The 456,310-nt window shown below is 43.6% G+C and overlaps 5 protein-coding genes, 6 long non-coding RNA genes, 1 other non-coding gene and 2 pseudogenes across 24 annotated transcripts in view; 7 read left to right on the forward strand and 7 right to left on the reverse strand.

The window, feature by feature from the left end:
* The first annotated feature begins 15,354 nt into the window (after nt 1-15,354).
* Nucleotides 15,355-23,131, forward strand: LOC144577285 (uncharacterized). The gene is made up of 3 exons (XR_013520778.1): nt 15,355-15,408; nt 15,495-15,567; nt 22,997-23,131. It is a non-coding gene; the product is annotated as an uncharacterized LOC144577285 (long non-coding RNA).
* Nucleotides 23,132-23,517: 386 nt separating this feature from the next.
* Nucleotides 23,518-298,778, forward strand: PIAS1 (protein inhibitor of activated STAT 1). Of its 4 annotated transcripts, none has more exons than XM_054239397.2 (14): nt 23,518-23,643; nt 197,996-198,440; nt 252,691-252,775; nt 253,033-253,080; nt 256,236-256,326; nt 258,222-258,356; nt 265,721-265,826; nt 276,653-276,726; nt 284,588-284,748; nt 286,803-286,933; nt 287,602-287,782; nt 292,393-292,535; nt 294,782-294,819; nt 298,321-298,778. In XM_054239397.2, exons 2-14 carry the CDS (start codon nt 197,999-198,001, stop codon nt 298,612-298,614), a joined length of 1,929 nt encoding a protein of 642 aa, XP_054095372.1. In that variant the 5' UTR covers nt 23,518-23,643; nt 197,996-197,998; the 3' UTR covers nt 298,615-298,778. The 4 variants fall into 4 exon arrangements, with proteins under 4 accessions (XP_054095372.1, XP_035114902.3, XP_035114905.1 ...); XM_035259011.3 differs by lacking the exon at nt 23,518-23,643 and adding an exon at nt 168,908-168,943; XM_035259014.3 differs by lacking the exon at nt 23,518-23,643 and adding an exon at nt 169,469-169,702.
* On the reverse strand, nt 115,901-117,457 carry LOC108593622 (uncharacterized). Its single transcript, XR_001914188.5, has 3 exons — nt 117,334-117,457; nt 116,539-116,615; nt 115,901-116,012 (listed from the first exon to the last, which is right to left on the reverse strand). It is a non-coding gene; the product is annotated as an uncharacterized LOC108593622 (long non-coding RNA).
* LOC118144799 (uncharacterized) lies at nt 156,055-168,397 on the reverse strand. 2 transcript variants are annotated; one of them, XR_004729572.3, is made up of 4 exons: nt 168,268-168,397; nt 165,936-165,997; nt 163,623-163,680; nt 156,055-156,193 (listed from the first exon to the last, which is right to left on the reverse strand). It is a non-coding gene; the product is annotated as an uncharacterized LOC118144799 (long non-coding RNA). The 2 variants fall into 2 exon arrangements; XR_013520777.1 differs by lacking the exon at nt 156,055-156,193 and having other exon boundaries at nt 163,545-163,680.
* LOC118145207 (U4 spliceosomal RNA) lies at nt 244,399-244,540 on the reverse strand. The gene has a single exon (XR_004730338.1). It is a non-coding gene; the product is annotated as a U4 spliceosomal RNA (small nuclear RNA).
* On the reverse strand, nt 256,393-257,124 carry LOC118145048 (large ribosomal subunit protein eL28 pseudogene; annotated as a pseudogene).
* Nucleotides 298,779-304,645: 5,867 nt separating the features above from the next.
* CALML4 (calmodulin like 4) lies at nt 304,646-316,421 on the reverse strand. The gene is given in 6 exon segments (XM_017976717.4): nt 304,646-305,210; nt 308,173-308,361; nt 310,040-310,180; nt 316,127-316,157; nt 316,252-316,299; nt 316,302-316,421. Coding segments are annotated over 6 exon segments (612 nt in total). The 5' UTR covers nt 316,407-316,421; the 3' UTR covers nt 304,646-305,112.
* Nucleotides 316,422-320,012: 3,591 nt separating this feature from the next.
* CLN6 (CLN6 transmembrane ER protein) lies at nt 320,013-344,265 on the reverse strand. Of its 5 annotated transcripts, XM_035259018.3 has the most exons (7): nt 344,090-344,265; nt 335,313-335,427; nt 328,046-328,144; nt 325,439-325,627; nt 325,024-325,079; nt 323,198-323,320; nt 320,013-321,526 (listed from the first exon to the last, which is right to left on the reverse strand). In XM_035259018.3, exons 1-7 carry the CDS (start codon nt 344,170-344,172, stop codon nt 321,256-321,258), a joined length of 936 nt encoding a protein of 311 aa, XP_035114909.1. In that variant the 5' UTR covers nt 344,173-344,265; the 3' UTR covers nt 320,013-321,255. The 5 variants fall into 5 exon arrangements, with proteins under 5 accessions (XP_035114909.1, XP_035114912.1, XP_035114910.1 ...); XM_035259021.3 differs by lacking the exon at nt 328,046-328,144; XM_035259019.3 differs by lacking the exon at nt 325,024-325,079 and having other exon boundaries at nt 325,413-325,627.
* On the forward strand, nt 321,436-341,701 carry LOC128928739 (uncharacterized). The gene is made up of 3 exons (XR_008474192.2): nt 321,436-321,522; nt 326,295-326,380; nt 341,575-341,701. It is a non-coding gene; the product is annotated as an uncharacterized LOC128928739 (long non-coding RNA).
* On the forward strand, nt 338,616-339,392 carry LOC144577284 (large ribosomal subunit protein eL33 pseudogene; annotated as a pseudogene).
* A 356-nt stretch (nt 344,266-344,621) lies between the features above and the next one.
* LOC118144800 (uncharacterized) lies at nt 344,622-355,064 on the forward strand. Its single transcript, XR_013520776.1, has 3 exons — nt 344,622-344,780; nt 349,020-349,104; nt 354,929-355,064. It is a non-coding gene; the product is annotated as an uncharacterized LOC118144800 (long non-coding RNA).
* Nucleotides 355,065-396,791: 41,727 nt separating this feature from the next.
* On the forward strand, nt 396,792-415,483 carry FEM1B (fem-1 homolog B). Of its 2 annotated transcripts, XM_035259016.3 has the most exons (3): nt 401,494-401,555; nt 402,175-402,264; nt 409,401-415,483. In XM_035259016.3, exons 2-3 carry the CDS (start codon nt 402,206-402,208, stop codon nt 411,034-411,036), a joined length of 1,695 nt encoding a protein of 564 aa, XP_035114907.1. In that variant the 5' UTR covers nt 401,494-401,555; nt 402,175-402,205; the 3' UTR covers nt 411,037-415,483. The 2 variants fall into 2 exon arrangements, with proteins under 2 accessions (XP_002753318.1, XP_035114907.1); XM_002753272.6 differs by lacking the exons at nt 401,494-401,555; nt 402,175-402,264 and adding an exon at nt 396,792-397,701.
* A 1,334-nt stretch (nt 415,484-416,817) lies between these two features.
* Nucleotides 416,818-431,210, forward strand: LOC103795545 (uncharacterized). 3 transcript variants are annotated; one of them, XR_013520775.1, is made up of 9 exons: nt 416,818-416,915; nt 418,705-418,939; nt 420,519-420,775; nt 421,331-421,476; nt 422,575-422,705; nt 425,404-425,526; nt 426,004-426,744; nt 427,965-430,164; nt 430,885-431,210. It is a non-coding gene; the product is annotated as an uncharacterized LOC103795545 (long non-coding RNA). The 3 variants fall into 3 exon arrangements; XR_013520773.1 differs by having other exon boundaries at nt 416,819-416,915; nt 422,575-422,756; XR_013520774.1 differs by having other exon boundaries at nt 416,821-416,915; nt 422,575-422,756; nt 426,584-426,744.
* ITGA11 (integrin subunit alpha 11) overlaps nt 422,813-456,310 on the reverse strand; it is a 163,017-nt gene continuing 129,519 nt past the window's right edge. Inside the window, exons 12-30 of one of the 2 annotated variants that reach the window (XM_002753273.5) lie at nt 455,170-455,318; nt 450,862-451,002; nt 450,387-450,590; nt 449,416-449,546; nt 446,370-446,536; nt 444,955-445,097; nt 443,471-443,581; nt 440,364-440,449; nt 439,313-439,520; nt 436,115-436,213; nt 434,233-434,309; nt 432,750-432,839; nt 431,769-431,859; nt 430,019-430,132; nt 429,748-429,834; nt 428,332-428,442; nt 428,111-428,206; nt 424,711-424,824; nt 422,813-424,106 (exon numbers count right to left, since the gene is read on the reverse strand). In XM_002753273.5, the coding sequence (XP_002753319.5) occupies nt 424,035-424,106; nt 424,711-424,824; nt 428,111-428,206; nt 428,332-428,442; nt 429,748-429,834; nt 430,019-430,132; nt 431,769-431,859; nt 432,750-432,839; nt 434,233-434,309; nt 436,115-436,213; nt 439,313-439,520; nt 440,364-440,449; nt 443,471-443,581; nt 444,955-445,097; nt 446,370-446,536; nt 449,416-449,546; nt 450,387-450,590; nt 450,862-451,002; nt 455,170-455,318 (2,291 nt within the window). In that variant the 3' untranslated portion in view covers nt 422,813-424,034. Of the gene's footprint in view, nt 424,107-424,390; nt 424,825-428,110; nt 428,207-428,331; nt 428,443-429,747; nt 429,835-430,018; nt 430,133-431,768; nt 431,860-432,749; nt 432,840-434,232; nt 434,310-436,114; nt 436,214-439,312; nt 439,521-440,363; nt 440,450-443,470; nt 443,582-444,954; nt 445,098-446,369; nt 446,537-449,415; nt 449,547-450,386; nt 450,591-450,861; nt 451,003-455,169; nt 455,319-456,310 lie in introns of those variants that run through there. The other variant, XM_078333479.1, reaches the window with a different exon arrangement.

Raw genomic sequence — 456,310 nt, forward strand, 5'->3', positions numbered from 1 at the left:
ATCATGCTGAGCACCGGGCCTCACACCTGTAATCCCAGCACTCTGGGAGACCAAGGCAAGAGGATTAGAATTGCTTGAGTTCAGGAGTTTAAGACTAACCTGGGCAACATAGTGAAACCCAGTCTCTACCAATTAAAAAAAAAAAAAAAATCAAAAAATTTGCTGGGCACGGTGGCGCATGCATCTTTTAGTCCCAGCTACTCAGGAGACTGAAGTGGGAGGATGGCTTGAACCCAGGAGATCGAGGCTACAATGAGCTGTGATTGTACCACTGCAGTCCAATCTGAGTGACAGAGCAAAATCTTGTCTCAAAAAATAAATACATAAATTAAAAAAAAAAAATTGTGATTCCCAAGCAGCAGGTTTTTGAATTTATTTGTGGTGCAACTGTCGGGGCACTGGCCACTAGCTGAAGCAGAGATAGACTGTGGTCAGAGGAAAGTCTGGGTAGCTCATTGTACCAGCCGTATCTCTGCTTCTTAAGAAAGCAGATTATAATTCAAGGGAGTTAGAGTGCCTTATTATATTTGAATGCACTGTAAGTTTTCACACTTAGTAATATGGTTTAGATCTGCGTCCCCACCCAAATCTCATGTCCAATTGTAACCCCCAGTGTTGGAGGTGGGGCCTGGTGGGAGGTGACTGGATTATGGGGGTGATTGGATTATGCCTGCTCCTCAGATTATCAGGCAAAGTGGGTTCTGACAATGTCTGGGGAAGGAAGGGCTGCTCTTCTAGGCTGGCCAGCATTATCAGACTCTGGAAGAGTTGGCCTCCCTGTCAGAGCAGGTGAGAGCTAAGTTGTTGCTGCATTTCGGCTTCAGGATGAAAGGATTCCATCCCATAGAACTGGGGTGACCTAGTGCCTGGATTCTTTTCATCTCTAAAATGGGAAAAGTAAATGTTGCACTTATAGGGTGTTGAAATTATAGCCCTCAATTGGTGATAATTATCATTACTTACTATTAATTACCATTATTGGTGAAATTGTTGCATGGATTGCAATGTCCAAATAAACACATAGGGGCTTCCAGACACTAGCAGTAAGGAGGCAGCTTCTGCAGGGGTTGAGTGGTGGCTCTTTACCTACTAACGGGGTTTGCATCTTCCCCATTCCCCCCCTCTTTAAAAAATATATATATTTTAAATATGGCGTCACTGTGTTGCCCAGGTTAGTGTCGAACTCCTGAGCTCAAGGGATCCTCCCGCTTTGGCTTCCCAAAGTGCCTGGTTTGCATCCTAGATGGCATGGCCACTTAGGAGCTGTGTGCCTTGGGCAAGTTGCTCAACCGTCCCGAGCCTCTGTTCCTATTTTTGTTTTTGTTTTTTTTGAGACAGAGTCTTGCTCTGTTGCCAGGCTGGAGTGCAGTGGCACGATCCCAGCTCACTGCCACTTCCATCTGCCGGTTTCAAGCAATTCTCCTGCCTCAGCCTCCCGAGTAGCTGGGACTACAGGCACGCACCACCACAGCCGGCTCATTTTTTGTATTTTTAGCAGAGACTGAGTTTCACCATGTTGGCCAGGATGGTCTCAATCTTTTGACCTCACGATCCGCCCGCCTGCCTTGGCCTCTCAGAGTGCTGGGATTACAGGAGTGAGCCACCGTGCCCAGCCCTCTGTGCCTATTTTTAGAGGGAAAATAATAGCACGTTTTACTACCTGGAAAGAGGCTGGACCAGGTTTTCTACAGCCAGAGCATCTATGCTTTCCAAAGGGCCTGGGCAACAAATGAGTATTAGTCCACTAAGAGAGTCATTATGTTATATTAACAGCATCTACCTCAAAGGGCTGCTGCAGCAGAGAGCACGTCACAGTGCCCGGCCATCACTCCGCAGCGTTTATTATTCATATGATTAGCCTCATTTTGCAGATGAGGAAATGGAGGCCCAGAGAGGTTAAGAGACCTTACGCAGGGCCCTGCAGCTAGTCAGTGGCACGGATAGCTCTGAAATCCAGGGGTTCCGTGCAGCACCCCGCAGCTGCCTATGCTGGGAAAAAGAACGGCCGCCCCGCCAGAAGGCACCCTGGGAACGGAAAGCTGGCCGCCTTCCAAGTCCCAGGCCGCCCTGGAGCCCTGCCCCCGCTCCACCCTCCCCCACCCCCGGAACAAAGTACACTTCTGCCGCAGGAACATTCCAGCAAACTGAAGGCATCGCGGGCGCGGCCGCCGCCCCCGCCTCCCCACAGCTGCACAGAGCGTCCAGGGCCCCAGGCCGAGCCCCACGGTGCCCCCTGCCGACCCCGCCCGCCCTGCCACCTCCCCGCCGCCCGCCGCGTGTGCAGACGCAATTGCACCGGAGGAATTCTCTCATCTCGTTGCTAACCTCGGGACCCACAAGGGGCGGAGTGGGCGGAGCAGATGCCGAGGACTGCGGTGCCCTTAGGGGCACTGAGCGAAGGCTGAGTCGCTTAGCAGAAACCGCCCCTGGGCGCGCTGGGCCCTGGTCCCAGGCAGCCCCCACTGCCCCACTTTACTCCTTTGTAGGATAAATGCGTGCTGTCCTTAAGAAAATGAGAACAAGTAGAACTAGGAGAAAGATCTCCATTAATCCCACCAGGCTGAGACAACTGCTATTCATTCTGGTTACACCCTGCCTGACTTTGTGTATACACGAAAAACACAGATGTATATTAACACGAAAGATCCTGTGATGATACTGTTTGTGTCTAAACTGATGAACTTTAGTTTTTAGAGAAGTTTTCAATTAACAGAAAATTGGGAAGCTAGTGCAGCATTCTCATATAACCTCAGTTTTCCCTATTATTAATATCTTGAATTTGTCACAATTGATAAACTGGTATTGATGTGTTAGTATTCACTACATTTCATGGCTTACATTAAGACTCATTCTTTGTGGTGTAAAATTCTTCGCATTTTAACAAATGCATAATGTTACATATCCACCATTACAGTATCATACAGAACAATTTGCCCCAAAAAAATCCCCTGTGTGGGAAGTAAAAAAATTCCTCTTTTCTTGTTTAAGAATAAATCATAAGTGTGCTAATAACTCTTTGTTAAGAAAACACGCCATGCTCACAGGCACATAGTACACTCTATATCCTTGTACTTTAACCAACATATCTATGCTGGACATGCTCACAGGCCTGTCCCAGCCCTCCATTGCTTTTACCTGTTTAGAAAAGTTTTAAGTTGTTAGCCAATCGGGTGTCAGTTTAAATTGTGAGGGCCGGCTCCAGTCAATGGAGCTCAGACACAGCAGTAAGGACAACCCCAAATGTGTAAGGAATAAATATGTTTGGTTTTCCTTTGTTCTTTATACTCTCGTGGCAAGATGGCTAGTGAGAGTACCCTTCCTGCAGTCCAGGAAGTAAAAATTGCATTGCTGAAAGATCCTTTGTCTCAGTGCTGATTTTTCTTTGCAGCACCAAGCATCTGTTTCCAACACTTTGTGATCCCCTTGTTCGCTTCTCACCTTCTAATCCCATGTCATTACTGATCTTTTCACTGTCTCTATAGTTTGGCCTTTTCCAGAATGTCATATAGTTGAAATCATACTGTATGTTGCCTTTTCAGACTGGCTTCCTTCACAAAACAATATGCCTTTAAGATTCCTTCATGTCTTTTTGTGGCCTGATAGCTCATTTCTTATTTACAGCTGACTAATATTCCATAGTATGGATGTACCACAATTTGTTTATCTATTTCACTTTTTGAATTGCCTCCAGTTTTTGGCAGTTATGCAAAAGATGCTATAAACATTTGTGTGCGGGGTTTATTTTACTGTTTTCTGGCTTTTTTCTTTTTCTTTTTTTTTTTGAGACGAAGTCCTGCTCTTGTTGCCCAGGCTGAAAGGCAATGGCATGATATCTGCAACCTCCAGCTCCCAAGTTCATGTGATTCTCCTGCCTCAGCCTCCTGAGTAGCTGGGATTACAGGCACCTGCCACCATGGCTGGCTAATTTTTGTGTTTTTAGTAGAGACGGGGTTTCACCATGTTGGCCAGGCTGGTCTCAAACCCCTGACTCCAGGTGGTCCCCCTGCCTCAGCCTCCCAAAGTGCTGGGATTACAGGTGTGAGCCACTGTGCCCAGCCTCTGGGTTGCTTTTAAAAATTATTTCAGTCCAGGTGAGTTATGAAGTAAAGAAACAAGTCTTGAATGTCACTCAGTATAAATATAGATCTATATAATCATTTTAATGGCTACATAAGATACTATCATAGTTTCTTTAACCAGCCCCAATTGTGAAACATAGATTGCTGTCTTCTTTGATTCCGACCTCATAAATCTGCAACAACTTGATCTACACTTGTTAGTATCTTGTCGGTAAAGCTTAGTTGCTTGTGTCCTGTGTTCAAATCCTGGCTACTCCACTTAATTACTTGATGTCCCTGGGTAAAGGATTTAGTTCCTTGCGAGTTAGTTTCCTCATTTGTGAAGTGGGAATAATAATGGTATTTATTGTGAGGATTACATGAGCTGATACATGTAAGATGTTTAGAACAGTTTGGAACCTGGTGCAATACAAACTCATAATAAAATTTAGGTCTTTTGGCTGGGTGTGGTGGCTCACACCTATAATCCCAGCACTCTGGGAGGCTGAGGCGGGTGGATCACAAGGTCAAGAGATCGAGACCATCCTGGTCAACAAGGTGAAACCCCGTCTCTACTAAAAATACAAAAATTAGCTGGGCATGGTGGTGCGCACCTGTAGTCCCAGCTACTCGGGAGGCTGAGGCACAAGAATTGCTTGAACCCAGAAGGCGGAGGTTGCGGTGAGCCGAGATGGTGCCATTGCACTCCAGTCTGGGTAACAACAGCAAAACTCTGTCTCAAAAAAAAAAAAAAAAAAAAAAAAAAGTAGCTCTTTTTATTCTTTATTTTATATTTTTTTAGAGACAGAATTTTGCTCTTTTGCCCAGGGTGGGGTGCAGCGGAGTAATCATGGCTCACTGCAACCTCAACCTCAAGCAATCCTCCTGCCTCAGCCTCCCGCATACAGGTACATACCACCACACCCAGGGGTTTCACCATGTTGCCCAGCCTGGTCTTGAACTCCTGAGCTTAACAGAGTGATCCACCCATCTCAGCCTCTCCGAGTGCTGGGATTGCAGGCATGAGCCACTGTGTCCAGCTATATTTTTATGTTTTTATTATTATTTGATAATTTTTTGGAGACAGAGTTTTACTTTGTTGCCCAGGCTGTACTGTAGCGGTGCAGTCTTGCATAATGTCATAATATCATACAGAACAATTTGACTGCCCAAAAAAATCCCCTGTGTGGGAAGTAAAAAAGTTCCTCTTTAAAGTTTCATTTCTTGTTAAAGAATAAATCATAAGCGTGCTAGTAACTCTTTGTTAAGCCCTGTCCTATGTAGTTGTTAGACACGCTATGCTTACAGGCATGTAGTACATTCTATGTCCTTGTACTTTAACCAAGATATCTGTGCTGGACGTGCTCACAGGCATGTCCCAGTTCTCCATTGCTTTTACCTGTTCAGAAAAGTTTTAAGTTCTTAGCCAATTGGGTTTTAGTTTAAATGGTGAGATCTGGCTACATGGAAATCAGACACGGCAGTTAAGGACAATCCCAAATTTAGTTTATTTATTGTTTTTGGAGACAAGTGGTGCAATCTTGGCTCACTGCAACCTCTGCCTCCTGGGTCCAAGTAGTTCTCATGCCTCAGCCTCCCAGTGTAGCTGGGATTACAGATGTGTGCCATCACACCTAGCTAATTTTTTTGTATTTTTAGTAGAAATGGGGTTTCGCCATGTTGCCCAGGCTGATCTCAAACTCCTGAGCTCAGGCAATATTCTGGCCTCAGCCTCCCAAAGTGCTAGGATTATAGGTGTAATTGATGCCCAGCCTTTTTGTTTTTTTGTAGAGATAAGATCTCACTATATTCCCTAGGCTGATCTCAAACTCCTGGGCTTAAGGGATCCTTCCACCTTGGCCTCCCAAAGTGCTTGGATTACAGGCATGAGCCACTGCACTCAGCCTAGTTCTTATTTATTTTCTATTGAACATCTACTTTGTGTCCTGAGCTAGGCTTGGGGAAGTTATCAAAGACTAAATGTTAGTGTAATTTTTTTTTTTGAGACGGAGTTTCGCTCTTGTTACCCAGGCTGGAGTGCAAGGGCACGATCTCGGCTCACCGCAACCTCCGCCTCCTGGGTTCAAGCAATTCTCCTGCCTCAGCCTCCCGAGTAGCTGGGACTACAGGCACGCACCACCGTGCCCAGCTAATTTTTGTATTTTTAGTAGAGACGGGGTTTCACCTTGTTGACCAGGATGGTCTTGATCTCTTGACCTCATGATCCACCGGCCTCGGCCTCCCAAAGTGCTGGGATTATAGGCGTGAGCCACCATGCCTGGCCAACAGTGCTAATTCTTTATGTTGTTTTCTCTGCACCAGGCACCGTTCTGGACCCTGGGAGTAGCAGGGTTGGAATTTGAACACAGGAGTCTGTTTCTAACCACCCTGCCTCTCTGTCCAAGTAATCTCAGTACAAAAGACAAAGCAAGTTGTGTTCTAATAAAGGGGAGATGAAGAACTGTGAGAATTCAGAGGACCCAGTGATGGCTTCCAGCTGGACATACCAGGAAAGGCTCTTTGTTCAACTTCATTCAGTGAACACCTATGGAGCTTTTATAGACAGGACACAGCCCTAAGCATTAGGTGAACAAAGAAGCAAATAAAACCAACGGGAAGCGTATAATCTGGTGGGAGAGACAGAGAGCAGACTCAACAAGCACGTGTCAAATGGCAGGTTGTGACACAAGCTACAAAGGAAACACAGGCTTCCTTGATGATAATACTTGGGGTGTGGTGGGGACTGGCACCTTGGTCAGGAGGAGGCAGCTCTGAAACACTGAGCACTGTGAGATGAGGAGCCAGCCATGCAAGAAACTGTGGGGGATAGTCTAGGTGCCAGAACGAGCAAAAAGCCTGGAGGCAGAAGGGTGTCTTGGTATTATATGATTTTCTTTCTTTCTTTCTTTTTTTTTTTTAGACAGGGTCTCGCTCTGCTGCCTAGGCTGGAGTGCAGTGGCGCAATCTTGGCTCTTTGTAACCTCCGCCTCCTGGGTTCAAGCAATTCTCCTGCCTCAGCCTCCTGAGTAGCTGGGACTACAGGCGCCTGGCACTACGCTGGCTAATTTTTTGTATTTTTAGTAGAGAGGGGTTTCACCACGTTAGCCAGGATGGTTTTGATCTCCTGACCTCATGATCCACCCGCCTCAGCTTTCCAAAGTGCTGGGATTACAGGCATGAGCCACCGCGCCCAGCTGGTATTATATGTTTTAAATACCATTGGAAGCCTGTGTGGAAGGGACACAGGGAGCAAGGGGCAAGTAGATACAGGCCAGTTTCTAAGAACTTTCTAACCTGAAAGGACTTCCTGAAAGTGGCTGAACAGCCTGGAGATAAGGACAAGAACACCTACTCCATGGGCAGGGATGCTGGACCAGGCTCCATACAGGCTCTTCACATGTTGTATTCAACCTTGTCAACGACTGACTTAGCAAGATGGGGAGCTGAGGCTTGGGTTTTCTTCCTGGGATGCAGGGAGGCCGCTGAAAGGTTTTAAGCCAGGAAGTAGCATGGCTGGATTGATATTGTAGAAAGATCCTGTGAGCTTCTTGCTGGGAATGGAGTGGAAGTTTGCAAGAGAGGAATGGGGGGACCCATTACAAGACCACTGCAGTCACCCGGGCAAGAGAGAGAATGGAGATTTGGCTAGAATGATGGCAGCGGGCAAGAAGAGAGATGGATTTGAATTATACTTCAGAGGTGAGGCTGAGAGAAGATGCTGATGGATTAGATAAGGGTGGAGGAAGGAGAGGAAGGAAATGGATATATGCTCGTTTTAAGTGATTCGAACAATTCAGAAAAGGATAATGAAGAAATAGTTTAAAATCCTCTGAAATCCGATTGCCCAGCTAGTACTATTAACTTGATGGAGATACCCTGCCAGACTGCTTTCTATGCCCAAACGTAGGGAATAAATGGGCTCCTTTAGTTAAAAAACAGAAATACACTCAAGCTGACTTTTGTACCAGAGACTTGGTTTTGAGGACCCAGGGGTGTCTCCTGGAATTGCAGACCAGTCAGCCTTCATGAAGAGCTGGAAGCAGTGCAGAAAACCGGGAACACAGGGGATTCTGTTTTCTGTCCAGGGCTCACCATCTGCTTCCCCCTGCCGCCTCTAGTCTTCTCTTTTTTGGCTGACTGACCTTGGTGTGCACACCCCATGTGGCTGCCCTCCCTGGCTTTGTATCACTCCCCAACTCCAGCATCCAACAAGATGAGCTAATGGCCTTGAGCCATAGATCCCATTTTCTGGGAGAGAAAACGAGATCTAGCACACTGGCAATGAAGTGGTCCATTCTTCGTATATTGGTCTGTTTTCACATTGCTATTAACTACCTGAGACTAATTTATACAGGAAAAAGCTTTAATTGACTCACAGTTCTGCATGGCTGGGGAGGCCTCAGGAAACTTACAGTCATGGCAGAAGGCAAAGGAAAAGCAAGGTACATCTTACATTGTAGCAGGAGAGAGAGGGAAAACGAGCAGGGAACTGTTACACACTTTGAAACCATCAGATCTCATGAGAACAGCATGAGGGAAACCACCCCCATGACCCAATCCTCTCCCTCCAGATTCCTCCCCTGACACATGGGGATTAGAATTTGACATGAGATTTGGGTGGGGACACAGAGTCAAACCATATCACTTAGCAGGATGGAGAAAGGCCACTGGTACAGATGCAGGTGGGCTGTTTCCTTTGGTGGTGGGAAGATGAGGTAGCTCTCTTGATTGCTTCTTTAATTTCAAAGAAATGAGTAAGGTTGTCAAGTGAGAAGCTGAGAGTGCATTGGGGATGGGATGGGACATCTTCTAAAATACAATAAGATATAAAATAATTTGTTTGAGAATAGAGACATGAATGAGTGCTGATGGCCCACTTGAAGTTTGTGGTCATAAATGCAAAGAGAGATTAGCGGACAGAGTTGTTTTCTTCCAGCCACATCTATCTGCTCAGGTGAAGGGAGTTTGCTTTGACCTTTTTCTTTTCAGGATAATATAATGAGGAAGAGAGGGGCCGGGAGTGGTTATCATGTTAGAATCTAAAGGGATAGTGAAGAAAGTGAGAAGCTAACTGAAGGTATAGGTAGTGAAAATGTTGGGAGTTCTGACTGGGGTTGAAGAGTTATTGAGTCAAGACACTAGAGTGACAGAGCCGGAAATACTGGAAGGGTTGGCCAAAGAGTGGGGTGGGGTGGGGTGTTGGAAATGGTGATTTTAAGGTGGTGAAGGAATCATTGCTTACAGTCCAGGGCCTGATCATGGCAGCAGGAGACTAAGGTCATAATAAGTACAGACAGCTGAGGTGAAGAGATCAGGAGTGGCAGCTGGGCTCCTACCTGGCCCTAGGGATTCCCATGGGCGATCTTCACTCCCCTTGACTAGTCCCTCCTGTTCTCAGTGGGGCTGGTCTGTGTAATAATGACTGTGTGTCTTCTGAGGCTGCGTTCTAGAAGATATTGCAGCTTCTGTCTGTGCTCTCGTGGATCGTCTTGGGGAAGCCAGCCACCATGCCATGAGGACCCTCAAGCAGCCCTGTAGAGAGGCCTACCTGATGGACCAACCAGCACAAATTTGTCAGGCATGTGAAGAAACCACCTTGGAAGCCAATCCCCCAGCCCCAGTCAAGCCTTCAGGTGATTGCAGAAGCCCCAGGAAACTGGCTACAGCAGCCTCAGAGACAGTCAGCCAGAACCACCTGTCTCAGTGGCTCCCCAAAGCCTGACCATAGAAACTGTATGAGATTGTAAGTGCTTATTGATTTGTTTTGTTAATTTGGTTTTTGTTGTTGTTGTTCTTATTATTTGTTGTTGTTGTTGAGACAGTTTTGCTCTGTCATCCAGGCTGGAGTACAATGGTGCGATCTTGGCTCACTGCAACCTCTGCCTCCTGGGTTCAAACGATTCCCCTGTCTCAGCCTCCCAAGTATTTGGGATTACAAGTATGCACCAACACACCCAATGAATGTTTTGTTTTTTTTTTTTTTAAAGTACAGGCAGGGTTTCATTCTGTTGGCCAGGCTGGTCTTGTATTCCTAACTTCAAGCGATCCACCCATCTTGACCTCCCAAAGTGCTGGGATTATAGGTGTGAGCCACCATGCCCAGCCTGTTTTGTTAATTTGTTACACAACAATAGATAAGTAATACAGAACCTGAAAAGCTAGAATGTTGGATGGGTTTGTTGTTGCTGTTATTGTTGTTTATTCCTTTGTTTGTTTTTTTCAGATGGAGTTTTGCTCTTGTCCAGGCTGGAGTGCAGTGGCACAATCTCAGCTCACCACAACCTCTGCCTCCCGAGTTCAAGTGATTCTCCTGGCTCAGCCTCCCAAGTAGCTGGGATTACAGGCACATGCCACCATGCCCAGATAATTTTGTATTTTTAGTAGAGATGTGGTTTCTCCATGTTGGTCAGGCTGGTCTCAAACTCCCGATCTCAAGAGATCCACCTGCCTGTGCCTCCCAAAGTGCTGGGATTACAGGCATGAGCCACCATGTCTGGCCCTGGATGGGTTTTTGATACCAATATTGGTTTAAATCACAAAAATGGGAGTACAGTTGATGGTGAGAGAGGCTAAGAGTCAGGGTCTACAATCTTCAGGGAGTAAGGGAGAGTATCCAGGAGGCTGGCAGGAGGTTTCATTGAGAACAGTGAGTGGTATGGCCTAAGGACACAAACTTCAAGGAAACAGAATTTTGTAGAGAAAAGGAAAGATAATTAATCTAGAAAAGGCAATGAAGAGCTGGGAGGACTCCTGCCCCTCCTCCAGGTCTGTAGTATATGGCAGGGAGGTGGTGGCGGGGGAGAGAGGGGGGAGGAGGGGGGAACCAGCTCCTGCTGTAAAGGGCCACAACAAAGCACTGTCCTCAGGCACAACCAGATTTTAGTGAAAGCAGGAAGGGGAAATGAATGTTTGGAGAAGAGGTTGAGGACTTACAACATTTTCCTGAGGGTGGACCATGAGTTTCAGGGTCATAGTAGAAGAATGGAGAAAGTAGGGAAGGGTGAGAAACTGATTAGATTAAGGGATATGGCAAGAGTCTGCGTGATGATGGGTTACCTGAGAGTCTTGGATATGGGGCGGATATCGAGATAAATAAGGATGTGAGGCCTGCGGCTGAGTCTGGGGTATCTCAGAGAAGAAAATAGGTAATTATTTTCTTCTAGGGTTCATGCTTTATGTATGAACATTATTTTCTTCTCAGGTTCATGCTTTCCAATGGTGAGACAAAGGAGAGCTGGTCTTCCCAGGAACACTAAAGAACTCTTTTTTTTTTTTTTTTCCTGTTGAGACAGGTTCTGACTCTTGCCCAGGCTGGAGTCCAGTGGTATGATCTTGGCTCACTGCAGTCTAAACCTCCTGGGCTCAAGCAATCCTCCCATCTCAGCCTCCCGAGTAGCTGAGACTCCACGCATGTACCATCATGTCCTGCTAAAATTTTGGATATATTTTGTAGAGATGCGGTCCCACTATATTTGCCAGTATGGGTCTTGAACTCCTGAACTCAAGCTATCCTCCTGCCTTGGCCTCCCAAAGTTCTGGGATTAGAGGTGTGAGCCACTGAGCCCAGTCAAAGACCTCCTATAAATGGTAGCATAGGGGGTATGAAAAGAGCATTTTGCAAAAAGAAAAATTGTTCATATTTGGGAAGAAATTCTTTTTTTTTTTTTTTTTGTGACAGAGTCTTGCTCTGTTGCCCAGGCTGGAGTGCAGTGGCATGATCTTGGCTCACTGCAACCTCCACTTCCCAGGTTCAAGCAATTCTCGTGTCTCAGCTTCCTGAGTAGCCGGGATTATAGGCTGTGCTACCACATCCTGCTAATTTTTGTATTTTCAGTAGAAACGGGGTTTCACCATGTTGGCCAGGTTGTTCTCCAACTCCTGACCTCAAGTAATCCTCCTGCCTCGGCCTCCCAAAGTGCTGGGATTATAGGCGTGAGCCACCATGGCTAGCCTGTTGGATCCTTTTGCCTTTTTCTTACTGCTTTATAAGTTATTCATATATTCTGACTACAAGCCCTTTGTCAGTTCTGTGTGTGGCAAACAGCTTCTCCCGTTTGATGACTTGCATTTTTACTATCTTAATGTTGTCTTGAAAAACAGAAGCTCCAATTCACCAATTTTTTAAAATAATTAGTGCTTTTATATATCTTGACCAAGAAATCTTTCTGTACTCCAAAGTCTGAAAAACATTCTGCTATATTATCTTCTAAAAGTTTTATTGCTTGCCTTTCATATTTAGGTCTGTAATATATCTGGAATTTATTATTTTGCATACTGTGACATAAAGGTAATTTTCATTTTCCCTTTATAAATATCCAGTTGACGTAGTATCATTTACTGAAAAGACTCTCCTTTCCCTATTGGCATACAGTGCCACCTTTGTGGTAAATCATATGACGATAAGTTCTGGGCTTTCCAATCTGTTCGATGATCTATTTGTTTATTCTTGTACCAATACTACACTGTGTTAATTACCATGACTTCATGAGTCTTGCTGTTTGTAACTCCTCCCACTTTGTTCATTTTCTTTAATAATGTCTTGGCTATTTTAGGCTCTCTGAATTTTCAGATACATTTTAGAATCAGTTTGAAAATCTTAGCTTGGTGTAGAGGCTTATGCCTATAATCCCAGCACATTGGGAGGCTGAGGCAGGAAGACTGCTTGAACCCAGGAGATCGAGACCAGCCTGGGCAACATAGTGACACCCCATCTCTACAAACAATATAACAACTACCCAGGTATGGTGGCATATAGCTATGGTCCCAGCTACTCAGGAGGCTGAGGTGAGAGGATTACATGAGCCCAGAAGGTTGAGGTTGCAGTGAGCTGTGATTGGACCACTGCACTCCAGCCTGGGTGACAGGGCAAGACCCTGTCTCAAAAAAACAAAAAAGAAAAAAAGAGAAAATCTCCACAATAACAGCCTATTAGGATTTGCACTGGGGTTGCATTGACCCTATAAATTGATTGGGGGAGAAATGATGTCTTTATAATATTCAGTAGCCAATCCATGAATATCCAGTACATAAACATTTTACATCTTTTTGTATAGAAATGTAAGTGATGTTTGTAAATTGATTTTATACCTAGTGTCCTTGCTAAATTCACTTATGAATCTGAATAATGACAGTTTTGTTTCTTTCTATCCAGGTCTCCTCCCCCCCCCCCCTCTCTTTCTCTCTCTCTCTCTCACACACACACACACACACACACACATATATATATTATTTTGCCTTATTTTTCTGAGCATGACCTCTGGCACAATGTCTTAAGTAGCCTCATTCCTGTTCGCAAAGAAAACACTTTCAATATTTCACAGGTAAGACTGATATTCAGAAGCCAAGGATTGCCTGTAGTCTCAGCTACTTGCAGCTACTTGGAAGGCTGAGATGGGAGGATTGCTTGAGCCCAGGAGGCAAAGGTTGCAGTAAGTCAAGATTGCACCGCTGCACTCCAGCCTGTGGGACAGAGCGAGATCAAAATAAATAAATAAATAAAAATTAATTTGCTGACTTTTTTCTTACTTCCTGAGGTAGGTTGATCTTCAGCCTTTCTTGTTTTGGGATATATACATTTATAAATCTATACATTTCTCTCTAAGCACAGGAAGTTTTGATATGTCCTACTTTGATTATCATTCATCTCAAAATATTTTGTGATTTCCACCCTGACTTGTTCTTTAACCATTCTGGTTCAATTAAGAAGCATTCTTAGGCCATGCATTGTGGCTCATGCTCATAATCACAGCACTTTGGGAGGCCAAGGCAGGCAAATCACTTGAAGCCAGGAGCTTGACACCAGCTTGGTCAACATGGTGAAACCCTGTCTCCGCTAAAAATACAAAGATTAGCTGGGTGTAATGGTACAGTCTGTAATCCCAGCTACTTCAGAGGCTGAGGAAGGAGAATTGTTTGAACCTGGGAGGTGGAGGTGTCAGTGAGCCAGGATCACACTACTGCACTCCAGCCTGTGCTGCAGAGCAAGAGTCAGTCTCAAAAAAAAAAAAAAAAAAATTAATTAATTTTAGAAAAAGAAGTATTCTTAGTTTCCAGAAATACAGGAATATTTCAATTTCCTTTTTGTTATCAGTTTCTAGCTTAATTAAACTCTAGTGAAATATACTCCTATGATCTCAGTATTTTGAAGATTGTTAAGACTTATTTTATTGCTCAGCATATAGTATATTTTGGTAAATGTTCTTTGTATTCAATTATATGATTCCATATTTTTTATTGGGTGCAGTGTTCTTGTTCTACAGTAGTCAATTAGGTCAAGTTTGCTAATCATGTGCAAATTTTCTATATCCTTCTAACTTTTGACAGCTCATTTTATCATTTAAGGAGAGAAGTGTTTTAAAGTAGCCTGTATGAATATGTCTTTTCTCCTTTTTGTTTCTATTTTTGCTTTATGTATTTTGAGGCTAAATACTGAGTATAAATAGATTTATTTTATCTTTCTAGAATCAAATCTGTTATTATGGAATAATCCTCTTTATTTTAGTAATGCTTTTTTGCTTTGAAGAAAATTTTGTCAGTTTTAACTTTCAGACTTTCTGATATCTTACAGTTGTTTCTTGTGAACATATTGTAGGGCTTTGTTGTTTTTTATATGGCCTGACAATCTTTGTCATTTGATTGGAGCATTTAGTCCATTAACATTTAATATAATGTAAATGGTCATTGATTTTTTAACATTTCTTGTTACTTTAAAAAAAAAATTTCTAACATTTATTATTTGCTTGCAACTTGTTCCTCGGTTTTATGTTCTTTTCCCCCCTTTCTTCTGTTCCTTTGAAATGGCTTTTAAAACTGTTACTAGAACGATAATGTAAAGAAAAAGGCCTAAATCTTAAGTGCATACCTTGATGAACTTCATCAAGTGAGCTTCATAAACTGAGCAGACACAAAAGACCACATAAACTGAGCACATGTGTATAACTGAGGCAGGAGAATAGGGAATTAAGGTAGCCAAGGATTGAGGCATAAGCAAAGGAATAGCCAAGGGTTGGGGCATAGGCAAAGGAATAACAGGTGCAGCCAGTTCACAGCAGCAAGAGAACAGCAGGTGCAGCCAGTTTAGGGAAGATTGGGCAGCATATAGGCCAACTCTTTACTCCTGTGATGACAGAAGTTTCCACTTCAGCCTCTGATTGACTGTGTGCTAAGCTTCCACTTCAGCCTCTGATTGGTTGCAGCCCAATCCATCATAGGGCGTAACCAATGGAAGGCCTCTAACACTTGGAGGGTTGCTGTCAACTGTTTTTGGCTTTATAGAGACCCTGCGGAGCACTGCAGTGAAGTTTATTTGAGCTTGCTCTGACTCTGGTGAAATTGTACTCTCACTTTTTCAGTAAGTTTGTGCCTTTATTACTCTTTTATTTCATTGTTTTGTTTGTGCATTTGTTGCTTTGTGCATTTTGTTTATTCTTTGCACAGCGCACCAAGAACCTGGACAACTCACGGTCAAGACCTTCTATCCAGTGACATATTTTGCTGGGCCAGCCAGGAGGTAAGCCCAGATTCTGGGACTTGTTTTTCCTTTTCTTTGTCAAAGCTGTTATTTGTGGGCACAAGTTGGGCAGATAAAAGCCAGTAGGGTACTTCTCGCTTGAAGTGTTCTGTGACAGGTTAACTTGGTCATAGAACAGGACATTTAGGTCCTGCCAAGAGCAAGACAAATTCATGCAACAGACAGGTTTTTGTTTATATGGCAAAATGTCTTTGAAAAGGTTAGACACTGCAGGCTGGGCACAGTGGTTCATGCCTATAATCTCAGTACTTTGGTAGGCTGAGGTGGGTGGATCACTTGAGGTCAGGAGTTCGAGACCAGCCTGGCCAACATGATGAAACCTCCTATCTACTAAAAATACAAAACTTAGCCAGGCGTGGTGGTGCATGTCTGTAGTCCCAGCTACTTGGGACACTGAGGCAGGAGAATAGCTTGAACCTGGGAGGCAGAGGCTGCAGTGAGCTGAGATGGCACCACTGTACTCCAGTCTAGGGGATAGAATGAGACTCTGTCTTTAAAAAAAAAATGGCTAGACCTCTCATTTTCTGATTCCTATGTTCGTCTTGTTGATGATTTGTTGGGAAGTAATAGTACAGAATTACTTTTCCCCTCATTTATATTCCTCTGTTAAGAGTGGGGCAAGAGACTCCTGTTTCACGAATTCTTTATATTTCTCTTCTCAGAGTGGAGCAAGGGATTCCTGTTTTATGCATGAATTCTTTTTTCATGAGAACCCAGAATTTTTAATTGTTTTTAGGGACAAATCCCCAACTTTATTGTTAATAGTTTTAAAGTACATTGCAAGGTCCCTTGTTTCATGAGGGTTACAGGCCGAAGAAGGATTGCCTGAGTCCAGGAGTTCGAGACCAGACTGGGCAACACGGTGAAACCCCCATCTCTTATTTTTTTAAAAAAGCAAATAATGTAATAAAGTAATTATGGGCTGGGCACAGTGGCTCACACCTGTAATCCCAGCACTTTGTGAGGCTGAGGTGGGCAGATCACATGAAACCAGAAGCTCAAGATCAGCCTGGCTAACACAGTGAAACCCCATCTCTACTAAAAATACTAAAATTAGGCAGATATGGCAGTGTGTGCCTATAGTCCTGGATACTCAGGAGGCTGAGGCAGGAGAATTGTTTGAATCTGGGAGGCGGAGGTTGCGGTGAGCTAAGACTGTGCCATTGTACTCCAGCCTGGGCAACAGAGCAAGACTGCCTCAAAAAACAAACAACAAAAAAATAATAAAATAATTAGAAACATGTTTGTGTCTGGTTCATTTTGCTCAAAATTTTTGTAAAATTAATCCATGTTTGTATTAGTCGGCAAATCTACCATAGCAAAGTATCAGACTTGGGTTGCTTAGACAACAAAAGTTAGTTTTATCATGGTTCTGTAGGCAAGAAGGCCAAGATCAAGATCTATCAGGATGGTTTCTGGTGAGGCTTCTCTTCCTGGCTTGCAGATAGCTGCCTTCTTGCTGTGTCCTCAAATGGCCTTTCCTTTCTGTGTGTGCAGAAAGAGATTTCTGGTCTCTTCCTCCTATAAGGACACCAGTCCTATTGGATTAGGGCCCCATCCTTATGACTTCATTTAACCTTAATTACTTTCTTCAGAGCCTTATCTCCCAATACAGTCACACTGGAGGTTAAGGCTTAAAGATATAAATTTTGGGGGTTGGGTAGGGGTGACATAATGCAGTCCAGAACAATATTACTATATGTCTGTTAGTTTTCATAGCTGTGTAGAAATTCTTTGTGTGCATATACTGTTTGGAAAACTCTGCCCCTATCGTGAAAGCTCTCTTTCCCTCCCCCACAAAAAGGCTCCCTTATCTCTCACTCTACATACTGCTCTGGCCTTCCCGCCCGGCCGCAGCCACCTCCTGCCTGGCAACCAGCTGACCAATCACCGCCTGCCTCATCAGCACTCCCCAGCTTCCCGCTGCCCGGCTTCCCCGCCCGGCATTTCAAACTGACCAACCGTTGCCCGCCACCTCGGTTCTCTCAGCTTCCCCACTCCCTCAGCCCTTCAGCCCCCTATAAAAGAACTCTGCTCCTCTGAGCGGCGTGGCCATTTTCCTCTTCTTCCCAGCTGGTCCGCCTGGAGGCTCTTTCCTCTCAATAAAGCCTGAACTTAAGACTTTCTTCTAACCTGCGGTCCGGTTTTTTTCTGAACAAGCTCTGTCTTCCCATAGAGGGTAGGTTGGACAAGTGGTGCCGAAACCTGGGAGCTGGGGCCATTGGCCCGGCCACAGCCCCCTCCCCTGACCTACCCAACACTGGCCCTGCCACCTCCACGCTCCGATTAAGGTAAGCCAAGTTTATTCTTGCTTTACCTTCCCCCGCTTCCCTTCTCCTCCTCCTACGGCATGGTGCAGTTGCTCCCCTCCGGCGTTCCGCACGGACTCCTCGCCTAGTCTCGGCCGAGCCAAGGAAGTCCTCCATTCCGGCTCCAGGAGCCTTCCAAGGGGTAGCTGCCAGACGGGGGACGCCCCTCTGACCGCTTCCCTAACCATACTTAACTGTACTCCGGGGAATTTGCAACAAAAGGGGACGCCTTTTCTTTGCATCTACCCAACCGCGCCGGAGGGTCTGTAGCTACGCCCGCCATTGGAAATTCGGAGTCCAAAATACCTTCTAGCACCCCCCTTGGGTGCTTGCTGCAAAATTTTACCAAATTGGGATACTCCCAAACCCTCAGAAAGAAAAAGCTTGTCTTCCTGTCCCAGGTGGCTTGGCCCCAATACAAACTCAGTAACCAGTCACATTGGCCCCCGACTGGCACTTTCGATTTCAACACCCTCTGAGATCTCGACAATTTTTGTCACTGCACGGGCAAAGACAATGAAATTCCTTTCGTTCAGGCTTTTTGGGACCTCCGTACCCACCCTGACTTACGTTCTTCCTGCTCCACCTACCAAATCCTCTGAGCTCGTACCCCTCGTAAATCTTCCTCCACTACCTCTCCCCCTCCCTACTCCTCACCAGAAGATCTGCCTGAACATCTGTCCCCTCCTGCCAACCTCGGCAACCAGTCGCCATCAACAGCACACCCTTCCCCCACTCCCTCTGCACCTCCTACCTCAGAGGCCATGCCTCGCCCTTCCTCCACTCCCTCTGGGCCCCCTCCCTCGGAGGCCACACTTCCTCTTGCCTCCCCAGTGGCGGCCCACACCCGCTCTCACCAACCAACTATCCTGGCCCCACTCCGAGAAGTATCAGGCACTGAAGGCTTAGTCAGGGTCCATGTTCCTTTCTCACTCCAAGACCTGTCCCAAATTGAGAAACGTTTAGGATCCTTCTCAGCCGACTCGTCCACCTATATTAAGGAATGCCAATACCTCACTCAAGCCTACAGCCTCACGTGGCATGATATTCGCGTTATCTGTACCTCCACCCTCACTGCAGAAGAGCATGAGCGCATCCTAGCGGCAGCCAGACACCAAGCAGATAAAGATCATGCTATAGATAACCAGATCCCCCTAGGCCCCGAAGTAATCCCAAGTGAAGACCCCCAATGGGACTATCAGGCCCAAGAGAGACCACATGATTAGATACCTCCTCAGGGGAATGGATACTGTATCTAACAAAGTTGTAAACTATGATAAACTAAGAGAAGTCACCCAACTACCCGATGAAAACCCTGCCCTGTTTCTCACCCGTCTTCAAGACGCCCTTACCTGCTTTACTTGCTTAGACCCAGCCTCACAAAACGGGGCGTCTGTCCTAGCATCTCATTTCATATCTCAGTCCGCCCCTGATATCTGGAAAAAACTGAAGAAGGTAGGAGATGGCCCCGAAACCCCTATACAGGACTTGGTAAAAATGGCCTTTAAAGTATTCAATGCCAGGGAAGATGCGGCTGAGGCTGCCCGCCAAACTCGCATGAAGCAGAAAGTCACTCTACAGACCCAAGCCCTAGTAGCGGCCCTTCGGCTGGCAGAAATAACAAGGGTAAAGCAAATACCCGCACCCCTCCAGGGGCGTGTTTCAAATGTGGAAAAGAAGGGCACTGGTCAAAAGCCTGCCCCCAGCCACCCCTATTTGTCAGCTCATGGGACACTGGAAGTCGGATTGCCCTAACTCACCTCAGGCCTCAGTTCCTCAAAACTCTGGCACGAGGGGGCAGCAGGGTAACATCCCCTGGAGCCAGGCTTCTGCCTTAGCTGGTCAGGAGCCAGGCATTCAGGAATCTCCAATCCCAAAGCTGTTAGGGTTCAGGGATGATTAACAGGGCCCTGGCTCCTCAACCGCAGTTACCCTTGCTGAGCCCAGGGTCATGCTCCAGGTAGTGGGTGAGAGCGTACACGGGGGCTACCTACTCCGTTCTTCCCTCCTTTTCAGGCAAATCCACCCCTTCCCAGGTCTCTGTTATAGGAATTGATGGGTCCCCCTCCACTCCTCACCAAACCCCACCCTTAACCTGTCTGTTTGGCCCTTCCATTTTTACCCACTCCTTTCTAGTCATTCCCTCTTGCCCTGTACCTCTCCTAGGGTGAAATATCCTAGTAAAATTGCAAGCTACCATTACTTTTCCACACACAGAGACCTTCCTCTTACCCCTTATCACCAACTCACCTTCCCCCCTTCCTCCGGCCGAACTCCTCCCTGACGTAAATCCCAAAGTATGGGATACTGATACCCCCACTGTAGCCTCAAACCACCAACCCAAACTCATACACCTAAAAGACCCCACAGCCTTCCCTTCTCACCCTCAGTTTCCTATCTCCAAAGTTCACCGTCTCGGCCTCCTACCTATCATAAATAAACTAAAAGCTCAAGGACTACTCATTCCTGCAAACTCCCCCTGCAACACTCCCATTCTGCCTGTGAAAAAGCCCTCAGGTCAGTACCGCCTGGTTCAAGACCTCCACCTTATCAATGCAGCAGTCATTCCAGTCCATCCAGTAGTCCCCAACCCCTATACCATCCTCTCACATATCCCACTTTTCAGTCCTAGATCTTAGGGATGCTTTTTCTCTATCCCGCTACACCCCGACTCCTACTTCCTCTTTGCTTTTACCTGGAAAGATCCTGTCACCAATCTGTCTCAACAGTTAACGTGGACGGTCCTCCCTCAAGGCTTCCGGGACAGCCCCCACCTGTTCAGCCAGGCCCTGGCGACAGACCTGCAGCAATGTAACATCTCCCCTTCTTCCTTACTCCAGCTGGATCCAAGCTTTCCCCACAGCTTATAAAACCGCAGGAGTTGTAGCCGAGCACCTCATCCAGGACATCATTCCCCGATTCAGCCTTCCTTCTACCATCCAGTCAGACAACGGACCTGCCTTTATTTCTAAGATCACCACTGCCGTTTCCACATCCTTAGGGATTCAGTGGAAACTGCATGCAGCCTACCATCCCCAATCCTCGGGTAAAGTAGAACAGGCCAACGGCCTCATCAAAGAACACCTAACAAAACTTGCCCTCGAACTCCGCCAGTCCTAGGTTACCCTACTTCCTAATGCTTTGACAAGGCTCCGAGCAATCCCCCAGGGCCCCTCACAACTCAGCCCTTTTGAGCTGCTATACAGATGGCCCTTCTTACTCTCCTCCCCCCTACCACCAGACCCCCCTCCTCTATCTACCTACCTGCCCTATTTCACCCTCCTCCGAGCTCTTCTCCGAGAACACGCTGATACCTCCCTTCCCCAGCCTGATTCCTCCCCTAACCAAATACAGAAAGTTTCCCCAGGAGACCTGGTCCTTATAGAGTCACTCTCTCCAAAGCCACTAACTCCCAGGTGGGAAAGCCCATACACAGTCATCCTCACCACCCCCTCAGCAGTAAGAGTCACCGAAATCTCCTCGTGGGTGCACCTAACCAGAGTAAAGAGAGCACCTCATGGGCCTCCCAAATCCTCCTAGAATGTTACCTCTACTGGTCCTCTATCTCTTAAGCTTACCAGAACCCCACAACACCTCCAGTAACCCCCCTTCTTTTATATGGAGATTCTACCTAACTGAAAATTACACCAAAACCACACACATTTGCAACACCCCTCCCTACAGCCACAACCACCTCCTCTCCAGTTATGACTGCCCCCCTACAGGGTGCAACTCACCCATCTTTCTAAACTTCACTGATTTCAAAAACATACCCAGAAATGACTTTTGGGGTCATAATCCTGTCCTCTGTTTTCTCTATGATCAAAAAGGCCCCTGCAAAATGTCATCTCACCTAAATTGCATAGGATGCACCTGGACGAGTTGCACCGTCCCCCCAGCACTCCATAGCGCCGATTACTCCGACTCCAAGCTGGAATACCACATTTTCAGCCGTCCTCCCTATCGCTCTGTCCAAATCCCTGACCCTTCAAACTCCCGCTGGACCACACTCCAAAAAGCAGCAGTATACGACACCATAAATACCGGGTACCCCTCCTCCCACCTCTATATCTGGAGAGCTTTGGTAGCTCTACCCGCTACCCTTAAAGAAGTTCACTCCTCCATTCACACCCAGGAACAAACGCTGACCCAACAACTTCAGCCATCCTCCCAGCCTTTCTCATGGCTAACCCTCCTCAATGAAGGCCTAAAAATCACTAACCAGCTTGCCAACCGAACGAGTCTACCAAAGCTATCTTCATGCCTCATGTGCGCCACCCCAGGACAAAGCCCTTTAGTCGCAGTCCCATCTAACACTCACGCCAGCTCCTCCAAACCGTCCTCCCGGGCTACCCCCATAGCAGATGTCGAGGTCTACCTGCCCCCAAACCAGCGAACACCAGTCTGCTATGGGAACAGCTCTCCCACCTGCAGCCCCACTATACCCATAACCACCAATCTCACCGCTCCTCACGGAACCTGTTTATGGTGCAACAGAACACTTTTCAAAACCCTCAACCCCTCTACACCCTCCCGCAGCCTATGCCTACCAGTAACCCTCGTACCCCGATTAACCATTTACTCCCCAGCAGAGTTCCAACAACAATTCATACATCGTCGTGTACGACGGGCCGCCTTTTTACCCCTCATAGTAGGTCTCTCTCTCGCCGGATCAGCCATAGGAGCCGGACTGGGGGGGAGCCCTAGCCCACTCCCGTCAGGCCCTAGCACGACTAACCTCTCAATTTCAGGCCGCCATCGACAATTCTGCAGAATCTTTAGCCTCTCTCCAAAGACAGATCACCTCAGTGGCTCAAGTCGCCCTACAAAATCGCCGGGCGTTAGACCTCCTCACCGCCGAGCGAGGAGGAACCTGCATCTTCCTACAAGAAGAATGCTGCTACTACATCAATGAGTCCGGCCTAGTAGAAACCCGAATCGAGAACCTCCAGAAACTTAAAGTTAACCTGCAGAATCAAAAATTCTCAGCTGAAGCCACAGCACAGTGGTCTTCCTCTACGTATACCCTCTTGTCCCCGTTGCTTGGGCCCCTGATAGCCGTTTGCCTAATCTTACTTATCGCTCCTTGCTTTCTACAGTTCCTACAGCGGCGCTTTCAAGAACTAACTCGAGTCACCATCCACCAGATGCTGCTCCGACCTTACCCCGAACAGGTGCTGGAAGCGGACCCCTCCCCGAACATCCAGGCTCCTTAGGAAAAGAAACCTCTTCAGAACCCCCCGTCGACCCTTGTCAGCAGGAAGTAGCCAGAGAGACAACCGACGCCCCTGACCCCCTCTCTTCTTTTCTTTAAGGAGTCGGGAATGTTTGGAAAACTCTGCCCCTATCGTGAAAGCCCTCCCCCTCCCACACAAAGGGACTCCCTTCTCTCTCACTCTACATACTGCTCTGGCCCTCCCGCCGGCCGCAGCCACCTCCCGCCCGGCAACCGGCTGACCAATCACCGCCCGCCTCATCAGCTCTCCCCAGCTTCCCGCCGCCCGGCTTCCCCGCCCAGCATTTCAAACTGACCAACCGTTGCCCGCCACCTCAGCTCCCTCAGCTTCCCACTCCCTCAGCCCTTCAGCCCCCTATAAAAGAACCCTGCTCCTCTGAGGCTCGGCCATTTTCCTCTTCTTCCCGGCTGGTCCGCCCGGAGGCTCTTTCCTCTCAAAGCCTGAACTTAAGACTTTCTTCTAACCTGCGGTCCGGTTTTTTCCGAAGGAGCTCAGTCCTCCCGCAGAGGGTAGGTCGGACATATACTATATGTATTTATGGTATGTGTATACTATGTTTTATTTATTTATACTGGTATTAATGGTGATTTGAACTGTTTCCGGTTTGAGATTATGAATAGTCTTCTATGAACATTATTATGTGTTTTGGGTGAATATTAAAGATTTCTGTTTGGTATATACCTGAGAATTGCTAGGTTCATAAAATATTCTCAATTTCAGCATTACTAGACACAGTTTCCCCTAAATCAATTTACATTCCCACCAGCAGTTACTGAGAGTTCTTTTTGTTTCCTATCTTTGTAAATATTTGTTATTATCTGACTTCCATTTCTTTATTTTAATCAATTCTGGAGGTTGTATGGAATATCTCGTTAGGATTTTAATTTATATTTCCTCCATAACTAATAAAGTTAAGTACCTTTTCTGTGTTTTTTGACCATTTGGATATGCTTTATTAATTTATATTTAAATATAAATTATGTTTTATGAGACAGGGTCTTGCTGTGTTGCCCAGCCTAGAGTGCAGTGATACAATCACAGCTCTTTGCAGCCTTGCCCTCCCAGGCACAAGCAATCCTACCACTTCAGCTTCCTGAGTAACTGGGACTATAGGCAAGCACCACCATGCCTGGCTAATCTTTTTTTATTTTTTGTAAAGATGTGGATTCACTATATTGCCCAGACTGATCTTGAACTCCTGGCCTCATGCAATTCTTTCATCTTGGCCTCCCAAAGTACCGGGATTACAGGCTTGAGCCATCATGCCTGGCCTATTTAATAATTTATATAATTATTGTGAATTGCTTCTTCAAGTCTTTTGCCCAGTATTGCATTGTTTTGTCTTTCTGTTATTGATTTGTAGGGGTTTTAAATATATTCTTGCCACATAAATACAGACTTGCAACTGTAATAGATTTGTTGTCTGATGCATACAGCAAGTCAATATGCCAAGATACTGGCTTGCAGCAGAGAAAGAGGTTTAATCGTAAGGTCACCAAAGGGCTGGGTGCAGTGGCTCGTTCATGTAATCCCAGCACTTTATAAGGCCAAGGCAGGCTGATCACTTGAGGCCACGAATTCAATTCCAGCCTCTTCAACATGGCGAAACCTCCCTCTCTACTAAAAATACAAAAATTATCCTGGTGCCATGGTGTGTGCCTATACTCCCAGCTACTTGGGAAACTAAGGCAGGAGAAATTGCTTGAACTTGGGAGGCGGAGGTGGCAGTGAGCTGAAATCACACCACTGCGTGCAAATCTGTCTCCAAAGAAAGTCACCAAAGGAGGAGATGGGAGGAAACCTCAAATCCATCTCCCTGAAAGTTTGGAGTGAACGTTTTTAAGGGTTTTGGAGTAGGCCAAAGTGTGGAGATGGTTGATTGGTCAAAGAGGCCGAGTGAAGTCATGGTGACCCCATTCTTCTGTGGGAGTCTTCAAATGGGTTGGTGTCAGCTGTATTACTGGAATTCAGGCAATTCCTAAACCAAAGCCTTATGATTCTAATGTCAGAGATCCTGTCATAGGAACAGTGGAGATGCAAATAAATTATTAAACAGTTTTATAACCCTGCTGTCAGAAATCCTGTCTGTAGTAACAACGGGGATGTAAATGGTCAGGAGCTAGTGCTACGGACTTTTAGCAGCAAGGAAGTGGGCCAAAGGTCAGGCTGATTAATGCTTAATTATAGCTATATTTCTGTCCAGAACCCAGCATACAATTCTTGTCAACCCTGTGGGGTGATTGCAGCCTCTGTTGTTGCAAATATCTTCTTATACTGGGTGGTTTTGTTACCGGAAAGGGGTCCGTCCTGATCCAGATCCCAAGAGAGGGTTCTTGGATCTTCTCCAAGAAAGAATTCAGGGCGAGTCCACAGAGTAAAATGAAAGCAAGTTAGAGAAGTAAGGAAATGAAAGAATGGCTACTCCATAGACTGAGCAGCAGCACGGGGTGCTTGACTGAGTATACTTACGATTATTTCTTGATTCTTGTTTAGACAAGGGGTGAATTATTCATGAGTTCTCCAGAAAAGGGGCAGGGATTTCCTGGAACTGAGGGTTTCTCCTCTTTTAGACCATATAGGGTAACATCTGGACATTGCCACATAAACTGTCACGACGCTGGTGGGAGCGTCTTTTAACATATTAATGTATTATGGTATAATGAGCAGTGAAGACAACCAGAGGTCGCTTTTGCTACCATCTTGGTTTTGGTGGGTTTTGGTTGACTTCTTGACCTGCATTCTATTTCATCTGTAGGTTCTTTATGACTTGGATCTTGTGATACCAGTCCTGCTGACCTGCCATCTCATTCTGTGACTAAGAATGCCTAACCTCCTAGGAATGCAGCCCAGCAGGCCTCATCCTCATTTTTCCTAGGTGCTATTCAAGATGGAGTTGCTCTGGTTCAGCACTTCTGACAGTTTGGCATTTTACTGTCTTTTAACAAGAAGACATTTAAAAATCTTAATATAGGGGGCCAACGTGGCTCCCGCCAGAGGTCGTGGCGCTTGCGAAGGCGAGGTCATGAGTTCAAGGCTAACCTGAGCAACCTCATAAGCTCAAACTGATTGGCAAAAAAAAAATCTTAATATAGTCCAGTTTATCATTTTCCCCTATATAGGTGGCCCATTTTTTTGGGTCTTGTTTAAGAAACTTTTGCATACTACAAGGTTGTGAAGATATTTTCTTACATTTCTTTCAAAAAGCTCTATTGTTTGTCCATTCACATTTAGATCTGCTGTCTGCTGGATTTACTTCTTATGTGTGATGGGAGATAGAGACCAGAATTCTTTTTTTCATATGGATATTCATATAATACAACACCATATATTTGTTTTGAAGAAAACAGTAAAACCTTAGACAAATAAGACATTTATTTATTTACTTGATAGGGTCTTGCTCTGTTGTCCAGGCTGGAGTGCAGTGGTGCAATCTCAGCTTACTGTAGCTTCGACCTCCCCAGACTCAGGTGATCCTCCCATCTCAGCCTCTAGAATAACTGGAACTGCAGGTTCTCTCTACCACAACTAGCTAATTTTTGTGTTTTTAGTAGAGATGGGGTTTCACTATGTCACCCAAGCTGCTCTCAAACTTCTGGGTTCAAGCGATCCACATACCTCTGCCTCCCAAAGTGCTGGAATTACAGGTGTGAGCCACCACACCTAGCTCATTTAACAGACTTTAATTGAGCAAAGAAGGATTTGAGAATCTGGCAGCCCCTTAACAATAACAAGTTCAGAAAGGTTCCAGTGCTACCTTGAGATGGAAGATTTATGGACAGAAAAAGGAAAGTAACATATAGAAAACTAAAGTAGGTACAGAAACAGCTGGATTGGTTGTAGCTCAGTGCGTTTGCATGGTTTGAACAGTTGGCCACCTTTGATTAGCCGAAACTTAGTTATTGGCACCGGAGTAGATTACAGTTTATTTACATACACATCCAGTTAGGTTACAGTTCACTGTATATGGAGAAACCTTTAGGCAGAACTTAAAATATGTAAGGAGGCAGATTTAGGTGAAATTTAATTGAACATATTAAAAGATCTTCCTTTCTCCACACGGTATTAAAGCTTACCTATTTAGTCTTTGTCCCCAGTTCCTGGTACAGAGCTACTAAAACCAGTGGAATTTCCTAGATAGGAATGTCTTCTGTTATTCAGAACAAACCCTTTCTATCACACCTAGGTTTATGCTAATAAGGTGACTTAAGGTGGGGCCTATAGATAGCCTCAGGTTGGGGCTGGTCACTAGGAAACCAGTGATAAGAGTGCTGGAACTTTCAACCCCACCCATCAACCTCCAGGAATGCGGAAGGTGGAGATTAAGTTATATGAGCAATGAGATTTGATAAGCTACCAGGTTGGCGAATACATCCGCTTGCTGGGAGAGTGGTACACCCCAACTCTGAAACCACCATTGAAAATTATAACTGAGAAGTGAAAGAGATCTGACCTAACCAACTCTATCTTGCTTGTAACCTCCAAGCCGTCCTTGTTTATTCCTGCGCATAGGCTGAACTAACTTGGGAAGAACTTAGTTTATAGTTTAAAACAGACTTTAACAGCCCTTTCCCAAAGCAAACTCCCTTCTGGCCTGGGGGATAGATGCCTTTGTAGGACTAACAAATTAACCAAAAGATTAGAAATTATAATTTAGGAGTCATGCAGCTGGAGGCTACAAGATTCCTGGGAATAACCTGACTGTTGTAAAGCTAAGATCAGTGCTTGAGATATTTTGCAGACGTTGCACTTGATGGATCAGCTGGCATCACCCAGATCGATAAACTGGCTCCTCCAATGTCATGGTCGCCACCCAGGAACTGACTCAGTGAAAGAGGACAGCTTCTAATAGATATAATTTTATCTCTGACCTGACCAATCACCACTCCCGACTCACTGTCTCCCCTACCCAGCCTCCCACACACACCGAATTATCCTTAAAAACTCTTGAGGAGACTGATTTGAATAATAAGAGGATTTGAGTAGTAACAGCCAGCTCTGCGTGAATTACTTTCTCTACTGCAATTCCCGTGTCTTAATAAATCAGCTCTGTCTCTGCATTGGGCAAGGTGAGCCAGTTGGGCGATTACAAATTCAAGGGTAAGAAGCTCCTGAATTCAGGAAACTTCCAGGCCTTGCCTGTATGCTGCTTCATCTGCGTGATAATAAACTAGCAAACATAAGTAAAGTGTTTCCCTGAGTTCTGTAAGGGTTATTGCCGAGTTTAAAATGAGGAAACTGCGGCCAGTATAAGAAAATTAAATGCCAATTTATTCAGCTCCCAGACGAGATTCTCTGGTCCAGGGAAAGGGGGCCAGAGAAGTCGCGCTGACTTCCTGGCGTGTGGGGTTTTTATGGCTCTGAGGAATGAGCAAAAGCTGGGTGCTCTGATTGGCTCCAGGGGAGCGGGATTGGGACGGGACAGGCTGCCATTGGTTGGCGGGTTGTTGGGCAGGTTTTCTGGTGCGAGAGCTGGCCAGGGTTGTATCGGCCAGAGCCTTCCAGGGGAGCCATGCGGCAGAGCTAGGTGCCGAGTGCAGAGTCAGGTGCTGAGTGCAGAGGTGGTTGTGTCCGGCCTCCCGGCAGGGCAACAGACCTTATAAGTTCTGTGAGCAATACTAGCAAATTATCAAACCAAAGGAGGGGGCTGATTTATAGCCAGTCTGTCTGAAGCATGGGTCACTGCCTGGAATTTGTTCTTGGCATCTGAATTGGGGGCAGTCTTGTGGGAAAACCCCCATACATCTAGTACAAAAGTGTTCCATGTTGTAAGAGTACAGTAAAAGTGTTTTTTTCTCACCCCATTGTATTGCAATGTTGATTTTGTTACAAATCAGGTGACTAAATAAATATGTCTAACTTTATTGGTTTGTCTATGTTAGGGTTGATATGTTTTGTTCTATTTCTGCCCTCTATTTGTTTGAAAATTCTATGCTGTTGTATTTTTCTGTTAGTTGTTCAATGATTACAAATGAGTCTATGACCTTTTTTTTTTCCTTTTGAGACGGAGTCTTGCTCTGTCACCCAGGCTAGAATGGAGCGGTGCCATCACAGCTCACTGAAGCCTCAGCCTCCTGCACCCAAGCAATTCTCCCACCTCAGCCTCCTAAGTAGCTGGGACTACAGGCATGTGGCAATGCACACAGTTAATTTTTTTGTATTTTTTGTAGAGATGTTTTACAATGTTGCTCAGGCTGGTCTTGAACTCCTGGGCTCAAGTGATCCACCTGCCTTGGCCTCCCAAAATGTTGGGGTTACAGGTGTGAACCATAGCATCAGGCTTGAATCTGGACTTATTAAAGTCTAATCTTATTTGGTAGCTCTACCTTCTTCCTAGGTGTAAGAGTTAAAGAAGAAAGAAACACAAAATGTGGCTTGACGGTAAAGACAAATTTACTTTAGATAAAACATGAGAGGGGCTTCTGGCTGATTTCTGTCAGGAGCACCTTCTCTTACAGACTAAGAGTATATATTGGTTTTAGGGTGAGGGGGCTTATCACAAGCTTAGAATGTTTCTGTGTGAGAAAGAATTTTTATGGCAGGGTTGGGATGTCTTTCTGAAGAGGGGAGATTATCTTGGGCAGACATATTTCTGTCTGGAGGGAGCTTATCTCAAGGCTGGCATCTTACTAGCTGGAGGGGGGTTATCTCAGGGCTAGCAAGTCTCTGGTTGGGGAGGAGTTTGGAATGATTCTGGTTGGAGATGTTATTGTGGTTTATGGTTGTGTTGACTTTAGCCTTTAGGCTGATGCCCTTTGGATTTAGATGGTTTTCTTTATTAAGGTGAACTTTAGAATGAGGGGCTTGTCCACAATGGCAATGCTCCTGCTCTGTCACCAGGAATGCAGGGAACTTAGAACATTAATTTCATTTATTAGAGTCCTCAATTTTTATGCAATTTTTAAAAATGTATTTTAGTTATATATATACTTCAAACCTCATGAGATATTGTTGTTGTGGTGGTTGTTTTAGTGGTCAGTTGTCAATTAGACTATTCGATTCATCCCTGTATTTGCTTATGTTGTTGCTCTTTAATGTTTCCTGTATCTCTACACTTTCATCTGGTATCTTTCCTCATTTGCCTGAAGAATACAAAATTTCCTTTGAATCAAATCTGCTATTAATGAATTCTCTTAAATTTTTTCTCTTCTATTCTTTCTTTTTTGAGACAGAGTCTCCCTCTGTCACCAGGCTGGAGTGCAGTGGCGCAGTCTTGGCTGCAACTTCTGCAACTGCAACTTCTGCCTCCTGGGTTCAAGTGATTCTGCTGCCTCAGCCTCCCAAGTAGCTGGGACTACAGGCGTGCACCACCCAGCCCAGCTATTTTTTGTATTTTTAGTAAAGACGGGGTTTCACCATGTTGGCCAGGATGGTCTCAATTTCCTGACCTTGTGATCTGCCAGCCTCGGCCTCCCAAAGTGATGGAACTACAGGCAGGAGCCACTGCACCCAGCCTCACTGCCCCCCTTCACCCCTGCTGCCTTTCTTTCTCTCTCTCTTTAATTAGAGACAGGGATCTTGCTATGTTGCTTGAACTCCTGGGCTCAAGCAATCCTCTTACCTCTGCCTCCCAAAGTGTTGGGATTGCAGGTGTGAGCCACCATGCCTGGCTAATTTTCTTATTTTCATTTGTCTTTTTTTTAAAGAGATGGGGTCTTACTATGTTGCCCAGACTGAATTTGAAAATATTTTTATTTTGAAAAAAGCTTTTTATTTTATCTTCTATCTTGAAGGACATCTCTGCTGGGTGTAAGATTTCAGTGTTCTAATATTATTAATATTATTACATTGTATTTTGAACTCCATTGTTTTGTTCAGACTTTATATGTCACTCTAATTATTACTCCTTTGAAGAAAATCTTTCTATCCTAAGATATGCTTTGATTTGAGTTTATGATTTGTCTAGGGGTGGTTCATTTTTTAAATTCTGTTGAGCATTTGTAAGAGAATTCTTGCATATGTGGCTTGATGTCTTTAATCAATTTTGGAAAATTCTAAGGCATTATCTCTTCAAATATTATTTTTGCACCAATTCATCTCCTCTCTGTGTGGGAATCTAATTACACATATGTCAGGGCTTTGCAATATACTGCCTGCCTTTACATCTATATCTTACTTATTTTGGACTCTCCATGCTTTATTCTGAATATTTTTCAGATCTATTTTTTAATACATTTCTTCTCTCCTCAGCTTTGTCTAATCTGCTGTTAATTCCACACATTGAGTTCTTTTTTTTATTTTAATTAAAAAAAATTTTTTTTTAATGACACACTGAGTTCTTATATGTTGGTTGTTATTTTTTTAATATATCTAGAATTTCTTTTTTTTTTTTTAATGGTTTCCAGTTATTTGCTGAAGTTTTGAGGGAATACAAATAGTTGCTCAGTGTATTCATGAGCAGGTAGACTCTTTTGCTCTGGGACTGGCTTTGGAACCGCGTAAGGAGTTGCCGGAACCTATTGTAACGTGGACAGTGCCCTGTGAATGCTCTCGACGATTAACAAAGAACTTCTTAGTTTATAGATGGCAGTTCCAAAGTGAACGGACAGCATCCAGTTCAAAAGGCTGCCACTGTGATTTACAAAGTAAAAAGAAGTTAACTCATCAAACTGAATTGCATACTGTTTGCCCAGTGTTTTACTGACTCGTGAGCAGTCGCCAGTGTCCTGGCCAGATGGTCAGGCACAAGAGCAATGGAAAAGTGGCCTCTTAAAGCGATGCCCACATGGGGCCCACCTCTATGGAAACCACTATGGGAACTTGAGGGATGCATTAAAGTAGGACATGTTGATACCCGTCTTCTTAGTGTTTGGGTCATAATTTATAAAGGTGACTGAGTAACAGCACCTAGAAGCTAGTTTCACTGAAAGAAGCTTTTTATTATTCACATTTCTTGAGAGGAGGATCATGCTGCACCATTCCGGACCATGTAGGGAAGCACCAGTATCGATGAGGAGGCAGAAAGTAGTGAGGGGAAGGCATAGACCATGGGCTTTATTGGGGTTTCCATGGGAAAGGCAAGACAGGGTTAAGTAAACAGCTTAGGATTGGCTAGTTTGAATAATTCCAGTGGGTTTGGGGGTATTTGGGTTTTCCCTAGTTGTTTGGTACCGAGTTCAGGGTTGGTTTAGGACTGGGAAATACTGGTTTGGTGTGTGAGAATCAGGTGAGGAGTATCAGAGTATGAATTCAGGATTGCAGGGGAGATGTAAACAACTTGACTGTTAGTTTTGTCCTATAATTGAGTGTTAAACAAACAAGTGTGGAATTTAAACAGAAACTCAACGAGATGGGAAACATCAGAAGAAGTCCCTTTCAGGATAAGGTCATTGGAGTCGGTGAGTGGATATCTTCATGTGTTCACTGGAGGGGGCCACCCAGGTCATGAAACAAGTGAACATTGTGGGGTGGGGGCTGTAGCAATGCAAAGATGGGCTACATTTAGGCATATTCCTTTTGCACCCTCAGAGGTGCAAAATGCCAGTAAGTACAGTACTGTCAGCCAACAAGAGAGACAGGGACTCAGATGGCTATGGGACAGATTCTCTGGGGGGAAGGCCCAGTACATAGCTGGCAAGTAGGAGTGATGCTGGGTAGCACTAGAGGTTATAAATGGGTCTTTAAAGAAATAGACACACAGGACTGGGTTTTGCTTGCCTCGTGGTAGATGCAAATGCTCAGATACTATAAAAGAAATGGAACAGAAGATACTACACCAATTCGGGTGGTTGAATCACATTTTTTCAGACCAAGGGACACAGTTTTAGCATGTAATGTCCAACAATGAACACAGATATCCTCCTCAGAATAACAGTTTAATAGAGAATTGGAATAGGCATTTAAGACATTGGTTGGCCAAAACAGGAGAAGATATAGGCAGGAAGGGCTGACTTATATGCTCACACTTAACATCAGTGCCAAGGCAGTGCCCCACTAGCTAGACTCCTCTGCTATTTTTGTGGATCTGAGGATGAGGGGGTGGGAGATATGTTAATATAACTATGCAGTTCTTCCCCCAAAAGGAATGTGCTGGTATGACTACAGTTTTTTCTTTCTTCCCCATACACTCTTAACTGCTTTTTAAAAAATTTTAATTGTTTAAATAAAAATAGAGAAAAGGTCTCACCATGTTGCCCAGGCTGGTCTTGAACTTCTGAGCTCAAGCAATCCCCTCCCCTCAGCCTCCCAAAGTGTTGGGATTACAGGCATGAGCCACTGTGCCCAGCCTCATCTCAACTTCTTTGTCCTACCTGACGAAGTGGCCCCAGGCACAGGTAAGCCACAAGTGCTGGAAGCAGAGATCACTCCTAAGCAAGGAACTGTAACCATACTTTTAAACCTTTATGTCAGAATTCCTAAGGGCCTCATGGAGCAGCTCGTGCCTTGATCCCAAGTGGCAAAGCTGGGGTTAATAGTAGATGTAGTTATATTGCCTAGTGGTGGAAATAGCTGATGAGTTCTGTACCTTTATCACCGTATCCTAGATGAGATGAATGAGAGTGGACTGAGGGGAAGGCACTTGCTAGACTAATATTGCTGACTGCAATCTAAACCAGCACTGTAGCTAAAGCTAACCTCCCTTCCAAAGACAGAAAAGTTAGGGCCTAAACAGCAGTAGGAATAGTAGCTGTGAGCAAATGGATAAATGTGTTATGCAATGACGGAGATTCAATATTATGTAGTATATTGAATCTCAGAGTAAGATGATTTAGTCGCTTAGTTACACCAGATGCCTGAATGGGTGAAACCATATATTGCTGAGACTACCCCTCTTTATGGAACCATACAAGATAAAATAGAAGCTTGCAAACCTGAGCAAAGTTACCCTGGGAGACATTTGGTCATACAATACGATGATGACTGGACTAATCAATAACTGAATGGGACTCTAGCAAAGTTCCAGTATCATTTTACTTTTATTTTTCAGGTTACATCTACCATAGTGTGATAATGATATAACACTGGCATGGTTCACAGGATTATAAAACTGATATTGATGGCCAAATGTATAAGGAAATTGAGTTAAAAGCCTCCTCTCCCTATCCCTTACTGCTGCCTCCAAATGTTCGGCATATTCATGTTGGTACTGTGGCCGTGTCAGAGGCATTTGAACCAGAGTGACTCCATCTTGAATAGCAAGTGGGTAAAATTAGGCTGAGACCTACTAGGCTGCATTCCCAGGAGGTTAGGCATTCTAAGTCACAGGGTAGGAAAGGAGGTTGGCATGAGATACAGGTCACAAAGACCTTGCTGATGAAACAGATTATGGAAAAGAAGCTGGCCAAAACCCACCAAAACCAAGATGGCGTGTGCGCGCGTGCACACACATGTACACACGCATACACACACAGCACCATACGGTCACCGCATCCTCCTGTTCATTCCTGCCCAGCCCTTTGCTGCTCCAGAGGAAACAATTAGAGGTCAGAGTACTTTGGGTGCACATCTGGGCACTCAGTGGTACCCGAGGGGGAAAGGCTTTGATACAAGCATCATCCCCGGCTGTGTGGCTCTCTCCCATGGAAGTCCTTCAGAGAAGCAGAGCCTGAAGATGGGCGTTTGCTAACTAACGTCCCTTGTCCACCAGCAGTTACTGAGTGCTTTCTCCGTGCTGGCCCTGAGCGAAGCATGAATATAAGACATGTGATGCAGACCCAGTCTGAGGATGGTGACCTATCAGGACGTAGGGACAAGGACACCCCGGAGGGAACAGAAGCTGCAGGAGAGGGCAGAGGAAAGGAGCAGTTAATGTCCCTTTGTGCCACGATTTTTTATATGTGCTTTTTTTGTCTTAATATTCTGCAGTTGCTGTTTCTGTTTCTTCTTTGACTCAGAAGGCATTTAGGAGATTGTTTTTACATGTTTGTTCTATTTTTTATTACTCATTTTCAGTTTTGGTGCACTGTAGTCAGAGAATATGACTGATTATGTTTCAATTTTTTTGTAAATTTTCTTTATGGCCTATTGTACTACCAAATTTTGAAATGTCTCATAGGAACTTGAAAATAAGATGTAGTCTCTATATTCAGAATATAGACTTATGTACTCCACTTACCTGTCCAACAAGCTAGTTAACTAGCTGTCATCTATTATCAATCTTATTAAAAATAGCATTCAAAATCTCAGAATAATTATGTTTCCTCTATTTGGTTTGCCAGCCTCTGGGAGAGGTGAGTTAAAGCATCTTGTTGCAGTTCATTTCTGTATTTAGTTCAGTATTACATCCTGTAAATCTTATAATTTTTTTTTTTTTTGGAGACGGAGTTTCGCTCTTGTTACCCAGGCTGGAGTGCAATGGCGCGATCTTGGCTCACCGCAACCTCCGCCTCCTGGGTTCCGGCAATTCTCCTGCCTCAGCCTCCTGAGTAGCTGGGATTACAGGCACGTGCCACCGTGCCCAGCTAATTTTTTGTATTTTTAGTAGAGATGGGGTTTCACCGTGTTGACCACGATTTCTTGACCTCATGATCTACCCGCCTTGGCCTCTCAAAGTGCTGGGATTACAGGCTTGAGCCACCGCGCCCGGCCTATAATTTTTATATTTTTGCTTTATACACACATTTCAGTGCTGTTAACTTATTGTGATAGATATTCGCTTGCATGCAGCCTGTTACTGACAAAACTCTTGCCTACTTTTTGGGTGGATTTGCTTGGAATATGTTTACTCCTTCATTAATTTCAACCTATCTGGGTTCTTTTGTTTTAGGTGTATCTCTCATTTTTAGGTCCCTTTCCTTTTCCTGCCTCAGCCTTTCTAGTAGCTGGGATTATAGGCATGTGCCACCATGCCTGGCTAATTTTGTATTTTTAGTAGAGACGGGTTTTCTCCATGTTGGTTGGGCCGGCCTCGTACTCCCGACCTGAGGTGATCCACCCGCCTCGGCTTCTCAAAGTGCTGGGATTACAGGTGTGAGCCACTGCGGCTGACCCCCATTTTCTTTTCAGAAGTGAGTTTATATCAGTTTTATTCATGCCTGTAACAGACAGGTTTAGTCTATTTCTGTCATATTTTGTATTCTCAGCTTTCGTTTCTGTGTAATCTGTTTTTGTTTGTTGCTTTCAAATATGGAAGATATTCAAGCTGTTTTTCAGTTCTACTGGTATATATCTTTGTAATTGTAAATAATATGCTTAGGCCTGACATGGCAGCTTATGCCTGTGATCCCAGCATTGTGGGAGGCTGAGGCAGGTGGATCACTTGAGCCTAGGAGTTCAAGACCGACCTGGACAGCATAATAAGAATCCAGTTCTACAAAAATTTAAAAATTAGCTTGGTGTAATGACATGTGCCTGTGGTCCCAGCTACTCAGAAGGCTAAGGTGAGAGAGGTGCTTGAGCCTGGAGGTTGAGGCTGCAGTGAGCTATTATTGCGTTACTACCTTCGCCTACGTGACAGAGTTAGACCCTGCCTCCAGAAAACAAAGAAATAAATAAAAATAGTATGTTCAATCAGTGTCTCTCAATTTATAAGCTTCAAAAAAGAAACAATACCATTTACTCCCTTAAAAAAAAAAAAAAAAAAAGGAAATTGGTGATTTAAAAAATCACCTTTGCAGCCACAGTGGAAAATGGTGTGTTGATTCTTCAAGAAATGAAACATAAGACCAGGCACAACAGTGCTCGCCTGTAGTCCTAGTACTCGGGAGGCTGAGGTGAGACGATCACTTGAGCTCTGGAGTTCAAGGCTGCAGGGAGCTATGATTGCGCCAGGGCGTTACACCTGGGTGGCAGAGTGAAAGCCCATCTCTAAATACAAAACAGCTAAAAATTTAAAAAGGAAATTAAACACAGAATTACCATATAATTCAGCATTTCTACGCAGAAGAAATGAAAGCAGGGACTCAGGTATTTGCATACCCATGTCCACAGCAGCAGCATTCACCGCAGTCGAAAGGTGGAAGCAACCCTGGTGTCCATTAACAGATGAGTGGATAAACAAACGTTGCATATGTATTCAATGAAATATTCAGCCTTAAAAGGGGAGGAAATTCCCGTAAATGCTACAGCATGAATGAACCTTGAGGATGTTATGCTAAGTGAAATAAGCCAGACACACACATACACACACACACACACACACACACACATGCACACAGTATGTTTCTGTTGCATTGAACTTAGCACAGAAAGTCAACACCAGAACAAAAGTATGCCAAATTGCAGGGTTTATTGCCGGCGACCACGGAGGACTCACGTCTCTCCAACTTGTGGCAGAGAAAGAAGAGTGACAAGACCTTTTTATACCCACAAAACCACCTTGGGAGTGGGGGTGAGGAGCGGAGCGGAGATGGGAATGAAAGCTGTCAATCACCTCCTAAGCTGAGACGAGGGTGAGGGGGATCCAGATATTCCAAGGGCCAGGGGACTTTTGTCATTCCAACTGCCACCTAAGTGGTTTACAGAGGTCAAGATAAACATTAGTTTATACATTATTTGGACAGGTGTGGGGTCCACATAATTTTAGGTTACTTGGCGCCAGGATGGAATTATCTGGGGGTGCTTACTTTGGTAAACAAAGGCCAGCAATCCTGGCAGTTACAGATAAGAGAAAGTATGCAGCTTGTCCTCTCTTTGCATTTTGCAAGGTAATCTTAGTAGTTTACAGAAGCCATGGCTAGCAGTCATTGTGAGGAGAATGGAAACAGTTTTCCCATTTTAAAATGGCATTGTACTGGTTCTAATTCTAGGCCAGCTATATCACAATTCCACTTATTCAAGATAATCTAGAATAGCAAAAAAAAAAATTAGAGACAGAAAGTAGAATGGTTGTTGCCAGGGGCTGAGGAAAGAGAATGAGGAGTTAGTGTTTAGTGCGTATAGTTTCAGTTTGGGAAGATAAAGTTCTGGCGATAAATGGCGGTGGTGATGATCGTACAGCAATGTGATGTACTTAATGTGACAGAACTGGTCAATTTGGCCAGGCATTTGGGCTCACACCTGTAATTCCAGCCACAGTGGGAGGTTTGCTTGAACCCAGGAGTTTGAGACAAGCCTGTGCGATATATAGACCCAATCTCTACAAAAAATTTAAAAATTAGCTGGACATGATGGTGCACATGGTGGTAGCCCCAGCTCCTTGGGAGGCTGAGGTGGGAGGATTGCTCAAGTCTAGGGGTTGAGGCTGCAGTGAGCCATGATTGAGTCACTGCACTCCAGTCTGGGTGACAGACCAAGACCCTATCTCAAAAAAAAAGGAGAAAATTTTGTTCTCTCTCTATATTTTACCGCCATAAAAACAAGCAAGCAAACACCAATCTTCTTTTCCTTCCATTCCTCTTTAATGATAGTTTTGGGAATTTCCCCCCTATATTCTATTACCGACAACAATGATTAACAAACATTTTGTAGGGTGTTTTTTTTTCCCTATAATGCCCATAACAATTATATTATTTTCCAGCAAATGTGATCATTATGGTTATCTAGGCTTTCTTATGTGTTCAAATGCATTTAATGCTTACCACCAGCCTGTTTATACCTCAGTTTCCTCCTATGTCAGTTCTAAATTTGGATTCGTCATCTCTCTCCAACATGTCCTCAAGTAGAGTGATGTATTTCCTGGTGAAGAGAAGCTATATCTTATGTGATATCTTTTGAGGAAGAGATTCAGGCCTCATGGTTCCAGCTCCCCTGTGGCTGCAGACTGTGGGGTGTAGCACCATCCTCTTGGTTTCCCTTAACTCTAGCCTATACCTCATCAATAATCCCTTTACTAAACTCTCCTCCGTTACCCAGCTTGTGAGTGGCTTGTTTCCAGCTGGGACTATGACTGATATAGCCTCTGCCTCCTCTGCTCTCCATGCACCCCTTCCCTCCTATCTCCTCTCCCTCTCTTTCTTTCCCTTTTTTCGTCTTCCACTCCTTATCCCTCCTTATTCTCTTCCTCCTCCTCCCTTTTGGAGTGAGGTGACAGGCCGGTATGTAGGTTAGCATATCACGCTCTGCATCTGGCCCGTGGCTGCGCTTGTCCCTGGGTGGTCAAGAACAGAGTATTCCTTCTTTCTGAGCTACTCAGTGTTCTGGCTGCTTTTCAGAATGTGCAGCCCATCCCCCAGCCTCTCAGAAGCCACACCCCAGCCAGCAGCCTGACAGAGCTCACAATTCTGTTTAAGCTTACTCCCTTACAGACAACTAGTTTTATTTCCTAATCTGACATCTTGCGAGGGTGGGTGAGACCAAGTCTCTTACATCAGTGTCTAGATGGAGCATTCGCTAGTTCAGGCCAAGACATTATGAGTTTCACTTTTATGGCTCTCCCAATTCTTGTGTGTGCAGATTTTATTGTGTTAGGAGTTAAAAATGTAATAAGCAAGGAGGAAAAAAAAAAATTAAATCACTTCAGCTAAAGACTACAGCCTAACAAAATTCTTAACAGATCCTTGTAAGTCCTGTTGCTGGGAAGTATTTGTCCAGCAGACCTGGAACAGTTTAAAAAAGGAGTGGGGGGTTGCTTAACATTAAAGAAACACAAAGATTTTTCATCTGGCTCTCAGGGAGAGCAGAGCCACAGAGGGAACAAGAAAAGAAAGAGGGGATTGAGCATTTTTGCAAACAAATGATAGAACCGCCTTTTAAAGAAGGAGGGGGGATCCCTTGTCCAAACAAGACTTCTGCCAGGGTAGGAAATCATTTCTGCAATTGTTTACAATGCTCGGGCAGCCGGTCCTAAGTCAACATGGCCTGGGAGCGTTGCCCTGGAGCCTCCTGCCTTTGCCAGCCGCCTGCCATCTCGAGCTCAGCTATTTCTGGGAGTTAGCTCCCTCCTTTGAAAAACAAACTGTGGCCCTCACTGTCATTCCCAATAAACCCCCCGGTTTGTGCAGCCTTAATCATGTTTTCCAGAAGAGTTGTCCAACCGACGGCCTGGATGCAATGTGTGGGGTTCAGGAGAGCCAGTGTGTGTGGGGGAGGGAAGCTTTCATCTGTGGATGCCAAGATGGAAATTTCCATTGCACTCCAAGATGGCTTCACCTGTGGCCAAGGAAACCTACTCCATCTCAAAGAGGAGAACTTGGCTAATGAACAGCCTGAAATTTATGTCCTTTCCTACAGTTTTTTCTGTAAACTCAAAGCCAAGTTTGCTTTTACTAAAAAGCAACGTGATTACTGGTCATAACCGTTCACATCTGGTTGTCACTTAGTGTAGAGTTTCACTTCTGTTACCTCATTTGTTCTCCACCATGAGAAAGGCATTATTAGTCCCATTTATTTACCTTTAAAAAAAAAAAGAGACAAGGTCTCACTATGTTTCCCAGGCTGGCCTCGAACTCCTAAACTCAAGTGATCCTCCTAACTTGGCCTCTCAAAGTGCTGGGATTAAAGGTGTGAGCCACTGCACCTGGTCAATCCCATTTATTTAATTAAGTTCATCTACTTGTTTCCTTATTTGGGGTTAATGTGGTCACATGGTTTGAAAATTTTAATTTCTAATGAAAAGGTGCCTCTCTTCTACTCTGCCACCATCTATCCTTCTGGTCTTCTTTCCTGTAGGTAACTCCTGTTGTTCATTTTTTTTTTTTTTTTTTTTGAGATAGAGTTTTGCTCTTGTTACCCAGGCTGGAGTACAATGGCGCGATCTCGGCTCACCGCAACCTCCGCCTCCTGGGTTCAGGCAATTCTCCTGCCTCAGCCTCCTGAGTAGCTAGGATTATAGGCACGCGCCACCATGCCCAGCTAATTTTTGTATTTTTAGTAGAGACGGGGTTTCACCATGTTGACCAGGATGGTCTCGATCTCTTGACCTCGTGATCCACCCGCATCGGCCTCCCAAAGTGCTGGGATTACAGGCTTGAGCCACCGCGTCCGGCCTGTTGTTCATTTTTTTTGCGTATCTCTCCAGAGATGCTTTATGCACATCCAACCAAGCAACTTGGGGTGGTACAAAGAGAGTATTGCAGGGAGACAGGAGAGTCCCAGGCACTAGGTCTCCAACTGGCTGTTTGACATTGCGCATAGCACGTTCCCTCTCTGAACCTCCTTGTGTCATCTGTGAAAATGAGAATAAAGGCTAACATTCATTAGGCTTATATGTGTCTGCCTCTGTTATAACTGTTTTTATATGTGTTCGTTGAATTAAGCTCACTACAGCCCTATAAGGAGGCAAACTGAGGCCCAGAGAAATCGAGTATCTTGCCCAGGTCCTAGTTAATTAGAGGGAGAACCTGGGTTTTATGAAGCTAGGTAGTCTAACGGTAGAACTCATTCACCGCTGAAACCCCTGCGCTATATACTGCCACTCATTTATGATACTGACAATACCAAATGATGGCTTGACACAGGAGGCTGCCCCAGAGTGATTCCTCCCAATTTTGGTATCTGCGATCCTATGTCCAGTTCCCGTAAAACCTCGGCCAGGCAGCTCTGAGTCACTCAGCCCCATTCAGATGGGATGGTGACAGCTGGCAAAGAGCAGGAGACAGCAGGGCAAGGCTGAGGCATGAACCCTGATGTCAGACCAGCATTCCCCGCTGTGTCCCTACAGGGGCATCAGGACAACTCCTTAATAAGAAGTTCTTATTTTTATCAAAAGCAGTAATGCGCATAATTTAAAAAGCCAACTTGTATTCAGAGACAAAAGACAGCAGCCCAGAACAAACACTTTTAACCCCTTTGGCTACTTATGCATGTATTTATCTCCCTTATTCTTGTCAACCTTAAATAATAAGATTCAGGAAGTATGATTAAGTATAGAGTTTATCTGAGCCCAAAGCTTGAGGATGGCCACCAAGGAACGTAGATTCAAGTCACCCTGAATATACATTCTAATTAGCAGCAGTTATAATTTTTTTTTATAAAAAAAAGAAGAGGCAGTTCCCAAGTTGTTAATAAGAATCTACATGAAAGTAACATAAGCTATCGATTGCTTATACATTGTTCTTTGTATCACAGATTCCAGGAACATGAAGATAATGGGTGAGGCAGCTAGTCAGGAACAAAATGCCTTTAAACAATTGCCCCCAGGGCATGGGTGGGATGTGGAGGTGGGAGTGAGGGATGGGAGTGGGGCCTGACCGAAGTCCCGAGCCAAGTGAATTTTGCATACCTCTCATAGCTTACAGCAGTCTGAGCTATTTTTCTTTTTTCATTGTAAATGAAGATAGTAAATATTTTCAGCTTTGCGAGAGCCATACAGTCTGTTGCAATTTCTCAACTCTGCCTCATACCTATTGCCTTATATCTACTGCCTTCAGGTGATATAGACATGGATGGGTGTGGCCATCTTCCAACACAACTTTATTTACAAAAACAGAGTTTTTAAGCAACAACAGATTTGACCTGTTGATGTAGGATTTTTCTCAGTTGCTTTGCCAGCCAGAGATCTCCGGCCAGCACCACCCCTGCCCAGGCCTTACTAGGGTCTGGGGTTCACCACAGGATAAGCCCCATCTACTCGGCCTGCTGGGCTGTGCCTGACTCTCACTCTAGTGCGGGTCCTGTGGCTGCCGTGACTACGTGCTCAGCCCCTGCAAGAGCCGGCACAGGAGCAGGGCTCGTGGCTGGACCAGATGTGTCGCCAGTGGCTCCTGCAGTGGACTCTGGTGCTCTGGTGTCTAGGCGAGGGGAATGTGGTGGCACCGAGGCAATGGCGCCCTCGACCCTAAAGCCTAAGAGGGGTATTACAGTGTGCTAATCAGCTCTTTTAGTCCCCTGTCTGCCGCCCAGGGGATGGCAGCATGTCAACAGCTTTGTCAGACCTGGGGACCCACTCCAGCCGATGGTTCTGAGATGGCTCAGCCCTGCTGCTGCTTCTTCCTGTAGTGAGGGGCAGCTGCTTTCTGCTGGCAGAGGGTGGAGGGCCACAGTGTTACAGTCTTCTTTTTACCTGCATTCAGTGAGTCCTGAGTTCCAAGAAGAACGAGGTTATGTTAACAATCAAACCGTGAGGAGGGCAGGGAAGAATTTTATTGAGCAATGAAATGGCTCTCAGCCGAGAAGGGACACAGGTTGGTCCCGCACTTTAAGTTGGGTGGTCTTTCAATCAGTGTGTCTGGGCCCAAGGTTTTTATGGGCCCAGAATGGTCGAGTATGTGCTGATTGGTTTGTGATATGCAAGAAAGCCTAAAACAAAGGCACCACTCACAGGTACACAGGACAGGGCCAGGCGTGGTGGGTCACGCCTGTAATCCCAGCACTTTGGGAGGCCGAGGCGGGTGGATCATGAGGTCAAGAGATCGAGACCATCCTGGTCAACATGGTGAAACCCCGTCTCTACTAAAAATACAAAAAATTAGCTGGGCATGGTGGCGTGTGCCTGTAATCCCAGCTACTCGGGAGGCTGAGGCAGGAGAATTGCCTGAACCCAGGAGGCGGAGGTTGCGGTGAGCCGAGATCCCGCCATTGTACTCCAGCCTGGGTAACAAGAGCAAAACTCCATCTCAAAAAAAAAAAAAAAAAGGTGCATGACAGTGTAAAATCCCAATTAAGGAAGGGTAGGGATCAATCAGAGGAAAGCATATCCAACAGGAAGAGATGTTCTCAGTCTGGTCCAAGGATTTACCCAGGACTTGTAGCTCGGCTTCAAACTGTCTTTGGCTTGAAGGTCAGCTTTCACTGGGGACCCACCTCTGTCTGACTAGGATTCGTCTGCTTCTTGCCACTAATCACTGTGGGCCATAGTTTACTGATATCTGTTGTAAATAATTTCTTAAATTTCCGTTTCTTAATTTATAATTTTTTTTTTGAGACAGTCTCACTCTGTTGCCCAGGCTAGAGTGCAGAGGTACAATAACGGCTCATTTTATTTCTGCTTCCTGGGTTCAAGTGATTCTCCTGCCTCAACCTCCCAAGTAGCTGGGATTACAGGCATGCACCACCACACCTGGCTAATTTTTGTATTCTTAGTAGAGACAGGGTTTCACCATGTTGGCCAGGCTGGTCTTGAACTCCTGACCTCATGATCCGCCCACCTTGGCCTCCCAAAGCGCTGTTTAACCATTTTTAACTGTGCATTTAGTTGGCACTAAGTGCATTTACATTGTTGTACAACCACCACTAACATCCGTCTCCAGAACTTTTTTGATCGTCCCCTCCTGAAACGCTGTACTTACTAAACAATAACACTCTGATGCTCTACCTGGCCCCTTGCAACCATCATTCCATTTTTTTGCTTCTGTGTATTTGCTTCTGTGTATTACTCTCAGTACCTCATATAAGTAAAATCATACGATAGTTGTCCTTTTGTCTCTGGTTTATTTCACTTAGCATCATGAATGTCTTCAAGCTTCATCCATGTTGTAGCATGTATCAGAACTGCATATTACCTGCCATTTTATGTTTGTTGGGTCTTTGCTTACTATTATCATCTGTTCCCCCCACCGCCCAGACGGTAAGGTCCTTGGGGGCAAGAGCTTTGTCTATTTTGCTTGTTCATCTTGAACAGTGCCTGGGCACAGAGTAAGTACTCAAATATTTGTTGAGTAATTTGCCTCCTGTTGGGACAATCTCCTTTTTTCGCATAGAGTTGGCCTTCTTTTCTAAACACGATGTGTCCATTTAGCAAGCAATGTTTAGATCCCACTGTGCAAAACACTCTGGGGGACAGAAAGATAAGGCAGTGAAATGAATTAGAGTGACGTCGCTGAGTGGGTTAGAGTGGTGGAGTAGACATCTGTTTTCATTGCTTTCCTTTTTCCCTGCCCAACATGTACTCCCCTTCTTCTGATATTAACAATGGGATTTTCCTTTGGGATTTCTCCCTTCCCCATTCTCAGTCTGTGTGGTTCTAAAGGATCGGTCTTATCCTCTGGCTTCAAGGAAAGATAAACGACCCAGGCCTGCCAATAAGACCCAGGCCTGAGACTTCTGCTGCCACCATTACACTGAGTCTACAAAACTGGGAGAGTGTGAGCCTAGAGTTATGATGCCTCACTATGTTGAAAGCTTATGTTTGAGAATGAAGACAACACAGAAGAAAATAGAGTTCAGAGATGGACAAAAGGGAATAGAGTCCTGATCACATTGTCTGAGCTCCTGAAACCAGCCATGCCCGAAGTCAGAGATCCATTTCCTGGACTTTTCAGCTTTGTGAGCCAGTAATTTCTCACCCCCTCCCCCTTTGTTTGTTTAATCTTATTTTGATTTGAATTAGATTTCTGTCACCTGCTACCAAAATATTCCTGACTAATATAAGAGAGATAGACAAAAAGGAAAAAAGGTAGAGAGACTCAACTTGCAACCAGGAAAAGCATAAAGGATTTAAGATGTTTTCCTCAAGGAAGAGAAGCCTCTGGAAGACAGGGCTATATCTTTAGATATGTAAAGAGCTGTCATATGTTGGGAGGCTGAGATGGGTGGATCATGAGGTTCAAGAGATTGAGACCATCCTGGCCAACATTGTGAAACCTCATCTCTACCAAAAATAGAAAAATTAGCCGGGTGTTGTGGTGACACGCACCTGTAATCCCAGCTACTTGAGAGGCTGAGGCAGGAGAATCACTTAAACTTGGGAGATGGAAGTTACAGTGAGCTGAGATTGCACCGCTGCACTCCAGCCTGTGTGACAGAGCAAGACTCTCTCCAAAAAAAAAAAAACAGGCTGTCACATGGGAGAAGAATTAGATTTGCTCTAGATAATGCAAGAGGAAATACCAGGACCAGCAGCTACATATTTTCAGGAAAAGTTAGTTCAGGAAGGAGAAAGATGTGGAGGCCCCAGACGCAGCCCAGAGGTACAGGAGTGAAGTGGGAGTGAGTCGAATGAGCCCAAGGAGGGGAGGCACAAATGGTATACACAGGTGAGAAAAAGGGCAGCCCTGCATGCGGCCTCATTCTGATAACCCTTAAGGTCCCTCTCTTGGGAACTCTCCACTTGTGCTGACTGGATGTAAGCAGAGAACGAGTTTGTCACCTGAAAACATTAGACACGTGGTCCCTCCTCCTCACCCCTTGGCCTCCTCCTGACATTCCAGAAGCTAACTACAAGGGTGCTCAAAAACAGTTGATATGGGCTGGCAGTTAACCCATGGATTCTAAGACACATTGGTCTGTTCTTGCATTGCTATAAAGCAATACCTGAGGCTGGGTAAATTATAAAGAAAAGAGGTTTATTTTGGCTCATGGTTTTGCAGGCTGTACAGGAAGCGGGGTGCCAGCGTCTGGTTCTGGTGAGAGTTTCAGGAAGCTTACAATCATGGTGGAAGGTGAAATGGGGGCAGGCTTGTCACATGTTGAGAGAGAGAGGAGGACGTGCCAGGTTCCTTTTAAACAGTCAGATCTCAAGGTAACAGTGAGAACTCACTCATTACCAGCGGGAGGGCACCAAGACATTCATGAGGGATCCACCCCCAGGACCAAAACTGCCCCCACTAGGCCCCACCTCCAACATTGGAGATTACATTTCAACTTGAGTTTTGCAGGGGACAAATATCCAAACTACACTGTGGGGAGAAGTAGGCTTTCTCAAGGAATCTGAAAAAAGTTTTTGTTATTAGCCTCTTCTGTAAAAGAACATCGGCACCAAAGCATGCGCTGTGGTTTTGATAAAAGTTGTTTTGTAATTTGAAGAGTCTGGGTCACAGCCTTGGAGAGCTTCTGGATGGTAATTGCATCACAGTCCTGAAATAAAAGGTGCTGTCAATATGCTGCCATCCGGTGCCCACACCACCCTTTTCCCGGACATTGTAGGAAGTCTAGAAAGACTTCCTTGCCTGGCTCCTTTTCCAGGCCTTCCCTCTTCACCTACCAGATATCTTTTCACTTCTTGCCTTTTCCTGTCCCCAGATCTTGCTCTTGGACCAGTGCCTAATTTTCAGAAGGTGTTTCCAGTTAAGAAAAGCTGTAGCGACAAAGAACATGCATCAATCTGGGATCTCTATGGTGGCACAGGGAGAGTTTGAGCTTTGGAATGAGATAGAAATGAGTTTTGTTGTTGTCGTTGTTTTTTTTTTACTGTTTAAAAATTATTTTTGAAAACTTTTTTTTGGTTTATTTTTAAGTGAGATGTGGATATACCTCAGACGTCAAAGAACCAAGTTTAAATTCTGACTCTACCTTACATGGAAAACGCAGTTTTCTAGTGTCTCAATTTCCCCTCACTTATGAAAGAAGGATAATGATACTTTTTTTTGAGGGGGGGGGATGGAGTCTCACTCTGTAGCCCGGGCTGGAGTGCAGTGGCACGATCTCGGCTCACTGCAACCTCTGTCTCCCAGGTCTGAGTTCAAGCAATTCTCCTACCTCAGCCTCCCAAGTAGCCAGGATTACATGCACGAGCCACCATGCCCAGCTAATTTTTGTATTTTTTAGTAGAGATGGGGTTTCACTATGTTGGCCAGTCTGGTCTTGAACTCCTGACCTTGTGACCCACCCACCTCAGCCTCCCAAAGTGCTGGGATTACAGCCATGAGCCACCATGCCCAGCCAGGATACTTCCTTTTTTGGAGTCTTGCTCTGTTGCCTGGCTGGAGTGCAATGGTGCAATCTCAGCTCGCTGCAACCTCTGCCTCTCAGGTTCAAGCGATTCTCGTGCCTCAGCCTCCCAAGTAGCTGGGATTACAGAAACATGCCACCACGCCCAGCTAATTTATTTTTGTATTTTTAGTAGAGACAGGGTTTTACCATGTTGGCCAGGCTGGTCTTGAACTCCTGACTTCATGATCCTCGGCCTCCCAAAGTGCTGGGATTACAGGCAGTGAGGCACTGTGCCTGGCAAGTGGTGTTTTCTTAAGAGGGGGTCAAGGAGAGTATGAGGAATGCTTGGAGATTGTTAGGGCTTTGTGCTGGAGGTTCGGCACAGTCCATTTCCCTTCTTTCCTGGGCTTATAGGTAAGACTATATTTCCCACCTCCCCTTTCAGTTAAGGGTGGCCATGTGACCACATTCTCTCCAGTGGAGTGTTAGTGGTAATGACACATGGCATACAAGAGCCCAGGGCTTAAGATCTTCCTCCTCTTTTTCCTTCCCATCAGCAGCAACCCAGATATTAGCTGCTAGCCCAGCTTCAACCATAAAGATGAGAACTGAGCTCTTGAAATGGCAGAGCAACAACTTGGAAAGAACCTGGGTCTTGAGGGACTGTGTGCAGCAGAGCTGCCAACCTTCAAGGACTCTACTGTGCAGAAAAAATAAATTCCTTTGCTCACTAAGCCATGGTTTAGTTGAATCTCTTCTTGTTGAATCAGCTTCTTGTTAAAGAAGCTGAGCCTTACCTTAAACGATACATCTGGTATGGAAGTATCTTGGGTGTAGGGCATCCATTTTCTCAAACTTAGGTTCTTTTAATAAACAATAGGCAGTTGTGATACTAGGAAAAGCCCTGGACTCAAATTTAAGAAATTTGGCTGCTCAATGAAAATAATTAACATTTCGTGCTTCGCATTATAGTTGACCAAGATTTCCTCTGTGAGACCTAGGTCTTTTTTTTTTCTTTTTGTGATGGAGTCTCTCTCAGTCACCCAGGCTGGAGTACAGTGGTGCGATCTTGGCTCACTGCAACCTCTACTTCCCAGGCTCAAGCCATTCTCATGCCTCAGCCTCCTGAGAAACTGGGACTATAGGTGTATGCTATACATCCGATTAATTTTTGTATTTTTAGTAGAGACGGAGTTTCACCATGTTGGCCAGGCTGGTTTTGAACTCATGACCTCAAGTGAACCACCCTCCACGGCCTCCCAAAGCGCTGGGATTACAGGCGTAATTTCTTTATCTATAAAACAGCAGCCACAGAAGTATGAGGAGTGTAAGTGAAACTTTTAAGTTGTCAAGTGTTACGTAAACATGAGGTCCTCCCAGCATCTGGGGCATTGAAGGGCACTAGACATGTTCTGTCTCAGCTGAGAGGCAAGGTGGGGTCCTCTGAAGAGCCACCAGGGAGCAAAAGTGGGCACAGTCTGCTGCCTCGTCTGCTGGACAGACTGACATGCAAGAGGCCCACAGTGGAATGTACTCCTAGCCAACTACTTGTAAAAATATGCAGAATTATAGATACAGAGAGAGCCTATATAATAGCCCACATGACTAAGAACGATCTCTGCAGAGGAGCACTGCATTAAAATAACAGCCGCGGCAGGCGTGAGGCCACCTTCGGAGATAAACGCTGGAGTTTGGCTCTAAATGCCAACATCCTTAGCTAATCTAAGTAATGCATGAGCAGGAAGAATTCCGTGGCTGGGAGCCCAAGTGGAGTCATATAAAGAACTCTTAAGAACAGCTAGTAACCTCCAAGCCATAGGCCCAAGTGCATGATGGGGAATGTAACATTTAATAGAATCTGAAGGGAGAGGGCTGGAGATGGGGGCTTGGATCTCGATGAGAGGCACGCTGTTAAGGGGCTTCTGGCAGCGACTCCACCATGCCACAGATGGTTTCTGTCTCTGGTTCGTTTGTTTTGTGCAAGATCAACTCGAGTCAGGAATCTCAGGTTAGAAAGTCCACCATCCTCTCATGAAAGAAGCCAGCAAGGGCTTGACCAGAAAGTTAGGGGAAAAGATGTCAAAGAGAGAGAAGGGAGGTGGCCTCTTACCTCTTACATGTTGGCTCCATGATTTTCAGAACTGGAGCATTCTTCCAGAAATTGTCTCATGCATTCTCCACCACCCTATCCTCATCGCCAACTCTCATGTTATAGTTGGGGAAACTGAGGCCCAGCACAGGGAAGCAAAGCTCCCAAAACACAGTGAGTCAGGGGCTGTGGGGATCACCTCCACCAGTCTGAACTACTCCCTAGCTCTCACCCACCCCATTATTTCACAAACGCAGATACTGAGGTGTAGAGGGAAAATTCTCTACACCTTGACAAGGTCAAGGTTTCACACTCATTACAGGGCAGAAGGGGGAGTGATAGCCAGGCTACCTGGTCCAAATCTAGAAATTTTTGACTACCACATTTCAGCATCTTCTCAGCTGAGAATGATGACTAGCAAAGGCCTCTCTCCTGGTCTGGCTCACCAGGTCTTTCTGCGGCTGTTGCAGTGGGATGGGCTTTCAAGCTCAACCCGAGGTTGCTGGCAGAATTCAGGTCCTGGGGAGCTGTTGGACTGAGCCGGCTCCTCTCAGGTCCTTGCTTCATGGGCCTCTCCTACATGCTGATGAGGAAACAGAGCACCCAAACCATGTTGGAAGTCCCTGGCTTTTATAATCTCCTCTCGGAAGAGACAGTCCATCACTTTCGTATTTTTTGAGATGAGGTCTTACTCTGTCACCCAGGCTGGAGTGCAGAGGTGCTATCACAGCTCACTGCAACCTCCACCTCTTGGATTCCAAGTAACTGAGTAGGTGGGCCACAGGTGCACACCACGACACCTGGTGAATTGTTGTATTTTTTTTTGTAGAGACAGGATTTCTTCATGTTGCCCAGGCTGGTCTTGAACTCCTGGGCTTAAGCGATCCTCCCTCCTCAGCCTCCTAAAGTGCTGCAATTACAAGCATGAGCCACTGTACCCCACCCACTTTTGTTGTATTCTAGGTCTCAGAAGTTCTTAGGTCCAGGTCCCCCACCCCATACTCCTATCACACAGATGTGTGCGTGCGTGCACGCGCGTGCACGCACACCCACACACACACAGAGGTCTACACAAGAGCATGAATACCAGGAGGCGGAGGTCACCAGGTGCTTTTCAGAAGCTGCTGACCATAATTGTCTAGCAGTACATAAAAAGCATCCTGGTCCTGTACCAGCCTCCCATCATAGGGAGGGCCCTTGTCCCTTCAACCAGGGCTCTCCTGGTGGGTTCATGACTTCACATCTTTGACCTCCACTGGCTGGGAGGCTCCTGGGGGCAGGGGAGTTATTGCCCATGTTGCCTTCAGTAGGCATTCTGCTAATACTGTGCTCTTTAGGGTAAGTGGAGGGAGAGAAATGTTTCTGGGTTAAGCCTTAATTCAGGAGTGCCTTGCGCAATGAACTGTTGCTTGTTCTTATGGAATGGTGGGTGCTTTGGACAAATGTTTTAGATTTTTGGAACTCCAATCCAGAGTACTGCAGAGAACACTTTCAGATATGGTTGTCAATTGGGAAAGAAACTGAAAAGGGCCTGTACCAGGCTGGGCTGGATACATGATACATCCACAATATCCTGGACTGGACTGAACTTGAGCCACTCTTGTATTTATGTAATTGTCCCACTGTTGGCAAAGGGCAAGTCCAAGCCTGAGGAGTGGGGTAATTCCACTGAATCTTCCCGTGCCAGTCATCTTCGGAGGAAGTTTGTCCTGGGGAAGAAATTGAGAACTCAAGATGTGGGCCTTTCTCACCCCTCTGGGGTGAGAAGGAACTGTGTTCTCTTTCAACAAAGTTGGGTCTGCCTTACAAGGGAAGACATGCTCCAAGCAACCCTAGAGAAGGGACTGGGCTGGACCAGCTGATGGGGAACAAGCTGGGGCTCAACAGCTAGGTGGCCCTATGAGATTATCTGGGTACCAGCCTGGGCTCTGGAGTACCAGCCACATTGGTCACTGTGTTGAGCATTTATTTCCTTGTATTTTATTTTTCTTCCATGGTGCCCAAATTCAGTCAGCTCCTGCTGGAAACTGTATCTGGTTTCTGCTGAGTGTGATGCACTGAGGGGAAGGACCCAGCCATGCTTGAGGCTGAGTGGCCACCATACCTGGCCTCAACATTTTAATAGAACTTTTCACTTTACAAAACAATTTTCCACTAAGAGTGCTGGGCTCGGTGGGGGTGGCCACCCAGAGGGGACAGCCATGCTCAGCGAGGTGGGAGATCACAGCAGGCATGTGGGCCACTGAGGAAGCTGGAGGAGGAGAACATAAGGGCAAGCTCTGGGACAGTAGCAACCCAGCGCCTGGGGGCTCTCCAGAATAGCTAAGGATGTTCGGCAGGGATGGAGTTCCTATGTGGGCCAGTCGGGGTCAAAGGAAATTGTAATTTGAGCATTTAATGGAGATAAGGCAGTTTATTTTCATTGGCTAGGGAGGCTGGAACGTAGCTGTTCTATTAGACGCTGTGGTAGTAAAAATAAATAACAGCAATAATCTAGTATGTCAACATGTGGGTTTTTTTTTTTAAACGGGGTCTTGCTGTGTTGCCCAGGCTGGGGTAAAATGGCACAACACAGCTCACATAATCCTTGAACTCCTGGGCTAAAGTAATCCTGTCACCTCAGCCTCCTGAGTAGCTGGGACTACAGGTGTGCCCCACCATGCCCAGATAATTTTTCTGTTTTTTGTACAGATGGGGTCTCATTATGTAGCCTAAACTGGTCTTGAACTCCTTCTGCCTCTGCCTCTGAAAGCACTGTGATTACAAGTGTGAGCCACCATGCCTGGCCTCAACATTTAATAGAACTTTTCACTTTACAAAGTAGTTTCCCATATATCCATTTCTAATTGATTCTCAAAATAATCTTATATGTGGAACAGGCATTAGATTGTTAATTGCTCTTATTATCAGGTTAAGCTATATGAAATTGCCATATTAGTAAGTCAAACACTGTTAAATGTAAACAATTTTGTATGGTTTATCCTCATATAATTACATAAATCATAACTAGTGATATAAATAACAACAATAATAGCGTCTTAGTCCATTTTGTGTTGCTGTAACAGAATACCATAGACTGGGTAATTTATTTGTAAAAGATATTTATTTCTGGCTGGGTGCAGTGGCTCACACCTATAATCCCAGCCCTTTGGGAGGCAAAGGCAGGCAGTTCACGAGGTCAGGAGATCAAGACCATCCTGGCTAACACAGTGAAACCCCATCTCTACTAGAAATACAAAAAGTTAGCCAGGGTGTGGTAGTGTACACCTTTTAGTCCCGGCTACTCGGGAGGCTGAAGCAGGAGAATCACTTAAACCCAGGAGGCAGAGTTTGCAGTGAGCTGAGATTGTGCCACTACACTCCAGCCTGAGCAACAGAGAGAGACTCTGTCTTAAAAACAATTTAATTTTTGTTACAGTTCTAGAGGCTGGGAAGTCTAAGATCAAGGGGCTCACACCTGGCAAGGACCTTCATGCGGTGTCATTCCTGTGGCAGACGTGGAAGGGCAAGAGAGCGTGAGAGAACAGGAGGGGAAGGAGGCCAGACTCAGTTCTTTCATCAAAAACCAACTCCTGAGATAATGAACCCACTCCTTCAATAATGGCATTAACCCATTCATGAAGGCAGAGCCCACCCGACATAGTCACCTCTTTTTTTTTTTTTTCTGGAGACACAACTCACGCTGCTGCCCCGACTGATGTGCAGAGGTGCAATCATAGCTCACTGCAGCCTCGACCTCCCAGGCTCCAGTGATCTTCCTGCCTCAGCCTCCTTAGTAGCTAGGACTTCAGGTGTGTACCACCACACCCAGCTATTTTTTAAAAATTATTATTTTGTAGATACACAGTCTCCATATATTCCCCAGGCTGGTCTTGAACTCCTTGGCTCAAGCAGTTCTCCCAACCTTGGCCTCCCAAAGTGCTGGAATTACAGGCATGAGCCCTCGTGCCTGGCCGCTAATCACCTCTTCAAGGTCTAACCTCTAATATGTGCTGCACTGGGGATTAAGTTTCCAACACGTGAATTTGAGGGACACAGTCAAGCCATAGCACATAGCAAGTCATTGCTTTTTTTTTTTTTTTTTCTCGTGAGACAGAGTTTCGCTCTTGTTACCCAGGCTGGAGGGCAATGGCGCGATCTCAGCTCACTGCAACCTCCACCTCCTGGGTTCAGGCAATTCTCCTGCCTCAGCCTCCTGAGTAGCTGGGATTACAGGCGTGCGCCACCATGGCCAGCTAATTTTTTGTATTTTTAGTAGAGACAGGCTTTCATCATATTGACCAGGATGGTCTCCATCTCTTGACCTCGTGATCCACTCACCTCAGCCTCCCAAAGTGCTAGGATTACAGGCTTGAGCCACCGTGCCCTGCCTGTTTTTTAAATAATGTACCTGGCATGTTGCTAAGTCTCTTCACGCATTTTATCTTGTTCAGTTCTCAGGAGAACTTGAGGAGGTGCATATTCTAGTGGATATCGCAATGTTCCTTTCAGGTTCCCCTTCAGGGCCTCCACACTCATTCCAACTGCTGGGAAAATTGGCTACTTCCCTTACTGGGAAGTGCCCTTGGCCACAAGTTACTGCTTTCATCAAGGTGATGCTGAGACCTTGAGGGTAGTTATTAGGCAGTAACTGGCTGATGTGAGGATATAAAGACTGGGCCCCTTGCCTCAATTTCGGACCCTCTGAAGGGCCATGTGGCTCAGAGCTCCCTGTAGGATTGGCTCTTCCTGGTTGTAACCACATTGGGGGTCATCTCCTCTTCTCAGTCCTGCCCTCTTACTTACAGGTATGTCTCTCAGAATTACTGCCTAAGAAACATTCTGCAGACAGAAACCACGTCCATCTCAGAGTCTGCTTCCAGGGAACCCAAACCTTGGACAGTTGGTGTCAGGGGGGTTCAAGATGGCAGACTCTAAAGTGGGAGTTTGGAGAGGATCATTTGCCAGTCAGCTCTCTGTGAACTGGTATAGGAGAGGTAAGGATAGTCCCTGCCATGTTGTAACTGCATGATGGCTAAAACTTGCATTTCTGGTGAACTGGGGTGTGATGGGGTGCAGAAAATGCTACCCCCCAAGAAACAACACCTTAGGAACTAAGAAAATAGCAGAAACAGGAAAGCTACTCTTACCTTTCCCTCTCCCCTCTTCCCTGAAGCAGGTCATAAAACCTCAGAAGGTCACAATCTGACCTTCTCACCCTTCTCTCCTGAAAACCCTCAGGTGACAGGTGTCCTGTCCTATACCTTGAGGGAATGTCACACAGGAATGACAGAATAATCTAAACAAATAGGCCTTGTGAAGATCCCCCTCTACAGTTTATTACTATTAGATCATCTTCCCTTTGTCCAATTAGACTTCTGCAGGACTGTCCACTCTTCATCAAAGCCAAGTATGAGACTACACAGGGTTCCCTGTTTCTTTGGATCTTCATTTCTGAAGGCTCCTGTGTCATGTAAAACTAATATTAAATACATGTGTGTATGCTTTTCTCTTGTTAATCGGTCTTTTGTTACAGGGTCTCAGCCAAGAACCTAGCAATGAGTAGGAAGATAAATCTTTTCTACCTTGCATATGGTATATGGGTGGAAGGGGTCACACTTGTGGGTATCTCTGGCAAGTGGGGGCCACAGTGACTACAAGGACTATGGAAATGATTGACTGCTGCTGAGTCCATTGACTTGCTAAAGAGATTTAATAATAATCTCAGGGTGAATAATCACCAAGGAAAAATGTGAAAGCCAGATGGCCTCCTGAGCAACTGTTAAGGAAATCCCTCTTGCAAAGGGAGGATCAGGCATAGGATTTAATGGTAAAAATAGCAGAGCTTTGGAGAAGGTGTGACATTTTAGCCCTGACAGGCCTCCAATGCCCAGGTCAAGTAATAGGCAAGTAATGGGAACCCGAGACTTGGGTTGGGGATATAAGAGTAGATACAGTCAAGCACCTTGAATTCTCAGGTTCTTCTGAACCTACTAGGTTTGCAGAAGTGATGTGCTTCTTGTTGGAAAACAGTGGTGCTGCCTGTTTGAAGATTGTATTAGTCCGTTCTCACATTGCTATAAAGAATTACCTGAGACTGGGTAATTTACAAAGAAGAGAGGTTTAATTGGCTCATGGTTCCACAGGCTGTACAGGAAGCATTGCTGGGAGGCCTCAGGAAATTTACAGTCATGGCAGAAGCAGAAGGGGAAGCTGGCACGTCCTACATGGCTGGAGCAGGAGGAAGAAAAAGTTGGGGGAGGTGCTACACACTGTCAAACAACCAGATCTTGTGAGAACTCACTCACTATCATGAGAACAATTAAGGGAAATCTGCCCCCATGATCCAGTCACCTCCCATCAGGCGCCTCCCCTAACACTGGGGATTACAATTCAACATGATATTTGGGTGGGGACACAGAGCCAAACCATATCAAAGATCATACCAGGTTCCCAGTGAGGCAGGTGCCCTACATGAGAATGCTTGTCTTCCTCAAAACCTAACTTCACTTCCTTCCTGGCAATCTAGTAAACAACGAAAGTCAAATCCCAGCTGTGCTGAGCATGCTAAGGGAAGAGAGGCACAATACTCTGCAGGATCCACAGGATGTGGCTAATACATTTAAGCAAGCACTGTGCACAGAACTGGGTCCTGAGTAGGCTGGATCAAGAAGGGAGGAAAGTAAAGGTGGATAGGAGCAGGTATTAATATGGGAATACTCTCCATGATACAGAACTTAGCACTCTGGCACAGAACCCAGGATAAGGTGGTGAACACACTTCAAAGATGGATTTTAGAAGCTTAGGAAAAGCAATGGCTCACACTAAGTTCAGTAGAAATATTGGAACTGCTGTGGCATATGGCAAAGGAAAAGTTCAAAAGTCTGGGAGAAGTAGTCCAGGCACGGTGGCTCATGCCTGTAATCCCAGCACTTTGGGAGGCTGAGGTGGGGGAATCACTTGAGGACAGGCATTTGAGATCAGTGTTAGATATAGTGAAGTCCAAGTTTCTCTTCAAGGAATCAGTATGTCAGAATGTTCAGCTCTCCTGTTCTTCAATTCTCCATTTTAAAGTTTAACTTCCTTGTACTTTCAGTAAACAACCTTTTCCACCAGTTCTAATCAGTAGTTCATATCTGCTCCCCTGGTCCACTGCCCCACCCTGACTCATCCTGGTCACCTGCTCCAGTCACCTGCTTTGACCCCTGGCTACCCACTCTCACCTGTCCTGTAACTGTCCTTCCCACAAAACTACCCACACCACCACTCCAGCTCATATCCTTGCTCGCTTTAAAATAGCCAATCGGAATTAGCCTAGACTGTGCGGTCTAATCCTAGCCAATAGGGGAACAACACAGCAGTAGGGCTGACCTCCATCAGGAATAAGAACCCCTTCCCCTCCCTTGTTCAAATGCGCACTTGCCATTGTTCCATCTGTGAGCCACACCCTTCCATAGAAGTAAATTGCCTTGCTGAGGAAATTTATATTTGAGTGCTACTTCTTTTGCAGCACTGAAAATTTATATATAACACCAGCCTGGCTAACCTGGTGAAACCCTGTCTTTACTGAAAAATACAAAAGAAATTAGCCAGGTGTGGTGGTATGTCTGTAATCCCAGCTACTTAAGAGTCTGAGGCACAAGAATCCCTTGAACCTGGGCCGAGATTGCATGACTGCACTTCAGTCTGGGCAACAGAGCAAGACTCTATCTCAAAAAAACAAAAAAGTCTCATACAAGTGGGCCTGCTAGAGTGTTTATAGTTCATAAGGCCAGAAAACCCATCAGTCAACTCCGTTCTGTGGGAGGCCCTGGAGGGCACTCTGTTTACTGAAGCAATAAGGAACGAGCCTGTGGGGGCTGGAGGTGTCACGAGCTTCCCTGACAGTAGGAGGTGCTCTTACAGAACTGGGGTATGATATAATCCCAAAATAACAGAGGTCAGGTGGTGGTGCTTGACCTTTGAAGCAAGGTGCATGCAGTTGCAATACACAGCAAAATTGGTGCCTGACGCCCAGAGCACTATGGAGATGGTTAATAGAACACAGTGTTCCTAGAGGCAAGATAGATCAGTGGCCAGCAGTGCATTGCTTAATTTAGACAGTCAAAAGAAATCAAGGATGGATGATCAGGGGCTGAAGGCAGCCACCCCCAGGAATACATGATGATTTCTCATCCTGTTTCTGGACCTGAGCCATTGACTGAAGGCGATGCCAGGTCCCTGTGAGGAGGGATCTGCACCATCATGGCAAATGTGTTCCGTAGTAATGCCCAGTCCTTTCCTAAAAGAATCTGTGGTCATTTACTGTGGATCACCATGACAAAGGGGGAATTTTGAGGGCTTTGAAGGACTATTAGCCATGGGATCTGACTAGACACTGGAATCTGGTGACCCAAAGTGCTTTTATGACCCTCCTTCCCATTAGAATAAGGCGGTATGGGTTTCAGGTGACAACGAAGCTCTGGTCCCGCTCCAGCTCACAGTGAGTTCACTGGGTGGGTCCACCAATCCACTGTGGTGGTATCCCTGATTCCTGAATGCATTGGAACGGACATACATGGTAGTTGATAGAACCCTAGCATCGGTTCCTTGAGTGTCTAAAAGTGCCTCCTCTCCTTTGCCAATGTAGTAAATCAAATACAATATTTTTTTTATTCCAGGAGGAATGGTAGGAATTAGTTCCACCCTCAAAGATTAAAGAAATACAGGATGGTAGTTTCTGTTGTACTTCCATTGAATTCACCCATCTGGTCCCTACAAAAATTGCACAATCATGGCTACTGAGAGTAAACTCCCGCAAACTTAACCAAGTAGTATCCCTACTTGTGGCTGTTGTGCTACATATGGCATCTTTCCTGGAGCGGATGAATACAGCTTCCAAACAAGGTACAGGACCCCTCATCTGCTTATTGCCTCCTTTTCTTTTTTTTTTTTTGAGACGGAGTTTCGCTCTTGTTACCCAGACTGGAGTGCAATGGCACAATCTTGGCTCACTGCAACCTCCGCCTCCTGGGTTCAGGCAATTCTCCTGCCTCAGCCTCCCGAGTAGCTGGGACTACAGGCACACGCCACCATGCCCAGCTAATTTTTTGTATTTTTAGTAGAGACAGGGTTTCACCATGTTGACCAGGATGGTCTGGATCTCTTGACCTCGTGATCCACCCGCCTTGGCCTCCCAAAGTGCTGGGATTACAGGCGTGAGCCACTGCGCCCAGCCAATTGCCTCCTTTTCTATTCCTGTCAGAAAGGAGGATCAGAAGTAGCTCATAGTCAATTGGACACATTTGCATGATGCCTCAGGGCGTGTTAACTTTCCTGCCTTTATCATAATGGAGCCCGAAAGGACCTGGCTGGTGCGTCTGGATTTTCCATGGAATTTCTCATTAGTCCAGCATATCAATAACATCATGTTAATGACACCAAATGAGCAAGAAGTGACAGGTACATTAAAGACCTTGGCATGACACATTCACTCCAGAAGCTGGGAAATAACTCCTGCCTAGATTTAGGGCCCAGGCACATCACTGAAATGCACAGAGGTCCAGTGGTCTGGGGATAAAGGTAAAGGAGCCCTGGGGCTCCCAGGTAAAGAATGGAAAGAACAAATGGCGAGCCACCACATTTGAACATGAGTACAAGGATGGCATGAGACTGCCCTCCGCAGCTGTGCCTGATACCACAGGTGGGCGGAGGGGATGTGATGTAGGGCACTCTATCCCATTCTACAGATGAGAAAATAAGTCTCTGAGAGGTTAAATAAATTGCCCAAAAACGCAATGCTGGCCAGTGGTGGATCTAAAATAAAAATCTAGATCTATCTGACTTGAAAGGCCATGTTCTTTAATACCTATGTTGTATAGATAAGGAGGCTGGGAACAGAGAGATTATGTGGCCTCTTGTTGCATCTTGGGCTCCCTGGGAGGCAGATTCCGAGACAGATTGGCATGCAGGAAGTGTACTGGGAAGTGCTCCCAGGATCCACACCCTGAGGGGGAGTGAAGAAGGCAGGACTGGGCAGAGAGAGAGAGAGGCTGGGCTGTGCTGCCATCACTATAAAGGGGAGCCCTTGTGCTGGAGTGCTCTGCAGAGGTGTCCCCTGCCACCAGGAGGGGGCTGAGCCTGTATATTCCTGCATGGAGGCTGTCCTCAGGCTGCCCGAGGAAGAAGATATCACCTCGAGAAAGAAGGTCCTTTCCAGACAAGGGCAGTTCCTCTGGGACACTCTACCTAGCGCTGTCAGCCTTTCATACTTCCAGCTGCTGGGGGGAATGACTGCTTCCACCCTGGTAGCAGAGATCTGAGGTGGCGCACCCCAGCAGTCACTATCCCTCTTTGGGGTCCTGCAGCTAGTGGGCAACACAAAAGTAGGTCCTCTGGCTCCAAAACTAACATAGTCCTCCTTTTCCAGCTCTATAACGTGTCCCCTAGCTCAGAGTAAATGACCAAGACTGTGGGATCAGTGATTGGAAAAGAACTGTCATTCACTCAAACTTAATCCAATTAGGAGAGGGAAAACATTTCATTCATTCAAAAATGTGTATTGAGTGATTACCGTATACCAAGCTCTGTTCTCAGTGTTGGAGTGACAGCAAGAAAGTAATCAAAGCTCCTGCTGGAGAACTCTTTCTAATGGAGGAGGTGTCGGGAAGGCTCAGTCCTCCTGGAAACCAGGAACAACCCGACTCCTTAAGAGATGGAGGAGCCAAATCTGCGTCTCATCTTTTCATAAACAGTCTATGGGAGAATAACACTGAGTTAATTTCTCATGCGCTTATCTGCCATATACAAGTAAATGCATAGGGAAAGGTTGGTAACAGTTGTTAGCTCTGGGGAGGGAGTAAAATGGACAGAATAGGGGAGTGAGGGGAAACTTTAATTTTTTCTCTCTCTCTCTCTTTCCTGCCCCTCCTTTCGTTCAGCTAGTTCCTCATTTTGCTAGTGTACCGAGGGTCTGACTGCTGCGTATAAAGGCAGTGTCGGAGCCGGCTCCTGCTTCCTTTCCAGCTCTAGTTTCAGGCCTGGAGCTGGAATTTCCCTGCCCTGTCTCCTCTTGTCTTCCTCTCTAGAGACTCCTTGAGACTTCTTGCTGTCAGCTGAGAAGGAGAAAGCAGGCACCTGGAGATTCTATAAAATGGGCCACACATTTAAGAGATTCGGGGAAATAGAATAATTTTGCAGGCTTTAGTCCTTTATATATTTTTGCATTGCTTGAATGTTTCATAGCAAGTGTGATTTGTGTATTGCATGTGTAGCTGTTACTGTTGTGGAGTGTTTTTTGGGTTTTTTTTGGAGATGGACTCTCACTGTGTCACCCAGGCTGGAGTGCAGTGGCACGATCTCCACTCACTGCAACCGTTGCCTTCTGGGTTCAAGTGATTTGCCTGCCTCAGCCTCCCAAGTAGCTGGGTGGGACGACAGGCATGTGCCACAACTGACTTTTATATTTTCAGTAGAGATGGGGTTTCACCATGTTGACTGGGCTGGTATCAAACATGGGCCCTCAGGTAATCCACCCGCCTCAGCCTCCCAAAGTTCTGGGATTACAGCGTGAGCCACCACGGCCAGCCAGTTGTGGAGGTTTTGTTTGTCTGTTTGCCTCTGTGTTTTGACATTACAGATGGAAGACTCTGGCGGACAAACCAGGCGCGGCTCGGGACTTCCTATGGTAAAGACCTCTAAGCCTGCACCTGCTTGTGGCCAAATTGTGAAAGTGGTCAGGCTACCTTTGGGAACCCTTTGTGGCCATGCCCACTCCTGTTCTCCAGAATGGTTCTGATTCTGATGGTGGGTCATCCCACAGAGGTGAGGAGTAAACTCTGATTTTTTAAAAATCTTGCCCAAATTCCTAACTAAGGAGTCTGGGGAGTCATGCCCTACAAACCATAAATTCTCATCAGGTGGGTTTTACTTAACCTTGTATGTCGTGACTTACTTTCGAATCTGACTCTTGCATAACAAGAGAGAAGATCAAAGTATTTAACCCCAAAATATATTTCCTTGCCATACCTTGAAATTGCCCTGCAAAGTCTCTTGTGGGAAAAATCCACATTCTATAGAGAATCCCCTATCCCCTTTGTTTTGCTTCCTTCCTTTCCAGATCCAGGAGATAATCAGCTAGAGCCAGACACCCTTTTAGGTTGGATAAGACACATTTTACAACCTTCTCTCTCTGAAGTCTGCTATCTGAGAGCTTCCTCTGCATGATAAAACTTGGTCTCCACAATCCTTTTTCTTAACCTGATCTTTTCCTTTCTATTGATCCCAAGTCTTCAGATCAACTCAACCAATTGTCAGCCAGAAAATGTTTACATTTACCTATAGTCTGGAAGCCCCGACCTTGAGTTATCCCTCCTTTCTGAACCAAACCAATGAATTTCTTAAATGTATTTGATTGATGTCTCCTGCCTCCCTAAAATATATAAAACCAAGCGGTACCCTGACCACCTTGGGCACGTGTTCTCAGGACCTCCTGAGGGTTGTGTCATGGGTCATGGTCACTCATATTTGGCTCAGAATAAATCTCTCAAAATTTTTTTACAAAGTTTGACTCTTTCTGTCAACAGAAGACAATGCTCTCTCCAGTGGGCTTTCTTCCCCTGGGCTTCTGAACTTCACAGTGAACCTTCTTGCTTGGGGTGAGAGGCTGTGTCTTGAGGACACACGCTGCAGCAGCTGGTGACACTGGTGATCTGGTGATGGCGCATTCTGCCTAGAGATGACCTTGCAGAGAGCAAGGCTGACTTTGGAGACAAGTCATGGGATCCATAGTGGATAGGCGTGAATTGCTCTTGCTCAGCACTCAATGGCCACTTTTCTGGTGACAGCACTACAATTTTGCTTTAGCAATTGACCTCTCTTGCATTTAATACAGCCTTGGTGGGACTGCCATTCAAGGGACCCCATTGCCCCGGACCAGGAAACAGGCCATGTGACCTGAGTTAGTTCAATCAGATGCTGTCTTCTAGGAAATTGAATTTTGAGGAACTGATACAAACCCAGAAAATATTTGGGGTCAATTCATCTTATTTCTGGCAGCTCAAGGCAGCTGGCCTCAGGTGCCTGCTTTCTAGATTCCTCAAACTGCCCTCCTGCCTGTCCTGGAGCATGGGGCTTCAGCTTTTCCTTCAGCTTTTTGCTGCCTCACATCTTCCAACAAAGAACTTTGGAGTAAGTTGCCCAGAATCGATTTCTGTTGCTTACTACCCAAGACCCCTGACTAATACAGCATCCACACCACCTAGGCCTTTGAAGACCCATCACCTCCCCCAAAAGCTCAGGCTTTTCCGGTGTGTGTGTGTTTCGTGGAGTTTTGTGTATGCTGTGGATATGGAGTGGGCAGGGGATGAGCAGGCCAGGTTGGGTGTTAGGGACTGAGAGAGAAAGCAGCGTCAGCCAGGTTTCATATCCCACATTCCTGAGCCATGCGGTCAGACTGGGGCATGCACACCCACGGGAGGGGTCTGGGGCAGAGTACAGGCAGAGCATGAAGCCACAGGCTAAACACACTACGTCTTCTAGAGTTGGCAATTAGAAGGTTTTATGGCAGGTGGGGAGACATGGGTTTTTTTAAATTTAAAATGGAATATGTATATATTTTGGCATAGAATATAAGAATCTGTGGGGATTTTTATGAGAATGCAAGCATGTTCTAAGAAATTTCCATCTGGCAGAAAGCCAATTCCATATACATATCTAGACCTCTTGGCAGTACACATTCTCTCTGCAGCTATAAAGGGTTCTTTGGTGGAAATTTAGAGAAACACAGATGGTTCTAATCAAGGTCCCTCCTCTGTCTACCCTCAGATACCTTTTAGGGTTGGATGAGCAGTGGGGCTTCTCAGTCCCATTAGCTTTGACATCTTTTCACAGACCCTATTTACTGCTATTCTCATAGACAACCCTGTTAAAAATCATTCACCAAGGAAAGATGTCCCTGTCTCTGTGGGTAAATGCAAGAAGCTGAAAATCAGGAAGGTGGTCCTCCCGATAGGGAGAAGGAAGTCAGTAAAGAAAACCCAATCTAGGCCGGGCGCGGTGGCTCACGCCTGTAATCCCAGCACTTTGGGAGGCCGAGGCCGGTGGATCACGAGGTCAAGAGATCGAGACCCTCCTGGTCAACATGGTAAAACCCCGTCTCTACTAAAAATACAAAAAATTAGCTGGGCACGGTGGCGCGTGCCTGTAATCCCAGCTACTCAGGAGGCTGAGGCAGGAGAATTGCCTGAACCCAGGAGGCGGAGGTTGCGGTGAGCCGAGATCGCGCCATTGCACTCCAGCCTGGGTAACAAGAGTGAAACTCCATCTCAAAAAAAAAAAAGAAAACCCGATCTCTCGCTTGGCATGTGTGAGATTCCAAATATATGGATTTCTATTATGTGCTAGGCATTTGTAATGTTTCATCATTGTAACCCCAAGGCAAAGATGGTGTTAGAATATCGTGGTGTGGATGATGATTGTTATGAGCGGAATGTTTGTATCTCCCCAAAATTTATGTGTAGAAATCTTAACCCCCAATGCAATGATATTAGGAGGTGGGGCCTTTGGGAGATAATTAGGTCATGAGGGTAAAGCTCTCATGAATGGGATTAGTTCCCTTATGAAAGGGACCCCTAAAGAGCTCTCTGGATCTCTTTCTGTTACATATGAATATAAGAAGTTGGCAGTCTGCAGCCCTGAAGAGAGCCCTCACCAGCACCCAACCGGGCCAGCACCCTGATTTCAGGCTTCTGGCCTCCAGAACTGGGAGAAATAAACTACTGTTGTTGAGAAGCTACCCAGCTTCTTGGGCTTTGTGACAGCAGCCTGAATTGCCTAACATAGAGATCCTGGGCCCCAGTGAGGTTGAGTGACTCACCCAAAGTCACGCAGGTAATTAGGCCATTTATTATAGACGTTGTTCTTGTTCCGGCTCCCCTTTCAAGATTGCTCTCCTGACCTGAATACAGAATAAATTAGATCCACAAGACTGTAGTCCAAATAGGTTTATTGTCTGTATCCCTCCTCCCAATGGGGGGGCTCTGCTCACCAAGAGGATCCTGACCACCTGGGGCTAGGAGTGCTGGAGAGCAGCACAGAGAGGAGGAAGGGCCTCCCCAACAACTTCGTACTGTGGGGGTTAAGATCAAGGGCTTTGAGGATAAACACAGCTGGATTTGAAGCCCACTCTCCTCCTACTCATGGCATAGATAAGAGGGAAAAAGGGGTAGGGTAGGAGGGAAGCCACCAACCTCAGCAAGTCACAGACTCCAGGAGGCCACCATTGGGTCCTGAATCATGTTCCTAGTATCTTTACAAAGAGGAATGGTAGCTGCTCCACCTCCCACAACATCTGCTCAAGCGTCTTGCAGACAGTTGCAAATTACGGAGAAGCAATGGCAAAGGGGCTGCAGATGGGCTTGACAGTCTGGACCTGGCCACACCTGCCGCCCAGCCACTTACTCTTGTAACCTCATCCTGACCCAAAGTGTCTGCCTACAGGTGCTCCTGCCTCTCTAGACGAGCCATCAAAGGCCCACAGAGGCTAAGCAATTGTGAAGAGTCACCCAGGAGACAGGTGACAGAGTTTGACACGCAGCCCAGTTGACACTGTGCCTCCAGGTATACTCCCCACTCAGTGCCTGACTTCCTCACCCCTTTGAAGACTCACAGCATGAAAGAGGAAGGAGCTTTACATTGATCATCCAGCAGCGCCTTGAAGCAGGCAGGACCACGAACTCCACAAGGCCTCACGGTGCTGTTTGTAGGGAGATGCTTGTCTGTCTGGGAGGAGGCCAGGCTCATACAAACTCAGGCTGAACTAGACCATCCCTAAGGGCCTTTCCAGGCCTGAGCAGGAGAATCTAAGATAGGGTCCCTGCAAGGACTGCAGGACGCCCTTCTTTAACTCCTGGGAAGGAGCCCACAGTAGTGACCACTCCACATGAGGTCCCTTTGGTGGTGAAAGTGTCATCTCCACCCCCAGCCTTCCCAGGACGTGCTGTACAGTAGGAGCTGATAACACTGTGTACAGGCTGGTGGGGGTAGACACGCTTTTGTTGCCAGGCCCTGAACGCTCTGAACCCCAGCCTGGCCTCTTAGCCCTAATGGGGCAGGGAGGGGACCACCGGGGCACAGAGCCAGGGATCCTGTTACTCTCTACATAGAGGTGCCAAGTAGGCTACTTTATTGCCAAGTTTTCTTTTTAAAAACCTTTTTCCATTCTATGACTCTTTAAGGGAAGACATTCCATTGTGCCCTGTAACACTGAGGACTTTTACACTATTCAGAGAGTCTCACAGGGAATATTCAGGCCTTGGAGAAACCACTAGAGTTTCTGTTGCTGGAAGGCAGGCGCCTTGTCTTAGATTCTCCTGCTCAGGCCTGGAAAGGCCCTTAGGGATGGTCTAGTTCAGCCTGAGTCTGTGTGAGCCTGGCCTCATCCCAGGCAGCCAAGCACCTCCCTACAAACAGCACCGTGAGGCCTTCTGGAGTTCATGGTCCTGCCTGCGCTACGGGATAATCAAAATAAAGCTCCCTCCTCTTACATGCTGTGAGTCTTAAAGGGGGTGAGGAAGTCAGGCACTGAGTGGGGAGAACACCTGGAGGCACAGTGTCAACTGGGCTGCGTGTCAAACTCTGTCACCTGTCTCCCGGATGACCCTTAACAAATTGCTTAGCCTCTCTGGGCCTTTGATGGCTCATCTAGTATTAATAATAAGCCGGGCGTGTCACACCTGTAATCATTTTGGGAGGCTGAGGCAGAAGGATCACTTGAAGCCAGGAGTTCAAGACTAGCCTAGGCAACATAGGGAGACCCCATTTCTATACAACTTTTTATTGTAATTTTTATTTATTTTATTTTATTTTATTTTTGAGATGGAGTTTTACTGTTGTTACCCAGGCTGGAATGCAATGGCACGATCTCAGCTCACCGCAACCTCCGCCTTCTGGGTTCAAACAATTCTCCTGCCTCAGCCTCCCGAGTAGCTGGGATTACAGGCGTGCACCACCATGCCCAGCTAATTTTTGTATTTTTAGTAGAGATGGGGTTTCACCTTGTTGACCATGATGGTCTCGATCTCTTGACCTTGTGATCCACCCGCCTCGGCCTCCCAAAGTGCTGGGATTACAGGCATGAGCCACCGTGCCCACCGGGTGTGGTGGCACATGCCTGTAGTCCCAGATACTCAGGAGGCTGAGATGCGAGTATAGATTGAGCCCAGGAGGTCAAGGCTGCAGTGAGTCATGATTCTACCATTACTACACTTCGGCCTGGGCAACAGTGAGACCCTGCCTCTAAAATGATAATAACAATAATGTAGTAATAGTGGTAATACGATAATGTTAAGTCCTTATGGCTGAAATGCACTTTGCAGTTTATAAATCATGTTTACACACCTGGAGTCTCAGAGCTTCCCTACACACTACTCAAGCACATATTTTTAGCCCTATTTTTGAGTGGAAACTGAGCTTTAATGAGGACTAGTGACTTTCTCAAGATCACAAGTGACATAGAAGCACCAGGATGAGATCTTTATCCTGATGGGTTCTTTTTTTTTTTTTTTGATTGAGACGGAGTTTCGCTCTTGTTACCCAGGCTGGAGTGCAATGGCACGATCTCGGATCACCACAACCTCTGCCTCCTGGGTTCAGGCAATTCTCCTGCCTCAGCCTCCTGAGTAGCTGGGATTACAGGCACGCGCCACCGTGCCCAGCTAATTTTTTGTATTTTTAGTAGAGACCGGGTTTCACCGTGTTGACCAGGATGGTCTCGATCTCTTGACCTCGTGATCCACCCGCCTTGGCCTCCCAAAGTGCTGGGAATACAGGTGTGAGCCACCGCACCCGGCCCCTGATGGGTTCTTGAGCCACTATCTGCTCTCCTCCAGGCTCCCGGCTTTTGGAAATCACAGTGGAGAAAATGCAGACCAGACAACTTGCTGAGTGACATGGTGCCATTTGATGGGGAATCATCCAATACCTTCAAAAATCTTTTTTTGAACCTCGGTGGAAAAGTGTGTTTCTTATTCATTTGTTTCTTCATCCATCTGCTCATCAGACAAAGCTTTGTGGGGCTCTGAATGCACGCATGCGTGCTAGGCATGATGCAAAGAGTGGGGGCAAAATGGAACCAGCCATGACTCCTGCCCTTGAGAAAGTCACAGTAGGTTGGAAGATGGACATCAAGACACAAGCACAGCAGGAAGTCATCTATTTATTCCTGTCATTTGTGAACCCTTTTCTGTCTTCCAGTAGTCCTTATAGAAAAAACAAATACCCATAAAGAGATCTCTCGAGGCAGTTGGGGACGCACAGGGGGCGGGGGTGGGAGTTTGGGGACAGACTTAGTACCTCACGGCCTTGTGGTGGGGCTAGCACATACGTGGGTGGGGCATGAGGGGAGCAAGTGTTCTCAGAGCTCTCTGTCCCTCCCTCCACATTCCCCTGCGCGTTGCCCCAGGCACAGGAACTTTGTAATCACATCCAGCCTGGGACTATAACCAAACACAGCATTCCACCATCCTCTGCAACCTCTTTGTTTGATCTTCCCCCTGGAGACACAGGTCACGAGGAAGAGAAGGGGAAGGCGGGGGCAAACTGCAGGGAGAGTGTGTGGGGAGCTTCCTTTGAATTGTCTTTTAATTCAGAAACTGAAAACAAAGATGCCATTTCCCAAAGCCTGAGATACAGCTGCTTGCCTTAAAGGAGTTCAGTCTCCGAATCCTGGAGCAGGCACCACCTTGGAGGTGACTAGTCCAACCCACTGGGTTTACAGAGCCCAGGAAGGGACCATGACTTCTTTGATGTCACACAGCAGAAAGGGGCAGCGTTGTGGTGTGCTGTCACAGCAAAGAGGGCTAGCTACTCATGGAGAGTGACTCAAGAAGCCTGGGAGAAGCCTTCCCCACCAGTTGCTCAGTAACACCTAAGCTGCCTTGCCCGGGACCCAGCCTTGTACTGCATCATCAGAGGAATGCACCAGGGAGGAAGCGTGGTAATGGAGGCTCGTTTATGCTAGGGTGGAGATGACTGATAGCAGGGTCTTTGACACCAAGAGGCTTAGCTAGCCGGGAGGCAAAGGAGAGGAGATCAGAAGGGCACTGGATCCTGCAAGGGCAAGAAGTGGCTAGGGCTTAGCCTAGAGGGAAGAGGGCACAGAGCCGGGAGGCTTCAGGCACCAAAGAGAAACCTAATACCTGCTTTGAAGGCCCCAGGTCCTGTGCCTGATTTTCTCTTTCCTCTGGGAAGGAAGCGGTGAGATGTCTGAAGTGTCAAGTCACTCTTCATGGCTAATCCTGTTGCTTTTTAGAAAGTGTGTTTTAGATTTATGTCTGAACTGCATCTAAAGTCATCAGCAAGGTCATTAATTTCAGCCACCTGAATCTGGTGGATGCCTCTGCTGACTGCACAGCGACACTTCCTTCCTTCAGCCCTGTGGGAAATAAAGTATGTCTTCGGGTGAGGATTTTGTTTTGTCTTGTTTTTTAATAATTTAAGCTCCCTGTTTTATGTGTCTAATCTCTTCATATTTTCAATATGAAAGTATACTAAGGGGCATTTTACGTTCTCAGTGCATGCTGTAATTGTTGTTTATCATTTAAATTTAATCTTTTTCTTTTTTTAGAGTTTTTAATTACTTAAGAAATACATACTCATTGTAAAGGATTCAAAAAATAGAAAAGTACATGAAATAAAAAGGATCACTGTATCACTTTCTACTGCTAAAGGTAGAGACCGTTAACAATTTGGTTTTCTTTTCTTTCCTTCTTTTTTATTTTTTCAGCAAAAAAGGAATATAATGCTCCATCAGTAGGTCTGAGGATTCATGAAGATACCTGAGACCATTTCAGGGGTCCACAAGGCCAAAGCTGTTTTTATAACACTAAGACAAAATTTGCTTTTTTCCCCCAGTGTTGACATTTGCACTGATGTTGCAAAAAGCAAAAATGGGTAAAACTGCTGGTGCCTTAAATCAGGGAGGTGGCACCAAACGGTCCTGGCGGGAGCTGTGTCCTTCACTGCTACACTCTCAGAGGAACCGAAATGCCAGTTCCCTGGAGAATGTCCTTAATGAAGCAGTAAAGATGATACATTTTATTAAATTTCAACCCTGGCATACCTATCTTTTTAAGATTCTGCGTGAAGACAGAAATATGCTTAAGCCCTTCTGTAGCATTCCAAAGTCCACTGAGCCTCCGAGGAGACACTCGTTCAGCTGTCTGAGTTGCAAGCTGAATTCATTGTTCCTCAGTCTCCCGCCAGGGAACATTATTTTTACTCGAAATAGTGACAGGCAAACTATAGTTGTTCAGATTTGGGAATTTTCAGACATTTTCTCAACAAATGAATGAAATGACCCTGTCATTTCAAGGAAACTGACAGTTGTTACTAATGATGAAGTTTTAACTTTCTTTTATTACTTTCTTTTCTTTTTAACTTTTTTTTTTTTTGAGGCGGAGTTTCACTCTTGTTGCCCAGGCTGGAGTGCAATGGCGCGACCTCAGCTCACCGCAACCTCCGTTTCCTGGGTTCAGGCAATTCTCCTGCCTCAGCCTCCTGAGTAGCTGGGATTACAGGCATGCACCACCATGCCCAGCTAATTTTTTGTATTTTTAGTAGAGACGGGATTTCACCTTGTTGACCAGGATGGTCTCGATCTCTTGACCTTGTGATCCACCCGCCTCGGCCTCCCAAAGTGCTGGGATTACAGGCTTGAGCCACTGCGTCCGGCCCTCTTTTTAACTTTTAAGTTCAGGGGTACCTGTGCAGGTTTGTTATATAGGTAAACTTGTCTCGTGGGGGTTTTTTGTACAGATTATTTTGTCACCCAGGTATTAAGCAAAGTAACTACTAGTTATTTTTCCTGATCCTCTACCTCCTTCTACCCTCCATCCTCTGATAGGCCCCAGTGTGGAGTGTTTCCCTCTGTGTGTGCATGTGTTCTCATCATTTAGCTCCCCCTTATAAGTGAGAACATGCAATATTTGGTTTTCTGTTCCTGTGTTAGTTTGCTAAGGATAATGGCCTCCAGCTCTATCCATGTCCCTGCAACGGGCATAATCTCATGCATTTTTATGGTTGCATAGTATTCCGTGGTATATATATATATAACGCATTTTTTTTATCCAGACTACCACTGATAAGCTTTCAAGCAAACATTAGAATTTTTAAAGACTTATATTTGCCAGTGAGCTGGACAGCTTCCTAACACTTTAAGCCTTTAGTGATGAGACGGGTGATGATATTAAATGTGATTTTTTATATTGTTAATAAATTGTGTTAGTATTAGAAAGAGCTATGTAATTTAGTGAACCAATATTTTTCAAAAACATGTATAATGTTATAAAATCATTTGTGGGTAAATAATTTAAAGTGGAAGATAAACCAAATGGATTTTATTTTATTTTATTTTATGTTTCTTTTAGTAGAGACAAGATTTTACCATTTTGGCCAGGCTGGGCTTGAACACCTGACCTCATGATCCACCCGCCTCGGCTTCCCAAAGTGCTGGGATTACAGGCGTGAGCCACCGCACCCAGCCAAACCAATGGATTTTAATGTAATAGAGTGTAGATAGTTCATTGATATGATTTATTTTAATTTTAACTTTATTTATGTATTTATTTTTGAGAAGGAGTCTCACTCTGATGCCCAGGCTGAGTACAGTGACATGATCTTGGGTCACTGCAACGTCCACCTCCCAGCTTCAAGTAATTCCCCTGCCTCAGCCTCCCAAGTAGCTGGGATTACAGGTGCCTGCCACCACGCCTGGCTAATTTTTGTATTTTTAGTAGAGACAAGGTTTCACCATGTTGGCCAGGCTGGTTTCATACTCCTGACCTCAAGTAACCCACTCGCCGTGGCTTCCCAAAGTGCTGGGATTACAGGTGTGAGCCACCACACCCAGCCTCATTGATATGATTTAGAATCCACATTGCCGCTATCCTCTCAGAAACTACTACTTGTCAAATTTTGGTAAACAATCAAAGAAGAATAGCCACAATAATCTGGAAAGACTATTAAAATAATCCTCCTTTTTCAACTACATGTCTTTGTGAGACCAGATTTTTTTCATGTACTTCAACCAAAACAACATATCACAACAGATTTAATGCCAAAGCAGATATGAGAATGCAGCTGTCTTATATTAAGCCAGATATTAAAACATTTGTAAAAATGTGAGACAATGCCAACCTTCTCATTAAATGATGTTTTGATATAGTTAACATCCATAAAAATGATATGGCCGGGTGCAGTGGCTCACGCCTATAATCCCAGCACTTTGGGAGGCCAAGGCAGGTGGATCATGAGGTCAAGAGATCGAGACCATCCTTGTCAACAAGGTGAAACCCCGTCTCTACTAAAAATACAAAAATTAGCTGGGCATGGTGGTGTGCACCTGTAGTCCCAGCGACTCGGGAGGCTGAGGCAGGAGAATTGCTTGAACCCAGAACGGGGAGGTTGCAGTGAGCCGAGATCGTGCCATTGCACTCCAGTCTGGGTAACAAGAGCGAAACTCCGTCTCAAAAAAAAAAAAAAAAGATATGATTTATGGTAACATACAATGAGTTTATTGCCACTATTTCCAATTCATAAACTCATTTTGGAAATTATCTTAGTCTTAATGTTTAATGCAATAACTTGATAGGCACAGCCTACATAAGAAAAGCTCTTTGGTATCCTCAGTAATTTATAAGAGTTATTAAAAGGGTACTGAGACCAAAAAGCTTGAGGACAGCAGCCCTACGTATTATTGCATGCGCAATCATTATTGCAGCTGTACATGTTATTCCATTCTTGATCAGTATTACATGTAGGCCCCAGGTCCCCTGAAAGCTTTTTTCAAAACTTGCTTCACCTCTCCCCTACTGATGGGACATTTAGATTAGTTATAATGTTTCATTATGGTTGGTAACGCACAACATACACCTTTTGCACTTACAGCTTACACAGTTTTGCAAGTGTTTCTGTCAAATGACTAGAAGAACTGTTCAAAGACTATTCATATTTAAAAACTTAATGCTTTCAAATTGCATCCTAAAAAGATGATATCATTTTAAACTTCTGTCAAAAACGTGTAAGAGGTTAGCCATGCTGGCTTGTGCCTGTAATCCTATCACTTTGGGACGTTGAGGCAGGAGGATCCCTTGAGGCCAGGAGGAGTTTGAGACCAGCCTGGGCAACACAACAAGACCCTGTCTCTACAAAAAAAAAAAAAAAAAAATGTTTTTAATTAGGTGAGCATGGGGGTACAGGCCTGTAGTCTCAGCTACTCAGGAGGCTGAGGAGGGAGGATCGCTTCAGCCAAGGAGGGTGAGCCTGCAGTGAGCCATAATCTCACCACCACACTCAAAGCTGGGCAACAGAGTGAGACCCTGTCTCTTAAAAAAAAGTGTAAGTGTCCATTTTCTCATCATCTCTTTTTCCTGTCTTCTTAAGAATTTTATGACGATTTTTTCTCTCCTTTTTTTGACTCTTTTGCCTCAGAAAGCATTAGCGTGAGCTTAAAACGAAAGTCAAGAATGTGGATAAATGAACAAAAGCCAGGAAAGGAGGGTTATACTAAAAATCTAGACAAATGGAAGAAATGTAGCTAAGTACTACATTTAACTCTGTGCTTTAGGGAAACCGAGGCAAAACGAAAAACATATCTATGACTACTAGCAAGAAGTCAATGAGTACCCCAAAAGAGAGCAATATCTGTGATCTATTCTTTTTTTTTTTTTTTTTTTAAGAGATGGGATCTCACCATCTTGCTTAGGCTCGTGTCAAATTCCTGGATTCAAGCAATCCTTTCATCTTGGCCTCCAGAAGTGCTGAGATTACGGGTGTGCACCACTACTTCCAGCTAATTTTTAAAATTTTTGTAGAGATGGGATCTTGCTATGTTGCCCAGGCTTGTATCAAACTCCTGGCCTCAAGTGATTCTCCTCATGCCTGTAATCCCATCCCTTAAGTGCTGGGATTACAGGCATGAGCCACCAAACTTGGTCTATATGAGACAGTTAGTCAAATTTATAGAAACAACGAGTAGAATGGTGGTTGCCAGCAATTTAGGGGAGGGGGAAAAGAGGAGTTTTTATTTAATGGTGATATGGTTTAGCTGTCTCCCTACCCAAATCCCATCTTGAATTGTAGCTCCTATAATTCCTACCTGTCATGGGAGGGACCTAGTGGGAGGTAATTGAATCATGGCACTGGATGTTTCCTGTGCTGTTCTTGTAATGGTGAATAAGTCTCATGAGATCTGATGGTTTTAAAAAGTAGAGTTTCCCTGCACAAGTTCTCTCTTGACTGCAGCCACATAAGACGTGCCTTTCACCTTCTGCCACGATCATGAAGCTTCCCCAGCCACATGGAACTGTGAGTCCATTAAACCACTTTTCTTTATAGATTACCCAGTTTCAGTGTGAAAATTGACTAATAGAAATAGGTATAGAAGTTCAGATTTTTTTTTCTTTTTTTGAGACGGAGTTTTGCTCTTGTTACCCAGGCTGGAGTGCAATGGTGCAATCTCGGCTCACCGCAACCTCCGCCTCCTGAGTTCTGGCAATTCTCCTGCCTCAGCCTCCCAAGTAGCTGGGACTACAGGCATGCGCCACCATGCCCAGCTAATTTTTGTATTTTTAGTAGAGACGGGGTTTCACCATGTTGACCAGGATGGTCTCGATCTCTTGACCTCATGATACACCTACCTCGGCCTCCCAAAGTGCTGGGATTACAGGCGTGAGCCACCATGCCGTCCTAATTTCAGATTTTTAAGATGAAAATGTTCAGACAATCTGTTTCACAATAATGTGACTATACTTAACATTACTGAACTATACATCTAAAGATGGTTAATATTTTTCAAAAAATGGTACTGGAATAATTGGATATCCACATGCAGAAAATTAATCTAGACACAGACTTTGTACTCTTCCCCAAAATTAATTCAAAATAGATCAGAGACCAAAATGTAAAATATAAAACTACACAACTCCAAGAAGGTAACACAGGAGAAAACCTAGGTGACCTGGACTGTGGTCATAACTCTCTAGATATAACACCAGAGGCACAATCCATGAAAGAAATAGATTCACTGGATTTCATTAAAATTAAGAACTGCTCAGCAAAAGATACTGTCAAAAGAATGAGAATACAAGCCATAGATTGGGAGAAAATATTTGCCAAAGATATAACTGATAAAGGACTGTTACCCAAAATATAGAAAGAACTCTTAGAACTCAACAGGGAAACAAACGACTTGATTAAAAGTAGATCAAAGACCTGAAGGGCATCTCACCGAAGAAGCTCTACAGCTGGCAAGTAAGCACATGAAAATATATAAACATCACATGTCACTAGGAAATTACATGTTAAAACAACGAGGTACCATTGCATACGCATTAGAATGGCCAAAATTGATGTCAAAATCCATAGAAGGTACACCACCACGAGCGAATCCCAATGTAAACTATGAATTTGAGTAATAATGCTGTATCCACGTAGGTTCGCCGCTTGTAACAAAGGCACTGCTGTGGTCTGGGATGTTGATAGTGGGAGGCTGTGCCGATGTGGGGACAGGGAATGGGGATGGGAACTCTCTGTACTTTCCACTCAATTTTGCTGTGAACCCAAAATTGTCCTAAAAAGTAAAGTTTACTAACTTTAAAAAATGGTTAAGATGGCAAATTTTATGTTATCTTTTTTTTTTTTTTTTTTTTTTTGAGTTGGAGTCTTGCCCTGTCGCCCAGCTGGAGTGTAGTGGCGCGATCTTGGCTCACTGCAACCTCTGCTGCCCGGGTTCAAGCGATTCTCCTACCTCAGCCTCCTGAGTAGCTGAGACTACAGGTACCTGCCACCATGCCCGGCTAATTTTTTGTATTTTAGTAGAGATGGGGTTTCACCATGTTGGCCAGGATGATCTCGATCTCCTGACCTCATGATCTGCCCGCCTCAGCCTCCCAATGTGCTGGGATTACAGGTGTGAGCCACCACGCCCGGCCCTCCTTCCTTTTGTAGACAAATAATACTCCACTGTGTAAGAGTTTATTCTACCAATCCCTTCCTGGAGATTGGTAGACGCAAACATTTGAGTTGTTTGCACTATTTTGCTGTCATAAACAGTACCCTATCATCACACGAATGTTTGTGGAATAGGTTCTGTAATAACAAAAGGCATGGGAAGATAAGGCTGTGACCCGAGACAGGGATCGCTCTGCCAGCAGGCAGTACCAGGCTGGGATCTCTACTTTCGTGGCTCTATCCAGTCTTGAGCTATGCAAATCTGGAAATGCTCAGGCTGATGTCACATTAGCCACACACATAAGAAACTAGCGGGCATCAAAAATCAATTACTTCATATTAAATGCAAGTAATTATTTAGATGTAGTGAAATCCTTGTGCCTGCTGCCTAAGACATTACCTTCCCAGAAGGTATGCTGTGCCCAGGGGAAATGGATAATTCCGACACATACTTCAGCCAGACATGACAGGTTCCTGTCCCTGAACCAAGTATGCCTCTCCTTTTATCGGAAAGTTTGTGTTCACGAGGTTCACCATTTCCTGTGCAGCAGTATCCCCTGGGCCATCTTTGCACAGATGCCTGGGAAACTAGCCTCTTCTGCCAGCTCTTTCTTCAGACAGTATGCAGTGTGCTCCGGAGGTTTCACCTTGTTTGCTGATGGTCACATTTCAGGGCAGTTTCAAGTCCTCCCCACGTTCTTCAGTTATATAACCACAATGTCTTCAATACTGTTCTTGTGACATATGATGGTTTTAAAATATGCCTAAAAATTCTTTACTACTCTGCTCTTCAAGTGACAAAATTGGCTGAGTGTGGTGGCATGCACCTGTAGTCCTAGCTCCTCAGGAGGCTGAGGCTCGAGGATCACTTGAGCCCAGGAATTCAAGTCTACAGTGAGCTATGATCATGCCACTGCACTCCAGCCTGGGCCACAGAGTGACACCTTATCTCTTAAAAAGAAAAAAGATGGAACTTAATTCCCTTCCTGTTTGGGGTGAACCAGACTTCCTGATGTACTTATAATGAACAGCATATAGCAGAAGTAACAGTGTTGCAGCTTGTGCGACTAGGTCTTAAAAGGCAATGTGGCTTCCTCCCTGTCTGGCTCTCTTGAATCATTGACTCAGGGTAGGCCAGCTGCCATGTCATGAAGACACTCAACCAGTCCTGTGGAGAAGTCCACATGGTGGGGAACTGAGGTTTCCTGCTAAAACCCAGCACTAACTTGCAGATGTGTGTCTTTTTTTTTTTTTTTTTTTGAGATGGAGTTTTGCTCTTGTTTCCTAGGCTGGAGTGCAATGGCGCGATCTCGGCTCACCGCAACCTCCGCCTCCTGGGCTCAGGCAATCCTCCTGCCTCCTGAGTAGCTGGGATTACAGGCACGCGCCATCGTGCCCAGCTAATTTTTTTTTTTTTTTTGTATTTTTAGTAGAGACAGGGTTTCACCATGTTGACCAGGATGGTCTTCATCTCTTGACCTCGTGATCCACCTGCCTTGGCCTCCCAAAGTGCTGGGATTACAGGCTTGAGCCGCGGCACCTGGCCGCAGGTGTGTGTCTTAATGCATTTTGTGCTAACAGAATACCTGAGACTGAGTAATTTATAGACAGACATTTATGTCTTCACCGTTCTACGTGCTAGGAAGTCCGTGATTAAGATACTGGCATCTGGCAAGAGCCTTCTTGCTGTGTCATCACATGGCAGCCAGGCAAAGAGAGAGGAAAAGGGGGATGAACTCACTGTTTTCTAACGGTGTTAATCCCACCTCTGAAGGCAGAGCCATTACGGCCTAATCATCTCTTGAGGGTTCCACCTGTTAATACTGTTACTGTGTTAGTGAAATTTAAAGACAAATATTCAAATCATAGTGCCAGGCGCATGAGCCACCTAGGAAGTGGATTCTCCAGCCCTCATCCAGCATTCTGATGATTGTAACCCTGGTCAACTTCTTGAAAATCTCATGGGAGACTGAATTAGAACCACCTAGCCAAGCTGCTCTGACCCACAGAGACTGTGAAATACTGTGTTTATTGTTTTATGCTGTTAAATTTAGGAAAAATTCATTAGCAGCAACAGATAGCTAATATACTCTAGATGGTTGAGACCATCCTTTTTTGTTTCGATTCTTATTAATTTCTCTCTTAGATGGTTATCTTGACTTCTACAGGACTCGAGAGAACAGTAACCTGTGAACCATCATTTTCTTATCTGTAAAATGCAAGATTCGTATAAAGGGCACAAAGCAGGGACATAAATGGAAATGATTATTAATATTGTTTTCATCGCTTATGAATAATGGAAGCCCTGGGCATCTTCCATTTGCCCCTGCATATCCATATCCATTCCTGATCTTTTCTCACCCTATTCTGTGCCCCAGGAGGGGCCGACTTCCATGGATTATGTCAGTGGCCTCTGTGGCTCTCAGGCTTCTGGTAGAGTTGGCAAATGAGAAATACTGGCAGGATGTAGGAGAGCCAGAGGAAAGGGAGGAAAGGGAGAAAAGGAATACATTTCTTTGTTTTCTTCCCTGCCAGGTCACCATGGTTTATCTTCATTTCTCTACCTAAGGCCACCCTATCTTGCTCCTGGTAACTGCTATCTCCCGTCTCCCCTCCAGGCCTCTGATAACTGCTCCCCTCTGTTGCTAGCCCCAGGGTGCAGCAGCATCCTTTGGTGGGTTCCCGTAGCTCTGTCTACATACCTTTGTAAATAGTCCCTGTATTAAACGCTCCTCAAATTATACAGATGCTGTGCAGGGATCCTGAATGAGAATGGCTAGTTTTGGTTGCTTTTAATAATGATCCTGGATATTTTAAAAAAAATAAACATGGTATAACCAGAAAGATTTCTGAAAATCCAAATAGACACAAGATTGAGCTTAGAAAAATCTGAAGAAATGGTTGTTTAGAATATTCCTACTTGAATTCTCCAGCAAATGTACACATCACAGATATGAAAGGAACCTTGCTTCCCTCCTGAGAGCAAAACCCAGGACCTCCAAGGTCGTCTGTGGAAGGAGTGTAGCTGGAATAAGACACCAGGGAGCGCTGGCTGCAGTGGCTCATGCCTGTAATCCCAACACTTTGAGATTTGGGAGGAGGCTAAGGCGGGCGGACCACTTGAGGTCAGGAGTTCAAGACCAGCCTGGCCAACATGGTGAAACCCCATCTCTACTAAAAACACAAAATTTTCCTGGTGTGGTGGTGCACACCTGTAATCCCAGTTAGTTGGGAGGCTGAGGCAGGAGAATCGCTTGAACCTGTGAGGCGGAGGTTGCAGCGAGCCAAGATCTCGCCATTGCACTCCAGCCTGCGCTGCAGGAGCGAGACCCCATCTCAAAAGAGAGCAGGGAGACACAGAGTGGGAGAGGGCAGTTGGCCAGCCATGATGGGCTTTCTTGAGGAGACACATCTCACCAAGTGCTACTGCCTCCTACCTACAGCATGCTGCTGCTGCTTTTCCACGCTTTCCCTAGGAAACAACAGCAACAAAAGCTTTATAGATGTGTAAGGTGAACAAAAAGGAGAAAGCCTGAGCAAGAGCCGCCCACTTAGGCTGCTCCTCATCCTGCTGGAATGACAAAGTGAAGCTTGGATTCCCAGCCTGGCTAACTTCTCGAAGCACTGACATCCGTCCCACCCTGTCGGGCCAACACACCTTCCCAGGCACCTGTCTTCAAAGTGAGTGTAATACTATGTTGAGAGGGGTCGCCTGTGTAACGTGCCTGGGACAGCGCCGACAACCAGTATGTGCTAATTTCAATAGCAGCAGCAGCTGTAGTTATTAGTGAAGATAATGGGTGTGGAACGTGAACATTTGTTTCCAAATGTAGGGTTGAAATTTATGCCAAGAGCCCATGCCTAAACTCAGAGTCCTGAGAGTGTCTGGGATAGACTGTGAGAAAGCATTAAAAGCTTGATGTCTGTACAGTGATCACACAAATTGGCCCGTAGATGATTTTTGTTGAAGGGGTGATGACAGAGCAGTAATAAAAAACCTATGTTATTCTTATCCATTGAGTCTTTAGAACCCAGCTTAACATTTTCATGGCTCAGATTTATTTTGAATCTCAGCTTTTATGTAGTGCTTTCAAATTGGAGCAGATTGGGCTTACCAAAGGGTGCAGAGCTGGCCCTGACATTAAATGGCTAGCGTCTTGAGTTCTTATATCTCAATTGTAGTTTTTTGTATTGTAATTGTTGGTCTGTTTCCTCACGCTATGCTTTTAGCAGCCAGATCTTACTGCTTAGAAAGTGATTAATAAATGTTGGTTCATTAGTAATGTTTGGTTAATGACTGTAAATGCTTTCTCATTTTCCATTTCCCCTCTTCATTGTTAATTGCTTCTAATCTACTATACACTGGGAAGACAGATGTCAAATCTTGCAGTCGTGTATGCAGCTGGAAGGAATCAGTATTGGGAAACAGCTTCTTTTACTCTTGGGGCCTTAATGAGCATGTGGAGCTCCTTTTGAGGAAAGCCAACCATTTGACCCTGCCACCATGGAGCAGAGGTGGACAGCAAACCCAAGAGCAGTTGGCTATAGACTGACAGCCATGGAGATAGCCTCTGAACATCAGAAACAAATGGAACCAGGCCAGGCTCAGTGGCTCATGCCTGTAATCCCAGCACTTTGGGAGGCCAAGGTGGGTAGATCACCTGAGGTCAGGAGTTCGAGACCAGCCTGATCAACATGGAGAAACCCCATCTCTACTAAAAATCCAATATTAGCCAGGCGTGGTGGCGCATGCCTGTAACTCCAGCTACTCGAGAAGCTGAGACAGGAGAATCGCTTGGACCCGGGTGACAGAGGTTGGAGTGAGCTGAAATCATGCCATTGCACTCCAGCCTGGGCAACAAGAGCGAAACTCCATCTCAAAAAAGAGAGCGAGAGAATGAGAGAGAGAGAGGAGAGAGAGAGAGAAGAAAGGAAGGAAGAAAGCGAAGGAGGCAGGGAACCAATTAAATCCTTTCTTTTGGAGAGTTTGAATGTGAATCTCAAAAAAGCATCCCATGCTGAGGAGGCTGAGGCTAAACCATGCAGAGATAAGGCAGCAAGCAAGCCCCTAGGTAGAGGAAGGCTGTGGGAGGAGAAGGCGTGGAGGCGGAGTGGCTTTGTCGCCCTATGGTGGAATCTCAACATCAGGGGCAGTTGGCATGGAGCTGCGGTGATTCCAAATGACTCCTCAACCACGTCCTGCTGACCCCTATGACTGTTAGAAGGAAAGTTGCTGCTGCATAGATGCTCCCTTGCATATGGCTGTGTGGGCTGTTTGGTTTACTTTTTATTTAAATAGCTGGGACTACAGGCCCTCGCCACCACATCTGGCTAATTTTTGTATTTTTAGTAAAGATGGGATTTCACCATATTGGCCAGGCTGGTCTCCAACTCCTGACCTCGTGATCTACCCGTCTTGGCCTCCCAAAGTGCTGGGAGCCACCGCGCCCAGCCCTGGTTTGTTTAAGAGGTGAACCGTGGACAGGCAGAGAACTTTCACTTACTCTAAGCAGATATCCTTATTTTTTAGAATGTTTTAAACAAAATTAAGCATTTGATCTATGGAACCTGGAATAGATATTAAAAGGACTCAAGAGGAAACGTGATTTTGAGCTGAGATCCTGTTTTCCAGTTTCTTTTCCTTTTTTTTTTTTTTTTCTTTTTTTAGTCGGAGTCTCATTCTGTCACCCAGGCTGGAGTGCAGTGGTGAGATCTCAGCTCACTGCAACCTCCACCTCCTGGGTTCAAGTGATTCTTTTGCCTCAGCCTCCTGAGTGGCTGGGATTACAGGTGTTTGCCACCATGCCTGGCTAATTTTTGTATTTTTAGTAGAGACGGGGTTTCACCATGTTGGTCAGGCTGGTCTTGAACTTTTGACCTCGTAATCCACCAGCCTCAGCTTCCCAAAGTGCTGGGATTACAGGCGTGAGCCACTGCACTCGGCCAGTTTCTTTCTTTTTATTTTGGGTCTGGCAAGAGGCTTTTATGTCACCCAGGGGTGAGGACCCATCACTGTATAGTGCTTGTAAGGAATGAAATAGGGTTTGGATTAAAAAAAAAAAAAACAAAACAGAATTCCTTTTGAAGTTGCTACTGCCTTTAAAAATCCTATTCAGAGTATCAGCTAGCACAGCCTTTAGATGCTCAGTTCAAGGTCATGGAGTCTCTCCTTCCTCTTCTTTACTTTCTCAGCTCTTCAGGTACACAGACCCCTATCCACTTCTTCCACTGCCTTCTCCAATTGTCTTCCCTCCTCCATTCTCTCCATTCTCTGTGTTCTTCTGACACAGTGTAATACTTCCCAGCACCAAACATTATTACACTGTGTTGATAGACAAGGAACCCAAGGTGCTGGCCTGAGAGACAGAGCCAGGCTCAGTGAGGAAGGACATTCATTGCCAAGTGTCATGGAGTGTCATGGAGGAGTGGATGGAGAATATAGCAATGGGCTCAAGAAAGTCCAGAAAACAAAGGCTTCATAAACAAGCAGAGGAGAAATCTAGAAGTCGTAAAGGAAAAATGAACACATCAGACTACATAAAATATTTTAAAACTGTAGGTGGAAAAACATACCACAAACAAAGCCAGAAGGCAAATGACAGAGTGAACAAAAATATTTGCAACACATGTAACAGATAAAAGGTAAATGTCCTTCCTATACAAAGAGTGCTCTGCAGTTTAAAAAGGAAATATGAAAGGCCCAGTAGAAAATGGTTTGAGGTTTGAATAGATGATTCACAGAGGAGGAAACCCATACCTCCAGGAGACGTAAAATGATGCTGAGCATTACTTTAGTCAAAGACGTGCGACATAAAGCAAACAGGTACCTTTGGGAGGCCGAGGCGGGTGGATCACGAGGTCAGAGATCAAGACCATCCTGGTCGACATGGTGAAACCCCGTCTCTACTAAAAATACAAAAAATTAGCTGGGCATGGTGGCGCGTGCCTGTAATCCCAGCTACTCAGGAGGCTGAGGCAGGAGAATTGCCTGAACCCAGGAGGCGGAGGTTGCGGTGAGCCGAGATCGCACCATTGCACTCCAGCCTGGGTAACAAGAGCGAAACTGTGTCTCAAAAAAAAAAAGAAATAAAATAAATAAATAAAAAAGCAAACAGGTACTAATTTTGTCTATCAGATTGGATAAAACGAAAACGACAGATAATAGTAAGGAAACGGCCCATCGAGGGTACATCACCATAACCTTTTGGAATAGAGTTTGACAATGTCAGTCAACACGACCATGTGTCACACTCGGTGATCCAGCAGACCTACTTCTAGAAATCAGGCATACAGGAGAACTCATGCATGTGCATAAAGATACAGAGATGAGATTTTTCACTGTAGCTCTGGGATACAATAGCAAAAATGGAAAACCAAAATGTTAATAAGGGAATGTTTAAATAAACCATGCATGGTGCATCTATTAACTTATGCAGGTCGGACGTGGTGGCTCACGCCTGTAATCCCAGCACTTTGGGAGGCGGAGGTGGGTGGATCACCTAAGGTCGGCAGTTCGAGACCAGCCTGACCAACATGGAGAAACCCCATCTCTACTAAAAATATAAAATCAGCTGATTATGATAGCATATGCTTGTAATCCCATCTACTTGGGAGACGGAGGCAGGAGAATTGCTTGAACCTGGGAGGCTGAGATTTCGGTGAGCTGAGATTGTGCCATTGCATTCCCGCCTGGGCAACAAAAGCGAAACTCCATCTAAAAAAGAAAAACCTACTCAGTAGATAAAAAGAATGAGGTGGCTCTGTACATACTAACCTATAAAGATGTTCATGATATATTAAGTGAAAAAAGCCTGTTGAAAAATTGAATCAACAGCATGATTCAATTTCTACATTTTTTTTAAAGCCTGAAGAAATAGAGAGTGATTTATGGGCAGGTACATAGGTATAAATCCCGAGCAAATTGTTAACAGCAGTTTAATCTGAGAAGTGGAAAGTGAGGTCTTGTGAGACTTTGTATAGTTCTTTCTTTCTAAGCACAGCTGAGTTATGGGAGGTTTTCACTGACTTTCTAAAATGGGATCTCAGTGATAAAATATGATACAATTGTAAGGATATTTGTGATAACTGAACGATCTGTTATATGCCTGTTTTTCTTTAGGCGCTGTACTAGAGTGATTCTACAAGCTAATTTTATCTTCGTCACTCCCTATGCAACACATGCTATTATTAGAACCATTTTGCAGGTGACGAATATGAAATTAAAAGAGCTGAAGCTACTTGTGCACAGACTCTGGCTGTGGTCATGGCTTACAGGCAATTTGAAGCAAAGATGTTGGCAACGTATGTAACAACCAGGGTGCTGCAGGACTAGACTGAAAGTCTGCCGTCTGAGGAAGTCCTTTTCAAGCACATGAATCGTTCTTAAAAACTGGGTCTCAATATATGCTTCCCCAGCTGGGGCCAAGTCCCCTTCCTTTGGCTTTTGATGTCCTGGCTTTGCAGGGTTGCCATACTCTAGACAAGGAGTGCAGGTGAGTGGGTTTGAAGTCCCAAGCACTAGAAGGCGAATTTACCTTCCTGCCCCTGCCTCTTAACCCTAGGTAAGCAAAACTGAAGGGTAGTCCAGGTGTGTCGGCTGCCCACATTCTCAGCAACGCTTCCAACTCCTTTTCTGCCTCTTTCACAGGACAAATCTCCAGCTGTGAAGTCCCCAGAGATCCCCTTCCACAAAGCTGGCAGCCTTTGCCCAGGGCTGTGGCAGTTACTCCAAATGTGTGGAGAGTCCAAACCTCTTCTCCTAACTGTGTGTTCAGGGGATCTCTGCCTTCCGTGCTGAGTCTGTGTAGGGCCAAAGCTGCCAGCAAGAGCTCTGGGGGAGCAGGTGAGAAGGGAGGGGTCAGGGCCGCCAGAAAGCCTATGGTTCTGAAATGAGTCTGCATGAGTCACTTGTTTAAAAAGGATGGAGTTTCTGGAGGCACAAAATAATCCCGGGGAGTACAATAGCCCAGAAAAGACAAAATACAGCGTGAAAGGATCAAGGGACAGCTAAATGCCTGAGATAGGCCCTTGGTTTGTGCTGAAATGATCCATGTGTATGTGGATGTGTGTTCAGTGAAGTCTGCCAAGCTTCAGGTCACCTGTCCTCCCCATCAAATATCCTTACCTTTCGATTGGAGAATTTTCCCTCCTCCCTGATTCCAGGCCCCAGTGCAGGCCACTGTCCCTGCTTTGTTAGGGGATAGGCAAAATGCCCAAGATCGTTCAGTCCCGCCTACCAAGTCAGGACTGCTTTCCCACAGCAGTCAGCCCTCCTCAGCTCATCTCAGGGGGTCTTTGGAAAATCCCTGGGTGTTACCAGATCATGGCCTTTAATTTTTTTTTTTTTGTAACTGCAACCCTTGGTAAGAAATACATGTTCTGTCACAACCCAGTTCAGTGGTATGCATGCACACACATAGACACAAACTGAAACAAGTTTCAACAAACAGTACTACTTAATACTTAGCCCAACTATCTGTGTTGTACTCTGATTATTTTCCGTTCTTTTCTTTTTCATTTAAAACAATATCTGTAGGCTGGATGACGTGGCTCATACCTGTAATCCCAGTTCTTTGGGAGGCTGAAATAGGTGGATCACTTGAGCCCAGGAGTTTGAGACCAGCCTGGGCAACATGGTGAAACCCTGTCTTTACAAAAACATACAAAAATTAGCTGGGTGTGGTGGTGTGCACCTGTAGTCCCAGCTCTTAGCTACTCAAGAAGCTGATGTGGGAGGATCACATAAGCCCAGGAGGTCAAGGTTGTGGTGAGCACTGAGCACATCAGTGCACTCTAGCATGACAACAGAGTGATACTTTGCCTCAAAAAAAAAAAAAAAAACCCAAAATGAAACAAAAAAAGGTAACAACTTGCAATTCATTCAGTTAATTTCAACACCTATGGGTTAAGACAAGCAGACTGAAATACACATTCAAGGTCACTGAAAGATGCAGAGATTTTGAGGATATTCTTTCCTTAGCCGCATCCATGAGTACCACATGGGAGAAACCAGGTTGAAGGGCAAGTCATGGTCCAAGGTCATCCATGGACCCTCATTGGTGAGAGATACTCTGTCACCAGAGGATTGACTGTGTTGAGTCCTGTGATGAATGGGACCACGGCAGTTTTAGAATAAAAATATGATTTGCTTTTTTTTTTTTTTGACATGAACTCTGGTTCTATCACCCAGGCTGGAGTATAGTGGCACAATCACAGCTAACTGGCCTCAGCCTCTGGACTGAAGCAATATTCCCATTTCAGCTTCCTGAGTAGGTAGGACTGCAGGCATGCACCAACACACCTGGCTAATTTTTGCATTTTTTGTAGAGATGGGGGGGTCTCATCATTTGCCCCGGCTGGTCTGGCCCTCCCAGGCTCAAGAGATCTACCCATCTCAGCCTCCCAAAGTTCTGGGATTACAGGCTTGAGCCACCCTGCCCAGCCAAGATTAGCTGTTGAGAGCTTTCTATGTGCCAGGCATCGTTCTAAGCACTTTACGCCAATTAACATATTTAATCCTCACAATATCACCACGCCATATGTAGTATTAATCCCTGATGTACGGACAGTCTGGGAATTTAATATCCAGAAAATACTGAGTATGATCTAGGTATCAAAGCCAGGCAGACTGGCTCCAGAGCCCCCAGCTCTTGCGCATTGCATGTACCTCCTCCCTACAGAAGACCTTCTCGGACCTTTCACCGCTGGTTCCCTTGGCCATCTTTTCAAAGGTTAACATCCAGTGCCAAGCTCAGCAAGCTCTGGCCAGAATTCCACAAAGGACTTAGACTAGAGCTGGAGCTCTTGTGTGGTCACCAATCCAGGTGATCATTCCATTACATCAGTCCAGCACAGCATTCCTTGAACACGCATTTACTGAGCCCTCGAACCCGGAAAGTCAGGGCTGGAAGATATCCCAAAAACTTCCAGCTACTTAGGGACTTTGATACAGGGTAAAAGGGACATAGAGATCTCCCTGCCCCAAGATTTCCACTTTTATGCTTCAGAGATAGAATTTCTGCATAAGCTTGTACTTGAACAAAATAGTCTTGCTGTTAAAACATGTTTATTAGGCCAGGCGCGGTGACTCACGCCTGTAATCCCAGCACTTTGGGAGGCTGAGAAGGGCAGATCACGAGGTCAGGAGATCGAGACCATCCTGGCCAACATGGCGAAACCCCGTTTCTACTAAAAAATACAAAAATTAGCTGGGTGTGGTGGTGCACACCTGTAATCCCAGCTACTTGGGAGACTGAGGCAGAAGAAACACTTGAACCCGGGAGGCGGAGATTGCAGTGAGCCAAGATCCTGCCACTGCACTCCAGCCTGGTGACAGAGCGAGACTCCATCTAAAAAAAAAAGTTTATTTTTGGGGAGGTGAGAGAAAATTTTAAGGAATTAGCAGTCTTTTGGGAAATAATTGATTAAACTTTTTCATGTGGTAAAATACATATAATGTAAAAGTTACCATTAATGGCATTGCGTGCATTCACAGTATTAAACAGTATTCACCACTAACTAGTCCCGGTGCATTTTCATCTCCCCTACGGGAAATCCCATACCTGCTGGGCAGTGGTTCCCCATTACCTTTTCCCCCCAGTTCCTGGAAACCACTAATTTACTTTCTGTGTCTGTAAAATTGCCTCTTCTGGACATTTCACATAAACAGAATTGTATAAAATATGGCTTTTTGTGACTTGTTCTTTCATTTAGTATAACGTTTTCTTTCTTTCCTTCCTTCCTTCCTTCCTTCCTTCCTTTCTTTCTCTTTCTTTGTTTCTTTTTTTCCTTCTTTCTCTTTCTTTGAGACAGAGGCTTGCTCTCTTACCTAAGAGGCTAGAGTACACTGGGGCAATCTCAGCTCACCACAACCTCTGCCTCCCCAGTTCAAGCAATTCTCATGCCTCAGCTTCCTGAGTAGCTGAGGTTACAGGTGTGCGCCACCACACCCAGCCTCCTCAGTATAATGTTTTCAATTTTGTAGCATATATCTGTACTTAATTCTTTGTTACGGCTGAATAATATTCCATTGTTCAAGTACAACACATTTGTTTATCCATTTATCAGTTGATGGACGTTTGAATTATTTCTACCTTTTGGCTATTGTGAATAATGCTGCTTGCTATGAGCATTTGTGAACGCATTTTTGGTTGAGCACCTATTTCAATTCCTTCAGTTATATTCTTTCTGTTTTATTTTTTAATGAGACAGGGTCTTAATCTGGAGTGCAATGGTACCATCTCAGCTCACTGCAATCTCAGTCTCCTGGGCTCAAGCAATCCTCCTACCTCAGCCTCCCAAGTAGCTGGGACTCCAGGCATGCACCACTATGCCTGGCTTATTTTTGTATTTTTTGCAGAGAGGAGTTCAAGTGATCTGTCCGCCTCAGCTTCCCAAAGTGCTAGGATTACAGGCATGAGCTACTGGGTGTGGTTAATTCTTTCAGTTATATACCCAGGAGAGGAATGACTGGATCACATGGCAATTCTTGTTTAAGTTATTGAAGAAGTGCTGAATTGCTTTCTACAGTGGCTACAACATGTTCCATTTCCACGAGGTTCTAATTGCTCCACATTCTTGACAACACTTGTTGTTTTCCTTTATTAAAAAAATTATAACCATTCTAATGGGTGTAAAATAGTGTCTTATTGTGTTTTTTATTTGAATTTCTCTAATGGCAATGATACTGAGCATCTTTTACATGCTTCTTGGCACTGTATATCTTCTTTAGATAAATGTCTATTCAAGTCCTTTCCCCATTTTAAAATTGGGTTGTCTTTTTGTTGTTGAGTTGCGGGAGCTTTTCGTATATTCTGGATACAAGTCCTTATTGATGCATGATTTACAAGTATCTTCTTCCTTCCTATTGAGTGGCTGTTTCACTCTCTTAACAGCATCTTTTGATGCATAAAGTTTTTTCATTTTGATGGAGTCCAATTTGTCTAATTTTTTCTTTTCTTTTCTTTTTTTTTTTGAGATGGAGTTTTGCTCTTGTTACCCAGGCTGGAGTGCAATGGCGCGATCTCGGCTCACTGCAACCTCCGCCTCCTGGGTTCAGGCAATTCTCCTGCCTCAGCCTCCTGAGTAGCTGGGATTACAGGCTTGCGCCACTGTGCCCAGCTAATTTTTTGTATTTTTAGTAAAGACGGGATTTCACCATGTTGACCAGGATGGTCTTGATCTCTTGACCTCATGATCCACCCACCTCAGCCTCCCAAAGTGCTGGGATTACAGGCATGAGCCACCGTGCCCAGCAATATTTTCTTTCTTTTTTTTTTTTTTTTTTAAATGGAGTATCACTCTGTCACCCAGGCTGGACTGCAATGGTGCCATCTCAGCTCACTGCAACCTCCACCTCCTGGGTTCAAGTGATTGTCTTGCCTCAGCCTCCAGAGTAGCTGGGACTAGAGGTGTGCACCACCATGCCCGGCTAATTTTTTGTATTTTTAGTAGAGATGGAGTTTCACCATGTTGGCCAGGATGGTCTCGATCTTCTGACTTCATGATCCACCCGCCTTGGCCTCTTTTTTTTTGGAGACAGAGTCTTGTTCTGTTGCCCAGGATGGAGTGCAATGGTGCAATCTTGGCTCACTACAATCTCTGTCTCCCAGGTTCATGTGATTCTCCCACCTCAGCCTCCCGAGTAGCTGAGTCTACAGGCACGTGCCACCACACTTAGCTAATTTTTGTATTTTTAGTGGAGACAGGGTTTCACCATGTTGGCCAAGCTCATCTTGAAAACTGTGATCTGCCCACCTCAGCCTCCCAGTGTGCCGGGGTTACAGTCATGAGCCACTGCACCCAGCCTCTAATTTTTTCTGTGTTGTGTTTTTTGTGTCATTTCTTAAACCAGTGGCAAATCTGAGGTCACAGACATTTACCTTTATATATTCATCTAAGGGTTTTATGGTTTTAGCTCTTACATTTAGGTCTTTATCCATTTTGAATTAGTTTTTGTATATGGTGCAAAGTAGGGTTCCAACTTCATTCTTTTGCATGTAGATATCCAGTTTTCCCATCATGATTTGTTGAAGAGACTCTTTTTTCCCATTGAATGGTTGCAGTAGCCTCTGAAAGTCAATTGTCCATGATGTATGAATTTATTTCTGGACTCTTAATCTGTCTCATTTATCTGTATGTCTGTCCTTATGCCGGCAATGTACATGATGATTACTGTAGCTCTGTAGTAAGTTTTGAAATCAGGAAGGCTAAGTCTCCTAACTTAGTTCTTTTTCATGATTGTTTTGACTATTCACGGTCCCTTACAATTTTAGGATCATCTTTTCTATTTCTGCAAAAAGGCCTATGGGATTTTGATAGAGATTGCATGAATCTGTAGATTGCTTTGTGTAGTATTGCCATCTTAACTCTTCAAATCTACAAAATTAGGATGTTTTTCCATTTATTTAGATCTTCATTTTAACAATGTTTTCATTGTATTAGTCTCACATCTTCTTGGTTAAATATATTGCCAAGTATTTAATTTAAAAAATCTTTTTAAGTTTTGTTTTTGTTTGAAACAGGGTCTCATTGTTTGCTTGAGACAGGGTCACCCAGGCTAGAGTGCAGTGGCACAATCTGGGATCATTGCAGCCTCCACCTCCCAGGTTCAGGTGACCCTCCTACCTCAGCCTCCAGAGTAGCTGGGACCACTGGCATGTGCCAGCACACCTGCCTGATTTTTGTATTTTTTTTGCAGAGACAGGCTTTCACCATGTTGGCCGGGCTGGTCTCAAACTCCTAGGCTCAAGCCATCTGCCCGCCCCGGCCTCCTGAAGCGCTGGGATTACAAGCATGAGCCAAGGTGCCTGGTGTATTCTGTTTCCTGCCTCTCCCCACCCCGCCCCACCACAAAGTCATAGACCTTATTTTGGGAGGGCAGTTTTAGGTTTAGAAAAATTAAGCAGAAAGTTCCAGTATACATCTTTAAAAAAAATTTTTTTATGCTATTATAAACGAAATTGTTTTCTTAATTTCTTTTTTGGATTGTTCATTGCCTTATGTGTATAGAAATACAGTTGATTTTTGTGTATTGATCTTGCACTCTGCAACTTCGATGAATCCTTCTATTAGTTCTAATTGCTGTTAATATTTGACCTTCGCCCTAGTCTATGTACCTTCTCCCTGCCATTTCATTGTTGAAGAAACCCAAGTAGCTGGGACTTGCCCAGGGTCCTGCTGCCTTTTATGGCTGAGCTTGGAATGGGCTTAGCACGTTTTCCCTTCAGAGCTCCAACTCAGTCCTTAAATTGAACCCCAACTTTTCAGTGTAATTTGCAGGTACAAATTTCAGCCAGCTGCCTCTACAAAGCCCTGTCCACTCTTTCCAACTCCCTGATGTCTGCCCCTTCATTTGCCCCTATATGCCCATTATTATTAGCCCAGCCTGGACTCCCACCTGGACCCTGGACCCCAGCCCTGGCCACGGGGTCACAGAGATAACTCCGTGGGAAATTATGCCCGAGGGCCCTTTGCTCCTGACTCCGCACGTGGAGCAGAGAACCTCTCGGAAGAGTGCTTCCAGCCCCCACCCAGGATGGACGACCCAGGGGCTCTCACGGCTGTTTGCCTTGGCATTCTAGGATGCTGTGATATTAGAGTACCCTGCCTGCTCCTGGCCCTCTGAGCTCAAACAAGCCCATCTCAGGCCTCCAAAGCTCTGCACACACTGCCCTGGCAAGGTCAGACCCTTTGCCTGCAACACGGCCGCCCAGAAGCCAGGCAAATCTAGCATGCAAACCAGGATCATTTTCGGGCATTGGGAACCACCCCCAGCTTGAAATCTGGTTTCCATGCTCACAAAACGCAGCCCTACTGGTGGAACTTGCGACTCCAGACGCAGAGAAGCTGTGGGCAGAGGCGGAGGCAGAGAGTGGGAATGCAGCCTGGCGTTTGAGTGGGGAGAAAGGGGGAGGGAGGAACCGCGGGCCCAGGCCCCGCCCGGTTGCCTAGGTGACGTGGAGCTGGAGGGAGAGAGAAGTGGGGGCTGAGCTGATCCGAGCATTTCAGATCTTAATGCCAAACAGCTCAGCCCCCAAGAGGGAGGAGGACAGAAGCCCCAAGCCAAGGGAGTCATCTTCGTTTCACCCTGGTACCTCGTGTTCTGCCGCTCACGGAGAAACAGAATGTCAACCCTGGAAAAGAGCTTGCAAAGTCTCCTTGCCCAGCGGTTTTCGAGCAGGGTTGTAGCTAAAGATTCTTGTTTCAAAGAAAACCTTACCCAGAACCTCAATTGCAAAAACAGACGTTTAGGGAGCTACTCACCCCACTCCACCTTCCCAGATTGTGAAAAACTCTGATCTGGGCCCAAACCCTCCTTGTAGAAATGGGAAAACTGAGGTCCCCAGACAGTCACTGCATTGCTCAGGGACACCCAGGACATGAATTCACAGCAGAACCAGGATCGGAAACGGTCTCCCAGAGACCACCCTAGAGCAAGCAGGAAGAAGCGGATCCCTTGAAGTAGCTGGGAACAGAACAGGCACACAGGCTGTTTTAGGAACCTGGAATTTACAGACTTGCCGAGACAACACAACCCCCTCATTTTACAGACGTGGAAGCTGAGGCCCAGAGAGGAAGCAGTGGCAAGTTGGTAGAGTGATCTTAAGTGGAGTAACGTTCTCTTAGAAAGAAGATGAATTTGAGCGTTTGGCTTTTTGGCTAGCTCGAGCAGTAAATCTTTGCTGAAACTCTGAGGTGCCAGATGGTGCAGGGGGGGAGCACCGGCCTGGGAGTTTCATCCCCCTCTGTTACTGACGATCCCCGTGACCTTGGGAGATTTATTTTAAAGAGTCAAAGGGATCATCCCCCGGTTTGTAAGAGGTCCAGAAGAGTAATAGGATTAAATGGTGCTTCAGAGTGTTTTATATTGTTTCTAAATGTCAGGGCCTCCTCGGGGGAAGAGGAGTAAGCACAGGGATCTTTAAAGACTGAATTTGACAGTGGGTTTTTAAAACGCCCTTTATTTTTCTTTTTCATTTTTCATGGCTAATTATAAAGTAACACATGGCCATTTCAGAAAATGTGTAAAGTACAGAAAATGAAAGGAAAAAAAGCAGAAAGAAAAATCACCCATAAACACATCACCCAGAAGCAACCATTATTATACGTTGTTGTACATTTCCTTTCAGTCTTTTTTCTATAATTTTTTCCTTGTACAGAGTAAACTGTATTTTTAATTATGTTGTAATTTTTAATAATTTTATTTATTAATGATTAATATTTAACTTAGAATAGTGAATCTAAAGATCTGCCTGATCACCGACAGCCCTGGATTCTTTGATGATGTATTAATGTATTCTTCCAGACCATTTAATTTTTTCCCCACTTATTTATACCACTTTTATTTATACCTAATTTATTTCTATAGGCCCACAGGAAATGTGTACTGTAATAATAAGTGTGTGTGTGTATAGAATATGTGTGTTTACACAATGGTATAATGTTTTCTCTGCAATTTGCTTTTTTCTTTTTTGCCCATTTGACACCTATATTATTCCACCTTATGTATAAGCCACTTGATATCTCCCCCATTTTGTTCTTGATGAGCATACACATTGGTTCCGATTTTTTGCTACTGTGATAAATTCTACAGTGAATAACCTTTGCATGTTCCTCTGCACAGGGGCTAATGTTTCTCTGGTGGTAGATGCACAGAAGTAGAATTGCTGGATATGCATTTATTTACTTTTAATCCACACTGCCAAACTGCCCTCTAAAGCTACTGCATATAATGAGCATCTTTGTTAGCTTATAAAACTGCTTTGCTTGATTATAAAACTTAACTTTAAAAAAAAGCTTACAGTTTTTAGAATCTACTGAGTGGAAATAATTTATTTGTCTATGATTTTCCTGATTATTAGTATGATTAAGTATATGTTGATGTTTATTGGCTATTTAAAAAATTAGTTTATAGAGTTGCTTTGTATATTTAGGCCACTATCTTTTTTTTTTATATCTGTCACAAACATTTTTCTCAGTCTGCTGGTTATCTTTTAATTTTGTTTGCAATGTCTTTTGACATGCAGAATTTTAAATAATGAATATAGCAAAATTTATGTATTTTACTTTATAGACTTTTTTTTTGTTCAAAAATTTGATCTATGTTTTTCACTGATATTTTTAAGTATCTACCTATCTTTTTTTAAACATTAAAAAATTGACCCCATCTGGATTTATTTTTGTGTATGTATGTGATAGGAATCTAATTTTGTTGCTTTGCATATGGATAGTCAATTGCTTCAATACCAATTATTGAATAGTCTTTTTTCCACTGATTTCGAATTTCAATCCTATCATGCCAAATCCCCATATAAACATAGATCTATTTCCTGACCCTTTACTCTTTTCCATTTATTCATTTATCTCCTTTTCTATTTTCATGCAAATGCTACACTGCTTTGATTACTATTGTTTTATAATATATCTTAACAGCTGATGGGCAAGTTACCCATTTCTTTCTGTTTCATTGACTTGGTTCTTCCTGTACATTTATTCTTTCATATGAATCCATTTATGAAGGTCTGTGAAAAGTCTTTGGAGTAATTTGATTGTTATTAAACAATTGCATCGCATTCATACCTAGATTTTGAGAAATGTATCTAGAATATACTGTCTTTCTATCCAAGAATTTGACATATTGATTTATTGGGTCTTTTAAATATTGGGTCTTTTAAATTTTAGTCAAGCTTAATATCACCTTCATAAAGATCTTATTTATCTTTTACTAACATATAGTCTTTGTGTCTATTGTTTCTTTTCAATTACATTTTCTTATAGCTTATACTTGTATGTAGAAAGGCAATTAATTTTGGCATCTTGGTACTATTAACTCTAACAGTTTGTTCATTGGTTCTTTTAGGTCTTCTAGATAAGACAACCACATCTCATCTGTATATAATTAATGCTTTATCTTCTTCCCTTCTAATATTTATATCTCTATTTTGGAGGAAATCTTACTGCAAGAAGTTGGGTAGGTTGAAGAAGGGTAATAGTGGGTATTCTAATCTTGCTCTTAACGTTAATGAGAATACATCTAATGATGAACCTTGTTAGTAGGCTCAGTGTTGTAACAGAAAACTCCAATATCTCAATGGCCAAACACACAGTGGGCCCTACTTGCACAAAGTCTAATGTGAATGCTGCACATCAAGCAATTGTCCTTCGAGGGTGACTCGGGAATTCAGAACCATTCCATCTTGTAATGATGCCACATTCAGTGTATCACCTCCAAATTTGCTGCCGAAGAGGAAGAGACAGTGGAGGAACACCAGATCTTTAACCACCTCGACCTGAAAATGACTTCCACTCACTTTTCTAGTATAGTTATGTAGCCCCATGTATATGCAAAGAGTCTGAAAAATACAGTTCCTGACAAGCCAGCTGTTTCCTAGAATCTGTACATCATGTGGTTTAGTCGTCTCATAACTTTAAAATCTCTTCCGAATCCGTAGTTGGATCATTTTGCGAGCTAGATAATGTTAATTTGTACTCCCTTTTGTTTCACTTGATCAAGTTTGAAAACGTTTTTCTTTTCGAATGTATTAACTTTTCCTGTCTGTTTTATTGTTTTGTTCTTCTGTCTACTTTTTTTCTTTATTCTAGTTTCTTTACCTATTTTTTGCATTTCTTCCCAGTTTGTTTTTGTTGAAAGCTATACTGGGTTGAATAGCGTCCCCCTGAAATTGATGTCCACCCAGAACCTACAAATACAACCTTATTTGGAGATGTAATCAAATTAAGATGACATCATACTGGATTATGGTGGTCCCTAAATCAAATATGACTGGTGTCCTTATAAGAAAAGAGAGTTTTAGGGCCGGGTGCGGTGGCTCACACCTGTAATCCCAGCACTTTGGGAGGCCGAGGCGGGTGGATCAAGAGGTCAAGAGATCGAGACCATCCTGGTCAACATGGTGAAACCCCGTCTCTACTAAAAATACAAAAAATTAGCTGGGCATGGTGGCGCGTGCCTGTAATCCCAGCTACTCAGGAGGCTGAGGCAGGAGAATTGCCTGAACCCAGGAGGCGGAGGTTGCGGTGAGCCGAGATTGCGCCATTGCACTCCAGCCTGGGTAACAAGAGCGAAACTCCGTCTCAAAAAAAAAAAAGAAAAGAGAGTTTTAGACTCTGAGACAGACACACAAGGAAAATGCCATGTGATGACCGAAGCAGAGATTGATGTGTCTACAAGCCAAGAATGCCAATGACTGCTGGCAATCACCAGAAGACAGTAAGACGTAGGGACATCTCCTCCTTCAGTGAGAACATGATGTTGCCAATACTTTGATTTCTGCTCTAGCCTCCAAAACCATCAGACAATAAATGTCTAACGTGTTAAGCTACAGTGTGTGGTAATTTGTTAGGGCAGCCCGAGGGAACCAAAGCAAAAGTGAAGTTCATTCATCATTAGTCTTTCTTGCTTTATAATGAGACGAAGTAAAAGTTTATGTATTTCCCTGAAGTCTACTTCGACTTCATCTTAAAGTTGTGCTTCAGTTAATTCTCACTTTACTGTAGCTTTTTTCTTCAACCCATTAATTATTCAGACCTGTGTTTTAAAACTTCTCGATGTACACAAGTTTCTAGCCCTCTTCGTGTTGTTGTTGACACAAAATGTTTTCATTAAATGTTTTGTATTATATCACTTTACTTACTTACTTACTTTTAGAGATGGGGTCTTGCTATGTTGCTGAGGCTGGACTCAGACTCCTGGGCTGAAGCAGTCATCCCACCTCATCCTCCTAAGTAGCTGGGACTATGCCCAGCTATATCATTTAAAAAAATTTTTTGGAACTTACTGTACAGTTGAATACTTAGTCAATACTTAGTCAATTTTTATAAAGGTTCCATTTATATTTATGAAGAATGTACATTTTCTATTGGATTCAGAGTTCTATGGATTCAAACATATATCCATTACATTTGCAGGTCATCTGTTCATTACTGTGTTAAACACTAGTTAATTGATGAAAAAACTTGTTCCCCTTCCTCCTTGGCACACAACTAGGCTATATTTCCTGGACATTTTTGCAATTAGATGTGGTCTCCTACCAAGGTTTGGCCAATAGAGCATGAGCAGAAATTATGTGTGTCACTTCCAGGCCCAGCTCACATGTAATTCTCCTTTCTGTCTCTCACTGTGAATGCCAACATCTCAACACGCAGAGTGACCTTGGAAACTACATGTTGAAGGTGGCAGAGCATCTGTCAGCCTGAATTCCTGTGTGGAGCAGAGACCTTTCCTCTGTGCCCCACAACCACAGACTGAACTTCACATGAAAAAGAAATTAACCTCAATTGTTTAAGTGTCCAGCTACTGATAGTTAAGAGTTTATTTGTTACAGTCACTCGCATGACTTAAACTAATACTGTTTTGCTCTTCAGATACTCTATACTTTTATACTTTTGTGTCTTCTTGATTTGTCAGTGTCTGATGAATGTGTGTAAGTCTCTCAATATAAATATAGGTCTAGCCTGGGCATAGCGGCTCACACCTGTAATCTCAGCACTTTGGGAAGTAGAGATGACAGAATCACTTGACCCTGGTAACAAAGTGAGACCAGCCTGGTAACAAAGTGAGACCCCATCTTTACAAAAACTAAACATATTAGCCAGGTGCAGTAGTCTGCCCTTGTAGTCCCATCTACTTGGGAGGCTGAGGCAGGAGGATCCCTTGATCCCAGGAATTAAAGGTTATAGTGAGGTATGATCATGCCACTGCACTCTAGCCTGGGTGATAGAGCAAGATTCTGTAGAGGGGGAAAAATAGGCTGGGCGTGATGGCTTACTCCTGTAATCCCAGCACTTTGGGAGGCTGAGGTGGGTGGATCACCTCAGGTCAGGAGTTTGAGACCAGCCTGGCCAACATGGTAAAACCCCGTCTCTACTAAAAATAAGAAAATTATTCAGACATGGTGGCATGTGCCTATAATCCTAGCTACTTGGGAGGCTGAGGCAGGAGAATCGCTTGAACCTGGGAGGCAGAGGTTGCAGTGAGCTGAGATTGTGCCACTTTACTCCAGCCTGGGTGACGGAGCATGACAGAGGGTGACAGAGGGTGACAGACTCCATCTAAAACAAAAAAATACACACACACAGCTATGATTCCAGATGTATACAAATTATAAATTATAAATTACTCTTAGTAATTCTATGAAATCTTGCTGTTTATTTCAAAGCTATGTTGTTAGATATGTAAGCTCATAAGTGTTATAATTTCTTGAAAAAGTATTTAATCAATATAAAAAATATTTTTGCTGATATTTACCAGGTTTTAACCACTTTATTTATTTATTCATGTTTTGGAAGCATCAGAGTCCACTGAGGAATTTTATTTGTAGGTATGTATTATATTTCCAGAAAAAGAATCCCAGGATTTTCTCTCCTAGTGTTTTTGTCTTGCTCTTTTTATGGTCCATGATGCCAGCTGAAGTTGTTAGTAGAAGGAATTGAAACTGGTGAGATGGAAGCAGATTATTCTGCCATTTTTCTAGATCGTTGAGTTGCACATTGATATGGTTTGGATGCACGTCCCTTCCAAATCTCATGTTGAAATGTGATCCCCAGTGTTGAAGGTAGGGCCCAGGGAAGCTGTCTGAGTCATGGAGGCATATCCCTTAAGAATGGCTTGGTGCTCTCCTTGCCATCATGAGTGAGCTCTCACGCTGAGAGTTCACTGAGATCTGGTTATTTAAAAGAGTGCACCCCTCTCCTTCCATCCCTTGCCTCCATCCTTGCCATGTGATGTGCCTGCTCCCCCTTCGCCTTGCGCCATGAGTGGAAGCTTCCTGAGGCCTTCATCAGAAGCAGATGTTGGTACTATGCTTCTTGGACAGCTTGCAGATCTGTCAGCCAAAAGAAATCTCTTTTCTTTATACATTACCCGGCCTCAAGTATTTCTTTATAGCAATGCAAAATGGACCAACACACAGCAAATATGGGGTTGATTACTCCGCTCTTGTTTAACCTGCCTATGAGGTTCACTATTTTCCCAGCTCTGTGATCATCAATGGTTTCATATTCACCAATGTAGCCATGCTTCATCATACAGTTAGAAACTGGATGATGGCTTTGAAGCCTAGGAGCCTATTAGGATGTCCTAATAAGAACCTAGCATTTGCTCCTCTTTGTCAGCATTGTTGATGCTCTTGAGCACATCAGCCAGGACATTCACGTGCACCATTATGGCTGCTGGGTAGCCTCAGCCTTCTAAGCTACCAGTAAAGCCCCAGCAGTGAGAAGCTACACTGCCCACCTGGCCACAGATCCCCAGCGCTGCCTGCCCTAGGCCAAGGCACTGCCTTAGTTGCTAAGAGGAGCCTGAGCTACTGGCTCTCTGGGCGGTTCAAAGTTCTGGCTCTTACCAGTGTTCCAGCCTGCACCTCATGGACCTGCGTCCCCAGAATGTGGAGCATTAGGTGTTGGGGGCATGGCTCTCCTCTATGCCTGTCTAGGACCCTGCAAGGCCAGGATTCCTGCCCAGGTGGGGCCCAGTGTCCTTGCAGAGCACTAAAGCTGAGCCTTAGATTGCAGGATGGTGCCAATGACTGATGATCTTAACGCTTTTTAAGTGTACAGGTCAATGGCCTTGAATACACATGCATTGTTGGGCAACCATCACTTCCATCCATTTCCAGAATGTTTTCAACTTCCCCAACTGAAACTCTATACCTATTGAATGTTAATTCCCCATTCTCCCCTCTCCAGCCCCTCCCAACTGCCATTTTACTTTTTGTCTCTATGAATTCGACTAAGTACCACATGTAGATGGAATCATACAATATTTAGCCTTTGGTGACTGGCTTATTTCACTTAGCATAATGCCTTTGAGGTTTAGCCATGTTGTAGCATGTGTTAGTTCTTCATTTTTTTGGTTGAATAATATTCTATTGTAACATTCTTTAAAAAAAAACACAGGTTTATTAAGATACAATTCACATGCCATAAAATTTACCCTTTTAAAATATCTAATGATGGCCAGGCACAGTGGCTCACACCTGTAATCCCAGCACTTTGGGAGACTGAGATGGGCAGATCCCTCGAGCCCAGGAGTTTGAGACCCAGCAACATGGAGAAACCCCGTCTCTACCAAAAATACAAAAAAAATTAGCTGGGTGTAGTGGTGCACACCTGCAGTCCCAGCTACTTGGGAAGCTGCAGTGGAAGGACTACTTGAGCCCATAAGACAGAGGTTGCAGTGAACCTAGATTGAGCCACTGCACTCCAGCCTGCACAACAGAGTAAAACCCTGTCTCAAAAAAAAAATACAATTTTTAAATTAAGTATATATTGGGCATTTTTGGTATGTTTATAGAGTTGTCCAACCATTACCACTATCTAATTTCAGAACATTTTCATCACCCCCAAAAAGAAACTGCAGTGCTATTAACAATTGCACTTCATTTTCCCCTCTCTCTAGCCCCTGGCAATGATTAATGTATTTTCTGTCTCTATGGATTTGCCCCTTCTGGACATTTCATATAAACGGAATCATACAGAGCTGGGTATGGTGGTGTGCACTGGTAGTCCTAGCTAAGGCAGGCAGATCCTTGGAGACCCAGAAGTTCCAGGCTACAGTGTACTATGACTATGCCTGTGAATAGCCACTGCACTCCAGCCTGGGCAACACGGTGAGACGCTGTCTCTGAAATAAATAAGTAAATAAATAGGGTCCTACAATACGTGGCCTGTTGTGTTTGACTTCTTTTGCTTATAATGTTCCCAAAGTTTACTTACACGATAACATGTATCAGTGCCTCATTCCTTTTTATTGTTGAATAATATTCTGTTGTATGAGTATACCATATTTTGTGTATCCATCTATCAGTTGATGGGCATTTTAGTTGTTTCCAATTTTTAGCTATTATGAATAGTGCTGCTATGAACATTTGTATACAGATTTTGTGTGAACATATGTTTTCACTTTGCTTGGGTATGTACCAGGAGTAGAGTTGCTGGATTATATAGTAACTCTATGTTTAACATTTTGAGGAACGGCCAAATAGTTTTCCAAAGTGACTGTACTATTTTACAATTCCATCAGCAATGTATGAGGGTTCCAATTTTTCCACATCCTTGCCAATACTTATTATCGTCTATCTTTTTTATTATAGCCATCCTGGTGGGTGTTATGAGGTGCCTCATTGTGGTTTTCATTTGCATTTCCCTAATGACTAATAATGTTGAATTCTTTTCATGTGCTTATTAACATTCATTTTTAATGCACATATGCAAGTATATTTTTAAAAAACTAATTGGTATCTATGTCTTCACTGTCAAAAGACAAAATTACAACAAATCTAGTTTAAACATCTTAATTGGCTTTATTCGCAATTCTAGAATCGGGCAACACTTTATTCCACAAAATAGAATAAGTCTTCCAAAGAGCTAAGCAGAAGAGGTTGGTTTTTATAGGCAGAGAAGAGCTGAAGAAAGCAGAAACAAAGAATGAAAAGTGGACTGGTAATTTCAAAGTTACTTTTTTTGGAAGGCAGGGACAGAGAGAAAGAATAATGGAAAGATAACTGATTGGTTAATATCAGGTTACTTTTTTGGTAGGGATTAAAATGGAGGGAACTTCATTATTATGCTGATTGTAACTGGCTTGTTTGGGGAACTGGCTGTTATCTCTCTCTTTTTGTTACCAAAACACCAGGGGTTTGGTCTAGGTCCTAGTGCTCACAGCACAGAAAGCCAATCACTGAGACAACAAGTATTGCCAAGAAAGAGGAATTTAATTGGGTGCTTTAGCTGAGGAGAAAGGAGATCAGTTTGAAATCCATCTCCCTTATCAACTAAAATTACGGGTTTACTTAACAGGGAAGAAATGTAACCAAGTGTGGGAAAACAGGAACTTGGAAGGGGTAAAGAAACAATCATAATGAATGAGGGGCCTGTCATCTCATTGTCTGAATCCTGTGATCTCTTGAATTTCAGTTCTTTGATATTTTTTGAGGCCTGCGGGTTCTCTCCTGAGGAAGGGACTCAGATAAAACAAATGAAAGTTTCAGGCTTTAAGATCAGATGTGTCAATTTCTATGTTTATTAAAAAAAAAAATCTATGGGGTTTCATCCTGATTTCCCAGAAGATCAAATAACAACTTACTTTCTGTTTGGTGAGGTGGAACTTTAGCATGGGTGACTCCATTTTTGTTTTTAGCCTTTTCTGTTGGGGCATATGGCAGGAGCTTTGTCCAAAACAATGGCTTCCTGTAATTATTTTTTACCATCACCCAAACAAGGCAAAAATATTAACAGGAAGTTTTATTTCTTTACCTCCACTTGTTGTGGAATGTTCCTATACACAGTCAGTATGCTAACCTCTGACATTTTAGTTCCAGGTTGTTATAACTTTTCAGGAAGTTGTTATTTAGATAAAAATAATACTTATTTAATTATTTTAAGAAATTCACAGCTGGGTGTGGTGGCTTATGCCTAGAATCCTAGCACTTTGGGAGGCTGAGGCAGGAAGATTGCTTGAGTCAGAGAGTTCAAGACCAGCCTGGACAACATGGTGAGACCCTACCTCAACAAAAAATAAAAACAAAAAAATAGCTCAGCATGGTGGTACACACCTGTGGCCCAAGCTACTTGGGAAGCTGAGCCTACTTGCAAGGATCCCAGCTACACCCGAGATCACTTGAGCCCAGGAGTTCAAGGCTGCAGTGAGCCAGGTTTGCACCACTACACTCTAGCCTGGGCAAGAGAGAGAGACCCTGCCTCAAAAAAAGAAATTCACCTTTGGTTTTTGCATGCCACTGTTTCTTCTTGGGTTTTGTTTTTGTTTTTTTCTTAACTAGAGTACAACATCTAATTGCTTTTCTTTTTTCCCAAAAAGGATCTGAAAGGGAATGAGTGAGCAAACTTTCTGAGTATTTTTATGTTTGAAAATACCTCTGTGTTATCCTCACATTTAAATATAATTTGGCTATAAAATAATAAACTCAAATGTCCCTTTAGCATTTTGAAGGTATTGAACTTATGTTGCTAAAAACATCTGATGTTATTTTTTTCTATTGGGTACATCTAATTTTTTTTTCTCTGAGCACTTAGATTGTTTTCTTTATCTTTGATGTTGTGCAGTTTCCCTATAATGAGTCCAGATGTGGGTTAAAAAATTATTTTATTGGTACTTAGTGAACCCTTTCAATCTGAGAACCTACTTTAAAAAAAATACTGGGAAATCTCTAGTTATTGTTTCTTTAAACGATACTTTCTCTCTGTTATCTCTGGCCTGTAATTCTAGAACTCTTAGTAGATGAATATTGAATTGATTCCCTATATCTTTACCTTTTTTTTTCTTTTTAAAATCTCTCTCTCTCACTTTGTGTTACATTCTAAAAGAGTTCCAAGACCTCATCTTCCAGTTCTCAGATTCACCCTTTAATTATGTTCATTCTGCAATTGGCCCATCTATTTATATTTCAATAATATCTCTTATTACAAAATGTCTGTTTCTTGTTTACAACCAGGTATTCCTGTATCATGAATAAAATACTCTTTCTTCTCTCTCTGAAGATTTATAATCACATTTATTTTTAAGCCTAGTTCTGGTTTTCCCTATTAACTCTCTTTCTTCAGGTGTGCATTTGTCTGTCTGTTGGATCTGTGATCTCTTTTTTATAGTATTACACGCCTCATGCATTTGGTGATCCTTGACTGTGCATTTTTGAAGCTGCAATGTCTTGTTAGGCTGACAGCTGCCTTTGGTTGAGCTGCCTGTGTATAGAGAGGGGCAAAACAGCTGCTGAACTTGTGCTCCATACAACGTTGACAGGCAGGACCTGCTGTTAGGTAGGAAGCTCAGCAGTTGGTCTTTTAGGCTTGGATGTTTCTCATTCCTCCCACATGTTGACAACCACACGATACATGACCCTTTCTCATTAATCCAAGTCCTTGCCTCCAAAACTCTAACATGGAGGGCAGATGGAGAAACACAAGGTTGATAGGCCTGGCTGTCCCTGTTATTGCTCCCCAGTTAATTCTCTTGTCAATTTCCCCTGGGTATCTTTTGTTCCAACTTTCTTCCATCACCTCTGGACATGGGACATCTTAGTGTTGCTGCTCTTTTTGGGGTGGTTCACTGCAGCTATTGTATCCTGGATTAGAAGAAAAAATTTTCCCTTTTGCTATAAGGGATATTATTAGGACAATGGTGAGTTTATGTCTGTGGATTAAGTAATGCTGTCATAGCACCATTAATTTCCTGATTTTAATAATTTTTAGGTTAAAAAAGTATTTTTAGAAAAAACATATTAAAGAATTTAGGGATAAACAAACCAGAACACATATGCATACATGTACATATTTTTATGCCATTAAAAACTCTTCCATAAACATCCATTGTAAGGCCTGCCTAAGACTCCACTGGCTGGGTCTATTATAAATTGCTTAATTGAGGCCGGGCGCGGTGGCTCACGCCTGTAATCCCAGCACTTTGGGAGGCCGAGGCAGGTGGATCACGAGGTCAAGAGATCAAGACCATCCTGGTCAACATGGTGAAACCCCGTCTCTACTAAAAATACAAAAAATTAGCTGGGCATGGTGGCACGTGCCTGTAATCCCAGCTACTCAGGAGGCTGAGGCAGGAGAATTGCCTGAACCCAGGAGGCAGAGGTTGCAGTGAGCCCAGATCACGCCATTGCACTCCAGCCTGGGTAACAAGAACGAAACTCTGTCTCTAAATAAATAAATAAATTGCTTAATCATGACCTTCATTTTGCCATTTCTATTATTTCTCATTTGTCTCTATGACAAGTAATCCTGAAATGAACACTCATATTTAATATTTTGTCAACATTTCTGATTTTCATCCTTTGAATAAATACAAATAAATGTTAACTACTGTCTAGGGGGATGAACATTTTAAGATTCTTGGGCCAGGTGTGGTGGCTCATACCTGTAATCCTAACACACTGGGAAGCCAAGGAGGGAGGATTGCTTGAGCCCAGGAATTCCAGACCAGCCTGGGCAACATGATGAGACACTGTCTCTACAAAAAATACAAAAACTAACCAGGTGTGGTGGTGTGTGCCTGTGGTCCCAGCTACCCAGAAGGCTGAGATAGGAGGATCAGTTGAGCCCAGGAGGTCGAGGCTGCAGTGAGCTGTCATCACGCCACTGCATTTAAGCCGGGGCAACAGAGTAAGACTCGGTCTCAAAAAGAAAAAAAAAAGATCCTTAATACACACTTGATTCATGTGAATTGGAATATCTCAATCATATTCGTGCATATTTTCATTCATTTAAAAGTTTTCCTTATTTGAAGAGAAAAAGGGAAATTATATTTCAAGTTGTTTAACTGGCATTTGCTTTATCCCTAGAGAGGGTGATTTTTTTCTCTTAAAGTAGTGGATTTTGTAAGTGTCTGCTCCTGGTTCCTGAGGGGATTTGTGACAGTCACATATTTCTCTCAGGGATAGAAACAGCAAAGCTGTTTGTAACTTCTAAGAAGTAATACATGGTGATAATGATACTAGAACATTCAGTCAAATCACCTGTGACATATCCACATTACAGCACAAGATTGAATTGACAATTTATTTAGTCTCCTAGAATAAGAAAACACAATATCCCCAGGGAAGGATAAAGAATGGGTGACAGGAGGAGGTGATTTCTTCGCCTGCTTGTTTACCTAGTCTTTCTTCCTCCCATCTCTCTCTTTTATAAATATTCTGTATACATATATAATATCTTGTATATAGATATACATCTAATCTGTGCATTCTCATTTGAAATATATAAATTATAACATAGGCCGGGTGTGGTGGCTCACATCTGTAATCCAAACCCTTTGGAGGCCAAGGCAGGTGGATCATCTGAGGTCGGGAGTTCAAGAACAGCCTGACCAACATGGTGAAAGCCTGTCTTTAAAAAAAATAAATAAATAAATAAAATAATTATAACATAATGGAATTATAAATAATCCATGATTATATAATATATGCATGACATTTCCAGGCATCAAGAAGATTTAGAGCTATAAAGCCAGCTGTCTTTCCTCTGGGGCATATGCTCTAGTGAAGGCAAAAGACACCTGCCTCATGATTGCAGTGCAAAGAGGCTAAGCCTGGCTCCAGCACCTTTACAAGCATTCTCACCTTACCTACCAACCTGAGCTCCACCTTTTCTCTGAAACCCTCCTTGCTTTTCTTGCTCAGCACCTTGTTTATTCCCTTCTCTTATGGCCTCTCATCTAACCTAATCATGCTTCAAGGGTTGCTCAGATGCCGCCTCCTCCAGGAAGCCTTCTCTAATCCCCTACTCTTAGATGCAATGTTGCCAGCTTTTTCTATGCACTCCGCCTCTCCAATGGGACTTGGCACTTGAGACTTGGCACCATGGCTGTTGCTGTACTTGCCTTGTGTCCTTAATTAGTTGTAAACTCCCAGAAGGCGGGACCTGATCTGACGCAGCTCTGTATTCCCATGTTACCTACCTCAGCTCTTGGCATAGAAAAGGCCAACTGTAAACTTTCTGATAAAGGAGAGAATTCACACATCTATACAGTGTCCTTCAATTTCACAGTTTTCCCACATCATCGGCAATGTGTGCCTTGTGTGTACTAGATGGGGCTAAATGTTAAATGAACACCCCTCAGTGACTCCACAGAGGTTGGTCTGTGGGCAAGTTCCCAAAATGAAAGCAGGAACTGGACATGTGAGTGTAGAATGGGCACAGGACTGGGGATCAGGAAGGCACTGGGTTTCTGCCCCTGCTCGGCCCCTTCCAGCTGTGTGACCTTGGAAGTTCATTTCCTCCTCTCTGGGCTTTGATCTACCCATCTGTAGAATGGGACTTGGGGGTGATCAATGCAAGGGCCTTTCCTTCTTACGCATTCACCCTTCTGGCACAGAGTGTGTGTCAACTGCCCTGGCAGCCCCTGAGGGCTCAGTATTCAGAAAAGACAAAGTAGCTGAGAGATATTGGGGCTGACACATGCTCTCTATTTTCTAGAAGGCTGTGAAACTTCCATGAAGATATATTTCATGTGCTATCTTTTCTTTTTTAGGTTTCGTAAATTATTTTATTTACATACACGTATATCCATGTGGCCTGTCTTAAAAAGTAATCATGAATGAAAGGCAACCTCAGGCACAGCCCAGAAGATTAACTGTCAAAATATAAAGATGAGTTTATTTTCTATGAAAAAAACTGTAAATGCATGAGAAAGAGAAGTTCATACACCTAACTAACAATAATGGTCTCCTTTGTGGAGGTGGGGAGGAAACTGAGGTTAGGAGCTCCAAAAAACTTGTTTTATCAGTATTCATTTTTTTCAAGGAGGATATACATATAATTTGTATGATTAAATAATAATGAATAATAAGTGAAAAGGCCCATAATTTTAGTCTTGATTCCTGTATAGGTATTTATTTTTATTTCCACAGTCCTCTTTCCCTCTCTCTCTCTCTCTCTCTCTCTCTCGCTCTCTCGCTCTCTCGCTCTCTCGCTCTCGCTCTCTCTCACGCTCTCTCTCTCTCCTGTCTAAATGTGAGGACTGGAAATTATTTCCAGCAAGAAGAGCTTGATTAAATAAATGCTTGATACGGTCTGAGTCTGTGTTTCCATCCAAATCTCATGTCAAATTATAATCCCCAATGTTGGAGGTGGGGCCTGGGAGGAGGTGGGACTGGATCATGGGGTGGGTTTCCCGTTTGGTGCTGTTCTTGTAATAGTGAGGGAGTTATCATAAGATCTGTCTTTTCACTTGTTGGTTTGACACAAGTGAAAAGCCCAGGCTGGAGTGCAGTGGCACAATCTCGGTTCCCTGCAACATCCACCTTTCAGGTTCAAGCGATTCTCATGCTTCAGCCTCCCAAGTAGCTGTATTACAGGTGTGCACCACCACACCCTGGTAATTTTTGTGTTTTCAGTAGAGACAGGGTCACACCATATTGGCCAGGATGGTCTCAAACTCCTGGCCTCAAGTGATCCACCCACCTTGGCCTCCCAAAATGCTGAGATTACAGGCATTAGCCACCGTGCCTGGACGAGATCTTGTTATTTAAAAGTGTGTAGCACTTTTCTTCCTCCAGCTCCAGTCAAGTAAGATGTGCCTGCTTCCCCTTCACCTTGCCTTATCACTAAGTTTCCTGAGGCCTCCCCAGCTATGCTTTCTGTACAGCCAGTGTAACCATGAGTCAATTAAACCTCTTTTCTTTATAAATTACCCAGTTTCAGGCATTCCCTTATAGCAGCACAAGAATGGACTAATACAGAACTTTAATTTATAAGAACGCTTTGCAAGAATTAGGACTCCTATCTCCTAAGAGTATATATTTGCATGGAAAAGAAGCAGGTTGCTTGAAGGAAAGAATCAAAAATCAAAACTTTGCAATGAAGGATAAACTTAAAGAAAGAGCAATAAGATGGAGAATACAGTTCAGGAAGAGGAGCTTGCAGACATACTCACGGAAGAGGTCCCATGCTTGCTGGGACTGGGCATCAAACCTGCTTCTGAAAGTCCCGGCAGCAAGGGAGGGAGAAAAGTAAATGCAATTTCTTCCGTAACACTTCTCATAGGAAGAAAGAGTGCATTACAGTTATACAGAGGAGCAAAGCTTGCCATGATACTGAAAGAATTTTATGTAGGTATCATTATTATTGTCCCATGAGGAAACTGAAGCTCCGAATGATCTAGCATCTTGCCTAGCATCCCCTAGACAGCAAGTGGATGGCAAGATATTAACCTGGTGCTTTTCCATTTACTATCTTGTTCAATCCTGTTGACAGCAGTAAGAAATAGGCATTGGTTTTTTCTGTTTTAGAGATAAGGACATGGAAGCTTCCAAAGGTTGATGTGCCCAAGAGCACATAGGAAAAAGGCAAACTTGGTTGCAGGCCCACATCTTAGGACTTCAGTGCCAGGAGGCCATGAAAGGCCTCTGCAGCACCTCCTCTCCCTTTATCACGCCCTCTCCACCCCTCCAAGCCCCTGTGTCCAAATACTCAACTGCTTGCTATTCTGCAGACATGCAGTCCTTTTCGCCTACAATTCCCATCACTGGAGCGCCCTCCATCACTGCCCTTCTTGGAAAAGCCTTCTCATTCTTCAACATCTCATTCAAATTTCATTCTTTCTTTGCTCTCCCTGGTATTCATGATTATAACATCATTTGAGCACTTCTCAGTATGCACTGTATTTTTATATTTAAAAAGCATGGTTAGCTGTGGGGAGGTGGCTTAGACCTTGTAATCCCAGCATTTTGGAAGGCCAAGGTAGGAGGACTGCTTCAGCCTAGGAGTTTGAGACCAGCCTGGGCAATGTAGCAAGATCCCATCTTTACAAAACATTAAAAATAAGCCAGGCATGGTGGTACAAGCCTATAGTCCCAGCTACTCTGGAGGCTGAGGTGGGAGGATCACTTGAGCCCGGGTGGTAGGGGCTGCAGTGAGCTATGATCACACCAGTGCACTCCAGCCTGGGTGACAGAGTGAGACCCTATCTCAAACAAAACAAAACAAAACTATTGTCCTGCTTTTTGATTTGCATCTGCCATGGAACAACCACCAAAATGCAGATTTTCATAAAATGTTTTACAGAGAAGGCCATCACTCTTGAGGTTGAACCCTAGGATATAATGAAACACATAAAGGTCAAGATCAGGATAAGGAAGAAATTCCTCCTGATCAGCCTTTGCTAATCTTTGCTGGTGAGCAACTGGGAGATTATATTCATCCATTCTCATGCTGCTGTAAGGACCTACCTGAGACTGGGTAATTTATAAACGAAAGTTTAACTGACTCACAGTTCTGCAGGGCTGGGGAGGCCTCAGGAAACTTACAATCATAACAGAAGGGGAAGCAAACACATCCTTCTTCACATGGCGCTGCAAGGAGAAGTGCAGAACAAAGGGTGGGAAAAGCCCCTTAAAAACCATCAGATCTCGTGAGAACTCATCATCACGAGAATGGCATGGAGATAACCACTCCCCATGATTCAATTACCTCCCACTGGGTCTCTCCCATGACGCTGGGGATTATGGGGACTACAGTTCAAGATGAGATCTGGGTGAGGTCACGGCCAAACCGTATCAGAAATGAACATGCTTTGCCTGTCTACAACATTTGCAGGGAGTCCACTCTCCACCTTGTGTTGAGATTTCATAGCAGTGTTAAGAAAATGAAGTCTCATACCCCTCCCAAGAAGACCATAAGAGAAAGAAGGTTAAGCTGGCTGTCCTGGAATGTCATAAGATGGATGAGAATAGCAGAATTAGCTGTTCTTTGTAGGGAGTCCCCTTCAGATAAATGTGGTGGTGACATTTTTAAGACCAGCCAATAATGTCTTTGACAGACATTATTGTGGGAAATGTTGTCTGACTTACTGCTTCAACAAACCAGAAGACAAGTAATTGTGTATGAGTTAATAAAAGACGTGAATTCACAATGAAACAAAAAAACTATTGTCTGCTCCAGATTCTGAGTTCTGTGAAGATCTGGATTTTATCTGAATCATTTTTATATGCCCAGTGCCTAGCATTGTGTCTGGCATATAGTAGGCATTCAATAAATTTTTGCTGAATAAATATGTAATATCTATGAAACTGTCCTTGCCCTGGGTGGTGAAGGGCATACAATGACATTTGACAGTATGCCTATCCCAGAATAATTTGTAATTTCATTGAAAACATAAGAAATGACACCCAAGAAGACATTAGAGAACAAAATAGGTGTAGTCAGATGCCATACTGTGTGGTTTCAATTCTGAGTGCTGAAGGGGAAAAGAAGGATGACATCTTTGTGGTGCTAGAGGGGGCCTTGGGAATGTGAAGCCCCAAGTGTGAGATGAAGTGTCACCCTTTGGTGGGCTCCACAACAGCTGCTATGCAACAGCATTAGTTGCTCAAATAAATGGAATCAAGGCTGTGCCTTTGATACATTGATGGGCAGAGTGACTCTCCATGGGATCATGAAATCTTAGACGCTTTAGCAAAAAGGGTAATAAAAATGGTTTTGCCAAACAAAAAAGGAAGGGGAAGCCCGGAGCAATTCACCTCTGTTGATTTCAACCAGTGTTCTTTTTGTAAAATTGAATTTGTATAAAATGTTTAAAGGACCTTAATGCATGAGTCAAATTTTAATAATTCATCACTTTAATGTCTATGGTTGAAGGTTCAAATTTTATAAGCAATTTAATTTCTAAACCTGATATCTCTATTTTCTCATAAAGTAAAATGCGATGGGATTAAAGGCAGAACAGACTCACCCTGCCTGGTTTGTGATTGGGAAGGTCACTCATGGTCATAACTGCCTCCTTGTTTATGTGCTATTGCCCTGCTGAGACATTTCTTGAAACACTTTATACTGTACTCACCCAAGGTTTCTAAAGCTGTCCATGTCAATTGCTTTTGTTCTTACCCTAACACATGTTGTCACATGAGAAACATAACGCCTTTCTTGTGAAGATAAGGGGAGCTATTATGGGTGCCTACCAAGACTTGGAGATTAAGGATAACTTCTGTGACAGTCGGGTCATGGCAAGAAGAATGCACCCCAGATGGATCAAATGAAGACACTTGAAAGAAAGAGATACAATATGAGCAGAGCGTAGGGTACCAACAGTGGGTGTTAGGGCACTCAGAGACTAGCATCTGAGGGATGGAGGGAGGGAAGATGTTATTACCCTTAAATCTGAAGGGACAAGGGGAGTAAATAGTGTTACTGGAGCCCAGTGTGAGCTGGACCAGGAAGAAAGGAATCGCCCAACAGGAGCTGTAGGTATGGAGGGAGGCAAATGCTGCCAAAGACAGGCCATGACATCAGGGAGAGCGGGGGAAGAAAAGATTTGATCTCACTCTCTTCCTGTCCCCAGTTTCCTGGTAGCATCTCCACTAGCCACACCCCACCAGAAATGAGCTGTCAAGGGAGGCCGGGAGGTGGATCCACAGAGGTCAGACTTTGCGGTGTGGAGTAGGGCAGAGAAGAGCAGAGACCAGATCTGAGTAGCGTGTGTGTGTGTTGCCAGGGAGCAGGGGGTGGCCAGCCAGGATGCTCTGAGAGCCTAGCTAAAAAAACCCGCACATGATGGATGCCTTCAGCTGCTCCTAAGCAACCCTTGTCAGGTAACCAAAAGGTTCAGCAGACCCAGGACACCAATCACAGTGCTTTGGATATTATTCTTTTTTTTTTTTTTTTTTTTTTTTTTTTTGAGACAGCGTCTCACTCCGTCACCAGGCTCCAGGCTGGAGTGCAATGGCACGACCTCGGCTCACCGCAACCTCCGCCTCCCGGGTTTGAGCAATTCTCCTGCCTCAGCCTCCCGAGTAGCTGGGACTACAGGCGCGCGCCACCAGGCCCAGCTAATTTTTTTGTATTTTCAGTGCAGACGGGGTTTCACCATGTTGGCCAGGATGGTCTCGCTCTCTCGACCTCGTGATCCACCCGCCTCGGCCTCCCAAAGTGCTGGGATTACAGGCGTGAGCCACCGCGCCCGGCCTGGATATTATTCTTGAGAAGCAGAAGTGGAATATTATTTCAGTTAAGGAACCCTGATTGAAAATTAATGGCGTTGTACCCAATCTGGGAATTGTAAGAACTCTCAGTTGGAGTGTGGACAGCTAGGGTGAGAAGGCTCAGAGTGCAAGAATTTGACAATGTGTCTCCAACTCCATCCAGGGGAGAGGGTAGACTCACCATAAATCCCCTTCAAGCTTGCCCCCAAAGGGGAGTGACTGCATTAGACTGTCATAGCTCAGTGATATCTGCCATGAAGACCATTCATTTCCTCCCATGGCTCTGATTCTAGAGTCCCCAGAAGCCTTGTGTTTCACATTTGACTTCTCATAAAGCTCTGTGCTTATTAGCTCACAAGAGGGGCTTGATTCCCTCGACAGCTGTAGCTCATTGTAAATTAATAAATTGGTGTCTGGTGTATCGAATGAACTAGAGCATTTTGAATCAGGGCTTTCTCTACATCTCCTCAGTCACCTTCTGCTTCATCTTCAGGAACCAGTCACACCCAGAGTCAATAGCTCAGTGTCTGAAACTCCAATGAGGACCAGATTCTGAAGCGAGGACTTTGCCTTTCTGCACAACCTCACCAGGCAGCCTCACCAGAACATGTCTTTTTTTTTTGAGACGAAGTTTTGCTCTGGTTACCCAGGCTGGAATGCAATGGGGCGATCTCGGCTCACTGCAACCTCCGCCTCCTGGGTTCAGGCAATTCTCCTGCCTCAACCTCCTGAGGAGCTGGGATTACAGCACGCGCCACCATGCCCAGCTAATTTTTTTGTATTTTTTTAGTAGAGGCGGGGTTTCACCATATTGACCAGGATGGTCTCGATCTCTTGACCTCGTGATCCACCCGCCTCGGCCTCCCAAAGTGCTGGGATTACAGGCATAAGCCACCGTGCCCGGCCTCAGAGCACATCTCTACTTCACTTTTCCAGCTGCAGTGGGATGCTTACAGGCCATACTCCACCTGCCTTTTCAATGCTTCTTTGTAGCAGATTTTAGAACCCAAGGTGGTAAGGGGACTGTGAGACTAGCCATTCCACTCCCCTCTTTCTCCACACCAAAATCATTTTTTTTTTTGGATAGGAAGGAGCATGATGAGTGGATGAATGCATGCATGAATGGACGCATGGATCGATAACGGTGCATGGATGGGGTCATGGCTACAAAGATGAAGGCATGGATGCATAGATGTTGCATGGATGTATGGATGGTGCTGTGGCCAGCACTGCTCTTTAACATGTACTCTGGGCTGGGTGTGGTAGCTCACACCTGTAATCCAAGCACTTTGGAGGCCAAGGCAGGCAGATCACCTGAGGTCGGGAGTTCAAGACCAGCCTGACCAATGTGGTGAAACCCCGTCTTAAAAAAAAAAAAACACACTCTGTTATTGTGGCAGAGGCTTGGGTGCCCTGTGCCTCCACTGCAGCCATGTTGCATAATTCCCATGCATATTGATAGCACTTTGAGAGTCTAGGCAGATGGATAACCTGAGGTCAGGAGTTCAAGACCAGTCTGGTCAACATGGTGAAACTCTGTCTCTACTAAAAATCAAAAATTAGCCAGGTGTGGTGGTGGGTGCCTGTAATCCCAGCTACTTGGGAGGCTGAGGCAGGAGAATCAGTTGAACCTGAGAGACAGAGTTTGCAGTGAGCCGAGATCCCACCATTGCACTCCAACCTGGGCGACAAGAGCAAAATTCCATCTCAAAATAAATAAATAATCCAAGAATCTTGCTCATCAGTCAATATGAATTAGGCCTTGGCTCAACCAGCCTTGCTGCTTTCTGGACCTCGATTTTTGTTGGGGAAGAAAACCCAATCTTCATTTCACTGTGGAAGGTATGGTGAGTATTCAGCTGTGTTGCTGTGGCTCCCCAACCCCATTTCCACTGGAGCATACAGAAGCAGAGAGCTGATGATGATAGTAATTACCTGGAAATTATATGTTTATTGGTTTTCCACTAGTGGATACTACTATTTTTGAACTCTTCATTGTTATGCTCTCGTGACAGGAGTCATACTGTCTCTACTCAGATGTCCCCTCCAATCTCATGATTAGCAGGCTTTTTACATGGGGCCATTGCTGGCAGCATGGGACACCTCCAGGGTATGGAAGAGAGGTTTGACTCAGTCCATACAGGAGGCCCCAGAAGTCTCTATCACCCACATTCACAGGCACCTCTGGTCTAAATGAAGCATATTCCTATCTTTGCCCTTGGATACTGAGAACAGTATCCAATAGGAAGGGGCCTCTTCTGTCACTGGATATATTTATGTACCCTTCAGTTATGTGCCTTGGTTAATTGTTCCTTTTCTTTCTTTTTTTTCTTTTTGAGACGGAGTCTCTGTCGCCCAGGCTGGAGTGCAGTGGTGCAATCTCAGCTCACTGCAACCTCCACCTTCCAGGTTCAAGCGATTCTCCTGCCTCAGCCTCCCAAGTAGCTGGGATTACAGGCATGCGCCACCACACCCGGCTAATTTTTGTATTTTCAGTAGAGACGGGTTTCACCATATTGGCCAGGTGGTCTCAATCTCCTGACCTCGTGATCCGCCCACCTTGCCCTCTCAAAGTGCTGTGATTACAGGTGTAAGCCACAGCGCCCAGCCTGATTGTCTCTTTTCTACCAGCTCTTCTTAGAACAGAGATTCTGAGCCTCGCCTGTAATTATAGTGAGGAAATATTTCTATGAGCTTTTAAAAGGGAAGCCTAAACTGGGTCAAAATGTTGAAGGTGCTAGGTCAGGGAGCAAGGGTCAATACTGGCTTTATTCTGATGAGTCGGTTGCCAGGGGCTTTGAGTGTCTTTTGCCAAACTTGAGGGCCCTTGTCTGAAATTCCACCATCGGCACTTCATCCTATTGTTATTATTGTTACAGCTGAGAGGGATAGACATCTGTGGAGGATTTTACAGTCGGCAAAGTGCTTTTTACGTGAAGTACATCACTTATCTTCACTGCAAATGCTGAGGGCAAGCCAGATGACTTGGCCCCACTTACCGTGCTGTTAAAATGCATCTCTCTGCTCCTCCAGAAGAGCCACAGGGCCCTTGTTTCCAGTCATGTTTATGCTTTGCTGAGGGTAAAAGCTAGCTTGGGCGAGGCATGGTGGCTCACGCCTGTAATCCCAGCATTTTGGGAGGCGAGAGGCCAGGAGTTTGAGACTAGTCTGAGCAACACAGCATGATCCCATCTGTATTTACCGAAAACCACAAAATGAACAAAAGCTGGCTTACAGTAGTAGTAGCTCCTGTCTCATTCACAGGAAGATCTCAGCACTTAGCAAAATGCCCGACACAGGGTAGAATACAAGAAACGTTTATTGAGAGAAAGAATGCTGGCATCTAGCATAGGAACTTTCTTCCTTTTTAAATAAAAAGGAAAAACTTTATTTTTTATTTTAATAGCTTCTGGGCTACAAGTGGTTTTTGGTTACATGGATTTATTCTATTGTGGTGAATTCTGAGATTTTAGTAGCATAGGAATTCAGGTGACCACTGCTCATTTACAGGCCCTCTCCCTGTTCAGGACGTTCTCAGATCCAGGCCTTTGCAGATCCCATCTACTTGGAACTCCCTCCTGTTTATCTAAAAATGTCCATCAGCTTTGACATGAATGCTACTAACTTAGAGACCCTCCCAGGGCTACTGACCCATAGCGATCCTTTCTTTTCTGGACTCCTTCGGCCCCTCCTCACCCAAATCATCAGTGCGACTCACTTAGCCTTGATATGAGATTGGAACCAATTAATTACCTGCTCAACTACCTCATGTGAGAAACAGGTCTAAAGAGGTAAACAGCCAGGCCCAGTGAGTCAATGGCAAGCAGGGTTGCACCCGGAATCCAGGTCTTTTATTAGCCGCCCAGTGTACTTCCCATTATACCAAGAATAGGAAATAGGTTTCACCATGGTTATCACCTTTGATCAAGCTGTGGTGGCCACCGAGAGTGATGGACTGAGAACGCCGGTGAGAGATCAGCCCAGGATGGTGGGAGAGTGCTGCGATCGCTTAATCATGTCTGCCAATCTGTGGAAATGAAGTGTTTGGTGGGGACAGTGGCTCACATTGAAAACTTGAGACCTCCGTTTAGCCTGACCTGAATTCTCCACTGCAATGATGCTGTTGGTTGTCCCTTCACCCTCCCAACCCCAGGCGAATTGATTCAGGGCAACTCCCTTTTGCTCACACTGAAAAGAAAGCATAAGCTTATTTTTTTTTCATCTGAGATGGAGTCTCGCTCTGTTGCCCAAGCTGGAGTGCAGCGGTGCCATCTTGGCTCAGTGCAACCTCTGCCCCCCAGGTTCATGCGATTCTCTTGCCTCAGCCTCCCAAGTAGCTGGGACGACAGGCGTGCACCACCAGGCCCGGTTAATTTTTGTATTTTTAGTAGAGATGGAGTTCCACCATGTTGGCCAGGCTGGTCTCAAACTCCTGACCTCAAGTGATTGCTCACCTCAGCCTCCCAAAGTGTTGACATTACAGGCGTGAGCCACTGCACCCACCCAAGAAAGTGTAATCTGAAGGTCAGTGCTGGGATTAGGTCAGAACTTACCTTCTACCCTGCTTGGCGTTATGGATGTAGTGTTTGTCACTTGTCCCCCAACTCCAGAGTCCACTTCAAAGATTTGACTGTGTGGTTGTACAATTAGAAGAGCAACCCTTAAGAAACAAGCAGCTCAGTAATGAAAATCTTCAATCCCGGTGGGACCGGGCAAGCCTATTGTCGAGCTTTCAAGGCAGAAGGAGGCTTAAGGAAAGGATCGAGCACATTGCTGCTAAGAGTGTGCAATAGCAACTCCCCTGAGAGAGAAGCCCGTTCGCAAACTAGCAGACTATTAGGAGATGTTTTCCTTCTTTTTTGTAGATTTGGAAGAGTGGTTGCAAACACAGATGCCTCTAAGGGCCACACAGGTAATATTAATAAGTGAATAGGCCTGGGTGTAGAGCGGCAGGGGGTCGGGGGGACTGTGGCTGATTTCCATTACCTGTCCTACCTAAAGGATTTCCAATTCTCAGGTATTTTTAAAAACATAGTACTGGCCAAATAGAAGATGTTTGCAGGCTTTGTTTGGCTCTAGGACTTTAGACTGGAAACATTAGAGATGTGTTATCTAATCTATCCATTACTTAATGGCAAAAACTGCAATTACTTTTGCACCAACCTAATACATTACAAGTTATGCACTGGTGGCTGGGCACGGTGGCTCACACCTGTAATCCCATCACTTTAGGAGGCCGAGGCAGGCAGATCACTTGAGGTCAGGAGATCAAGACTAGCCTGGCCAACAATGATGAAACGCTGTTTCTACTAAAAATACAACAGTTAGCCAGGTGTGGTAGCACGTACCTGTAATCCTAGCTAGTCGGGAGGCTAAGGCAGAAGAATCACTTGAACCAGGGAGGCAAAAAGCTTGCAGTGAGCTGAGATTGTGCCACTGTACTCCAGCCTGGGCCACAGAGTGAGACTCCATCTCAAAGTAAAACAAAATAAAATATAAAAGTTATGCACTCGTTCATCGGAAAAATAAAGAAGCATACCTGGTCCTCCGGTGGTAATTCTGTTTTATGGAACAGTGTGCCCCTACTCACTGTGATCGGTCCTGCTGACTCTGGATATCATTCCAGGCTAAACCACTCAGACTTATAGAATGGTGCTGAGGAGAAGGGGATGCTTTGGGGTAAGATCAAGCCCCAGACTTTGAAGGTGAAATTTCCTGAAAAGTGGGAGATGATTTGCAAGGCAGAGTGAAAAGATATGCAAGCCAGATCTGTAAGGCGGAAGTACAAAGGAGGAAGCTTTCTCAGGGAAGCCTGGGGCTGGGGCGCAGGGTTAGGGACTGGCAGGGCCCCAGGAAGGACTGAGACGTGCAGTGTGGCAGCCCTGGTGGTGGTGATGGTGGGGGGTAACTTACTGATGTACTCCGTCAAACTGAAAAAACCTGATATTCGGCATGCAAGCTTAAAATGCTCCCCACTACTACACAGAGATCCCCCCTAGATAGCTTATCGTCCTAGTCTCACCTCATATGACGTTGCTGTAGAGATAAAGAGGTGGGGCAGAGGAGGAGAGTGGCCTCTCCCTCCTGTGAGAAAAAGCACTTGTTCTCAAGAGGATCGGGAGTGAGGACTCGGGTGGTCCTCACAAGCTGTCTAGGGGAGCATCTGGTGTGGAGGAGACCTTGCCATGCAAACCCCCTTGCTTGTAATACACACTGCGGGACTGGAACCCCTGAAGGGGAAGCAGCTGAGGCTTGGGCCAGTTCAGATGGAGCAGCCTGGCAGGCTTCTGCCCTAATCCTCAGAAGGAGCTGGTGGTTTCTTAAATGCTCTGACTCACAGGAGGGCTGGAAGCCGCGGTTCAGTGGCAACTGTAAAATGCTTGGGAAAATAGAGACCCCTATTAATGCAAAATATCATTATGAACCCGCCCTCCCCACACACTTTTCAACCTCATGAGGTGTTGTCTTTAAGGCCCAGTCTGGTCTAAATTATAAGATGATTAAACTCACCTGACCTGACAAGCGAATGTTCTGCTGAAACCGCAGAGCCTTGAAAAGAGCAGCCTTTGCTTCTCCGCCCCCTCGGGAGGAGCAATCCTGCTGGCCAGTGGGAGGCCGGACTGGGTGGCTGGCAGGGCTGGGTCTGAAGCTCAGCTTCATGAGCAGTGGGCCTTGGCCTTACTGTGCCTCAGTTTCCTCCGTCATGCCTGTTTCGAGGCTGGGTGGAGTAGTCCTCTGGAAGCCTGAAGCTTTGACCATCCTAAAGCATAGTTTCAGGTGAATTTATACCTGGGTGGGAAGGAAAGAAAGTCTGTTGGATTTTCAGACGGTGCTTACGCTTTGGGTACAATTAAGCTATTTCCCCAAGGGACAGACCGGAGACAAATGAGCTGTGTCCCTAGTAAGCTAGCATTCTTTTAATATGAGGATGTATTATTTGCCACAGGGGGCAAATGTGAAAACTACCTCTTGATCGGTCACACACTGTGGGCCTCTTGGGAGCCTGGGAGGTCACAGGTCAAGGTCTCGAGCAATGGCTGTCTGCCAGGATTAGGAACAGTGGAAGTGCTTTCCCTCCCGAGGCCCCTTCACTGCGGTCCTGGGGTGCTGCTGATGTCTGTAGCCCTCTGGGCACTCTCTCAAGCAAAGCTGCCCCATTGCTGGAACATCTATCTGCATCCCTACTCAGCGCAGAGGCAGTGAAATCACAGCAAACAAGTCCCTTCTACTTCCTGGGGGCTTGTTCTCTGGGATACAGAGAAGAGCATGGTAAACACCAGCTTTCAGGTCTAGCCAGCAGGGCAATGAGAGCTCCTGGGCACCTGAGGATTCAGAATCCCTTCTTTTTTTTTTTTTTTTTTTCTTTTGAGAGAGAGAGTCTTGCTCTGTCACCAGGCTGGGTACAGTGGTTTGATCTCGGCTCACCGCCACCTCCACCTCCCGGGTTCAAGCAATTCTCTTGCCTCAGACTCCCGAGTAGCTGGGACTACCAGTGCACACCATCACACCAAGCTTATTTTTGTATTTTTAGTAGAGACGGGGTTTCACCATGTTGACCAGGATGATCTCCTTCTCTTGACCTTGTGATCCGCCCGCCTCAGCCTCCCAAAGTGCTGGGATTACAGGAGTGAGCCACCATGCCCAGCAGAACCACTTCTTCTTAATTGAAGAAAACATCTTCCTTCTCTTTGTCTGTAGGATAAAATCCTATATCTGTAGACAAGGCCATACCCAAGGCTTCCCCAAATGGCTCAAGACCACTGGCTGATGCTTATGGATATCCATGACCCTGCCAGCCCATTGCCCAGCCTGTCACACGCTTCCTACCTTTATACATGTGACTCCCTCACTCCCTATTTCCCAGCTGAACACCTGCCTGTTTATTAGTGTCTCTGAGAAAATATCCCCCCCATTTCCCCCCAAGAGCAAGAGCAAGGCTCTCCCTTGCATACTTAGCCCTCTAATCTGGCTGATCTACCCACATCACACCCCCTGAACAGCATGTAGAAGCAATCCACACAGAAGGAGGCCTGGCATGAAGCATGGTCCTGAGGTCCCTGCTGGGCCATCTTAACCCACTGGTTGCTGGATCATGAGACGGGGCCCAGAGGAGAGACAGGGGTGCATGGGTAGCGAGAAGAACTCAGACGGTTGATGCTGACTCTGCCCTTTTGTGATCAATCTGGCCTCCTTGGTTCCAGAATTTGGAGCTCTGTGCTCCAGCAGTGCAAGCTGCCTCTGCACCATCTGTCTTGTCCTCCTGCCCTAGGACTTTACCTCTGGCTTTGACTTTAATTTTCTGCATGGATTCTGGACATAGTTCAAACTTCTGGTGCTGGTGGCCGAACTCTCTATGAGGAGGAATTCCTTGCCTCTGCCCCAGAATCTCAGGTCCTTACCCAGCTTGCTATCCTCAAGGGACAAGTCGGACTCTCCTCTGTGCATCCCACTTTTTTGTTCTATAACTTATTTTGGATTTTGCTTGTTTGGTTTCTGAGACAGGGTCTCGCTCTGTTGCCCAGGCTGGGGTACAGTAGCATGATCATGGCTCACTGTAGCCTCGACTTTCTGGGCTTAAGTAGTCCTTCTGCCTTAGCCTCCTGAGTAGCTGGGACTACAGGTGTGTGCCACCACACCCAGCTAATTTATTTTTATTTTTTGTAGAGTCAAGGTCTTACTATGTTGCCCATGCTGGTCTTGAACTCCTGGGGTCAAGTGAACCTCCTGCCTGGGCCTCCCAAAGGGCTGGGATTATAGGCATGAATCACCATGCCTGACCTAACGTATCATTTTGTCTTCTATTCGTTTTCGTGACTAAGCCCTGGACTGTGAGCTATTTCAGGACAGAGTGGGTGTCAAAACCTATTTCATAAATTAATGCATGAATAAATTATGATCAGTCTCTGTAGCATTACGAGTGATTGTACAATCACAATCACTCGTAATGCTACAGATGATATTTTAGCCCTGTGAATTACATAGAGAATTGTTTTTATCATCCATGACTTCCATTTCAAGTCTCCCAAGAGGGAGGAAAAAGAATCTCTGCCTGTCTGAGCCCACCTGGAGTCCAAGGAATGTTTTAGTTCTCTTCCTTGTATTTTTCTAAGTTTTGGGGGACTTATCTATTTTTGTACCTACTAAATTCAAATTTGGACTAAGTCTGCTGCTCGGTTGTGCATTTTGAACTTCATGTTAACTTGGTCATGGCCTATTGCTACTGCTTCACATTTCATCTGTCGCGTTTTCTCTTTTATTGCTTCTATAGGTTGTGAGTTAGGATAATAAAGTCAAGATAAAATCGCTCCAAGCCATTTGCAGCTCTGGGAAGCTGGCACAGGGTTGCCAGAAGCTGGCTGGGTGCCACCAAGAGGAAAAAACACTCTTCCGTGTTGCCAGCCTTATCAGGAATCCTCACAGTTTCTTGCCAAAATTTTAGGGAAACGATGATCTACTCCCCTGGAGCTATTCTGTATGTTTCTGTAGGTGGGGAGTCTTTCAACAAGTATTTTCACTAAAAATACCTCTCATGTTTTTTCAGTGGATTAGGTGTGTAACTTGAGCCCCATATTGTGAAATACTGATATTGAGATATTAATCACTGTGCACAGTTACGGAATCACTGTCATCATCTTCAGCCACTCGCACTGACTGAAAGTTTATAAGCTATGGAATTCCATCCAGGACATGCTCATTAAAGAATAATTGGAGATTTTTTTTTTTTTTTTTTTAGCCAAAGTCTCGCTCTGGCGCCAGGCTGGAGTGCAGTGGTGCAATCTGGCTCACTGTGACCTCCGCCTCCCAGGTTTGAGAGATTCTCCTGCCTCAGCCTCCTAAGTAGCTGGGACTACAGGTGCACGCCACCATGCCCAGCAAGTTTTTGTATTTTTAGTAGGGATGGAGTTTCACTATGTTGGCCAAGTAGGTGTCAATCTCCTGACTTTGTGATCCACCCACCTCAGCCTCCCAAAGTGCTGGGGTTACAGACCTGAGCCACCACGCCTGGCCTGGAGATTATTTTAACTGTGAAAAATGTTCTTTTGGAGGAATGAGGAGTTGGGAAAATAGGAACAGATTATAGAAAGCTGGTAGGGAATCACAACTCTATTATTTTCTTTCTGTTTGTTTTTTCAAGAAGAGGGGTCTCCTTATGGTGCCTCTGCTGGCCTTGAACTCCTGGGCTCAAGTGATCCTCCCACCTCAGCCTGCCAAAGTGCTGGGATTATAGGCATGAGCCACTCTGCCCAGGCTAAAATTTTCTATTTTTTAATGGAGATGGGGTCTCACTATGTTGTCCAGGCTGTTCTCAAACTCCTCCCACTTCAGCCTCCCAAAATGTTGGGATTACAAACATGGGCCACTGTGCCCAGCCCACACAACTGTGTTCTTTTAAATATTTGCTCGACATCTGTTCAATGCCACAACAATGACTCAATTCCGACAATTCAATTTATTTATATGGGTGCGGCTCTTTTCTTATTTGATGGGGGAGTCTGTCTATCTGGCATCGACAGACAAGCCACGTTTCAAATTCTTGTTTAAGTGTTGGGAAGATGTGGCCATAGCATGTGTTTACTCAGCCAATCAGGTGAACTTCAATCAGCAGTGCCTACTGAGCACTGGCTGTCTGTGCCCAGTCCTGTGTTTGGAAGGATACAGAGAAGAATAAGGTATCACTTCTCCCTTTTCTTTATGAATTTATAGTCTACTCAGAATTTAGAGACTAGTCAGGCAGTCCTGGGCTTAAATCCTAGTGCTATAACTTAGCAGCAAAGTGGAATTTTGGCAAATGATCTAATATCTCTGCACTTGTATCTCCTCCTCTGACAAATGGGGTGATGATAACACCTAACTCATAGGGCTGCTATAGGAATCAAGGGAGATGGTGGGTGTATTCCGTGGGATGCAGCTGTAAGTATTGGCTTTCTTCTCCTTCCCTTAGCCTTTAGTCTGGGGAAATCTCAGTGGAGAGGGTTTCTAGAAGCCCTGTGTGTAAGCCTTCTTCTCAAGGCCAAGGGCCATTACCTCCATGGCCACATGAAAATGGGACCATGGTGGCTGGCTCTAAGTGGAGGCCGCAAACTGGCTGCCCGCTGACCGAAGCAGGACACTTCCAATTTGTCCTATGTGATGTTAAAAAAAAAAATTAATCTGGCTGGGTGCAGTAGCTCATGCCTGTAATACCAGCACTTTGGGAGGCCGAGGTTGCGGGATCACTTTAAGTCAGAAGTTCCAGACCAGCCTGGTTAATGTGGTGAAACCCCATCTCTACTAAAAACACAAAAATTAGCCTGGCATGGTGGCACACGCCTGTAATCCCAACTACTCAGGAGGCTGAGGCAGGAGAATTGCTTGAATCTGGGAGGTGGAAGTTGCAGTGAGCCAAATTCTTACCACTGCATTCCAGCCTGGGTGACTGAGCGAGACTCCATCCCAATAATAATAATAATAATAATAATCTGTTGCAAGCACTTAAATATCAAATTCACATGGCTTGGTACCTCAGCTTTGATTCCTACGCTCTACCTCCAGTAAATGACTAAAAAGATTTTTTTTTCAAATGTATTTTCTTCCTCCTCATTTCTTTGTATTTACTTGTCATTTCATAAATATCATAGAATACCCTTTATAATAGATAAAATTGGTTAATTTTAATCAAATATTTATCTTAGCAAGACACTGTACTTTATGTGAGTGATCTCATTTAAGCCCTCAAAAGCTGCACAAGGCAGATATTATTTTCACTTTTTTTTTTTTTTTAAGAGACACAGTCTTGCTCTGTCACCCAAGGCTGGAGTACAGTGGCATAATCATAGCTCACTGTAGTCTCGAGCTCCAGGGCACAAGGAATCCTCCTGTCCCAGCCTTTTGAGTAGCTAGAGGTACAGGCGTGTACCAGCATGCCCAGCTAATGCTTTAAATGTTTTGGTAGAGGCAAGGTCTCAGTATATTGGCCAGGCTGGTCTCAAACTCCTGGCCGCAAGAAATATTCTCACCTCAGCCTCCCAAAGTGCTAGGATTACAGGCATGAGCCACCACGCCCAGCATTTATTCTCATTTTACAAGTGCAAAACTGAAAGTGAAATGAGTGAAGTGACTTGCTCAGGGTTGTGCAGGCAGCCGGGATGGACTTACGACGTGACTGCACAGTGGACTGCAGGCCTGGTGGGTTTAGCCCCCATCCCAGTCATCATGCTGGAGAGGGCTGTGAATACATTGACGAGATACACTCACTGTTGTCAAGGAGCTTCTACTGTAGCAGCAAGGATTAGACAATTTGCGAACATTTGGTAATTTAAAATTTAGTTTTTATCCTGTCTTCTTCAAGAAAAACAATTTATTTAATGAAACTGATCAGTTCCAAAGGGAAAAATACATTTGTAAGAGTTTTAGTGACTCGGATTCATGTACTGCCTGATTCTCCCAAGGATCTGAGCATATTATCAGTCATTCACTAAGGGTTGAGCAGATCATTGGAGGAGAAGAAAAGCAAAAATAGGCTTAGTACTCCAAGAGCATAAGGGTGGGAGGTGAGAGACTCACAAATTGCTACAATATTAGGGAGAATGAGCCGGGCACGGTGGCTCACGCCTGTAATCCCAGCACTTTGGGTGGCTGAGGCAGGTGGATCACGAGGTCAAGAGATCGAGACCATCCTGGTCAACATGGTGAAACCCCGTCGCTACTAAAAATACAAAAAATTAGCTGGGCATGGTGGCGCGTGCCTGTAATCCCAGCTACTCAGGAGGCTGAGGCAGGAGAATTGCCTGAACCCAGGAGGTGGAGGTGGAGGTGAGCCGAGATTGCGCCATTGCACTCCAGCCTGGGTAACAAGAGAGAAACTCCGTCTCAAAAAAAAAAAAAAAATTAGGAAGAATGAGACAAATTCAATACAAGAGGCATACCATCTTTACCAGATGGCTAGAACATGTCTGAATGGGGCAACTACGAAGGGCTTCTTAGAAGAGGTGATGCCCTAAAGAGCAGGCTTGGTTGGGACAGAGAGATGATAGGAGATAGTAAATCTAGGTGGGCAGAAGGACATGTTACATTGCCTAAGCCTGGCTTCTCTGGAGGCAGACCATGAGAAAGAGTTTATTAGGGATCAACAGCTATGAAAGGAAGGGAGAGGAAGGAGGATGAACAGAGGAAGAAGTAAAATTGCAATGCAGGCCTGACAAAGCCTCTGCCAACCATGTGGGGAACTCTGCAGGAAGTAGTTCCAGGTCAGGTTAAAATGGTCAGGCCCTGATATAGTTTGGATATGTGTCCCCCCTAAATTTCATGCTTAATTGTAATCCCCAGTGCTGGAGGTGGGGCTTGGTGGGAAGTGACTGGATTATGGGAGCAGATTTCTCAGGAGTGGTTTAGCACCATCCATTTAGTGCTATCCTCATGACAGTGACTGAGTTCTTATGAGATCTGGTTGTTTAAAAGTGTGTGGCAGCCAGCCATGGTGGCTCAAGCCTGTAATCCCAGCATTTTGGGAGGCCAATGCAGGCAAATCACGAGGTCAAGAGATCAAGACCATCCTGGCCAACAGGGTGAAACCCTGTCTCTACTAAAAATACAAAAATTAGCTGGGTGTGGTGGTGCGCGCCTGTAGTCCCAGCTACTCGGGAGGCTGAGGCAGGAGAATCGCTTGAACTCAGGAGGTGGAGGTTGCAGTGAGCCGAGATCACGCCACTGCACTCCAGCCTGGTGACAGAGAAAGACTCTGTTTCAAAGTGGTACCACTTGCTACCAAGCTTGGTGGCCTCTGCCTAGATTTCGGAGATGTCTGGAAGAGCCTGGGCATCCAGGCAGCAGCCTTCTGCAGAAGTGGAGCCCTCACAGAGAACCTCTTCTAGGACTGTGCCAAGAGGAAATGTGGGATTGGAGGCCCCACACAAAGTCCCTGCTAGGGCCCTGACTAGTGGAACCGTAGGAAGAGGGCCACAGTCTTCCAGACCCCAGAATGGTAGATCCACCCACAGCTTGCACTCTCAGCATGGAAAAGCCACAGGCACTCAACTCTAGCCTCCGGGCGGAACCCTGCAAAGCCAAAGGGGCAGAATTGCCCAAGGCCTTGGGATCATCAGTGTGCTCTAGATAATGTACACACAGTCAAAAGAGATTAGTTTAGAGCTTTAAGAGGTAATGACTACCCTTCTGCATTTTGGACTTGTATGGGGCCTGCAACCTCTTTCTTTTGGCTGGTTTCTCCCCTTTGGAATGAGAATGTTTGCCTAATGCCTATATCCCCATTGTATCTTGGAAGTAAATAACTTGTTTTTTATTTTACAGGCTCATAGGGAGAAGGGACTTGCCTTGTCTCAGATGAGACTTTGGACTTTGGACTTTGGGGTTAATGCTGGAATGAGTTTAAGACTTTGGGGCAATGTTGGGAAGGCATGACTGTATTTTACAACGTGAAAACAACATAAGATTTGAGGGGCCAGGGATGGAATCATATAATTTGAATATGTGTCTCTCTAAATTTCATATCAAACTGTAATCCCTAATGTTGATGGTGGGCCTGGTGGGAGGTGGTTGGATCATGAGACCAGATTTCTCATGAATGATTTAGCACCATCCCCTTGGTGCTGTCCTTCAGTTAGTGAGTTCTCACGAGATCCGGTTGTTTAAAAGTGTGTGTCACCTTCCCCACGACTGTCTCTCGCTCCTGCTCTGGCAGATGAGGGTGCCTGCTCCCACTTCACTTTTCACCCTAAGTAAAAGCTCCCTGAAGCCTCTCCAGAAATGGAGCAGATCCTGGCTTCATTCTTCCTGTACAGCCTACAGAACTGTGAGCCTATTCAATCCAGCCGAACCATATCAGTTACCCAGTCTCAGGTGTTCCTTATAGCAATACAAGAATGGCCTCACACGGGCTCTATACCCCCGCCTCACTCAGTCTAACCAGAGGGCAGCTATTTAGGCCACTGCAGGGCATGACCACAGTTGAGGTGACCCTCTACAGCTGAGGCAAGAACTCTGCTTTGGGAAGAATAATCCTGTGGCAGCTTGTTGGACAGATTGGAGCTCAAAGTTGTGTAGGTTTATCTGTGTGTGTGTGTGTGTGTGTGTGTGTGTGTTTTGTCCTGATCCTATTCTCTAAGAATGGTCCTGCCTCATCCACATAGAAATGGTGCTCAGTCAGGGGTAGGGGACTGACACAGCTGGGCCAGTCAGAGTCTCTTACATGAGGATTTGGAATTGAGCCAAGGAGATTTCAGCCCCCGTCAGGTCTGGTCTCTTGACCAGATGTAAAACTTTAACTGTGGAGTAATGGCCATGTTTTCTACCATGGCGTCTGAGTAACAGGAGAAAGGTACAGACTAAAATCCCTGAGAAGCACACAGAGAGATGCACCGAAGAGCTGGAGCGACTTTCTTGTCCTTGACTCTAACATGTGTTTTGAAGTTTCGTAGGTCATCCCTGAAATAGTTGAGTAAATCTTTCTGGCCAGCCTTTTTCCTTTCTCTTTGTCTCTTTTTAAAAAATTAGTCCATTTCCATTACCGGCTTCTGTTTCCCAAAACATCCTGATTGAGAGACTACTTAAGAACTATCAGACTAAGAAATGCTAGGTGCCTTAACATAGGGGCCGGCAATGGGATGAAAGGAGGATTGAGTTGAGAAGTATTTAGTTAGCAGCAAATTGACTGTGGAGAGAGCAAAAAAGAGAAAAAAGAGGAAGCGCTTTGGTGCCTTGTGTACGTGAGGATGGCAGTCCTAGAAACCAAAAGAGGGAAGTCCAGAGAAGAGCTGGTTTGGAAGTGGGCGAGGCATGGTGATTTCAGAGTGGCTTCTGCTGGTGGGTGTTTCCCTAGTACCTCCCATCATTCCAGCCTTCCTCCTGTTTGAATACAGTGCCTCTAATTAACCTTCCTACTTCCTACAGACTCTACTGCCTCCCAAACTTCCATAACTTCATTCTGGTATACCCAATCATCTAGCCCAAGGAAAGGTCTTATAACCCTTACCGTCTGAGGGAACTGAAGACAATTCTATCCATTCATATATTTAATCATTTATCCTACAACATTCAACAAACATTTGTGTGCCAGATCCTGGGACACAAAGATGATGGAAATGTCTCTGGATCACGATCTAACAAGACAGATAAGCCAGCGATGATAGGGTAATACACGAAGACCAGTGGGAACTCTGAGGAGGGGTATCTAACTAGAAGGAACCAGGGCAGGCTTCAGAGAGAAAGTTCTGCAGGCCAAAAAGAAAAAAAAGGGACTGGGAAGGATTTAGCCAGTTGGAGAAGTAGGAAATGACATTCCAGATAAAAGGAAGCATGGAGGAAGCAGCTCAGTGTGTCCTGAGCTCAGGATGGAGGAGAGGAGGGGTGGGGCTGGAAAGGCTCTGATGGGCTGAGGAGGCCGGCTTTGATCTTGTATGTGGTGGGAAAATGCAAATGATTTTTGATCTGGACTGTAATGTGATCAGGGGCACTTTCATTTTTAAATAAACTTTTATTTAAATATACAGATGGAAAAGTACACAAATCATAATCTACATCTTGATGAATTTTCATAAAGTCAACACATCCGCATACCCGAGAACCCAAATCAAGAAAAAAAAAAAACCAGAACAAACAGAACGAGGCCAGCGTCCCAGGAGCCCCTTTTAGTCGCTACTTCTTCCCAAGGATACACATGTGTTTGCAAAAGCCTTATCTAGCAGCAGCACGAAACATGGGTTGGAGAGGTTGGAACGAACTACTGAAACGTTTTAGGAGGCAACAGCAATAGCCCACCTGAAAGATGTTGAGGCCTGATTCCCAGCAGTGATGGCAGAAAAGGAGAAGAACAAAGGCCTGGGAATGTGATAGAATGACAGTATCCGCTCCCCGGAATTCACAATATGCATTTACTCCAGGCAATTGTGATCTGATCCTGAGAATTCCCAGTAGCTTTCCCTGTAATTTAAAAACGCCCAAGGCTTGGCCTCACGCCTGTAATCCCAGGACGGTGGGAGGCCGAAGTGGGTGAATCACCTGAGGTCGGGACTTTGAGACCAGCCTGGCCAACATGGAGAAACGCTGTCTCTACTAAAAATGCAAAAATTAGCTGGGTATGGTGGCACACCCCCATAATCCTAGCTACTCAGGAGGCTGAAGCAGGAGAATCGCTTCAATGCAGGAGGTGGAGGCTGCAGTGAGCCAAGATCCAGCCACTGCACTCCAGCCTGGGTGACAGAGTGAGACTCTGTCTCAAAAAAAAAAAACTAAACTCAAATTAAAAGTAAAAATGTCCAAGACTTGATATATACAGCCATGCATCACTGAACCATCAGGACACATTCTGAGAAAGGTGTCAGGTGACTTCATCCTTGTGCAAACATCATAGACAAACCTAGATGGTCCAGCCTACTACACACCTAGATTATATGGTCTAGCCTATTGCTCCTAGGACACAAACCTGTACATCATGTTACTGTACTGAATATTGTAGACAATTGTAACACAATGGTAAGTATTTGTGTATCTAAACATAGAAACAGTGCTGTAAAAATGTAGTTTTATAATTTTAGGGGACCACCATTGTATATGTGGCCCATCGTTGACTGAAACGTTATTATGCAGCATGTGACTTCGTAAGTAAAGGGAATTGCATGTCACTGATTCCACTTCTAAAGGGAGGACTTTGGGTAGCTTTCTGGTGTTGTTTTAAAACAACAACAAAAACCCAACTGGACCTTGTAATGAGAGACTACAGATCCTTCCTGGGGATCGTTAGCCTGGAAGAGCCTTTTTGCAGGTTGAAATGTCTCACTGAGACACACCGGCAGAGCTGCGTGGCACCAACTCAACTCGTTTAATTTCACAAACACCCACACAATATCATAGGGAAAGAAAATTTTAAAGCAAAAAAAAAAAAAATTTTCCGGTTAATTGCCATACGTGCTTTTGCAATCCTGACAAAGTAATAACTTGTCTATAAACACCTCCCTTGAAGAATTGGCTAATAGGATGTACAGGACATGGCACAGAAAATTGTTTATTCTACAAAGACTTTCAAAAGGGACTGTCTATTCTTCTTATGAATTTGTGATGACTCTGTAATATTGGAGAGGATAAAGGGACAACTTTCTGTCTTTTTGTTTTTTGAGATGGAGTCTTGCTCTGTCACCCAGGCTGGAATGCAGTGGTGTGATCTCACCTCGCTGCAACCTCCGCCTCCTGGGTTCAAGTCATTCTCCTGCCTCAGCCTCCTGAGTAGCTAGAATTACAGGGGAATGCCATTGTGCCCAGCTATTTTTTATATTTTTAGTAGAGACAAGGTATCACCATGTTTGCCAGGCTGATCTCAAACTCCTAACATTAGGTGATCTTCCTGCTTTGGCCTCTCAAAGTGCTAGGATTACAGGTGTGAGCTACCATGCCTGGCCAAGGGGGCAACTTTCTAAAGGTGTGGAGTGGAATAGATTTACCTGAAGTAGAAATGTCCTGTGGCAGGCAGAGTGCTGTGGCTCATGCCTGTAATCCCAGCACTTTGGGAGGCTCAGGCGGGCAGATCACAAGGTCAGGAGTTCAAGACCAGCCTGGCCAACATGGTGAAACTCTGTCTCTACTACAAATACAAAAATTAGCTGGGCATGGTGGCATGTGCCTGTAATCCCAGCTACTCAAGGGGCTAAGGCAGGAAAATCATTTGAACTCGGGAGGCGGAGGTTTCAGTGAGCCAGGATGGAGCTACTGCACTCCAGCCTGGGCAACAGGGCGAGACTCCATCTCAAGAAAAAGAAAGAAAGAAAGAAGCCTGTGGCTTTGGTTGTTTTATTTGCAAAATGAAGGCACTGGGCTAGATTGTGGTTTTCTATTTTGACCTGTAGAGGTGGGTCCCTAGACCTCTCTTGACACCACGTCCTCCCTGCTTTAACTAGAGAGCCTCTACTCTCATCTGTTTAAATATGGGGTTGCCATGCAAGACGTTTGAAAAGAGGGATTACAGAACCGAAACAAGAGTTGGAAAACCACTGGATGATATGACTTCCAAGGTCCCCTATTGCTCTAAAATTCTAGGAATTCATCTCATGTCTGACTTGTGGAAGGTGCTGAAGATACAAAGATTTAAAAAACAATTCCTACCCACAACAGATTCACCAGTGTAAGAAATGCACATTGTTTGGGTGGTGTGGCTCATGCCTGTAATACAACATCTGTAACATCAGTGATAGTAACATGGCAAGACCTGAGATGAAGGTACAACTCAACCATTTGGAGATGATTTTGGAAGGCTTCTGAAGAAGGTAACATTTAAGTGGATATTAAATGATTAATAGGAGCTCCCCAGGTATATAAAGGAGGAGGAGGAGATATTGGAGACAGAGAGATCAGCGTGAGCAAAGTCCCGGAGACTGTAAGCTGGTGCATGGTTAGGGAATTAATTATATTCATTATGCTCATTATGCTCCCTGCGTACCCATGGAGCACAGCTGGAAGTGGCCAAGGGAGATGCTGAGTGACACTGAATAGACTAGAGGAGCTCCTCCCAAACTCACCCGCTATGAGCTCTTTGGGGGTTGATGCTGGTTTCTGCAACTATGTGACCAACCAGCAATAAGATTGTTTAATCATTGACTGCGCCACACCTTACTTCTATTATTTCGTAACTCCGCTGGGTTAAATAATCAAGGAATGTGTTGATAAGATGATGGGGGGGGAGGGGCAAGAAAAGCCTAGAATAAGAGGAGTCATAGCTACTAGCCCTGGTAGCCAGGGTCAGGGCCACGGCCAGGACTCTTCTCTAGGTCAAGAGGATTGCTTCAGGCTACCAGGCCAGATGCGTTTCTGCCAATAAGACTTTGTGTTTAGCTCTGAAGCCCATTCCTCTGGGAGAAGCAAGACCTCCAATGATGCTGAGGCAGAGTCAGTTCCTCCAAGATAGGGAAGGGACTTTAGTATTTAGGGGTAGTGGGTCCATGGGCGCTGGATTCCTGAACATCTATTGTTACACAATGCCCCAGACTGAGGGTAGCTATGTGCTGGGCCTAGGAAAACTGGACCTCTGACACTGTGGAATGAAAGTGTGAGTGAAAGACATTTGTGCCCTGCTTGAGTCGGAGGGAATGGAGCTGCCTCACAAGTTGGACAAGGAACATCTGGGCAGTGATCAACATGGACACGGAGGGGCATTTTCTAAACCTTCTGGCCTTTTTAGCCTCCTGGAATTCCTGTACAATTCTAGGAAGGAAAACCCTCAATAATCTGCCCTCCTGAAAAATGGGTACTCGAAATCCATTTAATTTGATTTAAAAAGAGAACGAGATGTGATGCTTCTTGCATCTAAATATTGTAGAGCAAATGCTTGCCACTATAATGGCTTTTCAATGGCTGTCAGACATGACCAGACCTGTATTTTGGAAAGACGACTCTGGCAGTTGAAAGAGACTGACTGTGGGGAGACGAGCCACGAAGCCATTATGGCAGTGCTGGGGAGGCGGGGAAGGGGAAAGGGCAGGAGAGACGGACACATTTTGGAGGCAGAATGCACTGATCTTGGCAACCAACTGAAATAATAAATGCTGAGAGGGAGCATTTAACCTATAACAGTGGTTTGCAACTTGACGGTGCATTAGAATCACCTAGGAATCCTTTAAACCTCCCCTCCCCACAAAGCCCATGCACACCTCAGACCACTCAACTCTGATTCGGTGCCTGTGGTACCCACCACACATTTCCCTTCCAACATCCCCTGACTCTGTTGCTCAGGCTGGAGTGCAGTGGTGTGATCACGGCTCACTGCAGCCTCAACCTCCCATGCTCAAGCAATCCTCCCACATCAGCCTCTTTAGTAACTGGAAATATATGCATGTGCCACTATGCCTGGCTAATTTTTTTTTTTTTTTGTAGAGTCGGGGTCTCACTATGTTGCCCAGGCTTGCATATATTTTTGAATGAAGCCACGATTGAGAACTAATCTTGCACTAAGAGTTCAAACTTGGTAAACAGAGTGAATTAAGATGCTGTTCGATGAGATAGGGAACAAATAGTTCTTTGTGGTTAGGGTGTAAAATAGGTAGAGAGGCAGGAGGAAGAGCAAGTTCAGGCAGGAAATAATGAGTTCAGGTTGGGATGTGCTGGCTGCAGCTGAAGTTCTGAGGTCCTGGAGGGGATGGCCACAAGCCACAGCTAGGGGGTTAGGGAGAGGGGCTTGGAGAGGGGCCGGTCATCACTTCCTCTGAAGGGAGGATGGGTAAAGATTTGGAGCAGCTGCCAAGTGGGGACTGAAATGGTTCTAAGTTAAGGACAATAGCACAGGAATGTATGCATCAAGGGCTGGCAATGAGGGGTTAATTGCTCTACATTAACTATAATATTAACCCCGTATTTGAATTTGACCAACAAACATTCATCTCAATCAGTAGTGTGCCAGAGCCAGCATGTACCAGTTTGCAAAAGCAGAGGATCAAATTTACAGGAATTCTGCCAGACAGTTATGAAACATAGCCATTGTTAAAATTAAATTACATAAATGTAAATATATTAAAAATAAAGGTAATAAATAATCCCTCGTTTCTCATCCCCTCCGTCTTTCCTTTTTTCTGACTACATTCTGGTTTTCTTTGCTTCCCGGTGTGGCGGAAATCACCATTTCCATATCCTGAGTTGATAAGTTCTGTCTATAAAGCAGCCACATGGAAATTGGAATCTCTCTCAGTCTTGATTCCAGATTCCCATGGAAGAAGCTCATTGGCTCAGCTTGCTCCAGATACCCAGCTCTGGACTTATCAAAGATTTTTCTATAAAATAAAAATATGGGAGCTATGGAAGCCAGACCAAAATGAAAAACCTACATCTCTAGGTTCATTTTTTTCTCAGGGCAAAAAAACTACATAATTTGTGCCCAGAGTGCCCTGGGTATTGAAGAGATTACAACTGTCTTCTGCCACCAGCCATCTAAAACTTTATAGGAGACCTCTCGTTCTTACTTCGGCCTAAGACAAAACCCAAATAGCACTCATCTCCGGCAGAGAGACTAACAGCTCCAGAGAGTGTCAGGCAAACAAAAGACATTAGCCTAAGTGGCAATTTGTAATTTTATTGGCCCAGCTGCTTGTCATGGTAGGATGGGATACATTTTAAGTTAGTTCTATTTACTATGAATGAGGCTAAATTTGCCCCATCATTCACTGCAAAATGTCCACGGCCCCCAGGTCTCATCAGTGTCTAGGGCAGTTGCTGGTTTAGGGCTTGGCTGACTTCTTAGCTCATTAACTTCTCATTGACCACCTTGAGGTAAAAAGGGGAGCACAACACAAAACTGTGAAATTGAGCAAAAGCGAGGGTTAGAATTAGGTCTGGCACACTATTATTTCCCTTTTCTCTCTGTTTTTAAATTTTTTTAAATTTTTATTTTTTAATAGAGACAGAGCCTCACTACGTTGCCAGGCTGGTCTGGAACTCCAGGGCCCAAGCAATCCTCCTGTCTTGGCATCCCAAGGTGTTGGTATTACAGGAGTGAAACATCAAACCTGGGCAATTTTTTCACATTATAAGACTGTGAGCAATTGAAGGCAGAGGTCTCTAGAATCTAGACTCCAGATTATCTTAGCCATTTCATAGCTCCTGGTATCAGGCCTCGTGATATGGTTTGGATGAGTGTCGCTGTCAAATCTCATGTTGAAATGTAATCCCTGGCTGGGTGCGGTGGCTCATGCCTGTAATCCCAGCACTTTTGGGGGTGGAGGCAGGCAGATCACTTGCAGTCAGGAGTTTGACAGCAGCCTGGCCAACATGGCAAAACCCCATCTCTACTAAAAATACAAGAATTAGCTGGGCATTGTGGCATGTACCTGTAGTCCCAGCTACTTGAGGGGCTGAAGCAGGAGAATTGTAAGGTCTGACGGCTCCATGGATGGCATGGTAACCTCTAGGAACTGCACGTATACTTCAGATGAGTTCCTGGAACTAGAAAGTCTGAAGTAACTGGAAAACCACAAAAGGAGAATAAATGATTAAACCCTGTGGCACCTAATTAACTTCGAGACATTCTTCTATTGTTCCTTATTCCCACCTCAACTGATAAGGTAACTGGACTTTGTAATTGACCTTGGTTAATGTCGTGACTCCAGACTGTGCGACCCCATCCCAGCTTGCAAAAACTGCCCTGAACTGTAACTTCTGTAACTTTCCACTGCCAACCTCAAACACATAAAACCAACGCCTATCCCACTGCCCTGTGCTGACTCTCTTTTCAGACTCAGCCTGCCCGCACCCAGATGAATAAACAGCCATGTTGCTCACACAAAGCCTGTTTGGGGGAGTCTTCATTCAGAGTGCACATTTAACTTTAACATGTTTGAACTCAAGAGGCAGAGGTTGCAGAGCCGAGATCATGCCACTTCACTCTAGCCTGGGTGATAGAGTGAGACTCTGTATCCAAAAAAATAAATAAATAAAAAGAAATGTAATCCCGAATGTTGGAGGTAGGGCCTGGTGGGAGGTGAATGGATCATGGGGGTAGGTTCTGGTTATTTAACACCATCCCCCTTGGTTCTCATGAGACCTGGTTGCTTAAAAGTGTGTAGCTTTTTCTGCCTCTCTGTTCCTCCTGCTCTGACCATGTCAAGTGCTGGCTCCTCCTTCACCTTTTGCCATGATTGTAAGCTCCCTGAGGCCTCGCCAGAAGCAGATGCCATCATGCTTCCTATTCAGCCTGCAGGACCATGAGCCAATTAAACCTCCTTTTTAAATAAATTAGCCAGTCTCAGGTATTTCCTTATAGCAATGTGAGAACAGACGAATATACTTCACATAGATTGGTCCTTGATTGTTTTATTTATTTTTTTAGAGTCAGGGTCTCACTCAGCCACCCAGGCTAGAGTGCAGTCATGAGATTATAGAACACTGTAACTTCGAACTCCTGGACCCAAGTGGTCCTCCTGCCTCAGCCTCCCGAGTAGCTAGGCCTACAGCTGTGTGTCCTAGCCAACTGTATCTGGCTATTTTTAAAAACTTTTTTGTAGAAACAGGGGTCTCGCTGTGTTGCCCAGGCTGATCTCAAACTCTTGGGCTCAAGTGATCCTCCTTCCTCAACCTCCCAAGTCGCTAGGACTACACTTGTGTGCTACCACACCCAGCGAATTTTTTTAACTTTTTGGTAGAAACAGGGGTCTCACGATTTCCCAGGCTGGTCTTGAACTCCCAGCTATAACAGACCACAGGCTCTTTGCCTCCCCATGCAATGAAAGTTAACACGGACCAAGCAGATTTCCCAGGCAAGGTTTTTATTCCAGGGCTTGTGCTCAAGCACAGGGGAGACAGGGGAAGAGGAAAGGATCTGACAGCTGACTACCAGAAAAGGCTGGTGGGGAATTTTTTATTAGACAGAGAGTAGGAAGAGACATCAGGAGTAAGGTATGCAGGCTGGGCTGGGCAGTGCACATGATGGGTAGAGTGTGCAGGTCACCACATCTGATTGTGATGGTTATCTTGAGTAATGGGCCACCTGGTGGTATGGCCAGAGGCAACAAGGCTGTAAATCAGTTGTTCAGGATTCCTGCCCTAGGTGGGACATGGTGCAACCTTGATGAGATATCTGACTCTCTCCAGGCCGGTCTCTGGAATTCTTTAAGTAAAAGGAATGGTTAGACATGAAAGCGCAGAAGAATAGTTATTTTCTTTATATGACTAAAGCCTCAGGGTTAAGCGGTATATCATCAGTCAGATAGTGGTGTGGGTTTTGTGATCAGTGGGACAAGAGAAGAAGGAAAAAGAAAAAAAGGAGGCTGAGCGGGGAGGATTGCTTGATCCTGGGAGGTTGAGGCTACAGTGAACCATGGTCAGTCCACTGCACTCCACCCTGAGTGACAGAGTGAGACCCTGTCTTAAAAAAAAAATGGAAGAAAAAAAGAAACTATTAGAGCCATGAATGAACCTGTCTTTGACGACTCAGAGAGCATAATACGTGAAGGAAGCAATGTGTCCCATTTCTACTTGGCATCAAGGGAACCTCCAGCCCGCCTCAGCCTCGCTAAATGCTAGGATTACAGATGTGAGCCACCATACCTGGCCCTTAATATTTTTTCAAGAGGTAAAGACTTGTTCCTTATAAAATTCTATATTTTGCTAAACATAGAACACCCCTCAGCTCTGGCTCATGGTAAAAAAAATGTAAGACTTTAACGCAGTCAATTCTGCCCCCACTCTGGTCAAGGAAATGCCTACTATGTTTACCAGTTACTCAGCAAATGTTTCCCGAGAACTGTCTGAGGCACAATGAAGCCAGTCAAAGAATTGTCAAGCCCATTGAGGAGGGCTTGATAATTCAGTCATCTACTGGTTGGGGTTAGCTGTTATATTTAAGCTGTATTTGGATTACCAATTTTCAGGAAATAAGACAGAATAAAATACACTTGGCATCAAAACTATTTTGTGCCAGGCATAGTAGCTCATGCCTGTAATCTAAGCATTTTAGGAGGCCGAGGTGGAAGGATTGCTTAGCTTAGGAGACCAGCCTGGGCAACATGACAAGACCCCATCCCTACCAAAAAGAAATTTTAATTAGTAGGAGTGGTGGTTCAAGCCTATAGTTTCAGTTACTCAGGAGGCTGAGGTGGAAGGATTGCTATGCCTGGGAGGTTGAGGCTGCAGCGAACCACAATCACTCCACAGTACTTTAGCCTGGGCAACAGAGGGAGAAGACCCTGTCTCATAAACGAAAAGAGGAAAGGAAAGGAAAGGAAGGAAGGAGAAAGAAAAGAAGAAAAGAAAAGGAAAGGAAAAATTATTAGGGCTGTAAATGCATCTGTCTTCCATGACTCAGAGGGCAATTTGTACCTTTCTTCATTTAACAAATATTAAAATACTGAATGTCCCTTATGTGTGAGGTTATGTTCTAGAGCTTAGAAATATAACCATGAACAAGACACAGCCCCCACCCTCACTGAGGTCTCTAGGGTAGTTGGGGGAAGCCTGAGGAGGGGAGGAGTGGGCTGATAAGCTGGTGAGTGGGGATTTCAGTGCTCAAGGAGCAGCGCATGGCAGGATTGCTTAAAGAAGAGGTGTGTCACTCAGATGTTTGGGTGGAGCATGGCCCAAGAAGGTCTTCCAGAGGAGGTGACATCTTCTTTTGAGACCAGAAGATCAGTAGGAGTTTGCAAAGGAAAAGTAGGAAGGGGAGGGTGGGACAAGATGTTCCAGGAAAGGGAACAGACTGCGCACAGGCTGGGACCAGAGAGCTCCGCCTCCAGGAACGAACCTCGCTCAAAGGTCCAGCAGGGCCTCAGGGCTGGTTGAAGTGCTAGTTATTGTTCTTCCTGACTTCATTGCTAAATGGAGACATTTGTATGGTGTAGTTTATTTCAACTCCATTCTCTTATGCTCGCCAGGAGCCCTGTGAAGTGGGTAGGTGTTGCACCTCCATTTCACAGACGGGGAACCTGAGGCTTGGCATTGTTGCAAGGCTCTGTGAGTATGGGGAAGTCTTGGGGAGTTGGAGGTTGTGCCAGCCTACCTGGGCTCTGTCACTCCACAGCTGCCTTGGATGAAAGATCACTTGAAAGGGTGTCTGATCTACCTTCATACCTCTGGGCAAAAGAGTATCATTTGCTCCTCGGGGAGCTGATGGAGGTACAAAGGCACAGAATTTCTGCAATCCTGCAGCGTAAACACAAGGATGCTAACACAGACAGACCCGGCCTAGCTCTGCCACTTGTTGGCAGCTGTATGCCTTGGGCAAGTTACTTAACTGAGGCTCAGCGACACTCTATCCAGCTGAGACTTGACCCGAGTTCTTCCCTCCTTCAGCAGCTGGGGTGGTGCCACACAGCTCCAGGGTCTCACCTAGTGCCAAGATCACTGTTGGGGAGACGAATAGTCGGGGGTGGCAATGTGCTTCTAATCAGACATGTGGTGCCACTGAGACAACCATCGGCCCTGCCTACATGGTCCCGTTGGGTCCAGTAATGCTGTTATCTTCATGTCATGTCTGGGATTCAGGCACCGTTTGTGAGTCTCCTTGTAGTCACAAGCCAGCACCGAATCCCTCCTGGGACTTGCCATCTCTCAGGAAGCAGAACCATGCTTCCCACTGCTCAGAGACCCTCAGGCCTCTCTCTTCTTCTTCCCCACCAAGAAGCTCTATTTTTGTCCCTAAACATCATCAATACCTGCAAATCCACTTCTTCCCTTCTTTATTCCTTAGCAAACCCCCTAATTTTCCCTCAGGATCCTTGGGTTTTTGGAAAACAAAAGCCAGAAAGCTTTGCCTCCTTCTGCCTTCTGCTCTGCCTAAGACCTTCTTCAAGGTTTTATAGTTCAAAGCTAACTCTTTGTTTAAAGGAGAGGAATAAGGAGGAACAAATAAGGGAGAGAGGCAACCTATTAAAATCTCAATATGTAAAAATATAGCCTCATAAGCAAGAGACAACTGAGGTTCCCAAACTCAAGAAGCAAGGGGTACATACAAGGGGACAGATCCAAGGGATAGGCAGAAGAGAGAATCATTGACACTTATAGACCAGTTCAGTGTGGGAGTCCCACCGCACATGCCTGAATTAGCACTCTGATCCAGGTCAATCAAAGCAATCACGAGTTGTCATTTTATGTTGCCTGCAAGTAAATGAGTTGATTCACCATCTACTGACTGCTCTCAGTCAACTGAGCACAGTAGAAATAAACTCGAACATTTTCGGTTGATTGGGCTAGATGAAGGGTACAAGGGGCTTCATATGATTTTGTGTGTCTATGTTTAAATTTTTGCATAATAAAAATGATTAAATAAGTAAATCCATTTAAAAGCTAACTTTTATGATCCATCCACTTTTACATAATGAAAAGAAATAGTTGAAGGGCCGGGCACGGTGGCTCATGCCTGTAATCCCAGCACTTTGGAAGGCCGAGGTGGGTGGATCATGAGGTCAAGAGATCGAGACCATCCTGGTCAACATGGTGAAACCCTGTCTCTACTAAAATTACAAAAAATTAGCTGGGCATGGTGGCGCGTGCCTGTAATCCCAGCTACTCAGGAGGCTGAGGCAGGAGAATTGCCTGAACCCAGGAGGCGGAGGTTGCGGTGAGCTGAGATTACGCCATTGCACTCCAGCCTGGGTAACAAGAGCGAAACTCCGTCTCAAAAAAAAAAGAAAGAAAGAAAGAGTTGAGCTGATATTTCAGACTCAATGTGAATACTTTATGCTACTATTGAGATCTTCTCTGTAACCTTTAGTTCAGATCTAACGAATTTTTGAAACTTGGCCAGGCACGGTGGCTCATGCCTCAGCACTTTGGGAGGCTGAGGTGGGCAAATCATGAGGTCAGAAGATTGAGACCATCCTGGCTAACACTTTGGTGAAAACCCATCTCTATGAAAAATTAAAAAAATAAAAAGTAGCTGGTCATGGTGGCACACACCTGTAGTCCTAGCTACTTGGGAGGCTGAGGCAGGAGAATTGCTTGAACCCAGGAGGCGAAGGTTGTGGTGAGCGGAGATCATGCCACTGCACTCCAGCCTGGGCGACAGAGCCAGACTCTGTCCACCCCCACAAAAAAAAAAGAAACTTGAGAAGATGTCTTGTTAACAAATGAAAGAAACATGCAGAGCACGAGAGCAAAAAATGAAGGGGAAAACCCTAAAGCCATAAGGAGCCATGTATGTCTTTTCTTAGAGGTGAAACTAAAGCCGTAAAGGAAAAGGAGAGTATCACAACACGAGTGAACCTGGCCTCACGCTCAGCATCTTGGGTTAACAGGGAGAGCCTGTGGGTACAGAGCAAGAGAAAATGACCCCACCTCAAACTATGCCCCAGGGCAGCCAGCAGAGGTCCAAGACACAGTGTCCAAAGGACATGTTGTACTTGGAGTCAAACAGGCAAAAGCACGTGTGTTCTGGGTCATCAGTTTATTCAGCAAGGCTGCAGCCAGCAATTGGGGGTTTAGAGAAGGTTGGCCAGTTCCTCAAAGGGAGAGGCTGACAAATGTAGGCAAAGTGTCCCTGTCATTGGTCCAAGGGTCAAGGCAGGAAATGGAAGGACAAGAAAGACACAAGGCAGATACTCCGCTCTGGTGCCTGGCTCAGTGTGGTCCTGAGGCTCTTTCTGGTTGGCAGTAACTACTTGTTACTTCAACTGATGTTCAGGATACACTGAGAAAGTGACTTGACTCCTGTCTACTTGTTTTCCTCATGTTTAATTTGTAGCTCCTGACCTCGGAGTGACTTCCATGAGACCGTCTGGTACCTCATGGCTTTTGCTCACTGTCTCCTCAGATGGTCTCCAGGCTTTGGCTTCCCTGTCTGCTCCACACTGTGTCTTAGGATGAGTTCTCTTGGAAAAAGCCTCTGAGGGTATACTGGAACTTTACTGGGGAGAACTCTCAGGATCAGTGCCTGTAAGAAGAGAGGGATGAGGGCCTCAACCAACCGTGGAGGTAATTCTGGAGTTGGGATCGCTTTTCAGAGTTGCCTCAAATGAAGGCAATGTAGTCACCTGATGGGTTCTTCTGGCCCACTGCACAGATAAAAGCAATTCACTGAGACCACGGTATTGCAGTAAAGAAAGGGTTTAATTAATGCAAGGCTAGCCATGTGGAAGATGAAATTATTACTCAAATCAGTGTCCCTGAAGGCTTGGAGGTTAGGGTTTTTCATGGATGGTTTGGTGGGCAGGGGCCTAGAGAATGAGTGCTGCCGATTGGTTGGGGATGTGATCGTAGGAGTGTGGAAAACGGTCTTTGTGTGCTGAGTTCACCCCTGGGTGGGGGCCACCAGACCGGATGAGTCATGAGTCATGAGTCCATGTGGGATCAGTCACCAGCATGCAAAAGTCTCAAAAACATCTCAAAAGACAAATCTTAGGTTCTATAATTGTGATGTTATCTACAGGAGTAGTTGAGGAAGTCACAAATTTTGTGACCTCTGGCCACATGACTCCTGAGCAGTAAAGGGTGATAAAAACTATACCTACACATTAGCAGATCTCAGGCCCTTCTCATAGTCCTAATCTTATGGCCTTTCGTGAGTCTTACAGAGGGTGTTTCAGCCTCCAAATGAGGAGGGGACCAGCTTTAGGGAGGGACAGTTATAATTTCTGCTTCAGAGTTAAACCGTAAATTAAATTCCTCCCATGGTTAGCTTAGCCTTTGCCCAGGAATGAGCAAAGACAGCCAGCCTGTGAGGCTAGAAGTAAGATGGAGTCAGCCATGCTAGATTTCTCTTGTTTTCACAATCTTTGCAAAGTCTATGACAATGACAGCAAGGAGCCAGGGCTTTGTCCTCCCACAAAGGACAAAGATGGATACTATCTGCTCCTTGGGAAGGAGCATAACTTGGCTGAGGGCAGTCTTCAGAGAGGGAGACTTAGCTATGGGTAGTCAATAGCCAATAATGCCAATGACTGGGTGAATAGTACATGCATCCTGAAGGGGATATCATGGCACGACACAGCATCCCTTACATTTTCTGACTCTTGCCTAAAAAGTGACTCTGATGGGGTCTGCTGGTCACTCTGCAGTAGAGGAGGTGCCCCTTTGTCATTGTTATCATGTCCTGTCACCCTACAGACTTCCCTTATTTCCATTCTCATTGACTTGGGCCTGATCCTCTGACTAATTGGTTGGGGGACAGGTTGCAGAACTACTCCACTCAGAGCAAGGCTTTTTCAGAAGGGCCTGTAAAAAGAATGGTGTCACATATTATCTGTAACAAAGGTGCTTGGGAAATGTATATCTGGTACCCAGAGGCCCCAACAAGATTACAGAAGCTGACTTAATTCCAGACCCAACTGCTTCAGGGATCTGTGCCTGTTAATACTCTCCACCACGGTCAATATTGCCTGGACCCTGTGTGGGGTTGAGGCGACCCATGGCTGGCTGCCTGGCTGGTCTCTAGCTGAGATAAGTGCTGACAGAGACAACATGGTCTGTGGCACATAAAATCTTCATTCTTGGAGAGATAGAGCTATCCTAGGACTGAAGAGAACCTAGGCAACATTGAACTCAGGGTTAAGAGACTTCAATTTGAGTTTTAACTCTGGAACTTGCCAATTATAAGCAAGTCATTGGCCCAAGCTTAGTCATTCAGCAGATGTTTAGTGAGTACCTATGGCCAGGAACTGTGTCTAGCACTGGGGAGTCCCTTTCTGGCCTCATTGTTCTTCTTTGTAAAATAAAAGTGTGGAGGCTGGGTGCAATGGCTCATGTCTATAATTCCAGCACTTTGGGAAGCTGAGGCAGGCAGATCACTTGAGGCCAGAAGTTTGAGACCAGCCTGGGAAGCATGGCAAAACCTGATGTCTACAAAAAAATCAGCTCGGCATGGTGGCACAACCTGTGATCCCAGCTAATTGGAAGGATGAGATGGGAGGATCACTTGCGCCTGAAAGGTGGAGGTTGCAGTGAGCCAAGATCACACCACTGCACTCTAGCCTAGGTGACAGAGTGAAACCCTGTCATACACACACCAGAAAAGGGTTTGGGAGATTATCTCAATGAATTAAAATGATGGCCATACTTTTAGAAACAAAAATCCAAGGTGCATAGTCTGCCACTTCCAGAATATTTGATATTGAGGATACTCCCAGAAAGTTCAGGATGTAAGATCTCATCATATACCTACAGAGACTCTATTTCCCCATCCCCCACATTCCCCCCTCCCACCCCAACATACCACAGAGTGACTTAATCCTTAGAACCATGGTGAGAAGGGAGAGGTAGACATTACATAAGTTATACAGTCTCCTATCTTGCTAATTTTTTTTTTGAGGTGGAGCCTTACTCTGTCACCAGGCTGGAGTGCAATGGCACAATTGCAGCTCACTGCAACCTCCGCCCCCACCCCCGCTGTTCCCCCAGTCTCAAGCAATTCTCCTGTCTCAGCCTCCTGAGTAGCTGGGACTACAGGTGCACACCAACATACCTGGCTATTTCTTATATTTTTCGTAGAGATGGGGTTTCACCATATTGGTCAGTCTGGTCTCAAACTCCTGACCTCAGGTGATATACCTGCCTCGAACTCCCAAAGTGCTGAGATTGTAGGCCTAAGCCACTGTGCCCAGCCTCTTGCTAATCTTTAAAATCCTTTAAGTGTTTACCCTGATTTTTAAAATTCTTTAGAATTTAAATAATCTGAGTTTAAATAATCCTGAACACATTTCTCAAACACTGTTATGTAAACAAACTCCAGCTCTGGTGATTACACAGCCAGGTTTTTTCCAACCCCTGGAGACTTTTATCCCCATTTTATCTTAGGGTCAAGCATCCGCACTGCTGAAGTGGTTTGCATTTGAATAGTCTTTCAGAAGTTGGTGCCAGATCCAGAGTTCTCTGTATAGCAGGTCTGGTAAGGTAGGTGTATTAGTCTGTTTTCATGCTGCTGATGAAAACATATCCAAGACTGGGTAATTTATCAAGAAAAAGAGGTTCCACATGGCTATGGAGGCCTCACAATCGTTGAGGAAGGTAAAAGACATGTCTTACATGGCGGCGAGAGAGAATGGAAGCCATACAAAAGGGAAAACCCCTTATAAAACCATCAGATCTCGTGAGCCTTATTTACTACCATGAGAACAGAATGGGAGAAACGTCCCATGATTCTATTATCTCCCACTGGGCCCCTCCCACATCACAGGGGCTTTATGGGAGCTACAGTTCAGGATGAAATGTGGGTGGGGACAAAGCCTAAACCGTAACAGTGGGGCCACTAAGGTATGTAGGTATGCGGTATATTAAGGGGGTGTCACCTTAATCACATGTACACTCTAGCCGTAGTCACAGAGCCCTGGGAGCTGAATACTGAGGAGCAGAGAGTTACAGGGATCAGAGGCACAGAATTTGGCTTGCTCTTGTAGACAGCAATAGAGATGGGCACAAGGCTGAGTGAAACGTCATCAAAGTAGTGGGTGCTGAGCTCATATAAGACACTGTCCTTAGTGCCATAGAGATATCAAGGGAAGGTAAGGAAGATTAAAATGTATCGTGTTCGTTTTATGTGACTCACTTTATACATACTAGCAGTCAATCAATAATAACTACGATAAATGCTTTGAAGTACCTACCGTGAGCCAGGCCCTGTGCTTAATGCTTTCTATCTTCTTTTATTTCATGCATTCTTTCAACACATCTGTCTTAAGATCTACTAGGTAGTAAGTGCCGGGAGACACTGAAGAATAAAAATCTCTGCCCCGGAGGACTTTTCATTGTGCTGGGAAAGACAGGCCCATAGATGTAGTAAACAAGTAATTAAGCAGAGTGTTAGAAGATGACCATTACTGTGGAAAAGAACAGAGCTGGGTTAGGTGGATCAGGAGTGCCTGCAGCAGGGGAGCCCAGAAGCAGTTTATAATATTAAACAGATGTTCCAGGTGAAGCAGGATAGTTCTCTGACCCCTTCGTGGGCGGGAGCTGGAGTGCACCGGCACTGGGAGGGGCAAACTCCACTCACTTGCTGCTCCACCCCTCGAGGGAGCGGGAGGCACAAGTGAGCAGGTGCAGAAGCCAGGGTGTGTGCTTTTGGGTGCCTGGCAAGAGTGAACTCTGTAATGGCCTATGGCAGAATCGAAGGGAAGGTGCCCAAAGCCTCTGAAGCCTGGGAGGATGTTACAGCGCCTTTTTAGCTTTGCTATCTGCGGGCAGCATAAGTGCTAACAGCTCTCAGTGCGACAGTCTTTTGTACCCACACTTGAAGCACACTTGAGTTCTTGTCTGGAGTCCAGGAGGAATATGGTCTCACAAACGAATTGAAGGTGGTAAATGTGGGGGATTTTATTGCCAATGAAAGTGGCTCTCAGTGGGACAGGGAGGTGAAAAGGGGCTGGAATGAGAAGGAAATCTTTCCCTGAAGTCCAGTCATCCCCGCCAGACTCCTCTCTGAAGCTATGCCATCAAGCTGTCCCTCTCTCCGACATCCAACCATAGTCTCTAATGTCCAGCTGCTTCTCTCTTTGCTGACTTAGCCTGGGGTGTCTTTGTACACAGGACAGGGGCCAGGGAAGGTCATGGTAGTTTTGGAAAAGGCAACATTCTAGTGGGAAAACAGGCATGTAAGTTCTTACTTTGGACCATGTTTCCAGGCTTGAGGGTGGGGTCCTCGCTGGGGACCCCATACCCCACAGAATTTCTCTGCATTCTGTCCCTATCTTACATAGTGCTCCCTGAAAAGGTGACATTTGAGCCAACATTCAATGGAAGGTGGTGAAGGAGTGAGCTATGCTGATACATGGAGAAGAGAATTCCAGGGCAAAGGAGTAGCCAGGGGAAAGGCCTGAGGCCAAGTGTAACTGGCATATGGACAGCAGGAAGGCCAGAGTGACTAATGTGGAGATAGCAAGATGATTGAGCGCTTTTGTCTTTTACTCTGAGAGAGATGGGAAGGCATCAGAATGCTTACTGTTTGTTCTGCTTTGTTAATCTGTGTTTTAGAGCAGGGCTTGGCAAACTTTTTCTGCAAAGGGCAAGATAGCAAATATTTCAGGCTTTGCTGGCCATATGGTCTCTGTTGCAAATATTCAGCCCCACCATTGTAGCACAAGAGTAAACACAAACAGTGCATAAACAAAAGAGCATGCCTGTGTTCCAATAAAACTTTACTTATGGAGAGTTTGAATTTCACATAATTTTCATAGGTCACAGAACATTGTTCCTCTTTTGATTTTTTTTTAAACCACCTGAAAATGGGGAAACCATTCTGAGCTCATGGGCTGTAGTTACCCTGTGAGCCACAGTTTGTGGACTTCCATTTTGAAGGAGTGACATGTTCTGGCTAAGTTTCAACCACAGCATCCTGGTTGTTGCCTTGAGAGGAGTCTGGAGGCTGAAAGCAAGAAAGCCAGGCAGGAGCCTTTGCTGTGAGCCAAGTGAGAGATGATGAAGATTGCTGTGACCAGAAAGGCCACAGGATTACATTCCGATTGTATCTCCACCCAACCTTTGAAATAGGTATCGTAATGATCCGTCACACACAGGGGAGGAAATTCAGGCTCAGAGATGTAAAGTGACTTGCATAAGGACACAGAGCACGCAAATGGTGAAGCCTGGATGTGAAGCACGATCCAACCTTGAAGCCTTGTTCTCTTCCCTACTCCAACATTTTTTTCTTTTTTTGAGGTGGAGCCTAGCTCTGTCACCCAGGCTGGGGTGCAGTGGCATGATCGTGGCTCACTGCACAGCCTTCACTTCCCACATTCAAGCGATTCTCCTGCCTCAACCTCCCAAGTAGCTGGGGCTACAGACATGCACCACCACTCTAGCTAATTTTTTATATTTTTAGTAGACATGGGGTTTCACCATGTTGCCCAGGCTGGTCTCAAACTCCTGACCTCAGGTGAACCACCTGCCTCAGCCTCCCAAAGTGCTGGGATTACAGGTGTGAACCACCACACCCAACCGAAGTCTTGTTCCTTAATGTTATAACTCCACTGTCATGTCACATGGACCTTTTTATCCCAAATTACAGATAAGAAGTCAAGAATCTTGCCCAAGATCAAGTAGGTCTTGATGACTCCAAAGCCACTATCCGAGGTGCCAATAAAGAGCCGAGGTGCCAATAAAGGGCATTCAGGCTGAGTATGGTGGCTCATGCCTATAATCCTAGCACTTTGGGAGCCCAAAGGGAGTGGTCCAGCTGAGGTCAGGTGTTTGAGACCAGCCTGGCCAACATGGTGAAACACCATCTCTACTAAAAATACAAAAATTAGCCGGGCGTGGTGGTGCATGCCTGTAGTTCCAGCTGAGGACCTGCCTGTAGTCTCCTGCTGAGGCAGGAGAATTGCACCACTGCACTCCAGCCTGGGCAACAAGAGTGAAACTCTGTCTCAAAAAAAAAAAAGAGCCTAGGGCATTCAGAGAAGGTGGGGTGACATTCATCCAGAGGGACAAGAAGAGATTGTTTTTCATGGGTCTTAAAGAATAGCTGCCTCTAGCTATTCTTGCTAACAGGCTGATTCTTACTGAGATAGGATTGCTTGGTTCTTCTCCCAGACATTTTGTTCTATTTTTTCTTTTTTTTTTTTTTTTGAGATGGAGTTTCGCTCTTGTTACCCAGGCTGGAGTGCAATGGCGCGATCTCGGCTCACCGCAACCTCCGCCTCCTGGGTTCAGGCAATTCTCCTGCTTCAGCCTCCTGAGTAGCTGGGATTACAGGCATGTGCCACCATGCCCAGCTGATTTTCTGTATTTTTAGTAGAGACGGGGTTTCACCATGTTGACCAGGATGGTCCCGATCTCTTGACCTCATGATCCACCAGCCTCGGCCTCCCAAAGTGTTGGGATTACAGGCGTGAGCCACCGCGGAACATATTTTTAAGCATAGATAATGCTATAGATATTTTTGTTTATCAGATACCTAATATTTTAATTATAAAGCTAATATATTTGTGATAAGTCAAACAATATAGAGATATATAAAACTTTTTTTTAACAATCTCCTCATTACCATCCTCCAGTTTCACCAGGCTGTGGTAATTAAAGTGAATCAAGCAAACAGAAAGTACATCGGCATGTTAACAGAGATCATTTTATCCAGGATGGGGTCAAACATTAAGGCCAGCTGGCCAGATTCTACCCATTGCGTTATTTTGTAGCTGAAGCTTTACCGGAACACAGCATGCTCATTCATTTCTGTCTTATCTGTGGCTCCTTATGTGTTACAACAGCAAAGTTGAATGTTGTGACAGATACTTTATGGCCCACTAAGCCTGAAATAGTTACTGTCTGGCCCTTTACAGAAAAAGTTTCCAGGCCCTGATCTAGGGGACTGGTAGAGTAGGGAGAATAATAATCTCCCAAAGATGTCCACGTCCTAATCTCTGGAACCTGTGAATGTGTTACCTTACATAGGTAAAGGGACTTTTAGATGTGATTAAGATAAAAATCCTGAGACGGGAGATTATCCTGGATTACCCAGACAAGAACAGTATAGTCACAAGGGTCCTCAGACGTGACAGAGAGAGTTGTGAGAATCAGAGAGAGATTTTAAGGTGCTATGCTGTTGTCTTTAAAGGTGGAGGAAGGGGCCACAAGCCAACAAATGCAGGCAGTGTTTAGAAGCTGGAAAAAAAAAAAAGATTCTCCCAAAGAGCTTCCAGAAGGAATGAAGCTCTGCTGACACCTTGATTTTAATCCGAGTAAAGCCAGTTTTGGATTTATGACTTCAGAACTGGAAGATAATACATTGTGTTGTTTTAAGCCACCAAATTTGTGGTCATCTGTTACAGTAGTGACAGTGAATTTGTACAATCCGCTTAACAGTTGTTGGAGGATTGAGATGTTGAAAGGGGACACTGAGGTAAGGGGGAGCTACAGGAGGTGGTTTCCACCCCCAGGGCTGGGAGCAAAAGGCATTTGCTAGGGTCATTTGAACCCAGAAACATGGAGGACAGGCCCCATGGAGCTGGGACCCAGACCTCTGAGAAGGAGGCACTGGCATACTGGTGTTCTGAGGGGCACCCTGAAGCTGATTCTGGGAATATGGAAAATACTAGAAACTGTATTTTATAATATGGAAAAAACTAAAAACCAGCTGCTGCTGCCAGGGTGAAAAATGACTGGAGCTACTCTCATATGAACAGGAAGCCTTCAGGAAGCAAACAGGGGATCCCTCTTCCAACTTCCTTGTCTGCCTTCAGTACCCCTGTGAACAGACTGTCACAGAACAGCTAACAAAGCAGAAATGAGGTTTGTGGAGTCTCAGCCCCGGCATCACAAAGCACAATGCCAAGATTTGGAGCTGAGACTAGTAACAAGTACACATTGTTAACTATGTGTCTGTATCATTATGCTTTGTACTCTACACTCACACAAATTTGTATTCATTCTAGGCTTTCCCCATCTCTTTCCTAGTTAGTAAACATGTGGTCATATAAACAACATGCTCCTGAATGATGGGTCAAGGAAGAAATTAAGGAAGAAATAAAAAAATTTCTTGAAACAAATGAAAATCAAAACATAACATTCCAAAGTCTAAGGGATACCGGAAAAGCAGTGCTGAGAGGGAAGTTTATAGAAATAAGTGCCTACATCAAAAAAGTAGAAAGATTTAAAGTAAACAATCTAACAATGCACTTCAAGGAGCTAGAAAAGCAAGATCAAACCAAGACCAAAATTAGTAGAAGGAAAGAAATAATAAACATCAGAGCAGAACTAACTGATATTGACACTAGAAAGAAATACAAAGCATCAGTTGGGTGAGGTGGCTCACGCCTGTAATCCCAGCACTTTTTGGGAGGCTGAGGTGGGCAGATCATGAGATCAAGAGATCGAGACCATCCTGGTCAACAGAGTAAAACCCTGTCTCTATTAAATATATAAAAATTAGCTGGGCGCAGTGGTAGGTGCCTGTAGTTCCAGCTACTCAGGAGGCTGAGGCAGGAGAATCACTTGAACCCAGGAGGCAGAGGTTGCAGCGAGCCAAGATTGTGCCACTGCACTCCAACCTGGTGACAGAGCAAGACTCCATCTCAAAAAATAAATAAATCAATCAACAAAACGAAGAATTGGCTTTTTGAAAAGATAAAATTGATAAACCACTTGCTAGACTAACCCAGAAAAAAGACCCAAATAAACAAAATCAGAAATGAAAAAGGAGACATTATAACTGACACTCAGAAATGCACCAGATCATCAGGTACTATTATGAACAACTATGAACCAACAAACTGAAAAATCTAGAGCAAATGGAAAAATTCAGTATATATAATCTACCAAGATCGAATGGGGAAAAGACAGAAAACCTGAACAGCCCATTAACAAGTAATAACATCAAAGAAGTAATAAAAGTCTCCCAACAAAGAAAAGTCCAGGACTAAATGGCTTCACTACTATATTCTACCAAACTTTCAAAGAACTAACAGCAATTGTCCACAAACTTTTCCAAAAAAACTGAGGAGGAGGGGATTCTCCCTAACTCATTCTATGAGGCCAGCATTACCCAGTTACCAAAACCAGACAAGGATAAAACAAAAAAGAACACTATAGACCAATATACATTATGAGCATAGATATAAAAATCCTCAAAAATACTAAAGCAGTAAAGGCTGCAAGACAAACCTCTCAAACACCAAACTGGAAAGGAGGGGGTGATTTATTCAGCTGGGAGCAGTGGCAACACAGTTGCCTAACAGCCAAGCTCCCTGCCCTTTTAAAGGATTACAACTCTAGAAATTACATGTGAATGGGTCTTGGGTTTACAAATCTATGTGAAAGGATCTTGGGCTTACAACTCTAGAAATTACCTGTGAATGGGTATTGATCCATGAAGTAGGCATGGAGTATGTGACTTAGGTGGGGGTTTGATCCTGTTTAAGTAAAAACATGCCTTTGGAAAGAATCCTCCGTACCATATCTGTGATCTATAGATGGGATTGTGGTTAGCAGTCAGGGTCTTATCCTTAACTGGGGTGGGGGCGCCAAACAGTTCCTCTTGTAGCTAACTTCTAACTTCTCCTTCAGAGATGCAATGTAGAAGGCTGAAGGTGATTAAGGGTCTCCTTCCTCAATACCAGCAAATCAAATCCAACGGCATATCACAAAGATAATACATCATGATTTCATCCCAGGGATGCAAGGATGGTTCGACATATACAAATCAGTAAACAGCATACATCACATTCACAGAATGAAGGATCAAAACCATATGATCTTTCAACATGCAGAAAAAGTGTTTCATAAAACTTAACATCCTTTCATGATAAAAACTCTCAACAAACTAGGCAGAGAAGGCATACCTCACTATAATGTAGGACATATATGACAAACCCACAGCTAACAGCATACTAAATGGGGAAAAGCTGAAAGCCTTTCCTCTAAGAACTAGAACAAGACAAAGATTGCCACTTTCACCACTCTTATTCAACATAATATTGGAAATCCTAGCCAGAGCAATTAGGCAAGAGAAAGAAATATATGGCATCAAAATTGGAAAAGAGGAAGTCAAACTGTCCCTTTTTGCTAATGATATGATCTATGATCTTATAGCTAGAAAAACCTAAAGCCTCCCCCAAAAAACTCTTTATTGAGAAAAGAATTCAGTAAAATTACAGGATACAAAATTAACATACAAAAATCAGTAGTGTTATTAATAATAGACTAGCAAAAAGAGAAATAAGAAAGGTAATTCCATTTACAACAGTGACAAAAATATATACCTAGGAGTAATTTAACCAAGGAGGTGAAAGATCTCTACAAGGAAAACTACAAAGTACTGATCAAAGAAATGGAAGCAGACACAAACAAATGGAAAGACATCCCATGCTCATGATTGGAAGAATTAGTATCATTAAAATGACTATATTTTGGCTGGGCGCGGTGGTTCACACCTGTAATCCCAGCACTTTGGGAGGCCAAGGCAGGTGTATCACGAGGTCAGGAGTTCAAGACCAGCCTGGCCAAGATGTTGAAACCCCATCTCTACTAAAAAAAAAATACAAAAATTAGCTGGGTGGAGTAGCACGCGCCTGTAATCCCAGCTACTCAGGAGGCTGAGGCAAGAGAATCGCTTGAACCTGGGAGCCAGAGTTTGCAGTGAGCCAAGATCATGCCATTGCACTCCAACCTGGGTGACAGAGTGAGACTCCATCTCAAAAAAAAAAAAAAAAAAAGACTATATTGTTTAAAACAAAATCTACAAATGCAATTCAATCTTATTAAAATATCAACATTGGCCAGACGTGGTGGCTCACACCTGTAATCCAAGCACTTTGGAGGCCCAGGTGGGCGGATCACCTGAGGTCGGGAGTTCAAGACCAGCCTGACCAACATGGTGAAATCCCGTCTTTAAAATAAATAAATAAATAAAATATCAACATTATTTTTCACAGAATTAGACAAAGCAATTCTAAAATTTGCATAGAACTAGGAAAAAATCCTGGATAGCCAAAGCAATTATGAGCAAAAAGAACAAAGCTAGAGGCAGATTTATTAAACAAAACAGCATGGTACTGGTATAAAAACAAACAGACCAATGCAACAGAATAGGGAATCCAGAAATAAATTCACATGTTTACAGATAACTGATTTTCAACAAAGGTACCAAGGACGCATTGGGGAAAGGTCAGTCTCTTCAACAAATTGTGCTAGTAAAATTGGAAACTCATATGCAGAGGAATGAAACTGGACCCCTATCTCTCACCATATAGAAAAATCAACTTAAAATATAGACTTAAAGATAATAACTGAAGCTATTAAAATACTAGAAAAAATATAGGGAAAACAGTTCAGGACACTGGTCCAGGTAAAGATTTCATGGCTAATACCTCAAAAGCACAGACAACAAAAAGAAAAATAGACAAATGGGACTATATTAAACTAAAGCGCCTGCACAGCAAAGAAAACAGAGTGAAGAAATACGCTTTTATAGGGAAAAATATTTGCAAACTATTCATTTGACAAGGGACTAATATCCAAAATACACAAGGAACTCAAATAACAACCAATCCTATTAAAAAGTCAGCAAAAGACATGAAAAGCCATTCTCAAAAGAAGACATACAAAATGCCAATAGGTATATGAAAAAATGTTCAACATCACTAAATATCAGGGAAATGCAAATGAAAGCCACAATGAAACATCATCTTGCCCCAGTTAGAATGGCTATTACTAAAAAGACAAAAAATAAGAGATGATGGTGAGAATTCAGAGAAAAGGGAACTCTCATACACAGTGAGAATAAACACCCACTGTGGAAAACAGTATAGAAACTTCTCAAAAAAAGAAAACTAGAACTACCATATGATCCAGCAATCCCAGTGCTGGGCATTTATCCTTAGGAAAAGAAGTCAGTACACCAAAGAATTATCTGCACTCACGTGTTTATGGCAGCATTATTAATCACACCAAAGATATGGAATCAACCAAAATGTCCATCAACGGGTGAATGGATAAAGGAAATGTGGTATACATAGTGGAATACCATTCAGCCATAAAAAGAGAATGAAATCATGACATTTCATATTTTAGAGATTCTATTTCTAAAAAATGAAAACAAGAAAACTTGAATGAGTGGGAGAAGAGGGGGATAGAGATTTGGTAAATGAGTACAAACATACAGTTAGATAGAAGAAATAAATTCTTATGTTCAATAGCAGAGTAGGGTGACTATAGCTAGTAAAAATGTATTGCATAGTTCAAAGTAGCCAGAAAAGAGGACTTAAAATGTTCCCTTCACAGAAAAACAATTAATGCTCATTAGGATGAATACCCTAGATACCCTGACTTGATTATTATGCAGTCTATGCATGTAACAAATACTCACATGTACCTCATAAATATATAAAATATATTATGTATCAATAAGAACCATAAAGTGAACATGGCTGATGAAAGCTCCTTTATTTTCTTTAAGAGACAAGGTTTCACTCTGTCACCCAGCAGTGGTATGATCATAAGTCATGCGTTGTTGACCTCCTGTGTTCAAGTGATCCTTCCACCTCAGCCTCCCAAGTAGCTGGGATTACAGATGTGCATCACCACACTTGGCTAATTAAAAAATATTTTTGCCGGGCGTGGTGGCTCACACCAATAATCCCAGCACTTTGGGAGGCCGAGGCGGGTAGATCACAAGGTCAAGAGATCGAGACCATCCTGGTCAACAAGGTGAAACCCCATCTCTACTAAAAATACAAAAATTAGCTGGGCATGGTGGCGCACGCCTGTAGTCCCAGATACTCAGGAGGCTGAGGCAGGAGAATTGCTTGAACCCAGAAGGCGGAGGTAGCGGTGAGCTGAGATCATGCCATTGCACTCCAGCCTGGGTAACAAGAGCGAAACACTGTCTCAAAAAAAAAAAAAAATTTTTTTAGCAGAGATGAGGCCTCTCCATGTTGCCCAGGCTGGTCTCAAACTCCTGGGCTCAAGCAATCCGCCTGCCTCAGTCTGTTGATGTGCTGAGATGACAGGCATGAGCCACCAGGCCCACCCTAAATTTTAATAACATACAAATATTCTGCCTTTATACATCTCTGTACTCTCTTTATATTGTTATTGTCACACATTGCATCTTTATAAATTGTGTGCCCATTAACATAAATTTATAAATATTCATACATTTTCCTTTAAAATCAAACAGGAAAAAATAGATACAAACCAAAAGTAAAATAATATTGATTTTTATATTTACCTAGGTAGTTACCTTTACCAGTGTTCCTTATTTCTTCACATGAATTTGGATTACTGTCTAGTGTTCTTTTATTTTAGCTCAAAACATTCTCTTTAACGTTTCTTATAGGGCAGGTTTATTAGTAACAAACTTTCTTAGTTTTTACCTTGAAATGTCTTAATTTCGACTTCACTCTTAAAGGATAGGTTTGCTGGATATGGAATTCTTGTTTGGCAGGTTTTTTTTTTCTTTTAGCACTTTACATGTCATCCTGCTGCTTTCTAGACTCTGATTTCTGACAAGAAATCAGCTGTTAATCTTATTGAGAATATTGTATATGATAAATTGTTTTTCCCTTGCTGCTTTCACGATTCTCTTTCTGTTGGACTTTTGATAGTTCAACTACACTATATTTCACGCATCTCTATGAGTTTATTCTACTTGGAGTTTACTGAGCTCCTTGGATGTGTAGATTCTTGTAGTTCATCAAATTTGGAAAGCATCTGGCTATTATTTCTTCAAATATTCTTTATGTGCCTTCTTTTCTTTTTTTAATTCCACAACCCCCATAATGAATTGTTGGTCCGTGATGGTCTCCTATAGGAGACCCTTTGGCTCTTTTCACTTTTCTTCATTTTTTTCCTTTTTGTTCCTCAGACTGGATAATTTTAATTGTCCAATATTCAATTTTACTAGTTTTTTTCTTCTGCCTGTTCTGTTCTTGAATCCCCTTGATGAATTTTTCATTTTAGTTATCATACATTTCGGTTTCAGAATTTCACTGGGTTCTTTTTAGATAATTTCTGTATATTGATATTTTCTTTTTTTCATATATAGTTTTCCTGGTTTCCCTTAATTGTTTGTCTATGATTTTCTTTAATTCTGCAAACATATTAAGATAGTTACTTCAGGCCAGGCGCAGTAACTCACGCCTGTAATCTCAACACTTTGGGAGGCCGAGGTGGGTGGATCACGAAATCAGGAGTTCGAGACCAGCCTGGCCAACATGGTGAAACCCTACCTCTACTAAAAATACATAAAAAAATTAGTTAGGTGTGGTGTTGAGCGCCTGTAATTCCAGCTCCTCAGGAGGCTGACGCAGGAGAATTGCTTGAACTCAGGTGACAGAGGTTATGGTGAGCCAAGATCTTGCCACTGCACTCCAACTTGGGCGAGAGAGTAACACTCTGTCTCAAAAAAAAAAAAAAAATAGTTATCTTAAAGTCTTTGTCTAGTAAGTCTGATGTCTGAGCTGCCTCAGTGAAGGTTTCTGTCAATTTATTTTTCTCATTGCTTTCCTATTTCTTGGTATGCTTTGTGATTTTTTTGTTGGTTGAAAACTGGACATTTGAATATTATAATGTGTTATCTCTGGAAAATAAATTATTTACCTTCCCTAGAGTTTGCTGTTCTTGATTGTTGAAGGGTTAACTTTTGTACAGCCAGGGTTTTTACTGAAATTTCCCTCAACACTGGGAACTTAAAAAACAAAAAACAAAAACAAAAAACTTTATCCAATCTTTGAGATCTGGCTCTTTGCAGGAGCACCCTTAAACACTTACTAAAGCCATTTGAAAATCTTCCTCTGCTTTCATTTCCTGGTTGCCCTGAGTCTATGTATCAGTCAGTGGTGGAATCTTAGGCTGTTCTCAGTTTTCTGAAAGAGCATCCTGTCCCATATATGTGTGTTGCTTTCTAAGTTGCCCTATATAGAGAGCACTTTTGAATTTCAATGCCCTAATTTCCCAACACTTATTTCTGCCTGGCTTTTACTCCCAGGCTTTAAGGGGGCTATTCTAGATACCAACTGTACTCTTCGGCTCCAAGCAGTTGCAGTTTGTTTGTTTGCCTTACAGTGTTTAAACAATGCCTGCTGTTTTTCTACAGTGGGTTACAGTGGGAAAACAGAGATGAGCGCTTTGCGTCAGTTTTTCAGGTAACACTCAGACACGTTAGAATAGATATGCATAATAGGCCAGGCATAGTGGCTCACGCCTGTAATCCTAGCACTTTGGGAGGCTGAGGTGGGTGGATCACCTGAGGTCAGGAGTTCCACACCAGCCTGGCCATCATGGTGAAACCCCGTCTTTAAAAAAAAAAAAAGAATATACATAATAGATGTATTCTAAAAAAAAAAAAAATAGATATACATAATAATTGTGTATAAAGTTGGCTCTGCTCTCAAACAGGGACCAAGGTCCCACCCTGGGAAGGTGGCCTGCTGTCTCTAAGACTGCCATTGAGTCAGGGAAGGGTTCATAAAGTTTTCTTTCCATTTTCAAGTTGCCTTAAAAAAACTGGCCAGGCATGGTGGTTCACCTTATAATCCCAGCCCTTTGGGAAGGCTAAGGTGGGAGGATCACTTGAGCCCAGGAATTCAACACCAGCCTTAGCAACATAATGAAACCCTGTCTCTAAAAAAATTTTTTTTAAGTAATAAATATATTTTTTTAAATAAGCATTTGCTTGGTTGTTGTAAATCTTTGTTTCTCAAAGTTCTGATAAAGTTTCTCTGACAATTTCTGGTTGTTTGTTCAATATTTCTACAGAGGTGTGGAAGTTTGTAGCTGCCTACTTCTCCATTTTGCTGGTATCCCTCTCTCCACAAATTCTGATATATTGCATCTTCATTATTCACACACATACACATACACACACACACACATACACATACACACACATCTAAAAAAAATAACATAATTATAGAGACAGAGAACAGTCTAGTAGTTCTCTGGAAATTAGGGATTGGTAGATAGGATGGATGTTACTGATGTCAATGTGTTAATATATGCAGTATATGTATGTATATGCATGTATGTACACACAGACGCCAACATATATGCATGTATGTACATACACCAACGTATATACATGTATGTACATACAGCCACAAACGTATATACACACACACATACACATACACACACGTCTTAAAAAATAACATAATTATAGAGACAGAGAACAGTCTAGTAGTTCTCTGGAAATTAGGGATGGGTAGATAGGATGGATGTTACTGATGTCAATGTGTTAACACATGCAGTATATGTATGTATATGCATGTATGTACACACAGACGCCAACATGTATGCATGTATGTACATACACCAACGTATATACATGTATGTACATACAGACACAAACGTATATACACACAAACATATACACATATGTATACTTTTCCTATATATACGCATGCAGATGTTTCTCAGCTTAAGATGGGATTACATTCAGACAAACCCATCATAAATTAAACTATCTCAAATTGAAAATGTATTTAATCCACCTAACCTACCAAACATCATAGCCTAGGCTAGCCTACTTTAAATGTTCTCAGAACGGCCGGGCGCGGTGGCTCAAGCCTGTAATCCCAGCACTTTGGGAGGCCGAGGCGGGTGGATCACAAGGTCGAGAGACCGAGACCAACCTGGTCAACATGGTGAAACCCCGTCTCTACTAAAAATACAAAAAATTAGCTGGGCATGGTGGCGCGTGCCTGTAATCCCAGCTACTCAGGAGGCTGAGGCAGGAGAATTGCCTGAACCCAGGAGGCAGAGGTTGCAGTGAGCCAAGATCCCGCCATTGCACTCCAGCCTGGGTAACAAGAGCGAAACTCCGTCTCAAAAAAAAAAAAAATGTTCTCAGAACACTTACAATTGGGCAAAATTGCCTAACACGAAGCCTATTTTATCATAAAGTGTTGAATATCTTATGTATTAATGATTTTTTTTTTGAGATGGAGTCTCGCACTGTCGCCCAGGCTATAGTGCAGTGGCGCGATCTCAGCTCACTGCAATCTCTGCCTCCTGGGTTCAAGAGATTCTCCTGCCTCAGCCTCCGGAGTAGCTAGGACTGCAGGCATGTGCCACCGCACCCAGCTAATTTTTTTGTATTTTTAGTAGAGACCGAGTTTCACCATGTCTTGAATGGTCTTGATCTCCTGACCTTGTGATCCGTCCACTTCCGCCTCCCAAAGTGCTGGGATTACAGGCGTAAGTCACCACGCCCGGCTGCATTAATAATTTTTATTGGATACTTTTTAAAAGTGAAAACAGAATGGTTGTATAGGTTCTTGAAGCATGGTTTCTACTGAATGTGTATTGCTTGTTTTGTTTGTTTGTTTTGTGAGATGGCATCTCACTCTGTTGCCCAGGCTGGAGTGCGGTGGGACAATCTTGGCTCAGTGCAACCTCCACCTTCTGGATTCAAGCAATTCTCCCGCCTCAGCCTCCCCAGTAGCTGGGATTACAGGCACATACTGCTGTGCCCAGCTGAATTTTGTGTTTTTAGTAGAGACGAGGTTTTACCATGTTGCCCAGGCTGGTCTTGAACTCCTGATCTCTGGTGATCCACCCAACTCAGCCTCCCAAAGTGCTGGGATTACAGTCATGAGCCACTATGCCTGGCCAAATGTGTATTGCTTTTGCACCATGGTAAAGTTTTTAAAGTGTAGGTCAAATCGTTGTAAGATGGGAGACAGTCTGTATGCACCTACTTTTTATTTCGAAATAATTGTAGAGTCACTTGCAAGAGAAATGTACAGGGAAGTCACATGTACCCTTCCCTCAGTCTCCTGCAATGTTAACATTTTATGCAACTATAATACAATATCACAACCAAAACACTGGCATCAATAAAACCCATCCTCTCTACCCTTCCCTAATCCCCAGATAACTGCTAGCCTGTTCTCTATCTCAATAATTATGTTATTATTATTATTTTTAGAGACAGGGACCTTGCTATGTTGCCCAGGCTGGTCTTGAACTCCTCGGCTCAAGTGATCCACCTGCCTCAATTCCAAAGTGCAGGGATTATGGGTGTGAGACACCAAGCCCGCCCTGTGTCTATAATTACGTTATTACATGATTGTTGCATAAATGCAATCATGCAATATATATTCTTTTGAAATTCTTTTTTTTAACCCAGCATAATTTCCTAGTGATTTATCCAAGTTGTTGTGTGTATTGTCTTTTCATTGTTGATTAGCAGTCCATGGTATGTATGTATTGCAGTTTCAGCCATTTATTCATTGAAGGAGATTTGGGTAGTGTCCAGTTTGAGACTCATAAATACAGCTGCTGTGAACATTCTTCTACAAACTTCTGTGTGAAAATGTCATTTCTCTGCCTAAGGGTGCAATTGCTGAGTTGTACAGTAAGTACATTTTGTTTTCAAAGAAAACACCAAACTATTTTCCATAGTGACTGTACCTTTCTTACCAACATGTATGTTGGTACTCATATCTAAGTATGTAATTCTTAGATATGCATTATACACTTAGATATGAGTCTAACTCAAAGTCATAGGGATTGTCTTCCAAGAATTTTTTAATTTCAATTTTTAAATTTAGATCTATGATTCATTTTGAGGTTTTTTTTTTTTTTTTTTTGTATTAGGTGAAAGCCGCAATAGTCTTAGGGTCCCATGGAAATGCTTTAAATCTTTTCAAATAATAAGAACAAATTAAGTACAACTAATGGCAGCAGCCAGCTGTCTGCAGTGGCTGTCATCAGGTCAGCTGCTATAGGGAGAGTCCCAGGAGGAGACAGAGCGGGGCTGGAACACTGCTGTGCTCCACAGAGCCAGCAGAAGCCAGGAACAAGTGAGAGCCCCACCACAGCCTGCCACCCTGGGGGCCGCTGCAGTGGGGCTGGCCTGAGCCACCTGCCAGCAGGGAAGCAGTATGATTGGGCAGAGAGGGGTAGGCAGAGAGGGGCGCAGTGAGGACCTGGAACCCCCACCCTAGGCTGCAAGAAGGCGTGGCCAGGTCTGCCTGCATGCTGCCCCACAGAGTGGGCAGGTGGGAGTCCCATCCTCCCAGACACAGGACCTGGGCATCTCAGTAGTTTCATCCTCAGGAGCCTGGGAAGGTTCCCTTCCCCCTCAGGCTTAAGGGTGTTTGCTCTTGCTGCCTGGCCTCTCCCTGGTCCTGGTGCCTGCTCTGATCTCAGAGCAGGGTTGGGGCTGAGCTCGAGCACTGTTACGATCTGGCCAGGTGTGTGCACATTCGGAGCAGTGCTGACATACCAGCCCCCTGCTGTCTTGGCTTGTTTTGAAATTTGGGCACCAAGAAGCTCTCGGGGGAAGTGGGCCTGAAGGCAACTCAGCACTGGCCTGAGAATGCCCCATGGTACAGGCAGCCTAGGCACCACGGACAGTGGCAGGAGGCAGACAGGCTCCTGGGCAGATGGGGACAGGTTACCAGTAAAGCCCCATCTTTAGGCCAGGGAGGGCCTGAAGGCTGGAGGCCAGGCTGCCAGTCCTGCTGACTGGAGTGGGAACTTGTGGTGCCTTTTCCAGGCCCTGCCATGGCTGCCCATGGACCAGTTGGCAGCACTTCCCCCTATCTGAGGCCCATAAAAGCCCTGGGCTCAGCCAGAGCACAGCAGACGATGAGACAACCAGCTGCAGAGAGGAGCTACCCTCTCTGCTGGAGGCTGAACACTTGTCAGAATGACCCACTGCAGAGAGAAGCTACCCTCTCTGCTGCGAACTCAAGAATTGTTGGGACAACTTGCCTGGCAGAGGGGAGCTACCCTCTTGCTCATCACCTTGCAGGCAAAGAGAAGGAAAGAAGAGCTGTGGCCCTTTGAGGAGCTGAGACCTGGGAGGTCTTTAAGCCAGGGCTGTGACTCCCTCTTTGGAGCCCTGCAGTTCCTGATGTCTCCAAGCTTCCAGGCACCACCATGCTCCCTGGTGCCAGCTATGGAAGCTGCTTGTGTGTGCCTCGTCCAGCCACAGCCTTGCAGAGAGCTAGCGTGCATGCTGGTACCTAGAGTTGCCCACCCTGCTGCAGCAGCTGGCATGTCTGACTGCACAGTTGGACCCCACGCTCACTCACAGATGCCTCACCACTTCATGCAGTCTCCCTTGGCAGGGATGGGATTCTGGTTGGTAGCATGAGCTGAGTACAGCCTGTCAGGCTGAGTGGGCAGAACAAGCCCAGCAGCCTTGACTTCCTGTGCTCAAGCGATCCTCCCACCTTGGCCTCCCAAAGTACAGGGATTACAGGTGTGAGCTACCATACCTGGCCCCACCCTCTAATTTTGTGGGGACCAACACCCATCCTGAAGCCATCTAGGGGCCCCCCTCCATGTCATCTCATTAGGTGTGATTGAAAGAGGCTTCTTATGAAAAACAAAAGATATTCCTGTTAGAAAATTCCATGTGTTTTAGGAGCTCTGTCTCAGGATGGAGGGATAAAGCCCAAATACAGCTGACCTTTGCACAACCAGGGGACTGCAGCGCCAACCCTTCATGAAGCAGAAAACCTACGTATAACTTTCCCCAAAAACTTAAGTACTAATAGCTTACTGCTGACAAGAAGCCTTACCAATAACATAAACAGTCAATTAATGCATACATTGTATAGTATATGCATTATGTATTGTAGTCTTATGATAAAGTGAGCTAGAGAAAAGAAAATGTTATTACAAACGTCATAAGGAAGACTGTTCATTAAGCAGATGTGGATCATTACAAAGATCTTCATCCTTGACTTCATATTGAGTAGGCTGAGATAAAGGAGAAAGACCAGGAGTTGGTCTTGCTGTTTCAGAGGTGGCACAGGCAGGAAAAAACCCACATATCAGTGGATCTGTGCAGTTGAAACCCATGTTGTTCAAGCATCAACTGTATATATTTCTACTGTAGCACAGAAACCAAAAAAGGAAAAGTACCTAGGGCCTTGGAAGTCATAATGTGGCCCTTTCAGTTAGGTAATTTTACCAGCAGTTCTGAGACTATGGCAGCTAGGAATGAGTCCAAAAATAAGCACTGATGGATGATGGCAGTGGAGATGCAGTGAAATGAACATGAACTGGCTTGGGCTTTGATTTAGAGTCAATTGGACCAGCTGATGAATTCATCTGAGAGGTGAATGACAGAGAGAAATCAGGATGTTTTCACAGCTTTTAAAATTTGAGGCCAGGTACAGTGGCTCAGATCTGTAATCCCTGCACTTTGGGAGGCCAAGGTGGGCAGACTGCTTGAGCTCAAGGAGTTCAAGACCAGCCTGGGGAACATGATGAAACTCTGTCTCTACAAAATATACAAAAATTAGCTGGGTGTGGTGGTGGATGCCTGCAATCCCAGCTACTCAGGAGACTGAGGCAAGAGAATCACTGGAACTCTGGAGGCGGAGGTTGCATTGAGCTGAGATTGTGCCACTGCACTCCAGCCTGGGTGAAAGAACGTGACTATCTCAAAAAAAAAGAAAGAAAAATAAATGAAATTTGAAACATCACTGGCTCTCTTTTCATGAGTTTTCTTTTTCAAGATTTAAGAAAACTTTTTTTTTCTTTTAAGCTACTGATAGCTTAGAGCAATTTGGTAAGGCATACTTTTGTAAATAAAAATTCAAATGTTTGCTTTTCCTTCCTGGCTAATTCCTCCAAGATTTGGAAACTTTTCAAGAGGATTCTTATTTTTATGACAACATGGTTGTTTGCATAAGTTCAGTAAGAAACTCTTCACTTCAACAGAATACAACTGGAATTATTGGTTATATTATGAAAGCTTTGATTCCAATGTCATATTGTATTAGTCTGTCCTCATGCTGCTATGAAGACATACCTGAGGCTGGATAATTGATAAAGAAAAAAGGTTTAGTTGACTCACAGTCCCACGTGGCAGGGAAGACCTCAGGAAACACCATCATGGTGGAAAGCACCTCTTCCTAGGGTGGCAGGAAAGAGAATGGGTACCAAGCAAAGGTGTAAGCCCCTTATAAAACCATCAGATCTCATGAGAACTCACTCACTATCATTCATTCATTATCAATTGAATTGATAATGATTCAATTATCTCCACCTGGTCCTGCCCTTGACACCTGGGGATTATTACAATTCAAGGTGACATTTGGGTGGGGACACAGAGCAAACCATATCATTCATATACATATATTCATATATATATATATATATATAGCAATGTCATATTTTAAAATATGCCTAGGATCATAGAATGCCAATTTTCAGGGGTTCTCGGCCTTATCGTGAATAAAAGTTGTCACTTCTGGGCAGGCCCAGAAACCTCAAAATATTAGATATTGCAGGCAAATCTGATGTCTGCCTTTGTTTGACTTCCTAATGTCAAGAAGTTTTTAAAAGTCCAATCTAAGATTTGTTGTCACAATTTCCAGCAAAACAAATTTAAAAGATGCTTATGTGGTTATTCTTGCTGCACTTATGTAAATAATCAGGTCAAGTTTGAAACTAAACTAATTTTAAAAACAAATTGGCATTACTATGATTATCTTTGGTAGAAATGGGAATGACTATAGAGAGAAAAATTATGTTTCCGAAGAAAACTATAATACACCTGTTATTACATTGCAGCTCTGTCATTGATTTTGAGTTTTTCTCATCTAGCTATAGACTAGATTAGATCCTGAATTCTCGTTGCCTTCAATATCTGGCTACAATTCTCCAACCATGAACAAAAACTGACAAGCTGATCAACTCGATATAAATTTCAAGGGACAAGTCCCGTGCTTGATGAGGGAGACACAGAGAGTTTAGCAGAACACCTGATGCCACAGCCAGAGACATTTAAACTGCAAACCAGGATGAGAAACTGCTGACATCATGTTGTGGACAGTTTTTCCCAAAACTGTCAGAATAAGACTCCCTTCCATAATAAGACTCTTCCCCTTCTATTTTTTCTTGTTTATGCCTACCTCTTCCACTCGACCGGATAATGCTATAGTTAAAATTTCACAATCAGTAGTTTTTGTGGGTAAGTTGATAAAGTGTAGCATGTCAAACCCAAACCTTTAGAGGACCCCAAAGAGCTTTTATTCCACCTGGCGGGTAACAGCATCTCTAATGCAACTGTTTGTTCAAATTTTACTAGTGGCCTCTTTTGTAGAGTTAGCACTCTCTGCTTTAATTTAACCCCTTCCTGAGATGCTAGACGATAGGACTGCTACCTATTAACCAAACGGGGAAATCTGTGCTGTTGCTGACACTTCCTGTTGTACATAAATAATCTGGTATTGTAGAGACTCCGTTTCAAAATGTTAGCAGACTACTTGGTTAAAGCAGGTAGATTTCTCATCTGGCTCATTCTTTGATCTATTTGATTTTAGTTGGTTTGGTTTATGGCAACCCTAGCTAAGACACATACTCTGAACTCTTGATTGCCTTCCTGATAGTCATAATAGTAGACCCCTTGGTGTGTGTGTGTTCTCTCAAAAAGTTTTAAATGTTTGTATACAGCCAGCTGTTGAATGTCAAATGGTTTCTCTTCAGCTAAAATGGCAGAAATGCATCATCACAAGTACACTGTAATCTATAAATGATGTGTTGAGACTGGAAACTCAGAACAATGTGAAATGAGGGTAGTGCTAATGCCCTCAGTCTTAGTCACACTTTCTTTTTTTTTTTTGAAATGAAGTTTCGCTCTTGTTACCCAGGCTGGAGTGCAATGGCGTGATCTCGGCTCACGGCAACCTCCACCTCCTGGGTTCAGGCAATTCTCCTGCCTCAGCCTCCCGAGTAGCTGGGATTACAGGCATGCGCCACCATGCCCAGCTAATTTTTTGTATTTTTAGTAGAGACGGGGTTTCACCATGTTGACCAGGATGGTCTCGATCTCTTGACCTCGTGATCTACCTGTCTCGGCCTCCCAAAGTGCTGGGATTACAGGCGTGAGCCACCAGGCCCAGCCCAGTCACACTTTCATCTAGGTTAATTGTTGAATAAAAATAATAGGATCCCACTGTTTTGAACCAAATTCCTGCACCAGGCCTCCAGACCAGACTAAAAATCAAAATGGTGTCACCCATGTTCACCAAATCAAAACTGATTTATCTGTTTTTCCAAGAAATCGTGAGAGAGAGAGATTGCCAGTTTTCCAAACAGAACAGTTTCAATTTTTAACAGACATGATAACGAAATTTCCTCTGTTTTAATCTTTAAAATAGAATACCTGAAGTATCCCAGTGTTAACCGATCAGTGTTCTTTCTATTGTGCTGTCTCCATGTCTCCACCTGAAAGAAAAGTAACTTTGAATGACCAATCTGCTTTTTGTTGTTTCTGACTTCTTCAGTCTATTTTCATCTCTAAAGCTAACATCCTCTGCTTGATTCACTGCAACACATATTCTATTTTGTGGAATGAAGTGTTGTCCGATTCTAAGACTGTAATAACGCCAATGAGATCTTTAATCTCAATTTGTTTTAATTTTGTTTCTTGACAATGGAGGGGTTTAGGCTGGAAAGCATTTTCAAAGTCATGAGCAAATAGACTTCAAGTCAACCAGTTAGGTGAGATCATTGGGTGATAAAATAAAGAAGAATGCAAGGACCGAGCCCTGGAGAAGTCCAATATTTAAAAATCAAGCCGCTGGGTGCAGTGGCTCACACCATCATGTGAACACTTTGGGACGCTGAGGCGGGCAGATTACGAGGTCAACAGATCAAGACCATCCTGGCCAACATGGTGAAACCCTGTCTCTACTAAAAACACAAAAATTAGCTGGGCATGGTGGCTAATAGTAGTCCCAGCTACTTGGGAGGCGGAGGCAGGATAATTGCTTGAACCTAGGAGATGGAGGTTGCAGTGAGCCGAGATCGTGCCACTGAACTCCAGCCTGGCGACAGAGCGAGACTCTGTCTCAGAAAAAAAAAAAAAAAAAGAAAAAATTGAGCCAAAGAAGAGAAATCAGCATATCAAAAAGGAGGCCCAGTGAGGGAACAGGACTATCAGGACAGTGTGATGTGTAGGTAGGTTCGGGGGGAAAATGTTTCAAATCAATGGAACCATGTCAATTCTCAATTCTTTTTTTTTTTTTTTGAGACGGAGTTTCGCTCTTGTTACCCAGGCTGGAGTGCAATGGCGCGATCTCGGCTCACCGCAACCTCCGCCTCCTGGGTTCAGGCAATTCTCCTGCCTCAGCCTCCCGAGTAACTGGGAATACAGGCACGCGCCACGATGCCCTGCTAATTGTTTGTAGCTTTAGTAGAGACGGGGTTTCACCACGTTGACCAGGATGGTCTCGATATGCTGACCTCGTGATCCACCCGCCTCGGCCTCCCAAAGTGCTGGGACTACAGGCATGAGCCACCGCGCCCGGCCAATTCTCAATTCTACACAGAGGTCAATTTAGATATGAATAGAGAATTGGCAATTGCCTTTGGAAACAAGATTATTAGTAATCTTGATAACTGATATTGATGATGGAAGCTAAAGTTAGACTGAGAATAGAATGTGAAGCACTACTGGCGAGATCTTGAAAAACCTGAGAATTTATGAAGACAGCAGAAAAATAGGGCAGTTCCTAGAGGCTATTTTGGAGTCAAAGGAAGTTTATTTTAGATGGGAGAAATTTCAATATATTTATATGCTGATAGGAGCAATTCAACTGAGAGAGAAAAAACTAATGATGCTGGAGGGTAGGTAATTGCAGGAGTAAAATCCTTAGGAATATGTTTGAGAAAAAATCCAGGTCACTGGTAAAGGGACTGGCCTTCCTAGGCACAGGGACACTTCATTCATAGTAACCCAAATATTACTATGCAGATAAGGGTAGTTTTGATGGTGAGAAGATCAGGGAGTTTATTTCTGATATCCTTCATTTTTTTCACGAGGTATGAGGAAAAGTTGATTAGCAAAAAGTGGGATTTGGGGAGGAGGTATATAGAAGGCTTTTCGTAGAGACAAAAGGAAATAATCTTTCCATCAACTCTACTTTTTTGGGGGGCCTGGGGGATGGAGTTTTGCTCTTGTCGCCCAGGCTGGAGTGCAGTGGCATGATCTTGGCTCACTACAACCTCCGCCCCCCAGGTTCAAGCGATTTTCCTGCCTCAGCCTACTGAGTAGCTGGGATTACAGGCATGCACCACCATGCCCAGCTAATTTTGTATTTTTAGTAGAGACGGGGTTTTGCCTTGTTGGACAGGCTGATTTCGAACTCCTGACCTCAAGTGATCCACCCGCCTTGGCTTCCCAAAGTGCTGGGATTACAGGAGTGAGCCACCATGCCCGGCCATCAAGTCTACTTAAATGTCAATTTAGTGGAGAAAGCCTTCCCAGAATTAAGGACATCTCCCAAACCCTTTCTCTCTCTCAATAAACCTTTTTCTCCTTTGTGGTACTCACTACCATTTGTTATCTTTATTCGTTCCCTTGTCTAATTCCTCATTAGAGAACTACAGAAGGGCAGGGACTTTGATTTCCCAATGTACATTTAGCCGTTAGCACAGGTCCAGCAGATAGTCACTAAATACATACTTTTGAAAACAAAAATATTAATGAACACCTTCACAGTTTTGTCTTACGCCAGCCACCTCGTTAAATCCTTGTTTATATGCAAGTCGCTTTTTCTCTCTGAGCTTTCATTTCTGAATCTATACCATGGGAATTATCTTTTCCTTGCCTATCTCACCGCGTTATCAAGAGGAGGCTCTGAGCCAATAATCCTAGAAATGCTTCATTAAAGGGTCCCTTAAATGTAACGGATTTCTATTTTTTGCCCACTGGTAGCCTTGCACGTAGCAGGTGCTGAAAAGCCTTGCTTATTGGGGGTTGGGGGACAGTATTGTTTCTGTGACCGTAGGCGTCGAAGCTATGCAGAAGCATTCCGCGGACTGCGGAGAGATGGGGCTCAGGCCAGCATCCCTCTCGCTCCGGCCCTTCCCGGGAGGGCTGGCCGAGCGAGGATGGGGGGCTGGGAGGCCGTGGGGGCAGTAACTGTCAAACCTCGCGGCTTGGCGCCATTATTTAAATGGTACGTGCTTGTCTCGCAGCTGTACGTGCCCGGGGCGGGGCTTCGAGCGCCCGGAGCGGGGCGGAGGCAAGAGGCGGGCTGGGAAGGTGGAGGGGCGGGGAGGGGTGGGGCCAGGCAGGCTGGAGAGGCGGGCCTAACGGCGGCCCCCGGCAACGTTCACTGCGCTTGCGCTGACAGACGCAAGATGGCGGACAGTGCGGAACTAAAGGTAAAGCGCAGCTCGAATTCACTTCTAATATTCGGCCGCGGAGACGGCGCCGCTGGTGCCGAGGGGGATGGGTCCGACCCTGGGGGGCCGCTCGGGCCTGACTCCACCCGGGCTTGGAGTTGCAGGGAGAGAGGCGCGCCCAGTCTCAGCAGAGGGGGCCCGGCTGCGGCGGGCCGCGGGCCCCGGGTGCCTCGGGGGCGCTGACGGGTCGTCCCCGGCGTGTTATTGTTGTGGGCGCCTCTGGCGGGGGTGGCGGGGGAAGAGATAGGGAGTCGGGAGGTAGGGGCTGCAGCTGTCTCCCGGGCTCGGCTTTTTCACCTTCAGTTAGCCTCCCCGCCCCCCATGGGGAGCTGGGGCTGGGGGCAGGGTGCTCTTGTAGGGGGGATTGGGAAAGCTCCCCGTGGCCGCTTCCTCTTCCTCCTTTGCAGTCCCGGGCTCCTGTCAGGCGCTCTTCTCAGACCCCCGGGAACTTGGCTCCGGCCGCCCCGCCCCTCCGTGGATCCCTGTCGCCCCCGCCCCGGACTCGGCTTTCCCCGGCTGCTCGCTTGTCAGGAAGCGCCTGGGGTGCCCCGCTTGTGGGGAAGCGCGATCCTAGGGCTATAGGGTGGGGATCTCGGGGAGAAGCTCTGGTAAAGTTTGGCGAGCCCCGGGCCGACGTTGGGGTTCGGCTGAGAGGTAGCCGGGGGGAGTCAGCCTGGGCGGGACGTTACTCTCTCTCTCTGATTCCAGGCAGCCGAAGGGAGAAACCCCCCTCCAAGAGTGAGTCTTTGGAAGCAGTGGTGGGAGGGGGGATCCATCTACCTCTCTCCCTTCTCTTGCCTTGGCTGGTGTGGAGGGTGAGAGGAGCCTTTGGGGGGTCTCTGCACACACCATGATGGCGATGCTGTAGCTGATGGAGGTGAATGGTTCGTGTTTATATCCCCCCATTGCCTTTTGTTTGTAGGGACAGCTTGCTGGCCATGTTGATTTGAACGAAATTCTCCCCTCACGCTACTCCAACCCCCGATAAATAGAACGTTCCTCTTAACTGTACCAATTACCCACACCTCACGAAATTAGATGAAAGGGTGCCCCCTTTTCCCCGCTTTTCTCCCACCCCAATCTTTACCTGATGATGGCTTCTTTACCGAAGCAGATATACCACTACACAAGCAGTTGGGGGAGGAGGGGTGAAACCCTTATGATTGGATTGTGACAAATGGGGCTCCGCTTGAATAATTTTGGTTTAGTAGCAGGCAGTTCTTAACTAACGCGTATTATTTCGAGGCTCTGAACTCGATCTTCTCTATGGCTTACTGCGTGTGTGAACCCAGCAGCTGGTTATATCTCGACCCAGAGAACTGACATCTCTGTCGGAGTGGAGATTGGGATATACAATTGTAAATCTTTGGGGAGAGCCTTCTTTTTATAATTAATAAAAATTATGTAACTTTTTTCTCCGTTATAATGAAACCACAACTTCTAGAACAACCAAATGCCTGATTTGATTCTGTAGAGTTTTTCCTGTGGAATAGCCTCACCGAAAGATCTTTTCTCCTAATAACTTCACAATGTTTACATTCCAAGATTTGTATATTAAAGTATTGGCTTTGAGTGTCATTCTTTTAACATGTACTTTAATTACAAATTTACTTAAGGGAGAGCAGGTTTAGAATGGATGGTTTGGTTTTTCCCCAGTTTCAAACTATTGCCTGAAATGAGAAAGCCTTAGGAATTTGAATATTTGGAGATAATTAACCTTTGAAATAAAAAAAAAAAAAGCACAACTTTAAGACATGTTTTTCTCTTAAAATAGAGTTACCATGTTGCTGTGGTCTTTGCCTTCTAATATTTATTTTGTTAGGAGTTCTTTTGAATGATAGCTAATCAGTTGTTATACATAGACCATAGAATAAAGCTGAAAAACTTGTGCAGACTATATTGTCACTCTTGATGCTGTCCAAAGAAACTAGTATGGAAAGCACATGCTGAGAGATTTCCTTCTTTGTTCTTTCTCATTTTAAGAAAGTGCCTTTGGGGATAGATCAGATCCCTGGTGTGAGTCTTGTTAGGTAAAGTTTCTCTTTACAAAAATGAACCAGTATCAGATAAACACCAAACACTTGAAGAAATGTTATTTTTCTAAAATTAGTCTCCTTTTTTGCTCTCTCCAAAATCTACTTGAGTTTTTCCAGAGGAATTTTTTTTTCTACTTTTATGCTCCTGTTGTATACTTTTTCAAATTATAATAACTGTTTTGACATGTTGGTATGTCATTGTGTATGTCTGAGACTTTGAGGAGCTGTGTGATAAACTGCTTAGCTGGTGTTAGCTGTGTTAAAAAAAATTTGGTTAGTACTTCATTGTGGTTAGATTTGCTGTTTCTTTTTTGGGGGGTGGAGGAGGTGATCTCAGGAACGCCTACCATAGTTATTCGAGAATGTGTTAAAAAAAAGAATGTGTATATATAATTTTCTGTGCAGTAAGGTTTGGCAGATACTTCTTTTGGAAATGATATTTATGGAAGGCTTTTTGTTTGTGATTTTTGGAGGTAAATATCATACATTCCTATTATGATAGGTAAAATCAGAGTAAGAAGAAAAAAAATCTAGATTTTTTTTTTGAAATTTTAAATGGGTATAGAGTACTTCAGCTGTGAAAGCTTTTGTGTAAATACCGTGACTTTCATTATCTTAGGTCTCAGCCCCACACTTCATTTTGCTGTGGATTGTATTCATAATTATTTTCCTCATGGTTTTTTTAGTGAGTCCTTTTAAATCTATAAGGAATCTGCGAACATCAGATGGGAAAACAGATCTTTATCCCCTGTAGGAATTGTGCACGCTGCAACACTTCAAGATATTGCCAATAAAAATTAGATTGTAAGTCATACATATCAAAATGAATTCTCTATGCACATTTGTTTATGAAAGCTTTAATTTTTCATTAGGAGAATACCCATAAATGACATTTTTAAGAATGTGGAGAGTATTTTGTCATCTTTGGGAACTTAAAAGCAGGAGGTTGTGATGACCAGATGATCTTGGTAGTTAAAAAGCTGACAGCTTCATGCAGCTCCTCTTAAAGTACTTTAAAATATATACATTTTTTTGGAGTAAAACTCAAACCAAGTTATATTGCCATTTTAATTTACAGGAAGAAGAGTGGGAGGGAAGAAGTTCATCATCATTGTAGTGGAGTAAATAAATGGGAAGAGAAACCATAATTATAAAAGTTTCTATAAGTATGTTAGTAAATTCTATTGTTATTTTCTGCCTCTTTATTTTCAAGAAATAGCGACTTAATTTTGATCCTTTTGCTGTAATTTGTCTGCTTTTATTTTAGATAGAGGCAAGTATGTCTGACAGTTTATTCGTGGATTTGATTTGAATCTCTAACTTGTTTTTGTCAAGTGCCACATTTAGATGACTGTTGTTTTATCTCATTATTTTTATGAACAGTATTTAAGAAACACTACAGTATAGTTTATAAAACACTACAGTATAGTTTCTAAGTATTTCATATGATTGTTTGGAAATACCGCCTTCTTTTCATCCCCAGTTTTCTCCTGGGTGATCGCATTGTCTTTCCCTTCAAAGAGTCTCTTGTAATCCCTGTTGATTGCAGTAGTGCTTAGTGGCGAGTCCATAGCTGATTAACCTTGGGTTTCTCCTGGTGAACTCCATCAACATGCTGCTCCAGGGTTCTTGCTGAGGCTTTTGAGTTTAGTGGAATTTGTACCATTTCTTGCTGGTAACCAGGGATAAGAAAATAAAATGGCCAATGGTTGTAGTGGGAACAGGGAAAAAGTATCTAAGTCTCTGAAAAACTGGGTGTTTATGATGAGATGTAGCCTTTAAAAATAATGACCAAAAACTGATTCATTACTGCATGGAATTGATTGTGATGTCTTCTGAAGTATTTGGCATTAAGCATCTTGCTTTTTTATTAATGTTTGAATAATGTCTTATTATATAGTACTTTGTAGTTCATAATATATTGCATTATTTCTTTTGATCTTTCCAACAGTTCTTTGAGGTAGGAAAGGCAAGTTATAAATAAATCCCTTTTATAGCTGGAGAAAGTGAGCCCAGAAAGGGTAAGTGACTATTGCAAGGTCCTACAATTAAACATGGCAGGGACTTGAGCCTAGGTCTTGTGTAGGCCTCCTTAAAGGTACCACAGCAGACCTGGAGTTCTCTCGGGTGCCCAGTTCACAAAGATTTCTAGTTAAGTTGTTGCTGATACTTCCTCTTTTGTGAAAGTGCTATGCTACGGTATTTTTGGATATTCCTAGGGCATTTTGCAAGCTTCCTTGCAAAGAGGAGTTTGTTAGTTGGAATCATACACTTTAATTTTTGTAAGTATCATTTTGCTTGGGAAAATTTCAGAGGATACTGAAAAGTAAGCAGAAAAATAAACAGTACCTGTAATCCCAACGCTCAGAAATATTATGGTTAACATCTGGGTATTTATTCATTTAGACTTTCTCTCTGTGAGCATATGTATATGTATATTTATCACAAAGATATATCACACTTTTTTATTTATAATCTGCTATTTTTATATTTGTTTATCCAGATTAGTAAATACGGTTCTGTATGATCATTTGCAAGCTTACATTGTGTTTTATTCAACTAGTCCCTGTCTTTAGACAATTAGATTATTCTACCTTTTTTGCAGTGTCTTTGCAGCCTTGTACCAGAGTTTGCAAATGTTTTATTTTAACTAAATATATTGGTATGACAGATCTTTTTGTGCTTTAGAAAGCAATACAAATGTTTATTTTATTTTTGTAGAGACAAGGATCTCACTGTGTTGCCCTGGCTGATCTCAAACTCCTGGCTTCAAGCAGTGCTGCTGTGGCCTCCCAAAGTGTTGGGATTACAGGTGTGAGGCACTGTGCCACTGTGCCCAGCCTGCAAATGGTTTTTAGAGGTGTGAGGCACTGTGCCACTGTGCCTGGCCTGCAAATTAGGTAAAATGTTGTCAGTGAAATAAATTAGTCATTCTTGGTTTGTTCATTGTCATACCTTTATTGTTTCTGTTTCAGATAAGATTATTAAATGATGGCAGATACAGGTTTTACAAAATGTAAGCGAACATTACTTCAGCATCAGAATGTTTGATAAAGTATGAAATCGATTATGAAATAGTATTTCATAATCTACTATTCATACTATTCTATGAATAGTAGAATTTCAAGTATGCAGGTATGATTTTGAAAGTTACATCACAGTGATCAAATATTGCAAATTATTGTGCCTTATTTAGATGCTTATCTGTTAACTGTCATTTTAAAACTATGCTGAGCATTAATATAGAGAAAATGGAAAAGAGAATTTACTTTACTCAATTTTTAGTCTCAAAACAGCATTGCCATAGTATTAAATTGGGAGGTAATATTGTTTCAAGGGTTTGGTTTTCGAAAGGTAACATAGGCAATGAAAGCATTTTTATTTTTAAAAAAAAGTCTTTATGAGTTAAACCAATTAATAAATGCTTATGTGAATTAAGAATGCCATTTGTGCAACAACTGAAAAGTAGTGCATTGTAGAAGGAACTTGAAGAAATTGATCATACTCTAAATTTTATTTGTTAAATGTCTTCACCTAAATCTGCATTTATGTAACATTTTATAATTAGGATTTCTTTGAAACAGGCAGTAGAGACAATTTTAAAGTACTTAGTTGTCATTAACAATCAATTTCAGAAGTAGTAATAATTGGCACTGCACTTTTTGCTAGATGTTTGTGACTGTATTTCCCCTTCCATGTTAAAAATTGTGGAACTCTCGTTACTCTTGGTCTCAGTAGTGTCACATGAAAAGGTAATTCCCCAGAATCCTCCCTTCATAGTTTTCTGGTAAGTCTTTCTTCTTAGCTATGAACTTCTAAAATTCATCAAAATGAAGAAACCACCTTTTTTCTTTTTCAGCTTTTCCTCAGGTCAAGCAAACAAGACAAACATAAATCCTTTGAACATTAACTAGTAATGGAGGTATCAGTAACTCTCACAGGACTGGTGTAAACGTTCCTATTTTTGAAAACTTAATCCCTTTCTTACCTTTCCTGCTATTCACTGCTTTCAATTTCCCCTCTTTGGTTGCTGTGTTAATTTCACCAAAACACTCCTTTCATTCTGTCAGGCCTGTCTATAAAAACTTTGAATAGCTTTCCATCGAAAACTGGATAAAGTCTTAGTTCTCAGTCTAGTATTCAAGATTTTCTATAGTCTGACCCCAGTCTACATTGTGTGTATGTTTTGTCTTTTCAGCTATATAGCAAAAGCCCTTAACTTAAAGCCGGAGCTGTTAGTTTGCTTCTTTTTGTTGGCTGGTGTTCTGTTTGTACACCCCTCCATTCTCCCAACCCTACCCTGTGGACACAGTAGGTGTTTTTATTATACATGTGTCAGATGAACAAATTATGTTTAAGATTTGTTTCTGTCTCTGTAGACTTGCCTATCTTGGGCATTTAATATAAATGGAATAAAAACATGAAACTTCTTGTGTCTGGCCTTGTACTCATTTTTTTCTCTGCATGGACATTTAAATGTGTATGTCTATATAATATTTGTAGTTTATTTTGTGTGTGTATGTCTAGATGAGAACAAAACTAGGCACATAGAAGGAACTTAAGTGAATGTACATGTACATAAATATGTTTTCTAAAACCACAAGTGAGATCATACAATTTGCTTTTTTCACAATAGATACTGAAGATCTTTCCATGACATGTCCAAAGCATGAGATGGTCTCATTCTTTTTAACAGTGCATAATATTTCATATGTATGTTTGTAGAGATTTACCTCTTGAATTTATCAATGTATATGGTTAAAAGTTCTTAAGAACTTGTTTTGATGGTTTTGTTATACACTGCTTTTTTTTTTTTTTTTAATTGCCACATTTAAATGTAACCTCTTTAGTGTTAATGCTGGAGTTTCACTTAAAAATAGGATTTAAAACATCACAGGTAAGGGTTGTGTAGCTTGAAGAGAAATGGAATGCAGTCCTTTATGCAGTTCTGGCAGTGCACAGCCAAAGAAATTCATTTTGTGTTTGGGTTTCTGAATGTGAGCAAGCCTGTTTTTAAAAAAGCTCATGGCATAGTGCTTAAAATAGAATTTAACATGCTATCTTGTGCTTTATGGTGAATTTTAAGACTTTTTCTTGCAGTCATGCAAGTCTAATCTTAAAGATTGGAAAGATTTCAAAGTAAATATTTTTTCTCATATGTTAAAATCATCATTCTGGTCTGTGGGCTTCTGTAAGTTACCCAAAAAGGGGACTGAAGAGGCACAGAACTGGCTCAGAGACTGGCTCATAGTAGATTCTCAGTAATTATTATTTATTCAAGAATTACTTATCACATTCTGTTATTTATTATATTTTTGGGTATCTACTGTGTATGAGGTACCAGCTTATTGGTGAGTTTAGTGTGTTATCACATGTGTGTATAAATATTTCTGTTATAGTGGAATGTTTACTAAAAATTATCTTTTTAAAAATTATACAAGTAATGCATCAGTTATTACAGAGGTTTTCAAAGTCTGTTTCTCAGGCCCCTGGTGGTTCCCTTGAGTTTTTCTGGGCGTTCTCCAGGTCAAAATGATTTTCCTAATAATAGTAAGGCATCATTTGCTGTGCTGATGTTTGCAAAATCAGTGGTGGGCAAAACTGCCAACACCTTAGCACAAATTAAGGCAGTGGCACTAAATTGTACTAGTAATTGTGTTCTTCATCACTACGCAGTTGGAATTAAAAAAAGTGCCAGTTAAACTTAATGTCCTTGATGAAGCAATAAAACTTCCTATTTTTATTATATCTCAATCCTTGAGTACGTTTAAAAATATATTTTGTATGATGGAATGAAGAGTACCTGAAAAACACTTTTATTGAATATCAAATCTGATGATTAACTCAAGGAAGAGAACTTGTGCAGTTGAGTTGTGAGCTTTTTAAATTGAATACCATTTTTACTTGAAAAAATGGCTGGCAAAATATGGTTATACAGACTTGGGTATTTGGCATACATTTTCATGAAAATAAACAAAGTGTGCCTGTCACTGCAAGGAAAACAACCGACAATATTTGTTACTAATGATAAAATTTAAGCTTTCAAGCGAAGATAGAATTTTGGAAGACATGTATTTGCCACTGTGAGCTTGACAGTTTCCCAATACTTGACTTTTTTGATAAGATCAGTGTGATATTAATGAACATGTTATGTTGAAGTTGCATCGTGAAATATGTCAACATTTGGAAGAACTGCATAACTCAGTGAACTAATATTTTTCAAATAACCAATGCATGATATTACAAAATCATTCCTGGATAAAAAGATCTGTTGGAAATGGAAGACAGACCAATGAATTTCAGTTGATCAGAGTAGGAAATATTCGTTGATAGGGTTTCAGATTCCTGCTTCTTAAAGGCTGCATTGCAGCAGCCTTTAAAAAACTACTGTTTGTTGAGTTTTGGTAAAGGATCAAAGAATGTAGAAAGTTATCTGAAAAGGCTGGAACATTTTAATAAAAATACTGTATCTTTTCCCAACTCTGTAGAGCTTCGTAAGGCTAGATTTCCTTTATATTCTTCAAGCAAAAAAATCTAATAAACAGAGTGAGTGGAAAAGTAGATGTGAGAATCAAGATGTCTTTATTAAGCTGGATATTAAAGAGATTTGCAAAAGTGTAAAACCATGATAGTCTCCTAATTTTTATTGAAAATGTTTTTTAAATATGAGATTTATGCTAACAAGTAATGGATTAACTGATTAATTTTTTGAGATGGGCTTTGCCATGTTTCCCAGGCTGGTCTCGAAGTTGGGGACTCTAGTGATCCTCCTGCCTCAGCCTCCAAAAGTGTTAGGATTACAGGGTGAGCTGCCACACCCAGCTATTGTTTATTTTTTTAAATGACAAATCTTTTAAAGTTCTCTGCTTTAACTGTAAATACAGTAAATATTGATAGATTTAGTCAACATAAGTATAAAAGAGTCCCAAGAGCAAAAACTTTGAAAACTTGAATCAAATTTAAAATTTGTAGTACGGCAATGCATAATTTAAAATGGGACTATCCCTTTCACCTTCTCACTCGTGATATTTTTTGTAACTTAAAAGGAAAAATAAGTCTTGAGGCGGTGGCTCATCATACCTATAATCCCAGTGCTTTGGGAGGCCAAGGCAGGCGGAGTGCTTGAGCTCAGGAGTTTCAGACCAGCCTGGACAACATGGCAAAATCACGTGTCTGCCAAAAATACAGAAGATTAGCCGGGCATGTTGATGCACACCTGTGGTTCCAGCTGCTCAGAAAGTTGAAGTGGGAGGATTGCTTGATCCTGAGAGATGGTGGTAGCAGTGAACTGAGATCTACTATACTTCATCTGGGTGACAGAGTGAGACCTTGTCTCAAAAAAAAAAAAAAAAAAAGGTTTACTTCTAGTGATACTCTTACAAGGCAGTTTGCTGAGCAGAAGCTATGTAATTAAATCCTGCATCTCTGTAAGTAATTCCAAGCAATAGTAGCTTGCATTGCACTGAATGAATGTACTTAAAGTACTTTGTTTTTTGGAGACAGGGTCTTGCTGTCTTGCACAGGCTGGAGTGCAGTGGTATGATCATGGCTCACTGCAGCCTCGAACTGCTGGGCTCAAGTGATCCTTCTGCCTCAGCCTCTTGAGTAGCTGGGACTTAAGGTATATGCCACCATGCTCTGCTGATTCAAAAAAAAATTTTTTTTTTTTAAGAGATAGGGTCTTGCTGTGTTGCCCAGGCTGCTTTCAAACCCTTAGACTCACATAATCCTCACACCTCAACCTCCCAAACATGTTGGAATTAAAGGTGTTGATCAGTAGGTATGGAAAATACATAACTTTTTATTTTTTTAAGGTTTTTTTTTTTTTCTCCCTAGTTTCTTTTTCTTTCTTTTTTTTCTTTGAGTTGGAGTCTTCCTCTGTTGGCCAGGCCCAAGTGCAGTGACAGGATCTTGGCTCGCCACAGCCTCTGCTTCCTGGGTTCAAGTGATTCTCTTGCTTCAACCTCCCAAGTATCTGGGATTACAGATGGGTGCCACTGTGCCCAGCTAACTTTTGTATTTTTAGTAGAGGCCAGGCTGGTCTTGAACTGCTGACCTTAGGTGATCTGCCTGCCTCAGACTCCCAAAGTGCTGGGATTACAGGTGTAAGCCAACATTCCTTGCCTGATTGCTTTTTCTCTAGTAAAATATAAGGATCACATGAATAAATGAAAAATTCACTCAGATATTCCCTTACTTAATGTTAGCCAATAATTGCCTCTCCAGCAGAGCTTAGCTCTTACCAAATTATATGTGATTGATTTCAATTCTACCTATTTTGTTTCCTTCCTTTCCCTTTTGTGGGATAAACATGAAACAGGACTTAGAAGTTATAAGACTCTGAATACTTTTCAGTTCCATTCTACATTTCTTTTTCTTTTATTTATTTATTTTTTTTATAGACGGGGTTTCACCATGTTGGTCAGGCTGGTCTTGAACTCCCGACCTCAAGTGATCCGCCCGCCTTGGCCTCCAAAGTGCTTGGATTACAGGCGTGAGCCACTACACCCGGCCTTGTTCTACATTTCTTTAGAGTGGTATGTGAAAAACTCCAGCCTCTGTTCCTTAAATATCTTTCCCCAGCGTGTCAAAGTAAGACTGGAAAAGGAATATTTTTGTCCCAGAAGTTATTCTAATACGTGATTTCAAAATCAGGTAACATCTTAAAAGTTGAAGACCTTTTGAAAAACAATGGTATTTTATGTCTAATTGAATTGTAATTAGGGAAAAGAGCATGAATTTTAGAATTGTCGTTAGTCTTCACCTCTGAATTTAGATAGTCCCAGGAATAAGATTAGTGCTCTTCTAAGTGTGAACAGGTCTTGGTCTATTCATTTTTTCAGAGAGGAATTGTGTAATCTCTTGTTGAGGCTGCTCACCTGACTCCTAATGTTTGGGGAACAAGGCAGGATGAAGATGTCCCACGTATGGGTATGCAGACTTTGCTTAATCTCCCTATGTTTAGGTTTGTGCCTCACCCTTGATCTTAGCTCCATACTGGGTCTGAGTCTGGAGCTTCTCTGGTTCAGTTGTTCCAGTAAACCTCTGGCCTCTTATGTTATGAGAGGCTACAAGGCATGGTAGAGAAGTTGTTTCCTGGGTATTTAGCTAGAGGAGACCTGAGGGCCTAACCATCTTGCGTTCAGGTTTCAAACAGACCCCTTGTACTTTGCTCCCGTCTTCTTTAGGGATAGATTTGCTTGTCTTTCTTTAGTATTCCCCTCTCTAGTCATGTGTAGGTTGTAGATTGTAGATTCCTCTTCTGATTTAGTTATCACTGCATTGTCTGCTATTCATTATCAAAAAGTTTGTTGAAATTTCTAGTTGGTTATTTTTTTCCTCAATTTTTCTTTTTTCTTCCCTCACTATCATTTTGTTTCTCTTTATGGGGGGAATATGGCAGATATTTGTATATGGTGACTTCATATTTAACTGGAGGTCATTGTAAACTTTCTGCGAAGCTTGTAATACAAACTATATTAATATATGATGATTCTTAAATAGTTGCCTATCTTGAATTAAGATGTGTTTTGCGTGGTAGTAGAAATTGTGTTATTTTCTAAGAGAAAGCTAGGTGTTTTTTTAAAATTAAATTATATACAGCATAGTGTGTATAACCATACAGAAAAATGTGTAACTTACAGACAGGCAATAAAACAAACATCAAACCTAACAGAGCATTGTAAAACTTTGAGGCCTTCCTTTGTGCACCTTGTCCTCTCTTCCCTATTTCTTCTCGGTAACTTGTATCAATAGGTTATTTTACAGGTAAAAACTATTAGTGAAGCAATAGTTTTGTATATTATTTATTTGTAAGGTTGTCTTAAAACCATTGCATCTAGTATTTTATCTTGCAGTCTTGTAAATTCCCAAATTTACTATAGCATTCTTCAAAGAGGAGGATTCCATAGGAGAAGGTGAAGAGGAAAGTTTTGGAGACCTGAAAATATGTATAGGCTGGATGTGGTGGCTCACACCTGTAATCCCAGCACTTTGGGAGGCTGAGGTGAGCAGATTGCTTGAGAGCAGGAGTTTGAGTCCAGCCTGGGTGACATGGCAAACCTGTTACAAAAAAAATACAAAAATTAGCTGTCTGTGGTGCATGCCTGTGGCCCAGCGAGATGGGAGGATTGCTTGAGCCAGGAGGTTGAGGCTGTAGTGAGCCGTGATCGCGCCTTTGTACTCCAGCCTGGATGACAGAGCGTGGGAAATGTACATGCTTGTAGATTCCAGTAATTACACCTGATGATGTCTAGGGAAGAAGAAGGGACTTAAGTCCCTAGTGGTCTACACCAGGTTAAGCCTTTTGTTTTTGAGACTTGAGTTTTTGCTCTTGTCACCCAGACTGGAGTACAATGACATGATCTAGGCTCACTGCAACCTCTGCCTCCTGGGTTCAAGCGGTTCTCCAGCCTCAGCCTCTTGAGTAGCTGGGATCACAGGCGCCTGCCACCGCGCCTGGCTAATTTTTGTATTTTTAGTAGAGAAGGGGTTTTGCCATGTTGGCCAGAGTGATTTCGAACTCCTGGTCTCAGGTGATTCCCCCCGGCTTGGCCTCCCAAAGTGCTGGGACTATAGGTATGAGCCTGGCCTGGGTTAAGTCTTGAAAAGTGCTCTGATTTATATGTGTTCATACTGTCACCCACGAAGAAGTTGAATCATCAGAGTTAGGAGAAAAATCCAGCTTTTTGGCAGAACCATAGACCATTAAAATCTGTATTTTATCTTACATATTTTTGTCCATTATTTTTTAAGATAGATTAAAAAAATGTAAAATGTATAAAAAGAATTATTCCTTTACTGGGCTGTAGGTATTCTGTGTTAAATCTTGCAAACAAATAAGTGTTCTCCCCTACTCTCCCCTCTTTCTTCCTTTTGCTTGTTTGGCCTTTGGTATCACATTTGCTTAAAGCAAGGTTCTTATTCAGTCATTCCATCAATAAAAGTGAGTGCTGATTTATATGCCAAATACTGTGTTAAATGCTTACATGTCATTGGGAATGAAGTAGGGTTTTTGCTCTTGTGAAATTACTTCTAGTACTCCTGTAAGTATATGAAAAATAGTTTGGTTCTCTTGTGCCTTTCCATATTTGAATTTTTATAGAGAGCATATGTTTTAATAGTTAGCAAAAACTTTATTTTGGGAAATGTTTTCTTGAATATCAAATAACAATATTAAATGTATGTTAAAGTTTAATAGTCATTTGTTCTATTTATGCTTCCTAAAGGTAGTTTTTGGAGGAAGGAGATGTGGGAAGAGCAAGGAAAAGATACGAAAGAGTTATTGTAGGAAGTTTGATTGCTGGCTCACTGGGAAGTTTAGTTAGATGCCTTTGCCCATTGAGATTGACTGTGGATGTAAAGTAACATCCGCCTGCATGAGTGCATGCATTCTTTTCTCCTACCAAGTGAGAACTAGTTGAATGTGCCAGGCACAGAGGAGCAAGGGAATTGTGCAAAGGAATGTTTACGGGCTAATGGATAGGGTATGACAAAATCAGTGAATTGGTGATCTTTATGAAATTGAATTCTTGCAATGAAGCAAGTAACAAAAGGAGGTTGTAGCTGGAAAATTAAATGATTTTGAAGGTGGTGCACGTTCTGACGGAAAGGTCCAGGGTGTGGCCTGGGGAGTGGGTGGCTGAGGGTGGAAAGTGATGATGATGAGTTAAGTTGGAGCCTGAATGACCAAGGCAGGTACTAAAACTTTAATTCAGTCAATGACAGGATGTTCTAGAGATGCACTGTCCAGTACTGGTGCCACTAGTTCTGTGTGGCTGTTGAGAACGTGAAATGTGGTTAGTCCTAACTGAGATTTGCTGTACGTGTGAAACATATACTGGATTTCGAAGACATAGTATAAAAAAAAGAATGGAAAATATTAATAATTGATATTGATTACATGTTGAAATGATAATTTGGGTTTATTGGATTAAGTAAAATATATCATTAAAATTAATTTCACCTACTTTCAATTTTTTGAAATAGAGACGCGGTCTCACTATGTTGGCCAGGCTGGTCTTGAACTCCTGGGCTCAAGTGATCATCCTAGCTCAGCTTCTCAAAGTGTTGGGATTATAGGCATGAGCCACCATGCCTGGACTTTTTACTTTTTAAAATGTGGCTAGTAGCACATTTAAAATTACATATGTGTCTCACACTTGCAGCTTACATTGTATTTTCATTAGCACTTTTCTAGAGAGATTATTGCCCATAAGTAGAATGGGGATTGGGTGGGAGGACAATTGTAGGGGTCTGTAGAACCCAGTGTCAGAATCTTTTGGGAGAGGGAGTGGACACTGAGGCTTATTTTCATTAAGTTCCCTGGTGTTTCCTCTTCTACTGTACTTGGTGCTTGGAGTTATGACCTTCTTTTCATTTCCCTACCCTTACCTCCCTTCTATCTACTGGGTGGTCATTCCCAGGGAGTTTGCTTCATTCTTTTGAGGAGAATAATGTTAAGCAACGATAATAGCAAGCAGTACCAACAAAACAAATAACCATGTAAATGCAAGTAATTAACACTGTATGCATAAAAGGAAGTGGTCACTTCTGATTAAGCTTATTTCAAACCGGGCCTTAAAAAGGGAGAGTTTTGAAAGTTGGTGGCCAGGCACAGTGGCTCACACCTGTAATCCCAGCACTTTGGGAGGCTGAGGTCGGGCTGAATACTTGAGCCCAGGAGTTTGAGACCAGCCTGGCAACATGGTGAAACCCTGTCTCTACAAAAACAAAAACCAAAAATTAGCCAGAGTCAGGGTGACATGAATCTATAGTCCCAGCTACTCGGGAGGCTGAGGTGGGAGGGCGGCTTGAGCCTGGGATGTCAAGGCTGCAGGGAGCCTTCATCATGCTAGTGCATTCCAGTGTGGGTGACAGAGTGAGACCCTGTCTTAAAAAAAAAAGGTGGTTACTGGGATGTTCTTTGAAGCAGAGGGAACAGCATGAGCAAAAGTAAAGAGGAGAGAAAACATTGAGGTGTATTTGCAGAACAGCTACTAGATCCACATGCAGATGTCTGTGTGAGAAAGTAATGTGAGTTCTGGGAAGCTGGGGCCAGATTGTTAGGAGAATTTTCTACATTGAAGCTGTGTGAGTCTGAAACTGTGTTGAATGCTATAAAGGAAGAGCACAGAATTCTGTAAGAACATTAACCAGGAAACCTGACTGAGTTAGTCTGCTCAGAGACTTCCTAGTTTGAACCATCTGAACTACAGACTTCCTCCACATCCAAGTCTTTTCAAATCTTCTTAATGTTATGTCTTCCTTTTTTTCTTAGTTACCTTCACTATTTTAGACTCTTGTAGTATCAATTTGGAATTTATAAAACAGCCTCTCAATTGGTCTCTTGTATCTTATATCCTCTTTCAAGTTATTTACTCTTCAATTAGATAGATTTTTGATGTCAGATTCCTCCCCTCAACATTTTCTGCAATTGAAAATGTTTTTATAACTTCGCATTCTTTTTAGGATTAAATATAAACTTCAATTTAGCCCTTCAAACTAAAAAATTATTGTTTGAACACTAGTTGCTGAGTTTGGTTGCTAGTATGCTCGGTAGGCACTGGGCGCATTTATATAATGTCCTCATTTTACCAATATGGTTTGTCATAATTAACAGATGCCAAACCGTTGTTACTCATTTTTATTGACAATGAACAAGACAGTCTCTATAGACAGAGCATATATTTTGGTCAAGAACTGACAAGTAAACAGGGCCTCTCTACATACAGCATAAGAGTGGTACACTGAGTTAAGCAGCAGAGCACATAAAAGGGTAAATTTTTAATGTTAGGAGTGGTTTGAGGAAAATATCCCAAAGGTTGTAACATCTCAGTTGAGAACTGAGTGAGTTGGAATTAGCTAGTAAAAAGGTTGGGATTGGAGTGGAGAGAAGAGCTGCTCCTTCAAAGAACAGCATATATACAAAAGTCCTGGAAGATGGAGACTTGGTTAAGAGATTGGTTACAATTGTCATGCTGAGGAGTTGGGTAGTAGATGATCATGGAAGAATTTAAGCACAAGTGTGACATGATTAGATTTATATTAGCGTGATCACTGGCTACAGTGAGGAGAATAATTTGGAGAGGATAATATTGGAGGCAGGAAGAAAAGTCTCTTGCAAACTCTGGATTAGAGCGGTAATAGGGACTAAGACATTTTAAGATGTTAAGATTGACAGGGCTTGGTAAATAGATGTGGACGTGAGCAAGAAGATGGTGTAGCAGCTTCTGGTGTTAACAGGTGGTTAGGTGGATGGAAGGTTTGGAGAGAGCTGATGTGTTTGTTAGGTGTGAATATGTTGAGTTGGTGACTTATTGGGACATAAAGGAGAGGTGTTTAGTAGATGTGGATTTGGAGTTTAGGAGACCAGGGTTAGGCTGGAAATAAACGTTTGAGCTGAGTGAAAATAGGGTTACTTTAGACTTAAGATTCAGTAATATTCTTTTTCTTTTGTCATAGAGTTTATCTCTACTTTTTTTTTCTTTTTTAATTAATTAATTAATTAAATTTTCAGACAGTGTCATGCTCTTTTGCCCAGGCTGGAGGTTTGATCTGCTGGGCTCAAGCCATCCTTTCCACTGCAGCCTCCTGAGTATCTGGGACTACAGGCATGCATCACCGTACCTGACTAATTAAAAAAGTTTTTTGTTTTTTTTTTTGTAGAGATGGAGTCTTCCTTGTTCCCTAGGCTGGTCTCAAACTCCTGGGCTCAGGGGTTCTTCCTGTCTTGGCCTCCCAAAGTGCTCGGATTATAGGCATGAGCCCCCATGTCTGGCCCCTCTCTCTGTTTTTGAAACTCAAATGGGGAAAATCATGCCTTCTAGATTTAGGAAGTAAAATAACTTTTAAGAAATAACTTTCGGCCGGGCGCGGTGGCTCACGCCTCTAATCCCAGCACTCTGGGAGGCCGAGGCAGGTGGATCACGAGGTCAAGAGACCAAGACCATCCTGGTCAACGAGGTGAAACCCCGTCTTTACTAAAAATACAAAAATTAGCTGGGCATGGTGGCGCGTGCCTGTAATCCCAGCTACTCAGGAGGCTGAGGCAGGAGAATTGCCTGAACCCAGAAGGCGGAGGTTGCGGTGAGCCGAGATCGTGCCATTGCACTCCAGTTTGGGTAACAACAGTGAAACTCTGTCTCAAGAAAAAAAAGAAGTAACTTTCAAACTTTTAAGAATATTGGCTGCATTGAGTATTTGGAGAGATACTCTGGAATTTGATTAGCTATATTTTCAAGGAATGGTGTTAGGAGTGAGTTTTCAGTAATTGTTCTTTTTGACTGATTATGATAAACTTATATTTTATATCACTTTCTAATGACCACAAAGGATTAAAAAACTTCTTTTTAAAAAACCATAACCACAGATCATTTCTTTCTTCTTTTGGCTAGTTTATGAATTGTCCTTTAGACATGGACAGTTAAACTTTTTTTTTTCTTCTTCACGGGGTAAGTTATAGACAGCTAAACCTTTTTTTCTATTTTTGTGGTTTAAAAAAATTGTTCCTTATCTGTAACTTTAGCATTTTTTTTTTTTTTTTTTTTTTTTGGTTAATGTTCTGGATATGTTAAAATGGATGCTAGAAAATATAGTCTGTTTGGGGTGTGGCCTCAGAGTTTTATGAGTAGGTCATTTTCCTTCTCTTCCATAAATTTCAGGAGGAATGTGTAATATGTTTTCATGAGCCTTACCTTGAAAATGTATTTTTATGTACATTAATGGAATTTTTGAAAGAAAATAAAAGCATTTTCTTAAACTTCATTTGCTACTGTAGTAACTTTGTAAATATTACTTTAAATCATAAAAGGTAAATTTTAATCATAATCTATTCTGAAGATAATAATCATAATGATCTGTAAGTTTTGTGGTAGGTTAGCAGTTTCACTTTACATAAGACTACAGGATGCTTTTGTTGTGAAATTGTTTCTTATCTATAACTAGTAGAATAATCAAGTGGCAGTGTTGCATTCTGTGTAGAAAATAAAGGGTTGCTGTCATTGATGGGCTTCTGATGGAATTAAAAAAAATACTTAGGCAAGCTCTCATTGCAAGACTTGAATAACTTTTTGCTGTAATCTGTTTTTTTTTGAGACTGAGTTTCACTCTGTCACCCAGGCTGGAATGCGGTGGTGTAGTCTCGACTCACTTGCAACCTTGGCCCCCCGGGTTCAAGTAATTCTCCTGCCTCAGCCTCCCAAGTAGCTGGGATTACAGTTGCCCACCACCACGACCAGCTAATTTTTGTGTTTTTAGTGGAGATGGGATTTCACCATGTTAGCTGGGTTGGTCTTGAACTCTTTACCTCAAGTGATCTGTCCTCTTCGGCCTCCCAGAGTGTTGAGGTTTCAGGTGTGAGCCACCGTACCCAGCTTCCTAGGGCTTTTAGAACATTTGTGTAGCTCTTTTAAAAAACTTGTTTCTGTCTAAAACTTTTAAATCAGGACTGAAATACGACAGCCTTAATTTTCTTGAGCACTCTGGAAAACGTTTGTTTTTACTTTAAGATTGGGGAATCAGGCTGGGTGCGGTGGCTCACACCTGTAATCCCAGCACTTTGGGAGGCCAAAGTGGGTGGATCATGAGGTCAGGAGATTGAGACCATCCTGGCTAACATGGTGAAACCCTGTCTCTACTAAATATGCAAAAAATCTGCTGGGCATGGTGGCACGTGCCTGTAATCCCAGCTATTGTGTCGGGGGAAGGAAGGGGCTGAGGCAGGAAAATCGCTTGAACCTGGGAGGTGGACGTTGCCGAAATCACACCACTGCACTCCAGCCTGCTGGCAGAGCGAGACTGCATCTCAAAAACAAAAAGACAAAACAAACAAGCAAAAAGATGGGGAATTCTAGGAGAATATAGTCATCTTAATTGCAAATAGTTGAATAATCTTATTTGTAGCCTTAAATTTTATTGTTACCTGGAGGAGAATCTCTTGATATGCTCAGGGCCTTAGATAGTTGACACTCATATTCCAAGTTCTTAAGGATGACTTGGGTGAATATTTAAGGGCAAAATTCTCAGATTTTATATGTGGTGCAGACCTGGAAAGGGAGTGTTAAGATGATAAAAGGAAGAGGAATTCATAATCATCATCTCTTGGGCACTTACTTACTCGGTGTCGTTAACTATACTTAACGTGGGAACATGAAGGTAAGTGCTTGCCCTTGAAAACCTCAAAGTCTATGGAAGGACATAAACTGGAAATTCAATGATATACCACATTTTGTGATAATTGTACAATAGAGGGGTGTAGGATACAATTTTTGAGAAGCGGTTTGAAAGGCTGGAATGAAGAGCTGAAAAACAGGTTTAATGGCATGAAATGTTAAGTTCTACTTTTAAATTTCAAAAAATTATATTTGAGGATGAGGTGGTTTAACTTAATACTAGAGCCCTTTATGTGAAAAAGATAGAATAGAGGTTTTAGTCAACATGAGCCACAGAATGATGTGGTTGGAGCCCCCTCCCTACTGAAACAAAAGAACAGCATATACCACCCATCCCCTCTTGCCCAAATAAAACAAACCTAAAACGTGAATGCCTTTTTAGGTTATATTGGTAAAAATATCATGTTCATAGTAAGAGGGATAGTAGTAATACTGCTGTATTTGAGCTGTATATGTATAGTCACACCGTATCTAGATTATTTTATTCACTTCTGAATACTATGGACTGCAGAACACTCAAGAGAATGATCAGGAGTGGGAAGGGGTCTAGCTAGTTGAAGGAAAAAAGTCCTTTTAACACATTTTAGAGTCGATTCTGGAATACCAAGAAGATGAAATTTTAGAACCATTGGGTGGACGTTAATGGGAACTTTCAGTTCATAGAGCTTTTCACTAATGTGGGCAGCCTTTAAAGGATGTGAACTCTTAGAACTCTTAGCCCAGACTGAAGGCTATAATTTAGACTGTTTGGTTTAGAAGATGCAGTCTTCTCACTTTTTGTTTTGTTAATATATGTTTCTTTTTTTAGGTTTTTCAGCTTTCTCTCAGATACAGTATACTGTTTGTTTCATTGCCTCTTGTCTTAACTGAAACTTAGATCATCTAATTGTAGATTTTTTAATGGTTTTTTTTTTTCTGGTGTTTTATTTGTTTTTGGCAACGGGACAGTTAGGAAAGAATAATCATCTTTTAGAATTTAATAGACTTAAAATTTAAAGTCCTGCTTAATATTTTTAAATTCTAGATTTTATTGAAAAGTGAATGATGATTGTTCTCATGATCAAGTACAGTACTAATTTTTAAAAGGCCAACCTGTTTGTAGAATATTGAACATGGCCTATAGTTTTTATTTGCAGTATTTCTTGGTTCTGTCTCCTGTATTTCCACTGTACAGTTCCTTCTTACCTTACATGTACATAAATCCTGCTTGTTGCCATATCTTTTAGCTAGAAGTCTTATTTCTTTTTTTCTTATTTCAACCATCCTGTTGGTGGTTACTTCAGTAGCTTCCTGAAGTATTATTTCAGTCACATCTTTACTGCCTCTCAGATATGCATTTATTCCACTGTCTGTTCACACTATATCATGTATATTTCTTAACTGTCCTTCAGTGCCCCCTGTCACCCATTTTCTGTCCCTATCTCCCTATAGCATATACTCTGCCCTGGCTGAGCTTGTGAGAAGACACTATGTTAGTTAGTAGTTATGAGCTCTGGAGTCAGGTCAGATTTGAGCCCTGTGTCCGTCACGTGTACTGTGTGATTTTAGATGTAATGTCAGTTTTCTTATCTATACAATGAGAATAATAATACTCTGTCTTGTGGGTCCGTGTGAGGATTACATAAGATAATCGTGTTTACTATAATTAGTATGTTACTGATATATGATAAGTTTTTAATATATATTAGGTTTTGTCATTTTTACTCTATCAACCCATGTAAATTACTCTAGAAATTATGGTTGAAAACATTGCTAATATAGAAAGACTTCACTAACTGTATGGATTGTATTTCTTCAACTACAGAAGAGTGGAAGAATGAGAAGAAAATTTCATTTAATACTGCTAGAATGTAGAATTTTGAAATTTTAAGGAAACTTTGAGAACCTCTAGTTAATCCCTCATCTTTTTTTGAAGTGAGAAAACAGAACCTGTGAGATTATAGTTTGGTGAATTAGTGGCCAAGTCAGTGCCAGAGTCCAGATTCTATATATGCCAGTACCATTGTATTGTACATTTGCTCAGCATAGTTTAGATATTCAGTAACTTTTGAGAATTACTACGATGATTGTGTGTTTCTGAAGACTAGTTTATTTCTGTGTTCATTGTTCCTATCTTCTCTTCCCACATATATTCGTTTAGGGCCTGTGCATTTATTTAAAAAGCATTTATTGAACATCTGTGTGCAAAGCAGCCTTTTTCTTAAATAAGAGCCATATTTTCTCACCTCTGCATAAGAACTTTGGCAATGTGTTAGAATTTTAAACTCTAAATTTTAAAATTAAACTAAACCCTTAACTTAAAAAAAATATTTTCCTTTTGAGACAGTGTCTCACTCTGTTGCCTGGACTGGAGTTCAGTGGTGTAATGAGAACTTACCACAGCCTCAAGGGATCCTCCTGCTTCAGCCTCCTGAGTGGCTGGGTCTGTAGGTGTGTGCCACCAATGAGTCTGGTGAATTTTTTTATTTTTAGGAGAGACAAGGTCTTGCTGTGTTACCCAGGCTGGTCTCAAACTCCTGGGCTCAAGTGATCCTCCTGCCTCAGCCTCCCACAGTGCTGGGATTACAGGTGTGAACCACCACACCTGGCCTAAACTTTTTCTTTTTAGGAAAAATATTGTACCCCACTGTTATAATATTTTGAGTTGGATGATGATGATGATGATTTATTATTATTGAGATGAAGTTTCACTTGGTACCCAGGCTGGAGTACAATGGCACTATCTCAGCTCACTGCAACCTCCGCCCTCTAGGTTCAAGTGATTCCCCTGTCTCAGCCTCCCAAGTAGCTGGGATTACAGGCATGTGCCACAACACCTGGCTAATTCTGTATTTTTAGTAGAGATGAGGTTTCTCTATGTTGGTCAGGCTGGTCTCAAACTCCTGACTTCAGGTGATAAGCCCACCTTGGCCTCCCAAAGTGCTGGGATTACAGGTGTGAGCTTCTGCGCCTGGCTGGATTTGTTATTTTTAATGTTGAAGTTATTGTCCAGAAGGAGCTTTTTGATGGATAGAAGTTTCATAAAATGTGGTAGTATATAAATAGGGATGATTTATCAAAAATTGAAGCCATGGTGCACCATTTCAACAGTGTTTATACTTTGTTTAAAGGAGAATGGAATCTACATTTAAGTATAATTGCAATATTTTATCATTTTGTGGGACCTGACTGCAGTCAATAAGATGGACCTGGAGAGGTAGAAGATAATTAAGTAGAGGAGTAGACACTACAGGTCATTTTCCAGTTATTTTATGCTGCAAAATAAATAAAAGATGAGAAATTGGGTGAAACAAGATTATGGAGAAGTATGTAACCAACCTGATTTGCTGCTTTGAATAGAAACTGTTTAACTAGGTTTTCTGGTTCAACAAGGCATTGTTGACAAATTGCTAATAACTGCTTATTAACAGTTTGTAATGAGAAAATTTAGAAATCATCCAAAAGTAAGTCCTATTGAATGAAGAATCTGACTTTGAAAATAATAAAATACTTTCGTTGTTGTGTGCAGGCTTTAATATGTACATTTACAGAATTTGTGATTATTCATTTGCTTTTGTGGCTAAAAAGCAAAAGTATAAATGAAATATTATGACATTGTTAAATGTCTATTTTGTCTGTTTTCAGAATTCATTCTGGTTTACAAATGGTTATAAATTGATACCAGATAAAGACTCATAATGTAGAGTCTGCTTTATGACTCATCCTGTAAACTGCTGCAGTGGGATGTGTGAACAAGAGTAATTATGTTGTTTATCAAGAAGTACCTAATTCTTTTTTTTTTTTTTGGTAAGACAGGGTTTCACCATGTTGGTCAGGCTGGTCTTGAACCTCCGACCTCAGGTGATTCGCCTGCCTTGGCCTCCAAAGTGTTTGCATTACAGGCGTGAGCCACTATGCCCGGCCAAGAAGTATCTAATTCTTATCCACAGTGTAGATATAACCTTCAATAATGGAAGGTCACAGCTAATGAGACAATAAAAGTGGCACTTTCTGTTTAGTTGCAAAAGCCAGTTTGCTTGTTGACATTGAGTATTGGCTCTATTTATCTTTCTCAGAACATGGCCCTTGCCTCTGTGTAGTTGGAACAGAGTTCTCATACCTATATTATATGTGTGTTTTTGTAAAGTTTTACATACCTGAAAAGGAGAGTAAAATGTTATCGTCTTGAGTGGTGAGGACTTCCCCATGCCCCACTGCTCTGCCCTGAGAACACTAGAAGCCAGCCTTATACCACCAAAGCCGGAGATTGGATTATTCCTCTCTGTCAAAAGTGATCAGACAAAAGGAAGCAAAGGGAATCTAAGCAAAATAGCCAGGTTCTTGCCCAGTCATTCTAGAATGAAGTACCCTAGTGTACTCACTCACACAGATTTTCCAATCATCTTTTTAGTATCTTACTCTTAAATATGCGTGCATAGCCCAGGATTTCCTCTCACTTAAGGAAAGCTTCAATCATGAAAGGCAGACACCAATGCAGGGAGAAGAAGAAAACAACATCAACAACCAGTTTATCTGCTCAAATAAGAAAAATAAAATGTAGAGGAAAAACAAAAGAGAAATATGCAGAAAATGAAAAGAGTTCATGGACATTAAAAATGTAATAGAAGAGTTAGGAGATAAAATTGAGGAAAACCCCAGAAGTTACAGCTGAAAGACGAGATGTAAAAATGCACAAGGAGAAAGAAAATCAGTGTAGGAAGACCAGTGTCTGAATAAATACACAAGAATGAGAACACAAAGACGTGGAAGGAAGATTATTGTAAGAAAACTTCCCAGAACTTAAGGACATACATCTCTGCTCGACAGTTAGCAATTTATGCAGTTAAAAAAAAGAAAAGACCAACCCCAAGACACGACATTGTAAAGTTTCAGAACACAGTAAGAGAAGCTGCTGTGATTCCAGATAGGGATATATAGTTGACTGTGAAGGAGAATGGGTCAGATTGGTACTAGGCTTCTTAACATTAGAAGCCAGAAAAGAATAAGGAGAGGCCTTCAAAATCTTGACAGAACGTGATTTCCTGCCCAGAATTCTGTACTGAGCCAAACTCAGTAGTAACGTAAGTTAAGATTTTAAAAATACAATGCAAGGAATAAAAAATTGTACCCCATGTGCCCCTTTCTCAGCTGCTAGAGGAAATACCCCACTAAAAAGAGAAAACTAAGAAAGAGGAAGTACTGGGATAAGGAAACAGGGGATCCAGTATAGTAGAGAGAGAAGGGAATTCCCAGGATAAGCTAAAGGGAAGTTCCAGGACCATATTTGTGCTCAGGCCTAGAGAGCCTATAGTCTGAATTGGAACACAGTGGAGGGCTACAGGAAGTGTGTCTCTGAGAAATGAATTCAAACATTTATCTGATATATTTGAATATATTGAGAAGAAAGTTAATACTTTTAGCTGTTTGCAGATGAATTACCAGTAGGTACCTAGAAACCTAAGCAAATAGAAAGATGGTGTAGTTATTAACTATAAGGAGAGCAAAGTTATACAGAAAAGTAAGAGTAATCATGATGTACTTTTGGCTTAACTGTATTATTTACAGCCATAGTAATAATATAAGTACTGACAATTGATTCAACCAAATACTGTGATACAAAGATGAGGGAGAGGAGAAACAACAGAGCTAAACCGTTATATTTTATAATGGGAAATCAGTAGAGTTCTAAAAGAAAAAATTAAATAGCTGTATAGACCTACTACATAGAATATGGAGAAAAAAATGCCAGAAGAACTAGCTAAAAAGACTTGAAAGTGGGTGTCTTGGGGATTTGAAAATTGAGGGGTATGTTAAAGGGGGAAGGGACTGCTGTTTTTCTTCTAAGACTTTTTGATTTTTTAAATTGTGTTCCCATCTGTCAGATTGAAAAAATCAGTTTTAAGAGGATGCTCCTTATAGAATGCTCTTGTGTTCAAATTATATACAGTTCTCAGGCACTCTGAATCCCCTAGGATTCTGAGAACTGTATCAATTGAGGACATAGAGTCAGCAGAATGCTATGAAATTGCTGAGGAAGTAATGATTTCTGATAGTAGTAGTGGTTGATGTTATCCTTAGTTGTAAATATTCATTTTGTTGTAGTGCTAACAAATGGAGACTTTTAAACACATTACATAAATGCAGATTAAAATATATTTCATTTCAACATCTCAGATGTATTAGTGTTTAGTTTTCCTCAGTGTTGTCAACACTTTTCATTGTGAATTGACTGCTCTATGCTTCTTTGCAGCTTTTTTGTTGAAAGATGCTTGTGTTTCCCGCCCCCTTCTTTTATTTCATTTTTAAAAATACTGCATGCTTATTACAGTCCTTAAGAGTATGCAACAGCTGTCCCAATAATAGCAGTAGATACCACCTGAGTTTTCATTATATCTGATTATAAGTTGCAATGGTTAATTTGAATCCACACACATTCTTTTCTTATCTTAATCACCAGTTTTTAAAAGCCAAAATGTTGAAACTTGAAATGGAGATTGAATGTTAAATAAATTAATCTTCAAATAGATTTTTCTGTTTTCCAATTAAAAGGCACATGGTTTGTTTCCTCTAAAAGTCAGCATATTATAGCGTGAAAGAAAGTACATTTGGAGTAGAACTAGTTGCATGACATTCAACAAGTTTCTCAACTTTTTTTGGTTTGTTTGTTTAATTGAGTTGGAGTCTCACTGTGTCCCGCAGGCTGGAGTGCAGTGGCGTGCTCTCAGGTCACCACAACCTCCACCTCCTGGGTTCAAGCAATTCAGCCTCAGCCTCCCAAGTAGCTGGGATTACAGGTGTGCGCCACCATGCCTGGCTAATTTTTTTTTTTTTTTTTTGTATTTTTAAGTAGAGATGGGGTTTTCACCATGTTGGTCAGGCTGGTCTTGACCCTCTGACCTCGTGATCCGCCTGCCTCAGCCTCCCAAAGTGTTGCAATTTATAGGTGTGAGCCACCGCACCCAGCTGTTTCTTAACCTTACCAAGTCTTATTTTCCCCCCTGAAAAATGAGTAAAGTACCTGCCTGATAATTATGACAATCGATGATGAATCCTGTAAAAAAAAAACCAAAAACATTCAGTTACTTGGGAGGCTGAGGCAGGATCACTGGAGTGTACGTGTTTGAGAACAGTCTGGGCAACATAACAAGATCCTCTTTCTTTTTTTTTTTTTTTTTTCTGAGACGGAGTCTTGCCCTGTCGCCCAAGCAGGATTGCAGTGGCTCAATCTCAGCTCAAGCAGTTCTCCTGCCTCAGCCTTCTGAGTAGCTGGGACTACAGGTGCCTGCCACCACGCCCGGTTAATTTTTGTATTTTTAGTAGGGATGAGGTTTCATCATATTGCCCAGGCTGTTCTCGAACTCCTGACCTTTGTGATCCGCCCCCCTCTGCCTCTCAAAGTGCTGGGATTACAGGCATGAGCCACCGCACCCGGCCGATCCTATCTCTTAAATAACAAAAGTAAAAAGCTTGGCTTGCTAATAGCAGCTACTATTTGAGTACCTACTGTGTACCAAGTGTTGTTACTGCTACATTCTTTTCTTTGAGAGAAGAATGTAACTGAGGGCTTTCAACTTTATTATTGTGTCATGAACTTTTTTTGGACCAGCAAGTAAGAGATTTTGTGAGAAATGTCAATGTGTTCTTCCACAAAAATATAAAAATAATACATCTGTGTTGCATCTAAATCTTTGTACCTATAGACTAAAGACGAAAGCTGTCATCAATGCAGAGTTTATAGTAATCACTAAATTTTGCTGGTTTGTTTTTGATTTAGGATAATGGAGTTTGTTGAAATAGTTCTCTTTAAAATTTGTACTTTTTTTCCCCTGTAAAATGCAGTACATTTAATCCGTGCCAACTTAAATTTATTTTTAACCTCTAATCCTTGACGTTTCATGTTATTTCTTTAAAAGTAAAGTTTACTTATTAATAATGCATTTCTGTTTGAAGTCCCTGTTCCTTTTTAAATAATAAAAGTCTTTAGAAGTATTTTGTACTCTGTTGGTGAGTAGGGAGAAATTGATATCCTGCTGATATTATAGTTAGTAATTATTTACAATCCCTGATAACATCTAAAAAGAGAAACATTTCTAAGATTTGGTAGAAATTGTTTTTAAGGTTTACATTATATCTTTGCAAGCCTCTACAGAACATGAGTTTGAGCATTCATTTGGATAAGTTATCACTGTAGATGCTACATCTCACCCTTTCTTCTGGTGTGCCTTCTAGTTGGTTCATTCGTTCATTCTGCAGGCATTTTAAGAGTTTCCACTGTTGCCAGGCCCTAGTCTTATATGCTGAGGTTAATATGGTTGTGTATCACGGAGAACCCTGGTTTGGTTATAGAATCGTGTAAACAGAAAATTAGAATAAAGCAATGTAAATGCTAAAATACAAATATGAAAAGTGGCCAGTAAAAATAGTGAGAGTAATAATCATTCTACAAGGGCTAATGGGCAAAGGCTAACAGAAGCTGGACCTTGAGGACACAGTTTTCCAAGCCAGAGAAGTAGGGGAAGGATTCTTATTTCTTTGATTAGCAAGGTATATTGCTTATAAACCTCTTTATATACTTTTCTCCTCAGTATTTTATTTTTTGCTTAATGGTTTTGCCGCCTGCCAAGAACTCTTAGAGAATTGGCTAGGGTCATCATAGTGAGTGGTGGTGAATTAGGGAAGGCAGCATAGCTTTTGTGTATTTGGTATGAGGTGAAGGAATCAGTTGGGGAAATAGAGAGTAAAGGGTAAGCTTACATGTGTCTTTTTATCCTAATAATCTATGTCAGTGGTGATAAAGTCTTTTAGTATTCTCCTAATAGCTGTGTGACCTTGGGTAAGTCATTTCTTCCCTTTGGATTATATTTTTCACTGCTTTAAAATGGGAGGATTGGTATAGATGGGCATTTCCTATTGGTAGGTGGGGAAAAAGGAGTAACAGTGACCAAGTAAGTTTGTGAACATAGGTAAACAAAGTTAAATAGATTTCTTTACTGCAGCCTTATACATTATGGCATATGGATTGGATTGCTGGACTTCTAGCGTGGCCTTGCAAGTGACGTGAGAGTCAGTAATAGGAGTCCAGCTCTGTTTTTCCTAATGGTTTAGTGGAAAGAGTGTGGGCTTTAGAATCAGACATATCTGGGTTTGAATCCTGCCTACTCCTTTGTAGCTTTATGGCGTTATAAGTTATCTAACCTTTCTGAACTTGTCTCCTCATATGTAAATCAGGCAGGCTAATACCTTGGGGAGTTGTAACAATTATTACATTCCATATGAAAATATCAAATACAATATCTGATATATAATAGGTCAAAAAAGGTATAACTTAAGTCTACAAATTCCAGAGTTAGTATAGAATGTAACACTTGGTAATAGGTATTGATATTCTGCCTACATCTGGTGTTTGAGGTGGGCTGTTTGTTGTTTCATATATACTTAAAAATGTTTCCCCAAAAAACGTAATACTCTTGAGGGCACATCATTACGTTTTGCCATCTGAATAGCACTGCATTCTTGTGGAGACTCAGTAAGTGCTTGATAAATAAATACCTGAGAGTTCCATCAAAACAGTGAAATGAAGTGAGGTGTGGTTTTCCCTGGTGTGTACGCTGTCTTGTATTTCCTATAACCAAGGGTAGAAGTCAATGAATTTATGAATATTTTAAATTTCTTTGGTTACTTATGTTAAATGATTAAATTTGGAGTTTGAAATAATTAGGATTATAAGTGAACTGGCCTTTATTTAAGCGAACCATGGGAAGGGGATTACAATAAAGTGTTGTTTAATAGTGTAAATTGTATTATTGGAATAGTAATATTTTATGTTTTTTTTTTTTTTCTCTAAGCAAATGGTTATGAGCCTTAGAGTTTCTGAACTCCAAGTACTGTTGGGCTACGCTGGGAGAAACAAGCACGGACGCAAACACGAACTTCTCACAAAAGCCCTGCATTTGCTAAAGGCTGGCTGTAGTCCTGCTGTACAAATGAAAATTAAGGAACTCTATAGGCGGCGTTTCCCGCAGAAAATCATGACGCCTGCAGACTTGTCCATCCCCAACGTACATTCAAGTCCTATGCCAGCAACTTTATCTCCATCTACCATTCCACAGCTCACTTATGATGGTCACCCTGCATCATCACCATTACTCCCTGTTTCTCTTCTGGGACCTAAACATGAACTGGAACTCCCACATCTTACATCAGCTCTTCACCCAGTCCATCCGGATATAAAACTTCAAAAATTACCGTTTTATGATTTACTGGATGAACTGATAAAACCCACCAGTCTAGGTAAGATTATTGTATGATGGTATTTGGTTACTTTTGCAGGATAAATTTTCATTTTAGACTTTTACTTTAATCCAGTTTATTATTCATAATGAAATTTTCATTTGATAACAGCTGGATAATAAGGATCTTTCAAATGTAGATAAAATCAAATGTATAAAAGCTATCTTTCAGAGGGAAAAAGGTAGTATAGTGATGGTTACTGACACAGGAAATATTAAAAAGTTTCAGGAACATAAACTTCTAAACAGTAGTATTTTGGAAAGTTAATGTTTTATAATATCTCTTATAAATTAGAAAATTAAAACCAAATAAATCACCACAAGTCTCTGATTAGTTTAGTAATTTTCAGGGGTTGGTGACCTCTAAAACAAATGACTGACTAGTTTTGATTATTTAAATGAGGAAATGGTTTTAATTAACATAAAAGGAGACTTGAGCTTTGATGTGTGGTAGTTGAATTTAGGCTGATTTTTTCAAGTGAGAAAGTGCATGCTTTACAAGCACATGTACACTCTTGATCACGTTACATAATATAAGTGCTTGAAATTTCATTTACTGTGTTGTTCCATCATTTGATTAGTAGTCTAGCATATAGAATTCAATATATTAATCAGCTTGAAATTTTAATTGCTATAATGCTACCTTATTTGTTTAATGTAGAATGAAACTGAACTATTATGATCTCTGATGCCTTTGGTGTAACATATTTAAAATATTAGACTTCTAAATGCTGGTTTGTTGGCATACTATGGCTGGCAAGCTAAATCCAGTCTGTGCCCTGTTTTTGTGTGATTCTGAGCTAAGAAATCTGAAAAATCTTCCTAAAGAGTTGTTTAAAAAAAAAAAAAAGAATCAAAAAGAATATGTAACAGAGATCATGTACAATCTGCAAAAGCTCACCCCTATAGTAAAAGCTTGTAAATCCCTATTCCAAATCATTGAACATTTCAGTTTGGGGGATTGGCAAGTGTTGAGAACATTTTTTTTGTGAATTTTTGAGAACATTTTGAAAATGTTTACTGATATTCTATCTTTGAACTATGAAGTGTTTGTTTTTAATTATATTTAACAGAATGTACCTGAATACATGAAGATCTTAGGAGTCATTTTCAAACAACATGAGTTTTGTATCATATTATTTTTTAAGTGACCATAATAAGAAAACACTTTTTCAGAATCTACTGTATGCTTATAAAACTGACACATGCCTATTGTAAAAAATTGAATTGCCAAAGTTCCTTCCTCGCTAGCTGTTTAGTGTGTATACATATATAGTACAAGCAAATTGTTTCTTGGTTTTCACAGAAGAAATCATATATGTAGTGTTGTGTAACTTGCCTTTTTCCTTCTTAATAATATAAGCATCTTTTCTTCTCTGTCTGATGTATATATCTCTCCTATTTTGAATTAAAGGCCATATCTGTATATATGGTCTGTATGTGTACATGTGTGTTATGTATTGATCAGTTGATGAAAATGCTGTGACCAGAGGCTTGCAGGAACCTAACCCTATATTTCCCCTAGTAGCAGTGATTCTGTATTCACTAATTCAGTGTTTATGGTGACTTTATAGAACATAACTGTCACAAATAACAATAATTCACTATATTTAAAGTATAATTTGATTTGAATGTCAGTTTTCATGAATAAACTTGCTGTTTATGGTATGTATTCACAGAAAGTCACCAAATGAATAGGTGGTGTAGAATTGCTTAGTGACATATAAATAGATTTTCAGTATCTCATTGTTATCATAGAATTAAAAGCAAACCATTTTGATTATACATAAAAAGATCTCACCAGAAAGTAATTTGTGGACGTTTATTGGCTCAATAAATACTTGTTGCAGAGGAATACTCTGTGAATGTGAAAAATATTTATTGAAAAAAATTACATGTAATCAGTCTTCAGGGTTTAGGGTGAGCATATTTTAAGGCTCTGTCTTTATAGATTTGTTAACATTATTAAGACTTTTTCTGTGCTTCATTAAATGAAGTGCCTATATTTGTCACAGAACCTAGTTTCCTAAATGATTGTTTTTGCCAGCAGTTCATTTGTTTCAAATATAAGAAAACCATGTTTTCTGAAAAATTAAATAGCTTCCAGCATTGTCTTTATTTTTTTTTTTTCCTTTCTTTCTGAGAAGGAGTCTTGCTCTGTTGCCAGGCTGGAGTGCAATGGCGTAGTCTCTGCTCACTGCAACCTCCGCCTCCCGGGTTCAAGTGATCCTTTTGCCTCAGCCTCCCAAGTAGCTGGGACTACAGGCCTGGCTAATTTTTATAATTTTAGTAGAGACGGGAGTTTCACCATGTTGGCCAAGATGGTCTCGATCTCTTGACCTTGTGATCCACCCACCTCGGCCTCCCAAAGTGCTGGGATTACAGGCATGAGCCACCGCGCCTGGCCATTCTCTTTATTTCTAAACAACATACATTTAAAATCAAGTTTTTAAGAACATAATTTTGAACACTAGCTGACTAGTTGATCACGACTATCATTGAGTCCAGAATGGGACAGGTATGTTTGTGGCTTAAGGCCACATTGGAAGGGAAAAAATTGATTTAAACAGATTTTAAGATGTTCAGATGTAAACTGAATGTTTTTATGCATAGTTTGTATTTCTAACAAAAATGGAAACAGTAGTTCTGATAATTCCCATTTTATTAGATAATTCTCATTCATTCTTACAATCCTTTTGTTATTTCTTTAAAACAAAATAATTTTGTCTTTATTTTGGAGCCATAATTATTCTTTTCATTGTCCATAATTAACTGTAATAACTGAGAGGTGAAGCAAAAGGTGGTTGTAAAGTAAGATGTTTAATTTATTGTATACTTTTGCCTGTCATCTCAATTCTGTTTTTTTTCTATGAGTCTCATTTGAGATGCTTTTTTTCTTTAGCCTTTTTCATTTATGTTTCTAGGCTTTCCTCACATCTGTCTATTTCTTCCTCCAGCCAAAATCAATTTCACTTTCCCCGCATGCTCTCATAACATATGTTTTTATTTTTTGAGACAGAGCCTCACTCTGTGTTGGAGGCTGGAGTGCAGCAGCACAATCTGGGCTCACCACAACCTCTGTCCCACTCAGTTCAAACAATTCTCCTGCCTCAGCCTCCCAAGTGGCTGGGACCACAGGCATGTGCCAACATGCCTGACTGATTTTGTATTTTTATTAGAGATGGGGTTTCACCATATTGGCCAGGCTGGTCTCAAACTCCTGACGTCAGGTGATCTGTCCACCTTAGCCTCCCAAAGTGCTGGGATAACAGGCGTGAGCCACTGCGCTCGGCCTTGTAACATTTATTGTTAAAGTTTATTTTATTTTATTCTTTTTATTTTTTTTTATTATTTGAGACAGGATCTTGCTCTGTCGCCCAGGCTGGAGCGTAGTGGCATACTCTCAGCTCATTGCAGTCTCTGTATTTCAGGTTGAAGCAATTCTCCCACCTCAGCCTCCTCAGCAGCTGAGACTACAGACACGTGCCACCATGCTGGCTAATTTTTGTATTTTTAGTAGAGACAGGGTCCCGTCATGTCACCCATGCTGGTCTCAAACTCCTGGACTCAAGTAATCTTCCCACCTTGACCTCCCACAGTGTTAGGATTACAGGCATCAGCCACCACACTCAAATTTTATTTAATCATCATCATCATTATTATTATTTGAGATAGGGTCTTCGTCTGTCACTGAGGCTGGAGTGCAGTGGTGAGATCTTGGTTCACTGTGGCCTCTACCTCCCAGGCTCATGCAATTTTCCCACCCCAGCCTCCCAAGTAGCTGGGACCACCAACATGCACCACCACACCTGGCTAATTTTTGTTTTTATTTTGTGTAGAGATGAGATCTCATTATGTTGCCCAGGCTGTCATAACATTTAATTTACCTCTTAAGTGTTTTTGTTTTGTTCCTTAAAGGTAAGTGTTCTGCTGCATTTATATGTTAAGTCCCCATAATAGCTAGATATGGACCTGTTACATAGTAGTTGTTCAGTATACATTTATTAGCTCCCCAGCTTGTTTTAATGAGATAGATAAAATATTTTATTTCACTTTAATTCATCGGCTTTTAACCATTTTACCTTGCAAACACAACTGAGCCATACCGCAGTCTCATTACAAACAGTGGCTGTGATAGGAATGGGACATAGAGTAGGGAAAAAGGGCTTCCTTTCTCTTATTGCCCTATTCTATCATCTCTGAGTTTATTTGATGTCTTTGAAATTTAATATACTCTATTAAAACAAATTTCCCCGATTACAAAAATGTCATGTTTAATGTGGAATCCATAGAAATTATGTGCTTGCTTTACAGATAAAACTTTTTTTTTGAGATGGAGTCTTGCTCTGTTGCCAGGCTGGAGTGCACTGGCTCTATCTTGGCTCACTACAACCTCTCTACCTTCCAGGTTCATGTGATTCTCCTGTCTCAGCCTTCCAAGTCGCTCAAATGATAGACATGTGCCACCACACCCAGCTAATTTTTGTATTTTTATTAGAAACGGGTTTTCACCACGTTGGCCAGGATGGTCTTGATCTCTTGACCTTGCGATGCGCCTGCCTTGGCCTCCAAAAGTGCTGGGAATATAGGTGTGAGCCACCGCAATGGCCCAGATAAACTTTTAAAATACTTCTGTGGTGTTCTTTTTGTCAGTCATCTACACGTGTGTGTGTGTTTGTATTTTTTGTAAAGACGGAGTTTTGCCATGTTGGCCAGGCTTGTCTTGAACTCCTGAGCTCAAAGCAGTCCTCCCACCTTAGCCTCCCAAAGTGCTAGGATTACAGGTGTGTGTCAGGGTCTCATTCTGGTATCATTTTGAAGGAGAGGAGAACTTCGAATACTAGCTGACTTAGCCCAGCAGCCGTGTATATTATTGATCCATAAAATAATGGAGCACAAAACAATTTTAATCTTAATAGTATGTTGAGCACGTGTTAAGGGGTACTTTGTTTGAAATGTCTTATTGTATAGTGTGCCGATATTGGTGTTGATGGCTATGAAATTTACATAATTATGAAAATAAAAAGGAAAAATAATTTTGGATTAGAGTTATCTTGCCATGTCCATTCAGGGACAAGATAATTATATGCTATTTCCTCTCAATCCTTTAACATTGTTTTGTCTAGAATAATACCTATATTATTCAAAATAGTTTATGATATTGTTTATAGTTAATGTTTAAATTGACTGTTAGAGCATAATGGCAAAAACACAAAATACTCTCACGGTGACTAAAATAATAGTTCTTTAAGATACATTATTTGATTTGATTCAGACTTAAGTGTAAACAAATCCATTAATAGATTTATATTGTTACTAGTTATTTATATGTTCCTTGACGCAGGTAAGTTTTCAAATAGAAAATAGATTTTTAACCTAGTGCTTTTAAATATTTTTAGTATTTTTAATTATTTCAAAGGCCAGCGTGTAGAGAACAGACAGCTTTGCGTTTCTTTGGAATACAGATACTCTCTGGTTATGTCCCAATAAATTCATCATAAATTGAAAATATTTTAAGTCAGAAATGCACTTAATACACCCAACCTACCAAACATGATAGGTTACCTTAACCTATCTTAAACACTTAATTAGTCTACGTAATGTCTAACACAAGTCCTATTTTATAATAAAGTGTTGGATAGCTGATGTAATTTATTGAATATCATACTGAAGTGAAAAACAGAATGGTTTTGTTACCCACAGAATGGTTGTGTAGGTACTCGAAGTAATTTCTACTGAACGCATATTGTTTTCCTACCATTGGAAAGTCAGAAAATTGTTAAGTCAAACCATCTGTAGTCATATAAAAGCATGGTGACTCATCTTGTTTGCTTTATATCAGATTTAAGTCAAATTTTACCTTCTTAGGGGAAGTCTTTTCAAGTTTTTAAAGATCTTAGGCAATATATCTGAATAAGTTCACAGGATGTCTTAACGATTAGAGCGTTATCATTGATTGGTATGAGGCATAATAATTATTGACTATAAATGTGAGGTTTTTTTTTACTTTTTTTTTCCCCCGAGGCAGTCTTGCTCTGTTGCCCAGGCTGGAGTGCAGTGGCACAATCTTGGCTCACTGCAACCTCTGCTTCCTGGCTCAAGCGATCCTCTCACCTAGTAGCTGTGACAACAGGCACAAGCCACTACACTCGGCTCATTTTTGTATTTTTTGTAAAGACGGAGTTTTGCCAGGTGGGCCAGGCTTGTCTTGAACTCCTGAGCTCAGAGCAGACCTCCCACCTCAGCCTCCCAGAGTGCTAGGATTATAGGTGTGAACCACTGCAGCCAGCTGACTCTGAGTGTTACTTCAAATGTTCTAATATGGTGTTCTCGATTACTGAAGGTTACAGTATCTCCCTGCTGTGGTCTGAATGTGTCCCTTGCAAATTAGTATGTTGAAATCTAATTCCCAGAGCAATAGTATTAAGAGTTGGAGCCTTTGGCAGGTGATTAGGTCATGAGGGCATAGCCCTCATGAATGAGATTAGTGCCTCTCATAAAAGAGGCTCCAAGGAGCTTCTTTGTCCCCTTGCACCCTGTGAGGATGAAGCTAGAAGGTGCTGTCTATGAGAAACAGACCTCACCAGACACAAAATCTGCAGATGCCTTGATCTTGGACTTCCCAGCTTCCAGAACTGTGAGAAATAAATTTCCATTGTTTATACATTATCCAGTCTGAGACATTTTTTATAGCTGCCCAAATGGATTAAGATACTCCTTTTAGCCAATCCATTTGGAACCAATAGTGCATTGATAAAGAAGGATACATAACATAAACATTTTAATGTATGTTTGTTTGCCAGTCTTTTGATGTAGGTCAAGGCCTTTTCTTTGAGACTGACCTCCAGTTTTAGATTATTTTAGCAAGATAATTTAAAGGCCTTTATGAAGATATTTGAGTAAAGAATCTGTTGCAAGTGGGGATAAATCTTTTATAGTTGTCTTCATGGCATTTCTTAAATAGCAACGTGCCTTTATCAGGTCTTTCCAGAGCATTTAATGTAGTTTTCATGAAAACAACAGCTTTCTTTTTACACTTACATTTTAGCAGTTTTTGTAATATTTAATTAAGTTTTGTAATTGCAAGTACAGCTAACATAAAGAAGTCTGAGAATAAACCTCTGGTTCTTGGTAAGCACACCACGTGGTGTGAGCAGAATTGTGCGGAAGCACTGTAGAGTGTCAGCTGGTCTCAAGCAGTTAGCTTGGTTAGGGCGTCGGTCTGGATACAGGGAATGGAGAGCATCAGTTAATCATAATGCAGTTAAGCGGCCTTCTACTGAATTTCTTTTGCACCATTCTTTTTTTTTTTTTTTTTTTTTTTTTGAGATGGAGTTTCTCTCTGTTGCCTGGGTTGGAGTACAATGGCACGCTCTTGGCTCATTGCAACCTCCACCTCCCGGGTTCACACGATTCTCCTGCGTCAGCCTCCCAAGTAGCTGGGATTACAGGCATCCACCATCACACCTGGCTAATTTTTTTGTATTTTTGGTTGAGACAGAGTTTCACTATGTTGGCCAGACTAGTCTTGAACTCCTGACCTCGTGATCCACCCGCCTCGGCCTCCCAAAGTGCTGGGATTACAGGTGTGAGCCATTGCGCCCGGCCTCTTTTGCACCATTCTTACTAAACACCCCAAAGGCAGTGAAATTAGAAGTTCTTTTGTTTTCTTGCCTGAGAATAATTTAAGTGGTTTGTTTTGTGGGGGAACAACATGGATCATAATTGTGGTTGAGTTTTGAATCTTTAGTTTCCTTTTACCCCCACTGAGAGGGTTATAATGGGGGGAAGGACTGGGAAAATCAGAGAAGCAAATTATGTTTTTTATCATACAGTTTTATGTTTATAGTTTCTTTTATAACTCAGTTTCTTTTCTCAACAAGGACAGTGACAGTAAATAAGGAGTATAAAAATGAAATAATTTCACGGGCATTTGTCCTTAAGTCTCCATTTTTTCACCAAAAGTTATTTAAAATTTTGAAATTATCTGTGAAGATCACTGCCTTTTCTTGGTCCTCCTAAATTCTGAAAGTGTCCTAATATTGTTTAGAAAGTATTTGGACACTACAGACTGAAGAATCTGAAATATTGAGAAACATTTAAATTGACCACATGGTTATTCTTCAATTTGTGATTAAACAAATCATGTTTTATCTTTCTCATTGTTAAGCCTTGGAAGGCGACTTCTATTTAAATTTTGATGTTTATGAAACAGTCTTTTCCATTAAACACCAAGAATGTCTATTTTCTGGGATATATGTATTTGAATTTTCCTGTGCTCTGTTAAAGGTATAGTTGTTCTTATTTGATGTGGGACAGTATACCAGTACTTCCTAGAGAAGACCAGCAACCCAGATGTGCTGGGTGTATAGTCTTAGTATTTAAGAAAACTAGATTGACTCCTTTTCCTGTTTAAAGTAGAATATTTTTCTGTAGATATTTACAACTCTCTTAGGCTTGAGAAGATATAGGAATAATTTATAGAAAATATTTGAAATTTAAAAATATATATGTTTATATAACCTTGGGTTTTGCTTTAGGAAAAAAGGCAACAGATACGTCAACACTCCTAAATAGTTTAAATTATCCATCATGTTTTGTGCAGAGTGGGTAAGGTTTCTGCTGCATCTTAATAACATTGGTTACCAGTGTTTTCTGCCAAGGGCTCCTCTGACACTGGATTATATTTCACAGTTTCCTTCTTTTCTCATTTTTTATAATTGAGTTTTCCTTTTTCCACATGTCTAATAGCCAGTGCCTGGAGATCAGGTGATACAAATTCAAGGACGCAGGCTCTGATAAGTATTAGAAAGAGCATTCAAAGGTTTTATGATTCATTCTAGTCTGCTTTTAGATAATTCGGCACAAGCTGTGCTCCTCTATACTTGAATTTTGGGAAATCAAGATCACTAATTTTTCTGTAGGTGGGTTTCTTTGGAAACTTTTCTTCCTAATTTGGCAGCACTGGTTTCTGACCTTCAAAGTGAAATCTAACACTCACCTTCTAAATCTTACGTTCCTTTGCAGATAATATTCTATCTTTTTATCTGGTGATTTAATGTAATGGTCATGTTTGTATAGTTGTCCGGAATTCCCCAAGGCATCCAGTGTGTTTTTGATAAATGGATGTCTGTACACTTGAGTATGATTGTGGGATCTAAGAATGATTAGCTTTTTTGGTTTGGAAAGGAATCTTGACCATTAGAATCAGTAAAAGAACCACTCTGTATAATTATAAATATGAAGTAAAAATTTTTTTTAAATTGAGAGATTAAGGCGCCAGACACTTAAGGTCAGAAGTGAGTACAATTTACCAAGAAATCCAACATTTAAGATCTTACTGGGATGAAATTTAAAGATCAGACATCTAGCATAATACTGTATAGTGTTTGAAATGCAGCATTTCAGAATTTAACAGCAAATTCTGCAGTGCTTGGCTCAGCCTGCTGAGCACAAATTGAGTTGCCAGGGGTTGCAGGGCAGCCAGCTGGAGGACTTGGTTGTGGTAATCATGGGGCAGGTAGGATAATGTAACAAAAGGGAGAAGCTAATTTTGGCAATCATTTCTTTCTTTTTTAAAAAGACGTTTTATTGATACATAGCTGGGTGTTTGAAAAATGATTTTAAGCCATTCTTTACTTTATTTCCGACAGTGCTTGCAGAAGACCCCAATAGTTCTGAGCAGAGATTAGTTATCCTGATTCTTTGGCACTACTCTTGACTAAATTTATTAAAACCGAAATGTAAATAAGCTGTAGATGTGCCAAAGGTGGAGATACTACAGTACAAAATAAACTGGAGGTTGAATGTAGTATTAAAATTCAATTACTTTAAGATAGGTAAAAATGAAAAACCTGAATTGTTTGAAAAAACAAATAAATTTAGGTTTTGGTTTTTTTTTTTTTTGAGACAGAGTTTCACCCTTGTTACCCAGACTGGGGTGCAATGGCACGATCTCGGCTCACCACAACCTCCGCCTCCTGGGTTCAAGCAATTCTCCTGCCTCAGCCTCCCAAGTAGCTGGGACTACAGGCGTGCGCCATCATGCCCAGCTAATTTTTGTATTTTTAGTAGAGACGGGGTTTCACCTCATTGACCAGGATGGTCTTGATCTCTTGACCTCATGATCCACCCTCCTCGGCCTCCCAAAGTGCTGGGATTATAGGCGTGAGCCCCACCGCACCTGGCCAAATTTAGTTTTTTATCTCTATATGTCCTTTCAAGATAATCTGCAGTTCCTAGAATTTTATTTCACTGTTTATTTTGAAACTATATTTTTGAATACAATTTTTACTTTTGCTCTTAAATTCTAATTTTAAAATTAATATTTTATTTCATAAGATACAGATTAAAAGGGGAAATTACTTATCCATATTATAAATACTCAGCTTTTTGTGCTTCTTGTTCTCTCCCCCAAATAAAATTTAGTGTACAGTTAGCAATTTGTGTTTACAGTTTAAGAAATCACAAAGGAAATGATGGGTAAAGTTGATTTTTATATAAAAAATTTAAATCTGTACCAGCTTTTTAAAAACTGTCCAAATGTGAAGATAAATATCAGATAAAAAATTTTAATCTAACATAAGACTAATGGAAAGAACTCACATCAATATGGAGGATGGTATAAAGACTGGTAAGTAAAACCTACAGACAGGTAAATTACTAATGGGGAGATGCAACTAGGAAACTAGGAAAGACACACAATTTTACTCCTTATCAAAGGAAATTCAAAATAAGTCAATAATGAAATTTCAAGTCTTATTTATAGTATTTGGTTTTTAAATTTTTTCATCCAGTATCAATGAGATTTGTTAAAATGTATATTTATTATTAGTAGCAATATAAATTGTAATATAGCTCTTTATGCAGTTTGGCAACATGTAGCAAGAGCTTAAAAATAATTTCTCATCTATTAATTCCACCTTTGGGAATCAACCCAACCCCAAGAATATTCATTGCAACATTATTTCTAGAATAAAAATGAGACCCTAAATATTCAGTAATAGAATAATGCTTAATTAACCTGTGACTTATCTACTAATGTGGAATATTTTGGGGCTGAATTAAAAATAATTACCATGAAGGTTTTTTATTTTTATTTTCATTTTTTAAAAAGACATAGTCTCTGTTGCCAGGGTGGAGTGCAGTGGCATGGTCTTGGCTCACTGCAGTCTCCACTTCCTGGGTTCAAGCCATTCTCCTGCCTCAGCCTCCTGAGTAGCTGGGATTACAGACACATGCCACCACACCCAGCTAATTTTTGTATTTTTGGTAGAGATAGGGTTTAACGATGTTGGTCAGGATGGTCTTGAATTCCTGACATTATGATCTACCAGCCTCGACCTCCCAAAGTGCTGGGATTACAGGAGTAAGCCACCATGCCCGGCCACCATGAAGTCTTTAATACATAACTTAAGGGAAGAAAATGGGTTACACAAGTGAAAATTATTAGACACCTATTGTGCTAGAGATTAAGCGAGGAGGCTTATATATATTATCTCACTTAGGCCTCAAAGCAACTTTGGAAGCTTAGACCTAGAGCCTACTAAATTTTGTGAAAGAGATATCTGAGACCTGAAGAAGGTAATTTACAAAACTTACGCAAAGGAGTCAGGATTTGAAATAAGTTTGACTCCAAAGCCAGTGCTCATCCTATTATATAACATAAGGTATTAAAAGTAAATAAAAAGATTTTAAAATTTATTCTTTAAAATTGTTTTGTGATTTTATAACGTCTTTTGCTTTTGTTTTCATTTAGAAAAATATTTCTGAATTGATGGGCGTGGTGGCTCACACCTGTAATCCCAGCACTTTGGGAGGCCCAGGCAGGCAGATCACTTGAGGTTAGGAGTTGGAGATCAGCCTGGCTGACGTGGTGAAACCTCATCTCTACTAAAAATACAAAAATTAGCCAGGCATGGTGGGAGCTGCCTTTATTCCCAGCTACTTGGGAGGCTGAGGCAAGAGAATCATTTGAACTTGGGAGGCAGAGGTTGCAGTGTGCCAAGATTGTACCATTGCACTCCAGCTTGGGTAACAGAGCAAGAGACTGTCTCAAAAGAAATAAATAAATTAAATTAAATTAAAATCCCTGAATATTTTCAGTGGAAGTCTTGGAGAAAAATGGGATCAGTTTGAACTACTGAATGTCTTCTGTAATGCGTACGTACACTGAGAGCGAGCTTGTGTTTTAATTTTATGTGATCGTTGTTACCAGTGTGTGCTGTGAATGAAATGGTATTTAAGCAGGTTTGTTTGGACCTTACGAAATGGACAGTATGTATGAGGAATTCTGATCTATCACTTTTAGGTCTTAGTCTCTAGATTACAGAACACTTTATAACTCAATACATACATTTTTTTAAAAACTTGATTTTTTTTCAGTCCAGTCTCATTTCAGAGTTTTACTAAGATTCGTTTTGTTGAAATGACATGTATATTGTAGTTACTTTCAAAATCTTTTTGATAATTTCCTAATGTATTGTGGCAGGAAAACTTTTTTTACCTTAAAGAAAGTAATTTATACTGTTTTCTAAGATGTAGAGAGACCTTAAGGTGAATCATAGAAGACTCCTTAAAAACAGTAGGGAAAAATGATAAACATTTAAAATTTTTTCCTAAAATTACTTGAATTATAGAGAAGTATAAAATGAAGTTATAGATGTTGATTTTATTGGTTATTTTCTTCACTTCCTGGTTATTTAAAAAATTTTTTTATCCTTTTTATATGAATCAAGCCACTGTAAAACATTCCAATAGAATAAAGATTTTGTTAAAAGCATGGTTTCGTTCTTATGTAAATACCCATAGTCATGGAAGTAGAATTTTTGCCATCCCTTCTTCCCCAGATTTGTGACGTTAAAAATTAAATAAATATAAAAACGTTTCTTTTTTATTTTAAAAAACCATTTTTTCAACCAGTGTTTATTGAGTGCTTTCTTGTACCAAGCATCATTCCAGTTGTTGGAAAAGAATAAAACATAGTTATTTCTTAAAAAAAGAAAAGGATTCTTTAAAGAATTCATGATCTAGTAGAGGAATCAAACAGAACGTTAGCTCCTCTTAGAAAACACAGGACATAATAAACTAAAAAAATAGACTAAATTTTTTAGTTTATTATTTTATAGAAAAAATTGAAGGGATGGGCTGGGCGTGGTGGCTCATGCTTGTAATCCCAGCACTTTGGGAGGCCGAGGCAGGTGGATCATTTGAAGTCAGGAGTTTCAGACCAGCCTGACCAATATGATGAAACCCCATCTCTAAAAAAAAAAAAAAAAAAAAAAAAAAAATTTGAAGGGATTTATCTACTAGGGAACAGGAATTTAACATTTTTGTCTTGGGTAGTAGTTGAATCAGAATTACATGAGGTGCTTATTAAAAATAGAGATTTCCCTATGCTCCACATCTCTCCTCCTCCTCCTCCTCCCCCTCTTCTTCTTCCTCTTCCCCCCCTCCCAACCCCCATTCCTCCTCCCCTCTCCTCTTCCCTTCCTCTCTCCCTTCCTTTCCTTTCTTTTTTTTTTTTGAGACAGTCTCCCCCTCCCCCATCTCATGCATGTGCATAGGATCGCAGCTCACTACAGTCTTGAGCTCCTGGGTTCAAGCAGTTTACTCATCTCATCCTCCTGAGTAGCTGGCACTACAGGCATGTGCCTTGCTAATTTTATATATATATTTTGTAGACAGTGGGTCTCACTATGTTGCCCTGCCTAGTCTTGGACTCATGGGCTGAAGTGATCTTCCTGTCTCAGCCTCCCAAAGTGGGGAGATTATAGGCGTGAGCTACCGTGTCCAGTCATGCCCCAGATCTTCTGAATTATGTTTAATGTCATAGTGTGTTATATACACATTCCCATATAGGGCACATTTCTTTGAAGTCCTACAGAATGTATCATAGTACAATAAATTTGTTTTCTCCTTTCCATGAAGGTATGGATTGTTTCCCTTTTTTTGCTATTTTACTAGTGAACATCCTTATATATGAGAATATGTATTTTTCTGCTCATGTATTTCTTTAAGTCCAAACTGGTTGTGCTACCTCACAAGTTATACATACTTCTAATTACTATCAAATTGCACCCCCCCCACGCACCTTTTTTTGTAGAAAAATGTTTTCGCCCCTACCAACATTTATGAGAATGCCTATTACCCGCAGTTTTATCAGTCATTTAAAATAAGTTTATAAGCTAGTAAAATGAAAACATTTTATTTTAATTTGCATATATTTGCCTACTGCTGAAGTTTAACATTTTAATGATTATTGACATTTATACTTGGTGAATTGCTTTACTCATTTTCCTATTCTATATTTTTTTCTTATTTATACTTTGTATATAACAGAAGAGCCTTCCCTCTCTTATATGTTGTAAATACTTTATCTTACTTCATCACTTATGTAATTTATAGTGTCTTTCATTACACAGAAGTTAGAAACAAATTGTCAAATCTATTATTTTATGTTGTTTGGATAAAACAGCTTCATTGAGATACAATTCAGATGCTTTACTGTTCACTTCCTTAAAGTGTACAATTTGATGATTTGTAGAGGTATGCACCCATCAATACTCATTTCAAAAATTTTCATCACTCCAAAATGGAACCCTATGCTGATCAACAGTCACTATCATTACCCCTTCCTCCCAGCCCCTGAAAGTCATTAATCTTTCTGTCTTTGGATTTGCCTATTCTCGGCATTTCTTACATGACCTTCTGTCACTAGCTTCTTTGACTTGGCATGTTTGCAAGGTTCTCTCATGGTGAAGCATGCACTGGTACTTCATTCATTTGCTAGGTAACTTTTAATGCGATATATCTAATTTTCCTTTTAAAATTTTTGATTATGGTAAAAAAATATTTACCCTCTTAACCATTTTTAAAGTGTATGGTTCAGTAGTGTTAAGTAAATTCACATGGTTTTGCAACAGGCTTCTAGAACTTTTTTATCTTGCAAAACTGAAACTCGGAACTCATCAAACACCTCCCCATTTTCTCCTCCCTCCATCCTCTAGTAACCACCATTCTGCTTTCTCTTTGTATGAATTTGTCTATTTTAAATACCTCATATAAGTGGCATTATACAGTATTTAGTGTGTGTGTGTGAGAGAGAAAGAGAGAGAGAGACAGACGGAGTCAGTCAGGGAACCTTATTTCACTTAACATATGATGCCCTCAAGTTTCAGCCATGTTGTAGCATGTGACAGGCTTTCCTTCCTTAAGGCTGATAAGTATTCTGTTACCTGTATATTCCACATTTGTTTATCCATTTATCTCTAGGTAAACATTTGGGTTGCTTCCACCTTGTGGTTATTGTGAATAACGCTGTTATCAAAATGACTGTGCAAATAGCTTTTCAACATCTTGCTTTTAATGTGGATATTTACCCAGAAGGAGGATTGCTGGATCATATGGTAGTAATATTTTTAATTTTTTTAGTAACTGCCAATCCTGTTTTCCATAATAGCTTGCACCATTTTAAATTTCCAATTTGTCTACATCCTCACCAACATTTGTTATTTTCTCTTTTTTTTTTTTGATAGTAGCCATTCTGATGGGTGTGAGGTGATACGGTTTTGGTTTGCATTTCTCTAATCAGTGATGTTGAGCATCTTTTTGTATGTTTCTTGGCCATTTATATGTCTTTTTTTGGAGAAATAGCTATTAAAGTTCTTTGCCCAGTATTTATTTATTTATTTATTTATTCATTCATTCATTCATTCATTATTTGTAGTTTTTGAGACAGGGTCTCTCTGTCACTCAGGCTGGAGTGCAGTGGCACAATATTGGGTCACTGCAACCTCAACTTCCTGGGTTCAAGCAATGCCCTTACCTCAACCTCCCACATAACTGGGACCACAGGTATGTGCCACCACACCCAGATAATTTTATTTTTTATAAATATTGGGTCTCCCTATGTTGCCTGGGCTGGCCTCGAACTCCAGGGATCAAGTGATCCTCTTGCCTCAGCCTCCCAAAGTGTCAAGTGATCCTGTCGCCTCAGCCTCCCAAAGTGTCAAGTGATCCTGTCACCTCAGCCTCCCAAAGTGTTGGGATTGTAGGCGTGAGCCACTGTTCCCGGCTTTTTTGCCCAGGCTAATCTTGAACTCCTGAGCTCTCAAACTCCTGATCTCAGGTAATCTGCCTCCCTCGGCCTCCCAAAGTGCTGGGATTTCAGGCATGAACCACCATTCCCATCCAGTGAACTCCTGAGCTCAAACAATCCTCCTGCCTCAGCATCCCACTGTGCTGGGATTACAGGTGTGAATCACCATGCCAGGAGTTCTTATGTATTCTGTATATTAACTCCTTATCAGCTCCATGATCCATAGATATTTTCTTCCATTCTGTAGGTTGCCTTTTTACTCTGTTGGTTGTTTTGCTTGATGTGCAGGAGTTTTTAAGTTTGATGTAGTTAAATTTGTCTGGTTTTGCTTTTGTTGCCAAATTTAGTGTCAGGAAGCTTTACTTCTGTGTTTTCTTCATTTAGGTCTTATGGTTAGATTTTTAATCAATTTTGAGTTAATTTTGGTAAACAATATAAGAGAAAGGTGCAGCTTTATTCCTTTGCTGGTGGATATCCACTTTTCCCAGCACTCATTTCTTGAAGACTGTCCTTTTTCCATTTTGTGCTCTTGACAATCTTGTCAGAGATCATTTGACTATATATGTGTGAGGGTTTGTTTCTGGGTTCACTATTCTGTTCCATTGGTCTATTTGTCTTTATGTCAAGACCACACTGTTTTGATTACTGTAGCTTTGTAATATATTTTGAAATCAGGAAATGTTAGGCTTGCAGTTTTGTTCTTTTTCAAGATTGTTTTTGTGTTTCAGGGTCCCTTGAGATTTTACATGAACTTTAGGATTTTTTTCCCCCTATTTCTGCAATTGAGATTTTGATAAAGATTACATTAAATTGCCTGGCATGGTGACTCATGCCTGTAATCCCAGCACTCTGGGAGGCTGAGGCGGGTGGATCACCTGAGATCAGGAGTTCAAGACCAGCCTGACCAACATGGTGAAACCCCGTCTTTAAAAAAAAGAAAAAAAAGATTACATTAAATCTGTAGATTGCTTTCAGTATTATGGATATTTAAACAATACTATTTTTAATTCATGAGCATTATCCCTTTTTTAGTTTTAATTTCTTTCAGAAATGTTTTGTAGTTTTCAGTGTATATGTCTTTAGCCTCCTTGGTCAAGTTTATTTCTCAGTTTTTTATTCTTCTTGATGCTACTGAAAATTGAATTGTTAAGTTCCTTTTCAGAGTGTTCATTGTTGGTTCATGGAAACAGGACTTATTTTTGTGTGTGTTGATTTTGTGTCCTACAGTTTTCCTCTTTGTTTCTTAGTTCTAATAGTTTTTTTCTTTTGCATGAAACTTTTAGAGTTTTCTATATATGTCATCTGTGATCAGAGATTAATTTTACTTCTTCCTATTTTGAATGCCTTTCATTTCTTTTTCCTGCCTAATTGCTCTGGCTCGTACTTCTAGTACTATGTTGAGTAGAAGTGGCAAGAATTGCCTTGTTCTTGATCTTAGAGGAAAAGCTTTCAGTCATTTACCATTGAATATGATGTTAGCTATGGGTTTTTTATATATGGTCTTTATTAAGTCGAAATAGCTTCCTTCCATTCCTGGTTGAGTGTTTTTTTAATCATGAAAGTTGTTGAATTTGTCAAATGTCTTCTCTACATCAATTGAGATGATCATGTAGGTTTTTTCATTCAGTTAATATGGTGTATTATATTGAATTTCATACACTGAAGTATCCTTGCATTCCAGGAATAAATCCCACTTGATCATTTTATAAAACCCTTTTCATATGTTATTAAATTTGAAGAGTAGACATTCTTGTCTTGTTTAGGAAAGCATCTTGTCTTTCACCATTAAGTGTAATGTCAACTGTGGATTCTTTCATAGATGCCCTTCCTGTTGATTTTTTTAAATTATAAAAGCATGTTGTAATTTATTAAATGCTTAACATCTTATGAGATGATTGTATAGTTTTTCCTGTTCTATTAATATGGTGTATTACAGTGATTGCTTTTCATATATTAAACCAGTAGCTGTTGGATTTTGTCTGATTGCAAATGGTGTATCCTACCTCACAGAGGACTAAATAATATTTTCAAGTTCTGACATTTATGGGTTTTTTAATTAATTCTGGATTTTATTTTTATATACATGAGCATAGGGCTCTAATTTTTTTTTTCCACAACTTTCTTTGAATATAATTCTAGATCTTACTCTGTTCCACTGGTCTATTGTATACGTTTCTTTTAACATGGAATTATTGTATAGTTGATCCTTGAACAGCAAGAGAATTGGGATGCCACCCCCACAACACACACACTCAAAAATTCACATGTAACTTGACTCCCCCAAAGCTTTAACCTGTTTAGTAACGATAAACATAAACAGTTAATTAACACATATTTTGTATATGTATTGTGTACCGTATTCTTACAATAAAGTAAGCTAGACGAAAGAAACAGTATTACTAAGAAAAGCATAAGGAAAGAAAATATATTTATTCAGTAAGTAAAGTGCATCATTATAAAGGTTTTCATACTTGTTATGTTTGCATTGAGTAGGCTAAAGGGGAGGAGTAATAGGATTTTCATCTTGCTGTCTTAAGAGGTGGCAGAGTTGGAAGAAAATCTACATATAAATGGACCCACACAGTTGAAATCTGTGTTGTTCAAGGGTCAATTGTATTTAATTTTTGATTGTTTTATAATTTTTAAATAGCTAATATTTTGATATACAAAAATCAAAAGTTATGCAAGAATTTGTAATGGAAAGGAAGTCCCTCACCTTTATTTCAATTACAGATGTTGCTTTCAGTTCTTTTTATATCTTTCCTGAGATAGCTCCTGTACATACCAACAAACATGTTTGCCTCATTCTTTTTTAGTAGCTACTTAGTAGGCAATTGATTTGTTGGATTCTCTGTTATTAAATGTTCCTTGGGTAGTTTCTTGCTGTTGAAAACATTGCTATAGAGAATATTCTGTGATATATGTCACTATGCACATACCTAAATATAGCCAATAGTTTTATAATTTCTAGAAATAGAAAGTGCATCTAAGTATTTTTTGTAGATGTTGCCAAATGTCCCTGCAGAGAAAGGTGTGTGTGCTAATTTGTAATTTCATAGGCTATGTAAGAAAGTGCCTTTTCCTCCTATGCCTCCAGTAGTACCATGTGTTATTAAACATTTTGATCATTCTGAATTAACAGCTGAAAATTTATAACTCATTGTAGTTTTCACTTGCATTTCTCTTATGGGTGAGGGTGAAGTTTGTTTTTTTTTTTTTTTTTTTAGCAATTTTTATTTCTTTTCAAAGTTCTTTGAACTTCTCATTTTAAAATTCTGTTGGTTAGACCTTTTCCCCTGATTTATAGACAAGAAATTTAGCACTTTTACATTGCAGCTACTTTTTCCGTTGTGAATGTCTTCTGAGTTTTTTTATGATCGGTGGTGCACATTAGCCATCAGTTCCTTTTTATTGCTAAGTAGTAATTCATATTATGGACATACCACAGTTTCTCTAATTATTCACCTATTTAAGAACATTTTGGTTGTTTGCAGTTCTTGGCTATCACAAATAATGTTGTCCTGAGTATTTATGTACAGGTGCTTGTATGAATGTAAGTTTTCTTTTCTCTGAATACATGCCCAGAAATGGAATTGCTGGGTCATATGTGTTAAGTATATGGGTTCTTTTTTTTTGGAGAAAATACCAAGTTGTCTTCCAGAGTGGATGTACCACTTTCTGTTTCTGCTTGTATTGTATGAAAGGTCCAGTTTTTCCTTGCCAGCATATTTGTTATTGTCACTTTTAAATTTTAGGTGTTTAGGTATATATGTAGCGATAACTCATTTTGGTCTTAATTCGCATTTTCCTAATGGCTAATTATGTTGAACATCTTTCCACATGCTTATTTGCCATCTGTATATACTCTTTGGTGAAATGTCTGTGTATATTTTTCTCATTCTTTAATTGAATTACTTGTTTTTATATTATGGACTTTTGAGAGTTCCTTTGTATGTTGTAGATGCTAGTTCTTAGTCAGACATGTAGTTTGCAAATATTTTCTTCCAGTCTGTAGCTTGTATTTCTTTGAGTAAAAAAAAAAACTTAATTTTGAAATGATTATAGTTTTGTAGGAAATTGAGAGATGTATAGGAATATCGTGTGTACTCTTCACCTAGCCATCTCCATTGTTAACATCTTTCTTAATATAGTGGAGTATCAAAACTAGGACGTAATGTTGGTACAATACACAGAGCTTTTCTGATTTTATTAGTTGTCTTTGCACTCATTTGTGTATTTGTAGCTCTGTGCAAATTTATCACAAGTAGCCAGCACCACAATCAAAGGTACTTAGCTGTCCTATCACCTGCAAGACTCCCTCTTGCTAACCTTTTGGTAACCTCACCCACTCTAGAATCCCCAGAGGTTCATCGAAGTTGCTGTCTATATCACTAGTTGTTTTTGTTTTTGCTTTCGCTGAGAAGTATTCTATCATTTGTTTAAACATTTACCCACTGAAAAACATTTTCGTGGTTTTCTGTTTGGCTGCTAATGAATAAAGTTGCTGTGAATATTCGTATACAAGTTTGTGTGCAGAAATAAGTTTTTATATATCTGGGGTAAATGCCCAAGGGTTACTAATTGCTGGGCTGTTTGGTGGTTCTAGCTCTAGTTTAAAAGGTTTGCAAAATTATTTTCCAGAGTGACTACTATTTTACATTCCTAACAGCCGTGCGTGAATGATCCAGTGTTCCTACATCCTTGTCAGCATTTAGTTTTGCCAGTTTGATAGGAGTATAGTGATATCTCATTGTGTTTTGTTGTTGTTTCTGTTTTGTTTTTGAGACAAGGTCTCCCTCTGTCACCTAGGCTGGAGGGCAGTGACACGATCATGGCTCCCTGCAGCCTCAACCTCCCAGGCTCAGGTGATCCTTCTACCTCTCAAGCCTCCCAGGTAGTTAGGACTATAGGCACAGGCCACCACACCTGGCTAATTCTTTGTATTTTCTGTAGAAACAGGGTTTCACCATGTTGGCCAAGCCAGTCTCAAACTCCTGGAGTCAAGTAATCTGCTCCCCTCAACCTCCCAAAGTGCTGGGATTACCGGTGTGAGCCACTGTGGCTGGCCTTCATTGTGGTTTTAATTTGTGTTTCCCTAAAAGCTAATGATGTTGAACATCTTTTTATTTGTTTATTTGCCATCTGAATAGCCTCTTCAGTGAAATATCTTTTTATGTCTCTTGTCTTTTTTTTTTTTTTTTAAAGACAGGGTTTCACCATGTTGGCCAGGCTGCTCTTGAACTCCTGATGTCAGGTGATCCGCCCACCTCGGCTTCCCGAAGTGCTGGGATTACAGGATTACAGCATGCGCCACCATGCCCAGCCGTCTCTTGTCTTTTTTAATTGCAGTTTTTTTTTTTTTACACTAATGAGTTTTCAGAGTTCTTTCTAGGTTCTAGATTCTACTCCTTCATTGGGTTTGTGGTTTGCAGATCTTTTTCTCCTGTGGTATAACTTGTGTTTTTTTTTTTTTTTTTTTTTGACATGGGGTCTCATTGTGTTGCTCAGGCTGCAGTGCAGTGGCTATTCACATAGATGATTATAGTTTACATTAACCTCAAATTCCTGGGCTTGAGCAGCCCTCCTGCCTCAGCCTCCTGAGTAACTGGGACTACAGGTGCATGCCACTGCACCTGGCTTGTCTTCTTAATAGGGTCTTTTTACACAGAGAAAAATGTTTAATTTTGAGGAAGTCTAATTTATTGATTTGTTTCTTTTTTAGATTTGTGTTTTTGGTTTCAAGTTTAAAAGAATCTCACTCCCACACCCAACCCCCTTTTTTAGTATATGTGCTGCCAAAGCAAGCACAACCTGCCCTCCTTTTTTGAGATAGTCTTGCTCTGTCACCCAGGCTGGAATGCAGTGGCTTAGACTGCAGCCTTGAACTCCTGGGCTCAAGCAGTCCTTCTCCATCAGTCTTCTGAGTAGTTGGGACTACAGGTGTGTGCCACCGTGCCCACCTAATTTTGTGTTTTTTATTTTTTGTAGAGACAGGGTCTCATTGTGTTGCCTAGGTTGGTCCCAGACTCCTGGCCTAAGGTGGCCTCCCAAAACTTTGGGATTATAGGCGTTAGCCATAGTGCCCAGCCAAGTCAAAAAAACTCTCTCCCTGACTTTAGATTTGGAAGACTTTTTTTTCCAAAAAGTTTGTATTTTCATATTTTACAGTTAAATCTGTGATCCATTTCTTGTTACTTTTTATATATAAGGTGTGAGATTGAGGTTGAGATTCATTTATGGTTCTTAGGCCTTTGTTGAAAAGGCCATTCTCCATTGAATTGCTTTTGCATCTTTATCAAAAATCATTGTTCGTACCTATGTGGGTCTCTTTCTGGGTCCCCTGTTCTGTTCCATTGGTCAGTGTTTCTGTCTCCCACCAATACCGCATGGTCTGGATTACTATAGCTATGTAATAAGTCATAAAATTAGGTAGAGTAATTGCTTTTACTTTTTAAAAATATTCTTCACACATAAATATGTGTGTGTAAGAGCGTGCATTCATTTACACCCAGGGTTGGGGGAAAGAAGAGAAATAAACGAGAATATGTATATTGGTGATACCTAGCTTTTGTACCTCACCTTCCCATGATGAAAATGACCTTTGCAAAAAAAAAAAAAAAGAAAAAACAGAACAATAAACAAAGGAAATACAAACAACAAACTTTAGAAAATGACCTTTGCCTCTAGACCTTACATTTTTCTGAATGGAGAGTGTTTTGGTTTCAGAAAGGTGAAATAGTAGAAGCAGGAGGAAAATGCTCTCTTACCTAGTTGCGAAACTGGCCTGGGCCAGATTCTATTAAAACGTTGTCTTTGGCAGTCTCCCAGTTGTTCTCTTCATGTTTCCCCCCACCTTTGTCTGCCCCCTCCTTAAGTTGTCGAGTGTCTTCAGCCCCTCACTGTGGCATTTTCCTCAGGTTTGTAGATACACCTCTTGTTATACCCCGCAAAATCCCCTCCAGTTTCCTTCTAGTAATATCTATAAAGTGGAAGAAAATCGTCTAATCTATAGAGTGAAGGGGGGTTAGGCTCTAATGTCACTGTATTAGCCCTACCGCTGAAAATCCCTGCAATTCTTTATCAGTTACTATAGTGTACCATACTTAGATAGAGTATAGCAGGCTTTTCTCCAGCATTGTGTCGGGCTTCTGTTGCTTTGGTTGAACACAGATGAAATTAGGTTATATTTAAGGGCCACATAATATGAAAATAATTCATAGATGTTTAAAAGGCTAGCATGTTCAGCATGGTAAGATGCTCTCATGAGATGAGACCCTTTGTACAAAGAAAGACTCTAGAGAACCATATTCTAAGAAGTCTACTTTGCTTGAGCGTTTTTCTGGGTCGGCTCCAGTAAATGCATCTTGCTATTCATAATATTTCTACTTCTGAACCTACAGGTTTTTTACTTAGGGGTGAGAGTCCAGGATGGTAGCTACTTGTACATGTTTACTTATTTGCAATTTATATGTTTGTTAGGGATTGTCCATTAACTTACAGCTGTTTTCACTGATCATCATTCATAGCAAGTATGCTTATGGACTTGCTGTGTTAGTGCTCGTTATCACCTCTCTCTAATGAGTCCTCTTAATCCTTATCAGAAAGAAATTCCATTTCCTCTTAGGGGAAAGTGAACAGAATAGTATGTAAGATTGAGTTGTCTTAAGTTGTGTATTTCAGAAGTATACATCAGTATTTACCTAAATGCCTGGAATTTCTAGTTCATCTGTTGTGAATATGAAATCGGTATGGGTAAATATTAAGTGTCTAGTATTTATGCTAGATATTTATAGTCCTTGGAGCCTTTTCTGGGATCACGAATTTAGGCTGCTACTCAATTTTTAATACTTTACCCTTATACTTTCATTTGAAAAGGAAATGATTGTTTAGAGGGATATCTAAGAGCAGTTATAAAACTAATAACAATGTGTGATGAAAAATAAGGTGGTCATCATTTGTGAATAGGAAAAAAGCTGATGGCAAATACTTAGCTAGAGAAAACACGCGTGTAAGAAAAAAACTCTAAATGTACAGTCTGTTTCTATCTGTACCACCAATAAATACAGTATATGGTTTATAGGTAGTGCAATATTATTTTAAATGATTTTTCTTCCTAGAATTATAGTATAGCCAGAAACTATTAACTACTCTTGTCCAAGAAAACTACTAGAAAATAACAGTGAGGAAGAGTTAGAATTAATTAAAATCCACCTAAAACTAGCATAAGTGTAAAAGCTAATCCATTGATTTATATAACCAAAGATTAAGGAGCTTGATGCAGAGCTCAATGAACATCACCATAATCCTTATCTGGATTCTCCATTTCTCTTGCCAGCCCCTGCCCCATTGCTTTGATCCTCAGTGTGGCAAAATCCATAGATAAGTTTTCTGTAGTCACTGTCTCCAGTTCCTCACCTTTCATTCTCCTGTAAGTCCACTCTATTCAGGCTTTTGCTCCAGTCAATCCACTGAAACTTCCCTTGTCAAGAACATCTGTGATGCCAAACCCCATGATCTGTTCTCAGTCTCCAGCTCTCTTGATTTATTAGTATTTAACACAAGTTGATGAAAGTCCTGCTCGCAGCACTCTCTCACTTGACTTCTAGGACACCACACACTTGCTTTTCCTCCTATCGTGTTAGTTATGTTTTCTTAGATGTCTTTCCTCGTTCTTCCTCTTCTCTTCCCACACTCACTCCCTCGATGATTTTAAGTAGTCTCAAGGCCTTAAATAGTAATTAAACACTGATGACCCTAAATTTATATCTTAAGACCTCTCTCATGAGTTCTGGAGTTTCATCCAACTGCCTGCTTTATATCACCATTCAAATAGCTATCTCACACTTAACATGTCTAAAACAACTTTTTTCTTCTTCCAAAATGAAGTCTACCCTCAGTATTCTCCATCTTGGTTGAGTATCTTCATCTTTTTTGTTGGTCAGGTCAAAACCACTGGAGTTATCCTGACTCTTCTCTTTTGTGATGTTCCAAATATAATTAGTTAGGACGTTTTATTGGCTCCACCTTTAAAGTATATCTAGAATCTGACCACTTCTCAAGACTTTACTGTTACAACGCCTATCTGAGCCACCATCTTCTTTCGCCTGGATTACGTTGATCTCTGTGCCTGCCTTTGTCCCCTGTATGATATTCTCAACTTAGTAGCCAGAGTGATCCTTTTAAATAGAAGCTAATCATGTCACTCCTCTGTTTAAAACTCTCCATTTGCCTGGCCATATTTGTTACCTGTCTGGTATCATCATCTGTAGCTATTCTTTCTGTTACCTTGATTCTAATCACACACGGACTACTTGCTCTTTCTCAGATACAGTGTATGCTCTTGTCTTGGGCCTTAGCATGGGTGTTTTCCTTACCTGGAATACTCATCCCACAGGTATTCACATGGCTATCTCCTTCATTTTCTTCTAGTAAGGTATTAATATTTCTGATGAGATGCCTACCCTGACTACCCTATTTGTTCCACTCCCCATTACACTGCCCTATCATCTCTATCCCTAACATTAGCATCTGACATACTTTACTGTGTGTATTATTTATTTTCTTTCTCTTCTCATTAGATTTTAAATGTCTTAAGGGTAGTGTTAGGGCCTCTTGTTTATTGAAGTATCCTAAACACCTAGGATATTATTTTACACATATTAGGTGGTCAGTAAATATTCGTTGAGTAAACATTTGTAGAACAGATTCGTTTCATATTCTCCATTTTGTGGTTCTGCTTGCTTTATGTTAATCCCATTTTTAGACGTTATATGGGTCCCAGCAGTTCCTGGAAACCTTCCCGATTCAAATCTAGTCAGAAAGAGGACAAATCTTTGTCCTAGCATTCCCAGGAAAAGGACCGAAGTTCACTATGATTAAACTATTTTAAAATGCTTTACTCAGCTCTTGACCAGTCAGCCCTGGCCAGAAGAAAGGCGAAACCTTTTTTGCCTAGACTTGAAAGTTGGTCATGTGTTCCAAGTCTGAAACTAGAGGTGAAGATACAAACAAAAGTGTCTATTCAGAAGCTTCTGAATAAGCGTACAAGAAATGGCTACTCACTTGTATACCATTGTTTTCCAGCTGTGATCCTTGGTTACTGACTGCATGGGATGTCAGTAGGTGCTCTTTGACCATGCCCCATTTAGTTTGGAAACTTAAATTTAAACAAGTTTGATTTCTGTGGAATTTCTCAGTTTTTAATATGGTAGTGTATTTTGTGAATCTCTAAGCCAGAGATATTTTATGCTTCAGTTTCTCCAAATTCTTTGAACATGGAACCCTTTTCCCTCCAGGATATCTCCAGGTATATTCTCATGCAGCTCACTACGAGAAATACTGGTATGTCTGCTAAGAACTAGTTAGAAAATTGAGGAAAAAATCTCAGGCAACAATAAAAAAGTAAACAAAAGAATACTTTTCAAATGTACAGGACCTATTTGAAGAAAAAATTTTTTACAGGCCTCCAAATATTTTAATATATAGAAAGACAGTCCTTTAAAACGATAGTTACGGCTGGGTGCAGTGGCTCACGCCTGTAATTCCAGCACTTTGGGAGGCTGAGGTGGGAGGATTGCTTGAGCTGGAGCGTTCAAGACCAGCCTGAACAATATGGCGAAACCCTGTGTCTACTAAAAATACAAAAATTAGCCAGGCAGGGTGGTGCTCGCCTGTCATCCCAGTTACTCAAGAGGCTGAGGTACAAGGATTACTTGAGGAGATCAAGGCTGCACTACAGCCTGGGTGACAGAGTGGGACCCTGTCTCGAAAGAAGGAAAGGCATTCGGGGGAGAAAGAAATGTATTCTCAATCAATTTTATGTATATGTAGTTTAAAATCTAATTTAGTAGAGAGGGGTGTGAAGGGAAGAGGAGAACTTAATCAAATGACTGTAAGGTTTCATTTTGTCATAGACTGTTTTTATTGCAAGAAAGAGAAATACCTCAGGTCAGCTAAGAAAAGTTTATTGTATAGAATATATAGGGGTTAAAACCAGTGTCAGAAAGTTCAGATTATATACTTTCTTTGGCTGGCTTTCTTTTTTCCTCTCCCTCTGTGGCATCCGTCTATCTTTGTAAGCATCTGTTTTGTTTGCTTCTGGTTACCAGCTCTCAGTCTCCATACGCCATACTCCAAATCTTGAATTAAACTGGCTTGGGCTGATTTTAGCTACTCTGTCACTAATGGATGAATCCCTTTAGGCCTTGTCATTTTATTGATTGTCCAGAAGTCAGTAGATGGGCATCCCTTGGGAAAATTATGCTTCCTGATCGTGTCAGTGCCTGCTCAATGCTACTTCTGTGGTCAGAGGTGAGGGTTGGGAAGATCTAACTAGTAGGGAAGTTGGGTGTGTTAGGCATCGTGACTATAACGTCCTGTATAATCTAGAAGAAAAAGTAAGAATAGCCAGAGGAATTCTGAAAAGGGAGTATCCATATATATGGCAGACAGAGAGTAATTGAAGCTGTGGAATAAGTAGTTAATAAAATACAAATACAATTTTCAAATAACATTAAAGTGAAATTAATTAGAGGTATGAATTGGATATTAAATTGTTCAGAAGTACCTAACTGGCCATTAAAAAGTAAAATTCTTATCTTGCAATTTAACAGAGTAATTATCAAAATGATTTAAAGATTTAAATGCTCAAAAATGAAACAGTATCAGAGAAAAATAATAGGTTGCATTGAAATAAATGCATAGATAATATTTAAATAATATTGAGGTGAGGAAGGAATTTTCTTTAGAGTAAAACCACAAAGAAATCATTAAGATTTTATTGTGGAGACTCAAAAAGAAAGGTTTATTATGCTAGATGGGAAAATGAATAAATTGAGGGGGAATCTTTGCAATATGACCATAGTACATATTTTAATATAGAAAGGACTGTTAGAAACAATTTGTTGTGTGGATTAGGGGTACTTAATCCTACCTGGCCCTCGTACAGTATTACCTAGTCAGTATTATCCTAGTCCATACGCTCTCCCACTTTTTTAGGTGAGGTCTCTTACTACATACTTCCAACAACTGTTGTTGAGCTGTAACTCTTTGGTGATTACTTGGCATTTTATTTCCTCCTCAGTGAGGAAATGGAACCAATCAGAAGAAATCTTTTAAAGGCTTCCACCAATATATGCCTTATGTCCATATGCCTACATCTCTGCCTTTTTTTTTTTGAGACGGAGTTTCGCTCTTGTTACCCAGTGCAATGGCGCGATCTCGGCTCACCACAACCTCCGCCTCCTGGGTTCAAGCAATTCTCCTGCCTCAGCCTCCGAGTAGCTGGGACTACAGGCGCGCGCCACCACGCCGAGCTAATTTTTGTATTTTTAGTAGAGACGGGTTTCACCATGTTGACCAGGATGGTCTCGATCTCTTGACCTTGTGATCCACCCGCCTTGGCCTCCCAAAGTGCTGGTATTATAGGCGTGAGGCACCGAGCCCGGCCATCTCTGCCTATTTACTGTGTATGTTTTCTTCTGTAACTGAGGGTGAACGCTCTGGTGTCTGTACTAAGACCCATCTTTACACTTGTGTATTAGATCCCACTCAAGGCTATTGCTTAGTAATTCTTTCTCTGCTAGATCATCAATGTTTTTGCCTCTTTACTAGCTCAGTCCCCCATCTTAAAAAAAACTACTTTTCTCCTAATTTCCCTCTAGCTACATCCCTATTTCCTTTTCCTTTACCACAAGATTTCTTTCCTGGGATGTCTCAACTTACCGTCTTTGATTTCTTTCCGCCCTTTCTCTCATGAACCTGTTCCGGGTAGGTTGTCAGCTAACTCACGCCGAAGAAACTGGTGTTATCTAGGTCCTCAGTGACCATTATATCACTCAAAACAGTAGTCACTTCCCAGTTTGGAGAATTAAATCTTTAAGAAAATGTGGCCGGGCGCGGTGGCTCACGCCTGTAATCCCAGCACTTTGGGAGGCCGAGGCGGGTGGATCACGAAGTCAAGAGATCGAGACCATCCTGGTCAACGTGGTGAAACCCCATCTCTACTAAAAATACAAAAAATTAGCTGGGCACGGTGGCACGCGCCTGTAATCCCAGCTATTCAGGACGCTGAAGCAGGAGAACTGCCTGAACCCAGGAGGCGGAGGTTGCGGTGAGCCGAGATCGCGCCATTGCACTCCAGCTTGGGTAACAAGAGTGAAACTCCGTCTCAAAAAAAAGAAAAGAAAATGTAAAGAATGACTACTCCAGCCTAATAGGGTGGTTTACAATACAGAAAAAGCCAATAAGGGTATGAAAAGTAGTAAATATCTAGAAAGTCAAAGAAATGCAAATTTAAGACAATAAGATGTTTCTTATCCACTGTCCAGTGTCAGCAAGGGAATCTAGAACTCTCATACCATTTGGTTATGCAAGTGAAAATTAGTACATTTCTGGAAGCAATTTAACAACTTTTACAAGAGCTTTAAAATTGTGTTCATCTTTTGACTTGCCCATTCTGTTTGTAGGAGTATGTCTCAGGGAAATAACATACAAATGCATGATGCATCCACACACATACAACCAGGGAGGGAATGATTCATCAAGTCATTAATTCTGGAAGGGAAACATGAAAATGACCTACGTATCTGGCAATGGGAGATTGGCTGAAGTATGGTACATCTGTATGGTAGAACACCAAGTAGCTATTTAAAATGATGACGTCAATTTATTTATTTATTTGAAATTATTTTAAACTTTTTTCACATCAAGTTACCATTAAAGATACGTTTATTAACATGGAGAGATTTTAATTTTTTTAAGAGGAGTATTCAATGCCAGTGTCGTGGGGAAACAAAGCATATTTCATGCATGAGGTTATGTGCATATACATACATACATATGAATGTATGTATAGCAAAGTGCTTAGAAGATTATATACCAAAATGTTTTTCAGCTGCTGTCAAGTAGTAGAATTTTAGATTTTCTTTTAAAACTTGGAATGCTTGTATTAACAACAACAAAAAAGTTTTGCAAAAGAAAGTTAGTATCCCAATTATAGTCTGCTTACTTTCTCTGTTTTTACATCATTCAAACATTGATCATTAGACTTGGTTCCTAAGTGGATGCCTTGAACTGACCCAGTCCTGTTTCTTAACCCTGTGGGACTTAAAATAGCCTGGTGCTCTGCCAGCTGTGAGAGAATACATGAGCCAGATAAAGTGTATTTACCATACAGTTAGCTCCACAGCTGCTTAGGAGTCTTCATAGACCCATTTGATTAAGTCTACCAGGAGACCAGCTACAAACTCAGCAAACGAATCTGAGAAAAAATGTAAAGATAGAATGAATAGGGTAGGTAGAGTTAAACTCCGGAGAAAAAGGTTGATGAAAAGTATGGGTAAACTTACTAAGGATGGATATATTAGGAACCCGATACAGGGTGTAATGAAAATGAAATCAAAGGGTTTTATAGTGCTAAAGTTTAGTAGTAGTAGATGTTGCAGTTGTTTCCTGTTTCTTAGTATAGGTAATTTCTGTATGAGTGGGAAATTCCTGTGTAACTTTTGTTGTACTCCAAAGAACTTCAGCCAGAATTTATTGTGAAATATTTATAACGTTGACAATTTCAGAAATCTAGCAATAGATATATTTATTTTTCTCTCGCTCTAGATATTTCGTAAACATACATACTTGTATACATGTGCCCAGAAGATTTGCTTTTTATATCTTGTAGAAAACCAATATACTTGGTTTTCTACAAGATATAAAAAGTAAATTATTATAAAAGCAGTACATATGCTCAATGTGAAGAATTTGTAAATAAAAGTGACAAAGGAATCAATTTTTGCTGCCTTTTTAAATCTTTCAATGTATAATATGTAAATTTGCTTAAGCTGTACACTTCATGTTTATATCTTTTCTTTTTTACTTAATATTTTATGACTGTATTCTCATGTCATTAAATATTCTTTCCTTAAAAAATTCCCATTTTAAAAACAAAGTGGTCAAAGTAATATGAATTTGTTAATGCTTTAGTATATGAATTGGAGAAAACATATTTTCTGCAGTCTTCTCTCTCAAAGGGAGCTGGCAGCTTAATGGCGAAACTGTATCAGTTCAGCTATATTTTTTTAAATTTCATAGTTGTTAAGTTTTTGTTTGAGTAAGCCAGAGGGTTCCTTAAAGATTGTAAGGCTGACATTCGTAGATAGGAACTTTAGTTTCACTTTCCCTAAGACAGCAAGAAATATTCTATAACAGAAAGATACTATTTTTAGCTTTTCTTTCTGCTGGTGAGGTGGAATAGCGAATATTTTTAGAGCAATTGAAAGTACAGCCACTTAGATTAGCTCAGTGTTTCTATCATCAGAATCTCAATTATTTTATGAGGTTTTTTTTTTTACTTCCAATGTTTTTTGAGTTTATGTAAATTACAGCATGATTCCTCTTTTTATTTTTGATCTAGTTTGTTTCTCTGTGGAACAATATAAAAAAAGATGAAATTTCTAAAACCTTAACTTTTCTTTCTGTACTTTTTATGTATTTTGAATTATAATTATATTCTTCTGGTTATTGTGGGCAATTACTTGCTTTCTTAGAGATGAAACTGACAATTAATACTTAGGGGGAGAGATGGTGTTACAAATCTTCTCTCATAATAGGCTCTTATCGTCACAAGAGAGATCCCCCATGACCATTGTAAGTACCCTTAATTATGAACACCACTAGAACATTTTATCTTTCCCCAAAGCGATGCCACAGTATAAGTGAAAATTTGAGTGACTTCTTTTGTTACCCTTAATCAGAGCTATTGATGAAAAAAGTACACAGTTCAGGTCACATTGAGAGACTGAGTTACTAGTTGAGGGACATTCATTCCCACAGTGCCCAAACAGTCAATATCCAAACTCCTGTCTTAGCAAAATTTGAAATTACTGTGCACTATAGAACTTTGAGGACCTTCAGGATTGGTGACAATTACTGAAAACACTATAGTAATTAATTCAGAAATCTGAGATTATTTCCTGTTACAGATATGAAAACAATTAAGATTAATATTTAAGTGTTAAAATCAATAACTTAATAAACCATTCACACTAGACACTGTTACAATCTGTCTTCAGTACCTGCCATTCTACTGAAACAGTGCTGAGATCACCTCTGACTCAGTAGTTCTTTTTTTTTAAATACTCTAAGTTCCGGGATACATGTGCAGAACATGCAGGTTTGTTGCATAGGTATACATGTGCCATGGTGATTTGCTGCATCCATCAACCCGTCATCTGCATTAGGTATTTCTCTATATGCTATCCTTCCCCTAGCTCCCCACCCCACCACAGGCCCTGGTGTGTGATGTTCCCCTCCGTGTGTCCATGTGTTCTCATTGTTCAACTCCCACTTATGAGTGAGAGCATGTGGTGTTTGGTTTTCTGTTCTTGTTAGTTTGCTGAGAATGATGGTTTCCAGCTTCATCCACGTCCCTGCAAAGGACATGAACTCATCCTTTTTTGTGGCTGCATGGTATTCCATGGTGTAATATGCCACATTTTCTCTATCTAGTCTATCATTGATACACATTTGGGTTGGTTCCAAGTCTTTGCTATTGTGAACAGTGCTGCAATAAACATATGTGTGTATGTGTCTTTATAGTAGAATGATTTATGATCAGTTGGGTATATACCCAGTAATGAGATTGGTGGTCAAATGGTATTTCTGGTTCTAGATCCTTGAGGAATTGCCACACTGTCTTCCACAATGATTACACTCCCACCAACAGTGTAAAAATATTCCAATTTCTCCACGTCCTCTCCAGCATCTGCTGTTTCCTGACTTTTTAATGATTGCCATCCTAACTGGCGTGAGATGTTGGGGTATGATGGATATACCCATTACCTTGATTGTGGTAATGGTTTCACATAATGTCAGATTTTGCCTTAGCTGCTCTGCTTTTCATATTGTACACTTGTATTAACTTACAATATGTCCATTGTGTGGCATGTCAGGGATATTTTGATAAATCTGTTTTTAAAAATAGCAGGGCCATGTGAGGTGGCTCATGCCTGTAATCCCAGCACTTTGGGAGGCAGGTGGATCACCTGAGGTCAGGAGTTCAAGACCAGCTTGGCCAACATGGCAGTGAAACCCAATCTCTACTAAAAATAAAAAAAAAAAATAAATAAATTAGCTGGGCATGGTGGTGCATGCTTATAGTCCCAGCTACCCAGGAGACTGAGGCAGGAGAATCACTTGAACCTGAGAGGCAGGGATTGCAGTGAGCCAAGATCAACCCCAGTGCACTCTGGTGGAACTTGTACCAAAGTTTGAGGCTCAAGTCATGGAAAGGAAGAAATAGCCAGAAACACAGAAGAAAAAGCAGGGGGAAATGGTGACCCTGATGCCGAGGGAATTCAAAGCAGGTATGGACATTGTATACTGCAGAGGTCAGTTGCGGTAAGAACTGAGATCTAGGTTTAAGCACTTCAGTTTCACTCTTCTCATGGTGTTCTTTGATGCACACAAGTTTTTAATTTTAATGAAATCTAATTTATCTTCTTTTACCTGAGGTTTTGGTGTCATATTCCATTGCTAAATCCAAGGTTATAAAGATTGGTTCCTATGTTTTCTTCTAAGCTTTTTATGTCTTTGACCCATGTTGAGTTCATTTTTATAGATGATGTAAGGTAAGGGTCCAACTTTATTCTTTTGCGTGTTCAGTTGTCCCAGCACCATTGTTGAAGACACTCTTCCCCCCCTCCACCCCGCCCATTGAATGGGCTTGGTATACTTGTCAAAAATCAATTGATTATAAATATTAGGGTTTATTTCTGGCCTCTCAATTCTCTTCCATTGGACTATATGTCTATTTTGTTGTTGTTGTTGAAAACCAGGTATTTTGAGTATTATGCTAAAGCTGGAAATCAGATTCTCTCTGTCTTCAGGGATTGCTTTTGTTTCTTGTTGAGGACTACAGCTGTCCACGGGTATAGTATCTTTTCCATACTATCTTCGCAAAACTGGTATGTCATCTTGTGTGCGGCCTGTGAGGTTTTTGCTCTGTTATCTCTGTGGTCAGCTTAACACCTGACAGACATTTCCTTTAATGTTTGAATTTAAAAAATTAAAAGTATAAACATATCTTTAAGTCTTCTGGTATATGATTTTGGGGTAGTTGCTACAGCCCTAAACAGGCCTTGAAACAAAGGCAAGTTTCTTCTCTCTGGTCCCTCAGAGAATCCCCAGATAAGCGAAAATACACAACCCTCAATTTTTGGAGGACAGGGTCCTTACTGTCTATCCTAGCACAGTTAGCTGCTTTGGGAATGTTAAAGCTGTGGTCCCCACAGCCTCAGTGGGGCTGAGGATTGGGGGATAGTTGCTCTCAACTAATTTCAGCACCCTTTTCTTTCGTCAGGCACTCCCTTGGTTGCTATAAGTGTCTGAGCAGGTTCCTGAGTTCTGACATCATTGATCTGGATTGTTTTTTTCAAGCTTAATAGTAGTTTTTGTGGAGGGGACTCCTGGAGTTTCCTACTCACCATATTCCATAATGTTATTTATGATCTATTTGAGTTAATTTTACTATATGAATTGAAGTTTTTTTTTCTTTCTGTATATAGGTATCCAGTTGTTTCAACCATTTTGATTTTCAAGAAGAAATCAGTTTTTGTTGTCACTGATTTTTCTATATTTTTCTGTTTTTCAATTTGACTATTTTCTGCTCTGATCTTTATTATTTTTTCTTCTGCTTCCTTTGGGTTTCATTTATTTTTATTATTATTATTATTATTTTTAGTTTCTTATGGTATAACCGTTGATTTAAGACCATTTTTTTCTAACATAGGCATTTTGGAGCTATACATTTCTCTCTAGATACTGCTTTAGCTGTTTCCCACAACTTATGGTATTTTTGTTTTCATTGTCATTCAGTTCAAAGTATTTTGTAGTTTCCCTTTTGATATCTTTGACCCATGGGTTATTTAGAAGGATAATAGTTTCCAAAGATTTGGGCATTTTCCTGATACATGTCCCTTTTTTGTTTTAACTAACACATAATAATTGTACATATTTATGGGGTACATGTGGATTTATTTCTCATTGTAGTTCTGTCAGCTTTTGCTTCATGTCTTTGGAAGCTCTATGATTATGTACATGTCCTCTTGACTCCTTTGTCACTATAGCGTGACCCTCTCCATCCCTTGTAGTATTTTTTGTTCTGAAATTACTTTGTCTGACAATACAACCACTCCAACTTTGGTTTTTGTTGTTTGCTTTTTGGTTTTGTTTTTTTTTTTTTTAAAGATAGGGTCTTCTGTGTTGCGCAGGCTGGATTTGAACTCCTGGGCTCATGCGATCCTCCTGCTCAGTGTCCCAAGTAGATGGGACTACAGGCCTGTGACACCATGCCCAGGTCATCCAGCTTTGTTTTGATCATGGTATATCTTATCCTTCCTTGTTATGGTTGCCATCATATATCTTTTCCATACTTTTACTTTAAACCTATTTGTGTTCTTATACTTAAAGTGGATTTCCTATCAACAGGTTATAGTTGTCTTTTTTTTTTTTAAGTATCTGATACCTGCCAATCTGATAATATCAGCCTTTTCATTGGGTTATTTAGACTATTTACATTTTATGCTATTGTTGATGTGGTTGGTTTTAAATACCATCTTGGTATTTGTTTTCTTTTTGTCCTATCTGTTCTTTTATTCCTTTTTCCCCTTTTTCATATGCCTTCTCTAGGATTATTTTTTAGTGATTCCATTTTTATTTCCTTTGTTGGCTTATTAACTGTAACTCTTTGTTGTGTTATTTTAGTGGATGCATTCGGTTTTGAAGTATACATCTTTAATTAATCACCACCCTCCTTCAAGTGACATTTTGCCACTTTACAACAGTTCATTTTTATTTTCCCCTTCCTGGTCTTTGTGCTGTTCTTGTCATACATTTTACTTCTATATAAGTTTGTTGTCGTTGTTTGAAACAGAGTCTCGCTCCGTCACCCACGCTGGAGGGCGGTGGTGTAATCTCTCAGCTCACTGCAACCTCTCCACCTCCTGGATTCAAGTGATTCTCCTGCTTCAGGCTCCCGAGTAGCTGGGATTAAGGCACCTGCCACTATGCCTGGCTAATTTTTGTGTAGTTAGTAGAGACAACTTTTCACTATGTTGACCAGGCTGGTCTTAAACTCCTGACCTAGAGCGATCTGCCCACCTCAGTCTCTCAAAGTGCTGATTACAGATGTGAGCCACTGGGCCTGGCCTACTTCTATATAAGTTTTAAACTGCAGTCTGTTGTTACTGTTTTTGCTTTAAACAGTCAGTTATCTTTTGTGAATACTTACATAAGAATTTCTGATGTTCTTCATTCTTTTGTATATATCTAGATTCTAATCTGGTATTGTTTTGCTGTTGCTTAAAGGACTTTGTTTATCCTTTCTTTAAAATGTAAGGGTTGTGGTGAATTCTTTTTACCTTTTGTATGTTTCAGAGTTTTTATTTTACCTTTGTTTTTGTAAGATATTTTTGCCGACTAAAGAATTAACAGTTGACAGGTTTTTTGTTTTTTTTCTTTTGGTACTTTAAAAATTTGGACTCCACTTCTTACTCTGTCTTCTGGCTTGCATTGTTTTTGACAAGAAATCTGATGTTATCTGTATCTTGTTCTGTATATTTCCTTTGTCTTTTTCCTTTGTCTGCTTTGAAGATTTTCTTGTTTTCACTGAGTATAAGCAATTTTGTTATGATTTGCTTTAGTGTTGCTTTATTCTTTTTTTTTGTGCACAGGGTTTATTGATTGCCCTGCATGAGCACTCCTATTTCTTTCAAATTCTCTCTTCTGCTTTTTCTTCTGTATTTCTGGCCATCCCTTATTTTGCTTGACCTTTAAATATTGGTATTCCTAGGGATTCTGTTGTGTTTTGACTGCACAGGATATATTCTCAGGTCATTTCATCCATTCCCGTAACTTCATCCGCTCTCTGTATGACAGATTTCCTGATTTTTCTTAATTTTTATTTTTGAGACAGAGTCTCGCTCTGTCACCCAGGCTGCAGTGCAGTGGCATGATCTCGGTTCACTGCTACCTCTGCCTCCCGAGTTCAAGCGATTCTTCTGCCTCTGCCTCCCTAGTAGCTAGGGCTACAGGTGCACGCCACCATGCCCAGCTAATTTTTAAATTTTTAATAGAGACAGGCTTTCACCATATTGACCAGGCTGGTCTTGAACTCCTGACCTCGTGATCTGCCTGCCTCAGCCTCCCAAAGTGCTGGGATTACAGGTGTGAGCCACCGTGCCTAGCTGAGATTTCCTAATTATTTATCTCCACCCAGACTTCTTTCTAAACTTCAGGTTTGTATGTCCTTATATCCATCCCTACCTAAATCCAAAGGAGCCCTAATCAACTTATTTGGAATGAATAGGCCTGGAGAACAGCTCACAACAAAACCTCAAGAGGCCTCACCTGATTGCTCATGGCTGTAATCCCAGCACTTTGGGAGTGGGCAGATTGCTTGAGTTCAAGAGTCTGAGAACAGCCTGGGTGATATGTCAAAACTCCATCTCTAGAAAAAGTACAAATAATTAGCCAGATGTGGTGGTGCACACCTGTAGTCCCCGCTATTTAGGAGGCTGAGGTGGGAGGATCACTTGAGCCTAAAAGGCGGAGGTTGCATTGCGCCAAGAGAGCCACTACACTCCAGCCTGGATGACAGAGTGAGACCCCATCTCAAAACAAACAACAAAAAAACTTTAAGAGAAAGGATAATATCAAAGTACTTGGACAAGTCGCTAGAAAACAGTATTCTCAGGGGAAGAATCAAAGAGGAAAATGGCCAAATTGATATGGTAGTTGACTTCATTGTAGTTCCACCAGAAAGGCAAAAAACAAACAAACAAAACCCTTATATCTGATACTCGCAGGTAACATAGTGTTGAATACTGTGGTGAACTAGAATTTGAAACTATAATTCTCAAGGGAGTTAGGCCCTGGAAGAATCACTTGGGAGCCAAAAGGGAGGCATAAGGACAAGGGAGTCCCAGGTGGCAGCTGTTGGATGGTTTAGAACTCTGTTAAGCTAAATGAATGATGTGAGATTTACGTGAACTCTGAAGTGAAATATAATCCTAGAGGCCAGTGAGCTGCTGCTTGGAAAGAACAATGAAAAAAAATCCTTTCACAGTGGTTCTAAAACACTTATACATCCTATTTCTTTTAATTATTTAATCATTTTATTTTGGTTGGTTTTATAGGAAGAAAGTGACATGCTATTAGCTTAACTTGATTGCCACACCAGGATGAGTAGACTATAAAGTGGGGAACAAATGAAAGTCTTTACAATAGGAGTGATTTGGTCAGCACTGTACTTATTATATATACCCAAAATACTTTTTTGGAAGCTTAATAATCACTATTTTTTCAAAACTTAGCAATGCGGTATCTGCAGTGATTCCCTTTCATTTAGTTTCTCACCCAACTAAATAAGCCAAGTAGAGGAACCCTAAGAAAGCAGAATTATCTTTTCTTTCTTGGGAAGTCTCTGCAAGAATTAAAAAGCTTGGAAACATTTCTTATAAGGTAAAAACTATTTTTAAAAATATATATGTCTAAATCTCAGAGTGTTATACATACAAAATTATTTTTGAGAGAGAAGGTTTCATTCTCTCTCCCAGGCTGGAATGCAGTGGTAGGAGCAGAGCTCACTGCAACCTCAAACTCCCGGGCTAAAGTGGTCCTCCTGCCTCATCCTCCCAAGTAGCTGGGACTGCAGATGGGAACCACCGTGCCTGGGAAGTTTTGAAAACTTTTTGTAAGGAGAGAGTTTTGCAGTGTTGCCCAGGCTGGTCTCGAATTCCTGGCCTCAAGCAATCTTCCAGTCTTAATCTTCCAGTCTTGGCTCCCAGAATGCTGGGATTACAGTGTGAGCCACCACACCTGTCCTAAAATTCTTATATACAACTTTAAACACCCCAACACACAGATACACACAAAGTTATGAATTTACTGTTCTAGGGGATTTTTTAAATGTTAAAATGGCAACTACTATTTAGTCTCATTTTCTTGTCTTGGCATATATTATGTATCTATTTTAGAAAAGTCATTTTAAAGTTAGTAGATTAAGAAACACAACATGGTTGAACTAAAAAGTGCGTTATATAAAAAATATCTTTCCATGGAATACCATGGAGACTATTCGTCCATATGTTAAATAACATGGAGGAGTCTGCATTATAGGAACCAGTTTGCTTAGAAACTCATTTAAAATAATACAGAGCCACATCTAGAAATTTAAGTGAACTCACAGGAGAAGTACCTAATTAAGTATATTCTGTGATATTTATAGAAAAACCTTATTTATAAAAGGAAATTTGGATAATTTCTATCTTCAAGGAGTTTATTGATAAAATAGATGTGCCTTCACTACTGCTATGCTTCATTGTAGATGATAACGTAGATCTGTATTTGTACCATGTTCACAAGTAATTATAGGCAGAAAACACAAGCAACAAAGATACAATATAAACCTAAACATAGGTATATGTATACATATGTGTGTATATATACACATATATGTGTGTACATACATATACACACATGCACAAAAATGATCTGAGAAAGCATATGCTAGTGACACCTTTATATATCTGTATTGTCTGCATTTTTATAATTGAATCTTTACTGATAATGATGGTGGGAAGTTTTTTTGTTTTTTTGAGACAGAGTTTCACTCTTGATGTCCAGGCTGGAGTGCAATGGCCTGATCTTGGCTCAGTGCAACCTCTGCATCCCAGGTTCAAGTGAGTCTCCTGCCTCAGCCTCCCAAGTAGCTGGAATTATAGGCATGCGCCAGGCAAGTTTGTATTTTTAGTAGAGACGGGGTTTCTTCATGTTGGTTAGGCTGGTCTCGAACTCCTGGCCTCAGGTGATCTGCCCGCCTCAGCCTCTCAAAGTACTGGGATTACAGACGTGAGCCACCATGCCCGGCCAGTTATTTTTATTTTAAAATGAAAACAAAATAACATGGGAATTCCAGAGAATTTGAATCAGGTTATTACTCTTGCATTCTTCAATTCCTGAAACATTTCCCATAGAAGCAATTCAGAAGTTAGGAAGATCTCATCTTTATCCTGTGGACATAGAAGTATTTTTTCTTTGGCCCATTTACCACAGTTGTGACTTCCACTGTTTCTTAGGTTGTGGGGGCTTTTCTCATTTAAAGTTATAAATGAACAGCCAGGTGTGGTGGTTTACTCCTTTAATCCCAGCACTTTTGGAGACTGAGGCTGGTGGATCACTTAAGTTCAGGAGATTGAGACGAGCCTGGCCAACATGGTGAAACCCTGTCTCTACTAAAAATACAAAATTAGCCGGGAGTGGTGGTGCACGCTGTAATCCCAGCTACTTGGGAGGTTGAGGCATGAGAATCTCTTGAACCGGGAGGCAGAGGTTGCAGTGAGCTGAGATTACTGCACTCCAGCCTGGGCAACAGAGCGAGACTCTGGCTCAAACAAACAAACAAAAAACAAAAGTTATAAATGAACATAGTTTTTAAAGTGTCAAATAGGATCATTTTTAAAAACTCACATTCTCATATTCTATCATTTCTGTCTTTCTAGGGGCAACTATTTTGATCACTTTTGACTTTTAAAAAAATTTATAAATAATATGCTTGCATTGCAAATTGTTACATTTTCAGTTTTAGGCATTATATATTGATTTCCCACCATGGAAACTAAGGATTTGGCTTATTTTCCACTCCTACCATATAATCTCTCTGTCTCCCTCTCTTGATTATGTTGTAATTTTGTTTGGTTCATCCCATTTATACTTTATTATGACTATGTAAACACTGCTTGTAACTGAGTAATGTAGTGAACTATTTTTCATTTCTTGAATACCTTTTAAAACATTTTCCCTTATTGGTCATTCTCTTTTTTTGCCCTGTGTATTTATTTCTCATTCATTGCCAAATTTTTTACCACTGTGTAAATCTCCACATGGATAAGATGAATGTCTAAATTCATGTGCATGAGGTAATTCTGTCAATTTCATGTGCTGTATGAATTACCTACCAGAACCGTCTGAACTGATACTCTGCTAAACCCAAACACAGGATCCTCTGTCATCCTGAGGTCTTCTTTTATTACATCTCGGATATTATTTTGCCTCTTGCCTGTGTTAATCTATTTTATGTGCCCATGTCCTGTTCTTTCTTAATTTTCTCCCCCTTTTTAGTGTGGCATATCTCTTAATAGTTCATAGATAAAAGCTGCATGAAAATTTTTGAATAATGCATTCTAAAAATGTTTTATTCTATACCCATACTTTATTTGATAATTTGGCTGGGTGTAGAATTCAACGTTAGAAATAATTTTCCTTTAGAATTTCGAAGGCATTAATTTTTCCATTGGCTTCTGTTTATAGTGTTGTTGAAAAGTTCAAAGGTATGCGGGTTTCTGATTTATTTTCTCCTTTTTAGAGACAGGGTCTCACTGTGTCACCCTGGCTGGAGTACACTGGCATGATCACACTGCAGCCTCAAACTCCTGAGCTTAAGCCATCCTCCTGCGTCAGCCTCCTGAGGAGCCAAGTCTAAGGCCTGTGTTATCATGCCTGGCTAATTTTGCTATTTTTTTGTAGAGACAGCTGTGCTATGCTGATCTACACTGATTTCAAATTCCTGGCCTCAAGCAATCCTCCTGCTGTAACCTTCCAAAGTGCTGGGATGACAGGCATGAGCCACTACTCCCAGACCAGTTTCTGAACTTTTTCTGTAACCTGTTCTTTCCTCACCTCTGCAGAAACAAGTAGGATTCTTTTTATGCCCAGTGTTCTGAAATTGTATTGCCATATGAACCAATTTTAGCCATTATATTGGAAATATAATGGTAATCTGGAAACTTGTTCTGTACTTGTAGGAACATTTTTTTGAATTATTTCATTAATTATTTCTTATTTCCTGCCTTCTATTTCCTGTTCTCCTTTTGGAATTCCTGTTCCCAGACTAACCGTCTAATATTCATACCTGTTTTCTTCCTCCTTGTCTTTTACTTTACTTTCTGGGAAATACCCTGAACTTTATTGTCCAGCCTGTCTATTGAGCTTTTCCTTTATTGGAAAATAAAGGCAACGTTTTTACCCTCTAAGAACTTTGTGTATATATATATATAAAATACAGATGTTCCCTCCTTCCCTCCCTCCCTCCCTCCCTCCCTCCTTCCCTCCTTTTTAAATAACAGTAACTAGTTAATTTTGGTTTGGTTTGGTTTGGTTTTTAGACAAGGTCTTACTCTGTTGCCCAGGCTGGAGTGCAGTGGCATGGTCTTGGCTCACTGAATCTTCCATCTGGATTCAAGCAATTCTTATGCCTCAGTCTCCTGAGGAGCTAGGATTGCAGGCGGGTCCTACCACACCCAGCTAATTTTTGTATTTTTAGTAGAGGCGGAGTTGCACCATTTTGGCCTGACCTCAAGTGATCAGCCTGCCTCCGCATCCCAAAATGCTGGAGTTAGAGGCATGAACCATCTTACCTGGCCTTGGTTAATTGTTTTATCGTTGCACCATTGGTTATAAATGATAGCTAAAAAAGTCTTGAGAAGTTTTTCTAATTCCTGCATAATCTCTGTCTGTTCCCAGCTACCTTTTTTTTTTTTTTTTTTGTCATTTTGGTCTCTATTATTCCACGTTAAAGGCTTTCCTCAGATGTCTGTTCATTTTTTATTTATTTATTTATTTGAGACGAAGTCTTGTTCCATCACCTAATCTGGAGTGCGGTAGCACAACATCAGCTCATTGCAACCTCTGTCTCCCAGGTTCAAGTGATTCTTCTGCCTCAGCCTCCCTAGTAGCTGGGACTACGGGCGCGTGCCACCATGCCTGGCTAAATTTTGTATGTTTAGTAGAGATGGGATTTCACTGTGTTGGCCAGGCTGGTCTCAAACTCTTGACCTCATGATCTGCCCACCTTGGCCTCCCAAAGTGCTGGGATTACAGGTGTGAGCCACTGTGCCTGGCTATTTTTTAAACCTGAGTATGTCCTTAAAGTCCATGGACCCACTTCTAGTTTTAAATTTCTCTTTTTGAGCACTTCTTTTTTTTTTTTTTTTTTTTTTAAGTTTCGCTCTTGTTACCCAGGCTGGAGTGCAATGGCGCAGTCTCAGCTCACCGCAACCTCAGCCTCCTGAGTAGCTGGGATTACAGGCACGCGCCACCATGCCCAGCTAATTTTTTGTATTTTTAGTAGAGACGGGGTTTCACCATGTTGACCTGGATGGTCTCAATCTCTTGACCTTGTGATCCACCCACCTCGGCCTCCCAAAGTGCTGGGATTACAGGCGTGAGCCACTGCACCCAGCCTCTTTTTGAGCACTTCTATCTGACTTTTGCAGAATGAAGGAAGGGCAGTTGTCCAGCTGCCTAGAGGATAAATTGACCTGGAGATCTGGTTACTTCATAAGCAGGTTTTTAAGAAATTCCCCTTATTTTAGCTATCTTCTTTTAACCCCACTTGTAGAGGTATTTTGCATTGTAAATTAGATCAGTTCTCCTATTTCTCAGCGTCACTGCTAGTTTATGCTGTGTTTTTCTTTGGTAACTTTGTTACCACTCTTATTTGCTTTCCAGTTTCTACACTTTTTGTTGCTCTCCTATCCCTTTCTCCTCATACTATTGGTTTTATTCTTTTACAACACAAAAAACAAAAAAGGGCAAACAAAGAAATATCTTCACTGACCTTTTATTGGAATTTTGGGATAGAGTAAAAGTAGATAATGTGCTAAGCTAGCAGTTTCTACCAAGACTAATTATTTTTCATTTTTATTTATTTATTGAGATGGAGTCTTGCTCTGTTGCCCAGGCTGGAGTGCAGTGGTGCAATCTCAAGCTCACTGCAACCTCCGCCCCCTGGATTTGAGTGACTCTCCTGCCTCAGCCTCCTGAGTAGCTGATATTACAGGCACATGCCACGATGCCCAGCTAATTTTTTAATGTTTTTAGTAGAGCTAGGGGTTTTACCCTCATCTTGGCCAGGCTGGTGTCGAACTCCTGACCTCAAGTGATCTGCCCTCCTCAGCCTCCCAAAGTGCTAGGACTACAGCCACGAGCCATCACACCTGGCCATTTTTTCTTTTAGATCCTTTGTTTAGGCATTTCATCTTAGCAGTCTAGAATGGGAATTTGCAAATATGAGTGCCAATATAGAATCACCTGGAAAGCACTATTTTTAAATTTAAAAAAAAAAAAAATTTTTTTTTTTTTTTGAGATAGGGTCTTTGTTGCCCGTACTAGAGTGCAGTGGCCCAGTCACAACTCATTGCCATCTCAACCTCCCAAGGCTCAGGTGATCCTTCTGCGTCAGCCCCCTGAGTACCTCGGACTACAGGTGTACGCCACACTGACCAGCCAGTTTTTTTATTTTTAGTAGGGACAGAGTTTCAACACGTTGCCCAGGCTGGTCTTGAACTCCTGGGCTTAAGTGATCCACCTGCCTTGGCTTCCCAAAGTGCTGGGATTACAGGTATGAGCCACTGCACCTGGCCAATCTGGAAAATCTTTAAAAAATACCATATATGGATTTCACAATTAGTGGAATTGGTTGTTAGTAGGGTGTGGTTTTAGTTCTCCAAGTTATTTTAATGTATAGCCAGATTTGAGAATTCTGATCTGAAAAAAATGAAAATTGGAACAAGTGAGAAAAAGCAACAGATTCTAAAAATATTACTGTTTTGTATTAAAACATCATCTGTTAAAACATTCCAAATTCTGTTAGACGTAATAACCTTTCTCAGTGGTATTAGGAATTGAGAATGAGTTTCTCTAGAGGGTCTGTGTCGGTTTGCATTCCAGCAAACAGGGACGTAGTAGCGAAAATTAAGTCTTCATCAGAAGTGGCAAATAGTATTATAGAAAACCAAATTACTAGAACAGAGGACATACTTGAGAAGCAGTCACAGAATGTGTAATAAATAAGCGAAATGTTAGAAAAAAATAAACATTTATAATGTAAATCTAAAATAGAAACAATAATTTTTTTTTCTCTTGGAAAACTAAAATGACATGGATAAATAGCAGTAGCCAATGGTAAAACAAACAGGAAAAAAAACCAACATATAATGTGTTACATAACATGTATTTCTTAAATTTTGTATCTTTAAATATTAAGAGGATACAGTTTATGATTACTTTTATTTTTTAGAGAAGGGCTCTCTCTGTCACTCTGGCTGGAATGCAGTGGTACAATCATTTTTCACTGTAACCTTGAACTATGGGGCCCAAGCAGTCCTTCCCACCTTACCCTCCTGAGAAGCTAGGAGTATGGGCACTCAACCACCATGCCTGGCTGATTTTTTAAAGTTATTTTTTGTAGAGACAGGGTCTCACTATGTTGCCTGGTCTGGTCTCAAACTCCTGGCCTCAAGTGATCCTTCTGCCTCAGCCATCCAAAGCAATGGTTGACGGACCGGAGCTACTGCAGCTGGCCCAGTTATTTTTCAAGTGTCTGCAATATTTATAAAGCTATACACACACACACACACACACACACACACACACACACACACATACTTGATCATAAATATATCTAATTCAAAACAGCAGAAACTTTAAAAGTTATTACTGTGAGTATGCTAAAACAAAGATTTTTAAAATGACATTTTAAAAAACAGATTATGAGAATAAGGCATTAATGAGAAGCAAAAAGAAACACTGCATGCTTTTATAATTTAAAAAGATGAAGAACCAAGAATTTAGTATAAAATTTAAGAAAAATGGAAGTAGGTGGAAAAATGTATTAAGGATACAATTAAAATTGTGTATGTGTAGTGGATACTTTGCAGACCTTGCAGTGGATTAGAGAATTTATGTATATGTTGAAATGGAAGCATGTCCTCAAAACTTAAAATCTTTTTTTTTCTTTTTTTTTTTTCAGTCTCCATTAGAGACTGTCAAAAATTGCCAGTGCTCACTATATTTCAAGTCGTCATGGCGGGGTATTGGGAAAAGTTTTCAGTTAGCAGTAATCGTGCCTTGGATAAACCTCATTGGCTACAATACTGCCACTGCGCAAAACTGAAAACTTAAAATCTTAATGAAAAAGCAGATTGCAAAATAATTATATTTACTTACACACACACACACACACACACACACACACACACACACACAGATTTATGTATGCTTATGAGTCCCTATAGTTGTATACCAAATTTTTCATAATGTTCAGGGGTTTTCCTGTGGGGAAGCAGCAAGATTATGGGGCAGACTTTTATTTTGTAGTCTTGTGTTTAATTTTTTTTTTTTTTTACAGTGAGTCCTGCATATTTTCTGTAATTGGAAATAAAAAAAAGCTATGTTCATTTTGAGGGGAGAAAAGCAATACTTCATCATATGAAGCTAGAAAAAAATAGATTATTACACATTGCATGCCTGTATGAAAACACCTCTCAGACCCCATATATACAACTGTGTACCCACAAAAATTAAAAAATAAAGATTTTTTAAGAAAAGAAAATAGGAAAAAAGATGGGATTAATAAATAAACCTAAAAAGTAAAAGGTTCATGAAAGAGGCAAAATACATAAGCTTCTTCCAGATCTGATTAAACAAAATTAACCATAGAAAGTAGATTTAAATCACATAGAAGGAATATATGTATATAGATATTAGGAGACATCTATGAACACAGTTATGCTAATAAATTACAGAAATCTCAATGAAGTTTCCAAATCCATTAAACATTCCAAATGTTTATTTTAATGTATATGCAGTAAAAATAATGTATAAAATGTAATATACTGATAACTTGGGAATATTATCAAAGAACTACTTTAAAAAAAAAATTTCCAGATTTGATACATTTGCTGGTAAATTCATCAGAACTTTTTTTGGAGGAATAGACAATTTCTGTATACTACAGAATATTCTCAGGTGTTTTTTTTTTTGGAGACGGAGTTTCGCTCTTGTTACCCAGGCTGGAGTGCAATGGTGTGATCTCGGCTCACTGCAACCTCCGCCTCCTGGGTTCAGGCAATTCTCCTGCCTCAGCCTCCCGAGTAGCTGGGATTATAGGCACGTGCCACCATGCCCAGCTAATTTTTTGTATTTTTAGTAGAGATGGGGTTTCACCATGTTGACCAGGATGGTCTCGATCTGTTGACCTCGTGATCCACCCTCCTCGGCCTCCCAAAGTGCTGGGATTACAGGCTTGAGCCACCGCGCCCGGCCTTAGCATAATTCTAATTTCATTCATGATTATCACAAATGACAGAATTTCTACCGTTTTTAAGTCTGAATACTTTTCTGGGGTGTGTGTGTATTTAGTACCACATTTTCTATATCAGTTTATTTGCTGATGAACACTTAGGTTGATTCCATACTTGGTATTTTTAATAGTCCTGCAATTAACATGGGAGTGTAGACATCTGTTTGACATAATGATTTCAAGTCTTTTGGGTAAATACTTAGAATTGGAATTGCTGGGTCTTCATTAGTTAAATTAAAAAATCCTAGGCTGGGTGTGGTGGCTTATACCTGTAATCCCAGTGCTTTGGGAAGGCAAGGCAGGTGGATTTCTGAGTTTGGGAGTTCAAGACCAAAAAGAGAGTGTGAGAGAGAGAGAGAGAGAGAGAGAGAATCCAGGAGGGAAGGAAGGGAGGGAGGGGTAATAAAGGAAAAGAAAAGACCAAAAAAAGAAAGAAAGAATCCTAGATGTAGTTTCTAATAATGGATGTGCATCAGAATTATTCCCACTGGGGACTAAACTCCCAGACATGCTGTTTTGAAGCAACTTTGCAGGTGATAGTTAAAAAGTACAGTGTTAAAGGTACATCAACTTTTAGGGTAAAGAAATAATCCTGGAAGACCTTACAGACATTCTTTTTAAAGTTCTGGCCTGTATAGTAAGACATGAATTAGAACTAGAGGTATAAATGTTAGAAAGGAAGATAAAATTTTCCTTACTTATGGTTAATGGAAGGTTTATCTACGAATCCTAAAGAATTGGCTATTCTGTAATAACCACTTTGAATAACAACCAAAATGAGAGTCCATTCAAAATATCATAAATATTAAAAAGTTAGAAATACTCATTTTTGCTTAATTTTATCTTTTGAATTTGATTTAAAAGTAAAAACTAGAAAATTATATTAAAATTCTTCCTATTTTATATCCCATTCTCTCTCTCGTAAGTAATCATGTTTAACTAATTTCAGTTTATCCTTCTGGTTTTCTTTTCTTTTTTTTTAAGCCAGTAGCTTTATGTATTCTTCTTCTCTGTAAACAAAAGTAGCTGTTGTCACTTAGTGATGTATCTTAGAGAGATCACTCCCATACCAACACATAGAAATCATCTTCATTCATTCTTTGGTTTTAGAGTATCCTATGAATGTTTATTTAATCATTCTTCTATTGGTAGATATTTTGCATAAGAATGACATTAATGGGAACACGTAACTAATCTATGATAGAAATGAAACCTTGAAGATATGAATAAATAGACACAAGTGCAGTAGTGCAAGACAGGAAGGTCAAAGATGTAGATATATCAGCTCTCAAAATAAATTCATAGGTTTGTTTTAATTCTACTCAGAATACTTTTGGACTTTAAAATTCATAATGAAAAGATTTGGAAATTCATCTAGATAAATAAATATTTGAGTCTTTGTTAAAGTTCTGAAAAAAATGTATAGAGAAAATCCTAACTGTAAGATAGTAAAGCATAATGGAGCTATAAGTACCAGCACCAGGATAAAAACGATCATTGGGAACGTGGCCCAGAATGACAGGACATAAAGATTTAATATATGATAAAGGAAGCAAACATATCCATAGGAAAGGGAAAGTTTATTTAACAAATGGTGTTAATGTAAGTGTAAGCAATTTGGAGTACTGAAGTTTAGATTTTTAAAATATGGACCAAAATAAATTCCAGATAGATTAAATTACATAGAAACAAGCCAAAAAGATTAATTGTATATTTATTGAATTTAAGCAAAGAAACATCTAAGTTTAGAATTAGCAGAATAATTTAAAAGGAGATAGCTGACAGATTAGACCACATAAAAATCTTTTATGTAATCTAAAAATGTAGCCCAAATGAATAAAAAAAATAGCCTACTGGAGGAAATATTTGTAGCAAATTTCCAAGGTTTTAATATTTTTATATATGAAACTATTATGCAAATATATAAAAAGGCATAGGACAAGATTGGACAATTAGCTAAATGGGGAATTCAACAAATAAAACACGGACATATTTTAGATGTGAATTAAACTATTCACCAGGATCCATTCATTAAATTAGCAGCAACTCCCATGCTGGGCAGAGTAGAGTGTAATTATTAGATGCAGAAATTGCTGATAGTCTTATATATAAAACAACCATTTGAAAAGCACTCTTGTGATGTGCCAAGATTCATAAAAATCTTCATACTTTTTGACCCTGAAATCTCACTTCTGGGAATTGATCCAGAGAAAATAACCTGCCCTCTCTTCCAAAAAAACAAACCACTAAACCCAAAGATATTCACAGAGTTGTTTCAAATAGTGAAAAATTAGAAATAAAGGTGAGTAATTAAAATGTTCATATGTCCCCTGACAATATAATAATTAAAAATGGTAATAGAGACTGCAATTGAAAATGTTACAAGGGAGCAAGCTTTTATATTCTATCTATAGTTTGATACAAGAATGACTGGAAGGAAATAGATAAAAGTGCTAAGCAGATCGTGCCATTGCACTCCAGTCTGGGTAACAACAGCGAAACTCAGTCTCAAAAAAGAAAAAAAAAAGTGATAAGCAGTTGTGATAAGAGGATAATAGGTAATTCCTTTCTGATTTTCTGTGATCCAATGTAATGCTAGGCTGTACTGGTATAAGTACAGCCCCCAGATCAAGAGAGGATAAACTTGTTATGAGAGGAACTTTGAGACCGGAGATATACAGGTTGAGTTCCATTTCTGATTCTTCTACTTACAGATATGAAGCCCTGACAAGTTAGTGATTACTCTGAACCTCAATTTCTTCATCTCAAAATGGTCTGATAACATTGTCTTCATGATTATTGTATGGATTAACAATACTAGAAAGTACATAATAAAAATAACATTATACTGACATCACATCTGGAATAATATATCAGTCAATTGACAAGCAACCTTAGATCTCAGCTATCAGCTATTAGAAACAACCAAAGAAGATTTGGGCATGTAATCCCAGGACTTTGGGAGGTCAAGGTAGGAGGATTCTTGAGGCCAGACGTTCCAGTTCACCCTGGGCAACATAGCAAGACCTCGTCTCTACAGAATAAAAAATAAATAAAAATTAGCCAAGCATGGTGGCACACACTGTTGTTGTAGCATCAGCTACTCTAGAGACTGAGGCAGGAAGATTGCTTGAGCACAGGAGTTTGAGGCTGTAGTGAGCTATGATCATGCCACTGTACGCTAGCATGGGCAACAGAGCAGACCCTGTTTCTCTAAAAAGGAAACAACCACAGAAATAAAGCTTCTTTCCTACTTTGGTTACTTACTAGCTGCAGATTGTGGCTTTGCTATATGTTCTGTTTGCTCTGTGATCAAGGCAGAGGGGAAAGAAAGATAGGGTTGCTCTTAAAGAACTGCTTGGAAGGGGTACACTTCCACTTCTATATCTTTGGCCAAGGATAATGTCCATTGCCCTGGATATTATCCTCGCATTGGGATAGGTCAATGCAGAAGGGTAACACATATTTTGGACAAATAATATATGCTATGACAGTGCTGTCCAATTCTGTCACTTTATTTATTATTATTGTTTTGAGACGGAGTTTTGCTCTTGTTACTTAGCCTGGAGTGAACTCAGCTCACTGCAACCTCTACCTCCCAAATTCAAGTGAGTCTCCTGCCTCAGCCTCCCAGGTAGCTGGGATTATAGGTGCATGCCACCACACCCAGCTAATTTTTGTATTTTTATTAGAGACGGAGTTTCACCATGTTGGCTGGGCTGGTCTCAAACTTTTGACCTTAGGTGATCCGTCTGCCTTGACCTCCCAAAGTGCTAGAATTACAGGCATGAGCCACCGTGCCCAGCCAGTTCTATCACTTTCATAAGGGTGTAACAGTCTGGGGTACATCGGGAGGAGGAAGATTCAGACAGTGAGTAATTTTGAAATCTTTACTGAAATGCAGTGGGAAGGGTCAGTGGGAAGGGAGGGGCAGACTAAGTCTCTTCAAATACTTGAAGAATGGCTGTCACTGAATGGTGAGATTAGTTCAGTGCTGTGTGGCATCAGTGGGTGGAAGTTACAGCTTCATATATTTTGACTGAATATAGTGGTAAAGAGGAAAGTGAGAAGAAAAGGAAATGGTTGGTTGTTTTCAATGTTACTTCATTTACATTCTTCAAAATAACCATATGAGGGTGTGTATATGTTTGTGTGTTTAAATATTGGAAGAATGAGATTCAGAGTGAATGAATACCCAAGATCACATGACACATAAGTGGTAAAACCGGTTTGGAATCTAGGTCTGTGTAATCTCATCCCTTTGTACAACATTCTACTACTCTTCTATTGGGCTGCAAGCTTTCTTAGAATTAAACTGTTCATCACCAAGCCATCTTCTGCCTGACAAAGTAAAGGCCACATCTCCCACATGTGTAAAAAGGGTTCAAACAGAGAATGAATGGAAAGGTTCCAAGGAAGGTTGAACTCTAGATCAATGATCTGCGAACTTATTTGATCATAAGTGCCTCTTAGCAAAGTACTTATACACACTGTCTATATAGTTTATACATAAACTATTGTACTCGTATATGTTATAAAACATATAGGACATTCCCAGTACAAAGAAATGATAAACATTTTGGATGATGTATATGCTAATTCCCTTGATCTGATCACAATATACTGTGTGTATCATCACTGTGTGTGCCATTAGTGTGTATACTTATTATTTGTTAAATTTTTAAACCTATAGGAAAAGTAAAAGTTCAGAGAGATTAAGATTTTATGTAACATTTTAGTTTTTTATAAATTAGATTTTAGGTTTTATGTAAAAAGCTCACCTTTATAAAACTTCAGTTTTGCAGATAGCTACTTTTTTCTGTATCCCTGTGGATTGTCTTTTGTACCCATGGAGATGCAGACCCCCAACATTGGAGGTCATTGTTTTGGATGATTTTGTAAGACTCCTTTCATTATGAAGATTCTGTAATTCTTTTTGTCCAGATTTTTTCTGAAACGGCTAATGGTAGCTTACCTCACTTTCAGAAAAGTTTTTAGATAGTTTTATTTAAAACCAAAACTATAAAGACCTCACTGGCATTTGTAACAGCAATCAAGCCCAAAAACCAGAGTGTGAAAGGTGCTCTTTTAGATAAATAGTAGCAACCCCATGAGCATTACAATGTCTATATAAAAGGAGATGGAAATGTAGGGGCTGTTATTAAGTAAGAAACCTGATTTTTATTTGTGACATAAGAAATAGCCTCATTTTTAAAGTTATATCTTCTTTTTCTAAATCTATGTATAGCCGAAGCTTACTGTAGTCATATATTCTAAAATGCATCTGAAATTTTGCCTAGAGAGTAATATGAATTTTTGGACTTGAGAAATTATTTTAGCACTTTGTAAAAATGGAGCCAAAGATTTAAACTAGGCTAAGTCTACTGGACTAAAATCTTCATAGAGATATATCCTCCAAGAGGCAAAGGAGTTAGTTATTTGCATTGCCTGACAGAGGAAAATGTTTGCTGTTTGTCTACGTTCTGGGCCTTAGTTACTAATGTTGCCAGGTTGATGCCTCACAATGAAGACAACTTTTTCTGTTAGTGATTACTCCTTGAAGATAAATTATTTAAGAAAAAACAATCCCAGCACACATAAAGCAGAAAGCAAATCTAGCCTTTAAAAGATACTCTAATGTTGCGATGGAATTCTGGATCAACATTGCTCCTTTCTGTTTCTTTCTCTTAATGATAAAACGTTTGTATCGACTTTTTGACACGACATAACCGCAATTTGGTTGCTAGTAGTAAAGAAAGTGTTCCTTGCAAGTATGATCAAACTCAGTTTAAGCAAAAGATTGAAACAGCCAACTTCAGCTCCTTACTCAATACAGGCCTTATGTGGCCCAGAGGCCGGGAGTTTCTAAGTCTTGGTGATCATTTTGTTCTAGAAAATTGCCCTGGAAAAGTAGTATAAACAGTTTAATCTGGTATTTTTAAAGTTTTGTACTCCTTTACTCATTCAATACATAGATAGTATTCAGTGCTTCTTTGTGCCAACCACTGAGGACTCACTAGTGAGCAAAAGGGGTATTAACCACTGTTTTTTAAAAATTTATCTAACGTGTATTAAAAGCCAATGGATTTGGTGATGCTTACCTGTTCCTACCTACTCAGAAGGCTTGGGCAGGAGGATCGCTTTGAGCCCAGGGATTTGAGTTTGTGCTGAGCTTTAATGTTGCCACTGTACTCCAGCCTGGGCAACAGAGCAAGACCCTGTCTCTTTTTAAAAAAAAATAAGTCTAATGGAACTATTGTTGCTCTTAACGGCATAGTTTAAGAACCCCCGCCGTAGTCTGACTGTGCTTACCCACCTGTTTGCATGCCTTTTTCTTTCTTCCCACTTCTCTTCCCCTCCCTTCTTTCCTCTCTTAATTCTCTTCTTTGTTTTTTACAACTCTTTCCTCCTTTGAGTTAGTGACAATAAGCAAATTTTGAACTCATCAAAGATTAGGAGAAAAATTATATGTGATATTTATTGTATAAAACTTGCATGGTGGAGTTAAACAGGAGATGATACAATTCTTAATTTACCTTATAAATCAATGTCATCTCACCTGTGCAGATCTCAGGACAGGTACGTTTGTTATTTCTTCCAGAAACCATGTCTGTCTAAATGGGTTTATGTCATTCTATTTTAAGTAAAATTAGTATATTTTTATACAGCTGTGCTCTTTGGATGCAGACATTTACGTGAGTAGATAAATTTTTATTAGTTTTTCTTTGATTATGTATTTCTGAATTTGAATCCTAATAAGTTATTCTGGAATTAGCCATTTTTGTTTCTATTACTGTTTGTTATATTACAGTTAATGTATTTCTTATTTTTCAGTGCTTTAATTGCCTTGTTATCTAAACTCTAGAATATATACCAGTTAAAGACATGTGAGTGTGTTTTTTGCTGTTGTCTTTACTGGCACATTTAAAGGTAACAAAGTATCATTCTTGTCTTCTTTAGCATCAGACAACAGTCAGCGCTTTCGAGAAACCTGTTTTGCATTTGCCTTGACACCACAACAAGTGCAGCAAATCAGTAGTTCCATGTAAGTTGTCGTCACGTGTAACTTGCAGTTTGATCTTTGAATCCAGTAGTCTATAATAAATGATTTTTAAAAACAGTGATTGGTGAGTTAGTATTTCCATGATGCAAATATTAGTAATGAAAATACAGTGTGCTAGTTACTCTAAGAACAGTTAAATTCATGATAATTTGAAAAACTTTTCTGGAGTAAGTGTCTTTAAATGAACTTTCATGTGAATACTTTAAAAGTAATTGTAATTCTTATTCTGTCTGTTCTAGGGATATTTCTGGGACCAAATGTGACTTCACAGTACAGGTCCAGTTAAGGTACAGTGCTAACTATAGGATATATTCAAAGTTTAAAAGATAGTATTCTTTATCGGGAAAGGGAGATAGAAAAAAAAATTTTTTAAGATAATATTCCTTAAAAAACTTAAGAGGAAATCTACCTGATTTTTCAATAAGTGTATTGAAAGTATTAGGTTTAGATATTTGGGTGAGGGAAAACATTTTCCTGTTATGAGATACCCTAATTGTTATACAGTTTGAATTTTTTTCTCCCACCTGCCTGCCTACCCCCCAAATTAGATTTTAATATAACAGTTAGTCATGTACTATATATCTAGCCATATTTGATTGCCCTCGGTTGAGAAGCTCCAGCTAATGATATTTTACGATATGTATCAAGTTTTATGATATCACAGGCCTTATCTTCATAAGAGGCAAAGTACTGTGGATAAGGAATTAGTACTCAAGTCTACAGTATCCCATGGGCTAACAAACAACAAAATATTCTGATTTGTTTTGTTCTGTATTTTAAATAATTAATTTAAATATGCTCTAATTTCTAATCCATTTGAGACATCTCTTGAAAATTTCAAACACTAATGAGAAATTTTCCAACATAGATTGATAGCCCCCTTATTCAGTTTCTTTTCTTAACCCATTCATTTATCTTAGAATATCTAAGAAATATTTTACTATGTCTCTTCCTTATATATCTCCCTTGTATATTTGTATCTCTTATATAAATCATGCTTATGTAAACCATCATATTATGCTTTTATTATTCAATTTACCAACCTAAATGTCCCACACTGTTGCAATAGGAATGGAAGAGAAAATATAACACAGTTGTTTTCCTCAGTAAGCTGTTTTTCCTATAATTGTGGGGAGGATAAATCAAACAGATAGCCTTGTCTCAATAATCAGATACTAAGTTGTATGTACAGATTATAAATACACTCAGAGGCTAAAAAGGAGATCTGAAACACCTGTCCAGCACTTCATGGAACCATGTGAAAACCTCTCATCTAGCCTTTGAAACAATAACGTAGAAACAATGAGAAAACAGAGTTGAAGTTGAAAGTTGAGTTGAAGATACTAAAAAGGATATGACTGTACTTAATAGCTTTTATACCATAAAACAGTACGACTGGACCTTACCCCAGTAGGCTAGTGATAATCTAACTTTCTGTTTTGGAAGGCACTGCAAAGTTGTCTGTATAAAAGAGATATTTTATGTGTCGGGCAGATTGTGATAATGACTGAATAAATTAAAGGACAAAAATAAGATGTCTCTATAATTACATATTGCTATAGTTGTCTTTACTTCCTGCCTCAATAGTTTACATTTTGCTTCTACTGATATTTGACATTATCCTTTAAATCAGTGGTTTTCGAACTTGTTGCATGGAGCCACCCTTAGGGCTCACACTCTTCTGTCATCCTCCCCTTCTCCCTCTCCCTCTCTCCTAAATGCATACACTGTTTGAACCAAAGTGGGTCTGCTTTTATCTTTTATCTGTTTTGCGTGTTTGACTCTGGGGTAGTTTTCACTTGAAGACAGGGTCCCAAGACCAAAACAGAGTTTAAAAACCATAGCTCTAGAATAAAAGATCCAGTTACTAAGTGTTTTGTATTAATACACATACGTTCTTTAAATCAGCAATAGGTGTGGTCCACATTTTGAAGCAAAGTTGTTTAGACAGATCAGCTATCTAACTCAGATATTCCAAGGGAATTTTGATGACTGCTATTTTTAATTCAAATTTATCTCCAGGACCTGGGGGGGAAAAAAAGAACCATCTTGTGTTATATTTGGTAATTGTTAGGTGGTTCTTTGTGTTTTAATAAAATAGTTCATTTCTCTCCCTACCCGATGTTGCTAGGTCTGCAGCCATAGCATATTATTTAAGTTAGGAGCGTATGCCTATCTGCTATCCTAATTATAAATGTTTATCTAAAGGATGAAAATAATTAGTTTTGAGAATTAGGACCCAGATTTTCTCTCTTACCTAGTTTGTTTTCATTTATGTTGTGCCTCCCCGCTCCACTCCCTCCTCTCTGCCCCATGAACCACTTCACAGAAACTTTCTGCTATTCCTTTTTTTGTTTCTCTTCACTTCATTAGAGCGATTTAGATTAGTTGAATAGGCCCTGACTTGTCATTTACATTATTCTTTTCCTTTAGGAAAAGCTTCAGGCAGCCAGGGTCCATGTTTTAAATTGGTCAATGTTGGAATAATTATTTAACACAGTGATCTTCTGTCACATCTTCTTAACTGTAGCAGCACAAAGAATTAGCCTGTAACGGAAAGTTCTGCTGGGGTTAGGGACGGTCCTGTGAGTTTTGAAATCTGTTTGCTAAGTATACTTCTAGAAAATCTTTGTAGATCAGTAAATCTTAACTTTTTTATGGATCCCTGATCCTTTTTTGAATTTGATAGAAGCTGTGGATGGTTTTCCTATAAAAATGAACACATATATGTGCTCATAATAGTTTATATATAAAATTGTCTTTTTTTTGTGCATTATCCCTAAACTCAGATTTCATGGCAGCAGGTTAAGACCCCCATAACAGGTGTTGAGAGGAGTTATTTGCACATGAGGAATACCATGTTGACCAGGATGGTCTTGATCTCTTGACCCCGTGAGCGAGCCACCGTGCCTGACCGGGGACTTTTAAAAGCCTTCTCAGTATTTTCTGCTAAGAACCAAGAGTGTTTCATAGGCAAATAAATTTGGAAAATACTGCATACAGGTGCTGGCTCTTCCTCAAGAGAGGAATGCTTATTTGTAATGCTTATTAGCCTATTAAAAGCTCTGAAAAGTTCTGTATTAAGGAAGCTTAATTGTTTTGATTCAGAATTTCTTAATTTTACTTAATGAGACTTTTTTTTCTTTTAACATCTGTTAATCTCTGAAGAAGCTAGTGCTTCTCAGAACATGCTTAACCAAATAATTGGCAATATCATGAAGACAACTATAGGGTGACAGTCATGATTGCCAGAACTCTACATTGACAGAATTATTTATTTTAATCCTATTTACATATACTTATTAATTTGGTAAAAAGTCCAGTTTTTATATATTTCCCTTTTGGTTTTTAAATTTACCATTATTTAAATTTATCTGTTGAACAAAAATACTAATGAAGTCCTCTTTTAATAAAGGAAATTAAACTTGTCTTTATTGTTTAGGTTTTGTTTATCAGAAACTAGTTGTCCACAAGAAGATCACTTCCCACCCAATCTTTGTGTGAAAGTGAATACAAAACCTTGCAGCCTTCCAGTAAGTCCTAAAAGCTATTTTTTTAATGCATTGTCAACATAACTATCAAATAAGTCATCACAGCTGTTGTTAAATCATAATTTTTCCTTGAGAAAACATTTATTTTGGATATATATTCATATGACTGGGTGAAACACTTGTACCAACTATGTCCAGTTAGCAGCTGTGATATTAGCTTTGGGGACATAGGATTTGAAGTTGGGTGTTGTAGCTTTAGTGTTGTACCGGATTTTTTTTTTTTTTTGAGAAAGCCAGCTAACTATTGCTTTGAGTTGGGAACAAGGGGCTCAGGAGCTCTTGGTGGGGCGGGTCCGCTTCCTCTTCACCATCACAGGCTTCTGGCTGCGCAGGATGTCGTTGGCCCTACAGATGGCTGCCATGCACGGGTGGGGCAGTACTTGTTCTTGCAGATCGTGTGTCTGATGCTGCTGAGCATGGCGGAAGCATTCTTGTTGATGGTGGTCCGCACGTAGGCTGCGGGCTCCACGCCCAGTGAATCGGCCCATTGTAGCGGAAGGAGTTGCGGGCTTTCAAGTTATTGGGCTCGGTGCTGTAGGTCTGTTTGTTCCTCTTGGTCCGGAAACGAGTAGTTCCGCACGACCATCCACGGCAGATGCGCAGACAGGGTGGCGGCTCTTGTTGCGTCAGTTTGTTCCTCTTTATCAGGAAACGAGCAGTTCCGCACGACCATCTACTGCAGATGCGCAGACGTGGTGGCGGCGCCTATTAGTCGGCTTGTTCCTCTAGATCAGGAAATGAGCAGTTCCGCACAACTATCCACTGTAGATGCACAGACATGGCGGCAGCTCCTGTTAGTGGGCTTGTTCGTCTAGATCGGGAAAAGAGCAGTTCCGCATGACCATCCACTGCACATGCGCAGATATGGCGGCGGCTCTTGGGCTTGTTCCTCTAGATCGGGAAATGAGCAGTTCCGCACGACCATCCACTGCACATGCGCAGATATGGCGGCGGCTCCTGTTGGTGTGTGTGTTCCTCTTGATCAGGAAACAAGCAGTTGCGCATGAAGATCCACTGCGGATGCGCAGACATGGCGGCAGCTCCTGTCGCAGCGGCAGCCTGAAACTGACAGGAGATTTTTTTGTTTTGTTTTGTTTTGTTTTTTTTGAGACAAAGTCTCGCTGTGTCACCAGGCTGGAGTGCAGTGGCGCCATCTCGGCTCCTGTTGGAACCCTAACCTGGGTTCAAGCAGTTCTCCTGCCTGACCTTTTTTTTTCTTTTTTTGAGACAGAGTCGCTGTGTCGCCAGGCTGAAGTGCAGTGGCACCATCTCAACTCCTGTTGGAGCCCTAACTTGTGTTCAAGCGATTCTCCTATCTCAGCCTCCTGAGTAGCTGGGACAACAGGCACATGCCGCTACACCCAGCTAATCTTTGTATTTTTAATGAGAGACATGTTTTCACCCTGTTGGTCAGGATGGTCTCCATCTCTTGACCTTATGATCTGCCCTCCTCGGCCTCCCAAAGTTCTAGGATTACAGGCATGAGCCACTGCACCTGGCGTGGATATTGGGGAGAAGTTTTTTTTTCAACTGAATCTTAGTTGTGTTCTTAAGAGTTTATGAGCCTCTGGTAGAATGGAGATTTGAAGAATGCTGTGTCGTAAACAGGAGATAAGAGCGAGGACTGTTTTTTGTTCCCTTGAAATACTCCTCATATACCTATCTAAGCTTGTTACGAATTCATCCTTAAATCAAAATTTAAGAGATTTTCAATTTTCATCACTAATATTTTTCTCAGGTTTACTGTAAGGAGAGTATAAAGTTATTTGGAAAAATAATAAACATAAATATAGTATGTAGTTTGTAGAGTTTTAAGGAATGGAAGTTAAAATGATTGTGGAAATAATGAGTATAAATAAATTATATTTTATTTTTAGGGTTACCTTCCACCTACAAAAAATGGCGTGGAACCAAAGCGACCCAGCCGACCAATAAATATCACCTCACTTGTCCGACTGTCCACAACAGTACCAAACACAATTGTTGTTTCTTGGACTGCAGAAATTGGAAGAGTAAGTAAATTTTTGTATCTACCAGATATTTGTATTATATGGAGGGATTAATCACCATGCCTACCTGAGTTTATATGTAAATTACGTAAAATGAGCTACAAAAGGATTTATTTTTGTCTCACAATGAGTTTTCAACATGTTTACATTTGAAAAATGGGATTATGAAGTATCCAGTGTTTTATAACCTGACCCTTTTACTCAACAGTTTATCATAAATGTCTCCTGTGTCGTCACATGTTCTTCATTATTTTAAGTGACTATATCATATTCCAGTATCAGTATATACTGCCATAAATTCACCTGTTCCCCGTTATTGAGTATGTTGCTTGATTTATTGATTGATTCATTGACATAGCTATAATTTTGCATGCAATTTTGATAATTTCCTTCGGGTACATTCTCGGAAGTGGCATTGCAAAGTCAAAGAGCATACAGAATTTTAAGACATTTGGTGTACATTGACAGATTGCCTTCTCCAAAGATGTGCAAATTTATTTTCTTTGTGTTTATTTAATCTTCTTTAAAATCTTTGCCAATTCTATTAGGTAAATAATGCCACCACTGTGCTTTAATTAGTACTTTTTTCATTATTACTGAGAATGAATATGTTTTACATTTGTGATTATTTACATTTAACAACTTTATCCATGTCTATTTCTCTGTTGCTGTTTTTCTTAGGAGAGCTTCATATAGTAAAACTTAACTCTCTGTTATCTGTTGCAAATATTTGTTTCCAGTTTGTTTGCCTTTTATCTTTATGTTGTTATTTAATATACAGAAGATTAAAATATTTGTATAATTAAATCTTAACCAGTTATTTCCTTTATATACTCTTTCCTCATCTCCATCATGTTTTGCCTATCTGCCCTTCCCAAGCTGTGGAATTACTTGTTTATTTTCTTCTACACTTCTGAGGTTTCATATCTTACCTTTAAATATTTAGTTCATATTAAATGTATGTGAGGTAAATGGTGTGAGGTAAAAATTGCTTTCTTTCGCTTTTTAAATAGCCAGTTCTAATACTGTTAACTACATAAATGTGTTGCTTCTGAAGCTACCATTGTTACATATTTAATTTCTACATATCTTGGATGTGTTTCTGATGGTTTTCTGTATTGTTTCTTAGTCTAGCATTCTCTTTTGGGACAATTTTCTTGATATGAGCTCATATGTATTCCCCGATTCATTTGAAATTTGTTGACTGCTTACCACGTGCCGTATACTATACTCAAAACTGGCACTACCATAGGGAGGAAAAATTCATTTTTATGAGACTGCAATATAGGGGCCCAGTGGTTACACACAAAAAATGTAAACTTACTTATAAGTACTACAAAAGAGAGGCACATGGTAATTTTACAGTGTTTCAAAGGGGACTTTGAATGAGAGAACAGTCAGGGAGAGCTTCCCTGAGGAAGTAGTGACTGAGCCAAGAGCTGAGAGAGGGGAAGAATAGACAAAAGGTTCAGAGGAAACCACCCACACACAACAGCCCAGTGGTAGGCGTGAGAGGGATTCACTCTGTATAGAGTACAGAGAATGGGGAAGAGCAGTATATGAGATGCGGTGAAGGTGTAAGATAGGGCTAAACCATGCAGGACATTGTAGGTAATATTAAAGTTAAGGAGTTTCTTTTTTTTTTTTTTTTTTTTTTGAAATGGAGTCTCACTCTGTCACCTGGAGTACAGAGAATGGGGAAGAGCGGTATATGAGATGCGGCAGAAGAGTAAGATAGGACTAAACCATGCAGGGCATTGTAGGTAATGTTAAAATTAGGGATTTTCTCTCTCTCTTTTTTTTTTGGAGACGGAGTCTCACTCTGTCACCCAGATTGGAGTGGAGGGCAGGGGCGTGATCTCTGCTTACTGCCACCTCCGCCCCCCAGGTTCAGGAGATTCTCCTGCCTTAGCCTCTAGAGTAGCTGGGATTACAGCCCTGCCACCATGCCTGGCTAATTTTTATATTTTTAGTAGAGACAGTATTTTACTGTCTTGGCCAGGCTTGAACTCCTGACCTTGGGATCCACCTGCCTTGGCCTCCCAAAGTGCTGGGATTGCAGGCGTGAGCCACTGCGCTGGGCCAAGATTTTCTCTTTCTAAGCAGAAGGTTTATAGTGCCTTTTGTCTTTTTAGAAAAGATAACTCTTTGAAGTGGTAAATAGTTTAATTAGAGGCCAGAATCGTGCAGACAGGACATCTCTTAGGAGCCAGCTATTGCAGAAGTATTCGTGAAATAGTATCTTAACCTAGAGTGGTAGCAGTAGGAATGGAGGTAAGTAGAGGCATTTGCAGAAATAAGTGATGAAATTGAAAGTCGATGGCTAAGAGAAAGGGAGATGTCGCTGATGAGTCAGTCCTTGGTTTCTGGGTGAGTAGCTAGGTGAATGATATTGCTATTGAGATGGAGGGGACACTGGAAAGGGACTGAGTGTAGGGGTGTATTGTTTTGTCTTACTTTGAAGAATGGGCATTGGAGGACTAGATGGTGGAAATCATGAATTCAGTTTTGAAACTTTTGAGTTTGAAATGCCTGTAAGGCGTCCTGAATAGTCAGTGGTGCAGATAGGCTCAAAGAGACGTTTGGGCGAGAGGGAAAAAATGTGTGAGTCATCTGCATATTGGTGGTTATTAGAGCCACACTGGCGGGGTGACATTGATTCTCCTGCATTACTTTTCTTCACATTCATCCTTCCAGATAAAGTAGAATGACTTTATCACATTTCTTTTCCTCCCTCCTATACCCCACTCGCATATCTTTCTGAGAATTTGGATGAGATTTCTTTAAAGTTATAGATTAAGTTAAGGAGAATTTATTTATTTGCAGTATTTAATATAACCATTCAGGAACTGTATTTTCAAATCCTCTTTTATATTCCTCAGCAATTTAATAGGTTTCCTACAAATCCTATATATTTTTTCTAATTCCTGTGTTGGTTGTTGTTATTACTGCTATTAGAAGTAGATCTTTTTTTTCTGTTATATTTTCAAAGAATTTATTGTTTGCTTAAAAACTAGTTATTTTTGAATATTTACTTCATAGCTAAATTCACATGTTGGTTCCAGCAGCTTTTAGATGATTTATTGCTATTTCTGTGTTGACAGTTTTGAGTTTGAGGTGTGCCATACAAATTATATTTCCCTAATACTTTTGCCATTTGTCTCTTGTTCTGCTAGATAGAACTTCGTAAACAGTGTCAGATGATTCAGGCACTAGTGGACGTATTTGACTTGCTCCTTATGTGAATGAGAGTACTGCTACTGTTGCAACATTATTATGATGGTTAATTTTGGTAGAACCTTATTGTATCAGTGATGTATTTCTATATTCCTCTTTTGCTGGATTATTTTTTTAATTGCATTTTAGGTTCTGGGGTACATGTGCAGAATATACAAGATAGTTGCACAGGTAACAACATTGCTGGATATTTTTAGAGATGGGTTTTGAATTGTAATTCTCTTTGACATCTCTCAGGGTCATATTTTTCTTTAACTCATACATCATGATTAGGTTTTAATTATTTTCTTTCTAGTATACCTTGGAGTTCCCTTTTCCTCCCTCTTTGAGGAAAGTTTTGAAAATGTTTTGTTTTGTTTTTGTGTATGAAAAGAATGGCTCACCAAGGAAGAAGGGGAGTGTTTTTGGTGAAATATGAGAGAAGTCTGAAAATAGGAGGGGAGGGGAATATAGCTACTGATAAAAAGCACAGAGGAGAGGGGGAAATACTCTAACATTGGAAGGCTTCCAAACCACAAAGATTGGAAGACCTTTTTCTGGGGAAGTAGGATGCAAAATCCACGTTATTCTTTTACAAAGCCCAGAAAATAACTTAATAGATTGTTTTAGATTACTGTTTTAATTCAGCTTGTGAAGATACTCTGAATAGTTAATATAGAATATCTTACCGTTTTGCAGATAACTGTGTATTAGTTGCCAGTGAGAAATGTTCCAACTATGTCAAATGAAATAGGAGAGCTAGTATGGTATATGAAAGACATAAGTGAGTTATATTGTAACTTCTTCCCCTTCCTCAGGGTAATCACTGCTTTTAGCATTTGTTAAACTCTCATTATTTGTAGAGAAATTATTTAGTTGTATGTGGAGTATCCCTAATCTGAAAATCTGAAATCCAGGATGCTCTAAAATTCAAAACAGGCTACTCAAAGGAGATACTTATTTCAGCGTTTCAGACTTCAGATTTTCAGAAAAGGGATGCTGAACTGGTAAGTATAATGCAAATACTCCAAAATCTGAAAGAAAAAAAAAATCAGAGTCCAAAATACTTATGGTCCCAAGCATTTTGGATAAGGGATACCAACTTGTACTAGTATAAGGGGCACATGACGAGGAGAATATATTTCAGTTATAGAGAAAGCATCTCATGAACTTGACAAAGAAGTTTTAAGGCTTTTGAAAAAGCAATAGACAAAAACATCGGTATAATTTAACAGTATCAGTAGTTGGAGTTAGTATTTGAAGGATTAGAAGGAACGATTAAAATACTGTCTACCTAGAAAAGATACTCTATCACTATTAAGCTTTGGTGGGTTTTTTGTTGTTGTTGTTGTCTGTTTGTTTGTTTTTGCTGCTGAGCCTCTTTCATATGATGTAAAATTTCATTTTATATTACCGGTACAGGTGGCATTTGTTAGTACCACATTCTTTTTGCTGCTTTTTTTTTTTTTTTTCCTATTTGGTCATATGTTTCAACTAGAGTGAACATACCTTTTCACTGAACTTGTTGTGATTTCTGCTTGATCTCTCCTTAAATATTTATATAAAGCCTTAGGGTAATTCCAAGTTCTGAAGATTCTAGTTGTCAATACCTAATTTCACATTATTAATTAGCATTTTTCCAGTTTCTGTCATAATTGAAGCATTAAGCAAGTAAGTAATAATGACGAATATGATTTTTTTTTTAAAGAAGCTTTTCAGTTGGGCCAGTGACTCACACCTATAATCCCAGCACTTTGGGAACTGAGGCAGGTGGATCACTTGAAGTCAGGAGTTTGAGACCAGTCTGGCCAACATGGTGAAACCCCGCTACTTAAAAATATATATATACAAATATTAGCCAGGTGTGGTACGCTCCTGTAGTCTTAGCTACTTAGAAGGCTAAGGGAGGAGAATCATTTGAACCTGGGAGGTAGAGGTTGTAGGGAGCTGAGATTGCACCACTACACTCCAGCCTAGGTGACATAGCAAGACTGTCTCTAAATAAATAAAAAAATAAAAAGTTTTTCAATGCTATATCAGATTAGTGTCTTGTATGCTCTAAAATTTAGGCAAGTTTTAATGTTACTTGTTTCTCATTAATATATTGTGACATTTATTACTGAAAGTAAATTAGCCTTTTTGACACTTTTTTTCTCCTCCCAGAAAATGTGTAGCTTATGAACACAGAGAGCTTTCCAAACTTTAAATGAAAATATGATCTTCCAGAGAGTATTGTAAGATATTTTGTGCCAAAAGAGGAGAGTGCATTTTCAAAATGTAAAAGTATCTGAAAATTGGAATGTGTGTTGGCCTAGGTTAAGAGGTTCAAAGCAAGTAGGGTATGTGAAAGCAAGAACTATAGGGTGTACTGGCCTTGATCACTAAGTTCACTGTAGGGTGTGCTGGCCTTGATCACTAAGTTCACTGTAGGGTGTGCTGGCCTTGATCACTAAGTTCACTGTAGGGTGTGCTGGCCTTGATCACTAAGTTCACTGTAGGGTGTGCTGGCCTTGATCACTAAGTTCACTGGAGGGTGTGCTGGCCTTGATCACTAAGTTCACTGGAGGGTGTGCTGGCCTTGATCACTAAGTTCACTGTAGGGTGTGCTGGCCTTGATCACTAAGTTCACTGTAGGGTGTGCTGGCCTTGATCACTAAGTTCACTGTAGGGTGTGCTGGCCTTGATCACGAAGTTCACTGGAGGGTGTGCTGGCCTTGATCACGAAGTTCACTGGAGGGTGTGCTGGCCTTGATCACTAAGTTCACTGGAGGGTGTGCTGGCCTTGATCACTAAGTTCACTGGAGGGTGTGCTGGCCTTGATCACTAAGTTCACTGGAGGGTGTGCTGGCCTTGATCACTAAGTTCACTGGAGGGTGTGCTGGCCTTGATCACTAAGTTCACTGGAGGGTGTGCTGGCCTTGATCACGAAGTTCACTGCAGGGTGTGCTGGCCTTGATCACGAAGTTCACTGCAGGGTGTGCTGGCCTTGATCACTAAGTTCACTGTAGGGTGTGCTGGCCTTGATCACTAAGTTCCTTGTCTTAATACTCCCACCCTTTCCTCTTGGTTTCTAGTATCTGCTCTGTTGCCTAATCATGAGCAGATCGCATAATCTTTTTGTGCCTCAGTTTCATCAGCCCTTCACTTAGAAAAATACCTATTCTGTCTGTGTCTTAATAGGCCTTCTGCAAAGTTTAAATGAAGTAGGCAGTATACGTTAAGAATGCTTTGAAAAGTGTGTGTAGCTATGAAATATAAGATGGCAGCAATTATTTTTCCTTTTACTTCCTTTCAAGTCTTTTGATCTTCCTCTTGATCCCAGCACCAAATAGAAAGTGGTCCTTCTCATTTAGATCTCCCTCCTACCCTTGTTGAACGTCAGCCATCTTTTCTTTCTTTTATCCAACCATGTTCCCTTCACTTAAGTCTTAGCTTGTTAACTGTTTTTTTGTTTTTTTTGTCCCCTTCTCCCTCTGTCATCTCTGGGTAGTCCCTCTGCTGGTAATAGATGTGCATCTGTTCATTTGCCAAACCAGCAGCTTCTCTTTGAAAACCTTCCTTAATGTTCCCTCTGCTTGTTGTGATAATGGCCCAAATATAATCTTTTCAAGAACTGGTTGAAGAAAAAGGTTAGAGAAAGGTTAAAAGGTATAAGTTAGGAAGCCCATCTCATTTGTAATTAAGAAAAAAAAAAGATTCTATTTCAGATATATCTATTACCTACTAAACATGGCTTATAACTTTGACATCTTATTGGCCTTGGCCTATACTTAGTCTTAGCAGTATTCGTTCATGTAAGTGCCTTAAATTCATTCGCTTTAAGAATAGGTGATATAGGTAATATTAAATCCAGGACAGACCTGGATTTAAATTCTAGGTTTGTTACTCGAAAGTTACAAAATTAGGGCAAGTTCTTTTACTTCTCTATACTTCAGTTTCCTCATCCATAAAAACAGGGTTATGATCATCTCAACAGCTTTTTGGTCAGGATTAACTGAATTACTGTTCATGAAAAGACCTAAGACAGTGCTTGACTTGACACACAGGTGTTTTAAGAAGTGTTAGTTTTCTTTCCCTGTCAAGGTGAGATTAAAATAGATATGCCGTTTACTTACATATGTTGTTTGTTTTCTACACCTTTTTTTTTCCAGAACTATTCCATGGCAGTATATCTTGTAAAACAGTTGTCCTCAACAGTTCTGCTTCAGAGATTACGAGCAAAGGGAATAAGGAATCCGGATCACTCTAGAGCTTTAAGTACGTATGATAAACATGTTTCACTTCTTCAGCTGTTTTGTTAAAGGTTAGAGTAGTATTAACTCAAGACATTTTAGAATTTGTTTATTCACTGGAGCCTGTTGTAGAGGAGTAAAACCACCGAGAACCTTCTGAGCTTGTAAAACAATACCTAAGTATTTCTAATGTCTTTGTCATGAACTATATTTTATGATATATATTTTACTAATCTTCACATTAACTTTTTGAAGTCAGTGCATGAACATGGAAGAATATTCTACAACTTCATAAAATAAATCAATGTTTAATGAATTCTAGGAAATGGGAAGGAATCTTAAAATAATTTCAAGAAAATTTTTTAGATCAGAGGTTTATCAAGGAAAAATATACAGAGTTATTTGATGGCCTCACCCCTGCATTTACAAAATGAAAAGAGCCAGTGGGGTGGTAGAAATAATAATGACATGGCTTCTGCCGTTTAATCACTTAGATGGCTGTGGACAAGTCACACTACTGCTGAGTTTCACCATCCTCATCTGTAACAAGAGGTTTATGCCATGTGATTTCTAACACTTCAAAGTCTGGGTTCATACATGTGAATTACTGGATGGTTTGTTTTGATATGTTGAATTTGAGATGCAAGGTCTGCAAGTGGGGCCGTTCAGTTTTTAAGGTTTAAGGTCAGAGGATTTGGCCTTTCCAAAGAGGTGAACTAAGTTCTTTGTTTATTCTTTTATTTGTGAGAGGTAGGGGCTAGGTGGATTTGGGGGTGAAGGCTGGGCACTTAGGGAACAAAACTTTTATAGGCAGGGGTTAGATAGCTATCCTTTAAGGACTTTTGATGTGAGCTGATTAATGAAGGCCACTATCAGATTTGTACTTAGGAATACTGGTGGAAAGAACTAGGTAATAAGAGCAGCTTTCCTGCTGTAGCATAACTTTTAACTTCTTCTGTAACTTATTTCTGGGCCAGAGTAAAAGATCCCAGTACCCCTGAATATCAATATACTCTTAACAGTAACAGTTCATCGAAGAATTTTTCTTTATTAAAATGGTCCTTTAAAAATTCAGCTAATCCTGAATCAATAGAACACTTTGGGCTAATGCCTCAGTAGGCATGCATTGACAGATGATGGAGAGCTAGAAGGACAGCACTGGTTTGGGGTCTGCAGGAGTGGAGGCACCATTTGGCAGGGTCAAGAAAATGGTGGGGATCCTGACAGAAGAGGCAGACATCTGCCTTGAAGAGTACAAGAGAACTTTTCTTCTATCAAAATCTTGCTGAAGTTATTCCTGGCCATTCTATTGAGAATCTTCATATTTGCCTCATAATACTAGAATCTCAGCCAGTCAGAAAGCAAAGAATTATGTGAGCCTGTATGGGAAAGGGAATACCAAATAATAAGGCAGATAAAGTTGTTTTATTTAATAGTAAGAACAGCAGCAACCATAGGGCCAACTGTCTTTGCTCAAGCTCTTAGCTCTTCTCCAGTTGTAGCTATAGCACCACCTGGAGGGAGATTGGGAACATGAGTCTGGAATTTAATTATTTTATTTTCTCTGAGAAACCGCTATTAGCTACCATTAAGCAGCAAAAACTCTTGAATTCAAAAGCTAGTTCTACTCTGATATACTGCTGGGTGTGAAGAATAATTGTACACTGGATGAGATTTTTGTGGCAGCTGATGCCTTAGTTTACTTATTGGCCAGGGAAGTAAATGGAATATTAATTTGGATCCCACCAATAAGAAATTTGTTGTCATTGACCAAAAAGCAGGTTATCTACCTTTACCTATATGCTGCCTGTAAAAAATAAAAAAAAAAAAAACCCAACAAATTAATTATGTAATTAAATTCTGTTTAAAATTACTTGACAAAAGGAATATCAGATATATCAGATATTTTTGAAGAATCGAATTACTTACAAATACGTTCACTGCAAGTCATTCCTAACCTAATATAAGTTCTTTAGCAAAGTTTTAGTAGTGAAGCCAGATACTCTTAGGAAAGAATGAAGTTGCTATTACTTAGACTTTTCACAGAGAAATCCATTCTCTGATTCGTTTGATTTAGTAGGATTTTGTCTTGCAGTTTCTACCTGCAACTGTCACCAAAAAAGTCTTTTACCAACTCTTAAGTTTCTTTCTCCTCTCCCTTCTCCCTTCAGCATTTATTTCAAGGCTTAGCCATAATCTACTCAAACACTATTCCCCTCTTTCAGCACTCTGCCAGTGCAAGAAAATTGGGGCTACAAGACGTGAATTATCTAAACCACCCATTTCTTCCTTAATCTTACTGCCACCGTAATTACTTTCAGCTTATCTACATTTGTGCCCAGTCCTCACTTTATTCCCTTCAGTGTCAGGAGGAAATGTCTCTTTCCCTGCTCCAAGTTAATCTTTTATTCATTTATTCTTTTCATTCAAGAAATTGTATTTAGAGTCTACTACGTTCCAGGCACAGGAGAATATAGCATTAAACAAGACACATACCATCCCTGCATCCCCCAGAAGTTTGCAGTCTGCTGAGAAAGACAGACATCAAATAATTGCACAAGTCATTAATGAGTTACAGTTTTGACATATGCCTTAAAGAAGATAGACAGGCAGTTCTGTAGAGGTGTACAATAGGGGAACATAGGCATCGCTGGTGTGATACTTAAGGCAAGATTATAAGGATGAGGAGAAGTTAAGCTCCAAGATGGGAACAGAAAATGCCAGGAGAAAAGGCCAGTGCAGCTGGAATAGAGTCAAGAAGGGCTGGCTATGGTGGATCACTTGAGGTCAGGAGTTTGAGATCAGCCTGGCCAACATGGTGAAACCTTGTCTCTACTAAAAATACAAAAAAATTATCTGGGCATAGTGGCATGTGCCTGTAATCCAAGCTACTCAGGAGACTGAGGCAGGAGAATTGCTCGAACTCAGGAGGCGGAGGTTGCAGTGAGCTGAGCTTGCACTGCTGCACTCCAGCTTGGGCGACAGCAAGACTCTATTGTAAAAAAAAAAAAAAAAAAAGAGAGAGAGCGAGAGCCAAAAAGGAGGGTGACTAGAGAGATGGATAGGTATAAGTTGACATAGATGATATAAAGATAGATGATAGAAAATCATTACAAGATTTTTAAGCAGAGGAATAAATGACATGATTGCATTTAGACAATCTGATTCTCACTTTGAGGATGAATCAAAGGAAGGCAAGGCTAATGCAGTGAGGCCAGTTGAGAACCTATTTGTAAGAGTATACGTAAGAGATGATGATGTCTTGAACTGAGGTGATAGTGATAGATAGAAATAGAAGTTGACAGTTTTGACAAGTGTTGAAATGGCCTTGACTGTGTGTGTGGAGTGAGGAGTCAGGGAGGAGTGCTAGGCTTCTTACTCAAGTACCAGGTAATGTGGTAATGCCATTTACACAGACAACTGTGCTGAAAAGATCCGAGTTGCACGGGTGGGGATCAGCGTGCACTCTTAGACTTGTGGTGTTTGAGATAGGATGAGACATCCAGGTAGAGATGCTCGGTGACAGTATTATGAGACCTGGCTCCCTCATTTATCTCCTCTTTGTCCTGTCTTTTCAGTTCCTCCCTGTCTGCAGGCTTTTTCTGTTACCCTATCCTGTCAAGTCTCTTTTATCTTAAAAAAAAAAAAAATATAGGAAAACAAGCTCCTCTATGGATAGAGCTCTGTGTTCCTCCCATTGTTCTCATCCTAATTTTTGAGAGAATAGTCTACACTTGTTCTTTTTACCTCCTCACTGCAACTCATTATGGTCTTTAACTCTCTATCATTCCACTGAAGTTGCTCTTTCAGATGTCACAAATGATGATATGATTGCTTAATTTAAAGTGTATCTTTTCAATTTTCATCCTGAATACTTCTGCTGCATTTGATACGAACCACTTTCTCCATGAAATTCTCTCCTCTTTCTTCTCTGACCTCATCTTCTCAATTACTTGCCTTCAATGGATACTCTTAAGGGAAGCATTCTAAATATTGGTGTTCCTTGGAGTTTCATCCTAGGTGCACTTTTCTACACACCCTTGTGGTTTAAAACTAACACCTACCCCCCAATACGTGTCTTCATATCCGACCTCTCCCCTGCACTTCAGAGTTGTATAGCTAACTACCTTCACCTAAACATTCCACTGTTCCTCAGATTCAAGTATTTAAAACTGAACTCACCAACTCCTCTCAAACTTACTCCCTAAATAGTTCTCAAGTGTATCTTCCTGTCCATCACTACTATCATTGCCCTTGTTTAAGCTCTCATATGCTGCTTTTATTTTAAAAACCTACTCTTAGATAAACATCCCTCTCCTTTCTTGACTTCCTTTTATAGGTCTCCTCTGGTGGCCAGGTCAGTGATTTATACAGATCTGAAATCTTATATTCCCTTGCATTTCATGGCTTCTTAACACCAAGGGAATAAAAACTCCAACTATGTTAGCATGACACATACCACTTTCCATGATGTGGCACCTGCTCATTATTTTCCAGGTCATCTGTATTCACCCTTCTTTTCATGCTTTCCATCCCAAAAATACGGAACTCTTGTCTTTCCTCAGTGCTTTAGTTTCGTGCTATGTGCCTTAAAACTCCCCTGCTCCCTCCTCTGCCTAATGTCATTATCCTTTGTTTCACTTTTTTCCCAGGAGGCATCCTAGAACCCCCAGAATAGACAGATTGACTTTTGGTTAGCTTCCTGAATGTACTTCCATCGGAGCGCATTAGAGATGAGCTCACTGAGCATCTTTACCCTCTCCTAGATTATGAGTTCTTCGGGGCAGGAATTTAATCGTATTTTTTTCTTGAATCCCCGTTGCTCAGCACAGTACCATATGCATAGTAGATCTGCATATTTTTATTGAAGTAAACTGATGAAAAGACGTCTAGAGAAAAAATCAGGTCTTGGTGCCTGTTTCTTTGCCTACAAAATATTGTTCTTAATATGTTTGATTGTTTTCAGCCTTAAAAATTTTAAAGGGTGAATTAAAATAATCTGATATTAATGAAGGATAGAAATTATCTTATAATAGCAACCCTAGAACTGCACTATCTGATAGAACAATCTGTGACAATGGAAGTATTCTCTGTCTGCACTGTCCCATATGGTAGCCACCAGCAACACGTGGCTATTGAGCACTTAAAATGTGGCTAGTGTAACTGATGAGCTGTGTTTCTTATGTAAATTTAAATACAGTGTCATGTGAGTAGTGGCTCACTCTTTTAGCTCATGACAACAGGGATTAAAAACAAGACTAATTCTGCCTCCCAAATGGACTTACTGGGAAAAACAAGATTAATTTTAAATGTGGCTAGCTGTAACTTTATTGTAGGTCATGCAATAAAATACTGTTACCACTTAAGATCACTGTAACAGTATGAAAACTTTAACTCCCAGAGAGCTTCCCACATGTCCACTGATTACAGCCCGACAAATAATATGTCTTATTTTTTTATTCCCTTGCTCACAAAGAATAAGGGCTTTTACTTTCACTTTATTTTTCTCGTAATTAAATATAGCATAGTGCTTTTCCCCTCCTTTTGCTCTCTTTTTTTTTTTGAGGAAGTTTATTAAAGTATAATTTATAGGCAATAAAAATTCCTTTGATAGGTGTACACAATCATGAACCACTGCCACAATCAAAATGTAGAACATTCTTCACCCCAGAAAGTTCTTTTGTGGCCTTTGCATTCTACCCTATCCCCTTACTATTGACGTGATTTCTGCTCTATAGCTTTGACTTTTCCAGAATGTCAGATAAATGCAATCCCACAATACGTAGCCTTTTGCGTCTGGCTTCTTTTCACTTAGTATAATACTTTTGAAGTTCATCCATGTAGTTTGTTCTTTATTGCTGAATGGTATTTCATTTATATACTGTAATTTATCAATTGATGGACATTTGGATTATTTCAACTTTTGCAGTTATATGAATAAAGCTGCTGTACATTTACATTTTGCATATGCATACCTCAGTTTTGTAGACGTACATTTTCATCTCTCTTGGGTAAATACCTAGGAGTGGAATTGCTGGGTCATACGATAAGTGCATGGAAAACAGTTTGGCAGTTTCTTATAAAGTAAATATACCATTTTTGCATTTGCACTAACAATGTGTGAGAGTTCTAGTGGCTCCACATCCTTACCAGCATATGGTATCATCAAGCTGCTTTCTTACAGCCATTGTGATTGGTATGTAGTGGTAATTCATTGTGCATTTTTCTAATGACTAAGGATGTTAAGCATCTTCTCAGGTGTTTATTTGCCATTCTTATACCTTCTTTAATGAAGTATCTGCCAAATCTTTTGCCAGTTTTTAGATGTCATGGTTTTTATGTGTTATGAAATCTTTGCCTAAATGAAAGTCACAAACACTGTCTTCTACTTTTCTTCTAGAAGTTATATTGTTTGAGCTCTTGGATCTAGGTCTGTGATTCATTTTGAGTTAATTTTTGTATATGGTGCAAGGTGAGAGTAGAGATTCATTTTTCCCTCACATAGATATCCAAATATTCCAACAACATTTTGTTGAAAAGACCATCTTTCCTTCCGTTTCATTACCTTGGTACCTTTGTCAAAAACCAGTTGACTGTAGATATGTAAATCTATTTCTGGACTCTGTTCTTTTCCATTGATCTGTATGTCTTATCCTTATGCCAAATGAGAGTCTTAATTACTATAGCTTGATAGTCTTGAAATCAGGTAGACTTCTCCAGCTTTGTTTTTCTTTTTCAGAATTATTTTGAATATTGTTAAGTCCAGTATGTAAAACAATACATAGTGGCCAAATAGAATTTATTTCCGTAATATGAGGTTGGTTCAGCATTCAAAAGTCAATATAATTCACCTCAACAAACTAAAAATGAAAAATTACATGATTATTTCCAGAGATGCAGAAAAAGCACTTGTCCAAATTCAGCATCCATTCATGATAAAACTGTCAGCAAAATAGAGAAGGGAGCTGCCTCAGTGTAATAAAGGGTATTTATAAAAAGTCTACACTACAGCTGATATCATCATTAACGAGGATTAAATGCTTCACTCCTAAGATTGAGAACAAGGCAAGGATATCTGCTCCTAGCATTGCCCTAGAGATTCTAGACAGCACAATTAAGACACGGAAAAATTTCTGTAAATAAACCAACACACAGGTTAGAAATGAATAAATAATTATTGTCTTTATTTACAGAGATCTTATGGTCTACATAGAAAAAAATCCCAAAGAATCTCCAAAAAAGCTACTAGAAACACTATATGAGTTTAGCACAGTTAATGAATGCATGGTCAGTATACAAAAACAAATTGTATTTCTGTTAGTAATAAACACTGGGAAATTGAAATTCACAAAACAAGATTTTACAGTGACATCTAAAATATGAAACACTTAGTAATACATCACACAAACCATGTGCAAGATTTGTATGCCCAAAACTTACAAAACATCTTTGAGAGAAACTGAATAAAGACCTGAATAAATGGAGAGATACATCTTGCTATCAGATCGGAAGACTCTATTGTTGTATATCAGTTCTCCAAATTAATCTATAGAATTAATCCAGTCTAATCAAGATCCCAGTAGGACCTTTAAAAATATATATATATTATATATATATATATATATATATTTGAGATGGAGTTTTGCTCTTTACCCAGGCTGGAGTGCAATGGCGCGATCTCGGCTCACCGCAACCTCCGCCTCCTGGGTTCAGGCAATTCTCCTGCCTCAGCCTCCTGAGTAGCTGGGATTACAGGCACGCCACCACGCCCAGCTAATTTTTTTTGTATTTTTAGTAGAGACGGGGTTTCACCATGTAGACCAGGATGGTCTTGATCTGTTAACCTCGTGATCCACCCACCTCGGCCTCCTAAAGTGCTGGGATTACAGGCTTGAGCCACTGCGCCTGGCCTAAAAATATCTTTACAAGAGTAAGTGGACTAGCATTGGGTCTGTAATGGCAAAAGAAAGTAACAATAGCTAATATTTATTGAGAATATTAGATTATTTTAAAACATTTTTTGTTGCCAGGCATGGTGGCTCACACCTGTAATCCGGGCACTTTGGGAGGCTGAGGTGGGCAGATCACCTGAGGCTGGGAGTTTGAGACCAGCCTGGCCAATATGGTGAAACCCTGTCTCTACTAAAAATACAAAAATTAGCCTGGCCACGGTGGCACGCACCTCTAATCCCAGCTACTTGGGCTGAGGCAGGAGAATTACTTGAACCCGGGAGGCGGGCTGTAGTGAACCAAGATCGCACCACTACACTGCAGCCTGCACGACAGAACAAGACCTTGCCTCAAAGACAAAACAAAACAAAAAAAAACCTTGTTGAAATGGGATCTCACTCTCACCAGGTTGGAGTGCAGTGGCAACTTCTGCCTCCCAGGCTCAAGTGTATTTTAAAAGTTTTTATGTGTATTAACTCATTTAATCCTTAAAACAATTCTGTGAGGTACTATTGTTGTTCCATTTACCAGATGATATAACAGGCATAGAGAGGTTAACTGACTTAACTGAGACTGAATTCTAACTGAGGTTATCTCTAGGTCCTGTGCTCTTACCACTACCTTGTGTTGCCTCTTTTACTCCAATTTATTTTCTAAGCACTAAACATTGAGCTTTGTTTTGTATAAGGCTGATATTATAATCTGTGGTGTTTCTTCATTTAAGTAGAAATTTAAATATGCAAAGCTCAAAGTCAGTTACTGTACCCATTGCTTTCTGTGTCTGTAAAGGGTGCTGGTAGGATGGTTGGTCGAGGTATGCAGAGTGGTTATTAGTCAGGGTTCTGTGGAGAGACTAGGAGGGGAAGGAGAGGGAAAGGGGAAAAGGAGAGACAGAAAGTTGAGAGATTTATTAGGGGAATTGGCTCACATGACTATGAAGGCTGAGAATGCCCACAGTAGATAGTCTGTCTGCAAGCAGGAGAACCAGCAAAGCGAGTGATATGGCTATTCAAGTCCAAAGGCCTCAGATCCTGGACGCCAACTCTCAAGCTAAGGCCAAAGGCCTAAGAGGGGTGGAGAGAAGGGCTGATGTGGTGGTACAAATCCCAGAGTCCAAAGACCAGAGAACCTGGAATTCTTTTTTTTTAAAGATGGAGTTTCACTATGTTGCCCAGACTGGTCTCAAACTCCTGGCCTCAAGCAATCCTCCTACCTCAGTCTCCCAAGTAGCTGGGAGCACAGAAGCCCAAAGGCAGGAGAAGAAGGGTGTCCCAGCCCAAGAAAAAAGAGAAAGTGACTTTGTTTTCCTTTCCTCTGCCTTTTTGTTTTTTCTGTGTTTCCCAGCTGGTGGGATGGTATTTGCCAAGATTGAGGGTGGATCTTCCTCACTAATCCACAGACTGCTGACACACAAGTCTCCTTTAGAAACACACTCACAGATACTTCCAGAATTGTAATTTATATATGGTATTCATTAGCATAGTGTTATAACTCTATTTTCCACACTAAAAACCAGAGGTTGTATGCCTTTTTTTGTATGTCAGGAGATAGCCTATGAAATTCATTAAGACTTTGAAAATTTGGAATTTCCAGGCCGTGAAATGACTTTTTAGTCTGGTATTAGAATCATATCTTGAGCTTTCAAGAAACTACCAATTGGTATTCCTCTTTTCATTCTGATTGAAAAGGTTCTGTAGGTAGGTCTGATGTGCACCTTGAGATTCACTAATTAAATAGTTGGATACGATATCCAGGATTTGGACCATCTCAAAAAATCCAGACTAAAATCCAGGGCACTATGTCTAATAAAGGTACAATTTCTCATAAATGGTTATCAGCACAACAGAGTCTGAAATTGTAACTTACCTGAGTACTTTTCCCTCTCTTTTCTATATGGTGTCTATCTGGTCACACTTAGTTGTACCACAGTTCAGAAATTCTATCGATTATGTATACAACTACCCTGCTTATAGCCCCTTTATACAATATAGACTTTAAAGTTATGGGACAGTTTCCAAAAGTGTTGGAATATTACATATTTGTATTTCCTGTGTCACTCCTGTAATGTTTTTTCTTGTTACTGTTACTGAGGTTTTCAGGGGTAGCAGATAGCTCATGTTTCCAAATGAGAAGAAAAAAGAGTCTTTTATATCAGACTGAATGAAAGAATAGCCTTGGAAAAGTAAAATTGCTAGTGTCTCCTCCTGTAAGAACCATAAGCAGTTTGAAGTGAAAAACCTTAAAGATTATCTAGAGTGGGTAGAGTGGGTACAATTTTACTGTAAGTAAAGTTAAGTTGAGAACGGAGGATGAGTTGCCCAAGACATTGCAACTATTTTATAGATAAATAGATTAAAATTCAAATAATTATATAGTTTTTTTTAAAAAAAAAAAAAGCAATAGGACTATTGTGATAATTTAAAGTTTGCATTAAGCTGTTTTACAGTAAATATTTTTATTTTCTGAGCTTTCAAAAATGTATAAATATTATTATTATTATTAATTTCCTCAAAAATAGAAGAGTCCAAATAATATTAGTCATAGTTTAAAAGAAAGAAAACCTTGATCATCCAGTATCTTAGAGTCATAAAAGAAAAAGCATCTACCATCAGTTGAATATGTCAGCATACTAGAGAAATTTCTCCCATATTGCTGCAGGGTTTTGTCCCATGAGGGAGAAATAGGAAATTTACAGAAAAAGTAGAGAAATTAAAAGCCTTATGGTTGTTTTTTATCTTTCCAGTCAATTGATTGGGAAATAATTGAGAGATTAGTTTTGAGCTCCTTTTCCTTTTTAAAACTTCTTATTTTAAGTTTTTTATTCTTAAATGCTCCAGTAATGTATCTTTAATAAACTTACTCTCTTTGTTTGCTTTTTTCTTCTTCTTCAATGAATATCAGTTAAAGAGAAGTTGACTGCGGATCCAGATAGTGAAATAGCTACAACCAGCCTAAGGGTTTCTCTACTGTGTCCAGTAAGTGTTAACGATTACTTGCTTTCCATAAAGTGTAATACCTGTTTTCTCTTTTTATTAAGTACTTTTACTGTTTGAGAAATTTTGTTTACTTCTAAAATATGGCCGCCAATGTTATAGTTTATGAAAAGTGGAAAGACCTCTACGCATTGCATTTGGAATCTAAACAAGTCTTAAAAAATTATCTACTCTTACTAGGACATATCTAAATGTGACCTGTGATTAATGACCTTCTCTCAGGCTCAAATGTAAAATCTCAAAATAAGCAAAGTTTACTGTCTCGGTGTATTTATAAAAATTTTACTTTTTAGGATAGTACCCTTCTGAGTAAAAATCTAGCCATGTTTACCCACACATCTCATTTACCATTTTGCCAACAATGACCACATTATAACAATTCACCAATTAAAAACCTCTATTCAACCTAAATAGCTGAATATGTTTTAAAAATAACGTTGAGATGTTTTAAGCCAGAAAATGAGGTCAGAATCAGTCATTTTCATAAAATAAATATGATTCCAAGACTTAACCAAATTATTAAACCTATAAGAGAAAAGGTCTCAAAAATATGTTGTACTAATTTGATGCTAGGTTCATTGGTGTAGGAATGGTGGCTGAATATGGCCTTCAAATGAAAATATGTGAAAAATTAATAGTAAATTACGTTGGCATTTTTATTACCTTTTGTTCTATAATTAATCAAACTAATCATATTTAAATTGGGGGGAAAGAATGAAAGGACACATCTGTTTCCTGATTTGCCTGATCGTTCAGACAGGCCTGATTCAATTGAAAGCTTTTGTTACTGAGATTCTACTAACCTCAGATGATGAAGTTACTGTCTTCTTTAAAGAAACAGCTAATTTAAATAGAAATTAAATGTTATTTGTAATTACAGATATTAGTCTTTTGTAATTCACGAAACTTCAAACATAATATCGAAAAATTATTAGATCACGAATTCGTTTTTGTAAGTTATAGAAAAAAATACAATGAAGTGAATTAAAATCAAGTTCTATCATTATGTGTATATCCTTCTATTCCTGGAACATTTATTTTTATTCCTGTTTATAGCCAATCTTTTTCTTGAGAAAAGTATTTTGACTCCATGCTTTTTATGTTGTTGTTAAAAATTATTTAGTTAAGTAACCAGGTAAATATTATAATAACCTAGGTTGTAAAGGAGACTGACGTGGGATTTTGTATAGTTTTGTTTTTGTTTTCATGCTTAGAAAAATGGTTCACAGACTGGGGAAGTAGAGGGTGCGAAAAAGTCAAAAATTAAAAGAGAAAAAGATGTATACTTACTCTATCCTTTTTCTCCAAAACCCTGATTTAATTCACTCTCCCTTTTTGTTCTTTGCCACCTCATTTTGCTGTAAAACACCAATTCAGAAAATACAATAAATTTAGAAAAGTACATACACTTCGTTTTCCATTTAAATCACTGGAAAGAGTATTGCTTTTCTGCAACCTAATTTAAAGTGTTTATAGTTTACTAATATATATGATACTTTTACATTTAACCACTTATGTGAAGCATTTATTCATATAAATAAGCACTTCAGTATAAATCTTAGAGGTTTTATTTGTAGAACTATGTTTTAATTCCGTACTCGTCAGGTGCTCGTCTCTGTATTATTAGAAAATATTAATCACGTTTTGCTCTTTGCATCTTCATTATTTATTTATTTTTGAGACGGAGTCTCACTTTGTCACTCAGGCTGGAGTGCAGCGCTGCCATCTCACGTCACTGCAGCCTCGACCTCCCAGATTCAAGCGATGCTCCTGCTCCAGGCCCCCAGTAGCTGGGACCACCAGCATGTGCCACCATGCCTGGCTAACTTTTGTATTTTTTTGTAGAGATAGGGTCTTGATATGTTGCCCAGGCTGATCTTGGACTTCTGGCCTCAGTCCTCTTGCCTTGGCCACCCCTGGGATTATAGAGATGAGCCACCACACCTGGCCAGCAGTTCATTTTAAATGGACATCTGCTTTCAAAATTCAGATTATAAAGCAAAACAACTGTGTGTGTGTGGTGTGTGTTTGTGTATGTGTGTGTGTGTTGTGTGTGTGTGTGTCTGTGTGTGTGGTGTGTGTAAAATGTATAATTATAATACTTTCATGGGTTTCTGTTTGGCTAAAGGGATAATCCCTTACAGTTATTCTGAAATAGTAAGATCATATATTTTAGGTATGTTTTTACTCAAAAATAAAATTTAGCAATAACTCATCTATATATCAAATTTATAGAATAATAAAAGAGATTTGTTCTCTTTGAAATATGTAAATATGATGTCTTACTGTGCATTTCAATTGCCCTTGTTGTGATGTGCAGAGCTCAAAGTAAATTAGTCTCTGTTGTTTGTGTGCCGTTTAGCTAAAGGCAACAAAAATAATTAAAAATGTTTTTACTCTTTGGGAATTTTATGGTTCTGATTTATTAAAAATAGAGGTGGAGGAATCTTTGAAAAACTGCTTTGTAAACCCAAATACAAACAAGTTGGAATTGATAGAAGAAAAAAGATAAACTCTGGAAGTGTATTTATAACATATTTATTATTGTGAAAAAATCTCGTGAAATTATTCTTTTTTTTTTTTTGACTGAGTTTCACTTTGTCGCCCAGGCCGGAGTGCAGTGGCCGGGTCTTGGCTCACTGCAACCTCCACCTCCCAGGTTCGAGTGATTCCCCAGCCTCAGCCTCGCAAGTAGCTGGAACTACAAAGGCACACCTCCATGCCCAGCTAATTTTTTATATTTTTAGTAGAGATGGGGTTTCACCATGTTGGCCAGGCTGGTCTCAAACTCCTGACCTCAGGTGATCTGCCTGCTTCAGCTTCCCAGTGTGCTGGGATTACAGATGTGATTACTCCAGCCCTTCTTAAATGTTTTTATTTTTGGAGACAGAGTCTTGCTCTGTCGCCCAGGCTGGAGTACAGTGGTGCGATCTCAGCTCACTGCAGCTTCCATTCTTCCCAGGTTCAAGCAGTTCTCCTGCATCAGCCTCCTGAGTAGCTGGTATTACAGGTAGCCACCACTATGCCTGGCTAACTTTTATATTTTTAGTAGAGACAGGGTTTCACCATAGTCTAGAACTCCTGATCTCAAGTGATCTGCCCGCCTCACCCTCCCAAAGTTCCAGGATTACAGGTGTGAGTCGTTGCGTCCCGCCAAAATTATTTTTAATATCACACTTTTTTCTTTAGCAAGGAAAAAGCCCGTTTTATTGATATTTTTAGTGCTTTTAAAAAATATAAGCTGGTTAAAACTTACATGTAGAATGTTTTCTCTTGCAGCATCATCAGTTACTAATAAAGCACTAATAAAGTTAGTGGCATTGGAAAACACATTTGGGAATTAAAGTGTTTATTTGCAAATGATGCAGACATAATTTATATCCTATCAAGGAAATCACAAGATGAAGACATTCAGAGCTCCGCTTCCCTCCTGATACTAAGTTGAAGAAAATTGATATTTGATTTTCAGATAATTATTTAGAATTTAGTAATTTTTTTAAAAATCAGGAATATGAGAATGATCACATAATAGTTATTTTATGATTGTAAGGCATCTGCGTGACAGCTAATAATGCATTTGAAAGTGAATTTTGCTTTCATGTACCCATTTATGTCTTTCTTGCACCATTTCTGTGTAAGTGTTCCTTAAAAACTCTGTAGGTCACCTTGTCAGTGTAGCTGAAGATAAAGGCTTGAGAGTTGCTCTCTTGCCTAAAAGATATGAACTGACAGCTGGAGATCATGGAGTAAAGGTATGTGAGATAAAGGCCTTTGGAAAACAGCTGCTTTTCAGAGTATAAATTTCATGGCCTATGGCTTGGATTCTGAAACAGTCTTTATTTCTTACCGGGTTATACATTGTCTTCATAAACAATCAGAAGTAGCCTTATAGTTCTACAGTTCAGAAACCTTGTGTATTATTTCTATATTTGACTAGAATTTTTAGTCAGTGGTTTCTCTACTTAGTATTAAGGCAGTAGCAAAAAGACCTTATAAAATAGGAATTTGTATTTCATAGATAAGTTAAGGTCTGACCTAACGTAGAAAAATGTAACTAACCAGATTGTTACTTGGAAAATGTTTCTGAACTAACGCAACATGGTATCTTGCCTGATGGTAATTTTTCTGTTATAATAACTACTTTTGGCCTTTTTATCAGGTGCTTATGTGAATCAAATCATAAAGAATTGTCTGGGCAGTTGCCTCACACCTGTAATCCTAGCACTTTGGGAGGCCAAGGCAGGCAGAGCACTTGAGGCCAGGAGTTTGAGACCAGTCTGGCCAACATGGCAAAACCCTGCCTCTACTAAAAATGCAAAAATTAGCTGGGCATGGTGGCATCTGCCTGTAATCCCAGCTTCCCAGGAGGCTAAGGCAGGAGAATTGCTTGCAAGACTTTCTCAAAAAATAAAAAAATTAAAATTAATTAGAAGTGCAATAAGGAAGTCTAATGAAGCTATTTAGTACTTTGTGAGCCCGGCATAAAAGAATGACTAAGCTGACATTTGGGTGGGTCTCCTAGTGTACAAACTGATTTAAAGCAAATATGTTTCTGTACTTTAATTAACACTATTGTTATTTATTGAAAACTTACTATGTGTCAGGTACTATGCAGTAAACACAGTTGAATCCTCACAGTCATATTGTATAGATCGCATTTTTGTCCCCACTTTACAAAACTGAACCTCTGAGTGATTAAAATAACATTCAGGATTCACACAGCAGGTAGGCAGTGGGGCCAGGATTCATTCTAACACCAGAACTTAATCTCAGGCTTCGCTGTAAATTACTGAGTATGACCTGCATACCTTCCATGAGTGATGCCTCCTGGAATTGCTCATTGTGCACAACTGAAGCCTTATCAGTGCACAGGACTGTCTTACTGCTCTATATTTCCAAGTATGGGGAGGGGACAAGGAGATTAGTCCAACCTGTTTCTAGTGGGAGGAGACACATATAAATGAATAACACACAGTCGTGCATGCCTTAACGATGGGGATAGCTTTTGAGAATTGCACTATCAGCAATTTCGTTATGCAACAGAAGTATCATAGATGTGTTTGCACAAACCTAGGTGGTATCGCTTACTACGTATCTTAGGATAGCCTGTTGCTTGTAGGCTGCAGAACTGTACAGCATATTACAAAACAATACTGTAGGCAATAGGAACACAATGCTAAGTGTTTTTGTACCTAAGCACAGAAAAGGTACAGTAAAACGTGTAAAAGATGAAGAATGGTACACCTGTAGGGGGCACTTACTACGAATGGAGCTTACAGGACTGGAAGTTGCTCCGTATGAGTCAGTGAGTGAGTGGTGAGCAAATGTAAGGTCTAGGACATCACTTTACATCACTGTAGACTTTATAAACACTGTACACTTCAGCTACAATAAATTCAAAATAGTTTTCTTTCTTCAGTTAATAGACCTTAGCTTATTATAACTTTTTTCTTTTTTTTGAGACAGAGTCTCCCTCTGTTGCCCAGGCTAGAGTGAGGTGTGTGATCTCGGTTCACAGCAGCCTCTACCTCCCAGGTTCAGTGATTCTCCTGCCTCAGCCTCCAAAGTAGCCAGGATCACAGGTGTGTGCCACCACACCCGGCTAATTTTTGTGTTTTTAGTAGAGATGGACATTCGCCATGTTGGCCAAGCTGGTCTCAAACTCCTGACCTCAGGTGATCCTCTTCACTCAGCCTCCCAAAGTGTTGGGATTACAGGCCATTGTAATTACCATGCCTGGCCACTGTAACTTTTTTATTTTATAAAACTTATTTTTTTTAACTTTTGACTCTTGTAATAACACTTAGCTAAAAACACAAACACTTTGTACAGCTGTACAAAAATGTTTCTTACTTTCATTCTGTAAGCCATTTTCTATTTTTAACATTTTTTACTTTTATTTTCTACTTTTTAAACTTTGTTAAAAACTAAGACACAAACACACATTAGCCTAGGCCCACACAGGGCCAGGATCATCAGTACCACTGCCTTCCACCTCCACATCTTGTCCCACTGGAAGGTCTTCAGGGGCAGTGGCAAACATGAACCTGTTCTCTCCTGTGGTAACAGTGCCTTCTTCTGGAATACCTCCTGAAGGGCCTGCCTGAGGCTGTTTTACAGTTAACTTAAAATATATATAAGTAAAGGGACTACACTCCAAAGTAATGATAAAAAGTATAGTATAGTAAATACACAGAAACCAGTAACATGGCTGTCTGTTATCAGGTATTATGTACTGTACGTAATTTTAAAACGTCCATCTTATATGTGGTTCATTGTTGACCAAAATGTTGTTATGTGGTGCTTGATTGTAGTCATATGCAGGAGTATAGAGTTGGGAGTACAGAAAAGGGAGTTACCAGTTTTTACTCTAGGTCCCTCCTGGTTGTGCTTCTGATACTGTAAACTGGCATTGCTCCATTCTCAATAATTTATAGCATGTTCAGTGTTCTATTTTTATTCATCATGGCTACATCTGGTCGAAATAAGGAGGAAACAGTGTTACTTTAGAAGTAAAAGAGGCCCAGAAAGGTTAAATGCCTTTCTTAGAGACACAGTAAATCATTGGCATCAAAGCAATTATTTTGGGCCCCAACTGACAGATAATTGCCTTGGTAGACTAGGGTATTGCACATTTCTCTGAAATTGATCTAAGCCAAGAATCTTTTCCTCATCTAACTCATATCCTTTTCAAGCCTTTATATTTTTCAAGTTCACAAATCTTTTCCTGGTACTTGACAAATAATGTAGTTATTGAAAGTAGATAAGTTCTCTACTATATGGCCATTGTGGGATCTGGGGACCCTACAGTGGTACAAGCTGGCTTCCAGGGAATTGAGATAGTGATATGATAGCTCCCTGACCAGGTCTCTGGGCAGCTTCTCTGCCTTGGGCCAAAGCTAGCAGCTCAGGGATCAGATGAAGCAGATTTCCTCTTCCTAGGATGGACTCAGCCTGTGTCAGCTGAAGCAATATTTGCAAGGCAAGAAGTGTCCTAACATGCTGGAGATGCTAGAGGTCCAGGACTGTAGGCTGAATTGCTTGTGATGGTTCCCAGTGAGGAAGCAGTGCAGAGTGTGTGCACCACCTGCCTTCCTCCTTGGAGCTACCACTTGGCAGTTACGACAGACATCGTGGGGAGTGATCACTATTGATTCAGTTTTGTCCTGTGAACTACTCTAATTCACAGATAAGGCTGAGAGCAATTATCAGTGCATCTCTGTATCATGCAGTATTTACTAAGACATTATTTTCCCTAATCCCTAGTTACATGGTTCTCAAATTTTTTCTTTTGGGTCAGGGACTGCTTTAAGAATTTGGGAGAAGCTGGGTACAGTGGTATACGTCTGTATTCGCAGCTACTCTGGAAGCTAAGGCAGGAGGATTGCTTGAGCCCAGGAGTTTGAGGCTGTAGTGTGCTATGATTATGCCTGTGAAGAGAGTTGGCACTTCAGCCTGGGCAACATAGCAAGACCCCATCTCTTTTTTTGAAAATTGGTAAAAGCACTCTCTCCAGAAAAATGCACACACAAATTTTGAATATAATTCAAGGGGTTTATGACCCTCTCCACCAAAAGCTGATCTGTGAGCTGTGGATTTTAGCAAATAACCCTTGTTGTAGATTTTCCATAGTCATTTTGTTTGCTAGCTAAAGAAATACTGTAATTTTTAAATCTATAGATATTTTACAGGTAATATGTTTAATGTTCTTCTTCATTGATTAAAAGTAAATACAGTATGCTTTAAATCAGTATGCATACCTGTTGTGTTTTAGGAAATTTCTATCAAAGCTTAAATTTTGAACAGCAGTTATCTAATATTTACTTTTTCTCCTTTTTTAAAGCTTGGTAAAATGCGGCTGACAATTCCGTGTCGGGCCCTTACATGCTCTCACCTACAATGTTTTGACGCAACTCTTTACATTCAGATGAATGAGAAAAAACCAACCTGGGTTTGTCCTGTCTGTGATAAGAAGGCTCCATATGAACACCTTATTATTGATGGGTATGTCACTTTAAAAGTGTTTTTGGTACCTTGAAATGAACATATGTTATCTGGGTTTGTTACAGATCAGATTTGGAATGAAAATTCTAAGTTATATGTTTGTAGGATTTTTATGAGTCTGCAAACCAATATTTTCAAAGTAATTTATTTCAAATTAGTATTATGAACATTTTCTTTTCAACTTGATGTTCCCTTGTTTTGAAAATGCATACTGGGGCCGGGCGTGGTGGCTCACGCCTGTAATCCCAGCACTTTGGGAGGCCGAGACGTGTGGATCACGAGGTCAAGAGATCGAGACTATCCTGGTCAACAAGGTGAAACCCCATCTCTACTAAAAATACAAAAAATTAGCTGGGCATGGTGGTGCGTGCCTGTAATCCCACCTACTCGGGAGGCTGAGGCAGGAGAATTGCTTGAACCCAGGAGGCAGAGGTTGCAGTGAGCCGAGATCATGCCATTGCACTCCAGCCTGGGTAACAAGCGAAACTCTGTCTCAAAAAAAAAGAAAGAAAGAAAGAAAATGCATACATTACTGTTAGTGCCTCCTGGCATTCATTGTTTAAAGCACCATTGGTTTTAAGCAGGGTATGCTTACACCCTTTCCTTTTCCCATCATTCATTCATCTACCCATCCCTAGATATGTAGACCATATTGGAGAAAGAATGTATGGTAAAATTTGGGTTAACTCAGGCTCATCCAAAATTGGGCTTTTCAATAGCAGTTAGCCTGTTTCTGGAGATCAGATCAAGCTTCAGTCATGGTCTTTTTCTTTTTTGTCTTGTCCACCTACAGCATCACAGTAACTGATGACTGTTTTTAATACTCCTTTTTTTAAATCTATCCTACCAGACATCTTGGAATGCTCCTCCAAATTATCTCCTATTCTGCAGACTCCTTTCCCCCTGCCTTTTGCCACTAAACAAAAACAAATTGTGCAAAGGAGGACATTTACTTAACTTTTTGGGGGCTGGGGGGTAAGGGTAGACACAGAGTCTTGCCATTTTGCCCAGGCTGATCTCGAATTCCTGGGCTCAAGTGATTCTCCTGCCTTGGCCTTTCAGAGTGCTGAGATTACAGGTGTGAGCCACTGCACCCAGCCTCTACTTAATATTTCCTGTACTTTCTAGCAAAAACACTTAAGGCAACTTACCTACAGTGTTTAAGAAAACGCTGGAGTCTGAAGGTGGTACTATCAGAAACTGAATATATTTAGCAATACAAGTATAACCTAGAACTTGAAAGATGTCAGACCAGTCATGGGAAAAAAAATAAACATGTAACTTAAATGTTTTATGTTTAACTTTTCAGAAATGACAGTGATCACTTACTGGTAAATCAGAATTAAATAGTAATATTTTACCAACTGTATATGTTACATAGCTTAGGTTCTCCCATTTCTTGTTATAAAAGCCATATAACACACATACTCTTTTAAAGAAAAATTTGAAAACACAGGAAAGTAAAAAGCTGTTTTTGGTGTATAATTTTCTGATTTTTGTCTTGACATAATTGTGATTGTACACTGTTAATAATTTTTATCCTTTGGTTTCATTTAACATTATAACCTAGGAATTTGGCCATAATTATGCATTCTTCGTACATGTTTTTAAATGTCACAATATTTTATCAAAGAGATTTAACCTTTGATAACATATTCGTACGTGTATTGCTTCAGTTTCTCAAGTAAGACATGCTTATTGTAGGCAATTTAGAATATGCAAAAAAAATCTAAAGAAGAAAAATAAATACCCATGAAGGTACCACCCAGAGATAACTACTGACTATGGACCACTCACACAGAATTTTAGTTTTGAGATGAAGCTTGCTTTTGTTGGCCTTTTCTAACTTTTTGTGAACATTTTCCCATGTGATTAAAAATCTTTGAAAATGTCATTTTTCATGGTCACATGGTATTTTCTTACACAAATGTGACATAAATTAGCTATATTTCTGTTTACCACTAGATTTTAAGAATAAATATAACAAGTTGTTCAACTTTTAACTTATTTTCATTTAAAATATGATATTCTAAGGATGAATTGTTTTCTTACAGCTTGTTTATGGAAATCCTAAAGTACTGCACAGATTGTGATGAAATACAATTTAAGGAGGATGGCTCTTGGGCACCAATGAGATCGAAAAAGGAAGTACAGGAAGTTTCTGCCTCATACAATGGAGTTGATGGTGAGTAGTTCTTCACAAGGAAGGGCCATCTCCCTACTGCCGTTAAGTCTGGTTTTCAATATTAAAATCCAAATTTTTTTTTTAAACACTGAACAGTTTGTGGAGAGCTTAATAATTCCTATTAACTTACTGATTAAATGTTCAGAGGTAATAGAACTCCTTTTAACTTCACTTTTTTGCCAGCTTTAAGGATTTTTCTAAGATTTTAAAGTAATGTAATTTCTCATTTGTAAAGTCACACTTTTGAAAATGTACCCTTTTAACATTTTGAACAGATTGGGTACAGAGTAGTAAACGTCCTTTTTTCATTGTTTTTGCTGGAAAGAGACTATGAGTTTTAAAAAATGCTATCATATTTCTTAAATATGTCAAATATTGTACAGATAATATACAGTCTGTGCTCTCAAATTACTTTTCCTCTAAAGTAGGCATAAGACACAATTTGATTGTTTGCTCTAATTCTGTAGTTTATTATTTTGAAAAATAATTCACCATTATTAAATAATAATAGTTTTAAACTTATTAGAACAGAGCCACTGCTGGTTTTCTGCTCTCTGGTTCCAACAATATTGTGAATCTAAACTGTAATAGATAAACTATAAGGGACGCTGAGGAAAGATAAATGTCATAGCTCTTCCTTGCCTTGTTTTTTAATCATTCCCATACAGGATGCTTGAGCTCCACATTGGAGCATCAGGTAGCTTCTCACCACCAGTCCTCAAATAAAAACAAGAAAGTAGAAGTGATTGACCTAACCATAGACAGTTCATCTGATGAAGAGGAAGAAGAGCCATCTGCCAAGAGGACCTGTCCTTCCCTGTCTCCCACATCACCACTAAATAATAAAGGGTAGGTGCTGACACCTTTAAAAAAAAGTCATAGTGAAAATTGACTTGGCAAATAAGAATTAAAGACTTGCCAAATAAAAGGATTCTTGATTCTAAAACTTAACAATCAAGAATAGTTTGAATTTTTCCCAGGTTTGTAATATTCTGGAGGGATTGGGGTAATGCACTAAAAGGGTACTTGGATATAGTATTCATCGTATCAAAAGACGATTCTGGTACAGTGGTTCTCAAATTGTGGTGTATGTACATCAGAATTACCTGACAGCTTTTTTTTTTTTTTTTTTGAGACAGAGTCTTGCTTTGTTGCCAGACAGTGGCACAGTCTCGGCTCACGGCAACCTCCACCTCCTGGGTTCAAGTGATTCTTCGGCCTCAGCCTCCCAAGTAGCTGGGACTACAGGCGCATGCCAAACGCCCAGCTAATTTTTGTATTTTTAGTAAAGACGGGGATTCACCATGTTGGCCAGGATGGTCTCGATCTCTTCACCTCGTGATCCACCCACCTCGGCCTCCCAAAATGCTGGGATTATAGGCATGAGCCACTGCGCCCAGCCGAAAGCGTATTAGAATGCACACATCTCTCCCCCATGTCTGAGTCAGGAGTAGGGACTAAAAAAAATGTGTATTTCTTGGCCAGGCACAGTGTCTCACACCTGCAATTCTAGGGACTTTGGGAAGCTGAGGCAGGGAGATTGAGCTCAGGAGTTTGAGACCAGCCTGAGCAACATGGTGAAATCTTGTCTCTACTAAAATACAAATATTAGCCGAGTGTAGTGCACCTGTAATCCCAGCTACTCTGGAGAGTGAGGTAGGAAAATCACTTGAACTTGGGGGGCAGAGTTTGCAGCAAGCCGAGATTACACCATTGTACTCCAGCCTGGGCAACAGAGCAAGACTGTTTCAAAAAAAAGAAAAAGAAAGAAAGAAAGAAAATTTGTGTTTCTAGTAAGTTCCTAGGTGATCCTGCTTCTGCTCACAGGATTTAGAACATTTGTTGAAACTAGAATGTATGCGATAAAATTCACCCCAAGTTGAGTGTTGCAAGTAGAAAGCAGAGGAAGACCAATGATTTAAATGTGCCTCAGAATATGCATGAGGCTGGCAGTGAAAAAGGTCAAAGATGACTTCTGTTGTAGTACACAATATTTCCTACTTTACAGACTTTCTCTCATATTTTCCATTTGTCTTATATCAGTAACAGTGTACCTAGGTTATGCTTCAGTTCATGAAACACTGTTCTCTGCTTTGTATAAAACGCCCTCTGCTAAGCATGGATGATAGTGAAATGAGTAAGTGCAGTCTTAACCTTAAAGAGCTCAGCTCTTTCTAGGGGTGGTAAAACAAGTAGCAAATCCTACTCTACTCTTAAAGTGGGCTGTGAGTCTTGTAGACACATCAGGGATTTTTCAGCAAAAATATTTCTAAGTGTGCTAAAGCACAGTTGCAGCACACTAATTGTAGATCTCGAAATAGATGTGTCCCTTTTTAGGTATAAGGCAGGAGAATCACATGGCCTGTTGTAACTGAATAGAAGCTATTCAAAAACTCTTCCAGCAAGCAGGAGGAACTAAAGAAAGAATTTAAGAGAGAGAAGGAAAGTCCATAGATGGCATTGTTACAACACCAGATCAAGAGCAGACATTTCTGTGCCTGGAGTCAAATCATTTTCAGATTTGATATTGTATGGTGATATTAAAAGATTTCAATCAGTTCAAGACTAGCCTGGGCAACATGGTAAAACCTTGTCTCTACCAAAAAATTAGCTGGGTGTGGTGGTGTGTGCCTGTTGTCCAGCTACTGGGAGGCTGAGATGGGAGGATCACTTGAGCCTGGGAGGTGGAGGTTGCAGTGAGCTGAGATCGTGCCACTGCACTCCAACCTGGGTGACAGAGTGAGACCCTGTCTCAAAAAAAAGGTTTCAGTCAAACATATTTCACACATCGGTATTTTCATTCTAGAGTAGTCTGTCTTGACATACAGACAGAAACAAAGATTAAAAACAGTATCATCATTCCAAACAAAGTTAATAATTTAAACACAAATCCTACTCTTATGAACGTGACCTCTGGTGAAGGCCTACCTTGATGGCTGTAACCCAGCAAGCCTGACCTTGTTATTACACCAATGTATTTTATGTCTGAGTAGGAGAAAAGGAAAAGTCGGATTACCTAAAGTTAGAACAAGTATCTATAGAATTTTGATTCCAAGATATTTTATAAATATCAAACAGAAGTACGGCCAGATATACATTGTCATGTGATTTTTTTTTAGTGCCATAATTACAATGTTAAAAGGTATTTTATAAACCTCTGGATATATAAATACTTTTGGGTAAAATGCCATCATTATATATGTTCTGTTTCTTAGACGATTAATAGTAGTCACATGTATTTATGTAAACTACACAATAGTATTGCTATATTTTTTCTTTAAAGAAAACTTTTGAGTGTTTAGGAATCTAATATTTCTTCTTTGGATATTTACTTTGCTCTTTCCCAAAAAATATTTGGAGAAAATAAATGATGTTTATTATGTTTGGGAAATTACATTAGATGCATTAGCTACTTCCCGAATTTTCCAATGACTGATTAAACCCAGATACAGTATTTGCAAATGCCAGACATATCTCTATTTGCAGATAAAAACAAGAAACTTGGAAGTTTACATCCTTAGGAGAATAACACCGTAGTCAACACTAGTAGCCATTTTATAATAATGACTAGTTGGTAACTAGCAATCTAAGTCCAGCATATTGTGTTTGTTGTGCATTGTAAAGGTTGAGATGCATTTCAAACGTTATCACAAATTGAAAGAAAAGCATGCAGTCAGGAATTAGAGGCAAACACTAAATGTAAACCATTTTGTTGTCTTTAGCCACAGCGTGCTTAATGTTCATGCAGACATTTTCTATCTGTTTATGTTTTCAAAGACTAGCATTGATTTGTTCTCTCTCATAATCCCTTAGAGTTGTGAGAGGACTCAGCTAATGGTAAATGCTACTTTTCCTAGATATAAGAGGTTTAACAAAGTTTCCATTAGATGAAACATTTTTATGAGCCAGACCAGAGTATGTTTTATGCTTAATATCCCATTCATTAGGCTGGGCGTGGTGGCTTTCGCCTGTAATACAAGCACTTTGGAGGCTAAGGAAGGCGGATCTCCTGTGGTCGGGAGTTCAAGACCAGCCTGACCAACATGGTGAAACCATTTTTTATTTAAAAAAAAAATATATATATATATCCCATTCATGAAAATGTGGTAGATGGTAGTGACTGGACCTCTATTCCTGGAAATCCAACCTTGGCATCTTTTGAAATATCCTATACACTGAAATTGCATCCCCATGCCCCATTACATGAAGCTTTAAAGGCAAAAGACAGCCTCTTTGTTGCCTCCTTTCTCTTTATTCTCTATAACACATATACCTTCAGCCTCTTGTATTGTTGGGGTAACATATAACCCTAATGTTTCCTTCCAAGAGGGCTACTGTAATTCTTTTTCTTTTCAAAGTTAGTTTTGTTTTGAGACAGGCTCTCGCTCTCTCACCCAGGCTCAAGCACAATGGTGCAGTAACGGCTCCTGCAGCCTTGACCTCCTGGGCTCAAGCAATCCTCACACCTGTCTCCCAAATATCTGGGGTTAGAGATATGTGCCACCAGGTCTGGCTAAGTTTTTAAATTTTTCTTAGAGACAGGGTCTCCCTGTGTTGTCCAGGCTGGTCTCAAACTTCTGAGCTCAAACTATCCTTCTGCCTCAGCCTCCCAAAGTACGGGAATTATAGGAATGAGCCACCATGCCTGGCCCCAAAATTAGTTTTTGTTTTTTCTTTCTTGTCCTTTTTGCTTTTCCCTTAATTTTAGTAAATTTTTTTTTAAAAAGCTACTCAGCTATTTAAGCTTTTCACTGTTTTTAGAGTCCTGATTCTTGTTTTATTTTTTCTTTTTTCAGTTATACTCTTCTTCCTTTAAAAACTCTCCACCACCTATTCACTTTGGAGCATTTCTTCTTGTTTCACTACATTCATTTAGATTCAGCAAGGCTTTTATGCAAATGTGCTGGTAACTGTACTGGGCACTGGTTATACTAAATACCTAGTTTTTGTTCTCCTAAAACTTAGAATCTGAGGTGCCAGCTGGTAACTCCTAACCACTCAGATCGCTTCATTCCCTCTGTCTTATTATATGTATTTTCTTTGCTAGGGCATACCTATACGTATTAGCCAGTACTACAGTGTTGTTCTAAAAGAGTTTCCAAATTTCATTTGCTATAGGCATCTTTCACTCACACTCTGTTAAAGTGGCTCACCCGTACCTTTACCTTGCATTCTGAAAGCGTACGTAATGATGGTATTCCAAAGGCAGTGTGGGGTTTGTGAATGTTGGATAGCATTGCATCTGTCTATTTCTTCCTGTGGCCTCTGTTAAATGCTATTAGCGTATACAAATTATTTTCACAAAATGGTGTATAATCTAAATTATACATTGCTTTGCTTGTTTTTTGTTCTTATTTCTAACACAAAACCTAGGGTTCATTGTGAGATGCAAACCCCTTTTTTCGTTTAACTTGAAAGTTTGACTGACTGATGAAAACTATGCAAATCTTTCCTTCTAGCATTTTAAGTCTTCCACATCAAGCATCTCCAGTATCCCGCACCCCGAGCCTTCCTGCTGTAGACACAAGCTACATTAATACCTCCCTCATCCAAGACTATAGGCATCCTTTCCACATGACACCCATGCCTTATGACTTACAAGGTGAGTCACTGGTTCTTCTGGATTGTCACATGGCATTATGAATACCTTTGATCTATATAGTTCTGTCCTAGGTGAATCTAAGGAAGAACTGGAAGATTGAGCCAACAGGGTCTTGGACCCAGGGAACTGAGAGAAATAATGTACTGTAGTTATAAATACTTACCCAGTTCCTCCATTGTACTGTCATCAATACCCAGTATTTTACTGGGAAGTGGTAAAACTAGTGCAATAATCTTTAGATTTTGTGAGTTCCTAAGTACTCTGCAAGTTGGTTTTGAATGAATGCTAACATGTGGCTTTGAATTTTGGTATTTATGAACTTTTTTTTTTTTTTTGGAGACAGAGTCTCACTCTGTCACCTGGGCCGGAGTGCTGGAGTATGGTGGCACGATCTCCGCTCACTGCAACCTCTGCCTCCTGTGTTCAAGCGATTCTCCTGCCTCAGTCTCCCAAGTGGCTGGAATTATGGGCACCTACCACCACATCTGGCTAATTTTTTGTATTTTTAGTAGAGATGGGGGTTTTACTATGTTGGCCAGGCTGGTCTTGAACTCCCAACCTTAGGTAATTCATCTGCTTCGGCCTCCCAAAGTGCTGGGATAACAGGTGTGAGCCACTGCGCCCGGCACTGTGAACATTATTTATTGTTCTCTGGTTTGAGTTGCAATACAGCAGGCATTGTGGGTAACTATGTCGTATTAGGTTTTTGACAATGCTGAATTGAGACATTTGAAAATTTTAGTTTTTCTGCTAATGAATTTTATTTTTAAAAAAATTTTTTTTAATTTGTGGGTACATACTAGGTGTATATATTTATCTAATCTTTTTAAAAGCAGGTTGATATGTCATACTCATTTGTATATTTTGAGTTCATAATATATTATAAAAAGAATTATTCTCGTATATCTTTGTAGCATAATAATTTGCATATTAGTCATATAATCTAAGAACTTTTTTGTATTAAAAAAGCCGCATATGCTCGCTAGAAAATTCAACACAGAAACATAAAGTGAATTTCCCTCTGCCTGTCCCCCAGCCCCACTCCCCAGAAGTTGCGACTACTGTTTTTTGGGGGTTTTTTGTTTTTTGAGAAGGAGTTTCACTCTTGTTGCCCAGGCTGGAGTGCGATGGTGCAATCTCAGCTCACTGCAACCTTCGCCTCCTGGGTTCAAGTGATTCTCCTGCCTCAGCCTCCTGAGTGGCTGGGATTACAGGCATGCGCCATCACGCCCAGCTAATTATGTATTTTTAGTAGAGATGGGGTTTCTCCATGTTGTTGGTCAGGCTGTTCTCGAACTCCTGACCTCAGGTAATTCACCCACTTCCATCTCCCAAAGCGCTGGGATTACAGGTGCAAGCCATCGCACAGCGTGCCTGGCCAGTTATAGCTACTCTTAACAGTTGGTTAGATAACTTTCTATACCTTTTTTCTACATGTATGAAACTATCAAGAACCACCGTGCTATGCATTTTTGTAGGCCCTCATGTTGTAATCTGTTACAATGTATACAGTAGGTAGATACCCAGAGTATCTGTGGTGTTGTAATATATTTACCTCTGCTTGTTTTACTTTCCCCAAGTTTAGATCTCATAATGAAGCATTTAATACATGCTTGTTTACCTGCTCTTCATCGCATTACACATTGGGTGATCTAGACAAGAATGTGAATAGGAAGGGGCCTGCTTGCAGTGAATCCCAAGCAGCCAGGCATCAAGGCTGTTGCTTGTTATGTAAATAGCCAGTTTTCAGGCACATAAATGCCTCTGCAGAGTCTGTCAGTTGAACCTGATAGCAAATGAGCAAATTTAAGAAAGAGAAAAATCTGTGCTACAACTTACTTAACCTAACTCTCAACTTCCTCGCCTGCAAAATGAGAGCAAAAATAATTACATATCTCATGAAGTGCTTGTGAGGAGGAACTTAGAGTATATTGAAAGTTTCCTTAAGAGGAGTCGATGAGAGCATTTGTTAAAAGTACGATGCCAGTTTAAGGCTCAGTGTTAGATCTGACAGAGGAGTAGTGGCCCCAGTACCGGAAATGGAGTCACGGAGAAGACAAATCATTGCCAAAGCTTAGTAATGTAGCAGTGGGAGAGGCATAAAATTTTTAGCTCAACTCTTTATGTTTAAATAAAATTGAGTGACATAGCATTTAAGACTTGTATTTGTTTTTGAAGTTTTGGGGCATTTGGAAGAATTTTTCCTTTGTTTATTTTTTTTAATAAAATATTTTTTTCTTCCACAGGGTTAGATTTTTTCCCTTTCTTATCAGGAGACAATCAGGTATGTTATGAAAAACTTACTTTAATTGTACATTAAAAATACAGTCATGCGCCGCATAATGACATTTTTTGGTCGATGACAGCCCATATACGCGTTCCATAAGATTACAATGGAGCTGAAAAATTCCGCCATCAATTAGTTATAGCCACGGTTAACATCACAGCACAAGGCATTACTCACATGTTCTTGGCGATGCTGGCGTGAACAAACCTACCTTGCTGCCAGTCATGTAAAATGATGGCACATAGAATTAGGTACAATGTAACGATAATCAACAACTGTGTTACTGGTTTATGCGATGACTATATTTTTTTGTTATTTTAGGGTGTACTTCTCCTTACTTTTTTAAAGTTAGCTGTAAAACAGTATGCCATGTTATGCCAGGACAGCCTCATTCATCCCCATGTTTGCCACATCTCTCGGTCGCATCATTTTTCTCTTGTTCTTGATTTAATCTTGTCTTGTTTTGTTCATCATGGCCCCTAAGCATACAAAAGCCACAGGTAATGTTCCCAGTAAGAGGCTACATCGAGTGATTGACATGGAAACAAAATTGAAAGTGATTAAGGATTATGAAGGTAGAAAATCAGTGATGATTATTGCTCACCAATCAGGCAGTCCCATTCCACCATAGCGACAGTCTTAATGAACAAGAACAAAGTGCAGAAGCTGTTAAAGGATCTGCTTCATTGAAGCCAACAAGACTCACAAAAATTCGAGAAGGGCCTGTATCAGATACGGAGAAACTTGTAGTGACCTGGATTGAAGACCAGACAGAAACATGTCCCTCTCAGCACCACAGTGATCACGGCCAAAGCAAAATGTTTGTTTACAATGTTGAAAGAAAAGGCTGGACCCAACTACAATGTTAAATTTACTGCTAGCTCTGGATGGTTTAAACGATTGAAGAATCATTATTCATTATGTAATATCAAAGTGAGTGGAGAGTCTGCAAGTGCAGATGTGAAGGCAGCTGAAGAATTTTTAGAAACTCTGTAAGCTGATTGTGGAGGAAAATTACTTGCCAGACAAATCTTCAATATGGATGAAACCTCCCTATTGTGGAAGTGAATGCCTGAAAGGACTTTCATCTATAAAGAAGCCAAGTCAATGCTAGGTTTCAAGGCTTTTAAGGACGAGATAACAGTCTTGCTTGGGGCAATGTTGCAGGCTACAAATTGAAACCCTTTATGATCTGGCACAGTGAGAACCCCAGAGCCTTCGAGCATATCAGTAAGCCCATACAGGAGCAATAAGAAGTCATGGATGACCCAGCTCTTCTTCCAGGATGCCGTTTTGGAGAAGCACTGTTTGGAGAGTAACATAGATTTCAAGATGATGCTTATTGTTGGTAATGCTCCCACACATCCACATTTGATTGGTGATCGCCCCAATATCACACTGTTGTGTCTCCTTTCAGATACCGCCTCTTTGATCCAACCAGTGAATCAAGGCATTGTAGCAGCTTTTAAGGTCTTTTAAAAGATCCTGAGGAGGATCTTAGCCAGACTACTGCTGCAACGGAAAACAACACTGAGAAGACCCCGATGCAGTTCTGGAAGGACTACAACAGCTGTGACTGCATCAGGAAAGGTCCTTGCTCGGGCGTGGAGTGATGTCACCAAGGACTATACAAATGACATCTAGAAGGCACTGAAGAAGTTTTTTCATGACTTCAAAGGATCTACTAAGGATAAAGAGGTTGCAGAAATCAACAAGCCTGTGGCTGAGGTGGCAAACAACTTTAACCTACATGTTGATGAGGATGACACTGAGAAGCTCCTTCTCAACTAATGAGAAGCTGTTGGAACTGTAACAGGAGCACATAGCTAAAGAAGGCGCAAGAGAAAAGGAAACTGCAGGAGACAAAGAAGAACCTCCAGGAAAATTCACAGTGAAGGGCTTAGCAGAAGCTTTTGCAGACCTCAACAAGCTCCTTAAAAAATTTAAAAACATGGGCCCCAACACTGAAGGGTTTTCATTAATAGAGAGGAATGTGTGTGGTGCATCATCTACTTCCAGGCAGATCTGTGGTGTAAAAAAGAAACCAAGCAAAATAGCATGGACGTATTTCTGAAACGAGTGACACCTTAAGAAGAGCCTGAGGCAGGTCCTTCAGTGGGTATTCCAGAAGATTGTTGTCATAGCACATGACAGCTGCATGCATGTTACTGCCCTTGAAGACCGGCTGGTGGGACAAGCTGTGCAGATGGAAGACAGTGATATCGATGGCCCCGACCTCCCCGGTGGAGGCCTAGGTTGATGTGTTCTGTGTGTCTTTGGTTTTAACAAAAAAGTTAAAAAGCACAAAAATACTTAGAAATATTAAAAATAGGGGGAAAAAAGTAGAAGAAGGTATAAAGAAGGAAATGTTTCTGTACAGCTATACAATGTATTTGTGTTTTAAATTGTTGTTACAAGAGTCAAAGTTTTAAAAAATTAAAAAGTTTATAAAGTAAAATTAGTTAGCTAACGTTCATTTATTATTGAAGAAAGAAAAATACTTTTAACACATTTAGTGTAGCCACAGTGTAGTGTTTATGGAGGCTGCAGTAGTGTATGGTAATGTCCTAGTCCTTCACATTCACTTATCACTCACTCACTGGCTCACCCAGAGCAACTTCCAGTACTGCAGGCTCCATTCATGGTAAGTGCCCTGTACAGATGTATCATTTTTTCATCTCTTATACCATATTTTTACTTAGCTTTTCTATGTTTAGATACACACATACTTGGCGTTGTGTTAGTTGCCTGCGGCATTCAGCACAGTAACGTGCTGTACAGGTTTGTAGCCTGGGAGCAACAGGCCAGACCACAGAGCCTAGGTGTGTAGTAGGCTATACCACCTAAGTTCGTGTGAGCACGCTCTATGATGCTTGCATAACCACAAAATCGCCTAACGACGCATTTCTCGAAACACATCCCTGTCGTTAAGCGACGCATGACTGTATTTAAAAGTATAATGCATAGCCAAGAGAAAGAATAAATTTCCTTGGAAAATTTAGAGTAATCATACCCATTATTGTTATGGCTTTAAAATTTAAATAAAAATTCCTAGTTTCAGTGGTGCCTGAGTATACAGTAAGAACAGTGTTGGTTTCCAGTACTGTTTTATAGAGAAACAGGGCAGTGAGTCATATTGACTGATAGATTTCTTGGCTAAGTCGCTCCTTACTAGCATGAGGGTGGACCGTCTGCTCCTCCTGCTGCTTCTGAGCATATGCTTCTTGGGAAATAGAATTGATAATTGCCTGCAGTACCAATTAAAACAAAAAACCATAAAATTTTCATTTTTTCTTCCAGTTTCAGATACCAAAATGTCTTTTCGAGATGAATGCTCTAGTCCTAGAAGGCCATTTGATTTTGCAAAATGTCTTACTAAATATTTCAGAAACACTAGATACTTGATATCCTAAATTTCAGGCTTTGTTCTGCCGAGGAGAAAATGTATGAATTTAGAGGTAGAATTAACGTTTTTGTGTCTCTCGTTTCCACCCCCAGCATTACAACACCTCCTTGCTTGCCGCTGCGGCAGCAGCAGTTTCAGATGATCAAGACCTCCTGCACTCGTCTCGGTTTTTTCCGTATACCTCCTCACAGATGTTTCTTGATCAGTTAAGTGCAGGAGGCAGTACTTCTCTGCCAACCACCAATGGAAGCAGTAGTGGCAGTAACAGCAGCCTGGTTTCCTCCAACAGCCTAAGGGAGAGCCATAGCCACACTGTCACAAACAGGAGCAGCACGGACACAGCATCCATTTTTGGCATCATACCAGACATTATTTCATTGGACTAATTCCCAGGCCCTGCTGCTCCCTTCCCCACCCCAGATCAAACGAACTTGGCAGAAAGAAGAGAACTTTGTGCTCTGTTTTACCTTACTCTGTTTAGAAAAGTATACAAGCGTGTTTTTTTCCTTTTTTTAGGGAAAAAATTAAAAGAAATGTACAGAGAACAAAACTATATTTTCAGTTTTACTTTTGTATATAAATCTAAGACTGCCTGTGTGATAAAACACTTGTTTAAAAAAAAAAGGAAAGAAAAGAAAAAATAAGCCACCTTCACCACAAACCACCTTCAGTTCATTTTTTTCTGGATTCTGAAGATTTTTCATCATTTGTCCTATGGTTTGGGTTTTATTTTACTTCAATGGCATTATTTTATTTGCAATAACAGAAAAGGAATTGCATGTATGAAGTTTTCAATTGTGGGCTTTTCTTTGTTGCGGGGAGGGGGTTGGGGGGCTAGTTTGATTTTCATTTTCTGAAAACAACAGACTTGGATTCTGTTTGTGTGTGTGTGTGCAGATTTTATCCAGCCTTAAGTTATAAAGCTCATCTGTCCCACTGCATTCCCTATGTATTTTCAGGACATGGCTCATGGGTATGTGTGTTCATTGTGTACGTCTGTATGTATTTTCCTGTCATCACTGTTCCCTCTCCTCCCGAGTGCGCATTCAGTTAATATAATCAGTTGCTTGCTTCTTCCAAAGTGCTTTGAAGGTCTTGAACTCACGTGTGAGCATCTTTATCAACTATCCCAATTGCATGTTCTCCATCACATATTCTCTCTTATTTGCTCTGTTTTAAATATCTCTAAAACCCCCTGAGAATATGTTTTAGAGATATTGGAGTAAAGCTGTCTGGGATAAGGAGTAGGCTTAGCCGACCTGTGAATAATACACTTTAGTCTAGTTCTTTATTCTAAATCTGGATTGCCAGTATTGTGTATTTAAACCAAGTCTGTGAATACCTGCTTTTATTGGCTACAGAGTAACAAGTTTTCATGTAAGATCTTCATACCAAAGTAGAAAGTAAAAATAGCTTAGAAAGCCCTGTCAGGTGTTTTGTGCAGCTGACAGAGGTAAGGTTACATCACCTCAAAAAGAAAGACACACCGTCAGTTATCCTAAAAATAAATTGTTTGGAAAGTACGATGCACCACACTTGTCAATTTGTAGAAGTCTACTATTTGATAAACAGTCACAATTCAAGATGTGTTTGACCCTTAGTCGTTTTTACTCTCTGGTTCTGAGTAGGCCTATTTTATTAGCCTATCTACCTTGTTTTCTTCACCTTTTAACAAGTATGACATAGGAAAGTCAATTTTTTAGAATTCATGAATCAGTCTAATCTACTCTTACTCATCATGGAAATATGTAAATATATTGAAAACTGTTTTTCAGGAGAGAAATATGGGTTGAGGGGAAGGAAAAATGGTTCTACTTATGTTCCAAAATCCTCATCAGAGAACATTTGATGTTCTCAGGTGTGAAAATATGTTTTAGTTGATTGAGAATGCAGGTTCAACAGAAAAGATAAAGAAGGGGCACAATGATTGCCGGTTTTCCAGGTTGGATTTTCTTCTCACAACTGTAACGTTCTCAGAGCTGAGGAAGGACCACCTCCGTGTATAGACTTGTAGATTTAAACCTTCCACTGGTAACAAAATGATCAACCTTAATCCAGGTAGAATTCAAGATGGCTGTACTTCAGTTGTATGATAAAATTAATGGTTCACATGACTGTGTGGCATCTAAAACTGTTTTTATAGCATCTCTCTGCCACTAAATTGTTGACTTGAATTTTGAAAAAAAAAAAAAGAAGTTGGTGTTGATATGTATATGTGTGTGTGTATATATGTATTTATAAACAAGTGTGTGTGAGTAACAAGTGAGTTTCATAGTCTTCCCCTACGCATGTGTATTCCATACACAAATGGCTGAGTTATAAAACAATTTGCAGTAAGAAAACAAAAACAAAACAGATCGTCAGTTAACCAGGAAACAGTTAACGTTTTTTAATGAATCTGGTGTTACAGTGAGCAAATGTCATATTAATATAGGCTGATTTCTTAAAGTACCATAATTTGTGTCTAAATTTGGATTGGGGTAGAAGTTGCTAAAATTATGGGGTTTTTTTTTGGTTTTCATTGCACTAGGAAACAGCTGCCTTAGGTAAAGTGAATAGTTTTCTTCCTGTTTTTTAATCTGTTGTCGTCAGTAGATTCAAAATTCCGATCAATAACTTTGTGTATGATGCTGACTTACAAACTGTTTGAATGATCCAGTTGAAAATATATCCCTCTACTTTCTTCAGCCCAGTCGTAGAGAGGGTTAATTTCCCTCAGTGTCCCGTATTATACCAACCTAAGAGAAGAACAGGTAATAGGGAGAAAGAAACATCTGTTCAGCGGTTTTGGTCCTGCCTCCACAGGAGAAGGTAACCATTCAGTTGTCTTAGTTTTAGTTCATTGCGCCCTGTGAGGAGTTTGTTTCCATTGTTGACTTTCCAGAATGTTGCATTAAGTAATAGTTGTCACTCTGTTGGTCTCATGGTCAATATCAACCACACTTTCATGATCTCTGTTAATTACTAGGAGAGTCATGCCCTGTGTCTTCAACTCCTAACTTTAAAGAAAAGCACATAGTCACTTCATCTCTTTTTTTCTTAACCCACCCTCACTCCCCAGTCCATGCCTACGTTGGCATGCTATCTGTGGACAAATAGCAGTTCTCAGAATCTAGTCAAGTTGCCATCATCCCCCTTGCCTTGGCTGTTCATAGTAGGTATGCATATGTTTGTTTTTGTATAGTACTCTGTGTGTATATATTATGTGTGTGTGTGTGTATATATATATATACACACACATCTATATGCACACACATCTATATGCACACATCTTTGATAAAATAGCTGACTAGCAGGGTTAAAGTGGCTTTTAATTACTCCGTGGGCATTATTGGATACATCCTTTTTTAAAAAATCCGAACCAGACCATGCCATGCTTGGTTAATTTATTTTGAGCATTAAAATTGCTTTACTAATTATTTAGACATTATCACAATTCTGTATCTTTACTGACTTAGGAAAGACTCAAGTAAGCTCTGAAAAATCTGATTGATTGGCAGATTTTCCTTTGAGTCAAGTGTCTGAAATGGAATGAAAATATATCCTAACTCTAATATGGAAAGAGCATTGTTTTTAAAACAATTTTGATTTTAAATACATAAGACTTTCAAGATCTTCAGGACTTTTTAAAGCACATTTGAAATTATTTTAGTAAGAATTTTGTTTTATCAGTATATGTTGAATTCTGTTTTCTAATTAAACACAAAGATTAGATTTCAGAAAGAGGGAGGGAAAATAGCTGGTGGTCCCAGAGTGTGCTGCTGTTAATTGTTTAACAAAGGGGAAAATGTATATAACAGATAAAGTTACCATAAATTCCATGAACTTAAATCTGTGATTCATTGCCTTAAAACTTTCTCTCTTAGAGTTTCCATACCGCATGCCAAACCAGTAAAATGGCTTTTAAAAATGTATAGTAGACAATGTCAGTTTGTATAAAAGTACCAAGTGAAAATATTTATTACATGCATTGGAAAAAAATTGTTTACCTATTGAATGTTACCTGTTTATGTAGAGCTCTTTAGATGTAATAAAAGAAAAGCCTTCAGTTAATTTGTTGTCTGTAATAACACTGCTGGGTATTCAAGGGGACAGTCCCGAGACAGGTGATAATGGTTCGTCCTTCCAAAGCACCTTTCATCCAGAGATTTCAAAGCACGACAAGTAACTTGCAGCATGCTTTGAGGTAAGTAATGAATATGTAACCATCATTTCCGTTTCTTGTTAAAATATGGCTAGCTCTGTACTAAATCCCAGCGTCTGTTGAGTATAAATCTGTTTAGTATCTGCAGTTTGAATGCTAAGAGCACTGTGGCCTTTTTGTAAACAACACTAGGTGCTAGAGAAACCAACTGGAATTTCAGTAATGAGCTTGAAACCGGGACAGGAGTAGTGGAAACGCCTTTTCCTCAGGTAAGGTTTGAATCAGAGCACTTCACAGGATCTTTCTTTAACTCTGGACCACCGAATCCCCTTAATTAGGAGCAGGGAGTCAGCGAAGAGAAGCCCCAGGTTCTAATGGCCATTCCACACCAACTGTGTGCTTTTGGCAAGCTATACTTCAGATTCCTGTTAGGCAAATGAGATTCATAAAACCTGCTTTAAAACCATACTGGGACCATTCAGTGATTAAATATAGACATAAACTCTTGACGGGATGTACCCTCATCATTATAGCCAGGACTTGCTCTTCCTGACCCATCTAAATCATTGGTATCTACCTCCCATCTAATCTTTGGTAGTCCAGGTTGGCTGTGCAGGATTTACTTCCTAATGTCGATGACTGGAGCTCAAAAGGGGTGTGGGCCTAGGACCTTTGAGCTTTCCTGGAAAGTGACAGCAGTTCTCTCTGGGGACCAAGGTCTAACCAGCCCTCTGGTAGATTTACCATGGAGGTAATGAAGTTTAAGCACCAGGACCCCTCACTTGCTGTGCTCCTGGGAGCGGCCCCACAAATTGTACGTTTCTATTTTTATATTCTTAAAGAAGGCAGCCAAATCTTAGAAACCTCAAACCCCACAAAACTGCTCCTGCACTGCAGACCTGGGCATCCCAGCCAGATGGTCACAGCCTGATGTAGGTGGCGTTTGGGCCGTTTACTGCCTGTCATCCACCCGCACTTCACAAAGCTCTTCTCTGTGGCTCCTAGGAGCTCCTACTTACTCCCTTTGCAACTACACTTGGGGAAATGAGTCTCCTTCCTTGGGGCCTTGTTTGGGTCTGAAGCCACACAGCATCGAGACAGTTGCGCTCACACTGTGATTCTTGTTCCTTGGAGTTTTCCCTGTGCCCAGTCCCTAGTGAAAGATTTGTGTCTTGTACAACCTCCCAAAGGACACACCCCTGTTTGATTTGGTTTTCTTCTGCTTTAGCCACTGTGGTACCACGAAACAAAGCCACAGCCCGGAGAACCCACTTTTGATACATACAAATGTATGTACGTATCATCAGATGGTTGAAAATCTTTGTCCTTGGAGCCCTGTACCCCCACCCATGTTGGTGTGGCACTCCATCCCTTTTTAGGACTCTGTTGGCACTACGAATGATCCACAGAGTTGACAAGTGTAGGGTACCTCTGAATCTCTGGCAACACCAGCCTGGCACCTTCTGGCCGTGTAACTCACTCAAAGCCATTAGAGCTATATCGACTCCCAAAAGGCCTAAGTGTTCCTACTACTGTTTTTCAGGACGATTGGACCCTGGCCATTGCCTGTTACATCCCTTTATTTCTCTCCATAAGTCCTGGGGAAGTGGCTTAAGGCTATGAACCAGTGTGGGCCACTTGAGCAGACCATCCTGGAACCTTGCTGCCCGCTAACAGCCCAGGGGACAGCTCGAATTTGTCACAGCATTGGAAGCCCCCCTTCTCGAGCCCTGCAAGGTCAGTGAATGCAGCAGCTCGCATCTGGTTCCCTTTGGTGTGGGGTGTAAAGTAGATCACTTGTGCCACCCTTAGCTGATGCTGCCTCATTGTAGCATGTTTTCACTCTATATACTCTGTTGATGAATGAACAGCCTGAGCTATGTCACTGTATCTGTTGAGATGGAAACGAGAATTTGTAAATGGGCCTGTGGCACTGCAAGAATTGTCACAAGGGTTTTAGCTTTTTGTTCGTTGCTGCTTCTCAGCTAGCACTGGCTTCATCTTGGAAATGTGGATGGTGGGTCTAGCCCCCAAATACCCATTAAGCCTCTTGGTAGATTGCCCTTAAGTCATTAGCTCAGTCCTTCCTCAACAGGCCCCATGAGGTAAGAAGTGGGAGTCTAGCTTGTGTGAGGGCCCTGAGGCTTTGAGGGGTGAAATGATTTGCCCAAAGTCACACAGTGGGAAGCAGCAGAGCCAGGACTGGAATCCAGGCTGGTCTGCAAACCGCAGGCTCCTTCCATGCTGGAAAGGGCAGGACTCGTAGTAGTTACTGAAATTCCCACAAATCTTTATTAAAGATCTGTTCCTACCATAGATGAAATCATCTATTATGGTTGCTAGTTATCCTCTGCTACTGCCATCTCCCCCAAATGAAAAGAATACTTTTTTTGAGACGGAGTCTCACGCTTTCGCCTAGACTGGAGGACAGGGATGCAATCTCAGCTCACTGCAACCTCCGCCTCCCAGTTTCAAAGCAATTCTCCTGCCTCAGCCTCCGGAGTAGCCGAGACTACAGGTACACGCCACCACGCCCGGCCAATGTTTGTATGTTTAGTAGAGACAGGGTTACATCATGTTGCTCAGGCTGGTCTCAAACTCCTGACCTCATGATTCACTCGCCTCGGCCTCCCAAAGTGCTGGGATTACAGGAGTGAGCCACCGTGCGCGGCCCAACACTTCTTTTTAAAAATTAATCGCTCCAAGTTTTCAGGTCCAGGGGAGGCACTCGCATTCTCCTTCAGTAGTCCTGTGTAGGAAGGGTGATCTTGTGGATGAATTCATCATACTTCACTTTGCCATTAGGTTCGATATCTGCTTCCCTGAAAAGATCATCCACTGCAAAAAATCACATTAATTTTTCAGTTTGGCTTTAATGCTCCATTATAAAAAAGTTGAGTCATTTGGGGACTAGGGCTCCCCTAAGGTCTTTCCTGAGTGTCCAGTTAACTATTCCCATAGACTAGGAAGTAAACCAGTGAACAGAAATGGACAACCTACCCCTGCCCTGCTAAGCCACTGGTAACATTTTGAGCCCATCAGGCTTTCTGCAGGGGCAGGGAGTAGGGAGGTGTACTGGTAAGGATTTGGTCACTGATGCCACATTGTGCTTTTATTTATTTATTTTTCTCATGAAAATATGACCCCTCTGCCTGGATTTCTAGAAATCTTTGGCCTGGAGTTTTTTACTTTCTGCAGCTCCACTTCCAGGCAGAGCGGACGTCCTCCACAGCCCCAGGCTTCGGCCTGCCCCTCGCTTGCCTGCCTTCTCCCCCAAGCCGGGGCTCTTCACCACTCCTGCCCCCACGCCAAGAGAGGACTTAGTGACAAGCAGTGTCTGCTACCATCACCTCTAAAAAAAGTGTGTTTGGGGGATGGGGGTTTTATGAGAGAAAAATAAATCCAACTGTGTGGAGAGCTCGCAGCATACAAAACTGCCATTGTTCTCCCTCACTCCAAAAAAAAAAATCACTTCATTGGCTTGTTTCTTCTGGTTCTGGATTCCTGGGGTAAAATACTAGCTTGTCCCAGGCATTGGCAAGAGCCATTTCAGCTTGTCTTCCCCACGACAGCCTCTTGGGGCCAACCTACCATGGCTCTTTAGCCCAGCCTCATCCTTCTGCAGAAGCAGTCTCACTGCTATGTCAACTTCCCAGGTCTGGACACCTGCCACACACCTCCAGGCAGTGAGAAGAAATCCCATGATTCTCTGCTTAACCATCCTTCTCACAAGTGTAATTACCCATGCCTTGTGCCTAAGCCGATAGTAGTTCTGAGTATTGGGAGAATGTCGAGGGCACTATAACTCATCTCATTCTGTGGAGAAGTTTCTACAATCAGCCGGCTGGTTAAAACCATCCCAGGGGCAGGCCAACAGCAGCTCCAAGGCCAGTCACTGCAGCCTCTTCCCACGGGAGCAGCGGGGCAGGACTTAGCCAGGTGCCGAGTCTGAGGACACCTGAGTAGAATAAGCCTCTCACTCCGTCTCAAAGACCCATAGAAAGCCAAAGTGCTGAAGTCAGCCGGTCCCAGGCGTCAGGAAGAGAAGGCTTCACCTGCAGCCCTCTCCGGCCGTTCCAAGGATGCTTTTTAATCAAACTGAACATTGTCTTTCAATCATTCAGAAAAAGGATTCCTGCCGCTGGTATCCTCCTTCCTGTCTCCTGTGGCCAGTGGGAGGGAACTCGGTGTCCCTGCTTGTCTGGAACACATGGTTTCTGTGAAACCTTTCTCTGCTGGTTATGGGAGATGTATGTGAGTCTGGGTCCACATTGTTGCTTTAGATGGAGATCATTAGCGCGCAAAAATAAGGCATGCTCCCTCTGCTGACTCCACCTGCTGCCTAGAGGGCCGGGCAGTGTCCTGGGGGCAGCGTGGGAGGGAAGGGCAGCCCATGTCTTCCCTATCTATGTAAATGAAAACAGCTACGAGAGGTAAGCCTGGAAAAGCAGGGTACAGAGACCCAGTCTGCTGTCAGGTGATTGTTTTTATATATATGTATGTATTTTTGGAGACCAAGCCTTGCTCTGTCGCCCAGGCTGGAATGTAGTGGCACAAGCTCAGCTCACTGCAACCTCCACCTGCTGTTCAAGCAGTCCTGCCTCAGCCTCCCAAGTAGCTGGGACTACAGGTGTGCACCACCATGCCCAGCTAATTTTTGCATGTCGGGCAATTTTTAAGCTCTGTTCTGTGCCTTAGTGGCATCAGCTAAAATCTGAGCAGACTGATTTGTAGAGTGGTAGCCAGGAGGGACCTGAGGGGTCACCTACTGCACCCTCATTTCCAGCAAGGGAAGTGAGATGAGAGAGAGGTTAGGAAACTCACCTGAGGTCTCCCAGCATTCAGGAGTCCAACCGCTCCTCCAGTGGTTTATTGTGATTAACCAGAGATGAAAGTCTGTCGTTTTGAAGCCTCTTTTCAGCACCTACTTGTGGCCAAGCCCAGCTCTCCTGTCTCAACCACAGGCAAGCAGGGCAGCTTAACTAGAAAGCCCAGACTCCGGGGTCAAGGGCCCTGGCCTCAGGCAGAGCAGGCTGGAAGAACAAAGGCTGCACATGGCCCAGCGTGGGGATCCCCTTGATGGTGTACAAAGGGCTTTCCTAGAAGACCCCAGGTCTTGTCCTGCTCTGAGGCAGGAAGGCCTGCTGGGCTGCAGGAAGGTGCAAAGCAAAGACCCCTTCTCATGGGGCTCTGGGAACAGGAGCCCCGCCTGTCTTTACAATTCTCCAACTGTCCTGGCAAAGTTCTCCATGCAGCCCCCTTCTGGAATAGCTTAGAGCAGCCCAATTCTGGAGGAAGGGGAGCAAAGTAGCACCTCAATTTGGAAACTTGACCTCAGCAGCAACTTCGGAGAATGCTGTGGTGGGAGGAGGAGCAGGGACGTCTAGACCTGCCTTCACGCCTGGCGCTGCTACTGGGGAGCTGCTCACTGCCCCTGCTTCTTTATCAGTAGGAGGCAGCACTTGTGCTCCCAGGGGTGTCATATGCACTAGATGAAGCCCCACGGTGAGAGCTTGAACACAGTGGGAGGCCGGACTGTCTGCTCCAGCTGCCCTGCCCTGTGGGGTCCCAGCTGCGTTTCCTCCAGGTTGCTCCTTCACCCTGCACCCCTCCAGGCCCTCTGGTTCTTCCCCTGGCTCCAGTCCAGCACCCACCTAGCGTGGCATCTGCTTACAGTCTCCTGTGTGCGCAGCAGTGGAGGTGGTCTGCACCACCCTGGTGGTATCAACCCGGCTTTGGTGCCCTCCTCCCAACCCCCTAATCCCCTCTGACTGTTGGGAAACAGGCCCCAGGCTGTTACCTTCCTTATGGGTGAGCTTCTCCCCCAGTCTCGTGAGTTTTGACCGCAGGTCCGACGCCATGATGTAACCTTTCTTCTCCTTGTCCGCCATCAACATGGCCAGAAGAATTTCTTTCTTTGGGTCCTCTTGTTTTATTTGCATGTGCATAATGGTCAGGAAAGTGGAGAAATCCAACTCTCCATTTCCATCTAGGAAACCCACAAATACAGCAGAGTGAGCAGAGGGAAAGGCTCTTGGGAAGCCAGCTGGCCTCCTGTGGGACCTGCACAGCAGGTTCAAGGGCCACTGACCAGGGAGCAGCAGGATGTGGCAATGAGTGGTCACAGTGAAGAGGATGCAGCCACCCCCAGCGACTTCCCACCACGGGCCTCTCACTGGACTGGACATTCTTCATTTCAGCAACATCCTCTGCGACGATGTTTCTCATCACCCCAAAGTTCAGAGTGCAGGGTCCCATCCACAGATGGAGCACTGGGCTCCTCTGCTCCCTTCTAGCGCTTCCCTCCTGCCCTGAACTGCAGGGAAACAGGTCCCTGTGTCGTCCATTCCACCTTCGGCAACCACCACAGCACAACTACCAGGATGGGTCAGCGGCCCCACCTGGGCCTCAAGCCTCAGTCCCAGCCAGGCTGGGCTGCTCACCTGCCTCCCCTGACTGCAGCCTCCGCCCAAGCCCCTCCGTCATGAGCCCTGGCCTGGATGTCACTGCAGGAAATCAAAACTTGCCCCACTACAACTTCCTGTTTGTTTAGGAGACAGAAATCAAGGAAACCACCACCACTCTGGAGCTGGACCTGGGGGATCTCAGGTATCAGACCTCTGAGCATCCCATCGCCAGGCTGCAAGCCTTCACAGGCTCGTCTGGGCCCAGCATGGCCTGCCCCAGGGCTGGCTCCCAGTGCCACTGCAGGTATCCTCTAGTGGGGCCTCTGGTAACCCTAGCAGATGGCAGTGACCGCCCCCTGAGATGAGGAAGCTGGGGCCTGAGACTGAGCATCGGACTGTGGGCTCTAGTTCAAGTGCTCTTCCCAGGGGACCTCCCTTCCCCTGGGCCAGCCCCTCCTTCCTGAGTGTCCAGCCCCTAACGCAGACAACTACCCCGGCCCCTGAAACGACTCCTTGTTTTCTTAGAAAAAAACATGACAAAACATAAAACTTGTTTCTGATTATGAAAAGCTGTATATGTTCTCATTGTTGAAAATACAGGAAGCAAGCCGGGCGCAGTGGCTCATGCCTGTAACCCCAGCACTTTGAGAGACCAAGACAGGCGGATCACCTGAGGTCAAGAGTTCGAGACCAGCCTGGCCAACATGGCAAAACCCCGTCTCTACTAAACATGCAAAAATTAGCCAGGCGTGGTGGTGGACGCCTGTAATCCCAGCTACTTGGGAAGCTGAGGTAGGAGAATCACTTGAACCTGGGAGGCAGAAGTTGTGGTGAGCCGAGATCGCACCACTGCTCTGCAACCTGGGCAACAGAGCGAGACCCTCTCCAAAAAAAAAAAAAAAAAGGTGTGGTTAGGAGAGTGCCCACTTCATCAGGTTTTGGGAGCTAAGCACATGACAAATATTCAACAAACGGAAATGTTTCTGTAAAAACATTGGGATCACTCAGCGCAGTTTTCCCTGGGTTGATAGGTCTATTAGAATTCCTAGATCCTGAGGTCTGTCAAATGGGGTGTCACTGGTTGCTAGGAGGATTCCAGAAAGCCCAAGTGAGCTGCAGCGCTCCTGGTCTGGGGCTGCCACAGCTGGGTCCCCAGGAGCCCTCCCTGCCACCTGCCCCTCACACTCAGCTGTTCACACCTCTACTGTCTGCACCACCCGCTGGCCCCTCCCCACTCCCCGTTGTCCCCCCACCACTCACCTATCCCGTGGGTGTGCAGGTGGCGCTGCACCTCCCCTGGTGTCGGGCTGGCCCCCAGGCACCTCATGGCCACCATGAGGTCGGAGGCTTTTATCTTCCCCCTCTGCCGCTTGTCATACAGGGAGAAGCATTCCTTGTACTCTGCACACAGCCCAGAGGGAGGGTCAGCAGTGTCTGGTCACTCTCCGCCTATGCCAACCTCCCTGTCCTTGGGTCTCTTCTCCCTCTTTTGTCTTCCCCTTCCTTTTGCCCATTCCCTCTGTCCCTCTCTCCCCACCCCTCCCAAGGGTGCTAGATATAGCAAATGAAATTACGGGACTGCCAGATTAAACTGAATTCAGATCCACACTGAGTACATTTTATTGTGTGTCCCAAATTTTGCATAGTTACATATACTTCCACTGGAAAAGTATTTGTCCTGTGTCTGAAATTCTAATTTAACTGGGTGTCCTGTGTTTTATCTGGTCCTCCCTACCCCCTCTCTTTCTTCTCCCTCCTCCTCCCCACCAACCCACAGGACTAGAACTCCTGGGACAGTGCCCCTCCAGGGCCCACAGCAGGGCGTCCAGACCCCCAGGGACCTCTGCAAACACAACTTTTCTGGACAATGGGAATGATAAAGGCTCAGGATTACTGTGAGGGCCAGAAATCCAGGAGGCCCAGGAGAGAGCGGTGATACTATCACTGTCATCATCGCAGCTGGGACATTTCTGAGCCTGCTGCCCCTGCCCTGGCCTCCAGGCTGCTGACTCTCAAGCTGTCCCTGGACTCAGGCCCTGGTCCTGTTCTCAGAGACTTCAAGGGGTCCTGCTGAGACGTTCTCCCAGGGACTGAAGCCCTTTCTTCCTCAGTAGGTGGTGGAGGTGGAAGGCAGCTAGAGCCAAGGGCTCCCAGCCTGACACAGCTGTCTCACAAGCTCTGGCCATGGGAGGCTCGGGAAGGTCAGCTGAGAGTTCAGGAAAAGTCCCTGGACCCCGCTGACTGAGCATCTGATTTGGGGGTAGGTGGGGCTGCCATCAGGACAGGGAGATTCTTGTCCAACTCAGACTAGGCACCTGGGCCTGCAGTTGGAGCCATGGGAACCCAGTGGCCCCACGCTGGCCCTCCCGGCCTGGGGCTCAGGGCTCTGTTCTCTCTCCTGCTTCTGACACCACCCGGGTGGGTCCTTAGGGGCCTGGACACCAGCCCCTTAGCTGATGACAGCAACAATGACAGTTCGCGTTGCTCAGGGCCTCAGGGCCTCAGGGCCTCGCTTCATCCCCACAACCTGCTGTGAACCCCTTCATATTCCCATGTGCGCACAGGACATTGAACACTGAGAGCCTGGCTGTGGGCACTTGGGCTCCTGAAGGGCAGCTCTGCCCACCAGGCCACACTGCCTTCAGCTCCAGAGCAGATAGCACTGCGTGCAGCAGGGTGAGGAAGGATGCAGAAGGACCCCCCCCAGATTCCCAGCGCAGACCAGGGGTCCCTTCACATTCCCTCATTAAGGCACTCAGGCCTCCCTGGTAGCTTTTCGTGTCTAGGATTTCAAGGGCGGGGGGCAGTCACTAAAGACAGGCAGACTGCCATGTACCATTTAGAGACACATTTGCAGCCTTTGTGGAGAGACTGAGAGGAAACCCCCAGTCCCACCTACCTGCCCTTTCAGAACTTTCCAGAGCCTGACCTGAGCTTCTGAAGGGGCAAACCAAAGACAGGACCAGGTGGAGTGACTGAAGAGGCCCAGGGGAAGCAGGGCCAGACTCTGGCCTAAGAAGACCCCAGCTTTTGTTCCTACAAAACCCAATTGCCTGCAAGAGGGCTCAGTGCCAGAGGGGACAATGCCATCACCTCACATCAGGGAGACCGGGAGAGAGGGCTGCCCCAAGCGCAGAGCTTAACCTTAGCACGGCAGGGATGCCCCTGGGGACCTCTCAGGGCCACGCTCACCTTGTGTTTCTGTCTGGGTTTGCCCCCAGGTGAGGGTAGGTTCAAGGCCCACTGATGTCCCTGCCAGATCTGTGCTGGAAGCTGCTCATCGCACCCTTGGGGGCCAGAATCAGCCTGACTGCAGATGGGTGCACTGCACCCCTCCCTGATGAGCTGTCAATCACCGGGGCCTGTGACAGGTCCTTGCCATCAGCAGGGCCAGGGCTTAAATAGAGGCCCGCCTCCTAACAAACCTTCACATCAGATAGGTGCCGTCTCCCTGCCTCAGACGCCTCTAAACAGCTGGAAGGCCAGATCTGAACCAGGAATTACTATGCTAGAACAAGACAATACGGTGCTGGAGACCCAGCTGGGCTTCCCGCTGGCTCCTTCCTCCACCCCCTCTCCACTCTCCCCCGTCACCTCCCACTCTCCTTCCTGCTTTTTCTCCTGCCAGGTTACCCTCTAACATACTAGCGAATCTATTTCACTGTTTTCCTTTGCGTCCTCCCCTCCCTGATGTCCCCCCGTCCTGTGAGGAAGGGATTTTGTCTTTGTGTTCACTGTTGTATCTCTAGTGCCCAGAACAGGGCTGGCACAAAGAAGGGACACAAACATTTGTTGAATGAAAGGATTAATTGGGTTAAATGAATTGGATTAAAAATACCCGTAAGTCTTTGAAAATGCAAATGCCAGCCCAGCGGTGTCAAGCCTGTAATCCCAGCACTTTGGGAGGCTGAGGCGGGCGGATCACGAGGTCAAGAGGCCATCCTGGCCAACCTGGTGAAACCACTTCTCTACTAAAAATACAAAAATTAGCAAGGTGTGGTGGCACGTGCCTGTAGTCCCAGCTACTCGGGAGGCTGAGGCAGGAGAATTGCTTGAACTCGGGAGGCAGAGATTGCAGCGAGCCGAGGTCGTGCCACTGCACTCCAGCCTGGAGACAGAGCGAGACTCCATTGCCTAGGATAACACCAGCTGTGCTAGGTGTTTAACAACCTGCTCTAATCATATAGGTGCTTGTATACTCTGCACTGTACAAGGCATGTAGCACACAATTTACAAATAATAAGGAAATGTGTGCTATTCTCTATTATAAATTCCATCCAGGGCTGGGTGCAGCGGCTTATACCTGTAATCCCAGCACTTTGGGAGGTTGAGGCAGGAGTATCACTTGGGCCCAGGAGTTCGAAACCAACCCGGACAATATAGCCAGACCTCATGCCTGCAAAATATTTTAAAATATTTTGTGTGTGGTGGCGCATGCCTGTAGTCCCAGCTACTCAGGAGATAGGTGGAAGAATCCCGAGTGGGAGGTGAAGGTTGCAATCAGTAGAGATCATGCCATGCACAGAGCAAGACTCTGTCTCAAATAAATAAATAAATTCCATCTAGTCACTTAATTATCACAAAGGAGTTTTGCCACCTCTTTTTTTTTTTTTTTTTTTTTTTGAGACAGAGTTTCACTCTTGTTGTCCAGGCTAGAGTATGATGGCATGATATCAGCTCACTGCCACCTCCACCTCCCAGGTTCAAGTGACTCTCCTGCCTCAGCCTCCCAAGTAGCTGGGATTACAGGTACACGCCACTATACCGGGCTTATTTTTTGTTGTTGCTGTTGAGACAGTCATGCTCTTGTGACCCAGACTACAGTGGTGCAATCTCAGCTCACTGCAACCTCTTCCTCCCAGGTACAAGTGATTCTCCTGCCTCAGCCTCCTGAGTAGCTGGGATTATACGCCACCATGCCCAGCTAATTTTTGTATTTTTAGTAGCGACAGGGTTTCACCATGTTGGCCAGGCTGGTCTCGAACTCCTGATCTCAGGCGATCTGCCCGCCTTGGCCTCCCAAAGTGCTAGGATTACAGGCATGAGCCAATGTGTCTGGCCAATTTTGTATTTTTAGTAGAAACAGTGTTTCACCATGTTGGCCAGGCTGGTTTCAAACCCCTGACCTCAGGTGATCCACTTGCCTCCGCCTTCCAAATTTTTGGGATTACAGATGTGAGCCATCCACACCCGGCCCAAGTTTTGCCAACTCTTAGATCCACTGCCAAGCTATAGTTTTGATTCAACCATGATTTGACAGATGAAGCTGCATGCCAATGAGTGCAATTCTTTTTCCAATGAATGAATGGTCATTAAAGCTAATGTGATTCACTGGGTGTTTCTCACCCTTCTACCAAATACATTTCATTAAATTGAAACTTCTTTCCATTCTCCAGCTCCGCTGATCACAATAGGGTTTTCTTTTTCACTTTTTGTGTAGATAGATGGAGGGATTGAAACATTGTTTGATCCTACATTATTGAGTACTGGCTGGCTTTAACATCCTGCTTGCAAGATTTCTAAAAATACGGCTCTTGCTAGCTGCAGTGAGGCAGACCCACCTGACATGTGGGTGACACCTGGCTGTGCCCAGCCCAGTGTCCAGCACGAAACTGACATTATCCCCTTCTGTCCTTAGCTCACAGGTGAGAAAACAGGCTCAGGGGTGATCAGGCCTTGGGGCTGCTGCCTCCAGAGCCCCTGTCTTCCCACCTCACTAGGTCACCCCATCCAGTCTTCCACACATTCATTTAACATTGGCGGCCACTTTCTTGGTGTCAGATACTGGGATGCAAAGAGAAATTACCTTCTTCCCATCTAGGAGCTTTGGCTGTCCAGGAGGGAGGGTCAGTGAGCCTCAAAACCAGGCATGGGTGGGAGGATGCTGAGGCTGAGAGCTGGACTCCAGCCCTCAGTCCACTGTTCAGTATCACCTTTAGATCTGGGCAAGAGGGCGCTGCCCCAGGCCCTGTGTTTTACAAGCCCCGGCTCTTGCCCTGGCCCTCCTCTTGGGATAAAGAGTTCCAAGGGTCTAGTCTACGTGGAGGTGCTACTTGGAGCTCACAATTCCTGCCCTTCTAGACCAAGCTTGGAATACTCAGAACTCTGGAACTCTGGCCCAGGAAACCCTAACCCCACTTGGCTGGGCTCTCAGGCCCCTGCCCTGGATCACAGGGTGCCTCTAATTTTATCTGCAGTCCCAGCAAAGTACTCATTGAGAAGGCAATGTTTCACCAGAGACCTGCAGGAATGGGGATGCCTAGGAGGACTCTCCAGCCCATTGATGTCCACTCTTGGGACAGGTTTAGGGTCACATCCTCAAGCAGCAGCTGGCTGTGCCTCCTGGGCCTCTCCTGCCAGGTGCAGGGGGCAGCAGCTGTGAGGTTCCCTGGTCCAGGTCTGGGCCCCAGAGTTCTTTGTAACCCAACCCTTTGCTCTTGACCTTGTGGAAACAGAACACTGCACTGTGTGAAACTGAAACCTGGTCGGGGGCTGGCAGAGTAGGGGACCCAGGGAATAAAGTGTTCATGCCCAAACCAGTCTTGGTGCCAGGGCAGAGGGGCTCAGTGAACTCCCCCCCTCCCCCATTTTACAGATAGGGAGACTGAGGCTAGAGAGATACATCCTGCCAGAGAGTGCAGACCTGGCCTCTGTGCTCTGTCTCAGTTACAAAGCCCCTCCTCTTTCCCTGTCAGCCAGAGTTTTTATTTTTTTCTCTTTTTCTTTTTTGAGATGGAGTCTTGCTCTGCCACCCAGGTGGGAGTGCAGTGGCATGATCTCCACTCACTACAACCTCTTCCTCCCAGATTCAAGCAGTTCTCCTTCCTGCCTCAGCCTCCTGAGTAGCTGGGATTACAGGCGCATGCCACCATGCCCAACTAATTTTTGTATTTTTAGTAGAGACGGGGTTTTGCCATGTTGGTCAGGCTGGTCTTGAACTCCTGACTTCGTGATCCACCCATCTCAGCCTCCCAAAGTGTTGGGATTACAGGCGTGAGCCACTGTGCCTGGCCTCAGCCATGCCTTTAATGGTCTCTCTCTCCATCCCCAGTTCCCTCAGTCCCCAAATCCAACTGGTCAGGTTCTGGAGGGACACCTAGTGAGCTCTGTCTTGGCACCCTGGCTTGTAAATCACTCTGACAAGTATAAAGCCACATTTCTATTTTGGAGGCCTACCCCTGACCCCCACCTCACCAATGGCAGCCTCCCTGCAGCTCTTGACCCCACGGGTGGGCCCAGCCCTCCTTCAGCCACCTTCCTTCCCACCATGAAAACACAGGCAGAGTAAATTGCCTAATGAGACCCATATTTTGCTGAGTTGCTAATTAAAGAACAAACCCAACCTACCATTAATTTGGTCTTGGGAAAGAAACTTGGCCTGCAGCAGAGAAAGGAAAACAGTCATCAGGGGAGGGCTCCATCTGAGGCTCAGGCCCCCAGCCCTGGCCAGGCCGACACAGACCCTCACTCACCATCCTGGGGTCCCGGCTGCCACCCGTGGGCTCGCTGTTCCCAGAACCGAGTTCTCAGTTCCCTTTCCTCCAGCCTCAAGTCTAAAGTCTGCCAAGCTGGGTGGAGGCCTGGGTAATAAATGCTCAGCTGCCATGGAGACCGGGCCCCAAGCCATCAGGGTCAGATTCCAGCTTCCTCAGCACAGCCAATGCCCCGCCACCTGGTCGGGTTGGATTTTGAGGACATGGGGCTGCAGAAGGCGTTCCCTGGGCTCGGGGTCTCTGCCCCAGAAGTCAAAGCAAAGGGACCAATGCCAGTGTTTCTTCCTGGGAGCCCTGGACTCCAGGAAGGGGTCAGGGAAACTCAGAGACGGGACCCTGGCCTTCGCTCTCTCCTGGGACTCAGCAGGGACACCATCAAGCTTTTGCTGAAGTAGGGCACTTTACAACCTGTGTCTTATTGAAGGCTCCTTACACACCATCTTGTAGGAGGAAGGGAACCCTTCCAAGACAGCCCAACTCAGAGATGGGCGGCGGGGCCCGCAGGCGTGGGGGTTGGTACTGCAGGGAACAGTGCTGAGGCTGGCCTTCAATCCTCCCCCTCTGCTGACTTGCTGAGTGGCCATTCTGTCTGTGCCTCAGTGTCCTCACCCGCTGAATTACAGGGCTGTTGACAGAATCAAGTGGCCGGCGCACAGCCGGTTCCCAGGCTGTGTCAGTTCACTCCCCACCTTCCGGGGAATTTAAGGGTTGGGTAGGGGCCTGGGCTGAGTCTTCAGGCCCACCGCAGGCTTCTCGGGGACTTGGAGTGAGGCCTCTTAGTGCTGGTTACCCTGGCCAGGAAGGCTGCCCTTTTCTTCCTTCCCTTCCTCTCCCTACCCTCAGCCCCCACCCCTTCCCCAGAAGCTGCTGAGGCTCCCAAGTCTTCTGGGGTTCATGCCACTCCCCCTCCCCCACATAGGAGGAAATGGGGGCAGGTTTCGAGGCTCCCCTGGGTTCTCCCCCTTGAGATCCCATTTCCCTGTTTGGAGCATGAGGCTTTTGTCCACAGTGGAAGTCTATGAGGCTCTACACCCAGGGTCCACCCCAGGAGTAGCAGGTGTGGCTGCACAGGTGTGCCCTACACTAGGCCCCCAGCCCTGGTGCGAGTGGGTGCTGGCCAGGGGCTGCACTGCCCATAGGAAGGGGGTGTCATGCCACTTTCACACAGGCACATGGACAGGTGTGGCTGCACAGGTGTGCCCTGTTGTTTAAGCACTGTGTGTGCTATACCTCAGCACAAAAGAGGAAAGATAGAGAACACCTCCAACACCACCTGGGGCTGTGACTGTGTTTACTTTATTCTAGAATCCTGGGCCCCCCTGGCTGGAGACTGACACATCCCCAGGCACCACCATGACTTCCTGTGGGTCTCTTCCCTCCTGCACCCCCTCCCACACTCTAGACCCCCCCATGGGAGGGGTTCTAGGCAGGGGGAAGGCTCCTCCTCCCTCCAAACCCCAGGGCCACTCTGTCAAGAGGTTCCCAGGCAAAGCCTCTGGGCCCAGCACCTTGTAAAGACTTTGATGAGAGGAGCTCGGGCTTTTGCTCAGGGCTTTGCCCCACCCCCCACCCCAGGAACGCAGGCGCAGGCCTCCTCCTCTCCATCTGGCTTTGTTCCTGAGCCAAGCTCATGACCCCTGGGGCAGGCTCTCCCCTAGAGGGCCTCTGCCCTCCCCACAGAGGAGTCCCTGTGAGTCCAGGCCTTGGCTGGTTTGGTGTGCACCCAAGGAGTCCAGGCCTTGGCTGGTTTGGTGTGCTCCTTCTGGGTGAAGGCACAGAGGTGGCCCTCAGAGGCTCGCTGGGCCTTGCTCCTCCACCCCGTGTGCCCCAGAACAGAGGCTGCATGAGGCTTACGCTTCTGGCCTCTACTGGGTTGAGCAGTAAATTCACGTCCACCAAGAGCCGTGACTGTGACGTTTGAAAATAGGGTCTTTGCACATAAAATTGAGAATAAAGTCATCTTTGAGTAGGGCAGGTCCTGACCCATTGAGGGGAATTGGATACAGAGGCCATGAGTGCAGAGGCAGAGACCAGAGCGACTCATTCATAAACCAAGGCAGGCCGAGCCTGGCCCAGAAGAGGCGCATCATCCTCCCCAGAACCTGCAGAGGGCACAGCCCTGCCAGCGCCTCGCACTTCTAGCCTCGGGAACTGAGGATGGATCTCTCTGTTGCTTTAAGCCACTGTGTGTGGCACTTTGTTTAATGATGGCTGCCCCAGCAAACTGATGCGCCATGCCGGGAGTGCGAGGCACTGAGGGCGGTCCTGGTGTGGTGCGGACAAAACCCATTAATGCAGATTTGGGAAGTCTGCGTGGGGCAAGGATGCTGCCTTCCTCACAGGCTCCTGGGGGAAGCTGATGCTGCAGGCCTGGGGGCCATACTTTTGAGCAGCCAGCGCCTAAAATGGTGGTTCCCAAACTTGAGGCTGCATCAGAATCACTGGCGGGGCCCTGTCCTGGAGTTTCTGATTTTGGGAGACAGGGTGGAGTAGAATTTGCCTCTTTGACATCCTGGAGCCAGTCATCAAGGCCACACTTAAAGAACCACTGACAGGCCGGACACAATGGCTCACGCCTGTAATCCCAGCATTTTGGGAGGCTGTGGGTAGATCACAAGGTCAGGAGTTTGACACGAGCCTGGCCAGCAGTGAAACCCCATCTCTACTAAAAATATAAAAAATCAGCCAGGCGTGGTGGTGCCCGCCTGCAATCCTAGCTACTTGGGAGGCTGAGGCAGGAGAATCACTTGAACCAAGGTGGTGGAGGTTGCACTGAGCCGAGATCACACCGCTGCACTCCAGCCCAGGCAACAGAGCGAAACTCTAGCTCAAAAAAAACAACCACTGGCCTAGTTTTCTAGGTCGAGTGAAGCCAGGTTGCAATTGAGTATTTCTAGGAAAACACTTCAAGGAAACTTCCCAAAGAGATCTTGGCCAAGAGGGGCCCGAGTCTCCAGGGCTCTGATAATCTGCTGTGCTTTCTTTTCGTGTTTACTTTCATCCCTGGTTTCTATTGACCTTTTTGTTTTGACTGTTTTTTTCTCAAGGGCCCCCCATTGCCTAAGCTTTAGGCCTCACACGCCCAGGCCCACCCCTGCCTATGAAATATTCACCCGGTCCTGTAGAGGGCAGCATCCCCGAGGCAGGGAAGGAAGCGAGCGGGTGTGCTGGTCAGGCCCGGGACCCGGATGCAGGATTTGCATCGTCTCCTGCCCAGCATGGCCTTTCCTCTGTGTCGTCTCGTGACATGAGCCTGGTGAGTCACTGGTGGCTGTGTGGTGAGGCTGAGACCTTTGAATGTTGAGAGCGGAGGCCCCAAGGGGTCGAATGACTTTCCCGAGACTAAGTGCTAACCTTCAACTAGCCAGCCTTCCACCTTCCCCCAAGAGGCACCCTCTGCTTCCGCCTCTGGACCAAGGCTGGCGGCACAGCTGGGAGGCCCCATGGGACAGCCCTGCAGACCCTGTCTCCTGTCCCCAGCCCACCCGTCTTCTCTGAAGAGCTAGGACTGACCAAGAAGAGGACCGCCTTCTACCTCTTCCCACTGAGTGGCACGAGGGGCAATGGGAGCGCCTGCTCTTGGTGAGATCTGAGGGGCTGAGGGGTCTGCCCAGGGCTGCTGCTAGGGGGAGCCTCTGGCTCTAGCCTGGACCCAGAGCAGCTGGTTTCTCCTGAGTCCACGGAACCCTCTCCTGCCTGCCCAGTTCACAGCCAAAGCCAGAAACAGCCGCCGGCGAGGCTTGGCTACACATCAGCCTTTATTCACACCCCTGACCACCCAAGGGGGCCAGCTGACACGGCTGACCAAGGGACTGGGAGGACCCCAACAGGGAAGGAGAGTTCAGGGCACGGGGCTCCCTGAGAGCACAGGAGAGGAGACAGGGCCCGGGAAAGGCAAGGCAGGCCCTCCCGAGACACGAGCACACACGGGCCCATGCTGGCCAGATGAGGTGATGGGTCATTCTGCTGTGAGGGCACCTGTCCCCATGCCTGGGAGAAGGCGGGGCGGGGGGCAGGGAGGACATCATGCTGAGAAAGAGGCCTCCCTTCTCCGGGAGCAGGACCGTGGCAGGAGGCATGAGATTCTGGAGGAGGCAAAGTTGACTGGAGTCTCAAGGTGGCCCGACTCCTTCAACAGGGCTCCAGGAACAGTGCTCATGAGGGACAGCTCTGCCCTCCATGGCAGCTCAAAGCCTGTAGCCAGGCTGCCCGAAGTGCGTGCCAGTTCTTTTGAAGTGGGAGCAGGCGGACAGAGCTTCAGGTAGGGGAGGGTCAGCTGGAGAGCTGGAGCGCCAGGGGAGTGGGTGGCACCTGTGGCTCCTGGGAGCTGGACTGGCTCCATACCTCACAGGCCGGCGGAGCCTGGGCGAAGCTTGGAGTGCACAGAGCCGCCACGCAGGGAGAGGGCAGTGACAGGACAGAGCCACTCACCTGTCCCAGAGCTGCCCCCAAGAGGTGTCAGCAACCCCAACCTACTGACCTGCTTTGGGACCACAGGCCCTTCTGATGCAAATGAGGCCCAGAGAGGGCAAACACTTTGCTCAGCAGCCACAGGAGGCTGATGTCACCTGTCACGTAGGGCCGGGGTGGGTCTGAGGGATGAGCCAGGTGGTGGGTGGGCAACACACCAGGTCCCCTCTTGGCCTCTGCCCCACCCAGACCTCCCCTGCACAGCTACCAGAAGATGTCCAGGAAGAGCAGACCAGCCCTGAGTCGTGAGAGTGTGGTCAGCTGCAGAGGAGGCAAGGGCCTGGCTTTTCGAAACTTGATCACTATAGTCGAGTCTGAAAATGATGCACTCTGCACACTCATACAAGACACACACACGCACACACACACGAATCCACGCACACGAGGCACACCCACCCATGCTCTCAGTCTCTGGTTGCACATCCACATCCACACCTCTCCGACTTGTGTATTCAGATGCCCTCCAGGGCCTACCTCCCACCCAGCAGAGCGCCAGAGCCTGGGGCTAGGGACTCAGTGCCGACTGCTGACGTGAAGGGTGTAGAAAGCCCAAGGCTCAGGGACATAGATGACACCCGGGTACTTCTTCCTGAGCACAGGGTCATTCCACAGCCAGGCGACCCACAGCGCCACAAGCAAGAGGGTGAGTGCGAAGGAGGAGAAGAGGAAGAGGCCGTTGCTGTCCAGGAAGAGGCCTTTGCGCTTCTGGTGCAGGACGAGGGCCAGCATGGCAAAGAAGGTGAAGATGAAGAGGATGAAGATCTGGCCCTCGGTGACCAGGTACCTGGAGAGGGCAGGGGTGGGTGAGGCAGCGGCCGCGGCAACCCCGTCCTGCCTGGCATCCCTCCCTGGCAGAATAGTCCTCTGGTGCCGGCGCTTGGTGAACTGTGCCGCTCTAAGCCGCAGTCCAGGGCAGCGTATTGATTTAGCTGCCACAGTTACTGTGTTTTACATGTTGAGTTTGTTGCCAATATTTAAATAACCTGCAAATTTGTATTTCTAGCTTCCCTGGTCACATGAAGTTTATATTTCCACATGACAAAAACTGATGAGGGGAGAAAGCAACAACTGCCGCTCCTCCTGCAGCTGCCCCCGCACCATGGGTAAAACGGGCAGGAAGCTCTCTCCCCTAACATCTTTCCTTCTCACCGTAGCTGCCACCCATTCTTTTTTTTTTTTTTTTTTAATGAGATGCTGGAGTGCAATGGCGTGATCTCGGTTCGTGCAATGGCATGATCTCAGCTCATGCAACCCCTGCCTCCTGGGTTCAATTCTCCTGCCTCAGCCTCCCAAGTAGCTGGGATTACAGGTGCAAGCCACCACGCCCGACTAATTTTGTATTTTTAGTAGAGATGGGGTTTCTCCATGTTGGTCAGGCTGGTCTCGAACTTCCGACCTCAGGTGATCCATCTGCCTCGGCCTCCCAAAGTGTTGGGATTACCAGCATGCGCCACCGTGCCTGGTCTCCCATTCTTTTTAATCCCCAGGAAGCATACAGATGAACCCCAGTGGGCATCTCAGCCACATAGGAGCAGGCCAGAGAGAGAGGGGCTAGAGATGGACCGGGAAAGGAGGCCCTTTTCATTTTGAGGGAGGCCTCCCATCAGAGAAGGGCCCAATCCTGCCCCAACCCGGTCCTTCCCATGATACCCACAACCCCAGGATGACCTGTCTCCAGGGCAGAAGTGACAGAGGAGGGACAGGAGACTGGCTGAGGCCTGAGTCCTCTGCGATGGGAAGAAGAGAGAGCCCCAGGCCAGGAGCCCCTATGCCATGAACCCCCATCTGTCTTTGGCCTCTCCACAGTGCTTTACATTTGACAAAGTCCCTCTCTCCCCTCAGCATCTTCATGATCTGAGAGGGAGACAGGCAGGTATCCTCATCCCCATTTCACGGAGGCAGAAACCGTGGCCCATCACAGGGCTTGGTGTTGGTGGGGGATTGTCCCAGCTTCAGAGCAGCACTGGGGTGCCTGACACGGGGCGCAGAGAGAGACGGGCTTGAGGATGGAGAGACTGCGTACCTCACCCTCTCCCTGCCACATCTCTCCCTGCTCAGGAGGCTGAGTCAGGAGAATTGCTTGAACCTGGGAGGTGGAGGTTGTGGTGAGCTGAGATCACATCACTGCGCTCCAGCCTGGGCAACAAGAGCAAAACTCTCCAAAAAAAAAAAAAAAAAAAAAAAGAACAGCACCTGTGGGGCCTCTCAGTGAAGCGCTGCACTCACACTCAGCAAATAGCCACACTGAGTGGCTGGGCTTCCTGGAAACAGAGGCTACCACGGGGCATTGTCACGGTCCCCACTAGACACTAGAGGAAGCAGGGGCCCAGAGAGGGCCAGTCTCCCCCTGCCGGGACCACACAGCAGGTCCACAGGCAAGTGCGGAATTCTGCTGCTGTGGCTCACTCGGTGCCTCTGCCTCTGCCTCTGCCCCATGCTGCCAACATCCACTCACCAGTAGTACAGGCCACTGGGTGCCACCAGGAGCAGGGCAGGCCCTGGCATCAAGCTCTCGGCTTTAGAAGCAGTAAAGCAGCCGCTGAAGTACATGAAGAGGATGAGGAAGAAGGGGATGTACCTGTGAGGGGAAGGCCAGTGCTTTAGAGTCCTGCTCTCAGCCCTCTTCCCACTGCCTCTGCACCAGATCCCATAGGGTCCCATGGAGTGCCACTCATGGTTTACAAACGCCTGGCCTGGGTGAGAGGCACTCCTGTCCACCCGACCTTACCTGTGCTGGGCATCAAAGGTGGGACAGAAACAGGAAGATAAGGCACCTATGAGTCAGAGGCCCAGAGGCATCCACACTGCCCAGGGAACCTCACTAGCTCTGTGGGGGGAAGGGAGTGTCTGCAGGGGGGTGTGTCTCACGCACTACAGACACCAGCAGCCCAGCCCCACACCAGCCTGGAGACAGAGGCACCTCTGGGCTGAGGATGGAGGTCCGAATGTTAAAAAAAGAGAACAGGCCTGGCGCAGTGGCTCCCGCCTGTAATCCCAGCACACTGGGTGGCTGAGGCGGCAGATCACCTGAGGTTGGGAGTTTGAGACCAGCCTGACCAACATGGTGAAATGCCGTCTCTACTAAAAATACAAAAGTAGCTGGGCGTGGTGGTGCGTGCTTGTAATCCCAGCTGCTCAGGAGGCTGAGTCAGGAGAATTGCTTGAACCTGGCAGGCGGAGGTTGTGGTGAGCTGAGATCACATCACTGCGCTCCAGCCTGGGCAACAAGAGCGAAACTCTGTCTCTAAAAAAAATAAATAAATAACAGCACCTGTGGGGGCCTCTCAGTGAAGCGCGGCACCCACACTCAGCATACAGCCCCACCCCCACCTGGGCATCTCACCCCAAAACGCCACCCTCTCCCCTCTCCACACACTGTGCTTTCACCTGTATACCTGCTTGCCTCTTCTCACCAGGACCCCGCTTCCTGCTGGAGCTCCAGCTCGCTGTTCCTAGCCCCTCCACCCTTCCCCAACCTTCCATGGGAAGAGCCTCTGGCAAACGTGAGGGAAAGATAGCAGGAGGCCTGTCCAGGGACCCTGGACCAGCTGAGCCAGGAGGATTAACTTTGCAGGGCCTGGAAGCACCCGTGCGGGGTGCACGTGGCATCAGCACCAGTTTAAGGGCTGGCCCTCACCTCCCAGCTGTAGCCCTCGGAACCCTCCTCCCTTTGGCCTCAGTTTCTCCTGGGTAAGATGGGAGGCTGGAACAGATGAAGCCTCCCAGCCTGGGCCTGGCATCTCCTGAGGCTGAGGCCACATTTCTGAGGTCTCCCCTGACTGCAGGGAACAGGGTAGGTGGAAAAAGGCGCTCCCCTGGGAGTTCTGAGGGGGAACGCTAACAGCACGCCCCTCCCCAGCCTAATCCAGCTGGCTCCCCTCAGCTTCCTCCACTCCCAAAAAGCAGGCCGGACACGGTCGGGGGTCCCTGGCACCGCCCCCACCCCCTGCATCGCCATCTGGGGTTGTTTATCAGGGACACGTCCTCCTCCCCCACCCTCCGTGCTCGGGCTTGGCGAGGGAGGACCACAGCCTCTCGCTGCCCTCTGCTGGCCGCTGCAGGCACTGAGGGCTGGGCGGGGGCCCAGGGCCTGGGACTGCAGCTGGGTCTCCAGGGCAACCTCAGGGAACAATCTCACTGGAGGCTGAGCTCACAGCCCTTTACAGGGGATGAGACTCGGCACATGGCCAAGACAGCCTTGCCCAGTGTGTCCCTGAGGCCAGTGACAGAGCTGGCCTGTGGCTGAGGCCCCTGGGATAGACAGACGGGCCCATCACTCACCACATGCAGTGACCCAGGTACTCATCATAATAGTAGAGAAGCTCAAAGGAGTCAATCTGAGGGAGGCACGGGCAGGGCAGAGTCGGGGAGGGGATGCCAATGTCAGTCCAGGGAGATGCTGGGACCCCAAGTATCCCCTCCGACCACCCTCCTCCCAGTCCCAGGCCTCCCCCACTGCCTTGTTCCCTATCCCTGGCCTTGCCCTCGGTTAGACAGGCCCAGGCAGGAGCCAGTGAGTGCACCACTTTCTAAGAACGCTTGAGCATCCTAGCTTGGCCAGGAGATGGTGCCCTCACCTAGCAGAATGCCTTTAGTGGAAGGACAGGTGCGGCGAGGGGTGGGGGCAATTTCGTCAGCCTCCCGGGGCAGACTGTTCCCCAAGGGCTTACAGGCAGGGAGCAGGAGGTGGCCTCACCAGCGTCTCTGGCTTGAGATTCTTGATGATCGGGTTCTCACGGACAGACAGGTGGTGCTGGTAACCGCTGAAGAGTAGGCGGTGATTGACAGAGTCGCCCACCAGGTGGATGCTGGCACCCATGATGAAGATGATGATGCTGACGTAGATGATGGAGCGGGGCAGGGTGCGGGGGGACCGCTCGATGAGCTGGGGTTCAGAGTGGGGCTGTCAGCATGACCCCCACCTCCATCATAGTATGTGACACCCTCTGCTTCCCCCCTCACACCTGGGGTGGGATGGACGCTTCCAGCTGGAAAGCCACTCGGAAAAGTGGCGGGTCCCTTTTAGCAAGCCAGCCCAGCCTCCAGATCCTCCCGTGGCACCTATGAACCCAGGAGGGGCTGGGGAGCGGCACTGCCCCACTTTACCCAGGGAGGAAAAAGACCCAGAGGGCCAACTCCTTGCCCAAGGTCAAACATGAGCTGTAAGCTGGAGCGGACAGCCCAGCCTTCAGGGACAGCCCTGGCTGTGTCCCTGGGTGGCTGGCCCAGCCTGCTGAAGGGACCTTCTGATTTCCGAGTGACTGGGTCACAGCAAACATAAAGAAAATGTCAGCTATTTAACTGAGAAAATGCTACTATTTAACTTAGAACACACTGGAGTTCTGAGATGATACCCCTCCTGTTTCTGGAGATTGGAAATACCTGTCAATACAAAATGTTGGTGATGGTAGATGGTGACACAGGCTGAGCATCCCTCATCTGAAATGTTTCAGATTTTGGATTTTGGAATATTTGCATGTACACAATGAGATATCTTGGGAATGCATATGCAAGTCTAAACATGAAATTCATTTGTTTCTTTTTTCTTTGAGACAGGGACTCACTCTGTCACTCGGGCTGGAGTGTAGTGACTCAAGAGATCCTTCCACCTCAGCCCTCAGAGCAGCTGGGACTACAGGTATGCAACACTATGCCGAGCTCATTTTTAAATTTTTTGTAGAGATGGGGTCTCACTATGTTGCCCACACTGGTCTCAAACTCCTGGTTTCAAGCAATCCTCCTGCATCAGCCTCCCAAAGTACTGAGATTACAGGTGTGAGCCATCATGCCTGGAAAAATTTGTTTATGATTCATATATGCCTTATACACACAGGCTGAAGGTAATTTTATATAATATGTTAATAATTTTATATATGAAAAAGAAAGAAAACAAACAAAAAATAATTTTATACATGAAACAAAGTTTGTGATAAGTACTTATGTGTGGAATTTTCTTTTTTGAGAGAGTCTAACTCTGTCCCCCAGGCTGGAGTGCAGTGGTGTAATCACAGCTCACTGCAACCTTCACCTGCTGGGTTCAAGAGATTCTCCTGCCTCAGCCTCCCAAGCAGCTGGGACTACAGGCATGGACCAACAGGCCTGGCTAATGTTTTTTGTATTTTTATTGGAGACAGGGTTTGGCCATGTTGGCGGAGCTGGTCTTGAACTCCTGACCTCAGGTGACCCACCTGCCTAAGCCTTCCAAAGTGCTGGGATTACAGGCATAAGCCACTGTGCCTGGGCCTAAGTTTTTTTTTTTTTTGAGATGGAGTCCTGCTCTGTTGCCCAGATAGAATGCAATGGTGCGATCTTGGCTCACTGCAACCTCTACTTCCTGGGTTCAAGTGATTCTCCTGCCTCAGCTTCCCGAGTAGCTGGGACTACAGGCAACTGCCAGCATGCCCAGCTAATTTTTTTTGTATTTTTAGTAGAGACTGGGTTTCACCATGTTGGCCAGGCTGGTCTCCAACTCCTGACCTCAGGTGATCTGCCCGTCTTAGCCTCCTAAAGTGCTGGAATTATAGGCATGAGCCACTGCGCCTGGCCAGTTTTTTTTTGCATTTTTAATGGAATGGGGTTTCACCATGTTGGCCAGGCTGGTCTCCAACTCCTGACCTTAATTGATCTGCCTGCCTTGGCTTCCCAAAGTGCCGGGATTACAGGAGCGAGCCACTGTGCCTGGCTAAATTTTCTACTTGTGGTATCATGCCAGTGCTTAAAAGGTTTCAGACTTTGGAGCATTTTGGATTTGAGATTTTTGGATTAAAGATGCTCAACCAATAGCAGTTTGAAAGCCCTTATTTGGCAGAGTACAAAGCCAGCAGTCCCTGCTCTGTGCTCCCAGTGACATCTCAGGGCTCTCCAGGGCGGAGGATGGAGTTCAGCTGCTGCTGCCACCTCTCCTACCACCTGGCTACTTCCTGTCTTCCCAGTGGGTCCCTGACCTCTCCCTGGACCCCCAGTCACTCTGCCTCAGCTTCTCCAAATGTTTTATGGTTTCCCAAGCACAGCTTTGTCTTCAGGTCCTTGCACCCGTACACCTCTCTGCTTCCCCGCGCTGGCATGCCAGGCTGAGGCCCAAATCAAAAGCCCTTCTTTGGAGGGGATTTTTCCATCCTTCCCGGACACAGGCAGCTCCGCCTCAGGCCCCAGGCCCTGGACATGCCGCTCTGTCACAGCCTTCACCCGCCAGCAGGAGGCAGGAGCGTGCTTGAATCAGCACACAGGGCTTAGCATCACCTTCCTGCCAGGTGTGCAAAGAATGAGGATGACAGGAGACAGTGGGGGTCATGGGGCACAGTACCTTGAGCAGGAGAAAGGGCGTGATGACGTTGTAGGCCATGTGGAAGTAGTCCCCCACACTGGGCTTGTTGAGTGGAAACCATTCCAGAGGGAATACCAGCTGGGAGCAAATGGAAGAATGAACTCACCTGGGAGCAGCTCCACATGGCCCTCAGGCCTCAAGGGAGTCTGCCCCAAATGCTGCCCACCCCCACCCCCCTCACCCCTAACCCCTTGCCGCCATCATGTACACTTAATTCTTCCTGTGATCTTTGGACTTCTTGGCAGCCCTGGGACAAAGGTTTATCCAGACAGGAAAACTGAGTCCCAGAGGAGGTAACAGACTTTCCCAGATACAGAGGAGATATAATTCCAGGCAGGGCCTGACCTCGTGCCCCTCACCCATCAGATACAAAATAAATGGTCCTGATAGCAGCTTGGGAGTTGGCAGGCTCCTTGGGGACTCAGTTGTGGCACCAACTTGCTGGGTGACCCTGGGCTAGTCCTTCCCCTCTCTGGGCCTCGGTTTCCCCATCTATAACACAAGAGAGGTGCCCCAGAGGGCCTCTTTGAACCCTTTGGGTTTTGGCATTCCAAGATGAGTCTCCTGACTGCTAGGTCTTGGTGTGGAAAGTGCGCTATCCACTAAGTGAAGGAGCTGCTTCCAAACCATGTTCAAAGTACACCTTAGGAGACGAAGTAGAAAATAAGCCTGCTCTACAAAGTAGCTTCAGCGTTTCCTTCTCTACCTCCCCAGACAGAGGCAGGCAGGCCGGGGCAGTTCCTCCCTTACAATGCCCTCTCCTCTGAGCCCCAGCCTTGTCCAGGCCAGCATGAAAACCCCTAAGCAGGGTCAGCGCATCTCACAATCCCCCAAACTGTACTCCTAGTATCTGTTGGTAGAAAACACGTGATGCTCAAAGGTTTCAAGGAAGGATTTAGATGGTTACCTCTTTTAACACAGAGCCACACTGGATAAATTAAACCTGCAGAAATAAAACTCCCAGAATGCAGCAATCTCAATCTCTCTCCTTCTCTTAGTAAGTGTGCACGTGTGGATCTGTCTCTCTACCTACATCATATATATACTTGCTAAAATACTCTTTATGATAGCAAAATACCAGAAATAGGCTGTCTCTTCAATCAAACAGGAACAGTTGAATCCATGATAGTACTTCTTACCACGGAAGGTTAAGTAGCCATTAACAGAAACGACACCTTATACGTACTGACATGGAGAGAGATCTATAATATATTCGATTTTTTTTTCTTACTTATTTTGATCCTCCTGCCTTGGCCTCCCAAAGTGCTGGAATGACATGTGTAAGCCACCATGCCCCACTGTGTGATCTATTCTAAAGGAAAACAAGCAGGTTGCAGAGTAAAGTATAAAGCAAAATCTCATTATGGATAGAGGGGAAAAGGACGTATACATGTGTTTGCCTGAGCAGAGAAAAGAGTGAAAGGGTGTTCTCCAACCTGTCAGCAGTGGGACAGGAAAGGGGTAGGGTGAGTCTAACACTTCTTTACGTTACAACTATGACATGTTACTTTTATAACTTGTAAATGTTTTTGTTTTGAGTTATTACAGATCTGCAACTATTATGCATACAGTTGAAAATCTCTAGAGTATACATAAGCTTTCTGAATGTCTACGCTCCACCACGTCCCACTTAGGGTTATAGTGGTCACAGTATCTCTGACCAGGATGGGGAAGTGATCTGCCCAACAGGAGGCACTGTTATGCCAGAAGCAGCTGAGTCCTAGTGAGTAAGGGGAGCCACGAGCCCACTCCTGGCCTCATCTCTCCCTCTCCCTGGAGCACCAGTTTGATGGGCAGCTTCTTTGGCACCCAGTATGTGGTTTCTTCATGCTGGAAGAGAGATCCAAGCAGCTGGTCCAACCAGTCTTCTTGGAGAGGACAGAAGTGAAGCCCAGAGGACAGTGACTTGCCCAAGGTCACCCCGAAACCCAACCAGATGCCCCAACTCTTGGCTCAGTTCCTCTTATTTTTCCACATTTAAAAGGCAACCTTCAAAAAGTCTGCAGGAAGGAGAACCAGCACCCACCATCACTCCCTAAAGGCACTGCCAGGGGAGTCTCACTCTGTTGCTAGGCTGGAGAGAAGGGTGTGATTTCGGCTCACTGCAACCTCCGCCTCCCTGGTTCAAGTGATTCCCCTGCCTCAGCCTCCCGAGTAGCCAGGACTTCAGGTGCATGCCACCACACCCAGATAGTTTTTTTGTATTTTAGTAGAGACAGGGTTTCACCATGTTGACCAGGATGGTCTCGATCTCCTGACCTTGTGATCCACCTGCCTCAGCCTCCCAAAGTGCTGGGATTACAGGTGTAAGCCACCGTAACTGGCCTGACAGGTTTTCTTTATGCCCATCAAGTCTTTGATTCCAGGTAGACAAGCTCGTTATTGATTTGCAATTAGTCAGTCTGCATGGCATTTAGGAACCTTCTTTCTCCTTAAATATTCCAGGTTGCTCTACAGTATCCACAATTTCTACTTAATGGCTAGGAAACATTCTCTTTTTTTTTTTTTTTTTTGAGACGGAGTTTCGCTCTTGTTACCCAGACTGGAGTGCAATGGCACGATCTCGGCTCACCGCAACCTCCGCCTCCTGGGTTCAAGCAATTCTCCTGCCTCAGCCTCCCGAGCAGCTGGGACTACAGGTGCGCACCACCGTGCCCAGCTAATTTTTGTATTTTTAGTAGAGACGGGGTTTCACCTTGTTGATCAGGATGGTCTCGATCTCTTGACCTCATGATCCACCCGCCTCGGCCTCCCAAAGTGCTGGGATTATAGGCATGAGCCATCGTGCCCGGCGAAACATTCTCTATAATAGGCATAGCAAAACTCATTTACCCAGTCCCTAATGCTGGACACTCAAGTTGCTTCTAAGGTTTGTCTATTATAGACACCACTGCAAGGGTCATCTTTGGGTTAGAGGAAGCTGCTGTCTTCTTGCTGATTATATCCTTGCGGGCAGATTCTTGGAAGGGTATTACTGGATCAACAGGGGTGAACAGATTAGGATTCTGGATATTTATGTGACAGAGAGTTCAACCTTGTCAGGAAGGGGCTCTGAGGCCAGAGGGCCTGGGCAGATGCTGGCCTCTCTACTTGCCCTGAGCCAATTACTTTTTCTCTCTCTCCTCAAGTTTCCTCATCTATAAAATTGAGATTGGCAATAGTGTTGATATGAGAATTAAATAAACTGAAACACATAAAGAGCTTAGAACAGAGTAAGCATTTGATGTGTTAGCCACTATTCTTACCTTGCTCTACTTATTATTCATTCAATAACAATTGAACACCTATTGTGTTAGGTACTATTCTAAGTACTAGTTATAATCTTGCCAAGTTGTTACTTACGAATTATTACTGCTTTCCAAAAGGGCTTTGCTTTTTGTTTGTTTTGTTTTCTGAGACAGGGTCTCATTCTGTAGCCCAGGTTGGAGTGTAGTGGCGTGATCATGGCTCACTGCAGCCTCAACTTTCCAGGCTCAGGAGATCTTCCCAGCTCAGCCCCTGAGTAGCTGGGACTATGGGTGCCCATCACCATGCCCAGCTAATTTTCAAATTTTTTGTAGAGACGAGGGTCTCACTATATTGCCCTGACTGGTCTCAAACTCCTGGGCTCAAGTAATCTTCCTATCTCAGCTTCCCAAAGTGCTAGGATTATAGGCATGAGCCCCAATGCCCACCCCAAAGGGGCTTTGCTAATTTGCATGATTACTAGCATTTACAAAGTGCCAGTTTCGGCACTGGATATTGTTATTTTATTTTTATTTTTTTGAGACGGAGTTTCGCTCTTGTTGCTCAGGCTGGAGTGCAACGGTGCAGTCTCAGCTCACTGCAGCCTCCACCTCCTGGGTTCAAGCAATTCTGCCTCAGCCTCCCGAGTAGCTGGGACTACAGGCATGCACCACCATGCCTGGTTAATTCTGTATTTTTAGTAGAGATGGGGTTTCTCCACGTTGGTCAGGGTGATCTTCAACTCCCGACCTCAGCTGATCCACCCGCCTCAGCCTCCCGAAGTGCGTGAGCCACCATGGCCGGCAGGATATTCTTATTTTCACACTTGAATTTGCTGAGTGACCTTTGAAAAGTCACTTATCCTTTATCTTCCAGTAAACTGAGAGAATAGGCCTGGATGCCTCCATAATCTTTTGGCTCTATGACTATGGCCCGTCAGGCAACTGCCAGCAAGTTAGGTGGGAGAGGTCTGGGGAACATGAACAGTCACACTGTGCCCCTCTGCCAAATAATGACACATGGTGACACTCCACTGAATTTTCTTCACATTCGTCTATTTATTATGTAGCTATCGCCTACCAATCATCTATCTATCTATCTATCTATCTATCTATCTATCTATCTATCATCCATCCTCCCATTATAAGCAAGGGGCACTGGTGCCTTCCCAGCATCAGTCTCTTCTATGGAGACCACCACTGTATACTGAAGGATGAAGTAGCCTTGGAGGGCAGGGGATGGTTTTACTGGATGGCACTAAAAATTACCCATGGCTCATGGTCATATATAATATGCAAAACCAGCCCACGTGCTTCAACTCCAGAAAAAATACTATTGCAAGGTAATGGGGAAGGATGGTGGGGATGCTCCACTTCCTTTCCCATACCCCTTTGGCTGTCTTGGTGATTTGGATAAACTTGGTTTACCTGCTTTCAGACACAGGCCAGAGGGGGTTACAGTATTACACTATGACTTGTTCAGGACCACCCCATGAGTCGGGGCACAGTATGACTCTTCAGCCCCGCCACTTGCAGGCAGTGGCCTGACAGGCCAAGTCATGGAGCTTAGGATATGAAGGCATCCAGGCCTATTCTCTCAGTGTACTGAGATATAAAGAAGTGACTTGGGAACGATCCAAGATGGCCGATCGCTAACATCTCGGGATTGCAGCTCCCAGTGAAAGCTCAGAGAACGAGAGGACGCCACACTTTCAGACAAATTTTGGTTGCTCACGGAGCAGAAGATTCCCAGTGGAGGAGCCCCCACGGGTCGCCAGCGCGACTCTTGTGGCCGGCACAGCGGTTTCGCCGGCACCTCGGCGCGGCAGCTCTCGGTGCAGAGTAAACGGGACTGGTTCCCCTTCTGACCAAGGTTTGGAGCTCCGGGAAGGCAGAGTCGCCTATTATGGACTCAAGAAGGAAGCCAGACTGGAAATTCCCGGGCAGAAAAGCACCATCAGTCTTAATGCCGCTGTTTTGGCCGGCGCAGTGGGTTGCTCATATTTCGGCCCTGGGAATTAACAACGTGGACGTCCACTCAGAGACCTAATTTGAAAGCTGGTAATTACAAAGATGACAGGTAGATAAATTTACAATGATGGGAAGAAACCGGCGTAAAAAGGCTGAGAATACTCAAAATCAGAATGCCTCTCCCTCTAAAGAGGATCACAGTTCCTCATCAACAAGGGAACAAGGCTTGATGGAGAACGAGTGCATTCCATTAACAGAATCAGGCTTCAGAAGATAGATAATGAGAAACTTCTGTGAGTTAAAAGAACATGTTGTAGCCCAATGGAAAGAAACTAAGAACTTTGAAAAAAGGTTTGACGAAATCCTAATGAGAATAGACAACTTAGAGAGGAATATAAGTGAATTAATGGAACTGAAGAATACAATACAGGAACTCCGAGAAGTATGCACAGGTTTAAACACTCAAATTGTTCAAGCAGAAGAAAGGATATCAGAGGTCGAAGTCCAACTTAATGAAATAAAACGAGAAGACAAGATTAGAGAAAAAAGGATAAAAAGGAATGAGCAAAGTCTCCAAGAAATGTGAGACTATGTGAAAAGACCTAATTTACATTTGATAGGTGTACCTCAATGCGACAGAGAGAATGAATCCAAGCTGGAAAATATTCTTCAGGATATTATTCAGGAAAATTTTCCTGAACTAGCAAAGCAGGACAATATTCAACCCTAGGTAATACAGAGAACACCACAAAGATATTCCTCAAGAAGAGCAACCCCAAGGCACATAATCGTTAGATTCACCAGGGTTGAAACAAAGGAGAAAATACTAAGGGCAGCCAGAGAGAAAGGTCAGGTTAATTACAAAGGGAAGCCTCTCAGACTTACAGCAGATCTCTCAGCAGAAACTCTACAAGCCAGAAGAGAGTGGGGCCAATATTCAACATCCTTAAAGAATAGAACTTTCAGCCCAGAATTTCATATCCAGCCAAACTAAGCTTCACAACTGAAGGAAAAATAAAATCTTTTATGAACAAGCAAGTACTCAGAAATTTTATTACCACCAGGTCTGCTTTACAAGAGCTTCTGAAAGAAGCATTACACACAGAAAGAAACAACCAGTATTAGCCTTTCTAAAAATATACCAAAAAGTAAAGAGCATCAACATAAAGAAGAATTTACATCAAGGAATGGATAAAACAGCCAGTTAACATCAAATGGCAGTAACCCTAAATTTAAATAGACTAAATCCCCCAATCAAAAGACACAGCCAAAACCCATGGGCATGTTACATCCAGACCTGTTTCACATGCAAGGATACACAAAGACTCAAAACAAAGGGATGGAGAAAGATTTACCAACCAAATAAAGAGCAAAATTAAATAAATAAATAAAAAGCAGGAGTTGCAATTCTCGTATCTGATAAAATAGATTTTAAAGCAACAAAGCTATAGTGGTAAAAGGATCAATGCAACAACAAGAGCTAACGATCCTAACACCCAGATACGTAGAGACTTAGACTGAATGAGACAGAAAATTAATAAGGATATCAAGGACTCGAACTCAGATCCGGAACAAGTAAACTCAATAAATATTTATAGAGCTCTCCACTTTAAATACACAAAATATACATTGTTGTCAATACCACATCATACCTACTCATAGGTTTAAATGAAACATTGATTGGCCATTATTAATACCCATTTTTTTTAGAATAAAGCAACATTTCCGTTCTCTCTCCCTCTTTTTCTTCCTCTTTCTTCCTCTCCTTCACTCCTTTTTTTTCTTTCCTTCTCTCAAAAAAAGAAAAAAAAGAAATCAACTTGTAGACCTCTAGATCCAGGTCAGCAATGTCTCTCTCATTGCCTGATTTCCTTCCTTCCCTTCTCTCCCTCCCTCCCTCCCTTCCTCCTTTTCTCCCTTCCCACCTTCCTCCCTTCCTAAAAAATAAAAAATAAAGAAGTGACTTGTCTAACTAAGGTCACTTGGCGAATTCAAGTCACACTAAGCGCCCTCAGTGCTGGTCAGGGCCCCGTGTACCGTTTTACACTCACCATGGCAATGGGGCGTCCAAAGTCCAGAACCCAGTTCTGCAGCATGAAGTAGAACCAGAGGTCGAGGTGGAAGGGAGCCGCGTGGGCAGCCTCCTCAGGGCTGACAGAGCCGTGCCTGGGAAGGAACCAGACAAGAGAAGTCAGCTCTTCTCTCCTCCTCCACCAAAGTCGTCTCCTGAGATTAGCCACAAAGAGGTCTGGGGATGTGAGGACAGGACGAGTCACACACGACTGAGTTCTGGGGATAGGGTTTTGCTGGAAATACTGGGGTCTGGCCCTGAGGTCAAGGGGAAGGTGGACTTCAGCTGCCCCCACCTTAGCTTCCCTGTGATTCTGGAAGGAAACAGCTAAACAGGTATAACTGCTGGGCTTTCTCTCCTACTGAATGATGGAGGAAACTGAGTAACGCAAAGGATGCAATTGTGGCTGCAAAAGCATAAAACATGATGATGGATGACGGCAGGGACCTTGGTTGAGCACTTAGTATATTCCAGGCACTATTGTTCGCTGTTTCTATGTATTATCTCAATCCTCACCGAAACCTTTCAAGATTGAAATATAACCCCCATTTTACAAGTGACAAAACTGAGGCCCAAGAGGCTCAATAACTTGCTCAAGGTCACACAGCTAAGGATTTAAACCCAAATGATTGGGCTCCTGAGCTTATGCTTTTAACCTCCATCCCATCGTTGGGTCCATCATGATTGGCTTATGGGATGGGCGTGTGACCAGAGCTGGGTCAATCAGAGCCCTCCAGTGAAATGTGCCTTAGAGAGACTGAAACGGATAGGGCCTCCTGCTCCCTTGATTCCAGCACCATGAGGTCAGGTTGGGCTGCTGGTATTCCTCTTCTCAGCAGTCTACAGTGGAACCTGAGGAGCCAGCAGAAGCAAGGTGATGTGAGAGACACAGCAGGAAGGGGAGTGCTACCATGCCACATCTTTGGAGGCCTGTCCCGGTCACGAAGCACTGGTCATCTGCTGATCACGGATGCACTAAAGTTCCAGGACCAGTGCTGCCTGCTCTGGGAAGCTTTTCCCAAAGCTCCACCAGCTCACCGCAGGGAGCAGTTCATGGTCAACTCAGTGTGGCCACGACATAATGGGGCTGGAGTTGTACACTCTCATCTAGACCCTTGAGAACAGGGGTGACCTTTAAGGTTCTTCCAACTCACCCACCTCCCTGTCAAAGTCCAAATCCTCTTTATAGAGTCCCTGCAATTACTTGCACACCTCCAGCGACAAGCAGCCCAACACCTCCTAAGATGACTGACGTGTGAGTTTCATCGTCTCATGTGTGCCAAGAACAGGCACCACGTACCACAAATCTGTATTTCTCCAGAGTTCTGTGCTCAGGCTCTGGTCCCTGCTCAGCAATTACTGGCTGGTTAAAACAGTCACAAGGACCAGTTACTCCTTTTTGTTTTTCTTTTTTCTGGAGACAGAGTCTTGCACTGTCACCCAGCTGGAGTGACAATGCAATGTCACTCACGCAATGGCGCGATCTCGGCTCACTGCAACCTTGAGAACAGGGGTGACCTTTAAAGTTCTCCCAAGGTTCAAGCAATTCTCCTGCCTCAGCCTCCTGAATAGCTGAAATTACAGGCACCCACTACCACACCTGGCTAATTTTTTGTATTTTTAGTAAAGATGGGGTTTCACCATGTTGGCCAGGCTGGTCTTGAACTCCTGACCTCGTGATCCACTGCCTCGGCCTCCCAAAGTGCTGGGATTACAGACGTGAGCCACCATACCGGGCTCTAGTTACTCCTTTTCTAGTGACAAACACCAGCTTAGAGGCACTGCAAAGACTGTCTTCTGTCAATACTGCTGTTGCTTCCATAATTTTCCGGGATCCCTTCCTGCCAGTTCCAAGGATGATCCCTACTGGCTGGTAGAGTACCCCCACACAGGGAGGCAAGCTCTTGAGGGAATCTCATTTTCTGGTGGCAGGCAAGATGGGTTGGGCAGGTCTTCCCTAGGTCAACTAAGTCTTCCTGTCCCCTCTATTCAGTACTCCCCTCCCCTCAGTGAACACCAACTGTGTGCAATGCTAGGACTGTACCTGCACTATCTCATCTAATCGGTGCATCTGCTTCACAGATGAGGATACTGAGGCTTAGAGGGATTAGGTGCTCTTATGTTGCCCAGGTTGGCCTTGAACACGTAGCCTCGCCTCCTTAAGCGCTAGGACAACTGGCCAAGCCACTGCGGCTTCTGGGATTAGGTGCTAAAGCCACCTATGTATGTAGTAAGGAGCTGTGGTGACAATTCCTTTGTCAGGCTATTTCCTGCCCCCTGCTTCTTCTGGTAAGACATGATATTTCCTTTGCCACAGTAAGGGCCAGTGACCTAGGTTGGCCCAATGGGACTTTTCTAACTGGAGGTGGTGAAAAGAGCTCCTTCCTTTATGGCACTGGGTTCTAAGAGAGCAAGCCCAGGACTGCCTACAGCAAAGGTTCCACCCTCAAGAGACAGCCAGGTCAGAATGAAGTAGCCTCGCAGAGAGGATCAGGGAAAGGGGGAGAGAAAGCGCTGGCACTGTTCATGTTCCCAGTTTGTGATCTGGCCACATGAGCCAACACGTTCCTTTTTGCTAAGGATGGTGGAGTTCACACTGGCTTTCTGTCACTTGCAGCCCAGTCACTCTGAATAACACAGAATTCAAACCTGGGTTTATATTAATTCAAGACCTGTGCTCTTAACAGCTTGCTATTTTGTTTTTTGTTTTTTTTTCAGAGACAGGGTCACCCAGGCTGGAGTGCAGTGGTCTGATCATAGCCCACTGCAGCCTGGACTTCCCAGGCTCAAGCAATCCTCCCACCTCAGTCTCCTGGGCAGCTGGGACTACAGGTGCATGCCACTATGCCTGGCTATTTTTTTTTTTTTTTTTTTTTGTAGAAATGAGGTCTCACCATGTTTACCGGGCTGGCCTCAAATTCCTGGGCTCAAGTAATCAACGCATCTCAGCCATCCAAAGTGCTGGGATTACAGCTGTGAGCCACAGTGCCTGGCCAACAGCTTGCTATTCTGTTTTTGATTACTAGGCTTATCAGAAGATCAAGTTAGAAAGGGATCAGCATGGCCTAGAGCAATACACAAAGCTTGCATAATGGAAAGGAGCCTCAAGGCACAGAGGGACGAATCTAACTAGACAGAAAAGCAGGAGAGCAGGGGAAAGGCCTGGAGGTGGGGTTGAAGAAGATGCTGCATGAAGCCAGATAAAGAGAAGGGAGGGGTGGCTGGATCTTCAGGCTGGATAGATATTCAGTAACCATGAGGACTGCTCAGTGGTCTGAGACCAGTGACCAACACAGAGGCCCTACCCAGCTCCTTCTTCAGTGACCATCAGAGTAAGGCCTCAAAAAGCAGACAGTGAGAGAAGCACCTGCTGCTGGAATTTGGAGGCCTGCTGGGAACAGGACTTATAAAAGGAACTATGTCTGGAAGGCTGTGGTCCAAAACTATTTTTGCTGGCTATAAGCGGGGTCTCCGGAACCAAAGGGAGCACACAGCTCTTCTTAAAATTGAAGGTGTTTATGCCCAAGATGAAACAGAATGGGCAAGAGATGTGCTTATGTATACAAAGCAAAGTACAACACAGTGACTCCTGGCGGCAAACCGCACAAAACCACAGTGATCCGGGGAGAGGACAACACAGTGACTCCTGGCGGCAAACCGCACAAAACCAGAGTGATCCGGGGAAAGGACAACACAGTGACTCCTGGCGGCAAACTGCACAAAACCAGAGTGATCGGGGGAAAGGACAACACAGTGACTCCTGGTGGCAAACCGCACAAAACCACAGTGATCCGGGGAGAGGACAACACAGTGACTCCTGGCGGCAAACCGCACAAAACCACAGTGATCCGGGGAGAGGACAACACAGTGACTCCTGGCGGCAAACCGCACAAAACCACAGTGATCTGGGGAAAGGTGACTCGGGCACGGAAACAGTGGTGTGGTTTGTGCCAAATTCCAAAGCAACCTTCCTGCTAAGGCCATTGGACACAGAATCCGAGTGATGCGCTACCCCTCAAGGATTTAAACTAATGAAAAGTCAATAAATAAATGTGGATTTGTGCTCTTGTTTAAAAAAAAAAAAAAAAAACAGACAGTGATAACCTACAGGCCCAAAGAACTTGGGGGGAGAAGGAGCTAATAGCCTTCATTCAGGGTCTTACCAACAAACTGGGCAAAAAGTGGGATGTTCTCTGTAAGAAATAAAGGGATTTTGAAAGCCTGAACACTTAGATGAGTGTTATCTGGAAGTTTTGGGTACCTAACACATACTGGAGGCCCAGTGACTATCTCCTACTCCACCTCAGGAAGCACCTTGGTTGATGAGAATCCCTGTCATTAGTGCAGCCTAACTTACTAGGAGAGTCCAAAAAAAACAGGAGCGGGGCTGGGGCCAGTGGCTCATGCCTGTAATCTCAGCACTTTAGGAGGCCAAGGAGGGCAGATCACCTGAGGTCAGGAGTTCAAGACTAGCCTGGCCAACACAGTGTCTGTTATATATAAATATATAAAATTAGCCAGGCATGGTGGCATGCCCCTGTAATCCCAGCTACTTGGGAGGCTGAAGCAAGAGAATCGCTTGAACCCGGGAGGTGGAGGTTGCAGGGAGCCGAGATTGCACTCCAGCCTGGGCAACAAGAGTAAAACTCTGTCTCAAAAACAAAACAAATAAAAACCCATCTCTAAAAAATAAAAGTAAAAATTAACTGGGTATGGTGGCACACATCTGTAGTTCCAGCTACTCAGGAGGCTGAGGCAGGATGATCACTTCAGCCTGGGAGGTCGAGGCTTCAGTGAGCTACGACCACACCACTGCACTTTAGCCTGGGTGACAGAGTAAGACTCTATCGCCAAAAAAAAAAAAAAAAAAAAAAAAGCAGATGCACAGGGCAGATACTCAGCACCCAGCTTGCAAATCAAGATTAGACCGGGTGCAGAGGCTCATGCCTGTAATCCCAGCAGTTTGGGAGGCTGAGGTGGGCAGATCACATGAGGCCAGGAATTCAAGAGCAGCCTGACCAACATGATGAAATCCTGTCTCTACTAAACAAACAAAAACTAGCCCAGTGTGGTGGTGCACACCTATGATCCCAGCTACCGGGGAGGCTGAGGCATGAGACTCACTTGAACTCTAGAGGCAGAGGTTGCAGTGAGTTGAGACAGCATCACTACACTGCCTGAGCAACACGGCAAGACCGTCTCAAAAAAAAAAAAAAAAACAAAAGACTGATGAGCACCTGCCTGGTTTTCTTCTCTTGGAACTCTGCCCATGGGAGCCAGATCATGGAACAGTAAAGGCATCCTCTCCCCAGCTCCTGTCCTGGGGATAAGCAACCTGAAGCCTGTCCCAAGTTCCTGGCTCCACAGACTCTGCACACGGAGCCCCCAGCCTGTGCCAGCCCTAGGTGTCAATCACTAGCAAATGCTGCTGAGAACATTGGGGATGGCACAATAGCAGGTAACCCGAAACAAGGTTATTAGACTCTTCTCTCCTTCCCAGCTTTACAAGTCTACCATATGGTGACAGTGACACCATGACAGTTGAGGAGTGCATGCCATACACTTAAAATACTCCAGGTGGTCAGCAGCATCTGCAGGGCTGCCTGGCAGAAAAGGAAGGGGTTTCACCCTGAAGAAGTCAAGAAAAGACCCACAAATGGGGAACTACACAGAGACTAATTTTGGTTCTATTTAAAGAATGGTCAAATATAAGACAAGGAAAAGCTTGAACAGAAAAAAACAGGAAATGAAGGCAAATAATGAGAGAATAAAGATAACCAGAAACTCCAAGAAAAGCAAAAGCAACATAAGAAAGCAAATGTAACTGGTGGCATTATGTGGCTCTGCTGGAACAATATCTGCATGGCTCCAATAATGTGCACATTCGACATTAATTTTCAATGTGTAGAGTCATTCACAGTTAACACATGGCAGCTAATCGTGATTTTAAATATAGTCTACTGTGATAACATGAAAACAGAAGACAGAAATTGCAAGAAATGGCGAGGAAAGCTAAAGTTTAGGGTAGGGGACTAATATCCTCTTTTATTTTTTATTTTTTGAGACAAGGTCTTGCTCTGTTGCCCATGCTGGACTGCAGTGGCACAGTCCTGGTTCCTTTCAGCCTTGACCTCCCAGCCTCAAGCGATCCTCCCATCTCAGCCTCCTGAGTGGCTAGGACCACAGAATGGCATATGCTGCCATGCATGACTAATTTAAAAATTTTTCTCTTTTTCCTAAAGGAATCAAAGGCTGGGCGCAGTGGCTCACACGTGCAATCCCAGCACTTTGGGAGGCAGAGGCAGGTGAATTACCTGAAGTCAGGACTTCGAGACCAGCCTGGCCAACATGGTGAAACCTCATCTCCACTAAAAATACAAAAAATAGCTGGGTGTAGTAGTGGGCACCTGTAATCCAGCCTGTAATCAAGAGGCTGAGGCAGAATTGCTTGGACCAGAAAGGTGGAGGTTGCAGTGAGCCAAGATCGCGCTACTGCACTCCAGCCTGGGTGACGACTAGAACTCCGTCTCAAAAAAATAAATAAAAAATAAAATAAAATTGATAAGCCAAGAAATAGAAGTTGGGTATAGTTTTTTTTTAGAGGGTGGACTTTGGAGACTGTCTGGGTTCGTATCCCAGCTCTGCCACTAATGAGATCTTGAGCAAGTTACTTTACGTCTTGTGCCTCAACGTCCTCATCTGTAAAATGGAAGGTCGTGGTTTAACTAATAGATGCAAAAACTTAGAGCAGGGCCTGAGCCACAGAAAGTGCTACATAATGTTTGTGATTTTTATAAGCCTATTATTTGGAAATACGAATTTGACTCTGGTAAAAAAAGCTAAAAGAAGCTAAAGTGATTCTCTCTGGTGCCAGGGAAGGGTGGAACACGGATTGGCAGAAAAGGAAGGGGTTCCTGGGGGGTTGCTTTTTAAAAGTTGAAGGTTTTGGTATTTGATTTATCATGGGCATTAATTATAGCGCTTTCTTTTCTTCTCTCTCTTTTTTCTTTTTTGAGACATAGTCACTCTGTCACCCAGGCTATAGTACAGTGGCACGATCTCGGCTCCCTACAACCTCCATCTGCCAGGCTTAAGTGATTCTGGTGCCTCAGCCTCCTGAGTAGCTGGATTACAGGGGTGGGCCACCACACCCAGATAATTTTTATATTTTTAGTAGGAACGGGGATTCTCAATGTTGCCCAGGCTGGTCTCGAACTCCTGGACTCAAGTGATCCACCCACCTTGGCCTCCCAAAGTGCTGGGATTACAGGCATGAGCCATGACATCTGGCCTAATTAAATACTTTCATTATAATACGAAAACTGGCAACAAAGCAGGTGGAAGCTGGAATGGGTTACCTTCAGAGGTAGTGAGCAAAGCACAGATGCAGCAGAGGAAATCCAAGCATCCTAGGAGCTGGACAGGATGATTCTGCCTACTGTTTTGAGCAGCAATGATACTGTAAATCTGTGCGGGGCAGAATTCACCCCTCATCCAAGTCATGCCACAAATTTCCTCACGTGGACTCTGTACATGCCAGTGCTCAGACACTTCCCATGACTCTCCAGTACCTATGGGATAAAGACTGTGTCCTTAACCTGTCACCTAGGACAGGAACTAGGATGAGACAAGTGAGGCCCCCAGGGCCCAACATTAAAGGCGGCACTCACTGTCAGGGCTGTGCACCCATCCCCAGCGCAAGTGCACTCTAGGCCTCACTCAAGTCCTAGACTTGCTGCAATTAAAGGTCCTTCACAATCAGTCTGTATCCTCCTGTCACTTTCTTTTACAGCTGGAAAGTTCCAACACCACTAAACTTGACCTGGGCCAACTTGACCTTTCTCCACTGTTTCCCTGGCTGGATGGAACAGCCCTGGGTCCTTTACCGAATCCTCTTGAGATTCAGCTCAAGTGCCACTTCCTCCATGAAGCCCTCCAAGATGACCTCTCACCCTCACTTGGGCTCTGTCTCTCCTGGTCCCTACCGGACGGTAAGTTTCTCCCACCTTCACCCTGCCCACCCCCTTAGTGCCTGGCACAGTGCTGGGCACACCACAGGCGCTTAAAGAATGCCTGCTGAATGCAGAGAATGTTTCTTATCAGTAAAACTGGACGAAAGTAGAATGGAGCGCTGCTCATGCCAACCAAATACACCAAAAACTTCGCCCCTTTGATGAGAAGGGCTCCTCATTCATTCTCTGGATGGGAGCTTCCACCCTTCTCCGCTGTCTCTTCCATTACATTAGCACTTTCTTGGGTGCCCCAGGTCAAGCAGAGAGCCGCCTAATTAACGGCAGAATCAAGTCCTACTCAGGGCTGGGGACACCCCGAGAACGCGGAGGCGGTGCCGAAACCTGCGGATAAGTTGGGGCCCGAGTGACGAGGTGTGTGTGTGTGTCCCCAGCTTCTGGAGAGCTCTTCCAGCGCAGCGGCTGTCCCGGCACCCACCAGGGTCGCAGGGGAGCGCAGGAAGGGAGGAAACTCTCAACTCCGGGCGGGGGCTCCTGCCACCCCAGCGACTGCAAAGCGGGGAAGCCGATCCTCGCTGGGTCCCGGGGTCCCCAGGCAGAGACGGGAACGCGGGGTCGCCGCCGCTAGGGTAGCGCGCCTCCAAGCCCCCCCGCGCTCCGCTCCGCCCCCACCCGGGCAGCACATGAGGTTCCGGCCCCGCCGGCCTCGGAGAGTCACGTGGCGAGGCCCCTGCCCGGCTGCCCAGGCTTTGAGCCCGCCGCTCCCCCCCGGCCGGCACGCGCCCACCTGGCCTGCAGGAAGGAGGCGCCCAGCTGCGCGCCTGGGCCTCCCGCCGCTCCCGGGTGCTGCCGCCTCCGCGCCGCCTCCATGGCTGCCCTGCGGGTCCCTCGGCCCTGGCTTCCCGAGGAAGAGACCGGCTCGGCTTAGCTGGCCTGGCGGAGGCCGCTGTAAATTCCCAGCGCGGGGCGGGCGGGGCGGGCAGGCGGGAGAGCGCGGCCCCTGGGAGGAGAGGGCGGGGCTGAGGGCCCGGGGCGGGGCGGAGGGAGGCGGGGCGGGCTCCGCGAGGGGAGGGCCGGGCGCTGCGGGTGTGGCCTCCTCGCGGGGCGGGACTGCTGACCGGCCTGGGCACCGCGCGTGACCGCCAGCGGGCTGGGATGTATTGGGGTCCCTTGCCTGCCTAGGGACGGGAATCTGTGCCTAGGCTGGCTGAGGCCGGGTGTTGGGCTGGGGCGGGGTAGGGACCTGGAGATAGACTAAGCTGACTCAAATGCGCACCCCCCCCCCCCCCCCCGGCACAAGGCACTGTGGGATTTCCCTTGTTCTTGAGGGTGGAGGCGAGGAGGCTGGACTGGATACCTGCACGTGTAGCGCCCGCGTGGTACAGCACGTGGGTTGCAAATGTTCTAGTGAGGGGCCTGGGTTGCTGGCGGTGACAGTGGGAAAGAGCGAGTATGTGACATCTAGACTCGTGTGGGAGGTATGGTGACTGGGTCCCTGGGTGTTGGGGGTGAGGGGAGAAGGGTTGAGGCAGTGGCCGGATTCTGCCCCTGGGTGAATAGTGGAGGCACCCTCTGGGGAAGTGGGTTGGAGCAGATTTTTCGTAAAGATTCATTCTTGGACTCATTAAGCTTAAGGTTGATCAGGAAGGCTGTTAGACCCGTGGTCTGAAGCTCATGTGAGACCTGGGAGCCCAGTGGACAGTCTTGTGAGTCACGGGAACAAACATGACAGACAACCTAAGGGGACAGTGTCCCCAAGTGAAAAACAGAACCAAGGGTCAAACCTGAGAACAGCCTGCAGGGCAGATTGTCAGGGCTTCATTAGTGGTGCCACTTTGAACTAGCTATGATGCCGGCAAATGGCTCAACCCCTCTCAGCCTCAGTCTACTCATCAGTAACCAGAAGATGCCTATTGCATCTACCACATTGGGGCTGTGATGACTAAATGAAGTAATGCTAAGGGAGAAACCCTGACAGAGAGCCCTGCACTAGTGGACTAGTTATTTGCAGTAGGCCCTCTTGGGACCTGAGATTTCCCTCCACAGAAATGTTACCTCCCACAAGACTCTAGATGTCACAAACTCTCTCCTTTCCACGGTCACTGTCAGCAGCTCAGGCCCCTCACTAGAACAACAGCAGTCACCCCCCATTCTCCCCACAACCCCGTGCTACACCACGCCGCACTAGACATGCAGGCCTCCAGACCCACCTCCTCTCACCCAGCCCTCAAGCCGCTGCAGAAGCAGTGTGCCTCAGATGCAAATGCAATGTGCCATTCATTCCCCTGCCCTGTATCCTTGGTCTGCTTCTCAGACCATGAGGGGTCTCGGCTATGCCTATTTCCATTCCATTCTTCTTGGGAGATTTTTATTGGGTTAATTTCTTTCCCCTTTGGTCAGAACCTGCATGTCCTTTCTTGGCTGTGGAGGCTGGGGCTGCCTGCCTGGGAGTCATTTTCCATCAGCCCCATCCTGGGCTCTAGGAGCCCACAGGCCATACCTCAATCCCCATCCTGGCCCCCTGAAGGACGTATTTGCTTTAAAGCTTTCTTCTCTCATTTGACCCATACCAGGTCATAAGGAGAGCAGGCAATGTCTCTGTTTTGCAGCAGAGAATACCTAGGCCCTGAGCTGGAGCAGTGTGCCCAAGGTCAGCTGAGGACAGCACTCAGACTGGGTCCCAGATTTAATTCTGGTGAATCTGATCTACACATCGATCTTGGTATACACCAGAGAAGGATTGAGGTTTTCCACTCTGACCCCAATTTCTTATCCTCTGCAGGCTTTGCAAGCCTGCTGGGCTCCAGAGGGAGGGGCATGAAGTGCCCATGATGTCATCATCGATTTAATAACACTCAGAGGTGGGCTTTCAGCCATCAGAGGATGAGGCTGTGAGGAGGGAGCATCTCAAGCTCATTTAATCCTCCAATCCCTTAAATACCAACACATCTGTCTTCTCTCTGGAGCCCACTGCTGTCACCTGAGTGGAGGGGAGTCCAACCTGGCAGGCAGCCAGGCCTTTCTGAATGAACAAGATGAGAATTCTCCCTGTCTGGTGGGATTATCAGCCCCCTCTCTTTCCCATCCCAGTAGGACACTTTAAAAACACCATCTTCGTGGCATCATGATGGCTCACGCCTGTAATCCCAGCAATTTGGGAGGCTGAGGCAGGTGGATCACCTGAGGTCAGAAGTTCGAGACCAGCCTGAGCAACATGGAGAAACCCCATCTCTACTAAAAATACAAAATCAGCCAGGTGTGGTGGTGCATGCCTATAATCCCAGCTACTCAGGATTGAGGCAGAAGAATTGCTTGAACCCAGGAGGCGGAGGTTGCGGTGAGCCGAGATCATACCATTGCACTCCAGCCTAGGCAACAAAAGCGAAACTCCGTCTCAAAAAAAAAAAAAACCAACACCATCTTCATTAACTTTGAAGTTGCATGGAAATTTGGGTGGGGAGGATAGACTAAAGCTGAGGGTCATTTTTAGGATCTCGTTTGTGACTGTCTGAGAACATGGGCCCTGCACATCAGAAGGAAGTCTAGTCTCAGCTCTCTGAGCTGCAATTTCAGTGACCAGCATCAAGAAATCTCTCAGCTGAGAAGGTCCTTTGGTATTATGCAACTCAGTGGTTCTGACTTCTTTTAGTAGAGGTTCCCACTGCTTTTCAATTGTAGGTGGATCCGATACGTTTAAATGTGCTGCCTAAGGTCTGTTAGACACACCAGTCTTCCAGGTCCTTGCCACTTATTTTATCTGGCTGCTGTGACAAGTGACTTCACCCAGGCACAAGTCAACTGCACCTCCTCACCCCTTGGCCCCACACGCTTGGCCTCAGAAGTGCACGAGTGTTGGACACTCCATGGAGTGAACTTTGACCAGCAAGAGACAGGGATTGGCAAACCAATTTTTCTCTCTTCCTCTTTCTGGACAGACTGACCTAAAGTCTGAGTTCATACAACCACTTTAAAGAAAGTCCTGGGCCAGGTGCGGTGGCTCACACCTGTAATCCCAGCATGTTGGGAGCCCGAGGTGGGTGGACCACTTGAGTTAGGAGTTTGAGATCAGCCTGACCAACATGGTGAAACCCTGTCTCTACTGAAAATACAAAAACTAGCTAGGTGTGGTGGGCGTGCCTGTAATCCCAGCTACTTGGAAGACGGAGGCAGGAGAAATTGCATGAACCTAGGAGGCAGAGGTTGCAGTGAGCCAATATCATGCCACTGCACTCCAGCCTGGGCAACAGAGCAAGACTCCATCTCAAAACAAATAAATAAATTAAGGTCTGTAAGGTCTAGCATCCATCCGGATGGAGCGGTGGACAGCTCAGCAGTGCATCTCCTGTGTGCCCTCCCTCCCCCTCTGTCTCACTCCCCTTTGTCCCCACTTCCCCTTCCCAGTCACTGCACTCCCCCCACACAGCGTTAGCATATATGGTGGACTGCTCTGCTTCTTTGGAGATCTGGGCTAAGACAAAGATCTTTCCGGGGTGCTCAGTGTATTAAACACCTACGAGGGGCTGCCCTAAGTGAAGGGAAGCAGGGCCCCAGATGCCATCGCTTCTCCCCTTATGGTTCCAAGGCCATGGGCAAGGTGACTCCAAAGGGCTCCCTGGAAAGCTTTTGTTCTTGCCTAATTCCATCATTCTGCAGCTGAAGAAGATGAAGCCTAAAGCCACAGAGCGAGTTAGAAGCCAAGCCAGGCCGGAACCCAGTCTCTACTCCTAATCCAGTACCCTTTCTATTCAGTCTCTTAAGAGCATTTGAAAATTTGTCCTTCCCCAAAACATCTTCCCACACTGGCCTGCCACCAGAAGGCTTTGAAGGCCCCTGCTAGACTGCAGCTACCATCTGAGAGGCATGACCCGCAGACTCCTGGATCCAGAGGCCGGGACTCCAGAAGGCAGATAGAGGAAGTGGGACAGGGAAGGCTCAGTTACTCTGGAGAGAGGCGGCCAGGAGGGTCCTGACTAGGGATCTCTATGTGTAGGCTACAGGACTGTGCATGGTGAGAAGGCTGCACAGGGAAAGACAGCAGGGGACTGGGGCACTGGGGAAGACGGGACCACAGAAAGAGATGGAGACTGTCTTTCTGTGTCAACTGGTATTGCCTGCAGGACACGCCCCATCAGGCTGAAGAAGCTAGGAGGGTGACCAAAAGCCACACTGTGGGGAGAGAGGAGAAGGTGTTTGCCTCAGTTTGCTTTTTTTTTTTTTTTTGAGACAGAGTTTTGCTCTCGTTGCCCAGGCTCGAGTGCAATGGTGTGATCTTGGTTCACCACAATCTCCGCCTCCCAGGTTCAAGCAATTTTCCTGCCTCAGTCTCCCAGGTAGTTGGGATTACAGGCATGCGTCACCTCACCCGGCTAATTTTTTGTATTTTAAGTAGAGACAGAGTTTCTCCATGTTGGTCAGGCTGGTCTCAAACTCCTGACCTTGGGCTCCCAAAGTGCTGAGATTACAGGCATGAGCCATCACACCTGGCCCCAGATTGCTTTAATTCAGATTCTTGTGGCTGTGATAACTAGAAACAAGGGGGACAGGCTGATGACAAAAGGGGATTTCTACTACAAGGATTCAGGGGTGTTTTAGGAAATCTAAGCGTAAGGATGCAGTTGGGCCTCAAGAACTGAAAATGGTGCCTGGACTTTGGGAGCTCAGGAAGTCACCTCCTGCAGAGCTGTTTCCATGTCATCCTTCTCTATTTTTCCCTGCAGACTGGCTTTCCCTGCTGCCCAGGAAATACAGCAACCTTTGGCTTCAGTCAGCAGCTCCCAAGTTTATCTTTCTTCCAGCCAAGAGGTAAGCAGAATGCGCCTGGCCGCTTCTGGGCCCAATTCGAAATTGCCGCGGAGGGATTCTGATTGGATGGCTTGAGCCAGGGCTTACCCTGAGGCTGGCGTGTACCAACATGGCTGCACCTTCTTTAACCAGACAGCCACGGGAGGGAGAAGTGTACAGTTCACAGCCCTGGGCTTGCACACTTGAACAAAATCCCTAATATAGGAGTTTTTTTTTTTTTTTTTGAGACGGAGTTTCGCTCTTGTTACCCAGGCTGGAGTGCAATGGCGGGATCTCGGCTCACTGCAACTTCCGCCTCCTGGGTTCAGGCAATTCTCCTGCCTCAGCCTCCCGAGTAGCTGGGATTACAGGCACATGCCACCATGCCCAGCTAATTTTTTGTATTTTTAGTAGAGACGGGGTTTCACCATGTTGACCAAGATGGTCTCGATCTCTTCACCTCGTGATCCACCCACCTCAGCCTCCCAAAGTGCTGGGATTACAGGCATGAACCACCGTGCCCGGCCAACCTTAATCCTTCTACTACTCTCAAGTTCTTGGCAGACATTGATCTTTCTGTCATCATAGTTTTGCCTTTTCTTAAATTTCATATTCCTGGAAGCTTGCAGCTTTCTCTGTCTGGATGCTATCATTTAGCGTGATGCTTTGAGATTCATTCATGTTGTGTGTATCAAGAGCTCAGTTCTTGTTGTTGAGTAGGATTCTATTGTTTGAATGTACCGCAGTTTGTTAATCCATGCCCTGGTTGAAGGGCATTTGAATTGTTTCCAGTTTGGGGCGAGTATGATAAAGCTGCTAGGAGTGCATCGCTGACAAGTTTCTGTGTGAACACATTTTTCATTGATCTCGGGTGAATACCTAGAAACGGGATGTCTGGGTTATACAGTGAGGATAGGTTTAACGTTATAGGACACTGCACACTGCTTTCCAAAGTAGCTGTGCCACGTCTAATGATCTTGTGATGCTTAATACTGAGTGTCAACTTGATTGGATTGAAGGATGCAAAGTGTTTATCCTGGGTGTGTCTGTAGCGTGATGCCAAAGGAGATGAACATTTGAGTCAGTGGATGGGAAAGGCAGACCCACCTTTAATCTGGTGGTGGGGGTGGGGTACCGTCTAATCAGTTGCCAGCACAGTTAGAATATAAAGCAGGCAGAAAATTGTGAAGAGACCAGGCTGACGTAGCCTCCCAGCCTACATCTCTCTCCCGGGCTGGATGCTTCCTGCCCTCGTATATCGGACTCCAAATTCTTCAGTTTTGGGACTCTGACTGGCTCTCGTTGCACCTCGGCTTGCAGATGGCCTATTGTGGGACGTTGTGATCGTGTGAGTTAATATTTAATAAACTTCCATGTATGTGTGTGTGTGTGTGTGTATATATATATATATATATATATATATATATATATATCCTATTAGTTCTGTTCCTCGAGAGAACTCTGACTAATACAGATCTTTAATCTTAAAAACTTCAGATACTCTGCCTGGTAGTAGCAGTCAGGAAAGATTCCCTTCTGGGTTTATAGCAGTAGGTAACCATAGTAATACCCTCTCAATGGAGGGAATGAAGTTTAGTGTGTAACTCTCGTGGCCTGAAGATCTTTCATCGCTGCAATGTGAGAGGAAAGCTGTAAACTGGGTCATCCACCCTTGCCCCTATCTCTCACGCTCCCTTGCCCTTCCAGGATTTTCTCGTGCTGGGCCCTAGCTTGAGTGCCAAGAACAGAATCAGGTCAAGGCAGTCTATACATAATGTATGGATTGTCTGGGAATTAGGTTTCTACCTAAAGCAAAAAGCCCCAGTTGTCTAACTTTAAATTAACTATTCATTTGTTAGGCTACAGGATCCTCCATTAAACAATGGGCAAGTTATAATTCTAAATGGACCCAGCAGACAAAGCTGGATCCCTTTCCCTAGCTGTGCAATTAACCAGAGGCAGTTCTCAGTTATCTAATTAGTGAACAGGCACTTGTTAAGCTGTACCAGGATAAGGCACACACACAACCAGTATTTCCTGCAACCCTGACTGTGCTCCCCCAACCGCTTTGTGGGCATCGGCATTGCTCCGTGACAGATGATTAAACAGAAACTTGGAGATGGGAGTTAACCTGGTCAAGGCGACCCAGCAGAAGCCAGTGGATGCCTGGGTGTTTCTGCTATGCTGCTCCTGTGTCTTAGATAAGCTAGTCTACCATGCATGAAACAAGGCAATCCAGTGTTTCACCCAGGACAATTATGAAAACAGCTGAGTAAACTGCCCACCACATAAGATGATGCTTTCCTCATAAAAAACACTGTTTCAGTTGGGAGTTTGTTACTGATTAAGGTCTTGACACAGGTGATAAAAATCTCATATAGCCGGGCGCAGTGGCTCACGCCTGTAATCGCAGCACTTTGGGAGGCCGAGGCGGGTGGATCACAAGGTCAAGAGGTTGAGACCATCCTCATCAACATGATGAAACCCGGTCTCTACCAAAAATACAAAAAATTAGCTGGGCACAGTGGTGCATGCCTGTAATCCCAGCTACTCAGGAGGCTGAGGCAGGAGAGTTGCCTGAACCCAGGAGGCGGAGGTTGCAGTGAGCCGAGATCGCGCCATTGCACTCCAGCCTGGGTAACAAGAGCGAAACTCCCTCTCAAAAAAAAAAAAAAAAAAAAAAACTCATATAAATAAACTTATTACAAATAGATACCCTTATATTACTTTGTTAGTAAAACTATGCTTAGTGTTTATGAGAAAGACCTGAAGACATGGTAGATATTAAATACACAATCAGGCCTATTCCACTGCAAATTTTTTTTATGCAACATGACAAACTTTACTAATAAAATTTAAAACCAATATGCTAACAATGGTGAACAACGAACTTTTCTTTTTCTTTTTGAGATGGAGTTTTTGCTCTTGTTGCCCATACTGGAGTGCAGTGGTGCAGTCTGGGCTCACTGCATCCTCTCCCTCCTGGGTTCAAGAGATTCTCCTACCTCAGCCTTCCATGTAGCTGGGATTACAGGTGCCTGCCACCATGCCCAGTGATTTTATTTGTATTTTTAGTACAGATGGGGTTTCACCATGTTGGCCAGGAGAGTCTTGAACTCCTGACCTCAGGTGATCCGCCCATCTCAGCTTCCCAAAGTGCTGGGATTAGTCGGTGTGAGCCACCGTGCCTGGACTACCAAACATTTAATTAGAAATGCTTTTGTGTGTGTTTAGAAAAGCATTGGGGGAAAAAAATCAAATGGCTTTGGGTTCTTTATAAAAGCCGGTCTGCAAAAGCTTCTTAAGCTGATAAGCAACTTCAGCAAAGTCTCAGGATACAAAATCAATGCAAAAATCACTAGCACTTCTATACACTGAGAACAGGCAAGATGGAGCCAAATCATAAATGAAATCCCTTTCCCAATTGCCACAAAAAGAATAAAATACCTAGGAATATAGCTAACAAGGGAAATGAAGGACCTCTTCAAGGAGAACTACAAACCACTGCTCAAGGAAATTAGAGAGGACACAAACAAATGGAAAAACATTCTATGCTCATGGTTAGGAAGAATCAATATCGTGAAAATGGCCATACTGCCCAAAGCAATTTATGGATTCAATGATATTCCATTAAACTACCATAGACATTCTTCACAGAATTAGAAAAAAACTATTTTAAAATTCATAGAGAACCTAAATAGCCAAGGCAATACTAAGAAGAAAGAACAAAGCTGGAGGCATCACACTATCTGACTTCAAACTATACTACAGGGCTACTGTAACCAAAAAAACATGGTAATGGTACAAAAACAGACACATAGACCAATGGAACAGAACAGAGAGCCCAGAAATAAGACTTCACACCTACAATCATCTGATCCTTGAAAACCTGACAAAAACAAGCAATGGGGAAGAGATTCCCTATTTAATAAATGGTGCTGGGAGAACTGGCTAGCCAAATATAGAAAATTAAAACTGGACTCCTTCCTTACACCATATACACAAATTAATTCAAGATAGATTAAAGACTTAACTGTCAAACCCAAAACTATAAAAACCCTGGAAGAGGCCAGGTGCGGCGGCTCACCCCTGCAATCCCAGCACTTTGGGAGGCCAACGTGGGCAGATCACGAGGTCAAGAGATTGAGACCATCCTGGCCAACATGATGAAACCCCGTCTCTGCTAAAAATACAAAAATTAGCTGGGCTTGGTGATGTGCGCCTGTAGTCCCAGCTACTTGGGAGGCTGAAGCAGGAGAATTGTTTGAACCTGGGAGGCAGAAGTTGCAGTGAGCTGAGATTGTGCCACTGCACTCCAGCCTGGTGCCTGGTGCCTGGCGACAGAGCAAGACTCTGTCTCAAAAACAAAAACAAACAAAAAAACCCCTGGAAGAAAACGTACGCCGTACCATTCAGGATATAGGCACAGGCAAAGATTTAATGACAAAGATGACAAAAGCAATTACGACAAAACCATCACAACAAAAGCAAAAACTGACAAATGACAAATGGAATCTAATTAAACTAAAGAGCTTCTACACAGCAAAAGAAACTATCAACAGAGTAAACAGACACCCTACAGAATGGGAGGAAATTTTTACAATCTATACATCTGACAAAGTTCTAATATCCAGCATCTATAAGGAGCTTAAACAAATTTACAAGTGAAAAACAACCCCATTAAAAAGTGGGCAACGGGCATGAACAGACACTTTTCAAAAGAAGACATACATGCGGCCAAGAAACATGAAAAAAAGTTCAACATCACTGACCATTAGAAAAATGCAAATCGAAACCACAATGAGATACGATTTCACACCAATCAGAATGGCTACTATTGTAAAAAGTCAGAAAACAACAGACTTGAGGGGAATGTTGAGTGGGAATAATTATTTTTTAAGTAGCTTTAATTTTCTGTTTTTGGCAGTGATTGAACTATTAATAAAATCTCCGAAAGGCTTCCTCTCCATAAAGCAACTGGATCCTGGGGGTGGGGTTAGGGAATACTTTTTAATTTTAATTTTTATTTTTAAAGACAAGGTCTTCAGCCAGGCGCAGTGGCTCACACCTGTAATCCTAGCACTTTGGGAAGCAGGCGGATTGCCTGAGCTCAGGAGTTCGAGACCACCCTGGGCAACATGGGGAAACCCGGTTTCTACTAAAATACAAGTAATTAGCCGGGCGTGGTGGCCTGCGCCTGTAGTCCCAGCTACTCCGGAGACTAAGGCAGGAGAATTGTTTGAATCCGGGAGGCAGAGGTTGCAGTGAGCTGAGATTGCACCACTGCACTCCAGCCTTGCTAACAGAATCCGTATTAAAAAAAAAAAAAAAAAAAAAAAGAGTCTTCCTCTGTCTGTCACGATGACACGATGATAGCTCACTGCAGCCTTGACCTCTTGGGCTCAAGCCATCCTCCCACCTCTGCCTCCCGAGTACAGGCGTGCAACACTATGCTTCACTAAATTTTGCATTTTTTGTAGAGATAGGGTCTTGCTATGTTGCCCAGGTTGGTCTGGATCTCTTGGCCTCAAGCAGTCCTCCTGCCTCGGCCTCACAAAGTGCTGGGATTACAGGCGTGAACCACCGCACCCAGCCCCCCCACCCCTAAATGATTTAAATGCCTTGCTGGGTTCCCCACCACTAAAATCAAACCACCCACAAGGTTGTGGCTCTGAGACTGCGGTAGGGAGCACAGGAAAGGTCAGGCTGTCTTCAGGGCAAAGGCTCACATCAGCTGTTACTGGAAATCCTGCCCTAGGGTCGGTGACGAAGTGGGGGGATCTGACCCAAGACTCCACATAAGCTTAAGTCTCTCTAAGGGACTGTATATTGTCACTGCCGACAGGTTCTAAAGTCTCCGCGTCGCAGAGACGGCAGGAACTACATTTCCCAGAATCCTCCGCCACGTGGGGCTTCCGCAGAGCCTGTAAATGAGAAGCCCTGGTGCGAGATCTGGAATGCAGGCGAAAGGGAGAGGGCGGAACTTTGCAGAGGTGCGGCAGGCGGACGCACAGGCAGGCGTTCGCTGCAGCTTCTTGGTATGCTCCTGAGTCATCTGCAGTGGTGCTGCCACCTGAGTGAGTAGGCGGGAACCTCCCGGAGGCCCTTGAGATTAAAGTGGCCTCAGAGCAAGCCCTTGAGCTCCACCCACTTGGGTGCTGCAGACTGAAGTGCCGAGGTAGGCTCTCTTACCTATGCTCCCACAGCCTCCCAAAGATTGTATAAACTTAAAAATCTGGAGACAACAGATGCTGGAGAGAATGTGGAGAAATAGGAACACTTTTACACTGTTGGTGGGAGTGTAACTTAGTTCAACCATTGTGGAAGACAGTGTGGCGATTCCTCAAGGCCTTAGAAATAGAAATTCCATTTGACCCAACAATCCCATTACTGGGTATATATCCAAAGGACTACAAATCGTTCTACTATAAGGACACATGCACATGAATGTTCATTGCAGCACTGTTAACAATAGCAAAGACCTGGAACCAACCCAAATGCCCATCGATGATAGACTGGACTGGGAAAATGTGGCACATATACACCATGGAATATTATGCAGCAATCAAAAATTTTGAGTTCCTGTCCTTTGTAGAGACATGGCTGAATCTGGAGAACATCATTCTCAGCAGACTGACACAAGAACAGAAAATGAAATACCGCATATTCTCACTCATAGGCGGGTGACGAAAAATGAGAACACATGGACACAGGGAAGGGAGTACTATACACTGGGGTCTATTGGGGAGAATAGGGGAGGGAGAGCGGGGGCGGGGAGCTGGGAGGGATAGCCTGGGGAGAAATGCCAAATGTGGGTGAAGGGGAGGAAGGCAGCAAAACACACTGCCATGTGTGTACCTATGCAACTATTTTGCATGTTCTGCACATGTACCCCAAAACCTAAAATGCAATAAAAAAATTGTATAAACCTCTGTCTGTTACGCACTTGGCATGCCAATGATATATTTCTTGCCTCTTGGTTCCAAATTCACTTTTTTTTTGAGACGGAGTCTACCTCTGTTGCCGGGTTGCAGTGCAGTGGCGCGATCTCGGCTCACTGCAACCCCCGCCTCCCAGGTTTAAGCGATTCTCCTGCCTCAGCCTCCCGAGTAGCTAGGATTACAGGCATGTGCCACCACACCCGGCTAATTTTTGTATTTTTAGTAGAGACGGCGTTCATGGTTTCGCCGTATTGGCCAGGTTGGTCTCGATCTCCTGACCTCGTGATCCGCCCATCTCGGCCTCCCAAAGTGCTGGGGTTACAGGCATGAGCCACTGCCCCTGGCCCAAATTCACTTTTTATTTTATTATTATTATTTTGTTTTTTTGAGGCGGTGTTTCGCTCGTTATCTAGGCTGGAGTGCAATGGTGCGATCTCAACTCACTGCAACCTCCGCCTCCTGGGTTCAGGCAATTCTCCTGCCTCAGCCTCCTGAGTAGCTGGGATTACAGGCACGCGCCACCACACCCAGCTAATTTTTTGTATTTTTAGTAGAGACGGGTTTCACCATGTTGACCAGGATGGTCTGGATCTCTTGACCTCGCAATCCACCCGCCTCGGCCTCCCAAAGTGCTGGGATTACAGGCTTGAGCCACCGCGCCCGGCCTCCAAATTCACTTTTTAAAACATGTTCCGTGATAATGGGCAAAATTCCTTTAAACTTACTTCCTTATCGTGAGCATAACTTAAGCCTTTTCAGTAGAGGGCCTCAGGTGACCATTAGAGGATGAGACGTTTCTCCTGCTGGCTCTGGCACTGTATCTTCCACAACTGGTGACAATGAGAGGCCATGTGGTGCACTGTCCCAGTCACGCATCCAGGACACAGTCCCTCGGTGACCTCAAAGCCTCAGCCCGGCCTGGTGGTCACCTGCCTGTGGCCCTCCAACATGGACAGTGGCTGCTTCAGGCCTCCTGCCCCCAGTGGTACCTTGAATCCTTCTCTGACCTATGGTCAGGTTCTGAGATCTCGGTGTCGCAGAGAATGCTCATTTACCTGACAGCTCACCTGGGCCCCAGATGTTGTTTCTTTCCTGTCCAGTGACAGGACAAGCTCTGGGCCAGGCCACCTTGTGAACTTCTCTGCCATTCAGTGGGCTACAACCACATCTCCAGTGAGGTCTGAATCCAGCTCTGGGGAGAGAGGCCCTCTCAAAGTTTGCCCTACTTTAGGTGGTTTCTCTTAGCCCTATAGTTCTCTTGACATCTTGTAGTTACTGTTTAATCATCGAGTAATCAATTAATATTCTTTCTTTTTTTCTTTGACAGAGTCTTGCTCTGTCACCCAGGCTGGAGTGCAGTAGCATCATCTTGGCTCAATGCAACCTCTGCCTCCAGGTTCAAGTGATTCTCCTGCCTCAGCCTCCCAAGTAACTAGGATTACAGGCATGCACCACCATGCCTGGCTATTTGTGTGTGTGTGTGTGTGTGTGTGTAATTTTATAGAAATAGGATTTTGTCATGTTGGCCAGGCTGGTCTTGAATCCACTCACCTCGGCCTCCCAAAATATTGGTGTGAGCCACCGCAGCTGGCCTCTTTATGTTAAATTTCATCTGTTTAAATCACTGTGTAGTTTCTGTCTCCTGATTGGACATGGATAGATACATTTGGAATACAGAGGACACAGCACTTCTGTTTTCCTAACCAGACACCGAGTGACAGAAGCTAACATAGCTCTGTATCTGTCAACACCCTGGCACCCAGAAGAAGCAAATGTGCATGCTGTCTGGGGTTTACTCTTCTGCTTAGGTCCTTGGGACTCATTTATTCATTCCACAACGATTCGTTAAGCACCTGTTACATTTCAGTCATTGTTCTAGGTAATGGGAATATAGCAATTAATGAAACAAAAGTCCTACCTTGCATTTGCCCAGAAATGTATTAAACACAGAAGAAAACAAGCCACCATGAATGAGAACAGATGACAAAACAAAACAAAACAAACATTTAGAGTCTTAGGTTTTTGGTTATTGAAATTTTCAAATAGCAGATTTTAAATAACCAGGAAATGTTTAAATAAATAAAACATGGTATCACAGAATAAGCAAGAGACAAAAAAGGCAATCAATAACACATGTTGAAGATGTGGACACATTGGAACTTTCATATATTCCTGGTGGGATTATAAAATGGTACAGCCCCTTTGGAAAACAGTCTGGCAGGTCCTCAAACTGTTAAGTACAGAGTTGTTACAAGACCCAGCAATTCCACTTCTCGGTATAGAACCAAGAGATCTAAAAACAAAGTCCACAGAGAAACTTACACATGACTGTTCATGGCATTATTTATAATAGCCAACAAGTGAGAACCCAAAATTCATCAACTGGTAAATAAATAAATTATGGTATACAAAGTCAGTGGACTATTCATTCAGCTATAAGAAGGCACTAAGGGAACAATCCAAGATGGCCGATCGCTAACATCCCGGGATTGCAGCTCTCAGGGAAGGCGCGGAGAACTAGAGGACGCCACACTTTCAGACAAAGTCTGGTCGCTCACGGAGCAGAAGATCCCCCAGTGGTGGAAACACACGGGTCGCCAGCGCAACTCTCATGGTCGGCGCAGCGGTTCCGCCGGCACCTCGGCACGGCAGCTCTCGGAGCAGAGTAAACGGGACCGGTTCCCCTTCTGACCGAGGTTTGGAGCCCCGGGAAGGCAGAGTCGCCTACTACGGAAACAAGAAGGAAACCTGACAGGAGAATCCTGGGCAGAAAAGCACCATCAGTTTTAACGCCACTGCTCTGGCCCTGGGAACTAACAACCTGGACGTCCACTCAAGAGACCTAATCTGAAAGTTGGTAATTTCAAAGACAAGAGGAGGATAAATTTACAATGACGGGAAGAAACCAGCGTAAAAAAGCTGAGAATACTCAAAGTCAGAACGCCTCTCCCTCTAAAGATGATCACAGTTCCACATCAACAATGGAACAAGGCTTGATGGAGAACGAGCGCCTCATGATGACAGAATCACTCTTCAAGGAATGGATAATAACAAACTTCGGTGGGTTAAAAGAACATGTTGTAGCCCAACGTAAAGAAACTAGGAACTTTGAAAAAAGGTTTGATGAAATCCTATTGAGAATAGACAACTTAGAGAGGAGTATGAGTGAATCAATGGAACTAAAGAATACAATACAGGAACTCCGAGAAGTATGCACAGGTTTAAACACTCGAATTGTTCAAGCAGAAGAAGGGATATCAGAGGTCAAAGTCCAACTTAATGAAATAAAACGTGAAGAAAAGATTAGAGAAAAAAGGATAAAAAGGAATGAGCAAAGTCTCCAAGAAATGTGGGACTATGTGAAAAGACCAAATTTACGTTTGATAGGTGTACCTGAATGCGACGGAGAGAATGAATCCAAGCTGGAAAATACCCTTCAGGATATTATTCAGGAAAATTTTCCTAAACTAGCAAAGCAGGTCAACATTCAACCCCAGGTAATACAGAGAACACCACAAAGATATTCCTCAAGAAGACCAACCCCAAGGCACATAATCGTTAGATTCACCAGGGTTGAAACGAAGGAGAGGATACTAAGGGCAGCCAGAGAGAAAGGTCGGATAACCCACAAAGGCAAGCCTATCAGACTTACAGCAGATCTCTCGGCAGAAACTCTACAGGCCAGAAGAGAGTGGGGGCCAATATTCAACATCCTCAAAGAACAGAACCTTCAGCCCAGAATTTCATATCCAGCCAAACTAAGCTTCACAACTGAAGGAAAAATAAAATCTTTTATGAACAAGCAAGAACTCAGAGATTTTATTACCACCAGGCCTGCTTTACAAGAGCTTCTGAAAGAAGCATTACACACAGAAAGAAACAACCAGTATTAGATACACCAAAAAGTAAAGAGCACCAACATAAAGAAGAATTTACACCAACAAATGGATAAAACAGCCAGTCAACATCAAATGGCAGTAACCCTAAATTTAAATTGACTAAATTCCCAATCAAAAGACACAGCCAAAACCCAACGGCATGTTACATCCAGACCTGTTTCACATGCAAGGATACACAAAGACTCAAAACAAAGGGATGGAGAAAGATTTACCAACCAAATGGAGTGCAAAAATAAATAATAAATAAATAAAAAGCAGGAGTTGCAATTCTTGTATCGGATAAAATAGATTTTAAAGCAACAAAGATATAGTGGTAAAAGGATCAATGCAACAACAAGAGCTAACGATCCTAACACCCAGATAGGAGACTTAGATTCAATGAGACAGAAAATTAATAAGGATATCAAGGACTCGAACTCAGATCCAGAACAAGTAAACTTAATAAATATTTATAGAGCTCTCCACTTCAAATACACAAAATATACATTCTTGTCAATACCACATCACACCTACCCATTAGTTTAAATAAAACATTGATTGGCCATTATTAATACCCAATTTTTTTCAAAATAAAGCAATATTTCCATTTACTCTCCCTCTTTCTCTTCCTCTTTCTTCCTCTCCTTTACTTATTTTTTTTTTCTTTCCTTCTCTCAAAAAAAAAGAAATCAACTTGTAAACCTCTAGATCCAGGTCGGCAATGTCTCTTTCATTGCTTGATTTCCTTTCTTCCCTTCCCTCCCTCCCTCCCTCCCTCCCCACTTCCTCCCTTCCTTCCTTCCTTCATCCCTTCCTTCCTCCCTACCGTCCTTCTTCCCTTCCTTCCTCCCTACCGTCCTTCTTCCCTTCCTTCCTGCCTTCCTCCCCCACCAAAAAAAAAAAAATAAATAAATAAATAAAAATAAAAATAAAAAATAAATAAAAAAAAAAAAAAGAAGGCACTAAGAACTGATGTAACATAGTTCAACCTTGGAAACATTATGCTAAGTGAAAAAAGCTAGTCATAAAAGGCCATATGCTGTATTAGGCCATTTATATGAAATGTCCAGATTAGACAAATCTACAGAGACAGGAAGTAGATATAATGGGGATAGAATAGTGACAGCTAATGGAGACAGGATTCCTCTTTGGGTTGGTAGAAACGTTCTGGAATTAAATAGCGGTAATGACTTCACAACTCCTGTGAATATACTAAAAACCACCGAATTATATACTTTAAAAGGATGAATTTATGACATATGAATTATATCTCAATAAGGCTATTTTTTTTAAAAAAAGCAAGGCAAAGACCTTTGACCAGGCATATCTGAAAAATAAGCAAATAGAAATTTTAGAGCTTAACAATTTGTTGACATTAACACTCAAGGGAGGCCAGGCACAGTGGCTTGTCATCCCAGCGCTTTGGGAGGCGGGGTGGGAGGATCACTTGGGGCTAGGAGTACAAGACTAGCCTGGGCAACATAGTGAGACCCCTATCTTTCTTAAAAAAAAAATAATTAGTCACTGTGGTGGCATGCACCTGTAGTCCCAGCTACTGAGAAGGCTGAAGCTGGAGGATCCCTTGAACCCAAAGGGTTGGGGCTGCAGTAAGCTATGACTGTGACACCGAACTCCAGCTTGGCAACAGAGATCCCATCTCTAAAAACAAAATGAAGCAAAACAAAACAACAGTTACAAGAACTCAGTGTACAGGCTAAACAACAGAGTGAATACAGCTGAGTAGTGAATTAGTAAACTGGAAGATAGATTGAGAAAACTACCCAAAATGTAGCACAGGGAGTGAAGGAGATACAAATATGAAGCAGGAGTTAAGAGAAGAAAGGATATGCCAGGCGCGGTGGCTCACACCTGTAATCCCAGAACTTTGGGAGGCCAAGGCGGGTGGATCACCAGGTCAAGAGATCAAGACCATGCTGGTCAACATGGTGAAACCCCGTCTCTACTAAAAATACAAAAAATTAGCTGGGCATGGTGGCGAGTGCCTGTAATCCCAGCTACTCAGGAGGCTGAGGCAGGAGAATTGCCTGAACCCAGGAGGCGGAGGTTGTGGCCGAGATCGCACCATTGCGCTCCAGCCTGGATAAACAAGAGTGAAACTCCATCTCAAAAAAAAAATTCAAAACTTTTCAAATAAATGAAAATGGAAATATAACTAACAAAACCTATGGGATATGGTAAAAACAGTACTAAGAGGGAAGTTTATAGCAATAAATGCCTACATCATAAAAGCAGAAAGACTTCAATAAATCACCTAACAATGCACCTCAAATAACTGGAAAAGCAAGAACAAACCAAACTTATTAGAAGGAAATTGTTAGAATGAAAGAAATGATAAATATCAGAGTAGGAATAAATGAAGACTAAGAAAATGCAGAAGATCAATGAAATGAAAATTGCTTTTTTTTTTTTTAAAAAAGATAAACGAAATTAACAGACCATTAACTAGACTAAGAAAAAAAATTGAGAAGTCCTAAATAAATAAAATTAGAAATGAGCTGGGCACAGTGGCTCATGCATGTAATCCTAGCACTTTGGGAGGCTGACGAGGGCAGATCACTTAAGGTCAGGGGTTTGAGACCAGCCTGGCCAACATGGTGAAACTCCATCTCTACTAAAAAATACAAAAGTTAGCCAGGCGTGGTGGTGCCTGTAATCCCAGATACTTGGGAGGCTGAGGCAGGAGAATCGCCTGAAACCGGGAGGCAGAGGTTGCAATGAGCAGACATCATGCCATTGCAATCCAGCTTAGTGGGCAAGAGCAAAACTCCATTTAAAAAAAAAAATTAGAAATGAAAAACAGATAGTTGGGGCAAAAATTTTTTTGTGTAAGACCACAAAGTCACAGACAACGAAACAAAAAATAGACAAATGGAATTATATCATGCTAAAAAGCTTCTGCACAGCAAAGGAAACAATAAACAAAGAGAAGACAGCTCAAAGAATGGGAGAAAATATTTGCAAACTATCTGACAAGGGGGATTAATAACCAGAATATATAAGGAGTTCAAACAACTCAATAGCAAAAACAACAGCCAAAAAACCAAACAACAAAACCCATTCAATTTAAAAATGGGCAAAAGATCTGAATTGACATTTGTAAAAAGAAGACATACAAATGGCTAACAGGTATTTAAAAAAAAGTTCAACATCACTAATCATCAGGAAAATGCAAATCAAAGCCACAATGACATATCATCTTACCACAGTTCAAATGACTTTTATCAAAAAGACAAAGAACAACAGATGCTGGTAAGGTTGTGGAGAAAGGGGAACTCTCAAACACTGTTGGTGGGAAGGTAATTAGCACAGCTGCTATGCAAAGCAGTATAGAGGTTCCTCAAATAGGTAAAAATAGAACTATCATATCCAGCAATTCCACGTCTGGGTATCTGTCCAAAAGAAAGGAAATCAGTATATCGAAGAGAGATTTGCTTTCCCGTGTATACTACAGCACTATTCGCAATAACCGAAATAGGGACTCAACCTAAGTGCCCATCAATTGGATGTATGGAGAAAGAAAATGTGATATAGATATGCAATGGAATGCTGTTCAGCCATCAAAAGAATGAAACTGTCATTGGCAGCAACATAGATAGAACTGGAGGTCATTATGTTGTGTGAAATAAGCCAAGCACAGAAAGACAAATGTATCTCATGTCCTAACTCACATGTGGGAGCTAAAAAGTGAATCTCATAAAGGTAGAGAGGAGATTGGCAGTAGGGGTGGGTGAGGGGATGGAGAGGTTGATTAATGGGTACAAATATACAGTTAGGTAGAAGAAAGAGGGCCTGGCGTTTAATAGGGTTACTGTATTAACTTTAATCTATTGGATATTTCAAAATAGCTAGAAGAGAATAATTCAAATGTTCCTAGCATAAAGAAAAGATAAATATCTAAGGTGACAGCTATCCCAATTGCTCTGATTTGATTATACAAATGTACTAAATTATCACATGTACCCTGATAATATGTACATTTATTATATATCAATGAAAAACAAAAAATAAAATAAAATTCCACGAAAGAAAGCCCAAGTAGTCCAGTAGCTATGGGAGAAATGGAATCAGTGGCTTAAAAAATATCAAGCCTAGATAGTTTTCACACAATTCCTAGCATATTTTCATGGAACAAATTATACCAAACATCAGAGCTTATCCTACCCATCTCTACAGAAAATACAAAATTAGCTGGGCATGGTGGTGCACACCTGTAATCTCAGCTACTTGAGAGGCTGAGGCAGGAGAATCGCTTGAGCCTGGGGGTTGGAGGTTGCAGTGAACCAAGACTGCCCCACTGCACACCAGTCTGGGTGACAGAGTGAGACACTGTCTCAAAAAAAAAAAAAAAAAAAAAAAAAGGCAGAATAAGGCAAAGATGTCTGCTATCATCCCTTCTGGTCAATAAGCCTAAGGGTAAGACAGAAAACAGTAGTGTCATTATTTGCGATATAATTGCATATATAGAAAACCTCACAAGAATGTACAGACAAATTATTAGAATTTATAAGAGCATCCAGCAAGGTTGTCAACTGCAAAAACACAAAACTGGAAGAAGGTATTTGTGACATATAGAACTGACAAAAAGTAAGATCTAGCATATGCATGTGTGTATGCGTCTGTGTGAATCTTAAAATACGAAAAAGACAAACCAGTAGGAAAATGGGCAAAATACATGAGTAGGCACTTTACCAAAAAGGAAACATAAATTATCAACAAACATGAAAGGATGCTCAACCTCATTGACAATCAGGTAAATATAAATCAATACCACACTAAGATAGCATTTTACTACAACTCTATTGGCAAAAATTAACAAAGTTAGTAACATCAAGTGCTGGTGAAGATATGGATCAGTGGAACCTCTTTTTTACCACCAATATTGTATGAATTAGTATAATCTTGAAAACACTTTGGCAATATTTTGTAAAATTGAACTGGGTATATTGCAGGGAAATTCTTGCACATGCATAACAATATTTATTGCAGTACTATTTACCAAAAATTGGAGTCTACCAAATGTCTACTCATAGGAAAATGGAAAAATAGTGATATATTCACAGAGTGCATGTACTATAGCTACACACATCAACCTGGTCAAATATAATGTATGAAAAGGGCAAACTGTGGAAAACTAAATAAAGTCAAACTTGTATAAAGCTCAAACAAGTAAACTAAACAATATCTTGTTTATGATATCTATGCCTATAATAAAATGACATATTTTTGAAAATCGAGAATATAGCCAATGTGAGATTCAAGCTAATATTATCTCTGATGAGGAGGTAGAGCAAGACAGGAAAGGGGAATACAGGTGGATGCATGCGTAGGCAGTGATCTAGTTCTAAAGCTGAATGGTGAGTTTCTAGGTCCTCATTTCATGTTGCATTTGTTCTTTTGATGTATAAAATACTATAGTTTTCTTTGTTTTGTTTTTTGAGATGGAGTTTCACTCTTGTTGCCCAGGCTGGGGTGCAATGGTGGGATCTCAGCTCACTGCAATCTCCGCCTCTCTGGTTCAAGATTCTCCTGCCTCAGCCTCCCAAGTAGCTGGGATTACAGGCACACACCACCATGCCCGTCTAATTTTTGTATTTTTAGTAGAGACGGTGTTTCACCATGTTGGCCAGGCTGGTCTCAAACTCCTGACCTCAGGAGATTCCGCCTGCCTCGCCCTCTCAAAGTGCTGGGATTACAGATGTGAGCCACTGTGCCGGCCTCAGATACTATAGTTTTTGTTTATTTGTTCGTTTAGTTTTGAGACGGAGTCTCGCTCTGTTGCCCAGGCTGGGGTGCAGTGGTGCCATCTCAACTCACTGCAACTTCCACCTCCCAGGTTCAAGCAATTATCCTGCCTCAGTCTCCCGAGTAGCTGGGGCTACAGGTGCGTGCCACCACGCCAGGATGATTTTTTGTATTTTTAGTAGAGATGGCGTTAGCCGGGATGGTCTTGATCTCCTGACCTCGTGATCCGCCCGCCTCGGCCTCCCAAAGTGCTGGGATTACAAGCGTGAGCCACCATACCTGGCCTATAGTTTTTAAGAGGGCTGTAGTTTCCCTCTTTCACCACTACGGGGCAGGCTAGCACCTCAGTGAAATAAGTGCTGAATGGGAAAGGCTGGTGAAAAGGGATGTGTACCTAATTGCAGTATTAGAGACAGTATGTTGCTGAGTCCAATTCCTGGCCCGAAGTAATCCTCCTTCTTCGACCTCCCAAAGTGCAAGAATTACAGGTATGAGCCACCACCTCCAGCCTTTCTCCCGACCCCCCGCCTTTTTTTTTTTGAGACTGAGTCTTGCTCTGTCTCCCAGGCTGGAGTGCAGTAGTGTGATCTCGGCTCGCTGCATCCTCTGTCTCCCAGGTTCAAGCGATTCTCCTGCCTCAGCCTCCTAAGTAACTGAGATTACAGGCGCACACCACTACTCCCAACTAAATTTTTTTTTTTTTTTTTTTTTTTTTTTTTTGGAGACGGAGTTTCTCTCTTGTTACCCAGGCTGGAGTGCAATGGCGCAATCTCGGCTCACTGCAACCTTCGCCTCCTGGGTTCAGGCAATTCTCCTGCCTCAGCCTCCTGAGTAGCTGGGATTACAGGCACGCACCACCATGCCCAGCTAACTTTTTGTATTTTTAGTAGAGACGGGGTTTCACCATGTTGACCAGGATGGCCTCGATCTCTTGACCTTGTGATCCACTCGTCTCGGCCTCCCAAAGTGCTGGGATTACAGGCTTGAGCCACCGCGCCTGGCCCCCAACTAAATTTTTGTATTTTTCGTAGAGGCAGGGTTTCACCACTTTGGCCAGGCTGGTTTCGAACTCTTGACCTCAAGTGATCCACCTGCTTTGGCCTCCCAAAGTGCTAGAATTACAGGCCTGAACCACCATACGGGGCCCTTTTTTACCTTTTTAAAATGTGGTTATTAGAAAATTTAAAATTACATATGTGCCTTGCATTGTATATCTGTTGGGCAGCACTGCTCTAGACGTTATTACCAATACAGTACTTGTATTTATAGCACTCGTGTATCACGGTATTAGTTATTACAAACTGTCTTTGCGATCCCTACACACGGGCCTGGCTTCGGGAGTTGGCCAGTGCAGTCACACAGGGCCCCCAAATCAGAAGGGCCTCGCTCTTGGTTTAATGCTCTACTCTCATTGCCTTGAAACCCTTTGAATTTGAGTTTTCTAAGCGAAGTCTCACAGGACAATGGATCCTGCGCCAGGGCCTTGCACGCTAGGCTCAAGCCCGCCCCGCCTCCCTCCCTCCTGGGGATGGCTCCCAGTGTCTCTGGCCCGGGCCTGCCTCTCGCTTGCGGCTCCTGCCCAGCAACGGCTGCTATTTTCCGCCCAGGTAGGGTCCTGGAGCGGCTCTGGGGAGGGTCAGGGTGCGCGTCCCACCGCGTCGTGGGGCAGGGTGTGGTGATGGCCACGCATCCCTTCCCTGGGCTTCCCTGGCCCACCCGGATCTAGGGACTGAGCGCGACTGGCTCAGAGGTCGCAATACCGCTGGGGGATGCCTGGTGCGGTGGGGTTGGGCCGAGGGCCCCTGGGAAGGAGAGACACCTGGCCTGACTTCTGCAGGCCTCTCCCCGCCAGGGAGCGCACGGCCGCGGTGCCCAAGACTTGGCAGCAACTGAACGCACGCGCCCGGCGTCGCCGCGGGCCTGCGCCCGCCCCAGAATATCCGCGTGCTCGAGGGAGAGCACCCGCCTCTGGCTCCGAGCTTGGGGGAGGGGCGGCGTGGAGGAGGGAGGATCCTGTTTTGCTGCTTCCAACCTTCCCGAGTCTTTGTTGTGCTGTTTGTCTTCCGGATAGTCAGAGCACCCTCTGGGGACAAGCCGTAACACAGGAATTGTGTAACCCGGTGATTCCACATTGCACAATATGAAGATGAATGGCGAAATTCGTGCTAAGAATTTACAATCGTATTTTTTCTTTACTTAGAAATTAAGTAGCATATAAAAAGCACAAGTCAGGAGGGGGCTAGAAGCAAGGCGAAAGCTTTTTCTTGCCTTTTGAATAAGGCATCCTCATTTTGCCCTGGGCCCACAAATTTTGTAGCAAGTCCTGCTTCCATAATAAATTTTAAGTACTCCAGGCTCTGACCACTGCTTTGGAGTTGTCCAGCACAACAAGTCCAGGAACTGTTTGATTTCAATAGGACCTACAGTTAATTCTTTTCTGAAGGCCAGCTTTTCTCTGACCTTCACCTCGTACATGCATACATAGATATACATATACATATACTTATGTGTATATATCCTGTCTTCCCTCCTTTCCTGGTTTAAATTACTGTTTTTTTGTTTTGTTTTGTTTTGTTTTTGTTGAGACGGAGTTTTGCTCTGTCTCCAGGTTGGAGTGCAGTGGCGCGATCTCGGCTCACTGCAACTTCCGCCTCCCGGATTCTAGGGATCCCCTGCCTCAGCCTTCTGAGTAGCTGGGACTACAGGCGCGTGCCACCACGCCTGGCTAATTTTTTGTGTTTTAGTAGAGACGGGGTTTCATCATGTTGGCCAGGATGGTCTCTGTCTCCTGACCTCGTACTCCGCCTGCCTTGGCCTCCCAGAGTGCTGGGATTACAGGTGTGAGCCACCGCGCCCAGCCCCAAATTTCATTGTCCACTATTATGGTCATTCTTCCCCCCCGCCTTTTTGTGGAGAAAGGGATCTCGCTATATTGCCCAGGCATGTCTCGAACTGCTGGGCTCAACTATCCTCCCGCCTCTGCCTCTCTAAGTACTGGAATTACAGGCGTGAGCCACAGCGCCCGGCTATTATGGTCATTCTTGTGGATATATCCTGATCTCCCTTGCCCCGTCTCCGTTTGCAATACCCCTCTAGCCAACTCTAGGAAAACCCAACTCTGCCCTGTGCGATCTCTCAGGCTCCACTAGGCAGCCCTGGGTGCTTCACTCACTCTACAGTCTCCAAAGAGCAGTAAGAGGGGAAGCCCCAGTGTGCAAGAACTCTTCATACCTCTGCTTTAAAGTCATACTCCTCGCCGGGCCCGGTGGCTCAAGCCTGTAATCCCAGCACTTCGGGAGGCCGAGGCAGGTGGATCACGAGGTCAGAGATCACGACCATCCTGGTCAACATGGTGAAACCCCGTCTCTACTAAAAATACGAAAACTTAGCTGGGCACGGTGGTGCATGCCTGTAATCCCAGCTACTCAGGAGGCTGAGTAGGAGAATTGCCTGAACCCAGGCTCCAGCCTGGGTAACAAGAGCGAAACACCGTCTCAATAAATAAATAAATAAAAATAAAAATAAAGTCATACTCCCCGAGTTCCTCTGGCCGGCACAAGTCACAGGGCCAAGCTCAGCCTCAAAGAGTGGAGAAATAGATTCTATCTCTCAATGAAAGAAGCTACAAAGTTACATTGTAAAGAGGCTCAGGTACATAGATGGAGAAAAATTGTGGCAATTTTTGCCGAAGAAGTAGATTCCATCTCTCAATGAAAGAAAACACAAAGTTACATTGTAAAGTGGCTCATGTACATATGTGGAGAAAATTTGTGAGAATTTTTTTTCAAAAGAAGTAGATTCCGGCCGGGCGCGGTGGCTCAAGCCCGTAATCCCAGCACTTTGGGAGGCCTAGGCGGGTGGATCACGAGGTCAAGAGATCGAGACCATCCTGGTCAACATGGTGAAACCCCGTCTCTACTAAAAATACAAAAAATTAGCTGGGCATGGTGGTGCGTGCCTGTAATCCCAGCTACTCGGGAGGCTGAGGCAGGAGAATTGCCTGAACCCAGGAGGCGGAGGTAGCGGTGAGCCGAGATTGCACCATTGCACTCCAGCCTGGGTAATGAGAGCGAAACTCCGTCTCAAAAAAAAAAAAAAAAAAAAAGAAGTAGATTCCATCTCTCAATGAAAGAAGCTACAAAGTTACATTGTAAAGGGGCTCAGGTACATAGATGGAGAAAATTTGTGGCAATTTTTGCCGGAGAAGTAGATTCTATCTCTCAATGAAAGACAATACAATGTTACATTGTAAAGGGGCTCATGTACATAAATGGAGAAAATTTGTGAGAATTTTTTTTTCAAGAGAAGTAGATTTCATCTCTCAATGAAAGAAGCTACAAAGTTACATTGTAAAGGGGCTCATGTAGGTAGATAGAGAAAATTTGTGAGATTCCATCTCTCAATGAAAGAAGCTACAAAGTTACATTGTAAAGGGGCTCAGGTACATAGATGGAGAAAATTTGTGGCAATTGTTTTTCAATCTACCACAAACTTTAAAAGGAATAAAGTACATGTTAATCTTTCTCCTCCAGGGAGGCATGTTGTTTGCAAATCTGACTGTTTTCTCCAGGAACCTCGGTTATTGAGGTAACAGGAAGGAGAGAGGCAATTTTGTCAAGACATTAGATTTTCCAGAATTATGATGGTCTGGTCACTATACATAAGGTGGCTACTGCTTTAAAAACTTTTTTTTTTTTTTTTTTTTTTAAATACAGGGTCTCAGTCTGTTTCCCAGCTGGAGGGTAATGGCGAGATTACAGCTCAGTGCAATCTCAACCTCCAGGGCTCAGGTGACCCTCTCACCTAAGCCTCTTGAGTAGCTGGGACAACAGGTGCTTACCACTGCCACCGCCCCCAGCTAGGTTGGTTTTTTTTTTTTGTTTTTTTTTTTAATCTTTTGTAGAGACAGGGTTCTTCCATTTTGCCTAGGTTGGTCTCAAACTCCTGGGCTCAAGCTAACTGCCTGCCTCAGTCTCCCAAAGTGTTGGAATTATAGTCATGAGCCACCATGCCCGGCCCCCACAAAGAAACTTTTAAATATATATTGAGTACAATGTTTTGCATGCATTATAAAATACTTGCTTCCCATGACATTATGAGCTAGGTATTAGTAACCCCATTTTGTCATTGAGGAAATGGAGACACAAAGTAGTTAAAGGATATTCATGAAGTCACACAAGGAGGAAGTGGCAGAATCCAGACTTGAATCCAGGTCTGTTTCAAGCCAGAGCGCGCAACCACTATGCTTTGTTATCTTTTAATGTGGTTCTTTCTAAAATAAGGCTTTCTTCATGGGCATAAGCCTGATGGATAAATACAGATGGTTCCCAAATTATGATGGTTTGACTTACGATTTTCCAACTTTATAATGGTACAAAAGCAATAAGCATTCAGTAGAAACTGTACTTCAGGTTTCAAATTCTGTTCTTTTCCCTGCTATGGTACTGGCAATGTGGTAGGATACTCTCCCATGCTGGGCAGCATCAGCAAGCTGCAGCTCCCAAGCAGCCTCTCCATCATGAGGGTAGTAGACACCTAATCTCTAAGGTGAACTGTGTTGCCAGATGATTGTGCGCAACTGTAGGCTAATGTCCGTATTCCGAGCATGGTTAAGGTAGGCTAGGCTAAGCTGTGATGTTCAGTAGGTTAGGTGTATTAAACACATTTTCAACTTTCGTATTTTCAACTTAAAATGGGTTTATTGGAACATAGTCCCATTCTAAGTTGAGGACCATTTGTACTGTTTTTCAAGAAATTTTCATTCTGTAACTTTATTATAAGTCAACTACATATTCAGTTAACTTCTTTAGTGAAGTATGATGAAATTAATTGTATATATTATGTCCCATGGAGTCAGATATAGAGATGTATAATAGCATAGTAATGTTAGACCCCATACTAGATTGTAAACTAGACTGTAAAGGTCATAAACTTGTATATCACCATTTAATTTACTTTTTAACCTTTTATTTTTTGAGACAGGATCTCACTCTGTCACCCAGGCTGGAGTGCAGTGATGTGATCATGGCCCACTGCAACCTCGACCTCCTGGGTTCAAGTGATCCTCCCATCTCAGCTTCCCAAGTAGCTGGGACTACAGGCACATGCCACCATGCCTGGCTAATTTTTTGTGGAGACAGGGTTTTGCCATGTTGATCTCCAACTCCTGGGCTCAAGCAACCCTCCTGCCTCGGCCACCCAAAGTGTTGGGATTACAGGCATGAGCTACCACACTTGGCCTTAATCTTCAAGGAAAGAAAGAAAGATTGTTTTAAAATGCAAAGAAAGAGATACTCTAAAATGTATTCTTGAATAGGTAGGACATGCACACAATACAGTAGTTCCCCATTATCTGTGATTTCACTTTCAGTGGTTTTGGTTACCTGCAGTCAATTGCCATCTGAAACTATTAAATGGAAATTTCCAGAAATAATTCATAAGTTTAAATGTTGTACCATTCTGAATAGGATGAGGAAATCTCTTGCTTCCCTGCTCTGTCTGCCTGGGATGTGAATCTCTCTTTGTCTAGAGTATCCCTGCCATGTATGCTACCAGCCTGTTTGCCATTTGGTAGCCATCTTTGTTTTGAGATGAGCAAACATACTATACATAGGATTCAGTACTGTCCAAGGCTTCAACATCTACTGGGGGTTTTGAAATATATCCCCCAAGGATAAGGGGGGGCTCTGTATACAATGTAAAAGGCACACATCTGTTACACTTGCTGGCTTTCTACAAGTTTTTTGTTTTTTTAACCTACTGAACATCACAGCTTAGCCTAGCCTACCTTAACCATGCTTGGAATACTGACATTAGCCTACAGTTGCACACAATCATCTGGCAACACAGTTTACCTTAGAGATCAGGTATCTACCCTCATGATGGAGAGGCTGCTTGGGAGCTGCAGCTTGCTGATGCTGCCCCACATAAGAGAGACACTTTCAGTGGCTTTCTACAATTTTTTTTTTTTTCCTGAGACAGAGACTTGCTCTCTTGCCCAGGCTGGAGTGCAGTGGCACGAAGTCACCTCACTGCAACCTCTGCCTCCTGGGTTCATGTGATTCTCCTGCCTCAGCATCCCAAGTAGCTGGGATTACAGATGTGTACCACCATACCTAGCTAATTTTTGTATTTTCTTTCTTTCTTTCTTTTTTTTTTTTTTTTTGAGACAGAGTTTCGCTCTTGTTACCCAGGCTGGAGTGCAATGGCGTGATCTCGGCTCACCGCAACCTCCACCTCTTGGGTTCAGGCAATTCTTCTGCTTCAGCCTCCTGAGTAGCTGGGATTACAGGTACACGCCACCATGCCCAGCTAATTTTTCGTATTTTTAGTAGAGACGGGGTTTCACCATGTTGACCAGGATGGTCTCGATCTCTTGACCTCGTGGTCCACCCGCCTCGGCCTCCCAAAGTGCTGGGATTACAGGCGTGAGCCACCGCGTCCGGTCCTAATTTTTGTATTTTCAATAGAGATGGGGTTTCATCATGTTGTCCAGGCTGGTCTTGAACTCCTGACCTCAAGCTATCTGCCTGCCTCAGCCTCCCAAAGTGCTGGAATTACAGGCATGAGCAACCATGCCTGGCCACTTCCACAAATGAAATATAGAATTCCCATATGACCTACCAACACTGCTCCGTGGTATATACCAAAAATAATAACGAGCTCAAACAAAACCTTGTACACAAATGTTCATAACAACTTTATTTGCAATAGCAAAGAGGTAGAAACAACCCAAATGCTCATCAACAGATGAATGGTTCACCAAAATGTGGTACAGCCAGACAATGGAATATTATTTAGCTATCAAAAGTACTGAAGTACTGATGCAGAAATCCAACATGGATGCACCTTGAAAATACTAAGCTAAATGAAGGAAGCCAGACACAAAAGACCACACAATGTATGATTCCATTTATTTGCAATATAATATCCAGAACAGGCAAATCATAGAGACATAAAGCAGATTAGTGGTTTCCAGTGGCTGGGAGGCAGAGGAGTGACTGCTTTATGGGTACAGAGTTTCTGTTTGAGGTGATGAAAATGTTCTGGAGCTAGATAATTGTGATAATTACATGATATTGTAAATGTACTGAATGTCACTGAATGGTATACTTCTAATGATTACAATGGCAGTTTCTTTTTTTTGTTGTTGTTGTTTTTTTTTTTTTTTTGAGACAGAGTCTTTCTCTGTCGCCCAGGCTGGAATGCAGTGGTGTGATCTCGGCTCACTGCAATCTCCACCTCCCGGGTTCAAGCAATTCTCCTGCCTGCCTCAGCTCCCTGAGTAGCTGGGACTAAAGATACACACCACCATGTCCAGCTAATTTTTTGTATTTTTAGTAGAGACCGCATTTCACCATGTTGGCCAGGATAGTCTCAATCTCCTGACCTCGTGATTTGCCCACCTCTGCCTCCCAAAGTGCTGGGATTACAGGCATGAGCCACTGCACCTGGCCCACTGGTAAATTTTATGTTATATGTATTGTGCCACAAAAAGAAGCCTAAAAAAAGGTGTACACAAGAATAGTCTAAAAACTGAGAGGCTGACTTGGGGGGTTCACTGTGTATGAGTTAGCCCTGCTCTGCAAAGAGTAGTACCATTCAATAAAACATTGCTTCCTATACATATATATGTAAAAAAAAAAAAAAAAAAAAAAGGCTGGGCACGGTGGTTTACACCTATAATCCCAGCACTTTGGGAGGCGAGGCGGGTGGATCACGAGGTCAATAGATCGAGACCATCCTGGTCAACAAGGTGAAACACTGTCTCTACTAAAAATACAAAAATTAGCCAGGCTTGGTGGCACATGCCTGTAGTCCCAGCTACTCAGGAGGCTGAGGCAGGAGAATTACCTGAACCCAGGAGGCGGAGGTTGCGGTGAGCTGAGATCGCGCCATTGCACTTCAGCCTGGGTAACAAGAGTGAAACTCCATCTCAAAACAAAAAACAAAAACAAAAAAAAAAACAACAAAAAAAAAAAACCACAAAATGAAAAAGCAAAAACTTTGAGTCTTCCCCACATCCCTGTCTTCCAGTACCTAATCTCTCTCCCCAGAAGTCACTCCTACTTCAGTTTGTTCTGTATTTGTACTGACAAATTCTGTGCATCTATGAACACATATATTCATATTTAGTTTAATAATATTTTCATATAATTGTAAAATATTATAACATGATATGCCTACTGTTTTTTTTTTTTTCTCTTTTGTTGCCCATTCCTCAGTGTGGAGATTCCTCCCTTTCACTATCAACAAGGAGCTGACCCATTCTTTTACATAACTATTCAATGTTCCTTTGTTTGAAAGTTTTAACATTTGTTTATCTTCTTTTGATAGAAATCTCGGTGGTTTCCAATCTTTTGTTTTCCATTACTTTACAAATATCTTGGGAGTAGTTACCCTAAATCAGGGATTAGCAAATTACAACCCAGAGGCCAAATCTGGTCCCCCACTTGTTTCTGTCTGACCTGAAAGTTAAGAATAATTTTTTATTTTTAAATGATTGAAAAAAGTTTTAATTTTTTTTTTTTTTCTTTTTTTTGGTGAGGCAGGGTCTGGCTCTGTCGCTCAGGTGGGAGTGCAATGGCGCGATCTTGGCTCATTGCAACCTCCACCTCCTAGGCTCAAACAATCCTCCTACCGCAACCTCCCAAGTAGCTGGGACTACAGGCACTTCCCATCAGGCCTCGCTAATTTTTGTATCTTTTGTAGAGATGGGGTTTCATCGTGTTGCTCTGGCTGGCCTCAAATTCCTCAACTCTAGTGATCTCAAAGTGCTGGGATTACAGGCATGCACCACTTCACCCCATACCCCACTTTTCCCATGTATGAATGTATCTATAGGAGAAATTTTTTTTTTTGAGATGGAGTTTCACTCTTGTTACCCAGGCTGGAGTGCAATGGCACGATCTCGGCTCACTGCAACCTCCGCCTCCTGGGTTCAGGCAATTCTCCTGCCTCAGCCTCCTGAGTAGCTGGGATTACAGGCACGTGCCACCATGCCCAGCTAATTTTTTGTATTTTTAGTAGAGACGGGGTTTCACCATGTTGACCAGGATGGTCTTGATCTCTTGACCTAGTGATCCACCCGCGTCGGCCTCCCAAAGTGCTGGGATTACAGGCTTGAGCCACCGTGCCTGGCCAGGAGAAATTTTTAAAAGCAAAGTTGTTAGGTCAAAGGAAATGTGCATTTCATAATTTGATAAATATTACCAAATTGCTCTACATGGAAGTTGAATCACTTTACACAGTTAGACCAACACTGTGTCTTCAAACTTTTTGATCTTTGACCATATGACAGATTTTTATATATGGTATTACCATCAGTGAGAATAAACTGAAACATAGAAAGTATGTTTAAATCCAGGAGTTTGTAACGGTAACCTCCAAACTAAAAACAAGCCCAAAAAACTTCACCGCTGACTTCTGGAAGATGCTAGGGAAATAATTCACTATTTTGAACACAAGAAAACTGGAAAGCAAACGGGAAGAATCAAGTAAAACCTCTTTTTTATGTAAATTGTATCTCAGAATAGCCAATAGTTGATGAGAGAAAGCTGCTCTGTGTTAAAGTTATTTATTTATATTTATTTTATTTTTGAGACAGAGTCCCACACTATTGCCCAGGCTGGAGTACAGTGGCACCATCTCAGCTCACTGCAACCTCCTCCTCCTGAATTCAAGCGAGTCTCATATCTTTGCCTCCCGAATAGCTGGGATTACAGGCATGCACCACCACACCTGGCTAATTTTTGTATTTTTAGTAGGGATGGAGTTTCGCCATGTTAGCTAGGCTGGTCTCGAACTCCTGACCTCAGGAGATCTGCCCACATCAGTCTCCCAAAGCGCTGGGATTACAGGCAGGAGCCACTGTGCCTGGCCCCAGTTATTAAATAAAGACAGAATAATCCAATCCTTAAGAAAAGCAATAATCACCAAGGGTTGCAAAAGAGACAGAAAGTGAGAAAAAGACAACTAGATGTCCTACACCTCCTAATGGATGAACACAGCACTGCCTTTGAACTGTCTTGCCGGAAAACCTGAACCGGATCAAGTCACTAAATATTAACTGCCAATTACCAACTTATGGAAAATATAGAGATAAGAAGATCGTGTTAAATAACACACCAAGGTGTTGCAGTCAGCAGAATCCAGACTGTAGAAAACAGTCTTTCCTGGATGAAGGACCTGTTTCTTTAATAAATAAATGAAAAAGGAAAAAGTGAAGAGAGAGGGAGTTTCTAAATTACAACAAATTCGGGAACCCAGCAACCAAGTGCAATCTATGGACCTCATTTAGATCCTGATTCAAGCAAAAATAGCACAAGCTATCATTCATGAGACAGAAATTTGAACCTGATTGAATATTTACAAATATTAAGGAGTTATGGTTAATTTTTTAGACAAAATGATGGTATTTTGGAATACTGACTAGGTATTTCGGAAGATATTTTGCTTAGATATGAGATGATATTTTGGTTATATATTGTTGAATGATATATACTAAAATAATTATTGATGAAATACTGCAATGTCTGGAATTTGCTTCAAAATAATAGAATGGGAGTGTGTGTGGGATGGGGTATGGCGGAACCGTGACTGACTGTGAGTTTGTGATTGTTGAATCTGGGCGATGTGTACTCTACGATTTTCTCTTCTGTTATATACGTTGGAATGTTTTCAAATAAAAAAAAAATTCACTTCCAAAAAAAGGGAGTGACTGAGAGGAGAGTAATTGGAAACAATGAGTCCAGACAGCTCTCTCTAGGAATTTTGATAATAAAACAAGGAGGGAAAAAAGGCCGATAGGTAGCAGGATCAACAGAAAGGTGTATTTTAAAAAGAAATTTAATTATTCAAGTATTGCAATGGGTGGAAAATACACAGCACAATGAATGATCAGTAAGTGAACATCCCTAAATATGACAGAAAAGGCACCTTATTGGATTTTTTTGGTAAACATTTTTGTTGAAGTATAACTTACATATAGTGAAGTGCATAAATATTAAGTATACCAAACTTGATGGATTTCAACAATTACTTATCCGCTTGGAACCAACACCCCAAGTCAAGAATAGAGCTGTAAATCACTGTGGTGTCTGCAGGGGTTAAAAAAAAAGAATGCCACTACACTATGGGTGTAGTGGCATTTACCTGTACTCTCAGCTACTTGGGAGGCTGAGGCTGGAGGATTGCTTGAAACCAGGAGTTTGAGGCTGCAGTGAGCTATGAACGTGCCACTGCATTCCAGCCTAGGTGATAGAGTGAGATCTGGTCTTTAAAAGAACAAAACTAGGCCAGGTGCAGTGGCTCACGCCTGTAATCCCAGCACTTTCGGAGGCCAAGGTGGGCGGATCACGAGGTCAAGAGATCGAGACCGTCCCGGTCAACATGGTGAAACCCCGTCTCTACTAATAATACAAAAAATTAGCTGGGCATGGTGGCATGTGTGTGTGATCCCAGCTACTCAGGAGGCTGAGGCAGGAGAATTGCCTGAACCCAGGAGGCGGAGGTTGCGGTGAGCCGAGATCGCGCCATTGCACTCCAGCCTGGGTAACAAGAGCGAAACTCCGTCTCAAAAACAAAAACAAAACCAAAAAACCCCCCCCAAAAAACAAAACTAAACAATAACAAAAAAAAACCAGAAAACATTTCCAGAATGCTAAAAGCTTCTTCTTTATCTTCTCCCAGTCAACCAGTCAATACTCCCTGAGAAAGGTAAACTCTGTGGCCTTCTTTTGAACTGTACATCAATGGAATCAGTACAGTAGTGACTCTTGTACGTCTGGCTTCTTCTGCTCAACACGGTGTCTGGACGTTCATCATGTTGTTTCATGTAAAGGGCATTCATTCTCTTTTTCGTATATAAAAATGTCATAGTAGAATATTCTGATGTATGAACATAACCACAAATTATCCATTCTACTGCTCATGGATATTTGAGTTTTTCCAGTTTTGTTTTTTTTTTTTTGACACAGAGTCTCACTCTGTTGCCAGGTTGGCGTGCAGTGGTGCAATCTTGGCTCACTGAAACTTCCACTTCCCGGGTTCCAGCAATTCTCCTGCCTCAGCCTCCTGAGTAGCCGGGATTACAGGCACACATGTACCACCATGCCCAGCTAATTTTTGCACTTTGAGTAGAGACAGTTTTCACTATGTTGGCCAGGATGGTCTCAAACTCCTGACCTTGTGATCCATCCGCCTCTGCCTTCCAAAGTGCTGAGATTACAGGGGGAGACTTTCCCAGTTTTTGACTATTACCAATGGGGTTGCTATAAACATTTTAGTATATGCTTTTTGGCATACATATGCACTCATTTCTGTTGGGTATATACATATGAGAAGAATTGCTGGATAATAGAGTATGCATCTTTTTCACTGGTGGGCACCAGTTTTCCAAAGTGGCTGAATCAATTTCTATTCCCACCAGCAATGTATGAGAATTGTTATGATCAGCTTTTTAAGTTAGACACTCCAGCAAGTGGATATTGGTATCTCAGAGTAGTCTTAATGTGTACTTCTCTGATGACTAATAATATTGAATTCTTTTTTTTAATATGCTTATTGAGCATTTGAATATACTCTTTGGTAAAATGATTATACAAGTCTTTTGTTCATTTTCCCCGTTGGCAGTCTTTTTCATAGTGATTTGTAGGAGTTCTTTGTATATTTTGGATCTGAGTCCTTTGTTGGATAAACACACACAGACATACACACACACACACACACATACATGCACACACGTATAAAGTAAATATTTATATTACTATATATTACATAAATAAATTATATATATAATAAATATTTTCTCTCAATAGTGTATATCCTCTATGTTCTTCTTCCTTCTCAAGATTGTTGGCTGGGCGCGGTGGCTTACACCTATAATCCCAGCACTTTGGAAGGCCGAGGCGGGTGGATCACAAGGTCAAGAGATCGAGACCATCCTGGTCAACAAGGTGAAACCCTGTCTCTACTGAAAATACAAAAATTATCTGGGCATGGTGGTGCGTGCCTGTAATCCCAGCTACTCAGGAGGCTGAGGCAGGAGAATTGCTTGAACCCAGGAGGCGGAGGTTGCGGTGAGCCGAGATCGCGCCATTGCACTCCAGCCTGGGTAACAAGAGCGAAACTCTGTCTCAAAAAAAATCAAGATTGTCTTTGCTATTCTTTATCCTTTGTAATTTTCATATAAATTCTACTGAGCTTTTTACTTCTACCAAAAGAAAAAAAATAGGATTTTGAGTGACATTGCATTGAACCTAAAGAATAATTTGAAAAGAATTGACATTGTTACAATATTGTGTCTTCCAAATTATAAATGTTATCTATCCTTCAATTTACTTAGGTCTTTAAAATTTTAATTTAATTTAGTTTTGATTTTTTTTTTGAGACGTGGTCCCCCAGGCTGGAGTGCAGTGGCACGATCCCGGCTCACTGCCACCTCTGCCTCCTGGGTAACAGAAAAACCTGTTGATCAAGCAGAGTAAGTCTGAGTACTTATTTTAGTACTTACATTTAAAGCAAGTGGGTAGGGCATAAGTTATATTAGCCTTACTGCAGAAAGGAAGAACACTACCTCAGTAGAGAATTAGTAGTATGTGAGAAAGATATTTCAAGGAAGGATATTTATAGGATCTGGGGGTCTGGGCTCAAATGGTTTAAGATGGTCTTACAAAGAAAGAAACGGATGGGAATTTGGCACAATTTCTTTTGAGACAGAGTCTCATTCTGTCACCCAGGCACACTGCAACCTCCGCCTCCCAGGCTCGAGTGACCTGGCCTCGTGACCCACCCTCCTCAGCCTCCCAAAGTGCTGGGATTACAGGTGTGAGCCACCCTGCCTGGCTGAGCACAGCTGATAACGTTTAGGAGATTTAGGATTAGTAGATACAGAGAAGTAAAGGTCTTCACGCAAGCCTTGATAAATGAACTGTAATATAAGTGAGCTTTTTGCCTAATTGAGCAGTCTATTGTCCTAACAGGAGAGTTCTTTGGCCAGATGAGCAAACTATTTTCCCCAATATGTTAATTTCTTGAAGCAAACAATAAATGTATTTGTTGGTTTACCACCTTATCTTCCTGGGCAAAAATTTCCTAGAAGACTTGTATCATGTTGATCCAAGTGGTCTTAGTCCTCGTTAAACAAGACCAGCTTCTTAGCCTGAAATCCCCTGTCTCATAAAAGTGGAGAACTGTTTTTGCTGTCTGTTGTTTTTATACTGTGAGTTTACTGTGGGTAGGGCATAAATCTTACACTCCTGGATGTGGGGTTTATTTTTACATATTTGTAGCCAAATGTATAATAATTAGTATTTATAATATTTGCTTTCATTTTCTGGTTTTTAAAAAACTTAATAGTGCATCACAATCATTTTCCCATTATATATTATACAATCTTTGTAAAAACTATTTTGATGGTTCTATTGAGATTGTTGAGATTATATCATTAGCTAGATTCCAAGAAATTGAATCACTAAGACAAAAGGTATAAATCTTTCTAGGACTTTCATAAATATTATCAATTGTTTTCCTAAGTAATTTTCCAATTTCCATACCTTCCAGCCAAATATGAGAAGTCCTATTTTACCAAACTCTCCATAACACTGGATGTTAATATTTTCAAAAATACTTGCTAATTTGCTAGTGCTGCTGCTATCTTATTGTTATATGGATTTATATTTGTTTGATTCTTAAAAATGCTCAGATTAGCCGGGCGCAGTGGCTCAAGCCTGTAATCCCAGCACATTGGGAGGCTGAGGTGGGTGGATCACGAGGTCAAGAGATCGAGACCATCCTGGTCAACATGGTAAAACCCCGTCTGTACTAAAAATACAAAAAAAATTAGCTGGGCACGGTGGCGCGTGCCTGTAATCCCAGCTACTCAGGAGGCTGAGGCAGGAGAATTGCCTGAACCCAGGAGGCAGAGGTTGCGGTGAGCCAAGATCACGCCGTTGCACTCCAGCCTGGGTAACAAGAGCGAAACTCAGTCTCAATCAATCAATAAATAAAAATGCTCAGATTATTTTCATACACTTGTTTGCCAGTTCTATAAATTCTTAAATTATTTGCTGTATTTTTAAAAATTGTACTTAGGTCATCAGGTGTATAAAATTAATTAATCATACTTCTCAGTTCATAGTTTATTGTCCTCACAGGTTAGTACAATTACTCTCTTGAAAATGTTCTTTTTCACCCTTCTTCTCTGATTCCTACCATACACACCCATTATTATTATTATTATTATTATTGTCGTTATTATTTTGAGGTAGAGTCTTGCTTTGTCTTCCAGGCTGGAGTTCAGTGGCGTGATCATGGCTCACTGCAACCTCCACCTCCCAGGTTCAAGCAAATTCTCCTGCCTCAGCTTCCCAAGTAGCTGGAATTACAGGCGCTCACCACTATGACTGGCTAATTCTTTTGTATTTTTAGTAGAGTCAGGGTTTCACCATGTTGGCCAGGGTGGTCTCGAACTTCCAACCTCAAATAATTCATCTGCCTGAGCCTCCCAAAGTGCTGGGATTATAGGTGTGCACCACTGCTTCCGGTACATACATACCCATTCTAAAGCATTTGTTATACATACTTAAATATGCACATATCCTTAGAAAACATGTTATATTACATGTGTATATGTCATTTAATAAATAGAATCGAGTTATAAATCTCATTGTTTCCCCACTTTTGCACTTAACCCTATGTTTTGAGGCCTATCAATGGTGTTTTATGCATATCTATTCCATCACTTCTTTCCCAAGCATTGTATTTCATAGTGTACTACATATTAGTTGCAGTAACACTAGTTGCTGTAATAAACAAACTCCAAAGCACATAACGCTAAACACAACTGAAGTTTATTTCTTGCTCTTAAAATCCAAAAAATAACTATTCCTCATTGGTATTCAGGTTTCCTCCACAGAGGTGATTTAGAAAACCCCGCTGCCTCTATCCTGTGGCTCTGCCTTCTTCAACATGGCTTCCAAGATGGTCACACCCACCTGCATTGCACTGGCAGAAGGTGAAAGGCATAAATATCTTGTGTGAGAGGTTTTCATGGGCCTGGAATAGCAACATCATTTCCATTCATATTCTTTGATTAGACCTCAGTCAAATGGCTGTGCCTAACTGCCATGAAGACTGGACAGTGTAGTCTATTTGTGTGTCTTGGAAGAAAAGGAGATAGATTTGGTGAGCTAACCCATCTTGCCAGAGTGAGCATCCATCATATGGTTCTCAATTTGTGATAATGGATACCTAGGTTGCCCTCACTTTCCCATCACTTTGATAAAGCCGTGTGGAAGGTCCTTGTACATTTCCTCCTAAAAACCTCTGTGAGTTCTCTGTGATAAACACTAACGTTTGGTTTTACCTATCTATCTTTTGCCACTCTGACGTCCAAGTTTAAAAAGTGGTATCTTGTGATTGCATTCCTCTGATTACTAATAGATTTGAGCATCTCTTCTATTTTGGGCTTCTGCTTCTGTGAATAGCTTATTGTTTTTCTATGCTGTTCTTTTGCAGGGTTTCCTGTGGCGTTTTCTTTCTTACTGATCTGCATCAGTTTTTATATAACCTAGAAGATAATCACTCTTTTGTTTTAGACACTATAAATAGTCTCTCTAAATCAGACAGCTGCTTTTAACTTGATCTGCATTAAACAGAAATCCTTAATAGTGACATAATCAAATCCTTCAAATTTTGGGCTTATTATATTTTCTTGGGGTTTTTTTTTTTTTAGGTATTTTCCTATTTTAGGTCACATTTCCTGTATTTTCTTCTTTTATGTTACCATTTCTTTTGTTTACATTTCAAATACAGTATAAAACAAGGATTTGTTATTTCTCTGCATATAATAAACTAGTTTTCCTAAACTCATCTCTAAATAGTCTATCATTTTTCTCTGATTTCTGATTTATCATCCATCAATTTTTCTTGCACACATGGTTTTATTTCAGAGCTCTCTTGTTTGTCCATTAGTGTGTCTATTCCTGTGTCATTATAATACAGTTTTTGTTTCTATGGCTTTGCAGTATGTTTTATTACACACATGACAGGCTGGATTATGTCAAACTAACCCTACTGCTGAGAGCAACAATAAACATTGGGTGAGGGATGGGGGAAATTAACTAAAAAGCTTACAGAAGCTCATAGAGCAACCAAAAGCAGCTAAGACTTCAGAAGCCAAGATCTGGAGCTCATTAAGGAATCCTCATATTGACTTTCACTTTTCTTGAGGGGTATTCTCTAATTTCTGAAACTGGGAAGAGAGGTCGAGCAAAAACTGTTGAATGGCTGGGAAGAAAGGTGTTGGCATTTGAGGCTACCACAGCAATGGACATATTAAGGGTCAAGATCCCAAAGAGGAAGAAGCCATGGAGAAGAAAGCCTAAATTTGTGAGTTTTCCTGCAAGGCATTTGCCAGTTCCTAAATCACATCTGTGTGGGACATAGCTGAGAAACCAAGCAGAAATTAAGGCCAACCTAGAATTCTATAGCCATAGGAATAGCCTTCAGAAATGAAGGTGCAATAAAAATGTTTCAAATGAACAGAAACTTAAAGAAACTTCAGAAAAAGAAAAAAAAAAAAAGAGTATCTGTGAATAATACACTCACAGTAAAATAAATACCAAAGGGAATCCTTCAGGCAGAAGAAAAATCATTGCAAATAGAATTCATGACACACTAATGAGAAGTGGAAATTTAATACAAAAGAAAAAAAAAGGAACAAAGAACAAATGAGATAAATAGTAGGATGATAGCTTTTAGCCAACTTTTATCAGTAATCACATTACATATAAATGGCTAAATAGTTCAATTAAAAGGCTAAGATTGTCTGGGCACCGTGGCTCAGGCCTATAATCCCAACACTTTGGGAGGGCAAAACAGGCGGATTGCTTGAGCCCAGGAGATCCAGACTAGCCTAGGCAACATGGTGAAACCCAATCTCTATAAAAAATACAAAAACTAGCCCAGCATAGTGGCACATGCCTGCAGTCCCAGCTACTCCAGAGACTGAGATGGGAGAATCACCTGAGCCCAGGAAGTTAAGGCTGCAGTGAGCCATGAGTGCACCACTGTACACCAGTTTGGGTGGTAGAATGACACCCTGTCTCAAAAAAAAAAAAAAAAAAAAAGCTGACTGCCACAATGGATTTTTTTTAAAGCAAAAATATTCTGCCTACAAAAGACATATTTTGAATTTGAAGACATGGAAAGTTTGAAAGTAAAAGAATGTCAAAGACAAATGCTTGAAGAAAACTAATGTAGCTTTACTAATATAAAACAAAGTAAACTTTAAAGGAATAAATATTAATAGAGATAAAGAGAAACACTTCTCATAATAAATAAATGGTTAATTTCAACAGGAAGAAGTAATCATAATTTCATATGAGATACGAACATAGCCTTAACATATATCATGTAAAAGTAGACAGATGTAATTAAGGAATAGACAAATCCACAATCACATTTGAAAATTTTAACATTATCAGTAACTGGTAGTATAAGCACACACACAAAAAAGGATATGAAATATTTGAGTAATGGAGTTAAATTGACTTGACAAAATTAAAACACTACACTCAACAAGAAGAGAAAGCACATTCTTCTCAAGTACACATTGAACATTTCCTCCAGATAAATCACATGCTGAGACATACTCAAACTTCAATAAATATCAAAGGAATGAAATTCTACAGATTGTGTTCTTTGACTGTGGAACTAAGCCAAACATCTATCATATGTAGATAATCATATGACCCCCAACCACTTTGAAATTTGGTAGGACATCTAAATAACTTATGAATAAAAAAATGACATGAGAATTAGAAAATATTTTTAACTGAATAATAATAAAAACACAACATACCAAAACTTGCAGGATCATTACAACTAAAGGTTCTCAAATGCAAATCTATTGCTTCAAAGTGATTCAGATCATAACATCATTTGTTCTTGTCTAAATCCTTTTTTGATTTCCTATATCACCAACCCTAACAAAATTAAAAGGCAGGATAAGAGAAAAACCACTTACGAAAACAAAGATAAGGTGGAAAACAAAACTAAGGAAAAAACAAAGAAAACTGTGGCTTGACATATTTGAAAGGTTTACATCATCTTGGTATAGTATATTTGCTGTGTAAATAAGTATGTTAGAGAAGTTGATGCAATTTCTTAATTTGATTCTTGTAATAAACATATATAATTTTATTTTTAAACTGTAGGATGTCAACTAGACAGTGATTAGAGGAAAATGTATGGCCTTAAATGTATATTTAGAAATGAAAAAAAAAAAAAAGACTAAAAATTGGCTGGGCATGGTGGCTCATGCCTGTAATCCCAGCACTTTGGGAAGCAGAGGCAGGCAGATCACTTGAGGTTAGGAGTTTGAAACCAGCCTGGCCAACAGGGTGAAATCCTGTGTCTACTAAAAATACAAAAATTAGCCAGATGTGGTGGTGCATGCTTGTAATCCCAGCTACTCGGGAGGCTGAACTGGGGAGGAGGTGATTGAAGTGAGCCAAGGTTGCACCACTGCACTGGAGCCTAGGTGACAGAGCCAGACTCTGTCTCAAAAAAGAAACAAAAAAAGGTTACGAATTGAAAATCAGGAATCTAAAAGGAACAAATTAGGATCAAATAAAGAAAAAGCAGAGAAGGAGTAAAGAGCAGAAATCTGTGAAACAGAAAAAAAACTTGCAATGTGGAAAATAAATCCAAACATTCATTCTTTGAAAAAGATAAAAAAATTGATAGGGCAGGTACAGTGGCTCATGCCTGTAATCCTAGCACTTTGGGAAGCTGAAGTGGGAGGATCACTTGAACCAAGGCTAAGGCTGCAGTGAGCTGTGATTGCTTCACTGTTTTTAAGCTTGGGTGACAGAGTGAGACCTTATTAAAAAAAAATTGATAAATGGTAGTAAGACTAATTAAGAAAAACAAAGACAGAATATGAATTACCAGTATGAGGAATGAAAAAAGCAAGCTATGAAAACAGATGCTACAACTATTAAAATGATGAAAAGATAGTATAAAAAATATATGCTAATAAACTTGAAAATTTGAAGTGAATAAATTCTTTGAGAAACCCCATTTACCAAAACAAACATAAGAAAAAGTACAAAATGTACATACACCTACACCTACTTTTAAAGCTTTCATCCATAATTAGAAACCTCCCCTCAAAGAAAACACTAGAGGAGAAAAAAGGGAAAATTCCTCAACTTTCAGGCCAGCATAACTTTGATATCAAAATGTAACAAGGCTATTACAAAAAGAACTTACAGACTAATGTTTCTAATAAACAATAGAAGTAGGGTGGGTGTGATGGCTCAAGCCTGTTATCCCAGCACTTTGGAAGGCTGAGCCAGGCAGATCACCTGAGGTCAGGAGTTCGAGACCAGTCTGGCGAACATAGTAAAAATCTGTCTCTACTTAATAAAATTTTAAAAATTACCTGGGCATAGGGGCACATGCCTGTAATCCCAGCTACTCAGGAGGCTGAGGCAGGAGAATCACTTGAACCTGGGAGGCGGAGGTTGCAGTGAGCCAAGATGGCGCCACTGCACTCCAGCCTGGGTGACAGAGTGCGATTCCATCTCAAAAAAAAAATTTTTTTTTAATCCAACTCCATTACTGAGGAAACCTCTTCAGAGCTCCCCTTGTCTGGAGGGCCCCTGACCCCAACTCTAGGAGGCCAGAGCTTGGATCTCAGTTGCATGAACTGGAGCTGGTTGCTTAATCTCTTTGTGCCCACTTTTCTTCATATGTAGCATGAGACCTTGTAACCTAACTCACTGGCTCAGAAGCTCAAAACAGGGTGAGAAGAACATTCAAACACATCGCCAGGAGAGTAGAAACCGGATATATTTTCTGGAAAGTAATTTGGATAGATATATTCAGAAATATTCAAATGCTGTGAGCTGGTAATTCCATTACTAGAAATTTATTATTGGCACATAATCAGATATACAGACAAAAATGCAAGTAAAAAGAGGTTTGTGGCACTATTATTTTAATAGCAATATTTTGGTAAACATCTTGAAAGTCCAACAATCAGGGCGTGACCACCAAAAGTGCGACACATCTATTCTGATAAATGCAGCCATTACGAATTGCTATAGCAGAATGTTTGGTAACATTGAAAAATGCCCATGACTTTGTTAAAACAAAACAAAAAAAGATACAGAACTCTTTGTGTGGTATGGCTCCAATTTTGTTTCATGAATTATATATGTCTATGGGCTTAGAAAAAAAAAACTAGTTGGAAATTTACCGAAAATCTTATTGCTATTGGTATAATTCTATATATATTTAAAATTGACATTTGAAAAATTTTCCCAGGATTCCTCCTAAGCATGTGTTGCTTTGTAATAAGAGAAGCAAATATTTTAAAAGTAACCCAAATTAAAACTATTTGTGGAAAACTGCTTTGAAAATCATTGTGCTACACAAATGTGAGATGTTGTAAGTACATTTCTGGGGCTTTAGAAGCACAGGCAGATTCCTGCCGAAATCAATACATTTCACTGCAAGGAAGATAAATGGGTGAGTGGGTGGCCATGCTGAGCACAGCTCCTAAGGCATATGCTCCCCCTGCCTGCTCCACCCCTGCAGCCCAGCAGTGACCAGTCCTGCCAGCTCTAAGCCCTGCTTGTTTTTCTTCTCTCCCTGGATCCACCACCCAGTCCTCCTCCTTCTGGTAGGTATGAACGAGTCTGTCTGGTCTTGTCTGCTGGGTGAATCATGCCTCAGAAATGGGAAGTGGCCTTAAGGCCAGGGCCTGTCTCCATGGAAGAGCTGGGACTAGCCTCATATGTGACGTCAGCTGAGTGCTGAGGGTTTCACTGCAGCTTCCGGGCTAGATGGCAGGCATGGGTGTGGCCATGTTTCTGGGCTTCTGGGCCAGGTCCTGATGGAATGCTAAAGTGATATGACCAGGCACAGGTGAGGAGAAGGCTGCTTCTCCTGTGGTATGATTAGAGGGCATCCTTAGTTCTCTTTGGCGCTGACTCACTCTCCTCCCATCCTGAAATCACAATTATAAGAACTCCTTTGCCAGGGAAGGCAACTGACAGGAGCAGACACGGAGGCTCCTGCTGAAATGCACGTGGATCACACAGGGCAGCAGCATCTCTTAGTATTAGCACCAGGCTCTGGAAACAGTCGAGCTTAGGTTTGGACCCCAACTCCTCTACTGCTTGGGGATGTCCCTTGGTGTCTCTGATGACAAAAAGCACTTACATATGCCAAGCATATGTCAGGTACAATTCTAAGTGACCTTCTTCTATTAACTCACAACAACCTTATTAGGAAGATACTCATAATTGCACCCATATTGCAGAGGAGGAAATTGAGGCACAGGGTGGTGAATTAACTTGCTCAAGGTCTCACAGGATCAGCGCTAGGATGAGTCCACACCCAGTGTGGCTCCCATGCTTTTAATGACCAGGTTTGGGAATATTATTGGTATCAGATGGGATAATAATAGAAATTATGACTTATTAGGGGCTTACTCACTGTACTAAATGCTATATAGGAATTTTCCCAATGCGAGGATGGGGCAAGGACTATTGTTAGGGGCTAACATCACCCTGGCAGGACAGCTAACTGTATACAAGGCCCTGTGTGAAGGGCTGGGCCTTCAGGAGATTGCTCTGGCATAAAGAGTTAAAATGTGTCCATAATAACTGTGATTCATGGTAGAATCATAGCTTGATGGAGCTGGAAGAAAGCTTAAAGGTCATCTGGTTTAAACTCATTTTTACTGATGACGAGAACCAGAGTGTGTGTGGGAGGGTGGTGGGGAGGTTTACTCCCAGAGAGTTTTGGGAGATTTAGTGAGATGATAACAACAGCCAGCACTTACTGAGTTTGGGTGCTGTGTATGCATGTGTGTTTATCGCGGTCTACCTCCCAACCAGATGAGGGTGGTGCTATTGTTATCCCAGGTTCACAGATAGGCAAACGGAGATGTTGAGTTGAGCAAGTACCTTGCCCAGCAGCACACAGCTAGCAAGTGGTGGAGTGGGAATGCTTGCAGACTGGATTCCAGAGCTCGGTGCTGACCCACTGTGCTCAACGCCATCCCAGTTATAGAAGGAGGTTAAAAGACCTGGGAAGAAGCTGGTCTAGGTGGATAGGAAAGGGCTTTGGAGACTACAAAGTCTTGTACAGACACAAGTAATTATTAGAAGGAGGTAAAGGTCCCAAGAGAGGTATAAAGGGATATAGAACTCACCGCAAAATCAAGGAAGATCTCCAGGATGAGGTGGCATTTGCTTTGGATGTGGACCTGCGCTCCTGGGGTAGGAGTGAGGACTGTTCAGAGTATGTGTGGGATGGTGGTGGGGTTTCCTCCAGCCCTTCCCCATTGGCATGGAATGGCTCAGTAAGTTAGTTAATTGGCACCTTAGCCCAAGTGAAGTGACTAGGGCCACACAAAGCATTGGGCACCTAAAGCTGGGTCCTGACTGTAAAGAATAGGATAGGTGGGGGGAACTGAGGGGGGAATAAGGAGGGCACAGGAACAGAATAGGTGGGGGGAACTGAGGGGGAATAAGGAGGGCACAGGAACAGGATAGGTGGGGGGAACTGAGGGGGAATAAGGAGGGCACAGGAACAGGATAGGTGGGGGGAACTGAGGGGGAATAAGGAGGGCACAGGAACAGGATAGGTGGGGGGAACTGAGGGGGAATAAGGAGGGCACAGGAACAGGATAGGTGGGGGGAACTGAGGGGGAATAAGGAGGGCACAGGAACAGGATAGGTGGGGGGAACTGAGGGGGAATAAGGAGGGCACAGGAACAGGATAGGTGGGGGGAACTGAGGGGGAATAAGGAGGGCACAGGAACAGGATAGGTGGGGGGAACTGGGGGAATAAGGAGGGCACAGGAACAGGATAGGTGAGGGGAACTGAGGGGGAATAAGGAGGGCACAGGAACAGGATAGGTGGGGGGAACTGAGGGGGGAATAAGGAGGGCACAGGAACAGGATAGGTGGGGGGAACTGAGGGGGAATAAGGAGGGCACAGGAACAGGATAGGTGGGGAGAACTGAGGGGGAATAAGGAGGGCACAGGAACAGGATAGGTGAGGGGAACTGATGAGGAATAAGGAGGGCACAGGAACAGGATAGGTGGGGAGAACTGAGGGGAAATAAGGAGGACACAGGAACAGGAAAGGTGGGGGGAACTGAGGGGGGAATAAGGAGGGCAAAGGAACAGGATAGGTGGGGGGAACTGAGGGGGGAATAAGGAGGGCACAGGAACAGGATAGGTGGGGGGAACTGAGGGGGAATAAGGAGGGCACAGGAACAGGATAGGTGGGGGGAACTGAGGGGGGAATAAGGAGGACACAGGAACAGGAAAGGTGGGGGGAACTGAGGGGGGAATAAGGAGGGCACAGGAACAGGATAGGTGAGGGGAACTGAGGGGGGAATAAGGAGGGCACAGGAACAGGATAGGTGGGGAGAACTGATGGGGAATAAGGAGGACACAGGAACAGGAAAGGTGGGGGGAACTGAGGGGGAATAAGGAGGACACAGGAACAGGAAAGGTGGGGGGAACTGAGGGGGGAATAAGGAGGGCACAGGAACAGGATAGGTGGGGGGAACTGAGGGGGAATAAGGAGGGCACAGGAACAGGATAGGTGGGGGGAACTGAGGGGGAATAAGGAGGGCACAGGAACAGGATAGGTGGGGGGAACTGAGGGGGAATAAGGAGGGCACAGGAACAGGATAGGTGGGGGGAACTGAGGGGGAATAAGGAGGGCACAGGAACAGGATAGGTGGGGGGAACTGGGGGAATAAGGAGGGCACAGGAACAGGATAGGTGAGGGGAACTGAGGGGGAATAAGGAGGGCACAGGAACAGGATAGGTGGGGGGAACTGAGGGGGGAATAAGGAGGGCACAGGAACAGGATAGGTGGGGGGAACTGAGGGGGAATAAGGAGGGCACAGGAACAGGATAGGTGGGGAGAACTGAGGGGGAATAAGGAGGGCACAGGAACAGGATAGGTGAGGGGAACTGATGGGGAATAAGGAGGGCACAGGAACAGGATAGGTGGGGAGAACTGAGGGGAAATAAGGAGGACACAGGAACAGGAAAGGTGGGGGGAACTGAGGGGGGAATAAGGAGGGCAAAGGAACAGGATAGGTGGGGGGAACTGAGGGGGGAATAAGGAGGGCACAGGAACAGGATAGGTGGGGGGAACTGAGGGGGAATAAGGAGGGCACAGGAACAGGATAGGTGGGGGGAACTGAGGGGGGAATAAGGAGGACACAGGAACAGGAAAGGTGGGGGGAACTGAGGGGGGAATAAGGAGGGCACAGGAACAGGATAGGTGAGGGGAACTGAGGGGGAATAAGGAGGGCACAGGAACAGGATAGGTGGGGGGAACTGAGGGGTGAATAAGGAGGGCACAGGAACAGGATAGGTGGGGGGAACTGAGGGGTGAATAAGGAGGGCACAGGAACAGGATAGATGGGGAGAACTGATGGGGAATAAGGAGGGCACAGGAACAGGATAGGTGGGGAGAACTGATGGGGAATAAGGAGGGCACAGGAACAGGATAGGTGGGGGGAACTGAGGGGGAATAAGGAGGGCACAGGAACAGGATAGGTGGGGGGAACTGAGGGGGAATAAGGAGGGCACAGGAACAGGATAGGTGGGGAGAACTGAGGGGGGAATAAGGAGGACACAGGAACAGGAAAGGTGGGGGGAACTGAGGGGGGAATAAGGAGGGCACAGGAACAGGATAGGTGAGGGGAAGTGAGGGGTGAATAAGGAGGGCACAGGAACAGGATAGGTGGGGAGAACTGATGGGGAATAAGGAGGGCACAGGAACAGGATAGGTGGGGGGAACTGAGGGGTGAATAAGGAGGGCACAGGAACAGGATAGGTGGGGGGAACTGAGGGGGGAATAAGGAGGGCACAGGAACAGGATAGGTGGGGGGAACTGAGGGGGAATAAGGAGGGCACAGGAACAGGATAGGTGGGGAGAACTGAGGGGGAATAAGGAGGGCACAGAAGGTTGGTAGCAGGTGGATTGGGGATGGCCAGACAGCCTGAGTTCAAATCCTGGTTCTCCCACACTGTAGTTTTGATGCCAGGGGCGAGCTACTCCACAGCTCTCTGCCTCAGTTTCTTTATCTGAAAAATGGGAATGATACTAATGGTACACACTTCAGAGGCTTGTGTAAATATAACATGTTCATCTGTGTGAAATGTTTACTGGGATGCCTGGCACAGATATTTCTGTCATTCTAATCCCAGGATACCGATTGATACCACTATCCAGAGAAGAATGGGGTTAGAATGAAGCAGACATATGTCTACTTCAGCCTACTTTCCTTGTAAAGCTAAATCTGGGAGAGATGAATGGCTTTGCAAAATAACACAGACTAGCCACCCCCTCTCCTCCATCCTTGGTTTTGTTTTTGCCAGTCATTAGATTTGCTTTTCAGGGAAAGGCAAGGAGAGTGGGAGGCAGAGGAGGCAGAGGCGAGTGGGCTGCCAGTCCTATCAGCTGATAGACTATCAGTGCTTTCTGAGTTACCACTCTTATTTCTAACATTACCCTTGTGCAGCTCTGTCGGAATTTCTGAACTCTTGTTAATTAGCCTCCCCAGCCCCTTGTATGTTGTGGGTTTACTCTCCATTCTTGGGGCAGACACATTATTGCAGAGAAAACGCAGATGGAGAGAAATTCCTCTCTCTCTTTTTTCTTTTTTTTTTTGAGACGGAGTTTCGCTCTTGTTACCCAGGCTGGAGTGCAATGGCGCAATCTCGGCTCACCGCAACCTCCGCCTCCTGGGTTCAGGCAATTCTCCTGCCTCAGCCTCCTGAGTAACTGGGATTACAGGCACGCACCACCATGCCCAGCTAATTTTTTGTATTTTTAGTAGAGATGGGGTTTCACCATGTTGACCAGGATGGTCTCGATCTCTTGACCTCGTGATTCACCCACCTCAGCCTCCCAAAGTGTTGGGATTACAGGCATGAGCCACAGTGCCCGGCCTGAGAAAGTCCTTTCTTAAGCAGGTTAATGGCAAAACAGAAGGATGACTGCCAGGGTGGGGAGGAGGGGAGCAAGAGGGAAGAGACACTAGCACTCTTCCATAAGACCAGGCTTGGTGAAGAAGCTGGCATGTTCCCGTTATACCAGCCCTTCAAGGAAAAGATGTAATTCCATTGTACAGATGTAGAAACTGGCCCAGAGCCACAGCCTGTCCGTTGATATGGAAATCCCACCCAGATCTATTCAACACTGACAGTCACCATCTTCCTCTATAGTACATGAGAGGTCTACAGCACTAAAACAAGTGTCTTCACTGGTGGTTGAAAGATAATATTTTTGCATGTGCTTTGCAATGCAAAAATCTGAGAAACTCCATTGACTCAGAGCTGCAGACTGGGTTGACCTGTCTTGGAAAAAGAACGCTCCACGGAGGGTATGGCAAATTCTGCTCATAGGCCGCTATAATGCCTAAAAAGCAAAGTGTGGGGAAAGGTCAGTCCTGCCTTGTTTCCAGGGGCAAGGCCGCAGTTTGTTGTGGTCAGCACATCAATCTCCATCGGGATGGAACTACTTGTAGTTCTGTTTTACTAGTGCACATTTGCTCAGTGGCTTTCTGTCCAGGGAGGGGGAAACAGGTCAGAAGCGCAAGGAACTATTTCTGGGCCCTGGCCTTTGGGTAAGCATCCTTGTCCTTTTACACATCCTCTCTCCAGATTTGCACAACCTAACCACAGAAGCGTCACCCTACAAGCCCAGGTAAACAGAGGCAACTACATGGTTTCCACTCAGCCAATAGCTATTGAGAAACCAAGGGAGCCCAGAAGCCTATACTAAGCAACATTGATAAACACGGAAGACAACAGCAGCCCGAGCCTCCTGACTTTGGGCTGCTGGAGCAAAGATGTATTCCCATCTTGGGGTGGAGGCCACACAATGCAAGTTCTGAGTCCCTCTCCAGCATGACCCTTGGAGCAGTCACCCCTTCTGGCACCCATCCAGTTACACCACCAAATTGAGGTGGAGAGGGCAAGAGGAGGAAGGGAGTCTCTTTTTCAGCAATGAGTCTGGATGAATTAGTTCTCCCTTAGAAAACAAAGCTGGAAGAAAGGGCCTGTGTCTGGGCTTTTACACACCTTCTTCAAAAACTTGGTTGGGAATAGAATGTAGAGTGATGCAGGAACATAATCTACCCTAAGGCTTCGAGGAGAGGGTTTTTCTAAAGGGCCAAGCCCTCCTCCAGGTCAGCTTGTGCCCAGGTAATCAAAGTGTGTTGGCAGGGGAGAGGGAGGGTGGCAGGGAGATGGAGATAGAGATATGGAGGGATGGAGAAATAGAAAGGCAGAGAAGAGACAGATGGTAGATGAGGTGCGTGCTTGCTGTACAGAGCCAGAAAAGGAAGTCATCATGCATCTGAATGTGTCACTGGCAAGTCCCCACAGACCAAAAAGCCTGGGTCTGCCTGTCAAATATTGGATTTTCTTATGCCTCTGAAGCCCTCAAATAAACCAGCCAGCTTCCCCGACTTCTCTATTAGCTATTTCAGAGACACTACCAGGAGAATCTTATCTTCAGCCCTTATTGCCAATGTGTTTTTGTTAATGTTAAGGAGAAAGGTAACTCCAGTGTTTCTGTAGGGATCTGCCATAAATGGGTAAAGCTGAGCTGTAGAAGGAAGGAGAGAATTTGAGAAGTGACCCAAACCTCCACCAAGAGCTGCAAGTGAGGTGAGGCCTTTACCTCCTAGAATTGGAATGGTGGGATTAAAATAAAATAATGTATGTGAACTTGTTGAGCTGAGCCCTGTCCCTTGGAACCAAATAAATGCATTTGTTCCTTCTCTATGGTAAATTTTGTCCTTTGGGGAAGGGAGGAAGAGGGAGGAAGTCACTTTCATATTGAGCTTTTTGAGACTGTCCCAGCAGGTTCATCACCTGCCATCCACTCCTAGCATCCTAATCCAAGGCCTTTCCACCTATCTACTCTCTTGCCTTCCAGAGTTTATTCTCTACACAGCAGCCAGAGTGATCTTTAAAAAAAACACACAAATAACATCTTGTCACTTCCCTCTTTAAAACTCTTCGAATCCCCCCATTACAGAGTAGAATTAAACACTCTGCTATGGGTTGTTAGGCTCTACCTGTTGCATCCTCTGACTTCATCTCCTAACATTCTTCCCGTGGCCCACTCTGCTGCAGCCACCACTGATCTTTCTGTTCCTGAGCTCACCAGACTGTTCCCTCCTCAGGGCTTTTACATTAGCTGTCCCCCTTGCCTAGAATACCCTCTGTTCTTGTCACTTGTCATAGAGGTCTTGTGTGATCATCCAAATTAAATTAGTGCCCCATCACTCTATTTCATTTGCTTCAGAGCAAATGGTAATGATACTTGGTTCAACTGATCTCGGCCATCATTTGTTGACATCTGTTCCATTACTGACTCCCTCGTGCTAAGCAGAGCTCGGCACACAGTCGACCTCTAGTATTCGTTGAATAAATCATCGTTTCAAATCCTAACAACAATCTTTTGAGGTCTGTGAGAAAACGGAGGTTTTGCCGGCTCAGGATGAGATTCCTGCTCTGTGTGAACTCGCTTTCCTTCCCAGGATACCTCGCCCCTTCCGCCCCCAGCGCTGCTCCCCTTCGCTCCCATCTTTCTCTCACCCTTAACCCCTTTCTCCGGGAAGGGCAGGATGGACTTCCAGTCCCTTCTCAGAGCCTGGTGCTGTGGCTCTCACGCCTCCCACATTTCGGGGACTCAGAGATGCCGCCCTTTTCCTGAAATGGACCCTCCGAGTACGCGCAACCCCTTCCCTGACCCCCGATCAGAGGCAGAAAGAGGTCCCCCACCGTCTTTGGTAAAATAGAGTGGTTCCCCCTAGCCCACCGGCTTAGCGTCCTCACTCCGCCCCCGTCCCTGGCTGGAGACCCTCACGGCCTTGTAGGGGCCAGGAGGAGGTTCCACGCGTCAAGGGCACTGAGGACATCCAGGCCCAAACTGGGGATGGGCCAACTGCGCGCAGCAGAACCTTTCTCCACCGGGGCCGTGTGTGCCCGCCGGTCGGCTTAGGCGGAGACACCACAGTTAGCGTCCCTCCCGCTCCCGCCCTCTTCTCCCCGCCCTGTTTGCGAAGGCTCGCTTTCCTCCCCGCCCAAGTTCCGGCGCCGCTCCTGCGGGGGAGTTCCGCACCGCCCCGGGGGCCCCCACGCCAGAATCTCCGAAGCTGCTGGCAGCGTCCGGCACTTCTGAGCGCGGGGGACGAGAGCCTGCAGGTTTCCTCCAGCTGGGGACGGCGAAGAGGGAAAGGGCAGGCGGAGGCCGTGTTAGGCCTAAGGCTGGATAGGCCTGGTCACGTGAGGCGCGCCCGTCTTTTCGCCATCCGGGGTGCGCGTGGTCCTCTCGGGACCCCGCCGGCGACCCGTAGGCTCGGGCACGCGCCTGTCGCATCCCGCAGAAAGGAGGGTCCGGCTTGAGGCCCGGGGCGGCGGCCGCTATGGATATCCCTTCGGCCCAGGGCCGGCGCCTGGGACCTGGCGGGCGGCCCTGACCCCTCTCCTCCCTGCCCGGGCTGGGTCGCGAACGTGCCCCCCGCGGCACTCGGCCTCCTCCGCGTCTCCGCCTTCCCCGGGCCGCAGTGCTGCCTGGGCGCGGCGGCGGCGACGGCGCCCTGTTGAATGGGCTGTGAGGGCCCAGGTTTGAAGCGCTGGCGAACGCGGCCTCCGGGGGCGCACGGCAGCAGCAGCGGTGGCGACCAAACGGGTGTTAGAGTTGGCGGCGGCCATGGAGGGCCTGGCTGGCTATGTATATAAAGCGGCCAGCGAGGGCAAAGTGCTGACCCTGGCCGCCTTGCTTCTCAACCGGTCTGAAAGCGACATCCGCTATCTGCTGGGCTATGTCAGCCAGCAGGGAGGGCAGCGCTCCACGCCCCTCATCATCGCAGCCCGCAATGGACACGCAAAGGTGGTGCGCCTGCTGTTAGAACATTACCGGGTGCAGACTCAGCAGACTGGCACCGTCCGCTTCGACGGGTAGGTACATCCCAAGCCAGCGTCCCCTCCGACGCTCTCGGACTCATTAATTCACGGGCCCTCCCCTCCCTCACCCTCTCTTACCCTCTCTTCCTGTAGGTACTCACTTATCCCCTTTTCCCCCCTGCCCCGCTAATGCCCACTTCATCTTCCACGGCTAATACTCCATCCCACGTTTTGCTGCTCGTCCTCAGCCCCTACCCCTCATTCCCTCAGTGGGGAGATAACCACACCCTCGGCCTTGAGTCGTCTTCTCTACTAGTCTGTGAACAAGCCATTTGAAGGAGGTGGCTGCTTTTCTAGCTTTTACTTTTAATGGAATCGGTGTTGTAACTGATCAGAAATTAAGGAGGTCAGCAGTTAACATTGAAGAACTCCGAAAGAGTTATTAGGGCATCCATTTTTACCCCTTCAAGTGAGTGGTTCCATAAAACCGGCAGCGGGCTGCTGGGCCCTTAATATCAAATTAAGCACCTAGAACGAGCAGCAGCTGCAGCCTCACGAGGGCTTGTCACGCAGCCAGCCATCCCAAGACATGATTCTGATTCCTCGACATTGCTGAGTGTAGATACATTGGCTACAAAAATGGCATTGGACCTGGTGTGGGAGATGATGACATTCTTAAATTACATCTTACCCTGTGATGTTGTGGAAAACTTGGTCATTTACTGTTAGTCGAGGTGGGAAGTTTAAAAATGCACGTTGTTATGCCTAAGACTTGCCCTTTGAGTTTAATTGTACGTATTTTTGGATGTTTGACATTATCCTCTTTTCTGTGCTGGAGAATTATAACATGTTCACAGAATACAACTGCATAACAATTTGGCTACATTTGTTTTGGTCGACTTGTGCTAGTACATAAGCGATTTTAGCTTTTTTTTTTTTCTTTTAAAGTAAATAGGATCTGAGCATACGAATACATATCTTTGGTTTTGGTGATTAAAAACTGCTTGGCTAAAACTCGATTGAAAAAGCATTTCTTCTTTAAGATGACTAGGGATATGTTCAGTTTTGGTTGATTCTTTTTTAGGTTTAAACAATAAAAGCTTTTTATTTTAGATGAGTGGAAAATATAGCGTTACATCATAATGAAATGGTAGCCTCTGGGTAATGGCTTATATCTCGGGTATCACCATTATACACGTTAAGGAGATGGTTTTTTTCATGTTGACCAAAGATGGCAACCTGATTCATGTTTGTTTTTCCTTACTGGCTTCCGTGTCCTCTCTGTAACTCCTTGCATTCCCATACCTAGAGGAGTGAAGCACAATGACCTCTGAACCTCCAGTACCATTCCAGCTGTATAGGCACATGCAGTCATTGAGATGAATTTCTTTTTTCTTTCTTTCTTTTTTTTTTCTTTTTCTTTTGGGATGGAGTTTCACTCTTGTTACCCAGGCTGGAGTGCAATGGCACGATCTCGGCTCACCGCAACCTCCGCCTCCTGGGTTCAGGCAATTCTCCTGCCTCAGCCTCCCGAGTAGCTGGGATTACAGGCACAGGCCACCATGCCCAGCTAATTTTTTGTATCTTTAGTAGAGACGAGGTTTCACCATGTTGACCAGGATGGTTTCGATCTCTTGACCTCGTGATCCACCCGCCTCGGCCTCCCAAAGTGCTGGGATTACAGGCGTGAGCCACCGGCCTGGTGAGAAGAATTTCTGTAATAACAGCTGCTTGGGAATACTGCTGAGGCAATGTACATAAGGGAGAATAGTGGGGCGAGAAAAGAGTTTTCTAGAGAATTTAGAAAGGCTTTGCTTAGTACCATCTTTCTCAGTCGTCAAAGAGATGTTTTGAGGTGGCAATTAAAAGAACTTGAAATGACTAGAAATGTAGCATTGAGCCTGTATAGTGGCTTATTTTTCCCAGTGTTCAGTATGGCCAGAAAAATTAATGGGTTTGGTAAGTAAACATTTATTGAACACCTACTGTGTGCTGGATTCTGTGGTAGTGATTGGATATGCAGAGATGAGTAACATACTTTTCTGTCCTGGAGGATGACAGTCTGGGTGGGGGGAGAGAAATAATATAACTGAATATTCACAGATGCCATGCCATTTAGGGTTGTAGAAATCTTTTGGATTACTGAGGGAAAACAGGGAAAGGAAGTGCTCAGTTTTATGGCGGGGGGGGGGGGCGGGGGTGGGGCAAGAATCTGGAAAGGCTTCACAGAGGAGGTGATGTTGGAGCTGTGTTTTAAAGAGTAGTAGGATGTGAAGGGGAGGGGCAGCAGCATGGTGCTCCTGCAGCAGCAGGTGCACCTGCAGTTTCAGGTGCTGTTGCAAGAAGGGATTCAGGTTGGAGCAATTAAGAAAGAGATTGTGGGAGACTGGAGAGAGCTGGAGACCGGATTTTGATGATCCCGGAATAAAGTGCTAAGAGTAAGACTGGTGAAACTGCAATCTCAGATGTTTCTCTCATTTGTGATTTTATCTCCTTGATTCCCTATATCAATTGAGCTTATGGATTATTACAATTATGAATTTATTAGCTGCTATGTAAAACTAGTTTCATCTTTATTGAATGCTTATGATGGGCCTAGCCTGTGTCATGTTCTGGAGGAAGTGTGAGGTACAGGAAATTTAAGGTTTCTACTTTTGAGAAGCTTACAAATTAATTAATAAAAGAGGTATCGATGTTTCTAGTCACCTCTCTGCCCATTCACACCCTCTGTGAGATTATTTTACAGTTTAGCCAAGTCATTTTAGCATTTTAGAATGAAAAAAGTGTGTGATGATTTCACTTTGCGATTATTTCAGATATTGTGAAAATGTTAGCCTGAATACTTTAACAGTAGAAAGCTCACTTGACTCTTGGGGGCTGACCTTTGAAAAATACATATCCAGCCCCCTGCCCTCACTGGTACTTGGGACTCATGGCCAGGTGGGGATTAACAGGTTCTCTGTGTGTTTTGAAGTAGATTAGTGTTTCTAATTTTTAGTCATTCACATGCTATCTTCACAATTTTTGGCCAAATTGTTCACTAACTATCTTGCTGTTTACTTAATATCGTTCTTTAAATTTTCTGTTATTTGCTTTTTCTTTGTTTTTAGAATGTTTTACTTCTTAGCTTCATCCTGTGTAATAGTTTCTGTGTAATAATGGTTTTGATGTTTTCTATGTGTGTGTGAGAGAGACAGACATTAAAATAAATATTACAAAAAGTTTAAAAATGTCTGTGTTCTACCTAAAAACTTTGGTAATACCTTAGGAAACTAAAGTGGATTCATGATAGAGCCTCAAGGGGAAAGGGACCACCCACCTAGATTAAGCCATTAATATTTGAGTCCTTGTTCACATTTTTAGGAGTAAAGTTTGAGATGATTTTACTGTGGCTTAACATGTGAACACCATGTTGATATACATGAGTGGGAGTGAAAGAAGATCCCTTAGTTGAATAGTGGGAAGCTTTAAGAATGTCATAAAAATGGGGCCGGGCGCGGTGGCTCATGCCTATAATCCCAGCACTTTAGGAGGCCAAGGCGGGTGGGTCACGAGGTCAAGAGATCGATTCTGTCCTGGTCAACATGGTGAAACCCCATCTCTACTAAAAATACAAAAAATTAACTGGGCACGGTGGTGTGTGCCTGTAATCCCAGCTACTCATGAGGCTGAGGCAGGAGAATTGCCTGAACCCGGGAGGCAGAGGTTGCGGTGAGCTGAGATCGCGCCATTGCACTCCAGCCTGGGTAACAAGAGCAAAACTCTGTCTCAAAAAAAAAGAATGTTATAAAAATGGAACAGAACAAGGGGAAGGTGTCATGTGACCATGGAATGTTATGCTGGTCTGAGTTCTGAGGGTGTGACTGCTCTCTGCCACAGTTTGTGGGGGATCACCTGTCCTTGAAAAGGTTTGCTGATGTGGACGGGGAGAATAGGACTTCCGAGAATTTTCAGGCTTTTTGTTGAGTGTTGTTACTTTTAGTCAGTGCTAGTATTAATACTTCTGATAAATGTTCAGGTAGAGGAAAGGCATGGCAGTATTTGACTTCATTTAGAAAGTCACTGGCAATATATATGTCAAGGAATTACATTTAATGTAATACATGATTTTTAAGGATTTTGGTTAAAATGAAGTGGGAATCATTTATATTGAATGAATTTTTATTTCCATTTCAAATGCTTGAACCAGGCATTTCTTTTTTTTTTTTTTTGAGACGGAGTTTCTCTTTTGTTACCCAGGCTGGAGTGCAATGGTGCGATCTCGGCTCACTGCAACCTCCGCCTCCTGGGTTCAAGCAATTCTCCTGCCTCAGCCTCTCGAGTAGCTGGGATTACAGGCATGCGCCACCGTGCCCAGCTAATTTTTTGTATTTTGAGTAGAGACGGGGTTTCACCATGTTGACCAGGATGGTCTCGATCTGTTGACCTCGTGATCCACCCGCCTCGGCCTCCCAAAGTGCTGGGATTACAGGCTTGAGCCACCGCGCCCGGCCTTGAACCAGGCATTTCTATTTCAAATTGAACCAGGTAATAGATGAGCTTCGCCTTGTGATCAGAAATGTTATCTCTTATTGTGAAAAGTTTCCATCATCTGATGCATACAATTTGTTTGAAAAGGTGAATATCAGATTATAGTTTCTTGTTTTGAAGATGAATACATAATAGAGAACTCGCATTGTAATTTTGGACTGGGCCTAGAAAAATAATTGTTTTATAGTGCTTCTCCTGTAGGAACTTAGTAAATATTGCGTTAATTTTATCTTTAATTTCTGTTAAATGCATTTGGTATTTTGTTTTGAGGCTGTCTTTTAATTTTAGCTAGATTTTATAGATGGAGGAATATCATAGATGTTTGTATTATAATTCTCTTTAATCTGATTAATATTTTGATTTAGATGTAGAAATTCTGAATTTACCAAGGCTAATGTTTCTGAAGGACTAGTCTTATGAAACAATCTGCATTGATTTTTTTGGTCACAGAATATATTTACAATTTTTCATTGCCTCAATAGAGATAGGTAACTGGAACTTTTTTGAGGCTCCTGTCAAATTACTGTACCTCAAGGGGAAAAATGGAAATTATTAGACTATACCAGGAAGAATATTAAACTGACCAAGTAGTTTCCATTATAGAAACCAAATGAATACTTGTAATTTTTTACTCTTACATCATATATTCTGAGAAGTTTGAGATCAGAAAAATATTTTAATCACTTTTTGTCTCTTTTCATCTCTAAAATGAGGGTAATGCTTTGCTTGTAGGGTTATTGCTAGGGTTACAGATAATGTGTGTGATTGCCTGTTTTAATCTAACATTTCTTGAGTTTGAAGTAGTTTAGATTCCTGTTCCCTGACACATAATAATTTGATGTCTTAAAATCTAGACCGGTTGCAGTGGCTCAAATCTGTAATCCCAGCACTTTGGGAGGCTGAGGTGGGAATAAATTTGAGCTCAGGCATTTGAGACCATCCTGGGCAATGTAGTGAGACCTCATCTTTTCCAAAAATGAAACAAAACAAAGCAAAAAGGTAGTAGGCAGTCCCAGCTACACAAGGAGGCTGAGGCGGGCAGATCCCATGAGCCTGGGAGATCTAGGCTGTGGTGAGCAGTGGTTATGCCACTGTGGTGAGCAATGATTGTGCCACTGTATTTAGCCTGTGCAACAGAGCAAGACCTTGTTTCAAAACAGAACAAATGCAGTGCAAGGAAACATTGTAACTATGTAACTGTCACTGTGTATTAACTATGTATTTTTTGATTACCTTAACCAATTCGAAAATGTACTTTAAATTAAAACAAATGTTTGAACAATGATGTGTACTATGTTTCCTTTTGATGCATTTTATGGTATTCCAAGTACTTTTGTATTTTTCTGCATAATAGTTAAACTACAATATAATAGTATAAAAAGGCATAGTAATTCTACCTACCTCATAGAGTTACTGTGGAGATTAAGTGAGATATATTGCATATTCAGCAATTCTACAGTGCTTGGCACAGTGGAAGTATTTGATATAAATTACTCCCATTCATTTAAATGTTTTTCCTTAAAGTCATTTGTGCTTTTCTTTTTAATTATATGCTTTTTAGGCGGTATAACATATCCAGCAAAGTGCGTGATTCTTGTGTACAATACTGTTCAATGAATTTTTAATATATTTACATCCATCGAGTCATTTTCTAGATCAATGTGTAGAACATTTTTATCACTCTAAAGGTTTCCCTTGTATCCCTTCTCAACTTCCTCCCTTTCCCTTCCCAGAGGTAACGATTATTTTTGACTTCTGTTAGGGTTGGCTGTGTCCCCAACACTGAATTCCCAAGTGTTATGTGAGGGACCTGGTGGGAGGTAATTGAATCATGGGGGCAGGTCTTTCCCATGCTGTTCTTATGATAGTAAGTCTCATGAGATCTGATGGTTATTATAAGGGGGAGTTTTCCTGCACAAGCTCTCTTTGCCTGCTGCCATCCATGTAAGACGTGACTTGCTGCTCCTTGCCTTCCGCCATGATTGTGAAGCCTCCCCAGTCATGTGGAACTGTAAGTCCAATAAACCTTTTTTTCTTTTGTAAATTGCCCAGTTTCGGGTATGTCTTTATCAGCAGTGTGAAAACAGACTAATACAAAGTTTGTCACCTCAGATTACTTTTGACTGTACTTGAACTTCTGATAAACAGAATTATGTGGTATGTACTCTTTTTGTCTGGCTTTCTTCACTTAACATGGTGTCTTTGAGATTCATCCATGTACTTGCATGTATCAGTAGTTTCTTTTTTTAATGCTGTGTGTTATTCCATTGCATGAATATACTGCAGTTTATACGTTTTCCAGTTAATTAATATTTTGGTTGTTTCCACTGCTTGACTGTTATGAATAAAATTGCAGTGAACATTTGTGTGTGTTGTTTGGTGGACGTTTGCATTTAGTTATCTGGTATATATCAAGGAGTGGAATTGCTGGGTCATTGGGTAGATGTTTGTTTAACTAACAGATACTGCCAAATAGTTTCCCTGAAGTTCACAACCAAATTACATTCCTACTTGCAGTTTTCACCAGCAATGAGAATTTCAGTTGCCACATCTTAGTCAACACTTAGTATTACCCTGTCGGTCTTGTTAATTTTAGCTATTCTGCTGGGTGTATATATTGTTAAACAGGTTTTAATTTGCATTTCCTTGGTAATTATCTTGAGCGTCTTTTCATATGCATATTGGCCATTTGGGTATCTTTTGTGAAGTATACTTGTTCAGTCTTCTTTTTTTTTTTTTTCTTCCTGTTATTCTCTTAAATAGAGTGGCAACCGAATCTTGCTATGTTATGCAGGCTGGTCTTGAACTCTTGGGCTCAACAATCTTCTTAGCCTCCCACAGTGCTGGATTACAGGTGTGAGCCACTGCCTCCGGCCACTTAATCGCTTTCTTTATAATGTTTTTTGCTGAATGGAAGTTCTAGTTTTAATGAAATCCAGTAAATACTTTCTTTTTCTTTAATGGTTAATACTTTTTTGGTATTTTGTTCAAGAAATTGTGATCAACACTAAGTTCATTATAGTCTATGGCTTTTTTTTTTTTTAAAGAAGCTTTTCTTGTTTTGCTTTTTACAGTATAGGTCTATACTATGTCTTGAATTTTTGTATGTACTGTGAGGTGTAGGAATCAAGGTTAATTATTTTCTGTATAGATTATCTTGTTGCTCCAGAAGTATTTATTAAAAAGACTGTTTTCTACCTGAATGTCACTGGAGCCTTTGTCAGAAATCAAGGGATTTTGTATGTGCGCATCTATTTCTGGAGGGTTTTTTTGTTTGTTTGTTAATATTATTTTATCCCCATGCTAGCACTTATTTTAATTATTGTAGTTTGTCCTCCAGCTTTATTTTTCATGAAGATTATCTTGGTTGTTTGCGTTTCCATATTCTTTTTAGAACTGGCCTGTCAATTGTTTCTTTCTCTTTTCTCCCTTCCTCCCTTTCCTTCCTCTCCTTCCCATTTTAGACGCAGAGTCTTGCACTGTTTCTCAGGCTCGAGTGCACTGGCATGATCATGGCTCACTGTAGCCTTGACCTCTTGGGCGCGCGCGTACACACACACACACACACACACACACCACACAACCTGCTGGGATTTTGATTTGGCTTATATCAAATCTATAGATCGTTTTGGGGGAGAATTGACCTCTTAACATTATAGAGTCTTCTGGATCATGAACATGGAATATTTTCTCATTTATTTATCTCAGGAGTGTTTTGTAGTTTTCAGTGTAGAAGTCCTGTATATGTTTCCTTAGATTTATTACTAGATATTGGTATTTTTGGATGCTGTTGGAAATGGTATTTTTTAACAATGGAAAAATGTTTATTGAACTTTATATAAACATGACAATAAAAACATAATAAGTGAATTTTAATTAAACTGAATTGTTTGCAGAACATACAGTTGGCATCACTGATGTAGTGTCTTTATTTTCTTGATTCTTTTTTATTTTATTTTTTTAAGATAGAGTTTTGCTCTTGTCACCCAGGCTAGAGTGCAAAAATGGGTACAATCACTGCAACCTCTGCCTCTGGGTTCAAGCAATTCTCCTGCCTCAGCCTCCTGAGTAGCTGGGATTATAAGCATGCTCCACTATGCCTGTCTGATTTTTATATTATTAGTAGAAATGGGATTTTACCATGTTGGCCAGGCTGGTCTTGGAACTCCTGACCTCTGGTGATCCGCCCCTTGGCCTCCCAGAGTGCTGGAATTATAGGCGGGAGCTAGTGCACCTGGCCTGATTTATGCTTTAGTTTTTGTTTTTTTTAATTAATTAATGGTGCATTTTTAAAAATTAAAATTAAAACAATTTCAGGAGGCTTCTGATTTTTTTTTTTTGAGGTATATCTTACATACAGTAAAATGCAGAGATCTTGGAACTCCTGACCTCTGGTGATCCGCCCCTTGGCCTCCCAGAGTGCTGGAATTATAGGCGGGAGCTAGTGCACCTGGCCTGATTTATGCTTTAGTTTTTTTTTTTTTTTAAATCAATTAATGCTGCATTTTAAAAAATAAAACAATTTCAGGAGGCTTCTGATTTTTTTTTTGAGGTATATCTTATATACAGTAAAATGCAGAGATCTTTTTTTTGTTTTTGCCCTGCCCCCCACAGAGATCTTAAGTATGCAGTTTGTTACTTTTTTTTTCCCTAAATATCCATCCATGTGGCTGCCACCCAGATCAAAATACAGGACATTTCCATTACCTTCAAGTCTCTTCCCAGCCAGTCCTAGCCTCTTCTCTGTAGGTAACCACTTTTGATAAGAAGGCTTTTGGTTATAAACACTTTGTGTCATTATGTGAAAATGAAGCAGTTTTTGCTTAAATTATTATAAAATGACTATTTTCAGTAGAAGTGATAAAGGGTGTTGTTTTTTGTGGTGATGTTAACTGGAATTAAGCCATGATATTTATATGTCTTAAGTCTGTTCTGTGGCGTTGTAACAAAATACCTGAGACAGTAATTTATGAGCAGAAATTTATTTCTCATATTTCTGGAGGCTGGAATGTTCAAGATCAAGGTGCCGACAGGTTCAGTTGTCTGGTGAGGGCCTCATCCTCCCAAGGAGAGGAATGCTGTGTCCTCACATGGTGGAAGGTGAAAAGGCAAGCCAGCTGAACATTGCTAACGACTCTTTTTTTTTTTTTTTTGAGATGGAGTTTTGCTCCGTCGCCCAGGCTAGAGTACAATGGTGTGATCTTGGCTCACTACAACCTCCGCCTCCCAGGTTCAAGCGATTTCTCCTGCCTCAGCCTCCGTAGTATCTGGCATTACAGGCGTGTGCCACCATGCCCGGCTAATTTTTCTATTTTTGGTAAAGACAGGGTTTCACCATGCTGGCCAGGCTGGTCTTGAACTCCTGAACTCAAGTGATCTGCCCATCTCAGCCTCCCAAAGTGCTGGGATTATAGGCGTGAGCCATCACGCCTGGCCTGAGGTGTCTTGTATATGGTCCTTAATCTCATTCACAAGGGGAGGAGTGCTCATGATCTAATCACCTCTTCATCACCTCTTAATGCTATTCCCATTGGCAACACCTGAATTTTGGTGAGGACACATTTAAACCATAGCTCCAGGAGCATTATACTCTTTTTTACTTCATGGGAGATATAATTTGACCAGTGTTACGAGGTTGTATAGTGAGAAGCTTACTAGTGAGGGTTTTGGTATGTATATTTAATTGCTCTAGAGAATATTGCTTTGATCAACCTTTCTTCTTAACACTTCCAAATATACTTCTGCTTCTAGCACAGTAGACTGTCTCCAATAAAATCAGGTCTTTTGGTTACTGGCAAAAAATTGAGAAATTGAGGTTGGGGAAAATTGACAGTGGAAAGGTGGGGAAGATTGAACTCTAGCAATAGTCTAATTTTGTACGTTAAATAATGAACCTAGCACATATCAGATGTTCGGTAAGTAAGTGATATATATGGAGCCAGAAGTCCAGTCACGTCAGAGAAGATACCTGCTTAGGTTTTCCAAAAGTGCTAATTATTTCCTGTTGCTAATATTTTTTTCCTATACTGGTTGATTGAGGAACATATATAGACAAGCATTATATGTATGCACATATACATGTATATTTTAAAACTTTTAAATTGGAGCATAACATAACTTAGAGAAAAATGTGCTAATTATAAACGTATAAAAAGTTCACAAAGTGAACGTATTTGTTTACTATAGTCCCCTTTGTGCTTTCTCTCATTCACTACTACTCCCCAAAAGTAACCAGTATCCTCACTTCTAACACTGCGGATAGGTATGTAAATGTAATAATATAATATGTACTGTGTTCATCTAACTTCTTTTCCTTAGCAACAGGTTTATGTTATCTATCCATATTGTGTATGGAGCAGTAATTATCTCATTCTCATTGCTGTAGTGTAGTACTCACTTAGCTTAGGGAAAACTTACCTGCTTTCTTTTTCTCTTTTTGAGACGGAGTTTCGTACTGTTGCCTGGGCTGGAGTGCAGTGGCGTGATCTCCGCTTGCTGCAACCTCTGCCTCCAGGGTTCAAGCGATTCTCCTGCTTCAGCTTCCCGAGTAGCTGGGATTATAGGCATGCACCACCACGCCCAGCTAACTTTTTGTATTTTTAGTAGAGACGAGGTTTCACTATGTTGGTCATGATGGTCTTGAACTCCTGACCTTGTGATCCACCCGCCTGGGCCTCCCAAAGTGCTGGGATTACAGGTGTGAGCCACCCCACCTGGCTATTTTTTCCTTCTTACAGCAGTGTCTAAATACAGCTTTAATGCAGGGTGCTGTATTCTGCTTCTAGCACAGAAGAATACAGGCGTGGCTTTCATAATTGTCAGAAACTGCCTGCTACTTGGAGGCTGCTGGGAAGGAGGAACATGTTGTTCTCTTAGGAGCCAGTGGATCAACTTGGTGGTGAAGAAGCTACCTCCATACATTTTCTCTGTACCTTTGGAAATGTATTTACTTTTGCAATAGAAAGTTAGTGATTTTTCGGATTTGTTTTTAAGGGTTATATACTCTAGTGATAACAGTAAAACCAGCATATAGTGAGCTTATATTAGGTACAACTACTAAGCAAAGTGCTTTTCTTAAGTTACCCGTTTTTATTTTCATGAGAGGTTATGTTTTATTAATGTTCTGGAGAGTGAGGTCTTGGTTGGTGCGAGTGAATACATCCTTTAAACGTATGTTAGGCTGTGGCCTCCATTATCTAACTGCTTATTCTTTTCATGTGTAGGTATGTCATTGATGGTGCCACTGCTCTTTGGTGTGCCGCTGGAGCAGGACATTTTGAAGTTGTTAAACTTCTAGTCAGCCATGGAGCCAACGTGAACCACACCACAGTAACTAATTCAACCCCCCTGCGGGCAGCATGCTTTGATGGCAGACTGGACATTGTGAAATACCTGGTTGAAAATAATGCCAACATCAGCATTGCCAACAAATACGACAACACCTGCCTAATGATTGCAGCATATAAGGGACACACTGATGTGGTCAGATACCTTTTAGAACAACGTGCTGATCCTAATGCTAAAGCACATTGTGGAGCCACAGCATTGCACTTTGCAGCTGAAGCTGGGCACATAGATATTGTGAAAGAGCTGATAAAATGGCGTGCTGCTATAGTAGTAAATGGCCATGGGATGACGCCACTGAAAGTAGCTGCCGAAAGCTGTAAAGCAGATGTTGTTGAACTGTTACTCTCTCATGCTGATTGTGACCGAAGAAGTCGAATCGAAGCTTTGGAACTCTTGGGTGCCTCCTTTGCAAATGACCGTGAGAACTATGACATCATGAAGACGTACCACTATCTATATTTAGCCATGTTAGAGCGCTTTCAAGACGGTGATAACATTCTTGAAAAAGAGGTTCTTCCACCAATCCATGCTTATGGGAATAGAACTGAATGTAGAAATCCTCAGGAACTGGAATCCATTCGGCAAGACAGAGATGCTCTTCACATGGAAGGCCTTATAGTTCGGGAACGGATTTTAGGTGCTGACAATATTGATGTCTCTCATCCCATCATTTACAGGGGGGCTGTTTATGCGGATAACATGGAATTTGAGCAGTGTATCAAGTTGTGGCTTCATGCCCTGCATCTTAGACAGAAAGGTAACAGGAACACCCACAAAGATCTTCTTCGATTTGCTCAAGTTTTCTCACAAATGATACATTTGAATGAAACTGTGAAGGCCCCAGACATAGAATGTGTTTTGAGATGCAGTGTTTTGGAAATTGAACAAAGTATGAACAGAGTGAAAAATATTTCAGATGCTGATGTCCACAATGCTATGGACAATTATGAATGTAATCTCTATACCTTTCTGTATTTAGTGTGCATCTCTACCAAAACACAGTGCAGTGAAGAAGATCAGTGCAAAATTAACAAGCAGATCTACAACCTGATTCACCTCGATCCCAGAACTCGTGAAGGTTTTACCTTGCTGCATCTAGCTGTCAACTCCAATACTCCAGTTGATGATTTCCACACCAATGACGTCTGCAGCTTTCCAAATGCACTTGTCACAAAGCTCCTGCTGGACTGTGGTGCTGAGGTGAATGCCGTGGACAATGAGGGAAACAGCGCCCTTCATATTATCGTGCAGTACAACAGGCCCATCAGTGATTTTTTGACCTTGCACTCTATCATCATTAGCCTGGTTGAAGCTGGAGCGCACACTGACATGACGAATAAACAGAATAAAACTCCGCTAGACAAAAGTACAACTGGGGTATCTGAAATACTACTAAAAACTCAAATGAAGATGAGTCTCAAGTGCCTGGCTGCCCGAGCAGTTCGGGCTAATGACATTAACTACCAAGACCAGATCCCCAGAACTCTTGAAGAGTTTGTTGGATTTCATTAAGTGACTGGATATGTAAAATCGTTTAATGTGGTGCTAAAAAGTAAAGGACTTGAATCACAGACAATAGAATTATGTGTTCATAAATTCCGCTTTTCTTTCCACTACCCTTCCTCCCATCCCATCCTTCCTTAGTTCTGTACTTGTTTTTCTTGCCTCATGGTAATTGATTTCAGACACTTTAAACAAAGCCACATCATTGTTTTGGTGTTAACTATAAGGTATTTGGATATTGGTCACCTATTTGTCTTTCTTAAAGGAACAGATAAAAATGTTTATGTAACAAGGGACATTTATAACTTCAAGTTGATAATGTTTTAAACAGCTGCTTACAAAAGTATTTCTGTTAAGCCTATGTCAGCGTGTTATCCATGCAGCAGTTTTGAGGATTTCATTAAGAAAAATCTTAAAAGGAACATTAAAAGGAATGGGATATCCAGGTGTTCTGCACATGCCAAACTGCTGTAGATAGTTTTCACTCTTCCATTATTTATATGGAGTGATGCAGCACATTTTAACATTCAGGAGGATTTTAAAAAAATAGCTGCAGATTAATCTGGAAAATGTGCTAATTTAATAATATTTACGCATTTATAAAGTTAAATCCATTTGAAATTGTTGCATTATGCTGGGTAGTATATACAAAATGGTTATCATCGTAAATCAACTTTTCAGAGAATCTTGATGGACTCTGCCTTTAGGCTTGAATTCTTCAAAGTCTATTTTAATGAAATTTATCTAAATTGCAACTGTCTATTTGATTCAGTGCATAGACATGTAAAACATGAATGCTGTTTTCTTATGAAACAAATTGTCACAGTATAGTTACACATTTTATTTTTGTCCCCTTCTTCCTTTTCCTCCTGTATCTTATCTTTTAAAATTTGGAAACTGCTTTTCCAGAAGGCATTATTTGTGCCTCCCTAAGAAGGTATTTTATTTGTGATGAAAAGGAACCTGGATGTGTTTTAATTTTTTCACTTTCTAAGTCTGTGAGAAGTAGAAGAAATGTCACTAGTGTGGTATAGGAACTTATGTATTTTTTATGATATAAATAATTCTCAATGACACTTGAAAGCTAATTTTGTCTGAGAGCTGCAAATTTTTCAACCACAAAATGTCACTTATTCCGACAGGCTATAGGAGGTCTTTATGATTTTTTGCTTTGTTTTGTTTTAATGGCAACATTTTAACTGTCTCAAAGGATATTCTGTGATTATCTTTTAAGCATCGCAGAAATTCAAGTGAAAGTTACACACTTACTTCTATTGATGTTAAAAATGATGATGAAAGCAAAACTAGCTGTATCTGTAATTTTCTCTCTAGTGCCAAATGAATGCCTTAGCTACTCATAGTGCATGGTACTGTAAGTGAAGACCTGCAGCTTTTTTTTTTTTTTTTTTAATGAAAAGCATTATAATGATGTAGCAGCATCAGATATAAACTTAAAAAAAATAAGGTTTTAATTAACATTTTATCTATGGATAATGCTTTGTAAAGTATAAGAGAAAGGCTGCAGTTGGATCAGTATGAAACAATGACCAAGCCAAAATCAGCACCTAGGGCCTTAAATAAAATAGAAATACCCCACAAAATGAAATATTTTGAAGGGTGGGAGGGGACAGAAGGGGGGACTTTTCCCCCAAGGATGCAAGATACTTTTTACAGTTGTTGTTATACTTTGTGTGTCTTCTTGCTTCAGTTAGGAATGTTTTGGTGGTAAATTCTGTCACGGTAATAGATTTTTATTTTCCTAACCTGAGATTTTACAAGGAAGGTTGGCTTAAAGGGAGGTATTTGAGTGAGCCCTAATTTGAAAATTACCAAACTTGATCCTCCTGGTATGAATCAAGGAAATACTGTACCTTGCTCTTAGCAACTCTCTGTGGCCTGCAAGAGAAAATGTACTTCTTCAAGGTGAGTGAATCATGCTTTTTCCATGGTTCAGATCAGACTCTTTATTTTTCCAACTACAAGGCCTACTTATTGGACAGTCTGAGGAATAGCTTTGATACTTGGTATTCAGTTGGTTCCATTATTAATGTATATTATTTTTATTTAAACATCAAAACTTAAAATATCAGATAATGTTGCATGTTTTAAAAACACATTTCATCCCTTTGGCTACCCAGGACCAGCACTATCTAAGACACTGCTTATTTACAAAATGAGGATAATGACTATATGTACATATTCAGACATCAAAATTTAATGACATTCTGTTTTTGAGAAGGGAAGACAATGCTGGAGAAAGTAAAACTTGACTGAAATGCTGACAGGTTGGAGGATGAATTGAAGACAGTGGAATAAACTATGAACTATGCTAATGGTAGTTAGATTTTTTCCTTTGTTTAGTATAGTAGTAAATCATGTAGTATCTTGCTGAGAATCTAATTCTATCTTGTAAAATCAATCCAAATGCGTATTGTGAAACACCTGTATAAAATCATTCTTGAAATAAGTGATCTACATGCCTGTTTTTTTTTTAAAAAAATGTTTTTAGTAGAATTGTTTTAAAATAACTGTGTTTAGCCAGACCCTTCCCAAACTTTTTTTTTTTTTTTAAAGGAAAATAGGTAAGAAAATGATGGTTCTGTATCTCAGCCCTCCGTGAACTCAGGCTGTCTCCATTTTGCAGCCACTTTGGTCATTTGATGTTTACTGTTGTTATACTTATGCTTTGAATTGTAACTTCATTGATGGTATTATAGATTCACCCAAAACTTCTCTGTCCTGTTTAGTAATTGTTATATAAATCTGGATGAGCTAGAGAGGCCCAGGTGGATGTTTTCATTTGCAAATCATGAGAAACTTAAGTGGGTTTTATGCTCTTGATAGAGTTGGCAAAACAACTGTTGAGTTTAGGTTAACAATTAAACTCAAGAAATGGGCAGCAAACCCATCCCCTCAATTGATAAAGAAGGGGGAATATTTTTTGCGTTAGAATTGACACTGACAACATAGCTTTTTTCAGTCTACCTTGGTTGCTCTAGTAGGCCACAGCCCAACCACGTTAAGGGTCTTTGCTGTGGGAATTTTACATAAACAAAACTCCAAAGCAGACCATCTGTAAGCTTTGGTCTTGCTTGTTTCTGAGAAGGGTTTTATTTCATCATACTAATAGTGGACTAATAATTGGTAATTGTGAGAACTTAGGTATGATAGCATTGTTTGAAGTAACATTTGATTTGGGGGCAGCAGCTTTCTAAATACCAACTCTTATTTGACAAATGTTTTGAAAATTAATATTTTAAGGGAGCAACAGCCTGTTAAGAGTTTCCACCATAGTTGAGGCAGCTACTTTATGAATAAGACCACTTTGGGTTATTGAAGCAGAAGCATTTCTTTTTTTTTTTTTTGGAATGGGGTGGGGTGAGGAGTGAGTTGTTAGACCTTTGATTACAGTTTGCTGGTTTAGAAACAGCCTGTGGCTGAATTAGTGAGTAGATGGATGAAAGTATAAAGGACTTGTTTTTATGGTAGATTTTCTGTAAGAATCTTAAATGTTCCTTTTCAGGTTAGTCAGATGTGTTGATGCACACATGACTATTCTGCTTTTCTGACTGACTGACTATACTATAACATTAAAAAGGGGTTAAAGAAAACAAAACTCTGCCTTTTGTGCTACGAAACATTTAGTCCAGAGGTTTTAAGCTGTGTGTCCATTCCTACTCTGAAAATGCATAGCTTTGTTCTGGATGTCATCTCTTGAAAGTAGAAAACTCCTATGTGTATATCACATTGCAGGACTTTCTTACGTATTTCTGGCAGACTTGCCCAAATCTTTAGATGGGCTGGGTTGTACAGCATGCCCTCCCCCAAATATGGGATCTGAAATACATACTACACTATTGATAGTGGAGATATATTCATTTTTTAAACTGTAAAGTAAATGTGGTCTCTAGGTTTGTGGTGTGTACCTTTGTGTTAATGTGTAGGGAAGGGATAGTGACTTGATGGTTATGGGGAGTGTATCTTGATGTCCATACAGGGGTGAGTATTTCTAAATTACTAACAGCTTTTATCTAAGGTGAGTCACGTGATGAATGGCCTAATCAGAAAAATGAAAGAGCGAAGATGCAAGCTTGCTAAGTGATGAAATGAACAAGATTTTGTATCTGTTTTTTATCAGGTGTTATAAAACTTGTGCATGGCTTTTTTTGTTGTTGCTTAGTAACTGGTAGAGAAGAAAAGATGAGGAAAGAAACTCAGCTTTCCTTACCAATCTTTTCAGAGGTACGTAGCTGGGGAGTAAAATCTGACTGGCCTAATCGATGGAAAAGACCCTGTCCTTTTCACCCCATCCTGCAGTCCTCCGTGTAGAGGAGCTACATTGTTGTATTCTAGTAATTCGCTGTGAGTTATAACAAACCAGTGATGTCATTCTATTGTGCACTTTTGTCAAAGCATTTATGTGACTTTAATAAACACAGTAAACTTGCTGACTGCACCAGAGGTCTGTTAGTGATTCATATATTGCATGACATTTTCTATTTGAGTTTGACATGTAGAGTCCTTTTTAGTTTCAGGGCAATTGACAGTCCTAATAGCTCAGCTAATCTGAAACTAACAATCTTGCTGTGTAAAAGGAAAAAATGGTGTTTGTGTTCAGTAAATGTTTGAAAAAAACTACTTTGAGGTTTGTGTCTTTATTATTCAGTGTGCCTAAGTTGCGAAGTTCTTTTGTTGAATTCCTTAAAAAAAAAGTTGTCAAAGTTATATATGTGCATGGGAAAAAATTCAGATAATAAACAAATATTCAAAAATATTTTTTAAAAGTTCCCTTCCCATCTCTCCCCGCCTCCCATTTGGACTCTGCAGAGAAAATCACTATTAATAGTTTTTTGAGTAGCTTCCCAGAATGTTTCTGTGCACATATGTATTATTTCTCCTTTTCATTTTTTTAAAATGCAAGTGAACGTCTACCTTTGCAACACAATTCTGCATCTTATCTTTTTCATTTTGTATGTCTTGGGCATTTTCCATTTCTAAGTGTGTAGATTTTTAAAACAATAACTTTATAGCATTTAATTCTGTTGACAGACTGAAAATATATTTAACTAGATCTTATTGATGGACTTTCAGGTTTTCAGTTTTTGATATTTCAAATAATGCTGCAGTGAATGTCCTTATGTACAGTACCTACAGGACAGATTCATTCCTAGTACTGGAACTTGGTGTACCGACTACTTAAAATCTTGACAGAGGTTATCTAATTGCCTTCCATCTCTCTGCATCTTTACTGGCTTCAGATAGCTAATCATTTAGTTTTTACAAAGTTGTGATTAATGAAAAACAGTATTTCATGGTTTGGTTTGTGTGCCTTTATTATGAAAAGGGTTGAACACTTTCATAAATTTGTTGACTATGTTCGCTTCGGGTTTTTTTTCTTTTTTCGTTTGCATCACTAACCAGTCTTCATTATTTCAGTGGATTTTTTTTTTTTTTTCTTAAACTGCTTGCTAGAAGTTCCTTAGAAGTTTGAGGACATTTTCTGTCGTGTAATAGTTTTAGTTTATTTACTTCAAATATGGTAGTTTTGTATCTGAAGTTTACATTTGTATATAGTCAAATTTATCACAATTTAAAAAATGGTTTTATATCCTGCTTGTAATGCTGTCTCTGTTCCTAGTTGCAAGTTACACATTTTTTTTTAACCCATGATCTGTTTGAATAAGACACTTTTATGTCTTCGCTTCCCTTCTTTCTCCTTCTCTTCTTTGGTTTAAAATTGTGATTTTCCTATAATTTGTTTGTTTTTTTGAGACAAGGTCTCACTCTCTCACCCAGGCTGGAGTGCAGTGGTGCAATCATGGCTTACCGTAGCCTCCTGGGCTCAAGTGATCCTCCCACCTCAGCCTCCCAAGTAGCTGGGACTGCAGGTATGTGCCACCATGCTCAGCTAATTCTTTTTTTTTTCTTTTTATTATTTTTTGGTATTTTTTTGTAGAGATGGGGTTTCTCCATGATGCCTAGGCTGGTCTTGAACTTGGGCTCAAGCAGTCGTCCCACCTCAGCCTCCTAAAGTGTTGGGATTACAGACATGAGCCACCACTTGTAGCCTTGGACTAGTATTTCTTCTTTTGTCTTTTTTAAGTGGGGAGGTGGGAGTAGCTAATTTTTTCCAGTATTTTATGTTTATTTTTCGAGATGAAATTTGGTGTCATTTTATCATGTTGAGATTATTTTGTTTAGCTATTAATAGATTTAGGGACATCTGAATAGTTGTGCACTTGTGAACTTTTTTTTTTAATCCAAAAGAAAGATATATGTAGTTAGGTAAGTTACGTACTGCTATCCAGAGTTGGTTTTTTCTTTTTTTTTTTTTTTGGTTTTTCGTTTTAATGAAGGTCTTACAACTATCTTCCGTTTATGATTACTAGGTTTGTATTGTTACACGTACTTCTAAATATTAATGTTTTTACAAAGGCACTGTAATGGATTTCTTTTTTTTTTTTTTAGAAATAATTTTTCAGTTACTTCTTTTGGATTTCCCAGATACACGAATCATTTGCAAGTAACAATAATTTTGCCTTCTCATTTCCAGCATTCACAGCTCTTATTTCCTGTACCTAATTACGGTGGTTAAGATAGCCAGGAGAGTATCAAAGGGTGGTATTGGAGCACACCTGCAGCACATGTTTGTTTTCCAGTTTAGATTCTGAGTCTCTATAGAGATCTGAAAAAAACATTTAGTGCAGTCCTCTCATTTTACAGTTCAGGACACAAGTCCAGAAAGGCCACACAAGGCCTAAGTGTGTCATAACTGGGAGTACACTCTGGGTCTTTGGACCCATGGAGCACTGCCCTTTCACTGTGGGACGCCAGTACTAGAGAAGGCCACCTTCGGATCTCTGCCAAGTTGCTCCCTGGCTGCAATGCCTAGCGAGACTGCAGAAATCATCCAGAAGGGTTTTAAAACATGTCCTTTGTTTCAAGTAATGTCTGCTGTATACAGATGACTAGGCTAAAGAAAATACTGGTAGTAGTTATGTCCCTTCAGATACTTGACCTAGAACATTTCAATATGAGAGAGGCAAGTTTTAGGCCATTCACAAAACCTTAGCTTGTTGGCAAGTTTTGACAAAATTATATTTTCTAATTTGCCTGTGCTTTAAAAATTTGATATGCTCAGTCCATCAGAGGGGAGGACTGGAGTTTTGCTTTTGCCTTAATCAATGGCAAGACACGGAAATTGGTGCTTACTGAACACGTACTATATTTCAGGCACTGCACCACAGATATGCATACAAAAATAAGGGAGACCAGCTTGGGCAGCAAAGTGATACCCCTCTCTCCACAAAATAAAAAAAAAAAAAATTAGCTGGGCATGGTGGTGCACATCTGTAGTCCCAGCTACTTGAGAGGCTGAGGTGAGAGGATCACTGAAGTCCAGGAGGTCGAGGCTGCAGGGAGCTGTGATTGTGCCACTGCACTCCAGCCTGGGCGACAGAGTGAGATCCTGTCTCAAAAGTAAAAAGTACAAAAAATGGTCTCTGTCCTTGATAAGCTTGTTCTCCAGTTAGATGCACCTATTTGAAATTTGATTTTCTATATTTCCTCTAATTTACCAAGTAAAAACTTAAGGTATTCTTTGACTTTGGCTTGGGCCATCTTCTGAAAACATTTCAGACACATTATTAAGTTGCTGCTCTTGTTTTTTTAATGCAGTGCCAGGGAGATAACCCAGGAGTTCAAGACCAGCCTGGGCAACACGGTGGACCCTGTCTCTACAAAAATTAGCTGGGTGTGGTGGTGTGTGCCTATAGTCTCAGCGACTCGGGAAGCTGAGGTAGGATTGCTTGAGCCCAAGAGGTGGAGGTTGCAGTGAGCTGTGATGGTGCCGCTGCGTTCCAACCTGGGCAACAGAACACTGTCTCAAACCACGCAAAGCTGACGAGAAAGGGTAAGTCCCTCAAGGAGTAGTGCCCCTCCTTTAAAAATAACTTTCTGCTCGTAGTCTACTTTGGACCTGGTAAGTTTGCTAGGTACAGTTTAGAATTCATTCTTCAAAGGTTTTAGAGTCCAGGTACAAGGCTTCTAATTCCCTCTTGATGCTAAACCAGCAAGGCTGTGTTCCTGTTTCAGTTTCAGTTTTGGAACATGCTGTCCTATTTTAGCATGATGTTGAAGCTAATAGAATAATAGACAGTGACACAAAAGCACTGCAGATTTTAATGTGGCCTATTAGCCTGGCTGTCCTTTGAGAAGAACCTAGTTGATGTTAATACTAACATAGTTTGGGAATTTTTTTTTTAATCATGAGTGCAGAATAAAAGGCTGGAACCACATTAGCCGAAGGTAAAAGCACAGACCAGTGTGGTGTTGAATAAAAACGGGACCATTCATGCTAATGGCTGTATTTAAGCCACCCAAGGCACATTTGGGTGGTGCAGAGACTGCGTGTTGGGGGTGAGGCATGGGCGCGGTGGGTCACGATAGCGGGAAAGGAGCATGAGTAGGCCAGCGTTCTCCATTACAGGCTGTTTGGCATCCTGGGCTTGAAGCCAGGGTACCGACTCAAGTCTAGTGTCTTATTCTCAGACAATTTTGATGCTGAAAAGCTTTTGAATACTGATGGAGGTAGCAATTTTTTTTTTTTGAGACGGAGTTTCGCTCTTGTTACCCAGGCTGGAGTGCAATGGCACGATCTCGGCTCACCGCAACCTCCGCCTCCTGGGTTCAGGCAATTCTCCTGCCTCAGCCTCCCAAGTAGCTGGGATTACAGGCACGCACCACCATGCCCAGCTAATTTTTTGTATTTGTAGTAGAGACGGGGTTTCACCATGTTGACCAGGATGGTCTCGATCTGTTGACCTCGTGATCCACCTGCCTCGGCCTCCCAAAGTGCTGGGATTACAGGCTTGAGCCATCGCGCCCGGCGGAGGTAGCAATTTATGTTGTAAACACCTCAAGGGTTGGAAAGGTCCACACCATCTCGCAGAAGCTTTTCCATATCTCCCTGGGCAGAGCGATTCCATACTGTCTCTGCTGTGTTTTCGTTAGCACTTTGCCCTTTCCACCTAGATACCTGTCTTGTTAAGAAACATCACCTTCCTTAACAGAAGTAAAACCCAGAAACTCCACTGGGCTTTTTGCTGATTATCTTTGCTGGCTGCCACCAAGATAGGCCCAAGGGCAGCTGAAGGGCATCTAAGCTAGGCCTGACAGTGTAGGAAACTGATATTGAATAGAAGAGAATAGCAGAATATTACTGTAATGTTATAGCTACTATGTCATATTAAATCCGGATGGCTGTTCTATAAGTTTAATGTGCTTAGCACACATAAACTTGGATCTGTGAAGTCTGAGGAGGAACTTAGGAGTCTGTGGTCTGACTGAGGTGGTCCTGGGACCACTCTTTGAGAAGCTCAGCTCTGCAGAGATACCTTTTTTTATGGGGCACATTTTGCCCACCAAGCTTGCATGCCCACACCACCTAATGCCAGAAGCAAGACATGCTTGCCAAGATTTCTCTTTTCTAGCTCTCAGCTGTCTGGAACTGCCCTAATCGATATCCACTTCCCTGAAGAACACGGAACAGAGGCCTCTCTTGCATCTACACAAGGTCTGCCCGCCAGCCTCTGTCTTCTCTGAGGACCTGCCCCAGCCGATGCATAGGGGCTCATGCAGATAGGACTCTGCTGGCCCACCGTGTAGGAGCCACCTGTGAAGTCACCCAGGACATCTTGCATGTCTCGTCGCACAATTCCCTGAGGAGGTCTGTCTCCTGTGCTATCCGGTGAGCCTAGGATTTAGAAATCCTGACAATCCAAGGACCAAATTCTAAAACCATTATCTGTTGGGGATTTTGTGCCCAAGTATGTTTTTCTCCAGTGCACTTAAGTTTGCTGCAGAATTTCTTAAGTGTCACATGGCCACAGGAAATCAAAGCAGCTTGTTTAGAGTGATGTCTAGGATGGGCCAATAATGCTTTTATTTTTGTTTTGTCTTTTTTTGGTCTTTTTTGGGGGGATGGGCCAATAATGCTTTTAAAAGACAGTTTTGTTGAAGTGGTTGTTTTCTGTGAACACAGAGTGTAACCCTTAGCTCCATCATTATTCTTAACAGATTGCTGTTAACATTAATCTGTGACCCACAGTATGAATTTTAATATTGATTTGATCTTGCACTTTGGGCTCCTTGCCTCTAAATGCCAAAATTGTCTTTAGAGACTGTGGTTCAGCCCCTCTAAGTCCCCCTTGGGGGCTTGGAGGATCCTGGAAAACTGGGCAAAATCTATACCAAATTCTCTGAAGATGTGCTGTATGTAACATGAAGCCCTTCCCGACTCCAGGCTACAGCCCTGTTAACCTGAATGACACTGAAGACAAGTTTCTGGTATTCATAGAACCTGTGCCTGTGAACCCCCGTTTCTTCATCTTCTAGCCTGGATATTCATTCACCTGCTAATTGCAATGCTCAGCCATTAGAGTCACCTGGGTAAGTTGGAAACAAACTTGGCCCCTCTCCCTACCAATGAAATCAGAATCCATAGTGGGTAGGGCCCTTGCAGTGGTCACTTTTAAAGCTCCCAGATGGTTCTAAGGTGCAGCCAGGATTGAGACATACTGTGTTAGCATAGACTTTGCTCCTTATAAGATACATAGTTGTTTGCCCTACCAGGCACTCTTAAGGCTCATCTGGGACATTTATATTTCAGAGTAAATAGGGTTACAAAGGGAGAATTGATAAGAGAAATTGAGAGGCTAAAGGTCTTGGTAGAACTCTCAGTTTGTCCACCTTTTGACCAGTTGGTTGGTCTTGGTGTAGGTCTGGGGAAGGGTGTGAAGGGACCGTGGAGTTCTGGAATAAGGGCTGCCTGCCTCTGACCATGAGTCCAGAGGTAGCAATCAGTGTGGCCTCTGGGCTGCATCTGACGACCAGGTACATTCTGTTTGGCCTGCAGTGTGGTCACAGGTGGCTGTTTTAAAAGTATGAATGCCAACCTCTAAAAATTAGGTTTTTCATATGAGCATTCTCTCAGATCTGATGGTATCTGATAAAGACTTGGTGCTAAATCAAACCATGCACATGGGAGTGTGAGTTCATTAATTCTCATTTAGCCAGGTTACCCTATTCATAAGGGTGATGACTGAAATGGAATATGATCTAACAGTAATTCCTTCTGATTCTGTTAGAAGGCAATGGATTTTGATACTAAAATTTTAGTTTCACCATTTTCACCTTTTGCTCTGCATCAAGCCCTTCTGAGGCTGGGCTTGAATGACAGAATCTGGCTTGGGAGACAGCAGTCTTGGGTTTAGTCTAGGTTTTACTGTGGGAGCCTAGGGCTCTCTCTGGTTCTGAGTGTCCTCATTTATGCAAAAACAAGATCAAATAATTTCCAAGGTTCTACCAATTGGGATTCGAAGATGTGAGCGGCACAAGAATAGAATGGAGATGCCTTGGTTAAAGTCAGAGGGTAAGAGGGTTAACAACGAAACTGGCCTGGAGAAGTCTGGGAGGCACGTGAGGGAAGAGCTGGAAGCAAGGAGGGGTAGCTACAGTGAAACATTTGGTTCCTAACCGTCCACACAGGCCAAAGATGGAACGGCGATCTTGGGGGAGAGAGCACTTCCCACTGGAGATGTCACATGGAGGCCAGCCAGCTACTTGGAGGGCATGATGTGGGCAGCAGATGGTGGATGAGACCCTTCTGACATGTAGAGGTAGGAGGGAAGGAAGCAAGGAACCCCTCATCTACTTCCTCTCCTTCAAAGGTAGGTGTAGCTCACTGTGATGCGCTCTGCCCGCAGAATGGGATGTCAGTGCTTGGTTGTTTTTAAACACTGTATTTTTAATTTTTCAAAAATATTTACGACAGTAAAGGTCGTACTGTGCACGGGGACAGATGCCTTTGATGTGTCCCCCTTTCTACCTCAAAACAAGGTTAAGGCATAGGCATAAATTACTCTGCTGGGCACCAGGCATGCCCCTTGTCCTTGGGGCCGGTGGATGAGATATTTGCCACCGAGACTGCGCAGGCTCTGGGAGTCCTTTATTCAGTGCATTCTAGAGAGGACCCCTCAACAGCGCTGGCCAAGCCCTTCCCTTTGCACTGGTGGGCATAAGGGAAGGATGGGAGGCGGTGTGTTTATAGGGAAGGGGTGATACAGGGAAGGGAGGTTCCCCACCCTACCCTTGCTGCCCAGCTGCAGCCGGGCCAGTGTGTCTATGTCTAGGGGCAGGCTGCAGCAAGAAGACATGTAGGAATGCACAGCCCCAGGGTTGTGTCATCCACATGCTTCCCATGAGGTACCTGGGAGGGTTGCCAGCTGAGAGCAAGGGGCTGGTGCGGGAACGTGAAAGTTGTGGTCAATGCAAATGCACGTGGGTGCAGTGCCTGGCTGCCTCTCATGTCAGGGCAGTGTGTGGTATCCTGGTCCCACTTGCCTGGCTATCAGTTTCTGCATCTCAGTCTTTCCTCATCCCGGGCTTTCGGCTATCACCATCAAGCCCTTGGGCTTGGGTTCATTCTTGGGGAGCCTTGGGGACTATCTATGGGGAAGGGGGTGGGTGAGACCTGGGAGCTAATGGAGGGGTGGAAGGGTGAGAGAAAAGGCCAGAATTTAGATCTGTTCTGTCTTGGGTCCTTCTGGACTTAGAGACCTGGAATGTGCAGATTAAGTTCGTATTTACAGCCTTCCTCCCTGGCTTCCTCTGGAGGATGGGGATGACGACGAATTCCTAGAACCTTAGTAGCTGGGGCAGCAAATGCCCTCCACAGAGTTTGAGGGAGGACTTGGGGTGGGCATGTCCCTTTAAATCCCTAGGGATCTGTGTTGAAGGAGTCCCAGCCTCCCAGTAGGGCGATTCCACTTGAAACCAGCTTGAGTTCCATTCTGGAGGGAGCAGGTGCCATTGCTCAGGAGATGAGGTCAAGTGCAAAGCCAGCTGGCTTCCTCTCCGCTCCAGCTCCGTGGGGCCGCAGGCCTGGGCCTGCACACCACCTAGATTGGTGTCCTGGCCCCCATCAACTCAAATTCTCCTCCGGAGCCTCACTCCAGCACTTTGGGGGTGGGGTCCAGACCAGGCTCCCTCCTGCGCCTGGCACTTTTAAAGAAGCCGAGCTGTGAGGAGGCAAAGGGAGATGTCTCAGAGGTGGATAGGGTGGACAAGGTCTGCCCTTGCTGTCCCTCTACTACCCTTCCTCAGGATTCCTCCCTCGGGGCTTCCTTGAGTAGCCCAGCTCATTCTGAGCACCCCCTCCTCCAGAACTGCCTCTGTGGACTGGAACAGAGTAGATGAGGCCCTGCGGGGCATGTAAGAAGTCATGCTGGCTCCCACAACCTTGCTGTGTGACCAGCCCCACCCAGCAGCCCTCTCTGGCCTCCATCTGTAACATTAGGAGGCTGAGACCAGGGTTTTGTAACCAGAGCTTCAGGGACAGAGATGAACTTTGGGGGGTTAACAGCTTGAAAATGTTGAAGATATTTTCTGCAGTTGTTAGTGCCTGTTTTTTTTCCCCTCTAATAATAGGGACCTTAGTTTTCATCAGGTTCTCAAAGGCACCCACAACCAGGTCACAGCCATAGCCTGGGTGCCCTCTGTGGTGAGGGGAAGGGTGCCAGCTCCCCTCAACAGAACATGGCAGTGGCCACAAAGTTCCAGGGGCTGGAGCCTGGGCCCCCCAGCCAGGATGCTGCTCCCTCCCTCCCCTGCAGGGGCCCTCACCTTCCATAGTGCCAGGACCAGCAGGGCCAGCAGCAGGAGGCCCCCCAGGGTGCTGCCCACAATGATCCAGATGGGGACCTGCCAGTCCTCTTGCTTGGAGATCTCAAACACGATCTGCAAGGGTGGGGGCCAGGCCAACAGCATTACTGTTCTGGGGCTGGGGTGGCAGCCTGGGAGGGGCAGGAGGGTACAGACAGCTGGTGCCTGGTGGGGGCCCCCCAGTGGAATGCCAGAAGGATGGGTGAACAGGCAAGCTGAGGCCTCAGGGCAACCAGCACCTGCACAGCCAGCACGGGGTTCGGTGGCGCAGTTGATCCTGCCTGCTTGAGACACTTGCTGCCTTTGGCCTTAGGCCCCCCACACTCCCTGGATCCTCCTCCCACCACATGGGCTACTCCTCCTCCCTTTGCTGCCTCCACATGGTCTCCTGCACTGCTAACGGTTGGTGCATCCCATGGTTCAGTCCTTGCACCCCTTCTTTTTCTAGAGTTGCCCCCTGGGTGAACTCAGGGCTGACTTTCCCACGATTCACAGCAGGCGTGGTGGCAAGGCCTGTAACACTTTTAGGAGACCATGAAAATGTTTACATTTCTTTTAAAATCAGAGGAAAAAATGGAATAGACTCTACCTGGGATAACATTTTTCTTCTTGATGCCAGCACAGTTATAAATCATAATTTTTTTTTTTTTTTAGACGGAGTTTCACTCTTGGTGCCCACACTGGAGTGCAATGGCATGATCTTGGCCCACTGCAACCTCTGCCTCCCGGAATCAAGTGATTCTCCCGCCTCAGTCTCCTGAGTAGCTGAGATTACAGGTATGCACAACCATACTTGGCTAATTTTGTATTTTTAGTAGAGACAGGGTTTCTCCATGTTGGTCAGGCTGGTCTCAAACTCCCAACCTCAGGTGATCCGCCTGCCTCAGCTTCCCAAAGTGCTGGGATTGCAGGCGTGAGCCACCACGCCTGGCTATATACCATACTTTGTAATATTTTTTTTCCTATGGGGAAGGTGCCCCAAAGGCAAAAGTGGCCAGGGCTTCGAAGCTTAGAAAGCAACCCCAGGCCAGCTCCCTCATTCCTGTGGCTTTCACTCTCTGTACTCTGACTGCACGCACATTTCCCAGACTCATACTGTCTCCTGCCTGCCTGGCAACTGTCGCAGGCCTGTACACCAGGCCTGCTCCTTCCAGTTCTTTCTCACCCAAGCAAATGGCAGCACCATCCCTCCTCGCTGCTCAGGCCAGAAACCACGTATCCATCACTGACCCTAACTTTCACACCCACACACAGTCCAGCAGCAAGATCTGTCCACTTGACCTTGGAAACACCCAGAATGTGGCCACTCCTCCGCCTCCCGGGCCTGAGCATCCTCACATCTCTAGAGACTGCACCACCACCCGCCACCTGACTGTCTCCCTTCTGCAGTCTGTTCTCAGCACAGCAGCTAGAGGGATCCTTCTAACCAGGAAGGCAGGACTGTGCTCTGCTCTGCTCTGCTCAAGCTCGCTCAGCGTAAAAAGTGCAGTGCTGGCTCCCCTCCGCTCTTGGGTCCCACCTGTCTTGCTGACCTTACCTGCTGCTCTGCTTCGCCCTACTCCGGCCTCCAGGTGCCTGGCCTCCTACATGCACGCCATGGCATGCCTGCTGCAGGCATCGCTATTCCCTCTGCCTGCAAGGCTTTCCCTCACACAGCCACGAGACAGTCCTGTCTTCCTCATGGTCTCTGTCTGATGTCACTTTATTGGAGAGGCTTTTCCCAACTCCCTGAATAAAACAGCACCCCCTGGCACTTAACCCTTATCTGTGTGCCTTTTTCTGGACGGCCCTTATGACCACTTGATGCCTATGTTCATGTTTATTGCGCACCTAGAATGTCAGCTGTAGGAGAGCAGGGGTTTTGTCTGTTTTGTCCCTGCTCTATCCTCCATACTTGGAACACAGCAGGAGCTCAGCTAACATATGGAGTGAAACGACCACCCGCAGAAGCAGACAGAGCCCTGCTTTGGGTGCTGACTCGATGTTCAACTTGAGGTGAGTCCCTGCCCCTCTTGTCTCATCTCACATGCCTGTGTGCCTACCTGAGAGATGGGGGTGGGGACAGCGGCTCACAGTGTTGTGAGGTCTGTCACTGTGTTCGGCACACAGCTAGGGGCCAGCAAGTGGCAGGGCCCTTACGTGCGCTCTTTCTGTCCCTCAAGGCGGGGACCTGGCTCTGCCTCCCCAGTGCCGGCACCTAGCACAGAGCCCAGCATACAGGGGCTTAATTTCAGGGTTGCTGGATTTCTAAAAGAGAAGTGAGGCATCCAGAGAGTATAAGAGGAGTTTTTTGGGGGGTTGGGTGGGGGGCAGAAGAAGGAAGTCACCTAAAAGACAAGCATCAATGTGGGAAGAAGGTTTGTGTGTGTGTGTGTGTCTGTGTGAGAGAGAGCAGGGTATGTAGGGCAGTGCCTGTACCACATCTCTCCTCTCTTGGATGCCTGGAACATTCCAGCATCTTTCAAGATTCAGTTCAAACAAACTGCCTCCAGAAAGCTTTGGGAGGGTATCTCTCACGCTGAACCGCTTCCCCCAGGCCCGTGCCTGTTCTCAGACTGCACATACCCACTTACTGTCACTGTTTCCCTGTCTGCCTATTTCATCTCTGGTTACCCTTTGGGTCTGGAGTCGTAGGCAGGATACCCAACAAAAAAGCTCCTGGGTGGGTCCCGATACCCCTCTGCCTGGCATCCCCCCGCCCTGGTTGTGATTGGTTTTTGGTGAATTGTTTTATAAGGGCTATTTCCTGACCCTGCCTGCCTCTTTGCTCTCCAGCATCTCTCTGGGGTGGGGTTGGGAGCTTACTCTGCCTCTGTAACAGAAACATTTGCCTGGAGCCCAGGCTGGCATTTCTGGGGTATGGCCAGTGGAGGGCAGCAGTGTGCCACGCCCAGCTGCCCTGTTTCGATAGGACTGGGTTTTGCTGGCTTGCTTTCTTTTACAAATTTATTTATTTTTCCTTTGCCACTTCTTCCAGGAATAGGCTTTTCTTTAAGGCCTCACTTCTCGTTGGGTCTCACACAGAGCCTCACTCCTTTCCTAGACCCTGATGGAAGCCAGTGTGATCTGTAACAATCTGGTTTTACCCAACTAAAAAAGAGGAATCTCAGAGGAATCCTTTGGTCTTGACAAATTCAGTTCACCCCAGACCTCTGGCCCTTCCCTAGTGTTGCCCCGGAAGACCCATTTGTCTTGCTTTTTCCCCCTCTCCTCAGCGGCTGCCCTAACAGCCCCCAGGTCTGCCTGATTCTCTCCTGCTGGGACAGGCGGCCAGAGGTTGTAGAAAACTCTAGAGGATCGGCAAACCCCTTCCCAAGCTGTCCGGCCTCAGCCTGGTTCTGCAGGGCTCCCAGGGACTCACCTGGCGGCTGGGATCCTCCTCACGGAAGATGAAGGGGCTGTGAAACTGTCTCTGCAAGGCTGCGTGGACCATGATTTTCACGGATTTGTACTTGAGCTGTGCAATCAGAGGCCTGGTTGGAAGCTGGCCTGGAAGCCTTTCTTCCCGTTCCCTCCCCAGGTGGAAGACATCCCAATAGCCACCCCCTTTTCCTTCTGGCCCAGCGCAGGGGCTCTACTTACTGCTTTTAGGGACTTCAGCCACAGATTCCCCAGTAGATGGAAATTGATTTCCTGGTTGGGGGCCAGCTGTATATTGCAGTTGATGGAGACTACATCAGAATTGCTGTGATTCTGAAAGAGAGGATGGGTCTCAGGGCTGAGCTGCTGGGCTAGGGGGAGCAGGGGGAGGCAGCTCTGCTTGAACAACTGGGGCTCTGTTCCTGGGGGCAGGGACAGAGGACGGGGGATGAGGACAGAGCTGGGAGTGGGGGACATGTGTCCTATGCCTGCCAGGGGATGACTGAAAGACAAATGAAGGATGGCATAGCTGATGCTCCTTGAAGCTGTGCATCATGACCGGCCTGGGTATATTCTAGGAACAGAACTTTGGTTCAACGTTAGGGAATCTATAAATGTTTCCCATCACCATATAAACGCATAAAACTAAAAAAATTATTTGATCGCTGCAGCAGATGCAGAAAAAGTATTTTAGGAAGTCCAACTTCTGTTCATGATAAAAAAAAAACCTCCCAGAGAACTTCCTGAATCCAATAAAAGGGGTCTTCCTCAAGTTCACATGTATTATGAAAAAGCTATGCATGGATCCCAGAACTCTTCACCAAAGTAAACTCGTACTAACTTGTAACCTCTGCGAACAGGATCTAGTTAGAGGCACCAAGAAGGATAAGATGTCAGTTTGAAAGGATTAAATGGAGAAGCTAACGATGGGAAACCCAAACAAACGTTCAAACAATTAGAATACATTAGGTGAAAGTTACTAGTGTAGCTGCCTTGCTGCCCACCCCAACCCCAGCTCAGCCCAAATCTCTGGTAAAGCACACCACCCCCATCAGTGCTTTGTGGGAGGCACTTGTTTTGGGGAAATAAACAGCTAAGATTGTTGCCTAGGTAAAGAACAGTGGAAGTGGGCTGAGAATCTGGTGTCTGGAGGCAGGGGCAACCCTGAGAATGCACACTGGAAATGAGCAGGTGTCTTGGGAAGGCTCTGGAAATTGAGGCTGATCTGCATTCCATCTCCAGGTCAGGAGGCCCCAGCTTGATGTGGCCAAATATGTGTGTATTCTGCTTGCCTCTGGTTTCTTCCCCTTCTCTCTGCTTCTCTGTATCCTACCAGCCTGCTTGGCCCAGGTGCAAGTCCACCATTCCCACCCCTTTCTGCTTGTTTGCCTGACACTCCACAGGCTGTGACCCTGGCTCCTCAGGCTCTCACTGTGTGTGTGTTTCCCCCACTCCCTGTGAGATGGGGGGACTCACATAGGCCAACAAGTCTTTTCCTCCAGCTTTTTCTTGGCTTGGGGCTCAGTAAGCTCCTAATTGACAAGCTATTGGATCAGGAGGGAAATGGCCCCCCGGAGCAAAGGTGCTAGTGCACCTCTAACCCCAACCACTGTGGCTCTTGGTCTGGGGGACACTCACCAGCTGTGGAGCACGACTCAAGTCTTCCTCCATTGGGGTGGGCCGGTACTCAGTGCTGTTTCCCCAGATGTTACAGGATGTGTTCATCTAAATAAAGGACACCCACACACAGCCTTACAACCAGCTCCCAGAGATGTTTCTTTTCTTCTCCTCTAGCCATGGCCCTGCGAGAAGGGAGCTGGGGTCTGGGAACCTGGGGATACACGTGGCGGGTAGGGGGGTGTCTCCTTCCGGTCCCCTCCGCTGAGCCGGCTCCCAAGGACATCGGTACCTGTTCGGTGAGGAAGTCTCTCAGCATCAGCAGGCGGTTGCCACTCCTGGTGGCGATGGGAACGGTGATCTTCATCATCACCCCATGGATGGGGAACAAGCCCAGGTTCTGGATCTGTGGCCGGAGATGGGGAGGTGTCAGTACAGGTAAATTGAAGGGGGTGGAAAACAAGGTCCACAGGGGCTAACCAGCTGCTGGGAGTGGCCATTCCCCCAGCCAGGCCTGGAGAACAGGCCCACTCAAGGCTCCTGGTGTTTTCGCTGTGAAAGCTCCTAAACCCTGTCAAATTGTGGCACAAATCAGGGACTGCCCTGATGAGTGCAAGAGAACCTTGAAAGGGGGTGGGTGGCTGGAAGCTGAAGACAAGTCACTGGGGATACTGAGGCCGGAGAGCAGGGGCCGCCTCCATTTTCAACTCTTGGCTGGGGGTGGATTTTGTTGAGGCCAAGGGTGAAGATGGTGACAGCAATTAATGTATGATGAAAGGGAACCATTAATTAACAAAGGATATGCTACTAAATCGCGAGTGTGCGATTGTTCATGTTCTAGCAGTGCCCATTCAGTGCCAGAGTAGCAGTGATTCTAAGCAGGGCTTCGGAATCAGAAAGACCAGGAATCCAGTCCTGGGCCTGCTGCTGTCACCTATGAGCTGTGTGGCCCTGGGCAGCTTACTAGACCTCTCTCGAACAAGCCAGGCAGGGCTCAGTGTGTCTGAAGTCCAGTATCCGGCTGTCAGCCTGCCCTCAGTGTTCACACAGCATACTAGAAGTTGATAAGCTTACAGCAGTTAAGGGTTGGGGAAGCTATCAGGGCCCACTATAGCAGAGGCTGCTGAATTGCTTCCTAATGCTCATTCTCCCTCTTAGTGACAGAACTGAGAAAAAAAGCAACATTTTCCAGACTCCCTTACGGCTCAATCACAACTTCTTGGATGGAGAGAGGTCACTGGAAGAGTGAGGAACTGCCAGGGAGGTCCCTTGATAAGGAAGGAGCATGCACCCTTCCTCCTTCCTGCTGCCTGAGATGAGAACGTGATGACTGGAGCTGCAGCCATCTTGTACTGCGAGGCAACTGGAGGCTGGTTACTTCACCCTGAGGATGGTAGCATAGAAGACCCACTCCTGGGTGACTTTGTGAAGCTGCCAAATCTGGATTTCTTTTATGGGAGAGAGTAAACCCTAGTTTGTTTAAACCACTGTTTTGTTTTTTTTGAGATGGAGTCTGACTCTGTTGCCCAGGCTGGAGGGCAATGGTGCCACCTCTGCTCACTGCAACCTCTGCCTCCTGGGTTCAAGCAATTCTCTGCCTCAGCCTCCCTAGTAGCTGGGATTACAGGCATCCACCACCATGCCCAGCTAATTTTTGTACTTTTCGTAGAGACGGGGTTTCACCATCTTGGCCAGGCTGGTCTTGAACTCCTGACCTCATGATCTACCTGCCTTGGCTTCCTAAAGTGCTGGGATTATAGGTGTGAGCCACCACACCTGGCCTAAACCACTGTTTTTAAAAAAAGTTTTAAGAATTTTAGGCAGCCACACCTTATCTTCACCGATATATCCTCTACTGCAGTCCAGTTGTTTTTCAGAAGACTGAGAGGCCCAGAGATGAGAAGTGACTTGCCGAAAGTCACACAGTGGGTGGGTGGCAAGGTTGAGCCTGGGCACTAGTGATGGTTCCACATTCCTCCCCTTCAGGATGGGGCTGCTCAGATCCCATCCTTCCCTCTCCACCGGCTCGCCTCCAGCCTTACCCTGAAGACGCAGTGGAAGGGAGGCCCGATGCCATCGTATCTCTCCAGCGTGCTGTTGGGCTTGACCTCGTAGTGGCTCAGGCTGCTGCTCCTGCAGAGACAGAGGACAGGGCCATCGTGAGCTCAGTCAGTGCTGGCCGGATGGACAGATGATTGAAAGGGAAGAGGGCAGGTGCCGGCCTCCGCAGGGCCACAAAAAAACAGGTTCCCTCTTGTGTTGGTTGAGAGTGTCGCTTGGAAGGATTCTGAGCCTCAGCAGGAATCAACAACGCTGCTATGCTGCTATCTGTGAGCAATGTCTGCCTCGTGTGGGTGGGCGTGAGTCAGAAGAGCCAGTTATTTCACCCCTGGCCCAGCCTCTCTGCCTAGGGCTGTAGCCGCTTTTTGGGGTGACCATGCCACTGTGCCCCCTTCCACCCTTGGGGATGGCTGGCGTGGGAGGGCCTGAGCTTCCTTTCCGTATCTGCTGTTCCGCCCTGACCTCTCCATCTGCCTGTGAGCTCTCAGAGGACAGGGGCTGTTTCCTCTGTCAGATCAGGGGCCAGATCAAAGGGTTGGGGGTGGGAGCAGTCTGTCCCTTGGGGAAGAGTCTTTTCCCACTGAGGTTGTTTAGATGTGCTGGCGTAAGGTGATCATAAAAAGCAGATTGACTTCTGATACGTATGATACTGCAAAACTCTATAGGCCATGCATTCACTTGTTGCCAGTGCCAGGGGTGGACACCTCCCACTGCACCCCTCCCTTTTTGCCCCCGCTGGGTGCTCCCCAGGGCCAGGCCTGTGTCTCCTCCTTCCTCTACTTTGATACCCCCTTCCCACACTGGATGGGGGAGGCTGGACTCTCTGACTCATCAGGGACACACTTGGCTCCATCCATAGTCCATTAGTGCTGGGGTCTGGCCCTATTAGGGCCATCAGAGAGTGCCCCCTCTTCCCACTCCCCATCCCTTCCCTCTCCTGGGACCCCCCAGGCCTGGCCCACCTGGTGAAGAGGACGTCAGCCTCATATTTGAGGTGGAAGCGCAGAGGGGCCATGTTGTCTTCCTTGGTGCTGTCCCGCTCGTTACTGTCACTGCAAGGAGAGCCAGTCAGCAGGGTTGGGAAGGGGCCCTCCCATCTATACCCAGCTCAGCCAGCACAGATGCAAGAAGGGTCTGAGGCCGGCTGAGGAAGGAGCACGCTGGCTTATCAGGCCGATGGGCACCAGACTGGCCAGCCAGGGAACCTGAGGCATCTCCTAGGAGAGGAAGGGCCTGAGGTGGGGATGAATGACACCAGCTCTCCCTGCTGCCCCTTTAGGTGGAGTCAGGGGAGGGCTCTGGGCTGGAGTTGGGAGGCCTGTGCCTGGGCTGGAGTTGGGAGGCCTGTGCCTGGTCTGGCATGGACCAGACTGCCAGCCTGTGTGATTCCTCACTGGGCCGCCCTGTCTGTCAGGTGGGCCATTCCTGCTGCTTGGACTCTCAGGGGCTGTGAGAGACATTACCTGCGGCAAAGGCTCTGCCCACAGACGAGGCACAGTGGGGAATTCAGAGTAGAATCATTTATCCCTGGACTGGGATTACAGGCACGCACCACCATGACCAGCTAATTTTTTGTATTTTTAGTAGAGACGGGGTTTCACCATGTTGACCAGGGTGGTCTCGGTCTCTTGACCTCGTGATCCACCTGCCTCGGCCTCCCAAAGTGCTGGGATTACCGGCGTGAGCCACCGCGTCCGGCTAGTATTTATATCTTAGCTAAGGATTTGGGCCATTTATAAGGCTCCAGAGTGGACAGAATCCCTTCCTCCTTCCCCACCCAGAGGTAATTCTGCAAAAGAGAAATGTATTTACTACTGACACAAAGTGATTCATGGTGTCCACATATAGCAAGCTACCGCTGTGAGACCTGGGAGACAGACAGGAAGACCCACACAGAGGAAGAAAAGGCCTCTTAAAAATGGAAAGAGAGAGGTGACTAAGGGAGGAAGAGCCCTGGATGGGAAATAGGACAACTAGCATTCAGCTTCCTGCCGCACAATTTACTGCTGTGTGTCCTTGGGAAATTCACTCACCTTCTCTGAACCTCTTTTCTTAACTTGAAGGATGGGGTGGGGAATAACCCCTCCTTTGCTGATCTTAAGAGGCCACTGTGAGGACTGGGATTTTTGCCTGTACCGTGCTTTATAACCATAGGGTTTGTGAATTTCTGCTGTATATAGGGCTGTCTAAAAGTAAGGGGCTGACGTTATTTATCATCCAAAGAATGAATAGTGGTGGCAGCACAGGGGGCAGGAGGTTGGCCCACACCTGGGACAGATCCCGGCCCACTTCTCCACCCTATTCCCTCCACCCATGGTTGGGGCAGTGAGGGACAGGGTTGACATCGGTGGAGCATTTGGTGCTGGGAGGAGCAACTGCTAGCAGCCAGAGAGCTGGGCCCCGGAGTAACCCGCTTGGGGGAGAAGGAGCAGTCACGGCCCTGACCTGCCTGCAGCGAGCTGGATCTCCAGGTGGTGCAGGAAGATGGATTTGCTGAATTCAAAATCAAGACGGAAAGCCACCTGCAAGGAAGCAATCCGAGTCTGGGCATTGCCTGGACCAGCCCCGCCCACCCCCCACAGACCCTGCCGGCTTGGGGACAGGGAGCTTACTGGGGGCTGGGGGACTGCTGGCTGGGAACAGGCTGGGAAAGGGAGGACCAGGTGCTAGAGAATGTGAGCTGAGCCTCGGGGCTGCTGTGGGGACACAGCCAAAGACAACAGCTCTCACAATGGGGTGTCTCGAGGCTGAACCAGCCCCCTCTCCCTCTTCCTCTTTTGTTTTTAACAAAAGCAATCAGAAAGTAGCAAGTCCAGCTCCAGACTCCGTCTGCAGGATTTTCAGGATAGGGGGCCTTGATGGCAGGAAGGGCCAATGGCCATTACCATGTACCACAGGATGTAGGGGCCAGAAGCGATTGGCAGGACCGCCTTGTCTACCTCTTCTTTGTGTGTGGCAGGGAGGGGATGGCACAAAGGTTGGCAGCCACCCGGCAGGTCAAAAAGGCATCTGCCCCTCTTCTGGCAGCACTCCTGCCACACTACTTACCTGGGCCCTGATGCTCCCCTTTGCCCAGCGTCGGGAAACATGCGACCTTCCTTGCCTCCTCCCCGCCCCACCTGGGGGCATTACTGGGGCTTTGCACAGACCCCTGCTGCTCTCCCAGGTCTCACCCTCCAGAGGTTTCCCCAGGAGACCTCAGCAGGCCCCTTCTCAGCAGGAGTGGCTGGGCGTGGGTGGGGAAGCCCGGGCTGTGTCCTGCTCCATCCCCACTCCAGAGCTCCTGGGTTTGTCTATGCTTCAACCCAGAAACTACTTCAACTTCTGTCTCACCGGAAAGGTGCTTTTCTAAGGAGCCCTCATCCCCGCTCCAATTTGTCTTTCCCCAGCCGTGCAGACCCTGCTCCTGGGAGCACTGCTGTTGCCTAGCTGGCTCCTGCCACAGCTCCTCTCTGATTCCCAAGTCTAAGCAGCTTGGCCTCAATTAGTTCTGCTGCTCCAGAACCTTCTGTGGCTGCCCATTGCCCAGGGCTGATGTCCGAACACTCCCGGCAATCTGGCATCTCCCTCCCTTTCTCAGCTACTTTGTTTCTCCCTTCACACACCACCTTTTCACATGTGGTTTGTTTGTTTTTTTTTTTTTTTTTGAGATGTCACCCAGGCTGGAGTGCAGTGGCACGATCTCAGCTCGCTGCAACCTCCGCCTCCCGGGTTCAAGCAATTCTCCTGCCTCAGCCTCCCGAATAGCTGGGATTACAGGCATGAAACACCACTCATGGCTAATTTTTGTATTTTTAGTAGAGATGGGGTTTCACCATCTTGGCCAGGCTGGTGTTGAACTCCTGACCTTGTGATCCATGGGCCTCGGCTTCGGGCTCGGCCTCCCAAAGTGCTGGGATTACAGGCATGAGCCACTGCGCCCAGCCTTACATGTGTTTTAAGCACCATTGGGTGGTAGGTGCTCATGAAATGCAGTTTCTCTCCCCATCCCTCCCCATACACAGCACAGAGGCAGAGACCAGGAATGTGGAAATCTTGTGAGGGTGTAGAACAGTGGGACTGGCTAAGGGCGGGTGGGAGACTAGTGGCTGGGAGTGATAGGAATTCTCTCTCAGTTAAAGGGTGGGCTGTCAGCCTGGGCCTGACTGGCTAATTAGGTCACTTGAACGTCATTTCATAGGAGAAAAAACAAGTAAAAGCCGACCCAGGCTTCCCACCCCTCCCTCATCTTCTTTGTTTACTCCTGTGGCTCTTGCTGCCCTCCCGAAACTCCCTGTGCCTCCCAGTGCCCACCGAGGCCCTCCCCCACATCGTCCCCAGCCTCAACCTTGGCCTTGGCCCGGAAGAAGGGGTAGCTGACATTGCAGACTTTCTTCTGGAGCCTCCTCTCCTCATTCACGCACTCGATGCTACCGTCTGAGTCCTCCTGGAGGTGGGTGGCAGACATCATGCCAGCGGTTAGGTGGGGCCTGGGAACTGGTCTGGAGGCTCCTTCACCCCCAGCCTGCAGCCCCTCCCCAGGGGCTGCCTCAACCTCTGACATCCATACAGAAGCCCTGACCACAGCCCTTCTGACATCTGAGACCCCAGAGGCCCCAGAGACTGGAGTGTGGCTTGGTTCCTGATACTTGGCATGACTCAGAGGCCGTCAGGTTGGGGGAAGAATGGCAGGCAGGGGTCACGTATGTGCTTTGTCATTTACTCTGGTTCCCCCAATGCAGGCTAATCATCCCATTGTAGTTGGGAACACTGAGGCCCAGAGTCGGGAGGTGTGGATGGGGACATGTAATCCTTGTAACAACTAGATGAGGTAGTTACTGTCATCCTCATTTAACAGATGAGCAAAATGAGATGCAAACATAGTCAACGATACGGGATTGTATATGTCAAAATAGCTACAAAAGAGGGTTTTATAGGTCCCCACCACAAAGAAATGAGAAACATCTGGGGTGATGGGTATGCTGATCACCCTGATTTGATCATTCCACCATGTATGTGTGTATTGCTACCTCACATTGTGTTCCATAAATACATAGAATTATGAATGACAATCAGAAAAAAAATTTTTCTTTGAGACAGAGTCTTGCTCTGGCACCCAGGCTGGAGTGCAGTGGCACGATCTCAGCTCACTGCAACCTCCGCCTGTCTCCCAGGGGCAAGCGATCCTTCTGTATCAGCCTCCTGAGTAGCTGGAATTACAGGTGAGCACCACCACACCCAGCTAACTTTTATTGTATTTTTAGTAGAGGCAGGGTTTCACCATGCTGGCCAGGCTGGTCTCGAACTCCTGGCCTCAAGTAATCTGTCTGCCCTTGCCTCCCAGAGTGTTGGGATTACAGGCAAGAGCTACTACACCCAGCCAAAAATGTTTTCCCCCTTCAACTCAGCCACCCCTTTCTCAAGGGCCACAGCCAGTGAGTGACCTGCTGTGTAGAGTGTATGTGATCAGACTGACACATCCGTACTTGGCTGAGAGGGGTGCTTTCTCTACTAGAGTTCCCCTTGGCTGGATGCTGGGGAGGTAGAGGAGAGGTATGCCGACCTCACAGCCTGGGCTGGGGATGGGTGATGGCACCTGTGAAGGAGTCAGGCTCCAGGCTAGCCCTGCACCCCACCTGCTGTGTGTGGGGACAAGAGAACGTGTCTCCCTCTTCTCTATACCTCCTCTCATTTCCAAAAGCCCTTCTGAGCCATGGAAACAAGCTCCATGATTCCTCCCTCGGGTTTAGGAGCAGGCACGGGACTGGGCTTGTGAAGTCTGGGCCAGGGCAGCAGGGGAAGGTGGATGCCCGTGTGGGGCTTTATTCCCTCTGTGTACCTGAAATCCAGACAGACACAAGTCCCCGCGCAGGAGGGGACTTTGAGAGACCATCACACGGGCTCTTCATCATCAGCCTGGGCTGTCACTCTGGACAGTGGAGAGGGAGTGGGGTTGGGGACAGGCCTGGGCCTGGCAGAAGGGACTGTGGCTGCAGATAGGCCTTGAGGTCTGTGTGAGGATGGGGGAGCCCACTGGGGGGAGGAAGGGGGGACCTGAGCAGGCAGCTCCTCGCTTTCCTGGGGTGGCCTCCCTCCACTCAGCTTTTTCTCCTGGCTATAGCAGCTGCTCCTGTGTGTGTGGCAAGCAAGAGGGCCCTCGGGGAGGGGTGCTGGGCAGTGGTTCTGGGCGGAGGAGAGGACAGTCTGGCTCAACACTGCGTTCCACACGGACACTAACGTCCTTGAGGACGGAGGCTGTGTCTGAGGGCCTGGGACCCCAACACCCACTCATGACATCAACGTCTGAGTTGACTCAACAAACGTGACTTTAGGGTCTTCTATGTGCCCAGCTCTGACACAGACTAAGGGGCAGGGCTCTTCCTCCCTGGGAGTTGAGGGCTTCGGCAGGCCAGCACTTGGAGACTGATGTTTCCTCAGAGCTCATGAGGGCTGTGCTGGATGCTGTGTGGGCTGGAGGGCCACCTGTGGCCTTGGGGGGCTTCAGGAAGGATCCCCAGAGGGCGGGGCATGAGGACTACGCTTTGTCATGAAGTGCAGGCTCGGGCGCCAGCTGTGGGGCGGGAATTCTGCTCTGCTGCTCACCAGCTGTGTAGTCTTAGGCAGGCCTTAACTCCTCCCCATGCCTCAGCTTCCTTCTCTGTGAAATGGGAACACCACCACCACTACTGCTATGCCTGAGGTTGCCACAAGGGTTGAATGCACGCCAAGTGCTAGCACAGCGCTGGACGCCGTGAGTGGGCAGTAGGTGGATGGTCACCAAGTAGGAGCTGGCGCCTATTGGGCAGCAGAGAGAGGAGTTTCAGGTGGGGGCCATGGTGGGAATGAACAGGGCGTGCTATGCTGGGAAACAAGGTGGCCTGTGGCAGGCTTAGGGGAGAAGTGGCAGGTGGTGGGTGGGACATGCATTGGCTGCCACAATGGGGAGCCGGGAGTTTGTTCTGACAGCAGCTGGGAGTGATCAGAAGTTTTAAGGTGGGGAGAAACTGGTTCCAATTCTTGTCAGAAGGGCCTTCCTGCAGGGTGTGCTGTGGGTAGGAGGTGTGGATGGCTGGTAGCACATGTGTGGTGTGTGCCCCTGACCAGGGCCCAGGAGACGGGCTGAAGGGTATTCCTCACCGTGTTCCCAAAGGGCTCTAACTCCCCTAATGCTGGTGGTTCTCAGCCCTGGCTGCACGCTGGTCAGCTAGGGAGCTTTAAAAGCCTCCCGATGCCAGGCCCAACCCCAGAGCAAATCCGTTAGGCTCTCCAGAGGAGGAGTCTGGGGGAAGGCTTTTTAAAGCTCTCCTTTGATTCTTTTTTATTTCATTTTATATTTTTTCAGAGATGGGGTCTATGTTGCCCATGCTGGTCTCAAACTCCTGGGCTCAAGTAAGTGATGCTCCCACCTCAGCCTCCCAAAGTGCTAGGATTACAGGCATGAGCCGCTGCACCCAGCTCTCTCGTGATTCTAACGTGTAGCCAGGACCCCGCCTGGCCTTCCTTCTCCTTTGTGCCAGGCAGTCCAGGCAGGACGCTGAGCTCTTACCTTCTGGATCAAGCTGGCAAACTGCAGGTTTGCTGACTGTGAGATATTTAGGATGGTGCTGTACGCGTTCTCGCCCCTGTTCTCCAGGGTGGCCTCCACTGCCACTCGCCGGCGTGTGCTCTCTATGATGAAAACTGTGGTGTCGAAGGACAGCGTATATGCGGAGCAGTCCTGTGCAGGCTTCCTCAGCACCCTCTGGCAGTACTCCCTGAGAACAAGAGAGCACCAGAGATTGGGCAGATGAATTCAGGAAAGCAGAGGTAGAGAGGAAGCCCAGGGTTGGGGCAGAAAGGCAGATCCGGGCACTTGACTGGCCTCTGCTCATGGCAAGAGCCACTAGGAGAAGAGGGGAAATGATAGCAGGCCTGGAGAGAGCTCATCCTTCAAGACCATTTCCTATTTCAAAGGCCCTTGATGTTCCCACCGTAGACATCAGACCCTCCTCTGAACCCAGAGCTCTTACTTGAGCTCACCACTCACGCATCACCACTCCATGCATCATGTTTCCCTTTTGGCCTTGGCTACCAGGAAACTCAGCACTTATGTAGAGATAATCCTGATTTTAGCCTAGCTGGTTGGAATATGTGCTCCATTATCCTCCTCCAAGGTTTGGATGTGCTATTTCGATTTATTATCTATGTCATGGTTATATATGTTTTCAATCATCTCATAGTTGGATCAAAGTTGAGCATAAATTATTGGAAAATATATTACATAAATTTAAAATATGATATTGCTCATTACTTTCCCTCCTATGTTAGTTTGTCTCTTAGAGGGGATTATACGGCTCCTGCTCACCCTCTGCTGGTGTCCCTGGCATCTTTCCATGAGAAGGATTGGAAAGCCCAAAGTGTTCAGCCAGCAGGCCCTAGAGATGACCTCATCTGAGTTGGAGGCAAAGCCTGGTTCAGAACGCAGGCTCCAAGCTCAGTGTTTGATCCACGCTGCCTGTGAGGAGGATGTCCAGGAAACAATCCAGGGCCCAGGAGCTTCAGAGCCTCTGGCAGTGAAGGGGAAGGGGCAAGGGTGGGGGTGGAAGGAGCCGACTCACATGGCTGTGGGTAGGTCACTCCGGGCATCCAGCACAAGGTCAGGGACGCAGTGCTCATCCTCATTGCAGCCGTTCCAGAAGGGCACCTGGGCCAGGGAGAGCCGGGTGTGCGCAGCAGGGTAGGGACCCACAGCCCCTCGCGTCTGTCTCCATCACACTAGACATGGGCTGGCTTTCCTGTACTTTCCCCAGAAGCCAAACTGCTTCTTCTTGTGCTTCTGCATAGATGCTTCCCTCTTTAAAATGAGGCTCAAAACTCAGCTCCTCCTGCTTCCCTTCCAGTTCATAACTGAGCTGACAGCACAGACCTCCACCTCCCCGCCACTCACCCAGCAGGTCAACATTTATTGATCATCTACTGTGTGTGGGCAAGGGCTTTGGTACCGGGGATAAGAAACAAGGAAGAAGCGGCTTCTGCCCTCAGCTCATGGGGAAGATTAGTAAATGGACAAATAACTCGTGTAAAATGTTCAAAAAACCCAAAAGAAGTGTGCATGAGGAGTAGAAGAGGCAGAGAAGAGAAATAGCTGTTTTGGCCTGTAGGAAGTCAGGGAAGGCTTCAGGGAAGTGACAGTGGGTCCGAGTTCTGAAGAACAGTCAAGGTAGCTGGGTGGACTGGGGTGGAGGGTGGCGAAGCCCAGGAGGAAGGAGGGCTTGATGCAGAGGCCCTGGGGCAGGAGCACACGGTGTGTCTGGGAAATGATGGGTAGGTCAGTGTTGCTGTGGTAAGAGACAGGGGTGGGGGAGATGAAGAGGCAGGCAGGGGGCTGTGACCTCGAGGGCCTTGGGGTCATGTCTTGCAACTGGTAGGAATCGCCAAGTGCCTCAGGCCGGGAGTGTCCCCACAGACCCGCATTTTGAAGGCTGCCCTGGCTGCTGTGGGAGAACGGAGTGAGAAGATGGAAGCTGGTGGCAGGGAGACCATTGAGGAGGCTGCCGCAACATTTGGGCAAGAGGTGATGCTGGTGTCGGTGTGGTAGTGGGCATGGGTAGTGGGCATGCGAGGAGAAAATAGGTTAGTGACCCCAGAGGCAGGATCCATAGGAACCTGGAGGTTGTCGGGGCTGAGGGAGAAAGGGGTCCAGGGGTGTCAGTCAAGCTACTTTTTAGGTGTCTGGAAGGATGGTCATGCCATTTGTTAATAAAAGCAGGGGTTGGCTGGGTGCGGTGGCTCACACCTGCAATTCCAGCACTTTGGGAGGCTAAGGTGGGTGGATCACTAGAGGTCAGGAGTTTGAGACCAGCATGGCCAACATGGTGAAACCCTGTCTCTACTAAAAATACAAAAATTAATTGGGCATGGTAGTGCTGCGCACTGCTAATCCCAGCTACTCCGGAGGCTGAGGCAGGAGAATCGTCTGAACCTGGGAGGTGTAGGTTGCAGTGAGCCAAGATCGCGCCAGTGCACTCCAGCCTGGGCAACAGAGCAATACTCCATTAAAAAAAAAAAAAAAAGCAGGGATTTAGTGGAGAAATTCAGTGTGGGGGCACGTTGAGTTATAAATGCCTGTGGCCCCCCTGGGGCAAGGACCTTAGCAGGCAGCTGGATATTCAAGCCTGGAGCTGAGGGGCAGTAACTGTGACTATTGAGACATAGCCCAAACCAGGGGGGAGGAAACAGGTGTCACAAAGTCATGTGTATCCTAAATTCATTAACTTTTCTTGAAGGAGAGCTCTCTGGCCCTCACTCAGATCCACATGCTCTTGCTTTAGGCATGGTTCTACCCATCTCGCCCCTTGGCTCCCTACTGCATGGTGCATCTGCAGCTAGAAGCAGGCCAGCTGCCATGGCAACCAGCAGAGCCATATCCAGGGGTCACCGTGGAGAAGTACTGAGATGTACTGAGGCTCAGAGTGGTGGGAAAGGGACTTAGTTTATCCTCTGAGTGTATGCTGCCTCCCACCTGGCCTGGGCTGGTCATCACTACCTCGTGTGGTACTCATCGGTGTGAGAGCACGGATCACCCTGAGTGTTAATCTGCACTGTGGGCTTCAGCAGGCTTGTGGGGCGAGTGCCATGTACTCATCCATTTGCCATAGTAACTTTGCAATTACTGTGAGAGGACCAAAATGGCTTAGTGCACCCAGCTTTCCCCTTCTCCTGGCTCACTAACGAGGGATCCAGCATTGACAGCCCAGGGCTTCAGACTTAGGAGAAAAGGGGGAGGTGTGAGGACGGGGGGTTTGGCGGAGGACTGTGGGAGGCCTGTGGTGTGGGCGGGGCTGTGGGGGGTGAGTGTCAAGGAGGGAAGGGGAGGCTTTCAGGGGCATTGCTGTGGACTGTACCGTCCTTTCCTGGTGCTGAAGAAATGCAGGTAAGAACCTGAGTCATTCTGAAGCTGCTTCCTGGACAGATTCTGGCACTCATACAGACATCGCTCAGTGACTGGACCTTACAGAATGGCTTAAGAGCGCCGTGGTGTGTTCAAAAGTTGTTTTTCTAAATCCTCAAGGTTCAGGCATTAGCTATTCCATTTTACAACTTTGCCTGCTCTCACGGCACAGCAGCAGAATTGAACACTGCCTGACATTTTCCTTGAGTGGGATTTACATGGAGTTGCAGCTGTAGGGAGCTTCTGAATGTTAGATGCCAAACATTTTGGATGCCTCTAGAGCCAGGGATTAGACAGTGTGGTTGAGGGATGGGGCCACTTCTTTTTGGAATACTGTCACTCTGTGAATAAGTTAGTCATCTAACAAGCGGAACCCCCAGCTCTGAGTGGCTGAGTCTCTCTCTGGTCTCCACTGTCCGCATCTGTTGAGGAGGGAGGTGGGTGACTAAGATCTCAGGTCCCTTCTCTCTAGTGGTTCACTATATTTCTCCAGAGTTCACCCCTTGCTCCCCTGTGCTGGGGATATGGGGAACCTTCAACAGGAGAAGGCCTGGGCCTTGCCCTCGAGGAACCAACTTGCTAATACTCAGCACAAGCCTTGAGGGAGGAGGGAAGCAGCCAGCCACATTTCGAGTTTGCCAGGACAGGAGGTCGGAAGATGAGGGGAGGGATGGTGTCCTCTGTACCCAGCACACTCAGGCTCTGGGCTTTGGGGAGGAGGTGGGGTGGGGGTGGGGTTCGTGCCCAAGGTGCATGCCCTGTACCGAGATGTACCGAGACTCTGAGAGTGGTGGACCAGCCATCGTCCAGCATGGGGCCATGGTCAGGGTCCTCCAGGGAATATTCCACTGAGAAGGCCACTGGCTTCACGTAGTCAGCGGTGTCCTGGGGGTGGAGAGGAGGGCAAGGGTAAGGGAGGAGAGAACATTACTTTCTGGGCTAGGACCATGGATGCTGAGATAGACTGCCACCTTGCTAAGGTGGCAGGGCAGCTGCCCTGTCCCCTCAGGATGAGTCTGTGGGTGGATGGAGGTTCCTAGCGGGTCTGTTGGTGGGAAGAGTGTGCCTCTATGAAAGGAGCTCCAAGCTCTGCTCATGCCAGCCCAGCTGCCTGGCCATTTCGCCAAGCTCCTGGGCATCCTTCAGGGCCGGGCTCCCATTGCCCAGATGCCTTGGCCTGGCAGCGCCAGCCTACCTCCTACCCCACCCACCACTCTGTTCAGACCAGTTACTCGCGCTGCTCACCTGGCTTTTGAACTGTCTGACTGTGTCACTTTCCTCCCAAGCCAGGAAGAGGCCTGGAGCCTCCCAGCAGGGCCCTGGCACTGTGGTAAGGGCTTCAGCATGTGGAATTAGTGAATGAACAAACTTGTAAGCAAGACAGAGGCACTCAGGCTGGTTCTGAGCACAGATGGGAAGTAAAGGGGTTGCTTCGAGCTGCCTGCAAAGTCCCCCCGGAACCTGCAATCCCTGACTTTATGAAGCTGGTGGCTCTCAAACCTGAGCTGGCATCAGGGTCCCCTGGGAACCTGTTAAAACATGGGGTGCTGGCCCCAGTCCCAGAGTTCCTGAGTCAGAACATGAGCATTTCCAAGTCTGGGGGGAGGATGAAGATGCTGCTGGTGTGGATGTGTGGGGGGCCCCTTAGCAGGCATGCGCCTTCTCACACCTGCTCACGTCTCTGACCTCTGACCATTGAACTCCTGGAGCCAGGTGGGTTTCGAGTGCCCCTGCTTGCATCTCTGAGGCTGGAGCTGTAAGCTGGGTATTTGATATCTCCGGATGGAAGTAAACCTCTCATCCTCTTCCTTAGCTAGAGAATGGGGTACCAGGCCACTATCCTGCTCGTGATAGGGTGCCTGTCTCCCCTCCCATTTTGTACATGCCACTGCCTTCTGGACCTGGCTTTCATTGTTAGCTGCTGCCTGCTTATCCCTTCCTTTGGGGCCGTGCCCCCCACCAGCTGCTCCCAGTTCTCTCTGCTGGGCCTACTGAGCCCAACTTCTTTCCCTCGGCATCTGAGAGTGGCAGGAGCAGAGGTTTTGGAAGGAGGTCCAGTGAGGTGGTAGGTAGCGTGTCTGTGGGGCATGGGTGGGGATGTGGGACGGTCAAGGTCAGGGACAGTGTCCCTGACTGGCTTCCTGAGGTCTGCTGGGGGCTCAGAACCAGCCAGTCACGAGGTGGACTCTCTGCCTCTCCCTCGGCAGGCGCTCCTTCCTGTAGGAGCTTGGGCTCTGCGGGTGCAGCTGCCAGCTCACCAGGACATGGAAGTTGATCTGCTCACAGAGCTCCTGGCCGGAGGAGAGCAGGACGGCCCTGTTGGTGAATTGGTCCCCGCCCTCGTCCAGGTGGGCCCTCGGTGTATACCGCCTCTCGTCCATGGTGGCGTTGTATCTGATGCCTGCAGGAGGGGAGAGGGCAAGACCACAGAGGCGGAGCCACATGCATACCCAAGACTGTCTGCCTCCTCCAGGAAGCCCCCCAGGCTGGCCAGGGGACAGCTGTTCCTCTCTTCTCACAAGACCCAGGGTGGGTGGGAAACTGCCACATGGAGAACAAATGATTGCATGAGGAAGGGAAAGGAAGGAACCAAAGAAAAGGGGGAGGCGGAGGGTGGAGAAAGAGCAGGAGGAAGAAATGGAGGGAAAGTGAACACCACAGATGAGGGGAGACAGGATGTGGGCCAGGGCGGTGCCCTGGCTGCGTCAACATGCCCCTCTGCCTCTCCCTCCACCTTTCCTTTCTCTCCTTGGGCTCTGGGATCCCCCTTAGGGCTGGTCAGAGCCTTTGCTGGGTGCGTTCTCTCACACCAAGGAGGCCCCTTCCCTCCGGATCCTCAAACCTTTGACTCCACTCTGGGGCATAAAGCTTGCAGCCTCCTCCCCTTCCATCTGGTTTTGCCAATTCCAGGAAAGGCTCAGTCCCTTCTCCTGCACCCCAGCTGCCCCACAGGTTGCTCCTGGCCCAAGGTCCTCTAAGCTGTCTCCTCTCAGGGAGGGATGTTGAAAGAGAGGGGCACAGTCCCCAGGGCTGCTTTTGTTCTCTTCTTTATCTGATCCTGATGCTTGGCTGAGACACTCCCTGAGTCCCCATTTCCTGTGCCAGCACAGCAGTCCTGGAACCTGCAGCTCACTTCTTGAGACCACCTGGGCCCTGGGCTGGCATGAGCAGGTGTCTGATTCAATACTTAGCTGGAAGTGATGGCCCTTGGAAGGAAATTGCGCTGCTGGGGCTCATATCCACTTCTGAGTGGGGCTCCCTGCTGCTGGGGTCTCAGTGGCCTGGCCTCCGGGTTTCCTGCACCCCCTCTGTAGACTCCTGGGTCTACCTCTTCCCCTGCATCCAGGAGGACTTCTGGGCTGCCACACCCCATTTTGCTCCTCTGCCATCAGTCCTGTGTTCTGATCCAAACTCTGTGCCCAGACTGTCCTTCCTCTCCCGTCCTGTCTGTCATTATTGCCCCTGCTCACTGCCACCCTCACTCTGGCATGACATCCCCTCTTTGTCCTTTGGAATTACAGCACCAAATGGGATCCAACAGTCACCCAAAGTGGCTGTAGGGTGACCTGGCACTTAGCACCCATTTTGGGAAAAGCCCAGGCTTTGAAATAGAGCAAGATGCAGGGGGGAGGCTGGAGCTGGGGGATGGGGAGAAAGGAGGGGCCTGCTTTACCAACAGTTGTCGTTTGGAAATGGGGTGCCAGGAAGATGGGCGTGAAGCAGAGGAAGGCGGCCAGGCAGGTGGCATCCCTGCCACTTCGCTTGCAGTCCCTGTGGAAGATGTTGATCTTGGAGGGCTCAAAGTGGAGGCTGGCATTGATCTGAACCACAGGGCGGGACCTAGAGAAGAAGGGCTAGTGAGCTGGGGTGGGGCAGGGACTCAAGCTGCCCCGCTGTGACCATGGAGAAGGACAGGATCTGCAAAGCCACTGGAGGGGGTGAGGCGGAGGATGGAGGGGGCTTTGGATGTCAAAGGATTGGCAAGAGTGAGCACGGGGGATGAGGGGCTCAGCCACCTCATGGTCCCTCCGTGCAGCCCCTGCTGACTTCCCTTTGCCCCTCATCACCTTTTATAGCAGTGGTTTCCCCACCCTGGATGCGTATCTGAGTCATCTGAAGAGCTTAAAAAAATCCTGGTGCCTCAGCTACACTCTAGGCAAAATCACATCAGAATCAGGCCTTAGCAGGTTTCAAAGCAGTACCTCTGAAATTTTCATAAGTTTGTACGCCCCCTGGGGATCGTGTTAAAATGCAGATTCTGATCCAATAGCTTGGCACAGATTTTGCATTTCTAACAAGCTCCCAGGTTCCATGGACCACACTTTGAAAGAGTGAGGTGTGAACACTCCCCAGGTGACTCCAGTGTGCAGCTAGCACCATCCACCCCCACACTACCCCATCCAGGTAACCAAGGAAATACAAATTTACCCTTATATCCGTCTAAGTCAAATGTAATTAGGAATCTATTGTCTCTCCCAACCATGGATGTATGTACAAAGAAATACGAGTAGAGTGGCTTAGATGACCTGTGCTGATACTCTGTTCTTAGCATCAAGGGGGACAGTGCCTCTGTGCTGCAGAGTGAAAGGTTGGATTTGAGTCTAGGTTCCACTGGTTCTTCACTAGACCTTGGCAGGTCACATGATCTCTGTGATGGGGGATTGTGAGGATCAGGGGAGGTGAGAATGTCCTTTGACAGTGCGGAATGCTGTGTCAGCACAGCAGGTTACATCTAAGGTTCTCAAACCTGGCAGCCCATTGGAATCACTTGGGGAGTTTTGAAAAAATTACTGCTGCCTGGGTCCCTCCACAGAATTCTGCTTTAATTGGTCTGGGTAAAGCCTGGGCAATGACATTTTAATAGCTCCCCTGGTGATCTAGGGCATGACTGCCCTAGATCACCAGGGGAGCTATGGGGCTTGACAACTATGGGGCTTGACCATAAGGTCTCCCCAGAGGGCTGTAGCCCACATCACTATTCAGGTGGCACACAGCTGTAGACTTCAAAAGCTAGAGCTGGATCCAGTCATTTCTGTGAAACTGATTCTCCTGGGGTGTGTGTGTGCGTATGTGTATCTTGCTTCTGGAGTTTTGCTCTTGTTGCCCAGGCTGGAGTGCAAAGGCATGATCTCGGCTCACTGCAACCTCCACCTCCCATGTTCAAGCAATTCTCCTGCCTCAGCCTCCCAAGTAGCTAGGATTACAGGCATGTGTCACCACGCCTGGCTAATTTTGTGTTTTTTAGTAGAGATGGAGTTTCTCCACGTTGGCCAGGCTGGTCTCGAATTCCCGACCTCAGGTGATTTGCCCGCCTCAGCCTCCCAAAGTGCTGGGATGACAGGCATGAGCCCCTGCGCCTGGCCAGTTTGTGTTACTTTAAAGACCTGCTGGGTTCTGTGTACCCGCCTCCCCGGGCCTTGGTGATTTGCCTTGCTGTCTTGACTGGAACCAACACAGTGAACACCTTTACCATGCCTTGCAAGCCCAGGCTGCCGTTGCTGCCACCACTGCCACCACCAAGGACCTAAGAGCTGCCACATGTGGCACAGACCTTCAAAGAGAGACAGGCCATGCTCCTGGGCACTGGCTGGGCTGCACCTGCCCTGGCCCTGGCTTCCCAGTGCTGCCTAGAGGGCCAGGTGACATCACCAGGAGTGAGGGGTGGCAGATGCTCTGGCCTTGACAAGTGAGGGATCTGAAGGAGTCACGAGTCTGCTGCTCCCCCTTCTTCACCTACAATGGGCTGTTTTATGCCACATTGGAAATGCTGAGGGCTAAGTAAAGAGAGGCACACGTGGCGAGGCCAGGCTGGCCCGCTCACCATCTGCACTCCCTTCCAGCTTCACCTCTGTTTCTGGGATTGCACCCCACTCCCAAAGCATTCACAGAGGCTTTTGTCTCAGGCTCTGTTTTCTAGGGAACCTGGAGGAAGACATCTCCCTCTTGGGTTGTAGGAGTCTTGTGAACAGGAGCCCAGCCTTTCCTGTATTCTCCCTGTGAAGTTATAGATCTCTGTTCAATGCCTTTTTAAAGTTGTAGGGCAAATATGATTGCATTTGTATAAAATCATAAGTGGGGGGAAAAGGACAGGGAGGAGACACGCCACAATGTTAATAGTGGCATTGGTAAGATGATGGCAGGCTGAATAATTTTTTTTCCTTATTTTATAAATGTTCTTTATGTTATTGTATCTATGATAAAATATATCTCATCAACATATTTGAAAAAATACTCAAGGTTTTTTGGCTCAAAAAGTAGCCAACATATGGTAAAATAAATGGGTGCTTAGGAAGCATGAAAATGAGCCCCTGAAGAAAGGAAGCAAGAAGTCAGAGGGCTTTGGAAGAAAGAAATCTCTGTACTAAACATTCCTCCACCGGGGGAGATGGAAGGTCCTCCCAGCTGGTAAAAATATGCTCAACTTGCTCCTGATGGTATTAGAGCTTGAAAAGCTGAAGCGGAAAGACATGCCTCAGTAGCCAGAACTTTTAGGACAAATTTTAAGAGTGGGGGCTTTTGGACAGGACTTCAATTTATATTGAATTTACACTGATTTCACAAAAAGAAAATGTGTAAGCAAGATGGGCTAAGAACAGGGTGAGTCTAGCTGATGGTGGTTCAAGACAAGGGACAAAGATCCTGAAGCCGATCTTTAAACCCCCTGCATTCATCATGACCTTCAGAAGAGCCCAGGAGGCGGGATCAGTGGGGGAACCAACCACAGAATCACAGCGTTGCCAAGGGCGCCCACTGCCAGGTCGATGAGCCCATCCTCATCGAGGTCCAGTTGCCCGTGGATGCTGCAGCCAAAATACTGGAGTCCGGTAGCCAGCTCTGAGGCTGTGATTCTCTGCAGGGAGTGGGGAGAGAGGGAGAGAGAGGGAGAGAGGGGGAGAAAAGGGGAGAGAGGAAGAGAGAGGGAGGGAGGGGGAGGGAGGAAGGGAGGAAGGGGGTAGAGAGAGAGAGAGAGAGACAGAGAGACAGACAGACATGCATGCTGTGAGTGTGGGGGCAGGTGGCCCTGAGCGGCAGAACAGTCAGGAGCCTGTTTGAAACCACCAAGAAGCTTCCCCAACCCAAAGCAATCTCCTCTCCTGGCCTGTCCTGGCACCTGAAATTCCTACCATTCAAGTCATTTTTTTGGATTAAGATATTGCATCTTAAAAGAGCTCCCTATTAAGTGTGAATACATGTGGCTTGGCAGGCGGCCCATCCACGTCTCTCACGCTGGTCTCTTTGTGAGGCTCTCTTACAAATAAACCGTGCGCGCAAAAGGATGATCCTCGGTGGGTGGGACCTGAGATGGGTGGGTTTTGAGATGAGCACAGTTTCTAGCATGAAGCAATTCCAGAGAAGGGCGAGCCCAGAAGGGATTCTCCTCTGGTAGGCAATTGCATGCGCGTGTGTTGGCAGGGAGTGAGGGTCAGGTGCCAGGGACCTGTTGTTTGTTGTTGCGGGGGAGTAAAGGCAAGCAGGAAGAGGGTGCCAAAGTGGGGGCGGCAGGATCCTAAAGGTAAAAATGCGCCCTTTTTCAAAATTTCTGCTTAGGGGAAGCATGGCCGGGATAGACTGGAATCCGTTCCTGTGAGAGGGCGGAAGAAAATCCCGAACCAGAGGAGGCCCAGAAGCTCCTGGGTCTCCTGCAGTCCCGTTTGCTCTGCCCACTTCCCGGGGGTGGGGGGAGCCTGACCTGCTTTGGCGTCTTCAGGATGCTGCCCCGGAAGCCGTGGAAGATGTAGATGGCTCCCGCGTGGTTATCCTCTAGGGGGGCTCCCACCACCACATCATCGAAGGAATCCTGATTGAGATCTCGAACCGAGACGATGGAGGACCCAAATCGGGCATTCTGGTAACTGTGGGAATCCTTCAGCGTTCCGTTATAAACAAACCGGTTCTGCAAAACCGGGGGCAGAAAAAGGCTGGGGAGGGCTTGGTAAAAGTTCCTCAGGCTAATTCCCTGCAGGCTGCCCCGGCATCCTCTCCCTGCTCCATTCCCCCAGAACCCCGTCTCTGGTACATGAGCCCAGCCGCGGAGGAGGCTCCGATTCTTCCCAGGCCTGGCTCCAGCACTGACCTTGCTGGTAACCCACTTCCCTCGTAGCTACCCATGTCAAAGCAGAGGTTGGGGGCCCCTGAGAAGCTGCCCGGGCCCCGCCCAGCCATACCTGTCTCAGCTCATAGACGTACACCTTGCCTCGTTCGCGGCCCTCGCTGAAGTACATGGGTGCGCCCACGAGCAGGACATCGGTCACGCCATCACCGTTGATGTCCACCGAGGTGATCTCACTCCCGAAGTAAGAGCCTATCTGCGCACGTGATGGGGGAGAGGAGTGGGCTGGCTGCCAGTTTGCTCAGCCCAAGCCCTTGCCCCGCCAGCAAAGGGAAGCCAAGGCCATCCCGTGACTCAAAATTCTCCTTGAACAAATGGGTCCCCTCTTCTCAGGCGCTCCCTCTCCTCTCCCTCGGAGCCGGAGCCGACTTGCCTGTTCTGTTTGCCCTTCCCCTCTTTCCTCTTTTCCTCCTGTCATCATCCCCTCCCCACTCTTTTCTATTGTTTAATTTTATTGGTTGCCCTTTATCTTGTGTGTAAAGTGATATAATGATAAAAATAAGGAAAATGTTTAAAAGTATGCAGAAGAAAACAAAAGTTACCCATAGTCCTGACATCCAAATATAAGTACCATGAATGTTTTTGTGGACTTTTCTCTAGTTTTACTCCCCTAAGGCATGTTGCCTATTTGTACATGTGTGTATATATGTTTTTATTTTTACAAATTGGGGTAATAATGAAAATATAGTTTATATACTGATTTTTAAATAAAACAATATATCACAAACATTTTTCCATGATGTGTCATATTTTTGCCTATGACATGATCCCTGGTGATTCCACAGTGCTCTGAAATATGCACGTATCATAATTTTTTTTTGCTTTTTTGAGATGGAGTCTCACTCGGTTGCCAGACTGGAGTGCAGTGGTGCGATCTCGGCTCACTGCAACCTCTGCCTCTCGGGTTCAAGTGATTCTCCTGCCTCAGCCTTCCAAGTAGCTGGGACTACAGGTGCCTGCCACCACGCCTGGCTAATTTTTATATTTTCAGTTGAGATGGGGTTTCACCATGTTGGCCAGGACGCTCTCGAGCTCTTGACTTGGAGATCCGCCCACCTTGGCCTCTCAAAGTGCTGGGATTACAGGCACGAGCCACTGCGCCTGGCCCGTAATGTATTTAATCAATTATTGCTGGACGGTTAGTTTGTTTTACATTTTGTTTTTCCTTTGAGACAAAAGTTTTGCTCTATCACCCAGGCTGGAGTGCAATGGTGCGATCTTGGCTCATTGCAGCCTCGAACTCCTGGATTCAAGCGATCCTCCCACCTCAGCCTCCTGAGTAGCTGGGACCACAGGCACTAGCCACCGTGCCTGGCTATTTGAAAGAAATTGTAGAGATAGGGTCTTGCTATGTTGCCCAGGCTGGCTTGAAACTCCTGTGCTCAAGTGATTCTCTCACCTCAGCCTCTCAAAGTGCTGGGATTACAGGTGCGAGGCACTGTTTTTAAATTTTTGATGTTATAAATCATTCTGGCATTAGCATCGCGGCTGGTGGATTCTGATTTCTTTCAGTGTCTGAGAACCTGCTGTGTTCCCCTTCCTCTTGGGGTGCAGTCCTCCCCACTTCAGTGAGGGCACTACTCACCCCCTCATCAGAAACCCAGAAACCCTGACTCCGCCCTCCACCTCTCCCACCTGCAAACCTGCCACAAGTCCTACCTGGTGCCAGTTCAGCAACTGCTGCCCACCGCTTCTTCCCCAGGTGAGGCACCTTCCAAAGGGCCTTCCCGCCTCACGCTGGCCCCTTCAGCCCACCCCCATGGCAGCTGGTATGGCGTCTGACACCACTCCCCCTCTTGCTTTTGGGTTAGTATCTAAACTCTCCAGCAGGACTGTGCTGGACCATCCTCCCTTCCAAGCCTCTGTCTCCCCAATGCAGTTCACCTGGCTCCTGCCGAACTGAGTTATTTCTCTTCTCCAAAAGCCCCAGGCCTTGGCCGGCTTCTAGGCTTCCCTCTGCACAAGCTTTTCTCTTGCATGCCTCCTCCCCAGATCATCCCCTGCCATCCCTCAGGTCTTAGCTGAAGGGTCACCTCCTGCTAGAAACTGTCCTTGACCTTCTCGTTTCTGCTCCCTGCCCCTTTTCCATGCCCTCTGCTCCAGTCCTCCCACCAGCCCCCGTTCCCTCCGCTAGGAACCTCATGAGGGTGGGCACTGAGCCTGCTATGTTCCCTCTTGGCCAGGGTACTGTGCCTGGCACACAGAAGGTGCTTAATTAATGCTTATTGGATCACTGGGCTGCTTAGGAAAGGGGAAGGTGTCCTGTTTGTGGACAAGTCCTGTGTGGGATGGTTTATGGCCTTGGGTTAGCTCATGTGAGCCCCACGCTGCTAGGAGACAGAGTCATCCTCATTTTACAGGGAAGGAGCCAAAACTCAGAGAATGGGAGCTGCTTGCCAGGGTCAGAAGGCTGGTCACCTGGTCACCGCCAAGCTGGCTGGAAGTGGGGTCTGTCTGACACCCTGATCCATGACTCTGCCTCCCCCGCCCATCTCTGGCTTGGCATGTTTTCAGAAGAATTCTATTCTCAAGCATTAAAAGCTTTTAACTGAGGAGAAAGATAAAAGTGTGGAAGAGAGGAAAGGGAAATAATAGACACGGGAGGGAGAGGGAAGCCATGTGCCGACATAAAGTAACTAAGAAGCAGACAGCGAGCGAGTGACGGATGGGGAGGGAGAAATTTGTCTAAATACGTGGCCTCAGCTATGTGGGTCACCGCGATTTGGAATCCACTTAATTTAGCTGCCTTCAGCACTGCGGTTTCTTGTTCGGATGTTGGAGGCAGAACTGGGCAGGAAAAATGTCATAAATTCATCAGCAAGTTCCCTCTAGCTCCCAAGGTCTAGCCCTCAATTCCCAAAAGAGCTGGCTCTGGGTGAGTGTGGGCGGGCAGGGCGGAGGGTGAGAGCTGAGCTGCCCGGGGTGGCCCAAGCCCAAGAGGCAGGGAGGAATGGCAGGAAGGCGGTGTTCTGCAGCTAGAGGGATTTAGGTTAGACTCGGCAAGGAGCGGGTTCTCACGGTGACAGGCCAAGGGCAGTCAGAGATGCAGGAGACAGGGCTGTTCTCAGGCTCAGGAGAGCCAATGGGGACCTGGGGACAATACAGAAGGGCTTGGACAGTGCTCAGCTCCGGCCTAGAGAGAGCACGGATGCTGCCGGTCAGGAGGAGCCCAGGCCTGGTTTTGGGGTTGTTGGGGGTCAGGAGGAGCCCAGGCCTGGTTTTGGGGTTGTTGGGGGTCAGGAGGAGCCCAGGCCTGGTTTTGGGGTTGGGGGTCAGGAGGAGCCCAAGCCTGGTTTTGGGGTTGTTGGGGGTCAGGAGGAGCCCAAGCCTGGTTTTGGGGTTGTTGGGGGTCAGGAGGAGCCCAAGCCTGGTTTTGGGGTTGTTGGGGGTCAGGAGGAGCCCAAGCCTGGTTTTGGGGTTGTTGGGGGTCAGGAGAAGCCCAAGCCTGGTTTTGGGGTTGTTGGGGGTCAGGAGGAGCCCAGGCCTGGTTTTGGGGTTGGGGGTCAGGAGGAGCCCAAGCCTGGTTTTGGGGTTGTTGGGGGTCAGGAGGAGCCCAGGCCTGGTTTTGGGGTTGTTGGGGGTCAGGAGGAGCCCAAGCCTGGTTTTGGGGTTGTTGGGGGTCAGGAGGAGCCCAAGCCTGGTTTTGGGGTTGTTGGGGGTCAGGAGGAGCCCAGGCCTGGTTTGGGGGTTGGGGGTCAGGAGGAGCCCAAGCCTGGTTTTGGGGTTGTTGGGGGTCAGGAGGAGCCCAAGCCTGGTTTTGGGGTTGTTGGGGGTCAGGAGGAGCCCAAGCCTGGTTTTGGGGTTGTTGGGGGTCAGGAGGAGCCCAGGCCTGGTTTTGGGGTTGTTGGGGGTCAGGAGGTGGCATGATGCAGGCAGCACCACCAAGAGGGTTCTTGGCTTGACCCAGTCATGAATTTGCCATAGAACCCTGGAAAAGCCACACTGCTTCCCAGGACCCCCGTTTCCTCTGCGACGGAAGTGACTTGGATTGGAACCCTGTTTTCACCACCAATGACTCTTCTCATAGCTTTCCAATGTACGTCCATCACTGTCCAACATGGGACTCTTAGCACACAGTCTGGCTGCCAACCGCCTCCCTGCAGGGCAGTGCCACTGGCAGCCTTCCCATTCCGCATTGCTTCCCTTCCAGGAAAAGGGAAGGAGCTGGCATCCTGGAGGACCCATGGGGCCTCTGTGGGTGGATGCGCACTCCTGCCACTCCTGACATCATGAAGATGGCTGGAGCAACATGACTGCCCTTCGGGGCACCCAGTGGCCCAGGCATGCCTGTATTCACTGCCCCCCATTTGTCTGACCCGCCTTCTCTTCCGTCCGTCCCCGCCCCAGACTCCCCCTTCATTACCTGCTGGCCCCGCAGAGCCTGGTGGATGGTGAGGCTCCGGTTGCTGTGCATGGTAAACAGGATGACTTTGCCCGTGTGGTTGAATCGGGGGGCTCCAGCCACGTACACTCGCCCCTGCCTGGAGGACACGACCGATGTGACTGTGTACCCTGCCACAGGAGGAAACAGGCTGATCATTGGCACCATGTCCTCAGCAGGCCTTGCTCGGGCCTGGTGCGTGACTTGGCCATGCCAGAGGATGTGCCAGTGATGGGGTAGGTTCAGGGCCAGCTAAGCAGATTCAGTTGTGAAGGGCTGTGATTCCTAGGGGAAGCTGGGGAGGCCTGGAAGAGGCAAGGCCCAGGAGATGGATTTGGAGGGTGGGGAGGACTCACTGCACGTCAGCCCTTGCTGGAGAAAATAAAGGGAGCCAGGTGGGGCTGCTAAAAGAGATCACTAACTTGAAAGGCTTACATCCCTCCTTCACCGGCTCATGAGCACGGCGGAGGGCAGCAGCGAGCAGGGCAGACTCCAGCCTCACTTCGTTTAATATTGGGAAGACTGTTTTTGTTTTCCACCAGTCTTCACCCTTGGGAACTAACCAGTATCCTCTTTATTACCACAACGCCTGCTAAGTGGCTCACCGAGGACTAGAGTGCTAGCCGTGAAAGTGGAAGGAATCGATCAGCTTCAGATATTTACATGTGGTCTCAGGGATCCTTGAAGCTCCAAAGCTTTGCAGACTCAAAGGAGGAAGCTCCTGTGAGTCCCATACATACAGCATGCCAAAGAGAAAATGGAACCCCAGGGGCTGTTTTGGAAAGGCTGCCAATCCCTCCTCCCGGCATGGCTGTGCCAGATTGTTGTGAATCTCAAGTCGGCCACCCAGTAACCAGGAAGCAAATGTGCAGCTCTTCAGGCAACTCTCCTGAAAGCGGGCTCCAGCAGGTGTGCAAAGCCGGTGACATCCCAGAATCCCGCTTTCTGCCAGACAACCTTGGGTTCCAGATTTGAGATGGGTGTTGGGCCTTGGCGACAGAGCCTGGGCTACTGCTGGGGAACAGATGTCTCCCGCGGTGCACGTGTGTGTGTGTATGCACATATATGCATGTGTGTGTAACAGTGTCACTCGGGTCCCACCGGCTGCTTCCAGAGGGGCTAC

This window comes from Callithrix jacchus, chromosome 8, assembly GCF_049354715.1.
Source record: "Callithrix jacchus isolate 240 chromosome 8, calJac240_pri, whole genome shotgun sequence".
Taxonomy (NCBI): domain Eukaryota; kingdom Metazoa; phylum Chordata; class Mammalia; order Primates; family Cebidae; genus Callithrix; species Callithrix jacchus.

Excerpts from the sequence above, each read along its gene's own strand:
- FEM1B (XM_002753272.6), top strand. The coding sequence starts at position 397,454 with ATGGAGGGCCTGGCTGGCTATGTATATAAAGCGGCCAGCGAGGGCAAA. Across the intron at positions 397,702-409,400 it reads GGCACCGTCCGCTTCGACGG|GTATGTCATTGATGGTGCCA; the intron begins GTAGGTACATCC and ends TTTCATGTGTAG.
- PIAS1 (XM_035259011.3), top strand. The coding sequence starts at position 168,920 with ATGGCGGACAGTGCGGAACTAAAG. Across the intron at positions 168,944-197,995 it reads CGGACAGTGCGGAACTAAAG|CAAATGGTTATGAGCCTTAG; the intron begins GTAAAGCGCAGC and ends TTTTTCTCTAAG. Across the intron at positions 198,441-252,690 it reads GATAAAACCCACCAGTCTAG|CATCAGACAACAGTCAGCGC; the intron begins GTAAGATTATTG and ends TGTCTTCTTTAG.
- CLN6 (XM_035259017.3), bottom strand. The coding sequence starts at position 342,835 with ATGACTTGGATGAGGGGTGAATTCTGCCCCGCACAGATTTACAGTATC. Across the intron at positions 335,428-342,690 it reads TTTGCTCACTACCTCTGAAG|GCACGGCTCTGTCAGCCCTG; the intron begins GTAACCCATTCC and ends GTTCCTTCCCAG. Across the intron at positions 328,145-335,312 it reads TTGGACGCCCCATTGCCATG|CTGGTATTCCCTCTGGAATG; the intron begins GTGAGTGTAAAA and ends ATTTGCTCCCAG.